The sequence below is a fragment of the Musca autumnalis genome, unplaced genomic scaffold (genome assembly GCF_047663935.1).
Source record: "Musca autumnalis isolate F117 unplaced genomic scaffold, ASM4766393v1 scaffold_4, whole genome shotgun sequence".
Classification (NCBI taxonomy): Eukaryota; Metazoa; Arthropoda; class Insecta; order Diptera; family Muscidae; genus Musca; species Musca autumnalis.
Genome location: NW_027411977.1, coordinates 173,320,006 through 173,896,721, shown reverse-complemented (window position 1 = coordinate 173,896,721; position 576,716 = coordinate 173,320,006). Strand labels below are relative to the sequence as shown.

The following is a 576,716-nucleotide window of genomic DNA, read 5'->3' as shown; positions in this document are numbered from 1 at the left end:
CCAAGAATAACAAACTGGGGTAAATACTCGCAACTAACGAGTTCTCAACAGACTATCATTACTAACATAGACAGCTGAGGAACTTAATGGGACCGTAAATAATCTTACAGACGTTCTTCTCCGCTGCCATAAGGAATCCTGTCCACTAACCTACCCTGGAAAGAAATCCAGTCGGTGTGGTGGAACAAGGAACTTGGCGAACTTAGGAAAACACTAGACGACTGTACAACAGGGCGAATGAGACTAAGCTCGACATAGATTGGGACTTCTATAAAGTGAGTTTCAATAAATACAAGAGTGAAACCAAGCGAGCAAAGAAAAAATCTTGGGTAAATTTCTGTGAGTCGATAGAAGGAGTCAACGACGCAGCTAGTTTTCGGAGATTACTCTCCAAGTACCCTTAACCCATCGGGAGCATCAAGAAACAATATGGTGTGTGGACGGACTCTGGTACAGAGACTCTTAACCTCTTGGCAGGAACCCACTTCCCAGGCTGCAAGGATGCGGATACCGTCAACAGTGAGTGTGACGACTTTCAAATCCAAGCGACTGTGGATTCCGATTTGATTGGCAAAGTGGTTAACAGAAATAAGATTAAGTGTGCTGTCAACACAAACCATATAAATCACCTGGACCGGACGGTTTAACACCGACGATGCTTCAATTTGCTTCGCCACGTTTATTTCAGATCCTGGAGGAGATCTATAGGGCGTGTTTGACACCGTCGTGTGTACTGGGTCTGTGGAAAGAGTTAAAAGTTACTTACATTCCCAAAGCGGGAAAACCTAGTCACTCTGCACCAAAGGACTACAGACCCATTAGCCTATCATCCTTTCTCCTCAAGACTCTCGAAAGATTGATCGATCTGGAGATTAGCAACTCGCAGCATGCCTATAGCAAAGGCAAATCTGTGGAATCTGCACTGTATGAGATGGCAAGTTACATTGAGAGGAACATGGAAACCCCTAACATGTTGGATAAATAAAATCCTAAAAAGCAGAATAATAAATTCAAATATCGGGGAGACAAAAATTAGGAAAACAGTAACTAGAGGCAACCCCCAGGGTGGAGTGCCCTCACCGTTACTGTGGCTACTCGTAATATATAATATTATGACGGAACTGGTTAATCAAGGTATCAAAGTTGTTGCCTATGCGGACTACGTAGTGCTATTAATTTCCGGTAAGTTCCCGTCCACCATTTCGGGTCTGTCAATTTCGAACTTTATTCATGCAAGAATTCTATTGGGAAAAGTTGGGATCTAAACCCATCGATTATACTCTGGTTGTATAACCCCGTGGTGAGGCCCATCTTATCCTATGGATATCTTGTCTGGCGGCGCTCCATGCGCCAAAAATCGACATCCAGCAAAATAGACAAGGTGAAAAGAGCAGTCTCGATCCTTATAACTGGAGCCAGCAGGAGCACACCCCAAGCTGATCTGAACGCAATGCTGAACTTAATGCCTCTGGACCTCAGCATTAAGTGTCAGACAACTCGTAATGCCCTAAGGCTGCATAAACAGAATCTCTGGCGCGATTGTGCCTATGGGCATGGATGTATCCTGAATGAGTCAGTCATCAATGTGAACCAACGTGGAAAACTAAGCAACTATAGATTTGATATAGATGTCGTTATCCCTAGTAGTGTCGAGTGGAGCTTAATGACGAATAATGCATCTGAAAAAGGAACGCCGACGACTCGAACCCACACACCCACCACTATGTAACATGACACGTTTCGCCTTTGGTAAAGGCTCCTCAGACATATCGGATGTGGGACGGCTTCGCTATCATCTAACTTTTATTCTTTCAAATACAATTTGTTTTTTACAATGCTTAATATTTTTTCAGTTAATTTGGCATTTAAAATTTGTGGAAATAAGTCTATATTTTGGTGCAGGCCCCATATAACCATTACACCCGATTTCAGTTATGTTGAAGATTTTACCTAGCTTATCTCCCTAAATTTGCTGTAATTTCAAATTACAAAGTTGTCAACAAACAAACGTCTTCACCAAAACTCGTAGACATAGGTCCCCGTTTCTGTAAATCGCCTATAAGCCGGTACAGACCAATTTTAGGTGTTTTGATGTTATATCAAAATTTTCGGCCTAAGTCACCTGTAATTAGGTATTTAGGCTTCCCAATGGTCAGTAAACGTGTCCCTCAAAAGTTGTGGACATAGGTCAACGCTTTGGAATGTCGCACATAAAATGACAACTGCCGATTTAAAGTATTTATATGTCATTTTAGATTTATGCGGCAAAAACATAGTCTTCGCTGGAGGTATAATATATTCCTCAGCGTATGTAAAAATACTTTAAATAACATTTCCAATCGTTTCGTTTCGTATTTTCCATAAGAACAATACAAAACGAAACATAACCCACGTTGGCCGAGCTCGCTGTTTAGTTTTGTTTTGTTTACGTTCGTGAGTGGGAACAAAACGAAAAGCGAAAAGTACTCAACTCCACAAGAGCAGATAGAAAACGGAATAGTACTAAACACATGTGAATAAATCAAAAACGTTTGGTGGCTGATAAAATTCACTGTGGTATGCTGATTGGTGGTTGATAAAATTCACTGTGGTATGCTGATGCTAACTTATAGGGTTGTTCAGCAATCACATGTGTGTGTGTGTCTGAGTGTGTCATTGACAATACACACGGCAAACGTTTCCCAAAAATACTTTTTGTATCGGAGGTGAATGAAACAACTCGGCAAAGCATAGCCGAAGTTACATTTCAGCAATCGTACTGTTTCTATCTTTTTACATTGAAAAGTTTGTGTTTTTGTTTTGGTTGTGAGAATGAAACGATTCAGAGAAGCTGAAAAGTTTGTGGCTTTGTGTGATTGGTACGGGAATCGTTTTGTTTTTTTCCGTTCATTGATATTCCTACAGGAAATTGTCGGTACATAGAACATAAATATCGATATTTTAGGAGTCTGCGAAACATGGTGGCCCGACAGTGGAGACTTTGTTTCTGAAAATGTTTTATTCAGGAAATGTGAATAAAAATCACAGGAACGGCGTTGGAATTATTGTTAAAACACATATAGCAAAATGTATTACAGGCTATATTCCCAAATCGGACAAAAAAACGCTTATACAGTTGGAAGCAAGACCACTAAAAATAAATAAACATGGCCTAGGAGAGAGGAATGAAAGAGGCAACAGAATAATCCAGTTCCGTCAGGAACATAACATGAAAATTACACTGTACAACACAAAAAATAATTACAAGATAATTCGGCCAGATTATGAAAGAGGACCGAAAAAAAGAGGACACGTGTATCGGCGTTTTGAAAGTTTACGTCGGAAAGTAAACTAAATAGGCGTGGCAAGTTCCGCCCATTTCTACAGGTTTTGAAATATTAGACATCAGAGTCCTTGGAATCCGTGAATTTTAGGTATAAAGTGTCTTTGGCAATATTACAGACAACAATGCGGGGTATCTTCTTATGGAAAAAATTAACCCTCAAGCGAGTCACTAAATGGGTCTTTTTGGTCCCTTTTTTCAAAAACGTTTAAAAACTCATTTAAAATGTGTTCGTATCAGATCAAAATATTCTACAAAATTATTTGTCATAATATTTTACTATAGGTCCCCGAATACACCAAAATCGTCAATTTTGTCAGAGCAGGAGTAGCTGCCATCATTATAGTATTTAGGACCATGCCAAAATCATGGCATCATAAAACTAAATTTCATGTTACTTTTATGCATCAACTCGAAAAAAACAAAGAAAATGTATTCAAAAAATATTTGGGTGTTTTGTTGGCAAGTTTGATGTATTTATTTTCTTGATATATATTGTAAATATATATCAATAATATTCGGCGACTTATACTGAAATTTGATGGAGAATATTTTTGTTTTTGACGTCTTCTATCTAGAACAAAGATTTGTGGCACAAAACATAATATGTAAACTCAAATAAAGTACAACATTAACCCTAAAAGGTGATTTTACTTTTGACAGATTCCTGGCGTTTAGGTACGATTTAGAGTTTCTGTGTATTCGGGAACCTACAGTAAAATTTTATGACAAATAATTTTGTGGAATATTTTGATCTGCTACGATCACATTTTAAATCAGTTTTTAAACGTTTTTGAAAAAACGGACCAAAGAGACCCGATTAGTGACTCGCATGAGGGTTAATTTTTGATCTGATACGATCACATTTTAAATGAGTTTTTAAACGTTTTTGAAAAAACGGACCAAAAAGACCCGATTAGTGACTCGCATGAGGGTTAATTTTTTCCATAAAAAGACAACCCGCATTGTTGTCAGTAATATTGCCAAAGACACTTTATACCTAAAATGCACGGATTCCAAGGAATCTGATGTCGAATATTTCAAAACCTGTAGAAATGGGCGGAACTTGCCACGCCTATTTAGGTTACTTTCCGACGTAAACTTTCAAAACGCCGATACACGTATCTTCTTTTTTTCGGTCCTCTCTCATAATCTGTGAGGGGTTTCTTGTAATTTGAAAAAAATCAATTTTGTTGTACAGTGTTACAAACACAATGTTCTGCCTGTATACCTGGGAGTCATCCCAGGAGAGACCAACAAACAAAGTAAGGAATCAAATGGAATATATATTGATTAACAAACGCTATTATTTTTTTGTAACAAAAACCTTCACGTATCCAAGAGCGGACGTCCCATCCGATCATGTATTACTAATAGGGTGTCCAAAACCGAAACCGGTTAACCGGTTTTGAGTTACAAAACCGAAACCGGTTTTCGCCAAAAACGTCATTTTCGGTTAACCGAAAAAACCGGTTATTTGTGTCGGTTAACCGGTTTTAAGAAAGTAGTAATATTTTTAAAGTTTCATTACAATTGTATTCTTGAAAGTAAACTAAACTTAACTAAGAAAAGGTACGGCTAAATTATAAATGTCAGATACCTTTTAATGTCAGATACCTAAGAACTTGTCGAATTTAAGGTTGTAAAGGGTAACGATAACAAAGTACATTTTGATTCCGGCACGATAATTTGAGGTTCTCACTGCAAGAAGGAGAATCCAGACTTAATAAAATGTAAATTTAATTCCTTTGTTACACAATCGTCTTACTATTCTTAGAGCACAATTTCTGACTTATGTTTGCTGTCTCCACTTTAAGGTTGAATGTTAAATAACAAGGATATTATCAGATAATTATATTATAAAGAATTAGTTATACTTAATTTACCCCTTGCCGCACATTTTTAATCAAATAGTTATCAATTATGAGCAATTTTGTACCTATTTTACAAAACCGGTTTAAACCGGTTAACCGGTTTTGAAAATTTTTGAAAACCGAAAACCGGTTTTTGAAAAAACTGAAAATTTCGGTTAACCGAAAACCGTTTTGTTTGGAAAAAACCGGTTTTTTGGACACCCTAATTACTAATGACAAAGTTACAAACAAAGCTAAGGACAAATATGAAGAGAAAAATACGTAAGAAAATGAACATTGAGAAACTTAGTGAGCCAACACACAGTGGATCCACCCATTGGCCAAAAATAAAAAAATGAATGTCAAAATTTTAGTACAACATCTGACAACTCTGGCAACTCTGACAGCTATGACATGGACCTTTTTAAAAATATATTAATTTTTGTTTCATTTGAACGCGATCTTCTTAAGAATAGCTTCAAAAGTCGGAACATTCGACTAATATTTTTTGTTGTAAGTACAACCTATATTTTAAGTGCAAGTAAATATATTCAAAATATCGCGAAACTAATACGTATAGCAACATATTATAGTGGATTTTGAAGGAGAAGGTAATAGCTTAATTTTCATTAAAAAATTGTGTTTTAGCGTGTTGTGGAATTCTAGTTAGCTGCATATTTTCTTAGTGTATTTTGTAATGTCAATTCGATCATATACTTAAATTTGGCGTAAGGTTTTATTCATGATGCCCACCAGTGCCCACCTCGGGAATAATTTTCCAAAGTTGGTCATGGGTTAAAGATTATTCAGTATTAAAATCAGCTGCTATGGATATATTAGCGAATAACTCTGTTATCTGACCACGTACATCAACATAATTGGCATCAGTGGCAAGATGAAGAACTCTTTTTCCAAATTTGTCTTACGTTGGCGGTACGTGCCTTCTAGGAAGAACGCTATAAGATCTATATTAAAAAATTTACCAATTTTCAGACAAAAATGTTGATTTTTTTTAATCCGCCAAATTGGTTGGATTTTATGTTGTTTTGGAGATTGTTTTGTTTTCCCAAGCCTATTTTTGCATCATAAGATAATCGGGACCTTTGTTCATGTCATTTTGAATTAACAGTATAAAATAATTCTTCCCGTATATCCCCTCCAGAGGGGAAAGGGGGGAGAATGTTAAGCTCATGGTTTCTCAAAACACTCTTCGCAGCAGCACAAAGCTGTACCCGGCGCATTGGCTTGATTTTTACACTCTAAATATGTTTGGCCACTTTCTCCATACAAGTGAACCCACTGTGCAACAGTAAAAACAAAAATGAAAGTCCTCATAAGGCAAGAATTTAGTAAAATTGAATAAATAGACAGCGAAAACAAATGGAAATCGGTAAAACAATCATTAAAATCAATCGCAGATAATAATTCAGGAAGTATGGCAATAAAGCGAAAGAATGAATGGATGACCACGGAAATACTGGGATAATGGAAGAATGTCGGAAATATAAGAACTCCAACTATGAGCTATACTATGAATTAAATAAAGAAGTACAATTCGCAATTAGGGCCGCGAAATATGACCACCTTAACAAACAATGCCAGGAGATCGAAAGATTTTAACCTCCACAAAAAAATGAAGGAAATTTCTGGAATATACCGTAAATCTTTGCCAAAAGTGCTATACAACAGTAATGATGAATCTATTTTCGAAGTTATATGGCAGAGTTACATAAGTTATCTATTTACAGATGAAAACAGATCAAAATACGAAGTAATGGAACAAGAACCACAAGTAGGAACTCCGATCACTGAGGAAGAAACTGAAGCAGCCATTAAGTCTCTTAAAGAGAAGAAAACATGTGGTCCTGATGAAATTTCTGTCGAAATTCTTAAATTGATAGATGACGATAATATTAACATACTTGTAAAACTGTTTAATTGCATAAACGATGCTGGTAAATATCCGCAGGATTTGCTTAAATCTACATTTATAGCGATTCCTAACAAAGGTCATCCAAAAATCTGCAAGGACTATAGACTCATTAGTCATATGAGCCATGTCCTCAAAATATTTTTAAAAATAATTTATGGCAGGATATACAAAAAGTGCGAGAATGTTATGGAGGCCTCCCAATTCGGCTTCAAAGAAGGAATGGGAACACGTGAAGCGCTTTTTGCACTACAAGTTCTTCTTCAAAAATGTAAAAATGCTTAAAAGCGTGTTTTTATGTATATATTTTATAGATTACCAAAAAGCATTTGATACAAACACGACAAACTCATAAAAAACCTCTCGTCTCGTATTGGCAACAAACAGCACAAGTTGATGTTGAAGTAGAACTGACTACAGATATACCAATATCAAAAGGTGTTCGACAGGGGTGTATATTGTCACCCTTACTATTTAATGTATACTCGGAGAGAATATTTAAGGAGTCGCTAAAAGATGTTCAGGAAGGAATATTTGTAAATGGCACATTCCTCAACAACATAAGATATGCCGATGATACCACAATATTAGCCGACATCATGTCAGGACGTGTGCCACCGTTGTGCAGTGGTATGCACACCCGCCTTACACGTAAAGGTCGTGGGTTCGATTCCGAGGCCAGGCAACATCAAATTTTCAACGGTGGCAAAATACCCCTCAGTGATGTTGGCGACATTTCCTGAGTATTTCAGCCATGTAAAACTTCTCTACAATTGGTGTCTTAGGACACGCCGTTCGGACTCGGCAATAAACAGTAGGTCCCATATCATTAAGCTAATATGAATCGGGGTGCACTCATTGATATGAGAGAAGTCTCCCTTGTCCCATCTGGGATGTTTGTGGAACAATTATTATTATTATTATTTTGAAATGAATGAATTGGTTCATATTTTGCAAAATAGAATAGACATATATCCTATGTTTATGTTTCATTCAAAAAACAAACCTGTTTTTATTGCTTTATGAATTAGATTCATAAAATGCAAAAATCTGAATTCTTGACCTTTCCAATAGTGACAATATATGTATGATCTATAGTTCGATCACAGTTCACCATTACATACCGCAAGTTACGCAAGTGGGCAAAGTTTTTAAGGAAAATAATTACATTTATTCCAATTTTAAAAGGTCTAATAAGCCCAAAAATAAACTGAAGTGCGAGGGTACAGCTTGGTTGTGAAGAGAGAGCTTTACAACTGTGTAATTTAATGTCATAATACCTTCACAGACAAACCCTATGTGGGCATTTCGTCCATAGCACAGCGAAATATAGACGAAAATATATAGTAGAACACCAAATATACAGAAGTTTCCCTTAGCTGATACAATAAAAAATCTAATTATATGAGCAAGATGCCCTAACATAGTCCAGGTAATAAAAAACATTTCAGTTTTATCCTTCACCTATTTCAAATACGTTAAACAAATATTGCATTTCTGTGCGTAAAAAGTCTTTTGTTGAATCGTGCAAATCGATATATTTGACATTCCAACATGTCCTGTTTCCTTTTACTCCTGTACAAATATTTGTTCAATGTGAGTAGACCACAATGTGCTATTAATTTAGATCCAAACTGAACCAAATGAAATCCCCAATAACGTCATTGCCAATATTTGACCACACATACATGTAATCTCACATGCTTCCAACTAAAGCTGTGGTGGTATTGGTCTGTACATTTGAACATCATTATTCACAACTATAATTGACCCAGCTGATGTTGTGGATGAGAGCATACCCAGATTAAGGCAATAACTAACTGCATTTATTAGTAGCTGCACCTTCTGAATTTTATTCCACATAATCGAAAGTTATTATTGTTTAATTCAATTGCATTTCTCTGTAGTTGTCCGTAATCGATTACGAATATTGATATTGCAATCTGGTATTGAACAGTTTGCCATTCCATACCTATTGTCAAGTTGATTTCATTTTCTTCATAATGTCGGAAAAGTTTTATCAATGTGAACATTGAAATATTTTAAATGTCAGACAAGAGAATGAATGACCAATCGAATATGCTGAATAAATGTCATTCTAGTTTTGTTATTGGGAACCTAAAGGGTATATTGATGAAAATTGATTTGTTATTGGATTGCATTACCTCAGGCAAAATTCGTGACAACCACAACAAATGAAGTAAATTTAAATTTAAAATGTTGATGTAATAATGTTTTTACATAGACCCAGATAGCATTTAGAAGACTGTTTTTTCAAAAATCACATTGAGGAGTCTTTTTAGAGTCCTTTTGGTGATCAAAAATTGATTAAGTCGCTTGTGTGATCAGAAAGGGACTCGAAAGTGACTCCCTGTAATGATTAAAAAGAGTTCAATTTAAAATACAACAACAAATGTGTAGCAATCACAAATAAATCATTGAGGTGTTTAAAATGTGACAATTTTTTGTTATTTATTGTCACATTTTGATCATCTGGAAGATTGAAAAATGCTTAATCAAAAAAGGGTCATACAGGTGTTTGAAAAGTGATTATAATTATGTATACTCTGATCATATTTTGAACAGTTAGGTGATTAAAAACTGATTGCTTTGTTTTATTTTTATTTGGTTGTAAATAAAAAAATAAAATTCTCATATACACTTTCTACAAAATTTTGATATAAATGTAACGTATAATATTAAAGGTACAGACAAACACAACACAACAGGTTTTGCCAAGTGAAATGAAGAAGCAGTATACTAACCACCAAGCAACATAAATGACTCCCTAAAGACTCATAAATGATTATAAACATGACTCTAAAAAGACTCGAAAAAGGGTCCGAAATTAATCAACAAAACACCAATAAATGATTGAAATACGACTCGAAAAAGACTCATTTGTGATTTGTTTAGAAGAGTCGCCTGAGGTTATGTTTTCCTACCGACAAAGGAGTCATTTATGATCAGAAAATGAGCTCATATTCTAGCTTTTTAATCGTGCAGTCGGATCAAAAAAGACTCGAATTTGATTAAAATTTTCAAAAAATGCTGACTGGGAGATTGCATTATTCGTATAAAAACATGTATGTATGTATTTTATGCCATTCTCTGTAAAATATAAAAGTTAAATATAAATATCTTTTCATTTCAATTCAAGAGCGTCATTATGATTCTTATAATTCTTTTACATTTAGAAATATTTAGTATATACATACAAGCTGATTACATTAAAATGAACGACTAAGGTTACATATAAATGAATGACCTTTAATGGCTTTAACTTATAATATTGACGTAGGGGATGAAATATATCAAGCAAGGGCCGTGACCGGCTTTGACATAATAAAGCTTAGGACTTATCTAGGTACCAACTGAACACTGACCTCTCCGTGGTGTCACCTGGAGAGCTGCCGCGCGTTCCCCCATAAGAACGATAAAAACTTGGGTTGGGAGCTCAATTCCCCTTTAAAAATCAACTTGCTATGAAAAAGCAAAGTCCTCTAAATTTTACGACCGCCAAACGGCAAACGTTTTAAGGGCCTTGATCAGCGAATATGCAACTGGAATGCCCAGACTATTTAGAATGTAGGTGCGGTTTGCGTACTGGCGGATGTACTTGGTAAGTACAAAACTGATATAATAGTCTTAAAGGAAGTGCTATGAAGTCGGGCAGACAATTACGCAATAGTGTTAGATTTATGGAGGTTTAAAAACCTGGTTTACAGATCCACTCCGATGAATGGTTCTTTAAAATCGGTTTCATATGTCCCCATGTACCAAGGATTTATTCTAAGAGCGCTTAGAGAAAGCATATGACCGCTTCCCTGGCCACATTCCGATTTTGCAGCGGCAAAAAATATGGAAAACAAAAACAGATGGCAAAGCCAGAAACCAACTTTATTAAGTTGTGATAGAAGGAAGATACTCTTCTAGTATGTTTCGCGGAGCCAAGATCGATTCGGACAATTTCCTTGTAGCAGCCAAGGTACGCACTCGCCTTGATGTCGCCTTGTACAGAGGCTGCAAACAAAACCGATATCACAAGCCTCCACTCAACATACCAACATGCTGAAAGACGGCACTCATTGTACCGACAATGTGGACGCGCAATAGCCCACTATCATTAAACTGCCGCAAAATCTATAATATGAAAGCATATCCATCCGTCCGTTCGCTTCGACTGAAAATTGGGGGAGATAGATACCATAGGAAGAACCCTATTGTTTTTGGTGAGAATCGGTTCAGGGGCCTAATTCTCGCATACGTGGTCGACTTATTTCGATTGATATTTTCAGAATTTGGATTACGGCATCCGTTATCGAATACACTTTTGTGTGGAATCATATACTAATGACTTTTTCCAATAAAATGAGTAGGAAAAAAATAGACAAAAAGGGGGTGTTTCTTAAAAATGAAAAAATATCTTTTCCAATGCCAGAAAGCGATTTTTATATTTTTACATCGTGGAATTTATTTCGGGTCACTATTAATTTTATTTTTTCACAATTTTATATAATTTGATGCAATTTTCATGTTTTCATTTCTTTTTACGAGAAACAAAAACATATTTGTTTGTATTTTTTGTGTTTACCATTGCTCCGTTCCAGAACCTGCAAGAATCTACTATTTTTTACTACGATAACAATTTTTCCTTTATGTTATCGGAAAAAATAGTAAAAATTAGTAGATTCTTGCAGTTCTGAAACAGACCTCATATGTTTTCACCGTTCGATAACCGTATGTATCCATAACTTTTTTAAATAATTTTGATCGTATAAGGGAATCCAAAAATTTCGATCGTTCGTAATTTGTCTTTGAACAAAAACTCGCTCGATAACGGATGCGAGAATTAGGCCCCAGATTATTTCGATGAAATTTGAAATGTTTCGGGGAATTCGGTCCAGAAATAAGTTTGCCAAGCAACGGTCCTGACAGACTTTAACATGACAAAGCCAAGTATTTATTTTTGTCCCTCTTTCATCCCAAGTGGACACTCACCTACCCGTGGTATCACCTGGGGAGCTGCCTTTAACACCCGTTAAAGGTAGTGAGATAACATGAGCCGCGCGTTCTCCCATAAGAACGTTAAAACATTGGGTTGGGCGTTGGGCTAACCCATCCCACCAAAATGCAACATACTATGAAAGCACAAAGAAAGGCAAACCCGATTTATGATGACAACCCCCGCAAACCTTTTAAGGACCATAATCTGCGAATCTGTACCAAAGATATATGTATTTTACGAGTGCACAGTGGATCCAATTGTATAGAGAAAGTGGCCAGAACTATTTAGAGTGTAAAAATCAATCCAATGCGCCAGTTACAGCTTTGTGCTGCTGCGAACAGTGTTTTAAGAAACCACGAGCGTAGCATTCTCCCCCCTTTGTCCTCTGGAGGGGGTATACGGTAAAAATTGTTTTATGCAGTTAATACAAAATGACATGAACAAAGGTCCCGATTATCTCATGATGCAAAAATAGGCGTCTCCAAAACAACATAAAATCCAACCAATTTATCGGATTAAAAATCAACATTTTTGTCTGAAAATTGCTCGGAAGGCACGTACCGCCAACGTAAGACAAATTTGGAAGAAGATTTCTTTATCGTGCCACTGATGCCAATTATGTTAATGTACGTGGTCAGATAACAGAGTTATACGCTAATATATCCATAGAAACCCTATTCAAGGGCAGCTTTAGTGAGCGACCCACCATTTATAGTCTGGCACTAGATGGCAGCTGATTTTAATACTGAATAATCTTAAACCCATGACCTAAAAAAATATGCAGCTAACATGAATTTCACAACACGCTATAACACTATTTTTTAATGAAAATTAAGCTATTACCTCCCCCTTCAAAATCCACTATAATATTTTGCTATACGTATTAGTTTCGCGATATTTTGAATATATTTACTTGAACTTAAAATATAGGTTGTACTCACAACAAAAAATATTACTCAAATGTGAATGAAACAAAAACTAACATATATTTAAAAAGGTCCATGTCATAGCTGTCAGAGGTGCCAGATTTTGTACCAAAATTTTGACATTCATTTTTTTATTTTTGGCCCAACAGTCGGGAAATTCAGTCCCCACAATGAAAAATCTGACAATGGAATGAGGCCGATAAGCTTCACCGGGCCAAAAACATAACACTTAGCAATACCAAATTGAAGAATCTCGACATTCAAAAGTGTACTCAGAATCTCGACATTCAAGTGTAACCAGCCCAAAAACAAAACATTAAATTGATCACGTTGTTATTGATGGAAGACATTCATCGATCATGTTGGATATACGATCGTTCCGAGGAGCAAACATAGACTCGGACCACCACCATGTTACAGCAAAGGTTACGTAACAGATTAAATCTTGCAAATAAAATACGAACGGACACAACACGGATGTTACACAGCAGATAGCCACAGAATATTCCACACAACAGAGCCCTTTGCTTAATGAAAGCCCTCCTCGTTCCGATAACATAACAACACAGTAGCAGAGTACTGCCCGCTCCATGTAAAGAGCCGCAAAATCCATACTTGAATACTAGAGACCTCCACGTATTGAGCTCGATCTACCATATTTAATATTTCCCATAAGGAGACCTTCCACAAGCTCACCTTTTATATAATATTTTATTATTTATAATATTTTATTATTTTATCTACATACATATGTATGTATTTAGCTGAAATAATTCCATGTTTAAACAATTCCATATTTTAAATTAATTTAATTTTATTTTTTCTAATTTCTGTCCGTTCTACTACGAACAGAAACTAGAAAAAATACAATTAAATTAAACAGTAATCATTATCGATTATTTAGAATGAATGTCGGAAAATGCAACCACTGATGAGCAAAATCCAGTTCAATTATACTTTTGTATAATGTTTATGGAAACACTACCGAACTTGAAACAAACACACTTAACCGCAGCTTAATTTGAATATATGGATGTAAGGTAGCATTTACGTGTGGTCACAAAATTGTGCTCCACTGCAATATTACAAAATGCAGTTCGGTATTACACATGGTTTACAACGAAACAAAAATTATATCCGTTTCCGGTAAAATTTGTCCAGTAATGCATTTACGACGCACTGGCCTGTAGACATACAAATCTACTCGTACGTCTACACTAAACAGAAGTGGTTTCAATGTTTATGTCATGAACAGACACATGTTTTTGCACAATTTAGCAAAGACTTTTACCCACACACACTCATGTATTCCTTTTGAAAGAACATAACACAATTTGGTTGGTTTGCGAAACTGTGATTAGCACACTGGCCAGTTTGAACTCAAAAATAAGTGATAAAATGTTGTAAGTTCATCTGGGACTGAAACCTATGCTAATAGCAAGATTCGTGCTATTTAAAAATATAAACATTGAGTCGGGCGGATCCGTTATAAATGGCCTACACAAACAGGTGGACCTATATAATATATTGACGGCTTTTTTGCAAACAAAATGCTAACTTTATATTCGGAGGCAAAATGTGCTAAAAACCCCTAACCGTAGGATTACATGGCATAGAGTTACCCTCCGTAATGTATTCAAACTAGGGATATAAACTCCTACACTTCTGCTTAATTTTAAATTAAGGAATATTTCGCATAAAACTATCTCCGCTTAAACATAACCACGGAGAATTGTGCCTAGTGCACACACCACCCACCTTTTATATTGTTCTATGTGGTATCTCAGTGGTAATATTTATTAATATGTTTCGAGGGCTCTTCTATCCTCTGATGATGTTGGTGATTATTTTGAAATTTTTCAATAAACAAATTTTTACAATAAGAACATTATTTGTAAAGAGATAAAAAAGTTGAAAATTAAAAAAAAAACTATTTTGGAGGAAAGTTTCAAAATTTGCAATATTGATTGAACGGTTTGCTACACACCTATAATTCACAAACGCCCATAAAAAACTCCGCCGAAGCTAGTTGCAAGTCCGATTACGAAAGGAGAAGGGATCTTGTCAAATCGTGAAAACCTAAAAAACCCATAAAATGTCAACTTGAATCGGGATTTATTTAAAGAGCGCTCCTGCAATTTTTTTGTTTTTTTGATTTTTCTCATCTATGAACATTGTAGTTTCAGAATCCGCAAAAACTTCCCAAGTGTAAGCACCTTCCATTTAAAATTGCTTCAAGAGCACCGAGTAGTCCTCAGTCGGCCTATCAGGCGTACCTAATGCTAAGAGGGGACTTAATATCAGTGAAATTCCCACTTCAAGAACAGGAGGAACCCCGATCGAGGCCCCTAAGATGGCGTTAAAGGAGAGGACTGTAGCCAAATTAACTGAGACGATTTTATTTGGCTCCTTATCCTCATCATTAAAACCCCTCATCAGGATGATGGAGGTAAGACAATTGATGGGCACAGGAAAACGTTAGGAGCAGACGGAGCTATGGTGGATCTGACATCGTCAAAGATCGCTAGTCCTCAGTCGGCCAATCCGATATCTCGACCAGTGGTTGTGAAGAGAATAAGGTCGTCTGAGGAAAAGCAAACCTCTGCGAAGAAGTTGACACTGCCAAGCCTGCCCATTCGTCTGTTTCGTATGCCTCGGTGTCGAAGAGAGTTAGTGAGAAGATCGCTACTGGTGAGATCAAAATAAGAAGCCAAGGTGGTGGATCTAAACTTCTGCCTAGGAAGCAGCAAGAGCTTAGCTTTGTGCAGATAACCGAGCTGATAATTTTGGGTGTGATGCAAATGCGGAAGCACTGACACAAATGTCAAAGGTAAGTCCATACTGACTTAAGTAAGGGGGAAGTAATTGATAAAACCCTCACCAACATGGACGACTCAGATATAAAGAATTGAAGCGTATGTGAAATGTGTTCATTCTCGAATCAAAGGATGGTACTCATCCAAATCTCTATACTTTTAGTAATACAGAGCCCCATAGAAATTTCCGAAGAACGATACTCAGAAAAAATTCGGATCCGTTAGTCATTATGTAACCCATTACAAAGTAATGTAAACAAAAATAACTACTTAAATTACTCCTTATTAAGTTATGAGTACGGCGACATAGAGCTAGTGTATCCGACTATAAATCAGAGTGTTGTGTATCCAACGCTCACCGCCGGCCGGGCACCTTTTGTTAAAAAAAAAACAATGAACGCTTGGTGGTGCACATGTAAACATTGCAACCACCCTTAATGTTCGTGAACGTGGCCTAGTATGTAGTGTGTTCGGCTATAAAGCAGAAGTTTGTGTGTTCAAATCCAGTAACGGGCGAAATAACCCAGCAAACCAAACAGTTTTCAAAAGTATAAATCAGAAAACCCAAAAAAACCCTTAAAATTTGACCTTTGACCCCGAATAACTTTTGTGCACACATGGGATCGATGAGGACTTTTAGGACATGATGTGGTTGGACACGTTGAAAAGAATATAGGGGGCGCCTTCAATAATACAAGCTTGAATACATCCATAACGCTGTCCTACTCGTAGTGGAATAGATCGACGATGCTGAAAAACGTAGGATCAAAAAAGTAAATAAGTAGGATCGAATGGTTTGGTCCGATAAAATTTTTTGAGCTATATACTCATTTTGAATTACTTCTTTATGGTATGTCATTTCATTATCAGATAATAAAGGTTCGCGGAATTCTGTAATGAATATAAAGGTCTTGAGGCTTTAAAAAATTACAAGTTCAATATTGTGCGGATTAGAGGTACATTAAATGAAATGTCCATTGGACAAAATGGCCAACATATCCAGGGTTTTCCGTATATCTAGAAAACCAATTAGAATATTGTTTTACTGCTTTAATCAAAATTTTGTATTCCTCTTTTAGATCAACTTGTTGCTAAATAGTAGGGGCATATCTGCTATAAGTAGCATACCGAAGTAACATACATACATGAAAACAACCCTAAACGAAATTAATGCTCAAACATTGGTTATATGGTATTTAAAATCTGCTGTAATTTATATTGTATGTTGTACCCTCAGGCTTTAGGCTAACGATAAAAATGTACCTAATCGAAACAATCGTCTTATGTTTCGACGAAACCCCCTTCAAACAATTTGGAGTCGATTTAGCACAGTTCGTCCGCCTGTCTGGCTAGAGCGAAAGGTAACTCTTGAACAGATCAACATGATCAACAGATTTGGACCAAATTTTGGATCTCGCAATATTTTGTCCCAACTTTAAGACATATCGGTCCACTCCTTCCGGCACTTCCCCCACAAGACTTCAAAATATTTCCCTAAAATGGTGCGCACAATAACTCGATTTTGTCGAGACATAGATTAGGATCGAATATGGATCCCTCAGGCACCTCCAATACAAAATTTCAATTATCCGATTTCACCGCAACTTTGAACGTCCTAAAATTACTTCCAGACATATATCACGTACCAAGAGGGTCCATATGGGACAACATCTCCATATACCTCCCTCATAAAAGTTCATCACAAATGCAGTTAAGGGGCTGTGCGAGGTTCCATTGGACATTTTGAACAATGGTAATCCTTGCGGTCTTGTTTACAGCGATATTCTATTTTTCGTGGGTAAGTTCATGGTTATGACAGCAATAGTCCAAAAGCTCTAAATCTTACGGTGTCCAACTAAAATGACGGCTTGAAACCATATTTATGAAAAGGATTGACTTTAAAAATTAGGTCCAATTCCATACTTCATTATGGAAGTGGACAAAATGTTGGTACATCGGTCCATTCTTTCAGGTATATTCTGTACAAAAGTGTCAACATTGTCAACATGTTTCGATATTTTTGTCGGAAAGTTTATATGTCCAAAAAAGACCAATAAATTCTGAAATTCCCTGACTACACAATATTTAGGTAAAATATTTTGGTTATGTAGCCTTTTTTCAGTCTGTCTGGAGATAAAAGTCTCAACTCAAACAACATGCTGAGGGAATATCTCTGTCGGCAAACTCGACTCGGCTCTGTGTTTGGACATAGTCCCTGCGAAGTTTTTAATGTCATCGAGTCCATAAATATATACTCATACAATTATGATAGCAATAAGCCGGATCAATAACTATTGGAGTTTTTTGACTTAACCTATTTTGTCAGGAATTAGATAAAATGTTGCCGAGTTTTTTATAGAGATATTTTTTCAACCATGTTTTGTAGTCTCAAACAGTACTGTGATACTGTAGGATTCGGAGTCTATGAGTCGTAGTTTGTATCCATCGACTCCTGATAAAAATGTTTTCTTTTTTTCTTAGCGTAGTTTTCTGAATTTTTAGTTGGCTTTTACGGACTCTATCACTTCTGAAAAAATAGTAAAGTTTTGGTGTTTTTATGACATAAAAAATATTATTTTCTTACAATAGTTGCATATACAACCAGCTTTGAAAAAAGAAGCCGTAGACAATTTTTGATTGGAAATATTCGATGCAAGTCTAATCTTCACTCTCGGATTCGAGCTATTATTCTTTTTGGAGGTATTTATTTCAATTAATTAATAATTGTTCCACAAACATAATTGTTCCACAAACATCCCAGTGCACCCGATTCATATTAGCTCAATGATATGGGACCTACTGTTTATCGCCGAGTCCGAAAGGCGTGTCTTAAGACACCACTTGTAGAGAAGTTTTACATGGCTGAAATACTCAGGAAATGTCGCCAACATTACTGAGGGGTATTTTGCCACCGTTGAAAATTGTTTGATGTTGCTTGGCCGGGGAATCGAACACACAACCTTCAGCGCGCAATTAATTAGTTAATACAAATACAAATGACATTAAAAGGTTTTTGAGATAGGTCTTCTTATCAGAATCAGTCCTAGTGGTCAAAAAAGTATTCAATTGAAAACTTAATAAGGCAAAACTAATATAAAACTTCTTTAATGGTACTGAAGTTAGTGTGTGATAATTGGATATGTACTTAAAAGAAGAAGAAGAAAAGGCATTATGTTCGGCATGAAGGCATAAAGGTTCTCCCACCAAAAGGATTTCCAAAATCCATATTAAAGACGATATTTTCTAAAAATTATGCTAATGGCTATGAATTACAGAAAATTTTCCGAAAGCGAAAACGTAAAGCTATATTAGCAATTCTCTGCGGGATTAAGAACCCAAAATGCCAAATAAGAGCTAATGTGGTTGCATATTCTGGGATACACCAAAACGTAAATCTATATGGATAATATTCATTTGAAAGATTTTTTAGGTATTGCGTCAATTCTGTTGTGGTTCGTTATCAATTCTAAACATCCAAGGACTAATATATTATACTCATATTCCAAATTTCAAACTTGTATCTTAAATAATGTAATCCCTCTCTATTGAATGTATACATTTTATGTATATATTGCATATAAAATCACCTAAAAACCTTTAACCAGTTGATGAATCTGTTCCGTCACCAATATCATACCACATCGACAAACTTCGTGAGATCCTAATCGTAGATCGGCAAAGTACATAAAAACATATGTTAGACATTTGTTTGGATCTAAACAAATATATGTTTGGGACTGGTTGCAGAAAAATATATGTTTGAAACAATTTGTACCATATCTCTATTTTATTTGTTTGTGTACCAATATATTTTTTTTGGGTGCCGAGAGGATTTTTGTCAAAGAGCGTAACAACAGGACTCTCGCTTAATTCATAATAAAGAGTTGTGTGTATGGTGCAATAGAAGATGTGGAAGCGATGACGGGATCAGCGTTGTCAGTATTGGGAATTTTTCCCCAAATTGGGAATTTTTTTTTCTGAAATGCGGAAAAATAACTCGACTTGGGGAATTGCGGAATTTTTGGGGAAATCTGAAAAATATTTGGGAATTTTTGGGGAAATTCGTTTTTGACTAATTATTTCAGATAATCTGAACTTTTTATTAGTAGCGCACGCGTAACGCACAAATAATGTGCATTTTCTAAATGGTCACAGTTGTAATAATTTATAACAGTTTTGAAGTGTTATCATGCGGTTCGGCAATTGACAGTGTACTAGAACAATGAGTTGAATTGAAATATCATTTTTCCATCATTTCATCTGCTTAAGGGGAATTAACTGCACAAATAATTTCGGGATTGATAACACCCATAGAAAAAAATATGATTGATCCAACAATATTCGAAGAGCAAAATATGTATTGTGAAGATATTGTTAAATTCCGCATGTAGTATTGTGCGTCCAACAATCGTTTTTGTTAGTTACAACAATTGTTTTTGTCATATCCAACAATAGTTTTTGTCTGCTGGACAATATTATTCTCTTTTCTTCGACAATTTTATTCTCTTCTCTCGGTATTCGATGCCGTGATGAAAAAACAATTTTGGTGAGTTTTGTTTGTATGAGTTCCCCTTATTTTTGTGTTTTTATCTTTTTCTTTTTTGTGTTTTGATAGTTGAGTTACACCACAATCTGAGAAGTGTTTTTATGGTATTTTTGGATTTGCAATTTCAATGCTTGAACAAAACAAATGTTGGAACAAAAATGTCTATATATAAAAGCGATATACTATACTAAACATTCCAATTAATCTAAGTTTTCAAAGCCATAAAAGGAGCTCGGGAACAGCTTAGGATAAATTGCACTTGAATTTTGAAAACATCTATAACTGTCACTATAAAGCGGGCTACACAGTTTTCACTGACCGTTTTGCTCATATAATCGGTTGTTTGATATTGTGGACGCTCATTTTTGCCAGTCATCAGGCAACCACAAAATATTTTGCATATTTACCATTGGGAGCCATGGATCTAGGCTTTACATAAATAGGCCGAACCGCATGATTTCATAATACCTCGATTTGAGTTAATGATTGGTTCCGACGCAAATCGAAACAACGCAAATCAAAACACATGTTTCCACATGTTTTGAGTAATCTTTTCAGAAAATTTAAAGCCACAATTATTAGTTTCAGCAGCGCAAATCGATAAAACGCAAATCAAAGCAACTTTTTTCCTATTTTTGAGTCACTAATGTAACAGCCATACCTAACTTACTTCGCGACGTACAAAAATTGTTCACCTACCTACCACAACAACGCTCTCTGAGCGTCCGTATTAACCAAATACGCTGATTCCAAAATCACATTTAAAACACAAAATACGCGACCAAAACTTATTTAAAGCTTTTCATAATATGATTATGTAAAATAAATAGTTTTCCTTTGCAATGAATTGAATTTCAGGTTTTGTTGGACGTATTTAGACATGCGCCTAAAATAAAATTCATGAAATAAATTTCAATAGTAAAATAAAACTACTTTTGATTTTTTTTGTAATTATTTGTTAAAAATGTTTGGGGATTTTTTTTTTTTTTTGGAAATTCAATCAAATCTGAGGAATTTTGGGGAAAAAATTTGGAGAAGTTGGGGAAAATAGGCTGAAAATACTGGCACCGCTGGACGGGAGGGTGAAAAGTTCGTTTTTGCTTTGGTGGTGTGTATGCGGCTAAAAACGTGTGTTTCGTTCTTTGTTGTTTTTGCGATTCATTCATCAACAGCGAAGAGGAACAGAAAAACGGTTTGAATTATTTTTGTTGTTTTTGCGATAAAGACAAAGAGCATTTTTTCTTCAGTTTCCCCAAGGCAGTCGTTGAGTAAAGACGGTACAGTGAGTAAATAAATAAGTGTTTTGTGTTTTCTTAAAGTAGTTGTACTTTTTCGTACATTAGTTCCAATACATTTTATAATTAGACATTTTATAACTGAATCAAAAAGGCGAATGGAAATAATTTATAGGACAAAGAAGAAATCGTAATAACATTAATACATTTTTCATATACATACATGCGTATATTTGAATTATGGATGTACCTATTTATTACATTATAAAACCATTTGATTCCACACGCCGATTTCCCGTTGATGATTGCACTTTTGAGTAGAATGTGTTTTATTTTACAACTAACGAGAAGCGTTCAACGATGTTTCTATATTTTATAATTTATAGTTTTTATTAGTTTTTCTTTCTTGTATTTGAAATTTTGTATGTACCTACGCGTCTGTTGTTGCTTTTGTGTTTGGTATTTCAATAAAGGAAAACCCACCACAATTTAGAAATGTGTATATGTGTATATATTTTGTGGATTTTGGGTTTGTATTAATATTTCATCTAAACATGTATTTGTTTGCACCCAAGCATATATTTGTTTGCACCCAAACATATATTTGTTTGCGCGACCCATACAGTGCTATATTTGGGACTGTTACGAACATATGAAAATGGAAAACCAAAAATGTTTTACAATCGATGAATCTGAGATTCACCCTTTCAGAATTCGTGAACTATTGACATATATATAGCATGAATGAAATTCCTTAAAATGACGTGCTTTAGAAGGGATCCTATAATGTCGACCATTAAAATTAATTTTCGTGGAAGCTGTGTTCAATGTACAAAAATGGGCAAAAATTGGTTGAAGCCAACAAGTTTTTTATGTTTCCTTCCGATAACCTTACATTTTATAGACCCATGCCCAAAGAAAGACTCAAATAACTCCATGGACAACATGACACTAGTGTATGATTTTTCGATATATCCACTGCATCCACCTAAAGTTGATGCAGACATTTTGAAGCCTGAATTTCGGGGTTTTTTGATTTTTTTTAATAATCCGGACGCACAAAAAGATATTATTCAAAACGCATAATAGGATTATAGAACTCGTTATTTTACATCGTTTAATGTATATATCATATATCCGTATAATATTCTAGTAATTAGGCCAAAATTTGATGCCTAAATTTTCTTTAAACAAGTAAAAAAGTGTCAGTCGGCTTTGCCGACAGAGGTATACCCTCAGCCAATGTGAATTGAAACTTTCATCTACGGGCAGATAGAATGTATTTGGCGTCTCTTCAGAATTTTGTGGCCCTTTTTCAACATTTGAACTTGGCGACAAAAATGTGGATTAGGAATTAACACAAATGTTGAACTTTTATGGGAGAGGTACCCTTAGGGATGGCCGATATGGGCCATTTTAGAAGTTAAACTAAATTTTGACAAAATATTAGTTTGGACCAAATTGGTTGCACCATTCAAGTGATATCGTCCTATCATTTTAGTGACATTTTTTAAATATTGGGAGAAGTTCCGGAAGTTGGGAACCGATATTGCCCCATGAAACTAAGTTTGGAAAAAATATGACGAAGACCAAAAGTTGCACCAAATCGGTAGAACAGTTCGAGAGCCACATGTGGTGACATAGGGCTTTTACACCTTTCGGGATGTTTTCCCAAGAAATATGTACCTGCCCTCAAAAAACGTTTACCGTCGTAATGGAGGTAGCGAATGCAAATCGCTTCAACAAAAATCAAAGTGATTCTAGAGCAGGTCTTAAAGTGAACTTATCCGAAATTTTGTGTGGGAGGTACCCAAAGGAGTGGACAAATATAGTCCATATTCGAACCTGATCTATATCTGGTAGATATATTAGGATGTGCAGAGTATGGATTACATCTGTCACTCCCTTGTGAGGGAGGTATCTGAAGGAGTGAACCGACATGGAAGGAGTGAACCGACCGTTGTATGGGGGACAGCAAATACAAGTTGTTACAACAAAAATCAAAGCGACTCGAGAGCAGGTCCTAAACTGAACTTCTCCGATATTTTGTGTGGGAGGTACCCGAAGGAGTGGACCGATTGAGTCCATATTTAAACTTCATCTAAGTTTGGTAGAACTTTCACGATGTACGAAGTGTGGGCCAAATCGGTTACTCCCTTCAAGAGTTATCGTGCGCACAAATTTTCCGAACATTTTCGAACTTTTGTGGGGGAGGTACCGGAAGGAGTGGACCGATATAACCCATCATCGAACTTAAACTAAGTTTGGGCAAAATATTAAGAAAGCCAAATTTTGAACCGAATCGGTTGCTCCGTTCGAGAGTTATCGTGCGCACCAGCCAGACAGACGGACAGACAGACAGACAGACGGACGGACATGGCTAAATGAACTCCAAACGGTCTGAAACACATTTCGTCCAAACATACTTGGGGTCTAAAACCATTATTTCGATGAGGCACATTTTGCCCGTATGAAAGTGTATATACCCTCGTTAGCAAAAATGCTGAGGGTATAAAAACCTACTTTTTGAGTGTACAATTTACAAGTGTCATTCAAGTTCTAATGAGTCCTTCCGCGTTTGAATCTATCCACTAAAACGGTGGATATAGATACCTTGAAAATAGCAAAATCTGAAAAAATATATTTTACAAATCAACATACTAAACCACTATTATCCTTGAAAAATTTTATAATATTTGAGAAAAAGCATGTCAAAAATTACAGAGATACACGAGTAATATTGGTCTTTTACCAAAAGTAGAATATGAAGGCACATCCGCGGTTCGTGAAGAATCTATTTTAAATAGGTGTATATTAACGTATTTTTGAAATCGGATACGCAACAAAATCGTATGCACATTGCGCGACTTATACTCACTTTAAAATTTTTTTGCATGGTGTGATGCAATTGATCGAACACTTTGGCCGCTGAGTGAAACATTGAAATATGCATAGATATTGAAAGACATTGATTCGCTGTATCCAAAATCGGATGTGTATCAGCACATTTTAACTAATTCGCGAATGACAGGGTTTTTAATTTTAATATTTTTTGAATGATTGTTATTTTAATATTACTCTCAATTTCCTATCCTTATAAGTTATCACAGTAAGCAACTAAGCCTTTGAGGTTGTAGACCGCATTTCTTGATGAAGTTTTAGCAGAGTACATAAATTATTGTATGGGATTTTAGCGAAATAGTTGGAGAACTGCTAAATATCCTTTCTAATTGTTCTAGTCAAACTAAAAAATATATGTATTTGGAACAATATTCCAACAATAAGTTTTTTCACTTTTGTTGTTTCTATAATATGTAATTTATATATCCAATCTCTACAATTTTGATTTCATATTTTTCTATGCATTGTCTAGATTCTGTCGTTATTTTTAATTTATTTTTAAGAGGTATGTATGGACCCTGGGGCAGGATAATTTGGATTTACTTCAAAATTGTTTTATAATTTAAAAATAAATTGAGTAGAACACTGCACTATAGGTAATTTGGCCTGTTTTTGAGGCAAAAATTAATAGCGGTGGATATGTGGGCTTTTTATACATTTTTATCGCTTTATATGCAAAAGTAAGATAAAACAAAGAATTACAACGTAAAATTCGGATATAGCGAACATCGGTTATAAGAAACTGCGTTTATAGCGAACAAAGTTTTATGTTTCCAAAGAATTTTTCTTAATATTTGTACACACATTCAACTTCTTAAAACGACCACGACTATAACAAACAGCTGTTACCCCGCGAATAGAATTTTTTACAATTTGTTACGATTTTCAGGCCCGCTTTAAAGCAGAAGCGGATAGCGACGAATTTAAGCACTGTTTCAAATATTTAAATATATGATATTTAAAAGTAGGTTTTAATAATAATTTTACAGACGAATACGTCTATAACGAACGCAGGATATAACGAACAACTTTTCTTTTTCCTAACCCCTATTCTCATTTTACCTATTTTATCCGTTCCAACCCAATAAAAGCGGTTACAATAAAAGAAAAACGGTTACAATGAACTAAAGTACTGATCCGCCAAAAGATTTTTATAAACATTGATATGTTTAAAATATTTATTCGCGAAAAGATCTGTATAAATATTATATTTTTAAAGGACCAAATAAATCACGCAATCATGATCCCTAGTTAGAACTTATTACAGCTATAATTAACAAAAATGTTGACCACAACACGTATGTACATTTTTAGAACACATGGTGAATATTTCTTTAAAGAAAATGTCTTTTTAGGTCAAATTGGATGCTTTTTCGAATTTAATATTTCCTTCACCAAACAAAAAATTAAAAAAATATATATTTTTCTGCAAGGAGGGCACCTTCAAAAAAGTGATATAACTCAAAAAACGCAAAAAATCGCACCTTGGTAATTATGTAGTTGATTCAGAACCCTTTGCTGAAGATATTCCCAATAGCAGAATCACGGCCAAACACGGCCAATTTAGTATAAGTCTATATGAAGTGAGTTTAAGAAAAATAAAATATTTATTTTTGACTTTTTGTGTTTTTTGGTCGCTACCCATAATGTTTGAGCTATATTATATATTAAATAAATTCCTCTCGCAATTACCAATCTATTCCATTTTACATATATTTACATTTGTTTTATTTTTCCGCGGTTTTAAATACATTGAAATATGTCTTACAATATATAAATTTTTTAGTTCTTCTTCGAAATTCTCACTTTGACTGCAATTTAAACCGCGATAATGACGCTATTTTGAAATATATCATTCATATTAATAAATTTTGACATGTTCTTTTTTTAATGCCAACTAAAAAATTATTATTATTAAAAGTTGCAAAATCGACTTTTTGCCTCAAAAACTGGGCAAATTACCTATAGTGCACTGGTGGCGTTTTTTATTGGGGTAGATGTTACAATTTTATTTTTTCAAAATAGTCTGGCTTAATTCCATCGTTGTTGTTTTAAAATTTTAAAATAACTAATTTGTTTGTGGAAAAATTTTGGCATAGTTAGCCAAGGGGTAAGGCAGGGAAGACTAGTTTCGATCCTCACCACAGGACCTCATCAGTTCCCTTGTTTCTTGATTGTGGATATTTTCCACCGAAATTATTTTTCGATAACTTCTTCAACAAAAAATTGTTTATACCCAAACATCAAACAACTTCGGCGAAAGTGATGAGATCCTGTGGCTGGGATCGAAACTAGTCTTCCCTGCCTTACCCCTTGGCGAACAATGCCAAACTTTCTCCACTAATAAATTAGTTGTTTTAAAATATTAAAAACAAATATTTAAACATCTACGAATTGATAAGGTATACTGTAAGCGATTAATGCGTACATAAAAACAAATAAGCAATTTTTAAATATTTGTTCTTTATATGAGAATAAAAACCGTTAAAAATTGGGCGCGCATCGGTCGATTTTGTGAATTTGAAACCAAAATTTTTTCCTTAACCTCTATAACAAAAATCGTACTTGTGCTCGCAAAAAAAAAACTTTGTTTTCAAATGGAATTGCAAAAGAAATTTGGTTTTTACCATATATGTATACAAGGTTTACTCGTCAACCGTCAACGTGGGATCAAAGGAACTCGCTAATTTACTCCGTTATTCTCCCAAAAAAATTAATTGTCTTTTATCATCAACACTTATTACAAATTTCCCCAATGTGAATTTTCGGCAAATCTGCATACATACTTGTGTACATACATACATGTGTATGCATGTATTTACGTTGATCAATGGATATCCAAAATGCATACTATGTCAAACAACAGCAAGAGTTAGCAAAGTACAAAAAAGTGTCAAAAGGTCAGTGGAGAACATAAATTGATAGTGATTTTAGGGAGAAATGTAATTTTTGACTATGTTTTAAAATTGCATACGTTTGTGCAGATGCCAAATTCCGCCCACTCACCAGCTGCATAGTTCATTCGATATTAAATTTTGAAAAATTGAAATCATTCAATTTTACTTTTATTGAACGAAGCAAAAATGTGTAAGGGAGGAACATGAAATAACCCTTCCTCAGAGTAGTCCAAGGAAAATGTGGTATAAAAAAGAAAGCAAAGTGTGTCAATATGTGTGTAATGTACTTACATCGTAATCGTGTTAAACACAAAGACAATACAAAATTTTCGGAATGTCCTTACACTGTAATCAAATGTAAAAACTTGGTATCATGTTTCCTCGAAATCATTTATTCGGGTTTCAAACCTAATTTTATAATATGAATGAACAATGAATATTGAGGGGGATGGTATTAAGATGGTTTTGACGCAAAAGTTTGTAACACATCGAAATAAATCTCGGTACATAAGAAACACGACATTCATGCTTAAGTCATTTCTTTTATTAGAAATGACAATCAAGAAAACCAGCCGATTATGTACCGTGGCCTTAAGGTTCAAGGAGCTGAGTCGATCTGGCTTTGAACTAAAACCAACTTACAGTACGTTAATACTCAACTGGATTTAGTAAATCCAGTGGATATGAATTGTCAATATAAGTCCTCATAAAGGACAGAAGATCAAATGTAACCATCCAGTTATAATATAGGTATAGGGTTATTGACGCAGATTTGGTGGTGCAGCACAAGAGTCCCTCGTCTAAAAAATTCCAATGAAAACTAATTCATGGGTGACCAAGAAGAGAACAGGCATAAATGTACTAAAATATTGGCAACTTTTGACAGTTTGTTAGTAAGTTTGTATGCACGCAAGCTACAAAACAAAAACAAATCAAATCATTTGTTCTCTTTGTGTGAGCATTCGTATTTTATTATTTTGAACAACAATATCTATGTTTGTTCCAACTATTCATTTGTTTTGTTTAAGCATTGCAATTGCAAATCCAAAAATACCATATTTTGCTGCAAACATTAAAAACAAAAACAAGTTGCGAAATTCCTCGATATTGTAAAAATCATTAACAATGCCGATGGTAGGAAATATCATAATCTAGAATTTTTACAAAAACTATTGTCAGCTCAGAAAACCTCCCTTCGGGATTTTTCTAAACCGGTTGAAAAAAATAGTTAGTTATAAATGCATAATTCACAACTAAATACAAATTGATTGAAAAGTCATCTATAGATCAACCAGATCAAAAACTAAAAAAATGGACAACTAACTACCTCTCTTCAACTAGTTATCAACCAGTTTGAAATAATCAATTATTCTACAACCAACTATATATTGTTTGAAAAGTCATCTAGAGATCAACCAGTTGAAAACGTTGAATGTTCAATAGTGTGTTTTCGACGCAAATAATTATCATATACACTTTCGTAATTATTTCGATATACATAAATGCAATATACAATTATAGAAGCTAGTTTGATAGACTCGGCATACCAAAAGAGGAACAACAAGGAAACATAACTGAGAAACAACTGCTGTCAAAATAAAAAGTCAAAGATAAAAGCAAAAGAGAGAAATAAAAGAAATAAAAAGTAATTAAAATATAATAAATAAAAAATATCATTTCACTAACGTTAAGACAAAAACAACATTTTTAAACTGAATATAAAAAGTCAAAAAATAGTTAGATATAAACTAGTTAAAAATAGTTGGTTATAACTAGTTAAAAGTAATGCAAAGGTGGACAATTGTCCACTGCCTAGCTCATCCCCATGTTAAAATATTTAGTTGGCGTAATGGAAAATAATCGAAAAATAACCAGTTGTGGTTTTTTTAAGCTAGTTATAAACTACTTATAATCTAATTTATTTTCCCGCAGGGCTGTTACTGAAATTTTTGATTTGATCGTATATAATTCTCATATACACTTTCCACATAACTTTGGTATGAATGTCACGTATAATATTATGAGTATTGAAAAACACTACACATAGCCAGGTCTAACTAAAAAGACAAAAAATTTAATGAAGAAACATTAACTACTCCATTGCGCTCATCCTCCAAGCACCTACCCCAATATAAGGAATACCATAAAACCATAACAAAATACTAAAAGAAAACAAAAATTGTGGTGTAACTCAAATATCAAAACACAAAGAAAAATAAGAAAGAAATAAAAACAAAAATCTCATGGTGTACATCAGGGGTGAGCACGCCAGTGTGCTAGCACATAGTCAAATTGTGAAAACGTACTCTAATTTTTTTGTGCGAACCATAAACAATTAAATGTTTATGCAATTTTTTATTTATATTTTTTAATAATTTGCATTGTGGACGATTTTCGACAACATTAATGTTTAAAAAATGTTGAAATAAATAATGAAACATCAAGAAAAATTAAATATGAATTCCCCCTTAAATTTGCCTCTCCCTCGATTTTGCTCAGCTCTGGTGTACATACACAAAAAAAGAACAAAGATAAAATAAACAAACAAAGATAAGAGCAACTCAACAAAACTCACCAAAATTGTTTTTTTCACCACGGAATCGAATACCGAGTGAAGAGTATAAAATTGTCGAAGATTAGCGTATTAGTTAATGGGTTGATCTACGCTATGACTGTAATAGGCGTTTTTTATGCTTACCAATAACGCAAAATCATGAATGAAAAGTTCAAATAAAAATTGACAGCATTCTTGATATCGGTAGAACGTTGGGACTACTTTTTATTCGTCGCTAACTTACCGCAAAACATCGTTAATTTTCTTCTTCTTTATTTTCAAATTCTGTATTCGTATATAAGCGACCATACAATTGTTTCATAACAGTATATTTCAATTACATAAATTGCAAATGCGATATTTTTTCATCATATTTATAAATTATTGACAATTCTTTCAAAACTGCTTCTACTTCTTGATATGCTGAGAAGATTAGCCGTGTTGTTGATATTTGTCCAGTCTTCTATATTTTGTATCCAATTCATCTGTTTTCTGCCTCTGGTACGGCGTCCTTCAATGGTCATTTTAAGTATTGCCTGCAGGAGCTTATACTTTCCATGTCGCATGATGTGTCCTAAGTATACAAATTCTCTCCGTTTGTTCATTTTTGTTAGTACTTCTGGATTTTAGAATTCCGAGGAATTTAAAACTTTGTACTCTCTCGACGTGTGAGTTGTTTATTTTTAACGTTGTTTCATTGTGCGGATTTTTCTTACTAACAATCAGTTTTGTTTTGTGTGTGTTAATTTTAACACCATATGATTCGAGTGAGTTCATTAACTAGTTTTTGAAGTCCGGATATACTATCGGCTAATTTTCTGGTGTCATCTGCATGTCGGATGTTGTTAATATAAGCTCCGTTTAGTTTTATTTCTTCTTTAATATTTTTGACAGATTCTTGAAAAATTCTCTCTGAGTATATATTAAACAGCAACGGAGATAAGATACAGCCTTGCCTGACCCCTCTTGATTACGATATATCGTCGGTAAGATTGCCGTTTACATCAATATGTGCAGTTTGATGCCAGTACAAACTTCGAATGCATCTGAGTTCTTTGACATTTATCCCAATTGATGAAAGTATTTCCATTAATTTGTCATGTTTCACTATGTCAAATGCTTTCTCATAGTCGATGAAGCATAACAAGTAAAAAAGCATTAAGTTCGGCCGGGCCGAACTTTTCATACCCTCCACCATAAAATATTCATTCCTGTCCCCAACTTTAAGTGAGTACGTTAAAATGTCAGATAATGTACATAAAATGCTTCATTCGGGAGGCCCTTTTTTATGGTGCCCATATCTATCTAACTGTTGACAATTTTTGGTGGGCTAGAAATTGGGAGGTACTGTTATATAGGGGTTATAATAAAACATGGGCCTATGTTGACAGTTTTTGATGGAAGCCTTTAATGTCAAATAACTCCTAATTCGGTTAAAAAATTTAGCTAGAATCCTCAAAATATCGAAAATCGGTACATAACGTGGGAACTTCAAATGTCATTAACAGCTAGTTCGGAGGTATCTGGGCTATACGAAAATATGAACTTAAATGAACAATTTTTGTTGCAGAATTTTTGTTGACTTTTAAATTTCAAATTACAGAAAGTTCGTCCACAAAATAAAGCTAAGGTACGGAAAATCGGGAGGTTTGTTTTGGGGCTATACAAAAACATGGACCCACGTTCGGTTAAACATTTTAAGTAAAATCCTCAAAGTACCGAAAATCGGGAAGTATCGTTATATTTGGGCTATGTTGAAAATTGTTGATGCAGATGTGTGGTGACCACTACAACCTTCAAATGTCAAATTACAGTTAGTTCTGTTAAAAATTGTAGCTAAAATTGCCAAATTACTGAAAATTGGGAGGTACCGTTACATGGGAGCTATATCCGAACATGGACCTATGTTGACAATTTTTGATGGAGAGGTGTTGTGACCACTAAGAACTTCAAATGTCAAATTACTGCTAGTTCGGTTTAATATTGTAGCTAAAATCATCAAATTACTGAAAATCGGGAGGTACCGTTATATGGGGGCTTTCTGGCTTTCAAATGTTCAAATTACAGATAATTCGGTTAAAACTTGTTGGTAAAATTCTCAAAATACCTGAAATCGGGCGGTAACGTTATATGGGGGCTATTCCAAAACATGGACCTATGTCCACTAGTTATATAAGTTTATTGACATTTAAGAACCCTAAATGTCAATTGATAGCTAAATCGGTCTGAAAATGTAGATGAAAACGTCAAAATGCCGTAAATCGGGGATACCGTTATATGAGGGCTATACCAAAACGTGGACCTATGTCCACAAGTTTTGTCACATAAGTTTATTGACATTTAAGAACTTCAAATGTCAAATTATAGCTTCATCGGTCTGAAAATGTAGCTAAAAACGTCAAAATACCGTAAATCGGGGGGTACCGTTATATGGGGGCTATACCAAAACGTGGACTTATGTCCACAACTTTTTTTATATAAGTTTATTGATACTTAAGAACCCCAAATGTCAAATTATAGCTACATCGGTCTGAAAATGTAGCTAAAAACGTCAAAATACCGTAAATCGGGGGCTACCGTTATATGGGGGCTATACCAAAACGTGGACCTATGTCCACAAATTTTGTTATATAAGCTTATTGACACTTAAGAACCCTAAATTTCAAATTATAGCTAAATCGGTCTGAAAATGTAGCTACAAACGTCAAAATACCGCAAATCGGGGGTACCGTTATATGGGGGCTATACCAAAAAGTGGACCTATGTCCACAACTTTTGTTATATAAGTTTATTGACATTTAAGAACCCTAAATGTCAAATTATAGCTACATCGGTCTGAAAATTTAGCTAAAAACGTCAAAATACCGTAAATCGGGGGGTACCGTTATATGGGGGCTATACCAAAACGTGGACCGATATAGCCCATCATCGAACTTGACCTGCCTGCAAACATAAGACGCATTTTCCCAAAATTTCAGCGTCCTATCTCCATTTTTGTGGATGCTAGAGTGATTACCACAGACGGACGGACGGACGGACGTGCTCAGATCGACTTAGAATTTTACCCTGATCAAGAATATATATACTTTATAGGGTCGCAAATGAGTATTTCAATGCGTTACAAACGGAAAAACAAACTTAATATACCCTCCATACTAGAGTTGTGCCAAAGGAACTATATGGAACTATCTAGTTCACTTCGCAGTTCCAATGGCCCACATTTTTTCTTTGAACAAACTGCGTATACTTAACAGCACACGTTATATTTTATGATGTTACTCATACGTTTTGGAACTAGTACAAGGAACTAGGAACTAGATTACCCAACTCTACTCCATACTATGGTGGAGGGTATAAAAAGTGTCCTTGTTAGCCTTTCGACATTTTTGAACAAGTACCTGGACACCGAATAATGCTTCCCTCGTCCCCATTCCTTCTTTGAAACCGTTCACATTTTTATTATAGTGTTTTTATTATTATTACAGTGTTTTATATAACTTGCCTTGGTGTGTGTTTAGTTCAAATCTGGTAACTCATTTTTAACACAGTTGCAGTTTACCAATCGAACTAAAACTTTGCACACTTTTCAGATGTGAATGACAATACATGAATATGAAATCAAAACCAATATTGGTCCATTTTTACACTGTTTTACAGTGTTTTATCTAATTTGCTGTTCAAATCTGGTAACTCATTTTTCACATAGTTGCAGTTGACCAACCGAACTTAAAATTTGCACACTTTTTAGATTTGGATGACAATACATGAATATGAAATCAAAACTAATATTGGTCCATTCTTACAGTGTTTTTACGGTGTCTAACTTGACCCCCTTTTCAAATCTGGTAACTGATTTTTAACACGGTTGCAGTTGACCAATCGAACTAAAACTTTGCACACATTTCAGATTTAGATGACAATACATGAATATGAAACCAAAACCAATATGGGTCCATTGTTTCCTATAGCCCCCATATAACGGTTTCCGGTATTTTGTTTTTCAAATTTGGAAACTCATTTTTCACGCAGTTTCAGTTGACCAATCGTACTTAAACTTTGCACACTTTTCAGATTTGGATGACAGTACATGAATATGAAATCAAAACTAATATTGGTCCATTCTTCCAGTGTTTTCACGGTGTCTAACTTGACCCCCATTTTTACTAAAAAGTTAAAAATAAACAAGTAAAAAGTCGTTAAGTTCGGCCGGTCCTTTCACAAATTTCGGTGGATAGACTCATACTGCCTCCCACTATTGCTTAAATTACACTGTGAACACAAATATTGGGGCAGAGATAATTCCTTTTGGAGATGAAAGCCCTTGGTGTGTGTATAATAATAACTCCGAAGGGCAGATGCGCCGTGAGTCGAACTTCCGCGTTATGGCGTGATGAAGTTTTTGCAAGAGACCCTGTAAGCCATCATAAATTAGCATTATATCTTTGTTTGTTGTTTTTGTAGAGCACTTAAGCAACAGTGAACAAAGATATAACGCTAATTCCTGATGACCCACTGGGTCTCTGAATAATCTTGAACCCATGAACTACTTTAGAAAATTATTCCTGAGGTGGGCACTGGTGGGCGTCATGAATAAAACCTTAGGCCAATTTAAGTATATTATCGAATTGGCATTACAAAATACACTAAGAAAATATACAGCTAACTAGAATTCCATAACACGCTAAAACACTATTTTCTAATGAAAATTAAGCTATTACCTCCTCCTTTAAAATTCACTATAATATTTTGATATACGTATTAGTTTCGCGATATTTTGAATATATTTACTTGCACTTAAAATATAGGTATTTTTTGTTGTGAGTACAAATATTAGTCAAATGTTACGAATTTGAAGCTATTCTTAAGAAGATCGCGTTCGAATGAAACAAAAATTAATACGTTTTTAAAAAGGTCCATGTCATAGCTGTCAGAGTTGCCAGATGTTGTACCAACATTTTGACATTAATTTTTTTTATTTTTGGCCAATGGGTGGATCCAATGTGCAGTGTTTAGCAAGCCTTTTCTTAGAAATTGCTTTAAAAGTGATTTTAGCCAGTCTTGAGGGTAGTGTTATATACATCATTCATTAACCTTGTTAGCAGGTCAATATTATTTCAATTATTTCAATATTATTATTTTCATTTCTGTAGGAATTTCATCCGGTCCTGTTTCTTTTATAGTTTTTAGAGATGTGATCGCAGATTCTACCTCGCGCTTTGTTATGTTTGTTCCAGTCTTTGGTTGTGCTGATTCGGTATTAAAACCTCATCTGTTGGCGTCTGCATTCTCAAAAGGAGGTTCATTATTACAGTTATACAGAACTGGCGACATTGTTCTATGGTATATTCCAGCTGCTTCTTTCAATTTCTTGTGTAAATTGAAATCATCGTGCAAGTTTTGCAATTTTTCGATCTATTAATATGTCTGATTTTTGCAACTCGAATTTTTATTTGAATCTCCCTGTTTATTTCGCAATACATTTCGTAATTCGAGTTTTTGCATCGTCGTCTTTCGCTAAGGAGTTCTTGTATTTCATTATACCCTACACCACAATGTGGAAAGGGTATTATAAGTTTGTTTTGGTAAAAATTCATGTAACACCGCGAAATATTCGTCGGAGACCCCCAATGTGGTATACCAATCTTCATATCTCGACGAGATAAAGCGATTTTGAGATGTGTGCAGTGTTGCCGAATTTGACGATTTATCGTCATTTTGGCGATTTTTTGACCCAAAATTCAAAAATGACGATTTGACGATTTAATGTTCCAAAATGACGATTTTTCACGTAATCCAGAATTGCATGAAATAAAAGACGATAACTATATTTTGACCAAAATTTCACGAAAGACTTTAAGGAAAGCAATGTTCCAAACTCGATTTTATGAGCTTTTTTGATGTTTTATAGCAATTTCCAGATGGATTGGCTATATTTAGGCACATATATGGAATACAGGTTTTTGCCTCATCTTCGATATACATACATCAGCTGAAAATTTTCATTGTTAATGGATGAAAATCTTCCTTGAAAATTTTTGAGATAAACTACTTCCTACCGATGCCCTCTTTAATGGCAGTTTTTGTCGATTTCCGAGTACCCATCAAACAAAATGTATGTGTACTTACAAACATGGACGATCACACTATCAAGCAAGCGATATTTGTGATAATCTGTCATTCAAAACTGGCAATGTGTACCCAGCTTTACCATGCTGCATTACTGTAAAATCGATAACCACAGGGAAAACTATCATCTTTTGAAAGCTGTTTTTATAGCGGTATTTAAGTGAGATTGGGTTAGATTTATTGCTGTGCGTTGTATATTTTATGTTGTCAGTCTCATTGACAAAACTATGAGCGAAAAAATCGCACTAAAAGGTAACCAAACCTATTTTTTTATCATGTTGACGATTTTCCAAATTTCGTTGACGATTTTTTTTGACGATTTCCGACCAAAAACTGTCGGCAACGCTGGATGTGTGTCCGTCCGTCTGTCCATTATAAATTGTAATCAAATCCAGGCCGCAATTATGGACCGATCGTCACGAAATTTTGAATGGAGGTCGGGTTCAGACCAGAATAGACACCTATTGTTATTAGTGATGATCGTAAAATATTTAGCGGGTGAAATGGACCAAAAACACAATTTTTATCCTATTTTTTAGCTGCTCTGTAGGTCACAGTAATAGTCCGATCGCCTCGAAATTTTAACTAAGGTAAGAGTATATGACAAAGAAGAAGCTTGCAATTTGAGATAGTGATCAGATAATATTTAGAGGGTTAAATGGACCACAACTTTTGTGTAAAAACTGTGAAAGTTTTTAATATACAGCTTATATATGTATTAATGGAAGATACATTTCGCTCACGTAAATAACATTTGGAAGACCATTTCTTGATCTTTCCATTGATGCCAATTATGTTCATTTACGTGCTCAGAAAACAGAGTTACAGCCTTATATGTCCAGTTATTTGTTTATAGTGTAATCAGAAGCACGCTAGAGGTCGCAATTATAGATCAATAGTCACGAGATTTCGCACGTTGTTAGAGTTTAGGTCGAGGAACATGCCTACAATTTTGGATGACGATCTCATATTATCTAGTTGGTTAAATGGGACATTACTTTTGTATGAAAAATATAAAAATTTCAAATTTGGTCCATATTTTACTTCCTGGAGGGCAATATCAGCAAAGTAGCCTACATATAAAAAAGAACTACTGACCTTTCCCCTGATGAAAATTGCAATAATGTGTCTCCTGGGTAACTAACGGGCCTACTGCCTAATATACAATAGGTTTTGTGTAGAATACAACATTTTCCTCCCATGCTATAATTTGTCTCTATCATAATAGAGAAATTCCCAGCATTATTGCAAATTACTTGAAGCCCTAGCATATTAATTGTACAATTGAATTGTTTATACATATGTATATAGCAGCATGGGGTCGCTTCGCCACCTTTTTTCAAAATGCACTCGGTGTCGCTACCGTTAAAGTTCTTTTGAAATATTAATTTTGGTAAAGGTACTCACCCCCTCCTGGCGTATCATTAAATATGAATACTTTTGGGAGTCATACATTTGTTTGCATGCAAATTAATTGAATTTATACTCATTATTAGTTGTTTTTTACCGGTTAAAATATATTTTTGATGTCACAATATATATCCACAATGAACTATTTTCGATATACCCTAAAAAGCACAAAATCGCGTGCATTTCCAAGCATATGTATGGACGATAGATCTTCAATGAACTCACAGTGTTCCCTTCGCAAATTTGTATATAGCATTTGTAGTGTTCAATACAATTGGAGCAGTGTCCGTGTCCGTATGTCGAAAATTTCTCGGCCAGTAGTGCGATTCTCTAACCGAGAATTGAGTTACCGACAATTGTCGGCAAAATTAGAATGCTCATAATTTTGGTAATTACCGATGTTTTTCGGTAAGTTAGCGACGAATAAAAAGCAGTCGCAAAGTTCTACCGATAAAGTTGTCAACTTTTATTTGAACTTTTCATTCATAATTTTGCGTTTTAATTTTACCTATTTCTGTAGGTAACTCAAAAAATGAGTTAGAGAATCCCACTACAGATATGCAAATTGCATTTTAATGGGGTATATTTGCAGCGGCATATTTTTTATTTATTTATTAATATTAGGTGTATTCCAAAAAGGAACCTGATATTCAAAGAAAATTTATAGATGTATCAGAAGGGGCTACCAATGTCAATTTTCCAATTTTGGAGCTTTTATTATAAATGTATAATGATATACCTAATTGTTCCACAATCATCCCAGTAGGGACAAGGGAGGCTCCTCTCATATGAATGAGTGCATACTAGCTCAATGATAAGGGACCTACTGTTAATCGCCGAGTCCGAACGACGTGTCCTAAGACACCGCATGTAGAAAAGTTGTTCATGGCTGAAATACTCAGAAAATGTCACCATCATTAATGAGGGGTATTTTGCCACCATTGAAAATTTCATCCTGGCCAACGAACCGAAACTGGGCTTTCATCGTGAAAGGCGGGTGTGCATACCATCATTGTCCCACGGTGCACCGTATTAGATATGTCAAAACATGGAAATTTTACATTTTTTTGATTTTTGAGTATAGAATTCGGAGGCATTTAATATGCTCAAAGCAAAAAAAAATCACTACAAATATTCGTTTCTAATATTATTCCCTAGAGCGAAACTATATTTCAACTTCACATCCGCCTTGTGCGCAGAATGTGGTGGGTTCGATTCCCCGGCGAGGTAATATCAAACTTTCAACGGTGGCAAAATACACCTCAGTAATGAAAATTGTTCTATTCGGTGCAATTGCCTTCAGTATTCATGACTTGCCCATTTCCCAGTACTACTCAATGATTACCCAAGCATGGAATCCGCACGATATACCGGTGAAAAGGGTAAAATATTCATTTGTTGCTACAAAAGTAGATTTTTTTAGATAATTATATGTAATATGGAGGGTACAATTAAATTTGTCATTCCGTTTGTAACACATCGGAGACCCTATAAAGTATATATATTCTTGATTGAATTATACCTGATTCTAAGTCGACATAATCATGTTCGTCTGTCAGTTCCTCCGTTCCACAGTGGTTCCGCCCGTGGACAAAAATCGAAAAATTGATGGCGACAAATTTTATTGCGATTGAAATAAATATTCTCTAAATTTTTAACATCCAGCCTTATTTTTGTAAATTTACAGCGGTTATACGCCAAGTTAAGTCGAAGAAGTTGTGATTTGTATGTGAGGCCTTAAAAACGAAAAATACATCCGCAAAGCATTCGTAGGTTATGAGTAAAATTATAAAAAATTGGAGAGGTAAATGTGCAATTTTCAAAATGAAACTTATATGTGATGGCATTGGCAATGTTTTTATGAAAAAACAAATTCATAATTCGTTTTCAAACTTCATTAAAAATAAATTCTTAATAAATGCCTTTTTCTGCTATTTTTAATATAATTACTATTAATTTATGTTGAGTTTTACTAATGTTGTGAGCATTTGTGAATGCAGCATTTTTTTAGAATGCAGGGGAAAGTCTCTATTTTACGATTAAAAAAAGTCCAGCTGCCCCAATCTGCCACCCGCTAAGTTATTCCTCTTACACCACGCCCTTAAAATCCTCAAAATTCCGAAAATTGGGAGGTACGTTTATATGGGAGCTGTACCTAAACATGGGCCTATACTGAACATTTTTGGCAAGGAGGTATTTTGCTCATTCAGAACTCAAAATGCAAAATTACAGCCAATTCAGTTGAAAAATGTGGGTAAAATCGTCAAAATTTCGAAAATCGGGAGCTACGTTTATATGGGGGTTATACCTAAACATAGACCGATATTGGACATTTTGCATAGAGGTATTTGGTTCACTCAGAACTCAAGGTGCCAAATTACAGCCAAATCAGTTGGAAAATTTCGCTAAAATACCGAAAATCTGAGGGTACATTTATATGGCGGCTATACCTAAACGTCCCTACGGGGAACCTGTAACCCCTATAGGGCGCGTCCCCAGGTGGCGGATAGGGGAATGCTTCCCAGATATGGGTGGTAAGACGGAAATCAAATACGTCTCGTGGGCCAACAGGTGGCTGCGTATGCCTTCAGGTGGAGCGGCAGCAAACAGCGTCTGAACTCCATGAGGAGCGGCTGCAAACAAGATGGAAAACTTTAAATCCTTCAGAAGGAAACGGGAAACCACTGAAGTAACTTCCCTTGAAAATCATACAATGAACAACACAACACAGAATGAATGGCCCTCAGTCTCCGGCGAAATGAGGGTGCTAAGAATCCCCGGAGGTAAAACAAAACATAAACTAAATATTGGAACATGGAATGTTAGAAGCTTATATGAAGCTGGGAAACTCAACAATGTGGTATGTGAAATGAATAGATTAAACATGGACATACTTGGAGTCAGCGAAACTTGGTGGACAGGTTGTGGAGATTTTAGATACGAAAAAACAAGAGTGTACCACTCTGGAAACCTAAACGGTGTACATAGAAAAGGTGTGGGCATTATAATGAAGAACCATATAGCTAACTGTGAATCTGGATATGTCCCAATGTCTGAAAGAACAATGATGGTAAAAATAAAGGGAAGACCAATAAACATGAATATAATCCAAGTCTATGCATCCACATGTGATGGGAGTTCAGATGAAGTTGAAAAATTCTACGACGACATAGGAAAACTTTTGAAAATGACAAAACCCCACGAATTGACCATCATACAGGGTGACTTCAATGCTAAAGTTGGCAATGAGCATGTAGCTGGCGTCACGGGAAAACATGGCTTGGGGGAAAGAAACGAAAGGGGAGATAGACTCGTACAGTTCTGTCAAGAACACAATTTTATAATATCAAATACGCTATTTCAACTCCACCCAAGAAGATTATATACTTGGAAATCCCCACAGGACCATAGAACCAATGTGGTTCGTAACCAAATAGATTACATTCTGATCAACAGACGTTTTAGTTCCTGTATAACAAAATGCTCTACATATCCTGGAGCGGATATACCATCAGATCATAACCATCTTATGGCAAATGTTCGGACAAAACTTGCAACAATTAAGCGCAAAAAGCAAGTATCGAAACCCGATTTCAATAAGTTGAGCAACCCGACAATTAAACAAGCACTTACGGATACAATAAACGCAGACCTTAGAAGAATTCATCAAGATGGAATAGAAACTGTATGGAATGATGTTAAGGATAGTATTAAAACTACTATGAGAAGTGCTCTAAAAAAAGATCCAACACCAATATACGCAGAATGGATGACTGATGAGATAAGAGAACTTCGATCAGAAAGAAAAAGATGTAAAAACATAAACTTCGAAAGATATTGGGAAATCAACAAAGAAATAAGAATCGCAACGCGTATCGCAAAAAATGAACAACTCAAACGAAAATGTGAAGAGATTGAAGCCCTACAAACACTCCACGACGACTTTAATATGCACAAAAAGCTGAAAGAAACAGCCGGAATATACAAACGGAAACCTCCATCTATACTCTTTGATGATAATAACCAAGCCGTTTTTGAAATCTCGCAAAGAAAGCAAATATGGAATGAATACATATTAAAACTATTTACAGATCATGAAAGATCAGATTGTGATCGTAATGAAAACTCTGACATAAACGAAAATTCTCTCGTAAGTGTAAATCCTATTACCAAAGAAGAAGTCATATATGCAGTAAAATCGTTAAAGGACAAAAAAAGCCGTTGGTCCAGATGAAATTCCCGCCGAAATGCTCAAATTAATCGATGAAACCAATATACAATTGTTTGTGAAACTGTTCAATAATATATACGAAATCTACATTTGTCCCCATACCAAAGAAAGCAAACGCCAGAAAATGCAACGATTATAGATTAATTAGCCTAATGAGCCACGCCTTAAAAGTATTCCTACGTATAATTCACAAAAGAATATACCCCAGATGCGAGGCAGCAATGGGAGAAACGCAATTTGGATTTAAAGAGGGAATGGGAACTCGAGAAGCACTAGTTGGTGTTCAAGTGCTAATCCAAAAGTGTCGCGATGTCCAGAAAGACGTATTTATGTGTTTTGTAGACTATGAAAAGGCTTTTGACACTGTTAAACACGACAAGCTAATGGAAATTCTGACATCCATAGGCATTGAAAACAATGACATAAGATGCATAAAAAATCTATACTGGAACCAGACAGCATCAGTAGAAGTATCCGGTGAAACTACAGATGAAGTAGTAATATCAAAAGGTGTTCGACAGGGGTGTATACTTTCACCATTATTGTTTAATGTATATGCTGAACAAATATTTCGAGAATGCGTAGAAGGAAAAAGGATTGGGATACAAATACATGGACAATTCATTAACAATATTCGATACGCTGATGACACCATGATAATAGCGAGTTCTTTAGTTGGACTCCAAAGTCTCTTAAGTTCCCTCAACGAGATAAGTAATTCATACGGATTATACATTAATCTTAATAAGACAAAATATATGATCGTTAGTAAAAGTACCAATTTCTACAACTCCACACTAAAAATCCGTGAATCAGAAATAGAGAGAGTAAAATCATATAAATACTTGGGAGCACAAATAAATGAGCAGTGGCAATCTTCTAATGAAATACGATGTCGTATAGAAATGGCGAGAGAAGCGTTTCTCAAATACAAAAAAGTACTAAGCAGCCACGACATCAACATTGAGCTTAAAACCCGCTTTATCAAGTGCTATGTATGGTCTGTTCTATTGTACGGGGCTGAAACATGGACTGTAAAATCAGCAGACGAGAAGAAATTGGAAGCATTTGAAATGTGGGCATACCGACGTGGGCTCAAAATTCCATGGATCGATCGAGTGTCAAATGCCGAAGTTCTGCGAAGAATGAATGTACAACGGCAGCTAATTAAAACCATCAAAACCCGGAAAGTTTCCTATTTGGGACATTTGATGAGGAACAACAAATATAAGATCCTGCAGATCATTCTCAAATCGCAAGTTGAAGGAAGACGTGGTAGAGGTCGACGAGAATTGTCCTGGCTAAAAAATATTCAAGACTGGACCGGATACCGCGATGAACTCAGTCTTCTAACAGCGGCTAAAAACCGACAATTATCGCTTTCCACATAAACTAGATATTTGCAAGAACAATGTAATAAAATGTAATATTGTATGATCGCTTAACATCCGGATAACGGATATGCAAATAAAGAAGAAGAATACCTAAACGTGGACCTAATGGACCTAATTTGGTATAGAAATTTCTATTACTCCTAGGATGTTTGGTATTGCAAATGGGCTATATCGGTCTACGTTTTGATATAGCCCTCATAGAACGGTACCACCCGATTTTCGGTATTTTGAAGGTTTTAGCCTCATTATCACACAGAAATGGCTGAAATTTGGTACTTAGTCTTCGTTGGGGATATAAAACTTTCCCCTGAAAATTGTCGGTATAGGACCACGCTTTCATATATTTCGGTATTTTAAAGGTTCTGGCCTCAATATTCCTCATAAATGGCTGAATTTGGTATTTAGTCTTCGTTGGGGGTATAAAACTTTCCCCCAGAAACTTGTCGGCACAGGTCCACACCTTAGTATAGCCCCCATAGAAAGGGACTGAAATTTGGTATTTGGTCTTCATTTGGGGAATTAAACGTTCTATATGAAATTTGTCGGTATAGGTCCACGGTACTTAGTCTTCGTTGGGGATATAAAACTTTCTCCCATAAATTTGTCGGTGTAGGTCCACGCCTTCATATAGCCCCCATAGAACGGTACCCCCCGATTTGCGGTATTTTGAAGGTTGTGGCCTCAATATTCCTCAGAAATGGCTGAAATTTGGAATTTAGTCTTCGTTGGGGATATAAAACTTTCCCCCTGAAAATTGTCGGTATAGGACCACGCTTTCATATATTTCGGTATTTTGAAGGTTCTGGGCTCAATATTCCTCATAAATGGCTGAATTTGGTATTTAGTTGGGGATATAAAACATTCCCCCAGAAACTTGTCGGTACAGGTCCACGCCTTACAGCGTGTTTTTGTAAAAAGTTTTTGCCCATTCGTTCGTCGATTTCATGAACGAAGACACAATTTGGTTTTCATAGCGGTTGACGTTTGTATCCGTGTGACAAACAAATGAAAGCTTTTTACTTTCGTAGTTTCTTTGGTTTTCGTAACAAAATTAGACGAACGAATACGTCAAAAATAAACGAATGGAAAAGACCCATCGTTTTGAATGAAAATTAAATAATTTGAGTAATAAATGGCACAAAACACACGAAAACTGGAGGGGAATGCAATTTTATTTATTTCCATAGAAGCACCCACGTATATGTACATCCGTTTCTTCATGTTATCACAATTATGTTTGGACAAATTTGATTACATTTTTTCTTATTTTTTGTTTGTCATCTGTCTATCGGGGTTGCCATCAAGTAACACATTTTACGTGCAGGTGCCTATGCAAAATTCACAAAATAAGTATCATGGAAACCCTGAAATATAAAAGCTTTTATAAAATAGACGAAAGCTTTCAGATAAAAACGAATGGTTCGTAAAATTTTACAAGAACCAAATTCTGAACGTATACGTTTTAGTACGAACGGTTCGTGTGACAGGCAAGCATTTTTATAAAAACACGCTGTTAGTATAGCCCCCATAGAAAAGGGCTGAAATTTGGTATTCATTTGGGGAATTAAACGTTCTATTTGAAATTTGTCGGTATAGGTCCACGGTACTTAGTCTTCGTTGGGGGTATACAACTTTCTGCCATAAATTTGTCGGTATAGGTCAACGCCTTCATATAGCGCCAATAGAACGGCACCTCCCGATTTTCGGTATTTTTAAGGTTGTGACGTCAATATCCCACAGGAAGACTGAAATTTGTTATTTAGTATTCCATGGGGTTATAAAATATTCCAGAAGAGAATTATCAGTATAGGTCCGCGGGTTCCTATATCCCCCATAGGAGCGTACCTCTTGATTTTCGGTATTTTGAAGGTTGTGGCCTCAATATTCCTCAGAAATGGCTGACATTTGGTACTTAGTTGGGGGTATAAAACATCAATACAACCGTGGTGAAGGGTATACAATTTTCGGCCTGGCCGAACTTAAAGCCGTTTTTACTTGTTTGTCATCTAGCCTTTGTTTTTTGATCTTTTGTAATTTCCCAGGTTGTTTTGTCCTATGACTTGAAGAGTATTTTTGACTTGGTCCCAAATATTTTCCACATCATTCCTATGAACGCTATTCAATTCTAAGTTTATAAGGTCTCTTCTATGTTTACGAGTATAAGGTCTCTTAATAACTGGGTCATCAAGTTTCCCAATGTCAAGTTTACGGTGTTGTTTTTTCTTCACTGGAGCTCTAAGTTTGGTGTATATGCTGCTCCAGAATATGTTGATTATTTCGGAATTGAAGTAGCGCAACGTTTATTGACAATAATAAAGTCAATTTGGTTTCTTATTATATTCCCATTTCTGTCCTGGGGGATTTCCACACACAGAAAAAAATGTCCTCTCTAACATATGTCCCAAAATTATTTCCTGGCAAACATATATTTGTTTGCAAGCAGTCCCAAACATAACATATGTTGGGGCCCTGCAAACAAATAAATGTTTGGGTGCAAACAAATAAATGTTTTGGTGCAAACAAATTATATGTTTGGGTTCAAGCAAATACAAACCCAAAAACCACAAAAAACAAACACATGCACCAGTGGGCGCTTTCTGAGAGCAAGGGAGCGTCAATATCAATGTGAAACACATTGAAATGTATGAGGAATATTGAGAGCAAGGGAGCGTAAATGTCAATGTGAAACACATTGAAATGTATGCTCACTTGCTCTCAGCAAGCGCTCACTGGCTATTTCTAACATTTATAAATGTGTATAAATGGTGATGTTTTTTATTGAGGGGCATAGAAAGAAAGCAAAGCAACAAAGACAGATAGTTACATACAAAATTCCAAGGAAATACATAACACACTTTAATAAAAGAAAAACTGAATGAAATAAATTATAAAAAGTCGCACTTTTAAAAAGAAAAAATTATATAGAAACATCGTTGAACGCTTCTTCTTAGTTGTGAAATAAAACACATTTTCTTCAAATTTCAAATCATCAGCGGGAAATCGGCATCTGGAATCAAATGATTATATAATGTAAAATATGGGTATATCCATATTTCAAATATACATATGTATGTATGTATATGAAAAATGTATTGATGTAATTACCAATATTAAATGCGATTTCTTCCTTGTCCAATAAAATATTTCCATTCACCATCTTGATTCAATTATAAAATGTATTGAACATTTAATTTACTAAAAAGCACAATTTATTTAAGAAAAGACAAAACACTGATTTATTCACTCACTTTGCCGTCTTTACTCAACGATGTTCTCTAGAACACTGATGAAAAGAAGACCAACATAATTAATACCATTTTTATTCTTTTCCTCTTCGTTTGCTACGTTGGCTAACAACAACGAAGCACGAAACTCACGTGTTTTACGCATTACACCATGCACACAGCTCTTTATTATAAACCAGAATTCCGCAGCTGCGAGAGCCCTGTTGTTACTCTCTTTGACAAAAATCCTCTCCACCCATAAAAAATATGTTCTAACATAAAAAATATGTTGGTACCCAAACATATTAAATTGATATATGTTACAAAATGTTGCAAACATATATTTGTTTGGACACAAACAAATATTTGTTTGGATCCGAACATATTTCTAACATATACTTTCTGCGTGCAGGCATAAAAGATACTAAATTATTAATTATTGCAGGCGAAATAATCGGTTTTCGGAAAATTTAGCTTAAATCCTCAAAATACTGAAAATCGGAAGTTACCGTTATATGGTGGCTACACCCAAACGTGAACCCAGGTCCACGATTTTTTGTGGATATGTTTTGTGACCACTGGGAACGCTAAGTACCAAATTACAGCTAATTTAGTAGGAAAATGTGGCTTAAATATCCGAAATACCGAAGATCGGAAGGTACCGCTATAAGGGGGCTATACCAAAACATTAGCCGATATTGTTCATATTTTTTTGAATTTTAACTTTTGTCTATTAAATATAAAGATATAAATAAATAAAAAGAAAAATAAAAAATAAATTTATAATTTAGTTTTCATAAAAAATTATCATTTCAAAAAAAATTTACTGAGGGGGTGCTTTAGTTTTGTTTTACTGTATTTATGTATATGATAAAAATCTTCAAAATACTGAAAACGGGTCAGAACTGTTATATGGTGACTATACCGAACGTGGTCCGATATGTTTTATTTTCAATTCTAAATATCCGAGGATATTTATACTCTGTAAAAATTTTATCCTAAATATTGTGAACTCTCTCTATTGAATTTATATACTTTGTGTCAATAAGTCATAAGCAATCAACTAACAACAGCATTTAAATTCGCTTTGCGTAACGCTACACGCAGAAAAAAATATGTTAGAAATATGTTTGTATCCAAACAAAATTTGTTTGTCTCAAAACAAACATATGTTTGCAACATTTTGTAACATATCTCCATTTTATTTGTTTGGGTACCAACATATTTTTTATGGGTGGAGAGTGGATTTTTGTCAAAGAGAGTAACAACAGGGCTCTCGCGGATGCGGAGTAACAACAGAGGGCTGTGTGTATTGTGTAATAGAAGACGCAGAAGCTTTGGCCAAACACGTGTGTTTCGTGCTTTGTTGTTGTTAACCAACGTAGCAAGCGAAGAGGAAAAGAAAAAAAAATAATTATGTAGTTCTTTTTTTCAGTTGTCTAAATAACATCGTTGAGTAAAGACGGTAATGTGAGTGAATAAATCAGTGGTTTGTGTTTTCTTACAGAAATGGTGCTTTTTAGTAAATTAAATGCCCAATACATTTTATAATTGAATCAATAAGGTGAATGGAAATATTTTACTGGACAAGGAATAATCGCATTTATATTGGTAATTACATCAATACATTTTTCATATACATACATACCCTGTAGGAAGCATAGGGACATGTGTCGACATGTCACCACTTTGTTTACTATTATGGTGACAAAGTCAACACTTTGTCAACAGGTTGTCAACAATTGATAATTTTACCTTAATAAGAAAAAGCATTGTTTATATTGAAAACTGATAGCCCAACAAAGCATCTTCTTATTTTTTTTTTCATTTTCTTAATTGTTTGGCGTAAAATTATTTTGGCGGTTCGTTAAAAAAGTGTTTTTTTTTTTAAATCAATAAAATATATAATTTTAATAACAACAAGCATGAGCAAAGGAAAATAACAGACAAGTGAAAAAATAGACAATTCTATATCAAAACACAAATTCTGAGGCGGCTGACAATATTTGTGGTGAAACTTCGACAACTAGACATTTTATGGACTCTTTAGAGAGTATTGTGAAGCCTGACGAATATATTGTCCCGTCTCGCTGGAAATGATGAAAGCAACATATAACTGATATTTGGAAATGGCATAATAATGAGTTAAAATGTTGAAGGGTTTTTTGACAAAAATCGATTGCGAGATTTTTCCAATGTTTATACAAATGTAATGTGTAAGCAAATTTAAAGACATTTTGTTTATTTATGCTTATTTATACATGTTTATTCTATTCAATTCCTAGATAAAACGTTAAGTGCATAAAACGTTAAGTGCAGCAGAAGTAGAAATATTTTAAGCAGATAAATCACACCAAGGCGATGATATTTCTGACAATGAAAACAAATTTTTTATTATTGGTTAGATAGCCTTGAAAACGTTGGCTTTATTTACTAATTTTGTGCTTATGTGGAATCTTAAGCACACTATATAGCTTTTTAATCTAAAAAAATGTTCCAAATAGGTCAAAAAACTTATTAGTGAAAAATTTGGTGCCAATGTCTCCATATGACCCTTTATGTACTATTGACTCACTACCTCCAATGTATTTTTTGACGCGCTACTTCAAATGTCTCTACCGACTTACTACCTCCAATGTCTATACTGACTCGCTTCCTCCAATGTCAACACATGCCCAGCAAAATGTTCGATGACAAATCATGAGTTGAATCATGGGTGCAAGTGACATGTCATAGGTGAAAATTTAGGTGAATAACCAATGAAATTTACAAGGGAGTGACACACACTTTCACCAATTCATTGTCATAGCATCTTGCACCAGTTCATCATCATAGCATCTTGCACCAGTTCATTGTCATGGCTTCTTGCACCAGTTCATTGTCATGGCTTCATGCACCAGTTCATTGTCATGGCTTCTTGTACCTTTTCATTGTCATAGCTTCTTGCACCAATGCTTTGGATCCGCATTTTCGCCAATCAGAAATAAAATTTGCAATACAATTATGTAATTTGTTAAATATAATAACAATACAATGCACAAATGATTTGTATCGCCGGATGCTATTTTTCTTTATTTTGTATGTAATTTTCAAAATTATATATTATATTAATCTGCAATATCATATTTATCTCTTCCGATGGCTGCAAGATATTTCTTTCAACGTGGGGTCCCTTTTTTCCAATATTCGATAAATTATGTGTCAATCTATGAACCAAGCTCATCATTAGGGAAATCTAGTATAAATTTGAATTCTGTTACGTTATTTCAAAAGAAAAAACTTATCCTGTAATAGTTACCATGTTATGGTCTTTTTTATACTTATTTTACCGATCTTCTGCTTTGATTCCCTAACTTTGGATGCCATGTTTTGTGATATCATATTGAACTTGATCTTTCCATTGGAGTTTTGTTCTTCACTCGGGTTGGCGTAACGTCAAATGACTCGTATTAATATACCGGGTGGCATCTTTATCCATCCTGTTGACAACCCAATAATTGCAGCTCGATATGTTTTACTATATCGGTGTTGGTCGGCTGGTGGAGCTCGTGGTTTACAGACCGGGTCTTTTTTCATACTTCTTTTTAATATCCACAAAACGAAACAGGTTTCCGAACACAAAATATATTTTTCTTATGCTTTATATCAATTTACATTGTATTTTTAATAAAAGTATATAAATTTTGCCACTATCGATCACTTTCATCTGACTTTTATTTTCATTTTAACAATTACTTCTGCAAGTACACAATTATTCGGGTACATGAGTATTTCATAATTTATTGTGCGGGTACTATCAATTTATTTGAACTCATGACAATATTGTGACAAAGATCGGATCTTTCACCACTTCAATTTCACTCATGAAAATTCGATGAAAAAGATCATATCTTTCACGACTTCAATTGCACTCATAAAAATTCGATGAAAAGGTCGGATCTTTCACGACTCCTTTCGCACTCATGCAAAAGAACCAGTGAAATCATGATTTCACATGGAATCACTTCCATTTAATTTTGCTGGGTGGTTCCTCAGCAACTACTGACATACTAGTTCCAATGTCAGTACTGACTTTCGAATGACACGTTCATACAAAATGTCTATAGGAAATTACATGAGTTGTCTAGATTTTTTCAGTAGTACTGTTGACAATTTCAGTAGTAAGTCACTATAGATTCACTATTAACATTTCCTACAGGGTACATACATACATATGTACATGCATACATATGTATGTTTGAAATATGGATGTTACCTATTTATTACATTACACTATGCAACACTGAAAATGCAAACAACTTCTAGTATGCATTTTTTGAAAGTACATATTTAGACTACAAAAACCCTAGTAGGTTTTTGTCCTGTCAGATCCAGTTCGGATTTTATGGCCTCATCTAAACCGGGCTAAATCTACATTTATCAGGCCATTATCTCAGAAACGAATAGGAATTTGGCCTTGCTGTCTTTAGCAATATTGTAACCCTAAACTAGTAGAACTTATCTTTTGAAAAAACCACTTAAGAAAAATTCCATCTAGGACATCAACATCTACAAAATATTGAAAATTTTACATAATTGCTGAAATTCTGGTCAGTATCGGCTAAACTATTGGGAGTTGAACCAAGTAACATTTTGCTAAAATCTTTCAAATATAGTTCTCAACAATTCTTTAGAACATTCTGTAACTCTAAAATGCTTATTTCATGTTGTTTCAGCGGTATTTTGCATTATATCTTTTACAACTCGTATTTCAAACACAGTTCACACCAACAGTTTATTCTCACATTTCGGATTTCACTACATTATTGACATTTTTATTAAATCGTCGTTGAAAAATGTATTGAAAACAACGGCATTTACAACAATGACATGTTCTGAAGAGTTGTGTATTACATTCCAGGGAATATTTTTCCAAAAGAAAATATTCAGAAAAAGTTAACGGTCTTGGAGATACGGTGCGAAATGTATAAAAGTTGTGGAATTTTTGCATATATTTTGAAATTTGAGACAATAAATGTGGTTTTCGAGTTCATTATTTCTCCAAATATTTTATTCTTGTCCTTATCTACAAATTTGCTTCAGAGGTCTGAAGAAGATTCGCATTGGTTTCAGAGATATAGCCCCGAATTTCTTTAAAAACTCAATATTTAACCATGTTTAGATGGGGCCATAAAATCCAAGCTGGATCTGACACAACAAAACCCAACTAGGGTTTCTTGTCGTTTGGGTCTGTACTTTCAAAAAATCCTCAGTTCGAATTGTTTGCACAAGATCACCTTAAAAATGTTGCACAGTGTTTTATAATCATTTAGTTCCAGATGCCGATTTCCCACTGATGATTTCAACTTTGAGGAAAATGTGTTTTATTTCACAACTAAGGAGAAGCGTTCATCGATGTTTCTATATATTTATGTCTTTTTAAAAGTGTAACTTTCTATAAATTATTTCATTCCGTTTTTCTTTTATTTAAGTCTGTTATGTATTTCTTTGGAATTTTGTATGTACCTATGTGTCTGTTGTTGCTTATTTCCATGCGTTTCAATAAACAACCACAATTATTTATAAAAGTCTGTATATGTTACAGATATCCACTGAGCGCTTATTGAGATCAAGTGAGCATACATTTCAATGTGTTTTACATTGAAATTTACGCTCCCTTGCTCCCCAGCAAACCAATTGTACCGACATCTTAACTAAATCGGAACAAAATTCGGACGATACGTCAGATGTCTGATCCGTAATCGTAACGATATCTTAACGAAAGTTGTACGAAGTGGTTGACATAATTTCAAAACGAAATGTCGGAGCGACATCGTATCGATTTTGATCCGATTTCGTATCGAAATCTGAAGAAAATCCTTGGTAAATTCGGAAAGGAAATTTCTTTCCGACATTCGTTCCGAAATCGGAACGAAATCGGTACAAAATATGAACTATTTCCGCTCCGAAAAATCGTTTAGAAATCTGAACGACGTTGCTTCCAAAATTTTGCTGGGTCTCAGTAAGCGCCCACTGGTGCATGTGTTTGTTTTTTGTGGCTTTTGGGTTTGTATTTGTTTGCACCCAAGCAGGGTTTAAAAGCCAGCATCTAAAAACATTAGCATTAGCTGTACACTTCAAGTGCTACACAACCGAACGCATATTTATTTTTGTACATTTTTGCTTATTTCGTTTTTACGCCTAATCTTTTTTTTGTTAGGCATAATCGACAACCACGCTACATATTTAGCAGTCGGCTGGCCATTCGTCGCAGCGAATTAGCCAGAGAGGGTGTTTTTTGTCATTAGAGTTGCCAACGTAGTAATAAAAAAGATGTCATTTAATGTCAAAATGCTCACATCATATGGTAGAACCTAAGGAATACTAATTATTATTGTTTAAAAATAAAAAAATATATTTTGAACGGCTTCACCAAAAATTCACATGTCCTTTGAACGAAAAAGTGGAATTAAATATATCGTGATTTTTAATGCATTACACTGGTAACCTTGATCTAAAAAACAATTGTTTGCTGAAAACATGGCTAAGCCGTTGAAACTTTCTTGCTTATTCTCTTTTCTGATATGTGTTGATCATGTGTGCTGCAAAATATGAGTATGCGTGTCCGACGCTTTTTTATTAAAGCAACAATATCAAATAGCATCAGCATCGCTAGCAATATTTTTGTGAAATTTGTTGCTACATGTTGCCGTTGTTCATTGTTGCTAAACATATTTCGAAGAAACTTTAGCAGGCAAAGCTGCAAATATTCGGTGCTATTGCTAATATGGCGTTAGCATTTTAAACCCTGAACCCAAGCATATATTCGTTTGCAGGACCCAAACATATGATATGTTTGGGACTGCTTGCAAACATATATATGTTTGCTGCAAAATATGATTGGGACATAGGTTAGAGAGGCTTTTTTTCTGTGTGTACACAAAATCTTAAATTTTCATGGTTTTTGTTGAATTTGGGAACAAGAATGATGCCTTAGAGTGCCCCCCTTCAGCCAATATATACATTTTTAATACTTTTTTTAAATTTATCGAAATTAAAACATGTGGTTTTCCATACCTTTTTCCATATTTATTATAGCTCACGGTGCGCCTTAACTAATTTTAAATGAAAGGTGCTTACACCTGGGAAGTTTTTGCAGATTCTGAAACTACAATGCTCATAGATGAGAAATATCAAGAAACAAAAAAATCGCCGGAGGGATTTTCAAATAAATCGAGATTTAAGTTCACATTTTTAGGGGTTCTTTAGGTTTTCCCGATTTTGCTTGGAAACCGTGAGTCCTATGTAAATGGGCCTAAAGATTCCTATGTAAATGGGCCTAGATCGAATTCAGTCACACATCCCAAATTTCATCAAAATCGGACTTATATAGCTTGTTTGGTGCCGCAAATACGTCAAATCGGCCAAAAATATATATGGGAGCTATATCCAAATCTAAACCGATTTCGATGTAATTTGACACATTTATTTTCAGACCGAATTCAGTCACATATTCCAAATTTCATCAAAATCGGACGTATATAGCGTGTTTGGTGCGGCAAATACGTCAAATCGTCCGAAAATATATATGACAGGTATATCCAAATCTGAACTGATTTTCACCACAAGCAATAGCGTTCTTCCTATGGCTGAAAAAATTATATTCCCCAATTTTGAATCGGGCAAAAACTGCGACCTGTACGTTGCGAACAAAAATATATGGACAGACGGACGGACGGACATGCATAAATCGACTCAGAAAGTGATTATATGTATATCCCCAAAAAGGGACTATGGGTATATTTCGTTTTCTTTTGTATGTTACATACAAATGTACAAAGACATAATACCCCTTAACACAGTGTGGTGTGCCAGCACGACTCAACTAAGAAATCATCGATTTCAGTAAGTTGAAAAGCATCAACACAGTTACCTGTGAGTGAGTTGTTGGAATTTGTTTAAAATTCCGTATTGTGGTACTTTCGCTGTTTTTTGTTTGTTATTGTTGAAGATTCAATCATTTAATCATATGATTCATGGTATAAGTAAAGAGGTAGATTTAAATGAAAAAAAATCTATAGAACCCTTGTTTTTCTTGAAATCCTAAAACTTAAAAATAAAAGCAACAAGTGGGTTTGTTTACAATGCATTTTTGAGCATTTTATAAAAAACGCTAAAAATGAATGAAGTGTTAAGTTTTCTCCACATAATCGAGTTCTGAATATAATAAAATGATTGTTTCAATACAAATCTGACGAATTTCTTCCATACAAGTGGTGTAAAAACAATTTTAGAAATCATTGAATTCGATTGTTTTTAAAATTGTTTGGCATATTATTCAAACACCACACACACATACACAGTTTATGTATATTGTTTTGAAGTTTTAGGTACACTCGAATGAAAAAATTTAAATTTACATAAAGCTTTGGCTAACCTTTCTTATTAAACCATGATATGATTGCTTTAAGTCTGGAGTATTTTGAATTTAAATTTGTTGATAAAAAATTTTAATATTTTTTACTTTTTTGTATTTTTATGGTTTGTTTATGTGTTTAACCTTTTTAATAGATTCGAACAAATGACAAACTCAAAAACACTCATATTTTGATGCAAAAAATATATACAGTATAGTCTCGATAATCCGGACACCACATGTTTCGGCGATGTACGGATTATCGAATTGTCCGGATTAGCGAGTAATCACAAAAACACATAATTTTGTAAATTAAAATCAATAATATGGTAGGTTTACTAGATAATAATCTGACATCTATGTAACCGAATTCATATTAAAGCGGTGATTACACTATCTATCAATGTCATATGAGATGCTACCTGCGTTTGTTGAACACGTAGTGTGACCACTATGAAAATTGTCATCTATCAAAATGATGTGGCAACTCATATGTAAATTTTTCATTTAGGGAGCGCTCTATTCGGCCATGTATTTTCGTATGCAGTTGAGAAATAAATTGATGGAAGAAAAAAAAATGAAGCACATACATAGGTAGTGAAAACGAAAATGTAAGTGCGATTGAAGTTTTTAACAAAATAAATTGTGTTTGTTGTGTGATTTATATTTTGTGGTCATACGCAATTGTATGCTAGTGTGAACGCAAAAACTAAAAGTGGTATGGACTTTGACAAACATAAAGGATTTCGAATGGATAAAAGAATTGACAGTTCATATGTCATTGATAGATAGTGTAAACACCCCTTAAGCAAATATCACAGGTTGCGACCATTTTAAGCAGCTTTCCTGACTACCAAATTTACTTCTTAATTTTACTCCTCCAGCGTAATTTAGGTGACATTTCCTGAGTATTTTTGTAGTCTGAAACTTCTTTACAATTGGTGTATATTTATTCATAGTTTTTTCAAGGATATAAACTTCGTACACATATTGATTTTCAATGTCCATGGGATATGAGCCTCTTATGACTCGAGGTATAACTTCAGAATTCAAATGCACTCTTCTCATTATGGTTAATATATTTTAGCCATTTCTATGAACATCAGAAACGGGCTTTACCTTGTCCTCGAAACCAATAAAGGTATGGTTTTATATAAATGTTGGAATAAGACAATGGAATTTAAATCTATTGGTTGTATAACTACGAGAATACAATACAACAATCCGTAGTTGCCGGTGATTTTGTATCATAGAATGAAAGAATGAAAATAAAAGGAGTCACGCGTTTTTAAATAATTTATTGCAATTTTTATACAAGAAGTGCGATTCTCCAAAATTAAACTGTTCATAATTTCGGTAATTAACGATATTTTTCAGCAAGTTAGTGATCAAGAAAGTAGTCCTTAAGTTCTGCATATAGCAAGAGTGCTGTTAACTTTTATTTAAACTTTTCATTCATAATTTTATATTTTATTTTACCGATTTTTGTCGGTAGCTCAAAATATGAGTTTGAGAATCTAAAAACTAAGCTATTAATTCGATAGATAAAATATCATTGGAATTCATTACACAGTTCCAAGGGACTTTCTCACTAATCGGAGGCCTAAAGAACTAATTCCTTTAGAGCAAAGGAACACCCAAAATACTGTTGCTTATCATAGTTAGACATCTATGGTTGAAGGGTAGAAAAAGCATTCGACAGATTCAAATAGTTAAATCCTTATTGACTATATAACTGTGTCAACAGTGGCTAGCCAGATAGACGAGATGTGGACCGAAAACTTCGAAAAACTTTACTTTTCTTATTTATACACCAATTGCAATTGCTAAGAACGAAAACGTCTATAAAATAAATATGAATCTAAAGCTCAAGATAGGAAAAAATATTGATGTCCGGATTATCGAGGTACGAAAAATATGAGATGTCCGGATTACCGAGTCTACAATGCAAAAAATTGTAGTGTCCGGATTACCGCGTTGTCTGGATTAACGAGTGTCCGGATTATCGAGATTATACTGTATATGAACAAAAACTAAAAATGTAAACTTTGAACTTGAATTTGATCCCGTTTATTGTATCGAAAAGCTGAACGCGTCATTTGTCGAAAGTTACAGAGTTTTGGCTAGGAAAAACGATTCTGAACAACTGTGCGTCGTATTCTCCATTTGGTCCATTTGGGCTATGCTGGCGTAGGATTTTAAATTTGGCCTCCCTTGTTGCAAAAAAAATGATTGTTTTCCAGTCTCCCCAATGTCTTCTCTCCTGTCTCTATTATCGAGAGAACTACACTCATGCTGTTATTGTTGGGTTGCTCAGTGGCGATTACGGACCATGCAATGCATTCTATCGTGGTTGACAACGAGGTCTCATTGAAATTTCCTGAGCCTTAGGCTTATGTCGTCCCAAGCATCGCCGAGCTTAGCTATGCATTTTTCAATGAATTCCTTTCAGAACGCCTCCATGCATTTGATGACCCTGGAACTACTATGCACCTCGCTAAAGTCATCGTTTGGCCATATCTTAATAGTTTTCCTTTATTTCTAAACTTTTTTCAATTCATATATTTTATTGTAAAAAACTTCATATAAAAATTAAAGAACATATCTTTAAAAAATGCGATTTTGACTTGTTAATATCAAACGATTGCTATTTTTGTGTTTTATTACTGCAACCACTTATAATATCAGTACGAGTATGTTGTCGGGGTTCTCTAAATATAAGTATTAGGCGAACGAGTAGAACTAGAAGTCTAAGCAGAAAATTGGCACACGGATCAAAGGGTTTTAAAAAAAGTACTAAAAGTGTATCATTTGGTATTATGTGAACGAATAAAGTCAAAATCTTCAAGATTGTTATGCTAATATCGGTTGAGATATTTTGTTTATGTAAGGAGGTGATTTGGAAATGTGTGCAAATATATACGAAAAGTACTAAATAACACTAAATTTAATACTATTTGGCATTGAGTGAACGGATAAAAGTGCAAAAAGTACATACATATGTTTCCACCACGCCCGAAATGACACGGGGGGGCTTCTCTCATATCAATGAGTGCATGCCAATTAATATTGGCTCAATAATGTGGGTCCTACTTCTTATCGCCGATCCCGAACGGTGTGTCTGTCATGGTTGAAATACTGAGAAAATGTAAGCCGACATTACACTGAGGGGATTTCCCATCGTTGATGTTCTGGTCAAGGATTGAACTGCTGACCATCTGAGTGCAAGACGGGCGTGCTTTCCACTGCACCACTGTAGTTCCCAATGCTTATGCAATAGTTAAAAAGCAGGCAGTCTTTATGGTGGTAACTGGACGATAAAAGTGGAATAATGATATTTATTATCTACGTCACTGATTGTGTATGGTTGAGGTACCACGAACAAAATAACCATATTCTGACAATGCAGCGTGATAGAAACCCAAAAAAGAGGAGATACTTGTCTCGGCGTTTCACATGCTGTAGTTTTGCTGTTATGTGTCTCCAAAGATTAGATTTGATATACTGCCTCAAACTCATATCTCAATAAATATGTCTCATGCTTAAACTAAAAAAGATTAGCATATTATTCCTACCAACATACATAGATGTACTCAATTTCCTAACAATTGCATTTAAACTTTTACCCAAAGACCAATGAATGTATCAAAATATTGCAGTTTACATGATCATCTTTGAAACTGATTTGGTACAATGCATATCTCACTCTATGTCTATCAGTTCTTCTTTGTCGTCTCCAAATTCCTTTCCCCATTTTGTGCTCATGTAATGCACATTTCAGCAATAATGAATTTGTTCCAATACAAATTAAATTAAATATTTGGCTTTAAGAGTCATTAAAACCATGCTACCCGTTTTGGAACTATAAAATAGAATACAAGTGGGAAAATTCTAAGAAGTGTATAAAATGTTCATTTTTTCATGTCCTTGCTTCCAAGTTCTTAACTGAAAATGTATGAAAAAAGTGCTAAAACTAACTTTGCATTTTCTTTTGATAAAAATTTGCCAAAATTCAAACAGTGGTTTCCACACCGATGAAAAATATATTGCATAGCAAAGCATTCGAACCAAAAATCGTAACGAAAGTTGTATGGAGTGGTTGACATATTTTCAAAATAATTGAAAGCAAATCCTTCGGAAATTCGAAAGGGAAAAAATCCCTTACGAAAATGGAAGAGAAATAAATCGAAACAACGTTTTCGGAAGGTGCTACCAAAATTGTTTCTATATACATATAACTATTTCGGAATTATTGCGAAAACAATAATAGCACCACCATAAACATCTTCTCTGTCATTACGAAAGCCAAAGAAAAGAGTTGTTGTACGAAAGCCAAAGAAAAGAGTTGTTGTTATTCAAATAAACATATAGGCTAATAGTTCGAATACATACATAAAAAGGAAATAATTTAAAGATTTTGTTAACATTTCAACAATAATGTACAAAATTTCGAATTCATTTAAAATTGTTTGTTTTAAATTTGTTTTTAACATAGAATAAATTATTTAAAAGATCAATATTATGTACAATATTAGTATTAGTAGGAAATTTTAAATATATTGCTTAAATAAATTAGTTGGTGCCTATAGTCGGCAAGTACAGTACAGTCTCGATAACCTGCACACTCGTTAATCCGGACAACGCGGTAATCCGGACACTAGAATTTTTTACACTGTAGACTCGGTAATCCGGACATCTCATATTTTTTGTACCTCGATAATACGGACATCAACACTTTGTTCCTATCTTGCGCATTAGATTCTTATTTATTTCATTGACGTTTTCGTTCTTAGCAATAGAAAAAGGTGTATAAATAAGAAAAATTAAGTTTTTCAAAGTTTTCGGTCCACATCTTGTCTTTTTGGCTAGCCACTGTTGACCCAGTTATACAGACAATATGGAATTAACTATTTGAATCTCTCAAATGATTTTTCTACCCTTCAACCATCGTTGGCTGACTATGATAATCAACAGTATTTTAAAACCAGCGTTGTGTAGCTTGGTGACGTAGGGGATGGAAGATACCAAGCAACGGTCCTGACCGGTTTTAACATGGCAAAGCCCAGGATTTATCTTGGTCCCTCTTTCATCTCAAGTTTACACTGACCTCCCCGTGGTGTCACCTAGGGAACTGCCTTTAACACCCGTTAAAGGTAGTGAGCTAACATGTGCCGCGCGTTCTCCCATAAGAACGTTCAAAACTTGGGTTTGGGCGTCGGGTTAGTAACCCTCCCCTAGAAAAAACAGCATACTATGAAAAAAACGAAAGAAAAGAAAAAGTTGACGAACCCCGCAAACGTTTTAAGGACCATGATCTGCGAATCTGCACCTGGAATGTTCGCACTCTTTATAGAGAAGGTGCAGTCTTCGCATTGGCAGACGTACTTGAAAAGTACAAGGCCGATATTACTGCCATACAGGAAATACGATGGATTGGGAAAGGCGTCACAACAACACCTAAAGGTGACGCACTGTATTATAGCTGCCATGACGTAAAGCATGAGTTTGGTTGCGGATTTGTAGTTAGTCGGAGACTAAAACACCTGGTATCCAGCTTCACTCCAGTGAATGAAAGACTTGCTGCAATTCGAATAAAAGCTAAATTCTTCAACATCAGCTTTATTTTCGCTCATGCTCCCACTGAAGAAAAGGACGAACAGACCAAAGATATATTTTACGAGCGCTTAGAAGAAACATATGACAGTTGCCCTGCCCATGACATTAAAATTATACTAGGTGATTTTAATGCCAATATTGGAAATGAGAATATCTTTGGCCCAACAGTCGGGAAATTCAGTCTCCACATTGAAACATCTGACAATGAGGCTGATAGACTTTGCAGCTGCAAAAAACATGGTAGTTGGCAGTACCAGATTTAACCATCTCGATAATCATAAGGGCACCTGGCTGTCTCCAGATCAAAGAACAAGAAATCATATTGATCATGTTGTGATAGATGGAAGACATTCATCGAGCGTGTTGGATGTACGATCGTTCCGAGGCGCAAACATTGATTCGGACCACTACCTTGTTGCAGCAAAGGTACGCACCCGCTTAAACGTAGCAAACAAAGTACGAACAGACACAACACGAAACTTAGACATCGGTAAGCTGCAATCACAACAGATAGCCAGAGCATATTCCACTCAACTAGCCCAATTGCTTAATCAAATCACTCCTCATCCCGATAACATATCAACGCAATGGCAAAGCATTGCCCACTCCATGCAAACAGCCGCAAAATCCATACTTGGATACCAGAGGCCTCCACCAAGGAATCCATGGTATGATCAGGAGTGTCGTGCTGCCACCGAAGAGAAAAATGCGGCATATAGGGCTACTTTACAATCCGTAGCAACGCGTAGCGCATGAGAGAGATACAGGGAGAAAAGGAGAGAGGAGAAACGTCTTTTCCGCAGGAAAAAGAGAGAGATGGAAAAGCGGGAGTATGAAAAAATCGAGATGTACAGGAGCCAGAATGAAGTCCGAAAATTCTACCAAAGAGTCAAGCATCAAACTGATGACTTTGGTACAGGCACATCCTCCTGTAGAGACCAGGAAGGTAATTTGGTAACTGATACAGATAGTGTACTCAGGATATGGAAAGAACATTTTTCAAAACTGTTGGTATCCAATAGCAGCGAAGACGACGAAGATACCACAGTCCCAATCCCAGAAGATGGTATTGAATGTATACCGCCCAGCCAAGATGAGGTAAAGACAGCAATAAATCGGCTGAAGAATAATAAGGCAGCAGGAGCCGATGGCTTACCAGCCGATCTGTTCAAAACCGGAGGCGACACGCTGATAAAGTGTATTCATCAGCTAGTTAGCACCATCTGGCAGGAAGAACGAGTACCCGACGATTGGAACCTGAGTATCCTGTGCCCCGTCCACAAGAAGGGAGATAAGACTGTATGCTCTAACTATAGGGGCATAAGTCTACTCCCTATTGCCTACAAGATCGTGTCAGGGATATTGTGCGAACGACTAAAGCCTATGGTCAACGAGATAATTGGACCATACCAATGCGGCTTTAGACCTGACAAGTCCACCATTGACCAGATATTTACCCTGCGGCAAATCCTGGAGAAGACCCAAGAGATGCAGATCGACACCTACCACCTTTTTGTCGATTATAAAGCAGCCTTCGACAGCCCGCTGCGTTCAAAGGTATTCCAAGCCATGTCTGAATTTGGTATCCCCGCAAAGCTCATCCGGCTTTGCAAAATGACTTTAACTGACACGAGGTCCTCAGTTAAAATAGGAAAGAACCTCTCCGAAGAGTTTGGTACCAAAAGAGGTTTCAGAAAAGGAGACAGCCTTTCGATCTCTTTAACATCCTGCTGGAAAAGGTTATACGAGAGGCAAACGTCAAAAGAAGTGGCACAATCTTCACCAATAGTCACATGTTACATGCTTATGCTGATGATATAGACATCATAGGCCGATCAGTAAAAGAAGTAACTGATACCTTTATGAAGGTCGAAGGAGAATCTACTAAAGTGGGTCTGGCGGTAAACGGTGAGAAGACCAAGTTGATGGTGTCGACGCGCAATGCGTCCATTGAGCTCGGACCGACTGTGGAAGTTGGTTCCTATAATATTGAGGTAGTAAAAGACTTCGTCTACCTCGGCACCTCCGTAAACACAACAAACGACATCAGTTGTGAAATAAAAAGAAGAATTGTATTGGCCAACAGATGCTACTTTGGTTTAAGTAAGCAGTTTAAAAACAAAGCCACATCTCGTCAAACAAAAATAACGCTCTACAAAACACTGATACTACCCGTGCTAATGTATGGCTCCGAAGCCTGGGTACTTGCGCAAGCAGACATGGCAGTGCTTGGTGTGTTTGAGAGAAAATTTCTTCGAAAGATCTACGGACCAATCTGCGTTGACGGTGAATATCGACGTCGCATGAACCACGAGCTGTATCTGCTGTACAACGACATCAATATTCCCAGCAAAATTTGACGGAAGGGGTTCTTTGCGATGACGTGATTTCATGTCATCTTTTGCATTGGTTCAAATGAAGTCGTGAAAGATCCGATCTTTTCATTAGGATTTGAACCACTGCAAAGGAAGTCGTGAAAGATCCGATCTTTTCATCAGCATTTGTACCCATTCCATCGATCCAATAGAGATGATGTTTGTGTTTTTATTTACACACCTGTTTATTTTCATTTTGGTATGTTCCAGTACTGCAAAAATCTACTAATTTTTACTATTTTTTTCCGATAACATAAAGGAAAAATTGTTATCGTAGTAAAAATAAGTAGATTCTTGCAGTTTCTGGAACAGACCAAAGTTGTTAGAACTGTCGTCGTGATGTTGTCTTACATTTCCTGCATATCAAACAACTAAAACTTCTAAACAATTGGTATTATATGAAGTCCCAACCATCGAGCTAAAAATAGAATCAGACTGCACACATTGCTATTTTAAAAGTTCCCTTGTCTGTTCTAAATCTGACATAGAATGAAATCAATCAAATCTCGCTTCTTGGAATTTGAAAAAAAAGTCCGAAACGAAAAGGAACAAGAATCTGAAAATAAAGAAGAAACTACTTTTGGAAAGAAACAATTAAAAACAAATTAATTAAGCATAAATGGTATTTTCCATAAAAAGTCTCTCCTCCCCGTTCGTTACATTTTGTTCTTAGAGATCCCTAAAGCAAGCCGGGTTGTAGATCCCTACATATTTCCGTCACTAAACAAAAGAGTATAAATTACCAAAATGTTGTTATAAAATAACAAAATTATAAAATAAAAGTAATTTACGAAATAAAAATACTTAAAGGAGTGCATTTGGAGTCCATGTCGAAATCTGAACTGGTGATGGGAAGATAATTGAAAAAACCTTTTGTAAGATGAAAGAATATCAGTTGCGGAGAACGGAGGAAGTAATCTTTTACGTTGCAGCGGTGGTGGTTGGATGTAAACTTTTGAAAAACTAAACTGAAAATTAAATTAATTGTAGTTATTTCATGAATTCGTTTGAATTAATAAAGAGTTTTGTTTTTCATGAAAACCATATTTCAATACAGCATTTCCATTTTCCAAACAATATGAAAATTTCATGCCAAGGGGTTGGTGAAAATGACATGCCAAAGCATTGGTTAAAATGACATGTCAAAGCATGGGTGAAAATGACGTGTCAAAGCATTGGTGAAAATGACATGTCAAATCATTGGCGGAAATGACATGCCAAAGCATTGGTGGAAATGACATGTCAACGCATTGGTTAAAATGACATGCTTAGGATCCAGAAAAGAACGTCATCTTTTGGGGTCCACGCTCATATAAAATTCATCGATGAAGATGCTAAAAAGATGACATGCTAGATCACTTGCACCCATGATTGAATGTCATCTTTGGCATCGAACATTTTGCTGGGTTGTTAAACGTATCGAGATGCAGCGATTGCGTTGGCTAGGCCATATCATAAGAATGAACGATGATGACCCCGCTAAAAAGGTGTATAAACACGGACCGCTTGGCGGTGCACGCAGAATTGGCAGGCCAAGGAATAGATGGCGCAAACAAGTGGATGATGAGATGAAAAGGCGCGGCATTCCAGAAAGCGAAGCAACAAATAGAGAGAATTGGAGATCTTTTCTTAGTTCGGCCTATAGAACAAATGTTCTGTAATGGGCCAGCTAAGTAAGTAAGTAGTTGTGTAGCTTAGTTCCCTTTAAGGAATTAGTTCATTAGGCCTCTTTCGGCCTATAAAACAAATGTTCTGTAATGGGCCAGCTAAGTAAGTAAGTAGTTGTGTAGCTTAGTTCCCTTTAAGGAATTAGTTCATTAGGCCTCCGATTAGTGAGGAAGTCCCTTGGAACTGTATAATGTATTCCAATGATATTTTATCTAAAAATGTTTAAAACATTTGAAGCGTTGAGATTAAGCGCTTAGTTTTTGGATTTTTTATATTCTCTAACTCATTTTTTTGAGTTACCGACAAAAATCGGTAAAATTAAAGCGCAAAATTATGAATGAAAAGTTTAAATAAAAACTTACAGCAATCTTGCTATAGGTAGATCTTAACGACTAATTTTTTGATCGCTAACTTACTGAAAACCGAAATTATAAGCAATTTAATTTTACCAATAACACAAAAATGAGGTGGAGAATCGCACTTCTTGTGTAGAAAGTGCAATAAATTTTTTAAAAAACGCATGATTCCTTTTATTTTCATTCTTTGATGTACAAAACAAGTAAGAAAGTATCAGTCGGCTTTGCCGACAGAGATATACCCTCAGCCCATGTGAATTGAAACACTTTTTGGACATTTGAACTTGCCGACATAAATGTGGATTAGGATTAAAGTTCAAAAGTGTTGAGGAGGAGGTACTTAAAGGAACTTATCCGAAATTTTGTGTGATAGGCACCCCAAGGAGTGGACAAATAAAGTCCATATTCGATCCTGATCTATATCTAGTAGATATATTTGGATGTGTAAAGTATGGACCAAATCGGCCACTCACTTCAAGAGTTATTGAGCGCACAATTTTTCCGAACATTTTTGAACATTTGTGGGGGAGGTACCTGAAGGAGTGGACCGATATGGCTTATCTTCGAACTTAGACTATGTTTGGACAAAATATTATGAAGGACAAATTTTGGATCGAATCGGCAGATCCGTTCCAGAGTTATCTTGCGCTCCAACCACTACACACGGCGTAATAGGGGTTTTTTAACTTTTCATGCTATTTTCTCAGGAAGTATGGTTTTGTCCCTGATGAAAGTTGAACCGCCGTATGAGGGCCATGAATACAAGTTGCTACAACAAAAATCAAAACTATTCGAGAGCTTTGAACTTTTGCGAAATTTTCTGTGGGAGGTACCCGAAGGCGTGGACCGGTTGAGTCCATATTGGATCCTCATCTATGCTTGGTAGAAATTTCACGATGTGCAAAATATGGACCAATTCGGTTACTTCCTTGAAGAGTTATCGTGCGCACAAATTTTCCGAACATTTTCGAACTTTTGTGGGAAGGTACCGGAAGGAGTGGACCGATATAACTTATCTTCGAACTTAAACTAAGTTTGTACAAAATATTGCGAAAGCCAAATTTTGGACCAAATCGGTTCATCCGTTCGAGAGTTGTCGTGAGCACCAGCCAGACAGACGGACGGACTTTGCTAAATCGACTCCGAATTGTCTGAAACACATTTTGTCCAAACATACTTGGGGCCTAAAACCATTATTTCGATGAGGCACATTTTGCCCGTATGAAAGTGTGTATGGCAAAAAACAAAAATCCTTTGCAATTCCATTTGAAAAAAATTAAAAAATTTTTTTGCGAGTACATCTACAATTTTTGGCATAGAGGTTAAGAAAAAAATTCTGGTTTCAAATCTTTTCGCGTTCACTAAATTGGACGATGCGCGCAAAAGTTATAGCGGTTTTTATTCTCATATAAAGAAAAATATTTAAAAATATCTTATATGTTGTTATGAGAAAATGTATGCATAAATCGTTAACAGCATTCCATATCTATTCGTAGATGTTTAAATAGTTATTAAATTTATTATTATTTTCGCGGAAAATCAACAAATAATAAAAAAATCGAAGTAAACCTAATTTATCCTGTCCCAGAGTCCGTACAAACCCTCAAAAAATAAATTGAAAAATATATGCGGAATCTAGACAATGCGCAGAATAATACGAAACAAAATATATAAAGATTGGGTACATAAATTATTGTTAGACAATATTTTTGCAAATATATTTTTTGGTTTGATTCGAAAAATTAGAAAAAGATATTTGGGAGTTCTCCAACTATTTCGCTAAAATCCCATACAATAATTAATGCGTACTGCTAAAACTTAATCAAGAAATATGGTATACCATCCTGAAAGCTTATTTGCTTACTGTGATAACTTATAAGGATAGGAAATTAAGAGTAATATTGAAATTACAATCATTCAAAAAATGTGGAAATTAAAAAGCCTATTATTAGCGAATTAGTTAAAATCAGTTGATGCGCATCCGTTTTTGGATACAGCGAATCAATCTCTTTCAATATCTATGCATATTTCGATGTTTTACTCAGCGGTCAAAGTATGCCGCCAGTTGCATCACACAATGCAAAAAACCTTAAAGTGGGTAAAAATCGTGCAATTTGCATTCGATTTCGATGCGCATCCGGTTTCGGTAGCACCCATCAAAATACGTCTATATACACATATTTAAAATAGATTGTTCAAGAACCGCGGATGTGCCTCCACATTCTATTTTTGGTAAAAAACCCATATTACTCGCGAATCTCTGTAATTTATGACACGCGTTTTCGCACATATTATAATCGCGTAAAAAGGATTCCATTTATGTAAAAAATGTTAAAGAAAATCGCGGTTTAATACGCCGATTTGTCAAAATACATTTTTGTCGATTTTCGTATTTCTAAGGTATCTATATCCGCGGTTTAGTGGATGGATTCGATCGCGGAAGGTCTCATTAGATCCGTCGCGTAAAAAAACTAAATTCACGCGGAGAACAAAGGAAATTTAATGGCACTTGTAAATTCTAAACGCAAAAATAAAGGTTTTTTAAAAAGGCATCATTTCAAAAACTGAGAAGCCAATTGATAATTCCCTTCGCCGGGATGAAATCATGATATTGGTAGCGATCAGTAAAATTTTGCAACACTGTCAGTTCGTTTTGAAAAACATTACTCTCTGTAATAGAGGGTAATAAATGAAGTTGAGCCAATGGGGGAATACTCCACTCAAACAATCGAAAATGAGATTGAACTTCAACAATAAACAAAACAAACAAAAAACAGCCGAGGCACGGGCGGATTGGAGCTTTGTTAAAAACAAAAAAAACAAAATTCCAATAAACAACCTCACAGGCAACTGTGTTGGTGTCCTTTTCAACTCACAGAATTCGAAGAATTCTTAGTTGATACGTGCTGACATGTTGCAAAATATTTTGATTTTGGTGTTTCTTTGGAAAAGCCGAAAAGTGAGTGTGATTCTCATTCATATGAGAATACTAGACACTTAAAGAGTTCGGTTTTTCGCTAAAAAGGCATCATTTCAAAAACTGAGAAGCCAATTGATAATTCCCTTCGCCGGGATGAAATCATGATATTGGTAGCGATCAGTAAAATTTTGCAACACTGTCAGTTCGTTTTGAAAAACATTACTCTCTGTAATAGAGGGTAATAAATGAAGTTGAGCCAATGGGGGAATACTCCACTCAAACAATCGAAAAAAAAATCACGCTTGAAAAATTGGCCTTTAGACTCCCATTACTGGGATGCTGTAAGGAGCACACTCATGAGATATGCATTAAACGACGTAAAATCACGAGTTCTGTAATCCTATTATGTGTTTTGGATATTATCTCGTTGCGCGTCCGGATTATTAAAAAAATTCAAAAAACCCCGAAATTCCGGCTTCAAAATGTCAGCATCAATTTTAGGTGGATGCAGTAGATATATCGAAAAATGATACACTAGTATCATATTGCCCATGAAGTATTCTTTGAGTCTTTCTTTGGGTATATGTCTATAAAATGTAAGGTTAAGCCAGAAATCGGAAGGGAGCATAAAAAATTTGTTGGCTTCAACCCATTTTTACCTATTTTTCTACATTGATGCCAACGCAGCTTCCACGTAAATTAATTTTAATGGTCGACCTTATGGGATTCCTCCTAAAACACTTAATTTTAAAGAATTTCAATCATACTATATAGAATATGTTAACAGTTTGCGAATTCTGAATGGGTGAAACTCGGATTCATCGATTGTAAAACATTTTTGGTTTTCGCCATATACCCTCGTTAGCATAAATGCTGAGGGTATAATCACCGGTAACTACGGATTGTTGTATTGTATTCTCGTAATTATACAACCAATAGATTAATAGATTCCATTGTCTTATTCGAAAGCTATAACATTTATACAAAACAATAGCATTTTATGGTTTCGAAGGCTGATGTTCATAGAAATGGCTAAAACATATTCACCATAATTATACACGCAAAAAAAATCGGCCTCTCCAACATATGTCCCAAACATATTTTGCAGCAAACATATATATGTTTGCAACAGTCCCAAACATAATATATGTTTGGGTCTGCAAACAAATATATGTTTGGGTGGAAACAAATATATGTTTGGGTGCAAACATATATATGTTTGGGTGCAAAGATATTTATGTTTGGGTGCAAAGATATAAATGTTTGGGTGGAAACAATTTTATGTTTGGGTGCAAACATTTTATATGTTTGGGTGCTAACATTTTATATGTTTGGGTGCAAAAAAATACAAACCCAAAAGGCAGAAAAAAAACAAACACATGCACCAGTGGGCGCTTACTAAGAGCAAGGGAGCGTAAAATTCAATGTAAAACACTTTGAAATGTGTGCTCACTTGCTCTCAGTAAGAACTCACTGGCTATCTCTATAGTATACACACAAATGTTGAGGCTGTTTATTGGAAGGCAAAAGAACAACAAACACATAGGTACATACAAAATTCCAAAGAAATACATAACACAATTTAATAAAAGAAAAACTGATTGAAATAATTTGTAAATAGTCACACTTTTAAAAAGAAAAAATATATAGAAACATAGTTGAACGCTTCTCCTTTGTTGTGAAATAAAACAAATTGTCCTCATAGTTGAAATCATCAGAGGGGAATCGGCATCTAGAATCAAATGATTATGTAATGTAATAAATAAATATGGATATGCCATATTTCAAATATACATAAGTATGTATGTAATTACCAATATTAAATGCGATTTCTTCCTTGTCCAATAAAATAATTCCATTCAACTTTCCGATTCAATTATAAAATGTATTGGGCATTTAATTTACTAAAAAGCACAATTTCTTTAAGAAAACACAAAACACTGATTTATTCACTCACTTTACCGTCTTGACTCTACAAAGGCATCTAAAACACTGAAGAAAGAAATAAAATATAATTCATATAATTTCTTCTTTTCTTCTTCTCCTCCTAAGTTGGTTAACAACAACAAAACAAGAAACACACGAGTTTGTCTCATACATGCCACCAAAGCCCCCTTCTTCGCTTCTACGTCTTCTATTATACAATACACACAACTCTTCATTATAAAACAGCAATCCACAGCCGCGAGAGCACTGTTATTACTCTCGTTGACAAACATCCTCTCTCCACCCATGAAAAAAATGTTCTAACATAAAAAATATGTTTTACCCAAACATATCAAATTGAGATATGTTACAAAATGTTGCAAACATATATTTGTTTGCAACCGGTCCCAAACATATATTTGTTTGGAGCCAAACATAATTCTAACATAAATTTTTCTGCGTGTATGAGTGCATTTGAATTCGAAGAGGGTCATGTCCCATGGACACTGAAAATCAATATGTGTACATGGGCTCCGAAGTTTATATCCTTAACAAAAACTATGAATAAATATACACCAATTGTAGAGAAGTTTTAAATAAAAAAACAGGAAATGTCACCTAAATTACGCTGGAGGAATAAAAATAAGAAGCAAATTTGGTAACCAGGAAAGCTGCTTAAAACGGTCGCAAACCGTTTTAGTTGCTTAATATGAATTCGTTTACCTTAGACGTCAGGTTATTATCTAGTAAACGTCCGATATTAATGTTTTTAAGTTACAAAATTATGTGTTTTGTGACTACTCGGTAATCCGGACATCGCCGAAACATGTGGTATCCGGATTATCGAGACTATACTGTATTACTGTATTACCCAATTGCCGACATGCCACAAACGTACGCTCTTCAAACCATGCTAGTATTGCCTAAAATCAGTAAAACGCCATTATTTTAATCAAGTTATTTTTTATTAATTAGACTTAAATGAATTTATTTAAAATTTTTGTACAATTTTGAGCTAAAAATAATGGACAAGGCGAATGTTTTTCACCCCATGCCGACTTCTCGCAAACTTTGCATTTTGGTGTCCCTAAATACGGCATCGGCAAAAATGGCAGAATTTCAGTAATTTTTTAACAATTTATTTTTCTAAAATGTTCTTTTGACTATTCTCTACCAACACAATAAAAATTTTGTTGAAATTTTTCTATTTTTAATATAATTACAGACATTATTATGTTAACGTCTCCACTAATTTTTTCTTAAGAGACGTGCATTTTCGGTTGTGGTGAAAACCGTTCACGAACAAAAAGTTAAATTTCGATATAATAAAGTAACTGCTTAATAAAAATCTACGTTACAATTCAAATTTTTAAGTTCACGGAAATTCAACTAAATTAACTTAACAGTACCAATCTCCGTGAATGAAAGACTTGCTACAATTCGGATAAAAGCCAAATTCTTCACCATCAGTTTTATTTGTGCTGAATACAAGGACGAGCAGACCAAAAATATATTTTACGAGCGCTTAGAAGAAACATATGACTGTTGTCCTGTCATGACATTAAAATTATTTTAGGCGATTTTATGGTCAAAATTGGGAAGGAGAATATCTTTGGCCCAAGAGTCGGGAAATTCAGTATCCACAGTGAAACATCTGACATACCCGATTAAACGTTGCAAATAAAGTACGAACAGATACAACACGGAAATTGGACATCGGTCAGCTGCAATCACAACAGATAACCACCGCAAGATAAGGGGTATACATCAGCTAGTTTGCACCATCTGGCAGAAAGCACGCCTTCCAGAAGAATCGAAGCTGAGGATCCGGTGCCCCGTCCACAAGAATGGAGATGCAAGTGTGTGCTCTAATTAAATTGCTTATAAGATAGTGCCAGGGATATTGTGTGAATTAAAAAAGCCTTTGGTCAACGAAATAATTGGGCAATATAAATGTGGTTTTATACCCGGTGAATTCACAATTTGACCTTTCGGCAAATCCTGCAAAAGAACCAAGAAATGCAGATCGACACTTACCATCATTTTGTCTATTATAAGTAAGCTGTATCCATATGCTCAAAATTATTCCACGTCATATCTGAATTTGGTATCCCGGCAAAGCACATACGGCTTCGTAAGTCGACATCTTATTATGAAATAGAAAAGTAGAATAGCTAACACAAGCGTCGTATGAACAACGAGCTGTAACAACTATACAACGACATCAGTATAGTTGAACGTATCGAGATACAACGATTGCGTTGGCTAGGGCATGTCATAAGAATGAGCGATGATGAACTAGCTAAAAAGGCGTATAAATACGGGCCGCACGACGGTACATGCAGAACTGGAAGGCCAAGGCTTCGATGGTGTAGAGAAGTGTAAAGCATGGTACTCCAAATCGAAGAAATAGCTCGGCTTATAGGACACATCTCAAAAATCCAGTTTCGAGAAAAACGCTTTTTAAGTTTGAGATTGAAGTTTGACTTCCAACTTAAAAAGATTATTAGACAAAAGCTAAAATAACTACTTGGACTATCTTTTGCAAACAGGTAGCCAGATATCTGTGCAATATCAAGCATGATTTGAAGTGTTTTAGTGCTTCATAAGCTCAAAAAAATTTTGTGTTGAATTATGCGAAACTCGTAATAAATGAGCTGTAACTCGTCAAGTTTTAGATATATCAGCATGAATATTTGACACAAGATACATTAGAAGTCGTAGAAAATAGAAATTGTGAACTCAGAAAACGCATTTTTTGGAGTTATGCCACTTGTTGGCGTGATACCACAGACCGTCGACAGCTCAGGGATGAAAAGAGAAGAAATAAAAGACAAACACGAGTGTATAAGATTCAAATATATTTTCGGTTTATTTTTGGTATAGGGTTTCTGCGAACGAGAAACATTACCTTTTGTATGACTCGACAACGAAATGATTGCAATAGGAGTGTGACTCCTTCGAAAGTGAAATAGCAAGTGTAGTTGCAGGTGGGCAGAATAACGTTCACAAGGCCGTGACATCAACTACGACTGCAGCATTGGAAAGCGCCCCTCTGCATCCGAACTGAGCGAATGTGACTTTTAGGAGAGAGTGTGGGAAAGAATGAATATTCTCTCCCAGCATCCGAACCAGGCGAATATGACTCCTAAAAGAAAGGCAGAGAAGATTTCCCCATTGAGCTCGAAGAGCGGCCAATTAATGCGGTTAATTGTAATACTGCAGAAGGGGAAACAAATTATCGAACGTATACATTGGCGTAACCAATGTATCGAACTTATACATTAGCCGCCCACCTTGACGCGCTATCTGCAAGGCAACAGGGTTAGACTAAATTCGCGAGCAAACTTAAACTAGAGTTAGTAGGTTGTAAGGTGTGATTTGATTTAGAGGTACGTAAATACAGTTTCAATTGAGCATTTGAAATTTTACAAGTGAGTGCGAGTTTTCGATATACTAAATAACGATTTTGTCAAAATGGTTCGCTTTGATCGTCTATGTAAGTCTACTATGAGGTATTGGGCCGGTGAGAATATAACCGAGCCACCAGCGAATTCGAAACGATGTGAGGCGACTCAGGCGAAAAAATTTTGGAATAGAGATCAGCGCCCAATAACAAATCAATTGGCTTGTCTTCGAATGTATCTGCTAATTCGTAGGGAGACAATTTAGTACGCAGATTCGAACTGGAAGACAACGACAAGAAGTTTTTCGAGATGTTAGGTGAGACCAACACATCCGTATGTAGGATACTTGCAGAATTTTTGGGTGATGTTAAATTCAAGGAACAAATTTCGTTTGAATTACTACTACTGTTTACTTCAGACAGAGTGACATTAGCAGGACGTGTTTTAACTCCAATTGTTTCCTGTAGTCTCTTTGTGACAATAGAGACTTCCGACGAAGGATCAATTATTGCTCGAACAGAATAATTCTTGCGATTATGGACGACATTTACAATGGCAGTTCCCAAGAGCACATCTCTATTTCTTGTTGAGTGCAGAACTTGCCGGTTGACGAAACAAGATTTAGAATTTTGAATGGAATATAATCTACTAGAAGTGGAGTCCGAAGGAATAGAAGGATTGGATGAGGGAAAAATCAACGAGTTTGTCGAAGTGTTAAGATGTTTGCCACGATGGAGTAGCGTGTGATGCCTACCTTTACAGACCGAACAATTGTGTTTGCTATTGCATTTTTTAACTTGGTGTCCATTCGAGAGACAGTTAATGCAAAGGCGATGTTTTTTAACAAACGAAAACTTGTTCTCAAACGAAATTTTTTGAAAGCGAGAACAGTGTCGAAGCAGATGTCCGTGATTTGGGCACATCACACAAGCATGATTCAACGAAGATTTCAGTTTAGATGAGCTAGTTGTAGAATTTGAACGACTAATTGCTGTTTTTGAGGAGATCGATGAGCGAGATTTTGAAAGACTAATTGACGAATTTGATGAGATGCATGTACTAGTTTTATAATTTGGACGACTAATTGGTGAAGATGATTTTGGCGGAGATCGACATTTTTGCGAAAATGATGTTTTGGAAGTTTCCATAGCAGTAAAGTTTTCAAGACACAACAAAGTTTGTATTCTATCTGTTAGGAACGAATCTAATTGATTCCATGTCGAAAGAGACGACTTCTCTTTGACACCTTGTTCCCACAGAGCGATTGTCTGTTTAGGAAGACGTTGCATGCAAATATAAACAATAATTGGATCCCAATGATCCGTTACAACATCATAAACAGACATAGCGGAAATACAACTATTTATTCCGCGCTGGAGAGCTTTTAGGCCAGAGATCGATTCCTTTTCTATGGCGGGAAGACAGAAAAGAAGATTGATGTGACTATGCACGAGGATACGTTTATTATCATACGCATCCGTCAATGCCTTCCAAGCCAATTTAAAACTACAATGGGTGAGTGGAAATTTCGAAACAATTTCCCGAGCCTCACCGCTGGTTTTGTGAACTAAGTGACACAATCTTTCAATGTCGCTTAATCGAGAATTTTTGATGAAAATTGTGCTAAAAAGATCTCGAAAGGTTGGCCATGATATAAAATCTCCATTAAAGACTTCGATGTCGATAGGAGGCAAGACTAAATTGTGAGAAGGTGGATCGACCGGAGTGAAACTACTAAGTGGATTTGGCTGGGTGGAAATAGATGCGAGTGATTCGCTTGTATTCAAAGGAGGCGCTTGATTTTGTTTACAAACATTGGAAACAGAAGGTATTGTGTTCGAACTAGTGGATGGTGGAGCAGATGCACTAACGTGGAATTCCTCCGAAGGTGAGAGGTGTTGAGGAAACATTGGTGGATTGTTGGGAGGGGTTGGTCCATTCAAAGATGGAGAAGACTTGGACGATTTTAGCTCGTCTAGCTTCTGGTTTATTGCCGAAAGGCAATGTTGATAAGCCCGAAAGGAGCTGTCGTATTTACCCTCGACGACATTTTTGTCAGAGGGTTGAGGACTCTGTGATGTCGCCAGATGGTCAAGACACTTCTGATGAGTGCTTTGGAATGTTGTCCATAACTGAGAAAGCTCGGAACCGTGTATTTCGAGACTAAATACGGTGTGCTTCTCAGAATTTATACGTTCGAAAAACGAGTCATATTTAACAAGAGCGTCGGCAGCTCGAATGAAACGCACGAGGGGATTTATGGACATGATTTCAACGAATAAGAGAATGGGGACGAAAGAGGGAAACGAATCAGTTCCAAAAAGGTATGTGGGCTCAGAAGTTTAGGACAAGACTAACGAGTCCAAGCGTCGCAAATTTAGAAAAGCGATAACTATGGAAATACTTGAAGCGAAATTCAAACTATAGAAAATGCGAATCCTACTAATTGGGGAAAGAAAAAAACCAAAGAAGTACAAACGAGTGTGAATACTCAACCAATGAAAGGGTCGAAAACTATTCTAATTTGCGACAATGAAATATAAAATGAAAAATTCCACCAGTAGAGTACGCGAGTAGGCAGCAAAGTTCCAAGAAGGATAAGAAATTGAACACAAGTTCCAAACTGGGACAATTTGCCGACTAGAGAATATAGAAATTATCGATATTGATTCTAAAAGAATTGAAGAATGGCGACAGATATGTAATTCCCAACTGAGAGTTTAGCGCAAGCAACGAAAGACAAGAAGAAAATATCAAAAAATTGCAAATTTTGCCAAATGTTGTACCCAAACCTAGCTTGCAGGGTGTAGGGTACAATGAACAAGACGTCAAAAAAGTCAAACAAATTTCAAGAACGAGATTTCTAAACGAAAGCAGCAGGTAAAAATAGAAAAATTTTTAAATTGCCAGATTTTTTTTAGAGTTATTTGCTTCGACCAATGTGAAAATGTACCAGTACCGACTGTAGGGTACACGATTTTTAGATGCAAGATTTTTTTTCAAAAACGACTAATTTGTATAAAAATATAGATAAATAATATCGATATTATTTGTAATTTAATTCAACCAAATTTAATATAATTATATTTATAAACTGCATAAAATGCCGAAAGTAGGGTGCCTTAACCGAAGATAAACAACAACAAATGGTATTGTAGCACCACACGAAGTAAAAAGCAAAAAAATCTAATCGAAAATATTCAACAAAAAATATAAGAAAGAAATAAATATTTTGAGACGATATGTCCCACTGTGCGAGTGTCGACTACGAATACTCGCACAAAACGTAATAAAACACAAGCAGAGAAATGGCTCTGTGTGGGCAGCGAAGCTCCCACTCAAGTACCGACGCTACAAACGATCAAGCAGTGATCGACAGAACTTTGTTGGTATGTTTACAATGTAATCTAACCGACGCTTTATAATTGTGCGTGGAAAGATGTACGTTGTTATTGCAATTAGAATGCAAATTCTCAAATAGGAAGATCAATACTTCCAGGAGAATAAAAACGAATGCGTTTGGTTGGTGAAGAACGATCTATACAACAAATAAACCAAAGGTGCGAGAATGAGTGTTGTTATTGCAAATTTGGAAATGCAAATTTTCAAAGTGTTTTTAGTAAAACGAGGAGAATAACAACACGTCAAATATTTTTTGGTTGGAGAGGATTATAACAACAAAATAAACCAAACGAAAATGTGGGTGGGTTGTTATGTCTATTTGCCAATGCAAATTCTCAACTAAAGGGCTTCGTTAGAAAAGACCTTGGGGAATAACAACAACAATAACAAGAAACGAGATTTCAAAAATGATTGGACGAAAGCGATGTGGTTATTTCTCACTGCTGGCTGTAGATATCAACGAGGAAGCGGGGGTGTGCAAGAAGCCTTTGAGTGAGAAATAAAACGAACGAAACAGATAGCGGATAATTGTAGTGAAATTGTTGTAATTATTTCTCTAAAAGGGTTCTTAGAAAACAGAACCAAACGAGAAAAGTAGAAAACAACAAATTCGAAGGAACAGCACTGCTAGAACTGATCTTTGGAAAGATCAACGACGAAGGAAATTTGTTGTTGTGTTTATTATTAAAGTGTTTTATTTTCGAAAATAGAACCGAAATAATAAAGGGACAACAACAAATTGAAATAAGCAGTACTGTTGGCGAGGATCACTACAATTACTGCTACGACTAAGTAAGTGGACTGTATATGACTTGAAGCAATGGACAATTTTACAAGGCGACCAATGCGCGATGTAGCGAACAATTTTAAACCGAAAAATATTTTCTCGTGTGATTACGAATTAAACAAAACAACAACACTCGCGGGTTTGCTCAATTTTTGCACAGAAACTGATTTACGTACCTGTGTTTTGTTGATGGTAATGAGAGATGATGACGATAGCAAATTGTTGTAAGGACAACAACAACGAATTTAAGTATCCAAGATTCTTCTCTCCTTAAACAAATGTAATTTGTTCAGCGGGCAACAACAAATGGCTTCGACTGGAACAGATCCGGCTCGAAGGACCAAAATGTTGGCGTGATACCACAGACCGTCGACAGCTCAGGGATGAAAAGAGAAGAAATAAAAGACAAACACGAGTGTATAAGATTCAAATATATTTTCGGTTTATTTTTGGTATAGGGTTTCTGCGAACGAGAAACATTACCTTTTGTATGACTCGACAACGAAATGATTGCAATAGGAGTGTGACTCCTTCGAAAGTGAAATAGCAAGTGTAGTTGCAGGTGGGCAGAATAACGTTCACAAGGCCGTGACATCAACTACGACTGCAGCATTGGAAAGCGCCCCTCTGCATCCGAACTGAGCGAATGTGACTTTTAGGAGAGAGTGTGGGAAAGAATGAATATTCTCTCCCAGCATCCGAACCAGGCGAATATGACTCCTAAAAGAAAGGCAGAGAAGATTTCCCCATTGAGCTCGAAGAGCGGCCAATTAATGCGGTTAATTGTAATACTGCAGAAGGGGAAACAAATTATCGAACGTATACATTGGCGTAACCAATGTATCGAACTTATACACCACTCTTTGATTAAATGAGCGATATGTTTAGTAGAGAGTCAATTAAGTAAGCGCGTAGACTCATGTAGAATGATCCTATGTTGAAGAATATTATCAATTTCAATAAAAATCAGTTTATTTAAGAACGATTTTCTGTCGTAATGAAAATATAAAAAATAACCTAAATGAAAAATTTGAACGCTCTATTCGGCTACGTAGTGCTCCATTCGGCTACGTAGTGTTTTTTATTCTTTGGAAAAAATATAAAAAAATTATAACCCTACTGCCCATTTCCTCAAATCCTCGGGTTGCTGATATAATTTTCCGGGACATTATCACACCCGAAATTAGATCAAATTTGCCAGCAGGTGCTACGGTACTTGCAAAAGAGCGTTATGAGCTTCGTCATACAAACCCTGAAGACTCTAAAGGCCTAGGTACATAAGCTGCCCCGCCTGCTTGTCCTGCTTGCTTCTGATAAAAGAATAAAAAAGAAAAGGGCAACCCATTTCGAAATTTGCTCGGCCTTCTTTATTCATTTAATTTTTATTATGTCAGAAATGAAGCGGGAAAGCAATCATCTTTCTCCGATATTGTTATATCGGTCAATTCTAGTTAAATAGCCTTCAAATTGAATATGCGATATTTTCTTAAGTCCCTGTTCAGTTTTACCGATTTGAACAAAAATCGGTGAAATGTCGGAAAACATCTGCCAAACAAATTAAGATAGAGCCATTATCATGATGATAAGCTCCAGTATAAACGTACTCTATGTCTAAACTTGGAACGTGTGTAGGTTGAATTTATCATACATATAACAACAATATTTCACTCCTATCATAATAGTGGCATATCGGCTTTTTGAAGTGCATTCGACAACGTATTAGCAAAAATAACACAAACCAGTCAAATGCAAAAAATCAAGAAAATTGGACTTTTCGTACAAAGTTCATGACAATGTGGTTGTGTCTCAAAGAATCGGATTGTGTCGGATGTCATTTTTGCACAATTTTATTCGGTTCTGTTCCATGTACCAAATGGCCGAAGCTGCAATTTTTACATACACTCCATGAAAGAAACCTAATTCCTGAGTTTTGTATAACATGCTATTGCTTCAATCGACATAACGATACTTTATGTATTAACATTTTATGTAAACCATGTAAAACCCCATAAATTGTGCAGATACAACTTCATGAACATGTGGTCCTTTTTTATATAAATTTCCATATAACCCAGCAAAATGTTCGATGCCAAAGATGACATTTAATCATGGGTGCAAGTGATCTAGCATGTCATCTTTTTAGCATCTTCATCGATGAATTTTATATGAGCGTGGACCCCAAAAGATGACGTTCTTTTCTGGATCCTAAGCATGTCATTTTAACCAATGCGTTGACATGTCATTTCCACCAATGCTTTGGCATGTCATTTCCACCAATGATTTGACATGTCATTTTCACCAATGCTTTGACACGTCATTTTCACCCATGCTTTGACATGTCATTTTAACCAATGCTTTGGCATGTCATTTTCACCAAACCCTTGGCATGAAATTTTCATGTCTTGTTTAGAAAATGGAAATGCTGTATTGAAATATGGTTTTCATGAAAAACAAAACTCTTTATTAATTCAAACGAATTCATGAAATAACTACAATGAATTTATCAGTTTATTTTTTCAAAAGTTTACATCCAAAATTGCAATGTAATCACCACTGCTGCAACGCAAAAGATTACTTCCTCCGTTCTCCGCAACTGATATTCTTTCATTTTACAAAAGGTTTTTTCAATTATCTTCCCATCACCAGTTCAGATTTCAACATGGACTCCAAATGCACTCCTTTAAGTATTTTTATTTCGTAAATTACTTTTATTTTATAATTTTGTTATTTTATAACAACATTTTGGTAATTTATACTCTTTTGTTTAGTGACGGAAATATGTAGGGATCTACAACCCGGCTTGCTTTAGGGATCTCTAAGAACAAAATGTAACGAACGGGGAGGAGAGACTTTTTATGGAAAATACCATTTATGCTTAATTAATTTATTTTTAGTTGTTTCTTTCCAAAAGTAGTTTCTTCTTTATTTTCAGATTCTTGTTCCTTTTCGTTTCGTTTCAAATTCCAAGAAGCGAGATTTGATTGATTTCATTCTATGTCAGATTTAGAACAGACAAGGGAACTTTTAAAATAGCAATGTGTGCAGTCCGATTCTATTTTTAGCTCGATGGTTGGGACTTCATATAATACCAATTGTTTAGAAGTTTTAGTTGTTTGATATGCAGGAAATGTAAGACAACATCACGACGACAGTTCTAACAACTTTGGTCTGTTCCAGAAACTGCAAGAATCTACTTATTTTTACTACGATAACAATTTTTCCTTTATGTTATCGGAAAAAATAGTAAAAATTAGTAGATTTTTGCAGTACTGGAACATACCAAAATGAAAATAAACAGGTGTGTAATAAAAACACAAACATCATCTCTATTGGAGCGATGGAATGGGTACAAATGCTGATGAAAAGATCGGATCTTTCACGACTTCCTTTGCATTGGTTCAAATCCTAATGAAAAGATCGGATCTTTCACGACTTCCTTTGAACCAATGCAAAAGATGACATGAAATCACGTCATCGCAAAGAACTCATTCCGTCAAATTTTGCTGGGAAGTTACCTACGAAAAATGTTCCACGTTTAAGGAGCTGTAACTTTATAGTGACACCATATATCGACAAAATTCTTTCAGGTTTGTCCTATTTGAAGTGTTCTCAATAGAATAATACCATAAAATTATAAAGAAGTCGACAAGACTTTTTCGATTTTTGTCCACTGAGGGACCATTGTGCGTTGGCCCTATCATCGATAACATCGTGATAGGTTGAATGTCTACATAGTTGACTTAATGCAGTTCTTTCATGTACAGAATATAATCCACTGTCACAGTGTTCCAACGTTGGTTAGCATATTTAAGTATCCCGCTCAAGCAACAACTATTTGCGAGATCAGAGGAGACAAAGATGAGAAGACGAATTTTCTTGTCCGTAGTGGACAGACTTTTCCCACCTAGGCACACCAGGTATTCACGATTTCGTGAAAGGGAGGTCGAAATTTACAAGCAAGAATCTCTAGATCAGCCTATCAAATAGGTCTGAATTGCATTCACAGGCAGGTTGCGCAGGCAGTACAAAGGTACAGTGTGAATGCCATAGTCGGAGACCAAGATCCCAGTTCATTGGAAATGGACAACATACTAGATATACATAATAACAGAACAATGTTACTGGATTTTGTTAAATGGACAGAATTCTTAAGTTAGAATTAAAAGTAGCGGTTTTTTTAAAGAAACCAAACTTTTCAACCTTACACTTCCACAAAATCGAATATTCGAGTTGTCATTCTCCTTATATGAGTTCCGATTTTCCTAATTATTTCATTCAGTACAATATTGAACAGAAGGGTTGACAAAGGACATCCTTGTTTTAGTCTCACATAGTGAGGAACTGAGAGTTCTGCTTTGCCCCATCCTTTCCTTCTTCTTCTGGCTCAGGCACTTTTGTCGGCCTAAATTGCTTCTTCTTCAAGGTCGCCGCATGCATAATTTTATAGTTTAATAACCACTGTCCGTTACAAAATGTACACCACTCATTATCCTCATAATTTTTACCACCAAGTGTGCGCCAAAAACAGACACACTTTTTCTTTTATCAAAGGTGTTGTTATGGGTTACCACGAAAAGTTGTATGTATTTGTGTTAATGTATGTATGTATTAATGTATTTTGAAAAGTGAAAATTAATTACATCGCTTTCGTTGAAAATAAAGTAAGTTTCAATGCACATCCTTTGTTGTCACAGCGCCATAATGGGGATGATTGTTGCATTCCCGTATACAAGTATGGATTTTCCAAATAATAATTAAAAGAAAGAACAAACAACAAACCTGTGTGTCCTCGCTCCATCTGTATGTCAGTACAGCTTTATACTTGTTGAAGATTTAGGGTCTATTTCACTATGTCGAAAGAATATGATTGCGAACGAAAAACACCTAAACTTTGGTTTTCATGGCTATATTGACTTCGTGTTTGCTTTAAAAAAAACTACAAAATTTAAAAATCATACACGAGTTTCGTAGTTCTATCTTTCGTTTTCATTTTGGTTCGACATAGTGAAACAGGCTGTTAGTATTATTTCCGATGGACGGCAAATCATTCTGTATTGGTTGTTTTTAGAAACTGCATAATACCCCGGTTACACTTAATCGGATTAATGCAGTGAGTTTGGGTTTGAAATGTCAATTTCATAGCGCAACCGTCAAATAAATCCTTATGAAGTGGGTTAACCCGGCCAAAAACTCTGATGTAACCGTACTATAACAGACAAATAAGAACGTATCAGTCATCTGTGCTGACGGAGATATACCCTAAGCCACTGACCAAAAAACCATATATAAAATATATTGATCTTCTATCACGAGTTAGCTTCAAAATACGTGGAATCTGTATGTATGGTAATGTGGGGCTATACCAAATCATTGAAATATACCAAACATTTTTAGTAAGCAAACTTCTGATTCATAGAGGACTCGAAATATTAAATTAGGTTAAACTAAGTTTGGATGAAATTTTTGAAAAGGTTTTAGGTGTTCCGGCAGGGCTTTTGGAGCTTTTGGAACATTATCTCAGGAAGTATGGACTTACTCCGGAAAAAAGAACCGTTGTAAATGGGGCCGCTAGGACAACTGAAAAAAGAATCAAAACAATATATTACGGTACCCAAAATTTGGTTCGAATCGGTTGATCCGTTCGAGAGTTATCGTGCACACAAGCCAGCCAGACGGACATGGCTAACTTGACTCCAAATTGTCTGAAACGAATTTCGTATCAAAGTGTATGTATGTATAGATGTGTTACTCCATGTAATATTCCACACTACATACACTTAATTAAAAACAAGTATGCAAAGGTTATAGTGGGGAGAGCCCAGATACCTACCGACTGCTACATATCGGTCATTTACTCAAAGAGTGGCATAACTCAACATTTTTTTTTGAGTAAGCAATTTCAATTTTTTCTACGAAATCTACTTTATCTTGTGCCAAATTTTCATGTTGGTATCTCTAAAAAATCCTTTGCTAGGAATTTGGCATAAATCAACAAGAAAGTTCTTTGAGTTTATGAAGCACTAAAATACATCAAATCTTGCACAGAAATTTAGCACTGATATCTGGCTATCTGTTTGGAAAATAGGGCCCAAATAGTTATTTTATTTTTTGTGTAATAATTTTTTTAAGTTGGTTTAAGTTAAACGCGTTTTCTCGAAACTGGATTTTTTTAGGACTTTGTATCACTCTTTGAGTAAATAAGTGATACGTACATAAGCATAAGCTTTAAAGTAGTATCGATGAATATCAGTAATATTATTAATTTATTACTTTTTATTTCATTTAATTTATTACTATTACTTAAATAGTTCGTTTAACTATTCGTAGTGGCTACGGAATTTTATTTTCTTGATTTTTTAAACACAGTTCATTAAAACAATTTGTTTTATACGACACATTGTTCGTAATATAAAATTAATTAAATTTTAATGTGTTTTGTTCCATACGCCAGGTTTTATAGATATGGAACAAAAAGATAAATTTGTTTGCGTCGCAAAACGGATATGGAAGATCATCATGGTTGGATTATATATTTATCTCAAAATGTAAAACATGGTGTATGGAACACTTAAGCATAACATCAACGATATGTAACACTTCAGCTTGCCACTGATCAGTAATATATGAACTTTTCTGTTGCATACTTTGAGGCATGTGATCAATATAATGGGTAACTTTAGCACTGTTTTTATTACCAGGTGTCACTGACCAGAGTATATTACGCCTCTGAAAGTAATGCAGACTGATACTAAGTTTTAACATTCCGCGTTGATGTGGAGACCTAGCACCCAAAGTTATATTTTCGATTTGATTATCTATAGAACGGTAACAGATATAGCCTTCAAATGTTGTCCAAATAAATGGGAAGTCTATTTGAATCACTATTAGCTTGATATTAATGACTATCGTTATATGTATATAGCCATTAGAAGTTATGTTCAAACCAATCGAATGTTCACTAGTGAAAAGGGTAACCGGAATTTTTTATGTGGACGGTATAAAATGTTCGGGTTACCCTTATGTATTACAGAACCCCAAATACCTACTTCGGTCTGCTAAAAACCTAAAAATTCCTGAAAACGTAAGGTACCTTTCTATGAGGGCTTTACCACAACGTGGGTCTTTGCACACAATGGAGAAGTTATTAACCGCTGGGTATAATAAATGCCAATGGACATCAAAATCTTGCACGAAAATGTAGATAAGACCAAAAAAGAATGGCGTTAAATTCGACTGGCCGAAATTTTATAGCCTCCACCACGAGTTGTGTTAAAGTAAAATGGAACAATGGAAATGAAACTATTTCCTTTTGTGAACGTACTAAGCTCTTCCTCCACGCTAACTGAAGAACATCGCATTTTCTGAACAAGGTTTAATACCAGTGAGACATCGATGTTTTCTATCCATTGAGAATCCAATCCATTCCTCTAAAAGGCTTCACATCGTGCGATATCGTAGTACCTTCCAATCTGAGAAGCCGCAATATAGACCCCAATTATCTGCAGGCACATTTTATACCCATATCGAATATAAATACCAAATATCAGCCATTTCGATAGGACCTAAAGCCAAATTCCAGCCATTTCGGCGAGAGAATGTGGCTAAAATACCGAAAAAAAAAATATCAAAACGTGGACCGATGTGTTCCATTTTCAATACCAAACATCCCAGGAGTAGTAAAAACTTCAGTACTAATTTATAAAGAACTATAATAAATATTGTGAGCTGTATCTTGATTTCAACAGACAGACGGATGGACAGACGGACAAGGTTAAATCGACTCAGATTTTTTTGCTAATCAATAATATTTTATAAGGTCTCTGGCGAATAGTTCGATGTGTTACAAACGGAATGACAAAGTTAATTGTACCCACCATATTATGGTGGAGGGTATAATAAAATAATCGGTATTGCCATTTTATGGGGCCATACCAAAACGTAGACCTATGTTGACCATTTTTGTTGCAGAAGTTTTATGACCACTGGGAACCTAAAATATCAAATTACAGGTAGTTCGGTCAAAAATGTAGCTTATATCTTAAAAATACATTAAATCGGGACAATTTGACATGTTGACAATTTTGGTGGAAAAGTTATGTTACCACTGGGAACTTCAAATGCCAAATTACTGCTTTTTTCGGAAAAAAAATGACTAAAATTCTCAAAACACCTAAAATCGGGTGGTACCGTTATATGGGAGCAATGCCAAAACATGAACCTTGCGACAATTCTAAGTGAAGAAATTTTGCGACCACTGGGAATCTCAAATGTTAAATTACAGGTAGTTCGGTCGAAACGTGTTGCTTAAATAATCAAAAAACCCAAAATCGATTGGTAACATTATATGGGGCAAGAGAGTGGTTTTAAAAAATCGATGTCTCATATTTTTACGCGGGTTGCTTATATCGGTCCACTCCTTCCGGTAAAGTTCGAAAATGTTCGGAAAATTTGTGCGCACGATAACTCTTGATTTGGTCCATACTTTGCACGTCTTGAAATTTCTACGAGACTTAGATGAGGTTCCAATATGGACTCAATCGGTCCTCTCCTTCGGGAACCTCCCACACAAGATTTTGGAAGAGTTCAGTTTAGGACCTGCTCTCTTTTATTGTAGCAACTTGTATTCACTGCCTTCCATACGACGGTACAAGTTTCATCATAGGCAAGTCCATACTTCCTGAGAAAATATCCTGGAAGGTGCAAAAACAACCCTTATGACACCGTGGTAGGAGAGCAAGATAACTCTAGAACGGATCTGCCGATTCGGTCCAAAATTTGGCATTCGTAATATTTTATCTAAACATAGGTCAAGTTTGAAGATAAGCCATATCGGTCCACTCCTTCAGGTACCTCCCCCACAAAAGTTCAAAAATATTCGGAACTTTTAAACTTTAATCCTAATCCATATTTTTGTAGGCAAGTTCAAATGTCCAAAGAGGGCAACAACATTCTGAAAATACCCTAAATGCATTCGATATGTCCGTAGATGAAAGTTTCAATTCACATAGGCTGTGGATATAACTTTGTCGGCAAAGTCGTTTGATACTTTCTTACTCGTTTATTTTACAAACCGGGATTCTCATAATTCTACCACTTTTATACTCCGACGAAGTAACATGTTTGCCAAAAGAACTTCTTATGATAACTTTTGGTATTACACTGTCTTTACTATACGTATGAAACTTAAATGAGCAATCTAGTTATGCGGACGTTTGTACCTACGTTTTCAGACCGATTTTGTGTGGGAGGTACCCGAAGGAGAGAACCAATACAATCCATATTCGAACTTCTCTATATCTGGAAGGAATAATGCGATGTGCAAAATTTTGATCAAATCGATTGCTCCCTTCGAGAGTTATCGTTCGCTCAATTTTACAGAAAAATGTTGAACTTTTGTGTGGAAGGTACCCGAAGGAGTGAACCGAAATGGCCCATCTTCAAAACTATACTAAGTTTGGAAAATATAATACAAAGTGCAAAATTTGGTTTGAATCGGTCCATCGGATCCATTCAGGAGTAATGAGCGCACCAGTCTTCCAGCGACTTCAAATTGTCTGAAACTAATTTGGACTAAAACCATTATTTCGATGAGGCAGAGTTTTTGTATTATCCAAGGTATGTTTATATAAGGTAGAACCATTATTTCGATGAGGCAGAGATTTTGTATTATCCAAGGATTTATTTATAAAAGATAGAAGTGGCAATCAGTTGTATTCTTACATTTTTTTAAATTTAGTTTTCAAAATGTAATAGGGTCTACTCATGAAATTTGAAACTTCGAAATTTGCTACCATAAAATACTGCTCTTCATCCTAAACGTGTAATAAAAATTACCTAGGGGAGTTCTGAATGCGTTATATTTACATTTTGATTCACATTTGTTCTATTTTAGCGGATTTTCGAAATTTATTTATGTTTTTCCTGAAAAAAAAATTTGGAACGACCCTATTATTCAATATTTTCTTTGACAATTAAGGCCCATACCTATATACGGACGTATACCCAGGGCGTGTGTGGTGAAAAAAGTAGAACACATGTATTCTTATGAGAACTACCTAAATACGTCGAGCGTGTACTTTTTGTAAGTTGAAAAAGTTTAACTTTGACAGAACCTTATTGTTTGTATGTGTGTGTGTTTGGTATTTTAAAAACAAAAGCCCAACAAAACGTGAAATACAATTCATTGCAAACAAAAATTATTTGTTTTACGAATGAAAACATTTAAGTTTGTTTCGGTCGCGGATTTTGTGTTTTAAATGTGATTTGGGACTCAACGTATTTGGGTAATACGGGCGCTCAGAGAGCGTTGTTTTGGTAGGTTGGTGAAATATTTGTGTACGTCCCGTCGTTATTTAGGTTTAACAGTAATTTTCAATAAAACAATGTTTTTTGTAAATTTGTTAGTTGTTGTAATTCATGCATATACCTTATATAAATTTGCCTTGCGTTCTGTCATAGTTGAATTTGTTGTCAAAAGGCCTTTGGAAATCGCTTTCGGTGCGGTAACGTTTTTCATCGAATCGGCGTAAAAACAAGTTTTCGTTATTAGGACAAAATTCCCCACACAGATTTTTCTTTCTTATAGCCCTAATGTATATACCGTCGTTAGCCGAGAGGCTGATGGTATACGAAATTACCCAACTAATGTAGAATAAAACTTGGTCTGCTCCAGAACTGTAAGAATTTACCTAATTTGTACAATTTCTTCTATATCATAAAGTAGGGCTGCTCAAAGGGCGTCCTTCTGCTGTCGGTGTATGTCAATTTGCTCACTCATACAATTAAAAAAGAGAGCTTTTGTTTTTGGAATGACAATTTTCAACTGCTATGCCTAAATACGACCGTATTTCCAGTGCGTGTGTGGTGAAAAAAGTAGAACACATGTATTCTTATGAGAACTTCCGAAATACGTCGAGCGTATACTTTTTGTAAGTTGAACATTTCAACTTTGACAGAATGTACGATATGTTATTGTATGTATGTATGTATGTGTGTGTTTTGTATTTTGAAAACAAAAGCCCAACAAACCTTGGCCCAAACCTGAAATTCAATTCATTGCAAGGGAAACTTATTTATTTTACGAATGAAAACAATTAAATAAGTTTTGGTCGCGGATTTTGTGTTTGAAATGGGATTTCGGATTCAACGTATTTGGGTAATACGGACGCTCAGAGACCATTGTTGTGGTAGGTAGGTGAATATTTTATGTACGTCACGACTTAAATTAGGTATAGCTGCAATACACACATTTTTTCCATTACACACGACAACCCAACAAACCAACATTACTCGAACAAAACATCATATTTGAATTATAAATTCTTGTGTAGTCACTGGAGAATAACCGAAACTTGATTCTCTTAAAAATAATGAATGTGCATGTAATTATTAGCTTATCCGTGTAATTGTGGAATGTATTGATACTAATTGTTTTTCGTAAATTTTATAAAAACTATCAAAATGTTTGTGTATGTAGTTGTAGTTGTTTGTAGTTGTATGTGCAGCCCTTGTTTAATTAGAAAGTTTGGCTAAAGCTTTCTGTCAGTTTAAATTTTTTCTTTCGAGTGCTCCTAAAACTTCAAAACTACCCAGCAAACCAATCGTACCGACATCGTAACGAAATCGATGTTACATCCGATGTCGGATCCGAAATCATAACTATATCTTAACGAAAGTTGCGTAATCGGATAGATTTCTTTCAGAATTCGGAACGAAATCGGAAGAAAATCTTTGGGAAATTTGGAAGGGGAATTTTTTCTTCCGAATCTTCGTAAGATCTCTGAACGATTTTGGAATAATGTCGCATGAATATTTAAGAAAAAAATGTTTCTCTGACGCCTCTTTTTTATTAATTGGATCTTTGTTATGTTTTTATTGGATGATTGTAATTTCAAACGTTCTAATGATTTTCACTGTTGTCATTATTTCGTAGTTGTAGTAGATCAATGTAAACTTTGTGTACGAATATGTTGAGTCTATCAGGACTACCTTGAATTATTATATGTTGCATTATATTTAAAAATTGTGTACGCGAATTTTATAAACAGTCATTTCGATTTTCGACAACAAACTAAAATTAGTTAGATATATACAAAAGGTGGCTGTTGTGCGAAGGGAAATTTGTTTCCGAATTCGTACCGAAATCGGAAGAAAAACATTGGTATATTCTAAGGGAAATTTATTTGCGACATTTCCGAAAAATCGAAATTTTGAACGATTTTGCTTCCGAAATTGTTCAGATGTGTCAGACATCCAACATTTGGTGTGCTGGGTAGTTACACAATACAACATTACAGCCTAACCACAGTTTATACAGTTGGCCATTCAGCCCAAACTAGTTAGCCCTGACTATTTAGTTTGCTGTCAAATACATAAAAATACAAAGGAAATCAAATCACAATAATGAACAATCTATTATGTTTGTTGTCAAATGTTGTTAACAGAACTCTGAATGGCCAACTGTATAAACTGTGAGCCTAACCTTAAACAATTAATGTAAATACAATTATATTTTAAAAAAGAGAATTCATTCATACTCTGTCATATATACATATATATATATATATATATATATATATATGGCGAAAAACAAAAATCCTTTGCAATCCCATTTGAAAAAATGAAAAAAATTTTTTGCGAGCACATCTACAATTTTTGGCATAGAGGTTAAGAAAAAAATTCTGGTTTCAAATCTGTTCGCGTTCACAAAATTGCACGATGCGCGCAGAAGTTATAGTTATATCGAAAAATGATACAATAGTATCATATTGCCCAAGACGTATTCTTTGAGTCTTTCTTTGGGCATATGTCTATAAAATTTAAGGTTAAGCCAGAAATCGAAAGGGAGCATAAAAAACTTGTTGGCTTCAACCCATTTTTACCTAATTTTCTACATTGATGCCAACACAGCTTCCACGTAAATTAATTTTAATGGTCGACCTTATGTGATTCCTCCTAAAACACTTCATTTTAAAGAATTTCAATCATACATAGAATATGTTAACAGTTCGATTGTAAAACATATATGGTAACATGGGGCGCCTTCGCCACGTTTTTGTTCAAAATCTTCTCATACCGACACCGTTAAAGTTTTTTCAAGTATTATTTTCGGTACAAATATTAGCGTATCTTGACTATAAGTTTTGAAATATAAATAATCATAATTTTGTTTTTAAAATATTATTTTTGAAAATTTACAAAATGTCTAAAAAGTGGCGAAGCCTCCCCACCCATGGGGCAGTTTCGCCATCGAAATTGAACATTCTTCAACGGACTCTAAAACTGAAATTTACCACACTTCTTCCTTAAATATTAACATTATGCAAAAAGGGAACATGTTTTCTATTGGATAATTAAAAATGATTTTAAAATTCACAAAAAGTAACCGATTCTAGCGGTTAATTTAAATAGGTTCCTTGAATTTAGGTACAAAATCATAATATAATTAAACAAGATACGTTTAGGATAATATTTGATTTTAACTTTACATTATAGTGTGGTATATCTATGGTATAAAGAATTTAAATTAAACATGACAAATTTCAAGCATTAACCCACCACGCCCCTATCGTGGCGTAGGCGCCCCACCCCTTACATATTTCATAATATTAATATATTGACATTTGCAATTGCTTTTTTCATGCGAATTATTGGGATTTATATTCTTCGGTAGTTGTCTTCTAACGGTATAAAATGTGTTTTTGATATCACAAAAGGTAAAGAAGATATCACAAAAAATACCTACCGTAATTATTTATATAACATATTCTAGCCGTTAATTAAAGTACCTTGAATTTAGGCATAAAAACGAAAATTTTGCCAAATTAGATACATATCGCTCATTTATTCAAAGAGTGGCATAACTCAAAAAATGCGTTTTCTGGGTTTCTATTTTTGCTACGACTTCTAATGTATCTTGTGTCAAATTTTCATGCTGATATCTCTAAAACTCGACGAGTAACAGCTCATTTAGTACGAGTTTCGCATATTTCAACACAAAAGTTTTAGAGTTTATGAAGCACTAAAACACTTCAAATCATGCTTGATCTTGCACAGAAATTTAGCACTGAAATCTGGCTAGCTGTTTACAAAATATGGTCTAAGTAGTTGTTTTAGTTTTTGAGTAATAATCGTTTTAAGTTGGGAAGTCAACATTCAGTCGCCAACTTAAAACGCGTTTTTCTCGAAACTTGATTTTTTGAAATGTGTCACTATTTGAGTAAATGAGCGATATGTTTAGCACAATATTTGATTTCAACTTCAATAGCATAAACAATTTAAGTTAAAACCTGACATATTTCTCCCCACCCCCTACATAGTTCATAATCTATATATATAAAAGATTGACTGACTGATTCATCAACGCCCAGACGAAACGGCTGAAGCTAAAAACTTGAAATTTTTAGTGTGGGTTGCTGTTGTGTCGGGGTGCGATAAGGCTGGATTTTTCGAAATTCGAACTGGAAGGCTACGAAAAGTACCAAAAGGTACTAAATATGGTACCGTTTGTATTAGGCAAACGGTAAGAGTTAGAATTCTGAAATTTGGAATGAGGGTCACTGATGGAGAGTTAGGAAGATGTACCAAAGTATATTTGGAAATTCGAACTACAAGGGTACGAAAAGTACTAAATGGTACTAAATTTAGTACAATTTGGATTTGTGTGAACGGATGGAGCAAGAATACAGACATTTGGAATGAGGGTCACTGATGAAGAGTAACAAAGAAAGGTGTTTGGAAATTCGAACTATAAGTGCACGAAAAGTTCTAAATGGTACTAAATTTAGTACAATTTTGATTTGGGTGAACGGATTGAGCTGGAATCCTGAAATTTGTAATGAGGGTCACTGATGGAGAGTAGCAAAGAAAGGTTTTTAGAAATTCGAACTATAAGTGAACGAAAAGTACTAAATGGTACTAAATTTAGTACAATTTGGATTTGGGTGAACGGATAGGGCTGGAATCCTGAAATTTGGAATGAGGATAACTGATGAAGAGTAAAAATGAAAGGTTTTTGGAATTCGAAATATAAGTGTACGAAATGTAATAAATGGTACTAAATTTAGTACAATTTGGGTTTGGGTGAACGAATAGAGTTGGAATCCTGAAATTTAGAATTAAGGTCACTAATGGAGAGTAAAAAAGAAAGGTTTTTAGAAATTCGAATTAAAAGTATAGGAAAAGTAGTAAATAGTACTAAATATAGTACAATTTGGATATGGGTTAACGAATAGGGCCGGAATCCTGAAATTTTGAATGGGGGTCACTGATGAAGAGTAAGAAAGGTGTACCTAAGGTCGAAAAGTCCTAAATGGTAGTGAGTTTAGTATGATTTGGATTTGAAGGGCTGGAATCCTGAAATTTGGAATTAAGATTACTGTTGGAATATAGAATCGAGATATGGAGGTAGCTTTGGAAAATCGTACTAATGTGCACGAATCAATACTAAATGGTACGGAATCCGCTACAATTTGTATTTGCTAAACAGATTACTGTTGGAGTGTAGGATTGAGGTAGTTTTGGAAATTCGTACTTATGGAAAAGTGCTAAATGGAACTACATTGGCTATAAATTGTTTAGGTGAACGGATAGAGCTGAGATATGAAAGTACATTTTGGAAAATCGTGTACGAAAAGTGCTAAATTGTACAAAATTTGGTACCTTTTGGTATTTGCTATATGGTATAGAATTTTGTACAATTTGTGATTTTGTAAAGGGTAGAACTGGAATTTTGAAATTCGGTATTAAATTAGCAATTGGTGTTTAGAGTGGAGGTAGGGAGGAGGTTTTGAAAATTCGTACTTATTTATAAAAAAAAGTACTAAATAGTACTATAATGGGTTTCAGAGGAACAGATAAAGCCGGAAAAGTGAATTGGGGTTAGGATATATGTTGAATATAAGGAAGTAATTTTTGAAGCGTTTAGCTATGTGTACGAAAAGTTGGGTAACATGTTGGTACCAAAACAATTTTGGTATTGTGTAAACAGTTAAGGTACTAAATTTGGTGTTGGGTGTAGGAACAAAGCTGGGATTATATAATTTGGAAATACGCTATTTGTACAAAAAATATGAAATGGAAAAATATTTGTTATGAAGATCACTCCAAAATTTGAGACAAAGTTCTGAGTTTGAAAAATTGTACTGAATATTGTTCCATTGATTTGATGTTAACGCCAAGGCGTTTCTAAATAATGTACTGAAATTAAATAGTCAAACGTGAAGTATCTATTCAAAAAAAGTTTTTTGTTCTGACTGCTAATTTGAAAACGTGGTCCAATGCGACAATTTTGTTAACTAGAAGTTATTTACCCCCTGATAATAAAAAAGCCTAAATTGAAATGGCTCCAAAAAATTTTCCTTTATATACGGTTGACATACGAATTAGTGGGCATTTGCTAGTATTAATATATTGACATTTATAATTACTATTATCATATAAATTATTTGGATTTATATTATTCAATAGTTGTCTATTAACGGTATAAAATATAATTTTGATATCACAAAAGGTATACAAGATATCACAAAATATACCTACCATGAATATTTTTCGCAATACCCCAAAAACATGAAACCGCGTGCATCAACAATCATATATTTGATAGAAATGCCAATTATTGTGAGATGAAAGATCTTCGTTAAACTCACAATTTTCCCTTTAACGGCATTTCTCTAGCAGTTTTAGTTATCAAGAGAATCGGCGCTGGCGAAGCCGCCCCATGTTACCATATATATAGGGTATCACCATAAAAAGCTATAATATAAACAGACTATAATTTCCAATACAAATATTATGTCATGTTCACACGAGGGTTTCAATTACGTTGTTCGCCTGTCGAACGACGTACACGAATTAACCCGTTTCCACGACACCATTCGTAATTAACAGAAACATAAACAAAATTTCCTTCATTTTTGTTTCCTTATTTTAACGAAAATTTGAACTGAAAACACATAAAATATACATTAAATGAATAGGAAAAGCAATAGACTTTCCTTCAAATGTATCTTCTATATTTAAACATACACATTTCATTCATTTTTCCATAAATTCTGAATAATTTTGTATTTTCAATATATTTTTATATGTTTCTATTTTCAAAATTAAAGAGAGAGAGACATGTCAAAACAATGTTTGTGTATACAGACTTTCAGTTATTTGTTTCCTTTTTGTTTCTGATTTTTTACGCGATTTTGAACTAATGGACAAGAAATGTGTGTGGAATTAAGAAGGAAGCACAACCCCCTACCTTCTGCATCTATATAAAATGTTTAGTTCATTAATATTCATTCATCTTTATCCTTTTTTCTAAAAATTTTTGTGTTTTCAACAAATTTTTCAATTTTGAATTTAGACATGTCATAATTAATTTTTTCGATAAATTCTCTCATTTGTTAAGCGCTCGGCACATACGAAGCGTTGAGCGTCGCGCTACAACAACCACATGAAAAACGTGTAAGTGATGCCCAGTTTTTTGAAAAACAACAACATAGCTGCCGCATTAAAGTTAAACATAATTTAACTTTTTTGGGACAACGCATGTCTCAACGTGTCACTAAACGGACCGTATGTGCCGAGGGCTTTAGGGATGGGACATACTTATTCGTCGTTCAGAGAGTATTTCTAATCGAACAACGTAGAAATATCGTCGTTCGTTCATAAAATTTTGTGTGGGGAAATAAGTAATTTATTCGTAGTTATGGGTCGAACAACGAATAGAGAACGAACGACGTACCGTGGAAGCGGGCTATTAATGAGATTAAAAATATCAACGTTATTAACATTACACAATGCAACACTGAAAATGCAAACAACTTCTAGTATGGATTTTTTGAAAATACATATTTAGACTACAAAAACCCTGGTTGGGTTTTGTCTTGTCAGATCCAGTCCAGATTTTATGCCCTCATCTAAACCGGGCTAAAACTACACTTTTTTGCATTTATCATCAGTTTGAATTGTTTGCACAAGATCACCTTAAAAATGTTGCACAGTGTTATAAAACATTTTCCCTCTTTTTAACTGAAACATAAGCTACCCGCAAATAATTACCAATAACATAAATGCAACTAGAGCTGGCAAAAAATCGATGGCACTATCGATAATATCGATTATTATTTAAAAATTCAGTATCGATAGATAGTTTTTCCTATCGATATTATCGGAATAAAAACCCCTAACCTGAAATCCATTGAAATAAATAGAAATTTCGCTGCTTTTCGGTTATGTGTGTGTAAGAAAGTAAGTCCGTAGTCACACGTACACATTTTTACATTTCTGTGAACTACTTTTGCATAGTTTCAAGAAAATCATTAACATTTCCGCCATTTTCATCTCCAAATTAATGGCGATGACAACTTAACGATAATATCGATAGCAATCGATATTTTAAAACATTATATCGGAAATATCTAATGTTGGGAATATCGATGGTTTGCCAGCTCTAAATGCAACCCAGTGTGCAATTTAGAAACAAAGAAAAAATGAGCAAAATTAGAAATAAAATCAGCAAAGCGATCTTAAATTTAAAAACAAAATAGCAACATTTAAAAGTCGTGTTCCTGAGCTTGCAAGAATAGCTTCAACTTCGTTAAGAATAATCAAACGTTTTAAGCGAGTGTGGAAGATTGTTGAATATTCGAGCAACTCTTTCTTTCCAAAAGCGAGGTCATTCGTGGCAATATTATCTGCATATTTCTATGCAAATGCATACATACATATATGGTTAGGATGGTCGTAGAGAAAATCTGATTAGGCAGAAACTCGTTTTATCACAAAATAAAACGAACCAGGTCCAGAAATTTTTGCATATCTTGCATATTTTGACATATTTGCATAAAATGAGCATATGCAAAACCATATTCAAGGATATGTGGCCTAAGTATCCCACCGAAATGTCTGAATTTTGGTATTAAGTCTTCCTTAGGGGTATAAAACTTTCCACCCGAAATTTGTGGGTACAGGTCCACGTCATCATATAACCACCATAGTACGGTACTTCCCGATTATCCGTATTTTGAAGGTTGTTGCCTTAATATCCCACCAAAATGAAGGAAATTTTGTATTTAGTCTTCCTTGAGGGTATAAAACTTTCGACCTGAAAGTTGTCGGTGTAGCTCCCATATAACAGTACCTCCCGAATTTCGGAATTTTGAAGGTTGTGCACTCAGTATCCCACCGAAATGGCTGAAATAGGTCCACGTCTTAATATAGTCCCCACAGAACGGTACATCCCGATTTCCGGTATTTTGGTGGTTGCGGCCTCAATATCCCTCCGAAATGGCTCACATTTGGTGTTAATCCTTCGTTGGGGGTATTAAACCTTCCACTTGAAATTTTTCAGTATAGGTCCACGTCTTCATATAGCCCCCATAGAACGGTACCCCTCGATTTTCGATATTTTGAAGGTTGTGGCCTCAATATCCCTCCGAAATGGCTGAAATTTGGTATTAAGTATTCCTTGAGGGTATAAAATAATCCATCTAAAATTTGTCGGTGTAGGTCCACGTCTTCATATAACCCCCATATCACTGTGCAACATTTTTAAGGTAATCTTGTGCAAATAATTTGAGCTGAGGATTTTTTTAAAGCACATATCCAAATGACAAAAACCCTAGTTGGGTTTTGTTGTGTCAGATCCAGCTTGGATTTTATGGCCCCACGTAAACATGGTTAAATATTGACTTTTTAAAGCAATTCTGAAACCTATGTGAATCTTCATCTGACCACTGAAGCAAATTTGTAGATAACGGCAAGAATAAAATATTTTGTGAAATGCTAAACTCGAAAAACTACATTTATTGCCTTAAATTTTAAAATATAAATATAATACACAACTCTTCCGAACATGTCATTGTTGTAAAATGCCTCTATCCCGCTGTTTTCAGTACATTTTTCAACGACGATTTAATAAATATGTCAATAATGTGGTGAAATCCGAAATGCGAGAATAAACTGTTGGTGTGAACTGTGTTTGAAATACGTGTTGTAAAAGATATGATGCAAAATACCGCCGAAACAACAGGAAGTAAGCATTTTAGAGTTTCAGAATGTTCTGAAGAATTGTAGAGAACAATATTTGGAAGATTTTTGCAAAAGGTTACTTGGTTCAACTCCCAATAGTTTAGCTGATACTGAACAGGATTTCAACAATTATGTAAAATGTATATTTGATCTATTTTGATGCCCTAGCTTATGTGATAAGTTCAAAAGATAAGTTCTACTAGTTTAGGCCTACAATATTGCCAAAGACAGCAATGCCAAATTCCAAATTGTTTCTGAGATAAAGGGCAAAATAAAAATAAATGCAAAAAACTGTAGTCTTAGCCCGGTTTAGATGAGGCCATAAAATCCGAACTGGATCTGACAGGACAAAACCCTACTAGGGTTTTTTAGTCTCAATATGTATTTTCAAAAATGCATACTAGAAGTTGTTTGCATTTTCAGTTTTGCATAGTGTATCCCTCCGAAATCGCTGAAATTCGGTATTAAGTTTTCCTTGAGGGTATAAAACAATCCAGCAGAAATTTGTCGGTGTAGGTCCACGTCTTCATATAGCTCCCATACAACGGTACCTTCCGATTTCCGGTATTTTGAAGGTTGTGGCTATTATACATTTCTCAATTTTATTGATTTGTCTGAAGAGAATCTTAAACAGAAAAATTTTACACACAAACATTATTGAACAACAAACGCACTTGACGCAATACATAACCACAACTACCACTAAAAACCTCAAGGCCATACAGAATTTTGAGGCTACTGAAGTACAAAAATGGATGAAACGTCGAAAGAAACTTTCAAAAATCGTACTTTCCTAATGTTTTATTCTCTTTCGTGTGAAAAAACGCAGTTTTGATCAGTCATTATCTATACCTATTTCATTAGAATCCATCAAGAACCGTGGATGTATATTCATAATCTATTTTTGAGATAAATACCGCTAATTTTTTTAGACCTCTGTTTCGGCAAAAACTCGATTGATGTGCCAGTTTCTTTATTGAAAAGGAAATGATCCACAGAAAACGTCATTAAATCCGCGATATTTTAAGAAACATTTTTCACACATTTTTCTATTTTTGCAGTAGCCGTTTCCGCCGTAAAACTACAACAAATCACAAAATCTCGATAAATGGTAATATTTTCATAATTATCTGATGGTCAATCCAAACCACAATCTTAACTTTCTCAATTTGACATACTACATATAATAGCTTCGTTGCCGTACTTTTTAATAGTAAAACTCGTAAAAGAGAGAACTGTAAAAAAATTGTTCTCACACAAAAGTTTTTTGAAATAGTTCGGGAACGGAAAAAGGGAAAATACGTCAAAAAACTGGAACAAGTGTCAAAGTCGGCGTACCAGCCAATCAGACGCCGGCAACCATGTTACTATTTTTTACACGCTCAAGTTTGTCGAGTAAAAAGTTTTTAAAGAGAGCGTAATTCAGCGCCATTTTTGTTTAAAGAGAAGTGAAAATTTTACAACTTTTTTGCGTACGGGAACGGTTTTTCGGGTAAAATGTGTAAAAGTCGTAAAAATTGCAAAAACTTTTTAGTTCTGGAACAAAGCTTATATTATGCGTAATCGCGAGTATTTTAATCCTATGAGTGGTTTTTAGAAATTCCCGAAAAACTAGAAAACTACAAAAAAACCTAAAATCCGGCTTTAAAATATCGCCATCCATAAAAGGTAGATTTTTTTAGTTTTGTTAAAAAACACTTCATTTGGTACAGCTATAATCATATTTTGTAGTATACTGTAATAGTTCGCGTATTATAATAGTGCAAACCTTGGCTTGAGCAATATTAATTTTTTTTGACTTTCGCTCATATACACTTTCATACGGGCAAAATGTGCCTTATCAAAATAAATATTTTAGACCCCAAGTATGTTTCGACGAAATCCGTTTCAGACAATTTGGAGTCGAGTTAGCAATGTTCGTCTGTCTGGCAGTCGGTTGCCGGTCCAAAATTTGGCTTTTGCAATATTTTGTCCAAACTTAGTTTAAGTTCGAAGATGGGCCATGTCGGTTCATTCCTTCGGATACTTCCCCCACAAAATTTCAAAAATGTTCGGAAAATTGTGCGAACGATAACTCTTGAAGGGTGTACCCGATTTAGTCCACACTTCCACCAAACATAGATAAGGTTCCAATATGGACTCTATTGGTCCACTCCTTCGGGTTTAAAACCTGCTCTCGAATCGCCTTGATTTTTGTTGTAGCACCTTGTATTTGCTGCCCCCATTACGACGGTACAAGTTTTTTCAGGGCAAATCCATACTTCTTGAGAAAATAGCCCGAAACCAGTAAAAAACCCGTATGACAGCATGTGTGATAGATGGAGCGTACGATAACGCTCGAATAGGGATACGTAAAATCGATTTCGGTTAATCGATTAATCGATTATTAGCCGTAAAATTTCTGAAAGTCGTAGTCGACTATTGACTGTGCGAAAACCGCATAATCGATTATTCTTAGTCGACTATTGAAAGACGGTGTCAACTATTATTCGTAGTCGACCATTAGTCGTAGTCTATTATTATTCGTAGTCGACTATCAATCGTGGACGACTATTAGTCGTAGTTGACTATTGGGTGTGCTGAAATCGCGTAATTGACGGTACTTGTTTATACATACAGTGACACAGAAAAGTATACATACACCCTACAAAAATGCAGTTTTGGCTAATTCGTTGGATTTTTTACAGCAACAACTGCACGGTGTGGCAACTTGGTGACAAAATAACCATAATTACACAAATTTATTTTAATCTAATACGTATATTTAATACAATTAAAGAAATCCAATTTTCACAACACAGAAAAGTTTACATACACCCCAAGGAAATACGAGCATTATCGTAAAATTTATGGAATTAGTAGCAAAATTTATAAATTTTTTAGTTCTGGCGAATGTCTCTGGGTGTCTGAGATATATTTTAGAAAAAAAAATATTTTTTGGGGGTTTAATGCCGTTATTTAAGGTTGGACTTCTTGTATAGCACATTAAAGCTGATCCTTGCTTAACTCTTTGCGTTTTTAGGTATTGTACTTTATAAAAAGCACAAAATTATCTTCAGATTGCAAATCTTGAGACCCAAGAAAGCTTTGGAGTTGTTACTCGTATTGACCAAAATATTCCTTCCAGGACGTCGAATAATGCACGTTTTCCCTCAGATTTCTCTGGAAGTGAATAGATTACGCGGAATTCTTGGTGCAAATTACATATAGATGGCCTTGAATTGCCTTGTAATGTGGTCTGATACAATCCTTGGGCATTAATTGAATCAGAAGTGTGACATATTTTGTTACAAACCTGTTCCCAAAGCTTCTAAAGCAACAAAATATAAGCACTACCAAAAAAGCATGAAATTTGTACTGTGAACAACGTCGTTTTCGTATTATGATCATTACCGTTACTATAGGCGCGAAACGTTTCGTTAATTGTACATTTCTGAGTCAATTGATGCCCAAGGATTGTATCCGACAATATTACAAGGCAATTCAAGGCCATCTATATGTAATTTGCACCAAGAATTCCGCGGAATCTATTCACTTCCTGAGAAATCTGAGGGAAAACGTGCATTTATCGACGTTTAGGAAGGTATATTATGCACAAAAACAACTTCAAAGCTTTCTAGGGTCTCAAGATTTGCCATCTGATACGAATTTTGTGCTTTTTATAAAGTACAATACCTAAAAACGCAAAAAATTAAGCAAGGGTCAGCTTTAACGAGGTATATAAGAAATTTGACCCTAAATAACGGCATTTGACCCCCAAAAATTATTTTCTTTTCTCTAAAATATATCTCAGACACCCAGAGACATTCACCAAAACTAAAAAATGTATACATTTTGCTACTAATTCCATAAATTTTACGAAAATACTCGTATTTCCTTGGGGTGTATGTATACTTTTCTGTGTCACTGTATATACATCACGGATCGTATCAATGGAAATGGTCGATTATAGTCGATTATAATCGGTTTTCGGCGGTTAACGAATAATCGAAAGTCGACTTTTAGTACATTCTCAAATAATCGACTAACCGAAAATCGAGTTTTAAGTTTTTCACGAAAACCGTATAATCGAAAACCCAATTTTTGCATTCCACTGCGTATCCCTACGCTCGAACGGGTCAGCCGATTCGATCCAAAATTTACCCTGCGTAAGTAATATTTTGTCCAAACTTAGTTTAAGTTCGAAGATGGGCAATATCACACATCCTGGTACCTCCGCTTCAAAAGTACAAAAAAATCACTAAAATCTCCTAATAGTTTGTCCAAATTTATATTTGTCCGCATCGGTCTCTCTTGACATAGTGGTTCAAAAGCTCTATGTTATACATTAGTGAACTAAAATGGCTGGTGGCCGCGATATATATAGAAAGGAATGACTTCCAAAGTAAGATCCACTTCCAAAATTGACAACGCGATCCATTCCTTTAGGAACCTTCTCCGCAACACTTTTGAGCTTTAATCCAAATTTGTTGTCGGTAAGTTCGTACGTCCAGGGACACAAAATCTGATTGGAGAAAAGGATTTCGGTTGCATAGCCGGCATTCGATTCGATATTGTCAATAGATGAAAGCTTCAATTCACACAGGCTGAGGGTATATCGCTGTCGGCAAACCCGACTGATATTTTTCTACTTGTTTTCTTTTTTTAACGCAGTGAATAATCCGTAACAGCTGAGGTTTCAGTACCATGTTTGAATTAGAAAGGTTGACTGCAGCTTTTCGCAGTTTACAATTTTTTCTTTCGAGTGCCACTTCAAACTTCAAAACAATATACACAATATTGGTTAATAATGCTCTGTTCCAAATTTATAACAATTTTTTCAATAATTTATACGTCTAATATTGTCATCAACATATTGACCAACCAATTTTTGCAGAAAACCCGACATTTTTATCACAATTATTCGCCATTATTCATAAATAAATTTTAAAAAATCCACTGCAATCGAAAAACCGGCATAGCATAAATGTACTGTAAATCTTTTTTTGGTCTGTTCCTTTGAAAATGGTTAAACCGGCAAAAGTAGTAAAAGTTGTAAACTGTTCCCATATGAAGTGCATGGTGTCAGAAGTAAAGGAACGCTTTTCGAGTAAAAAGTGGTAAAACTTGAAGATTCTTGCACGTAAAGGAACAGAGCTTTTATAAGGATTTACTAAAGTTACTAAAACCCCGGTTACACTTAACCGGATTAACCCAGTGGGTTTGGATTTCAAATGTCAATTCCATAGCGCAAACGTCAAATAAATCCTCTCGAAGTGGGTTAACCCGGCAAAAAACTATAGTGTAACCGCACTATAAGGTACATACACAACAAAAATACATAGTAAAAACAATTTCTCCCATTTGGCGTGTTACCCAAACACATTTGCCATTCATTTAAGAACTTTTTGTCAATACGGTAACAATTCTTAAATGAGTTACTTTTCCACTTCACTCAATTTAAAACAGAACAATAAGAAATAGAGGGAAGTTCACTCAAACGGAATTCTACAAAAAATACGGGTTTTGTAATAAGTGGGATTTTTGTTGAGTTTGTTTGTGTGTTCTCATTGTGTGTTGTCTTGCTCTCTTGACTCATCTTAAAATAAAATAGAGAAAAAATCCATGAGAATGGCTGCAGTGTTGCTAACACTTTACGTTTTAAAATCGCTGTAATTTGAGCTAATTAAATTCTGCAAAAGTCGCTAACATAATGAGTCGAACTTCTCTATAACGTAGACCAAGGCAAATTGTTAATATGTCCTACAGACATGAGTAATAAAGAAACAAACGTGAGTATATGAATAAACATAAATTGAATTTTTATTTAGGAGTAAAATAAAATGTGATTTGCTTTTGATTTATGAAAGTCTTCACAATTTGTAATGCAAGAAAAACTATTATTGGGAACATTGTTTCGAGACTCCAAAAAAGGGATAATTCTCGCAATCGACATTAATAGGGTTTTTACATTTACGTTTTAAATGAACTGGTTTTACGAAATCCTAGAAATAAATGAAGTGTTTTTACATTTGTTTTTTACGTCATTTGCTTACGCACACAATCACACATAAGCACGTACACAATAACACATACACACGCACACAATATATTAATTCAGAAAAATAAGAATTTCACAACACAAATGTGTATCAAATAACTTAAATTAATTCAAGAACAAAAATCATAATTTTAGAATGTTTTTTTAACCATTTATTTTTACTTTTCTTATTGTTTGACTATTTTTGTTTTTCTCCATCGGTAGTTTATGGCAAAAAACAGGGTTGCATTTTATTTATTTTGGGTTATTTCGCAATGGCTTGCATTTTTTTTATTTTCATTTTCATTTTATTTCATAAATTAACAGTCTATGGAACATTACTCCTTACAGACTGTGGTAAAAAATTACATAAAATAACTTATATTTATTCTAAATATATTATTTGAGATATCTCCTTACACATTCTTGTAGAGACTGTCTTGTTGCACCGAATTCAACCAGTATATGTTCATTTAACATATTAAAATTTATTAGGGCTCTATTAAGCGGCCTATTATTTAAATAATTACTCCTATAACAATCGAGATGAAAAAGTTTAACATATCTCAGATGTCTACTTGGCACATTAAAAGATATTTTTTCTAAAAGATGTGAGCAATCAATATTTCCATTGATCAAATCAAAGATAAACAACATAGAATGCATTTTTCTTCTCCACTCTAAGGTTTCCAGATTGATTAAAAGGCATCGTGATTCATAGCTAGGTACTGGCTGAGAAAAATTTAAATACGATAATGTATGCTTAATAAATTTCTTTTGAATTATTTCAATTCTATTAACATGGTTTAACGAATATGGACTCCATATAAATGATCCATATTCAAGTTTTGATCTGACATACGAGGTATAGAGCAGTTTTAAAGCATAAGGGTCATTAAAATCAGCACAATTGCGTTTTATAAAAGCTAACATAGTGTAAGCTTTTGGAACGATTTTTTCAATGTGATGAACAAATGTAAGTTTGTGATCGAAGACAATTCCAAAATCTTCTATTTCATCAACTTTTAACAAAGTTTGGTTATTTAGCTTAAATGAAAGGTGGAAACATTTTTCTAAATTGAGTCTTAAACTATTTCTAATACACCATGAATCCAAATTATTTAAATCCAATTGTAATTTTACCGAATCAAATATGGAATTTACTCTTAGAAAGATTTTCAAATCATCTGCATACAGTAAAATCTGTGAGTGATTGAAACAGTGATGTATGTCATTTATAAAAATGTTGAAAAGTAAAGGCCCCAGAATACTTCCCTGGGGAACGCCAGATGTTTGATAGAAGGCATTCGATTCAAATTCACCAATTTTTACAACACATTTTCTATTGTGTAAATATGATTTTATCCACTTCAGAAAACTGGAATGTATGCCATAATAAGATAACTTATTTAATAATATGTTATGTGAAATCGAATCGAATGCCTTAGAAAAATCTGTATAAATTGTTTCTACCTGAAAATTTTAATTGCATCTTTAGACTGATAAGGAATGCAATCCGAAGAGTGCCTTTAAATTCAATCCAAAACACTACATCTAAAGCTGTGATTTGGATCGAAAGTGGAGTGCATCCCAGCTGTGTGCTGTGGAAGCAAAATGGAGTGCATCCTAGCTGCGCGCTTCCTTGTAAAATTCATAAGTGAATTCATAGAAAAAGATGTACTCCAATGGCACATGTACTGTACACTTCTTGTGATTCAACTGCATCCGTGGATGCAAACTTTTTGCTGGGCCCAGCAATAAATTTTGGAAGTTGTGCAATTGGAGTTATGATTTTACAACATCTTTCGATGTAGTCCAACAGAGTTATGTAAAATGCACTCCGTAACATACATTTTATAAGCAGTTGCTGTAGAGATCCCTACAGAAAAAACCCAGTTGGTTGATCCCTACACATTTCTTCAAAAGACAAACAAGAGTGTATACATTTCGGAAAGTTTGTTATAAAATAAAGAAATAAAAACTGAAGTTGCGAACATTTTTGCTGTAATTCACGAGACGGAAATTGTTAATGGAGTGAAGTGCAGTTGGAGTCCATGTCGAAAGCTGAACTAGTGATGGGAAGTCTACATAAAAAACCTTTAGTATGATGAAGCAAAATCAGATTCGCTTGGATTAACTGGAGAACGGAGAAAGTAAACTCAAATGTGATTGCATTTAATGGCAACTTTTTTAATTTGTGTTTAATAAAGTTCTTTGTATTCTTGTTTTATACAAATAATAAATGCAGTTTATTTATTCTGGGATATTTTGCAATAGCTTGCATTTTTTCTGCATCTTTGGATTGATTAAAAATACAATACAAAGAGTGCCTTTAAATTCCATCCAAAATACTACATAAAAAGTTGTCATTTGGATCGAAAACGGAGTGCATCCTAGCTGTGTGCTGTGGAAACAAAATGGAGTGCATCCTAGCTGCGCGCTCTCTTGTAAAATTCATAAGTGAATTCATAGGAAAAGATGTACTCCAACGGCAAATGTACTGTACACTTGTAGTGATTCAACTGCATCCGCGGATGCAAACTTTTTGCTGGGATTTTGTAAAAATATGGCAATATCAAGCAAAAAAGACTGTACACATCAAATTTACTCAAATCTGATTGGTTAATTTGGATTTGCTCCGAAATTTTTCTTGTTTTTGGTGAAGCATACTCTCGTGTGCACTTTAATTTTTAAAAGGAATACAAACCTCCTTTTAATTTATTTGACACTAATTATTAAAGGAAACATGTAAAAACAATAAACGGGTTATCTGTCCGATACCGGACAAAATTTAACTACAGAAAGGATGTAATAATGGAACATAATGTAATTTTACGGTATGGTAAAATAAATTTTTTTCTTTTATACGTTTTGTACGTATTTTACCGAATTTAACGATCCAATTGACATGGAATTCTTCTGGAATAGATCCTTGAATTCATAAATTTCGTTTCTGATATGTATTAGTACATGAAACGTTCCTCCTAGATTGCGATCTTAAATTATACTATGTTTACATTTACGAAATCCACTCGATTTCATCTGTCAATTCCTTTGTGTATACGTCAAATGAAAACTCATCTGAAATCGATTGGATTTCATTTGACGTTTGCGCAGTGGAATTGACAGTTGAAATCGAGTGGATTTCGTAAATGTAAACATAGGCTTACCTGCAATCTGTGCAGTGGCCTTAACATATCACAAAACAACAAAATTAAGTCAAAAGTGTAGCTAATTAAAGCCGATAAGACTACAATTTTTAATAATATTCCGTTGTTGCTTTTGTTTTGCACTCCCCATTTTCCAGGATAAGTCAATATTGTTGTTGTTATCCCATCCAACTACAAAATACAGAAACAACTTGTTGAAAGCTCTCTGTACATAACAAAGATCAACTGGGGCTCAATTCTGTTTCTATGAAAATGTGAAATGAAAAGTTTTATAAAGGAAAAAAATGTCAAATGAAAAAAATTATAAAGGAAATATTTTTTATTTCAATTTTTCTTAGAAAAAGAATCCAGCACCTGTAGTGGAATTCTGTAACTCATTTTTCGAGTTACCGACAAATATCGGTAAAATTAAAATGCTTATAATTTCGGTAAATAACGAATTTTTTTGGTCATGGGTACTTTACACGATATGTTTTTTACATATGAGCTGTCACTTTGCATATATATTTTGTATGGGAGAAGTGACAACTCATATGTAAAAAACATATCGTGTCAAGCACCCATAAGTTAACAACCAAAGAACGTTTTCACACTATAGGGTTTGACTGCTCAAAAACGTGGTTTCCGTTTTGACTCTCATTCGTAATTTTCACATCTAGTGTTGCGTTTTTGAAGTCATTTTATACAAGCGTACTTTTTGAACAAAAAGAAGTACGGTTTTACATAAATGTACCAAAAAGGTTTATGTGTGTATTGTATTTGAAAATTAAAAAAGTAATTCTTGTGAATCCCATAAAATTGGGTAAAATGTATGCGTTGTTAAAATTGTTGCCTCATGCGCGCATGCCATGTAAAAAATAATGTAATAATTCTTACCACCTGAAGGTAAGATGATACCTGCGTTACCAGCGTAAATTTTTCAAGAAAGATTTTTATGAAATAGGGAAATACCTTTGTTATTAACAGGTACATAGAAGTCATGTTTTGAAGAACACCTTTATTTGTAAAAAATATGATGAAACAGGTAGATAATATCTTACATGCTAGTGTTGTATGTATGGTACTTTATGTACGTTTTCGTTCACTTACTTCCACATATTGTTTCAACACTGACACAATTTACGAATGAGAACCAAAACGGACAACGCATTTTTGAGCAGGCAAACCTTATCGTGTGAAAACGTTCAAAATAAAGCCTTTGGTAAATCCTACCGATTGCAACAGTGTTGTCAACTTTTATTGACACTTTTCATTCATAATTTTGCGTTTTAATGTTACCGATTTTTGTCGGTAATTCAAAAAATGTGTTACAGAATTTCATTACTGGACACAAAATATTACATTTGTCCCGGTCCACACTAGAGTGAATTTCATTAAAAAATTTCAAAAAAATAGATGTTCTTAGGTTGAATTCCCTACTAAAGCAATTTCATGATTTTACGCTTCTATGGAACTCGATCTATAGACGCATAATTTCGTGTCAAAATTTCAATGAAATTACTCTAGTATGGCCCGGGACTTTTAAAAAATTTTAATGGGCCAAATACATACGATCCGTTGTGTGACGCGTTGCGCGTTGAAAACAACAACAGCATGAAAAATGTGTAAGTGATGCCAAGTTTGTTCTTGAAGTTTTCATGTGGTTGTTGTCACGGAACGCTCAACGCGCCTTAATTTGTTGCTTTTGATATGCGAAACAGTGTACATATAAAACATGGCACAATTACCAAGGTAGTGGTATCATAACACTTTGAATATGTTATGTCAAAAATTTCTTTAAGTTGTTGGGGAAATTACGACAAAAATAATTTTTATAAAGGGATTTGACTTTTCATATTTGAACAGCTGGTGTGATACCACTCCTTGGGTAATTGTGCCATGATACAAAACATATTAAGGCCCCCACTCATTAGTCAGTCTGACTGCCAGCATTTATGGTAGTATGTGTAAATTTTTGAATTTTTGAGAATGTATGTGTAAAGCGCCCCATACATTATCAAATTGGCTTGTCAATACTTGTAATTGTATGTGTAAATTTTTCAAAATCTGAGAATGTGTGTGTGAGTTTGAAATGCTTGATAAAAATCAAAATCGATTTGATTCTCAAAATAAACCCCAGTCAATCCGTTGAATAGGTTTATTTTAAAATTGTCAAAAAACAGTTTTGAAAAATTGAAAATTGTGTTTGTGAAGAAATGACAAAAATATCAAATTCGTTGATTTTTTGAGGAAAAAATTGAAGATTTCGGTTGTAGAAAGCTGATTGAATGTGTAGCTACACACTTATCCAGCACACACGGACAGAAAGAGTTAATCGGCTGGACAAGCCAATTTGATAGTGTATGGGGCGCTTAAGTTTTCCAAGACTGATGAAAATCAAAATAGTTTTGATTTCAAAATGAACCCCCATCAGTCTGGGCGAATTGTGTTTATTTTCAAATTGTCAATAAACAATTTTGAAAAACAGAAAATAATGTTCGTGTAGGAACACAAAAAACGTAGAAATCATTCAATTGTGGAGGAGAAATTCAAGATTTTTAGACTTGACTGATGGTGCTACACACTTGTCAGTCACACATATAGAAAGGGTTCATCGGACTGACGGCACAGACTGATAAATGAGTGAGGGCCTTTAGCTGTGTTCCTTTACTTACCTGAGGTTACCATTTTTACCATTTGTTACCATTTTTAACCTGCAAAGCGTTCCTTAACCCAGAAAAGTGACAAAACTGGAAGCAATTTTTAAGAGAGTGATGCTAAGTTTACATTTACGAAATCCACTCGATTTCAACTGTCAATTCCATAGCTCAAACGTCAAATGAAATCTCATCTGGATTTCATTTGACGTTTATCCTATGGATTTGACAGTTGAAATCGAGTGGATTTCGTAAATGTAAACCAAGCATGAGAGAGGAGAGAGGGCGAAAATGGCTTTCTCTTCTACCACAGGCAACCAGACAAATTTCTGCAGGTAAAAAATGGCGGAACTGATTTTTCGACTTTTGTTTGACGATTATTTTACAATGAAGAAGAAAATGGACGAAAAACAGAAGAAAAAGTCGAACGCTGACAAAACTTAATTAAAAACTGTGAAATAAAAGACTAAAAATTGATTTTTTTTACGTTTCTTTTTGACAGTGCTGCCAGATCTACCATTTTTCCGTTCCTTTACTTTTCTGATAAAAATGTTCATGAGATAGCAATTTTGACACTTTTCTCCTTTACCACTCTTACGATTAAAAAAGTAAGTCCCGGGCCATACTAGAGTAATTTCACTGAAATTTTGATATGAAATTATGCGTCTCTAGATCGACGTCCATAGAAGAGTAAAATCATAAAATTGCTGTAGTGGGGAATTCGATTTAAGAACACCTAATTTCATGAAATTTTTTAATGAAATTCACGCTAGTGTGGACCGGGACTAAAGGAACAAAGCTATTATATGTTCTATGAGGCCGAAAGCTATAGCTCTGCGTGTTGCGTGTGCGTTCAAAAATACAAAAACAAAATACATGTATTTGTTGTTTTCAATTTGAAATACATGTACACTGCACCCCGGTTAACTACCTTTCATAAAATTCCAAAAAATTGAGGCAGTTATGCGGGAAAGGCAGTTACGAAAATCCCGCATAACTACCTTATGTGGGTAGTTACAAAAATCTCATCTCAACCTTACAAAAAATGACAACAATTAGAGCATAATCGCCAAAAATCAAAACGGTCTATTGTGAAAAAAGTCTAAAGATATATAAGTTATATTATTTAATCAGTAAGAAATTTAGTCATTAGTGAGCATAACACCATAACATAACACTGGACATCTTCATCACAATTCACGTAGTCGTCGAAATTGATTTTCTCATAAATACACCAGTGCGGGTAATAAACCGAGAAAAACAGTATTATCTGTTCTTTTTGGGGAAATATTTGACGGGCAAATATCCGAATTGGGTACTTATAGAAAAGTAGTTAAGCGGGACAGTTTGAACTCATTTATATGAAAAAACTTTGGGGATTCAGATTGTGAGGCAATTAAACGAAAAAGGCAGTTAAGGGGTAGTTTACACTATATGTAAATATCATATGACATGAAATTTTCCATCGTTATATATTCGCTATTATGTGTAATATTGGTGATTTTCCTTACGCCATTTACTCTGTGCGTCCACACCAGCGAAAATGTAAAAAAAACTACGTCTCCACATTGCCTCCGTGGGTAAATATGGAATGTTCTTATTTCGTGTCATATGACATTGATAGATAGTGTAAACTTCCTCTAAGCAGAGAGGTAAATAAGCGGGGTGCAGTGTATTTTGTGTCTGTATTTTTGAATGCACACGCAGAGCTATAGGTTTCGCCCTGAAAGTTGAATTTATACAACTTGAAATTGAATACGCTCGACGTATTTCGGAAGTATTCATAAGAATATATGTGTTTTAATTTGTTTTTTCACCACAAACGCTTTGGGAATACGGACGTATTTAGGCATGCCTCTTATACATTAACCGATTTTATTTTTAAATAATTAGTAGTTGTATGATTTTTAAAACTGGCTGATGAAGTAGATTCTGTAGCTGGTTTTCGAATTTCCTTTCTATATCCCATCATGGTGCGGATCATGGTGTGTTCGCGATCCCTACGAAAAGGGAGGTCGCCCCCTCGGTCGGCAGGGGTGGGAAAGAGAGGCGTGGGAACGTTCGAAGGAGTTGTTCTAGTATAGATTATTGAATTCATATATGTATTTCATTCGAGATACTGTTTTTTTTCTTCTAATTTTTACCTTTAATAGGCATAACATATACATATCTGGGGCTCAATTCTGTTTCTATAAAAATGTGAAATGAAAACTTTTATAAAGGAGAAAACTATCAAGCTGAAAACACATACAACGTTTGGATAAAGTTTTGTGTCGTTTTGGCCGTTTTTACACTGTTGGGCATGATGCCGAAAAATTCAAATTCATTTGAAATATATGCCGGCAAACACATCAACGCCGGACTTTGGTGTCGGCATCGCCCTGTTGTTGTTTTTTGTCAACGCCCAACGCAAAACGAACGTTGTATGTGTTTTCAGCTTCAAGTGAAAAAAATTATAAAGGAAATATTTTTCATTTAAAAATTTCATAGAACCGGAATCCAGCCCCTGTAATGCTTCTGTTCTGTTATATATAAAAGTATATAAAAAATAAAACTGCGTATGCATTTTGTCTAGTCTTTACATTTTTTGGACTATTCCAGTACTTTATTAAATGACAAAATTTGAAAGAGTGTGAAAGACTCCCACATAAATTGTGCTGTGTTTTGGGTAAAGCCCTAAAAATAGCTCTGTTCCTTTACGTGCAAGAATCTTCAAGTCTTACCATTTTTTATTCGAAAAGCGTTCCTTTACCTTTAAAGCCATACAATTGTTATGAGAGCAGTTCACATCTTTTGTTACTTTTATCACTTTTACCATTTTAAAAAGTAAAGGAACAGGTCAAATTTTAACAATTTTTTGATTCTGGAACACAACTTTTGTGTTTCAAATTTTAAAAATCGCCTTTCATAGAAATATATGTAAAAACGGCGTAAAAACACAAACTTGACATTACTGGCTAGAGCGTCAATTGTCTTTTGTTTGGTTGTTTGGTAGTATTTGTTTCTCATTTACACGCATTACAAAAACAGCTCATTCTCTCTCGCGCGCGCTCCCATCATTCAAACCTCTCCGGAATTCATGGGCTATAGAAAACCAAACGAGCATTGTGAATTCAATCAAGAAAAGTTATTGGTGGTGTTCGTTCGTTAGAATTCGCATCCGCGTAACACAACGGTTCCAACAAATCTACCCAAACACACAAAAGAGAAGAGAACAAAGCAAACAAATTATTTATTAATGAAAGAAGGAAAAAATATTCTTTTTAAAATCCCAGCGCATTATCTTCTTCGTCGGTACCAAGTCAAGTGACAAAGTATTGTAAATTTGCCAAAATCCAAAAGTTTCGATTCAGTCGATATTTATTTACAAGCGAAAAGTACTAAAAACGGGAAGCATTTTTCTGCTGTTTCATCAATTGGTTTTTATACACATTTCAAATAATCTATAATAGTTCTTTTTCTCTGCTTGGCTCAGTGTTTGAGTGAGTGAAAACAAAAAGTAAAGTAAAAAAAAACAAACCAGACAGAACCATAAAAACCATAAGTAAAGTCGAAAAGTTTTAATACAATATTCTTCGCCTGAATTCTAAGGAATAGTCGAATATCAGCAGAGCAATAAGAATTGTCATAACTGCAAATATCTAATTCTACCCCCATCATTTCATCAACAATAAAGAAAAGTGCAAAAAAGTGATATTTTTATTAATAACACAGAACCAAAAGTGAAGTTTGTTAAAAATATTTTTATTAAAATTGTTATTGTTAATGCAATCTATCGCACTGATTTTCTACACCAACAACTACCATTAATACAATTGTAAAAACGCAAAAAGGAATCTCAAAGAAGAAGAAACCTAAAGTAGTGTGAACCCTTGTGTTTGGTGAGAATTGAATGAGATTTGTAAAATCGCAAAAAACGTAAACCAAGCGGCCCGCAAATAATCCAAGCGCATTCAAGAGAGAAATAACACAAAACGAGATAAAAAAGGTAATTTTTTGTTTAATATCTAAGATTCAATATCTAGTTTACAATGTGTTGTTGTAGTTGTGACTTGGTTGGAATTTCATTATACAAGAACAAAAACAACAACAAAAAAATTGTGAATAAATTTGCATTCTATTGATTTGTCTCCGGTCCGACCGTGTGAGATTGTTAAGTGTGTTTGTGTGCGTAAAAAAGTGTAAATGAGCGATCGTTTAAATGAGTTTGGGGTATTTGGGGGGCTATCTTGGGCTGGCTGCCTGCGTGCAAGTAATTTACAACCACACGTACTAACGTTAACGTCATGTATATGCGATGCCATTACTGCCTGCTGCATACACACCACATTTTTTCCCAGTTAATGTCTGGCTGCCTAGTTGTTTTTCATCATCGTCTCCTATTTTGTTTTTTTTTCTGGTGCTTTTCGTCACTTGCGCCGCCAAGCGCGCAGAGACGACACCAACAACAACCGGCAAAATAATTTATTTTTCCCTCTGATGTTGGTTGATGCGAGGAGGTTCCGTCTTTGCAATTTCAACTCCCAATGTTGGATGTTTGGGGCAGCAGCAGCATCTGCAGTGTACATTTTAATTTTAAACTACATACAAACGTACGTCGTATGGCAATCACGCACGCTCGTTTGCTCCGTTTGGTTAGCTCGTAATTGAAGTCTGTCACACAGAAATTATTTTAGTTGCGGATTGTAAGGCCTTGTACACACGCTGCGACTTTTGATGCATGCATCACCATTTTTTTAGCGGTGTTGCAAAAAATAGTAGTGATGGAGGGAATGAAAATGTACGAAATGTATGAAATGTAAAATTTCATGACTAATCACTTAATTTATTAATACCATTTAGAATGTTAAAATTATTTAATGTACATCATGGATTTAAAAGAATGTAATAAAAATAAATGGACTAAACTTCCTCCTTTATTTGATAAGTATGTTGTCAGTTCTTTATTGCCTTCATAGTTGAAACTGAATTGCTTGTGTTCCAAATGTGTTTTTAAAACATCAAAATGCGAATTGCAGAAAAAAAGAATTTAATTTTTTGAATCGATTGGGTTAATATTGACGCCGTTCGTTGCTCAATTTGTTGCCCAACATTTCGTAAAAATATTTCAATAATTATAATTGTGTGAACACCCATATTGTCGGAGTTTTATTACCTGTACCTCGTAGAATGGAATAACCCGAATGTTGGAAAATACATTTTTACCTAACAATTGCTCTGTTCCAGAACCTGCAAGAATCTACTATTTTTTACTACGATAACAGTTTTTCCTTTATGTTATCGGAAAAAATAGTTAAAATTAGTAGATTCTTGCAGTTCTGGAACAGACCAAATGTTTTTTCCAAAAAATTTGTTATTTACATTTGTCGATAAATATTAACAAATATTTTTACCTGTTTCAATAATTTTGGTTTAACAATTTATACCTACATGCATTCAACAATCATAACATGTATGTAAATTCGTACATGTTTGTTAAAAAAATTACACTTCTTAAATGCAACCCTACAAGAACGAAAATGGTGATGCATTCATCAAAAGTCGCAGCGTGTGTACAAGGCCTAAAAATGTGCTTATTGTGTGAATGTGTGTGCGCGTCTTGTAATAAATTGCTGTTGTGTGTTGTGCAGTCTCAGAATTGATTTTCTTCCTTTTTCGTTGTTGTCTGTTTTTGAATTTGTTTTTTGCGTTTCTCTTCGTTGTATATTTTCTTCGGTTCTCGCGTTACGCTTGTCTCGTTGTTTTGCTCTTTTGTCACGTTTTTTCCTTTTTTGCCTTTTCTTCTATATTCGTTGTTACTTTTTGTTGTGTTTCGCAAGTTGTTACTACACTCCAGCGCCGCCATCCACATTCAGTGGTGCCAATATATCATGTACGAGTATGTGACAAGTAAAAAAAAAACGTCTAATTGGAATTCATTTCTAAATGGTGGGGAAATACAATAAGTTAAACTGCAGCTCTGTTCCAGAACTAAAAAGTTTTTACAATTTTTACCACTTTTACACATTTTGCGTTCCCGTACACAAAATTTATATGAAAATCGTTTACGATTTTTACAACTTTTACGACTTTTACCACTTTATAAAGTACGGGAACAGGCCATGCATTAACATTAACAGCGTTGAATATGTTTTACGTAAGATATGTGAAAATATATAGCAAATAAAATCTCGATAAAGCGATTATTATGGTAATAAGTTCTAATGAAAAAGTATTCTAAGAATAGATTTGGCATAAGTCTCGTTTAGGAGCACTTCTCGGATCGGGCTGAAATTTTTACCATAGTTAGTCCTTAGGACCCTGCCCACAACAATATGTAGTTTTCCCGGGAAGTTCATACTCCCCGAGATATGGGTCTTGACATTTTACTATTCATACTTGGGCAATAATGTGTACCGTTTTAAGGTTTATGGAGAGTACTTTTGTTCGCTTAGCCGACTTTTGCACCTGACCATAGGACAAAGTCTATGTAAAAACACTTTTGTTGTCATTTGTTAAATGTTGTAATATTTAATAAATTCATTTTTAAAAAATTAAAATGCCTTTCCGAATTATTAATAGCATTAGAAAGCACTCTTCATGAGCTTTAAAATGGTACCCATATTGTTAATTAATAATGGTGATAATAGTGGAAATGTCAAGACTAATATCTCGGGAAATATGGATTTCCCCCAAGAAAACTATAAATCGTTGTGATCGGGATCCAAGGACTACCCACAGTAGAATTTTCAAAATATCCACTATATGCTCCCAAATTTAGCAGAAATTATTATCGTTAATCGTTTTTGTGCTCTTGGAAGAATTAGATGGAAGCCAAAATAAAAATTAAGGGGCATTGGATTCCGGACATTAGTCAAGACAACAGAAACCCCTTCGCTTGCAGTCAATATCTCTCAAGGTAACAGAAACCCCTTCGCTTGCAGTCAATATCTCTACGTGTGGAATATCTAAATGCCAAATTCATGTATAGTTTTCGAAGAACATCAAACTAGCCGCTGCAAACGAAAATGGAAATAATATAGATATCACAGAATATCTTTAGTTCTATCCATTCTTTACTATATGTTTATCATTCTAACCAAATCGACGCACTCTGTTCTTAATTTTTAAGAACGTACGATTTTTGTTCAGAGCATTAAATTCATTAAATTAAATTCAGAGTATTAAATGAGTCCACATCGCACATACATAGTTCTTATTCTACAGCTTGCTGAAAAAAGAAGTTACTTAAACAGTCTTCTTGGCTCAGCTTGACAGATGGATGACAGAGATTGGATCGTATGTTCACCCGTGATTAATAATAAGCACGTAGTCGGCAAATGTATCTCTTTCCCATTTGCAAGACTTACATGTAATTTTGCAGAGGCCCGCGATTATTCCTGCGGCCTATTTCAGGTGGTACTTCTTCTTCTACGTATGGCAGTGGAAGAAGTAACACTCCTATCTATCCTTAAGTCTTTTGGTTGCAAACGTCATATCGGCCTGCAATTTTTACCATCGATAGATCTTTTTATCCTGATTAAAGCAATATAAAAAACCGGATAACCGCCGGAATGATACTAGGTATATTGCCGTTATCAGGATAAAAATATCTATCAATGGCAAAAATTACAGATCGATCCGACGGTTGAGATTGGGTTGTTAATTTTTATTCTATAGGAGTAATGGTTTTGTATTGTGGTGTCGTAAATTACCCCTTACTTGTATTGATTTTTAATTCAATAAAGTTTTTTATAGAGCATATGAAAAATATGGACCACAACCATCCCTCTTCCATTCCAATACAACTTATTTCATGGTAACTTGTTGATTTCACTCCTGCCATGTTTGAAGCATCTCAACCTAATTTAAGCCAAAATTGAACAGTTTCAATTACTTGTGGTTTTAGGTTTTCGAAAAGACCGAACTTTTCTATAACTGTACGGATATTTACTGTTACTTCCCGCTAGGACAAAACGGATAGTGAAAAGTATTCTACTCCCAGTGAATCACTTTTTGGGAGAGAATGTTCTTTCCCGATGAGAAACAGTTTTCAAATGAAGCGTTAGAAATGTTTTTGGATTTGAAGTTAAGAAAGTTGAAAATGGCGCAAATCTGTATCCATCGTACAACATAATTGCTGCTAAAAGAAAGTGGTTGTGTCAAAAGGACAAAGTTACATTTACACCGAGTTCAGCAGATGCGCAACTTTAGGAGCTACTAAATCACACAGCTCAACGAAATACGGTAATTGTAAAGTTACTCTGATGATTCTTCTAGCCAAAAACAATGCAAACAACATCTATGTGAAAACGCTTCAGTTACTGATATATTCATTGTATTATTTGTATCGTTGCGACTAATAAAGAAATTTGTAGATTCAGAGAATATTTTAATTTAATTTTAATTTATTTCAATTCTCTTATGCCCAGTCTTTCGACATGGGAAATGTGTCAGTAATATTTCTAGACAATCTATCGATCTGAAATTTAGATGTTGGTTCCGGACAGCAATGTGCATGGCCTATGCTCCGGAGCATGGGAAGTCGAACAGAAGCACATGTACACTATAAGCAACATCGTGTGCTTTCGTTCCGTTGAGGCATTTGAAGGTACACACTTTAATATAGCCCCCATGTAACAGTTTTACTCGATATAAGGTGTTTTGAGATTTTAATAAACCACAATTTGCACCCATTGCTCCTGTAATTTATCACTTTGAAAGATTTTTTGCAAAACTCCGTTTTGAAAAAAATATTCATACCAACCTATATACAGTGTTGGTCACACAATTAGCACATCCCACTATCAACATTTATTTTGCCTAAAAAGACCTTCAAAAGTAGTTGTATTGAATAAAGTATTTGTACTAATATATTCTCAGTAGTATGCTTAAAGAATACAATGCAATACAGAAACTGAAACATAACTGTCAATTTGACTTACCCCCAAAAATGTAAAAAATGTCCTAAATTCACTGGACACGTAATTAGCACACCTTAAAAGAATCACTAATATTGTGAATAGTTTCAATATGTTCGTCCATATTCAGTTTTAAATCCCTTTCTTTTGGGAATAAGTTCCAGTCTGCTAGTTATACTCTCCACCAGTCTCCGAAATTTCAGTGTCAGAAGGGAATTATATGGGGTACACCTTGGGTCCCAAGGACCGATGGAAATTTCAGTTTTTTATCGTTTTTTGCACTTGTAAACAAATTCAATGAGGCAAGTAGTTCATAGAAACATCAAATAAAACATCATATTCTTGTTCATCTCTGTAAATTTGCGAACCGTGGGATGTACCCACCAGCAGTGTGCATCTGTAAAATCCGTTTGACACAAACATTTTCAATAAGAAACTGTAATATGATGGTTTGAGCTATTGATTATATAAATACTTATCCATCTGGACTGAATTTTACCGATATGTCGTGATGTATGCCACGATAAACCTATGTTCATCTCTATGGGACCTACGCAAATTTCAATAATTTAGTAAACATAAGGCAAATTGGATATAGTCTAGTGATACCGCAAGATAATATGTTTCCCGGAGCTTAAAACGATTAAATTTAAAATAAATAATCCAGAAAACATTTATCTTCATTAGTATATGCCTACTTTCATGGATTCTGACCAATTTCAGAAAACCTCAAAATCCTTTATTGTTAGAAAGGGGTTATACCTTTAAACATACTCATGTGCTACGTGTTCACCTAGCGCTTTGTTGACAGTTTTGTAGTGATAGGTCTTTGGTGTTATTCAGACTTGTAATTTTGAATAACAAATGGTGTTATAAGTTGATCCTTCTTTACATAATGGTGCATTTTATTGATCTTCATTCTATAAACCCTTTCCAAATCGAAATTTTTCTTGAATGAATCATCTACCTTAAACAATTTTTGAAAAGTTTTTGCACTTTATATTTAAATTTCAGTAATCGGTTAACAATTCCAATGATTTCAGATCCAATTGTACATTTGTTTTTAAAGTTTTGGAGACTTTCTGACGTTTAGTGTACATTACGAAAAATGGTCCGCTATTGGAATATATTTTGAGATTACCGGGTGATAAGTAATTTTTTCTTTGAAAAAATGATTTGTTCAATGCGTTTTGGATATGAATTAACTTCAATATAAATTAATTTTTGTATATTAATTGAATTAAATTAAAAAATCATACGGTGTGCTAATTATATGTCCCCTGGATAATTTGGGCGTCTTCACAAAACTTTTATTTTCAAAAAACCACTGATAATACTATTCACTTATATCATTAAATCTGTTAAATACATTATAGAAAAGGATTTTGTTTACGAAAATATTTCAATTTGCCCTATCAAAACTCTTAGCTGACTGAAATCATTTGCCCCAAAGGGGTGTGCTAATTCTGTGACCAACACTGTATATTTACGATTTTTATGCGTTTGCCCCATATATCAATGTGACCAAAATTGAAGGTTTTAGGGTCATTTATTAGGTATTCCGAGATGTTTACTTCTCCCGTTATATAAAAAGAATCCACAACATCCATAAATATGGAAGAGTTGCCCAGGCCCCGTATGCTACTAGGTTTCATCCAGCTGCACAATGGTCTCAAATCCAAATTTTCTGGCCAAAACTATTTCAACGTCCATTTTGTATTGAAATTAATTGTTATTTATAATAAATGTGTACAAACTGAAATTCTTACGTTTTATCGACCAAAATGACCAAAAACAGACAAAATTTGTTGAGCAGAGTGGTCCCGTTGTGTAGGGTCTAAATCAAAACATTGACCTATGTTAATAATTTTTGGTATGAAGGATTCATATCTTCCAAGAGGTCAAACTACCAAATTTCAGCCGAATCGGTCATAAAGTGTCGCTAAAATCCACAAAATATCTAAAATCGGACTATGACAAAAAATTGACCTATTCTCAAAAAAATTATACATACTTGTTTTCTACACTCTGAAACCCTTAAATATGAATATTAAGGAAAATCGGTTGATAGATGTTGGTATTACCGTTCTATTTCAATTGGAAAATTCTCCAATCTTAAAATAGAAAATTCGACTTTATTTTAACTGTGGCAAATTTGAGCACGATTTGACTTCTGAATTTATTAGTACAGACCCCTGCTATCTTTCAAATTCGATTTGGAGGTGGACATACAGTTTGTCAAAAAAATGTTTTCAAACTGAGAAAACGAACACTTTTCATGCATTAATTAGTAAAAATGACAAATACTTGTGATAAAAATGTCGGGTTTTTTTGCAAAAATTAATTGGTCGACTTTTTTAAGACCAAATTGAATAGATAATAAAAAATTTACCCCACATAGTTCAACAATAATAACCAAAAGAATAATTAACATGTAATGCAAGGTGCCAAGAAAATGTTTTCATAATATAATTAAGGTTCCAAAATACCCCATGTTTTCGGTAAATGTTAAAAAATCATGACATTTTATGAATTTTATTCTTAACAAGGATTAGTTGCTAACAAGTATCAATAATATTAGGCATGGAATATCCCCACTAAGAGGGTTACTATATGGACCAAGGGGGTACCAGATCATATTGCATGTAAACAATGTCCTATATGTCTCAAGCCGAGAATATCTAAAAACGTTTTATGAGTATTTTGATTTACAAAGATGGACTGCCATCAATTACAATGAATATTACCTACAGCAGAACTCGATCAAGAGGGTTGCCAGATCGACTAAAAAAGTACCAGGTCTTAATAACAGTAAAGTGGACCTCCTAGGACCACAATTAGATCTTAAAAGTGGTTTATTTAACTGAAACCGAATTTAGGGATAAGGACATTCACTAAAACAAACCAAAATATAACCAAGAAGTTTAGTTGTTGTTGTTGTTTATTCGACCTTTTTGGTTTTATTAAAACAGTTGTATTTGTTGTTGAGCTTTAGCCAGGATGCGTACACGGAAAATAGCGTATTACAGATGAATGTGTACACTTTACACAAATGAAAACAGATTCTTATAGGTCCATTGACGAAATTTTGAAATATCTATTTATGAAAATACTCTAATTATATTGGTGGACCAATTGAGACCCCACCTACAAAAAATGAAGGTTTTTCATAAAAGGTCGATATTTCGAAATTTATACAATCAACCTGTAATCAAATTATTATTTTCTTATAGTGGACCCAATGGCCTAATTCTTAAATTTTTCGTATGTGGGGTCTCAATTGGTCCACCAACATAATTAAAATAATGGACCTATAAGAATCTGTTTTCATTTGTGTAAAGTGTACACATTCATCTGTAATACGCTATTTTCCGTGTACGCATATCTTTTCTATATCCTGAGCAATAGTCTAAAACATATATACTTGAAAATCGTCTTTCAAAAACGTTTTTTAAAATTGTTTACCTTCGTACGAATCTGTTATACAACTGTTATACTGCTATACCACTAGTTATGTGGTTTTTGTCTCCGCTAGTTAAAATCGATTTTATCTTCACACACATCGAAATTATAAGCAATTTAAGTTTATCGATTTTTTCGGTAACGCAAAAAATGAGTTGGAGAATCGCACTTCTTGTATAGAAATGTCAATAAATAACTTAAAAACGCATGACTCTTTTATTTTCATTCTGTGATATACAAAATCTCCGAAGTTATGTATATCTCAAGTCGTAACAGGCTCATGTCCCAAGGACTCTGAAAATCAATATGTGTACATGGGCAACAATGTTTACATCCTTGAATAAAATATTAATAAATATAGGAGTCCGCCAACTGTAGAAAAGTTTTAGACTACAAAAATACACAGGAAATGTCACCTAAATTATGCTGGAGGAGTAAAATTAAGAAGTAAACGTTTAATATTAATTATTTGAACTTACAAAATTATAGCTCTGTTCCAGAACAAAAAAGTTTTTAAAATTTTTACGACTTTTACACATTTTGCGTTCCCGTACACAAAATTTATATGAAAATCGTTTACGACTTTTACCACTTTATAAAGTACGGGAACAGGCCACTCGGTAATCCGGACAATTCGATAATCCGGACATCGCCGAAACATGTGGTGTCCGGATTATCGAGACTATACTGTATATAAAAACATTGATTTTATTACGCTAATTTTACAAATTTCATCGTTCTTTTTGTAAATATTATGAAAGTACTCATTAACAGCTTCCCGATTCAAAATAACTTTGATCTCACTTCTGTATATTTATGCAGCGACGCAATACAACAAAAATTGTATATTTTACAGCAAAAAGTCTGTTTTATTTTTACATAAAAAAGTGTATCTGTGAAACATATTCTTAAAATCAGTTATGATTTGAAATTTACACGATTAGAAGTAGTGATATAAACAAGCAGTTATGAAGTTTAAAGAACAAACATGTAAAACAAAAATAAATTAAAATTAAATTAAACAATTTGAAGCAGAAAAATTTTAAGAAGGTCACCAAGGAAACTGCATCTTTGTAGATATACATATGTAATACAAAATATCGAAGGATGTCATAAGGCATCATTTTAGTACCATTCGATCTATCAGTAGAAGCAAAGAAAAAGGATTGCAGATATTATCGATATCACAATACCAACAAAATATCACAAAATTGTGGCAATGAAGATATATGTATATTTAATACTTTGTTTTTCTCTAGCATTTGCAATCAGTGGAAGCGAAAAAAGATGGAATATTTGCAATCAATTTTCAAAGCGAACGAATTAACATTATACCTGCATATATTTCGTCAAATAACTTAAAAATATATTTCCTACGAGACTTCTTTATAAATATAATTAACAATAATTTATGTGTCTATTATCGTTGTTCTTTAACACTCTTTTCGTACTTTCTTTAATTGCTAGGAATCCAAACGCTTCATTCATTCATGTTTAGTGGCCGTGGGGAATTCGACATAAAATACTATAATTTATGGTTTCATGTTTGTGCTAAACACGTTTCTTTTACTGGCTGATAATTATTCGTTAATTTTTCTTGATGACACCTTCAAGAGATGTGAAGTCATACTGAAGAAAATATTGACAACAAAAAATATGTTTGTGCTCAAAGATTTCACAGGGTTCAGAATGCTGGCTTTCGAGTTCTCTGTTGACACAAGATATCAATATTAATTTTTTGCTGACCCACTTTCATTCGGAACGTCTAAAACGTAAAAACCCAAAAGTACTATATTGCAGTTTCAGAACCTACAGAGTCTACAAATTTTGAAATTTTAACAATTTTTTCATATATACATAAATTTAAAAAAAAAAAAATAATAATAATAATAAAAAAGTACTTTCTTTCAGGTTCTGGAACAGAACAGATGTTTTTCCGCTAGTTTAGAAGGACACACCAATCTAAAAACCTCAAACTTAATTTTTAGTGAAATACTATTTTGGCCGTTTTGCTGACAATATATTAAATCTGTCCATATATTGAAGTCTCATTCCCTGGCCAAAGGTGTGCCTCATACGAAAACAGAGATATCGGGGTCAAAATACGACGAAATGTAATGGTGATGCAATGGACCACTTTTATTTTTAGACGTCAGCGGTTATACCACTTTCGGCAAAACTGGCTGCTACGCTTTTACATTTTATACCCTCAGTTTTAGGCTTTTTATACGACCAAATATGTACCTAACAGAAATAATGGTTTCAGACCCCAAGTAGGTTTGGTCGAAACCCCTTCAGACAATTTGGATTTGATTTAGCCATGTCCGTCGGTCTGGCTGGATGATGCGCACGATAACTCTGGAATGGATCAATCTTCCTGCCACATATCAGGTTTGAATATGGACTAAGTCGGTAAACTCCTTCGTGTACCTCCCACAACAACATTTGGACAATGTACAGTTTAACTGCTCGTTTCGGAAGGTTCTTTCACGACGGCACAATTGTTTTCGGGGTCAAGTCCATACTTGCTGAGATATGGCCCAAAAGATCCAAAAATGACTGGCGGCACCAACTAAACTGGTAACACTCGAAAGCAGAAATCGATTTGGTCCAAACGTTGCACATCGTATTATTGCTTACAGAACCGGATTATGTCCGACTATTGACTACGGTTCACTCTTTCGAGTACCTTCCAAACAAAGTTTGGCAAAAGTGCAGTTTAAGAACTCGTCTGGAATCGTTTTAAATTTTTGGGAATATGTGTGTGTGCGGCCCTAGATACGACGGTACTTTTTTGGGAAAGTCCACACTTCCTGAAAAATCGGGCCAAAAACTAAAAAAAAACCCTATGGGCATCAGAAGTATTGTGTTTATTTCTTTTCTTTAGTTTCTAGTCTGAGGGTATATCTCGGTCAGCACAGCTAACTTGTACTTTCTTACTTCGACTGTTTTTATTCTAAATAATGAGTATATTATGTAAGAACGAAACATTTGTTGTGGACAACCAAAACCGGTTATCGGGTTTTGAGTTACATAACCGAAACCGGTTTTCGCCAAAAGCGTAATTTTCGGTTAACCGAAAACCGGTTATTTATTAGTGACGCTTAACCGGGTTTTAAAAAATATTTCATTACAGTTGTGTTCTTGAAAGTTAACTAAACATAACGAACAAAAGGTACGAAAAAGTTGAAAATGTCAGATACCTTTATGTTTGAAAAATATTTTGTGTAAAATGTAGAGTTGTGCATGGTGTAACACGAAGGTAAGATAGAGCTCCCAGTTGAGTATAATTTTTTCTAAGTGCGACCGACTTTTGTCAACGTGAAGTTGGTATTTGTGTTTGTATTGTTTTGAAAATATACATATGAAAAATATTTTTAAATAAATTCTTAATTCTTAAACAAATTCTTAAAAATATTTTTAAATAAATTCTTAATTCTTAAATAAATTCTTAAGAAATAAAATCTTAATGTCTAATTCATTTTCGGTCTTTTTTAAATATTTTTATAAAGTGATAGAAAATATAAAAGAAAAAAAAAAAAAACAACTTGTTGCATATGTCATTATAACAATTCTGACAGGAAGCGGGCATACGTGTAGGGTTGATTTGCTATCGTTTTTTCGAACCTGTTCTACCTTACTTATTGTTCCATGGAGTAGTGCCAATCTAGTTCATTTGACCGATCTAGTTCACTACACAGTTCCAATGTTCCCCGTCGTTTGTATGAAAAAACTGTGTATACATAATATCACGGTAGTTTATTTGGCGTTACATTTTGGGACTAGTACAGAACTAGGAACTAGAATGCCCGACTAAAATTACCCTTGTAGCTACAATTAAAATGAATATTTGGTCCAACATAGTCATTATTTAACAGACCACCGAATTTTCCAATGCTGCTAATATTCACTATTAGGCGGAGGTCTGTGCATAATTAATACGATCTTTTGTCGACGATAATTTGAAAACAAGACGAAGAATCCAGACTTAATAAAATGTAAACTTAATTCTTTTGGTACACGATTTATGTTTGTAAGGGCTTTTACTATTCTTAGAGCACAATTTCTGTCTTAATTTTGCTGTTCCCACTTCGAGGTTGAATGTCAAATAACAAGGATATTATGAGATAATTATATAATAACGAAGTCTGTATACTTAATTTACCTATTGCCGCACATTTTTAGTCAAATATTTATCAATTATGAGCAATTTTGTACCTATTTAACAAAACCAGGTTTGATTTTTTTAAATCGAAAACAGGGTACTCAATTCTTGTTCTATGAAAATTTGAAATGAAAACTTTTATAAAGGAAATAAATGTCAAATGAAAAAATTTATAAAGCAAATATTTTTCATTTCAAATTTTCATAGAACAAGAATCCAGCCCCTGGTTTTTTGAAAATTTCGGTTAACCGAAAACAGTTTTGTTTGGAAAACCGGTTTTTTGGACACTCTAATTTTTATTTATTTTTACCTTGAATTTAAATTAGGAAGTTATCGAAAAGCCTCTGAGTTCGGATATGCCACCTACAACTTGGTTTGTCTATGTTACCAGCAAGTTTGAATCTATGTTTGGCCCCATAGGTATTTATTGCTTTTAAATGGACAAGGAATTACGAATGAATGCATAATTCAGTCTAATTCCACGTAAACTATTGTCATGCGAACCTTTTTCATCGTTAACCTGTAATACTATAATTCTGCGAATGTGTATATTTACTCATAATTCAATGAGATTTCCATTTTTTCTTTTTGTTTCGCTTTAGTTATTAATTAAGACTCTCATTGCCCTAAAAGTAATTACTCAATGAATTGAATAATCAATTAACAGCTCGATTTTATGTACTTAATTAATGCAAGAGGAACCCTTTGTACATATCCAAGAAATGATGATAAAAGGATGACTTTTGCTACCATGACAACGATGCAAAAAGAAATCTTATATTATTCCGTACCGTTTTAATCCGATACGAAGAAAAACTACAAACAAGTGCAAAAAGGTCTTCGTCGATGTTCAATTTTATGAAAGAAGTTTAATTTTAATTTTAGAAAACAGATTTGTCCTTTCTGCAGATAAAACGAAAAGAGGCTTATTACATTTTTTGGGCTGACATAGTCATTGCTTTGGTTTCCTAAAACTAGGCATCGTTTTGTAATCTTTAGCCAAAAAAAAAAAAAAAATAAAATGTATTGCTGCTGTGCATTACATGATGACGTCAAGACAAAACGCCAAAGGCGAGCGATTTTTGAGACAAATTTTGGCTACAGAACCGTCTGCCTGCCATGATATTTTGTCGGATTGACTGTCTGTCTCTAAAGCACATCGAATGAGTTTTAGTAACAACACTAAATGTAGTGGTGCTGCAGTATCATGCAAAAAAGCCGACACATCCCAATTTCAATTTGTAATTTTGTCTCCTATTGTTTGACTTAAAGGCAAGGCATGCAAGCACCAGCGTCATTGCACTTACTTCGATTACAGCATTAAATGGTTGTTTGCGCTCACAGGCCATCCGCAGAAGTTTGGACTGTTTGTTGTTGCTATGGTCTTTATTTTTTTGGTCGCATGCCAACAAAATAATATTCGCAAAAGAGCTGCACAAATGGAATATCGTTGCTATCGGCTGCTGTCGTCGTTTCATGCTTATTCATCCCTGTAAAAGGGATGAGCTTTTTTAGAATCGGCTTCCTACTCTACCACGCAATTAAAGAGACAATTTTGCAGTCTACATTTTTTTGCTATTATCTTAAAAAATATTAATTTCTAGTTCTTTTTTATAAGAGTTTAGGTAACTATTTAATTCAATTGACTCCTTTTCCTTCGGAAAAAATATTTTCTCTCTCTCCTTTTCTCCCGTTACCTCTTTGCGATTGCAGAGAACCCTATTCTTTTCGATGGTGGTACGTAACATGAGTTCAGTGGAGAGAGACACATCAAAGATGGCTCTTGGAACCTGGATGCAGGACATCCAAAGTGATCTGGCTTGTGCTCTCTCGTCGTGAATCTACGAGGCTTCGGCCCCTTGTTCCTGAATTCCACTTACGATTATCCAACGTTTCAAACTTGACCGGAGGGTAATCTGCTCGATATCCTCAAATAGCGTGGAGTGCTTTTGATAAGTCGAGCGCAACCAAAACTGTCCCACTTCGCGGCTTGTTTTTTTTTTTTTTTTTGAATCCTAGACAAGTATATAAATAGATGGCCTGGAGCCCTGTTGTAGGACTGCACAATGGTCTCAAATCCAAATTTTCTGGCCAAAACTATTTCAACGTCCATTTTGTATTGAAATTAATTATTATTTATATTAAATGTGTACAAACAGCAATTCTTACGTTTTATCGACCAAAATGACCAAAAACATCCAAAATTTGTTGAACAGGGTGGTCCCGTTGTGTGGGTTCTAAACCAAAACATTTAACTATTTTAATAGTTTTTGGTACGAAGGATTCATATCTTCCAAGAGGTCGAAATACCAAATTTCAGCCGAATCGGTCATAAAATCCACAAAATATCTAAAATCGGACGGTACTTTTATGTGGGAGCTATGACAAAAAATGGACCTATTTTCAAAAAACTTACACATACTTGTTTTCTACACTCTGAAACCCTTAAATATTAAATTTAAGAAAAATCGGTTGATAGATGTGGGTATTATCGTTCTATTTCAATTGGATAATACGTACAATCACAACAGGTACTTACAAAAAATTCTCCCATCTTAAAATAGAAAAATCCACTTTATTTTAACTGTGGCAAATTTGAGCAAGAATTTATTTCTCAATTTATTAGTTCAGTCCCCCAGCTATCTTCAAAAATCAATTTGGAGGTGGACAAACTTGGACATTTTTTTAAAAGTTTAAATATATTTTAAAAATATTAAAAAAAAAATAATTTTCATTATACATACAAACAGGGAATTTTCTACTCTAATTTTTGGTTCTTTTTTTAATATTATGAAAGTACTCACCACCAGCTTCCCGATTCATTATAACTTTGGTCTGACTTCTCTATATTTATGCAGCGACACAACACTACAAAAATAGTCTATTTTACAACACAATTTGTTTTTTTTTTTTGCAATTAAGTGCCAACTTTGACACTGCTCCAACTAACGGCATCTATCGGTAATTACATTTCCAGACAACGGGACTATGTGGGTAGCTCATCACTCTCATTTGGTAGTCCCGCTGCCTCACAAGGCTCCCTGTAGGAAATGTCAATAGTGAATCTATACTGACTTACTACTGACATTGTCAACAGTACTACTGACAAACTGTAGACAACTAATGTAATTTCCTATAGACATTTTGTATGAACGTGTCATTCGAAAGTCAGTACTAACCATGTGTTGACATTGGAGGTAGTAAGTCAGTATAGACATTGGAGGTAGTGAGTCAGTATAGACAATGGAGGTAGTGAGTCAGTATAGACATTGGAGGTAGTGAGTCAATAGTACCAGATTTTCAATACTAAATTTTTTAGCTTATTTGGAACTTTTCATAGATAAAACAGCTATATAGTACGTTTAATAAGAAGATGAAGCTACACATTTGTTTAAATACTATATTTCATTAAAGAATAAAACAAATAATATTGAAAATGCTAAAAATGTACAAATTGCGTATTACAGTATTTTTATCTTTTTAAATGGCTAAGCCAAAGATTTCACATAAGTAAAAATTAGTAAATAAAGACAATGTTTTCAAGGCTGCTTAAACATTTTAACATATAAATAATAAAAAACGTGTTCGTTTTATTTTCTTGGCCAAGTCGCACCAATGACTTGTCTGCTTAAAATAGTTCTTCTTCTGTTGCACTTAACGTTTTATCAGCCGATTCGCTGAATGTTGATATAACATCTAGGAATTGAAAAGAATAAACATGTATAAATAATCATAAATAGAGAATATGTCCTTAAATTTGCTTGCCTATTACAGCTGTATGACATTGGAAAAACCTCACAATCGATTTTTGTCTAATAATTCTTCAACATTGTAATTCATTATTATGTTTAGTTGAATTCAGCATTTCCAGCGAGACGGAACAATACATACATCAGGCTCCACAATCTTCTCTAAATGTTCTACATAATGCCTAATTGTAGAAATTTCACCACAAATGTTGTTAGTCGCCTCAGAATTCGTACTTTGCTATAGAATTGTTTATTTTTCACATGTCTTTTATATTTTCTTTTGCTCATACTCGTTATTGAAATTATATGCTTTAAGTTTTCACGATATTTTATTGATTTTTACAAAAACACTTTTTTCACCAACAGCAAAAATTATTTTACGCCAAACAATTAAGAAAATTAAAAAAAAAGATGCTTCGTTGGGCTATCATCTGTCAATATACCCAATGCTTCTTATGAAGGTAAAGGTATCAATAGTTGACAACCTGGTGACAAAGTGTTGACTTTGTCACCATATTAGTAGACAAAGTGGCGACATGTCAACACATGACCCCACACTTCCTACAGGGCTATGACAGTTCTCTGAAGCTGTGTTTGGTGAACTATTTTAAACTAGACCAATCCGGTTTCCCATGATTGCTGAAAATGCTGCGTTCGGAGGTGGTAAGATCGGGTGGTCCATTGATGAGGTGCCTGAAATGAAGCTCCCACTGAACATATTTGTCGATGGTGTAGTGATTCCGACCATTGACTACCCTAAAACATTTTTTGCAACGTTCGATGGCATGTTTAAGTCACAGCTACTTGCGATAAGGTCAGAAGTAGGAACAAGGTTCTCAATTCGCTGGCCGGCAGTACCAGCGCCAGCGTGGTATGCAAAAGTTAGCGGTACGCAGTGGAAGAATATTCAAACCTGCAAGAATGCGGCCCTGAGGACTGCAACAGGGTGACTCCTCATTACACCAGTGGACCATCGCCATGAGGAGACGAAGGTTTTACCGGTGCATCTGCTCAACAGGATGTTGTCGATGCAGTAGCTGATTGGGTGTTATCGCCATTAGCGCCAAAGTCGCGATTTAATGGACGGACTTCCACCGCCTAGGCATTTCAGTAGAGATCTTCATGATCTAAGTTATAAACGAGAACCTCTCGATCAAAGGCAGGCTTAAATAGCATTCACACTGATGGAGTCGCGCAGACAGTACACGCAGAGAAAAAATATTTTTCGCTTTTGTTGGAACAAAAATATCAATTTTTGTTCCAAAATTGTATCTGTTTTGTTCAAGCATTGTATTGCAAATCCAAAAATACAATCTTTTGCTCCAAACATAAAAAACAAAAACAACTTTCGAAATTCCGCAATATTGTAAAAATCATTAACAATACCGATTGGTTGGAACTATCATAATCTAGAATTTTTACAAAAAATATTGTCATTTAAAAAATTTGCTTTTGTTGTAGTTTTAAATACGTAGTGTTATTTTGTTTTTTCAGTAGATACACAATTTTTAATTGAAAATTCCTATTATTAGTTCAAAAAAACATATTTTTGACTATATTCTCTCCCGTTAACTTGTTGAGTATTTGCTCTGAATTCTAGTAGCTGCATTCTTGTTTTGCTCTCTTTAGTTTATGTGTGGCAGGCGGTGAAGTTATTTGTGTTTGTGAATTCTTTGTCCTTAATCAGTTTTCGTTTGGCAGTCAAAGAAATTGGATCAAAAAAAAAGTAAAACATTAGTGATTATAAACTTAGAAAAACAAGATTCCAAGACAAAAATGCAAAAAATCGAATAATAAAAGTGTCATACATATTAAATCTATTGAGTTCTTTATTATTTTAAAACTGACTGTGTTTTCTTTTTTTATGGCGTTATCTACTTTTAAAATACCATGTACTTTTTTTGTTTTTCGTTTTCTAATGTGTTTTTGTGAAGCGGTAAATATAAAGTGGTGGTTGAAGCAGAATTTGCGTTGAAAGAGATATTAAAGAAGAATTCCGATAATTCATACATCTTTGACACAATAAATTAAATTTTCCTGAAAACGTCGATCCCTTTTGGGTTCTTTTTGTACTGAATAATGTTTACAACACGCGTTTGTAGTTTTGACCAAAGCTATTGTAAATATAGATAATTTTACCTCAACTCTTCTGAATTCTAACAATATTTATTGTCCATTTTTACCAATACTGTTTTTCATTGTTGTTTGACACCACCTCTTTTGAATCTCTCCTTCTACTATCGTATGTAAGTTGTTATGTGTGCGTGTGTTTTGTGGAGAGCTAAAAACAGAAAAGGTGGTTGAAACTTATTATACGAAGAGAAAATAGAAATATTTTTTTTTTTTTAATTTGTGTTTTTGTGAACGAATTGTCGGAATTCTCAGTCTCATAATTTTTGCAATGCATGCTCAATGAAGACCAAAGAAACGACTACTAATGGTACTTGTATTTCATTCCGTAGTTTTGTGTGTCTGTTTTTAACGAACTTCATAATGCAATTTTGTTTTTATTTAGCGGGATAGGATTGTTTTGCTGCAGACTTTTTAAATTTAGTTAAGCAAACATAAAACTAATCACCGACAGCTGAAGTGGACATTTTTAATAAGAATACTCTCTAAAACCAGTTATATTCAGTAATTTGGTGCAACAATTCATTTCTACAACCGATTTTGGTTTGGGCATAAAATTAATTAGTAAGTATCTTATTTCTGTACTTTTACTAAGCGATATTTCTAACACATTTTATTTCTCTAATTTAGCTTCAAATTCTACTAACGACTTGGATTCACAATTTTCCTGACCGAATAAATCACAAGAAATAGTTTACCAACATGCTTTATTTGCACATCAAGGGACGAATCTTTGTTAAACTAAATAAAATTAGCGTCAATCGAAATTAAAATTATCTCAAATCAGTGTTATTTAAATTTTTTAAAAATCATATTTGAAATAAATAATACAATGAAACTTTTTATATATATTTTTTAAATGTAACACATTAACAAGGTAGGTATACAAATTTTATTCCAACCATTTCGCATTGCAAAAATAAATATTGTTACTTCTGACCAAAACTATTGTAAGTTCTAACAATATTTATTGTCCATTTTGACCAAAACTATTCTGAATTGCAACAATAAATATTGTTACTTCTGACCAAAACTATTGTAAGTTCTAACAATATTTATTGTCCATTTTGACCAAAACTATTCTGAATTGCAACAATAAATATTGTTACTTCTGACCAAAACTATTGTAAGTTCTAACAATATTTATTGTCCATTTGGACCAAAACTATTGTGAATTGCAACAACATATATTGTTAATTCTTACCAAAACTATTGTAAGATCTAACAATATTTATTGTCCATTTGGACCAAAACTATTGTTAATTGCAACAACATATATTGTTACCGCTAACCAAAACTATCATAATTACATGTTTGGTCCAAGGCGTTATAGTGTCAAAGTGACAATACATATTTATATTTAGATCACATAATATCGTCCAGTGTGACAATAACGATTGTTGGATTGACAATACTACATAAGGAATCCAACAATATGTTAACAATATATATTTTGCTCTTGGAATATTGTTGGATCAAACATATTTTTTTCTCTGCGTGTACAGAGATAGTGTGAATGCCGTGTTTGGGGACCAGCCTACCCGCTTGGGCGATGGGCTAGATCGGCATCGGAAACTCGTCGATTCTCAGCGTTACAGTAACTAGTTCCACTTCTGACCCCTCACAGTGCAATCAACTGTAAACTTTAACATGGGGATGTCATAGGAGGTAACCAATTGACACTCTATGCATTACCTGTAGGTGGTATTGTACTAGTTCCAGGTTTACAGTCATATACCAGTTTATTTATAAAAAAAAGTGGTGTGAAATAGTCACAACTGACGCTTCGTCGTTTACTTGGGGATATTTAGGTGTCACTTGGTTCCCTTCGCATTACTTATAGGTCAATTGTGAACTAGTACCACTTACCTCTAGTATAGGACTATTTAAATTGCGACAATTGGAATTGCTAGCGGGTAGAGAGAAGAAGAGGGCGATTTGCATATTTCCTTCGTATTCCTTTTTTATATATGTACGAAGATATTGAGTCCATCAACACTAGCTTCTGTTATTGGATGCTTCATTTATATTAAAGTTATGAAGAAAATGTAAATGTGAATTATTTATACAACTCGTCGTTTAAATTAAGTTAATTAAGTCGCAACTGACGCCTCCTCGTTTACTTGGGGATAAAAAGGTGACAATTGGTTCCCTTCACATTACTTAGGGGCCAATATTTGTACTAGTACTGATTAGAACTAGTTCTGGACTACTTGAATTGCAACAATTGGAATTTTCGTCGCAAGCGGGTAGTTAAGATCTGGACGATGTAGCCTTCTTCATTCGCATTGGGCCCAAATTGATGCTACGATACCCAACACATCACCGCATGTGGACGACTGTTTAACTGCCCAGCTACCCCACTCACCTGTCTCCTGATTTTTTATGGATGCAACCAGTCCAAGTTGCAGAATTTTTGGGTCTGCATACAGAGGAACCGTTGCTACAACACCAACATAGTGCGAGTTGTCTATTCGTTGTATTTTGTCATATAGTAGAGATCAAAGGCATTCGGATATTTATTCCAAGACTTCCCACAGATCGGCTAAAATTTCCGCTGTTGGTTTTTTTTGTTTAATTCGAATTAAATGTATTTAAGTATTCCAAGTTCTTTACTTCTAATTTCGACGTTTTGATGGTATATCAACATGCTAAGTAAATTTATTTTAATTAAAAGTATGTAAAATGCGATGTCTAAACACCAAACCGCGTGCCTTTTAAGTGTTCCAATTTGATGACAGCTGCGGCAACGACTTGTGTGATACCTCTGCATTCAGGAGCAGGGCCGTTCTAACATTTTCCATCCTCCAAGAACAAATTGAGAGCTCTACTTTCACTTGTAGGATTATTTCGTTTCCGTTGATTGACTTGTGCGGAAAACTTGGACATTTCACGTACATTTCGTGATACCCATAACCAATCTTGATGTCCATTTAGAAGCGTTAGAGCTATTTCTCTACTGCCTCCTCGACAACACAGTTGCTTTTTTCACATGAAAATATGTACCCTCCTCCAACTCCCTTTGCATTTTAATTGCATAACCGCGAATATTGACTGTGAAGATTTTCCCTTGACTAGAGAAAATCTCATCTCAAAACAAACATCCCAAAATGAAAATCAAACAATTTACGCCTGTATTTTTCTTGCCATCAAAAAAGTGTCTTAATTAGCATACACTTGCTGCTTGAGTTCAAATTGCTGAAGAAAGCAACATAGATAGTAGCGGCTTGGATGGCTGGCCGACCGACCGGCCAATCGGTCAGGGTAAGACGTTGTGTCAAGTCATAAGAAATGTTGCTTTGGGCTGCACTTGTACGAGTGCATTCTTTGTGCACTGGCAACAAATAATAGACCAACCGTCCATCCACCTCGTCCAATGCCTTCGTCGTCGTCACTTTTCGAGTGAAAGAAAAGTATGTGCAAACAAAGCAAAGCACAAAACATTTAATCTTGTAAAAGTTCGTTTCGCTTTTCCTCGTTGCCATTTTCTTTTTATTTTTTTTTTTTGCTTGATGAAAAGTATGGCCACAATGATGATGGCGTCGACGAGGAAAAACTCTGCCAATGATGATTATAATTATTACAACAAGCCTGTCTGACTGCCTACCATTTGTCCGTCCGTTCCAAGAGCAACTGCTGATAGTCATATGTTTGCTTTTTTAAAGTTTCTTTTCTTACTGTCGATATTTGTTCTTTTGTACGAACGGATGGATGTATGGTTAGATGGATGGATGAATTGGCTGTACAGCTCTTGCGGCCTGCTGCCTATCTATGTTTTGTTTTTGTATGGAAGATGGATGTGTCTATATTTGGTGGTGGCAATGTTGGTCGCTTGGTGTACGAAATAGAGATAAACGCATTTGTTGAGTTTTTCATTTTTTTTATTATTTACTTACTTTTACATTTCTTAACACATATTTATGATTATCTATCTACCAGAGATAGGCAAGAGATGGTGCTCTCTAAGTTCATGTCTGGACTGCAAATGCCTTCGCCGTTTTAGTAGAATTACTGGATATGAATTTGTTGCCTCAGTAGCTACTGAAATTTGATATTTCGTCTTTTTGGAAATTTGTCAGTGCAGATCCACTTTTTGACATAATCCCTCGTAGAACGGTACCTCCCGATTTAGCGAATGTTGAATCTTTAACCACATTATCCAACCGAAATAGCTAAAATTTGGTGCTTACTCTTCGTTGAAACATTCCCACAAAGAAGGTCGGTAAAGCTCCAGGTTTTGATATAAGTTTTTAGCCACATTGTTCAGCCGAAATGCCTAAAATTTTGGATTTAGACTTCCTTAGAGGTCTAAAATATTCCCACAGAGAATGGTTGGTACAGGTCCACGTTTTAATGTCCTCAACATAGAACGGTACCTCCTTTTGTTCTAAGCTTTTAACGTTTTTATTCAACCGAAATGGCTAAAATATGGTATTTGGTCTTCTTTAGGGGTCTAAAACAATCGTGCTGAGAATTGACGATATTGGTCTATGTTTTGATATAGCCCCATTTGTTATTTAGTCTCAGTTAAAGGTACAAAACATTCCTGCAGAGAATTATAGCTATAAGCCCACGTTTTGACATAGTTCCCATTGAACGGTAACCGACGATTTTCGGTATTTTTAAAGTTAAACCTCTTTATCCCGACGAAATGGGTCACTTTTCGTATTAAATCTGTGTTGGGTCTACAAAACTCTCACCGGTGCAGGACAATGTTTTGGTATAGCCACGATAGAACGGTACCTCCCTATTTAGGGAATGTTGAAGCTTTTAGCCACGTTGTCCAACCGAAATAGCTGAAATTTGGTATTTAGTCTTCGTTGGGGGTATGAAACATTTCCTCAGAGAACTTCGGTACAGGTCGATGTTTTGATATAGCCCACACCAAACGTTACCTCCCGATTTTTGTCTTTTATAGTTTTTAACCACATTCAACCAGAGAATTGTTTCTATAGGTCCACGTTTTGATATACCTCCCATAGAACGGTAACGCACGATATTCGGTATTATGAAGGTTTTAGCCTCGTTATTCCACCGAAATGACTAAAATTTGGTTTTAGGTCTATGTTGGAGCAGAGAATTGTCGATATAGTTCAACGTTTTGATATAGTGCCCACAGAACGGTATCTACCGATTTTGGAAATTATTACGGTTTTAGCCACATTATTCACCATAAATATTGTATTGACATTTTGTCTTCTTTAGTGGTAAAAAATATTCCCGCAGAGAATTTTCGGTATAGGTCCACGTTTAGATTTAGATCACCCATCTGTAAAGAGATAGAAGAAAATATAGAAAAAAGAAGAAATGTTGTTAAGGAGTAGTTATGATATGGTGATGGTCGAAGTAGTTCATGAATCGAGATTACTTGCTCCATATTCGGGTAAAAGTTGAGACTATGCCGTTTGCGAGATAGCATTGGCAAACGACACAAAATAGGCTCTATCGCTTCAATCAATATCCTGGCACCCAATATAGAACTTTTGTACGGTTCCGAAAACTGTTCTGCATTCAAAGACGGCTTCAGATCTATCAGATCTTGAATATCATGATTTCATCCCAGCGAAGGGAATTATCGATTGGCTTTTCAGTTTTTGAAATGATAATTTTTCTTGTGAAAACCTGAACTCTTTAAGCATCGAGTATTCTCATTTTAATGAGAATGATGCTCACTTTTTATTTTGTTCTTGTGTTTTTTTGGGAAAGCCGAAAAGTGAGCATCATCGCATTTTTTTTTTTTTTTGAGAAAATCGTCAATATTTATTTTTGGACATTCATTCAGTTTTCTGATATGAAATAAATATGGGCCACTGTAACCAATGCTTTCTCTTATTAAAATTGCATTTAATACAAACTAATATAATATAATTAAATAAATTTCTCTTTCTGCATGTTTCATGTCTTAAAACAATTCCAAAAAATTAATTTTCTTTTGAAATATTTCCTAAGTGACCCTCGTATAGAAAAATATAAATATTTGTTTTGAAAGTACAATTCTCGCATTCATCATCAACAGCTTCTAGTTGAGGGGTTTTTCTTCTTTCCTATTGTTGTCGGCATGCATTAGTCTCATAAGACTTATAAAAACACAATGGAGAAAGCCGAAAACGCATAGAAACGACTAGGCAAAATGAAAAACGAAAAAATGTGGTCCTATGAGGCGGCAGCGGCGAATACGCGGATAAAGAGGTAGACAAGTAGTAGCTGCATATAAGTGGAAACATGCATGCCTACCATGGTGGGCTTGATACTGGCAAAACAACTGAGGAGGATTTGCACTTGAAGTGCTTTCTTCTCATATACCAACGAATGGCGGTGGTAGTACCACCAACAAAAGCAACAGAACCCATTTTCTTACACGTACATCATACAGGTATTGCCAATGTATTAGTTTATACGTGTATTTTACTTACGTACATACCTACTATATAAGAGTATATGTATGCATGCAGTTTTCTTAGTGCCGACTTTTCACGTCCTTCCCGAAAAAAGGGTACTTCTCGCAAACAGTGGCTTAACAGCTAGCTACTGTTACTCACAGCCATATCACAACGGATTTTTGTCTTTGTGCTACGTTTTTTTTCAATTTCTCTAAAGATTTCAAAGCAAACCATTGAATTGTGATTATATTTCATTGCCTCGCTGCACTTGAGTTCGAAGCAGAAACAATGCTGACGTTTTGCCAACGAACAACAATTCATTTCTTGCCTAGGGAATGTGAGCGGTGTGGAACTACTGCTGACTGGATGTACTCGTACGTTTTATTTTCTATTTATCTAAACATTTCCATTGTGGCATAGATATACATTTGTTCACATATTTGTGCGGCTAACACATACATTCATAGGTCTATATAACTGGAATGAATATGAGACATATTCTAGGTTTCTAATACTGGCTGATGATGATGCTTTTTACTTACCTGTTATACATGTCAACCGGGTATTCTCTCCTGCCTGCCTGTGTGCATCTAAGTTTCTTGTATTTACAGGCGTCTTAGTTGCTGTCGTCGTCACCACTATCGGATAAATTGCAAATGTAGCGCATTCTCTGCTAGTGATATTGAATACGCTTCACGTTTTCTTACATTGTGACTAACTGCATGTTTCTCCAAGATGTTTAAGCACACATCACCTCCTCTTACGTGTTCCTCCCCTTCTCTATCCCACTGGTGTGTGCAAGACAGGTAATAGAAATGCAACAGCAAAATGTGTAAACACGTATAACAATTATTAGATATGTGTACAGTATCTCGGTGAAGAGCACCATAGCACGAAGAGTTGTGTGTTGTGTTTGTTTTGCTTGGTGAAAATATCTCTACATTTCCAGTTCAAATGTTCTTTTTTCTGCTTGATTTGACAGCACTGACTGTATTGAGGACAATACTCAGACGACTTTCGACTTGGTTGATAAAGAAGAAGAGACAAATTTGTAATCAATAGAAAATTATCAAGAATTCTATCATTCGAATGCAGCTCTCATAGCATAAGGTTGAATGACTTGTGTAAAATTCTCTCAACGACCAGTGAATAGATTTTTCTAGGTGAATTACTGCATTTGGAAATGTTAACTGGAATGAAAAAGCAAACATCATTTAAGACAGTGCTTTCAGAGAGAAGTAACGATCTTCATATTGTGTAACATAGAGGAAATTTACATATTTTGATAACCTTCACCATAAAATGGAGGGTATAATTATACACTAGGCCGGGGCGATTTGAAAACCTTAATGAACCCTTCGCATTTCTGATTCCTGGGATTGAACTGAGCAAAAAAGTCCTCTGGACCATATATCTACCGTGAAAATCGAGCCTCCCTATTTTAAGTTGAAGTTTTTTATTGACGTTTTTTTGATATTTTGGCATATAATAGCCAAACCATTGAGATTTTCGATCCAACACAAAGACAAAAATTGTAGCCAAGACAGTAGTTGAAAACTCTCTAATACATCGCAAAAGCATTGGAACGCTCCTTCAGGCAGTTTTGGCCTTAAGAATGTGCAAACTTTTCGGAAAATGTCGATAAATGACATTGTGCTACAAAATTTGGCCAGAAAATTATTCAAGCGTTCTGATGCAAAATTCCATCGTGTTGGGATCCATGGAGAACGAAAATGCCTTTACTTCGTTTGGGTCACTTCGTTTTATTTTTTTATAACAGCAAAAGTTGTGAAAATCTGAGTTTCTTATATTTTCAAATTTAAACGGGCATATCTTATTTTTTCCACAACGGATTTCTTTTGGTCCTTCTTCCTTTTAAAGGGGTGAATAAAATCTTTTGAATAAGGTATTATTGTTTTAAATCGGTTAAATGGCTAAGTTTAGTGGTTTATGTCTGAAAACCCCCACAAAAAATCGGTCCACTCTTTTCGGTACCTCTCCCACAAAAGTTCTCAAATCGATAAAATGGTGCGCAAGATAATTTTCGAGCGGTTTCTCGTAATTTTTCACTCACCTTGCACTTCTTCGGACATGTGCAATTTAAGACTTGCTCTTGGATCGTTTTGATTTTTTTTTGCAGAAGCTTGTCCTCGCGGCCCCTATTACAATGGTACATTTTTTCGGGGAAAAATCCATACTTCATGAGATAATGGCTCAAAATCGTTATAAAAACTCTACCGGCAACAATCGAATTATCCTGTTTACACCGATATAATGTTCCATGCTTCCTGACGTAATGGTCCAACATTTAAAATATCCTACGGTGACCAACAAAAATGGCTCGTTGGCGCGATAAAGAGTGACTCACATTGGTACAACCTTTGCAAACATCGTAATATACTGTATCGGCCAAAACTAAAGCACCCCCTCAGAAAATTTTTTTGAAATGATAATTTTTTTATGAAAAATAAATTATAAATTTATTTTTTATTTTTCTTTTTATTTATTTATATCTTTATAATTGAAAATACAAAACTAAGGAGATCAGAATTTAATAAACAAAAGTTAAAATTCAAAAAACATTTTAGGTCGCAAATATAAGCGGACAAAACTGAAGCACCCCCCCATTTGAGGTACAGCATAAACTATTGAAATCAATATTTCGTTGCCTTTCCTCTATTCTGGATGACACAATCACATCTTTTAGGCATAAAGGATACTAAATTATTAATTATTGCAGGCGAAATAATCGGTTTTCGGAAAATTTAGCTTAAATCCTCAAAATACTGAAAATCGGAAGTTACCGTTATATGGGAGCTACACCCAAACGTGAACCCAGGTCCACGATTTTTGGTGAATATGTTTTGTGACCACTGGGAACCCTAAGTACCAAATTACAGCTAATTTAGTAGGAAAATGTGGCTTAAATATCCGAAATAACGAAGATCGGAAGGTACCGCTATAAGGGGGCTATACCAAAACATTAGCCGATATTGTTCATATTCATCCAAAAATAATGCTACAGCATTCTCTGGTCAAATACTAAATCCCTTAGGTTTAAAAATTAGCAAAACAACGAATTGCAAAAGAACGGTAGACGCCGGCTTATTCAGTCGACGACCAGCAAAAAACCTTCCGCCTCCATGTTTTACAGCGTCTTTGCAATATTTAGGATTTAACGGTTGCCCATTTGGTCCAAGCCTTTTACCATCTGAATACTTTAAATTAAACATAGATTCATCGGAAAACAGTTCAAATGGGTCTTGGCGAATGCCAGTCTGGCTCCTTCATTTTTAGTCGATATGAAAGGTTTTTTTTTTGCTGGTCGTCGACGGAATAAACCGGCGTCTATCGTTCTTCTGCAATTCGTTCTTTTGATAATTTTTAAACGTTAGCGTATTGTATTTGACTTGTGGATGCTGTAGCATCATTTTTGGATGAATATGAACAATATCGGCTAATGTTTTGGTATAGCCCCCTTATGGCGGTACCTTCCGATCTTCGGTATTTCGGATATTTAAGCCACATTTTCCTACTAAATTAGCTGTAATTTGGTACTTAGGGTTCTTAGTGGTCACAAAACATATCCACCAAAAATCGTGGACCTGGGTCCACGTTTGGATATAGCCTCCATATAACGGTACCTTCCGATTTTCAGTATTTTGAGGATTTAAGCTTAATTTTCCGAAAATCAATTATTTCGCCTGCAGTAATTAATAATTTAGTATCTTCTATACCAAAAAGATGTGATTGTGTCACTCAGAATAGAGGATACGCAACGAAATATTGATTTCAATAGTTTTTGTTGTACCTCAAATTGGGGGTGCTTTAGTTTTGTCCGCTTATATTTGCGACCTAAAATATTTTTTGAATTTTAACTTTTGTTTATTAAATTCTGAATTCCTTATTTTTGTATTTTCCAATTATTAAGATATAAATAAATAAAAAGAAAAATAAAATATAAATTTATAATTTAGTTTTCATAAAAAATTATCATTTCAAAAAAAATTACTGAGGGGGTGCTTTAGTGTTGGCCGATACTGTATCTTTCTCAAACTATACTGTCTACTATAGACCATCTTAAATCGTCTTCTGTCTACCAGCGAATACCTTAAAAGGTATTCAGTCTATTAGAGAAGACTCCAAAAGGTCTTCCGTATGCTAGAGAATACCATAAAAGGTCTTCTACCTAACTGAGAAGACCTTAAAAGGTCTTCTGTCCACCATAACAGATCTTCTGTCTACGAGAGCAGAACTTAAAAGGTCTTCTGTCTACTCTAAAAGGCCTTAAAAGGTCTTCTGTCCACTAGAGAAAGTCTTCTGTCTAGTATAAAAGACCTTAGAAGGTTTTCTGTCTTCTAGAGAAGACCTTAATAGGTCTTCTGTCTGCTAGATAAGACCCTAAAAGGCCTTCTGTTTACTATAGAAGACCTTAAAAGGTCTTCTGTCTACTATATAAGACCCTAAAAGGTCTTCTGTCTACTATAGAAGACCTTAAAAGGTCTTTTGTCTACTAGATAAGACCCTAAAAGGTTTCCTGTCTGCTAGAGAAGACCTTCTGTCTACTAGAGAAAACCCTAAAAGGTCTTCTGTCTACTAGAGCAGACCTTAAAAGGTCTTCTGTCTACTAGAGAAGGCCCTAAAAGGTCTTCTGTCTACCATAGCAGACACTAAAAGGTCTTATGTCTGCTAGAGAATACCTTAAAGATATTCTGTCTACTAGCGAATACATTCAAAGGTCTTATGTCTACTAGATAAGACCTTTAAAGGTCTTCTGTCTGCTATAGAAAACCTTAGAGAAGATCATAAAAGGTCTTCTGTCTACTAGAAAATACCTTAAAAGGTCTTCTGTCTACTAGTCTTCCTGAGAAACGGGTCATTCGCCCTTCGTCGGAATATATAAAATGGCCGATATCTCGATAGCTATTTTGATTACCTATCGTATGGTATGTGACGCTATATGAAACGGGAAACCGTTCCCGAGAAACGGGTCATTTACTATATGGGCCCTTCGGTATATATGTAATGGCCGATATCTCGGCTGCCAGAACGTTTCGGGATATTTATTGGGTACTGTCGGATAGGTATTTTGATTACCTATCGTATGGTATATGTCGCTATATGGCACGCGGGATACTTGAGACGGAATAAGTATTCACACGCAAATATCTGCTTAAATATTAATAAAACGTTGGCATATTTTATTTTGTTTTTATCATAATTTAATGTGATTTTTTTCCTTAAATTTATGTTTTTTTTTTATCGATTTTCAGTGTTGGTAAGCGTCTAAATAAAAATTGGCAGAGGCGTTGGAGTCGTTAACGAATTTATTTTCATAGACATTCTTCTGTGTACTAGCGAATACCTCAAAAGGTCTTCTGTCTCCTAGAGAAGACCCTGTATATTATAGAATACCTTAAGAGGTATTCTGTCTACTATATGTAGAGGACCTTCTGTCCACTTTATATAGAAGACCTTAAATAAATTTCAAAGATAGTCTATATCGGACAACTCCTTCCGGTACCTGCGGTTTAAGAGCTGTTCGAGTATTGTTTTGAATCGAAGGTTGTCGTTCTGATTCTGATTTCCACTGGATTTAAAATGCCAAAAGAAAAAGATTTTGGCTATTATACCGGCTACTGTCCACAGATAAGGCAAAGCCCAATTGATACTTTTTTACCTGTTTGCAGAATTATTATATATTTTATGAAGTTTTGAATGAAATAATTAGAGTTGTTTTTCCTTCTGATTGCAAAATATTGTGGCCCTAGGGGGTATAGATCCATCCGCATCTTCAATAGTTGATATCTTCAAATTGGTTGATTTAATTTTTAATTCTTTGATTTTCCGACTAACGGGAACTTCATTATTCAGTAACGTAAAATACCGATCTCTTCTTTATTTTTCATCGATTTACAGTAAAAACCTCCACTATTCGATATTATAATTCATTTGTCTACAAGGGTGGTCAAGTCCGATCATCAGTGGGTGAACGAAGGCTGCTGGACTTATTTTAACATTTAAAATGTTTTAAAGTTCGCATTAAGTAAGCACATATTCGGTTTAGCGTTTAAAACAGCGATGACAGATTCCGAATCACTTTGTGCCGATAAATCCTGACACCAAAAAGGTCATTGGTACTTTTTCGCATCTCGTTTGACCAGAACTTTTGTGAGTTTTTTCTTTAACATATTTTTCTCAAGTGTAATTTGACGATTTTCTATAGTGTTGTCCCATGTAATTCAATAAACTCTCATCGCACGTAATTGTTATTGTTTTAATTTTTTCCAATGCACACACACTCCAATATAAGTGAGTGGTAGTTTGAAGAATCCTTGAACAAACTGTTCCACATTAAATCTATTGTAACTTTTGTTTCCGGATGCTTAGGCAAACGTCGTTGGCTGTATCCTTACGATAAGAGACTTAAAGGGTTTTTTGCATCACAGAAGTAACACCTTGAACGTGGCGAATATTCAGACACATCATGCAGATGACGGATAGCCAGAAAAAGAGAGTATAGTAGATCTTTAAGGGTTTGCCTGCCAATTCCATGGAAGGGATACAAAATATACACATTGTAACGTTATGATTTGGTCTACATAAGTCATTTGGAGAGTACATCAACAAAGCTTTTTCGTCCTGTCTATGTTGATGTGTGTTTGTCTCGTTTGTCATCTATACATACATCGGTAACGGCGGCATACATACATATACAGTTAGTCAACTTTATTATTGCAAGACCAAAATTATTACAAAATTTTAAATTAAACATCATTTTATTGGTATAAATAAATATCATTATTAATAGTTTTGTTAACAGTTTTTTTTTTTTAAATGTTTATTAATAAAATACAAAAAGGAGAAGAATTCATTATTTGTACTGTGAACCAAAAAATTGCAAAATTCACAACATTTCAGTCTTTCACGGTATTTTTCGAAAAGTTGATTCCAAGATTTCGTTTGCCCACCTTGGACATCAATAACAACTTGTAAACGTCATTGAATTTTATAAATAAGTTTCGGAATGTCATATTCCAATTCTATTTTTTTGCCATTCTTCTTTAATGCATTTTATTTAGTCCCTCCTGTTAGTGGGCGACCTATTCTCCCGATTATTTTCTTCAGGTGTACCCATGAATTGTCGTTGAAGTTAATATCTAGACTTTGGAGCGGGGTGTCTTCGTGCAGTTGTATAACAACCAATTCCTACATAAATAAGATTTATGCTTAGGGTCGTTGTCTTGGTAGTACTTATATTGCAATTTGTTTGAATTTTCAGGGTTAAACAGGCCAAAATTTCTTGACGCTGTTGGTTAAATAATTTTTTAAAACATCTAAATAAACCTCCTCTGTCATTGTTTCCTCCAAAATCTGGATGTTACCCACGTTACTGCTTGATACACAACCCCATGCCATAACTGACAGTTTTCCGAACTTTACGTTATGTATTAAATTTTTGTTTTCCATGTATAAACGGGGTTTTTGCAACACTTTTTGAGCCCCATCATGATAGTATAATATAATTTTAGTCTCATCAGAAAATATAACGTCATCCCAATACTAAAGATGGCGTGAAAAGTTGTCAGTAACAAGTCTCAATAATTTCTATTGTGCTGGGAGGGCAATAGTTTTTACCCAGTCAATCGTGATGAAGGCTTGATATTATGTAGCAATTTTTTGACGTTTCCGTGTGACACACTTCCAAAATCTTTTTCAATTAAAAAAAAAAAAACAAATTTTTGGTGCTGCATTGGCGTCTTTCTTTAATCATTCTCCAGTTATTTCGTGAGGTTACTATTTTGGGCCTGCCATATAACGTCTTTAGTTTGAGTTTGAGTTGAGTTTGTATACAGTTCTCAGCATATGAGGGGTGATTTTAACGATTTCTCTGGCTTATTTACCATTATTATAACCAGAATAGACCAAATGTAGGATATTTTCCGAAATCCTTTTACCTGACTTACTCTTTTTCTGAATATATGGATCTACATGTCCACATACCATAAAAGTCATAAAAATACTTAAATCGCGGCAAAAATCCCACGATTTTATTGTACTTTCATTCATTTTGCGATTATTTAGTTGACACCACAAAACCAGGTACCTATCCTTTTTGTTTTTATTGGTTTGATGTTGTCATTTACAGGGAAATCAACAGATATGTACAAAAAACCTAACATTATTGAACGAATTTCTTGTAGTAATTCCTAACTAAAAATCGAAATTTTTAAAACTCCATCGTTTGCAATAATTTAATTGACTAACTGTATATGTATACATATGTATGGCTAGACGAGCAGACGTTGATGATGCATGCATTGGCTCACGGCAAACAGACACGTCCAGAAAGGAAGTCAGACAAGGAAATGGGCCTTAAGCTAGTTGTTGCTGTTGCTTTTTTCTGTTGTCAGTCAGACACTATGCCTGCGACATAGTCAGCAGAGTGAGCCTGTGGGTTTTATCTGTGGGAGCTTATGAAGCCACAATAATCATAATGTTCTACTGCAGTTTGCTTGCATGGTTTGATGACTGAATGCTGAAGTGGATTTTTAGTCTCGCTTATATGCTGTTTCATTCTTTATTGTCTACAACATCATTGTCGTCATCGTCATCTTCATCATTTCTATCACCTTTGTCACCATTATTTGCAACGACAACAATTTCTATTACTTTCTAAGTCAGGGGTGCTCAGAATAGTTGGTGTATTACAGGGGTGCTCAAACTGAAAATATGTTTATCCGTTGCAGGCCAAACAACGACTGATGCTTACTTACAATTTACGCTACCGTGAAGAAATGAGCACCCCTGGTGTATTCTCCCCATTGCTAAGCAATGACAAATCAAAAATAAAGAGAGAATACATGTGGTTTGTTTTTACGCTACCGTAAGGAAGCGAGCACCAATGTTCTAAGTGACTTTGCAACCACACACACTCACAAATGCACAAACAACTAACACACACTCAGATGTTTCTAACTCCAATATGGCTATTACTTTCCTGTCGGTTTGCTGCAGCAAACTAGAATCTACTTCTTTTGTACAATGCATTTTGTGAGCCGTCTACTCAAAGTCTTCGTTACTAGTTTTTTTGTTATTGTTGTTGCTATTATTGTTGGTCGTCATCTTCTATTACTTTACTTTGGCTTCATCGCCGCGTCATGCTTACTTTATCCTCTTTGCCAAGTTGTTTGTTGGTCGGTTGGTCGCTTGCCTGTTGTCGCTGTTGTTGTCTAAGCTCTGAACCGTATAGAATTATTTCACTACTGATGTTTTTGTAGGCCAACGACTTGTGCTGCAACCATATCTGGCAACCTACTAGGGACTATGAGCCCGCTTCATGGTCGTTGTCCCCATCGTGGTTAAGAATGTGCTAATACGCGTGAATTGTTGGTATGTGTGTGTTTGTCTTTTGAAATGTGTATATACTAAATTTTCAAGCTCTGCCAAGAAAACGGGTAGCACTCTTGGCTTAGACAACAACCTTCATGGCTTTAATATTATTTTTTTTGTAACTTAAGAAATTGCACAGATTACAATGTTGCACAAAAGTATACGTTTAATATTTACGATCGATTTTGAATAAAGCTTTTGCATCATTTATTAACTCAAATAAAATTGTTTACTATTGAGACAGGGTGTCAAATTCTAAGTGGTTAAAACACAAGAAATTTCTTTAAAAGTCACGAACAGCAAGCACGACTCGTAGAAGCGGTAGACTTGGGAAGTAAATGGCCTATATAACCGCCTCATAGAAAGTGCGATGGAAATTCAGACTCCAGCCCTTTTATGAATGACTGACCATTCATTTAAATTTAAATTCTTCAAGATCAGCTTTATCTATGCACATGCACAGACCGAAACATGATATGACCGCTAGGCACGCACGATAAATTCAGGGAGCTTAGTCGTTACGAAACACTGCCTAAGCTTCCTCCCACTCGTTTGAAAATAAAGCTTCAATCACAACAGACAACTGACACTCTCAGCGACACTCTCATTCCTTAAAAAAGGAAATTTTCGCCATAGGTAAAGTTTCTGAGTTATAGCGTGATGAATTTTTTTTTGATTTTTTTATCAAGCCATACCATAAAATGTGACCTATGGCATATCGGTCCTTCCATTTTCATAATATTCTCTTCATGGACTTTCATTCGCAAAAGACATGCCATGTAAAAACCAAGCTAGAATAACGCCAGACAGAGATATAAAGCTCTTTTCTCAAACATAAGAGGGGCAAACAAAAAATTCATCACGCCATAACTCAGAACTTGAGCTATGGCGAAAATTTTTTTTTGGGTTTTTAATATACTAACTAGGGCTTGGGTTTTTAATATACTAATATGTTTAGGCATAAGGTCCATTGTGTTTACCCTGAGGGGAGAAAACGATAGCACGGAAGAGTGTTATAAAAAAGCAAGCTTTACGATGAGTAGTTAGGAAAGAGAAAATATGACTTCAAATAGGATGTCGTCAGTTGATTACAATTGACTTAAAGCTCTGAGCACTTTCCGCATAGCTATTTAAGACTTCTTGAGAAAAGAAAGATGACAGCTGGGTCCACATTTGGCATGAGGTAAACGAGAACTCATAGACACAGAGTTCCGGTACACAACAGTAAGTGGTTTCGTTCTGTTGCCTTCGCAGCAGATCTTTACACATGTTGATACCATTGGATTTGATGAAGGAGGATTTGAGTGACAAGAGGGCCGCAAGCACCACTACCGGCCTCCGAACCACTAAAAATTTACTTGTATTAGATCCAGGGCCTTTAAAATAACTAACATTTCCGCTTGGAAGACAGATCTGATTCAACTTATATGATCGCATGACATCGAACTTTTGGTCAAAAAGTTTGACCCCAATGCCCAGTTTGGAACAAGTTCAGTTTAGGGCCCGGTACCGGATCATGATGATTTAAAGTCGAAATCGCTTATAACGATGGTTTAGGAACCGTTGATATGTCGTTATAAGCGATATTTGCTTTGCCATAAAGGGCGGCAGAAATTTAAGGTTTTTGCATTTCATCGTTATAACCGATATATCGTTATAAACGACGACAATATAAGCGATTTCGACTGTATATATATCACAGATAGTCCTTGGGGTCCTGAGTATAACGACATACTCAGGACACCAAGGGCCATCCGTGGTATATATATCGACATGATCCGGGACCGGGTACTAAGCTGCCCCAGTTTTGTGGAAGTGGTCCTCCATGGCTCCAATCAGTCCTAGTAGGAATAAATATCATAGCCCATCAGAAGTTGAATTTTGGTGAGAGATAATGACAAATCTCCAGAGGGATAAGCCAGCCTCCTTTTTGTCCAAAAGGTCCCATTTCTTTATCTCCCTGCAACTAAAAGCGCTTCTGGTTGCAATTTGTTTTTTAACTCGAATATTCAAATGTTTGATAACCACCAATGCATTTAGGGCAGCCTGCGGGGTGTTTTTGATAGTGCAGGTAATGAGAATGGAAGCTGCGCGTAGTACACTATCCAACCATATTACCTGAGGCCGCCTTAGTCCTCTATTGAGATTTTACAGGAGTAGAGTGCAATTAAGATTTTCTTTGTGCGTTCCTCAATGTTTCTCTTCCTATCAGTTTCCTCCATGTTGTGAAAAAGTCGAGCCAGTTTTTGTCGGATTAAACCAAGTCCCTTGTGTTTGGCCCTTCAGTATCTCGCCTATTACTAAGAACCAAAGCAGTACTGGAAGTACGTCTCCCATGAGGTTTGTCCCACGAGTTAATGATTCTGCTCTTAAGCACCCTATCGATCCACCCAGTCAAGATAGACGAAACACTTAAGTCTTCAAAGGCGCTGTGAATTGATTCGACCTTCACGTTCAGAGTATCATTGGGAGCAATGAGCTGTTTTGTCCTGTTACTTAGGATGTCATCGCTGTGCATTTTGCGGATTAATATATCAGTGAATCCAGAGCATTGTAGTGTTTTTGGTCCACGGCTTAGAACAAAAAAGTATGATCAGTTGCCTTCTTTATATTATCTATGTTTTGGCCGGATCTTTCAGCCTTTGCTTGACAAAAATGTTCTATATATTGTCGTTAGAAAATGTTGGTCACAGCAGTCGCATTCATTTGAGGCTTTAGATCTGACAAATTCACCATCAACCATGTATTCGATATATGTTCCAAGCCAGGGCATATCTATGAAGGTCACACAAAATAACAAAGATGACATATCTATACATCGAAACGCCGTTATAAAAGGAAAGGACCTCTTCGAGCATTTCAGTATGATAGATGTCTCAGTTAAGGAGACAGTCAATGTGTTTTGTTTTCAACATCCTGCTAGGAAGGCTGTGTGAAATGCGAACGAGAATAGAAATGGACACTATTACACAATACAGCACATGTTACTCGACATTACTGCTTGAACTCCAGCTTACCGTGCACAACCGAATATTTATTTTCTCATCTTTTATCTCTATTATTTATCAAATCACATTTCATTTTATTTTGGAAAATCTTCCAATTTTCATTCAGTTTGTTCTACACGTTACTTTTTGACAACACTGTATATGCATGTTGACCCTGTATTGCCACTTGTTATTGTGTACAATTTGTTATTCCTTCTTCCTCGCACTTTTCTTTATGGGTTTGCTTGCTATTGAAACTGCGCTTGCAAGCAAGCTAGTATGCATGCACTCATTGTGTGTATTTCTTGTTGGGATTGTATTATAATGTGTGTTGTTGCTGTTTCCACCATTAGAAAGAAGTAGTGCTGCCTCCTCGCTCTAATGTGCCTGTCCGTCCCTCTTCCCCTATGTCTATTTGAAAAATGTTGATGCCTCTCATGTACTGCATATACGACTACATGTATAAGGATGTATGTATGTTAAGTTGGATATGTTCCTGCTGGGTTTATTATCGGGCCTCTACCACCACCATTGCCACTTTATAGAATTCATTCACATTTTGCACTCTCCACCACAAAACTCCATCTATAGCATCTAGAATTCATTGAATTACAACAGTATGCTGAGCCAACTGAGTTTCACCCACCACCTCCTCCCTGCTCTCCCCCACTTTATTCTGAGCAGAAAAATGCAATAGCATTGAAGTGCAACCAGTGAAGCCCCAGCAATTCTCAGTGTTTTGTGTTGCTGCTGTTGCTGTTGCCGTTTGCCATGGGGAGTTTTTTTGTGTCGCTTTTTTCTTCCAGTTTCATGTTGTTTATTGAAATTTAGCTCCTTTATGGGATGAAGAGCTGGAATTTGTTGTTGTTGCTATTGCTGTTTTTGCGCACTGTATGAGTGTGGAGAGTATTGCACTGCGACTGGGTACTTAATCGCCTTCCGTTTTTTGCTTTGTTTTGTTCATTTAATACAGAAGTCTGAGTGGAGTTGTTTTGTATTAATATTTATATGTATGTGAGAGATTGTTTCAGTAATGTTGTTGTTCTTGTCTCTACAACAATTTCCACCTACACAATTTTGTTTTAAAATTAATCGCTTTTCCCACATATTTTGTTTTAAGCTCCAATTAAATCCAATAATTTAAGATCGTTTAATAAATTGTAATGCAGTTTGGGGAAAAGCTAAAATATACTTTCATTGAAGAAGCTTTCAAAAATTACAAATTATGTATATTTATTAATGAAAACTTTGCATATAATTTATAGTTTTTTGCTTATGAGTAAGGCTCAAGGGTTTCAAGTCACGGTCCATTAACTCTCGAGCTATTCTTGACTGGAAAGCTTTGCATGATATCCGCAATCTCGTTAAACTTTGTTGGGTTCCGGGTCATAATAATACAATGGGAAACGAATTATCAGATTAACTAGCTCGAGGTGGCTCGCAGTCTATCGACCTACCGGTTTGTGAAACTTCGTTAGATCTACAGCGAAAAGGCAAATCAAAGATGCAGGACATCCAAAGCAATCTGGCCTGTGGTCTCTCGTCGTAAAACGGCCTTCCTCCTCTCAGTCGACAATCTCAGTGAGATTCATTGCAAAGTGAGATCTTTAACTTCAAACTGGGATGACAGTGGCATTGACTACCGCAGCCTATTTGAAGATGCAGACGAGATGGAGTCTGTGGAACATCTAATTCAGGGGTGCTCATTTCTTCACGGCAGCGTAAATTGTGAGTAAGCATCAGTCGTTGTTTGGCCTGCAACGGATAAACATATTTTCAGTTTGAGCACCCCTGATCTAATTTGTAGGTGCCACTTGTTGCAAACACGAAGAGACCGAATACTTGGTTGATATGAGATAGATTCTCTCACCTCCCTATCTAACATGGATCCCATCATCCTTTTTAATTTTGCCGATCACTATAGCGCAACTGACGCCTCGTGTTTACTTGGGGATAAAAAGGTGTCAATTGGTTCCCTTCGCATTACTTTGTGTCGATTTTGTACTAGTTCGGCCCAGAATTATTTCTGGACTAATTGTGACAATTGGAATTTTCATTGGTAGTGGGCAGAGAGAAGAAGATGGCAAATTGTACATTCCCTTCGTATTCCTTTTTTATACCAGAACAATGTGAATAATAGGTACGAATATGTTCAGTCCATCAGCACTAGCTTCTGTTATTGGATGCTGCATTTATATGTAAGTTATTAAGAAAATGCAAATGTGAATTATTTATACAAATCGTCGTTTAAGTAAAAAATTGTGGATTTAATATAAGAATGAATAATCGCAACTGACGTCTCGTCGTTTACTTGGGGATAAAAAGGTGTCAATTGGTTACCTTCGCATTACTTAGTGGTCAATTGTGTACTAGTACCGCATAGAACTAGTTCTGGACTACTTAAATCACAGCAATTGGAATTTTCATTGCAAGCGGGTACCTCTTCTTGATCTTCATCTTCAATTCAACTCGCAATAACTCTTAATAGGTATTCTATTGCAATATTTACCTGACAATCATCTTTACCACACCATCATCTTTACTTAATCATATCATTCTACATCACCATCATTTTCACTATCTTTACAAACACAATGAACCGAGTGAAGCAGTAACCTATACTATTATATGGCTGCGAATCCTTAAACCTAAACTAACCGGTTCTGGAAATGAGGGAAACATCCATTATCTATTATGTTTTGAATCCAGACATTTGCGTCAATGTGTGATGCCGATGTCTAAGGTCGAGGAAGATTGCAGCAGCTCGTCAGCAGCAGCTTTGCAGGGATGCAGATTTATCTACGCAAAGCTAAGACCTTGCTGATCATTTCTATTTGTGATTTGGAGGGATTCGGAAGAATAGTCTTCATAATCCGAAGTTTAGAACCTCCCCTCGACTTCTTAGATAGTATTCTCCATTATTATCGGTGGTAAACTTTATGAAAAGCCCGCCAATCTACGGAAAGAAATTTAGAAACCTCCATCTTACCGCCCGAAGGCTCACGTTCTGTGGTACCCATGCTGAGGTTATCACGGAATCTCAGCAACAGGTACGACCATTAGGTGGTTACTGCTTTCCAATGTCATTAACTGCCTACATAAGAAAATCTACCGATTCCTTATTCTCGCAGCTAACGATCTTGACTGATTTGTACTAGGCAGATTGGCCGAGTCGTACGTTGCTCTGATCCTCAACGTCTGATAGAATGGCACGGAGTCGACCCTCGACAAGCAACAAGCAACCACTGTCCCAATGAAAGCGTATTGCTTACAGTTTTCTCCTATTTGCCTTTTTAGAGGCTTCGACTTGAAGTGGGAATTTCACTGACATGAAGTTCTCTCTTCGCTATGAGAGGATACTACCTTCTTTAGGGCCTTGACAGGGGTTCCTTCTGTTCTTGAAGTGGGAATTTCACTGATAGGAGGTTCTCTCTTGAGGATTTTCCTCTCGAATTTCCTCACAAACTTGAGGTTCGACCTTATTAGCTGAAATTCCCTGATGGCTGGTGGTATTCGGAACCGAACGTTACTGCACTATGTAACTGCCTGTACTGTACGCTTTCTTGTCCATGGATTTAAGCTTTAGCATTTTTGGAGGTCAAAGTTATCGGCGCATCAGCCATCCGCCTTTTGATGCATGATTTTCCCCTACCATTTTCCTTGTCGAATTTTGCCCGATGCTAAAAATTCCGGTCCAATGGAACTGGTCGGATCAGCATCATTTTCAACGGATTAGGGTGTATTATCATGACTGGATGCGGAGACATGGATCACTGATGTGTCCATAGCTTCATCCTCCTCTTTCAAACTTTTGTGGACTTTCTCCTCAGTAAGATTTAGTAGCACCCACTGCTCTGTCTGTTTAGGAGCACCCTCTGTTCTGTCAGTTCCGGAATGTCGCCACGCCCGCACAAGAGCTTAAGCTGCTGGCGACAATAGTAAGGGATTCGTTGTCAATGTCCATAGGAGAGTGAGGTTGATGCACTTGTGGGTGTGAAGAAGGTTACGGGTACCAAGGCATTCAGACTTATATCATTAGAAGAATTATTTTCGGATTCTTTGGAGGGATGGAGGGTATCATTATATTTGTCATTCCGTTTGTAGCACATCGAAATATTTGTCGGAGACCCTATAAACTATACCCATTCTTGATCAACATGAAATTGTAAGTCAAAATAACGATGTGTGTGTGAATTTGCCAAGTTTAATATCGCATTTCTGCGACCAGACTATTTCATTGGCCATAGTTTTTTTTATCGTTCAGACAATATGCCCGATAAAATTGTGTGGGCGATTTGATGAAAACTATGATCTTTATGTCAGATTTTTTCTCTGAAAATCTTATTTTATGCCTCTTATCAGCAATTTTTGCCACCAGTCATAAAAGATCGTATAGTAGCCTAACAACTCCCGTTGCCTTATTAATCTGCAGCCGATCAATTGCGGTTCTTTTTTTCTAAGCACTTTTTCAGACATCAAATGCATTTCAAAGTCATATTTATTAAAAAAAAGATATATTTCATCAAAATGTTTGACATAATTTATATTTTTAAACAATGTTTCTATTATATGTATGTATGACATGCAGTCGATGAATTATACAAACTACATTTTTTAAAATGTATAAAATCGCCCAAGTATAACATGATTTATGATGTTGCATCATTTTTACTAGCTGCTAATTGTATATCTTTTGCAAGTTTTTAAACAATTTTGCATACTATTTTTTATTTATGAAGTTTCATTAAACACGTCGTCTTCGTTAAATTACCGTACCAAAGTTGGGCGATAAATAGACAAATAGCGACAAAGAGATGAAATTTACTAATTCACAAATTCATGGCTAGAAATCACTTGTTGTGATGGTCAGTCAGCAAAGCAAAATTTTCAAAAAACCGGTTAATGTGAGACATTTTAACTGTCAAAAGAAGAACGCTCAGCAAACGAGCAATAGAAGGTTGTTGAACTTCATATGCCGAGAAAATGTTCTTAATAATTATTATATTCACACAAGTCACCGCCAAATACAAATATTTTATAAATTTATGTATAATCATTCTCTTGAACCAGCCATCGACCGACCGATTGCTTGGCGTATGAGTAGTCGTCTAGTGTGAGATGACATACAAGTAGGCCGTGTTAGTTTATCTAACACACGCTTGCCCTACCTACCTGTCTTTTTATAACAGTATATTGACTATTCCAATGATGATAATCTGATTCGTTTGTCAACAATGATGCGGACGATGATGATGATGAGGTTGTAAATGATGCTGTTGCTTGCTTCTCTTCCCTCTCCCTCCCCCATGTCACTAATGGTTTGTTTATGTCAAAATTGTTATGTTATTTTTGGAATTTCTAAACTCCAGTTACTGTTAGTTACTATAGTATTGGTACAAAACTGGAATTCATCTTATAGTTGCTATGAAAATGCCACTGACAGCGACAAGAAGCTGTTTCTCTATGTCAAACAAAAATTCTTTGCTGTAGCAAATGACATTTAGGTAAGAAATGTTTTTGTCTATGTTTAGTCATTTCTATTCTTATAACATTCATTTCCCATGCAAATTCTATAGCATTTTTCATAATGGAGAGAATAATTCAATGAATTCTGTTATTGATAAACCTGGTTTTGTGATATCATTTCAATTTTGATTATTATAGTTGTTGTCCAGGAATTTGTTGTCATTTCATCACAGCACAGTGTTTTCAATATACGTCGACTTTGAGAAACCTTATTTTATTCCCCGATACGATTCGTTCAAATAAAACAAGTGTTCGTTTAGATTACGATCCTACAATGCTTATTGAAGTTATTCACTTATTCTCGCAAGACTTTATTTCTATACTGAGCACACAGAATTACTCTATCCAGGCTACTCTTTATTTCAATTCGCCGTCCGAATTATAGCCTACCTGCTACTCTCCCGTTTATATACTCGCTCGCTAATGCATAGACTGTTCTAGCATCCTCAATGTAAAAAGCTCAAGGAAAAAGCTGACGATCCCCTAGTGAGTCCACGGCGACATTCTGAAGTTCTAGCATTTTCAGTATGAGCTCCTTTTCAACGGTAAGTGGGGAACAATGCTGGTAACACTATCCTGAAGGGTATCTCAGAGATGGAGATAACAGTAAATTTAGCCCCTTTCCAACCGGAACAAAGAAATCCGGTGATTTCTTGTTATGACAGCTAATGACATTAACGCTCTTGTGGAAGAAGGCGCTGACGATCTCCCTAATTTACCTTCGCAGAAAAAATTACACTCCGATTATCGGTTTCGAATAGCGACCAATGACTGACGCTGATTTTCCCGTCGGGGTCAGCTCTGTTAGTGATTGCCGCTAGAAGTTCGTCGGCTTTTAGCGTACTTCTGGATGGCTGCAATCACAGCCTGAAATACGATCGTTTTCTTCGGCGACGGCTGCGTGCCTTAGTAGGAGCGAACTCGCATCATCTTCTCAGAAGATGATTGTTTCGCAGTCAGCCAAACCACCTTGACCCCTTACAGCCTGCATTCAACAAAGTGCCCTTCCGCTTAACCCTTGCCTAGTTGGGCTTAAAAGCAAACCACTTCGAAAATGGATCACCTTTACGGATGTTTTTCGCTTTAGGCGTAGATTCTTTCGCCTTCTTCATTCCATCGGCTTCGAAACAGAACTAGACTCCAACACGTTCCTTGGGGCAGCAGGCTTTGTTTCTCTACCTTTTTGCACGTTTTCGCAGATTCCTTAGAAGCTTTGGCTTGATCTCGGTCTGGAAGGAAAATCATGTTCTCATGCACCTGAGTTTGCTTATTCTGCCTCGTATCTCTAACTTCTTTTGTAGTTCTGTCCTTATAATAATTAAATGTTGTTGGAGTCTACTTAGTCAATGTCTGTGTAGCATTCTGCCTCAAAAAATTTTTATCGGTATGTGCCGACATGATTTGCTGCCAGTTGTGCACCTGAGTTCGTACCGCTTTCTTCCACATTACCCTCATTTTCCTAAGTAGAGTTGCCAGGGATCACCGTGCTGATCGTCGTTGGTCAATGAAGCCTTGTACACCTTTTTCAGTTATAATTCCAAATATTTTATTTGTACTTCGAGAATTTCATTTGTAATTCGAAACTATCTCATTGGTAATTCGAATTATTCCATTTGTAATTCGAATCATTCCTATTTGAATCCGAATTATCGAATTATTCCATTTGTATTTCGAAAAATTTTATTTGTAATTCGAAAAATCAAATATAAAGGCAATGCAACCAACATATTTGTAATTTTTTGTTTCGAATTTCCAATGGAATAAATGGAATTACAAATGAAAAAAAAATCAGTCGATATAGTTCACGGAACGGTTGCGAGCGAACTATTCCGTTACAGGATATGGAAAACTACGAACTTGCAAGCGAACGATAAATAGTCGGTAAACGATTAAACAAATAGACAGCCAACCGGCAGAACTTAATTATGCAGTATTAGGCCTAAAGCAGTGATGGACAGCAACACAAACGCAGACATAATTTCTTTTGCCCGTGTGGAGTAAATTTTGTGCAAATAATCCATATTTTTCGGTAAAAGTGTTGATAACTGTACACGTCATTTTGAACTAATTTTCGAAAAGAGAAATTTTTAATATTGAAAATCATTTTGATCGGATAATCTGACCGCAAAAAATATTAATGTATCTAAAGCGTAATTGAACACTGTCAAGATTCTTTAACTAGTTCCCTTCCCGGTTAGGGGTTTTTGCCTCGACATAAGACAACGGAGTTTTTTTTGGTTGGTTTTGAAAATATTGTTTTTATTAAAACCTACTAAACTATTTCCATTAACATTAAAATGTTCTAAAAAATAACAAAACTTGGAAGTTAATTCTGCAAATGGTGGCCATAAGCCTATGGTGTTTTTTCGTCATCGTCATTCATCATTGTTGGTGGCTATATTATTCGAATATATGCAGAACATCTGGTATCAACAACGGCGACGGTACAAATGTAAACATTATACGCTCCAACAAAACATGAAATGTTTGCTCCCGCTGTTGTTCTTTGAAATCTGTTCAGAATTATTTGTTTTCTTCTTCTTTTTTCATTTAGTTGTTGTGTTAATATGAACAAATCCCTGTCTTCTACCACCCATTATTCTGTACAACCACCCTTGCACCCTTTCATATTATACACTTTAGATTTGTATGTGGGGATGGTCGGCAGTGTGTTTTTTCGCTTTAACAATTTAACTTGTTTTCTTTGAAGAGAGGGTTTAACACGTGTTGTGTTCGTTACTGAGAGAGGAAAAAACAAAACATTACAACAGCCAAATAAAAAAGTGAGAAAATCAAACAACTATAACAAATTCAACAGAAATTGGAGACCATAAAAATATAATTGCTGAAAATGTTGTTTGATTTTCTTCCGTAAATCTGTGAATATTAATGACGAATGTAAATTTTATTACAAATTGAAAAACTTGAGCTGTTGTTGTATTGTGCTATTTGAAAAAAAAGTTGTTATAGTTTGTTTTTTGTTAATTTCTTTTCGACATCAAGGGATTAATTTAAAATTGTTCACAATGGAAACTTGTTAAGCATGGCAACAGCTTGGGAATTTAAAATTTCTGTTTCGACTTCCCAACAAGTCGAAATTCTATGTCAATTAAATATTGTAGTTGAAGTTTAATTTGCTAATTGTGTAATAGTTTAATATGGTGTACAAAATATGCTTTTCTTGACGATTTTTATTTAATCGAAGATATCTATACAACTTAGATTCCAATGTTTCTAAAAGAAGAAACGGGTCCACAATAACACTATAGTATCAATAATATTTTGTTCAATACATAGCTATTCAAATTTTTGATTAATGGTTCATTAGATCGTTGGTCCACAAAACCCATACAATATCTATAATAATTTGTCGAATACAATTTTGTTCACATTTTCGTCGAGTTTTATTGATTTCTTGATAGAAAGAAGTTCCTAAAATTAATTTTCATCCTCATTATTGTTTGCCTGTTTTTTTGCCTTTATAATTTTCCAACCGTATGCAGCACATTTCACAGCAGCAATCATTTTTGATTTCATTTAAAGAGAGTCTGTCTATTTAATATGAAATATACTAATTGTTTGTGTGTTTAATTAAATAGACGCCATCTGTATTTTATACGAAACAACAGTCAATATTTGTCATACAGAGTTGTGAAATAAATATAAATTATTCAGTTCTTTGCATTCATAATTTTTGATTAAAAATCATTCAATGTGAATTTCATTCATTGTACAATATTATGTTGCAATTTAAAATACTAAAACCCCCTTTTGTTCTCTTTATTTCTAGGTATGTACCGGAATCTTTGAATACCAGAATCTATGAGATGAAAATAAAATTATAATAAAATATTATTGTTCTTCCAACACATGTTCAGGGTAAGGCTGTAGTGAATTTGTTATAACTATTGTAGCAAATGACTTTTCTAACTAACCAAATGCGTCTGGTGCCATAGACCGAGGCACAAACAAATACGTAGTTGAAAAAATAATGGGTTACTTTTTAGGATACTTTTCACAAAAAAAAAAAAATAAATAAATAAATAAATAAATAAATAAATAAATAAATAAATAAATAAATAAATAAACAATAAAAAAGAAAAAAGTTTTTACAATGTAAAAAATAAATTAAAAACGCATTGCATTTGAGATATCAAAGTTCGATAATATAGAAGCCACTCCCACAGCCGATATGTCCGATGAGTTGCCTAACCACCAGCGAAACCAGGTCACGTAATATGGCTTTCTTTTCACTTGCAAAAAAATGGTTGATCATCCAGGTCAACTCCAACGAGAAAAATTAATAACAGGCAATATTTCATATAAAAAACCAGCTGAGCCTGGCTGGGATTTGAACCCACGTCCTTGAAAACAAATCCAAACTCATAACTTCCGAAGGCTGCGCTAAAAGCGTTTGCCATGGAAGCCGTACAGATTGAACGGACAAATATCCGTCGCTGTAAAAACGCATTGAATTTGAGAAATCAAAGTTCGATTACAGAGAAGCCACTCCCACAGTCGATATGTCTGATCAGCTGCCTAAACCAATAGCGAAATCAGGAAACATAATTTGCTAGTTGTGTGGGCTCGAATCTTTGGCTTTCCTTTTTCACTTGCAAAAAATCACTAGATTGACCAGACCAGATTGATTTCGATACCTTACAGCCAGGTACGTCTTGAGAAATCCCTGCGATTATCTCTGCGTAGAGCTTACTGAGTATGCTGAGGAAGAAGCTAAACGGTGGCTTGACACTGTCCTCCACCCAGAGGTCAAAGGATTGGGAGACACGTTTTGCCAGTCTCATTTCCCTCAATATTGCAGTGGCCTGGCACCCAACAAGCCTTAACGTCTATATTACAGGTTTTTAAGATGGACCTACAGCTTTGAATAATCTGAGGTTTAATAGTGTAGTAACCTAAAGCCCTTAAAATAGCCTGGCATCTGCAACGTCTGTTCCATTCCTCCTGATAGTTCTAAGCCTTTCAGCACTGCACAGAGTTCAGCCTGAAAAATACTGCAGTTGTCTTTAAACTTTGTAAGAGCGTCTGATGTTCAGTTTTAATTTGAAAATGTAAGAAACCCAGATTTTCACTACTTTTACCGTTATAAAATAATAAAACGAAGTGACCCAAACGAACCAAAGGTATATTCGTTGTCCATGGACCCTAACACGATAGAATTTTGTAACAGAACGCTTGAAAATTTGTCTGGTCAACTTTTGTAGCACAGTGTCATTATCGATATTTTCCGAAAAATTTTCACTTTCTCAAGGCCAAAACTGCCTGAAGGAGCATTCCAATACTTTTGCGATGATCTAGAGAGTTCGTAATTATTGTGTTGGCTACAATTTTGTTCTTTGTGTTGGACCGCATATCTCAATGGTTTGGCTGTTATATGCCAAAATATCCAAAAAACGTCAATAAAAAACTTCAAGTCAAAATCGGGAGCCTCGATTTTCATCATCAATCCCAGGAATCAGAAACGCGAAGGGCCCATTAAGGTTTCCAAATCGCCCCGGCCTAATGTATATCCCTTGAAGTTGGTATGATAAAAATAGAAGGAGTGATGTTCCTCTTTCAGAATAATGCAACATTGTGGATATGTGACGTGAAACTAAATTTTCAAACTGCAGTTTTTAGACCCCTTAAAATTGTTCGATATTTCTCGTTGTTCACTCCAGAAATCCTTAGAGTATTCACAATTTCGTGGCTATCGTACAAATATTTCGATATCTAGATTAATACTAGGTTTAGATAGACACCAGACACCAGACACCGGACGAACGGACAAAGCGATGACGTGTTAGACTTGTCTTCGCAAAGTCATATCTTCGCTGGAAAGGTGAGAAGTTCTACTTTCCGCAAGAAAACTCTCGCAGGGAGTTTCTTTCTGATTGATCCAAACTTTGTACATCGTATTATTTCATCCAGTCATGTATCAGGTTGGAATGTGGACTATACCGGTCCCGTCCTTCGGGTACCTCCCACACAAAAGATCAAGATTTGAGGACTCGTCTCGGATCTATTTGAATTTTTTGTGGACGGTTGTTTTCACGGTCCCTATTACAACGGTACAATTATTATTCGAAGTAAGTCCATACAACTTTAGATAAAGGATAAAGCTCCAAAAAATCCTTATCAATTTTAATATTTCGAGATCTCTATAAATCAGAAGTTTTCTAAAAACTCGTGATGCAAAATCAATGTATTTTATATACGGTATATCTGAGGGTATATCTCACTGATACTTTCCTACTTGTTTTATATTTACGTATTTCTAAATTACCTTCGCCTCAATTGCGCGAAACCCTAATTTATTTTGCTCTTAAAACACAGTTTATTTCGATTTCCTAGGAGAGATGGGTTTTTATAAAAAATCCCCAGCTTACTTACCATTAATTATTAATTGAGAATTTTATTGGGATTTAATTTGTATAATTGCCTATTGGGGGTTTCGTATTGAGTAAATAGATAGATAAACATTTGTAAATAGAAAATGTATGCCGTAATATATAAAAGGGGCGGGGCGGGCTGCCTATACATACAATGTTGTTTGGTGATGGTAGATTGTTACTAATGTGATTACTATTTGGTGTAATTAATTAATGCTTACAGTTCAATTTGTTGAAAGTTTCAACATTGTCCATATAGACATTTATTTCATACATTTTCATTGAAAGTGATGTGATGTTGTGTCATCATTGTGTATAAGTTTCCTACAAAATTTTTCACTAACCCAAAATTATCCTTAATTGGAGATTGAGTTTTGGTTGACTGCAAAACTTTATTTTCTTCCTTAGTTTGTGAAAGAAACTTCGACCGAGAACTAACAAACAACTATCAAACGTCATCATCATACATCCTCATTATCGTTAAAATCATTTTAGTGAGATTCAATTTAAGAGTATAGTTTGATGGTTGGTTAGTACTTTTATTTCATACAAAACTACTAGACTGTAACGATAATGAAGATTTCGTTGGAGAACGTTGGAGGCGGGCGGCGGCGGATAACTGAATCATGATTGATGATGTGTATAAAATTTAACAGCATAGCGACGACAAAATAGCGAAATATCAAACCAGTAATCTATTCAAGTAATAAACTCAAATAACGATAAACCTCTACCGTTAATCATTGAAGATCAAACAAATAAAAATAGTGAAAATATCTATTTATGTCTCCCCTACCACACCCATTAGGTGATTGCGTGTTGGCCCATCACCTTTCTATGCCAGCCAGCCAGCTTCATCTAAATGTTATAGCTTGCTATTGACATTTAAGTAATAATATATGTCGTCGTAGAATAACTACCAACAAATAATCATAAACATACAAACTTATTAAGTGAAATTATTTTTTTAAAAACCCGATGGTCGTGTAATAAGATCGGACGCCTTAGTCTAATATTGGATACCTATGGAGTTTTTGTTCGCAGTGAAATTTCCATAAGATTTTTACGTAAAATAGGAAAAACTGAGTTCAATGATCGAAAAATTGTCATTTTAGCCATTCGTTTATTAGAAAATTTCCATGTAAGCGGTTATAGCTACCTATAGAGCACCAAAAAAGCGATTTTCATGAATTTTTACAAGAAATCTACCAAACTTTTTTACATAATTTTTATCATCTGAAATGTATGTTAGACCTTTTTTTGTAAAATATTGCATAGTTTTGACCGAAGCAGCTTGCGGTGCCCACTGTAGCCCGAAAACGAATAAACCGTTAAGCATATATTGTGGGATCATTAAGAGCATAATAATCTTGTCCTTAAGCGAAACGGAATTAATAAATACCCGTTTTTAAATCAAGTAGAGTGTGCTGACATAGCTATAATTTCAGCCTGAGTAAATTGAACCTTTCATCAATGTACAGATCGAATACCGGCTACACAACCAAAATCCTTTTCCTCAATAATTATGTATTTAAGGAGAATTTTATGGTCCTTTCGATTAGCCATAAAGTTCGTAGGAGCTACCTGAAGGAATAATGGACCGCATTGGAAGTGGATCTTCGTTTGGGTGTCATTTCTTTTCGAAGATAGTGCGCCCTCCAGTCCTTTCAGTTGGTCACCGTGTAACTTAGGACATAAAACATAACATCGCTGTAAACAGGAGCACATAGAGTAGTAGTTAGGGTGAAGTACCCTAAGGAGAAGACTAAAATGGACCATTTTTGAAGTTGTACTAAATTGGACAAAATTGTAGCAGATCCAAAGTTTGGATCAAATTGGTTGCTCCGTTCAAAATACATCGCGCGTTCCATTTTAGTGAATTTTTAACAAAAATTTAAACTTTTGGGGTGTGTTACCGTAAGGAGTGGATCGTTACAGTCCATCTTCGAACTTCAACTAAGTTTGGACAAAATATTAGAAGGACAAATTTTGGACCGAATCCGTTCGAAAGTTATTGTGCGCTCGAGCCATTACACATGATGACGTAGGGTTTTTTTTACCGTTTTCGGTCCATTTTCTCAGGAAGTATGGATATTCCCCTGAAAAAAAGTAGACAATATATTACGAATGCCAAATTTTGGGTTGAATCGGTTGACCCGTTCGAGAGTTATTGTGCGCTCCGGCCACCACACATGGTGCCATAGGGGTGTTTTTTACAGCTTTGTGGTCATTTTCGCAGAAAGTATGGATTTGCCCCTGAAAAAACTTGTGCCGTCTTAAGAGGGGCACCGAATACAAGTTGTTGCAGAAAATCAAAGCGATTCGAGAGAGCCTTCAACTCATATAGTCCACCTTGGTAGACATTTTACGATGTGCAACCCCCCGGGTACAGCCTTCGTGAGTTATCGTGCGCACAATTTTAGCGATACGATCCATCTTCGAACTTAAACTAAAATTTGTGCCAAATCGGTTAAACTGTCAAAGTCAATATTTTAATTTTAAGGAAAAAGATGGATAGTTTTTTCGCCATAAATACATATGTACATAAAAAAAGAAAAATGTTAAAGCCTCTCGCTTAAGGACAATCTTTTAGTGTGTATAATTATCCGAATTATCCGTTTTCGAACTATGAATTCGATGTTTCATACAAATCACAATCAATTTTTCCTTTATAACACAATTTTCATTTTGTTTTTCTAAGTAAGTGATGTCTCCAGGATCAAAGTAGTCAAGGTAAAACTCCTTTACTTTAATGTGTTGAGATCAAACTGAAAATCCCTCCCTCGTTTCACACCTTTCTGTTGGTGCCAAACAGTATTCTACACTGATGATGTTGGTAGTAAAATATACAATTCCGTTAATGGATGCTTTAGGGTTATTTAACTTAACATCCATCTAACGCCTATCCTATCCCTATAATGTTCGACTTTGCTGAAACTATGGTCCAATCTACTAGCAATTTTTTTCATACCATAGCTGACCATATTGTTGTCGACTTTTTGCCATTGCTTAAACATATTACTTGTTGGTGTTGCTGTTGTATTTGGTGTGGACGACATTACTTTTTGGGTTTCAGACTTCATTGTCGACAACATCAACACCAAAACGATTCGAACAGGCAGGCAACTTGCTACTATCTTCCTCATTTTTGCCACTGGCAAAAAGTTTTATTCAATTAACATCATGTTGGCGTTAATGTTGTTGTTTTCACTTGTAGTTGCCTATGTATGTGTATGTGTGCCTTCCGCCCACAGAGAGAATAGATTTCCAAATAGACCAGGACAAACTAATGAACGGATGGATAGTCAGTAGACTGGTGGTTAGTTTCAACAAAGATGTTAGATAGAATTTCCTGAATCACAATATCCTGTAGATACGAAATCATCAGGAAGAATATACCAAAGTATGTATACAACAGAAAGACTAAATGTTAAATGAATTAAGTCAACATAAATATCATAAGCAAATGGTGAATATCCTTCTTAAAAATTGACAGTTTTATAAATTTCAAGTTTATGATTAAAAAGCATTTAAAGGCAATCATAGACTACTCATAGGCAACTAGACATTTACAATAAAATAAAATTATGCCTCTAACCTTTTTTTGTTTGTTGTTACTTTGTGTGTATACCACAAACAACATTTGAAAGGTCCACTCTTTGGGGATTGTCAGTGTTTTTGTGTGTGCGCCAATCAAGGACACAATAACTATTTTAAGGATATACATTTCCCGATGAACAACATGTGCCCTTTGGTAAACAATTTTACAAGCTTAATAGGATTTACATTCATTAGTCCCTAAAGTGTTTACTCTTTATGACACTAAATTGATTTCCCCGAGTCTTTTAGGGGGATATGATGTAGATGTAAAGGTGAAAAAATATTTAAATTCTGGATTCATTTAATTAAAGGGAATTAGTTTTATATCCATGTATTAAATCTTTAAGATTACTTCTGCTGTGACGCTTATTTTAAGGTTAGAAACACATGTTCTTCCTTTGAAAGATGTCGCCAAAAGCGATGGGGGGATGTTTCTTTAAATAGCATTGTTAGACTACAGTTTTTATGTTAGCAAGTGACTGTAGCATTAAATAGCTCAGTAAAAGTATTGCTGTTGCATTTTTAATGTTTTAAAGGACGACTCTTGTTTTTTTCCTCCATGTCTGTCATGAAAATCCTTGTGCATTTTTTTTTTGGAGATTTAATTAATTTTCTTATGATTCAGGTAAAGAATAATAACTTTTTGTTCGTTTATTAAACGTACCATTAATTAAAGAATTTGTATGTTATAGGTACCAAAAATACCGATTTGAACTTTTTTCGAGTTATTTGCTACAAATATGGTAGTACGTTCCCATTAAATAAGAAATCCTTCTAAAAATATACATGAGTAGTCCAGGTTGTAACATTTTGCCACCAAAATAAAGGTATTTTCTGGTATCCATATAAGACTTTTCTAGTTATCACCTTACTCGCTAAAGATAACATCAATTTTGGGTTTCCTCTACAGATGTCGCCCATTGAAACTGATTAAGTCATCTTTTCACTAATAGTTCATTAACAGAGTTCCACCTGTGGTTTTTATGTGGATCGCATATAAAATACCGCCGGACTATGTCGCGAGTTCATATTAACTGTGGCCAAAAATAGAAGGAGTTGTCGTAGGTGCATAAATTTTGGTACACGTACCTATTATTGATTTACAATCTTCAGGACAAAAATTTGGGTTGGTCGGTCCACGTTTTGATATAGCCCCCATAGAACCGTACCTCCCGATTTTCGGTATTTTGAATGTTTAAGACACAATGACCAACCGAAAGTATTCAAATTTTGTGGTTAGTCTTCGGCAGAGGTATCAAACATTCCAACAGAGAATTGTGGGCTTAGGTCCACGTTTTGATATAGCTCCCATATAACGGTACCTCCCGATTATCGGTATTTTGAAGATTTTAGCCTCATTATTACACCGAAATTGCTGAAATTTGGTATTTAGTCTTCGCAGGGGGCATTATACCTTCACCATGAAATTTGTCTGCATAGGTCCACGCCTTCATATAGCCCCCATAGGACGGTACCTCCCGATTTTCGGTATTTTGGAGGTTTTAGCCTGATTATCACACCGAAATGGCTGAAAATTGGTATTAAGTCTCCGTTGGGGGACTAATAACCTTCCACCAGAAATATGTCGGTGTAGGTCCTCGTCTTCATATAGCCCCCATAGAACCGTGCCTCCTCATTTTCGGTGTTTTGAGTGTTGTGGCCTCAATATCCACCCGATATGACTGAAATTTGGTGTTTAGTCTTCATATTGTTTGCGAGAATATTGAATATATCAAACTGTTGTCTTTATATATGAGAAATTTCCTTTAAAAAAATTTTTTGACCGATTAGTGGTCAAAAAACGGTAAATTTTTTGTAAAAAATCGAATTTTGATTTTCGCTGTTCACATTTTTTTTAAAAATTTATATTTTTAAAAATTCTCTCGTTTTAAAGCAAGACTATTAGGTACTTAATAAGCCCTCAAAAATATATGATGATCGGTTCATTCGTTTTCGGGCTATAGCCAAGACTGAAAAACGATTTGTTAAAAAAGGGGGTATCCTCTCAGTGAGGTGGTCGCTGAAAAAGAGAAGTGACACATTCGTCTGCAAACCTCTGCAGCTGGGACCTTTATATATTTGAAGTACTCACTTTGTACTACTCATACAGCAAAAAATATCGATATACACTTTTATACAATTTTTTTCCCACTCCACTCAATTTAAAATTTGCTTCAGAAAATTAATAAACTTAGTAATACATGTTTGGGTAAATGTAAACACCATATGATTAATATCTACATGCAAACAAAGGTGTAGCCAAGTTTATTACATCCCAAGAGAACTTAGGAATCATTTTTGCAGCGACCGCGACTTTTAAATTTTAAATATTAACGCATAATATAATTTATTAATTTTAGAAAAAAAAAACACAAAAATAGGTATTAACTAAAATTGTCGGATTTAAATCCTCATATAGCAAAAACTACTTCACGTATCAGTACCAAAATTCAGATTCTTCTTAATTAATATGTTTTCTATCACTCCCCATCAATAAATTTGTTCAACGAAGTATTTAGTTTTTACCATTTTTGGCCACGGTCGTGACACTGTGCGCCGTACACCATGAAATATATGCAGAAATCCCCTATATAAGAAATATGTGCATTTAAAAAATAGGAAAATGATGAATGACGTCTAAATTTGTCAGTTATCGTAAAAAAATAAATTCTTCGGAAAACTAAGATAGGCTACTTTTGTGAGTTCAAATAAATTTTCTTTGGTTTTGTAATTGTTTTCGGTTGGTTTTTGAGTTAACGATCTCCCACAAGTCCCAATCGAAAGCCAGGATCAGGGGATTGGGCAATGGAGAAATTCTATCGAATTGTTTTGGAATTACTCTTCAACCACTTTCGATACATGTTTTGGCTCGTTACCTTCCTGGAATGTCCATCTAAGTGGCATCTATTCTTCAGCGTCTGAATTCTTAAAATCAAACATAGATTCCTCAGAAAACAGCGCAATCATCTATTTTGGACACTCCACTTCAGATGGGTCGATATGAAAGGTTTTTTTGCTGGTCGTAGACTGAATAAGCTGACCTCTACCGCTCTTCTGTGAATCGTTCTTTTGCTAATTTATAAATTTAAAGGTAAGGTCACATTAGGCAAATATTTGCGCTTACTGAGAGCAAGTGAGCCTAAATTACAATGCATTATTTAAGCTCATTTGCGCTCAGTAAGCACTAGAGGTGGGCGCGTGTCGTGCCGTGAGTAGTGCGTGTTCGTGCCTTCTCGAAAAACGCCGTGTTTGTGCGTGAATGTGCATAAAAATTTTGGTCCGTGTTCGTGCATGTTCGTGCCTAATTTTTTAGGCACGCGCCCATCTCTAGTAAGCACACACTGCCTGTCACCGGAGCAAATATTTGCCTTATGTGACCTTACCTTAAGCGATTTTGTATTTGACCAGGAGATGCTGTACCATCATTTTTGGATGAATATGAACAATATCGGCTAATATTTTGGTATACCCCCCTTATAGCGGTACCTCCCGATTTTCGGTATTTTCAGGATTTATGCCATATTTTCCTACTAAATTAGCTATAATTTGGTACTTAGGGCTCCTAGTGGTAACTTTTCAACCAAAAATTGTTGACCTGGGTCCATGTTTGGTTATAGCCCTCATATATGACGCTACCTCCCCTATTTTGAAGATTTAAGCTATATTTTCCGAAAATTTATTATATCGCCTGAAATAATAATGTAATATCCTCTATTTCTACAAGATGTGCGTGTGTCATCCAGAATAAAGGAAACCCAACAAAATATTGATTTCAATAGGTTGTTTGTTCCTTAATATATAGGTTTTTTGTTCCTTATATTTTCGACTTAAAAGGTTATTTTGATGGGATGAGGCCAAAACGTCTAAAATAAAGAAAATTGGGATGTATCATTGTATAGGGGCTCTATGAGGCTTAAAACCTCTAAAATATAGAAAATCTGGAGTAGTCGTGGTATGGGGGCTATATCAAGACGTGGACCGATATATCCCAATACCAAACATACTGCGAGTAATAGAAACTTCTGTGCCCAATTATAAAGCTCTATCTTAAATATTGCGAGCTGTATCGCTATTTCAACAGAAGGACGGACATTGTTATATCGACTTAGAATTTCATGCTGATCAAGAAAATATTACTTTATGGTTTGGTTAACCAGAAGAATTGAAATCGACCAGTGAACGGAAACAAACAAAACGATTCCCGTACCAATCACACAAAGCCACAAACTTTTCAGCTTCTCTGAATCGTTTCATTCTCACAACCAAAACAAAAACACAAACTTTTCAATGTAAAAAGATAGAAACCGTACGATTGCTGAATTGTAACTTCGGCTATGCTTTGCCCAGTTGTTGCATTCACCACCGAAACAAAAAGTATTTTTGGGAAACGTTTCCCGTGCGTATTGTCAATGACACACTCAGACACACGCACATGTGATTGCTTAACAACCCTATAAGTTAGCATCAGCATACCACAGTGAATTTTATCAACCACCAATCAGCATACCACAGTGAATTTTATCAACCACCAAACGTTTTTGATTTATTCACATATGTTTAGTACTATTCCGTTTTCTATCTGCTCTTGTGGAGTTGAGTACTTTTCGCTTTTCGTTTTGTTTGCACTCACGAATGTAATCAAAACAAAACTAAAAAGCGAGCTCGGCCAACGTGGGTTATGTTTCGTTTTGTATTGTTCCTATGGAAAATACGAAACGAAACGATTGGAAATGTAATTAAAAATATTTTTACGTACGCTGAAATCGACAGAATTATGGAAAGCCATAGACAGGCTGAAAGAAACAGATTGCGACAACAAGAAACGGAAGAACATACATATTTTAGGAGTCACGGCCTTTAGAAAATGGATTTCTTTTGTCAAATTTTGTCACCTGTCTCATTTAGTTATATCTGAGAGATTTGTTAAGCTAAATCAAAGTAAGTGGTATCTCTAAAATGATTGGATGCTCTGATTCCAAAAATGTCATTCACGAGCAGATACTCGATCGAATCGAATGTCTTAATTAGGCCCCAGAATTACGGATATGCTTTATAGAGTAAAATTTGTCCCAAGTCCTTACAAAATTGTTTAGTCAGTTTTTTTCAGTTTATAGCCCCTTTCTACTATCTTAAAGAGGGGGCTCGCCTCTTCCAAACACATCAATTTTCTGAATGATATTCAATCTGAATCCTCGTGAGTGGGGTCGTCACTCTAAATTGTTCAAGTTTTTCAAATCAATCGGTTTTGTTGAGATACAACAGTAATTCGTGGCTTTCAGAAAACGACTGTTGAAACATTTTGCTAATTTCTACACTCAATACAAAACCCAATACTAACCCATTATTATAATAAGGACATGTCCCGCGAAATAGTATTCAAGCCATTCTTAACTTTTCTACAAGCGTTGTCGTTAATCTCTCCATTCGGACTCGGCGATAAAATGGAGGTAACCTATCTTTGAACTGATATGAATCGGGGTGCACTCATTGATATGATATGAGAGAAGTCGGGGATGTTTATGGGAATATATGTAGCTTTATATAACCGACTCATACTTTTTTATTTGTTGTAATATTTTTTCTCATTTGCCCATAAGTACATTATCGTATTGTTATTAATATTGAAATCTTAACTTCTAGGGCTTAATTAGTTATACCTATCAACCATGCCGTTTGTAATACCTCAATATGCACAATTGACTGACTGATTCATCAGCCAGTCAGTCATGCACCAACCATAATTGCATAGATTTTACCATACTCATCTACTAAGTGATATGGAAAATGAGAAAGAGAAGTGGTGGTGGGAGGAGAGTGAAAAACACTCTTTTCTACCACAATTAACATTAAATTGCATTATTTATTAAGTGGCGAATTCTTTCTGAACTTTTGTTGTTTAATTATTGTATTTTTCAATTTACCTTTTTATTTGTTATCAGAAGTGAAAAACCAAGTGCAGAGCAAACCCGACATCGTCTCTGTTCTGTTTGTATTGTGGCATATTTGTATTGCCCGCCATTGTATCTGTTTTATATTTTTTTGTTTTCTTCTCTAAACGTTCATTGACCGAGTGATCGCCGTTTACAATTCGATCAGCAGACAGACATTGTGTGGCAGAGAGTGTATTTTATAAACTACAATAAGAGTTGTTGGGTACACAGAGAGCGGCGACAGATCGAGAGAATACATTTGTGTGTTTATCTTTTCATTATATCGGGGGGCAATAACAACAGTCAGCCGCACTTGATGATATTTAATTTTATTTGTATCGAATTTATTTATATATAATTTTCGCTTTTGTTAAATTCTATATCGTTTAAAATTATCTTCAACAATAGAATTGTTTTGGTGTACGTACAAAAAATGCATCATTACGCACGCGAAACATTCAGAGTTTAATGAACACATAATTTTGGAAATTTTCATTTGATTCATCGCGGTGCAAATGATTTAGTATTAAATTATGCTTTTGGCTTTTGTTGTTGTTAAGTAAACATACATCGAGAGACTCAAGTTTACATGCAACCTAATAAATCTCGAGTTTAAGGGTAAGTGAAAATCTTCCTAATAAACACAATTTAATTTAGTAATACGAATAATGGTAAATTCTACAAAAAATTAAAAAATATGATCGGGACAAAAGCGTACACACGCCACCAGGAAATATGGATATTACCGTAAAATATTTGGAACAAGCAACAAAAGATTTACATTTTATTGTGATATACCGCAGATTTTAAGATCCTAGAGAGCTTTGGAATTGTCCCTGTGTATAATACATCTTCCTGGGTGTCGTTAAAATCCCCTGAGATTTATCATGAAGTACATAGATTCCAAATTTATTTACTTAATGTCTGATTGGATAAAAAGGACCAATTTCGACTTCTAAAAAAATTATGAAAATTGCTCAAAATGTTGAGATATTTCGCGTGTATATTGTCACCCGACTCCAGGTAAATAATGCACAATGGCTACTATATAAGAACGGTGAAGCTGAATTAGCCTAAAACAAGACGTCAATTTTGATAAAAAATCACCTAAGATTCAGATAAAATTCCCATATTAAATTTCATTTAAAAATTTCAAATTAATATATGTACATACATATTTTATCTTTATGATGAAATCTGGGCTGACTTCCAAAATGTCAATTGCTTTGCAATGTTTAGGTTACACCAAAATAATTCAGTTGTACTGTCATGCACTGTTCCTACATCGCAACTGCGAAGGCATCAGAAATTAAAGTAATGCATGTTTGCCTTTTAATTACGTTAAAAATGCGCAACTACGACGTTTTGAAATACATAGCATCGAAGTTATTAAGTACATATTACGGCTTTATGAAACACAATACTTCAGCAAAGCAACTAGCGTTTCTGGAGTCAGCCCTGGCACATACTTCATCAATAAATACTTAAACAATAGTTGTGTTCCAGAGCAAAAAGTTTTTACACATTTCGCACATTTTCTTCCAAAAAATGCGTTCCAGTACACCAAAAAAGTTGCAAAATGTTCACTTCTCTTTAAACAAAAATGACGTTGAATGGCTCTCTCTTTAGAAACCTTTTATACGACAAATTTGGGCGGACAAAAATGGCTGACGCGCAGAGTTTGTCATTTGTTCCAGTTTTTTGACGTTTCTGCCATTTTTCCGTTCTCGTACATTTTGAAAAAATATGTAAGGGGAACTCATTTTCGACGGTTTGCTGTTTTGACACCTTTATCATTAAAAGAGTACAAAAACGAAGCCAATGTATCATATTTTTATATCGAGGTGTTAAGTTTATTTTGACTCTTACTGTATGTACTTCGAGTTCTCTATATTGTGTTTAACCGATTAATAAAGATTAGCAGTGGCAGCAATTCTCTACTTTAGCTTTTTATCCAATTTTACCCTTCCATATAGTGATCTATCTTCCAAGGTATGACTGTTTTTTATTTTTCTGAATGTCAAAAAGTACGTCATTTAGATATTTATATAACTGTATAAAATCTGTGTAAACGTAAAAACTAATAAACGTTATATCGTCACCTGAAATACCCAAAGACTTAACACTCAAAAGGTTACGTCTTTTGGCATTTTAGGTAACCAGACTTGTAAGTTATGTGGTCACAATATACTGACGTTACCTCGCAAGTGGAACCAAGAATTATATGTTTAGGGATCCCAAAAATCGGAACGTACCGTTCTATTGGGATTATATCCAAACGTAGACCAACATTGCACATGTTACTTTAATCGACTGTTTGTCGAAATACCCATGAGTGACCGGGCGAAGTGAAGAGTACCTATTAGATCTCTTCCTGGAGAGTATGATCTACCAAAATTTATGATGGATGATGTTCCGAATCTCATCAGGAATGTTAAATCATTCAAAACGTTGGGCCCCGAATGTAATCTCAATGGTAATGCTAAAACAGCTGCATGAGCTGGGAGTCGAGTACCTCACTAAAGTTCTCAAGCTGACGGTAGCCACCCTCGCCTTTCCAGAAATGGGGAAAATAGGCAGAGTGACCCTCATACTGAAGACAGGCAATGATGATCTCCTCCTCGGAGATTCTGTCAAACTCCTCCGATTAACCTCCTTCCAATCCTCCGAACTTTCCCCTCCGCACTTTCCTGCTCTATTTTCTTCTAAAACTCGTACTCCTCAAGTACACGTAAGTAAGTTGCACTCGCGAGCAAAATCAAGCAAATCGGAAATATAGAGTATACTCGATTTATTTCTTTTAGTCGACAAATACTCCCGCTCGAATTCGAGTAGAATTCGAGCCAGTATTTCAGAGCTCTGATTGCTACAAACCTTTCCTTTTTGGCCAATCTTTCTTAAAAAGAATGTAGTGTGGCCATGTAATGCGAATATAATAGAAGATATAATAAAAAATAATTTAAAAAAATAAGTTACAGTATTTTATTTAAAAATGTACTGAAAACTAGAAAATAATTTTTCGCTTAGCTTCAATATGTATATTCTTCTTCATGATGGAATCTCTCAAATAAAAGGCTTGCCGTTTTTCTGCCACCATTTTTAATTTAAATGCAAACGTTTTATTTAAGAGATTCCATCATGAAGAAGAATATACATATTGAAGCTAAGCTAAAAATTATTTTCTAGTTTTCAGTGCATTTATAAATAAAACACTGTAACTTATTTTTTTAAAATTATTTTTTATTCTTAACTTTTCAGTAAAGAATTTTATTTTGACCACTAAGAACCCCATAACCGAATTACAGTCAATTTAGGCCGAAAATGTAGGTACAAACTAAACTTTAAAATGCCTGAAATCGGGTGGTACCGTTTATAGGGGCTATACCAAAACCATAACCTATGTCCACAATTTTTGGTGGGGAAGTTTCTGTACCATTGGGAACTCCAAATGCCAAGTTACAGCCAAATCGGCTTAAAATGAAGATAAAATCCTTAAAAACACTTGAAATCGGGTGGTACCGCTATATGGGACTGTACCACAACCTGGACCTATGTCCACAATTTTTGGTGGGGAAGTTTCTGTACCATTGGAAACCCCAAGTGCCAAACTACAGCCAAATGAATATAAAATATATAAAATCTTCAAAATACCGGAAATCGGGTGGTACCGCTATATGCGGGCTATAGAAAAAAAATGGACCCATATTGATTTTGCTTTCATATTCATGTATTGTCATCCAAATCTGAAAAGTGTGCAAAGTTTCAGTTTGATTGGTCAACTGCAACTGTGTTAAAAGGTCTGTACGATAACTTCGCAAGTAAAAAGTTCTTGCAAGTACTCAGCAAGTTCTCAGTAACTTCTCTCCACATGTTTTACTCTCTTGAAGCTAAAAATTTGCAGAATGTTATCGAACAACAATTTGCAAAAAACCTGCAAGAAGTCAGGCGATTTGACGAGCAAGAAGTTTGGCGGATAAGATTTAATTTAACAATCGAAGATTGTTTATGAAAATTGTTTGATTATCCATTGCTACAAAAATAATTCTTTTTCCATATAATAAATTAACGGCTGGCCGTCCACATAGTGTTCCTCCTACTCCATGGATGCGCCGCTTTTTGCTGGGATTTGATACCTTAGAAATAAAACAATCATCAGACACTACAAAATAAATTGTTTTACAAAATAAGTCGTTTTCCATAATTTATTTATCTCTTCTCTTGTTTATCTTGTAATTATTTTAATAACCAAATGTTTGTTTATGTTCGACTTTAAATCAGCTGATCAAACTTGCAAATTCTTACAAGGAAAATTTTGCTTGCAAAAACTTGCAAGTTCTCAGTAACAAAAGTCTCCAAAACTCTCCAAATTCGCTCTCTCTTTTACTTTACAAGTTTTTTATCGAACAGCATTTTGTAAAAGTTTTTACAAATTTGTACAAACTTTTGGGTTATCGTACAGACGTAAAAATTAGTTACTAGATTTGAACTAAACGAACACCAAAGCGAGTTAAATAAAACACTGTAAAAATAAAAAAATCCTCATTACATGGCTTTCAATTTGCTGGGTTATTGTGCCTTACATGATGGCACCTATCATGAATAACAGTCGTATAATAGGTACTTCTTAAACATATTTCCGAAGATTATCGAATTGAAGTTTGTGGTGTAAATGTGTCATCCCATCATGAGCAAATGGGCAAATTTAATTCATTTTATTTTGCTAAAATTTGTTATGCATGCAAAATGTGTTATTGTTGGTGTTTTACTTTGCCTGCAATTGTCACTACAAAAAATATTATCAGTCATTCATTAATTTTTTCCCCGTTACACATTGTTGTGTGTCAAGCTCTCTTCTCTTATCAGCGGCAATTGAAGAATGTCAGTTTAGCATTCATTTTACAATTCTCTCAGTTTGATCAATCCCCCTCCCCTATGGGGGAGCAAATATGCACATATGAATAATTAGCGGCTATAGGTTCTGCGTGGGCATTTTGTACATGATTGCGGTTTATGGGTAATGCCATAATCATCTTTCTTGTATTTGATTTTTTCTCTTACTTTTTCGTTTACTTTCTTCTAATAGCAAAGAAAGCACAAATAAAAAACGCGCGCACATTGTAATTTCTCCCGGTATTAATGCTTCACTCATCGGTAAACATGGATGGATATGACGCTGAGAAGAAATGTGTTCTTCTTGGTTTCTTTCAAATTGATTCATTCGCCTCCACAACAGAGACCGTAGCTTGCTTTCTTTAATCTTTTGTATAACATTCATGTATTTCCCATTCTGTTTTACCCAGCTCATTCATGTACTCGCTCGAGTTTATTTTGCTTAACATTTTGTGTGGCGCTTTTTGTGTGTATTGGGCATGAAGAGAGATAGAGATACGATGACGTTTATTTTTTGTTGCAAATTTTCTGCATCGTCCGTTCGTTGGCTTTTTGCACTGCACTCCACCGCTGATTTGGGATGGGGGCTTTTGTTGTCGTTCGGTTATAATACCCCATGGTAGCACCGCGTCTTTCCTCTAGTTGTCTCTAGTCGGGGTTTCACATGCTTTGTTTTTCTTTCTTTTGGCTTCGTTTGTTATACGCTTTACGTCGTTGTTTTCTTCATTTGGTTGGTAATGTTTATAAATTCATTCTGAACATGTCTTGTTTGCTTTTTAATGTATGATTTTCCTCAGAATGTTGTTGTTTTCGTTGTCGTCGCCGTAGCTTTTGCTGTTTTTTTAGCTCTGTTTTGTCTTCTGCATTTATCGGAGTTTCGTACATTCCTTTGGTTTTATGCGCCCGTTCGTGCTACACAAAAGTAGACTCGTGAACGTGTATTCACCTCTGCTGGAGGAAAGAAACAACACCAATGCAATCAAGAACCACACCAACCAACCATCAACTACTCAAACTAAAGCTATTCCCGACCTAACCATCAGCATTATTTGTTGTACTCCATCGTTCACATAACCTAACCTGCCAGACAGCCAGCCCCCCACCCCCCAACGGTGTTGTTATTCTCTTCTGCAGCTCTGCTCGCTCCTCCGCCACAATAGTTGTGAATTTTTCCCGATCGCCGTTGTCGTCGACGTTGTTGTGTGGATTCTTGCTGTTGTTGTTGTTTCAAGTAAGAACGATAGACCGGTAGGCAGAGGCAGTCAGTCTGACTAAAAACAGTCGGACATGAACAGCAAATTTGTTTACATTTTCACATCATTTGAACGAGTAGTCAGCTTCGGCTAACTACAACAAAAAAGTTTATCACATCTGACCATGGTTGACTGATAAGCGAGTGTTTAAATGTGTTTATTTAAAAACCGTTAACTGTTTTAGTTTTATGGTCTCATGAATTAATCATTACTTTTCGCTTAGATGGTATCTACGTGCCGGTATCGATTTTTTTCGTTTGATAAACAAGTGTTAGATATTTACAGTAGTTCCCGCGTACAAGCACCCCGGATAAAAGACCATACTAATAGTTTAGAAATTTATTCAAATATTTTCGTTTGTTCTTCCAAACAGCATAATTGGATATACGATTTTCTTGTCTCTGAGCATTATTAAGACTAGGGATGACGATCCCGAAATCCCGAAAACCCGTGATTGACTTCTTTGGAGTGCCGGGATTTTTTCAAGTTAATGGCTTTGAATAAACATAATTTATCAACTCCGCCATAAAGACTTTCATTTTAAATAAATTTTAATAAACATATTCTAAGAATTCGTAAATTTTTCTACAAAGGTGCGTATGTGTTCCAAAGAAATTTCCTTAAGGGGTGACCACCCACTTGTAAATTTCAGAAAATCGTAAGAAGAAATTTCCTTAAGGGGTGACCCCAATTGTAATTTTCAGAAAATCGAAAAAAAAATTTACAGGTCGATCGGAATAAAATTGACTGAGATATGAGTGCTGGAAGGGAAAAAATCATTGTGATTTGTATGTAACATGGAAACTAAAATCGTGTTTTTCTCGAAATGACATTTTGAAAACTGTGCCAACTCTAGCTCAGAAACTAATAAACCGATTGTCATATAATTTTGTGGGCATCAAAAAATAGTCCTTCAGCGACCGATTTTACTTTTAAAATTTTTTTGCCCGTATTTTAACCAAAAAACTTCAGTTTTTAACAAAAAAATTTAAATTTTGATTTTTCGGTTCCACCATTTCACTAAAACCTTATATTTTTAAAAAATCGATCGATTAAGGAATAATAGATCTTTATGTTCTTAATAAGCATACAAAAATATATGATGATCGGTTTATTAGTTTTTGAGCTAGAGTTGGCACCGCAAAACGCTTCAATAAAAGCATGGTTTGGTAGATGATCAATTGCTACAAAACTACGTAATATTTTTCAACAACAAAGATTCAGAAAGTAGTTTAAGATGTGCTCATTTAGATGAAAAAAACATCTACTAAAAAATTGGCATATTTTTCTTGGAAAAAATTCATGAAAAATTGCTTAAATTGGGCTTTACAACTTGGTGTCACCCCTTAAAGGAAGCTTATGTAGAGTATTACGAAATATTGTTTTCCAGAATAAATTTTAAAATCAATTATATAAAACACAACTGTGATCTGCCCTCTAAGCGTTAAGTAAAAGTGATCCGATGCATCAACCAATTCTGGACATTGAAAATTCCACACGGAAGCGGAAGCCCTTGTGGCTTTACTAAAAACATGATTTGAAGTAAGCATTTTAGAGGCCATTCGTTTCACCCAATTCCCTACATATATTTTTATTTTTTAGGAAGAATATTTTTGATTTTTTTAATTTTCTACGCTATTATTTTAAGTTACTTGTTTTAACTATGTCAATTTTCTATCAAAATTTAAATTTTTTAATTTAAAATTCTTTATGATGGCAAGTCCCGACAAATCCCGCAGTCCCGAAATTGTCCGAAAACCCTAATCCCGGGATTTTTGAAAACCTGCCCGTTCGACATCCCTAATTATACTCTCCACCATAATATGAAGGGGTATGTATAATTAAATTTGTCATTCCGTTTGTAACACATCGAAATATTCAAGACCAGCATAAAATTCTAAGGCAATTTTTATAAATTGGTACAGGTATAGTATTGAAAATGAACTATACCGGTCCACGTCTTAATATAACCCCAAAAGAACGGTTCCTCCCCATTTTCGTTATTTTGAAGATTTTAGCTGAAATTGTTCATTTAGTCTTCTTTGGAACTACAAAACTTTCCCACAGAAATTTGTGAGTATGGGTCTTTCGAGCTACAAAACTTTATCCCAGGAATTTGTCAGTATAGGTCCTCCTGTTGATATACCCCCATATAACGATACCTCCCGATTTTCGGTACTTTAAAGGTTTTAGCCATATTACCTCACCGAAATGTCTAAAATTTCGCAGTTAGTCTTCTTGGAGCTACCAAAATTTCCCCTAGAAATTTGTCAATGTAAGTCCAAGTTTCGATACAGCCCTCATAGAACGGTACCTTCCGATTTTCGGTATTTTTACGTTTTTATCCACATTTTGAGACCAAATTAGCTATAACTTGGCATTTAGGGGCAAAAAACGTATCTACTAAAAATCAACCATATTACGGAACCACCCGGATTTCGGGTGTTTTTAGACACTTTTCCTGACCGAACTAGCTATGTTTTGGCATTTAGTGTTCTTACCTATAAAAAATTATGGACACAGGTCCACGTTTTGATATAGCCGCCATATAACGGTGCCGCCCGATTCCAGGATATTTCACGTTTTTAGCTACATTTTCATATCGAATTAGGTACAATTGCATTTAGCGTTCTTACAATCCAAGAAACTTACTTTCCAAAAATTGTGGACATAAATGATTGGGTATTGTCCCCCCAACTCGGGGTATTTTGGTGTGTTTTTTCAGGCCGAATTAGCCAAATTTGCAAACCGAATTAGCTGTAGTTTGGCATATAGGGTTTTTTGTTATAAAAACTTTACTACCAAAAATTTTGGACATAGGTCCATTTATTAATATAGCTCCATATAACGGTACCAGCTTAAAGGTAATTTGAAGTTTTTAGATACACTTTCCGACCGAATTAGGTATAATTTGCATTAAGGGTTCCTTGTGGTGAAAACAATTATCTACCAAATTGTGGACATACGTTGTCCATGTTTTGGTGTAGCCCCCATATAACGGTGCCGCCTGATTTGGAAATTATTATCTACCTTTTCGACCTAAATTGGCTGTAATTTGGCATTTACTATTCCGAATGGTCAACAAACTTATCCGCCGAAAGTCCCCTATGAATAACAAATAACGGTACCTCACGATTTCAGACAATTTCATTTTTTTAGCTGACCGAATAAGATAAAATTAGACATTTGGGGTTGGGTCAAAAAAAAAAAAAAAAAAAAAAACTTCCCGTAAAATTGTGGGTTTTTGTGCTTTCGTTAAAAAAGAAATCTAATTATTCCATTTAGTTCAGAATATTTCATAGTGGAGGGTATAAAAAGTTCAACCCGGCCGAACTTAACGCTTTTTAACTTGTTTTGTTTGTACGTGGCAAAAATAGCAAGTTTTGTTTTATATTTGACCAAAAAGGTATTGAAGTTTTGAATACCGTGTCGAAAACTGTGAGAAATTATGAAGAACAATAACACTATACAAGTCTTTAACTTGTCTGCGTACGACTACGCTTACTATAACGGGGGTTATGATTGATAAGATTCCAAAAATAATGATTTTTTTCATTAATTTAATTAATCAAGCTTTATGACCTAAGGAGATTACATTGAAAAATTGGTATCTAGCGAAGTCCTATACATACATCAACCGCAATGCGACGATCGGTTCGTTTGCTGGTTAGGCTAACATCCTTAGGCATATTCGATGTTGCTGTTGCTAGACAATTTTTGGAGCCCCTATTTACACATTCAAGATTGCAAATTTGAAGCTTTCTATTTCCAAAGAAGACTCATTTTGTACCCCTTCTATTCTATTTTCTTCTAGAAAATTATATTTTTTACAAAACGGTATTCAAAGGAATTAAGTAAATTGGCCAGGAAAGAACGTGGGTAACCTATTGAAGAAATACATTATATTCGGTGAAATGTTCGCCATTAATAATCTATTTTTTCTTGTAATTTCCGATTTGTCTTGACATAACATGTTTTTGGAAACTGTATTCTAAACTTAGAATAAGTTTTTGACTAAATATGGAACGAAACTTGCGATTTTTACGACTTTAAAACCAGAAATGACTTTACTTTACCTTAGCCGGGTTTACGTTTCGTTGTATTTCCAAACGTTGGCAACATTTATTTTCATATACATTTTCTACGGCAGAGGCACTCTAAAAGAAGTAAGCAACAAAAAATTGTGGTATTTTGCTTTAAAAATCCTTAAATACCACAAATATACAGTGCTCCTGGGTGCACGAATACGAATTTTGCCACCTAAATAACGGAATAAATTAAAAATTTGTTTTGTTAATTTTAAATCTTTTTTTGTTTTAGTAATTCCTATCAATTGTTTTATATTTGCATATAAAATATGGAACGATTTTCTTCATTTTTGAAGTTTGTAAGAATATGAACATTGCATACTGTGTCCATGAAACTATCTCTATACGTTCAAATGTTACAGACCGATTCTGAAGCACTGTGTTCCTTCTATGTTGATTTGATTACAGATATACGTAAAATTAAACAATTTAACAAATTAAACAAATTTTGTAAGGTTCAGCACCCTATTCCAATTCCAATCAATTTTAGGAGCGATGTCAGCATTTGAAGTAAGGACAAAAAAAAAAAATTTGGAACTTATGACCATATTGGACCTCTTATGGAGTCTACAATGAGGCCCCACCAGGTTTTCTGTATTTTGAAGTTTCTAATCATATGTTTCAACAGAATTTACGCAGATTTGATTATGATTATTATGATTAACTAGCGGACCCGGCGAACTTCGTCTCGCTATTAAAGAATAAAATTTCATACAAAAACTCAATTTTCGATTATTCCAATTTTCCGACTTTTCCAGAGAGATTTTCTTCCGTAAAGACCTTCTCCTCGAAAATACGAATAACTGACAAAAAATTTTACAGAAATCGGCCTAGCCGTTCTCATTTTATGAATTACTATACATTTTTTACACCATTTTTATATATATATAGATTTGTAAATAGTCACACTTTTAAAAAGAAGAAAATATATAGAAACATCGTTGAACGCTTCTCCTTAGTTGTGAAATAAAACACATTTTCCTCAAAGTTGAAATCATCAGCGGGGAATCGGCATCTGGAATCAAATGATTATTTAATGCAATAAATAACACCGTGCAACATTTTTAAGGTGATCTTGTGCAAACAATTCGAACCGAGGATTTTTTGAATGTACAGACCCAAACGACAAGAAACCCTAGTTGGGTTTTGTTGTGTCAGATCCAGCTCGGATTTTATGGCCCCATCTAAACCTGGTTAAATATTGAGTTTTGAAAGAAATTCAGGGCTATATCTCTGAAACCAATGCGAATCTTCTTCTGACCTCTGAAGCAAATTTGTAGATAAGAACAAGAATAAAATATTTGGAGCAATAATGAACTCGAAAAACTACATTTATTGCCTCAAATTTCAAAATATATGCAAAAATTCAACAATTTTTATACATTTCACACCGTATCTCCAAAACCGTTAATTTTTTCTGAATATTTTCTTTTGCAATAATATTCCCTGGAATGTTATACACAACTCTTCAGAACATGTCATTGTTGTAAAATGCCTCTATGCCTCTATTTTCAGTACATTTTTTAACGACGATTTAACAAAAATGTCAATAATGCAGTAAAAACCGAAATGCGAGAATAAACTGTTGGTGTGAACTATGTTTGAAATACGTGTTGTAAAAGATATGATGCAAAATACCGCTGAAACAACATGAAGTAAGCATTTTAGAGTTTCAGAGTGTTCTAAAGAATTGTTGAGAACATTATTTGGAAGATTTTTGCAAAAGCTTACTTGGTTCAACTCCCAATAGTTTAGCCGATACTGACCAGAATATCAGCAATTATGTAAAATTTTCTATATTTTATAGATTTTGATGCCCTAGATGGAGTTTTTCCTATATGGTCTGTTCAAAGGATAAGTTCTACTAGTTCAGGGCTACAATATTGCCTAAGACAGCAAGGCCAAATTCCTAATCGTTTCTGAGATAAAGGCCCGAAATATGCAAAAAAGTGTAATTTTAGCCCGGTTTAGATGCGGCCATAAAATACGAACTGGATCTGACAGGACAAAACCCTACTAGGGTTTTTGTAGTCTAAATATGTACTATCAAAAAATGCACACTAGAAGTTGTTTGCATTTTCAGTGTAGCATAGTGTAAGTATGGATATACCATATTTCAAATATACATATGTATGTATGCTATTACCAATATTAAATGCGATTTCTTCATTGTCCAATAAAATAATCCCCATTCACCTTTTCGATTCAATTATAAAATGTACCATTTTTTAAGAAAACACAAATCACTGTTTTATTCACTCTCCTTGCCGTCTTTACTCTACAATGGTATTTAAAAAAACTTAAGAAAAAAGAACAATATAATTCATACAATTTTTTTCTTTTCCTCTTCGCTTGCTACGTTGGTTAACAACAACAAAACATTCACCTTTTCGATTCAATTATAAAATGTACCATTTTGTTAAGAAAACACAAATCACTGTTTTATTCACTCTCTTTACAGTCTTTACTCTACAATGGTATTTAAAAAAACTGAAGAAAAAAGAACAGGATAATTCATACCATTTTTTTCTTTTCCTCTTCGCTTGCTACGTTGGTTAACAACAACAAAACAAGATACACACGTGTTTGACGCATATTATAACATACACACACTTCTTTATTATAACACAGCATTCAGCAGCCGCGAGAGCACTGTTGTTACTCTCTTTGACAAACATCCTCTCTCCACCCATAAAAAATATGTTCTAACATAAAAAATATGTTGGTACCCAAACTAATAAAATTGAGATATGTTACAAAATGTTGCAAACATATATTTGTTTGGACACAAACAAACTATGTTTGGATCCAAACATATATTTGTTTGCAACATGACCCAAACAAATATTTGTTTGGATCCAAACATATTTCTAACATATACTTTTCTGCGTGTACGTCTTCTGTTACACATACACACAGCTCTTTATTATTAAACAGCATGCCGTAGCCGCGAGAGCACTGTTGTTACTCTCTGTGACAAACATCCTCTCTCCACCCATAAAAAATATGTGGCAAACATATATTTGTTTGGACACAAACAAATTACTTTCGGATCCAAACATATATCTGTTTGCAACCAGTCCCAAACAAATATTTGTTTGGATCCAAACATATTTCTAACATACTATATTTTTCTGCGTGTATATTCAGCTATTGTGTCGATAATCTAAGAAAATAAAACACCAAAAATTATACATAAATTATTGCAATATGTTAAACATAGAAGGTGCCTAATCTAGTTCCTAGTTCATTGTACTAGTTCCAAAACGTATGAGTAACGCCATAAAATCTAACGTGTGATATTACGTATACGCAGCTTGTTCATACAAATGATGTGGGCCATTGGAACTGTGTAGTGAGCTGGATAGTTCCATATAGTTCATTTGACACAAATCTAGTGTCCACTGCTCCTATTTTGTTAGCAACAAACACACGGTTGTATGTACATTATACAACAACAAGAGCTACTCTGCTTATATATTCCAGACATTTGTATATAATCTACTATTATTTCAAATTGTTATTTTTAGTAAATCAAACACGAGGTATGGAGTTTTCAGACAAATAATTTGCATAGTCGTTTTTTTAACAAATAACTTTTTTCAATAGCAGCACTGCTGTTACAAAGATTTACTGCATTTTTTGTTTATTTTCAAGAACCGAAATATGTTGCATAATTTGCAAATTTGTTCTAAAACTGGTTTGTATAATTTTGTAACATCATTTTTGTTTTTTTTTTTTTCTTTACCTTTTTTTGTGACAGATGTTTGTTTATACAACGAAGATAAACAAACCTTAAATCCTTGTTACATAATTTTAAATTCATAATTTCAAACAGGTTTGCATACGAAATAAAAAATGTATAGCTTTTTTTGTTTTTTTTTTTTTTACAAATTTAAGGTGTGTCAAAAATACCCTAACTCTTTCGAAATAACCTTATGGACGAAATATGAAGATTTTTATATATTCTAGAATACAATGGACTGGATTTTTTTGCATAACAATTTATAGAACAGAATATGAATTGTAAACCACTAGTTTGGGGATATTCCCATACTATAAATGGTTATTGTTGATTTTAAAATGTTAATTTATTCCATTAGTTGTTAATTCAATTGATGATAATCTCTAAAATCCTCCACTTCATATTATAAATTAATTGTATTTAATTAATTACATTTTATTCATACTTCAACGAAGGAACAAAATGATTGGTAAACAAATCAAATTAATGTGATATTTATATTTAAGTACTCAACACGGCTCTACTACGGATGGGTTAGTAAGTCTTTGATAATGGTTAAAATCCAAAAGTGACAAAAATGCATTGAAATGATTAGAAAGATTAGATTTTTATACCCTCAGCCTTTAGACTAAATAGAGTACATACATTTCATACGACAAAAATTGTGTCTCATCGAAATAATGGTTTTACACCCGAAGTATGTTTGGACGAAATCCGTTTCAGACAATTTGGAGTTGATTTATCCATAACCGTCCGTCTGTCCGCCTGATGCGCATACTAACAACTCTTGCCGGTACCTAACTCACAATAAAAAAATTCGCTAAAATAGTGCTCACGGCTCTCGAAGGGAGTAACCGAATTGGTCATAACATTGCATGTGGTAATATTACTTCCAGGCATAGATGAGGTTTGAATATGGACTATATCGGTATTCTCCATGGTGTACCTTCCACACAAAATTTAGAAAAAGTACAGTATAACAGCTCGTCTCGGATTGTTTTGATATTTTTTTGCAACAATGACATCGGGCGAAGATAATGACCCAAAAGCTCCAAAAAACCCTCCCACGCCAACTAATCTGAGTAGTACGTAAGATAACTCACGAAATGAGAAACAGGTGTTGTCCATTACATCGTATTATTGCATAGAGACTCGAATTATGTCCGAATATTGACTACGTCGGACCACTTTTTCGGTTACCTCCCACATACAGTTTGGAAAAGTGCAGTCTAAGGACTCGTCTGTAATAGTTTTAAAATTTTTTTGGCAACATGTTGTGTATGCGGCCCTATTTACGTAGGTACAACATTTTTCGGAGGCATTGGCGCAAAAGCTCAAAAATCTTCTAAAAACGTCAGAAGTATTCTTACTTGTTACATATAAAATTAAGCTGGGATTGATGAACACAACATGCACTACAAAGCATCCCGGCTTGCACACTGAATTCCTATGTTCGATTCCCAGGCCAGAGATCATCACAGTTTCAACGGTGGTAAAAATATCTCTTAAAGTATTAAAATCGTGGTAATCACTCAAGGATGCAGTCAAATTGAGGTAGGACTCTCAAATTCTGCACATATGCGTATTTTGTTTGCAGGCAGGTCAAGTTGGAAGATGGGCTATACCTGTCCACGTTTTGGTATAGCCCCCATATAACGGTACCTTCTGAATTAATTTTAAAGCTTCACTTTCTAACAAAATTAACTGTAAATTGTCAGAGTCGTGACCAACAAAGCTTCTCCACCAAAAAGTGTTGACATATAGTATCGGCCAAAACTTAAGCACCCCCTCAGTACATGTTTTTTTAAATGATAATTTTTATTCTTCTTTGCATTTATTTTTATCTTTATTTAAAAAAAGACACAAAGTTACAAAATTCAGAATTATATAGAAAAGTTAAAATTAAAAAAAAAAAAATAATTCGCACATACAACTGCGAAAAAAGTAATAGCACCAGCTCCCACAAAAATATTTTGCAGGCAATCTTATTTACATGTGCAAATTTTGCTGACCGTTTTATGCGTATTTATAACTAAACGACTCTAAAGAATTTAAAAATAACGAAACCAATAGTTTAATTCGAAACTTTTTTTAAAATTTAAACCAATTTTCACAAAAACTCCAAAAATTTGACGAAAAAATAATAGCATAATATCTACACTTTATCACTCAAGAATAGAGGTAAATCAATAGAAGCTAGTGTCTACTGATTTATTCTTCAGTTGATGGCATTAGTACCGCCTGGTGTCGAACCAAGCGGATTCTGGTATTTGTTGCAGGATTCTTCTTCAAGGTTGCAACTATAGAGAATGGTCACGGAACTTCTATACCTCAATTTCTTTGACTTTTCTCCAAATTATAACCCATATTATTACTGTGCATATCCTTATCGAAGGACCAAACTAGTGTCAACTTATCTTCTAAATTAAATAGGGTCATACTTTCCAGGATTTCAACGAAAACAAGTTAATTCTTCACAGTTTTGTTGCCATGTATAGGGTTTAGTCTCTAACGACAAAGTCAGATCCATACTATTACGGTTAAACAATCCTCTGTTAATAAACTTTGTTATATATTTTTGGTTCTATTCCGAGGTTTTTAGGACATCCAACTGAGAAAAAAAAATTTCCTCCAAACATAAATATTTAGCCCCACATCTACATAAAACGTTGTTCCAAAGATGAATGATAAATCTTAAGTATTGCAAAGGCACTGTAAAACATGGAGGCGGCAACATAATGACCTGGGATTGTATCTCTGGAAAAGGGATTGGACCAATTCATAAAATTTATGAAATTATGAATCGTTTCAAGTATCGTAACGTATTAAAAGGGGTGATGTTGCCTTATACTGAAGAAGAGATGCCACATAGATGGATATTCCTGGAAGATAACGAAAGTGGTTAAGGAGTGGTTCCAAAACAATTCGACAGAAGTTCTCCACTGGTCTGCTCAATCCTCTGTTCTTAGCTCACGATTGGGATTTGTGGGTGATAGTTAATTCAAAAATCAACCGAAAAAATTGCAAAAACAAAGAAAATATATTTGAAGCAGCAAAAATACCCTGGGAAGCGATATCGCCTGATATAATTAATAATTTAATATCCTCTATACATACAAGATGTGCGACTGTCATCCAGATTAAAGGTTACGCAACAAATATTGATTACAATATTTTTTTGTTCACTCATATTTGCGACTTAAAATGTTTTTGAATTTTAACTTTTTTTTATAAAATTCTCAATTTCTTAACTTAGTGTTTTTTCAATAATAAAGATATAAACAAAAAATAAATTTATAACTTTGTTTTCTTAAAAAAATATCATTTAAAAAATGTATGTGGGGGTGCTTATGTTTTAGCCGATACCTCAAATAAGGCGGTATTCTGGTATTTTTAAGCTGTTATCGATGTCTTTTGCCCAAAGTGGACGTAATTTGGCATTTATAGTTTCCAGTGGTCAAAGAATTTGTCCACTAAAAATTGTTGACGTAGGTTAACGTTTTGGAATAGCCCCCATATAACGGAACCGACCGATTTTAGGTATTTCGATAATTTTATCGAGGTTTTCGGTCCAAATTTTATGTAATCTGCAATTCTTATTAGTTCCTAGTGTTTAAAAAATGTTCCATCCAAAAATGTTGACATAAGTCCACGTTTGGAATGGCCCCCATAAAACGATACCCCTCGATTTCAGGTATTTAGCATTTTTTAGTCGAGGTTTGCAGCACAATTTTGATGTATTTTGCATTTAGAATTCAAAAATTGAGAACATAGGTCCACATTTATTATGACCCCATATAACGGTGCCACCCGATTTCAGGTATTTTGATGATTTTATCTACGGACATATAGCCCAAATATAACTACATATCAATTTTGAAGTTTTAATCTACATTTTCGGCCCAAATTTGAGCAGGGGTTACCAGAAATCGTGCATTTTGCATATTCACTTTCGTAACATAAAGATAACAAAATAATTCATTTTAGTTCATAACATTTTCATGGTGAAGTGTACAAAAAGTACGGCCCGGCCGAACTTAACGCTTTTTTACTTGTTTCTTTTTTGTACAGTCACTGCCGGCAAAACTGAGTAATATTTTGTTGCTTGTTTTTAAGAAATTATATAAAAGATTTATTTAAGATTTGTTATGGAAATGTATATCTTTATATTTAATTGAAATCACCTTAATGTTTTTTAATATTTATGTCCGTTTTCAGTAGGGCATTTCTCCACCTAATTCCTTATAATTATGTAAAACAGAATGCTTGGCCTTGTTTTCTGTGCGTTTCGTTTTTAAATTAGAATGCAAATTCACTTTGAATAAAAATACAAATAAATTTTGAAGGAAAACATTTAAGAAAAAAAAGACATTACATTTGTTTATTTATGACAAATTTTTTCTCGCTCTGTTTCTCTTCTCCTTCACTAAGAGTTCAAGTAGAATTTTAATGTAGCAGATTTTTGTTAGCATAATATTTCTTAATCTTCGGTATACGAAATGAATTCTTAAAACATTTTGAAATGTTATATCTCTTTTTTTACTGTCATAAGCTGAGTAGAATAATGAATAATTTTATTTCTCACTGCGTTATTACTTTAGATCACTCTGTCTTTAACAATGTTTTAAAAAAATTTAGTTCGAATTAGGATTTAGTGGGTGTTAGAATTCGATGATTTCTAGATTCGAAACAAACTGATGGCAGATATCGCCCTTCGTTTTAAACTATAAAGCTGCTATTTAATAAACTCTCATAAAGAATTTACATGGTCGTAATTTTTTCCACATTGCCATCACTATCTAGCCTACTGATGCATACATCCATTCACTGTACAAGAGTAAAATTTTTGCTAACGTTGGCGCTTCAATTATAGATTTATTATTTTGTGGATTTAGATTTTGAGGTGGCATGTGAGTTGTCATAACATTCATCTACTAACACCATGACTGGCCCACACTCCTCTCCTGCTCTTTCTTCCTATTATCATCCACATGATTCATTTGATTAGAATATTTGTGTGTGTGATTTCTTTTTTGTTGTTGGCTAGGTTTGTTTTCAAAGCATTGTGGTAAATGTAAGTTTTGGCAACTAGCACTAATCAGTCGTACTTACTGCGGCACCACACCTTACTCTTTCCCCGGTGATACTTCCACTATACATACATACTTTAGAAATAGTACATACCCCCCATGTCATTCTTGATGCTTTTTATGTTGTGTCAACATTTAGTTGATGCCAAAAAGTGGTTGTTGAAAGGGGAATGTACGCAACAAAAAGGGAAAAGAGGCAATGGAATTTGAAAAGTGGTACTACTGCTGTGTGATGCGTGCATGGTGAATTCTAAAGACAATGCTTGCTGCTGGTTCTGCTGGTGTGTATGTGTGTACTATGTGTATGTATAAATTATCACTAAGTGATGAAGCTTGCAACATCCCAGCAAACCAATCGTACCGACATCGTAACGAAATCTTAACAAAATTCGGACGATACGTCCGATATCTGTAGTGGGATTCTGTAACTCATTTTTGCTGTTATCGATAATTGTCGGTAAAATTAAAATGCTTATACTTTCGATAATTAACGAAATTTTTCGGTAAGTTAACGATGAACAAAAAGTAGTCGCTAGCCTCTACCGACATAAACAGTGATGACAACTTTTCTTTATGTTTTTAGTCATAATTTTGCGATTTAATTTTACCGATTTTTGTCGGTAACAGCAAAAATGAGTTACAGAATCCCACTACTGATTCGAAATCGTAACGATATCTTAACGAAAGTTGTATGAAGTGGTTGACATAATTTCGGAACGAAATGTCGGAGCAACATCGGATCGATTTCGTAACGAAATCTGAAGAAAATCCTTGGGAAATTCGGAAAGGAAATTTCTATTCGACATTCGTTCCGAATTCTGAACGAAATCGGTACAAAATCTGAACTATTTTCTCTCCGAAAAATCGTTTAGAAATCGGAAGGAAATCTGAACGACTTTGCTTCCGAAATTGTTCAGACGTGTCGGATATCAGACATTTGGTTTGCTGGGATGGAACAATTGTATTCTTCTCTAAAAGTGTAGCGGTTCATTGCATACCAGCAAACCACTGGAATGCTAACGTTAGTACACATTTACTTGCGTCTGCCTGTTTTCTTCTATGAAAGATGTAACAACGGCAGTTTTCCTCGAATTTTAAGCCAGCATCCATCCTTGCAATGATACCACACCATATACAATACATTCTCACAGTTTATTGTTAGTTTGTGTTTTTATCGCTATTGTCTTTCTATATGAAGGATTTAGTTCAATGTAATAGGCTATGTATGTTTATAACTGATACAAGGTAAAAAAATAATCTGAAATTTTTGAGTGTGTGAAATGTGTACATACCAAAATTACTTATTTTGGAATTACAAACTATTGACAACATCAAAGAACTGGTATTGAGATTGAAGCAATAATACAATATATAGAATGGTCAAAATTGGGTGCCACCGTGGTGCAATGGTATGCACAGCCGCCTTGTACGTTGAAGGTCGTGATTTCGATTCCCCGGTCAGGCAACATCAAATTTTCAACGGTGGCAAAATGTTGGCGACATTTCCTGAGTATTTCAGCCATGTAAAACTTCTTCGCACTCGACGATAAACAGTAGGTCCCATATCATTGGGCTAATTTCCATGCGGATGGGCACTCATTGATCTGAGAGAAATCTCTCTTGTCCCGCTTGGGATGTTTGTGAAACAATTATTATATATTACTATCGAATCGTCAAAATAACGGTAGGAGGGAGCTATAGATGGGATTCTACGCGGTATTTACCCAGTAAATACCTTTTTTGGGTATTTAAAAATTTATTTTGAAATGAACATTTTGTTTTTATCTCATATATGTACAAAAACAAAAATGTAACAAAAGAGACAAGAAATGGGTTTAAATCCGTTAATTGTTAACATCAGATGTGGGCTGCAGTCTGCAAAAAGTACAATTTTTACAGAGAGAACCAAATCCCAACATAATCAACAAAAATCCAGGATATAATGCCTGTTTGATAACTTTGCAAGTAAAAAGCTTTTGCAAGTTCTTGCAACTACTTGCAAGAGTTCCCAATTCACTTTTACTGAACAATTTTGTTATCAAACAGCATTTTGTAAAAGTTTGTGCAAATTTGTACAAACTTTTGGGTTATCGTACAGACCTATAATCACTTGATATATGGGATGCTATGAGACCTGTTCCATCCAAGCATTCTAAATGCTCTAAAATACCAGAAAGGATGCTGTTACTATTTTTAGGAGGTTTGTCAAAATATGGACCAAAATAGGTCTTATTTAACCTGTGTTTTCTCCTCTAAATTGAGCATTGCATTTATATAGTTTCTACCCACATTTTGGGTAAATGTTTAGTACCCGAAACAATGACTAAATACCTAATATAAGCTATTTCGGCAGGAAAAAATTGGCTAAACCTCGCAATATCGACAGTTACCTTTCTATCAAAACATTGTCCTGTACCGACCCTTGCGGGAATGTATACAAAATATTTTGATGGGATATTGACGCTTAAATTTTCAAAATACCGAAAATCTCGAGGTATCCTTCTATGTGGGTGACCGATATCAATATCAAAAATGCTAGGAGTAATAGAAATTTCTGTACCAAATTATAAAGTTCTATATTGAATATTTCGAGCTGTATATTAATTTCAAAGGACCAGACGGATGATAGGATAACAATAAGTCCCATCGAAATAATGGATGTAGCCCTGACCATTCGTCTATCTGTCTGGTTGGCTGAAATGCGCGATAACTCTGAAACGGAACAACCGATCTGGTCCAAATTTTGGACTTCCTAACATTTTGTACAAATTTAGTTTAAGTTAGAAGATGGCTTGTACCGATGTGAACCATCTTCCAACTTAAACTAATTCGGGTTTCATTTTCATAAAATGTTTCTCTAAAATAGAGATAGCAATATTGCTTTCAGACAAAGATCAGGCTGGAATGGGGACTATATCTGTTCACTCCTTCGGATACCTCCACTACAAATTTAGGAAAATTGGAAATAGTGCAATTTAGGACATGACTCGGATTGTTTTGAAAATTTCGTAGTATGTCAGTCATCGCAAGTCCATGCCTACTGAGATAAGTCACAAAAGCTCACAATAACTGATAAGCACGATATCTAACCAATTGAGTGTCTGGTTTGGCCGAAACATTGGACATCGTAAAATTTGTTCCAAATACACTTCAAGCTCCAATAGGATCTAATGGGACAACTCTTCGGGTACATCTATCAAGTCCATGCTTCCTGACATAATGATCCAAAAGCTCTGAATCATACGGCGGTGGACTAAAATGTCTTGTGGGCCAATCTTTGCATGTCCGCCAGTCCGACTGTGGCAATCAATCTAGCATTTACAAAAAAAGATATAGGGTTGAAATCTTAGAAAGATGCGTCTTTTGTTTGAAGCCAGATAATTTTCGAAGATGGACGATATCGGTCGGCGTTTTGGTATATCCTCCATATAACGATACCTCCCGATTTTAGGTACATATCTTGACGTTTTTAGCCACATTTTCAGGCTGAATTAGCGAACGATTCCTATACGATTTCAGGTATTTTGACGTTTTTGGCTACATTTCCAGACCGAATTTGCTATTATTTGGTATTTCGGGTTCTTAGTGGTCACAAAACTTATCTACCAAAATTGTGGACATAGGTCCATGTCCATAAAAAGATCGACGCGACCGAACACAACGCTGTTTTACTTGTTTCATCTGAAAAAGCACATCTTGAACTCATTTCGGTTTTTGTTTTCTTTTTTTTTTTTAATATTGTTACACAACTACAACACAACCATTTTGTGTTGTTTTTTCCATCTCGAAAACGGCTGAACTGTCATCATATATTTTTGTAGGTTTATTAAGGGGTTATAGCCACTGAGTGAGCATCAAAAAAGGCATTTTTCATAAATTTTTTAGTAGATTTTTTTTCGTCTGTAAGGTCACTCCTTGGGCTAATCTTAAATTTTTGTTGTTGAAAATATTGCATTGTTTTCTGACAAATGCCCGTCTACGAAACACTGTTTTTACTGAAGCAGTTTGCGGTGCCCACTGTAGCTCGAAAACTCTGAAATTAGTGATGCACAAAACAGTACGCTAGCGTCGATTACTCTTAATCGCAGCCTTATTTGAGACAACAACAAATAAAAAATTCGCATTGTTTCATAAATGTTTTTAAAAAATATTAACATTTTACTATTTTAGGATACAATTAAGTTTTTAAAATATAAAAATTGGTAAGAAAGGCAACAAAAAAACAGCATGAAATATTTAAGAAAGAAAATGGTTCCGATTCTCTTTGTGCATCCCTATCTGAAATACTCAGGAAAAGTAACCTAGGTTTTTTACTATCCACATAGTACTGGTGAAAATATGTTTGACGCCTCTGGCCATTATAACCGATTTGTCAACATGGGCCGAAAACTTCGTTTTCTCACTTTGTTGCGTTTTTTATTCCACATTTTCTTCTATGACCGTTTACACCAGCCAGACTATCATAGTATTTTGTTGTGCGTTCATTAAACCCAATAGCTAAAGGCATTTGTAAAAGAAGACGCTCAACCTTAGAGTCCGTCGTTGTTGTCAACATAACGACGACAGCAGCGTATATTGCGTGTGACGGGTGAGAGCAAAGAAAGTAGGATGTGGACTTGTTTGGCAAGAAACTATTCGGCACACTGAACTTTTTATCAACTTTGCACAGTGTCAGCAATGTGAAAAAAATTATTAGGATTAACGTTAAATTTGTTGTTGCATTATTATGACATTGGATCAATATTGGGTTCAACACAGAAACGTGTATGAGAATTCAAAGGGGCATCTCAGCAGTCTTCAACCTACCAAATTTAGAACTCGGAAGGCTCTAATGTGGTGAAGTATTCAATTCAAATAAAAAGAATTCGGGTGAAAAATATGAGTTCGATTTCGATGTTTTGTGAAAATACAATTTGAACCGACGAATTAAAAGATGACAGGTGCACGGGAAAATGTCTTCAGAATAGTCGTTCATAAGTCTATACGAATTCGGTTTGATTTGTATAATGTTTCTTGAAACGTAACATTAAATTCGTTCCGCCGGGAGACACGTTTGAAGTCTGTGTTTGAATATAAATATTTATTGTAAATACCACCAATTTTTATGAGGCGACTATTACCTCCGTATCGTATATGATAGAGCCACATTACTTTACTATTTGTAGAAAGCAAACAGTTTTGTTGCAATTCTTCTTAGAGTTAGAAAAAACGAATAGTTTTGTTGTTTTTTGCACTTTGTAAAAAGTAAATATTCCTATTTAAGGTTATATGCTGCTGCTTCTGCTGCTTTATAACGAAACCACAACTGTAACCGAATAGAGAATGCGATTTGTGCGTGTATACATACATACAGTATACTATATGCGATGTCGTATTCTTTGGTGTCTGTTTAAGATACATATGTGCGCCACATTCTCTTACTGCTGCTGGGTTTATTTCCGAAAGATATCCTGCTGCTGTTGATGGGAGGGTTGGTGTTGGGGGGAAATGCATTCCTGTCTGTCATCTCTGCTCGAATGTTCGTGTATGTCATATAATCTACGAAGTAATTCTTTGTAAATAGACATTTAATGGAGTACAACAAAAACAAGAAAAAATATTACCATAAGAGGATGATGATGCTGATGAGATGAGGAGAAAATCAAGTTCATAATTATTTATCTTATTATGGCATCTTGCAAATAAGAAAGTCAAACAATAGAGAAAGACGTACCAGCTAGTAACTACATACATACATGCATAACAACTCACACGCTCGTGATGATGGCAAACATATGAATAGTACACAAGAAAAAAAAAAAAAAAAACAAAGCTCGATTAAAACAATATAAAAATTTGTAATAAAAATTATACTTTAATATTAAATGGGTGTACTTTATAGGAAACACAGCTGGCTTCTGCAACTGTATAATTATCGGGAAATCTTAACGCAGCTTGTAATCAATGGAAATGGAGATTACAATGATGGCGTAGAAACCGCTTAACCGAAGGAGGAGTGCTACACTCACTACAAACTGAAACATTCGGAGAAATTTGTAGACCGACAGTCCAGTTTTCATACAAATACCGTAGAGGGGCTATAGCGTCATCTGTCGGAAAATATTTTTCAACGCTTATATTCAGAAATTTATCTTTTTAACATGGTGCCAAAGTTATGAGAAGAATCCATTCTAGGAATTTCTAAAGAGAGAGAACTTGAGTGAATTATAAATTATATTTATTTTTTAAATAGTTGTGTGTGTCGTAATCTTATATCTTGAATAATAATGATCCAACAAAATAAAATCATCAGCTGACTCCGAACTTGAGGGAACAAGAATGGATACATTTTCCTCTGTGGTGTTGAGAAAATAGACTATACGTATTTTCAGTCTATTTTCTCAACACCACAGAGGGCTACTAGATAAATTTATGTTTTCATTGTTTTTCAAAGTATTCTCCAGCTTAATTTTTACCATATTTGCATGCGCTCAAACCAATCCAGGAAGCACTTTCTCCACTCCGATTGAGACATGGTTCTTGAACACTTCAATAGCATCTTCACCCGACGAAAGCCTTTGACCATGGCTGGTTTGAGCCGATGTGTCAGAGCTCGCATCGTCATGATACACAACGACTTGTCTTCTCGTGGTTGTTTTTCGAATTTCTCCGGAGACTTCAGGCAAACGAATTGTAGTTTACCGCTCAGAATTAACCATCCTACGTTGCTCAAGCCTTACGGTCGTCACAGGGTCAGTTTTCCGCAGTAATAGCCGCTATTCCACTAACAACTTTCGATGCATTTGGCTCATCTTCGAAGACCCACTCTGTCGATTGCTCTTTTGTTTCGGGCTCATAAGCTTAGATACACGATTCATCACCTGTGACGATCTCATATACATATTTTATAAACGTATGCTTATGCTAAAAATTTCAAGCATTTCAAGAGAAATGTCAAATGAAGCATGGTACCACGTTGTGTTGCCTAGACCAGAAACTTATCTAGTAGCCCTCGTAATAATATAACTAAAACTTATCTAAAGATTGTGATGATTGTTAATATAGAGTTCATCTGCATAAGACTTTTTAAAATCGTTCGCTAGCAATTTTTTCGGTGTACATAACCAACCGGATAGGCAGCGGAAAATACTTTTTGTTGTAGTCTTCGACTCATTCTTTCTTTATCACCTTCTTCAATAATTTTTCATGATAACTTTTAACAACATACAGGTATGTGCTATCAATTTTTCTCTTTGTGAAAAGTACCAGAAAGAAATTTACTTTTCACTGCAAAAAAAAAGAACTAAGAAAGAAAGATACTAGAAACATGCAATGCATTTTCCAACTACGGCGGTAGTCGGGTTTTCATCTTCGTCTTTCATGTGACGACGGACGAATATGTGAACGATAATGGATGGACTGTGTGTCTGTCTATATTTGGTAATAATTATCTTGGATTAATGTACTACGTGTCCCAATGAAATTATTTGCTGTTTCAAATGAATTAATGGAAACTTTTATGTATTGCTGCATATGTACACTTGTTTTCTTTTCTATATAGAGATGCAGTATTTTGTGCATTAATTTAAGGGGTTACCTCTACTTATCACTTTCAAAAATTCGAAAAAAATTATTATTGGCTTAACTTGAAGTATTGGAAGTCGCTCGGAACTAAATTGGCTGATATATGAGCATTGGAAAGGAACATTTTATTGTGATTTGTATGAAACATAGAAATTTAAAATGCGAGATTCTCGAAATGGCATTTTTAAAGTCGGTGGCAACGATAGCTCGAAAACGAATTGGCCGATCTTCATATAATTGAGCACATTAAATACATAAAAAGCTTGTCTTTAAGAGAGACAGATTTTATTATTAATTTGTTTGCCCAATTTTTTTTTTTTTTTTTTGTCAAAGAAGGTAATTTTTTCGTTAAAATCGAAATTTTGACTTTGACAGTTCACAATTTTTTAACATAGATTTTTTAATATTCTGTTTCGCTTAAAGACAAGATTATCAGGTTCTTAAAACGCCCACAAAAATATACCAAGATCTGCCCATCCGTTTTCTAGCTATCGTTGGCACCGTAAAACGCTTTCACAAAATATTTTTCAACAACATAAATTCCAAAAGTAGTATAAGAGGTGCTCTTTCAGATAAAAGAAAGAACTACCTAAAAATATTGCTAGTTTCTTTGAAAAAAAATGCATGAAAAATGTGGAATCTAAACTAACGAATTAAGTACAAAATAATAAGATATGTATCCAATATCTGAAAGTTTTAATTTTAATAGTTCATTTATTATTATCAGCTCCAGGGCATTTAAAATTACTGACATTTCCGCTTGGAAGACGGTACAAATCAGATTCAAATTATATGATCGCATGACATCGAGCTCCTCGCAAAAAGTTCGGCCCAAGTGCCCTCTTCTATTTTGAGTCCATTGGTATAAATGGCCAGGCTTTGTGCTTTTAATGGTTGGAATCAAGACTTAGCCGCTCTGAAGTTGAGTGTTGTTGGGAGGTCACTAATCTCCATAGAAGCATGTCCAAAACGCTACTCGCTTTACATCATAATCTCCATGAGCCTAAAAGCGCTTCTGGTCGGAGTGCATTTGACAACGCTGGTGATAAAGTTCGAAGCTGCGCTTCTCAATGTTCCTCTACCACAGCAATTGGTGGTCAAGGATATTTTTCTTCCGTGGAAAGACCTAATTGAGCAGCTTCTAAAACTGGTATTGAAGAACTACCGATGTTCCTTCTTGTGAAAAATACGAGCAATTTTTTTTTGTCAGATTTACACCAAGTACTTTTAAGTCAGTGTTCACCAGCAACAACAACTTCATCCACGAGATTATCTATTTTATCATTGCTAAAACAAAGAAGATGATCGGTGGTGAGAGCAACGTTCAAACTCACCACAATTGAGATTGTGTGTGTTCACACAGACACGGCTCGTGAGCCCAGTGGTGATTAACGCTGTTTTAAGTTAAGCCAACTGGATTAAATCTCACTTTACATTTGTGTCGTTACAAAGATCCGGTCCCGTACTCGTTTTGATATTCAAATATCATTTTGTTGACAATGGCCCCGTCGTATTCAATTAGTTGAAAATTCTTCCAAACATCGCTTTTTGGTACCAATTTTATGTTAGGACTGTTAGTTTGTATATTTGTTGGTGTGTTTTATAGTTTTTGATATTGGGTTACAGGTTTTTCGATTTTAGTTTTTAGATGATCCTTAAAGGGTAATTTTTAATACAAAAATTAGGCACGATCGTGACACGCATGTTTCGTGCCTGCTTCAATTTTAGAAGATATTATGATTATTACAATAAAACCAATCTTATAGTTTCTTAACGTCAATGCTAGACTGTTAAATTCGCTTAACAAATATAATAAATAATTTTCTTCCTTTGCTATGTTGATGTATGTATATTGGTGGTTATTTGGTTGAAAACTTTTTTAATGATGCTGTTAATAATGTCTCGTTGAGAATACATTACAAGAAGGCGGATAACACGATGAACGTGAAAAACAACTTGTCCATTGTCCTATAACGATGTATACTATATTTTTCCCAAACGAAAATATTGTTGTTGATTTTCGTTGTTGTTGGTGCCATGAACATAAATGTGGTTAGGAAGTAAAAGGATATGTTGACGTTTTTGTGATGATTTCGTGTCAGAATTTAAACTTTTTTCCAGATTGGCTGGAAAGGAAATGAAAAAAAAAACAAATATCCATTGAATATTTCGTGTTTGCTTTTGGGTTGACGCTTTTGTACATTCATTTTGGCAGTCGTACGAATTGGATTCTGAACATTGAACAAATAAAGAGAGAAGTTACGAACTCACTATTCATCCACCGTTCACCATCAGGAGATATTTACACAATTTCCTTGGTGGACAAGCTTCTTTTCCTATTAACCGTTGTTTTTCAATTTAGTTTACTTGGTTTTATAGAAATCTGTCTACTGTTTTAGCTGCAAAGAATTGGCCTTCTTCAGTAGATATGTTATGCTGTCTAAATGGGGTTTGAGTGACAGCAACCAACCAACATACCACCCTGTTAATTGTGTGGAAGTGGTGGTGATGGATGACGGACGGTAGTAGTAGTAGTGTTGCAAACCTTAAAGAAGGAAGTCTGAGAAATGCTGCTGCGTATTTCGTTGACACAATAGTCAACGTATATTTTTAGGCTTTAGTTGTTAAAATCATAGTAAAGCTTATTTTTAGGTTAAAACCGTCTATTTGTCCAAGGTTCACTTGTTAATAATTGCATTTCTTTTCTTTTTTTTCGTTTTCTTTTTAGGTAAGTTTTGTTGGTGGTATTGTATGATTTGCTTCGTCAATTTAATCGTTTGTATTCAGGGTAAGTGGAACAAAGTGATATTTATTTTGTTGTTGCAGTTTGGCATTATCCAGAGCCAAACAAGAAATAATTAAGGACTCGATAGCTAGAAATTACAATGCTCTCATTACATTAAATATAATTATTGATAAATAAATAATTAATTTATAAATACAAAATAAACAAATAAATAAAACATGATTGGAATATGTGAAGTTAGTCAATAGTTTGCAAACTAAATACTACTAAACCCCATATAAAGTGTAGTTCATATAAATAAGAAAAACTTCTTAAAATGCAATTCTGAGTTATTTCATATAAGTGTCGTGAATGTAGCCTACACAGCTTCACAGAAATCTGTATCCAAATACGAAAATTTTGTGCGAACAATTTTCTAAAAATCATGTTTTTCGGGCCGAATTTTTACAATTGCCATTCGGTTTACGCGTACATGATTGTAAATTTTAGATTTTTACGTTGTACTTAAACGCGATATACGAGAAATTCCATGGTAGAAAAATCACCTAAAACTGTTTTTGAAAATATCGTGTGTTTTATCGCGTTTTCTGCATCTTCATTTTTGCGGAAACGGAGATTTAAAAACTTCACTGATAAGGGAGCTACATTCATTGTATCCCAAAACATAGTGTATCCATCCTCGGTTCTTGATTGATCACCTTGAAATAGATATATATCGATATGGATTTTCATGGGGACATTAACACCGGATGCGGAACAAAATTGTATCAACTTTGCGCAAATTAGCGATGTTTTATAGGGTTTTTAATGCTAAGATGCAGACGATGCTACATCATAGCGTCCAAATTACACTTCGAAAAATATATACAAATTAAAAGATATCACATGCGGACAAAATGATTTTGATAATTACGCAATTTACACATATTTTAAAAATGCATATAAATTGAAACGGTTTATTTGTGCTCTATTTCCGTTTAATGATTTATCTCAACATGTGAATGTAGATAAAGCAAAATCAGTAAATTTTCTGAAGAGTTTCAAGAAAAATAAAAGAAGTACTCCTATAGATTTTTTCCAATATTTTCAACTCTAGAATGCATGTGAAAACTATTTTTTTTTTAACAAAAACTTATTTTTTGTTACCCAAATATGTGCTTATTTTGGCTACAACATCCAAACTATTCCCGTTATAATTTTGTTATCATTTGATTCCCCGTGAAGTTTTTATTTAAAACTATTTTTTTTTGTAATTTTTGATTGGTAAATGGACCTATATTTTGTAAAAAAAGTCCTATTACATTTAAAATTTTGTCAATTTTTGTAAATTCCGCGAATACTGAGAAACATTTACAATTATTATGCAATCTACTCACTGACGTCGCTTCGTCACAACTTTTTAGTGACAATTGTGCTCATTAAAATAATTTGTTTTCGTAAAAGCAGAAGTAAAACCGCGATAACTTACGTCCGCAACAACTAAAAATTTGCTCGCGAGCGCATTTGTACTGGGGAATTTGTTCTTAATCTACCAATAATCATTGATGTATCGCGAAAAGAAAAATTTATTTTTGGAAATGTAATATGAAAGAATTGGCAACATTTGCCATATACCACCAGAGCTCGGAACATTCTCTCAAATTCCAACGGATCAACCGAACCGGTTCGGTCCAAGATTTGGCTTTCGTAATATTTTGTCCAAACTTTCAAAAGTTCAAAAATTTTCGGAAAAATTGTACGCACGATAACTCATGAAGGGAGTGACCCATTTGGTCCATACTTTACACATCTAATATACCTACCAGATACAGATCGTGTTCGAATATGGACTATATTTGTGCACAAAAAATTTCGGATAAGTTCACTTTAAGACCTGCTCTCGAATCGCTACGATTTTTGTTGAAACATCTTGCATTCACTGCCTCCATTACGACGGTAAAAGTTTTTTTCAGTGGGAAGTCCGTACTTCTTGAGAAAACAATCCGAAACATGTAAAAAAACCCCATTGCACCATAACTCTTGAACTGATCAACAGATTTGGTCCAAAATTAGGCCTTCGTCATTTTTGTCTAATCGATCCTCTCCCTAGGGTACCTCCGCCGCAAAAGCTCAACATTTGTTTTTAAGTGCAGTTTAGGGTCTGTTCGAAGATCCTTTAGAAATGTGTACCGACGTTGTTCGTTGTGGTCCTGTTTACAGCGATATTATGTTTTCCGTGAACAAGTCCATCCTTCCTGGTCCAAAAGTTATACGATGATCCGCTGAAATGACTAGTTGGGGCGATATCTATCAACAATATATGACTCCCAACATAAAATCCACTTCCGTAATGGACTATGTCGGTCCATTTCTTCAAGTACCTGCTCCGCAACACTTTTGACCTTTAATCCTAATCTATATTTTTGTCTGCAAGTTCAAATGTTTTTGGGTTTTTTATATGTACTAACTATTTTAAAAAAATTATAATAAAAAATTAAAAAAAAATATAGAAATAATTTTTTTTTTAAAATATGTTCAATTTTTTTCCAAAATATAAAAACTCATATATTAAAAAAATGCGCATTTTTGTAAATAAGCTATAATTTATATGGGAAACGGTATAAAAAAACACATTTTCAAAAAATTTAAAAAAGGTGTTAAACGGACTTAACTGGACGGGTACAAAAGTATATATGAGCTGAAAGAGGACACTTTGTTTGTTCCAAGTTGTTCCCTAAATGTTCTAGTCCACTAAACTTGGAATTTCAATAAAATTTAGTACCTGAGGAAAAAGAAAATAACTCACTTCGGTAATTTATTAAAACGACTCTTAAAGGCAACAGTCCTATCTACCTAACAAAAAATGAACAATGAACACAATATCTGTTATAGTTTCTGAGAAATAGCTGTTTCTTTCTCCAGAAATGTTCAAAAATTACGTATTTTCCGACACGGATCAAAAAAGCTCGAAGCAGACATTGTGGGATATATTGTCGCTTCTATAGTTAAAAAACTTACGAACACAAACACATAAAAGTCGAAAACTGAAAAACTAAAATGTCTGGTTGGCACGATAACTATCAAAAGAAATAACTCCCAAAATTAGGTTCACTTCCAAGATGAACTATGTTGGTACATTGCTTCAGGTACCTCCTCCGCAAAATTACAAGACTTTAATGCGCTTTAAGGCCATTTCTCATATCTTTCGGCAAATCTGACTGACACTTTTATTATTTTAGATAAAAAATGATATTAACTTATGTTAGATTCTATAATAACCCAGTTAAAGCCACTGGTCGTTTGGTGGGATTTCTTCCATTTTGTTTTGTCATTCCACGTTTATAAAGTTTCATTTGGCCTATGTATTTCCACGCATTTGGCCTAAAAAGCAAGCAATTCTAAAAAATCGCCTTTTTTGGAATTCTCGACTTTTGATGAAAAATTTAAATACCTATGCCATAAAAATTTAATCATTAATGTTACATTCATATAAATTCAAGGATTTGTTATGAATGTAGTAAGATTATTTTCTCAACCAAAAACCAAGGGATTCTCATGTAAGAATACACCTATATTAATTACCCTTCCAATTTTTCGACATTTTTAAAAGAAGCTCCGATTACAGGAAAACTATACGTTTTGGAGAAAATAGTTACTTTTTAAAAAATTCTTAGAAATTGTCTCTTTAAGTTTTCTCGCAAAAAAATTCTCGACGCTAAGTGGGTTAAATTCCACCGTTACACCGATTCAGTTCTTTCAGATATTCCATTTCATTGTATAATTTCGATTGCCAAGCCCCACTCACTCACTGCAAATTTTCCAACAAGTTAATTTTGTTGGGTTTTTTGTGTTGCACGCTTCTGTTGTAATTATTTCTTGGCCACATACTTCCTTTGCGTTGGAATTTACCTTTATTAAGTAATATTAACTACCTTTTCATGGCTGAGAGAACACATACCCTTATCCTTTATCCGTTTTTTTTTTGGGTCAATTTATTCCAATTTTTATTTGTGTGTGTCTGTGTGCGTGAGAGTGTGTGTTGTTTGACCTAAACTGGTCAAATGCAATGAATGAACTTCAATGCGAAATGAACGCAACGTCCTCATGTGTTTGCATACGGAAAATGCCTCCATTAAGACAAACGCAAACTTTGGGATTTTGGTTTCTTGCCAAATAAAGAAAAACCCAGTAGAAATAGGGGGTTGTAGACTTACTTTTCCACCCATTCAATCATGTAGCTGATAGTGGGCGAAATCCATTCGACTCCGACTCCTGTGGTGGTTGTGGTTCGGTGGTATTTTCGTAAAGATTTTGTGTTATTCCATTTCATTTCAATTCGGCACTTGGTTTGTTTTCATTAAGTTTTTTTTTTGCTTTCATTTGTTAGTTGGTGTTTTCAGTGTGTGTTTTTTGTTGCTATTTTCTTCATCTTCTTCTATTTGCAGTGGGTATTCATCCATCATCATCTGAAGCGTACCAAAAGAGAAAAATATGATGGGACTTTAAAAAGAGGCTAGTTGATGGCTATAGCAACAAATACAACATACCTCTTTCGTTGGTTGGTTAGCTGTTTTTTGCCATCTTTCTTCACTTAAATGTAGTTTTTGGTTTTCGTTTTCTTTAACAGACATTGCTGCCATGGATGCGGTTGGGTTAGTTCATCTGCTTTATGTCCGTCCGTCCGTCTATTTGTTCGTTTACCCATTAATGTGATTGAGCAGCAGCAAGGCTATGATGATGCTATTTTGGTTATACAAAAATTGTTCGTTTATGTGGCTCTTTACTTTGCAAAATATCAGCAGCCGCATGGGTGGTAAAAAATTCAATTTTATTTTTGATTTTAAGGTTTAAGGAAAAATTTACATATTATTTTTCTATTTTCTTTTATAAGGGGTTTTTGATTTGATTTTTATCCGTATTTTTTTGTTAATCTTCCTAAGAAGCACTTTACTTGTGGGTTCTATTTAAACACAAAAGAGGGAATTAAGGACTTAAATATTTTATGTATTTTCTTTCATCCACTTTTAGTAGCGGGATATTAAAACATAAGTCAGCTATGTAAATTTGTACATACAATTCGGTGGTATTGGTAATCTATTTTCCTATGTAATATATTTTCAATTTGCAATAAAAAGACTTAGACAATGGGAACAGTCAATCAAAATTCTTTACCATCTCAACTGTACTTATTTATAACCAATTTAGTAAATATAAGGATAATTACAGGAAGTGGTAAAAGCATTAGCTACAAAGGTCATCAGCTTATATCGCAACCTTATCTTTTTATACTTATTTTGAATCTTAAGACTGAAACTTCATGATTTCCTGTCACTAATATATTTTATTTTAGGGTGCCACCGTGTGCAATGGTACGCACGCCAGCCTTGCACGCCCCGAACTTTTTTCCTCGCATTAGTAGTTACTTTAAAAACATAGAATTAAAGTATAAGTCAAAACTAAGACATAACATAAATTGGTGGGCGTTACCCCACCTATTTCGGAAGATACAGTACGTTTTATCTAAAATTTGTTTGCTCATTATTTTGTGCAAATATGTAAATATAAATGTTATAATCGTATAGAAGTATACCTCTGACCTTACTTTTGAAGAATCAAAACTAAAGTTTAACAGAAAGCTCATACATTTTGATTTGGAAACGATTTAAATAATTTGGACTGTACACATCGATTTTTGACATGCCGTGATTTTCCAGACTTCACACTGAATAATGCATCGTAGTTCTGTTGATCGGGATACAACTGGCACTTTTTTATAATTTTTGCATTCTTAGGACTACAATTAGCCAACGCAATGTGTTCTTTGAGGAAAAAATTACGTTAGTTTTAAATAAAACGACGTTAAAATCGAAGTTGCTTATGAGCAACGTTGGGGCCGAAAGGGTTAAGACACGCCGTTCGGACTCGGCGATAAACAGTAGGTCCCATATAATTGAGCTAATATGAATCGGGGTGCACTCATTGATATGAGAGATGTCTCCCTTGTCCCTTCAGGGATGTTTGCGGAACAATTATTATAATATCTTTTATATCATTAACCTTTACTTACCACCCTTCACGAATTTTACCGCAGTTATTTTAAATTAGCATGGCTTTGTTGTTTTTTATTCTAATAAAACAAAAAACTTACTTAGACGGCCCTTTACAGAACACTTATCCGGTAATGCTCGTGGACGTCGCCCAGTGTTTCAGAAATCGATTTTCCTGGCTGAAACCCTAATTTTTAGTTGTCACCAATTGTTGATTTCTATATGGGATTCGATAGTAAACATTTCTGGAGAAAAAAAAAAACAGTTATTTCTCAGAAGCTATAACAGATATTGTGTTCATTGTTTTCTTGTTAGGTAGATAGGATTGTTGCCTTTAATAGTCGTTCTAATAAATTACCGTAGCGTTTACACGAAGTGAGCTATTTTAATTTTTCTCAGGTACTAAATTTTAGTGAAAATTCAAGTGGACTAGAACTTTTAGGGAACAGCTTGGAACAAAGTTCCGTTTTTACAGAATGCTGCCCGAGAGTATCCTCTTTCAGCCCATATATACTTTTTTACCCGTCCCGTTACATGGGTAAAATGTGTTTTTTCCATACCGTTTCCCATAAAATTATAGCTTTTTCACTCAAATGAGCATTTTTTTAATATATGAGTTTTTATTAGAGTTAGAATTTTTTCAATCTTGGAAAAAAATTTAAATTAAAAAAAATCCATCGAAAATGAATGGTTCGCAAAACGCTTCTACAAAAAGGGGTTTAGCAGGAGCCATATACCACAAAACTATGCAAATGTAGTTTAAGATGTGCTCTTTGGGATGAAAAAATATATACTTACAAATATTGGTTGATTCCGAAAAAAACACGAAAAAGGAATTTTTGGCCTCCACAACTAGGGATAACCCCTTAACAAGATGTGGCTTTGATTTTAAACAGCTTACTTATTCGTCTTATATCACAACTGATGTTATTTGTTGTATTTAGGGCGGTGCCGAGGTGGATGACCCCAAATTTGTAAATATCATCTTCCACAGTTAGTCCGAGTTCTGCAGAAGAATTACGCGTCGATACCATTGACTTGGTCCTATTCCGGTTTACTGCCGTTTGCAGATTCTCTTAGGGCCATTGTTACATGTGTTCTTTTACTATCTGATGGATTTTAAAACGCTAACAAAACTGATTTGGAGGCATAAAAATATAATTTATACATTGAAAGTTAATGCCAAGAAGTTCCTCTTTGAAATTCAACCATCACTTTTAACTTTAAGTTAACCGGAACGCTATAAATCTGTTCGATAAACCCAAACTATGACAAAAGAATACTTAATACTTAATACGTGGTGCAGTGGTAAGCGCGTCCGCATTGCATTCAGAAGGTCTGATCTTCAATCCCTGACCAGAACATCAAGTTCTCTTCAGTGTAATGTTGGCTTACATGTCCATTATTTCGGGCATACTTTACTTCCACTAGAAAACGAGCAAAGCAAATGCCATATTATTCGAGTGGTATAGAAAAATAGAGTACACTCGATTTTTTTTCGCGGGAGTACTCCTGCTCCAATTCGAGCTAGTTTCACTCTCTACTCGAATTTGTGCGAGCATTTCGGAGCTCTGATATTGTGCCATTTATTTCAACTTTTGCATACCGTATGACTGTTACCAGCAGGATGTTGAAAATACCAAGAGCACATGAAAAGATCTTTTTGTCTGCTTAACTCTAATAGGATCTGATATAACTGAGGACCCGGTATCAGTTAGTCATCATAATACCAAATTCAGACATGGCTTAGAATACCTTTTAAATTAAGAGGCTGTCGAAGTCTGCTCTATAATCGACAAATGTCGTAAATGTCGATTGGCATCTCTTGGGTCTTTTCCACAATTTGCCGCAAGGTAAATATCGGGTCAATGGTGGATTTGTCGAGTCTAAAGCCACGCTGATATGGCCCAATTACAGCCAAACTTGTACATAATGAACTTCCCTGTAACGAATACTTCTCTATAACGAAGTTATTTTAAAGGCACAACTGTAAATTCCCAGACAAAATAACTTCTCTATAAAGACTGTTTTCTTGAACGTAGTAATTGGTCACTCAGCTCTACGTTATGGAGAATTTAGACTGTATTTCATTGACCCTAGTCTTTAGTCGTTCACCCAATATATCAGACACTACCTTATTGGCAGTAGGGAGCAGATTTTTGGCCCTATAATTTGAGAACACCGTCTTATCTCCTTTCTTTTGGAAAGGACATAGAATGTAGGTGTGTGCTAACTAGCTGACGCATACATCTTATCAGCGTGTTGCGTCCCGTATTTATAATCCATCGTCTTTATTATTCTTCATCCTATTCATTTCTGACTTTTTTACCTCATCTTGGTCCTGTGGTATATACTCAGTGCCATCTTCTGGTATTCATCTGTGGTATCTTCGTCGTCTTCTCAAGTATTGGGTGCCACCAGTTTGGAAAAATGCTCTTTCCGTAACCTGAACACCAGATTATCTTGCTGGTCTCTACAGGAGAATGTTTGACTCTTTGGTAGAACTTTCGAACTTCATTTTGGCTTCTGTAGATCTCGATGTTTTCAAACTCCCGCTTTTTCCACTTCTCTCTTGAGAGAGAGTTTAAACAGCTAACCAATTGGACTGTTTCCGATGCCTTCTTATTCTTCAGCCGATAAGTTATCTTCTGACCTCAATAGCATCGTTGATTACGTCCGAGGTATATCACTGTATCTGTATTTCATTTTTAAAATATACATCAGTTTAAACACCGGGTTTGAACACATTGAACAAAAGCTCCCTGGTGAAGTGTACCTGTGTAAAACCCAAAATCTTTCGGATCTATCACCAAACTAGAATCCATCCATCATTCATCAAAGATATATATTTCAAGCTGACCACTTCTACTTTGTTTTCTTCTTTGTCAATAAGTAACTACATAAAGAAATCCTCCTTTGCTTCGAATTCGACATTGTAATATAACGACATTGTAAATATAATCTTCGTATCTCTTAATGAAACAGTTGATTATTCTATGCAAAATTTGATCTATTTATATTCCATAATCCAAGCATGAATTTTAAAGTTGCGGCGAGTTGCGTATATACTCGAATTTTGCGCTCCAGTACACACACCGAAACTAAATTACAACGATTTTCCGAGTTTATCTTTCAAATTGTGTTTGTCTCTTGCCAAAAAAGGAAAACGACAAAAAACTTTTTTCTGAGTAGGGGAGGTTAAAAACTTTTTTCGACTTGTTTTCTTTTTCCATGGTTCTGGAAAAGTATCGGTAATTGATTTTGAATTTTCAATTACTTGCTGAGTTTCATTCATTCTCTTGTGCGGTTTCATTCATTCGATGGTTCGTTCGTTTGGGCAAAATTTACTACAGCCAGAACAACATTAAGCCGAAAAATTTGTGTTTTATGGCCGATATCAACGTTATCGCCATCATCCATATACTCACTCACCATCATCATCGTCATTGACGTTGGAAGGATGCTAGAAAAGCTTTTAATTTATAATGACATTACATAAAAAATGAAAAAGAAAAAACTTAACTTTTTTTCTTCATTCAATTCAAAATCACAAAAAACACCACTCCCTAAGGATATTCCAACGAGAAACAACCAACCAACGAACAACAAGATTAAACCTTTGCGGTCGTTTGCGAAGCAACTTTAAACATAATTATGTATAATTTTTTTCTATTATTTTTTTTTTTCGACCAACTTTTTTTTATTTTTCCAAATGGAAAATTGTGTACCTTAGGGATGTGTGGGTCTGTAAATGTTCGTTTATTTAACATAGTGGCATATTTTTTCTGCTGGTGTTAGACTAATTTGCATAATTATCTTGTACTTAATTTAACAAATGAATTGTGACAATGTGGTGGTTCGGAAGTACATTTTTTGTTTATTATTTTTATTTGTGAACATTTTTTGGATTTTCAAAATGTTGGAACATTAATGTTTTGTAATTCAATTAATTCTTAATTCGGGAAAAGTTGAAATCTTTAAAATGCCTTTAGAGTAGCCCGGACATCTACATATACTGTGACAACCCTACCTGCAAAACTGTCATTTCTAGTTGTAGCACTAAGGCTTTCCAGACTGCAAAGAATACTGCCAGAATACTGCTGCTATGTTTATACGGGCGTCTGATGTTCAGCTCCTCGCAATATACACCGGCTTCCAGTTCAAGGCCATTGTGATGTGCACCGCGAGAAAGTAAAACTAGTGCACCTTTTACAAGATGTGATTCGAGTCGTCAATATTTTTTTTCAATATAACCCACAACCTAAAATGTAACGCTGTTTCTGTTTAACCCAGATAAAGCCACTGATCGTTTAAACGCCACAAAAAATGGTTGCAAAAATTTACGTAAAACTCTGTTTTTCGAATATTTTTGTGGGGTTTTAGCATTTTGTTATATTATTGTCTGTTATCTGTCATTTCACGCTTATAACGCTTCATTTGACCTACGCATTTCCACGCAATTGACCTAAAACCCAAGCTATTCAAAAAATGGACTTTTTTTTTTTTGTAATTTTCGACTTTTGATGAAAAATTTAAATATGCGATAAAAATTTAATCATAAATGTTAGAATCATATAGGGTCAGGGATTTGTTAGGAATATAGTAAGAGTATTTTCTCAATCAAAAACCAAGGGATTGGCATGTAAGGATACGCCAATATTACCCTCCAAAGTTTTTGGCACTTTTAAAAGAAGGCCCCATTGCAGGAAAACTATACGTTTTAGAGAAAAAAGTTATTTTTTTTTTTAAAAATGCTTAAAAAGTCTCAAAAATAAAATTTTCATAAACAATTTTAAGTTTTCTCGCAAAAAAATTCTCGGCGCTAAGTGTGTTAATTCCCTCTTCCAAACCCTTAACCCATCCAAATACCTTCCAAATACCTTAACCCTAAATTCAAAATTAAAGCAAATATAGATGTAGATAAAATCTTGAAAGTAACGGGCGGTACCGTTATATGGTGGCTATACATATGTCCATAATTTTGGTGCAGATTTGATCACCCTAAATGCCAAATAATAGCTAATTCGGTCTATTCAAAACTTCAGTGTCCTATCTCAATTTTTGTGGATGTTCAATTTTACCATAGTATGGCGAGTATAAAATTGTAGACCTTAACCCATTTCGTCCTGAGACAATTTTTTTATTTATTAAAAAATACTTTTATTCGATTTTTTGTTTTCCTGGAAAATGGTGTTCGAAATTTCGAAAACTAGCGCGAACACTATATATGTAGAAGTAAAAAAATTGATTTATTTGCTGTTTTATTGATTTAGTAGTAGTAGTATTGAGTCCTACAAAACTTTTCGCCGGAAATGTGTCAGTACTGGTTCACGTTTTGGATTACCCCAATAGCTGCATTTTCCTATAGAAATGGTTGTAATTTAATACATATTTAGTCTTCTTTGGGGCTACTAAACTTCCCTCTAGAAATGTGTCAGCACTGGTCCATGTTTTATATAGCCTCAGTAGAACGGTACCTCCCGATTTTAGGGGTTTTCAGGATTTTGGCCGTACTATCCTACAGAAATGACTGAAATATAGTATTTAGAGAAGTCTCCCTTGTCCCATCTGGGATGTTTGTGGAAAAATTATATATATATATATATATATATATATATATATATATATATAGTATTTAGTCTTCTAAATCATCTTCTTTATATTTTGTGAAACGGTTACATATTGGCAATAATTCACCATGAATACTTTTTAAATTTATTTTTTTATTAATTTTTTAAAATTAATTTCAAAAGTATCCAAAAATATAGGTTTCAAAAATGTACCCCTACCACCGAGGAGGTGGTAGATTGGGAAGATTTTTTTATTTGCTGACAAATGAGACTTCACATATGTACATACTATAACTTGTTTAAAATTTTGCCTTTTTCATCCATATTTTTTTTTGAAGTGATTTTACTTTTCGAAAAATAAACAACCAAGTACGAAATGGGTTAAACGGATAAAGAGAGGCATCACGCATTCTTAGGGAATTTCGATCCAAAAGTCTTTTGGATATCGACATTGCGTTATAAACTATGTCGTTATAAGCGATGTTGTGTGAACGTTACATTACATATTATTATTCTAGGTATGTTATATGTATCTGTTAAGAAATTGCTATGCTAGCTGTATATTTCGCTTGTTTCTGGATATATTCTGTAAAATGGTGTGAACTATAATTCTCGAAGGGAGCAATTGATTTGGTCCAAAATATGCACATCGTATTATTTCATCCAGTCATGTATCAAGTCGGATATAGCCCATATCAATCCCGTCCTTCGGGTACCTCCCATTCAAAATTTTTATTTACATTTTTTCTCTAAATTGGGTGCAATTTAGGATTGAGGGTTCGTAGTGATCAAAAGACTTCCCCGCCAACATTTGTGGACATATGTCCACGCTTTGGTATAGCCCCTAAACAACGATACCACCCAATTTCAAGTATTGTACAAAATGTTACCTGACCAGGTTAGGTGATAGGTAATTGGTTTATGCAGTGGTCAAGAAAATTCGCCTAAAATTGTTTGCGATGGTACTTTCTTAACGGAAAGAAAACTAATTATTCCATAATAGTTCTGAATATTTCATGGTGGACGTTTTTACTTGTTTTTCATTAGGTATGTACCTAAATAAAGGTTTTAAAATGTTGTATGTATACACTATACACATCACAAAAAAAAGTTGCCCCTCCTAGATTTGATCCTGGCAACGTCCTTGGCTGGAGCCTGTTTTTGCACGACACAATACTTCATATGAATTTACAGCTTGCTGGACTGTCGGGGCTGTAACGCAGGATGTCCTTTCGGATGTACCTAGGAGATGGATACTGTCCCACAATATGATGGTTGGTATGCGAGGCAGATGACATGCTAGCAGGAACTGTCTAGTGAGCAACACGTTATATTGTTGCAGACTTCACTGCCTCCTATTGCAGATGTTGTATGCCCTCCTGCTGAGTTTTGAATTTCGATGGTAATGGTTGGAAGTGGTATTTTTTTTGATTCGAACAATACAAAAACTTCAATCAGGGACGTACCCCGGGTGTTTTTTCTTCAACATTTGGTTTTTGAAGACCATACATGTGGTAAGCGATTATTTACTCTAAAGTTATTTGGATAATGTATATGAGAATTATATACAACCAATACAAAAACTTCAGCATCTGTGTGTATTAATTGGTGTCTTGACCTACAATATACAATAATATTTTCAATTCTAAATGACAATCTATGTATGTCAAATGTATTGTCAAATATTTTTTCCGCAATAGCAAACTTTTTATAATTTTGAAACAAGTCAAATAATACTAATAATAATATTTAATCTGTAATACAAATTATAGAACATTTATATTAAATGATTGATTACCATTAATTGCTTAGCCGCACATGGTAAACACAATATGTTTGTCAGAACTGCTACTACATATCCTTGCGGCAGAATATATTGCTTGACAGGCGAATGAATGTGCAAAGGTTTTTATTGTATATCTGTCAGACATTTTGACGGCATATGATAAGTGTGTAGGTGGGTGGTGGGTGTATGTGTTTGACAGGCGGCACATCATGTTTTCCACCCGCCCGCGAATCTTAAGTATACCAATAGAGAGCCCCAAACCCCAATCCATATACGAGTATATGATTTATTTGTAACAGCAGGAATGGCAACAACAAAGTAAATATTTCCCCTCATACCAATTGCGGATATTATTCGAATGTTCGACACAACTTTCGAAAACGATATCACATTCGAAGAATTGGCAATTGTTTTTCGGGTGTACACAAGCACGTTGTTCTTTTGTTCGTCAAAAGTTTAAAAACGATATCGTTTTCGAACATTTGGCGAATGTTTTTTCTTCACAAGAAAAATTGTTTCGAGAAACATTTTTTACTTTGAAAATTTTTTTGTTTCAAAAAAAAAAAAAATTACGTTGTTTGTAAAAAATTCCCATTTGCTTTTTTCAAATAATTTCGATATAAATGCTACGTATAATATAGACAATAATTGTTGATAAAGACAACATATGGGTAGGTTGCCAAACACAAGACAACAATGTTTATCAACAGCTAAATATCGCGTCGCAAACATAAAGAAATAAAAACGGAAAAGGTACATAACAGAAACATCAAGAAACTCCACAAAAAATGTTTTTCGCCACTATCGTAAAACTATCGTCAATCATTCGCTAATAATATTATTAACGATATTCGAAATCGAAGGATTTCCTGCCACAAACTGAGCGACGAGTGAATCGTTTTTAATTCATTCTCGTGTGTCGTTCTCGAACAAAATATCCGCAAAACTCTCGAGAAACATTCGAAAACGATATCGTTTTCGATAGCAATGGTATGGGGGGTTATTGAACTTTGTATGAAATTCCTTTGAAGAGAAACTCCCCCTTCGTTGAAATGTGTTGTTGTAATCCGATAATGAGAATGCCTTTGATCTGCACAACCAGCCATGGTCGTCTAATCAATTTTCTTAACACAGTTCAATAATTATGCGAGTCAATATTTGGCAAGTACGCTTTGTTTGCATGATTTGTGTTGTTCGTTGGCCCACACTGAGCAGTAGCAATAGTAGCTGTTGGCTTCTACACTTGACGCTTAGATGACTGGTTGGTTGGTCGGTCATCAGTTTAATAATAATGCAAGGCGAACGAAAGACTGTAATGTATAACATAGCCTATTGCTAGCATTTTATTGTCTTTGTTTCCTTTAAGAACAGCCTGAAAATGCTCTGGAGATTATCAAATGCTTTAACAATTTACATTTTCCTTGTGCAATTTGAAAATACATATATCAAAAATTTACTACATGTCCCGATGATGTATCTTTAAAGGCACATCCATAGATATGCATGCATGGAAAGACATAAGTAAACCAGTTGTCTTCTTGATCTGCTGTTGTTATAGTAGAAGAATTGAATAATTTCTATATGTATTGTAAACCCATACTATATTTCCAATGGTTTAGAAGTCAAAACTCTAGAGGGCACATTTAAAGGAAAAATGAATGTTTCAAATTTGCCCATATTATATTTTAAACCCCATCCCAGCAAAATGTTTGCCTCCAAAGATGCAGTTAAATCATATGTACAAGTGATCTGGAAGTGCATCAAATTATGCATTTTCACTCATGATTTTTACAAGAGCGTGACTACTGACAGATGCACTCCATTGGCACCGCATTTTAACTAACCCTTAGGCACTGCATTTTAACTGTCTCTTTGGAATCGCATTTTAACTGACCATTTAGGGTAGAATAGGATGCAGTCCACTTTGCATCCAAAGCATGTGTTTTAATGTAGTGCTTTGGATTGAATTTAAAGGCATTCTTCGGAATGTGTTTTTATGCAGTTCAAAGATGCAATAAAAATGCAAACTATATCAAAATAATAAGAATTTATTGTTTGTGTAAAACAAGGATAATAAGAACTTTATTACATTAACACAGATTATGAAATTTCTTCATTAAATTCAATCTCAACTGAGTTTGCTTCGTACGCTCTCCATTTAATCCAAGCTGAAATGTTTTTGCTTCATCTGCTAAAGGGGTTCTTATATTGCCTTCCCATGCCGTGAAAGAACTAGTCAACTACTTCCAATTTATTTTGCTGGGATATTTTCGTTTTTCTATGAATTTAGTTGTCAGAAAAATATACAAAATACTAGCAAAGTGCCCGCTACTTCGTATGCGTTAAATATATAAAACAAATGAACAATATATAATATAGAATGGTGGAAACATTTTGTGTACTAATACGTACCACTTTAGTTCGATTTTTGTCACGCCTACACATCAAGAGCAATTGAGGTTTCAGCGCAAATACGGCCTAACCCAACAACCGCCATCCTCATTTCTAGATCTACCTGTTCCCCCAATTATAGAACTATTTAGTACTTTACATGTAAATATATACATACGAACCTCCTCCTATTATTTCAAAATTCCCATTACACAATAACAAATTGTACCAAATCCTGTGCCATTTACAACTTTTTACGTATATTTATGGCACATATTTCTTAAATCGGACGTTATAAGCAAATGATAACAATAATCTTAATTCCAAATCTCACGAATCCAGATCTATCCGTTCATCCAATACAAAATTGTACCATACATGGAACCATTTCGTACCCCTATGTGTACCTAATTCCACATTTTAGGATTCGAGCGCTATAATTTCACCTAAATCCTAATTGTACAAAATGTAGTACTTTTTGTAAGCATAAGTACGCATTTCTAAAACTAAGTACGCATTTCCAAAACTAACCCCAAAATTCAAGATTCCAGCTCCAACCGGTCGCTCAAATCCAAGTTGTAGCATATCTCAATCCTACACTCCAACAGTAATATTAATTCCAAATTTCTTGATTCCAGCTCTACCCGTTCGCTCAAATCCAAGTTGTACCAAATTTAGTACCGTTTAGTACTTTCCGTACATATAAGTACGAATTTCCAAAACTTCATCAATCCTACACCCCAACAGTAATCTTAATTCCAAACTTCAAGATTCAGCTCTAGCCGTTTGCTCAAATCCAAATTGTACCAAATTTAGTACTTTTCGCACTCATAAGTACGAATTTCAAAAACTACTTCTATATCTCAATCCTACACTCCAACAGTAATATTAATTCCAAATTTCTTGATTCCAGCTCTACCCGTTCGCTCAAATCCAAGTTGTACCAAATTTAGTACCGTTTAGTACTTTTCGTACATATAAGTACGAATTTCCAAAACTTCATCAATCCTACACTCCAACAATAATCTTAATTCCAAATTTCTTGATTCCAACTCTATCCGTTCGCTCAAATCCAAATTGTACCAAATTTAGTACTTTTCCTACCCATAACTAAAAATTTCCAAAATTTTATCAATCCTACAATTCAACAGGTATTTTAAATTCAAAATTGGGGATGGCAGCTACATCAGATCACCAAAATCCAAATTGTACCAAATTTAGTACCATTTAGTACTTTTCGTACCCATAAGTACAAATTTTCAAAACTACCTCAGTGCTATGTTCAAACGATAACTCAAATCCAAATTTGGTTCCATTTAGTACTATTCGTATCCATAGTACGAATTTCTAAACCTACCTCTATCAACACTTCAACATCAATTTTAATTCCAAATTTCACGATTCCAAATGTATCCTATCACTGAAATCCATAACTACATATTTCCAAAACTTTATCAATCCTACACTCAAACAGGACTCCTTATTCCAAATCTCGGGTTTCCAGCTATATCCGTTCACCTAAATGCAAACTGTACCAAATTTGGTACCATTTAGTACTTTCGTACCCATGAGTACGAATTTCTACAACTACCTCAATCCTACACGCCAACAGTAATCTTAATTCCAAATTTCAGGATTACAGCTGCATCCGATCACAGTAATCCAAATTTTACCAAATTTGATACCATTTAGTACTTTTCGTATCCAAAGTACGTACTTCCAAACCTTCCTCTTTCAACACTCCATCAGCAATCGTAATTCCGAATTTCAGGATTCCAAATGTATCCGATCACATAAATTAAAATTTGGTACCATTTAGTACTTTTCGTACCCATAAAACTAAAAATTTCAAAAACTTCATCAATCCTACACACCAACAGTAATCCTTATTCCGAATCTCTGGATTCCAGTTCACCGTTCACCCAAATCCAAATTGTACCAGATTTGGTACCATTTAGTACTTTTCGTACACATAAGTACAAATTTTCAAAACTACCTCAGTGCTATGTTCAAACAATAAGTTTAATTCCGAATTTCAGAATTCCAGATACATCCGATAACTCAAATCCAAATTTGGTACCATTTAGTACTATTCGTATCCAAAGTACGAATTTCCAAACCTACCTCTATCAACACTCCAACAACAATTTTAATTCCGAATTTCACGATTCCAAATGTATCCCATTATTGAAATCTAAATTGTACCAAATTTAGTACTATTTAGTACCTTTCCTACCCATAACTAAAAATTTCCAAAACTTTATCTATCCACACTCCAATAGTACTCCTTATTCCAAATCTCGGAATTTCAGCTATATCCGTTCACCCAAATCCAAATTGTACCAAATTTGGTACTATTTAGTACTATTCGTACCCAAGAGTACCAATATCCACAACTACCTCAATCCTACACGCGAACAATAATCTTAATTCCAAATTTCAGAATTACAGCTGCATCAGATCACCGTATTCCAAATTGTACCAAATTTAGTACCATTTAGTACTTTTTGTTCCCATAGGTCCGAATTTCCAAACCTACTTCTATCCAACACTCCAAAAGTAATCTTTCTTTCGAATTTCAGGATTCCAAATGTATCTGATCACTCAAATCCAAACTGTACAAAATTTGGTACCATATAGTATTTTTCGTTGCCATAAGTACGAATTTCCAAAAGTATCCCAATCCCACACTCCAATAGTAATCTTAATTCCAAATTTCACTATTCCAGCTCTATCCGATCACTTAAATTCATATTGTACCAAATTTGGTACCATTTAGTACTTTTCGTACCCAAAAGTACGAATTTCCAAAATACTTCTATCCTACACCCCGACAGTAATCCTAATTCTAAATTTCAGGATTCCAGCTCCATCCGTTCCCCCAAATCCAAATTGCACCTTATTTGGTACTATTTAGTACCTTTCGTACCCATATGTACGAACTTCGAAAACTACCTCCATATCTCTAACCTACACTCCAACAGTAATAGTAATTCACAAATTTCAGAATTCCAACTTAATCGGTTCGCCCTAATTCAAATTGTACCAAATTTAGTACCATTTAGTACTATTCGTACACATGAGTGCACATTTTCAAAACCACCTCCTTGTATCAACTCATCTTCCTAACCTTGATTTGCATTCCAAATTTCAAGATTTTAGCTCTATCCGTTCACGTAATACCAAATAGTACTAAATTTAGTAACTTTTAGTACTTTTCGTACACTTATAGTTCGAATTTCCTACAACCATTTGGTACACCTTTCTAACTCACCATCAGTGAACCTCATTCCAAATTTCAGAATTCTAGCTCTTCGCGTTTGCCTAATACAAAGGGTACCATATTTAGTACCTTTTAGTACTTTTAGTACAGTTCTAGTTCGAATTTCCAAAAATCCAGCCTTATCTGACACCTTCGGACCAAGAGTGACCCTCACCCAAAATTTCAAGATTATAGCTTTAGCCGTTTAGTCTGGGCGTTGATTATCAGTCAGTCAGTCAGTCAGTGAGTCAGTGAATCAGTGAGTCAGTGAATCAGTGAGTCAGTGAGTCATCATTACTGAACTCTTTTATAAGTATAGATATACATTGTGAGAGTAAATCAAGAATTAAGTGTAAATGTTATCATAAGATAAAGTCGCTTTGTTTAAACTGTGTCATTTACGTCAGAACTTCATGTGAATTTTGGTTGTCATATGTACATAATATCATTTTTAGAAATGAAAAACATCCCCGAATTGACAATGTGTGCAAGTCGATTCATATACGCTCAATACTCTGGAACCTTCTTTTTATCGCCGAGTCCGAGCGGCATATCTTAAGACATCACTTGTAGAGAAGTTTTTCATGGTTGAAATACTCAGGAAATGTAAGCCAACATTACTCTGACGGGATTCGTGACCGACGAAAATGTTAATGTTCTGGTCAGGAATTGAACCGCAAAGCTTCTGGGTGCAAGGCTGACATGCACCACCGCGGCTTCATTGTCGACAACAATAAGGATAAAATATCGAGTTGGAAGGAAGAAATCGATTTTTTACTGATTTAAAAACGAAAAACCAATTTTTAGAAAAGTTAGCTCGACTTTGGCTTTCAATTGTGTTTCCCTAATATGGCTATTTTTAAAAGTAGATTTAAGTAGATACCTATTGCCTACAGCTGAAGAGAGCTTTTAACTTTGGCTTTCAATTGCGTATCCCTAATATGACTATTTTTGAATGTAGATTTACGGATCCTACCTACGACAGACATTTTAGAGTCGTTTTAGCCAAGTCCCTCGTTCTGCCTGACCGATTGGATAGTCTACCATTTTTATCAAACGTAGATCAAGACCAATGCTAGATTACGTCTGTCAAATCCTTCGGGTACCTCCGCCACACTCAAACTTCGGTGAGATGCAATAGAAGCCGGGAGTGGGTGCATCTCAGGGGTTGTTCTGGACTCGTCCATGCGAGGGACAACAACATGGACAATGTTGCAGCATGCTGCGTGAACACAGCCCCCAGTGAGTCGTCGTCAGAATACGCGACACCCCCGCAGTCCCCCATAAGCAGCCGCACACGCAGCATTTAACACCAACCGTTGTTGTTTCAATCCCTTAAAATGCATCCTCTTTGCAATTTAATTGCAATAGACTTCCAGGTAAGGTCGAAGACATAGTGGATTTCTGGTTCGGAAGAATGGTCGCGGCGGTGCGTTGTGATGCTTACAAAGTATTGAGGAAAGATCGCGCCAGAAGCGTGGGTACGGGTTGCACCAGGCTGTTCAATACAGACCTATTGTCTCTAATGGCCCATACATGGAATATATGGGGTTAGCAGTCAGGTGTGGAACTGGCGAGGTAGAGTTGTTGAACGTATACATCCCGCCGATAAATAGCTGTACTGCAGGTTATAGTTCTAGCATTAGCCCGTCTGGTGTTGGGGGACTTTATGCACATCATGAGTTGTGGCATTCGGTCATCGAAAACGACCAGAGGGTTATAGTGCTGGCTGAGCAGATTAGTAGAACTACCAGAATTAGCTTAGTGTGTCATAGTTCGTCAGACATAACCATCGTGTCCCATGGTCTGATAAATGACGTTACCTGACAACCCGTCATTTCCCTTAGACCAGACCATCTCCCCATAATTGTCTCCATTACCTCTGAACGCCGCACATTTGTCTACCATAAGATTGTAAACGTTTCTTAAAATGTGTGTTCCCGTACTATTTTAATGGTAAGTAGTAAAAGAGCGAACTGTGAAAAATGAGATACACATACAACTTAATTTAAAAAAGTACGGGAACGGAAAAATGGAAGAAACTTCAAAAAACTGGGACAAATGTCAAAGTCGTCCTACCAGCCAATCAGAAGGCGGCGACCATGTTACTATTTTTACACGCTCAAATTAGTCGTGTAAAAAGTTTTTAAAGAGAGCGTCATTCAGCGCCATTTTTTGGTTAAAGAGAAATGAACATTTTACAACTTTTTTGTGTACGGGAACGGTTTTTCGGGTAAAATGTGTAAAAGTGGTAAAAATTGTAAAAACTTTTTAGTTCTGGAACAAAGGTAAAGTTTATTTCCGTACATACATACATACTTTTCTTTCTGTCATAAGCTTAAAGTATTTATTAATATTCATATTGCAGACGGAGCAAACTTTGTTCAAAAGCTATTTACTTATATCGATCTAATTTTACTGTACATGTTGTAGTGATGCTCCATCAAGTGAAAATAATAATATTATGGCTTTTCTTATCACATCTGTAAGAAAAGATTAAATAATTTTCTTACGATTTTCCAATAGATGATGTTGTGTGGTTGTGTGCGCAATGATTATTTCTTACATTCATTGCTATTGAACTTTATTGAATTATCATAATCATGCAAATTGTAAGCATTTCTTTGCTTCTTCTCCCACCCTCCACATTGCTCGCTCCTATCTCTTTTGAACTTATATTCAAAGAGATTTCTTGTTATATTTATTCCGGGGAGTTGTTTTGTTGTTGCTATTTTGGCATTTCCTCCCCTCCCCACCCCTCTTCTCTCCATTTAGACTTCCGACATCATTTGCTACATGTGAGGGTTTGTTCCTGCTATGTAAATGATTTATGAAGTCTGCATAAAATTGAATTCGTAATGCTTATGATTTTGTTACGAATGGGTTTCCTTCTCTGCTGCTATGTTGCTAATCTTCTACACAAAATATACCAACAAAGTATAAATTCTATTTTAATGTACACCTGTAAATGTCATTTAACAAGAAGTACTAAAGAATATACACTGCCGCTCACTTTAATAGAACCCCCTTGCAAAATTTTTTTCTACCTCCATTTTTTCCGAATTATACAAGATATGAAGTTTGTAACTTTTATTATATTTTGCTTCATGTGTTTAGAGTAATCTTAGTCATTCATTTGCATTCAAATCCAATTTATATAAGAATTATACAAGAAAAACAAAATAATGTTAAAAATTGGAGTAAAAAATTTGGCTCATTTGAATAGAACCCCCATTTAAAACTTGCGAATACTGAAAGATTGTATTGGAATATCGATGCATATTCACTCTGTATTGAAAACTAAGTAATTTCAGTACTATTCAGTAAATGTATATGGTAATATTCAAAAATGTTTTACAATCGTTGAAGTTGAGGTTCACCATTTAATAAGTCGCGAACTGTCAATATATCTAATACAATATGAATATATTTATATTAATTGAAGTGTTTTAGCCAGGGTCGCATGAAATGAACCATAACAAATTATTTATGTGGAAGCTGTGTTGGTGGTAATATTAAAAAATTGGTAAAAATGTGTTGAAGTTTACAAGTTTTTTTGTGTTCTTTCTTGATTTCTGGTCAAACCACGGAAAATTCAGACCTGAGCTCAAAGAAAGAATTGAAGAATACCCCTTGGGCAACATGGTTCTAATGTATGACTTTCCGATATATGCACTGTATCCCCCTAAAATCGATGCTGACATTTTGAAGTTTTGAAATCTGGGTTTTTTGAATTTTTCTTATAATTGGAGGGCGCAACCATATAATTACCCAAACTATTTATTGGATTGTAGAACTCGTGATTCCACGTCGTTTGATGTATATCTCATGAGTGTGCTTCATACAGCTCCCTAGTAATAGGAGTCCAAAGTCGAAATTTTGGTGCGTAAATTTTCTTTAAAAGCCTATTTTTTGGCTTCAAAATTTACAACTGTGACTCAGGTACCCTTGAACCCCGCGTGATTTTAGTTTTTTTACGCGCCGGATTTAATGAACCCTTCCGCTTTCAAATCCATCCACTAAAACGGCGCTTATAGATACCTTGAAAGTAGGAAATTCTGTAAAATTATATTTTGATGATTCCGCGCATTGAACCGCGATTTTCTTTGGTTATTTTTACATAAATGGAATCCTTTATACGCGATTATATTATTTTTCAAAACCGTGTGGCATAAATTACAAAGATTCTGTAGTTTTATTCGTATTTCGTATAAAATAGAATTTGTAGCACATCCGCGGTTCTTGACGAATTTGTTTAAAATTTGTTATAATGACGTATTTTTTATAGGCGGTCACTGAAATCGGATGCGCCTTATAATCTTATGTACATCGCGCAATTTTTACCCACATAAAGGTTTTTTGAACAGTAAGATGCAGCTGACGGCACACTTTGGCCGCTGAATGAAAAGTGGAAAAATCGCTACATATTGATAGAGATGCACTCGCTGTATCTGAAAAGCGCATGCGCCTTAACTGATTTTAACGAATTCGCGAATTATACGTTTTTTAACCTTTATGTTTTTTCTTTGGTTGTAATTTCAATATTACTTTCTATTTCATAATGCTATTGTTTATCAAAGTAAACAAATACACTTTCGGGTTTGTCATCGCATTTTCCCTGAAGAAGTTTGAGCGAAGTCCGTCAGTCCTTGCATCGAAATTTAGCGAAATAGTAGAATAACTCCCAAAAATGTTTTTTCTATTTTTCGTATTAAACAAAAAAATATTTTTTTGAAATAATTTCCAACAATAAGTTTTCGTCTTTTGTTGTTGCTGTATATGGCAGTTATAAATCCTATCTTTAAAATGTTGGTCTCATATTTTTCTAGACGTTGTCTAGAATCTGTACGTATGTTTAATTTATTTTTTTCGAGTTTTATTTGGACTCCAAATTAGAATAAATTATATTTACTCCAAATTTTTTTCAGTATTTCTTGATTTTCCGCGAAAATAAAAATACATTTAGTAAATATTTAGGCATCTACGGATAGATATTAAATGCTGTTAACGCTTTATATATACATTTTCTTGTTACAGCAAAAATTGAATTTTTAAATATTTGTTATTTATAAGGGAATAAAACCCCCCATAACTTTGGGGCGCAGCATCCAATTTTGTGAACGCGAACAGATTTGAAACCACGACTTTTTTCTTAATCTATGTTCCAAAAATTGCGGATGTGCTCGCGAAAATTTTTTTAACATTTCTTCCAATGGAATTGCTAAAGAAATTTGAAATTTACCATATCCCTCCTGATTAAGGATACACCCGTATATCCCGCTTTGGCAAGGATTCTTTAAATAATCAGGTGTAATGTCTAACAAAGCTTGCTTTTTTTCTGACAACAAGTTTATTTTTGGAAGACTACTGTCTCCTAGAGTCGTATATTTTACGCATAAGTCATTCCCATACATTTTAGAGAATATTTACCACTGTAGAATATGGTGGCCCCTCCAGGATATCCGCATTTATATTCAAATCTATAAGTTTTGATGAATCGAAGTGTACAAAAGTTTATAAAATCGTGATGAAATTGCCACTCGGGATATCCGAAAATGTTTCTCAATATTGGAAATGCCTGTTTTAGAACTCCTTTGTAAATTGTCGTGCGCATTTTGGGTGAAAGAAATGAACGCACAAGTCCTTCATAATTTTTAAGGACTCTCCTCATTAAGTAAACAATTGCATAACTACATAACTTTTATTTTTGCGTCTATTGAATGGAAGACCATATTCTAATTTGTTTCTGTAGCGATGAATGTGTTTTTATTGTGCTGGAACGCATTACTAATTATGAAGGACTTGGGCGTCAATTTAGTTCACCCTAAATGCGCACGACAACTTATAAAGGAGTTCTGAAATAGACATATCCAGTAGTGAGTAACATTTTTGGATATCCGGCGTGGAAATTTCATCATGGTTTTATAAACTTTTGTACACTTCGAGTCGTCAAAACTTATATTTTTCAGAAGAAATGCGGATATCCTGAAGGGGCCGCCATATTATACATTGGTAAATATTCTCTTAAATGTATGGGAATGACTTATGCGTAAAATATACGACTCTAGCAGACAGTACGCTTCCAAAAATAAACTTGTTGACAGAAAAAAGCAAGCTTTGTTAGGCATTAAACCTGATTATTAAAAGAATCCTAGCCATAGCAGGATATACGGGTGTATCCTTAATCAGAAGCTATATTCTTTTACTGAATAGTACTGAAAGTACTTCGTTTTCAATATAGAGTGAATATGCATCGATATTCTAATACAATATTTCTGTATTCGCAAGTTTTAAATGGGGGTTCTATTCAAATGAGCCAAATTTTTTACTCCAATTTTTGACTTTATTTTGTTTTTCTTGTATAATTCTTATATAAATTGGATTTGAATGCAAATGAATGACTAAGATTATTCTAAACACATGAAGCAAAATATAATAAAAATTACAAACTTCATATCTTGTATAAGTCGGAAAAAATGGAGGTTAAATAAAATTTTGCAGGGGGGTTCTATTCAAGTGAGCGGCAGTGTAGTTTATGTGGAACCACTGAGAAATATTCCAAGTATTTTAAAGAAAGATAGTTTAAGTGGTAAATTTAAGTTTCTATAAGACTAACAAAGTTAATTATTTTGGAAACAACAAAAATGAATTCTTATTTAACCAATAGACTAAACACATTTAATTTTTTCACTTTTATATTTTGAATAGCCTAACAGCTGTCCATAACTAACACCTCCTAACAAAGCCCTATAAACGTTTCCATAATCTTTAAATGCTCTACAATTTTCTGCAGAAAATACCTAATAAAAATTGAGGACATCATGCAATTCAGACTACATATTTATTGTCCGTCCATCGTATTATTTAAAACATAAGCTGCAGTCAATAAGTATTTTAAACATAAAACAATGATGTCCATTCTATATGATAATACGATTAGAATTTTTTCTTTTTGTTTCTTGTTTCTTGTACAGACTTTTGTGGTAGTTTATGTCTGCTAAGTGTTACAGACCATAGAAATACGAAATCATAAACATAAAGCTGTAGCTGACCCACTTTATGTTGATAGTATTTGTAATGATGAGGAGCAGACTATTGTCTTGTAATTTAATGGAATCCATAAGAAAGATTACAAAAGCAGAAAATATATTTAATATTATACAAATATAATAATGTCGAAATATCATTGGTAAAAGTAGTATGCAATTAAAAAATAGTTTGAGGTACATATTTTTTGTGAGGAACAACTCACATGGTGCGCCTGAACCATCTTTAAATGTAAGGTGCTTATACCTGGGAAGTTTTTGTGGATTCTGAAACTACAATGTTCATAGATGAGAAAAATCATACTACAAAAAAATCGCTCGAGCGCTTTTTAAATATATCGCGATCAAAGTTCACATTTTTTGGGTTTTTAGGGTTTTACGATTTTGCTTGGAAAGGAGATTGGAGAGATTGGAGATAATATTGCAGCTGTGAAAATTCTCTACAAGATTGACCTTTATGATATTTTCGTAGGTTTTACCATTTGTGAGATATAGAAGTTCAAATTGGGACAATTCACTGACTGTATTGTCTCCTTATAAAACGATGTCATGTACGATGCGCCCTAACTAACTTTAAATGAAAACCGCTTACACCTGGAAAGTTTTTCGGATTCTGAATCAGCAAAGTTCATAGATAAGAAAAATACAAAAACAAGAAAAAATCGCTCGAGGAGTTTTTAAATAAATCGCCGTCAAAGTTCTCATTTTTAGTTTTTTTTAGGTTTTCACGTTTTGCTTGGAAATGGCAAGTCCTATCAAAATGGTACTAGAGAAAATGTAGCAGTGAAAATTCTCTAGAGGATTGAACTTGTTGGTTTGTTCCTAGGTTTTAACACTTTTGAGATATAGAAGTATATATACTATAGATACCTATAGGTAACATTTTTAGGTTTTTTCTTGTTAGGTTTTCACGATTTTGCTTGAAAACGGCAAGTCCTATCGAACTGAAAATTTTATAGCTCTGAAAATTCTCTACAATATTGGCATTGTTTTATAAGGAGGCGATACAGTCAGTGCATTGTCCCAATTTGAACTTCTACATCTCAAAAACGGTAAAACCCACGAAAATACCATAAAGGTCAAAATTGTAGAGAATTTTTGCAGCTACAATATTTTCTCTAATCCCATTTCCAAGCTAATTCTAATTCCATTTTCAAGCAAAATCGTGAAAACCTAAAAATGTGAACTTTGATCGCGATTTATTTAAAAAGCGCTCTGGCGATTTTTTGTTTTTTGAATTTTCTCATCTATGAACATTGTAGTTTTAGAATCCGCAAAAACTTTTCAGGTGTAAGCACCTTCCATTTAAAGTTGGTACAGGCCCACCGTGCTCAGTGTTATAATAATAACACTGTGATACAAAAGTTAAAAAATGTTTTCAGGGTTTCTGATGTATTAATTCGGGTTTGTTGGAGTCCATGGAAGACGAAAATACAATAAAATAAATGTTATCACGGCAAGTTAATCTCCGACGCTGTAAAAATACATTGCATTTGAAAAATCAAATTTCGAACGTATGCTCTTAATCTCTTAATTACAATATGCGTAGTTGCAATATTACAATAACTTTGGTATAAGTATAAGTTTCGAAGCTTTGCTAGAGAAGGCGTAACTAACAGCGAAACCGGTAGCATAATTTGGTGGTTGTGTGTGAATATCTCTTCGATCAATCTGCTCAATTCCAACGAGAAAATTAATAAGAAGTGATATAAAAATTCTTAGATTTTGAATCCAAGGGGCACCGAACATGACATTGTGTTATAAGCAGGCATTATAAGGTTAGGTTAGGTTAAAGGATGCGCAGCTGTCATGTTGACAGCCACTTCACTCAGAGACCTTGTGGTCCATTGTGTTCATCCTATTGAATTACGGAAAGGAAGATAAGGTTATGTAATATAGAATAATAGATGTTGTAGAGAAGATAGATAACGTGGACAGAAGTAGAAAGATGTGTATAGGGTTTTGAGAGAGATATTTGAGATTTAGGTTAATTGTTCTCGCTGGAGCCACTTTAGACCTTTGGCGAGATGAAGCAGACTGGTTGGCTCGGTGTGGCAGAAGGTTGACAGGGACTGGATCGTGTGTTCACCCATGGTTCGCACTCTCCGCGTCGTCAGCATTGGACAGCGACATGATAAGTGTTCGATTGTTTCTGTTTCCTCTTCATCTTCGCACAACCTGCAGTAGTCAACATCATTGTTTCTTTCCCATTTGCAGGACATGTATCTTATTCTGCAATGACCCGTGATGAATCCAACCGATAATTTCAAGTCGGATTTGTTCATGGAGAGTAAAGATGTAGTTCTGCGTTTGGAGAGAATGGGCCAGATTGCCTTGGAAACCTTACAACCAGGTTCGTGGTGCCAGATCTGGCTAGCATTATCTCGATATTTTTGTTCAAATTGTCTCATGAAGTGGCATAGAGGTGGCTTGATCGAGTTGTCGACTTCAATGTCGGTTGACTCCGATCCGCAACGCGCCATTTCATCCGCTTTTTCATTTCCTTCGATGTTGCAATGACCCGGAACCCAACACAATGTAACGATTGATTTTAGCGCCTCCAAGGCCTTTCTACAGCCTAAAACCGCAGCAGAACAGATAGAGTGGGATGTAAGTGATTTAAGGGCCGCTTGGCTATCAACATAGTCACCGGTCCAACTATATCCCTTTTCATGTTGCTTATCAGTTCTGTAGATTTTCTGACCGCAAATATCTCAGCCTGGAAGACACTACAATTTTCGTTCAACCTGTATGCGAGACGTATATTGAGGGTATCGCAGTAAACGCCTGCTCCTGTTCCTATTTCCATCTTTGAGGTATCGGTATATACTCCTATACCGGGTAGAGGTGGGAAGTTGTTGGTCTTTAACCTGGTCGAAGTGTAGTTGTGGTGATATGTAATCACTGATTACCTCCGATCCATGTTGTAGTCCTGATCGTCGTAAGATTACAGCGTGACCATGCTTAGAGTTGCGCCATGAGTTTGTCTCCTTTAGTCGGAGAGCACTCTTGGCCGCCAGCTCCTGGGTCACTTTGGGGTCACTTCATTTTTTTTTTGACTTTATATTTAATTAAAAACGTATTTTTTAGATTTTCAATACAAAAGCCGAACTAAAAAAAGATTTTCATTCCTTTCTATTTGTTGCTTTATTTTTCCAATTTAGAATACCGCGCTTGTAAATCTCATCTTCCACTGGTTTACTGCATTGAAGCCTTGGTCAGTTCTGCGCCATGTGTCGAGTATTTATGTGCTTTTAGCGGCTTCTTGGTCTTTCATTCTTATGGCATGGCATAGCCAACGCATGTCGTTGTATAGCCAATACAACTCGTGGTTTATACCACGTCGATATTCACCGTAAACGCTAATTGGCCCGTAGATCTTTTGAAGAAATTCTCTCTCTGCTTGCGCAAATATCGAGCACGTTTTGTAAAGCGTCATTTTTGACGTGGCTTACTTAAGTCAAAGTTGCATATATTGTTGGCAGAGTCTTTACCTACCTCAAAATATAATAAACCAACTTCCACAGTTGATCCAAGTTATATGGACGCATTTCACGTCGATACCATCAGCTTGTAATTGTCGCTGTTTACTGCCAGACCCACTTTAGCAGATTCTCATTCAACCTTCTTACACTTCTTTTACTTATCAATAGACAGCGGAATCCTATGCAAATGCATATATGGTTGGGATGGTCGTAGAGAAAATCTGATTAGACAGAAACTCGTTTTATCACATATTTTGACATATTTGCATAAAATGAGCATATGCAAAACCATATGCAAAAATATATACCAGGTTTTGTGGTCTAAAAATCCCACAGAAATGCCTGAAATGTGGTATTAAGTCTTCGTTAGGGGTATGAAACTTTGTATCTGAAAATTTTCCGCATGGGTCCACGTCTTCATACAGCCCCCACAGAACGGTACCTCCCGATTTCCGATATTTTTAAGGTTGTGGCCTCAACATCACACTTAAATGGCTGACATTCTTCGTTGGGAGTATAAAACTTTCCACCTGAAATTTGTCTTCATATAGCCCCCATAGAACGGTACCTCCCGATTTTCGGTATTTTGAAAGTTGTAGCCTCAATATCCCTCCGAAATGGCTGAAATTTGGTATTAAGTCTTCCTTGGGGGTATAAAACATTCCACCTAAAATTTCTCGATATAGGTCCACGTCTTCATATAGCCCCCATAGAACGATACTTCCCGATTTTCGCTATTTTGAAGGTTGAGGCTGTGGTTATACATTTCTCTATTTGATTGACTTGTCTGAAAAGAATTTTAAACAGAAAAATTTTAAATACAAACATTTTTGTACATATTATTGAAATATTTGTTGCATAAGAAAATATGTAAATGCATAAATTTATGCATTTTGCATAATTTTGCATATGTCGTATGTTTCGATTGCAATTTAATCAGAAGTCAAAAATATGCCCATTCTCAAAAATTTGACAGTAATTGGGCCAAAAATAGGGGTTGCACAAAATTCCGCTGTCTACTTATCAACCAATGATGTCAATGTTTGCATCTCGTATAATCTTTTTTTTTTGTTGGTAGAGAACTGTTCGGAGAGGTTCTATCCTATTTTAACTGAGGTCCGGGTATCAATTAGAGTCATCTCACAAAGCCGGATGAGCTTTGCGGGAATACCTAATTCAGAAATGACTTTGAGTACCTTTCAGCGTATAGAGCTATCGAAGCTGTTCTATAATCGACAAAAATATGGTATGGATATGTGTCGATTTGCATCTCTTGGGTCTTTTCCAGGATTTGCCGTAGTGGTGGATTTGCCAGGTCTATTTCGTTGACCATAGGCTTTAGTCGTTCATACAATATCCCTGACACTGTTTTCTAAGCAATAGGGAGGTGAGATATGCCCCTATAAATAGAGCACTCAGTATTATGCCCTTTCTTGTGGACGGGGCGCAGGATACGCCTTCTTCGGTTACTCGTTCTTTCTGCCATGTGGTTCTAACTAGCTGATGCATACCCCTTATCAGCGTGTCGCCTTTGAATAGCTCGGTTGGTAAGCCATAGACTCTTGATACTTTATTGTTCAACAGCCGGTTTATTGCTGTATTTGCCTCATCTTGGCCGGGTGGTACACGCTCAATACAGTTGTCTGGGATCGGATCTGCTGTATTTTCTTCTCCACCGTTTTGAAAAATGCTCTTTCCATATATTGATCACACTATCTGTATGAATTACCAAATAACCTTGCTAATCTCCACAGGAGGATGTAACTGTTTGTACCAACGACATTAGTTTTATGTTTCACTCTTTGACAAAATTTTCGGACTTCATTCTGGCTCCTGTACGATTTTTTCACCTTCCGCTTTTCCATTTCTCTCTTCGGTATCACAACGACACTCCTGGTCATGGTATGGATTTTGCGGTTGTTTGCATGGAGTGGGAAATACTTTACCATTGTGATGATATGTTATCGGGACGAGGAGAACTTTGATTAAGCAATTGGGCCAGCTGAGTAGAATATGCGGTGTATATCTGTTGTGATTACAGCTTACCGATGTCTAAATTTCGTGTTGTGTCTGTTTGCTGAACAAGGTTGTGGTCCGAGTCTATGTTTGCTCCTTGGAACGAACGTATATCTAACACGCCCAATGAATGTCTTCCACCTATCACAACATGATCAATTTGATTTTTTGATTTCTGATCTGTAGACACCCAGCAAACACAATGTCGGACGTCGGAAGTTTTTTCCGAGGCGTCTGACCGACTTCGGTCCGAACTCTGTCCGACTAGTCTGACGAACTTTTTCCTGTCCTCTCTCTCCCTCTCTGAAGGAAATTTTTCTATTTTCTCTTGTGCTGCTTTGGCAAAATTAAGTGTAAATAAGCAGAGAGAAAGGAATTGTACATGTTTCGCTCGCACATTGTAAATGTGTAATTGTTGATGTGCCGACATTGATGCAGTACGAAGAAAAATTGAGTGCTCGGCTTTTAATTTCTGTATCGGAGAACAAATTTGGTTTATTTTTGTTATGCGTGTTGATGCATGATAGTGTTTGAATGTTATTCATAGTGATCGGTTGCATACATATTTCTTTATTTTTGTGAAGTTAATGAAAGTAAAGATTTTCTTAGTCAAACTTCAACACTATATTTTATATTTGTATATGGCCAAAGTTAAGTTTCTTAACACTTTTATGTGTATGAACATTTTTTGCATGTGAAGACATGTATTTCCACAGATCGTGTTGACGAATTTGTTGTTCTTCACAGTTTGTTTTCCGCATTTAACACGGCATAAGATGATATTAAAACCTTTAATATGTTTATAATAGATAAACTTTTATAGGATTTGGATATTTCTTAACTAAAACACTTTCGAATTTCATAAGATTTTACTTCCGAATTCGGACCGATAGCTGTCCGAAAGTCGGTAAATAAATCAGAAATTTATACGATAGTTCATCAGAGTTCGGACCGAATTCGGTCCGAAAGTCGGCTAAAACATCCGATTTTCATCCAAAATAAAAAAAATATTTTTTTTCGTTTTTTTTTTTTAAAGTGATTAGTAGAGTGCTTTTTGTTTTGTTCGCGGCCAAAAGATTTTGCACTACAATCTGTTAAAAAATGTGGCCACACCATACAAAATAGTCTGTATGCTCTTTCTTCTTTTTCTATTCTCTTCACTATCTTTGTATGAACAACTACAGTTCTGCATTAAATATTGTACGGATTATAAGTACCATCTGCACAATAGCAGAAGAACGACGAACGGATCATATATCGCATATGAGATTTTCAAGAAAAACATGTTGTTGGCGGTAAACATGCATACAATAATATAGCATGTCGCCAAAGACCAAAAGACCGTTATATGTACATATCTATCATATTTCAACCGGTTTAGATTTTCTAGTTGTTGTTCTTCTTCTTCTTCGTTTTCCAGATTTTCTTCTATTTCCATTACTTTTAAAGCTCAATACCGGCTTTGTGTCTTTCTGTGCCGCCTGTACATTATTATTATTCATTATTCTCTTGAGACAACTGCAAATTTAGATTTCTTGAATTTTTGCTGTCGTCTGTTTGTATGCGATGTTTTTTTGTTGCATTTCTAAGCTCCTTCAATTCAATCTATTTTCTTGTTTTTACTGGACGTCATCGTCGTCGTTGTCGTGTACAAGTGCAACATCGGAGACAGACATCATCAGTGGCTGTCATTCATGGTTACGTCTATTCTATCAATCTAACCGTTCAACCAAAACATTTCTTAACTGGTTTGGTGTCTTTCTTCTTTCTACTTTTTTGCGAAAATTAAAAAAAAATAAATAATACAGCATTTACAAAGAGCATTAGAACTGCAAGGCTTCTATATGTCAGTTTTGTGGCTAACTTGTATGTATTCCCCATTTAACCAGTGTCAACTTTAATGTTGTGCATATTATATTTTTGTTCGTCTTATCATAAATAAAAAATAAAATTATATATTAAATAAATTATATAGGTATTATTATATATTAACTCAATGAAATGGTCTTATCATAGTCCGAACAGCGACTACAGGATCGGTTACGTCAGCGCAACAAGATCGAAAGTATTTTAAATCATGTCGTATTAGGAATTTCTGGGAAAGATAAGTTTAGTTGTTAGAAAATCAGAAGTTAAAAGGGGAAGGCCCTCTGCGAGCCTTTTAATAGATATTCAGAAAAGGTAGATCTAGCGCACAAAAAAATGGATGTACTATGTGTAAAGTAATTCACTTTATTGACAGTTTTAATTTTGTTATGTTTACTCAACAAGTGGGCGGTAAGGGAAGTGGTAGGAGCGAGAAGTTATGACTTCTGCCCAACAACAACCTCTACGTTTTTCAATTCTATGTACATATATGCTTTTAATTTTCGTGAGCGTGGCACACCGTGTCGAATTTCAAAGTTTAATCGCAGCAGCAAACACAATAAAAAATGAAGAAACAGGATAACTATATTTTAACCAAACTTCAACGAAAGAAATTAAAGAAACAATGTTGCAAACTCGATTTTATGAGCTTTTTTAATGTTCTTAGCAATTTACAGCCAGATTGGCTATATTTAAGTACATATCTGGAATACAGGTAGTTTGAGCTTTTTTGCCTCACATTCGAATTATATCAGTTGACAATTTTCGTTTAGGATTATTAACGGATGAAAATCGTATATTTCGTTGTGAAAAATGTAGGAGTCCAGCTTTCTGCGCTTTTTAAGAGGTCAGTTAGTTAGCCATGACCGAAAGACATTGAGCAAACTGTCATTCAAAACTGGCAGTGTATTTACCTTGCTGCATTGTTGCAAACTCGATACCCATCTGGTGAAAGTTTTTTATGGCGGTATTTAAGCGAGATTAAGTTAGCTTTACTTCTGTGGGCTAGATATTTAATTTAGTCAATCTCATTGTCATAACTATAAGCGAAAAATTCGCATTAAGCGGTAACGAAACCTAGCTTGGGACTATGTTGAAGATTTTTGACGTTTTTCCAAATTTTATTGACGATTTTCAATCAAAAACTGTCGGCAACGCTGCCTTACATACTTATTTGGGTTCTAAAGACCCGACCACGCCCACCTTTTAAATATGTTATATTAACAAAACTACTGAAGGGATTTTCATGAAATTTGCAGACAATGTTTAAAGTTGTCTCATGGTGAAAAGAGAAAATATTTTTTGATGAATTTCGGAGGGTGTGGCGTGCCTCCCCTGTGCCCTATTTTTAAAACACTGTATCTGGAAAAATTAGCGAACCTATTTTCATGAAATTTTCTGAAATGTGTCATGGTACACGAAGGCATGCATTTCGGAGATGACACGAAACTCCCCTATTAAGAAAGAATGGTGTATTAACAAATTGCCTTAAATGGTGACGTTCAATGCCACAAAAAGCGTAAGAATAAGCGGAAGATTTTTTTTAATTTTTATAAATACGTTACGTTAGGATAAACATCGAGAACACAGTTTATTATCAATTATCAATTGACCCGAAGAAATGAGGTAGAAAGTAAAAAGGCATAAAATGTTGCTATTAAAAAACAAAAGTACGGGCCAGCAACGCAGACTTGGTTCCGCTAGTAGAACATATCGCTCGTTTTCTCAAAGAGTGACACATCTCAAAAATGCAGTTGAAGATTGAAATTTGACTTCCCAACTTAAAAAATGTTACATAAACAATAAACGAATTATTGCTTCATATACTTAAAAAACGTATTTATGCCAACATCCTAGTAAACCAGCTGTAACTCGTTGCGTTTTAGAGACATCAACATGAACATTTGACATAGGATAAAAAATAGAATTGCTAACTCAGAAAACGCATTTTTTTAGTTATGCCACTCTTTGAGTAAATGAGCGATACGGGGAGTTCTGAGTAAAACATTTTTGAAAAAAAAAATGGTTTTTTATTTCCATTATTTTTTGCTGCATTGATAATGCTCCTCAGCAAAGCATTTCAGTAAGTTTTCAGATTTTTTGGCTAACGGTTGCGCGGATGTCGAATTCTTAAAAAAAAATAATATTGGTCCAAATTAAAAAGCTTTTTGACAAATTTTTAAAAAATTATGAACAATTTAGAATTTTTGTAATTACTCGTAGAACAAAAAAACGAAGAGTACAATCCGTGTTAAAATAAATTTTAAATATTAAAACGCGAATGTTGCATCTATTTCTTATTAGATAGATGATAAAAAACGAAAAATACATGCAAATACAAATTGTTTTCAATTTGGAGCAATGTTAAAGAAGTTATGAGCATATCTTTGCACAGAATTTTTATATAATTCCACTTTTGAAATGTTTTGCTGAGGGGCAGCATCAACGCACCAAAAAAATAAATCAAATCAAAAACAACTATTTTCAAAAGTGTTCGGTTTTATTCACCATATATTTTTTGGATTATTTGTCGGCATTTAGTGGCCATAGGTTCCCAGTGGTCACATCATCACAACATCTCCACCAAAAACTGCCAGCATAGGTCCATGTTTTTGTATAGCCACCCCCTTTTTAAATTGTCAACGTAGGTCCATAACGGTGCTTCCCCATTTTCGGTATTTCTGACCCAACTGTCTGTAATTCGAAAAACTGTCCACTGTGTTGGTAGAGCCCCCATATAACGGTATCTCACGATTTTCGGTTTTTTGGATTTTAGCTACAATTTTTGATCCAAGTATCTGCAATTCGACATTTGAGTTTCCCAGTGGGCACAAAACTTCTCCACCAAAAACATAGGTCCATACTTTGATTTAGCCCCATATAAGGTTCCCGACCGATTGAATACATTTTTTATGATTTTTTACCTTATTTAGGTATAAGTGGTCACGGAATATCTCCTCCTAAAATTGTGGATAGGAAAGAAAATAATTATTCCGTTTTACTTCAGAATATTTTATGGTGGAGGGTATAAAAAGTTCGGCTTGGCCGAACTTAACACGTTTTTACTTGTTTTTGCTAGACACTGTATACACCAAAAACTGTGTTGCAATATGTTTGATGAGAACTGGTAATTGCTTCTTCGTTTTGTCTTTTTTTTGCATCCTAGGGTTATGAGTTTTTGACCTTTTTTCTCAAAAATAATTTCCAGTAGCGGGAATAAATGAGATTTTGCCTATTAATGCCTAAACTTACGTTCATCCCATTTAATAATAAAAACTTTAAAAGCTTTCTGTGGGGGAGCTTTTATATCTTAAGATTTTATTTAATCTTAGGTAAAAGCCCATCAAAATATGATACTGGGATATGAGGTTCTAAAAAAGTCAACCCTAATGTACATGCATTTCCAATCGAAGTATGTACATATGTAGATATGCAGGTTAGTTTGTAGATCTGTTATTTTTCTTGCTTTTTAGGCACTGTCGGCTTTGTCACTATCTGCTGTTGTTTTTACTATTTTTTTTTTCAAAGTTCTTTTGTAAGTTCAAAGCCTTGTATGTAACGTGTTTTAACACCAATATTCATACCATACATCTACGTACTATATTCTGTTAGCAAAGTAGTGTTTTTGTTGCATATTCTCTTTATTGTCATTTTTTGTTGTTGCTGTTGTTGTTGTGAATCTGCTGTTCTTTTTCTTCTTCTTTTTCCTGTGACTTAAACGAAATTTTCTGAACATTTTTTGTTCTTCTTCCTTCCTCCCTTTGGTATAATATTTGAGAAAAGAAAAACATAGAGCAACGACGTGGGTAACAAATGGAAAATTGCATAGCTAGACACTCACACGAATTAGTTTGTCTTCGGAGATGCAATTTTCGTTTTCACATTGCCTTGCACTGTCTTTGCAATCCAATGGAAAATTTGCCTGGTACTTTGGCCTTTTCACATATATTCGTTTTATTTCTTTCTGATGCTTTGACATCCTTATGTTGTAGATTTTTCATGTGTCTCAAATAAAAATTGGTAATTGAAATATGGACATAATAGTTTCGAACATTTGTTTGGTCTTGTGCCTAACGTTTTCTCAATTTGCCAAATATTTAAACATTATTTACATGTCATTGATTTGTATATAAAATTGTATATAAAAATATGTAGTTTCACACATATTTTTATATACAATATTCTATTCCGTTTGTTTGTCTTTAATGCAAAGGTAGAAAAATTCATCTTGGTTATCGTTGTGATCCCAATCCATATGTTATTTCAATAAAATATTCAAATTAATATGTTGATCGAAAATATTTAAAATATGTTTTTTTATTACTTTCAGGTAAAAATCTCAATAATAATATCTGAATGACGTTAAACAGTAAGTAATTTTATACTATTCGGTTTATTATAAAAAACTACAAAACCATTATGCAGGGAAGATTTTGTAGCTTGATTCCGGTATCAATCGTTTGTGTTACATGAAAATAATGGTCCTATACCTTATCCCATTTTTATTCTTCCGGTAATATGTTTAAGTGCTAAGCTACAGGACCGAATTTTAATGGGATACCACCATATTCAGCTTGGAATTGGAGGGGTTTCCAAGAACAACAAAGATTTGGATCGGTTTTTGTATTTTAAATTACATTTCAACAGAACAACATGATTGCAAAGAAGCTTCTCCTGAATAGTAGACTAACTACACGCAGAGAAAAAATATTTTTCGCCTTTTTTGGAACAACAATATCTATTTTTGTTCCAATAATTCATTTGTTTTGTTCAAGCATTGCAACTGCAAATCCAAAAATACTATCGTTTGCTCCAAATATACAAAACAAAACCAACTTGCGAAATTTTTACAAAAACTATTGTCAACCCAACAAAACCTGTTACTGAATTTTTTGATTTTATCGTATATAATTCTCCTATACACTTTACACATAACTTTGGTATCAATGTCACGTATAATCCCCTCATACCAATTGCGGATATTATTCGAATGTTCGGCACAACTTTCGAAAACGATATCACATTCGAAGAATTGGCAAATGTTTTTCGGGTGTACACAAGCACGTTGTTCTTTTGTTCGTCAAAAGTTTAAAAACGATATCGTTTTCGAACATTTGGCGAATGTTTTTTCTTCACAAGAAAAATTGTTTCGAGAAACATTTTTTTACTTAGAAAATTTGTTTGTTTCAAAAAAAATTTATATTGTTTGTAAAAAATTCCCATTTGCTTTTTTCAAATAATTTCTATATAAATGCTACGTATAATATAGGCAATAAGTGTTGATAAAGACAACATATGGGTAGGTTGCCAAACACAAGACAACAATGTTTATCAACAGTTACATATCGAGTCGCAAACATAAAGAAATAAAAACGGAAAAGGTACATAACAGAAACATCAAAAAACTCCACAAAATATGTTTTTCGCCACTGTCGTAAAAACTATCATCTTTCATTCGCTAATAATATTATTAACGATATTCGAAATCGAAGGTTTTCCTGCCACAAACTGAGCGACGAATGAATCGTTTTCAATTCGTTCTCGTGTGTCGTTTTCGAACAAAATATCCGCAAAACTATCGAAAAACATTCGAAAACGAATCGTTTGCGATAGCAATGGTATGGGGGGATATTATGAGCATTAACAAACACTACACATGACCAGCTTTTGCCAGTTCTAACAAAAGATACAACAAATTGAATGAAGAAACTTAACTACTCCATTGCGCTCATCCTTCAAGCACCTACCCCAACATAAGGAATACCATGAAACCACAACAAATACACACACAATAAATTTCGAACAAAACACTTCTCAGATTGTGGTGTTACTCAACTATCAAAACGCAAAGGAGAATGAGAAAGAAGAAACAAATATAAACAAGATTCTCATGGTGTACATACACAAAAAAAGAACAGCGGTAAAATAAAAAAAAAACAAAGATAAGGGGAACTCATACAAACAAAACTCACCAAAGTTGTTGTTTTCACCACGACATCAAATACCGAGAGAAGAGAATAAAATTGTTGAAGAAAAGAAAATAATATTGTCCAGCAGACAAAAACTATTGTTGGATATGACAAAAACAATTGTAGTAATTAACAAAAACGATTGTTGGATTCACAATACTACATGCGGAATCTAACAATATCTTTACAATACATATTTTGCTCTTCGAATATTGTTGAATCAATCATATTTTTTTTCTCTGCGTGTGCAAATAAATATTTGTTAAGATATAATATAAATACATACCCAAAAGCAAAAAACAAACACCTGCACCAGTGGGCGCTTACTGAGATCAAGGGAGCGTAAATTTCAATGTAAAATACATTGAAATGTATGCTCGCTGGCTCTCGGTAAGCACTGGCTATCACTAACATATACAGACATATATCAATGATGGTGGTATGAAATGCATAGAAAATCAAAACACAAAAGCAACAACAGACACATAGGTATCATCATCAGCGGGCAATCGGCATCTGGCATATTGCAATAAGTAGGAATTTAAAAAACTGAAGAAGAATGAACAACATAATTCATACCATTTTTTTCATTTCCTCTTCGCTTACTACGTTGGTTAACAACAACAAAGCTCGAAACACTCGTGTTTGGCCGCATACACAATCAAAGCAAAACAAACTTTTTTATCCTCCCGTCTTCGCTTCTGCGTCTTCTACTACACCGTTATTATAAAACAGCATTCCGCAGTCGCGAGAGCCCTGTTGTTACTCTCTTTCACAAAAATCCTCTTTCCACCCATAAAAAATATGTTCTAACATAAAAAATATGTTGGTACCCAAACAAATAAAATTGAGGTATGTTACAAAATGTTGCAAACATATATTTGTTTGGACACAAATAAATTATGTTTGGATCCAAACATATTTCTAACATATATTTTTCTGCGTGTACCAACGATTTCATTTTTTTACCTTCATATCATTTGCCTTTTATGGTTCCCAGTGGTTAAAAACGTCTCAATCAAAAAGTTCGGCCCGGCCGAACTTAACACTTTTTTACTTGTTTTATTTTAAACACTTAAAACATTGTTTCCCATGAACATTCCGTAACATTTCTTAGATATCAAACATATCGGGCAAGATCACCACATGTCCTTAAAAAGAATGGGCATACACTTAAGCCAGAAGAGGCCTGTTGTGCGCTCTATGTGTCCTGGAAGTTGTTGTTGTTAGTTTAGGAGTTCCATTGACGTAGTCCCTCAAGTTTTTGAACCCGATGTCCTTGATATGGCCGAGTCCTGTAATTATGTCGTTTCCCATTAGTTGAGTTCTCAAGTTTGTGAAAGCCTGGCAGTGGCAGAGATAGTGTTCCAACGTTTCGTTGTCCTCGCCACATGCCCTGCATTCACTATTCTCTGCACAGCCTATACTGTGCAGATGCGCTTGTAGTCCTAGATGCCCTGTGAGGACACCGATCAGTCTACTGATATCCTTTTTACTCATCACTAGGAGGTCACTTGTTTTGTCCTGGTCTGGGTTTCCCCATAGGATTTTTGTAGTTTTTCCCTTTTCCTGGTTGTTGGGCTCCAAAGCCTTATAGTGGAGGCCCAAGGGGGTTAAAGTCTTTTCCCAAATAAAAGACCTGAGTTGAAGTTTTTTAATGTTTATTGGAGGTTGGATCTCCTTGACCAACTCCCTTCAATGTTCAAACTTAACTGACTAAATTACAAAATGTTAAAAAAGATTTTGCTAATTCTAATTTTGAAAACGGTACATATGTGTTTTAAATTATGTACATACATATAAATAAATAGAGAATGAGATAGAAAATGTTATAATGTTCGCTCTTCATGAGTTAGAATACAGAAATAAAAATATCAAAACATTAGTGATTGAAAGAGAGAAATTTACTGTTTAGAAAAAAGTAAATAAATAATATAAAAGAAATAATACTGGAACGTGTCCGCTGACGCTCTGTTGGCGCCTTTTGACTTCTAATTGCAGTAAGGGAAGGAACCCTTTACAAAACTGTTGAACTCGCTTCAACATACTCCCGCCTCACTGTGGAAAATGACGGTAGCACGAACAAATGAGATTTGCAATGCAGGAACTTTTTGGTGATTTCCGTGATTATCGCTTTACCGTGAGGGTTTGCAGTGTAGAATCTTTGATTTTAATTTCTAAAAATCTTGTATGACAATTTGTAAGGTTGACATTGTGACTACACAGGTCCACTTTCTGAATCGGGGACATTAAATGTGAGCTTTTCCACCACCGGCATGTTTTCATTGTTATTGAAGTGGACCGATCATCAAAAAGCGTTTGCAAAATTTAAGCTAGAGGCTGGTGTTCCACAAGCAATCTGAAAATAAAGAAGAAGATATGTACGTACAAATGATCATTTGGAATTTTTATACTTTGTGAATGTGTGCCTCAAGCATGTCTGCGTTGGATAAGTACGCTTTTAGAGCTGACTCGGTTATCGTATATTTTTGAGTCTGAACTCTACTAAACTTCGTTTGCGCGACCCCACAATTTAATTTTGTTGATTGATATTTTTGTCAGATACATATTTTAATTTCGAATGAGTATGTGGAAATCAATTTTTATGCGTTTCCTCCAATTTAATAGTAAAATGTTGCAGTCAAAAACTGTTTTTAACGTTCCAGGGGAAAGAAAATAGGCACCGCTAACTTTGTATTTATTAACTATAGAATGTAGTAAATGGAAAGGTGCGACAGAATGGAAAATGTCGGGACTCAGATTTTTTAAAAATAAGGGTTTGTATTTTTCAATTGCTTCTCTTGTGCGTCTTGAGATGTTTGTATTCGGTAATTGTAATATACTTTGTTTCTCCTCATCAAGTGGATTTACAGCTTCGTCCTTTTTGAAATGACAATTTTTCTTAGCTTTTTCATCAGATATGCCTGTGACATTGCCCAAATTGTCATTCTGTTTAATTGAATCCTGTCGATCTCGTAGGAACTGGGTGTTATAACTGTTTTCTATTTGTTGGCTTCTATAATATGCAGCCCATTTAGAACATCCGCCCTCGAAGGGAAAAGCATATTCTCTTTGTGAACATATACTCGGCCGATTTGGGAATTGTGAGCTAATTAAAGTCAATATTTTAGCTTGGCACATCTGATATCCTGAACAGGCATCCTCAAATTTTTCAGCATTAGCGTCATTGAAATTAAAGTGTTCGTTTCCATCGGCCATAACTAAAGCTTCATAGCTTGATATTAGTAAGTGCCATCTTCTGGTTAATTCAAGTTCCTTTACCCATAGCATATGGACGCTTAACTTCTCAGCATTGGTTTTTTCGAATTGACTGCAGAAACAAATTACTTGGTGGTAGTCAAAAAGGAACTTTTTTCGAAACGACATTTTTATTTGAATGGTCTTTAATTTTGAATTGATTTTCGACAATTTGTCTTGTAATTCTTCGTTTATTTAAATACGCTTTTTGTTTCTTTAGTAAGGTTTTATTTAATTTTATTATTTTATTTGTATAAAATTCTATCGATTTTTCCCACGTTCTTTTAATTTTTATCCGTTTTACGTTTGTCCCGCATAATTAATATTTTTAAGCATGTGGCAACCCTGTACCATTGGTACAGAAAACTTAATTATTTTATGCTTAGCTGTTCCTTCAACAATTTTATTATTATGGTTTTTTGTTTTGTTACAAAAAAGCCGTGGCAGGCACACAGCAGCTCAACGATTTTTGTGCAATATCCATTTGTTGTTGTTACATAGATTTTTTCGATCACAGATTTTTTTTTTTATTCTTTAAACACCTTCTTGCATATGAAAGTTTTTTTACCTTTAATTTTTATATTTCTGTTCGCGTGGAATATTTTTTTTTTGATAAAGTTGCTTTAAAAGGTTAATATTCTTCTGCTTCTAATTTGGACGAACGATCAAAACGTTTTTTTAATTTTTTACTTTTGACTTTGTTTTGCGCTTACATTTACAATTTTAGTTGGTTGTTGTTGTAATATATTTTATTACTCGCGTAGAGAAATACATCTGTTTAATTTTATTTTATTTATTTATGACAGTTCGTTCACGCGGAGTAATTGATTCCATTTAATTTTTTAGAACATTGACATTTATTTATTGATTTCATTTTGCACCTTTCTCTTTTAACATACTGAATTCTATTTGCTCTTTCGCTATTGTTCTGTTGTTTCTTTAGTGATTCCTTGGCCGACTTTTTTTTTGTTCTTGTCTTTTTAGAGAGTTTGAGTACATTTGCGGTAACGGTTTTTGATTTACATAATTGAGAACTAGAGCGCGAGTTGTTTTTAGTTGTTTGAGTGATTTTTTCCAGCCGATGTGCACATTTATGAAATTCACAATAACAAAAACACCAAATAAATCATTTATACATACCAAATTCTTCTTTATTTTTTACGTACCCTTGTTGGGATTGCTGCTTCCTTCTTCATGGGGATGAGTGTCTTCTACAGCCGTTGTTAGTGTTTCTTATTTCTCTCCTTTTAGATGATTGAATCGGATGATATTGTTGGTGTTTTTATTTATCTTTCTTATGATGGTTCGCTTGATGATATTGATGCTCCCTCGTGGAGACCAATGCTTTTAACACCTGTTGCTTTGTATGTTTTAAATGAAACCAAAACGCTATTTTCTCCCTAGTGAAGAACAATGCTACTAAACATTTGGTTGATGCATTTGAAGATGTTTTTTTCTCTCAATAAACCCAATAGTCTTCTTCTTCCTGCTGCATTGCTTTTATTAAAATTTGATGGTTGTTAAACGTTGTTTGATTTTAATTTTTGCATGGGGAGCAATGATAATAGCAATTGCTATTTTCGTTCGATACTATATTCCGTTCATAAAATATATTTATTTCGGCAGAAACATTTCCGCCGCTTTTTTCGATGAATTTGTGCCTTTAAACAAAGTAGGCTTCTTGGGGAAAATTTTGCGAAAAATTCGCCGCTGCAGTTAATGAATTGACTTCTTTATTTGGAATTTTTAACGCCAAAATTTTCGCCGCTGTAGATAATGAGTTTACGCCAGTAAACTTGCTCCTAACCCAATGAAGGAGGCTTCTTGTGGACTGAAGATTCACACGGGAAATCCTTCTCCAACTACAACCTAGTAGGCTCGTGAAGGATATCGATGATAATTCTGCTCCTAACCAAATTTTGGCGGCTCGAATGAAACTTTCGTCGCTGTAGACTTGAGTTTACGCCAGTAAACTTGCTCCTTACCCAATGAAGGAGGCTTGGTGTGGACTGTATTTTTATACTCCTATCTCAACGTAGGAGGCTCACTGGTACACCTACTCCTAATACCATATAGGAGGCTCGAATGGACCATATGTTGGGCTCCAAAGCCTTATAGTGGAGGCCCAAGGGGGTTAAAGTCTTTTCCCAAATAAAAGACCTGAGTTGAAGTTTTTTAATGTTTATTGGAGGTTGGATCTCCTTGACCAACTCCCTTCAATGTTCAAACTTAACTGACTAAATTACAAAATGTTAAAAAAGATTTTGCTAATTCTAATTTTGAAAACGGTACATATGTGTTTTAAATTATGTACATACATATAAATAAATAGAGAATGAGATAGAAAATGTTATAATGTTCGCTCTTCATGAGTTAGAATACAGAAATAAAAATATCAAAACATTAGTGATTGAAAGAGAGAAATTTACTGTTTAGAAAAAAGTAAATAAATAATATAAAAGAAATAATACTGGAACGTGTCCGCTGACGCTCTGTTGGCGCCTTTTGACTTCTAATTGCAGTAAGGGAAGGAACCCTTTACAAAACTGTTGAACTCGCTTCAACACTGGTTATTCCATAGGGATACATGAGCATTCTTTGACCAAGCTTTTAGTTCTATACGCGCCGCCTTTAAAGGTTTGGCATTGTCTAGACTTACTGCAGGTAGCTCCCTGGCTTGTTTTGCTAAGGAGTTTGTTACTTCGTTTCCCGTAATCCCTATGTGTCCTGGTACCCATATAATGTTTACCGAGCCATAATGGGAATAGTCGTTAATTGAATTTTTACACTCTAAGACAGTTTTCGATATTGTTGCCTTACTTGTTATAGCTCTAATTGCTGCTTTACTATCCGTAAGGATGTTAACTGTGAGTGGCCTTGTATTTGTTTTAAACCAGTTCAGACATTCTGTGATCGCTCGGATTTCGGCCTGGAGGATCGTGTTATGATCCGGCAGACGAAGGGAGATCCTCGTTTCCGTGTCTACGATATAAAGACCCAGACCCGTTCTCCCTCCTAACACAGCCCCGTCCGTAAACCCGCAGCTTCCAGCGGGGATCTGTGCAAGGGTTCCATCGATCCACATATCTCTGTCCGGTATTAGAACTTCACACAGAGCTACTTCACTTGATTCTGGTATCCGGTCCGATACTATTTGATTTATAGATTCACCCGTTGTGAACCGTAATATGCATTGGTGGTCTCTTTCGATCCACTCGCTCATCGCTTTCAGTCTTATAGCCGCGATGGCTGCTTCATACTTTACCTGTATTTCTATCGGGTGGACAAATAGAATTGTCTCTAAAGCCCTAGTTGGTGTAGTCCTCATCGCCCCGCTAATGCCCAGACAGCACATTCTTTGGACTCTTTGCAATGTTTCCACATTGTACTTTTTGTCCATAGCTGTCCACCATATAACAGATGCGTAAGTAAGAATCGGTCTTATTACGCTTCTGTATAGCCAGTGTATCATTCTAGGATTAAAATCCCATTTTGAACCTATAGCCCTTCTACAAGTTGACCAACATCTGTGTGCTTTGGCAGCCCTTTCCTGAATATGGCCATTCCATTTGAGTTTCCTATCTAGAATTACCCCCAGATATTTAACTGTTGGAGATATAGTTAATGTCTTATTCAGGAAAACTGGTTCCTTGACGGAGCCCAATTTCGTTTTCCTAGTGAAAAGACATAACTCTGTTTTTTTCGGGTTAACATTAAGACCTCTTGGTCTAGCCCAGTTGTAAGCTATATTTAGAGCCTCTTCGGCTCTCCTGCAAAGTAGATTTGGATTCTTTCCCCTTAGAAGTATTATAACGTCGTCTGCATAACAGACTGGTTCAAATCCTTCCTTGGTTAAGGACCTTAGTAGACTATTTATGGTAGTGACCCACTCTTCTACTTTGTCTCTTCTTGTTACGTCATGTAGCGCGCAGCTTATCCATCTGTTCCTTAGCATGTCGTCTATCCAGTTCCTCAGCGTTCTGTCTACACGAAATTCGTCTAAGGAGTGGATCAGCGTTTCCGTGCTGACGTTGTTGAAAGCACCTTCTATGTCGATGCAAACTGCGAGTGTGTACATCTTCATTTCGAAGGTCCGTCCTCTCTATGTCGTGTACTACCTCATGTAATGCGGTTTCCACTGATCTACCTTTTACGTATGCATGTTGTTTATATTTCAACATGTCATTGGGGATGTTGCTCTTGATCATGGTGTCGACTGTCCGTTCCATTGTCTTGAGTAAAAAAGATGTTAAACTTATCGGGCGATAAGATTTTGGTACTGCGTAACTTGCCTTACCTGGTTTGTGTATAAAAACCACCCGTGCAGGCTATGGGAGTATACGCAAATTTTAAGCACGCGTTGAAAATTCCTTTAGCCTTTAGGCTAACGAGGGCAAATATAGAGAGATGTATGGGCAGATCAAATACCGACTACACAACCAATATTCTGTATTATTAGGGGGTTTTCAGAATCATGTGGCCAATTTTTGGGCGTAATATCGCGGTAAACAGGACCACAAGGAGTACCTTCGGAAAAGTTTCTAAAGAATCCTCGAACATACCTTACATCACTTTAACAAAAATGTCGAACCATTGTGAGGGAGTTACCCGAGGGAGTGGACCGATATAGCCCATCTTCGAAGTTGATCTGATTGTGGACAACATATTACGAGGGACTAATTTTGGACCGAATCGGTGTATCCGTTCAAGATTTATCATGCGCTCCAGCTTTCAAATTTTACAAAAATGAATCAATAAGAAGGTATTGCTCACTGTTTTCTTCGACTAAAATGGCGTGGTGCATCATGAGTTGTTGCCACAAGGTGGTACGGTCAATAAGGTATACTACCTTGAGGGCATGCGCCTTTTGCACAAAGCAATTCGTCAGAAACTGTATTGTGGAAAAATCAAAAATGGATTTTGCACCATGATAACGCACCAGCTCACACATCAATGCTAGTGCGTGAGTTTTCATCCAAAAGAGAAACCCCTACCATGCCTCAACCACCGTATCCACCGGACTTGGCCCCCGCTGACTTTTTCCTCTTCCCAAAACTGAATATAGAATAAGGGTTTTTTATTTTGAAATTTTTCCTGTTAAAGCGAAGATAATCGTTAGAGTTCAGCTTGATGATCGAAGTTTTTTTCAAGTGAAAAAAGAAAGCCGGAGATTCGAACCCACACTACCACCAAATTATCTCATCTGGTTTCGTTGTTGCTTTAGGCAGCTCATCAGTCATATCGGCTGTTGAGTGACTTCTCTGTCAACGAACTTTAATTTCTTAAATGAAATGTATTTTACATCGACGGATATTTATCCGTTCAATCTGGTCTTTATTTTATCCAAGTTGATATCGTTTCTCGAAGATAGCACTTCCGAGGTCGATAATATCGAAATCCTAATGTTGATTTTTTCGAATTAAACACCTGTCCGGAAACTTGTACCACATGCGCTTGCCGAATGCCTTCACCATCCAATTTGTGTGTAGTAGCCTACTAATAATTTATTTTTTCGATTCTATCGGGTGTTGGCAATCATGGGCAAAGAAATGTTATTTATAAACCAACATTTTTCCCTAAATTAAAGTTCTTCAACATCTATAGTGGTTATTTTCATACATAGTATTTTGTTCTTAATTTTTATGTTTATTTTACTGCTTTGCATTTATCATGAAATTATTTTGTTCGCTTTTTTGGGGTCAAAGCCAATTTTCACCCACCGCCATCAGAAAGAACCCGCTGAAGTTTGTGATAATAATAGTCCCATAAAATATCGCGTGTTTAAAAACTCGGACAAAACAAATTACAAGAACATGTCTAGCTCATAAAGGTGTTTAATTGTTTATTTACCATAATTTTGTGGGAACAAAACAAAAAGTGTGATATGTTCAACTCTGACGGAGTTAGAAAATAATCAAACAAATTACGAGGTGACAATTTTATGACATTTTTTAAGTTTAATAATTATATCGATTCCACGAATGTGTTGTGTATGTCATCATATTTTTTAATCAACTGCAAGCCCACTATTGTTTTAATAATGTCCCGCCGGAACCATATACAAACATAATTATGTTATAAAATTTATATTAATAGACTTTAATAATTATGTTGCCGCTAAAATGCATATTTCATGTATTGTGAATTAATGAATGAATACCAAAAAATAAATCGATTAAATCGAACAAGGATATTGCATCCGATATCTGTGGTTAACAAGAGTATCATGTTTTAATCCCATTTTACAACTCTTCTCTTTATTCCTTCGTATTCGACATTTTCACATATTTTATTAAAATCTATATTAAAATGTATACACACACAAACACACATGAATATGTACAATACATGAAAGCATTTACGATTTTTTAATGTTTAATTAATGTATACATCCATCCATCCTTCTTTTTATGGAATGGAGATGGAAGTGAGGATATACATAACATAATGTCATGGCATCAGGATGATGTAGCTCATCATGAGGAACATATGATTTCCTTACACTTGGCTGTCAACAAGCCATATAGGAATATGTATGCCTCTCGCTCACGATGTTCGTTCACTCTTTCTGACTTTAAAATATTGTCACAAGTGGACAACAACGACAAACAACACAGTAAACTGAATTTATAAAATATTAATAAAATTTTAAAAATGTATGTGAATCCCTTTTTCGTTTTCCCTTGATGATGTTGATGAATGTTCTTCTGTACTACTGTTGGCAGTCAGAGTCAGTTCGTTCCCTTTTTCTCTCCCTCCTTCTATCCTTTAGAAGTGGTGGCAATGGAGGGAATATTACTGTGTATGTATATATGCGTGTTCAGTTATGAAAACTAATTAAAAGTTGCCAACTATAGAAACGCACAAATTAATGGCAGGTATATTGGTGCATAATTTAAGGCCCTTCGCAAAGGGGGCATTTTTAATAGAAACATAATTAATGTGGTGGGATGGCCAAATAAATAAATTTATCGAAAAAAATATGTATTTTTAGGTCACCGTCAAATTACAGAAAAAATCCATTTGGAAACTGATCCTAGCCTGACTTAATGTACCTAAATTTCCTAGTCGACATTGTAATGTAGGACTGAGAGCCTGAAATTCTATATTAACCAACCTAAAGCAGTTCGAAATACATCAAAGTTACTAAAATGTTTTTGTACCCAAACCTTTAGGCTAACGACGGTATATCACTTTCATACGACCAAAATGTGCTTCATGATTATAATGGTTTTAGACCCCGTCTATGGTTGGTCGAATTCCTTTTCAGACAATTTTGATTCGATTTTCCCATGTTCGTCTGTCTGTCTGGCTGATTTAGTCCATACTGTGCACATCGTAATACTTCTACCAGACATATGTAGATTGGACTATATCGATTCACTTCTTCGGGTATCTCCCATAAAAATTTTGTTGAAAAGTGCAGTTCAAGACCTGCACTCGAATCGCTGTGATGTTTTGCATAACTTGTAATCGCTTCCCCGCTTACGACGGTAAATTGTTTTAGAGGAAAGTCCATACTTCTTAAGAAAATGGTCCAAAAGCTGTAAAAACCTCTACAACCACCATATATGGCTGGTGCGCGGCTACTTTCGAACTGAATACTAGGTTGTTCCAAATTTTGCAACAACAAGGAAGAGTCCTGATCTGCTTTAACATTGCAAAGCCCAGGTTTTATCTTGGTCCCCTTCTTTCATCTCAAGTGGAAACTGACCTCCACGTGGTGTCACCTGGGGAGCTGCCTTTTACATCTGTAAAGGTAGTGAGCTAACATGCGCCGCGCGTTCGCCCATAAGATCGTTAAAAACTTGGATTTGGGCGTCAGGTTAGTAACTCTCTCCTAGAAAAAGCAATCTACTATGAAAAAACTAAAGAAAAGTAAAAAAAACCCTCTAAAGTTGACGAACCCCGCAAACGTTTTAAGGACCATGATCTGCGAATCTTCACCTGGAATGTTCGCACTCTTTATAGAGAAGGTGCAGTTCACGCATTGGCAGATGTACTTTGAAAAATACAGGACCACGATGGATTGGGAAAGGCGTCACAACAACACCTTAAGGTGACGCACTATATTATGGCTATGGCCAAACCATGAGTTTGGTTGCGGATTTGCAGTTAGTCGGAGATTAAACCATCTGGTCTTCAGCTTCACCCCAGTGAATGAAAGACTTGCTACCAGAGATGGTCTGTCTGCAATTATGACGTATCTGACATACATTTCTGACGTATATTACATACGTCGGAAACGTCGTAAACCTAGCCAAACAAACAAGGTTTTTGACAGAATAAACAAACGAACCTAAAAATCGATGTTTTTCATAATAATAAAACTCATAATTTTTTTTTTGATATCCTATTTTATGAAAAAATAAGCATAAAAAGATTTCACTCTAACCCCCATTATTATAAGTCTCCTTTTGTTATAGTTTGGATTTACCGAACAGATTTATAGCGTCCCGGTATACTTAAAGTTAAAAGTGATGATGGACATTATACATGGCGTGCTAAGTACGTAATTTAATTTATTGTTCAATTATTTCAGCAATTTTAAAAATTAAAATATGTATAAAAATAGGCTGTACTTTCAAAAAAGGTACAGACGCTCTACAATAACGAAGACAGGCTTGCAGAATTAATAATAAGTGAAAAATATGATGGTAACATACATTTTTTGAGGTTTATGACGTTTACTACTTTTTATACGTTTTCTACGGGTATATGACGTTTTCGACGTTTACAACTTTCTTACTGTCGAAAGCCTAACAAATCGTCATACAGACCATCTCTGCTTGCTACAATACGGATAAAAGCAAAATTCTTCAACATTAGCTTTTTCTGGGCTCATACTCCAATCGAAGACAAGGACGAACAGACCAAAGATATATTCTACAAGCGCTTAGAAGAAACATATCAGTGCTGTCCTGCCCATTACATTAAAATTATTCTATGCGTTTTAATGTAAAAATTGGAAAGGAGAATATCTCTTGCCCAACAGTCGAGGAATTCAGCCTCCACAGTGAAACATCTTGCAATGGAATGAGGGTGATAGACTTCGCAGTGACAAAAACATGGTATTTAGCAGTACCAGGTTTAATCATCTCGATATTCATAAGGGCACCTGGCTGTCTCCAGATCAAAGAATAAAAATCAAATTGATCATGTTGTGATAGATGAAAGACATTCATCGAGCGTGTTGGATGTACGAAAGATAGACTCGGACCACTACCTTTTGCCAGTAAAGGTACGTACCCGTCTAAACGTTGCAAATATAGCACGAACAGATACAACTCGGAAGTTGGACATCGGTAGGCTGTAAATACAACAGCCCACGCAACTATCCCGATTGCTTAATGAAAGCACTCCTCGCCCCAATAATATATCAGCACAATGGCAAAATATTGCCCACTCAATGCAAACATCCGGAAAATCCACACTTGGATGCCAGAGACATCCTCCAAGGAATCCATAGTATGACCAGGAGTGTCGTGCTGCAATAGCGGGAGTGTGTGAGATGTACAGGAGCCAGAATAAAGTCCGAAATTTCTACCAAAGAGTGAAATAGCTAACGGATGGCTTTAGTACAGGCACATACTCCTGTGGAGACCAGTAAGGTAATTTGGTAACTGATACAGATAGTGTGCTCAGGATATGGAAAGAAAATTTTTCCAAACTGTTGGCAACCAATAGCGGCGAAGCAAAATGAGGTAAAGGCAGCAATAAACTGTCTGAAGAATAATAAGGCAGCAGGAGCCGATGGCTTACCAGCCGAGCTATTCAAATCCGGAGGCGACAGGCTGATAAGGAGTATTCATCAGCTAGTTAGCACCGTCTGGCAGGAAGAACGAGTACCCGACGATTGGAACCTGAGCATCCTGTGCCCTGTCCTCAAGAAAGAAGATAAAACTATATGCTCTAACTACAGGGCCATATGTCTTCTCTCTATTGCCTACAAGATAGTGTCAGGGATACTGTGCGAACGATTAAAGCATATGGTCAACGAAATAATTGGGCCATACCAATGCGGCTTTAGATCCGGCAAAACCACCATTGACCAGATATTTACCCTGCGGCAAATCCTGGAGAAAGCCCAAGAGATGCAGACCGACACCTACCACCTTTTGTCGATTATAAACCATCCTGTCAAACCCCTACGTTGAAAGGTATTCCAAACCATGTGCGAATTTCGTATCCCCGTAAAGCTCATTCGGCTTTGTTGAATGACATTAACTGAGGACCGACGTTGACATCATGGGTCGATCGGTAAAGGAATTAACTGATACTTTTGCAAAAGTGGAAAGGGAATCTGATAAAGTGGGTCTGGCGGTAAACGGCGAGAAGACCAAGTGGATGGTGTCGACGCGCAAAGTGTCCATAGAGTTCGGACCATCTGTGAATGTTGGTATCTACAATTTTGAGGTAGTAAAGAACTTCGTCTACCTCGGCACCGCCATAAACACAACAAACAACATCAGTTGTGAAATACGAAGAAGAATAGTGTTGGCCAACAGATGCTACTTTGGGCTATGTAAGCAGTGCTAATGTATGATCCCGAAGCATGGGTACTTACGCAAGCAGATAAGGCAGTGCTTGGAGTGTTCGAGAAAAAAAATGATTCGAATGATACGGGCCAATCTGCGTTGACGGTGAATATCGACGTCGTACGAACAAAGAGCTGTATCTGCTATACAATGACATTCGTATAGATAAACGTATAGAGACGCAACGATTGCGATGGCTAGGTCAGGGCATAAGAATGGGTGATGATGATCCCGCTAAAAAGTCGTATAAATACGGGCCGCATGGAGGTTCACGCAGATCTGGAAGGCCAAAGCTTCATTGGAGCGAACAAATGCAACGAGACATCAGAAAGCTACATATCCCAGATTGGGAAAATACAGCAGAAAACAGAGAGGATTGGAGATCTATGTAAGTAAGTGCATATGACTGTTATTGTAATATTTTAAAAATCATACACATTGGCGTTCCAATCTGAAGAAATACAATAGATTAAAAAAAGTTCAAAAAGAACGAAGTGACCCAAACGGACCAAAGGTATTTTTGTTGTCCATGGACCCCAACACGATAGGATTTTGTAACAGAACGTTTGAATATTTTTTATCAACTTTTGTAGCACAGTGTAATTTATCGATATTTTCCGAAAATGTGTGGGTTGGAAGATATACGCCAGAAAACAATATTCATTTTAATATCAAGGTCTCGAGGCTATGGGGTCCATAACCGATTTTGACCTTCAAGATGACGTTTTATGAAGCTTATATGGTTGCAATGTTTGTTCTTTATGGCATGAGTTAAATCTTTGCCCTTGGGAGTAAATCAAAATTCTTAATGGTTTGGAAGATATCAGTCTGACAAAAGTATACCGTTTACCATCGAGGCCTTGAGTCTTTGGGCGACCTTAAACGTGAAATGGCATGTACTAGCTACAAACGCCGAGATACGTATCTCCTCTTTTTTGATCTTCTATAACGCTGCAGTGTCAGAATATGTTTAAATTGCTCATGCTGCACGGTGTTATTAATATTATTGTTAATGCAGCAAACTCGTATCTCAATAAATGCATTTCGTGCTTAAACGGAAAAAGATAAATATGTTATTACTGCTATTTCTCAATTCCCTAATAATTGCCTTTTACACTTTTACTCAAACACCGATGTATCAAAAGATAAGTCGTTTTTTATCTCTCCTGAAAAGTTGTATTTTTTAAGACACGAGGTTGAGAAAGTAAAGCATCGATATATTGTTAGATATCTTCTAAGCATCTTAAAGCCCGAAGAACATTTTTTCGTCTTCCATGGACTCCAACAAAAAGAATTGGTATATCAGAATCCTTGTATAATTGTTGTTTTTTTTTTAAGTTTTGTATCATAGTGATATTTATGATTATTGGAACTTTTATGTGTTTCCACCTTCCTAACACATTGTTATTTAAACTATCCTCATTAAAGGCCTCCGTCAAGGCCTTTTTCGCCTTAACATTTTGAGGGTTGTTATCATAGTCGTCAGTGCCACTGATAACAGTTTGATATACATTTTAAATTCATTTATGATGATGGTCCTCCACCTCATCATAATGGTTGTCTCGTTACAATGTACCCTCTATTGCTTCTACCACCAGCATCCATCCTTCCATCCCCACCCATTACACTTGACAAACGCCGTAATGAATAAAAAGCCCTGGATATCTGCCGATTTATACGTCTAGTGAACTTGTACATACACATTTAAATAAACAAACAAATTGCCCACTTAGGACCCACACATATTATGGAACGTTTTTTTTCAAAGGACATTTTGTTGTTGGAAAAGCGCTTGTTGTATTATATGTGGATGTGTGTCTGTATTGTGGACTTGTATTAAATATGAAAAGCCATAAGAATAATAAACACTGCCAAAGTTTACAATTACTTTAACAACATGTGTTGACATTAAATAAATACAGACACACACACACACTATAGGACCATCAAGAATAACATTGTTTTTGTTGCCAATAAAAATAATAACGAACGTAGCCCCATGTTATTTGTCATTATTATTATTATTGTTGCGAACATTGGACCCAAATGAGTAACAATTGAAAATTCATAGCAATGAGAGGGTTTAGATTTTGTAGCCATGGAATTTTTTTTCCAAAGGATGGATATTCGCCCAAAAATTACAACTATTTTAATAACTAACACTGTGCAACACGAAAAATATTAATCATATTCTGACACCGCAGCGTGATAGAAGACCCAAAAATAGAAGACACGTGTTTCGCCGTTTTTCCCTATCTCATCAACTTTCGCGGTTGTAGGCCTCCAAAGGTTTAAGGCTTTGATGTAAAAGGGGTAATTTTTCAAGACTATATCTTCCAAAAATATCTCTCGGGTTTTGGTCTGCAGCTATAAAACCGATCAAATTTGAAGCAAACAACCAACTACAGAAATGTACCTCAGATCCCAATAAACATCTTTCTAGAACATACGATCTCTGTATAGACGGTTCTTAAAGGTCAAAATAACAAAGCAAATGGGATTTTTATCCTGTTTTCTCTGGTTCTGATCCACAGATACTAAACCGTTCAATATTCAAGAATACAACCAACTGCAATAATGTAGCAAAGACATCAATGAACAACTTTCTGGAACATGCGAAATGTCTATGAACGGTTCTTAAAGGTGAAAATAGCAAAAAACATTTGAAAATATTAAATTTTTACACTTTTTTCTCCGATTCTGGTACAAAGATACCCAACCGCCCAAAAATTAGGGATACCGTCAACTACAAAAATGTACCTAAGATTTCAGTAAACAACTTTTTAGAACATATGAGGATTCTAGGAATGATAAATGCCTGCTTTCAGTACAGTATACACTAGATAATATGCTTAGCAGTCAGATCTGTTGAGTCTTCTTGCTATGGATTGAAGAGAGATAAAGATAAATCTTAATTGGTTTAGGACTTTTTGTCGGCATTATTTAATATTTGGCCATACACATCGCTTGCGGATGTAGTTTATGTGTTTATCTGAAGTTATTTTATACATATTATTAAATGTTATGTTTAAAAAATTACGAAAAGTTACACGTTCTTCCAGAGCAAAAATTGAAATTATACTTTATGCCAGGAAAAAAATACTCTGTAAAAACCGACCTACAAACCCTAATGTAATAGACATGCCATCAGAAATAAGTAGTTATTTTTTGGCCTTCAAAATTCAAGTAAGGAAGTAGGACAAGAGTAAGTAACTATGTACTTGTTTCTCGGCTTTTTAGAGGCCAAGAAATAACTACTGATTCCACTGTCTGTTAAAATATTATCCGATAGCGATACAAATGCATGTAAGTTACTGTTGTTATTGTATATAAATGAATTTAAAAGCAGTTATTTGATGATGATACATTATTAAAAACCCAGTCCTGTCCATTGGTTGTTCATGCATTCTATGTGCGATACGAATAAACACTACCACATGGTAGCAGTGGCTCTAGGTTCGTCCTTTTTACAAAACAACGCCCACATGCAAACACCAGAGGAGAGGTCCAGCGTTTTGTAATGAAATAGCAGCGCCATCATATCCTATAGCACAAATTCATTTAATATGAATGCCAACGACAACAAAAACGAACATTTCCAATAAATACTCTGACCATAAGTACATTAGGGTTATGACTTTTTTATAGCCTTGTATCCCTGTATCACATTTTGTTGATTTTTCACATAAGATTAGATAAAATCTTGATTATAAATTGGTACGATAAAAAATCTCACGAACAAAGTCATTTCAAAATTTTTCTACATGAGCTTTTTTTGACAAACGTTTGATGACACTATAACTAACTGAAAATAAGCTTTGGAGATAGATGATATAACCAAAATGGCATGCCCCTTTGTTTCTCACTAAATTTATCATATCCTTACATATTATTTTATATCATATACAGTGTTGGTCACAGAATTAGAACACCCCTTTGGGGCAAAATGATTTCAGTCATCTAAGAGTTTTGATAGGGCAAATTGAAATATTTTCGTAAACAAAATTTTTTTCTATAATGTATTTAACAGATTTAATGATATAAGTGAATAGTATTACCAGTGGTTTTTTGAAAATAAAAGTTTTGTGAAGACGCCCAAATTATTGCGGGGACATATAATTAGCACACCCTAAGATTTTTTATTTTAATTAAATTAATATACAAAAATTAATTTATATTGAAGTTAATTCATATTCAAAACGTATTGAACATATCATTTTTTGGCAGAAAAAATAATTTATTACCCCGGAATCTCAAAATATATCCAAATAGCGGGCCATTTTTCGTAATGTACACTTAAACGCCAGAAAGTCGCCAAAACTTTAAAAACAAATGTATAATTGGATCTGAAATTATTGGAATTGTTAACCGATTACCGAAATTTAAATATAAAGTGCAAAAACTTTTCAAAAAGTGTTTAAGGTCGATGATTCATTCAAGAAATTTTCGATTTGGAAGGGGTTTATAGAAAGAAGATCAATAAAGTGCACCCTTATATAAAGAAGGATCAACTTATAACACCATTTGTTATTCAAAATTGCACGTCTGAATAACACCAAAGACCTATCACTACAAAACTGTCAACAAAGCACCAGGTGAGCATGTAGCACATGAGTATGTTTAAAGGTATAACCCCTTTCTAACAATAAAGGATTTTGAGGTTTGCTGAAATTGGTTAAAATCCATGAAAGTAGGCATATACTATTCAAGATAAATGTTTTCTGTATTATTGATTTTAAATTTAATCGTTTTAAGCTCCGGGAAACATATTATCTTGCGGTCTCACAAGACTATCTCCCATTTGCCTTATGTTTAGAAAATTATTGAAATTTGCGTAGGTCCCATAGAGATGAACATAGGTTTATCGTGGCATACATCACGACATATCGGTAAAATTTAGTCCAGATGTATAAGTATTTATAAAATCAATAGCTCAAAGCATCATATTACAGTTTTTTAATGAAAATTTTTGTGTCAAACGGACTTTACAGGTGCACACTGCTGGTGGGTACATCCCACTATTCGCAAATTTACAAAGATGAACAAGAATATGATGTTTTATTTGATGTTTCTATGAACTACTTGCCTCAATGAATTTGTTTACATGTGAAAAAATCGATAAAAAAAACACTACAAAAACTGAAATTTCCATCAGTCCTTGGGACCCAAGGTCCACCCCATATAATTCCCTTCTGACACTGAAATTTCGGAGACTGGTGGAGAGTATAACTAGCAGACTGGTACTTATTCCCAAGCGAAAGGGATTTAAAACTGAATGTGGACGAAAATATTGAAACTATTCACAATATTAGTGATTCTTTTAAGGTGTGCTAATTACGTGTCCAGTGAATTTAGGACATTTTTTACATTTTCGGAGGTTATTCAAATTTACAGTTATGTTTCAGTTTCTGTATTGCGTTGTGTTCTTTAAGCATACTACTGAGAATATATTATCACAAATACTTTATTAAATACAACTACTTTTGAGGGTCTTTTTAGGCAAAATAAATTTTGGTAGTGGGGTGTGCTAATTGTGTGACCAACACTGTATAATTTTATTTCATATATCATATCAATTAAATGTGGTTTGTGTGGGATCTTTTTCAATATTTAAATGTAATAAAAGTTATTACAGCCAACAATATGCAAGGTCATTCATTCGTGCAACAGGAAATAAGTTTATGAGATTTTTTTCGTTTCATAGCATTTTTCAAAAAAAAAAAAAAAAAAAATCAAGGTGGTTTGTGCGTGACTTTTTTAATACTTAAATAGAATAAACGTTATTTTAGTTATTAATAGGCAAAAGTTCATTCATTCGTGCTACAGACTAGTTTTTTTGAGAAAAAATTTCAAAAAGTCATAACCCTAATGTACGTATATCTATGAATCAATGAAAATTTCAATGTGTGAAGTTACAACTATAGGGAATGTTACTAGGGTAGGTAGGATTCAAATCTGTTTTAGTCTGACTTCGACTAATGTTCCGAACAGACCCCGACAATTTGGTCTTATTCTTTTTTAATACAAAATTACATATATAACATTGTGAAACAATGGAAATGCCAACAATTTCTAGTGGACATTTTCTGAAAGTACGTAACGGACTAAAATTGGATGGACTAGAAATATGTTCGCCAAATTATTTTGAAACCAGCTCAGATTTGAATATAGATTCCACATATATTTTCGCCCGATTTCATGTATTTTCATTAACTTTGGAAAATGTGGCCAAGTTAGGTCTAGAAAAAAGTCACTATATGAACAAGAGGAGCTAAATGAACGATATAAACGAATGCGCTTGATATGGTTCCGTTCGTTCATTTCACGGAATCGTTCCTTTGAACTAATCTGACGCTATAAGCGATAGTCGTTATAAACGATATATATAAGAGGTGAAATTATAGCTTATATAGTGACTTTTGGGTATAAATACTTTGTTTTATTAATTAAATAAATTCAGTGTTATCTTTTACTTTTTCATCTATATACATATGTATAAATGATTTAAAAACTAAATAATAAAAAATAACGATATTAAATTCATTCTTCAGCAGATATATTACGTTAATAAAGGATATGGTTCTATATAAAATAGTCTGTTATTTTAGTTTGGACTTTTGAATTCCAACATAAGTTTTAAATTTAACTCAGATCTGAGTTTTGAAATGGTTTCCAAAACACATTCTTTGCTTGTAACATCTTCTGAGTAAATAAATTTTTGAAGAGTTTCTACAGCTACCAACGCCTCTGACACTGACTGTAATTGAAATTCTGGTTCGGTAGTATCCTTAATTTCTTCGTTAGAATTGCCTTCATCTAAAACTTCCAATATTAGGTCTGTCTGGTTACTCAAAAGTTTGCAACAACTTGTACAAATTGTTACAGAATGTTATCTGTTAAATATCTGTTATTCATTGGGAACTGGCAAGTCTTTGCTGGAGAAATTTCTTCTAACAAGAACTTATTATTTCGTCGTCATTATACATGACAGATGTGAAAATATTGTCATCGATGACAACTAATTCATCAATATCTTCTACGTGTTGGGAGAAATGACAATGAAGATAAATGTCCTCAGAATCGTTCAAAGGACCATTAGCAATCGCGCATGCATTAGAAATGACAGAAGACGTTACATTTTTCGACGCTTCATCTAACAATAACACGACATCCAACACATTTAATTTCGTACTTTGATCCTTTTCTATTCTTACCGGGATAGTGGATATTACACCTTGGTCTATTGGTTTTAAAACAGATGTGACATTTGGTGGGAACAATTTAAGCTTAATTGACTTGAGACCGTCTACGAGGTGGGCACCAGTTGTAAAGCCCAATAAAAACCATTTTTCCAAGAAAACTACGAAACTTTCTTTGGTAATTTTCTTTTTCATCTGAACGAGCATAACTTAATCTACTTTCAGAATTTTTATTGTTGACAAATGTTACGTAGTTTTTTGGCTTACGTAGTTTTTTTTTGGGTTTATTATCTAAAGGTATAAATGGATAACAACCACTTCAGAGTTAGTATGTTCTAGAAAGTTGTGTATTATTTTTTTGTAGTTGGTTTTTTCCTTGAATTTTTATATATAGACCAAGTCCCGAGAAAAGACCATTTGACCTTGACGAGTTTGACATTGAAGATTAAGTTTTATTAATTTTATGTGTTCAAAATTCTAAACGGTTTGAAGATATGAGCTTTGCAAAATGATTCCTTTGGGTATCAAGCACCAAACTTTTGGGGTCTCTTAACACCAAAGTTAATAATCATTGACTTAAAAATTACACACAGTGTAATAAACTAATAACAGAATATTGTTGCCCCACTCACTGTGTTATATAAAATGATGTAAACGTTTATATAAAATATTTCTTTATGTGGCCATAGGAATCAAATATGTATTTTCTCTGCGTGTAATGTACTTCCATCTGCATAGAATTTTATACTCCATTCAAAGAATGCGTGTATTAGTTAAAAATTATTAAATTAACTACACAGGAACATTGTTACATGGGAAATTTAATAATTTATATGATCGTAAAATTATTTTAATTTTTGAAATTCCAACAAAGCAACATACATGAATTATGTTCCCATACTTTTTCTGCAAAAGCTGAATGTTGTCCTTTAGGCAAAGTGTGTGGCGACAAAACACATATGTGTTGCCCTTTAAGGATTTCATTAGATTTGGGCACGTACATAAATACATATAATCTCGGCAATCATCAACAAACTTCATAATTTGATTCTCCTACCATCTCTCTGAATGTTAAAGAGGTAATTAATGTTGAAGGTGGGGGTTAGACGTACATTTTGCATGTTTTGAAAAACCTATTATTTTAACCGGGGGTCTAATAAGAAAACTTTTACTGTTATTTTATATAATTAACATTTACATGGAGCTCCACTCTTTTTGATTATCAAATGGTTGCACATAATACTTACGTTACTTTACAGTTATGGAACAACTTCAGAAATCAACGAAGTTTTGATAAATAATGTTTAATGCTATAAATTAAATTCGTAATTTTAATTAGAAAGCATATGGTGAAAGCGCCAACAAATGGTAAAATACTCTAATCTCTAAACCTATTTTCCAAACAAAAATAAATATTTTATATTTTTATACATCACTTTTTATCAGTAAATTTTAGTTGTAGTGAGGTAATTTTTCTAAAACCGCCATTGTTCAGTAGAGGAATTCTGTAACGAACGAAATCGATGATTACATCTATACTTCCAACAACACTCCCCTTCATTGTGTTACTGCGCCGTAATATTGGACATTCCGTTTTTAAAACTTTGCCCACATCTCCAGTCGCATTATTTTTTAAATATATTTCTGTTTTATAAGGCCAAGAGTGTACCTAATTTCTTCATTTTTCTGAATAGTCCCCATCTTATATTGTTTGGCAATGTCAGAACATTTTAAATACTAGTTCATTTCTATTCAGTTTTTGGTTGATGATACGACAGTTGCATACAAGTTCAGAATATTTTTAATAACTTCATATTTTCTCTAGTTCTTGTGATCCACCAACAACATTTGTCTTCGGCGAGACTAAGAACATTTGCTTGCTATCAAATGCACTCATTTTGTGGAGTACAACTTCAATTTATTCTATGTCAAGTACACGATTTTTATTTCTAAAACAAAGGAAACGAAACAACAATATGGTGTTTTTAGTTTAGTTTTCTTCTCTTTCCTCCACCTCCTACCACTCGCATCTCGTCTAAATCTCACGTCGATTTACAATTTCCCTTGGAAATCTTTAAACTTTGATGTGGATCAACGATTTGATGGTGCTTCCATATGTCAATCATTCTATCCTGTGTTGTGTTTCTCGTATTCATTATACAGTGCTGAGCTGTGTATGGTTACATTGTTACTACCCCTTTTTATTTCAATTCTAAATGAAAAAACGACAACAGCAACAACAAAACACACTTCGATATTACCTTTTCTTCTGTTTGAGTCTTAAATGATTCTTTTGATGTTTGAGCAGAGATTGACTTTTTACAACTCCCACCACTTCTCACCAACCACTCCACCCACACCACACCCTTTTGTCTGACATAACAAAATGCAGGATTATTTGCCAAATAAGAATTGAAATGAGTTCTTGTTGTTCTTGAGTAAAATTGTCGTTTATTGCCAATTTTGCAACATTTCCATTTGTTTTTCGGATAGCTACAAGCTGCTGCTGCAATGATACAACAGCCAGCATCAGCCAAAATATCCATTGAACTATTACTTCATAAAATTCATTTGAACACATCTCTTAGAAGATGGATGCTAGAAAATGGAGGAAGGAAGGTTTTGAGATAATTGTGTACTGCAATTTTTTCGTCATTATTACAACTAGCATCATTGGGAGCAACATCAATAACATAATAATGATGATGATATTTTGTTGCCGTTCTTGTATACTTTTTGAAAGCCACCTCCTTCCTATACATATAAAAAAAATACAGAAACAATACAACCACGTACATTTAAATGAAATCCTGACATGACATTTCAATCTTTCAGATACATGAGAAATGTGTACCGTTCGTACCTCTTATTTGTACTTGTTCATACATAGAACTTGGTTTTGTATGAGTGTTAAGTATAAACTTTGTTAGTGAATGTCATTGTGACAGTTAAGAAAACAATGATAAAATAGCAAACATATGAAAATATACAACGTATTTTCCTCTCACAAAACTTTTCCTACCAATGTGTTTTTTTTTTTCGTCTTTTATACTCATATATCATTGTTTTAGTAGCAGAGCATTTTCTTTGTTGTTCTCCTGGTCTGTGCACTATTCACATACGTTTCATAATACCCCATATCATTTAAAGTGTAGAATAAAATGTGACATTGAACAGTGGTAATGCGACGTTCAACAATTTTAAACTATTTTTCTTGCCAAAGTGCTGTAAAATTTTGTTTTAAGTTGAAGAATTCCCTATGTCAGATAAAACTTGCATGAGATATGAAATTTATTAAATTTTCTCCAGAGATTTAAAGGTATGATTTTTTTTTTTTCAAAATTATGAATAAACAAGTAAAAACGGCGTTAAGTTCGACCGGGTAAAAGTTTTTATTCTCTCTACTATGAATTATTGCGAAACCAGATTTCAACTATTTCTGGTGGAAAATGTGGCTAAAACTTTAGTGGGTGATACCGAGAGCAAGCAAGCGTAAATAAAGCATTGAAATTTATGCGCACTTGCTCTGAGTAGGTACCATTCTGTAGCACATTTTCAATACGAAATATACTAGAAGTAATTAAAACTTCTATATAAAAACATAAAGCTTTATCTCCATGTTATTGTGGATGGTATATAAAATCTATTGCTTAGCATTATCCCGAAAGCAGGGAAGTCTAATGTCACTCTGCACCGAAAGACTAGATTAGCTTATTCTCCTTTCTCCCCAAGACACACGAAAGACTGATCGAACTGGAGATTAGGAGCCATGTGGACACCGACACTTTAAGAAACCCGCACCATGCCTACATAACCGGGTGGAGTGCACCTACATCTCACCCACTAAGCTAAGTACCTAAACGGAGGAAAAAAGGCCTCTAACATATCGCTCATTTACTCAAAGAGTGGCATAACTCAAAAACGCGTTTTCTGAGTTAGCAATTTCTATTTTTTCTACGACTTCTACTTTATCTTGTGTCAAATTTTCATACTGATATATCTAAAACTCATCGAGTTACAGCTCATTTACTACGACCTTGGTATAATTCAACACAAAAGTTTTTTGAGTTTATGTAGCACTAAAACCCCTCAAATCATGCTTGATCTTGCACAGAAATTTAGCACTGATATCTGACTAGCTGTTTGCAAAATAGAGTCCATGTAGTTAATATTTTTAAGTATAATATTTTTAAGTTGAGAAGTCAGATTTCAATCGCCAACTTAAATCGCGTTTTTCTCGAAACTAGGTTTTTTGAGATGTGTCACTCTTTGAGTAAATGAGCGATATGTCACTAACATATTTTGCAGCAAACATACAGTGGCGGCCAACTAATTAGGGACAATAAATTCAGTTTAATAGATTACTCGATTTCATTTAAAAATGTGAAGATTTTGATGAAATAAATTTTCTATATAAGGTATTGCTAGAAGCACTATCGAGTGATGTCGAAACGTACGGAGATTCCCCACATGTAGGGAAAGTACAACACACTTTTCACACTAATATAATTTTAAAATGGCACACACAAATTGTCCTCCATGACGAAAAACTCCAGTTGTTGAAATAAGTACAAAATATTTGTAACACATTATGTCAGCATGGTAATGATCAGATTACCATTTTTTTTCCAATCTGGTTAAAACGTAATTTAAGGATAAATGTACACCCAGTATGGAACGGTAATTGCAGTGTATGGTTCGGAATGATGTCTGGCGTTACTAGAAATATCATTTTTGTTTAAAGAACCAAATAAATCTGCATATTCGTGGTGCATTAACGGAAAATAAGGCCAAAAGCACATTATTATAGATTATAATAATACTTCGGTCCTTTAAAGGACTTGCGGAAGGGGTAAAGCATGAAATCATCAGAATACTCTATTAACCCTCTCATCCCCGATGTTGCATATATCCAACATTGTCTTTATGAGCGTCTAAGTACCGATATTTTACATATTCTGCTTTGAATCTTTCTCAAAAGTATACCTTGTAACAACAAAAAATATCGGTTGTGTTTCGATCAACATAGCTACGGTGCATTATTCGGTGCGAAGTCTAGCACTCCAGTGAAAATTAAAAATCGTTGTGTACAGTCCAAATTATTCTAATCTTTTCTAAATCAAAATATATGAGCTTAATGTTAAATTTTAGTTTTGACTCTTCAAAAGTAAGACCAAAAGAACACTCCTGTACGATTAAAACGTTTCTATTTACACAGTTCCACAAAATAATGACCAAATAATTTTCAGAAATAATGTACTGTATCTTCAGGAACAGGGGGAGTAACGCTCCGAAATTTATGTTATAAGTTTGTTTTGACATATACTTTAAATATATGTTTTCAAAATAACCATTGGCGCATGGAAAAAAATTTGGGGATGAGAGGGTTAACTAACTAAGTACAAACAATTCTGGAACAGGTTGATTTTAGTACTAATGTCCCTAATTAGCTGGCCATGCTATTATGGACCATTTTTTGGAAAGTGGGATGTCCTTCCCCCACTTATGGGGAATCTCAGAATATTTTGATGTCACTCGATAGTGTTTATACCAATACCTCATATACAATATTTATTTCACAAAAATCTTCAAATTTTTGAATGAAATAGAGTAATCAATTAAACTAAATTGATTGTCCCTAATTAGCTGGCCGCCACAGTATATTTGTTTGCAACCAGTCCCAAACATAACATATGTTTGGGTCCTGCAAACAGATATATGTTTGGCTGCAAACAAATATTTGTTTGGGTGCAAACAAAACCAGACACGTACATACACATTTAGAAATGGTGGTGTTTTTTCTTTTATTGAAACGTATAGAAATGCCAAATACAAAAGTAACAACCGACGCGTATATACATACAAAAAATTCCACATCACACAAGAAATACATAACAGACTAATAGAATAATTTATAAAAAAGTAAATAATAATGTAGTGCCACACTTTTAAAATGAAGAAAACAAAAAATATAGAAACATCGTTGTACACTTTTCGTTAGTTGTGAAATAAAACGCATTCTCCTGTCAAAGTCAAAATCATCAACGGGAAATCGGTATCTGGAATGAAATGATCATATGTATAATGTAATAAATAGGTACATCCATATTCCAAATACACATATGTATGTATATGAAAAATGTATTGATGTTACTACCGAATATTAAATGCGATTTCTTCTTTGTCCCACAGCATATATCCATTCACCTTATTGGATTCAATTATAAAATTTTTAATTATAAAATGTTTTGGGTTTTAATCTACTAAAAAGTACGCACTATTACTTTAAGAAACCACAAAACAGAGATTTATTTATTCACTTTACCGACTAGTGCGACCCACACTGAAAGATAGTCCAGGAGAAACTGCCAAAATAAATCAAACTGCCTTTCTTGCAATAACGACCAAACAGAACAACAAATAATAACCCATTATATAAATCGCAACAACACAGAATGAAACACAAGCGTTTGGCCGCATACAGACCGCTTAATCGAAAAATGGTTTTTCACCCTCTCATCGCATAAAAATATGTTCTAACATAAAAAAATAAAATGTTATGTTTGGATCCAAACATATATTTAACATATATTTTCTGCGTGTAGATACAATTCTGGACTGTCAATTGCGTTGGAAGGGGGGAACCATGAGGAGCGGACGAAGAGAGGTTTAATCGCTCTCTATTTGTGGAAGAATTCTATTGGGAAAATCTGGGTACTGAACCTATCGAATGTATACTGGATATTAAAACTGTGGTAAGATCCATCTATTCCACGGATCTTTTGTCTCTGATGGCACTCATTACGCCAGAAATCGACATCTAGAAAAAAATAGATAACGTTTAAGGAACAGCGTCGAACAGCTGAAACTCTGGCTTTTGGGGCTCAACATTAAATGTCAGACAGCACGTAGTGCTTTAAGGCTGCATGAACAGAATCTTTGGCGCAACAGTACCTATGAGAATTGACTGGTTTTAAACCAACAGGAAAATAGTTTTGTTAGATTTTAAGGTTGCCTAAGTTTGAGGGGGGTGACGGATACAAAATGCGATATCGATTTTTTTAAAACCACCCTAATGGGCATAGTTGTTTCTAAGGGAATTGGACGGACCTTATCCCACATATGCCCAATGTCTTATATATAGTACACACAAAATTCTTGATGACATGATACTTTACATTTATAGAAGTGCCGTTTTTTTATGTTCGCACACTCAGTATTCATCAATATCTCGTGGGAGATTTACTGATCCCATTATTTTTTTGCTAGTACTATTGAGATATTGAATAATTAATTAGTGATATTTTCAAAATGAGTGAATATGGGGCCATGTTTACACGGTACGTAAATTTTTACACATTTACAAGTGAATAAATACTATATCTTCTTCCGATTTTTATATATAAAGAATTGCTTGAGTGTTATATGTATAAACACTTAGTTATTTATTTTTAGTTTTGTTGTTGTGACACATTAAAGTTTGGTATCATATACATATGTAGGACATTGGACATATAATATGCTATGTTTTTGACGTTTTTTCCATAGACGGTCTTTAAATATGACTGAAATGCTTACTTGGAGTAATTTTTCATGGTGGATACGTTCATTTGTGTGTAGTGAATGCTCGAAATAGATAGAGTGGATCGTTCTGGTCGGAACTATTAGAGAAAAAATTGTATTTCGCCAATCGTAGCACACAGTGTGGATATCGGGGTACATAAAACATGGCAGATTCAGAAGCATAATGCGGGAACTATAGATCAACTGTCTTTTAAAATAAGTATCGCTAATACTCTACTTTTTGGAAGCAAAAATGTCCCGATAGACCAAAGGTGTCATCCAGCGCTTAGTGTAAATAGTGAATTGCGTTATGATCGATTGGGCAAATTACTCGGAAATGTGTAATTTTTCAGGAAAATTCTACAGCAGTCTGTCATCAAAGAAGCCTGTCATAAAAAAACTTTACTATACGCCGAAAATGTGGCATAGGATTACAAGTAAAATGTTTTGTGTCGTATCATACATAGTAGGTCATGTGCCCAATGTCCTATATATAGGACGGCTTCAAACTTTTATTTAATAAATGTTTAAAAACCTATAAACACAGTGTTTTTATTTCTCATTTACTTCCAAGATAACATAAAAATACTTTTGAAATCATCAAGACCGGAGCTGGCGTCTACTGTGAAAAGCTAGGTTTTCAATACTTTTACAAGTTGGACAAAGACTGTAAAGTATTCCAAGTTTCTGACTTAATAATGAAAACGCGAACATTTAGCATCAAAAATATTTTTCTTGCTTTGTAAAGAATCTCCATTGCATGCACTCAAACCAATTGTGGAAGCCCTTTTTTACTCCGAATGAGACAACTCCAAAACATAGTGTTTGCAATTAGACTGCATCTTCTGGCGACGAAAAACTATGACTACGCCTTTTTTCTTAATTGTTGTGATAAATGTAAATAGATATTTCCCGATTGCCCGGAAATATGACTTATGATTTTGTTTCCCGGGAAAAAAAACGTTGCCAAAAAACCGAGAATTCCCGGTGCGGGATTTCCCAACCCAAAACCCTACTTATTGGTCTTGTTGGTTTGTTGAGTCCCAGAGAAAAATTAGGAGCCATCAGAGATCTGCATGAGTGGTTATCTTTTTCCAAAGGTAAACATTTACTGCAAGAACTGGTTCCTTCTTAGTGCATATTCGCATATTCATTTCTAGCTACGCAGCTTTAGTGCCTACTTCATGCTATGTATTCGTTCACGCAACTGTTTGTCATCGCTTGCCTTTTCTAGTGCTGTATACTATTTTTTTTAAATACATTTGGATGAAAAAAAAAACAAGTAAAAAAGTATCAGTCGGCTTTGCCGACAGAGATATACCCTCAGCATATGTGAATTGAAACTTCCATCTACGGACAGATCGTATGTATTTAGAGTCTTTTCCGAATTTTGTATATTTTGGAAGTGGAGGCTAGTCATTTAAGTGGGTCGTCGTATAACATTGGACCAGTATGCAAAGAAGCATGGACTTGTCCACGGAAAACATATTATGGCTATAAACAGGACCACAACGAACAGCATCGGTATACATTTCCAAGGATCTTTGAACAGACCCTAAACTACACTTAGACACAAATGTTGAACTCTTGTGGGGGGTGAAGTACCGAAAGTTGTGGGCCGGTATTTCCAATCTTCGAACTGAAACTAAGTTTGGACAAAATATGATGAAGGCAGCGAATGCAAGATGCTACAATAAAAATCAAAGAGATTCGAGAGCAGGTCTTAAAGTGAACTTATCCGAAATTTTGTGTGGGAATTACATGAAGGAGTGGACCGATATAACCCATCTTCGAACTTAAACTAAGTTTAGAAAAAAATATTACGAAAGCCAAATTTTGAACCGAATCAGCAGATCCGTTCGAGTGTTATCGTGCGCACCAACCACTACACACGGTATCATAGGGGATTTTTGCACCCTTCAGTCTATTTTCTGAGGAAGTATGGGCTTGCCCCTGATGAATCTTGTAATGTCGTATGGGGGGCAGTGAATACAAGTCGTTACAACAAAAATCAAAGCGATTCGAGAGTAGGTCCTATACTGAACTTATCCGAAATTTTGTGTGGGAGGTACCCGAGGGAGTAGACCGATTGAGTCCATATTGGCACCTCATCTAAGTCTGGTAGACATTTCACGATGTGCAAAGTATGGACCAAATCGGTTACTCCTTTCAAGAGCTATCGTATGGTATAATTAATTCTTGTTTAGTATTATTGAACAAATGTGTCTAACAAGAAGAGAGATTTTTTATTTGTTTGTAGATGCATGCATTCGGTGTTGTTGCGAATGAAGCATGCTCTTGTATCATTCGTTTGTTGCTTGTTCATATTTTGGTCATTCACAAAGTTATCTGGGTATGTCATAATTTGTCTTCCACCAGATCACTAACATTATAAATTTTTTAGCGTTTGGGGTACTATTAACTTTTTATAATGGTTCTAAGCATTGCTGTGTAATGTAATAATTACGGTATATTGGTTTTGGTTTAAATGATCGTTGTAGTATTTTTTATTTTTTTTTTACCAATAAACCACAGTTTGCAATCTATGGCATTGCTTGAAGGGGAAAAATGCAAACATACAAATAATGTTCGCTCGTTCATTCATTCATTTTCCGACATTCGATCGTCCATCCATTCATTCATTTATCCTTTCAAACTGTTTGTCAGTCAGCCGAAAGCGCAAAGCACACTCCGTGTATGTGTTCTGTTTGTTCATTGTGAAAGCATGTTTCTATTCGATGACAATAGACGACAAAACAACCAACCGATGGTCGTCGGCAAACATCATCACATACCGCCAATACCTTTCCAACATCCTTCCGTCGTGCCATATAACAAAGGAACCAACCAACCAACACACAACTATAACAACAGAAATCCACACGAGGAACGTAAACGTTACTAAATGAACAACAATAAAAATGCCTGCATTACTGTTGATAAAAACAAACAACAGAAGAACCGAAAAGAATGACTGCAGAAAAAAGTGAAAAAAATCGACAGGGAAATGAAGTACATAGATGGCATTCTAAAGATGTGAAAGAAGATGGACGGGCGGGTGGGCGTGTGGTGTAGGGAATGACAGTAGTAAATAATGGTAAAATAATAAATCTTCGAATACATTTGTATTATTTTGATGAGGACAACACAACAACGGAGAAACGAACATGAGTAACTCACAATTACATTGTTGTTGGCACATATCCTGGAAGTCCTTACAATACACATATGAAAACATTATTATGTGTGTTTTTTTTTCAACTGTTATGAATAACGGTGTTCAATGACGATGATATATTTAATAAGTCATAAACTACAAATGTATTTCTTTAACATCATCATAAAAAGTATATCATATATGTGGATGCAGCTAAATTTTGTTTTTAATTCTGACATTGTTTTGCTATATGTTTTTTAATATTAGTAGTCTTCAATTACATATTATTACTTTAAGTTCTGCATCGAACATTGCAAAAAACGTTTCAAAATTAAAAATAAACTGTAAAACCGGAAAAAAGTTTCAAAATTTCAATTTCTACTGATACATATATATGTACATATCGCTCATTTACTCAAAGAGTGACACATCACAAAAAATCTAGTTTCGAGAAAAAACGCGTTTTAAGTTGGCGATTGAAATTTGACTTCCCAACCTAAAACTATTATTGCACAAAAACTAAAACAACTACTTGAACAATATTTTGTAAACAGCTAGCCAGATAGCAGTGCTAAGTTTCTGTGCAAGATCAAGCATGATTTTAAGTGTTTCATAAACTCAATAAACTTTTGTGTTGAATTATTTGAAGCTCGTAGTAAATTGACTGTAACTCGTGGAGGTTTAGAGATATCAGCTTGAAAATTTGACACAAGATAAAGAAGAAATCCTAGAAAAAATAAAAATTGCTAACTCAGAAAATCCATTTTTTAGTTATGTCACTCTTTGAGTAAATGAGCGATATGTCACATCAATAAGTGCATTTCGAGTTCAAACGTTATGTAGAACATGGTACTCGATTTACATTGATTTACAGGACATTCAATGGGCCAATCGGCCTCTGCATTTATGCTAACGAGGATATATGGTAAATTTCAAATTTCCTTTACAATTACATAGAAAAAAAATTAAAAACTTTTTTGGCGAGCACATCCGCCATTTTTGGTACATGGGTTATGAAAAAAATCGTGGTTTCAAATCTGTTCGCATTCACAAAATTGGATGCTGCACTCAAAAGTTATATGCGGTTTTACTCTCTTGTAAAGAAAAAATATTTAAAAATTCCTATTGTGTTGTAATAAGAACATGTATATATGAATCGTTAGCAGCATTTGCTATCTATCCGTAGATGCTAAAATAGTTGCTAAATTTATTTTTATTTTCGCGGAAAATCAAAAAATATTGAAGAAATCTTGGAATAAATTTTATTTATTCTAAATCAGAGTCCAAAAAATCTCTAAAAAAATAATTTAAAAATACGTGCAGAATCTAGACAACGCGTAGAAAAATGTGAGACCAAAATTATAAAGATCGCGCTTATAACTTGCATATTACAGCAACAACAAAGAACGGAAACTTATTGTTGGAAATTATTTCAAAAATATATTTTTTGGTTAAATACGAAAAATTTTAAAAATAAATGTTGGGGGTTATTCTATTATTTCGCTAAATTTCGATCCAAATCCTGAAGTATTTTGCTTAAACTTCTACGAAAAAAGTAATTAGTCATCGTGAAAGTATATTTGCTTTCTGTGATAAGCAATAGAAATAAGAAGTAGAGAGTAATATTGAAATTACAATCAAAGAAAAAACATAGAAGTTAAAAACCGTGTAATTCGCGAATTGGTTTAAATCGGTTGAGGTGCATGTGCTTTTCGGATACAGGGAGTCCATGTCTATCAATATGCATGGATTTTCCCATGTTTCATTCAGCGACCAAAGTGTGCCATCAGTTGCATCTTACTATTCAAAAAACATTCAAGTGGGCAAAAATTTCGCGATGTGCATATGATTATAAAGTGCATCCGATTTCAATGGCCGCCTATTAAAAATACGTCAATATAAATTATTTTAGACAGATTCGTCAAGAACTGCGGATGTGCCACCACATTATATTTTGGGATAAATGGGGATATTGCTTCCGAATCTTTGCAATTTGTGACACACCTTTTTGGCAAATATTATAATCGCGTATAAAGGATTACATTTATGTAAAAATAATCAACGAAAATCGCGGTTAAATTCGCGGAATTGTCAAAATATATTTTTGCAGATTTTCCTACTTTCAAGGTATCTATATCCGGCGTTTTAGTGGATGGATTCAAACGCGGAAGGGCTTATTAGATCCGGCACGTAAAAAAACTAAAATCACGCGGGGTTCAGCGGTACCTGTACGACAGTTGTAAATTTTAAAGCAAAAAAATAGGTTTTTTCAGAAAATTTACGCACCAAATTTTCGCCTTTGGACTCCTATTACTAGGAAGCTGTATGGAGCACACTCATGAGATATACATCGAACGACGTGGAATCGCGAGTTCTACAATTCTATAAACTAGTTTGGATTATTATCTAGTTGCACCATCTAATTATAAGAAAAATTCGAAAAACACTGAAATCAAAACTTCAAAATGTCAGCATCGATTTTAGGGGGATGCAGTGTATATATCCAAAAGTCATACACTAGAACCATGTTGCCCAAGGGGTATTGTTTAGTTCTTTCTTTGAGCACAGGTTTGAATTTTCCGTGGTTTGGCCAGAAATCAAGAAAGAACACAAAAAAACTTGTAAACTTCAACACATTTTTCTCATTTTTTTATATTACCACCAGCGCAGCTTCCACGAAAATTATTTGTTATGGTCCATATTATGAGATCGTAGCTAAAACACTTCAATATATATAAATGTATTCATATTTTATAAAATATATTAACAGTTCGCGACTTATTAAATGGTGAACCTCAACTTCAACGATTGTAAAACTTTTTTGAATATTACCATATACACTTTCATGTGCCTCATCAAAATAATGGTTTTAGACCCCAAGTGTGTTTGGACGAAATCCGTTTCAGACAATTTGGAGCTGATTTATCCATGTCCGTTCGTCTGTCTGTCAGGCTGGCTGGAGCGCAAGATAACTCTCGAATGGATCTTTCGATTTGGTCCAAATTTTGGCTTTCGTAAAAAATTCAAAAATGTTTGGAAAAATTGTGCGCACGATAACTTTTGATGTGAGTGACCGATTTGATCCATACTTTACACATCCTAACATATCTAACAGATATAGATCAGGTTTAAATATAGACTATATTTGTCCACTGCTTCAGGTACCTCCCACACAAAATTTCCGATAAGTTCACTTTAAGACCTGCTCTCAAAACACTCCAATTTTTATTGAAGCAACTTCGCTGTCTCAATTACGACGGTAAAGGTGTTTCAGGGGCAAGTCCATACTTTTTTAGAAAACACCCTATGCCATCATATGTAGTGGCTGGAGAGCAATCAACCGATTTGGCCTTCTTAATATTTTTTTTTCTTCTAAACTTAGTTTCAGTTCGAAGATGGGTAATACCGGTCGAAAACTTCCAATGTTTAAAAAATTTCACTAAAATGGTATGCACGAAATCTCATGAACAGGGTTATCAATTTGGTCCAATCTTTGGATCTCCTAATAGTTTGTCCAAATTTAGTTTAATTCTTATATGGCCCATATCGGTCCTCTCTTTAGGGTACCTCCCCACAAAAGTTCAAGATTTGTGTCAGTGCAGTTTAAGGTCTATTCGAAGATCTATGGATATGAATACCTATGCTGTTCGTTGTGGTCCTGTTTACAGCGATATTATGTTTTCCGCGGACAAGTCCATGCTTCCAAAAGTTATACGGTGACCCACTTAAATGACTAGTGCGCGGAATGTCTATCGAAAAGATATGATTCCCAAAATAAGATCCACTTCCATAATGGTCGGTCCGTTTCTTCAAGTACCTCTTCCGCAACACTTTTGAACTTTAACCCTAATCCACATTTTTGTCGGCAAATTGAAATGTCCAAAAAGGGCCACAAAATGTTGAAAAATGTCCTAAATACATTCGATCTATCCGTAAATGAAACTTTCAATTCACAAAATCTTAGGGTATATCTGTGTCGAAAAAGCCGACTGATACTTTTTTACTTGTTTCTTATAATTCTGAAAACTTAATATTTTTGACCCCTAAGCTTCATTAAAATACATTAATATCTAATTAAGGCTAATTTCAAACTAAATTTATTGACATTAAGTTTTTGCATTTTCAATAATTAAGTATTTTTCCATTTTCAGGTATATTAAACCGTATGATCGTATGTTGATGTACGTTTATGGGTTGCCTCTTTGTTTTCACGCGTAAGTGTAAAGTTCAATACTTTCAGGAAAGTTAAAAAAAAAATTTTACTCTTCCAAAAAAATTGATGAAAGAAGAAGGTTTTGCTCACTGTTTTCTTCGACTGAAATGGCGTGGTTCATTATGAATTCTTGCCACATGGTCTATAAGGAATAATAACGAGCAAAAAAAAAAAAAAAAAAAAAAAAAATAATACTAAATAATGATGGTTTATAGTACTTTGTGGTAGTCGTAACTACTTACAAAACACCCTACTAACCCACTATTTCAACAGTGGCATGTCGCACTGATTAACTAGTTATTCTATAACCACTAGACTAACTTGTTATTCTATGATCACTAGAAGTTGAAAAATAAGCTAAAAACATATATTCTGTTTTTAGAACAGTTGAAGTGGAATTCGTTTTCAATTTCAACACACTTCATACATTTATTTTATTCTGCTCTCTGCTGGATTTGATCATGCAAACTTCTGATTCGTAGCCGAACACACTATACACTGTGTCACGCGTACGGATATTAACTGCTCTTTATTCTGTTAACAAAGAACTCGCATGCCGACGGTGAGCGTTGACCACACAACCCTACGATTTGTAGTCGGACAAACACGCTCTGTGCCACCGAACTCACTATTTAGTAAGGAGTAAAGTAAGTAGTTTTGTCTAGCAAAATTTTTAAGAAATAAGCCATTATTTTTCCGCATACTTGTAAAGGTACTTTCTAGCTTGTTTGTAATGGGTTATGACATCCATCCTTTTGCTGGGAAAAAAATAAAAAAACATAATTTCAAAGAAATTTGTGCGCTACCTTTTCGGACACACACCCTTTGTGCCACCGTATTTGTTATATAAAAAATAATAACATTTATTATCAGCCTACTGGCAATGCGAAAAGTAGTTTGTTTACATTATTTGTAAAGGGTTATCCGGCTCATGTTTCATTTAATTTCTATATGGGATTCGAAAGGAAGCCAAAAAATTAGGTCGAAGTATTGGAATCCGTGGGCGTGACGTGCCCAAAAAGAAGAAAATTGTCCCCCATTTTTGGAAAATACATACGTAATTTTTTTTTGCAAATTTCTGGAGAAAGAAATTGCTATTTCTCCCAAAGTATAACAGATATTATGTTCATTGTGTTTTGTTAATTAGGTTGGACTGTTGCCTAAAACGTATAGTTTTCCTGCAATCGGGCCTTCTTTTAAAAGTGGCGAAAACTTTGGAGGGTAATATAGGTGCATTCTGACATGCCAATCTCTTTGTTTTTGATTGAGAAAATACTCTTACTAACATTTATGATTAAACTTTTTATCGCATATTTAAATTTTTCATCAATAATCGAAAATTACAAAAAGTCGATTATTCTAAATTGCTTGCGTTTTGGGCCAATTGCGTGGAAATGCATAGGCTAAATAAAGCTCAATAGGCATGGAATGACAGACAACGGACAATACTATAACAAAATGCGAAAAAAAACCAGAAAAATTAGCGAAAACATTCGAGTTTAACGTGGCGTTTAAACGACCAGTGACTTTATGTAGGTTTAGAAACGTTTTAATAAATTACCGTTTAGTTTACAAAATGTGAGCTAAATTTTAGTGAAAGTGTCCACTTTCAGTCTATACATATATACTTTTGTACCCGTTCCGTTCGTTTAATACTTTTTTAAACTTATTGGAATTAGATGTATTTTCTCGTGCCGTTTTCCTTATTAATTACAGCTTTTTTTACACAAATGGACATTTTTGTTTTACGAACAGCTTTATTAAAACACAAAGTTTTTTATTGGGCTTTAGCCATTTTTATTAAATTACACTGTGCAACACTGGAAATGCAAACAACTTCTAATTGATATTTTCTGAAAATATATATTGAGACTACAAAAACCTTAATTGGGTTTTGTGTCCTTAGATCGGGTTTAGGTTTTATGGCCTCATCTAAACCGACCTAAAATGAGCCTTTTTTCCAGTGATCGGACCTTTATCTCCGAAAATAATAAGAATTTTGCTTTGCAGTCTTCAGCAATATTGTAGCCCTAAAGTCGTAGAACTTATGTGTCAAACAGATGAACTAGGAAAAGCTGCATCTAGCCCATCAAACTCGTTAAAAAATAGAAAAGTTTACATAATTTCTGAAATTCTGGTCAGTAACAACTAAACTGTTGGGAGTTGAAACAAGTAACCATTCTAAAAATTTTCCAAATAATGTGACCATCAATTCTTCAGAACATTCTGAAACTCTAAAATGGTTATTTCACGTTGTATAGGGGGTATTTCATAACATACCTTTTACAAAACTTATTTCAAACAATGTTCACACAGGCTGCTTATTCTCATGTTGGGGATTTCAATGAATTATTGAAATATTTACCAAATTTTTGTTGAACAATTTGCTACAAAAAAGGCGATAGAGGCATTTTACAACAATATAATGTTTTGAAGAGTTGTGTATTACATTCCAAAGGTAACATTAAGAAGAATTTAACATTTTGGGAGATACTCTGCGAAAAATACGCAAATTATACAATTTTTAGATATATTATAAAATTTGAGGCAATAAATGCAGTTTTTCGAGTTCACTATTCCTCCAAATATTTTCTTCTTGCTCTTATCTACAACTTTGCTGCAGATGTCAAAACAAGATTCGTATTGGTTTCGGAGATACAGCCCCGATTTGTTTTAAAAATTCGATCTGTAACCATGTTTAGATGAGGCCATAAAAACTGAACCCGATCTAAGAAAACAAAACCCAAATATGGTTTTTGCCTATTGGTCCTCTACTTTCATAAAATTCTGGACAGAATTTGTTTGCACGCGATTGGCTTAAAAATGTTGCACAGTGTTATAGAAATATATAAAAAGACACAAAAGCACTCATATTTTGATAAAAAAAATAGTAAAAAAACTCAATAGTTTATGTTTGACCTTAAATTCCTCTGCAACCACTAGACCTATTTTGACATTTGTGATTCACCGGAAAGCTGTCGAACAACAAATTATGAAAATGTCTCTATCCGTTCAAAAGTTGCAGAGTTTTTTGACCATATATATATATATATATATATATATATACAGTATCGGCCAAAACTAAAGCACCCCCTCAGTAAATTTTTTTGAAATGATAATTTTTTTATGAAAACTAAATTATAAATTTATTTTTTATTTTTCTTTTTATTTATTTATATCTTTATAACTGAAAAATACAAAAATAAGGAGATCAGAATTTAATAAACAAAAGTTAAAATTCAAAAAACATTTTAGGTCGCAAATATAAGCGGACAAAACTAAAGCACCCCCCCATTTGAGGTACAGCAAAAACTATTGAAATCAATATTTCGTTGCTTATCCTCTATTCTGGATGACACAATCACATCTTTTAGGCATAAAGGATACTAAATTATTAATTATTGCAGGCGAAATAATTGATTTTCGGAAAATTTAGCTTAAATCCTCAAAATACTGAAAATCGGAAGGTACCGTTATATGGAGGCTTACCCAAACGTGGACCCAGGTCCACGATTTTTGGTGGATATGTTTTGTGACCACTAAGAACCCTAAGTACCAAATTACAGCTAATTTAGTAGGAAAATGTGGCTTAAATATCCGAAATACCGAAATCGGAAGGTACCGCTACAACGGGGCTATACTAAAACATTAGCCGATATTGTTCATATTCATCCAAAAATGATGCTACAGCATTCTCTGTAAAGAAACCAAAATCGTAACGGGATTTCTTATTGCAATACATGTACATTTTCAAAAACAAATTTCCATCGCGAATTCTTCCATTTTACACATTTTAGGAGCGACCAAAAGTTGTGAATGTCACTGTCCTTATTATATATATGAAAATTTACATGTATTGCAATAAGAAATCCCGTTACGATTTTGGTTTCTTTCTGTTTAGTTTTTATACAAAACAAATATAATTCGTAAAATCCGTGATTTCTGCTGTGAAAAATAATAAGGACGGTTTTTCGTTTTAGTAAAAATAAATTGATATTATTTTTTGTGATTCTTTCCTGTAAGTAGAAGTTTAAAATTAACTATTTTCTATTCATTAAATGTTAAATCTATCGGTATTTTTTAGTTTTTCTTTGCAAATATGGGTAAAAATACGCACTGTTATCACGCTACTCGAGAAATCATTAAATGTTTACGTAAAGAAGGAAATTCATACAGAAAAATTACAGAAAAAGCTTAGAATCGTTAAAAACAATGGTGGAGGATGCAGCTAAGTGAACTTCAAAGATAAAAGTCGTAGCAGAAATCCAAAAATTGCACCTGTAATAATAAATGCGTTATTCGATGATTAAAAGAAGATCCTTTTACCACATCTTTACAAATAAAAAACTACTTAAATATTAATTTTGACGCATCAACAACTCCTAAAACCCTCTGTGGTGGCCACATTAGAGCTCACAGTGTCAGAAAAGTACATTTTAATCGAAAAACTATACACTTCCCGCGTAGTGGTGTAGAGTATAAAAATATTCAGCAAATAATACAGTTTGCTAGAAATCACATTGCTTGGCCTAAGAAAAATTGCGTACCATTCTTTATGAAAACAAATATATTTTTTTGTTCCGATAGAGGAGTTTATCAGGGTTGACGACCTAAAAATCAATAATATAACCCAAAATATACTCTAAAGGCGGCTAAATATGGCAGAGGTAACAGCATGGTGTGGGGCTCATTTTCTTACTATGCTGTGGGGTCTCTATACAGTATTCAAAGTGTTTTTGAAATCACCAGATTACATTGAAATTTTGAAAAATATAATTCTTCCATATGCTAGAGGGGGTGTGCCTCTCAAATGAGTCTTCAGCAAGGTTAATGGCCCAAAAATTAGGGCAAAATAAAAAAGGTGTTCCAGGATAATTAAGTTAAGTTGTTAGAATGTCCTATACAATCCCTTGATTTGAACCTGATTGAAAAATGTTGTGGAATGAAGTTGAAAAATCAAGCAGGAGCATCAAATTATGGCGACCTTTGGCAACTTATACAGGTTGCGTAGGACGCGATACCAGTAGGGAAGTGCCAAAATTTGGTCGACTCGATGCCCAGACGATGCGCTTCCGTTTTAGAAAACAAAGGATCGTCTACAAAGTATTAATGACACTGAAACACTTTATCTACCATTATTTAGTAAAAACCTGCATTAATTTCTTTCAAGTTTCGTCCTTATTAAAATACAGTGTTGGTCACACAATTAGCACACCCCACTACCAACATTTATTTTGCCTGAAAAGACCTTCAAAAGTAGTTGTATTGAATAAAGTATTTGTACTAATATATTCTCAGTAGTATGCTTAAAAAATACAACGCAATACAGAAACTGAAACATAACTGTCAATTTGACTAACCCCCAAAAATGTAAAAAATGTCCTAAATTCACTGGACACGTAATTAGCACACCTTAAAAGAATCTCTAATATTGTGAATAGTTTCAATATGTTTGTCCATATTCAGTTTTAAATCCCTTTCGTATCGGAATAAGTTCCATTCTGCTAGTTATACTCTTCACCAGTCTCCTAATTTTCAGTGTCAGAAGAAAATTATATGGGGTACACCTTGGGTCCCAAGGACTGATGGAAATTTCAGGTTTTTAGTGTTTTTTATCGATTTTTGCACATGTAAACAAATTCAATGAGGCACGTAGTTCATAGAAACATCAAATAAAAAATCATATTCTTGTTCATCCCTGTAAATTTGCGAATAGTGGGATGTACCCACCAGCAGTGTGCATCTGTAAAATCCGTTTGACACAAAAATTTTCATTAAGAAACTGTAATATGATGGTTTGAGCTATTGATTATATAAATACTTATCCATCTGGACTGAATTTTACCGATATGTCCTGATGTATGCCACGATAAACCTATGTTCATCTCTATGGGACCTACGCAAATTTCAATAATTTTGTAAACATAAGGCAAATTGGAGATAGTCTAGTGAGACCGCAAGATAATATTTTTACCGGAGCTTAAAACGATTAAATATAAAATCAATAATCCAGAAAACATTTATGCCTACTTTCATGGATTCTGACCACTTTTAGCAAAACTCAAAATCCTTTATTGTTAGAAAGGGGTTATACCTTTAAACATACTCATATGTAGACAGCGGAATTTTATGCAACCCCTATTTTTCGTCCGATTCATGTCAAATTTTGAGACTGGACATATTTTTGGCTTCTGATTACATTGCAATCGAAACATATGACATATGCAAAATTATGCAAAATGCATAAAATTTTGCATATGCAAAATTTATGAATTTTACATATTTTCTTATGCAACAAATATTTCAATAATGGGTACAAAAATGTTTGTGTGTACAATTTTTCTTTTTAAAATTCTCTTCAGACAAGTCAATAAAATAGAGAAATGTATAACCACAGCCACAACCTTCAAAATACCGAAAATCGGGAGGTATCGCTCTATGGGGGCTATATGAAGGCCTGAACCTCAACCGACAAATTTTAGGTGGAAAGTTTTTTACCCCCAAGGAAGACATAATACCAAATTTCAGCCATTTCGGAGGGATATTGAGGCCACAACCTTCAAAATACCGAAAATCGGGAGGTACCATTCTATGGGGGCTATATGAAGACGTGAACCTATACCGATAAATTTCAGATGGAAAGTTTTATACCCCCAATGAAGACTTAATACCAAATGTCAGACATTTCGGAGGGATATTAAGGCCACAACCTTCAAAATACCGAAAATCGGGAGGTACCGTTCTATGGGGTCTATATGAAGACATGGACCTATACCGACAAATTTCAGGTGGAAAGTTTTATACCCACAGCGAAGACAAAATGCCAAATTTCAGTCATTTCGGTAAGATATTGAGGCCACAACCTTCAAAATACCGAAAATCGGGAGGTACCATTCTATGGGGGCTATATGAAGACGTGGACCTATGCCGACAAATTTCAGGTGGAGTGTTTTATACCCGTAACGAAGACTAAATACCAATTTTCAGTCATTTCGGTGGGGTATTGAGGCTACAACTTTCAAAATACCGAATATCAGTAGGTACCGTTCTATGGGGGCTATATGAAGACGTGGACCTATGCGGACAGATTTCAATTGTAAAGTTGCTTACCCCTACGGAAGACTTAATACCAAATTTCAGCCTTTTCGGTGGGATATTTAGACCACAAATCCTTAAATATATTTTTGCATATGGTTTTGCATATGCTCATTTTATGCAGATATGTACAAATATGTCAAAATAAGCACGATATGCAGAATATGCAAAATATGCAAAAATTTCTAGGCCTGATTCGTTTTATTTTGTAATAAAACGAGTTTCTGTCTAATCAGATTTCCTCTATGACCATCCTAACCATATATGCATTTGCATAGGATTCCGCTGTCTACTCATATGCTACGTGTTCACCTAGCGCTTTGTTGACAGTTTTGTAGTGATGGGTCTTTATTGTTATTCAGACTTGTAATTTTGAATAACAAATGGTATTATAAGTTGATCCTTCTTTACATAAGGGTGCATTTAATTGATCTTCATTATATAAACCCATTCCAAATCGAAAATTTTCTTGAATGAATCATCTACCTTAAACACATTTTGAAAAGTTTTTGCACTTTATATTTAAATTTCGGTAATCGGTTAACAATTCCAATAATTTCAGATCCAACTGTACATTTGTTTTTATAGTTTTGGCGACTTTCTGACGTTTAGGTGTACTTTACGAAAAATGGTCCGCTTTTGGGATATATTTTGAGATTCCGGGGTAATAAATAATTTTTTCTTTGAAAAAAAGATTTGTTTAATGCGTTTTGAATATGAATTAACTTCAACATAAATTAATTTTTGTATATTAATTGAATTAAATTAAAAAATCTTAGGGTGTGCTAATTATATGTCCCCTTGATAATTTGGGCGTCTTCACAAAACTTTTATTTTCAAAAAACCACTGATAATACTATTCACTTATATCATTAAATCTGTTAAATACATTATAGAAAAGGATTTTGTTTACGAAAATATTTCAATTTGCCCTATCAAAACACTTAGCTGACTGAAATCATTTTGCCGCAAAGGGGTGTGCTAATTCTGTGACCAACACTGTATGTCATGAAGTGTCCTTATTATTTTTTACACACCAAACTACGACAATTCGCATAAAGTATAAAAGATAAATAAAATATGGTTACAAGCTATCAAAATATTTTTATAATACTTTTTTTGACATTTTAAGAAAACAATAAATTTTATAAACTAATGTAATTTTTCACTTTCAATGTAATCTTGGTTATGGATTGAAGTGTCCTTATTATTTTTCACACCACTATATATATATATATATATATATATATATATATATATATACACATAACGATAAAATCATCAATTAAACATTGAAGCGCATAATCGAAGGCGATATTGATTGTAGACATAAAGTAATATTCACTGCTTCCGTATGGAATTCTCATTTGGTTTATATTTGCTCTTAAAAAAATTCATTATGCCTTGTTCATTAAATTTTATCTACTCATATTAAATGTGAAATTAACGCCGCCATATTCCATCGTATTTTACGAAACAGATAATTCCATTATTTTACGATGACTAACTGTATGGGGCTTTTATTGTTTTTGTCATAAATAATGTAATTATGTTTTGTAATTTTATGACACGGTGTCTGTCTCTCATCACAATGTTGCAACTAACTATACATACCTATAAAACGGAATGGAAATGCAAAGCAAAAACAAGTGACAATTGTGAAAGATATTCTAAATTGAACTTCAAATGTCAAGAAATCCACTTCAAAACAATGGCGTAGTTCTAAGGTAGTTAAGAGACTTCTTTTACCCTCTAATGTATAGTTTAGGAGTTTTCTTACTAATTACATATTTAATATGAATATTTGTTTTCGTTAAAGACAAATTATAAAATAACTAGTCTAGGCCACAATATATACATATATATATAGACATTTTCACTATACTACTGGCAATTTGCCTAATTGTTTTTGGTTTAAATTTAACAAAAGCCTTGCAACTAGCAATGCATCATAATTCAAATTGAATTCCATCTTAATAATGAATACATAAAGTGATTTATTTATTAAATGGCTTTTGTGGCACTTTAATTATATTGTTTAATTTGATGTTCAACACAAAAAAAAAAGATAGATAATCATCAGACATTAGATTGATGTTTTATTTTATTTTAAAATAAATTAGGAGCATTTATTTGGATTAATTTTTCACATTCAAATGTATGCTAATTTTTAACTTCACCATTAAAGAAAAAAATGCTAATCTTCTACTGGCGGCTGGCTGGCTATTCGTTCGGAAGTGTGAACAACATAGTTGCTATAATTTGCTTGTTAACTGCCAACTTTGTTTTCAAGTGTATTTTGAAATAAATAATATTTAACACAAAACTTAGACATACCGCTTTAGAGTATGTATTAGGGAATGTCTATGTATGTAGTGGAATTCAAGTTTAGTTCAGTAAACTAAAACAACCAATTTGCACGTTTATTATTTTTTTGGTAGTATAGAAGCTTGAAAGATATTTTTAAATCGACAGCTATAAAATCGCCTGTAAAATGGATAGTAGTCGCATTCATACATATCTTAAAATAATAATTTTCATAATTAATGCAAAATTAGTCTAACAAAAAAATAATTAAATGAATATATTTACTCAATCAGTAGACAGCGAAACCCCTATTTTTGGTCCTATTCATGTCAAATTTTGGGAGTGGGCATATTTTTGGCTTCTGATTACGTTGCAATCGAAACATATGACATATGCAAAATTATGCAACAAATATTTCAATAACAGGTGCAAAAATGTTTGTGTGTACAATTTTTCTGTTTAAAATTCTCTTCAGACAAGTCAATAAAATAGAGAAATCTGTAACCACAGCCACAACTTTCAAAATACCGAAAATCGGGAGGTATCGTTCTATGGGGGCTATATGAACACGTGGACCTATACCGACAAATTTCAGGTGGAAAGTTTTATACCCCCAACGAAGACTTAATACCAAATTTCAGCCATTTCGGAGGGATATTGAAGGCACAACATTCAAAATACCAGAAAATCGGGGGTACCGTTCTATGGGGGCTATATGAAGACGTGGACCTATGCGGACAGATTTCAGTTGTAAAGTTGCATACCCCTAACGAAGACTTAATACCAAATTTCAGCCATTTCGGTGGGATATCCTTGAATATATTTTTGCATATGGTTTTGCATATGCTCATTTTATGCAGATATGTAAAAATATGTCAAAATATGCACGATATGCATCTGAAAAGTGACACCTTGAGCTACTTTCGGAATGGTTTTTGTTGAAAAATATTGCACAGTGTTCTCACACATGGCCACATACGAAACACTGTTTTTACTAAAGCAGTTTGTGTTGCCCACTGTAGCTCGAAAACGAATAAACCGATCAGCTTATATTTTTGTTGGATCGTTAAGAACCTAATAATTTTGTTCTTAAGCGAAACAGAATTAAACAAATATTTTTTAAAACAATATTGGCGAACTGTTTCGATTTCGATTAAAAAAAATTATAGTTTTTTCACTTAAGGACAAGCATTGGGTATGTTCTGAGACACATTTAACCTCTCACTTCACGCCTCAAGCATTTTGTTCACCTCATTTACTTCTATCTTTTGCGAATTTCTTGCGGCTAAGATTCATAGGGTATTTAAAAAGAAGAGTACCCCCTAGTCCGTACTTAAAATACTCGATAATCGTAAATGGTTTAAAAAAAATGTTTGTGGCGTGAAGTGAATGGTGAAGTGTGTCTTAGAATATATCCGAAAATAATAAACATATGAAGATAAGATCAATCGTTTTCGAGCTACATACATTGGGCACCGCTTTCAAAAATGTCATTTCGAGAAAACCGTTCTATTCCATTCTAACGTTCATATCTCAGTCAATTTTTGTCAGATTGACTCGAACTTTTTGCAACAGAGAAAATAAGTCAATAAAAAATTTTAGGATTTTTTGCTAAAAGGAGAGAAATAGAAGATGATGTTTTAGAAGAAAGGGAAATATTTAGGAGGATAGAATTGAAGTAGAAGTTGGGAAAGAAAAGCTTAATTGTTCATCGTGGTACTGGCAATTCTTCTTGCTGCAGCCATTTCAGACTCTTGGCAAAAAGAAGAAGACTTTTTGGTTCGGTTTCACAGAAGGATGAGAGAGACTGGATCGTGTGTTCACCCGTTATCCGTAGTCTTTTGCTCGTGAGCATTGGACAGCGGCACAGTAAATGTTCGATTGTCTCTAATTCCTCCTCATCCTCACAAAGTCTGCAGTAGTCGGCGCCTTCGGTTCTACCCCATTTATAAGACATTGCTCTGATATTGCAGTGACCTGTGATTAGACCAACTGTTAGTCTGAGTTCGACCTTTTTCAATAAAAATAGAGATGATGTTCTGCGTTTGGAAAGGCAAATTGCTTTGGAAACCCTACAACCAGGTTCGTTTTGCCAAATCTGGCTAGCCTTATTCCGATAGCCCTGTTCTAACAGCCGCATGAAGTAGCACAGGGGTGGCTTGACTGAGTTTTCGATAATGATATATTGTGGCTCTGATCCGCGGCGTGCCAATTCATCTGCCATATCATTTCCTATAATTTTGCAGTGACCTGGGACCCAACACAGTGTTACTGCTGATTTTAGGTCACTTAATACTTTTATAGAATCCAAAACAACTGCAGACTTGATGGAATAGGACATAAGTGATTTGAGGGCCGCCTGACTATCGACGTATATAGTCACCGGTCCATCGATGTCCCCTTTAATGTTCTTAATCAGTTCTGCAGCTTTTTTGATTGCAAAAATCTCTGCTTGAAAAACGCTACACTTTTTATTCAACTTAAAAGAGAGTTGAAGGTTGAGAATGTCGCTGTATACACCTGCCCCTGTTCCATTTTCCATCTTAGATCCATTGGTATAGACCTCTATACCGTCTAGTGGTGGAATGTTGTGGGTCCAGGCTTCTCTGTTGGGAATGTGCACAACTATTTGCTCGAAGTTCATTTGTGGTGATATGTAGTCACTTAAATGCTCCTTGCTCGTTGGCACATTCGTTCGGTTGAGAATCGCGGCGTGGCCCTGTTGGGGGCCCAACACTGGTTAAGCTCCTTGAGACGTAAAGCGCTCTTAGATGCCTGCTCCTCTACAATAAGATCTAACGGAGTAAGATCCAACAGCACGGTTAGGGCTGCCTGTGGAGTGCTCCTAGCAGCACCAGTTATGAGCATTGATGCTGCTCTTTGGACTCTGTTTATTTCACGCAGATATGATTTCTTGCCAAGAGCATTCCACCAAACTAGAGCTCCATAGGTGAGAATTGGGCGTACGACTGTCATAAAATCCCAGTGTATGACTTGTGGTCTCAGTCCCCAACTCTTACCAATGGAGTTCTTGCAAGTGTACAATGCTATTAGTCCTCTCTTGGCGCGTTCTTCGACATTTCTTTTCCATGATAGCTGATGGTCCAGAATTATGCCTAGATATTTGGCTTCCAAAGAGAGCTCTAAAGTGACACCATTTAGCGGTGGTAGAGTGAATGTATCAATTTTCCTCTTCCTTGTGAAAAAGACCAGCTCTGTTTTAGAGGGATTTACCCCTAGCCCGTTCCGATGGGCCCAACCCGCTAACTTGATAAGGGCTCCTTGCATGACATCCGATATGGTCTGAGGGAATTTCCCACTTATCATCACAACAACGTCATCGGCGTAAGCGGTGGTTTTAATGCGAAGTTTGTCAAATTCAATGGATCATTTCATTGATCACTAGGAGCCAAAGTAATGGAGAAAGTACTCCTCCTTGAGGTGTGCCTCTGGTGACAGACTTCCTAATGGAATTATGACCGATGCGCGAATTCATTATCCTACTACTAAGCATATTGTCAATCCAACTAATTAGGGTAGGGGAGATGTGCAAGCCCACAAGTGAATTATGGATTGACTCCAAATTGACGTTATTAAAGGCTCCTTCTATATCTAGAAAGGCTGCTAACGTAAAATTTGAGTTGTCCATATTCCTCTCGATAAACCCGACAACATCATTTAGAGCAGTTTCTACCGATTTGCCCTTAGTGTAGGCATGCTGGGCAGAACTGATTGATGAAATTTGTAGTTTGCCTCTAATTTCAAGGTCCAATAGTCTTTCCAAAGTTTTCGCAGAAAGGATGACAGACTGATCGGCCTATAGTCTTTTGGAAGTGTGTGACTAGGTTTTCCTGCTTTAGGAATGAATGTCACTGTGACTTCTCTCCATAGAACCGGAATGTATGACAAAATCAAACACGCCTTGAAAATACTCTCCAGAGAAGGGATAAGCAACTCAGATGCATTCTGCATCATCGCAGGTATGATGCCATCTGGTCCGGGAGATTTATAGGGTTTAAATGTGTTTAAAGCCCAAGCGATCTTTGGGCAGCTTATGATCTCCTCAATATCACTCCTGTCCACCGTGGCAGCGTTACGTATTATTGGATCGCTCTCGGGGGTTGGGTACGTCCGCGCAGTTTGGGAAGTGAGTGGTAGCTAGAAGATCGAGGGTTTCTAGATCAGAGTTAGTCCATGTACCGTCTTCACGTTTTATGCTTCCAATGGATTTGGGGTCCTTCGAAAGCATTCGGCGGAATCTGCTAATGTCCTTCTCTGTCTCTATTGACTCACTAAAGCATACCCATGGTTTTCGCTTGGCCTTTTTGATTTCGCTGTTATATTTGTTGAATGCTTCTTTATAAGCATCCCAGTCTGTAGATAGTTTTGCCTTATTGGCCTTATTGTATAATTTCCTGCTAGTCTTCCTTAGTTTCGCCAGACTTTTATTCCACCAAACTGGTTGGCATCTCTTACCTGGATAAGTAAGTGGGCAAGAGGCCTCATAGCTGTCCACCAGAATACTTGTCACGTGATTTACTGCTTTTTCAACTTCATTGACTGAAGAGTGAAGGATTTTGTTAGATTTCGACCCATTGTCGAATTATGTAAAATTAACAGTCCAATATTATTAAAACAAATAATTTCATCCCATAATACACTCCACGTCAGTAGAATAGAACACCTAAATTTCTGTTAATGTTGGCTTATTTATCTCGAAGCGAATGAATCTACGATTTTAATTTCGTATGGATTTAATAGTAATGATGTTCCGTATCAACAACATAAAAAATTATGCTTCTAGTTCTTCGCGAAATGATTTTCTAATCATTTTTCTGATAGTACTATGAAAAATAGGCATTTATTTTTGGTCATCAGGATAGAACAGTCACTTTATTTTCGCGAATTTTTGAGATTTTAACGCCGAATTTTCTTTTAGTCGATAAAGCAAGGCTTTCTGATCATTTTTCACCAAAGAAGACCTATAAATTATTCCGCGGACACCGAAATAACAGCCTTAAAGCGTTTAAATTGACAGATATTGGGAACATCTCGGAATATCAATAGGAGTCGCGCAATTGTGTCATATTTCTTCACAATAAGATAGAATATGACACAGACAACCTCTACGGATACAATCGAGTGCTTCGGATGCTGATATGATGGAATATTTTCAAAATATTTATGAAAAACGTCAAAATTTCTTAAAAAAAACATGATGATTTGTTCAATAAAATGGGTTTTCCGCGAACATGTCTGCCATTTAATGGTTTGGAAATATGCTCAAGATTTAGAGGAAAATAATCTGATATGAAAATAACCGCTATTTTAATACACTGAGGGAAATTTTAGCACTTTTTTCAAATTGAACACACCCTTTGGACTTTGAATTTTATATGTGTTCTTATTTCTGTGTCCGCGACTGTTCTCAACAGTGTTTTGCTCCAATATAAATGGACCCAAGTTATGCTCTCCATACCGGATTTTACGAATTAGTAGTTTTTTTAACTGAAATCGCAAATGTAAAAGCCCCGTTTTCGCGGGAAAACACAGTTATGGAAATTGAGGTTTTAGGTTTCCTATGTTGTTTTAAAAAGTACTAAAATTTCCCTCAGTTTATTAAAATAACGGTTGTTTTCGTATCAGATTATCTTCCTCCAAATCTGGAGCATATTTCCAAACCTTTGAACGGCAGACTTGTTCGCGGAAAAACCATTTTATAGAACAAAACATCAAGGTTTTGATAAGAAATTTTGGCGTTTTTCATAATTATTTTGAAAATATTCCATCTTATCAGCATCCGAAGCACTCGATTGTATCCGTCGAAGTTGTCTGTGTCATATTCTATCTTATTGTGAAGAAATATGACATAACTGCGCGACTCCTATTGACATTCCGAGATGTTTCCAATATATGTCAATTTAAACCCATTAACGCTGTTATTTCGGAGTCCGCGGGATAATTTATAGCTTTTCTTTGGTGAAAAATTATGTGAAAGCCTTGCTTTATCGACTGAAAGAAAATTCGTCGTTAATATCTCAAAAATTCGCTAAAATAAAGTGACTGTTCTATCCTGATGACCAAAAATAAATGCCTATTTTTCATAGTACTATCGGAAAAATGATCAGAAAATCATTTCGCGAAGAACTAGAAACATAATTTTAATTTAATTTATGTGGTTGATACGGAACATCATAGACGTTACATCCCCACAAGATTGAAAACGCAGATTCATTCGTTTTGGGATAAATAAGCTAACATTAACAAAAATATAGGTGTTCTATTCTACTGACGTGGAGTGTATATAAATTTGTAATCTAACTTTCTTCAGAAAAATATTATACCTACTAGATATATGGTTTATTCTGAAATTCATAGTGGAATTTTGTGGAGAATTTTCCTTCTTTTGACACTTTTCACCTAGAACTAAGTTTCATCTTACTTTCATGTATCAACTCGAAAAAAGATGGAAAAAATTGATCAAAAAATTGGGAAATATTTTCCTGTTTTTTGCAGCAAAATTGATACTGACATTTTCATGATATATAATGTAAATAGACATTTCATTTCTTTGGTGACCAATAGTGAAATTTGACGAAGAATATTTTTTGTCTTTGACGTCATCTCTCTAAAATTATGTTTTGTGGGACAATTTTGAATAAACTCAGATGAACCTTAAAACGTGTTTTTCATTTTTAGAGATTCCTGGCGATTAGATACAATTTACAGAATTGGTGTATTCTGAGACCTATAGTATAATTTTACTAGCAAAGTGCCCGCTACTTCGTATGCGTTAAATATGCAAAACAAATAAACAATATATAATATAGAATGGTGGAAACATTTTGTCACGCCTACACAAGAGCAATCCACATTTTTTGAGATATTTTAATTGAGGTTCTCAGCGCAAATATCTGTTCCCTCAAAACCAATTATAGAACTATTTAGTACTTTACATGTAAATACATAAATACGAACCTCCTCCAATTATTTCAAAATTCCCTTTACACAATAACAAATTGTACCAAATCCTGTGCCATTTACAACTTTTCGTATATTTATGGCACATATTTCTTAAATCAAATCCAGATCTATCCGTTCATCCAATACAAAATTGTACCATACATGGAACCATTTTGTACCCCTAAGTGTACCTAATTCCACATTTTAGGATTCGAGCGCTATAATTTCATCCAAATCCTAATTGTACAAAATGTAGTACTTTTGGTAAGCATAAGCACGCATTTCCCCAACAGTAATATTAACTCCAAAATTCAAGATTCCAGTTCTAACCGTTCGCTCAAATCCAAGTTGTACCAAATTTAGTACCGTTTAGTACCTTTCATACATATAAGTGCGAATTTCCAAAACTTCCTCAATCCTACACCCCAACAGTAATCTTAATTCCAAACTTCAAGATTCCAGCTCTAGCCGTTCGCTCAAATCCAAATTGTACCAAATTTAGTACTTTTCGTACTCATAAGTACGAATTTCAAAAACTACTTCCATATCTCAATCCTACACTCCAAAAGTAATCTTAATTCCAAATTTCTTGATTCCAACTCTATCCGTTCGCTCAAATCCAAATTGTACCAAATTTAGTACTATTTAGTACTTTTCCTACCCATAACTAAAAATTTCCAACATTTTATCAATCCTACAATTCAACAGGTATTTTAATTCCAAACTTGAGGATGGCAGCTACATCAGATCACCGAAATCCAAATTGTACCAAATTTAGTACCATTTAGTACAAATTTTCAAACAATAAGCTTAATTCCGAATTTCAGGATTCCAGATATATCCGATAACTCAAATCCAAATTTGGAACCATTTAGAACTATTCGTATCCATAGTACGAATTTCTAAACCTACCTCTATCAACACTCCAACATCAATTTTAATTCCGAATTTCACGATTCCAAATGTATCCTATCACTGAAATCCAAATTGTACCAAATTTAGTACTATTTAGTACTTTTCCTACCCATAAGTACAAATTTCCAAAACTTTATCAATCTTACACTCCAACAGTCTCGGGTTTCCAGCTATATCGATTCACCCAATTGCAAACTGTACCAATTTTGGTACCATTTAGTACTTTCGTACCCATGAGTACGAATTTCTACAACTACCTCAATGTTACACGCCAACAGTAATCTTAATTCCAAGTTTCAGAATTACAGCTGCATCAGATCACCGTAATCCAAATTGTACCAAATTTAGTACCATTTAGTACTTTTTGTTCCCATAGGTCCGAATTTCCATACCTACCTCTATCCAACACTCCAAAACTAATCTTAATTTCGAATTTCAGGATTCCAAATGTATCTGATCACCCAAATCCAAATTGTACCAAATTTGGTACCATTTAGTACTCTTCGTTGCCATAAGTACGAATTTCCAAAAGTATCCCAATCCCACACTCCAATAGTAATCTTAATTCCAAATTTCACTATTCCAGCTCTATCCGATCACTTAAATTCATATTGTACCAAATTTGGTACCATTTAGTACTTTTCGTACCCAAAAGTACGAATTTCCAAAAACCGAGCCTTATCTCACGCCAACATACCAACACCAACGCATCCTTCTAGGACGAATTTCCAAAAACCCAGCCTTATCGAGCACCTTCGCCTCAAGATTAAACCTCACACAAAATTTGGGAATTCTAGCTTCAGCCGTTTCGTCTGGGCGTTGATTCCTAGTCGGCCCCCACACAAATTTGACCATTTTTAGTACATTTTAGTGCTTTTCGCACCCTTGTAGGACGAATTTCCAAAAACCCAGCTTTATCGAGCACCTTCGCCCCAAGACTAATCCTCACCTAAAATTTGGGAATTCTAGCTTCAGCCGTTTCGTCTGGGCGTTGATTCCTAGTCGGCCCCCACACAAATTTGACCATTTTTAGTACATTTTAGTGCTTTTCGCACCCTTGTAGGACGAATTTCCAAAAACCCAGCCTTATCGAGCACCTTCGCCCCAAGACTAATCCTCACCCAAAATTTGGGAATTCTAGCTTGAGCCGTTTCGTCTGGGCGTTGATTCCTAGTCGGCCCCCACACAAATTTGACCATTTTTAGTACATTTTAGTGCTTTTCGCACCCTTGTAGGACGAATTTCCAAAAACCCAGCCTTATCAAGCACCTTCGCCCCAAGACTAATCCTCACCCAAAATTTGGGAATTCTAGCTTCAGCCGTTTCGTCTGGGCGTTGTAGATCACATCATCACTTTACTCTTTTATATATATATAGATGACGAATAATTTTGTAGAATATTTGGATTCAATCTGATCACATTTTAAAGGAGTTCTTGAACAATTTTCGAAAAAAAAGGACCAAAAAGACCCCTTTGATGAACCGCATGGGTTATAAGTTTTAACAAGAATATTCCCCACATCGTCCTCAGTAAACTTGCCAAAGACAGCATATACCTAAAATGCAAGGATTCCAAGATATCTTAACTCGAATATTTGGAAAAAACTAGAAATGGGCGGAACTTGCCCCGCCTACTTTGGTTACTTTCCGATGTAAACTTTAAAAACGCCGATACACGTGTCTCATATTTTTAGCTCTACTTTCATAATCTGCTTAGTTTTCCTTGTCATTTTTTTTTTTGTCGCACAGTGTTATTCTTTCAATTAGTGGGGAAACTTGTTTGGACATGACAGATTGAGTCTTACTTCTTTCACAGAGCGTTATATGATGTTCTATACAGTTCTCAGCTTGAGCGATGTGATTTTCCGGTTTCTCGAGTGAATAGACCACAGGTGTCATATTTTCCGAAACATGTTAACCGCGCATTAAATTGTTAAACTTCCGACAATCTATTAATGATTAACTATTATGACGTGTCGCTGTTCTTCATCTCCATGTACAAACAAAATTATCAAAATCCTTAATTGCAAAAACATAGGAAAATCCACCTTCATTAATTCTGCAAACATTCTATTGCACTCAAACATTTTAATTGTAATTCGAGAATATCATTAGTTATTCGTTACATTCCATTTTAAGTTTGAAATATTTCATTTCTTATTCGAATTTGTGTATTCGTAATTCGAACAATTTGGAATAATTCCAGTTGTAAATGTAGAGTTCCGAATTATAAATGAAATACACTCGAATTTCTCTACAACGAACATCTCTATTACGAATAATTCCCAGCAACGAATTGTTTTAAAAAGTACAAATATGAATACTCACACAAAATAGTGTCAATAGTGTGGACTTATTAAAAAAAAATCTGTTAATAATACCAAAATAAAAATAAAATTTTCTCAAATTTCCCAAGCATTATAATGTAGTAACAAATAAACTTTTCTTTGTTTCTTTCTTCAAAAGAGTTTCCATCATTATATCTATCTTTATTGCAATCGTTGACATTATCATTATTATCAGAGAATCATCATTAACATTGTCGTTGCCGACGACAACATGATCATTATCTTCGTTACCTCCTTTGTCAAGAGAAGAGTAAATTTATAATGAATTAACAGACAAAGGAAATGTTGCAAAAAAAGTTTGCCTGAAATTGGTTAAGTCGATATGTAATGAATGCTGTTTATTTGCATGTAGTTGTTAAATGTGTTTGTTCTTGTATGAAAAACTTTAACTACAGCCGCAACAACGATAAGTATTACAATCATCATTATCTCTATTACCATTGCAGTAATCATCATCAGCAGCAGAATCATCCTCATCAACGGAAGTTTGCTTTAATAGAAATTGAGTTCATAATGCAAAGGAAAATATTTCTTTTTTTTTCTCGTGAATTTTTCATAAATATGGCCAACAAGAAGAAAAGCAAACCATGCAATAATAAAAAGGAGAAAAAAGAAGCCAACAAAGAAGGAAAGTTGCAGTTAGTTGGCCAAGAATGGTGGTTACGTTGAATGGCTGCTGCCACCGCTGCTACTTGACTGCATACCTATTTATAATTGCATTGGCAGCAGGAGGAGGCTGGTTCATTGGTTGCTTGGCTGACTAGCTCGTCTCTGTTGGTGGTTACAGCAAGCCTACATACTCGTACATACATACATGTATATTTTGTTAATAATGACAGCTTGTTCTCATTCTCAACACTTTGGGTGAAATTTTCCTCTTGAAAAAAATTACCATCGCTTCTACAGCTACCACAATGTTTGTGTTGCACTGGTGGTCGACGTTGTTGCAAAAATGTTTTCTTCTTTTGAAATCAAGACATTTTCTCACAACCTTATTAACTTTCGAAAATTTCCAACAAGAAAATGAATCCCAAGAAATCTTAACAATAAACTGGCATTGATGATACTTTCAACCAACTATCCATCATTTTATTGTTCACTCAATATCCTGAATCTCTCTAGCTGCTGGTTGGTTGGTACACATCTATTGTTGATTTACTAGGTACATCTAACATCGTTTGAGTGTAGGGGTCATGGTAACGACTTTTTTGTTTACGTTTAATTTTTAGTTTAAAGGTTAGAAGATGGTTTGAATGTTTATTAATGTGTGTAGGTTGGATTCAGATGATGTTAAGGTTAAGGGCTAATTAGTTCTAGGAAAAGCAAGGAATTTAAACTTTTATAAAATGTGATTGGAAGTGTGGTTAATAGGTAAGGTATCAGAGATTGTTTGAATTTCGAAACGTGCGAAATATGAGCACTTTAGCGGAACATTAGGTTAGGTTGGAAAGAGAGGCGAGTAATCGCCACATGCCCTGGTGGACATACACATGCCCTGGTGGACATACAGACGTTTAATGTAAAGGATGTAGGTTACTCAAATTTTGCAAAAACAATTTTTTCTAATATTAGTGGGTATTGTGGGGCTCAATATGGGCCACACAGACCCGCGGTTTGCTGTAACGCTCATGTAACGGTGGCGGCCGTTTTTACGTTTTAGAATCATTTTTCAACCGATTTCTCTGCAAATTGTTATATTCAGTTTTTGGTGAATAGAAAACTTATGTACAGAATATTTTTAATCCTTCTATTAGTGAATACAACTTTGCCCTTATATGAGGTAACAGGTCCCCGGAATCCGGGAAAATTTTATATGAAAACGCCAATTGTTTAAAACTTTTATTTTAATTTTAAACATAAAAAAATTTACTACCACATATTATACGTATTTTTAATACATACACCCCAGCCCGGCTGATTTGAATATGTCCGGGTTTTTATTCATATTGAAGGGCTCTTTCTGCTGTGTTTCTATTAGATAACCACACAATATATTTTTCGGTAGACCTACTACTTATATGCCAACATTTCCTCCTCCTCCTTAGTCAGCCAAATGTATCATGTATATATGGGGATTTCTGAGTGAAATCGGACCCTTTTTCAAATTGAAAATTTTGATTTCCTTTATTTTTGCTGTGGTGATTTTGATTTTCAATTTTTTTACTAACGGTTCCAGAGATATCGCAACTCGAAAAAGTCGAATTCTGTTAGAAAAAACTATATGCAAAGAAATACTCATAACTTCTTTAATATTGGTCCAATTTGAAAAATCTTTTTTTTTTTGTATTTTTTGTTTAATAAAAAATAGAAAAATTTTGCACAGTGGGCTTTGATGCAATTTTCGCGATTGAGGCCATAGTAAAGCCCCAGTGGCACGTGTTAACATATTCCGATTGTGCCTAAACTTTGGCAATCTTAAAATCTAACAAAACTAAACACTTTAGGGGAGTGCCGCATAAAAAAATTCGACATCGATTTAAACTTGAACATACACTTAATATTTCTCAATTTCAAGTGAACTTTTAAACCCCAATTTTATAGGGGGTTATCATGAACGGCAATTCCCCGTGCATTTTTTCACTTTCTCCCTTAAGTTGCAACGGCGGAAAAACAAAACTCACTGCGGAATTTCATTCATGATAACCCCTATAATTTATCTGTAGAAAATCCAATGATTTCTCTTCATATTTGAATTTCTTAATATTTTTTAAGTTGTTCAAACATTTTCTCGTCCTCATTTGAAATTTGAATAAAACTGAAACAATTTTTGTAGCTGATAGCACAATAATGAAAAAGTATAAGGACATTTAATTTTTTTATCAGATCCTGCATCCGTTTTTCTTCAATTTACTGACAACAATGATACTTTGATAAAATGTTCTATTGATATGACGTGTGCCAACAAAGTGCGTCAGTAAGACATTTAAACGACCTGTTGGTTCATTTTTAGTTCCGTTTTTACATAAGTACATAAGGTTGAATGGATATTTGTAACAGTGTGTGTAAAATGTCCTGTAATGTTGACACTTTATCTTTTGACATTGAGTCAAATTGTGTGTATATGTTTCTAGGCGTTTGGCCTGCATATACAGTTAGGCAACACATATATTGCACAAAACAAAATTATAGAAAATTTCATATTTATTGTTTGTGTGTGGCAACAAATTATTTAAAAATGAAACGTTTTTTTGTGTAAATCTCTTGCTATTGGTCCTCAAAACAATATTCCGTCAAAACATGCAAAGTTTATTTGCGATTTATAAAAAATAGGGGAAAAAATAAGAATTACCTACTACTTGGGGATGGCAATAACAGTAAAAAGTAAAAAATTAACAAATCTATGATTTCTTAGAGAATTACCAAATTTGTGTTCCTTTATGAGTTGTCTATCCACTTCGGGCATTCATTGCAGTTATAATGAGCTTAGTTAACCTAAAATTAAAGCTCGGCATGTTACACTCTAAGGGTTAAGGGTACTGGTTCCCCAATTTTTGGCAAATCTTGATATTTGGTTGGAGGATCTTTTTATCTGTATGAAGAACCTCCATGACGGTTTATTTTTATCACTGAACATTATCACATTCAATACTGTTAGACCTTTATTTGCCATAAAAGTTTTAAAAAATCATAATGACTACAACAATTTGCAAAAATGATTACTTTTATAGTACTGCTGATCCCATTGCAATACTTTTATTGTCACCTCAAAGTAGTAGGTAAGTCTTATTTTAGTCTATATTTGTTATAAATCGAAGATAAACTGTTTTATATCTTGAGGAATATTGTTTTGATTGCTAACAGCAAGAGATCTGCACAAAAAAAACTTATAGTTATACCCTACCCTATACCGTCCGTCCGTCTGTCCGTCTGTCCATCTAAACCTTGTAATCACGCTACAGGTCGCAATTTTGATCGGATCGTCACGAAATTTTGGATGTTGATGGGGGTCCGGGAGGGGAAGAAGCCTATTGATTTTGGTAATGGTCGGATAATATTTAGGGGTCGGAATGGACAAAAAACTTATGTGGATAAAAAGACAACGTTTTATTCCAAAGCGAATATCTCAGCTTCTATACGGGGTATACCAAAAGCAAAACCTGACAATAAAAGTAGAAAATATCGCCTTTCTAATGATGTAAAGTAGGTTCTCGTAGTTGATCAAACAACGAAGATATCACAATAGTCGCAAATAAAACCCAAAGTTTCATTTTTGCAATTTTAATTATAATGACGAATATTACAGCTTTGGTTGGGGACTTTCCAAAAGCAAAGCCTGGCTGTGAAAGTAGAAGATCCCATCTTTACAATGATGTAAACTAGGTCGGCGTAGGTGACCAAATAACGGAGATATCGCAATAGTAGGTAATACATCCCATTTTTCCACTTTTTTGGAAATCACGCTACAGGTCTCAATTTTGATCGGATTGTCACGAAATTTTGAGGGTTAATGGGGGTCACACAGATTAAGAAGCCTATTGATTTTGGTGATGGTCGGATAATATTTAGGGGTCGTAATGGGCAAAAAACTTATTTGGAGAAAAAGACAACGTTTTTTTCCAAAGCGAATATCTCAGCTTCAATATGGGGTATGCTTTTGGTATACCCCTGGCCATGAAAGTAGAAAATATCGCCTTTCTAATGATGTAAAGTAGGTTCTCGTAGGTGATCAAACAACGAATATATCGCAATAGCCGCTAATAGAACCCAACTTTTTATTTTTGCGATTTTAATAATAATGACGAATATCACAGCTTCGTTTAGGGATCTTCTAAAAAGAAAGTCTGACTATGAAAGTAGAAAATCCCATCTTTACAGTGATGCAAAGTAGGTTGGCGTAGGTGGCCACATAACGAAATATCACAATAGTCGGCAATACATCCCATTTTTTCATTTTTTTGTAATCACGCTACAGGTCGCAATTTTAATTGGATCGTCACGAAATTTTGGGTGTTATTGGGGGTCCCACAGAGGAAAAAACCTTTTGATTTTTGATAATGGTCGGAATGTGACAAAAAACAAATATTTGGAAAAAAGGCCAACGTTTTATTTCAATACCTTTCAAAAAAATTGACCTGTGTTAATGAAGACATTCAGAGAAAAGGCGCTAAGCTATCCCAATTTTAATATTTTGAATTTTATTAGTCAAAAGCTTATGAACAGGGGTAATGGTGTAGGGTATCACATAGTCGGCCCCGACCCGACTATAGCCTTGGCTCACTTGTTTTTACATAATTTGTTGCCATAAACGAACAATTAATATGAAATTTTCTATAATTTTGGTCTTTGCAATACATTTCTTGCCTAACTGTAGATAATTTTTATTCATTGAACTTTCTCTTAGAAACCTTGAATAGCAATTTTTTTATTTTTAACGTCAATAACATCATTCTCATTGCCAACAATGGTGATGAATATACATATTGAAGCAGTAGAGTTGAACTCATAATTATCAAATTGTAAAAAAGGAATATCCATTTTTTCTAATAAAATGTCAGTTTACCATTGCTATTGTCATACTTCATTAAAATGCAGAATACTTCATTAAAATGCAGAACAAAATAGGGAATTTTTAAAATTAAAAATATATGTATTGTTCCTCCAACAATATATTTCTTGTAATTATGGTGCCTAACACAATATATATATATATATATATATATATATATATATATATATATATATATATATATATATATATATATATATATATAAATATATAATCACATTTTCAAAAAAGTCTATGTTGTTCTCAGAATATGATCGCTCAAACAATATATTTTCTCTGAGTGTGTTAAATTTAATCTATGTGTATTGGGGTGTTTCAATGTTCAAACAGTGCTCCGCTTTATTGAAACGAAAATAATCACAGATTTTGTTCCAGTTATAAAGTGCTTACATCTCGGTATGAAAACAATTTGAGTACAATAATATGATTAGGGGTACTGTAATTTAGCATTTTAAATCCATTTTACATTTAACATGTTTTATAAAAAACATCATTAAAGTTGTCAATTACATACAATATCTGTCAAATAAATGACGTAAACTCCCAAAACACCTGTTTTAAGTCCAAGTGTAAAATGCGTTTAATATTCAAACATAACGTTTAATTCCATGAACCGAACTAGAATAGATTTTCAAACGCAACCATCGATCTTCAATTTTACTTTTACTACATTGATGGCCAACAGGTCTTTTGTGTTGCTTGTGCTTTTGTGCCCGACAACGCTCAACTTCGGCAAACGAAGTTTTTGATAATAAAAATATGAAAAGTTGTTGATGTACGTTAAAACAACCTCATATGTTCGAAGTCAGCCCTTGAGTCGGCACAAATCTGCAGGATTTGGCATGGAGTGACGATTTAGCCTATAGTAGATTTGCTAGGACTAAAACCGCATTAATATGACACGATTATTCCATTGACCACAGCACTTTATATGCGATGGGTATGAGAGTTGTTTCAATCGTTGAGTATGCTTCCTCCAGTAAAGTTTTGCAAATCAACTGAACTCCTTATCAGCATGTCGCCACCGGCCTTGGACAGTTTGGCAGGCAGCAGCTCCTGCTACTTACTGTCATGTTTTTTTGCAGCTGCAAAATGGATCAGCCTCATTCCGTTGTCGGATGATACCCCATGAAGGTTAACCTCGTCGACTTCTTCAGCCAATTTTAGCATAATATCACCTCGAACAATCTCAATCTTATCTCTCATTAATATGCTTCCACTAGGCGCTCGTAGAATATATCCTTGGCGAACAATACCAAACTTTTTCCACTAATAAATTAGTTGTTAGTAAAATAATAAAACAACAACAATGGGATTAAGCCAGACTATTTTGAAAAAACAAAATTGTATTAGCTATCCCAATAAAAAACGACGCCACCCATGTTCGATTCTTGGGATATTCATCACTCTCTTGCATGGGCGCAGATGTTACTGATGTTAAAGAGCATTGCTTTTATACGGATCGAATTGAATCTTGAAACCTGGTATTTGTGTCTGCGATTTATCACAAATCCAACACCTATCTCATGTTCCGATTTATGGCAACTATAATACAGTGCATAATCATTGGACATCGTTACCACGACCATACTACTTATATAATATCAGCTTCGTACTTTCCATGTATATCCGTCAATTCGCAAACTACACCCGCTCTGTAAAGAGTCCGAGCATTCTAGGTGCAGATTAGAGATTAGCGCGTGTCACGATCGTGACGCTAAACAACAACTTAAATGTTGAGTTTTGTTTATGTTCTATTTGTTGTTGTTTAGTGTCACGATTGTGCTACGCGCCCTTTTCTATTGCAGATTCGCAAATCATGGACAGGGACATGTTAGCTCGCTACCATTATCGGATTTGTGTCCACGGTGTTTTCGAATAGTCGGTATTATATAAATGGCCAGTTTTACTAAGACGATTCGAAATTCTGTTTTTAGAAAAATAGTACCCATGCTTCGGAGCCATACATTAGCACGGGTAGTATCAGCGTTTTGTATAGTGTTATTTTTGTTTGACGAGATGTGGCTTTGTTTTTAAATTGCTTACTTAAACCATAGTAGCATCTGTTGGCCAATACAATTCTTCTTCTTATTTCACAACTGATGTTGTTTGTTGTGTTTATGGCAGTGCCGAGGTAGACGAAGTCTTTAACTACCTCAAAATTGTAGGTACCAACTTCCACAGTTGGTCCGAGCTCTATGGACGCTTTGCGCGTCGACACCATCAATTTGGTCTTTTCGCCGTTTACCGCCAGACCCACTTTCGCAGATCCTGCTTCGACCTTCCTAAAGGTATCAGTTACTTCCTTTACTGATCGTCCCATGATGTCTATGTCATCAGCATAAGCAAGTAACATGTGGCTATTGGTGTAAATTGTGCCATTTCTTTTGACATTTGCATCGTATTACCTTTTCCAGCAAAATGTTGAATAGGTCACACGAAAGGCTGTCTCCTTGTCTGAAATCTCTTTTGGTACAAAATTCTTCGGACAGGTTCTTTCCAATTTTAACTGAGGACCTAGTATCAGTTAAAGTCATCTTACAAAGCGGGATGAGCTTTGCGGGGATACCAAATTCAGACATTGCATGGAATACCTTTGATCGGAGGGGACTGTCGAAAGCTGCTTTATAATCGACAAAAAGGTGATATGTGTCGATCTGCATCTCTTGGGTCTTCTCTAGGATTTGCCGCAGGGTAAATATCTGGTCAATGGTGGACTTGCCAGGTCTAAAGCCACATTGGTATGGTCCAATTATTTCGTTGACCATTGGCTTTTGTCGTTCGCACAATATCCCTGACACTATCTTATAGACAATAGGGAGAAGACTTATGCCCCTATAGTTGGAGCATACAGTCTTATCTCCTTTCTTGTGGACGGGACATAGGATGCTCAGGTTCCAATCGTCGGGTACGCGTTCTTGCCAGATGGTGCTAACTAGCTGATGTATACACCTTATCAGCGCGTCGCCTCCGGTTTTAAACAGCTCGGCTGGTAAGCCATCGGCTCCTGCTGCTTTATTATTCTTCAGCCGGTTGATTGCTGTTTTTACCTCATCTTGGCCGGGCGGTACACATTCTATACCATCTTCTGGGATTGGATCTGTGGTATCATCGTCTTCGCTACTATTGGATACCAGCAGATTGGAGAAATGTTCCTTCCATATCCTGAGCACGGTATCTGTATCTGTTACCAGATTACGCTGCTGGTCTCTTCAGGAGGATGTGCCTGTACCAAAGCCATCTGTTTGATGTTTCACTCTTTGGTAGATTTTTCGGACTTCATTCTGGCTCCTGTACATCTCGATTTTTTCACACTCCCGCTTTTCCATTTCTCTCTTTTTCTTGCGGAAAAGACGTTTCACTTCTCTCCTTTTCTCCCGATATCTCTCTCGTGCGCTACGCGTTGCTACTGATTGCAAAGTAGCTCTATATGCAGCATTTTTCTCTTCGGTAGCAGCACGACACTCCTGGTAATACCATGAATTCCTTTGTGGAGGTCTCTGGAATCCAAGTATGGATTTTGCGGCTGTTTGCATGGAGTGGGCAATATTTTGCCATTGTGTTGTTATGTTATCGGGACAAGGAGTGCTCGCGTTAAGCAATTGGGCTAGTTGAGTGGAATATGCTTTGGCTATCTGTTTCTAATAATCAAAATCAATAAATGGAAGGCCCAAAATTTATTTTCTAGTGGTCTGTCATTTAAAGGGAATAACATAAATTGCATGCAGCAGGATTGGAGTATTTTTTCAAGAAATTCGATGGAAACGATGAAAATTGTCTGGTCCATTTCAACTGATATTTTTCAAAAAATTACTAAATAAAATATAACTACTATTTAATCGTTGTCGTATATTTTTATATAATTTCTGTTACATCCTATTACATTAGACCTACTTTCTCGCATCACAAATGACATTGCCTGACGTTGTGACTAACTGACATACTATTCAGAAGTGAACCGTCTCTATTGTGTGTTAGCTGTTAAAAAGTTTCCATACATTGATGTCTTTTGTCTTTTTCTAAGAGAATCAAATTTAATTATGTCGATATGATGTCAGGTATTGATGCGTATGGTGGGCGAGAAAAGTAAACAAGGGAGAGCAGAGGAGATTGTTACACATGATAAGTTCGTGATGAATTCTTAATCACTTTTTCTGTATCCTATTTATGGCCTTTTCAAAAGATTTCATATATTAAATGGACTCATTCAACTTGACAGAATTGTTTATGACTTTCGTTTTAATTTGAGTAGAGTTTATGTTCACTTCAAGTATTTTGCAGTTTTAAGATTTACACTTCAATGGGCTTTACCATTATTTCTATACATACAATTTCGTATGCATTACCATTGCAATTAGGAGATAAAAATATATGACTTTTTACGGAACTAATGAATTGTAGATGGAAAGGATTCGGGAACTAACGATATACATTTAAAATGACATTGTGGACATTTTTTATATATTTTCGAGCTGTAGTGGAAACCGACTTCAAAATGCTATTTCAAAAACACCCGTTTGAAATTTCTATGCTACATACAAATCACAATGGATTTTCCCTTCCAACGTTAATATCTTAGTCAATTTTGTTTCGATCGACTTTTTTACAACATATTCTGTGCTATTTATACTTCTAAATAAGCCAACATTTTTATACACTCCACCATAGTATGGAGGGTATATTAAGTTTGTTTTTATGTTTGTAACGCATTGAAATATACATTTCCGACCCTATGAAGTATATATATTCTTGATCAGGATTCCGAGTCGATATAGACATGTCCGTTTGTCCGTCTGTTGTAATCACTCTACCGTACAAAATAATTGAGCTATAGAGCTGTATTTTTGCACCCGAGTGTCTTTTCTCCATAGGCAGGTCAAGTTCGAACATGCGCTATATCGGCCCATGTTTTGATATAGCCCCCCATAAAACGGTTCCTCCCGATTTTCGGCATTTTGAGGATTTTAGCTAAAAGTTATTTTGGTTAAAACTATAATTTTTAACTAAAATATCTGCATTCGGCCCGGCCGAACTTAGCGTTTTGTTTACTTGTTTCAATTTAAATATGGCAATATATTTTTTTTTAAGTAATGACTAATACCTTAGACAGACGGCAGCGTTAATTTGCATTAACTGCCTTAATTCAAATTCATTCGTGCATTATCCACATTCTTAATGCACAAAATCAAAGGAAATTTGAACTGAATTAAGGTATTTCAATATGGCAATGCTGTAAAAGAGAGCCCATATTCATGTAGGAGAGAGAGCATATTCATGCTCTGACAGACAATTTGCATTGAAAATCAATTGTCTTTTGTCAAATTTCCATGTTTAAGAAAATAAAAAAGGAAAACAAATCAGAAATTTTCGCGCTTCTTTCAAATAAGTAGTGGTCTTTTCGAATAGAATAGCAGCTAATCGTCCCTGCCAGCATTTGGTGAAAGTGAGTTTCTCACTTTCTCTATCAGAAGTAATCGCATTCTGAACTTCTTTTCTAGAAAATAGCGATCCTTTATCATTTTACAATAACAATTGCATTGCTGTCCCTTTTTGAACTTCTTGAATAACTACCTAGTGTCAGAAAAGGAGATCGAAATTCTATTATTGCTTTTTACACTAACAATGCTACTACTTACGACTATCGCGTGGGCAGACAAATTTTCTGGTCAATGCAGACACTTCGATTGTTTACGTTCATTTGAGGCGTGTATAACCTTGAACTAATATAAGAAATTAGTCTATCCGATGTTTATATGGTGCGGTGGTGCAGTGGTTAGCATGTTTGCTTTGCATTCTAAACGTCATGCGTTTGATTCCCAGGCCAGGCAATATCACATTTTTAAAATTACAACATTAACGTAGACGACAATTTCAACTAAGAATAGTTCTTTAAAACCTGGGGTACTATGGAAAAATAATTCGAATAATAAAAAAGTAAAAAGAAAAAAAAAGAAAAATAAAAAACAAAATAAATAATTTTTTTTTTTGTCACAACCAATTTTATCGCTAAAAGTACTTCTAGGAAGTCTCGAAAGCGGCATTTACAAGTAGTGTCGCGGACGTAGTTCATCTCTGTTTGTGTCTTTGTGTCTACTTCAATTAGAATGCGAGATCGCGGATGTGCATTTCTATCGCCTGGCAGTGACTGCTTCGGGTAATGGGCGATAAAAAATGCTTGCTAGTGTTTTTCAAGCCTTCTAACAAATCTCTTTTTAAAATTTTTTTCACAACAATTTTCATTACCCACCATACAAATTCTATCGAAAATTATATCTTCTACAAATGTTTTTTTTTAAATTTTGCAATATTTTTATAATATTAAAAAGTCTCAAAAATATCGCGAATAAATTAAATTTATTTTTGCATTATCGTGGTGAAAAATTCAATGGTAGAAAGTATATTTGTTTCGCATATTTTGGCGATTTATTGTAAAACTTTATGAAATGGTCTGCTGGGTACAAACAAACAACACAAACAGCTGTTTCATAAATGCAGAAACTATCGCCTGTCAGGGTAAAATGTTAATTCAAATTAAGGAATTTTTAATGCAAATTAATTCTGCCGTCTGTCTAAGGTATATAGTTGGTAAAGTTAAAAACGCAATTTTTTAATTAAAATTTGTATATTTAATTCACTTGTAAGAGTCACTACTACCCAGCAGATATACTCATTAGAAACCCCCTTAGTAACCTATTATTTTACTAAGGACATGCAAATTCTTAAAAGTAGTAACTACTTATTTTAGTTGCCAAAACATAGTCACTTATTGCCCTTGTTAACATAATGGGTTAGTAAGCGGATTTGTAATGAGTATTTTTCCTAGGTAGATCGTCGCAGCTGCGACACTTTCCAAAACGGCTTGTCGAGTTCCTCTTCTATTTGCCTGAATATTAACCATTAATAGATCGATGATTTTTTATTTCATGAAAGCGTTGGGATTTATCCCGAGTTAGGAATATTAACACAGCACACAATAGGAGGGAGGTCCTGTGCTAGAAATTCCTTCAATACTTCAGCTTAATTTTGGTTATATTTCCTTAGTATTTCACAGCCATATCGCCTTATACAACAAAAACAGTCGTATTATTTATACTTTTTATACCAATAAAAATGTTATTTGGTATTTTAGTGTATGTATGTAGAAATCCTCCTTACCAGAATCGGCAATTTTTTGTTGATATTTTCAAAGAGTTAAATAAACCACTTTTTTGATTTAATAAAAAAGATAATAAACATAATTCCAACGTCGTAATAATTTGTGTTGCTTTTTTGCTTCATTCCTATGGCAGCTAAATTTTTCTTTTAATAAATTATTTTCTCGCTGTTTGCATTAAGTAGTTTTTGCCAAATTAAAAACAAAAAATGTCACCCATTATTTGTCGTTGTCACCGGTAAATTTGTTTTTGTCCTAAAATACATACCGCAAGTAAGCAGCTCTCTTTTGTATGGGGATTAGCAAAATATTGCCTAAAATGCAATAAATACGATAGATAGCAGCAGCATTACCACAACATTTTCTGTGTAAATTGGGATAAATCTAAAATTAACCTCAAATCTGGGCAAACAAATAGAAGAAATAGGCTGGCTGATGATAAAGTTGGGCTGGGCTGGCGGCAGCCCCCATTCAAGTGAGATTTGCAGTATTTTAGGTACTGATTTATTTATTTTTTTTATTCTTTCATTATGTTTGTAGTGATGAAGTCGTCGACCTCATGATGCAGTCTATTCCACCTATTTTGGTGATAGAATTTGTTTTTTCTGATAGAGAGATTCTTTGGTAAGTGACAGGAATTTCATTTACATTTTAAACGGACGCGGAAAAAATTTACTCTAAAAATAATGTCCGGCATGCCTGTTTGTACCTAAAGCGTAATGGACAATAGCAGCGCAAAAAAATAAGATCAGAAAAATCACAGTGGCGTGGTTTTTAGGTAGTTCTGGTCATAATTTTAGTGAGCCAACATCTGCCGGGCGCTCACCCATAAGACCGTTAAAAAATGGTTTGGGCGTTGTGCTAGAAACCCATCTCTCCAAAAGGCAACATATATGCTATAAAAAAACAATGAAAAAGGAAAACAAAACCCTCTAAAAATGACGAACCTCGCAAACGTTTTAAGGACCATGATCTGGGACCTTATAAGTTTTGTTGCGGATTTGTAGTTGATCGGAGGTTAAAATGTCTGGTTTAAAGCTTCGCCCCAGAAAGAGTTTCTAGAATACGCACAAAAGTAAATTCTTCAACATGAACTTTATTTGCGCTCATGCTCCCACAGAAGACAGGGATTTAATACCAAAATTGGAAAGGAGAATATCTCTGGCCCAACAGTCGGAAAATTCACATGCGACAATGGAATGAGGCTGATAGATTTCGCAGCGGCAGAAAACATGTTAGCTACGTTAGCAGCACCTATTTTAAGCATCTTGGTCTGTCTCCAGACCAACAACAAGAAATTAAATTGATCACGTTGTGATAGCTGGAAGACATTCATTGAGCGTGTTGGAAGTACGACCGTTCCGAGGACCAAACACCTTATTGCAACAAGGGTACGTACTCGATTAAACGTAGCAAAAAAGTATGAGCAGACACAACACGGAAGTTGGACATCGGTAAGCTGCAACGTACGAGAGAGGTGCCGGGAGAAAAGGAGAGAGGAGAAACGTAATTTCCGCTGGAAACGAAGAGAAATGGAAAAAGGGTGCGTGAAAAAATGGAGATGTATAGGAGCCAGAATGAATTCCGAAAATGCATTCTTTGGTAGCAACACGTAACGCACGAGAGAGATTTAGGGAGAAATGGAGAGAGGAGAAACGTAATTTCCGCAGGAAACAAAGAGAAATGAAAAATAGGATGTGTGAAAAAATCGAGATGTATAGTAGCCAGAATGAATTCCGTAAGTTCTACCAAAGAATGAAAGATCAAATTGATGGCTTTGGTATGGGCACATCCTCCTACAGATACAGATAGTGTGCTCAGGATATGGAAAGAGCATTTTTCCGAACTGTTGGTATCCAATACTAGTGAAGACGACGACAAACAAATCCAATCCAGAAGATGGTATTGAATGTATACCACACGGCCAACATGAGCAAAGAAAACAATAAACCGACTAAAGAATAATAAGGCAGCAGGAGCCGATGGCCTACCAGCCGAGCTGTTCAAAACCGGAGGCGAAAGGCTGATAAGGATCTGGCAGGAGGAACGCGAACCCGACAATTGGAATCTGTGCATCCTTTGTCCCGTCCATAATAAAGACTTTGCTCTAATTATAGGGGCATAAGTCTGCTCTATATTGAATATAAGATAGTGTGAGGAATATTGTGCGAAAGACTAAAGCTTATGGTTAAAGAAATAATTGGGCCATACCAATGCGGCTTTAGACCTGGCAAATCCGTCATTGTTAACAGTTTCAAAACAAAGCCATATCTTGTCAAACAAAAGTAACACCTTACAAAACACTGATACTACGAGTGCTAGGGTATGGTTCCGCAAGCAGACAAGGCTGTGCTTGGTGTGTCTGAGAAATTTTTTTTCGAAAGATCTACGGACCAATCTGCTGGGGTGAATATCGACGTCGTATGAATATCGACGCGTGTAAATATGGCCTGCAGGGCGCGGTACACGCGGAACTGGAAGGCCAAGGTTTCGATGGAGTAAACAAGTTGAAGACGAGATTGAAAAGCGCGGTATTCCAAATTGGAAAATGGAAATCTTTTCTTAGTTCGGCTTGTAGGAAAAATGTTCTGTAGAGGGCTCACTAACTAAATGGACATGGAGGCGACGAATTGGCAAAATAAAGAGTGTATGTACAATTTGATAAGGAGCGCTTCTGCTCTATTATTTATTTATCTTTTTTGTTTCTCACAAATTTCTCCATCTATGATTAGATTGAGTTCGGAATCAATTCATTTTAAATTTGAGAAAACTAATTGAAATTTGAATTATTTCATATCAAGTGATTTATCAAGGCATCAGCTAAGAAAAAATCGCTCATTGTTTGAGATGTCACAGATGGGTTTGTCGATTTCAATTAATGTATAAAAAGGGTAAATGTGATAAGTAATGATTCACATTACGAATGTTGCAACATTGTTGCAGTAATGTCACATTTGCACGATTTTTCTCATGTGCCGCATCTGATTTTCATTCACATCACTGTTATGTTAGTTTGTTATTTTTTGGTGGTTTAGTGCGGTCTACGCTACAAAATTCTTAGAGAACCACGACAATGATGATGAGAATCAGTACAATCGGCCACAATAATAATGTAAATAGTAAACATACGCACGCCCGAACGCATTGAGATGCAATTAGAATTGAAATGGCACTTTTCTAATACAAATTATTCTATTCGCGAAACTTGGCAGGATTTCAAAGTTTTGTAAATTTTTTGCCTTTACATCAGCAGCTATAAGAACAACAAATAAATCAGACAAGCAACAAAAACAAAGAGTCAAATACTGCCATAATACGTCGATATATATGTATCTCCCTCCCTCTTTGTTTCACAGGCACAGAGGCAAATCTTGTTAAAAAAATTGGCTAAGGTAAAGTACATTGATGCGCTCCACAAAATTACCGGAAAGCAGTGTTCGGATTTTAATTTGATTACAGTGGACCAACATTTTGTTGTTCTTGTTCGGATTTTTTTCGGTTGTGATCAATTGACAAATAATTTTAAATTAGCAATTCATTAGACAAACTATATCATAGGTAGCATAGTAAGGTTGAGACGGGGTAGAGTAGCATAAACCAAAGAATTGGGTCCTCTAAATGGTTTCGAAAGAAAAAGAATGAAAAAAATAAATAACAAAAATCTTTAGAAAATAATTTGTCAAATGTTGTTTTGAAATGAGCAAACCAATCTATGTAGACATAATTAATTGTAATTAATTGTATTTTTCTGTATGCTTCTCTTTCTCTTTGCAGCTAAATAAGACCGCCAAAGTAGACAGTTCAGAGAAATTGTTGTGAAGGCTATTTAATTGTCGCCATTGTCGTGTCCCCCCCAGACGAGATCAGCCCAACTTAGACGACAGTTATTGTGGTGTCTCTTTCTCTAAATGCCAAAAACAGAAAAGAGAACATACAATACAAAAGGAATTTCTGACCAAAAATATTAGTCTCAAAAAGGATAGATACACATTCACACATATACACGGAATTTCCCCCAAAAAATACAATACAAGTACATATCTAAATCTCACAGTTACAAATTTCAAGTATAACGTTAACGCCGCAGAACACACCAAGAAGCAGAAACTATAGGAACATCGCTGTCATCATACACTTTGTGCATTTTTTTAATTAAAAGCAAAACAAATATACGCGCTCAACAACACGGCTAAACGGCGGACAACAGTTTCAGTAATAAAAGTAAAACCAGCAATAAAAACATAAGAGCTTCAATGAAACGATAAAAGGCACACGGGTCAACCAAATAACCAACCAACCAACCATCCAAACCAACACCACAATCCCCGTAACCGAGTTTGTTCTTGAATTTAAACAAATTCAAATTTAAAATCAAGTGTGTGTGTGTCCAAAAAGCCCGCCCAATTCAACAAGAACGGCTTACTCCGCAACCACTTCACCTGTGCTTTTTTGTGTCCTTAACCGTACAAATCGAATTTGTATAGCCTGAAAAACACAACAACATTGTTGTTATTTGTTTTGTTTGTTTGTATGTGTGCTCTTAAAAAGTGAGAAAATAAAACGCGTAAAAACACAACAATAGTTCAATTTTATGAACTAAGCCGAAAATTCAAATCCAAATTAAAACGTTTTCGTCGTCGTCGACACCACCACAAAAGAAATAAAACGCCGCCTACATAACTGTAGTTGACACCCGTCATCCCACTGCAGCAGAAACAACCACCCATCTACCCAACCAAATCGTAAAACAAAAGAACAGATCAACAACAAAATGGAGGACAATAACACAAGTACGCAAATTAAACACGATGATCCATCGGTTACATTAACAATAAGGCTGATTATGCAAGGAAAGGTAAGTGTGGACCTATTTGTACCTGTACATATGAACATATTAAAGATGTACAAATTGATTATTTTTTAAGCTTTTGAAATGTAGTTGGTTTTGTAGTCTGATTACATATTTCATAGATTAACATAAAACTTATGAAGTAACAAATAAGACAAAACTATGAGAAAGTGCTAAAAACGCCACGAAATATGCGAAGATAAAACCAAGTATTACATAAATTTTTAGTGTTTTGAAAAATTACGCATATTTTCAATTTTAAATATTTTTATTAAACGTTCTTCCATGTTAGATTTTCATTACAATTTGACAGTCCAGTAGTGAAATTCTGTAACTCATTTTTTGAGTTACCGTCAAAAATCGTTAATATTAACACGGAAAGTTATGAATGAAAAGTATCAATAAAAGTTGACAGCACTGTTGCTATCGGTAGGATTTAGTAACAGCCTTATTTTGGTTGTTAACTTTCCGAAAAATTTTGTTAATTACCGAGATTATAAGCATTTTAATTTTACTGATATTTGTCGGTAACTCAAAAAATGAGTTACAGAATTCCATTACATCTTTGGGAACGAAATTTTCGGCGTATAATGGTTCAGAAATCGATTTTCCCTAAGTTTCGTATTCGATAGTGAAAATATCGAAACTAAGGAAACCAAAAAACTGGGTCAAAATTTTAGAAGGTGTGGCCGAGGCGCCTTCATAAGACGACTATTTTTTCCTATTTGGGAAAATACGTAATTTTTGACATTTCGAGAGAAAGAAATAGATAGAAATAGGAATATGTACAGTTAGTCAATTAAGTATTTTGCCTCTTTAAAAAATTGAAAAAAAAAATGTGAATAAATTCGTTAAAAACCATCAAGTTAGAGGAAAAACAGTGGAATGTTTTCATATAATATTTTTGTAGGTAGTTTAAGATCCAATGTCTGCATGAACCGCTCGAAAAGACGTGGTTGGTATTCTAGATATTGACCAAAATCTATAACAACACAAATTATTTTACCTCAAAAAAAAAAAAAAAAATATTTTGCCTTTTACATATTTTTTTGAGAAAATGAATTTTTGTTACACGCTGGAGCTTTGTATGGTAACCAGGGCACGATGGGGCCAATAGCAGGTTTTCGAGGCAAAAAGTCAATTTTTGAAGTGAACAATTTGAAAAAAATAATAACGGATTTCGATTGCCAACACTCTGAATCACTAAAAATAAAAAAATAAATCAATCTGGTAACATCACATAGCGACATACTGATCTGGCAATGGTGACATATTTTCTTATGCATCATTTTCCGACATTCATTATAAATAAGTAGTGAAAGCATTTTAGGCGCCAAAAAGATCATTTCAACATTTTTATATTTTTTAAACATGGAAAGCTCTTCAATGGGTATGTAAAATAAGATAGTGTTAACAAATAATAAAAATGTTATGTGTGGTAAATGTATTTTTGAGTTAAGATGTTATGTCTTTTTTGGAGTATTTTGCTTTGTTATCCATGTGTTCTCTGGAGTATAACTTTTGAGATCTAGGTAGATCTAGGATATTATATATATGTGGTGAAAGGTATTAATGTGTACTATCATTTTGTGAAAAAATTAGCTGCGCCTATCTGCGCCTTTTCATAAAAATCTGATTTCAGATGTCGTAATACTTAAAAATGTGGACATTTTTATGTTTTTGTTGGCTAATAATCGGAAACCCATTAATGTTACCAATTGGATTTCTGAACAATTTAATAGACGTATATAATAATTATAATAATAATAATAAAACAATAATAATATATCGCAAACTTTGGCTTTTGTGGCGGAATCTTAGCCGATTTTTACTAAATTTGGAACCTTTTTTATTAACTTATAACAAACCACAGACAAAACCATGAAATTTGAACATAGGTATATAGGGGAGCTATTTCTATATCTGAACCGATTTCAACATAACTTGACAAACTTATTTGTAGTCCGAATTCCGTAACATTTTCCAAATTTTATTGTAATTTGATGGAATTTGCATGCTTGGTCAATCATTTTCCTGAAATCGGGCGAACATATATATGGGATCTATATCCAATTCTGAACCGATTTCAATATGATTTGCCAAAAATGTTTCTAGACCAAAATCCGTCACATATTTCAAATTTCATCAAAATTGGACATACATAGCGGGATTGGTGCACCAAATACCTAAAATCGGGCGAAAATATATATGGGAGCAATATCAAAATCTGGACCGATTTCAATATAACTTGGCAAACTTATTTGTAGTCCTAATTCCGTGGTATTTTCCAAATCGCATAAAAATTGGGCAGAATTTGCGTGTTTGGTACATCAATTGCTTGAAATCGGGCGAACATATATACGGCAGTTATATGTATATATGAACCGATATGAACCAAATTTGGTATATTAGTTTCTAAGCCCATTATAAACATCTGTACAAAATTTGGAATATCTAGCTTGCCCCAGTGATTTGTTGCCTCGAAAACCTGTCATTGGCCCCATCGTGCAGGGGCTGGATTCTTGTTCTATGATAATTTGAAATGAAAACTATTTCCTTTACAAATTTTTTCATTTGAAATTTTTTTCTTTATAAAAGTTTTCATTTCACTTTTTCATAGAAACAGAATTGAGCCCCAATATTTCCTAAAATTTTTCCTACAATTATTTCTTGAGCAATATCAAGGAACATTTATATAAGATAGATGTGACAATCAGATGTATTTTTACTTTTTTTTTTTTTAAATTTGGTTTTCAAATGTAATAGGGTCTACACATAAAATTTGAAACTTCGAAATTTGCTACCGTAAAATACTTCTTTTCATCTTAAACGTGTAATAACAATGACCTACGACAGTTCTGTATGATTTATATTTACATTTGTCAAATTTGTTGTATTTTAGAGGATTTTCAAAATGTATTTATGTTTTTCCTGAGAAAATTTTTAGAACACCCCCTTTATTCAATATTTTCTTAATTTTCAATTTCAATTTTTTTTTGAAAAATTTGTAAGTTGTAATTCATGCATTTACCTTATATAAATATACCTTGAGCAATATGTAACATGTATTTTTCTCATTGTCGGCATTAATCTCTAAAACATAGTTAAAAAATGCCTGCTCGGCGTCGTCAAATCATAGTAAATACGTTAAAAATAAATAAAAAGCTGAGACATATCGTAAAAAGTGAGAGAAATGACAGTTTGAAGCTATGGAAATCAATAACTGAGACAAGAACCAGACCGAAATCAGGATGGCCAAATCCCAAGATATTTGCGGTTCGGTTGTGCAGACAAGAAAAGACAGCTTATTGAACATCCAAAATTCAGCTAATTTGGTCTGAAAAGGTGGATAAAATCTTGATATGGGGGCAATACCAAAACGTAGACCTATGTCCACAATCCAAATCCAACTGCCAAATTACACCTAATTTGGCTGGAAAAATGTATTGTAAATCCTCAAAATATCGAAAATCGGGAGATACCGTTATGTGGATTCTATACGAAAATATTAGCCGATATTGTCCATTAGGGTTATAACTTTTCAACATTTTTCTTAAAAATGATTTCCTGCAGTGAGAATGAACTTTTGCCTTTAAATGCCTAAACTAACCTTCAGTCTATTTTATAATAAAAAAGTTTCCGCACAAACCAGTTTGGAAAATTTTTTTTTCCAAAAAATACTATATAAGAAATAATTAAAAAAATAAGTTTCAGTGTTTTATTTATAAATGCACTTAAAACTAGCCTCAATAAGTATATTCTTCAATTTTTTGATTCTTCATAGTCTTGGTACACGCACAACCCTAGAGAATGACCACAGAACTTCTATACCTTAATTTCTTTGACTTTTCTCCAATTATAACCCATATTATTGCTGTGCATATCCTTTTGGAAGAACCAAACTAGTGTCAACTTATCTTCTAAATGGAATGGAGTCATATTTTCAAGGATTTCAGCGAGAACAAGTTAGTTCTTCACAGTTTTCTTGTCATGTATAGGGTTTAGTCTCTAACGACAAAGTCAGATCCATACTATTACGGCTAAACAATTCTCTGTTAATGGGCTCTGCTATATATTTTTGGTTCTATTCCGAGGTATATTCAAAAATTTCAAAAGTACTGAAAAATAAAAACTTTAAAAGCTTTTTGTGCGGAAGCTTTTTTTATCGAATCACTTTATAATTAAGATGTTATGTAACCTTAGCTAAAAACTCATCAAAATATTATTCAGGGATACGAGGTTGTAAAAAGTCATAACCCTATTGTCCATATTCGGCCCGGCAAAATTATAGAAACATTTCTCAATTCGTTTGCAAGTTATTAATTTGGCGCCGCTAGATCAGTAATTTCGACCACTGTGCGCCGTCTATATTCACCGTCAATACATATTGGCCGGTAGATTTTTCGAAAATTTTTCTATCAAACACACCAAGCACTGCCTTATCTGCTTGCGCAAGTCCCCAGACTTCGGAAATCTATATCTTTCCAATGTGTACAAAATGGTAAGCTGTTGTTCGTAGTACAGTAATTCAGGGTTTGACATAATTTAAACCACTCCTTTGCCCATGAAATTTCCAGTTCCAAGATCTCCTTAGCTAAGATGTGTGGCAAACAGGGTTTAAAATGCTAACGCCATATTAGCAAAAGCACCGAATATTTGCAGCTTTGCCTGCTAAAATTTCTTCGAAATATGTTTAGCAACAATGAATATTAAGTTTGTCACTACGTTTGTAACTACTCGAAATAATAATTGTAGACCCCACAAACTATATATATTCTTGATCAGCGTGCAATTCTACATCGATATAGCCATGTCCGTCCGTCTGTCCGTCTGTTTTGGGAAAATTTATTATTTGTACGTAGGACTTTTGGTATTGAAAGTGGGCTATGTAGGTCCACGCTTTAGTATAGCTCCCATACAAAATGACGCGTGACGCGTCGTCGTTTTAAGGAATTTTTAAGATATTTGTCCCATTTTACCACCGAATTGGTTGTAATTTGGTATTTTGTGTCTCCAGAGGCCAAAAAACATTCCTACCAAAGTTGGTTTATATAGGTTCACGTTTTGGTATAGCCCCCTATATAACGCCCCATATGAAGTACGCGTCATTTTAATATATTTTGAATGTATTAGTCCCATTTGACAACAGAATCGGTTGCAACTTTGTATTTTGTGTTTCCAGAGGCTAAGAAACATTTCGACCATAAAATGTTTATATAGATCCACGTTTTGATATAGCCCCCATAGGACCATATCTCCCGATTTTCGGTATTTTGAAGGTTTTGGCCTCATTGTCACACCGAGATGGCTGAAATTTGTTATTTAGTCTTCGTTGGGGATATAAAACTCCCCCCCCCCCCCAGAAATTTGTAGGTATAGGCCCGCGCCATCATATAGCCCCCATAGAACGGTAACTTCCGATTTTCGGTATTTTGAAGGTTGTGGCCACATTAGTCCACCGAAATGGCTGAAATTTTTGGTGGAGGGTATAAAAAGTTCGGCCCGACCGAACTTAACGCTTTTCCCACTTGTTTATTACTGTGATGGCAACTCTAATCAAAAAACCTTGGTTGCTAAATCGCAGCGATGAATGGTCAGCCGACTGCTAAATATGTAGCCTGGTTGTCGATTATGCCTAACGAAAAAAAGATTCGGCGTAAAAAACGAAATCAGCAAAAATGCATAAAAATAAATTTGCGTTCGGTTGCTTATTTAGCCGTGTGTGTCATTATTGTGTAGCAGTTGAAGTGTACAGCTAATGCTAATGTTTTTAGATGCTAGCTTTTAAACCCTGGCGGCAAACGGTTCTCATTAAGCTGGAGAATTTTATTTATATAACAAAAATGCGACTTGAGTGTAGAACAATAAACAATAAAGACAATTTAATCCACTTTCCAGATATAATACATAATTGGAGGTACTGTATTCTTCCGATACCTCTCTCGTGCGCTACGCGTTGATACTGATTGTAAAGTAGCCCTATATGCCGCATTTTACTCTTCGGTAGCAACACGACACTCGTGGCCATACCGTGGGAGTAGGCAATACTTTGCCACAGTGTTGATAGTTTATCGGGACAAGGAGTGCTTTTATTACGCAATTGGGCCAGTTGAGTGGAATATGGTGTGACTACCTGTTGTGATTGCAGCCTGTCGATGTCATCACTGAGCGTTTTTTTTTTTTTTTTTTTTTTTATTTGTCTCTCTCCTTCTCCGTAAATAAATGCAATGTATCCAACACAGATATATCCGCCACGGAAATAAAATTGCACAAATTGAAAATTGGGAAAACTGGCCACTTTTGATAATGCAACATTTTAAAACTAGGAAGTTTCCTTTAAGGAATTACCTCTACATGTCACCTTCAAAAAATCAAAAAAAAAATATTATTGGCTTATTTTGAAGTACAAGTAGTATAGAGTATGCCGCACAATGGTTCAGGAATCGATTTTCCTGGCCAAAAATCAAAATTTTGTTTTGTCAAAGATATTTAATTTCTATATGGGATTCGCTAGTAAACATATTAAAACTAAGGAAACCAAAAAATTAGGTCAAAATATTGGAAGGTGTTTGCGAGGTGTGCCTATAAAGACGAACATTTTACCCAGTTTTGGGAAATACGTAAGTTTTGCAAATTTCTCGAGAAAGACGTAGCTATTTCTCGGAAACTGTAACAGATATTGTGTTCATCGTTTGTTTGTAAGGTAGAAAGGATTGTGGCCTTTAAAATCGTTTTAGTAAATTACCGTAGCGTTTACACAATATGAGCTATTTTATTTTTCCTGTGTAGCAGTTGAAGTGTACAGCTAATGCTAATGTTTTTAGATGCTAGCTTTTAAACCCTGGCGGCAAACGGTTCTCATTAAGCTGGAGAATTTTATTTATATAACAAAAATGCGACTTGAGTGTAGAACAATAAACAATAAAGACATTTTAATCCACTTTCCAGATATAATACATAATTGGAGGTACTGTATTCTTCCGATACCTCTCTCGTGCGCTACGCGTTGATACTGATTGTAAAGTAGCCCTATATGCCGCATTTTACTCTTCGGTAGCAACACGACACTCGTGGCCATACCGTGGGAGTGGACAATACTTTGCCACAGTGTTGATAGTTTATCGGGACAAGGAGTGCTTTTATTACGCAATTGGGCCAGTTGAGTGGAATATGGTGTGACTACCTGTCGATGTCATCACTGAGCGTTTTTATACCCTCCACCATAGGATGGGGGTATATTAAGTTTGTCACTACGTTTGTAACTACTCGAAATAATCATTGTAGACCCCACAAAGTATATATATTCTTGATCAGCGTGCAATTCTACATCGATATAGCCATGTCCGTCCGTCTGTCTGTCTGTCCGTCTGTGGAAATCACTCTAGCGTCCGAACGGATTGACGTAGGTTGATGAAATTTTGGGAAAATATGTTATATTTACGTAGGACTTTTGGTATTGAAAGCGGGCTATGTAGGTCCACGCTTTCGTATAGCCCCCATACAAAAAGAAGCGTGACGCGTCGTCGTTTTAAGGAATTTTTAAGATATTTGCCCCATTTTACCACCAAATTGGTTGTAATTTGGTACTTTGTGTCTCCAGAGACCAAAAAATATTCCTACCAAAGTTGGGTTATATAGGTCCACGTTTTGGTATAGCCCCCATATAAGACCCCATACAAAGTACGCGTCATTTTAATATATTTTGAATGTATTAGACCCATTTGAACACAGAATTGTTTGTAATTTGGTATTTTGTGTCTTCAGAGGCCAGAAAACATTCCTACCAAAGTTGGGTTATATAGGTCCACGTTTTGGTATAGTCCCCACATAAGACCCCTTATAAAGTACGCGTCATTTTAATATATTTTGAATGTATTAGACCCATTTGACCAAAGAATCGGTTGTAACTTTGTATTTTGTGTTTCCAGAGACTAAGAAACATTTGTACCATAAAATGTTTATATAGGTCCACGTGTTGATATAGCCCCCATAATACAATATCTCCCGATTTTGGATATTTTGAACGTTTTAGCCTCATTATCTCACCGATATGGCTGAAATTTGGTATTTAGTCTTCTTTAGGCGTATAAAACTTTCCCCCAGAAATTTGTTGGTATAGGTCCACGCCATCATATAGCCCCCATAGAACGGTACCTTCCGAATTTCTGTATTTTGAAGGTTGTGGCCACATTAATCCACCGAAATGGCTGAAATTTGTGGTGGAGGGTATTAAAAGTTCGGCCCGACCGAACTTAACGCTTTTCTTATTTGTTTTTTTTTTTTTTTTTTTTTTTTGATTTGTCTCTCTCCTTCTCCGTAAACAAATGCAATGTATCCAACACAGATATATCCGCCACGGAAATAAAATTGCACAAATTGAAAATTGGGAAAACTGGCCACTTTTGATAATGCAACATTTTAAAACTAGGAAGTTTCCTTTAAGGGGTTACCTCTACTTGTCACTTTCAAAAAATCAAAAAAAATATTATTGGCTTATTTTGAAGTACAAGTAGTATAGAGTATGCCGCACAAATGGTTCAGGAATCGATTTTCCTGGCCAAAAATCAAAATTTTGTTTTGTCAAAGATATTTAATTTCTATATGGGATTCGATAGTAAACATATTAAAACTAAGGAAACCAAAAAATTAGGTCAAAATATTGGAAGGTGTTTGCAAGGTGTGCCTATAAAGACGAACATTTTACTCAGTTTTGGGAAATACGTAAGTTTTGCAAATTTCTCGAGAAAGACGTAGCTATTTCTCGGAAACTGTAACAGATATTGTGTTCATCGTTTTGCAATGTTCAAAAACTGAGATAACCGGATCTATCCTCCATGAAAATTTGTTATTAACGTGTTCATCATTACAAGAGCTATTTGTGGTAAATATTTCAAAAGCACCCCAGATGTCTACATAAGCAATAACCAATTGTTATGTCTGCATACCTATACATAATCAATAACGAATATACAGAAAAACAAAACATAGTTTAATTCTGAACCAAGTCCGAATAAATATCAAAAAATACAATGAAAATGGAACAAAATTGATTAGTTATCAAAGAGAACCGTACCTAAAATCTTCTGAGCAACATTTTTGTAAAATATTTTGATGCTGAAAAATCTCATCTTGTGGTACTTTCACTACGGTTCAAGAAATAAAGGACGAAAAGGACATGAAAGGCATTGAGTTAGAAGAATGAAATGTTCTACAAAAAAATTCGCCAATCGATTTGACTGAAGATATGTCACCCCAAAACGAAGCTACAACAACGACAAATAGAGATATGGAGCTATTTTCCCAAGTATTATAGGGGAAAATCAAAAACTTCATCGCGCGATATCTCAGAAACTTGACCTATGGCGAAAATTTCCTTTTGGGTTCTTAGTATATTCATCAAGGGCTTTCAACTCCAAATGAAATTTTCGACCCCCCCAAAAATGCTGCTGCACAGTGTTATTTATTGGTGTTTGACCATCTTTACTACATATTAAAATATAAAAACCACAAAAACACTTATATTTTGATGAAAAATAGTTAAACAACTGAATTTGACCGCTTGTAATTCGTCTGAATGCTGATTGTGTTATCTGTCTAGCACAAAAAGAATTATGAAAATATCTCTATCCGTTCAATAGTTACAGAATTTTGACCAGGAAAAAACGATTCTGAACCACTGTGTGCCGCAAAGAAATTTCAACACGATCGGAGCAAAATTGCCTGAGATATGAGCATTGGAAGGGAACAATTTTTGTGTTTGTATGTAGCGTGGAAACTTTAAACGCGTGTTCCTCGAAATGGCATTTTTGATGTCGGTGCCAACGATAGCTCGAAAATGAATCGACCAATCTTCATATGGTTTGGTAGGCTTATTATTTTTTTTTTTTTTTGCCCGAATTTTGGACAAAAAACTGTCAATTTTTTCGTTAAAAATCGAAATTTTGACTTAGCTCAGAATTTTTTAAATCAATTTAAATCAGATTTTTTTAAAGACAAGGTTCTTAAAACGCCCACAAAAATATACGAAGATCAGCCCAACCGTTTTCGAGCTATCGTTGGCACCGCAAAACGCTTTTATAAAAAAGGGTTTCACAGGTAGCCATTTACCACAAGATTAAGCAATGTTTTTCAACAACAAAAATTCCAGATGTACTTCAAGATGTGCTCTTTCAGGTACAAAAAATATCCACCTAAAAATATTGGTAGTTAAAAAAAAAAAAAAAAAAAATCATGAAAAATTAGTATTTTGGCCTGCACAACTAGGGGTAACCCTTAATACTTTTGTTGTAATGTAATTTCCTGAAGATCTCATCAGAAGATTGACGGACGGACACACATATGCAGATAAATGTAAAGGCTGCTCTACAATCATTATTTCGATGTGTTACAAACTTATAAACAAAACCAACTAATCCCAGCAAAGTGTTTGTAGCCAAAAAAGTAGTTGAGTCATGAGTGCAAGTGCTTCTGGACTTCATCTTTTTACGTGAAAGAAGTCATGATTTAAAGGGCATGGTGCAGGGAGGATGCTGTCTAATTTATATTTTCATCACATATTTTGCATGACTCTGTGGAAGTCAATAAAGACACATTTTTTAAGAAGTTTTCGATTTGAGCAATAACAGCGAATTCTCTAGGATTAAAAGTAAAAAATAACCATAACGGATCATGTTTTTGCCGTTTAAAAGTCGTTTTACAAAAAACTCATAAATTGTTCATACACAATAAATTCGATGATATGGATACAAATCGGATGTTGTCAAAAGATAAAGAATAGACTGTATCTATCATGACTCTCTGTGGACTACTTCGGAAAAAAGCTGTGAAAGTACTACTTCATCATGAAGTAGTTCAATTTTATTTTGCTGGGATAATACATATGTATATCCAGCGATTTTTTCTGGAAGTGGCTCAGTGCGATGCCACGATTTCACTGTATCATTTGCATTGGTTCAAATGAAGTCGTGAAAAGTTCGATCTTTTCTTCTGTATTTGAATGAATTCCATGTACTATAAATGCAATTCGTGAAACTTCCGATGTTTTCTTGAGCATTGGAATCGATTCAACGAATGCTGAGTACAATACTTCTAAAATTGGATATTTTCTTCAACCAATTCGTGAATGCTAAATACAATTTCAATAAGAATAATTCTGTTTTTTATTTGTTATGTTTTTATCTGTAATAGTATTTGATAAATATCGAATTGTTATTCCATATTTTACGTTCTATTTCACATCTATATTTTCTATAGTGAATTCTTGTTCAATAGGATGGCATGCCAAAGGATTAGTGAAAATTCGTCTTGTTCAATAGGATGGCATGCCAAAGGATTAGGATTATTCTAGGGAATTTGCTAAGATGCCATGCCTAAGGGTTAGTAAAAATTCAACTCCAAATGATTAGTGGTGATGCCATGGAAATGATTTGGATCTTTCGGGAGGTTGCGCTCTTGTAAAATCAATGGACGAAGGTGAAAAAGCTGGGTAGTGGTGTAATAAAATTTATGAACAAATTAAACCCAAATTCTAATTTAACTTAAATTTTAAAGATTTTTTAATAATCATTTTCTTCCATGTTCAATTTCCATCACAATGTGATAAAGCTTTGCAAAAAACTTTTAGCGATCTTTTTAGCACAAAATTGCTATTTTTGCCCTTGGAATTTGAAATAAGTCTTGTAATAAGGAGAGCCTCTCAATCTCAGCCCCCGCACTATATCACTATTCCGATTGTCAAAAAAAAGATTTCCTTCAATTATCCAGGCACCATTTAGCCGTTTTTACTTATTTTTGCCCGACCATCCAAATTCGTATATATAAAATATAAAAATAAATGGATTTGAAAATAGTTACGTCCATATTTTCAAATAATTGCTCCATGTTATAGTTTTTCCCAAAGAAGAAAGAACACCCATATATAGCAATAAAGCCCTTGTATGTGTATAATAAAAAAAGCTTATTCATTCGTTTGGTTCCGGCGCAGCGCATTAGTCACCGTAATCAGCTACAAAGAGATCAAAATAAATTACAAAATGTTCATATAAAAAAAGTAGACAACATTAGATTATTTACGCAAATATTTATTGCACTTATGCCCGTAATTTCTAGCCCTAGGTAACCGGGTAGGTAGCTACCTATTAGTTATCTTTACCTACGCGTTTGGTAATTTCTACGTCCCATTTACCGAGGCGTGTAAATTTTGAAAACATGTGGTAACATTGCTGATTTTCATTCATGATTTCGTAAAAACATTGCCACATATAAGTGTTTTAAAATTTTTAACACATTGGCAACGATCAACCAGGAAAATCCTTGGTGTAAGTAACACGGCCGTTTTCGACCCGGTAACGTTACCTATGGATTGAAATTATGAAACTTTGCTTACACAGGAGATATCTATGAACTCATAGATATCTACGCGTAGAAATTACGGGCATTAGTTCCCGCTTTGATTAGAAAAGACGTTTTGTGTTGTACAGTACATTCCTATTAATGGAATTGGCTATCAAAATCAAACTTCTATGCATAATTCCCTTAAAAAATTACATAGTTTTTTATTTGTATTTTATTATTTTTGTGCAGACGTCATAAGCATCCAATATCCAATTTATGTATGCATATATATGGAACATTAACCCGTCTATACTGTTGATTCACATTTATTTTGTAATTATATGTATTTGTTCTTTTAAACACGTTAGTTCTTGTGCCTGTTGGGGCTGTGTCCGCCGCATCTGACACCACTGCCTGCCACCCTTGTTTACCATCGATATTTTTACCCTCGGATATTTTTGAGTAATTGCCAAAAAGTACACAATTGTTTTTGTTGTTGATTTTCCTTCTTAATTTATAATGGGCAAATAAGTATCTACCGCTTATGCGGTAGGCATACAGTTATACACAAACAAACATATTCATTGTGGGTATAGGTCCGTTTCAGATAGATTTTACAAAATATAGTTGATGGGAGAACGTCTGTGCGACCACACGTTAACGTTATGGCGTCTTGGCATGGCATATATGTCTCTTGTAAAAAGAAACGTAGAAAAAAACTTTGTGTAAAAACTATTTTATGTTATTTTGCCAATTTTTACGCTTCATGTAACTTTATGGCTGCATTTTTGTTATTATAGTTGTGTGTATGGGAATGCTACTTGGGCGTCTGTAATAAGATGTGAAGCTTAGCGACAATGTAAAATTGGGCTCAAACAGTAATTTTTTGTTATTCGTTAATTTGGAGATTCCCATATTCTGGAAAATAAAACAAAAACTCTGGATTTTAATATTTGCGAGATTCCGGTCTATTACGGACACAAATGCCATCTACGACCATATTTATGGGGTAAAAGATTACCTATATATTTTTATCATCCTGTTGTTGTAGCTCAGGCGTCATTGACATTTTTCATGAAAATAAGAACTGTGGTTTGTTGATGTGTTGGCTGGCTGCATTGTCGTAAATCCACCTGCCGATGTACATTAAGATAAATATGAACCAGCTAACAAATGAACCGAGTGTACAGCCATCATACCAACAATGGCTTTTTCAAATATTTGTTTATGGCGCACCAAAAACCAACAACAGCATGGCATTACATTATTTTGAACGAAATTGTTGCCTTTAATTAAATTTTTGATGAGAAGTCTAATGATTTTGGCGGCTCCTATCAGAAACACATATGATCTCGTGATATCTATGTATGTATTATGCAGCCATAGGTAATCACAGTGTCGCTCATAACAAACTGTTAATCTGCTTATATAAACATATTCATTTTTTTTTTTTTTTGGTTTACTCTATGACAATTTTGTTTAGACAACAGACAGTACACGTTGGCAGTCGTAACTACTTACAAATCACCCTATTAACCCATTACTTTAACAAGGGCATGTCACACTGAGTAACTAGAGGTTAAAAAAAATAAGTTAATAAAACTTACATTCTATTTGTAGAACAGCTTAGGTGAATTGGTGTTCAATTTTAACACACTCCACATTTTTATTTCCCTCTTAGCTGTATTTGAACATGCGAACTTCTGATTTGTAGCCAAAAACACTATACACTGTGCCTCGAGTACGAACATCAAGGGTTGTTTAAACGCTTACGGTACGGACGGTAAGACTTGACAACACAAGTCTCGGTTTTGTAGTTGGTTTTGTAGATCTGTGTAAAAAGTTTTGCCTTATAGAATTTTGAAGAAATAACCAATTATTTTTTGCTTACTGGTGATGCAGAAAGTAGCTTGTTTACATAACATTGTAATGGGTTTTTCCGTTCATGTGACTTACAAATTTTTGCTGAAAAAACACGACCGATCGTATCGGTGACATTGCCAAATAACAAACAACCGCTGTTGGATCAGTTCTGATGTATTCCGCTTACTATTTTATTCACTCAGATATAGAAATAGAAGATATGTATATAGAAGAAACTCTTAAAAAGTCGTTTTGAGTCGTATTGAGTTTTTTCGCCCATATTGACACGCCCCTCATATTTATGGAACTACAAAACCTTCTAATGCATCATTAGTCACATCAGTTTTCCACTGATGTAGAATTGTTTGGTGTAGCTAAAAAAAGCTCAGATGTGGCTTTGGGAAGACAAGTGTAAAATATCCGTGCGATTGTCCGGTGTCCATCTAAGACTTGTAATCATTCTAGATGTCGCAATTGTTCTCATCTTTTACACTAAAGAGGGTACTAGGGAAGAAAAAATTTTTCTGGTCTAACAATAAAAATGCTAATATTTACCATCAAAAATAGTTTTATTGCTTTCTGAATACTCTCCAGCATGCGCTCTAACCACTTCTTCCACTCCTTCAAAACAAGGTTTTTGGACGCTTCAACATCATCTTCTGGCTATGAAAATATTCGACCACGCCTTTTTTTGGTGTGCGGGAATCAAATGAAGTCATTGGGTTCCAAGACAGGGCTGTACGGCGGATGACGCATCAATTTCACATTTTGTCCGGTCACAAAAGCGCTGGTTTGAATCGATGTGTGAGAGCTCACATTGTCATAGTGCAAAATGATTCGTCTTCTCTTGTCCTTTTTTCTAATTTCTCCGGAGACTTCAGGCAAACAAATTGTAGTGTACCACTCATAATTAACCGTCCTACGTTCCTCAAGCCGTATAGTAGCCACATGGTCAGTTTAGCCGAAGAAACAGGCGACCATTTGCTTTGAAGTGCTTCTTCCATTAACAACTTTCGTTGGATTTGGTACGCCTTCGAGGACACTCATACGCATAGATCCAAGATTCGTCGTCTGTGACGATATTATAAACTTCGTTTGAAGCAATTTCTTTGCATAAATCGATCAGAGCCTTTTTGAGCAATTGTAAAATTGTGCTCCCAAGTGTTCATGCAATATCAAATATTAGTTGTTGAAAGAAATGTCCAAGGATGCCTCTATTTCACGGTATATAACATGGTGATCTCGCATTAGCCGTTCACGCACGGCTTAATTTTTTCTGGCACAACGGCCGTTTTTGGACGACCCTCAAGGATGCCTCTATTTCACGGTATATAACATGGTGATCTCGCATTAACCGTTCACGCACGGCTTAATTTTTTCTGGCACAATGGCCGTTTTTGGAAAAATGATAGGACGAAAATGTTCACAAGTAAATTCCATTTTTTTTTTTGCAAATTTTTTTTCAAGTCACTGTAAACAACACAACACATGGTCGTATGTCAAACTGCCCTGAGTACGATTAGGCAAAAAACTGTCAAACTTCCAAAAAAAAAATCTATTGGCGACTGCTTATTGCCTAGGCCACATCGCTCCAGTTCCTCGGGTACCCCCACTAAAGTTCAAACTCTCGAAGAGAGTAAGTGATTTTGTCCATACTTTTTTGTACATTGTAATATTTTTATACCCTACACCACTATGTGGGGAGGGTATTATAAGTTGGGTTTGCCCAAAAAGTTTGTAACGCATCGAAATAATGGTCGTAGACCCATACTTATATATACCAAAATGAATGTTTCGACGAGCTGAGTCGATCTGGCTTCGTGTTTCCGTCAGTCCGTCCGTCCGTCAGTCCGTCCGTCTGTCCATCTAAACCTTGTAATCACGCTACAGGTGGGCACACAACGAAGATATCGCAATAGTCACTAATAGAACCCAACTTTTCATTTTTGCGATTTTAATAATAATGACGGATATCATACCTTTGGTTGGGGACCTTCTAAAAGAATAGCCTGGCAATGAAAGTAGAAAATCCCATCTGTACAATGATGCAAAGTAGGTTGGCGTAGGTGGCCAAATAACGGATATAACGGAATAGTCGGTAATATTGGGGGTCCTACAGAGGAAAAGTCTATTGATTTTGGTGATGGTCGGATAATATTCAGGGGTCGGAATGGGCAAAAAAGTTATTTGGAGAAAAAGTCAACGTTTTATTTCAAAGCGAATATCTCCGCTTCTATAAGGGGTATATCAAAAACAAAACCTGCTAACGAAAGTAGAAATATCACAGTTGCAACGATGTACCGTATGTTGTCGTAGATGGTCAAATAACGAAGATATCGCAATAGCCGCTAATAGAACACAACTTTTCTTTTTTGCGATTTTAATAATAATGACGAATATCACAGCTTTGGTTGAAGACCTTCCGAAAGCAAAGTCTGACTATGAAAGAAGAAAATCCCACATTTACAATGATGTAAAGCAGGTTGGTAATACATCCCATTTTTAATTGTTTTGTAATCACGCTACACGTGGCAATTTTGATTGGATCGTCACGAAATTTTGGGTGTTAATGGGGGTCCCACAGAGGAAAAAATCTACTGATTTTGGTAATGATCGCATATTATTCAGGGTTGGGAATTTGAAAAAAAAAAAAAACTTATTTGGAGAAAATGCCAACGTTTTATTTCAAAGCGAATATCTCTCTTCTGTAAGAGGTATATCAAAAGCAAAACCTGGCAAGAAAAGTAGAAAATATCACATTTACAACGATGTGAAGTAGGTTGTCATAGGTGGTCAAACAACAGAGATATCGCAATAGTCGGTAATGCATCCCTTTTTTAATTTTTTGTGCAATCACAATACAGGGCGGAATTTTGATCGGATCCTCGAGAAATTTTTGGGGTTGATGGGGGTCTGACAGAGAAAGAAGCCTGTTGATGGTTGGCGTACATCCCACTTTTGCATTTTTTATTTAAGATGTACTGACGATGTACTTAAATGCGTTTCAAAAAAATTGATCTGTTTTAATGAAGACATTCAGAGCAAAGGCGCTAAGCTATCCCAATTTTAATATTTTGAATTTTACCAGTGAAAAGCTTATGCACGGGTGTAGTGGTGTAGGGTATCACATAGTCGGTCCCGACCCGACTATAGCCTTGGCTCACTTGTTACCAGACATACATCAGGTTCGAATATTGACTTTATTGGTCCACTCGGAAAAGTGCTGTTTTTCAGTAGCGAGTCCGTACTTCCATAGTTTCAGTTCAAAAATTGACTATATTTGGTCCACTCCTTCGAGTGCCTCCTCCACAAAAGTTAATTTTTTTTTGCAAAAATGTTTTGATAACTCTCGAAGGCAGTAACCGATTTGGTCCATACTTTGCACATCGTAATATTTCTACGAGCCATAGATCAAGTTCGAATATGGACTATATCGGTCCACTCATTCGGGTACGTCCTCCATTAAAGTTCTAAAATATTCCTCGACATGGTACGCGAGATCTCTCATAAACGGAGCAACAAACTTAGTTAATATTCCAAGATGGACCATATCGGCCCACTCCTTAGAGAACCTCCCTCACAAAAGTTAAACATTTTTCTTTAAGTGCAGTTACCAGACCCAAAAATGTTTCTACTATTTTTGTCACCTTTACAACATTTTCCGAAAAATCCGCTCCCTTACCAAAAATTAGCAAAACATGCACTTCTATTTAAACAAAAATTACGTTGAATAGCTTTCTCTTTAGAATCTTTTTCACTAACAATTTGAGTTCGTAACAATGATTAGCAACCTGATTATGGCTTCTGATAGACTGATTGATTTTGACATTTCTTGCAGATTTTTTGGCGTTTCTGTCATCTGTCCGTTATGTACCTTTTAAAGAAATTTAGATAGGAAATCAATTTTTCATAGTTCGTTATTTTGCTAGCTTTTCCATTAAAAAGTACGGGAACACAATATATGTTTATCTAAAACTTTAAAATTTTCGTAGAACACAGTGGAATCTTCCTTTTGTTCGACATTAAGAAACCATGATATGAAAAACATGTTTTTGCAATTTGCACCCCATTGTGTGTGTTACAACAGTGCGCGCACATGTCGCATACAATTCAATGAGCGAACAAGAAAACACTCTGATAGCATTTTTCAGTTTTGTTTTCCTATTTTTATTTCGAAATAAAAATTACAACTTGTCTTCTTGTTCAAAGAAATTAGTACACAATTTTGAATTTAATTAATATTAAAATTGTGTTCTTGTTGCTTGTTTTTTTTTCTCGTAAATATTTTGACATATTACGATGTTGGATCTTCTCAATTTTTATTTTAGAATTATTTGTTTTTAATTAATTGCAAATATTATGATTTTTTGTTCGCATATTTAATCCTCACACTCTAACCAATAACAAAATAAATGTTATCATTGACTAAATACGAAATAAAATATGAAAATAATATCAGTTAAATTTGCCGTGATATGAGAAGAACTTCTATTCAGTTTAACCAACGTCCAGTGTCAATAACACAGTTCGTGCACGAGAATTTATATATTTTATGCAACTCCCACAATACATTTTTGGGGGAAAAACGTATCCAAAATTATTAGAACTATAAATAATTTTCGATATTTTATAAGCCACTAAAAACAGCATTTATTTATTTTGTTCCTCTCTTTTCGAAATGGAATTTATCATAAAATATTTTTCTTTTCCAAACATTAGGTTAGCAAACTGTATTTGTAATAGCCTTTTATGGCTATTACTTCATAATCTTTAATTTTAGTCATTCCAAATTGAAAATGGAAACTATATATATATATATATATATGCACAAGTTCTTAAAAATATGCACTTAAAGGTTTGAGACTCTTGGTTTCTTTTGTTATTTTAAGATATGCTATAGTGGGTGAGTGAGTGAGAGAGTGAGTGACATGGACAACAAGAACAATGACAAATCCAGCCACAGGCATTTAAATTTAATTGAAACTATTTTGCGACAATAACATCACCTTATCATCCTCGTAGTGGGTGGTCGGTCCATCGCTCGGTCGATGCCCAAGTACAATGGAATGAATATTTCTTTTGTTTTTGTTATCTATATTTGTTTCATTTTGAAGCAGCAAAGTCAAAAGTTCAAGACAAACTTCGTCTTCATTTAATCTTCTTCGAGTCCAATTTCCATTCATTCGTTCGTTTTGCCTTTGTTTTTTCTATCCTATTCCAACGAAACATTGTGATGTTCTCGACAGAAACTAATTAACAAAACTGTACGAATAATTCAATTTTCATGTAATTAACATGAAAATGGCAGTAAGTTGAGAGAATCTAGAAGAGAGGAGTAAGGAAGGAAGCGTGCGATAGACAAGTGAAGTGAGAATTTACGACAACAGGGCAAATCGTTTTCTTGTGAAAAAATATGAACCAAATTGGTAGGTACATCTTGCATCACGAAGATAAGGTTTTGTATTTCGTCAGTTTTGTTTTTTGTTGTTGTTTGCTGCATTTTTGTATGTTTCTCTTTATTGTGTGTTGCAGAGAAACGATATACATATTTTAATAGTTTTTTTTTTTTTTTTTTTTTTTGGAAAATTCTCAGAAAATTTGGCCCGCAACATGTAAGAATGTATCATTCGGCTTTGCCGACAGCTAATTACCCTCAGCGTATGATTGTCCAAAAAAGGAGGGGTGGTCGGACATAATCCGAGTCTTTAAGAAATAATACGATTTACAACGGTTGGACCAAATCGGTTTCTCCCTTCAGGCAAAATGAACTTGTTACAAAAAATGAAAAGCGACCCGAGACGAGCTGTTAAACTGTGCCTTTTCCTATATTTGTGTGGGAGGTACATGCACGGAGGAAAAAAACATATGTCCCAAACATATTTTGTTTATATATATTTGTTTGCAATCAGTCCCAAACACAACATATGTTTGGGTCCTGCAAACAAATATATATTTAGGTGCAAACAAATTATATGTTTGGATGCAAACAAATTAAATTGTTGGTTGCAAACAAATTATATGTTTGGGTGCAAACAAATACAAACCCAAAAGCCAAAAAAAACACAAACACATGCACCAGTGGGCACTTACTGAGAGCAAGGGAGCGTAAATTTCAATGTAAAACACATTGAAATGTATGCTCACTTGCTCTCAGTAAGCGCTCACGGGCTATCTCTATCATATACACACATTTGTAAATGGTGGTGGTTTATTGAAAGACATAGAAAAAAGCAAAAGCAACAACAGACACATAGGTACATAAAAAATTCCAAAGAAATACAAAAAAGACTTTAATAATAGAAAACTGAATGGAATAATTAATAAAAAGTCACACTTTTCAAAAGAAAAAATTATATAGAAACATCGTCGAACGCTTCTCCTTAGTTTTGAAATAAAACACATCTTCCGCTAAGTTGAAATCATCTGGAATCAAATGATTATATAATGTAATAAATAAATATGGATGTACCATATTTCAAATATACATATGTATGTAATTACCAATATTCGGTCATGTTCTGGAATTCACCGTGTATCCATTTCACATCACACATGCACTTCACCTGTGAAAGCAATTGATGTTCTGTATTTCACGTGAAAAGAGCTTTCATATTTCACGAAAGAACTTTGGAAAGCTTAATTACAGCTTTCAAACTTTATCATTAACAATGAAAAAATATCAGTCTGTGTTGGCGCATCAACGAATACACATGCGTGTGTGGGTATGTACGCTTTGTTCGTTTGATTGATTACGAAAAAGAACAACAAGACAGAATACAAAGAAACGAACTTCTACAAGAGCGCGTACATGTTGAATTTGGTACCTTAAGAAAAAATAAATTTTTTAATCATAGTTTGTTAAGAAAATTAAATATTTTTTTGAAATGCTAATAGAAAACACATTAAATTTTAGTCCTATGCAGTTTTTTGTAGAAAATTTCAATTAGTTTATTTAAAAAATAAGGATTCACTCAGCTCTCGCCATCAAAATTACAGTGTAAGGAATACACCCCAACTAGGTGTAAAGTGTGTTGCAGAACAGCTTTAGGTGTGTCCGATACACGTGAGGTGCAGAGGTGAATGCCAGAACCTGCCTGATTGAATGCCATTTCTTCCTTGCCAATAAAATATTTCCATTCACTTTTTTGATTCAATTATAAAATGTATTGGACATTTAATTTACTAAAAAGCACCATTACTTTATGAAAACACAGAACACTGATTTATTCAATCACTTTACCGCCCTTACTCAAGTTCCTTTACTTTTCTGGTAAACTTGTTCATGAGAGAGCAATTTTGCCAGTTTTCTCTTTTACCAGTTTTACCATTAAAAAGTAAATGAATTATTACCATTTTTTTCCTTTTCCTCTTCGCTTGCTACGTTGATTAGCAACAACAAAGCACGAAACACACGTGTTTGGCCGTATTAATACACACCACCATTTATTATAAAACAGCATTCCGCAGCCGAGAGCCATGCTGTTACTCTCTTTGACAAAAATCCTCACTCCACCCATTAAAAATATGTTCTAACATAAAAAATATGTTTGTACCCAAACAAATAAAATTGAGATATGTATGTTACAAAATGTTGCATATTTGTTTGGATCTAAACATATATTAGTTTGCAACCAGTCCCAAACAAATATTTGTTTGGATCCAAACATATTTCTGACATATATTTTTCTGCGGATGAGTACACCGATTTAGTCCATATTAAAACCTGATACATGACTAGATGAAATAATACGATGTGCAATGTTTAGACCAATCAAAAACTCCCTGCGAGAGAGGCACAATTTTGGTCGTATTAAAGTGTATAAACCCTCTTTAGGCTAAAGGCTGAGGGTATACAAGTTTTTAGCTTGATTTCACTCTTAGAGTGAACTCTTACTCTATTTCAAACATTTTGAATCTCACTCACTCTTGTTTTTCCGTTTGTTACGCATTGTTACGCATAACTTGCGACCCTATATATATATTCCTGGTCAGAATAAAATTCTGAGTCGATATAGCATGCCCGTCTGTTGTAATTACTCTAGCGTCCACAATAATTATGCTAGAACTCTATATTTTTGCACGACAGGCAGGTTTAGTTCGAAGATGGGCTATATCGGTCCATATTTTGGTATAGCCCCCATATAACGATACCTCCCGATTTTCGGTATTTTGATGATTTTAGCTATAATTTTTAACCAAACTAGCTGTTAGTCGACATTTAAGGTTCTTTGTGATCACAACTCTTCTCCATCCAAAATTGTAAACATAGGTCGATGTTTTGATGTAGTCTCCATATAACGCTACTTCCCGATTTTCGGTATTTTGAGGATTTTAGCTAAAATTTTTAACCGAACTAGTTGTAATTTGACATTTGAGGTTCTCAGTGGTGACGAAACTTCTTCACTACAAATCATCATCATAGGTCCATGTTTAGCTACATGTTTGACAGATCTACCCGTAATTTGACATTTGAGGTTCCCTGCAGTTACAAAACTTTTCCAACAAAAATTGTCGAGATATATCCACACTTTGATATAGCCTCCATTTAACGGAACCTCACGATTTTCGGTATTTTGAGGATTTTATCTTAAAATTTTAACCGAACTAGCTGTAGTTTGACATTTAAGGTTTTTAGTGATCACAACACTTCTCCACCAAAATTAGTAAAAATAGGTCCATGTTTTGGAATAGCGCCCATATAACGGTACCTCCCGATTTTCGATATTTTGAGGGTCTTACCTACATTTTTTGATGGAACTACCGTAATTTGACATTTGAGGTTACCTGCAGTTACTGAACTTTCCTCCAAAAATTGTCAAGATAGGTCCACACTTTGATATGGGGGCTATATTAAGGTACCACCTGATTGAATACATTTTTAGATTAGATTATATAATTTAGGCATATGGGGTATCCGTGATCGGGACTAAAATTGTATACTGGAAAGGAAACTTATTATTCAATTATAGTTAAGAATATTCTATGGTGGTACTTAACGACTTTATACTTTTTTCCATTACCACCGTGTAGACTAACCCCCAAAAAAACTTGTACCATCGTAATTGAGACCGCGAGGACAACATACTACATACCACCTTGCCATATTCGAAGCTGATCTTTTTTTGAAAGAAATATTGCCATGTGCAAAATTTAGACTCGAGAGTTATCGAGCGAACGAACCATAGCGAAAAATTTGAAAATTTGAGACGATGTGCCCATCTTCGAACTTAAACTAAGTTTGAACGAAGTATTAGAAGATGCAAAATTTGGGCCACATCGGTTGATCCCTTCGAAAGTTATCGTCAGCCAGGATATATCACCATATTTGTATACTATGTTTTCAAATACCCATCATCCAGATACAAATAAATAACACTGTGCAACAAAATGGAGCTCAAAGTCTGGCTGGTGGAAAATTCCTATTAGAGATGAAAGCCCTTAGTGAGTATATACAGAACCCCGAAGGACAGATTCGCCGTGAGTCGAACTTTCGCGATATGGCGTGATGAATATTTTGCTGGAGACCCTAAAAGCCATCTGGAATCAGCGTTATATCTTTGTTCGCTGTTGTTTAAGCTTATATATAAGATGACATGTCTTCAGTCAAATCAAATGAGGATTTTTTTCGTAGAACATTTCGACCTTCTAACTCGCTTCCTTCAATGTCCTTTTCGTCCTTTATTTCAAGAACCGTAATAAAAGTGGCACAGGATGACATTTTCAGCTTCGGAATATTCTACAAAAATATCGCTCGGAAGATTTTAGGTACGGTTCCCAAAGACATAAAATCGATAAAATCTTGTTTAAGCGGTCGTTTTTCACTTTTACCCGAATCTTGCTCAGACAGCCCTATATCTATTTATTTCAATATATTATTGTTAACCTGTTGATGGGCTAGAATTCTCGGAGTCGCTAAAACAGTTGGATCTCGTTTTGCTAAGCACGTTAATTTCATTATTTTTTGAAATAAAGATCCGGATATCCGAATTATGGAACCGGTTATTCTGATATTAAAACCGAATTTTATCCGGTTTTTATGAACCGATTAACCGTATATGTATATCATTAGAAAGTTATTAAGATTGTCAATCAGATATGATTAATATGCATTAGACATTTTAAGCGGTTTTGGTGCTGAAACCAAAAAACCGTATTTTTGAACCGTTTCTTAACGTTTGTGAGGATACATTTCTGTGCGTGGAAAAAATTATTATCATGGCCTGGGGGGTGGAAAATTCTTTTTGGAGGTGAAAGCCCTTGTTGAGGACATACAGAACCCTGAAGGGCAGATCCGCCGTGAGTCGAACCTTTGAGTTATGGCGGGTTGAATTCTGGGATGGTGACCCATTATTGCAAGTGTAAAAAGTTATGTAATTGAATTTCAAGTGGGTTTAGATTTCTGTAGAACATTTAGTGTCTTACTCTTATCCTGCTGTTGTTTATGTCCTTGTTGTTGAAAAAGTTATAAAAATATACTTTAAAGAAAAGGAAAGATACAATTTCGGGGTTAAAATATTAAAACAAAAAAAAAAACCCCAGCCGATTTGCCTAGGGCACATCACGAAAATAATCTTTCGCAGACATAGCACATATTGTCCCAGTAGAACCCTAAACCCACTTGAAATTCAGTTACGTAACTTTTTACACTTGCAATAATGGGTCACCATCCCAGAATTCAACCCGCCATAACTCAAAGGTTCGACTCACGGCGGATCTGCCCTTCAGGGTTCTGTATGTCCTCAACAAGGGCTTTCACCTCCAAAAAGAATTTTCCACCCCCCAGGCCATGATAATAATTTTTTCCACGCACAGAAATGTATCCTCACAAACGTTAAGAAACGGTTCAAAAATACGGTTTTTTGGTTTCAGCACCAAAACCGCTTAAAATGTCTAATGCATATTAATCATATCTGATTGACAATCTTAATAACTTTCTAATGATATACATATACGGTTAATCGGTTCATAAAAACCGGATAAAATTCGGTTTTAATATCAGAATAACCGGTTCCATAATTCGGATATCCGGATCTTTATTTCAAAAAATAATGAAATTAACGTGCTTAGCAAAACGAGATCCAACTGTTTTAGCGACTCCGAGAATTCTAGCCCATCAACAGGTTAACAATAATATATTGAAATAAATAGATATAGGGCTGTCTGAGCAAGATTCGGGTAAAAGTGAAAAACGACCGCTTAAACAAGATTTTATCGATTTTATGTCTTTGGGAACCGTACCTAAAATCTTCCGAGCGATATTTTTGTAGAATATTCCGAAGCTGAAAATGTCATCCTGTGCCACTTTTATTACGGTTCTTGAAATAAAGGACGAAAAGGACATTGAAGGAAGCGAGTTAGAAGGTCGAAATGTTCTACGAAAAAAATCCTCATTTGATTTGACTGAAGACATGTCATCTTATATATAAGCTTAAACAACAGCGAACAAAGATATAACGCTGATTCCAGATGGCTTTTAGGGTCTCCAGCAAAATATTCATCACGCCATATCGCGAAAGTTCGACTCACGGCGAATCTGTCCTTCGGGGTTCTGTATATACTCACTAAGGGCTTTCATCTCTAATAGGAATTTTCCACCCCCCAAAATTTCGGTTCACAGTGTAATAATATAAATATTTGTTGGTTCTGTGAAACGTAGGTCGATCCCACCGGCCTAAAACCAAAGTTGTTGAAAAATATTTCCCATTTTTTTTATTTTCTGTCATAATGACATATAGAAATAGTTTCTTTGATGATGATATCTCCCTTAGCTCAAAATACATCGCCTGTCAACTGATTTATGATGAACTTTGGCAATATACATTTTGTAAATTTCTGATTAGGTCTCTGATGTATGGATTGCGTGTAAAGTTTGTTGTGGCATTTTCATAATTTTCAAAAATTTCACAGACCATTAAACCTTGAACGAATGATTTCGAGAATTGTATTGAAAGTAAGAAGAATAAAAAGTCGACTAAAAGAAACTAGAAAAAGAGCCAAAAAAGATGAGGGAAAAATCACAGATACTGATACAAAATCATAATTCTATTATGGCGACAATGCAATGGTCGTTCATTCTTCCCGCCACATACTAGGGGGTCCATAATAAACACTAAAGAATTTTCTTTTTTTTGCATTTTTCACCCGGTGCTGCTGATAACCACCGGAGTGATGGTGTGGGGTGTGGTCCTCCTCATCCCTATAGCCATGCAAAATAGCGGAGGAGCGGAACGAAGTAAAGTGTTTTTTTTTTTCATTTTTTGCTTGTGGCAAATTGCAATTGCATGCAACCCTTATGTCTTTAATGGCTAGAGGTTCGTTCGTATCAATGTGTGTACACCAAGTAGAAAAGCAGAGACCAGAATCAAAAAAAAAGTGATGTGAGCTAGTGGCTGGCGGGAAGGTTATTTCTGTTGATGTATAGGTGTTTATTATACAAATATGTATTTATATAGCTGCATATGTGTATTGTCTTTGAGCTGCACTTGTTGTTCTTAATCAGTTGAAATTCAATTTGCATTGCTTTTCTGTCTGTCTGTTTTTCGGATGGTTTTTCAGTACATTCTTCTGTCGTACGTTTGTCCGCACCACACAAATAAATACATACATATTTGTTTTTATCCGCAGTTCTTGTAGTTGTAGTTGATGTTTTCTTTTGAAAATGTTGTCTTTTACAATATGCCTTCTACATGTATAGATATGTACATACATATGTACATGTTTTTTTTTCTGTTAAATTATATTAATTTTTATTTGTCACTGCAACAATTGCCTCCGATTTTGTTTTTGATGCTCTTTTGCCTTGCCTTCAATGCATTTTGATAAGCACATTGGCTTCAATGTTCAATTCCTAAAATTGTCAAAATTCGTAATTTGTCGAATAATACTTTATAAACATGTGCAAAATAGCATTTTTTATACCCTCAACCATAGGTTAGGGGATGAGAGACCTTTCGGTCGATTGTGATCATCCATAGAAGTATAGAAAAGCTTTAATGTAACAGTCCCCGGCAATGCCTCAGATTTGCTCAGTTTAAGTAGTGATTTTGTGTATTTTTTTTGGTAAAGTTGGTCAAATGGTTCATTATATGCCAAGATTTATTATGCTATAATTCTTCGGCTCCTTCATCAAAGATAGATTCAGTAATTGCTAGACTTGTTGATTGTGATCTACGCCTAGCTAGTTCATCTGCCTTCTCGTTACCCCTAATATCATACCCACCCAGCATAGTCGGAAACAATTTGTTAGTTTTTCCAATGCTGCACTGCACTCAAGGAAGGCCACAGGTTTGATGACTTTAAGAGCCACTTGATGACTATCCACATAGTCACCCATTCAAAGATCTCAGCATCCAGACTTTTTATCAATTCTACAGCTTTCCTGATCGCGATGATTTTAGCTTCAAATACACTACAGTCGTTGTCCAACTTGTATGAGTATTCAGCAACTAGCTTTTCACAATAGACGCCGGCACAGATACCTTTTTCCATCTTGGAAACTTTTGTATAGAAGACCAGCAGTAGTGCGATTCCCTAACTCATTTTTGAGTTACCGACAAAAATCAGTAACATTAAAACGCAAATTTATGAATGAAAAGTTCAAATAAAAATTGAAAACATTGTTGCTATCGGTAGAACTTTACGACTACTTTTTATTTGTCGCTAACCGAATAATATCGTTAAATAACGAAGTTATGCGCATTTTAATTTTCCCGATTTTTGTCGGTAACTCAAAAATAGTGTTAGAGAATAGCACTACAGATCGTCCAGAGGAGGATTATTTCGGTTCCAGTCATCTCGACTAGAGATAACGACATCTACATCTTCAAATTTCACCATAAGATGGAGGGTATAATTATACTTGAGATTCCGTTTGCAACACCTCGAAATATTCGAAATAACGACGTCCGTCCGTACCTTTGTCTGATGAAATCAAGATACATCCGGCATTATTTAAGATAGACCTTTAAAAATAGAAATGTAACGCCCGATTTTCGGTATTTTCAAGATTTCAGCCTCATAGTCACATCGGATTGGCTTAATCTTCGCTTTTAGCCTTCCCTGGGAACACTAAACTTTCCCCCTGAAATGTGTTTGCTTTGGGTTTAAATCGCATATTCAGTCTTCGATGGTAGTATTAAGTTTTTCCCCAGATTTTTTTCTCTAGGGTCACGTTTTGATATAGCCCCCATAGAACGCTAACTTCCGATTTTCCGTATTTCAAAATTTTATCCTCTTTTTTACACCGAGAAATGGTTGAAATTTTGGTCCACGTTTTGATATAGCGCCCATAGAACGGTACCACCCGATTTTCGATAATTTCACGATTTAACCTCATTATTACACCGAAATTGCTGACATTTCGTAATTAGTCTTCGTGAAACTTTTCCCCAGAAATGTGTTTCTATAGGTCCAGGTTTTGATATAGCCCCCCATAGAACGATACCTTCCGATTTTCCATATTTTCATGGTTTTGGCCTAATCACCGAAATGGCTTATATTTCAGATTAAGTCTTCGCTGGACACTAAACTTTCTTTAGAAATTTGTTGCTATAGGTCCAAGTGTTGATATAACCCCCATAGAACGATACCTCCCGATGTTCTGTATTTTCAAGGTTTGAGCCTAATTATCACTTCGAAATGGCTTAAATTTAATATTTAGTCCTCGCTGAGAGCACAAAAAATCCTCAGATTCCCGCAGCAAAAATATTTAAAATGGAATGAATTTGAAATCCAAGTGAGTTCGAGTGTGTTTGAAATTAGGTTATGTGAAAAACATGTTCTTATACAATAAGTTCTCGTTAAAAATTATTTCCATACATTAAAGTAGAAATGGTACTAATTCAGTACCTATTTAATAAATATTCAGTGCATTTAACATCTAGAATTGTTATTTACACCACTGTGCAAAGGTTCCAAATCAAATTGTATATATGGTGGCAAGAAATGTCATTTATCCAAAAAGAAAATAATGATAATGATTTATTCGCATTGCAATTGCTGCAACAGCAGCAGATTAACAACACATGTAGTACCTTGTATGAGTATGAATGTAATGCAATCGTCGTTGCCAATTGTGTTTTTCTTCAACGACAACAACAGCAATGCCACACCATATCGCTAGAAAAATGTATAACAATGTGTCACTGTCATGCCACTGCAGCATATAGCGGGCAATTGTTTAACGTACTTCATTTTGTAGTGATGTGAAATTTTCTTTGTTACTGTAAACATCAGCAGCAACAACAACAGCAGATTGCAAAGACAAATTTCAGAACAAAAAAGTTGTAGATTTTTCATATTCCCACGACAACTTTATTAATTTTAAGTGTAAATTAATGAAAACAAAAATCCAAATGAATGAAGTACTTGTATACTTTTGAAACGGACCCAACATGTTGACGATCAAATACAATCGCTTATAAGACTATATAGCATTTATGTAATTTTTAATTTTAAATATCGTGTTTGAGAACTGCTTGAGCTAAGCATAGAATCAGACTGTGCTCAGTTATATGAGAGAATTCTGAATTCTGTAACACTTTTTTTTCGTTACCGACAAAAACGATCAAATTCAAGCACAAAATTATGAATGAAAAGTTCCAATAAATTTTTATAGGACTGTGCTATCGGTAGAGCTTAACGACTACTTTAACTTGGCGACAAATTTCAGTAATTATGTAATGATTTTTGTCTGTAACGACAATATGAGTTACAGAATTCCACTACAGCTTACGGGATAAATATCAGTTTATAAAACAAGAGTATACTTTTAGGCGTTATAATACGATTTTATTTTTACGAGACATTTATTTACTCCTGCTTAAATTTGACATTTTTATTGGGTCCAAGTATTTAGCTAGTCCACATAGATTTACTTGAAGACCTTCTGGTCCTGCATATACAGCAGAAGAGCGAAGGGATAATATTGGAATACCACTTAATATCAAAATATCAGTTAACGCAAGATGTTTTCGAACAACGTTAGTTATTTTAATTAACTGAGCTTTACGACCTAATTTTTTTATTTTATATCGAAAATAGCAGACCCATGTCCGCGTTGCTTTATCCGTCTTATTGATTTTTAATGACAAATTTCAAATGTCAAATTTCATGAAAATCGGTTCGTTAGTTTTCGGGATATTGTGAGCTTTAATCCATATCCATATTTTTGTCGGAAAGTTCATAGGAAAAAATTCTGAAAACCCCTTAATACATAATTTTCTAGGGAAAAAGGAATTTCAATTCACAAAGGCTGAGAGCGTCTCTGTGTCGGCAAAGCAAAGACAGATACTTTTTATTTGTTTTATACATGCGAGAATATCTCTAATATTTTACGACTTTTGGTAACACAATATATAACCAAAGCTGTGATATATCTCTTTACAATAAAAATCTAAAATAGGGAGAAATTGGACGGACTAGTGTCTATTGTGGCATCTATCTCCTTTGTTGTTTGAACACCTACACCAAACTACTTTGAGTCATTGTAAAGGTTTTTCAACATTAACAGGCATAATTTCTTTCTTCCTTCACAATGGATTTCTATCATTTTTCTTTTCTTTAGAAAAGTTTAATATTATCTTTCAAACAAATTTTCAAATCAGTTAGCAAATGGCTAAGTAACAGTGGTAGAAGTGTGAAATATGCATTAAAAACCAAAAGAACTGTTTTTCTTCGGGCTCGAACTGGACACTACCACAGAAAAAGAAATTAAGTAAGCTTTCGAAAATGAAAAAAATCTGTTAAAAAATAGATAAGTTATGCAATTTCGTGTTTTGTAACATTTTTTATTTCTTTACATTTGTGCGTATTACTGTAAGTGTATTTTTCTATTTAATAACTAGAATACGCACCAATGTACAAATGTGAAGAAGTAAAAGAAAACCCTTGTTAAAAAGAGCACGTTTAAAGTTGAAAATCAAAAAAACCCCATTTTTACATTTACCGTTAAAAAAATCCCTTTTTCATGGACTTCAACACGGGGAATTTACTTTCCTAATAACCCCAACAATTTTTATTTTTAACACTTATATAAATGTTCATTATATAAGTGTTAAAAATAATTTTTTTTTGCTTTCATTTAATTTGTTTGAGCTATACTTTTTAAGATTTGTTCGATATTTTATTTATTTTATTAGAAAAACTCCTGTAATTAGAAAAAAATAATTATCTATTATTAAATTTGTAATTTATTATTAAATAATTTCCAATGTCCTTTTTATTTTCATTACAGGAAGTTGGCAGTATTATCGGCAAAAAGGGTGAAATTGTCAATAGGTTTAGAGAAGAGGTATGTCAATTCATCAAATTATATATATTTATTTATATCATTTATATAACATATTTTATTTTACCTACACCTTTAGTCTGGCGCCAAAATTAATATATCGGATGGTTCATGTCCGGAACGTATTGTCACGGTGTCTGGTACAACCAGTGCAATTTACTCGGCATTTACCTTAATTACTAAGAAATTTGAAGAGGTTTGTGATATAACGCGGAGTATGCAGAATACCCTTAAAATAAATTAACCTTTTGTCCAACTTTGCTTACTCTCTTTCATTTTAGTGGTGCTCGCAGTTCAATAATGATGTTAATAAAGGTGGTAAAACACAAATACCAATTCGTTTGATTGTGCCTGCCAGTCAATGTGGATCGTTAATTGGTATGATTTTCTTACGCCCATATCAAAACATTTGTATTGTATAATATTTCTTTTTATTGTCCCGTAGGCAAAAGTGGTTCAAAAATAAAAGAAATACGCCAGACAACAGGCTGCTCCATTCAGGTGGCCAGTGAAATGTTGCCGAATTCAACTGAACGTGCCGTAACTCTAAGTGGCACAGCCGAACAAATTACCCAGTGCATCTATCAGATTTGTCTTGTTATGTTAGAGGTGTGTGTGTGTGTTTTAATTTTTTTTGTGCATTGTAATGACACAACAAGAACATTCATACTTATACAAGTTTTCTTTGAATTACAGTCACCTCCAAGAGGTGCCACCATCCCATATAGACCAAAACCACAAGTGGCCGGACCCGTCATTTTGGCTAATGGACAAGCTTTTACCATACAGGGCAATTACGCTGTACCCGCACAAGAGGTAATTTAGCATGTATTTCCTACCAACCTCCTTAACCTGTTTTCCAGTATGCCACTCAGAAAAAAGTCAAATCTTTTTACCATCATCCACTACCAACCTACCACCCAAAAGCCCACCACGTTTGCTTTAGTTTGTACAAGATTCCAACATTCCTATTTCAAACATCTTTTTTGTTTTGCTCCACCCCCTTTTTCTCGAACAATATAGGTATATGTGTTGCGTATAACGACATTTTAATTTCTCTATTTCCACCTCCTATTCCTCTTGGTATCCACCATTAATTTTTTTACGAATGCTTCACATTTTTTCGTCCCACTTTCTTTCACTGCTACTTTAATAATAATGCCACAACTCCTTTATTTATCGTCCCCCCGTTGCAGGAAGGTTTCGTTGCTTATATGTGATGGAAACAATTATTATTCTTCTACATAATTTTTGTTTTAGTTATTCTCTTGAACCCATTTCTTCTTTCCATGTCCCTCAAAGGCAGGGGTAAAGTTGTCTGTCTGCCTTTAGCCCCCCGACCTATCAGCACAGATCCTTTGTAAGAGTTTTATCAACTATCACAAAGTGTTCTTTAATGTAGTTATATAAATATTTAAAAAATATATTTATACTTACGTAAAATACATATATAACCAACCATGACAAACTTGTTCATGGTAAGAATGAATAGCTCTTTACAAAAGTTTTAACAACACCGTTTGGTTTTGTTACTGGCTACGTTACTGCACTTAAAAATATGGAATACAAAATCATAGTAGGCATTTTTTGCGTATGAGATAAAGGGTTTATTGGAAAAGGCTTTTTTTGCCATTAACGCAAGACAATGTAATTGTCCATCTCCTTCGAAATGAAACAGGCGGTGGCTCTAATCCTAACCAGAGTGAGTTCAATAATTTGAGAGTTTTATTTTTTTTTTTCATTGACAACGACTTTGAGATTTGAAAGTTTTCCTTCTTTCCATTTGAACGGCGGAAAGGTTGGAAAGGGTTGCAGCTGATGTAATTAAATTGAACTGTTTTCATGCCATGAGACAATTTTTAAATATGAAGAAATATAAATATCATGTACTTTAAAATGGGTCTCTATCTACACCATTTTCACATGTAATTCGAAGAATTTCATGTGTAATTTGATTATTTCATTTGAAATTCGAAACATTTCACTTGTAATTTGAGAATTCCAATTTAATTTCGAATTATTTCATTTGTAATTTGAGAATTCCATTTGATATTCGAATTATTTCATTTGTAATTTTAATTTTTTCATTTGTAATTCAAATTATTTCATTTGGAATTTCAAATGAAGAAAATTCAAATTACAAATGGAACAATTCGAATTACGAATGAAATAACTCGAATTACAAATGAAAAAAAATGAAATTACAAATGAAATAATTCGAATATCAAATGGAATTCTCAAATTACGAATTCCAAATGAAATTTTCAAATTACAAATGAAATAATTCGAAATTCAATTGGAATTCTCAAATTACAAGTGAGATGTTTAGAATTACAACTCGGCATTTACCTTAATTACTAAGAAATTTGAAGAGGTTTGTGATATAACACGGAGTATGCAGGAACTAAAATTATTTGAATTGCATGTTGAAAATGGTGTAGTTCTATGCAACGTGAATCCAATTGTTATTTATGGAAAAGTTTTAGGAAGTTTTTTAATCATTTTTTGTTAGCCAGAAATGTGTGATATTCCGGTTCGAATTGTGTAAGAAATTATCTTACATTTTATCAACTTGCTTTGGATATTTTATAAATTTTTTGAAATATCTTTGTGATTGCTTGATAATCCCACTTAATCCACATACAAATACTCATAAAATTATTCATCCCCAACCGATGATATTGTAGAAACTAGTTCCAAGTTTAGCTTTCCTTTTCTCTATAGCCAGTTTTGTTGTTTTCTCTTGTGAAACCAACTGGTCCCCATGAATTCCGTTCCTGTTTCTAACTACTTATTCTTTATTGTATGATATCCAAACTCTTAAAACACCCCTATATCTCTGCGACCAAAAATCTACTCTCTTCGTTTCACATGTTTTGTTATCGTTGATGTACTGATTACTTTTTGAGTTTATTTATTTTATTTTTTCTGCACTTTTTCTCTTAGGTTAAGTTTTGCAAGAGTAAAAAAACAATATGTATTTTATGATATTAATGGGTAATAATTAACCGAAGAATACGATGACATATCAAGGTCTTTCTCTATAAGAACCGCATAGTATTCCGAGTTCCCTGTTCTGCAGTGAGAGCATAAGGCTTGACTCAAATAAGAAATATGAATATAAACACACAGTCTTAAGGCTCCACTACTACTACCATCACTACAATTCAACTACTACTTCTACTGAGCTTCATTTGTTGTGGGCTTTAAAATAAATATGGACAACATTTAAACGCTAGGATGCGAGGGCTCGTGCGCAGTTACTAAACGTAGGTTTATTAAAAGTTTTACACTTGCATTTATAAGTTTGTATTTTTTAAAGAAAACAACCAATGAAACAAACAAAACTAAATTTTCTCCAACATTTAGTCAATTAAAAATAATAATCTCTGTGACACCACCTCCACAAACACCATCCATCCGTCACCACTTCCAAAATTTCAAGTTCAGTATAATTAATATTTTCAGAGATACATATAATAAATAAATCCTATGTTAAAACCAATTCTACCAATTCCCTCTCATCGTTTACGTATGTACGCCCCTTATATTTCTCTATCTTGTTGAAACAATTGAACCGATATTCAGAAAAAATACTACCATTAATAATTATGTATGGTAAATTTCAATTTTTGGTTTTGTTAATTTCGAACTTACCAATACAACTACCAAGAACACCGTCCGCCACCACAATTACTCGTTCATATAACATATACTTAAAAAGCAACAGCAATCAGAAGTAAATGTCAATAAGAAATAGTTTTATATACTGCAAGTTTGGTATAGAGGAAGGTTGGTGTTGATTGCAGAAAGCACGTGGACAGATTTTTCAAAAATATAAAAAAAAACAATAAACTTTCTGTCACTCGTACTATTTCAATGGCCATTGTCACATCAATTAACCACTGTACCACAATTGATGGATGTTAATCTTTTTTTTTTTTTTAACCATAAATTTCTTGTGTATTTTGTGAACTCAGATTAGAGCTTCCCACATAGCATACAAATCATGTTTACTCTGCAAATTTCACCGATATAAAAACCGAACTAAGCAAAATAATAGTTTTATCAAAGTTAATTTTGTGTACATTATTCTAAAATCAAAACGTCTCAGTTTAAATCCCTCTGCCCGAGCCCTCACATCTCTCTATTTATTTTACTGTATACAATTATTTACAAAAAATCGCTCTATCTCTATCTATTCTCTTGTATCCCCACTCCAATTTAATTCTATAATAACTCAACCGAAATCCAAAACTCATATCGCATAATCTATATTTCTCATTACAAATATAAAAAACACGATATCTAAATTCATTGCTCTTAAGTGATACTTAATTATATGTTTTAAAACAGACATGTGCCGCCCATAAATGTGAAATTAGTATTTACCCATGACACTTGTAGTTTGTGTCACATTGTGGTGTATCACCTTCGATTCATTATTTGAGTTAATTGATTTTTCCTGAGCTTTAGCAAGCGATTTCCCCCTTACACCGTCTATAGATTTTATTTTCCATGCCATATTTTGTAATTTTCCTTTGGGTTTACAATTTTGTTAAGCAAAAGCAAGGGAGCATGATGTCATCGTCTCTCATATATTTTACTACACATTTTCGTTACATCCCACAAAATTGTTGAATATTCCCTTGACATTTTCTATGATTTAGCATAGATAGGGGAAGAAAATAGATGTAATTCAAAAGCACTATTATTAAACAAATCATTCTTGCACCCAATAAAATCTTCATAATTGATTCGTGTGCCTTCTATACAACAACATTTCCAGAGACATTAAGAGGTTACGCCCAATTTATAGTTCCAAAAATGAATTTTTAGGAACCAAAAAACAACTTTTTTAATTATACATCACTAAATCTATCATTTTTTAATAATATTACATACTTAATGGGGAAAAGAAATGATGTTTTATTAATACAGTTAACGGCGTCCATTGTAGCGCAATGGATCATTTGAAACATAAAATGTAGATAGATTAAGTCAAACAAGATTATTGATTATACTTTCATAGTTTATTTGCTTTCTAGGCACTATTTGTCGTTTTCCCAGTATTTGTTGTCTCCTAGAACTTAGCTAATAATTTCCCCGAATAAATCCAATTGGTTCCAGATATACGTTTTTTGTCCAAAAGACATTTTCAAATGCTGATGAAAAGATCGGATCTTTCACGACTTCCTTTGCATGGGTTCAAATGCTGATGAAAAGATCGGATCTTTCACGACTTCCTTTGCATGGGTTCAAATGCTGATAAAAAGATCGGATCTTTCACGACTTCGTTTGAACCAATGCAAAAGATGACATGAAATCACGTCATCGCATGGAACCCCTTCCTTCAAATTTTGCTGGGTACATTTCCGAAATGTAGTGGAATTTTCTTATACTATCATTGACAAAGTTATAACCAGATACTAGCAGAAATTAATATTTAAAGAGACCAATGTGATAACACAAATTCATGTGGGTGAAAAATGACTAATTTATTTTTGGGTAAATGCAGGATGGTATGTTTTTTATCCAAATCCAAACAAATAATTTAATAAAAAACTTTTCAGACCATTTATTATAGTTGGCACATGAATCAATTTGTGGTTTCAAAAAACCAAAACTAACACTTACAATGCATTACTGTGTTTTTTTTTCTCCATTGTTATTTTTGCTCGATTTTGTTATTTGAGCTTTTAAAATGAGTTCTTTCTACATTTTTTATATATTCAATGCAAAACTTTTATTTACATACTTTAACTTTTTTCTTCTATTTTTATTTTATTGTCCAACTTCAATTGAATACTCTGTTTACATATTACAAAAACAACAACAATAAATTGAAACATCTAAATTCAAAACTCTGTTACAAACCAAACCAACTAAACATCAATGAACTTCATGAACAACAATTTGAACTAAAACAAAACAACGACAACAACAAATGTTTAAACACACGAACACAACTTTAACGGAATACTAAAAATTAAAAAAATTGAAATATATTTACTCGGTTAAAAACAAATAACATACTTCGACGATGACACCAACACCACAACACCACTCTCACCTACAACGTACTACTACTGCTAATATTACTCCAATAAAACCAATACGACCAACCAACTATTACTCTCTTTCTTCTCTATATTCTACTACACATTTTTAAATGCAAATTCAAAATCAATCTATAAATATATATATGTACAACTATACACCTCTTTAGACCTGTCCAGTATTTCCACTTGCTTTGGCTACCGGTGGTCTACATGCTGGTATATCGGGTTTAACGGATCCTTTATTAAAGGGCGCACATTTGCAAGGAGCGGTACCAGCACACCATCACCTACAGCAATTGCCCGATGTGAGTTTTGGTTGAAGAAATTGTTTGAACGCATTGAATTGCATTTACTTATCTCCCCCCACCCCTCTGTCTTGCTCGCTCTATTTCTCACTCTCCGTAATAACAGCAACATACAACCCCCCTTTAATTCCAAAAATTACAAATCCACCTTTCACGTCCAGCCTTGCGCCCCGCCCTCGCATTGACCGGTACACTAAACCTCTTGTACATGCATTCCTCCACTATATTTCTACCTTAAAATTGTAATGAAAAAAGTTTGAATGTTTGTAGTCCCTCCTCCCTCGCCCGATATTTTCACCATACCCCTCCGGAAAGAAAAACATATACAAAGTTGATGATGTGGTATTATAAAATTGTATACAAAATGTAGTTTGGTTTTAGTGTTGTTTACCTTTACTTCCACCTTTTAACATAAAAATGTGTGTTTCGGAGTTCGCATGTAAGCGATGCTGACTGGTCTTTCCTCTGGACCATCATGCCACGACAGCAGATTACAGCTTATGCTTTTTTGTTTTTGTTTTATTTTATTGTTCTTCTCTTTCATGTTCTAAGGAGGAATACAAGTCTAAAGAACTACAAGCAAATAATTGTCCATCTTTTGGTCATAACTAATGTGTTGTTCAAAAACTTTGTACAAACAAACAACGGAACCACAGAACCATATTATGATTGTATCATCAAATTTACTAACATTGTTAGGAGACCATAAAAAACATTTGGTTTTCCCAATGCTTTTTTTGCTTTGTTGTTGTAATGAAAAAAGTTTTTGCATTATTTGCGGAGTCAGGTGTAACTTCTAAACATCTCAAATGCATTTCAAGGAAGTATGTTTTAATGAGGATTTAAAGAGAATGGTAATGAAGTAATTTATTTATTCAAAGAAAATGTTATTAAATTTTTTGTTCTATTGTAAAGAAAGGCAAATAAAAAATAAATTAAAATAATTATAAATAGGTCTTAGCCAAACAGTGGTCGTTTAAGAGGTTAAGCAATTAATATATATTGGGATATCTATAATAAATACCATGTTAACTTACATGCATATCCCGGATATAAAGATCTAATAAATCAGCCTTCTTGCTCTCTATTTTAAATTGAAACGGCAGAGAAACAAAACTCATGAGGAATTTACATTCAGAATAAGGCTGAATATAAATATAAAATATCGTTCTGTTTGTACAATGAATAACATATATGTATGCAAGTCCAAATCTAACCTAAAACGTTGCTGCTGTTGCATCAACATGGAAACCTACGTAGAAGCATAGGTTTGATGCTGGGTTGACAGCTGCTGGCCGAAATACTACGGTTTCGGGTCAATCCGGTACGAAAGAACCAGCTACAGTGGGATTGACCTAAAACCTTAGGGGTTTTAGGTGTTTGTAAGTTCTTGTACTTTATTGCCCAGACGACTTCCTTAGACATAAAAATTTCGATTCAGGAACATAACATTATTGATATACATAATATCAAATATTGGATTGATATCCGTAACACAATTCAAATGCATTTTGTTTGTTTTCCCCCTAATGTTTAGTTGATTGATTTGTCATTGCATGCTTCATTTCGTTTTGTGGTTTATGTTGTAGTTTCATATAAAATAATGAAGAAATATTCGTACTTAGTCTCTACCCTGTCATTTAGAGTGCTGTAGGTAATTGGTGCAATTACGTAATACCCTTTCTAATGGCCCTGTTGAATATCTATCCTATGACTGCTCGCTCTTGTATGTCTCTTCCAATTCTTCTTTCTTGCTAAATATTACCCCAAAAGTTGTCAAATTTTAGCTGGAACTACAAATGACCAACACCTTACAGCCCAGCCCGCCCGCTCCTCAACCCTTATTTATGAAACTATGTACATACATATCTAAATGTATTTCTGTAAAATTGTTAATATTGTAATGGTATCTTTTTCGGTTTTCTTCGATTGTTGTATTAATGGCATACCCACAGTTTTGTTGTCCACTTTTTAATCCAAACTAACAAAAAACGTGATAATGACTCTCAGCTCTCAACAGCACACAACACAAAACATTAAAAAAATAAAAACACACACACAAAAGTTCTATATTTTCTTTTTTAACAAATGTTTGATGTTTAGTTTTTTTAATTTCATAAGATTTTGTTAATTATTATAGTATTGTTTAAAAATTTAAAATAAAGTGTTCTCAAGTATAAAGTTACCTTAAAAAAATTGAATATTACATTGAAGGTGGACAAAAATATAGTTAAATAGTAGGCATTTTTTATGTTTTGAAAAAAATGTTCCAAAAATATAAATTTCAATAACAAATTGGCGACCAATTCCTCTGCTATTTTTGATAGGAATAAAAAATTGAGGAAGTATGTTTATACAAGTGCAGGGATTTGATAAAAAAAAATTGGAACACAAAAACAAGGCCACATTATTCAGCTAAAGTCCCTCTAAAAGAACAGTGGCAAAATTCACTAAAATTTGGTTGTAGTCAGTTTTTCTAATTTCAGAGGTTTTGAACGTGAAGAATTGTCTCTTCCACACTTTCTTACAGCAATTATGACCTCTGATTTGGGAAGTGAAAGAAAAGGGACGCAGTTCCACACCCTGAGATTAACAGTCAGATTGACTTCGATACCTTGTACTCAAGTCCGTCCTGTCATATCTTACAAATTTATAGAGTTTGTAGAGGAAATAGAAAAGTGGTGGCTTAACACAGTCCTCCACCTATATTGCAGTGTCCTGGTACCCAATTAAATTTAAGATAGACCTAAAATGTTTAACAATCTAAGATATAAACACTAATGCATTTAAAGCAGTCTGGCTACCCATATATACTGGGAATACCCTAGCTGCATGGCTAAGTTAATGTTAAAATCGTCACAGTACACACCAGCTCCCGTACCTTTTTTCATCTTCAACACATCGGTGAAGATGGATAGGCTATCAGGAAGTGGCATACCCTGTGCCCACTCATTCCAATCAATGATTTTTACGTCAGATGTGTCAAAGTCCAGAGATTTATCTCATTAAGCACATCTGATATTACTTGTCGTAATGTTTACAATTTATAATTATCCTTTCAACTGGATATAATCGATGTTAAATGAAGGTTAAATATATCAATAAAATTTTTTGAACTTTGCATTTCAGAACACTTTATATATTGTTTGGCAAACAATTACCTATTATAAATTTCATTGTATATGTTGTATAAACAGTTTTCTATTTAAAATTTGCATTGTATTTATCACTTTATTAAACCATTATCACTGTTTATTGTTGTCATTTCTGTGTTCAGTTATGGTTTTGTTAATTTGAAATCATTAAGTAAATTTTAATCATTTATTATATTTTACAAAAAAAAAAACTAAAAAATTCTAATAATTTCTTATGTAAATCCTCTTTTTTCCTTTCCTTTTTGTTCTCTTACCAACAGGTGGCTAAGAACCCATTGGCTAGTTTGGCAGCTTTAGGTTTGGCTGGTATGGCACCAGCCAATACTGGCGGTCTTAATCCAACAGGTGAGTTCAAATCAATTACATTCGTCAGAATTTGTCACAAAGTATGTCTATAACTATTCTGTGTTATTTTTTCCAAATGCAGCTTTGGCTGCCTTGGCTGGTTCTCAATTGCGTACAGCAAATACAAATCGTGCTCAACAGCAACAACATGAAATGACTGTTTCGAATGATTTGATTGGATGTATTATTGGTAAGGGTGGTACTAAAATCGCCGAAATTCGTCAAATTTCTGGAGCAATGATACGCATTTCGAATTGTGAAGAACGTGAGGGCGGTAATACCGATCGTACCATTACCATAAGTGGCAATCCAGATTCTGTGGCTTTGGCACAATACTTAATTAATATGAGGTAAGTGCAATATTTTTATACATACATATATGTTAAACATTTGTTTTGTGCACTATGACAATTGGATGAGAAAAAAAAGCAATAAACTTTGGCAATAAGTTGAGGTCTTTATTCCAAAATATTATTACTTTCAGAAAATCAAATATTTTCTTCGAAATATTTTTTCGAATACTGGTCTTAATTGTTTACATTAACATTTCTAAATTATTTAAGTGTAGACCTTGTTGTTTTTGCACACCTTAAAGGTAGTGGACAAAATATACATCTTACAGATCACAGTAAGACTAAAGATGTCGATGTTTAACAATATTAAAGAAATATTATCTTGGACTTTTTCATGGATTTAAATTAATTTATTATATTAATTAATGAGATTTCCATTAATAAATTACGATAAACCCTAAATTTTAATAACTAAACTTATTGCCAATTTTCGCTTTTCATTATAAAAAAAATTATAAATAATACGTAGCTTGAATTTTTTTGTTTGCGTGTTATTTTTTTCTTTTAATTGTTACAAAAATAATTTGTTATGGAACTTTTCTTTCTTAATCATTTTTTATACATATTCTTGTTTATTTTTACTTGTGTGCATATCTAACTCTAATGTGTTTTTAATTTAATGTGTTTGTAGTAGTGTGAAATTTTGTCGAATTGATTTGAATCGAAATGAGAGTGAAACAAATGAATCTAAACATTTGTTTTGTTTTTTATATACCTGCGATCATCTAATAATGTTAATTTGCCGATGATCAATAATTGCAGAAGTTAATTTTTACGACGTAAGGAGAGGAGGATATCTGTTTGTTATTTTCAGTCTTTCGTAGCAGATTCTGAAATCTATCTATTATTGTAGAAGTAAGCGTTCAATATATAAGAAATATATATTTATTTCACAATGAACAGCACAGCTACTGTGTACATTTTCTTTAAACTACTATAATATTTGTATATTTTATTCACCTTTGAAGAATCACTTTAAATTCATGTTTACCACCTCTTGACCAGCAATATATCTACCCAACAACCATACGTTATGTTATAGACACATGCTCAATGTGTTCTATACAATTCCATCCAAATCTATTCCCTCTTAACCCCTGTTCACCATGCTGCCCCCCGATCATTGTTTTTTATTTATTGCAAAACAATATTTAAATATAAAATTTTCAGAGATTTTCCAGATCCATCACCACGTATACCCTATAATTCAAAAGGGTTATTATATACTAATTGATATATACATAATTGTTAATGACAAACGTTAAACAAACTGTACTGTATATTTTATGATATGGATATGGATATATGACAATAATTGATTACTTCTATTGGTTAGTTTTTAAGTCTTATTTTATAGCTGAATGTTTGATAAGTTGTAATCAGTGTGGAAGGAAGAACATGAAGGAGAGAAGGGATTATGAAAAACACAGATAAAGAAAAGCACCGGCCAACACGATATTTGTCTGGTAATTGGAGATAAAAACGACGTGAATCCCTATAAAATCCCATAAAAAGAACTCTTTATAGAATTCAAACCCTCTCGTTATGACCCGATTATACAAAATGGTATCCCTTTTAAATTTGAATGCATTAAAAAAAGCGAAGTTATGTTTTCCTATTTCAAAGCAATAGAACAACTAAGACGAGACATAATGCGTGCAACAGAAAAATCTTTAAGAAACAATGTATAGAAACATTACCCTTAACAGAAACAATGCAGGTTGCAGGTAATTTAAAATCGAAACCAAGGAGGAAAATTGCATGTAAAGGTATCAGAAACGGAATTTATGAATTCAAGGATCTTTAAATTCGGTTAAATACGTACAAAACGTGCAAAAGAAAATAATGTTGTAGAACCATATTGTAAAATTACACTATGTTAAATTCAAAAGCCTTTTACTGATGAATAATAACAATGAAATGTCCTATCTTGTTATATTTATGTCTTTGCTTATTTGTTTTATTATATTTGCAGATGTTTTTGAAATGTATTTAGCGTAATTGTGAGTTGCAATTTCACTTTTACACCAACATTTTCGAAGAGTAATGATAGAGATTTCCGAGAAATAATTTACATTGTGTTAATTTTTGGTTTTGGTGATTAAGCTATCTGATTCCCAATTATGCAGTTATTGCTCCTACGCAATATTCAAATAAAACCCATATTTCTTCTGAAGTTATATAGAAAGAATATTATATAGAAGATAGAGGCGGCGATCGAGGACAAATAAAGACACTAGGTATATTTTATAATTACATAATTGTATAAAATTCTATAATTAAACATATGCGAAAAATTAGTTTCATATGCATAATAAAACTTGCATATGCCGGTTGGTTGAATAAAGATCAAATTTGGACATGTCTGTCATGTTTGTTAGGCTTGTAGGCATGTTAACGAAGGAATGTTGGTTTATGCTGTCACATATATGCATAGAATTATATTGTGTAGTGACAACTTTATTAGTTACATACATAGCACACTTTGGAGTTCACAAAGATAACGATGCCAATGACTTCACAAAAATATGATGTCTATTATTTTCCTAATTGTATATGCTTTGCATATACAAAACAGTTGTTAACATATGCAAACAAATATTAGCATATGTAATATAAACATGCATATGGATAATGCAAAAATATGCACATCTGCAAAAGTTATTGGGCATTTTTTAATGAAATGGTTGTTTGTTCTAATCGAAATGAAATAGTTTTTTTTTCTACGACCATTCTATATGCATTTGCATAGAACTCCGCTCTCTATTGTACAAAATGAGGTAATTCATTGACTTGAAATGTCAATAAATTAGTTTTTTATCTACATTATTTGTTTATAATTTGATCGATTGAAATACTTTTAACATCGATGTCAAAGAAAAAAACACTGTAACAATTGTATTTATTCTTACTAATAAAATGAATTGTCATTCTATTATACATTAAGTTTGCTATAATTTGTCAACAAGTTTTTTTTAATTAATATTAGGACTTAGAACATATTTAACTTCGTATTCGTTTTAAATGCATTCAAATTTAAATTAATTTCTTTCTCAAACAACTCTTTTAAATCCTATTTTGCGAAATGAACGCTTCCATCTATATATTTTTGAAATATTCAAAACCAATCCCCCTACAATATCCACCAAAATCCATCCCTCCTTAACCATTTGAGAGAAACTTATGAAAAATTAAAAATATATATAAAACCTCAACTCAATTCCACAAAATCATTTGTCAGTGATAGTAAAAAAGTATTAACCATCACTACAAATATACCTAATCACCACCATAAAACAACAACAATATCCTATTTTTCCTTTTCTCTTTCTCTCTCTTTATCCCTTTTATAGCGTCGAATTGCAGATGGCAAATCTCCAAGAGGCAAATAATACTGCTGTCATAACTAATGGTACAACAGCAACGGCTAACGGAGGACAGACAAATAGTAACAGCCAAACTAATAATAGTAACGGCAACAGCACAACAGCCACCACCAACACAACAACCACAACCAACAACAGCAACACTAATAATACAACAAACACTAACAGTTCAGCAGCATTAGTAGCTACTTTAAGTAACAATACAACAACAAACAATAGTAACACAAATACAACCACAACAACAGCAACCAATGACACAACAACAACAAGTGTTTTGAATTCAGCCAATCCATTGGCAGCCGCTGCCAGTTCATTGGCCACCGCCATACCATTGGCCCAGTTATTGGCCAAACCGGGAGCTCTAAATGCTCTTACAAGCTTAACCGCTTTAGGTAGTCTGTCCGATTTGTTGGGCGGTCTGGCCACTCTAGGTGGACCTCCAGTCCAGACCACTGGTGTCAATCGTACCAAAAGTTTTGCTTCATCACGTTTTCGTAGTCACAATGCCGATGGCAGTGCCGAACCTGAAAAGGCTCGTAATAAATTCAATCCCTATTGAAATGATTGAAACGCTTAGGCAATTTAAAAACAAGACGAAGAGTATTAACAATAAAATTGACAAATATGGGGTTTCTTTTTTACAAAAAAGTTAAATTTAACCAAAATTTTTCCAGTAAGCTTTAGATTTTTACAAAAATATAAATTCTTTGGCAGAACAATCGTGTGTCAAAATTGCTAAAACGTCGAATATTGGAGTTAAAAACATTGATATTATATGTTAAACAAAAAAAAAAAAAGGAAAACAGAAAGAAGTCTTGCCTGCGACTTTGGAAAAAGATAATAATAATATGCGAAGGAATAAACAATAATACAATTTTATACAAAAACATTGACATTTCTCCCCTTTTAAACTGAAACACTAAACCATGTACTACTTACTATTCTTTTGCTTTTAATTTCTCTGTCCTGTGTATCATATATGCATACAAAGTGCATACATATATATTTCTTGTGCATATTGTGGAAGCAGTACACAAGTAAGAAACAATTTTTACATTATTAAATCTGAATATAATTCAGATTAGCGTTTTAGATGTACGTCATAAAAGTATACAAAGGCGATCTACCAACAAATGCCAATTGGGACTATCGAGCACATCTTTGGCAGTATATAAAAATTCAATTCCAATTTTTTTAGGTATTCTCTTGTTTGGTTTAAGTTAATCGAAATTCCATTCCAAAAACGAAATGCTTGAGCACCACTAGTATTTTTGGCGTGGTCCCAATTAGTCCCGACAACAACAATGAGAATGTTTCTTGCTTGAAACCTGTTGTACATCACATTTCACATCCCATTTATGTTCTTCATTTCTTTTTTTTCTCCCTTCTATTCTACTAATACATACTACTATTATTAACAATAAGTCTAAAGTACACCAAATGTTTTTATAAATGAATAGTTTCTGATGGGAAAATCTATATAAAGCTTTAAAGCAAGAGGATGGATGATAACATAATTACTCTATTGGGTAGTAAGTTGTTGTTCCATTATAATTTATATACTTTTCAATAAACTATTCATTTAGTTAAGCTTTAATCTCTATTAAAAACTTGTAATAATAATTAAGAACACAAAACAAAATTCCGATATTATCGGTAAATAAAAAATGCATATGTTATTAAAACATATACTTACATAAAATACATATAAGGATATTTATTACATATACTATATGACAGACATATTTCAAAAATACAGCAACCATTTCTTTATCTTTTGTTAATTCATTACAACTGAAATTATTAGTATACGCTCAGTTGTTGTGTTTGTCTTCTCAATGCCAAGATTTGAAATAGCTCTCCAAACGTATGCCTTTACATCATATACGCACATAAATTCCTTAAAGTCGTAACTATACTAAAGTGGTAACCAAGATAAAATGTTTTGATTGGCCCAGTGATTGTCGAATTAGTTTTAAAGGAAATTTGGAGATACAATAGATTTTATTTTGAGAAATTTACATTTGACTTTCTTCAAATTGAACTAAACCCTAATTTTGCAATATGATGGTGGGAATTGCGAAGTCATCATTAAAGTATCGAAAAACCAATCAGATTTATCCTGAACGTTAATACCCTGTGAGTTTTCTCACTCTCCTTCAAGTGGAAATGGCAGAGACAAAACTCACAGGGAGTTTACATTCAGAATGTGGCTGAATATCTTTTACGGCATACGTTCCTTTTTAATTTTGTTTAATCAATATATGTATTTTGTCTATTATAAAACAGTTTAGAAGAGCTTACGAATCGCATGCATTGATTGGCGGCTAGACAATAGCTAATTAAAAAGTTTTTTTTTTCAAAGGCATTATATGATACAAAATTGAATTGAAAAATATTTTTCGAGAAGGATCCATATTGTACAATTATATTTCGAGTAGGAATACTTTCAACAGTATTCATTTTTAAAAAGATCAATAACATTAAAAGCCTAAACTGTTATTTGCAATAAACTTTAAAATTATGTGTTAACCAAAATGTATTTACAAGTATTTGTAAACATTTTCTTAAATGAATATTACAATAACCTACATGATAGAAATTCTGACTTGTGTAAAGCTGTAAACATTTTTACAGAAATAAAAAACAAATGAACCTAAATGTTATTAGGCAATATTATATCAAAATGGCGATGAATTTTTAAGCTATTAACTTGTGGCAAATAATATACATTCGAGTAACATGAAACACATACACACAAGTATTATATGCAATATTCTGTAATTGCTCGTAATTTAACTATTGTGATATTGTGTAAACGCCACTATGAACTCGTTTCAAAACATGATACTTTTATTGCTTTGATAACATAAAGGTTTAAACAACAAATAAAACTGATTTGGACCATTATTGATAATATCTAGATTTTTCGTATAACTATAAGTAGTTGGAAAGGTTTACAGTTTTCAAAGTAGATATTGTAAAACAAGAAATAAACTAAAATGAAAAGCAATCAATATGTGTTTTAGAAAGAACAACAAAAATATAAAGAAAAGTATATACATAAATGTGAAATTGCCAAAAAGGAAAACTAAATTAAATTTAAAAATTAAATATAGAGTTAAAAATATAGACAAGAGACCATGGCTTCATTTTATACATTATTATATAAACATGCACACATACATACATAATATTATATCTGCATAACATAAACTCTAGCAGCATAACCATTCAGCATAAATAAATAAAACTAAAAACAAGCGTTAATCATATTCATATAAAACCTTAAGATTGTAGCAAGTCATATATATAGAGTAAGATCGAGTCATATATACATACTCTTTCACAACATTTATTCATTTTACAAAAGATGTAGTGCACTAGTGAACACCCCGTACAACTTGCTTAGAAATGTTATTCTCTTGAATATGCCCATGTTTGGAGTTATCATATTCGTTTACATTCGCACCCCCGCACATATACACACCCATATTAAGGACATACATACATATAAAACTGTACGACGATGTTTTTGTAGTTTAGATCTAATTAAATAACAACCAATATTTTAATGAATGCTAAGCAACATTTCTTCAAAGAAAATATAAAAAGTAAAATTCCAGTTAAAAAAAAAACAAGAACAAAAAACAATTGAATAAGGACCAATTCGCTCATAATAATAAAAACAACAAACTAAATAAGTTTTACTAATTATAATAAACTTAGAATTTACCATAATTAGACTACGTATTTACATATAAGTACATCACTTTTCAACAGTTAAAACAAAAACGTCTTTTATGAACTTGACACTTGTATTTTATTTTAAATGCATTGACTTTTTTGTCTTTAATAATTTTTGCCTTGTGAAAACACCAAAAAATATGACAGGAGTGTGGATCAAATTTCTACACAATTGTCCTTCAAAGTATATTTTTATTGCTGTATAATACCATAAAAAATGCTTGTCATTCCTCCAATTACCAAGTTCTTGTTGTAACGAAAGTTTCAAAGCTTTGATGTATACTCTCAGGAGTTTTATAAAAATTGTGTTATAAATAAAAAAAATACCATATTACAAACGACTACTTGCCGGAAAATAACAACAAAGATGTTTTAAAAGGTGTTTTATTGTCAATGCATTGTATGATATTTTTGGCACAAGACTATTTGATTATTTGGAATACCCCTTCCATATGTGCCATTGTCATAAACAAACCATGTATCTTAGCATATTTTAATTTACAATGTGTCATGCCTTCTTTAACTGTTGTTCAGTGTTTAATTTTAGAATTTTTAGAAGAAGAATTTAATTAAAAACTATTTTTTTTTTTTTCAATAAGGGCAACTAACTTTTTCTTGACAAAACAAAAGCGACATGACTCAAAGTCTTTTAAAGCTTTCTCGTAACTAAGTTTATATTTATTTATCAACTTTATTTTCTTGTTATATATTTTTAAAATTTTTAAATCTCATTTTGTTTAAATATTTCTATTGGCAAAAACAAAAACAAAATTTTTATACTTTTTTGTAAACAAGATGTTTTTATTTTACATTCTTTCCAATAAACTAGTATTTTACCAAAAATTGGTAAAACAAAAAAAAAAAAACAAAAAACTGAAATATTAATGACAAAAATACATCATCACCATAAATGCAATGTGAGAAATGTAACAAAAAATGATCATAACATTTTTTACTAAAGGAGCTATATTGTGGAATAGTGTATTTCTACAATAACTTTGTATAAAAAATACTCGTAACTTAAAGTATTACCAAGGAATGAATAAACAATTTATTACTACCACTAAACACATTTGAAATATTCAATTTCATCATTTTGCATTCTTGGTGGTGATAACACATTAAAACACTTTTTAGATAATAGTTTATACATTTACAATATATTAAAAAAATATTAAAAAAACCCGAATAAAAAGCTCTAAAGCCTTAGTAATTTGTATTTAAGAATATATAAATTAATAAGAAAAGAATCATTGTAATCACATAAAATACACAACATTATTACACATACAATAAATAACATATACAAAAACTACTTAGTAAATATGTATTTTAGAATGTCATTTGAAAAATAAATAAACAAACAAAACAAAAGAAAAAATCTAGATTTATTTATTTTTGCAGTACAAGTCAATTTTGTGTATATGTATGTATATATCACAAAAAACTACAACTAATTTGTTTGTATTTAAGCAGCAAATATTTAACTTGAATTAAAAACAATGATATGAACCTCCTTTTATTCCTACTCCCCACAACATCCTCCTTTCGAATATGAAATATGTTACACTTAAAAAAAGAGGTTTTGACAGATTTCTTTATAAAATAAATAAAAACATTATAGAATTGATGAATTGATTAGGAGGGGTGGTACGTTTATTTAAACATCAGCGGATTTCGTAGGGATCGCGTACACACCTTGATCGAAGGAAATTCGAAAACCAGCTACAGAATCTACTTCATCAGCAAGTTATTTAATTATTAACCATACAAACTACTAGATATTTAAAATAAAAATTATATTAGATTTTTTTCAGGCATGTCACAGAAGCCAATTCCGATCGAAAGTGGAATTGATTCCGTATTTCGCTTCTTCAGAAACCGAAAAACTAAAAATTTTTTCGGAGTGGAACCACTTTTGGTTTCTCAAGTGGAATTGTATTTTTGGAAACCTGTCACTTCAAAACACTCCAAAAACACTTAAAAATAATAGAAATATAATTTTATTACCAAAATCAGATTTAATTTCATATTTTTTATAATTTTATTTAAAAAATTCGCACATTTCCATTATTTTTCAATCAATTAGTAACAAAGTATTGCCACACAATTTTTTCGTTGTAAATTTGTAAAAAGTAAACAATCTGGCAACAATCGGGTGCCACCGTGGTGCAATGGTACGCACACCCGCCTTGCACGCTGAAGGTCGTGGGTTCGATTTCCCGGCAAGTCAACATCAAAATTTTCAACGGTGGCAAAATGCCCCTCAGTAATGTTGGCGACATTTCCTGAGTATTTCAGCCATGTAAAACTTCTCTATAAAGCCATGTAAACTTCTCTATAACAGTAGGTCCCATATCATTGAGCTAATATGAATCGGGGTGCACTCATTAATATGAGGGAAGTCTCCCTTGTCCCGTATGGGATGTTTGTAGAAAACAATCTGGCATTACGAATGATAAATTAAAGTAATGATAAAAGAGAACAAGTTAAAAAGCTTTAAGTTCGGCCGGGCCGAACGTTTTATACCCTCCACCATAAAATACTCTGAGCTAATATGGAATTATAAGTTTCCTTTCTGTTGCGAAAATACCTATGCACACAATTTTAACTGGAGAAGTCAATTGACCACTAGAAGCCCTAAGTGCCAAATTATAGCCAATTCGGCCGGAACATGTAGCTAAAAACTTCAAAATACCGGAAATCGGACGGTACCGCTATATGGGGGCTACAAGAAAACGTGGACATATGCCCATAATTTATGGTGGTGAAGTTTCTTGGTCATTGGAAACCCTAAATGTTAAATTATACAGGCATGTTTTGGCATTCACCTCTGCACCTCACATGTATCGAACATACCTAAAGCTGTTCTGCAACACACTTTACACCCAATTTTGGTGAGTTCGACACACTAGCGGTATTCACTCATTGTGGTAGATTTACAACTCTTGTTAATGTACTATATGTACCAGGGTTTTTTTGGAACGAAGTGTGAATGTCGTTTTTGTGAATATCGCAAACAAATCAAAGCATCTCAACGTCGTCGTAAGTCTATCTTTTAGTTTCAGTTTTATTACACTTTTTTCATAAATTTTTTTTTTCTTGGCCTCCATTCTTTTTATTTTTCCCATTTTTCTACCAAAAAAACAAAACTCCGACATAAAAGAAAACTCACAACAAAGTGACGGCACAACAGTCAGCTGTTCTAACCCTTGTAAAAGTACAATGGAATGTTTACAATACTTTTAGGTCGAGTAAATTAAACGTTCATGTATTTTGTTGTTGTGGTATTGTAAACCCTTGTAGATCTACAATATTAACAAGATGTACAAGATCTACAATGCCACTTTACCAACATGGGTGAATACCGCTACTGTTATTTTCTTGGTGAGAGCCGGGTGTATTCTTGATTTTTATACAAACAACGAAAATTAACCGCCAAAAAAAGCTTTAAGAGCGAAGATTAATATATTCTTAAAATGTATGCAAAAATTCAATCCACGTAAAAAATCAATTTTTCTTGAAATGTCAAAATCCAACTTTAAATTTGTCGGCACAATATTTGTTTACGTTTGAATACACACAAAACAAACACAAAGAAATTTGATAGTTTTACACACGTGAAAGTCAGAAACACCTTGGTGGCGAGCGGTGAAGTGTGTGTGTAATGTGTATCGAATACACGGTGAATCCCAGAACGTGCCCTATAGGTAATTCGGTCTGAAAATGTAGCTAAAAGCGTCAAAATAGGTGAAATCGGGCGGTACCGCTATATGGGTGCTGTACCAAACCATGGACCTATGACCATAACTTATGGTGGAGAAATTTTTTGATGACTAAAAACCCTAAATGCCAAAGTATAGCTAATTCGACCAGATCATGTACCTAAAAACGTCAAAATACCGGAAATCGGGCGGTACCGCTATATGGGGGCTATAAGAAAACGTGGACCTATGTCCATAATTTTTGGTGGAGAAGTTTCTTGCTCACTGGGAACCCTAAATGTGAAATTATAGCTAATTCAGTCTGAAAATGTGGCTAAAAACGTCAAAATATCTGGAATCGGGCGGTACCGTTATATGGGGGCTATACCAAAAGTTGACCGATATAGCCCATCTTCGAACTTGATCTAAGTTCAAAAACCAAAAACACATGTGTACGAAATTTCAGATATAATAAACATATGTCATCGGCAAACATTATAAGTTTCCCAAACAGGCAAAGATTTTGCAAGTCATTGACGTAAATTGAAAATAATGAAGGACCTAATCCACTGCCCTGCGGAATTCCAAAATTAATTGTACCCATGTAACTTTTCTCATCATTAATTTGCACATATTGTTTCCTGTTCGATAAATAGCTTTTAAACAACATAACTTCCTTACCTTGAATGCCATAATATCTCATTTTTTCTGTCAATATGTCATGATCAACAAGATCAAAAGCTTTTGTTAGATCAAAAAATATTGCCGCTACTCCACTAAATCCACTATCCAGACCCTTACAAACTGTATGTGTAAGATTTATAACTGCATCCACTGTTCCGCAACCTTTCCTAAACCCAAACTGAAACTTATAAATTAAATTATTGCGTTCTAAATACGTTTGAAGTTCCATAATTTTGTCAATTGACGACAAAACGGCAACAGGCCTATATTTATCCACCGATTTTGCATTTGTTTCCTTCAAGATTGGTATGACTTTGTGTATTTTCAGAGCCTCCGGATAAATGGATGAAGAATTCATCATATTAAAAACAATAACTAGTACTGTTGGTAATTCTTTAGCACAGTTGTTAACAAATTTTGGTGATATATTATCAAATCCTGGACTTTTAGCACTCTCCATTTGGGATATAACTGGCAAAATATCTTGAAATCTTATGTTGTCTATTGCAAATCGAGTACGTACTCTAGATAATGTTTGTAAAGAATTAACTGTGTCAGTTGCAAATGTTTGAATTTGTGATCGTAATTCGGATGAAATGGTTAAAAAATAGTTATTGAATAGATTGGCTTTATCAATATCACTAGTAACACTATTTCCTTGTGCATCATTCAACTCAATATCAACTTTACTGGACTTTCCAAGGGATTTATTGATAAAATCCCAGCATTTTTTCTGATTATTCCCTATCTTCTTTAAACTATCCTCGTAGTAGCTCTCTCTGCATACATTGGACGAATTTTTTATTATTCGACTAATACGTTTTAATGTATCCTGAAGTACATCATTTCTAATTTTTGACCTACGCCGTTTTTTTAGTAAGCGTTTCTTTAGCATAATTAGTTTCTCAAGATTTCTATTTATCCAGAGAGAGATCTTCGTTTGTAATCGAGTTTTAATTTTTTCTTCTGTCGTAGATCCTTCTATTGCAGTCTGAACACACGATATCAACCTTTCAGTCAAAATAGATACATCTGAACACCCAAAGTTATTGGACAATATATTTTGTAGGATTTCTTTCGCCTTTTGGTAATCACAGTACTTTCTTAAAGTCTCTTCAATATCAGAACCAACGCTTCTTGTTTTAAATTTGCAAGAAAGTAAATTATGATCAGAAAGATCAGACAGAGATGTTACTAAATATATGATCAATACATGTTCCACTTCCAGGTCTAGTTATTAAACTATGGCTATTATGACAACCATAATTTAGCATCAATGTTTCTATGTCCATAAAGTTACCATTTTTCAACAAATCAATATTTGAATCACCAAGTAGTATTATGGAATTTTGAGCATGAGCATTTAAAACGTTCTCCATACCATTAATAAAGTTAGTCAAATTGCATTTCTGGGAACGATAAAACGAAACCACTTTCATTGGTTACCTATCAATTTTGAAATTATTTAATGTGACAGCTATAAGATCCAAAAAATTATGACTTTGCAAACCAGAGGCCTGCGTTGAATCAACGCAACTATGTAGTGTATCGCATCATTTCGAAAACAAATCATTCATTTTACCAAAAATCAGCATACGCCAATGACTACCACAAGAATGCATTTCTTATCTCAAACAATCGGTTTGATTCATTCATAAATGTGTGTGATCTACGAACTACTAATCTGTGATCGTTAATGTACAAACAAACACCACATGAAGAGAGAGTAGTAATCCTACAAGGCATAACCCGCTTGCGCGATGGGCTAGTTCGGCATCGGAAACTCGTCGATTATCAGCGTTACAGTAACTAGTTCCACTTCTGACCCCTCACAGTGCAATCACTGTAAACTTTAACATGGGGATGTCATAGGAGGTAACCAATTGACACTCTATGCATTACCTGTAGGTGGTATTGTACTAGTTCCAGGTTTACAGTCATATACCAGTTTATTTATAAAAAAAGTGGTGGGAAATAGTCACAACTGACGCTTCGTTGTTTACTTGGGTATATATAGGTGTCAATTGGTTCCCTTCGCATTACTTATGGGTCAATTCTGAACTAGTACCACTTACCTCTAGTTTAGGACAATTTAAATTGCGACTATTGGAATTGCTGGCGGGTAGAGAGAAGAAGAGGGCGATTTGCATATTTCCTTCGTATTCCTTTTTATACCAGAACAATATGAATAATATGTACGAAGATATTCAGTCCATCAACACTAGCTTTTGTTATTGGATGCTTCATTTATATTAAAGTTATGAAGAAAATGTAAATGTGAATTATTTATACAATTCGTTGTTTAAGTTAAGTTAATTAAGTCTCAACTGACGCCTCCTCGTTTACTTGGGGATAAAAAGGTGACAATTGGTTCCCTTCGCATTACTTAGGGGCCAATATTTGTACTAGTACTAATTAGAACTAGTTCTGGACTACTTAAATTGCGACAATTGGAATTTTCGTCGCAAGCGGGAAAGTATGAGAGAACTGAAAACAAAAACAACACAGTTGTCTAAACATAGCTGTCTACAAATATGGGGAATTTATGAGAGAGGTGTGTTGTTGTGTTATACAAAGGCTGAGTTAGCTAAACAGAGAATGCGTTTGTTTGTGTTTGACTTTCAACAGAATATTGATTACATTCTAACGCAAAAAGAGAATGGTGGTGCGTACTAGTATCGCTTTCTTTTGTGTCTACCGCAATTCATAAAATTGGCACCGGTTGCAGGTCACTGATGCAAACATCAACAGTGTATTGTAAGCGATTATTGAGATATATGGTTGTACCTCCATAATTATCTGCTCTGCAACAATGTACACTTTTAAACCCTGGGATAGAATATATCTGCGCAATACTTTCATGAAACCATGTTTCTTGGATTGTTATAATATCTGGCAATTTCACAAAACTTGATAACAAACCTTTAAACTTATTACATTTTATCAATTGAGGAAGAACTTCTGATGTTAATGTTTATTATATTAAAATATTCATCATTTAATTCATAAGTGTATTTTAAAAATTTAGAAAATTGTTTGAAATACTGATTATTAACCATTAGAAAATATTAGATTAACCATAAAACAAATTTATTTTACATATATGGATCAATATTTATGAAGGGGATTCGTAAGCAGCTCCATCGCAATCATCACTGGATTCCACAACTTCCATTTCCCTATTGCGTACCATAGATCTTCTATTATAATGTTTGTTTGTTGTTGCTTCCATCAATATCTTATCCACATCTTCACACTTTATGAAAATGCTTCTCGATATATCGCTTTTCATACAAAAAACTCTCCCATCTCTGGCATAAACATATTGATAGCCAAGAGATTTCAATGATTTTGCATAATGCAACAGATGCAACGTATCTTTGCTTAAGAAATCGTTTACAAAAACATTTTTGGTCTCTTCTTTCTCCTTTAACTTTGTCTTCGATTTCATTAGTTCTTCCTTTTGTTTCTTCGATGCAAATTTCACAACAATAGTTTTGTTTTTGTTCTTCTTCTCTTTGTTTCATGGTACAATAAGAAAGGTAGATGCATCGGCGAATTGCTACAACAAAGCAACTTTTTTTGTAATGTAAACTGTCAAAATTTTCGCCAAATGGTCTCTTGTTGTCTCTTTTTATCGCTTGTGTTTGTCTATGAAGTGTAGACATGCTATCTCTTACTTACCGAATCATATGGTTTCTTGTTTTGATTTTTCATGGCGAATTCATAGTTTTTTGACGTTTTAGATTCGATCAGCTGGGCTGAGGCATCTACCTTTCTAATTGTACCATGCTTTGTTTCTATTTCCAACAAAGTAAGCTGTTTCAACCGCATTATCTAACAAATTCTTTTCTTATTCTTTTTTTATTTTCTGCTACATCCTTAAAAACTTCTTCGAATTTCGCTGACATAAAATTGATAGACTCGGTCAGCTGATCGAGTTTTTCTAATTTTTTTAGTTCTGTTTTTATTGTGTTTAGTTCTTTCTTTATTTCATTTTCTTCACAACAATCTGACAGTTGTACAGTTCGCTCTCATTTTTCACCAGTCTCTCAAATTCTCTCTTCGTTAAACTCGTACAACGAACGTGATAGTTGTTTTTGCACTCATCACACTGTATAAAATCTTCACATCCTTCTTTTATCTCATTCTTGCAATGCTTGCAAAGAATTTTTTTGTTACAAACACTGCGGCGAGACGAAGCTTTTGGCATATTTGTTTTATTCTCTTCTGCTAACAAATGCTCTGTTTTACAAAATTAAACCTTTCTATTGTTTATTGGGTGGTTGTTATAGGCAAATTTTTATATTTTATAAGAGCGATTTTAACACTGCCGAAAAATGACGTTTACACTTCAGGGTTGCCAACTTGGAGTTCCGTTTTATCAGGGTTGACTCCAAGACCAGTTTTTCAGTTGTACAAGAGCACCTTACATAAGGTCAGAGAGAAGATTGGTCATAGCTTTCAGCTGGTCGAACACACACAAAAATTTTCTAAAAAATCCAATCCCACGGCAGCAGGTTCTTTCGCATCGAGAGGTGTTTGGCCAGCACCTGCCAACCAGCATCAAACTTATGCTTCTAATATGCTACAACAACAGCAAATACCTCTAAACCGAGAAAATCCGACAAAGAAAAGTTTGAATTTTTCCATATTCTTCTCGGCGTGTCCAACCAACTCATGTAAGGTGGTTTCCTCTGATTTGGCCTTGATGTAAGCGTTCTTAGATCAACAGATAATTTACAGATACAGACATAGCTAGTGTCACTCCACAAAAAATATTATTTTAATTGGTGGTAACTCTAACGATAAATTCCTATATAGTGGGGATATTAAATCAATAGATTTTAGGGTCTTATCTATTAATTATTATATACAAATAAGTTTTTGGTAAGTTATGGCTAAACAGAATCCGCCGAATTCTCATATGTATAAGGCATTTTTAATTTCCTGTTAAAAGCGATCAAATAACAGAAATTGCAAAAAAATTAACATGTTTTCTCAATATATTTTATTACAGAATATCAATGGAGACAGCTGGACTGCCAATACCCGGTTATCACTACATTGCCCCAAATGCTATTGTCAAGACTCCCATACACTAAGCCAATATGTCTACAAAACATGACTGCTGCCTATAACACCACCAACAACCGTAAAAGTGGACAATATCTACAGCAGCAACAACAACACACCTTTGCAACAGCCCCAAAAGTCTTGATGAGCATGTGAACGAAAACCAATTTGAACCCAGAGTGTGGAATCCCAAAAGCAATATTAATTTAAATTTTTAAATAATTTATAAAACAAAAATGAAAACATAAGGCACGATGTTAGACAAGTTTATATACATATATAACATAAATATGAATTTAGACAAAAGAAGAACAAAACCACAAACAAAAAATAAAAATCAATCCAATTTTTAATTTATTATACAACAAAAAAATGTTACTTTCATTATATTTATATATCATTTCTTTATTTTACATATAAACATTTTTGATACGGCATTGAGCAGACCATTTTGTCTATGAATACAAATGTGAGAGATAAAAAAAGATATTCATGACAAAATGCCCATCTCGGCCAAGAATCGTGTAAGAGAAAACAGCAATTAATTTATAAGTGTAGTCAAACAAAAACTATATATACATATATATATTACAAAAGCAAACCACAAAAAACAGCATAACACTTGAGAACAAAAAACCAATAACAATAACAGAAACCCCCAATTAAATGTTTTTAGAATAAAGCAAGAAAAACTGAAATCACATAAAAACACAACCTAGAATCACAATCTAATAATAAACAACAAAACTAATAATAATAACAAAAATAGCTTAGAAAGACAGTTTAAATCCAATAAACAAAAACAGAGTCATATAAGAGAAATGTGCATTATTTTTATGTTATAAACTTCTAATTGTCAAGGCAAAAAATATACATCTGTATATCTCATATTTTATTTAAATTGACTATTCAATGCATACTTATGAAATTCAATGGGAAAACAGTGTGAATTTCTTTTTTTATTTTGATATTTCCTTTATTATAAGAGGATACTGATATATACAAAGAAAACATGATGTAAGAAAACAAAAACAGCTAAAACGCCTTAATATTTAAAAATTCAATTCAAAAAAGAGTTACATACGAATTGGTATGACGTTTATAGTCAATGAAATAATAGCTAAAAATGCTACTTTAACTTAGAGAAGGAACTAAAGGAAATTAAAGAAATAATATTGTGCTACACTACCCTCACATGTGTAAAACAAAATTGGGAGTACTAACATATATCTAAGAAGGCATTCGAAGAAGAACCTTTAAGGATTGTCATATTTTGCTCAAATCACTCCTAATACATTTACTGCTACAGACAGTAACAAAAATAGACAAATTGAAATAAGAAAATCATCTTCAACAACTATTTAAGGAAATTCAACGAATTTCTTGCAATAATAATAATCCACTTAACTTTTAATAGCATTTACAATTTTTAAAAGTTTCATTGGATATAAATGTTATCCTTCTTTTATGGAATACAATATTTCTATAATTGGAAAATTGTAAATAACATCTAACATTTGTCAAAAATGATTACATTAATATTTGAAAAATCAAAACAATAGATATAGAAGGGACTCTGCAAAATGTTTACCGTTTCATTTTTTTTTTTTTCACGAATTCTCTACATCCCACTTATAACAGAAGAGTTATGTTCCTTGACATTTTTCATTTCATCCACTTTTAATCTTCTCAAAACTCAATGGATTATACATTCGTATGTAACTCCTTTTAAAACAAATAGCATTAATTAATGAACAATATATTATAGAAGAATTATATATCTTTATTTATTAACCATTAAAAAAGTAATAATACATTTGTTCAAATTTTTATTTTCATCTAAACGTTTGTTCGTTTATCCCCTTATCTGGAGTGTTTTCGTTATTAATCTGTGTTAGAAGATTTTTTTTATTTATTTTAAAGAAATACGTATTGTTGGCATTTTCGTTTTTAGAAAATTATCTGTTTGTTATACAAAATTATATATTTCTATTGTTATGAATTTATTATATTTAATTAATTAAACAAAAAAACATATGACAACTGAATTGTTAAACCAAAGTCTGATTTAAAACAAAATTTATATATTGAAAAAAATGTATCCAAAAATTGTTAGTTATTTGAAAACACTCTGTCATTTTTATTCTTTAATTTAAAATACAACATTTGTTTCAAAATAATTTTTTGTAGCAAATATCTTTAAAAATTAAAATGTTTATTAAATTTTAGTTTTTAATATTATATTTATATAAACATTATCATCAACATTATTATTACAATTCATTTTCATCGATTATCCACAACATTATAAAGAATATACAACCATGCAAACACACATAGACATGCATTCATTCATACATACACATGTATTTACCTTATAAAAACAAAAATTATTATTAATTATATAAAAACATATTAAAAAAGAAAAAGCCCAAAGAGCTTATGCGAAGATAAAAGACTTTCTTAATATTATTAATGCAAATTAACAAACAACAACAATATTAATTATACATATGCATACATACATAACATATATACATACACACATATTTTAATTTTAACAATTTAATTTTATTGTTTTAAACAAATCACTTATGTACAACAACAACAAAATCAGCAAATATTACTTTTGACACTGATGATGTTTTTGGTGGCTCAAATGTTGCCTAGACTCTGATGATGGTAAAACAACTGTGGGGGTGCAGTTGGTTGGGATAGAGTGGCAATGGAACCTGATGCAGTTAAATCGCATCCCTACTTCGTTTTATTTTTTAAATGATTTAGTTAAAGACCTGAAATAGTGTCAAAAAATTGACAAAAGAAAAATAATTTAATTGGTATTTAACACATATTTTATTAAATTAAATTATTTATTAAAGCAAAATTAGTTCAGGAATTTTATTAAACTATAAATATGTATGCATTGGACTGGGTATATTAAATGTCAATGATTAAATGTTGCTAAACCTTTTCAGTAAATTGATCAATCTCATAAGTAGGTTCCAAATACCATTGCTGGGGATGAGAATACATCAATCAAATCAATCCTGCAACTGTTTTTGCAAATTAAATATTGTATGTACTTTCTAATGTTTTAAAATAAACCAGTAAAAATACATACATTTCTTCCTAATGTACTTGTTGCATTGCCATTTCACGCCATCAGTCCAAATTAGGAGCAATGCAAGAATTAACTAATCCTTTAACATCTTTTTGAGTAAGGCTTTGATTGGCAATTTTGGACGAACTGTTTTGGGGCTTCATTCATATTGGCTGCCTCCTTCGCTTTTGTCATTGTGAACCACACATTTAACAAAAAATTACCATCTTTGTCATCATCACACTAAACAGATCAAAAACCTAGTAATATTAATGTTATGCAAGTTATAATTTTATCTTAATTTTTATTTAAGAGTTTTTTTTTTGTCAATTTTTAGATATATTTGTTTAGTTTTTATATTTATTATAATTAAAATTTGAATAAATTAATCAAAAATTTTAATTTATGTTTACTTATTTGAATAATTAATAATAAAGTTTTAAATAAAATAAAAGGCGTTTAATTATTCTCAAAAAAAAAAAAAAAAAAAAAACAAATATTTTTTTATTTCTCTAAAATGATTATATTAGAATATTTAAAAACGCTTTGAAAGTGAACCCAGTTTTATTCTCTTCATTTTTAATAATCACACATATCTCGAATAAAAACCAAAACATATTATTGGAGAAGACAGTAAATATGAACAAACATATCTCTTGAATAAAAAAACAAGTAAGCACATTATAATACCCAAAACAAGCCATCAAAAAGTTAAAAAATAAACATGTCGCAAACATAGTTACAAACCAACAAATGTGAATAACCAGGAAAGTCACCATAATTTATAGCTGCACTTATTTGATATCTTTTGTCACACTTTTGTTTTTCCTAATCCTAGTTTCTTCCATCGCTAATACTTTATTTCCCAATTTCTCTTTCCAAGGATTATAAATAATACACAACAAAATAATTGGCGTAATAAAATTAGGCACACAATTTATATTAGATGTATTATAAGAAAATTAAAATTAACAAAACCGCAAGGAATTGATATGCAAACATAAATAAATAAAAATAGTTAAAATTACATAAACAAAGTTTTGCTATATGTTATAAAAAAGGAAACAAAAAGAACAAAAAACCCTTCAAACAAGTATAGTTGTAAGAGCTTTATTACATTTTTTCTTCTTTAAAATAGACAAACAACAAAGAATCCAAAAAAACCGAAACATTGTTTGATGTGCAATTTTGCTTAAAACAAATTAGGTAAATGAATAAAATAATCTCAGCCAACAATAAAAATAGCAACAAATTGTTGTTAATTATATAGCAACAATGTTAATTTGAATAGACAAAAAACACGCTGCCATTGGTGGGTGTACAGTGTGTGCAGCCTTACATTAATATGTACGTGTAATGCTAAAGAGAAATATAATTAGATGAAATCATACAAAAAGACATTTTCTTATTAAAGAAACATTTATTTACTGGGTAAATTTGCATTGATTGCAAACAATGAAATCACCAATAAAGACAAGTTTACAGAAGATTGAAGATTTGACTTTTGGGATCAATCAAGTATACCATTTCACCATATAGGCCTGACTCGTATTAATTATAGTAAACTGGAAGTATGGTCTAGGAAACGAAATTTGAAAAATACCGACCATGGTACAATAAAGAAGGTGTAACATCATGTCGTAATGCATTATTATACAAGAAGAAAAATACAAAATGTAAACAATAACAAAAAAACTAATTCATCGAGTCAAAGACATAAATACAACTAAGACTTGACAAAATGCATGCAACAAAAAAATGTTTACGAAACTTTGTATAGAAACATTACCCTTAACAGGTTGCAGTTAATTCAAAATCGCAACCAAGGAGGAACATTTCATGTAATGGTATCAGAAACGAAAATTATGAATTCAAGAATAATTCTATGTCAATTGGATCGGTAAATTCGGTTAAATACGTAAAAATGTATAAAAGAAAAAAATGTTATATCACCATATCGTAACATTACATTATGTTAAATTCAAAAGCCATTCACTGGAGAATGATGATGTTGTATTTATGTCTTTGATCGAGTCAAATTTACCGATCCAATTGACATAGAATTATTCTTGAATAGATCTTTGAATTCATAAATTTCGTTTCTGATACCATTACATGAAATGTTCCTCCTTGGTTGCGATTTTGAATTAACTGCAACCTGTTAAGGGTAATGTTTCTATACAAAGTTTCGTAAACATTTTTTTGTTGCATGCATTTTATCTAGTCTTAGTTGTATTTATGTCTTTGATCGAGTCATAAATTCACTGATGAATGATATGTGCTATATTTGTTATATTTATGTCTTTGTATTGTTCTTATTATTAGGTTTTGGACCAAAATAAATGTTTCTTTAACAAGTTTTAAATCATAATTTTTACAAAAAAAGTTTTATTAAGAAGAAATGCTAAAATATCAATAAAAGTAGTGGATAAAAAGAATCAGAGCCTGATTATAAAATCGGTTATTGGCTCAACAACAAAGAACACATTAGCTGAAATGCCTAGAGTTTATGAAATAATACATATTTTCTTTTAATTCATAATTGACTGTATAATATAATAGAGTAAACGAACAACACCCAGTAAAAATTCGTACAAATTTTAAGTAAACGAAGACACACATTCTTATAGAATGTAAATCATGAATATCAACTCCCAAAGAGATTTCTCACTTTCTCCTTTAAGGTGAAATGGCAGGAAGTCAAAACTCACGGAGATTTTACTTTCATACATAGCGATCATGAATACTCACGTAGGAAGCTTCTCACGAGTGAGTTGCAGCTCACTTCTCGACCTATCACAAATGACAAGGGAGGAGCGGTACTTGTGAAGAAGGGTTCACAAGTACGAAAATTGAAAATAGTGCCGCATTTTGTGAACCCTTGAAAATATAATTTGTGCTGCCGTACCGTTATTTTATTTACAAATAATTTTGCAATAACTAAATTCGTATTTTTTTTTTATAAAACACTACTTTATTTTAAATTTTTTTTTTTTTTTTATTTTATTTATTTATCTATCAATGAAACACTTAAATAATAAAAAATATTATTACTATTTACATTTTTGAGTTTTTACTAAAATAAAAGTATTGCAACAAATGAGGACTTATAATTTTATTTTTATATACATTTTACTTATAATTCTATTTAGGGGAAAAGATAGATGAAAAACCCCTATGAATGTTTTAAGAAATTTAAATTTAAAATCTTCAAAGAGCTTCACCTATATGAAGCTGTAGAAGGATAATTAATATGCAAATTTCTTAGTATAGCGTAATTTGAAGATCTGTTTCGGTCTTCGAATCTTTGTGTAAGTTTTTGAATTACAACATCGAACATATCTTCTTTGTATTGTCTATGTAGACCAGTAGTAGAATGCAGCATATTTAGGTTGTAAATAATCTTCAGATTTTTATTCTGTATAATTTGAAGCTTCTTGACATGTGTTTTTGCGCACTTTGATGACCAAACTTGGCATCCATACGTCATTATTGGTCGGATACAGGATTTATATAGAAGAAGTTTATTCTTAGCATTCAAAGTAGATCTCCGATTTAGAAGGGGATACAACGCTCTACCACATCTAACAGCCTTATCTCGGACATAGTGTATGTGATCCTTAAAATTTAGTTTTTGATCTAGAATGATTCCCAGATATTTTATTGAGTCTTGAATGGGAATAGTTGTGCCTCCGATTGTTAGTGGAAGGGTTGGTATACGTTTTGGCGATTTGTTGTATGGAAATATTATCGCTTGTGTTTTAATTCCATTTATCTTGATTTTCCACTTTGAGAAGTATCTCTCTATATGCTCGATGGATGCCTTCATGTTTTTAATTATTGCATTTGAGACCTTTCCTGTAGATATAATTGCGGTATCATCAGCATAAAAAGCAGCTGTATTACGCTTACGCACCTTAAAATCTGACGTATATATTGAGTACAATATTGGTGATAAAATTGAGCCTTGTGGCACACCGGCGATAATATTTCTTTTGGTAGATGAGGAGCTTTCAACATCTACAACGAAAGTCCTATGCGACAGAAAACTGTTAATTATTTTTTGCATATAAACAGGATATCCAAATTTTTTCAACTTATATACAAGACCATTGTGCCAAATTGTGTCAAATGCTTTTTCAATGTCTAAAAACACAATTCCTGTACTCTTTCGTTGGGCTTTGTTACTATTAATGAGGTTTACAATTCTCTTTATCTGATGTATTGTTGAGTGCTCCTTTCGAAAGCCAAATTGCTCCTCTTTTATTATTGATTTTTCTTCGGTTGTTTCAAGTAATCTTCTGAGTATAAGTTTTTCAAATACTTTATCCAAACAATTGAGCATGCTGATGGGACGATAACTATTTGCTAACTTCGGATCTTTACCCTGTTTGGGAATGGGTATCACCTTGGCATGTTTAAAGTATTTTGGAAAATATCCATTTACTAAACACCAGTTAAAAATTCTCGTTATTAGCGTAAAAAATGACATTGGCATTTGTTTCAATACAATTGATTTGATTCCATCAATTCCCGGAGATTTCGAATTTTTTAATTTTTGGGTGAAGTATACAATTTCATTTACAGAAATATGTTGAATTTCGTCTGATTGAACAGTTTGATTATCTAGCCATTTGATATAATTCGCAACAGCGCCATCTACTGGTGATGGTAAGGTGTTTGTAGTTCCATGATTTTGCTGAAAAACATCGGCTATTGCATTTGCCTTGTCACAATTTCTGTATACATCAACGCCATCTACATGTAAGTTTTGAATTGATGATCTTTTTCCCTTAATTGCTTTTGTTAATAACCAAAATTTTTTCTTTCCGTGTGGCAACCCTCGGATAAAGTTTGACCAGCTTATATTCCTGTCTCTTGACACGTGGAAATCAATAAGTACTCTCAGTTGTTTTATGACAGCTGATAATGTGTTTCTCTCATTCGGATCAGTAGATCTTTGAAATTTACGACGAAGTGTATTTCGATGTCGGATCAGGTTTTCTGTGAGTGGTGAGAGTTTTCTCTGCCAGTTAATTCTCTCACCAACAGGTATTTGCTTTGAAGCATCTTGGACGATCATTGTGATTTTTTCTATAACATTTTCAATGTTGTTTTGCGTAATTATTGCATTTTGCAGACCACAGTGTTCAAGTTTTTCTTCCACCCACGATCGTATGTTGCTCCAATTTGCTCTATGGTATATTGGAAATTTTTCAGATTTCGTTATAAGGTGTCCAGATATTGCGCAGGTGAAAGGAATGTGATCTGAGTGTAATATGTTTTCATGAGTCACGATTGGAGACATAAACAAGCTCGAGTTGGATAGAACAAGATCTACGACCGATGGACGTACTGTGGATGATTGTTGACCGAATCGTGTAAATGCGTGTGGATAATAAATAAAATAATTAGCTCTAAGATGGTGATTATAAAGTTTTGTTCCAGCCGTATTGTTTTTATGACAATGCCAGTTTGTGTGTTGGGCATTGAAATCCCCAAAAATAAAGAAATCAGTGCCTCTTGTTGTAATTATTTCCAGATCAGGAAGAAAATGGTTTGTATACCTTGGACAGTATGCAGAGGTAATCCTGAGGGGTTTGTCGTTAACGTTGATTATGACAGATATATTTTCAATAGTTTGCGTTGGAAATTTTGTTATTCGGTGATGAGGAATATTTTTCCGGACACCTATTAACACTCCTCCCCCATGAGTTTGTCGGTCTTCTCTGTGGATCCTATAATTTTTCATTTTAAATGTGTGATTAGATTTTAAAAAGGTTTCATTGAGTAGAAAAATGTCTATATCTTTTTCCATCAAAAATTTTTCACATTCTGTTATTGCAGAAAGGGTTGTTATGCCTTGTGAATTCCAGTGCATAATCTGAATATCTTTTTTGGGTGCCTGGTTATATGACATGTTTTAACATCATACCAAGCACCCTCATTTTATCATATTTATTCTTGCATTTTTGCAATGCATCAAGAGCTTCAAAGTAGATTTCTAATATTTTTTCATTCGATATATCATCATTGTCTTCAATGTGCGAGCTTGTCTTAGCCATTGATGAGTACATCACCTTTTTACTATTGCTTTTTGGTTGAGACAAATCTCCAGAAGCATTTTTTGTTGTTGGAGGCATAAAGTTTAATTCATCTTCAGAAAAATATGGTTCTGTTAGCGTAGGTCTTCTGCTACGTTGTTTTGTGGTTAATCTTTGTCGGATTTCTAGATACTCTTTACGATAAGGACAACGAATATCATCTGCTCTGTGGTTGACATTCTTTCTGTTGTTTTTAATGCAGTTGTGGCATTTATAAATGACTGGTCCATTTGTAGGATTTTTTTCTAACATACAAACTGAATAGTCGTGAGGTTCGCCGCAACCCAAACAAGCAGCTTTTCTGTGGCAGTTAGAAGCTCCATGTCCGTACATAGTACATTTAGAGCACTGTGTTGGTCCTTTTTTACTGCGAAGTGGGTTTCGCCAATGAACCGAGATGTCACAGAAAAATCTTATTTTTCTAACCTCTCGTTTAGATATTTTCGTTTTATCAAATTCAATCATATACAACGCATCATTTACGTCGGATCTAGTTGTGGTTAATTCTTTTACGGAAACTGGTTCGATGTTATGTTTGATTTTGAATTCTTCTTTCACTCGGTCTATTCCAACTTGGGGTAATCCAAATAAGACGAGTTTAAATATCTTCTTGTCTTTTACAGGGTGAGTATAGTAAGAGAAAGACTCTGACTCAAGAGTTTTGATAATTTCCTTGTACTCCAGCATTGAGTTGGACAAAACTTTTGTGCCGATGGACATTCGCTTGTACTTACATTTGTTTTCCAGCAATTTGATGACAGAATTAAAACTATGGATTTTGTCAATGACAATAGGAGGTATTTTCACTACAGGTTCCTTGAATTCTTCATTTTCAAGGCTTGAATTATCCGATTCATCTAGATCCGAAAGGCATTGAAACCTATTGCTTGGGGCAGTATCTGCATTTTTCTGCTGCTTAAATCTGGGGTTGTTACCCCAAAAACGTTTACGTTTTTGACTCATTAATGATAAACTAATATAAAATTAGTTAATATTTTTATTGTTTATATTTGTTGAATATACACACAACAGCTGTTTTTTAACACGTCTGACTGCAATGAATGACAGAATAAGACTGATGCTATTTTAAATTAAATTAACATTTCTAAAACGAAAAATCCTTTTTATCAACAATCCACTTTAAAAACACTTGGTAATTGATAAAAAATATAAAATGTTTGATAAGTGGCAACATCTGTAACAGTTTTTGGCAGATATGTATGTAAAAATTGTTTATTTACGCCCGAAGAATTTCTGCAATTTGCAAAAACTGTGAACAAATATCGTTTAAAGGTCATTAAATGGCAAAAAGGAATGAAAATATTTAATATTGCATTTTGTTTTTCCATGCGATGCCAATATTTCACTGGATCTTTTGCATTGGTTCAAATGAAGTTGTGAAAGATCTTTAGCATTTGAAGGAACTTCAAGAATAATAAATAAATACAATACGTGAAACATCCGATCTTTTCTCCAGCATTAGGACCAATTTTACGAATGCTAAGTACAATTCAATTCCTTTCTTCAACATTTGAACCAATTTCATAATGTTATCTTTCTTTTTGTTATCTTTTTATTTATAATATTTTTATATTTTACTTTATGAATTTAATCCTTCCTATTTTGACTTCTTCTTGTTCGTGGCATATGACATGACAAAGCGTTAGTGATGCCTGCCATGCCAAAGGTTTGATATAGATGTCATGGCAAGGTGTTGGGTTAAGATACCATTCCACTGGGTTATTGAAGATGCCATCCATCTTCATTATTTGGGGGTCACGGTCTTGTAAAAAAATGGTCGAAGGTGGTAAAAAAAGGTGACATGTCTCTTGCACTCATGCTTGAATAGCATCTTTGGCATCGAATATTTTGATGAGAACCTTAGCCAAAGAGCAATTCAAAGGAACTTACGATATGTCACTTATCATCTTGAGTTGTCGTAAAGTTTGTATGTACATACATATTTATGCACATTAAATGCCTGTTCCAGAACCTGCAAGAAGGTACTATTTTTCACTACAATAACATTTTTTCCTTTATGATATCGAAAAAATAGTAAAAATTAGTAGATTCTTGCAGTACTGGAACAGACCATAAGTAATATGCACATTGTTCTATCGAGGAACAACAATTGCAGAAAGGGGTTGCTCCTGATTGGGTCCTCTTCCATTCCAGTTGCCATCCTATGATTCTGAACCGCTTCCCATATCTGAAAAATATTGGCCAACTTCAACTACGCCAAACTGGATTGAGGTCTTCCTTGCTTCATTGATACACGGATGAACATGTATAGATGCCAAAAGAATTTATAATTGTTTGTTATTTGTTACTTTCAACGTAAAACACAAATAAGTACCGTTGATTATTATTGCAAATGCAAAATATTAGTTTTTGTCGATTTTTTTCCTAAAAAAATGTCCATAATTGAATTTTTTGTTAAACTCACCTTGATTTCTGTAGTGAGAGAAAATTGCCTCACATTCTCACTTTTTTGACATTTACGATAACTACTTCTCTCACGAACGTGAGATTTTTTCTCCCTTATGATGTTTATAATAAGGGAGGAGGCGAGAGTGAGAAAACTCACGGTGAGATGATCGTGCGTGTTCTGGAATTCACCGTGTATCCATTTCACATCACACATGCACTTCACCTGTGAAAGCAATAGATGTTCTGTATTTCACGTGAAAAGAGCTTTCATATTTCACGAAAGAACTTTGGAAAGCTTAATTACAGCTTTCAAACTTTATCATTAACAATGAAACAATATCAGTCTGTGTTGGCGCATCAACGAATACACATGCGTGTGTGGGTATGTACGCTTTGTTCGTTTGATTGTTTACGAAAAAGAACAACAAGACAGAATACAAAGAAACGAACTTCTACAAGAGCGCATACATGTTAAAATTGATACTTTAAGAAAAAATAATTTTTTTAATCATAGTTTGTTAAGAAAATTAAATATTTTTTTAATTGCTAATAGAAAACACATTAAATTTTAGTCCTGTGCAGTTTTTTGTAGAAAATATGAATTATTTTCTTTAAAAAATAAGGATTCACTCAGCTCTCGCCATCAAAATTACAGTGTGAGGAATACACCCCAACTAGGTGTAAAGTGTGTTGCAGAACAGCTTTAGGTGTGTCCGATACACGTGAGGTGCAGAGGTGAATGCCAGAACATGCCTGGATGTTTATGATTGGGCTAACAACGTGACAATGGCATTGCCATTCATATCTTTAATAAAGACTTTCGTTAAAACATCGCTGTGGGTAAAACAATATCTAACCAACATAAATTTAATAATAGCTGTGTCTTTTTATACCCTACACCACTATGTGGGGAGGGTATTATTACGTGATAATTAGTAATAATTGGTACTAATGTTGCAGATTTTGACAGTTGTATAAAGGAAAAGTTGCTGACAAAATATTTCAGCAACATTTAGTAAGTAAAAAGACACACCTAATATGTGTGTTCGTTTACTCAAAAGTTGTACAAATTGTTATTGGAAGTTGTTCGTTTACACTCCAGTACAATGCAGAAGACCTTAATGGTTTAGAAGATGTTACTGGACTTGTAAAATTTTTTGAGTAAACGAACACACCTTATATCTTCTCATTACATTAACCGATGCTGTTTTATTAGATAACTAATCGTTCGTGAAAATATTTATTTAGGGATATGTATGTCTTTTTACTTACTTAATAAAGTTGCTGAAACATTTTTGTCAGCAACATTTCCTTTATAAAACTGTCTGATGACTGACAAAAATGAACGTGTTTTCGATATCGGTTTCATAAATGTTTCGATATCGGTTTCATATTCCATTGTGTTCTATGGAAATTTGATCAAAAAAGGGTGTGATGCAATCCGATAATCGTTTGTTTTTCTCGTTTTGAAAACGGTCATATTTTTGTGGTCGATTTATAAACGATGTAATAAATTTTGAGACATTTTTAGGAGAAAAGGATTGAAATGTAAGCTCGTTTAGAGAATAGATAAATTTGGATTTATTTTCCCTACTTTTGGCATATTTTGTTGAGAAAATTTTTGATATTTTGATAAAAAAAAGCATAGAACAAAAAATGTACTTTTAACATCTGTGTTTTCTCCAAATTGGTGAAGGCACCCGCTTAATATGTTGTTATGCACTGTTTGTAGTTCTCATCATGTAATAGCACAAGAATTCCCTCACTAAGCTTCCATATAGGCCCATTTAAATAAGAACACACAGTTATCTTAGTTTTCAGTAAATTTATTTCGGTTTTTGCTTTCGCCACAACAAAAAAATTGTATGCCGCTTTCATCTGAGGATTTGGGGTCACTAGTCTGTTTTTTGTTTGGGGGAATTCAATGAAATTGAAACAACGTGGAATTGAAATTCGATGCGGTTTCCGTCACATCTAAATACGATTCACTCGTTTTGTGCAAATCGTTTTTATCCCAAATCGATTCGGAATTCATCACATACCTGATAATGTCCCCTTGTTTATGCTTCCAAAGCATGAATTTTGATATTTCTATGAAATATCAGCATATTAATTGATTCCGTTTCATTTTCGTTAAAGCTGATGCTGCTATTCCAAAATACACTTACAACCCTATTCTGAACGAATGGGAGTTGGGAATTTTTTCCCATTCCCACATTGAGTGAACACAAATTCACGAACCCCTAATCAACAATCAAAAGTGAATTCACGAACCCTGCTTTCCCCCTTATTACAACCAGTTTTCCCCCCTATTTTTAATATATTGCCTGCGCCATCTGAATAAAATTTTGTGAAGTTTTTTTCCCATTTCCCGTCATACTCAATGAAGTTCGAAATGGGAATTTGTGTCTTTTTGTGGGAAAAATCTCCCCAGCAAACAGTGTGGGAGTTTGAAAAAAAGTTTCAAGAAATTTCATATTTTACACAATGTACTATATATAAATGTTATATATGTATGTCATTAGTAGACTTCGGATTTTACATATTCTTATATGATGGAAATTATATACTACGACAATTTTGTAATTTTTAGCGTCTTAGATTCATAAAATATCGAAAGAAACATCTTCATCATTACAAGGACGGATTTCTTGGGTTAAACAGAGCATTTGTTTTTGATACGACAAATCGATATTATATGCCTGTTCCAGAACCTGCAAGAATATATAAGTTTTTCTCCGTTATTGTTGACAAAAAATAGTAAAAATTAGTAGATTTTTGCAGTTATGGAACAGACAATATGTATTGAAATACGAGAAAAATAGTCATGGTTGATTCTATTAACGGAGCACAGCAAATAAAAACATATCAATTTTAAAAGAATTTTTGGCAATAATTACACTGAGCTACACCAAAAATTTGCAGGGGTTCTCATGCATAAATTCGGTTTTGTGGGAGTCCATGGAATACGAAAATACCTTTGGTTTCTTTGGGTCACTTCGTTTTTTTGATTTTTTATAATGGGAAATGTAGTGAAAAACAGGTTTTCTTGGATTTTCAACTTTAAACGGGCATAACATATTTTTTACACAACAGATTTCTACAGCTTATTTCCTTGAAAGGGGAAAATAATACCTTTCGAACAAGCCATCGATTCTTAAAATCGGTTAACAAATGGCTAAGTTGTAGTGGTTAGAGTGTTACAAAAACGCATTAAAAATCAGGAAAGTACTTTTCCTCGTGCTCTAGGCTGCTTAGATTATACCAAAAAGTATAATTATTTGCTTTTAGCAAGAAGGAAATTTAGTTAGCTTTCAAAAATGCGAAAAACCAATGAAATCGGTTGAAATATAGATGAGTAATGTCATTTTTTGTTTTGTATACTTTCCTTTATGCCATGCTTGCTTTTGTTCGTTCGTCTATATTCGTAATAATTTAGGCATCCATAGCTCAACCCCTAGATGACATACAGACCTAATTCTTCGTAGACACCAAGGCCTACAGAAGGTCGCCCATTCAGAGTACTGTTAACAACATTTGACAACAAACATAAAAGATTTTACATTATTGTGATTTTAGTTTCTTTGTATTTTAAATCACAATAATGTTTTTGACATCAAACATAATAATCAGCTGGGCTTATTGGCCGACCTTATGTAGGTCTTGGTAGACACGTTCTATATATGGTTAAGAATTCCTCGTTCAAAAATCAGCGTTCCACATTTGCGCTAAGGCGAGTAAATCGATCTACAAAATTTGACAATTCGTGTGAGAACAATTATTTTTTTTTTTTCTAAAAACAGTTTGTTATACCTCGGTTACATTTAACGGGATTAACCCAGTGTTATTGGATTTCAAATGTCAATGCCATAGTGCAAACGACAAATAAATCCTCTCGAAGTGGGTTAACCCGGCAAAAAAACTCTAGTGTAACCGTACTATTAAGCAAGATTGCCATGCTTCTGATGTGTCGAGGCCTTAACTTTCTATTGAAAATCTGTTAGTCCTGGTCCACACTAGAGTGGTTTCATTGAAAAAATTGCATGAAATTATGCGTCTCTAGATCGACCTCCATAGTAGAGTAAAATCATAAAATTGCTGTAGTGGGGAATTCGAATTAAGAACACCTAATTTCATGAAATTTTTTAATGAAATTCACGATAGTGTGGACCGGGACTTAGTCTCCTCAACGACTACGACAGCGATCACACAAACGTACATATATGCCAAATTATTATTTTGAATGTAAAAAATGTGGTGTTGGCTTTTCTTTTGATTTAAAGGTATACAAATGATCTATTAACATAATAATTGTTCCACAAACATCGCATACGGGACAAGGGAGACTTCTCTCATATCAATGAGAGCACCCCGATTCATATTAAGCTCAATGATATGGGACCTACAGTTTATCGCCGAGTCCGAACGGCGTGTCCTAAGAAACCACTTGTAGAGAAGTTTGATCTTTTTTATTTTTGATCTATTAACAATTCTATTAATTTTTGTATCCAAAATAATTCTTAAAAACTGATGTTTTTGTTTTTCATAATACAGATTAGGCGTAAAAAATATGTCAATATAATAAATGTGAATATGTAAAAATACTCAAAAATATGTAATAACCGGTAAAAAATATCAGAATTTATCTTTTTGATTTTTTTTAAATATGCAAAATACGAGGTCTAGCGATCATTAGGAATAAATAAAACTAGCGATAAACTTGTTAAACCCCTAACCCAAATTAATCCGAATGGACATCAACATACAATTTTTAAATTTGTTACAAACTTAAAAAGTTCCTATTATTTTATACACAAAAAGTATGTTTGCCTTACAATTAAAAAATGCTTGCATCAGTTCGCATATTTTGAAGAAAATATGCTTATTAGTACAACACACAACACAACGTTTGGCATCATTCACTTAAAAAAATTTATAAATTAATGCAAGGTTGTTGAGTGAGTTATACCCATGGTGGAATAAGAAGGTGTTAAATCAAATCATGTCACACGTCAAAGTTGCTCATAATAATGCATTACTGTGAATTGCTTGTTTACACTTTGTATGTGATTTTATTCACAATAACGCATTTTGACAACTGGTATGAAGATCAGCTGTTTTTGGCGTTACAACTTATTATTCCACCATGGTTGTACCTAATTCAAAAACCGTGAATTAAATGCAAATATGCATTTTGTATTACACTGTGCAACATTTTTAAGGTGATCCTGTGCAAACAATTCGAACTGAGGATTTTTTGAAAGTACAGACCCAAACGACAAGAAACCCTAGTTTGGTTTTGTTGTGTCAGATCCAGCTCGGATTTTATGGCCCCATCTAAACATGGTTAAATATTGAGTTTTTAAAGAAATTCGGTGCTATATCTCTGAAACCAATTCGAATCTTCTTCTGACCTCTGAAGCAAATTTGTAGATAAGGACAAGAATACAATATTTGGAGAAATAATGAACTCGAAAAACTACATTTATTGCCTCAAATTTCAAAATATATGCAAAAATGACACAATTTTTATACATTTCGCACCGTATCTCCAAAACCGTTAGTTTTTTCTGAATATTTTCTTTTGGAAAAATATTGGAATGTAATACACAACTCTTCAGAACATGTCATTGTTGTAAAATGCCTCGATGCCGTTGTTTTCAGTACATTTTTCAACGACGATTTAATAAAAATGTCAATAATGTAGTGAAATCCGAAATGTGAGAATAAACTGTTGGTGTGAACTGTGTTTGAAATACGTGTGGTAAAAGATATGACGCAAAATACCGCTAAAACAACATGAAGTAAGCATTTTAGAGTTTCAGAATGTTCTAAAGAATTGTTAAGAACACTATTTGGAAGATTTTTGCAAAAGGTTACTTGGCTCAACTCCCAATAGTTTAGCCGATACTGACCAGAATTTCAGCAATTATGTAAAATGTTCTATATTTTTTCATTTTTTCATTTTTTCATTTTTTTCATTTTATTTCATACATGAACAGTCTATGGAACATTACTCCTTACAGACTGTGGTAAAAAATTACATAAAATAATTTATATTTATTCTAAATATATTATTTGAGATTATAGATTTTGATGCACTAGATGGAGTTTTTCTTATGTGGTTTTTTCAAAAGATAAGTTCTACTAGTTTAGGGCTACAATATTGCTAAAGACAGCAAGGCCAAATTTCTATTCGTTTCTGAGATAAAGGCCTGATAAATGCAAAAAAGTGTAGATTTAGCCCGGTTTAGATGAGGCCATAAAATCCGAACTGGAACTGACAGGACAAAACCCTACTAGGGTTTTTGTAGTCTAAATATGTACTTTCAAAAAATGCATTCTAGAAGTTGTTTGCATTTTGAGTGTTGCATAGTGTTATAAAACAAAATTACAGCCACCAAAAGTATGCTATACTAATTTGGTGTAACTAATTTCGAAATTTCTTCTCCCATTTTTTACTGCTCCCACGTCGTTGAGAATATGGAAAGCGTGGGAATGGGAAATTAAACACCAGTTGGTAAAATAACCTAAGAAATTCTATGATGGTCGTAAGCCGCTGTATGTGTATAATATATATTATACATATGTATGGATTTATTTTTTGAACTACAATAGAATACAATACAGTAAACATACTAGCCTAAGGGAAATTACTTGACGGAGCTGCAGATGAATGTCAAACTCCACATATAAATTCCTTCATAGTTGGTATTAGTAAATTGTATTCGGTTAAAGTAAAGTGCAAATGGATTAGAACTTAAAAATATATTTCTTGTGAATGTAATCACAACAATCTCAACTGCTTTATATTTTGAACCCTCATTTGAAGCACTTCCCTGATTTAGGGTCTCATTGCTCTCCTCTCGAACACATTGACGTTTACCACAACAATGTCGAACTTTACTGTTCGACTGCACTGTTGGAAGTTATTGACTCATAATAAAACGATAAATTTTCATTTTGTTCCGAACTTTATCGCAATATGTGACACTTTCGAACTTTGTCGAATTTTAACAATTGCCTTTGCAACGCAATATGATAAACTCTAGGGAACTTTTCAGTTCATGTGTTAAAATAAAACTGCTATATATAAAAGAAAACTTATGACAACAATAAAAACAAAACATTAAATGATTACAGGTATTAAATAACATAAATTATTATTCTAATTAACAAAAGAAGTAAAAAGAAAATATAAGAATTACTAAAAGTACAGACAAACAAAACAAAAGAAAATACAAAATTTATTCTATATAATGACTTGTATGGAATAAGTGAGAAAACAAAAATTATATATCTACATATACACATTTATTTATTTATGTATTATTATTTATATTTACATACATATATATGTATACACATATATAAATATATATTTAATTTATTATTATTATTATAATTATTAAATCTAGTAATGTGAAGGATCAAATATTTAAACAAGTAAAAGAAAAAATATTTATTAGTTATAGTTAAATAAAAGAACAAGAAGAAAATCTTGAAGAAAAAATTAAATAAAAGACAAAATGTCAAAGGCGGGGGTATTTTGTGATTTTACCGACAAATAGTTCGCTTTTGATGGATACTTCAAAACAATCATTTTGAAAAAGAGCAAAAAACCCAAATAAAGAATTATAAATAAACAAAAAAATAACATATTTTAAAATTAGTATATTGAAAAACATATATTTAATAAATATTACAAAAGCAAATGAAATGTTACGTATTTAAAATATTTAGCTAAATTTTCTTTTTTATTATTATTATTATAAATTTATATTTTATAATTTAAGGACAAAAACATTAAAAATTATATATACATACATACATCAACAAAGGCATATACATAAATTAATTCATCAAAAAATATATTTAAATAAAATATTTACTGGATAAAATGTAATGAACTAATTCATCGGAATTTGTATAAAAACAAACGACCCACAAACAAATGAATTTCTACGACCGAATTGAATACTCAACGTTACAGAGGCCTACAGATTTATAGAGACAATCAAATTCGATAACGAATAAAGCATTTGCAGTTTTAAAGTATTTGCTTTTTAAAAATAGTATTTCGCCAAAATGTTTATCGAATGTGGTAATAAAATGAAAATCACATTTCTTCTCTTAATTAATTTTTCCTCTACGGATGAAGGATATGTCAATAGTATAAATAAATATAATATTCATAAATATCTTTTCGAATTAAATTGGTACGCAGACCAGAATGTGTTAGCAGATATTTTCTAATCTATACTTTATGTTAGGGAACTGATTGTTGGCATTATGGAGCTGCTTTAGTTTTCTAAATGCAAACGCTCTTCTTCATTGGTTTCCAAATATCTTCGCTTTGGAGTGCTAGCAATTCTACCGATGACGTGTTATAAAACCAGCTGAATTCAATATTGGTATGTGTCAGAAGTTTTTCCTCGTAGTGAAATAGGGAATCTCTGCGAAGCTTTATAATCGAATTGAATATTCACTATTGCTGGATCTGTATATTTTACTTACATATGCTTCCAGCATTAATGATTAGAAAATAACCTTCTGGGCAACTTAACATAGCTTTTGCAAACAATGAATTCCTCCAGAAAAAGCGTATATGGGTTTTTTCTAAGCTCTTTCGTAGAGAGAGTTGACATGATATTTCGAATTTTGCATTGCAATTATTTGTTGTGGAAAATTGATTGTTACTCAACATATCAGTCGACAGCTGTCTGTCTGTATAGGCTGCGATATAAAACACCGCCCCTGAAAATATACTACTATTAATTAAACACGGCTGGAGAAAAACTAATGGATTATTTTTGGGGGCCATATTATAAAAATGCTACTACACATATAAAAGGGGATAAAACGTCAACATAAGATTTTATTTACAGCAACTAATGCAGCTCGTACGATTTAAGTTCGCCTTGATTTTATTAATAGTATTCAATTAAAGATGAAAATATGCTTATTTTCTTAGCGTTAAGTTTGTTAACAGCAAACAAACATAATAAAGCAACAATTTAAATAAGACAGAAACACACCCACACAGACATACACACACACACACACACATAAAATATAAACTTACACATAAACAAATGAATTGTACATTGCAAATGGAAAAATACGTGTAAAAAAGCAATTGTAAATGGTGCCTTAATTACGGAGTTACTTTCCAGCAAATTCCAACATACAAACATGACATACATACATTGATGATAACATATGCATGATTATGTTGACATGTTCTACTTCGACTTTGACAACTTCCTTTATCCCCCCATTCCTTGTCCTACTCTTACTCTCTTTTTATGGTATCCATTTAGTTTACGCTTTTGATTTTCCTCAGAATAGTATATTTCCAGGCCATTAACATAATTTTACCAAAGCTATTACCAGTCAATAACCGATTGTTTATCCCTTTTATAACTACATTTTGTGTAGCATTTTTCGCCCATTGTGGGTTTGAATGTTTCTCAAGGAACTTTATTGGTCTAAAAATTATGACATTTTAATCAAATGTATGCCAGAATTGAGGACACAACGCTCACCTGCAATCTTGGTTTTAAACTGTTTTGTACAATTAGAAAATAGTATAACAATTGCACCACAGCTTTGAAGAAGATACTTTATTTAATTTATTTGTTGCATATATGGGATCTAGCACATTGCGTAACGGACAGCAGAGCTATATTCACAGAGACAACAATATATTTTCTATTTTTAAATATGTACATACTTCTATTTTAAAACTTTTAATTGTTGGGTTCTTGATGTTCTTCGGCTATCCATTGTAAATTTGTGCTAGTATGAATTCCGAAATATGCACTTATTATGAAGATTGAATATTATTTACATTCAGACGTGTACAAATGAATATAGCGGCAATTGCCCTACCGGCACATTTGCGTGAGATAATAACTTTTTAAGACTTCCTAAACTTTAAGAAAACATATTAAAAATTTCTCTGAATTTTCTTGATTGTATCTTGTATCCATTTTCACATTCTTATAAAGTGTAGCTAAAGACTAAAGTTACACATATCCAGAAAAAAATATATATTTTACCAATAGCAGCAACCAATCCAACAAAACTTACACAATGCAGCACACACACCTTACAAATAACCGATGTCATTATTCGAACATACACACACGTCATACTGTTAAATTATAAAATAACAACAAACTTTATTTATTATGAGAATAGAATGAAAAACAAAAACATTTTTCGAATATTGAAGATAGAGTATACCAAACAACAATTATATACATACATACATACATATATGAAATGTTTAACTAACTGAAGTTTAACTAACAGTCAAGTGCATAAGTTTAACTACATGAATTTTTGCATGCGTGCATAACAAATACATATAGATAAGGTATTTTAGATATTCTTATTTTCGAAATCCAAGAAAACCGAAAAAAAAACAAACAAATAAATATTAATATTATATACAAATACAACCATACATATACATAAATAAACAGTCATAAAGTCAGTCACAATAAAAATATATATCTTAAAAGAATATATGAAAAAGATACAAACATACACATTTTTAAATAAACATAGCAACACATTATTGAATGGAATTTTATCAAATTGATTTTGGGATAGAAATAATGCACCTCATGTAATGACCTTGATGGAATGTTTTTCTTTGAAGATTTAAAGGATAGAAGCACAACATTCTTGTCCCCTCAAATTCACATGAAATTTTTGCTACTTTGTATTTCATTTCGTCTTAATAAGTACGTCAATGCTTAAAAAAGATTCCATTACAAAGGACACACGAAAAAAAAACACATTAACCTTCTATTTTATCATACATAGAGACGGTATTTATCGAAATTTATTTGGGTATTTACTAAATTGAATCACAGATATAGCATTTGAGGATCTATTATTGGGTTTCTCCTTTAAAATCGTATCAAAATTGATAGTTTTATAACAATTTATTTGTTTGTTGGGTATATTTATCTTCTGATAACCACCACATAACGGCATCTTCCGTTTTAAGGTTTTTTTGAAACCATTAACCACATTCTACAACCGAATTGGCTATAAGTTGACATAGTTAGTTCTCAAAGGGTAACAAATTGCCTACATAGGTCAACGTTTTAGGGTATCGCTTATATAACGTTACATTCTTATTTTAAGTATTTTCAAGACGGGAAATCCTCAAACTACGACCACGTTTTGGAGTATAGCCTATATTACGGTACCACTGATTTGAAGTTTGTGGAAGATCAGCGCCTCGTTTAAACATAAAATAGCAACATAGGTCACGGTCTCCTTACTAAACTTGTTATTGTTGTACCCTGAAGATGGAATTTTATAACTGCAAATCGTCAAAAATAAGATGAAAAAATAAATACAAAATCTTCAAAGGGACGCATTAGAACGAAGTCTGCAAAAGCATAGTTTTAGGCGGCTGGTTGACAACAATTATCACGTACGGCGTTGAAATACGAGAAAAGATTCGTGACCGATTTTGTTAACGACAGCATATAAAAATAAAAACAAATCAATTTCAAAAGAACTTTTTGGCAAAGAAATATATTGGAAAATAACTATGACAAATTTCGTGTTTTTCTCAGATGACAAACTTTCTATTGAAAATCTGTTAGAGTCCTCGTATAACGATTCAAGCAATGTCAATTTCTTAGTTCTTGTTCAAAAGATGATTTCAAACGAATTATTTTACAATAAAAAAATATTTTTTTTTAGTTTTATAAGACAACAAAAATGTCGCTGTCGTAAATTTTTCGTGATACGAAAAAATAACCTTACGACAACGACTACAAAAACGTCTACGCCAAACAATTATTTTGATTGTAAACACTGTAGGGTTGGTTTTTCTCCTGGATTAAAAGTTTAAACATGATCTACTAACACTTCTATTAATTTTTGCTACCAAAAGAATTCATTCAAATTTGATATTTTTGCTTTTAAGTACGAATAAAATTATAATACCAATCAGTCGTTTCGACACGTCAACTTGCAATTTTGGATACGACTACGTCAACCGTAATAAGGCTGAATGTTTTCAAGGCTGGCTAAACATACTTATCATTAGTCTAAATTTTGCCCTAATTTATCACAATACTTTATCTGTGATATCGATGAACTGGCCGCATAAGCTGGCTACTCTTCAATAGACCCTTTTGTGGTTCTCTTTAGCCTTTCTGCTTTCTGCTTTCGGTTTTTAATTTTTCTTCTAGACACAATTTTGTGTAGGGAAAATGTTTCTTGGTGGTGGGTTATCTGGCGGTGGTTTATCCTGTGTCGTTTTGTTCGAGTTCGTCGGTGTTCGTCCCAGTGTCCTGCTGGGCTAATCCCAAAAGCCAAACTGTGTTGCTATGAGGACTACAGCAACAAGGGCATTAGAGACACCCCATAGAAATTCAGGGGCCTAATTACGTGATTCGACTCGATCGAGTATTTGCTCGTGAAAAAGATTTCGACACGATAAAAAAGCGTTATGACGAGATTCGATCGAAATCGTTGATCGAATGTTTCGAGAGTAACCGGTAATCGAACTATGAAAACCTATGTGTACTATTGGGAATATTATGAAGGTAGATGTAAAAAAAGGTGTTTTTTGAAAGCAAGAACAAAAAACAAAACAAAATTATGAATGAAAAATGTAAATATTTGTGGAATTTGTTGAACAATACATTCAATAATAATTTCGGAATGAAGTTGTGCTATGAAAATAAGAAAATGATTAATTCTTGCAAAATCTTTTTGACATTGTTGTAACGGATTGCTGATACATCTACCTTAATAATCCTCTCTCAAAGTAAATGAGAGAGAGTTTGGTGGATGTTTTGCATTAGCCTCTCTGAGAGAATATTTCCTTTGGTAAACAACGGGGGATGAAATGTTTAAAATGTACTTCCCTTATACAATAAAGGCTATTAATATTAAATATTTTCTTTTTCTTTTTTCCAGAAATGCTTATTTTTCAACTTATTTTTTAACGACTGCAAAAGTAATTTTTGGTTAATGATTGCATGCATTTTAATTCTAAATTTATCACAATTTCTCAAAACGACTGCAAAGGACTTTTCCCAATTTCTCTTGTTATATTGTCTAAAAAATGCTGCCAATTATTTACTAACATCGTTTTTCTTCTATAAAACGACAAAAAACAACAATTTTTACATTTTAAACAAAAAGACAATAAGGAAATCTTTCATTTTATTTGTTTACGATAGGTAATTTGGCCTCGAGAAATTACTCGCAAATTTATGCTCAATAACTCAATAATTTTACTCAATAACGAATGTTGTCATCCCAACTTTGAGTACTCAGATCGAAACAACTCGATATCGAATCACATAATTAGGCCCCAGGTAAGGTATGAAACGATCATCACAGATATAAGACTTAGGTCGATGAGCGAGTGGATAGATAGAGATCGACAAACATACCGCCAAAACATACTACGGGCCACAAGGGGTGATTCAATTTATCATATTGTATCAGACCGTATATCTGAAATATGTGAAGTCGCTTTTTGCGAAGTTTTAATATCGAACAGAGACATGGGGATCGATGCAACCCTAGCACAGATGCCCGCTGGATGCTGCGGTTTTACATATGTGGCTGTGTTAGGGGGAGGACGGGAGTTGGTCTCTATATCAAAGAATCGGAAACAAAAATCTCTCTCCTACTGCCGAATCATAACACAATCCTTTAGGAGGATGCCCGAGAAATTACACAGTGTCTGCACTGGTTTAACGCTAACATAAAGCCAACCACCGTAAACATCCTAACGGACAACAAAACAGCAATTAGAGCTATAACAAATAAGATAGTGAAATCAAAAACTGGAGTGTAAAAAATCAATTAACGAATATTCATATCATGGTTCAGCATACATTATATGGGTACCAGGGCAAAACACGCCATAGAGCAAACAACAGTAAGCCTAAATAATGCTAAGCCTTTAAAAGCGGCGTGACTAGAGTAAAAAGCATGGGAATAATGAAGAGAAAGGAAAAACACAAAAAAATCCGATAGGGAAACCGAGATGAGGACAAAACAAATCACGTACTATTATTGAGAAAAAGTGACATTTATAGACTGACAGGCATCCTTAAGGGACACCTAGCACAAGGCGGATTGTGCAGAAAACAGGGGCCTAATTACAACATTCGATTCGATCGAGAATTTGCTCGTGAATAAGTTTTCGACACGATAAAAAAACGGCATGACAAGACTCGATCGAAAACGTTCAAGAAATGTTATCGATTTTTTCGATAGTAACCGGTAATTGATCAGGTAATCTTCAAGGAATATTATAAAGGTAGACGCCAAAAAATGTGTTTATTTTAAAACAAAAACTAAAAAAAAAATTATGAATGAGAAAATGTAAATATTTGTGGAATTTGTTAAACAATACATTGAATAATAATTTCGGAATGAAGAAGTGCTTAGAAAATAAGAAAATTATTTATGTTTACAAAACCTTTTTGACATTGTTGTAACAGATTGCTAATACATCTACCTTAATAGTTCTCTCTCAAAATAAATGAGAGAGAATTTGGTGAGTTTTTTGCTTAGCCTCTCTGAGAGAATCTTTCATTTGGTAAACAACGCCGGATGTATTCTATTCATGGTACAATTAGAAAGGTAGATGCATCGGCGAATTGCTACAACAAAGCAACTCTTTTTGTAATGTAAACTGTCAAAATTTTCGCCAAATGGTCTCTTGTTGTCTCTTTTTATCGCTTGTGGTGGTCTATAAAGTGTAGACATGCTATCTCTCTCTTACCGAATCATATGGTTTTTTGTTTTGATTTTTCATGGCGAATTCCTAGTTTTTTGACGTTTTAGATTCGATCAGCTGGGCTGAGGCATCTACCTTTCTAATTGTACCATGATTGTATTAAAGGCTATTAATATTTTTTTCGGAAATGCTTACTTTTTTCAAATTTTATTCAAAGACTGCAAACAGTCAATTTTGGCTAATGAATGCATAAATTTGTATATTTATTTTAATTCTAATTTTATTACTATTTCTAAAACCAGTGCAAAGGACTTTTGCCAATTTTTCTTGTCATTTTGTGTAAAAAATGCTGAGATTTATTTACTAATTTTATTTTTCTTTTATAAACCGTCTACAAACAACAATTTTTACATTTTAAACAAAAAGACAATAAGAAATCTTTCTTTTTGTTAGTTTACGATAGGCAATTTAGCTACGAGTAATTTCTCGCAAATTTATGCTCAATAACTCGATAATTTTACTCGATAACGAATGTTGTCATCCCAACTTTGAGTACTCGGTTCGAAACAACTCGATATCGAATCACATAATTAGGCCCCAGGACGAAACATTGGAACACTACCTCTGTCACATATATATAACACTATTTCTGTCATTGGCTTTGCAACGCTAAGCTCCCAACTCCTGGTTAATCGATTATTAGTCCTAAAAGACGGAGTCGACTATATCGTATCGGACTATTGGATCGCACCAAAGATTATATCCGGGTTTCGGTTGTTAATGAAAACTCAAAAGTCGACTTTTAGAATAGTCATAGAAAATCGAAAAAAAAAATTAACCGAAAATCGAGTTTTAAGTTTTAGACCAAAACCGAATACTCGAAAACCCGATTATTTCATTTCACTAAGTATCCTTACTTTCCTTACTTTGTTTTTCTATTTTTAATATGATGATTTCTTCTTCCACTTTTTTATTCCATCCGACCTTTTACTGGGTAAATTATCACTCATTCTCATCATATGGCTTAGTCAATACAATCGAAGTAACTCGATACGTTTAACTAGGCGGATTTCGTTGTATAGCCGGTACTGATCATCTTTGAATTTTTCGGACAATATTTTGTTTGTTGTGACGTCTCTCCTTTGCATCAAAGAAAAATATTATCCACAAGTATAAATCACGAATTTCAGAGTGAAAACAATATTTATTTACATTTTGTTGCAAAATATTAGATCTAATAACAAAGAAAGCAAAAAAAAAAAAAAAAATCACAAAAAACAATGGAATAAATATGTATTCATTGACACGGTTTCCAATTAAATAACAACAACAACAAGAAAACATATTTAAATAAAACTAACAAACTGAAAAACTGAAAAAACTACAACCCCAAAGATAAAGATAATACATAAACCAATAACAAAATTATGAATAACAAATAATTAAATGCAGAATGTATATTTACAACAACTAAAACGAACAACAACAAAATATTACTGTAAGTAAATCACATCAATAAGAAATAAAAATGCAACACATTTCACGTAAAGTGGTTGAGAAGACAATATTGTTTAGATATCGGCTAAAACAAACAAACAAAATATTATTTTAATTATGTATTAGAGGATATTTTTGGCCCTTGAGGATCAATAATGACTTACATACCATGTTGAGAAATACATACATATATTATACATACATATATCTATCTTGCAGTAAATTGAAAACAATCCACATTACAAAAAAAAAAAGATCATAGAAAACCAAACCAAACAAAATGCAATTTCAAGACAATTTAGAAAGGATTTCATTGATTATAAAAGCATTAAATATCGGTTACACTACATCACCTTACCATAAGAATTTTGAAATATATAAAAAAGAAATGAAAAATAAAACTGAACAATTGGGATCAACTTGTATATTTAAAAAAAATATATTACTTTTAAAAAATCAACAGCAACAAAGCTAATTAAATCTCAAACTTATATTGAAAATTAAAAAAAAAAACAACAATAAAGAATTAGAAACCTTGAATTTGTTTTTAAAACAATTCCAAGTAGTTATTAACAAACAGTCTAGGTATACACTTAAATATACTTACATCTCTTGTATTGTGTAATGTATTTATATAGAAATTAACAACAACAAAGCAAAAAATCAATGAAGATGTATTTAAATGTGCCAAACAAAGTGTTTAGTTATATGTAACAAAAAAAAAAAAAACAAAATGATTAACACTGTTAAAACAACAAATATGTAGATGACATCAAAAACATTCACCAAAAAATGTTTCTACATTTTGTTTTACGGAAATATTTAAAATTTTCGGTGTATTAATTGAATGTTAATGTACCAAAACAAAACCACAAAAGGAACCACAACAAGAAAAAAATTTAGTGTCTAAATGTCAAGTAGTCAATAATAGATGAAATTTAAATAATTTTCTCCTCTTTTATTTTAGCCTTCACTCGATGTTATGATTTTATTCAATATTAATTCTGCACCCTATAAGAAAAGAAAATATCCACAACAATGAAATAATAAACTTTTTTGTAGTTCTTTAACGCTTTATAAAATCGATTGTTGCAATGGATAAAAACACACCTATAAATTATTATAACAGATAACACCACAACAATTTAGTCAATTTTTCGAAATATTTTAAGGATTCGGATTGGAGTTGTTTCTCAGGATTTTATATGTAACAGCATAGTGAACATGTTCCGAAATGTAAGAACAACCAGCAAGAATTTTTTATAAGGTACCCGTTGCTTTCTCTTTGAAAGAAGCACTGCAATACGTAGTAAGTCAAGAAAGAGTTTAATTTTTTAATACTTTTTGTTAACAAATTAATTTTATTAACAGCATGTTTATGTATGTCGATACGAAAATGTTATGTATGTCGATACGAAAGGTTAGTTTTCGAAATATATTTTTCTTTGCTTTTGCTTCAAAACAAAAACAATTTTGAAAAACACACACGAGTTTAGTAGTATATCTAACGCTTTAACTTTCTTATCGCCATACATAAACAGGCTATAAAACTTTTCATACTTGTTGTTACCCTAAAAAAATATGGAAGATTATGTCATTTTATTCACAAATGCAACCAAATCCCCCACACTGTTTCATTGTCTTGCCATTTGTATGACCGCATATTCTGCGAAATCGGTAAATTGGTGTTATTTATCCCAAGTGTTGATCTTTTTTAGGATCGAGCATTAATTATGGTATCATCACAAGAACCTCTGGCTTTCCTATATGTGTTAATTGTTAATTGTTGAGAAGTTTTTTTTTTTGTATCCTCAAAACAGTACTCGAACTGCCACATATATCGTAATCAATGCCATATATAAGTTCCATTATAGTTGTCTTCCTTTACTTGCCTGTGGTTACCATTTGTAACCTGCAAAGCGTTCCTTAACCCCAAAAAGTGGTAAAACTGGAAGCAGTTTTTAAGAGAGTGAGAGAGGAGACAGAGCAAAAATGCCTTTCTCTTCTACCACAGGCTACCAGACAAATTTCTTCAGGTAAAAAATGGTAGAACCGATTTTTCGACATTTATTTGACGATTATTTAACAATGAAGAAGAAAAATTAACAAAAACAGAAGAAAAAGACGAACGCCGACAAAACAAAATTAAAAACTGTGAAATAAAAGAAGAAAAATGAATTTTTATGTTTCTTTTTGACATTGCTACCAGATCTACCATTTTTTCGTTTCTTTACTTTTCTGGTAAAATTGTTCATGAGAGAACAATTTTGAGCAATTTTGACAGTTTTCTCTTTTACCACTTTTACCATTAAAAAAGTAAAGGAACAAAGCTTATGTTTCAGTGTGACGCTTCGACATTTTGTTGCATACAGTCGAAGTGGAGTGAAAACATTGTGAAAGACAGAATGTAATCGTTTTTGCGTATGAGTTGGCCCCAATGTTGTCACTCTCTTGTTCATTACTTCGACCACGACATTTATATTACTTACTTAGTTGGCCCTATACAGAACATTTGTCCTATAAGCCGAATTAAAAAAAAACCATTCCTCTCTACTTGTTGCTTTATTTCTCCAATTTTAAATACCGCGCTTTTCGATCTCGTCTTTCACTTGTTTATTCCATCGAAGCATGGGCCTTGTAGTTCTGCATGTATCGCAATGCGCCCAGCTCATTCTTATGACATGGCCTAGCCAACGCAATCGTTGAATTTTGATACATTTATGTGTACTGATATCGTTGTATAGCAGACACAGCTCGAGGTAGACGAAGTCTTTAACAAGCTTAAAATTATATGAACCAACTTCCACAGTTGGTCCAAGTTCTATCAACGTTTACTGCCAGACTAAAGTGGGTCAGATTCTCCTTCAACCTTCTCAATCAGTATCAGTTACTTCTTTTACTGTTAGGTATCAATATCGTCAGTATAAACAAGTAACATGTGGCTATCGGTGTATATATTGTGTCATTTCTTTTGACGATTGCATCTCGTATAACCTTTTCCAGGAGCATGTTGAAGAGATCACACAAAAGGCTGTCTTATTGTCTGAAACCTTTTTTGGTACTGAACTGATCGGGGAGGTTTTTTTCTATTTTATCTGAGGACAGGGTATTAGTTAAGGCCAGATGAGCTTTGCGGGGATATCAAATTCAGACATCGCTTGTAATACCTTTGAACGTAAGGGGCTGTCGAAATCTGCTCTATAATGGACAAAAAGATGGTAAGTGTCGATCTTATCTTTTCTAGGATTTGCCGCAGGGTAATGATTTGGTTAATGGTGGATTTGCCATGTCTAAAGTCGCATTGGTATGGCCAAATTATGTCGTTGACCTTTAGTCGTTCGCATAATATCCCTGACACTATCTTATAAGCAATGGGAAGCAGACATATGTCCCTATAATTAGAGCACATAGATTTATCTCCTTTCTTGTGGATGGGATACACGATGCTCAGGTTCCAATCGTTGTGTACCATGCATACACCTTATCAGCGTGTCGCTTCCGGTTTTGAACAGCTCATCTGGTAAGTCATTGGATTCTGCTGCCTTATTATTCTTTAGTTATTTTTTGCTGCCTTTATCTCATCTTGGCCGAGTGGTATATATTCAATATCATCTTCTGGTATTGGATATTTGGTATCTTCGTCGTCTTCGCTGGTATTGGGTACAAACAGTTTTGTTCCTTCTATACCCTGACACACTTTCTCTACTGTATGAGGATGTGCCTTTACCAACGCCATCAGTTTGATGTTTCACTCTTTGGTATAATTTTCGGCTCCTGTGCATTTCGATTTTTTCACACTCCCGTCTTTTCCATTTCTTTCTTTTTTCAGCGGAAAGTAAGTTTCTCCTCTCTCTTTTCCTCTACGCTACGCATTGCTAATGATTGTAGACTAGCTCTATATGCCGCATTTTTCTCTTCGGTGGCAGCACGACACTCCTGCTCATACCACGGGTTCCTTGGTGGAGGTCTCTGGAATCCAAGTATGGATTTCGCGGCTGTTTGCATGGAGTGGCCAATACTTTGCCACTGTGCTGATATGTTATCGGGACGAGGGGTGCTTTGATTAAGCAATTTGGGTCGGTTGAGTGGAATATGCTGTGGCTATCTGTTGTGATTGCAGCTTACCGATGTCCAACTTCCGTGTTGTGTCTGTTCGTTCTTAATTTGCAATATTTAATCGGGTACGTACCTTTTGGATACGTACCTTTTCCGTATCTATATTTGCTCCTCGGAACGAACGTACATTCAACACGATCAATAAATGTCTTCCATCTATCACAGCGTGATCAATTTGATTTCTTATTTTTTGGTCTGGAGATAGATGTCGAGATGCTTAAATCTGGTACTCTAACTACCATGTTTTGCTGCTGCGAAGTCTATCAGCCACATTCCATTGTCAGATGTTTCATTGAGGAGACTGAATTTCTTGACTGAAGGACCAAAGATATTCTCCTTTCCAATTTGGGCATAAAATTCGCCAATTGGAAAAAATAAAATTTGTCAAGAATAATTCTTCTAAGCGCTCGTGGAATATATCTTTGGTCTGTTCGACCTTGTCTTCAGTGGGAGTATGAACGCAAATAAAGCTGTCTTGTTGAAGACATTTGTTTTTATACGTATTGTACTTTAGAGTGGTTTGTTTTTGTTGTTTGTTAATTTTTAAGAGATAATTTTTTGAGGCGTGAAGTTAGACATGATTTGTGTCTTAGAACATACCTGAATGCGATTCTCCCTTCAACCACTGACTAATTGACAAAGTCTACAGAATTTATAAAATGTGGACAGAAAAATATCAGTTTTTTTCGTCGAAAAATTGGAATTCATAATATAAGGGTACTTGTGGTACATATTATACAAATGCCACTCAAGCAACGGGATAAGCAAATCAGACATGTGCTGTCGGTTATTAATCTGATACTTGAAACAACTCCCTAACGAAATCCTAAGAATCGCAGAAATGGAGAAATAATGAAAACGATTAAAAATGGGATCAAAACATTGGAATGCTTCGAATTTGTGTTTCTATTATAAAGCAAACATTAGAACAATTTTTTATAGAAAATATTCTTTTTTAGAAAAATAATGAATTTAACATAAATTTGTTTCATTTAAATCGAGAGGATCATATGATCTGCAGATTAATTTTAAAATCTACAAAGGATTCAAATATTAAATAAGAATTTGTATCTGCAATGAGCTTAAAATAAACATACTTACATATAATAAATAATAGAAACAATAAATGATAATAAAAACTATAGTAAAGAAAATTAAAAATTAACAAAAAAGAAAAATAATAATAATTAAACAAACCAAAATCATATTGTGTTAATTTTTTAAGAGACTGCTATTTATGTATTATTCAAATGATTACAGTTTATTATTATATTTATTCAATATATTATTTACAAAATAAATACAAAAAAAAAAAAAACAGAAACAATAACAATATTATTAATACTCAAACTCACATATACACACATACATATATATTCACAACAAGGCGGAAAAATATGAAATTTTTTGAATAACAAAGATAATAAAATACAAGATAATATCCATACAAATGGTTTGTGTTTTATATACATACATACATTTGAGAAAATTAATAAGTAATTTTGTGCCAAAAAAAAGAAATAACAATGATTTTGGATCAAAGCCGAAATAAAAACTAAAAGCAATACAAAATATTTTTCCTTTTTTTAATATACATAAAACATTTTGAGGAAAATTTTACAACATTTCATTTGTTGAATAAAAAAACATTTATTTTTAAGTAGTCAAAGAGAAATTAAGCAAAACAAGGTGATCAACTACAACAATAACCACATAAACATGGTTTTGTTAAAAACGTAGTAAAGCATAAAAGCAAATTTTTAAAATTAGTTTTTGATTTTAGTTGAAGCAAAAAATTTGAGACTGATTTTGGGTTTTCAAAATCATTTAAGTTTCGTATCATTTGCTCTGTCTGACATTTCGCAATAATTTAGTTTGTTTTTGTAACATTATTACTCTACATAAAAATTAAAAAGCCCACTCATATACACACACATTCACGTTTTAGGCGAATAAAATCTTAGATTAAATCACCGGCAAGAACACAACCGTAAATAGCAAAATAATTTCTTATTCCACACGGTCACAACTACAAACTAACACAAATAAATTATAACTCACATCTATGTAGTCAAATAAAACAAACAAAATGCAATTTATTAATCAAACAACCACAACCACAACCACAATTTGTAGTGATTAAAACAGAACAATTGTTTATTTTAGTTTAGTTCAGCCTTAAATTGAATTCGTTTCTTCCTTTCTCCTTCATCTGAAACCTTTGTAAAAATAAACGTTGTTATTGTTTTGTATAGAACCGGATAATCCCAATCGTATCCTGATCTAGAAAAAAAAACGTTTTTTATACATCAAACAATAACCAACAATACCTTCACCAGCACCACTACCACCACCATCAACACACAGACATTACTACAAACAAAGGGATGAAGAAGAAGAATGAAAGGAATAAATAGAATCTATATCTATATACAATTAGCATTAAAAATACAGAAAATATATATGCGCGAACGTTTACATACAAATACAACATACTTAATACAATTTTACATACATACATAAATGGTATTCAAGACAAACAACAAATTCGAAAGAAATTCGATAAAAGAATGATATGATAACAAAAGGAAGTGCAAAAACAACAAGCATATCCAACAAACAACAAAGTAATAATGATGCAACAACCAAACAAAAATAATATAAACAAACAAATCATATAATTATTAATTTTAGGAATTTTATGTAACGTTCAATTTGTTGGATTCAGAAAAAAAAAAACAAAAACAAAATAAAATGAAAAATTTTGTGGTTTTATTATAACAAAACAAAACACGATATTCAATATTCTTTTATTTGTTCAAAAGTTACATGTTTCAAAATAATGGTGAGTAGTAGTAGATATTTTTCTATAAATTGTGTACATTTATGTTTAATATTACCAGTTATTATACCCTTAGCATTTATGCTAACGAGGGTATATACTAGGGTTATGACTTTTTGACGTTTTTTCTCAAAAATTATGTCCTGTAGCTGGAATGAATGAACTTTTGCCTGTTAATTCCAAAAATAGCATTCATTTCATTTAATTATTAAAAAGGTCACGCACACCCCACTTTGAAAAAAATTTGAAATGGAAAAAAAATTCTCAAAAAATTCACGACGAATGAATTTTTGGCTATTAATAACTAAAATAGCTTTTATACCATTTAAATATTGGAAAAGATCTCGCACAAACCACTTTTAATTTGTATGATATGTGGAATAAAGTTATATATGATATAAAATGATATACATATGATATATGATATAAAATGATATGATATAAATGATATACAAAAACCGAATATTTTTGACGCATAGAAAACAGGGTTAACAACGTTTTCTTTGTTATTCTCGCTTATAGGGTTGCCATGGATCCATCTTACATACACTTTTTAATTGCCACAGGACCAACATTTTTTTAAGTATTTGGTTTTTTGGATATTGGGCATGGGCTTCTAAAATACTGAGCTGTTATTATTGGTGAAATTTAAAACCGAATATTTTTGACACTCACTGTATATGTAATAATATGGCGATAAAATTGGTGAGAAACAAAAGCTTATGTCATTTTGGTTATGTCGTGTGGCTTTAAAACTAGTTTTGAGTTATACATGTGCTTCAAGTGACTCCAAAAATGTTTCAAAAAAGCTCATATATAAAAACTTTAAAAAGATTTTTGAGCGTGAACTATTTTATTAAATCACATTATAATTAAGTTTTTTTTTTTCTAATCTTAGGTAAAAGCTCATAAAAATATGATACCGGTATACGAGGTTGTAAAAAAGTCATAACACTAGTATATACACTAGGGTTATAACTTTTTTACAACATATCCCAATATCATATTCAGTCTAGAAAAACTTTCAGCGTAAAGTAAAATTGTTCCAAAATTTTTATTTTTCAGAACTTTGGTACATTTTTTGAAAGCAGATATATGACTGAAAACAAACTTTACAGATACACGACATAAGCAAAATGACATAACCGTTTGTTTCTCACTAATTTTATCATCACATCATTTTATATCATATATATCATATATAGCTTTTTCCATATATCATATGAATTGAAAGTGGTTTGTGCGTAACCATTTTCAATATTTAAATGAAATAAAATTCGTGCAACAGGAAATAATTTTTTTCAGATTTTTTTCATTCCATCCCAGCAAAAAAATCCTCACAAAATAATTGGTTTTGTAAGGGATTTTTGGCAGCCGTAACTACATACAAATCCCCCTACTAACCCATTATTTTAGCAAGGGCATGTCGCACAGAATTACTAGTTATTCTATGACCACTAGAATAACTAGTTATTCTACGGCTACTGGAAGTTGAAAAATAAGCTATATGATAAAAAATATTTATTTTATGTTTAGAGCACAGTTTAGGTGGAATTCGCTTTAAATTTCAACACACTTCATATTTTTATTTTATTTCGCTATTTCCTGGATTTGAATACACGAACTTCTGCTTTGTAGACGAACACAATAACACACTCGACTACGCACACGAACATTAAGGGTTGTTTAAAAGTTTACATGTGCACCACCAACTGTCTTTGGTTTTTTTTTAACAAAAAGTACACGGCCGGCCGCCAGCGTTGAACACACAACTCTGCGCTTTGTAGTCGGACACACTCGCTCTGTGCCACCGTACTCATAACTTAGTAAGGAGTAATATAAGTAGTTATTTTTGTTTACATTATATTGTAAAGGGTTACATAATGACTAACGGATCCGAATTTTTGCTGGGATAGTATTTCGTAAATATATAATTTGCAAGTGGTTTGTGCGGAACCTTTTTACAGTGTTTTATTTAACTTGTTTTGTTTCATATCTGTTTAGTTCAAATCTATTTACTCAAAATCTAACACAGTTGCAGTTGACCATTCGAACTAAAACTTTGCACACTTTTCAGATTTGGATGACAATACATGCATATGAAACCAATGCCAATATGGATCCATTTTTCCTCTATCCCCCATATAACTGTACCACCCGATTTCAGGTATTTTGGGGGATTTTATCTTCATTCTTAGCCCAAATGTTGGCATTTGGAGTTCCCAATGGTACAGACACCTCCCCAACAAAAATTCTGGACATAGGTCCAGGTTTTAATATAGCCCCCATATAAAGGTGGCATGCGATTTCAGGGCATTTTAAAGTTTTTATCTACATTTACGACCAACATTGGTTGTAATTTGGTTATGAGGTTCTCAGTGGTCAAAATTTCTGTATATAAAGTAGTTAAAAATAATTAAAAAAATAAGCTACTGGTTTTTTATAAATGCACTTAAAGCTGGAAAAAAATTTCTCTCAAATAAAACGCTTGCATTTAATTTAAATTAAAAATGGTGGCAAAATTAAACGCAAGCGTTTTTTGATAGATTCCATTATGTTTTATAAATAAAACACTGTAGCTTATTTTCTTAAATTATTTTTAATTTAATACTTCATTAAATGAAACTTAGTTTAGCCATTAATAAGCAAAAGTTCGTTCATTCCTGCTACTGGAAATCATGTTTGAGAAAAAAGGTCAAAAAGTCATAACCCTAATATACATTTTCATGCGATCAAAATGTGCCTTCTCGAAATAATGGTTTGAGACCCGTTTGGACGAAATCCGTTTCAGACAATTTGAAGTCGATTTAGCCATGTCCGTCCGTCTGTCGGGCTAGTTGGGGCGCACGATAACTCTTGAACGGATCAAACGATTCGGCCTTCGTAATATTTTGTCCAAACTTGGTTTAAGTTCGATGATGGGCCATATCGGCCAACTTCTCCTACAAAAGTTCCAAACTTTTTGGAAAAAAGCAGTTACCGATTTGCCCCGAACTTTGCACATGTTAAAACTTCTACCAAACATAGTTCAGAGTCGACTATGGACTATATAGGGCCACTCCTTTAAATACTTCCCACATAAAATGTCGGATAAGTGAAGTTTAACAGCTGCTCTCGAATCGCTTTGATTTTTGTTGCTAGTACTTGTATTCGTTGCCCCCATTATGACGGTACAAGTTTTTTCATGGACAAGTCCATACTTCCTGGAAATAATTTAGATAGAAGATTTAGATTTTAGATGTATAGTAAAATTTTATGGCTAACAAATTTGTATAATATTTTGATCTGATACGATCAAATTTTATAGGAGATTTGTAACAATTTTTGAAAAATGGACCAAATTCACCCCAAAGACGCCATAAAGACAACTTGATTGACGCCATAAAGACAATTAATTAAAACAAAAATAGTTCTTGCATTCTAGTCAGTAAAGTTGCCAAAGACACGATATACATAAAGTATAAGGATTCCAAGGAATCTTAACATACATATTTTCAAAAATGTAGATATGGTGGAAACTTGCCACACAATTATAGTATTGTTGTTTTTTTTTTTGGCCAGTTTTTTTCGGAAAATTAAGAAATGCATTATCACTTTTCCCTTACCGTTATAAAGTTTTCGCACCGATTGCATACAAGTTTTTCATTGCAGTTTTTATCAGCGTTCGAAAACATCCCAGCAAAAAATTTTGGATGTTGTGCAATTGGAGTTATGATTTCACAACATCTTTCGATGTAGTCCAACAGAGTTACGAAAAATGCACTCCGTTCGATACATTTTATAAGCATTTGCTGTAGAGATCCCTACAGAAAAAAAAAAACAGTTGGTTGATCGTTACACATTTCTTCAAAAGATAAGCAATAGTGTATATATTTCAAAGAATTAGTTATAAAATAAAGAAATAACAACTTAAGTTGCGAACATTTTTGCAGTAATTCACGAGACGGAAATTTTGAATGCAGTGGAGTTGGAGTCCATGTCGAAAGCTGAACTAGTGATGAGAAGGCAACATAAAAAACATTAGGATGATGAAAGAAAATCAGATGCGCTTGTATTAATTTGAGAACGGAGAAAGTAAACTCAAATGTGATTGAATTTAATGGAAACTTTTTTAATTCGTGTTTATGTAATAAAGTTCTTTGTGTTCTTGTTTTATACAAATAATAAATGCATTTTATTTATTTTGTGATATTTCGCAATGGCTTGCATTTTAATTGCATCTTTAGACTGATTGAAAATGCAATCCGAAGAGTGCCTTTAAATTCAATCCAAAACACTACATCAAAAGCTGTGATTTGGATCGAAAATGGAGTGCATCCTAGCTGTGTGCTGTGGAAGCAAAATGGAGTACATCCTAGCTGCGCGCTCTCTTGTAAAATTCTTAAGTGAATTCATAGGAAAAGATGTACTCCAACGGCAAATGTACCGTACACTTGTAGTGATTCAACTGCATCCGCGGATGCAAACTTTTTGCTGGGATACATTAAGGTACCGTACAATAACGTTTTGTACCGTACCTAGCATGAAAAGTTACTCTACGATAAGGTACCGTACATGTACACAAACTTTAAAAAATGTGTTAGTGTTTATGTACATGTACCCAACGAAAATCGTAACGTACATGTTTGGTACGCAACCACCATTGTAAAGTAACAACCACGCACAGTGTTGCCGCGTGGACAAAAATCAAAAAATGTGATGTTAACTTTTACATATGTTTATGTTTTTTTCTTACAGTAAACACATCCGATACAACGAATCTGAAAGAATTTTGTCGATATGTGCGCCCATAATGAAGTTATAGCTCTTTAAATATGAAAAATATTTCCCAGGTAATCTAAAGCGATAATCATATGAAAATTAGACGACATTTAAAATAACATTTTCTGAAAAGTTTGTTGATAATAAATATAAAATTTTAGTACAAAAAGTTGACATCTACTGCGCATGGGCAAAGTACCGTCATCAAGAATTAAAAATTTAAATTTTTGATTGCCACCTTGGCTCTTGATTTCCGTTAATTGGACATCTTTTCCGAAACGAAATGTGTAAAAACATTCTGCCCATCCCTGCAACCTTCTGAGATATATCGGTTCAGATTTTATATAGCCCCCATATATATCTTTTCCCGATTTTGCTACAACTTGACCGGATAGCCCTCAAATTTAGTACGTGTTATTTTCTTAGGCCCCTGAATAGCTACTCCGATTTTCACAAAAATCGGTTCAAATTTGGATATAGCCCCCATATATATCTATCCCCGATTTTGCTATATCTCGGTCAAATTTAATCGATATTTTCTTAGGCCCCAGAATAGATTCACCGATTTTCGTAAAAATCGGTTCAGATTTGGATATAGCCCCCATATATATCTTCCCCCGATTTTGCTATAATTCGCTAAATTTTTGATGAATAGCCTTCAAATTTAACATGAGATTTTCCTCAGGCCCCTGTTCAGTTTTACCGTTGACCTAGGTTGATGAATGTTTGCACAAGTACTTATAAAAGCACAGGCATGAAAAATATCAACTTTGGTCCATATCGGTTCAGGTTTGAATAATAATTTCGCCCGATGTCACTCAATTACGGATAATTACGTCATATTTTTCTAATTTAATCAATATTTCACATACATTGCGTGTTTAGTGAAAATATATATGAGAGCTATACCCAAATCAAAATCGGTGAAACTGAAAAAGGCCTTAAGAAAACATCCCATGTTAAATTTGAAGGCTATGTTTCAAAAATTTATCGATTTATAGCAAAATCGGTGAAAGTTATATATGGAGGCTATATCCAAATCTGTACCGACTTTTGCGAAATCAAATCAAAATCGGTAAAACTGAACAGTGGCCTGAGAAAACAACCCATGTTAAATTTGAAGGCTATTCATAAAAAATTGAGCGATTTATAGCAAAATCGGGGAAAGATATATGGGGGCTATATCCAAATCTGAACCGATCTGGACCAGAATTGAAATTTTTCATTCTTATGCCCTTATTAGTACTTGTGCAAAAATTCATCAACCTAGGTCAACTCTTTCTATTTTTGTCCAACCGAAATGTTTAGGTAACGTACGTACGTAAAGGTTGCGTGTACATTAAAAAACAACGTAGCGTACACCATTATGTACCCTAAAAAAACAAATAGTGGTTGTGTACACCTGAGTGGTGTTTATAAAGAAATATTAAATATGAATGGTATGAAGAAAAATACAACCATAAAAATAAGAGTGAATATCGTATAAATCATTTATATTTTACCAGTAAATATGAAAACATTTATTTATTTTATAAAAACGTAACTAATATATAAAAGCTTCACATGTGAAAACATATGTATGTAACAGATTATATAAAATAATAAAGGATTTAGAATTTGACAGGAGAAAGCTCAACTTTCATAATTGAAATCCCTATTGACTTTTACCATTAATATATGTTCAAGATTTATCGCTGATCAGATAAAATGTACTTCATAGTAGAAAATAAACGTTCCACGCTTACTTGGGTTGACGGTATTGCCTGTACAATATTATCAATCTCGCTGATGATGGTTTTCCGAGAGTTCCGAAAAGATTTGGTTGTTTGTGGTCTTCTTGTTGATGGGGTTTCCTCTTATGATTTCAGATAAGAACGATCAGGTACTTTATAGTTTTAGTGGGAATTGTTACTTATACAAATACCTCCACCCAAGGCACATTTATATATGGTAGATGCATGAATTACAACGACTAACAACATTGTTGCTATTGAAAATTTAATGTAAAAGAAAATATTGAATAATAGGGTCGTTTTAAAAATTTTCTCAGGAAAAACATAAATATATTTCGAAAATCCTTTATGATAGAACAAATTTGAGCCAAATTGTAGTATATGAAGAAAAGACAAAATTTTTTAGTTTTCCATAAAAAAAAAAATTAAAAATTTTTTTTTAAGCTACATGAAAGATTTTTGGTACATAGATTGGGAAAAAAATCCCATTCTTAAATCTGTTCGAGATACTAATTTTGGTTGTTGCGCGCAAAAGTTATGGCGGTTTCAATTCTGATAAAAAGAAAAAAATCTTTAAAAGACTCTAATCATTACATTGAGAAACTCTCTTAATTAGGGGCTCCCTACATACTATATGTTTACTGAGATCCCATAACTTTAGTGAAAAAGTTGTAAATTTTCGCGGAAATTGGGAAAGCATTCAAAACAATTGGTAGTTTACAACTTGTTCTAATAAAATTCAAGCTGTTTATGCATCTGAAAAATATATAAAAAATATGTACGTAATCTAAACATCGCGAAGATTCAAATGAAACCAAAACTATACAAATCCGTTTAGCGGTTTGCATATTATAGCAAAAAACAAAAAATATATTGAGGAAATTTATAAAATTTTTGTAAGAGAAAATATTTATTAAAATTTATTTTGTGAGTTAGTTGAACAAAATGTAAGAAAAATAGGTCGGAGTTTTTCTTCTATTTTAGTTAAATTTCACGCAATAAATCACATTTTTTATTCTAATCACTTCTCGAAAACACGCTAACATCTAGCAGAAGATATGGATATCTTTCAAATAAATGTTGGGTTCCTTTAAATGGGGTATAATCTTGAAATAAAATTGTATCGGGTAATGTTCATTTTGAAATGCGTGTAAATCGCGAAATCCTCAAAATCACTTGATGCGCATGCGGTTTACCAATACAGCGAATTCTTCTCTTTTAATTTGTACACATTTGCCAGGATTTACTTTGGTCGCTAAGATGTAGCATCGTCTGCAGTTTAGTGTGCAACAAACTGTATAACGCTTATATTTTGCACAAAGTGCATACACTTTTTATGCGCATCCGATTTCACTATCAACCGTGAATAAATACATCGATCTAAACCAATTTCGATAAAATCCATTAAGAACCGTGGATGTAGCATCACACACTATTTTTGGGATAAATCGGATAAAGCCCCCATGACACTAAATTTTTTAAACCACTTTTTTCGCAAAAACTCGAGTGATGTGTCAGTTTCTTCATTGAAAAGGAAACGATCCACAGAAAACGCGATTTAATCCGCGATATTTTCAAAAACATTTTTCGCAAATTTTTCAATTTTTGCAGTAGCCATTTCCGCCGTTCTAGTAGATGGATTTTTACGATCTGTGATTCATATGATCCGGATCGTCGAAAAACTAAAATATCGCGGGGTACCAGCACACTCAAAACGATATTGTAAATACTGTACCCAAAAAATAGGTTTTTTAGAAAAAATATCGCACTAAATTTTGGCCTTTGGCAGTAGATTACTCTGCTGCTGTGTGGGCTACATACTCAATATACATATCAGATTATGCGAAATCGCGAGTTCTTTAATCCTATAATTGGTTTTTCGAAATATCCGAATGTGCGTCCCAGTTACATAAAAAATACAAAAAAGACCTGAAATCCGGCTTCAAAATGTCAGCATCCATAAAAGGTGGAAATTTTGGAAAGTGATACATTAGAAGTGTAATCTTCATTTTGTATTCTCCTACTTTTACTTTGGACAGATGTCCGTCATTTGAATGGTTTAATCAGAAATCGAATAGCAATGTAAAAAACCTGTTTAGATTCAACGTGTTTTTACCTATGTTTTTTCCTTTACGCGGTCGTAACTACCACGTGAATTAAATTTTTTTGCTAAATTTTTGAGCTTTGTACAAAAACATCTCAATTAATCCAGCAATAGTCATAGTTACTGGTAAACTACAATAGTTCGCGTATTATACTAGTGCAAACCTTGGCTTCATGGAAACTAAAAAATTTTGACTTTTCCTCATATATATACAGCATTCAGAACTGTCGTTGCCATTTTATTACACGTTTAGGACGGAAAGAAGTATTTTATGGTAGCAAATTTCGAAGTTTAAAATTGCATGATAAATTTACCTTCTATAAATGTGCCTTTCTTCTACCAACTTTTCGATGATTTTCTGATTTTCAAACTATACCTATACAATAAACTGTAAAAATAGAGCAGACCCAAAGAACGGATGTTGAATTCATCGATAGGTATCAGTCCTTGAGTACATCAAAGGCAATTCATAATTTGGAAAAACACAAAAAAGTAATTCTTAGAGTGATTTAGAATTTATTTTTATTCTGAAATCTTAAAACGACAAGATATTTTATTATATTAGTGTATTAGTATCAGACTCAAAATAAATTATTTCCAACTGTTTTTTCTTGACGTTGCTAAAAAATATTAAAAATAACTCTAATTACCAATTGTAATACATGCAAAACGTCGGACAATATGTATAAGAATATTTTGTAATTATGGTTCCACTTGTTTTCACAATACAAATGGAACAATTTTAATACTCTTCGTGCCCTTATAATTCAAATCGCCAAAAATATACCTCTATCACCCATAGCAACCCTTTTACAAATTGTCAAGATTTTAAAAATTAGGTAGGAGCGTTTTTCTTAGGCATTACTCAATTCTTACATATGTATTTATGACATTTAAATAATGTCATTATAGTCCTAATAAATAGAAGATAAATATTCATTTATATTTAATAATATTTTATTTGTATTTATTCCACAAAAAAAAAATAAACCTAATATTTTTTAATACTTTATTAACCAAACAAATGTAAGTGTACCCTACCACCACTTTCTTTTTAAAGGTACATTATGATGTACACTACGTGGTTTTTTAATGTACGCGCTTCTGTACGCAACCATTTCGGTTGGGTACGTGGTTGTTACATTACGATGGTGGTTGCGTACCAAACTTTATAATTTTTTACATACATAAACTTTATAATTTTTTAGTGTTTGTGTAACATGTTCGGTACCTTATGATAAGGTACTGTTTGTTTCCGAACACTGGTTTTTATACCCTACACCATTATGTGGGGAGGGTATTATAAGTTGGTTTTGGCCAAAAAGTTTGTAACGCAACGAAATAATGGTCGTAGACACATATATATATACAAAAATGAATGTCTCGACGAGCTGAGTCGATCTGGCTATGAGATCCCGCCCGTCCGTCCGTCTGTCCATCTTAACGTTATAATCACGCTACAGGTCGCAATTTTAATCCGATCGTATCCAAATTTTGGGCGTTGATGAAGGTCCCGTAGGGGAAGAAGCCAATTGATTTTTGTGTTGGTCGGATAATATTCAGGGGTCATATTTACAATGATGTAAAGCAGGTTGGCGTAGGGAATAACGGAGATATCGCAATAGTCAATAATACATCCCATTTTTTAATTTTTTTGTAATCACGCTACACGTCGCAATTTTGATTGGATCGCCACGAAATTTTGGGTGTCAATGGGGGACCAACAGAGGAAAAAAGCTATTGATTTTTGTAATGGTCGGATATTATTCAGGGGCCGGAATGTGAAAAAACTTTTTTGGAGAAAAGGCCAACGTTTTTTTTCAAAGCGAATGTCTCTCTTCTGTAAGAGATATATCGAATGCAAAACATGACAAGGAAAGTAGAAAATATCACCTTTACAACGATGTGAAGTAGGTTGTCATAGGTGGTCAAACAACAGAGATATCGCAATAGTCGGTAATGCATCCTTTTTTTAATTTTTTGTGCAATCACACTACAGGTCGGAATTTTCATCGGATCCTCACGAAATTTTGGGGGTTGATGGGGGTCTCACAGAGAAAGAAGCCTATTAATGGTTGGCGTACATCCCACTTTTCCATTTTTTTATTTGAGTTGTACTGACGATGCACTATAATGCATTTCAACAAAATTGACCTGTATTAATGAAGACATTCAGAGCAAAGGCGCTAAGCTATCCCAATTTTAATACTTTGAATTTTACTAGTAAAAAGCTTATGCACAGGGGTAGTGGTGTAGGGTATTACAGGGTAGGGCCCCGACCCGACGATAGCCTTGGCTCACTTTTTTCTTATATGTTTCCATTATAATAGCATATCGTTTTTTTAAATAAACCATTTATTATTGAAATTGAATATAATCTTCAATTTTGGAAAATTCTACAAAATTTCGTGAAATCGCGATATTTTAAGCGTTTATTTTAACACAAATGAAACATACGTATAGAAATAAATGTTTGTTCAAAAAACTAAAATCAAAAATTTTCTTTATAAAAATGTTCAAAAGGCATTTAGAAATCTTAGTCGTTGCGGAAACTTCTTTCACCGAATCGAACTAAAACACGCGTTTTCGTTCAGATTTGGATATAGATTCCATATACATATACGAGTATTTTCGGCCGATTTGAGATATTTGATGCACCAAACATGCTATATCTATGTAATTTTGAAGAAATTTGGAATGTGTTACGAAATTCGGTGTTCCAATATTTAAAAAACGTCAAACACCAATAAACAAATCGTAAAAATAACAAATTAAAAAAAAAAACAATAAAGATAAAAATAAACAATAAACATTGTAAAAATGTCTATTCCCAGCAAAAATACTCATTACAAATTGGCCTACTTTCTCATTATTTTAACATGGGCATGTCATATGGAGTAAGTACTTACTTTTTGGCCTCTAAAAAGTAGATAAATAAGTAGTTACTCCCCGGTTACTTCAAGTCGTAACTACTTATTTAAGTACTTATTTATTTACTTTTAAGTGCTAAAAAATAAGTACTTACTCCCTATGACATGCCCGTGTTAAAATAATGAGAAAGTAGGCCAATTTGTAATGAGTATTTTTGCTGGGTTTTTGTAAAAAAGCTATAATTATAATATGGGAAACGGCATGTAAAAAACACACATTTTAACCCATGTAACTTCAAAATAAAATAACTCACTTCGTGTAAACGCTACGGCATTTTATTAAAACGATTCTGAAGGGCAACAATCTTAAATACCTTAAAAAACAATAAACACAATATCTGCCGTAGTTTCCGAGAAATAGATATTTCTTTCTCCAGAAATTTCCTTTATTGCCTTTATTAAGTCGATGGACATTTATAGGTACAATCTATTTAATATATAGAAACAATAAAACGAAGTGACCCAAACTAACCTAAGTATTTTCGTTGTCCATAATGAAAATACAATATAATATTTGCATCAGAACGCTTGAATATTTTTCTGGTCAACTTTTGTAGCCCAGTGTCATTTATCTCCATTTTCCGAAAAAATTGCACTGTCTCAAGACCAACATTGAGTTCCAATACTTTTGCGATGAACTAGAGAGTTCTCCCTTGTCCCTTATGGGATGTTTGTGGAACAATTATTCTTATTATTATAGAGAGTTCTTAATTATTGTCTTGGCTACAATTTTTGTCTTAGTGTTGGATCGAAAATCTCAATGGTTTGGCTGTTATATGGCAAAGTATCCAAAACACGTGGATAAAAAAACTTAAAGTCAAAATCGGGGCTCGATTTTCACCTTAGACATATGCTCTAGTAGACTTTTTGCTCAGTACAATTCCAATAATCAGAAACGCAACCCGCCCATTAAGGTTTCTTTCCTTCCGTACAAATCGCCCCGCCCTAATAATAATCTATGGAGCACTTTTAGAGTTTTGGGTTAGTTTTTCGAATGAGAGCCCTCTAACCTTTCATCTATGAAGCAAAACTTTGGGTTTTATTTCCACAAATGGCGCATGACACACTTTGGCATACATTTGGCGATAGTGTATATGCTTAAAATAGTTTTTTATTGCAATTTGTTACAAAGTGATACAGAAACGTCTTTTACCAAATTTATTTTAAAAATAATTGAACGGTATTCTTCTCAAAAAATCACAATAACTACGGATGATGAGTGTGTCGGTATACACTCAAGTAATTTGAAAATTATTTCTTAGTCAAGCACTAGCATGTGTTAACAGTACGATTAGCTGCAGACTATAATAAATAATCAATAGCAACAATAATTGTTATAACCATTGTTCGGTATATCGGTAATTATTAGGAATTAGGCATTTTATTTCATGAACTGATAATGTCGTCGCTTTATACATACAAACATACGTATGTAGGTAAGTAGTGTAAGAATGCATATTCCTATGTACAAATTTGGCCGATACTCTTATTTGGAATCTCATGTCATTTAAATTAAATTGGTCCCATACATAATTGCAATTTGTTTGGTCGTCAATATTTGTTGTCGTTTCGCTCTCTTAAGATGTGGAATACAAACACCTGCTATTCATCAAAACATTGAGATGAAATTTTTTGTCAACGAATATCGCGAAAGAATATCGAACCATACAGAAATGTGTCTTGGGTCAGGTTTTGATTGCGTAGTCGTACTGTATTGTTTTTTTTTCTAGTAGTTATTTATATAGCAACTAAAAAGCTATTTCCAACGACCATCTCTGGTGAAACACGTGCATCCCGATTCTATTTTATCGACCTTGACCGGCGAGCGGCTCGAAATATTATTAGCAATAGCATAGCATTTAGTAAGCAGGTGGATATTCCAATCATTGCACGGTTATTGTTAAATACACAGCCTCTCAACCGCGAGGAACTTAATTTCCATGGAAAATAATTCTCTCGAGAGAATATTACTCGAGTAACGATTAATTTGGAAAAACAACAAATTTTGAAAAAAATCGGAATAAATAACACTGTAATACACCAAAATTATGCAGAGGTTGTGATGTACCTGTTCGGTTTTGTTGGAGTCCATGGAAGACGAAAGACCTTTGGATTTTTTAGGTCACTTTATAAAGTGATTTTATATTGGATTTTACAAGTTTAGCAACGTAAATTCTTTTTTCAAAACGGTTCTATCATTTCTCCTTTCGAAGACTCGAATTAATATTTCAAACAAATCGGTTAATATAGTGTCTAAGCTGCGTAGAAGATACCGAATAATATATAAGTAAACTTTTGAAAATGGGAAGAAATGAATCGGTTGAAACTTATACGTATTATAGCGTATAATATAAAGCTTTTTGCCGTATTAACCTTCTTAATAAGGATTTACTTGACGTATACGCAATGGAATTGACATTTGAAACCCAGTGGGTTTCTTAAATCCGTTTATACTATTAGTTAGGGCGTTTTAGGGTTTTTACTTTTTGCTTTTTTAATTAACTAGAAGGGTAGGAGTTGTTTTTATTTGGGATGACGACTACTATTTTGCTTTTCAAAATTGTCAGGCTGAATCCCATAGTCGTTGTTTTAATATTTAATTAAAACAACTTTAATTTATTAGTGGGAAAAATACTAACAAATTAGTTATGTGTTTTTCGTTGAGAATCAACGAACGCATATCAGTGGGAAAGATTTGGTTTTGTTTGCAAGTGAAGTTTCTCGAGTTTAGGTAGTGCCAAAGAAATTATCGATCAGAGTGTTCTATTTGAGCGAGCAATTGACACTTGGGTATACAAAGTTTCTTGTTGAAAAACATAAAAATCTGTGGCGAGATCTGAAACTATAGTCTTCCCTGCCTTACCCCTTAGTAAACATCGCCAATTTTTTCCACTAATAAATTAAAGTTGTTTTAATGAAATATTAAAACAAGGACTATGGGATTAAGTCTGACTATTTTAAAAGCAAAAATTTTAATCAACCCTTTGTGGCCCGACGTTGTCTGTGGGCAATATTGCGTATGCATATTTCCCACACCGTTTGAGATATTTATATATGTATACTAAATGGGTATCGGTAGGATGATTTCAGAAGAATACAAAAATGGAAAGTTCTTTTAAATAAATAGCTAGATTGGCGAAGTTATGCTTGTTTAAGCATAAGTAGTCGTGTAAAAATTTGAACATTAAATATTTTGGTGATTTTATAAAATGCCGTTAAATGTCAAATGGATTGAATAATTGCAGCCAACATTTTCTGAAGAATCTTACTGAGTTGTCGATCTAATAAAATAAAAAACGAACATACAATTTACAGTTCCAATTAGTTATTATAATTTTTTGAAATTTTAAAGTTGCATGTGGGCAACATCGGGCCATTGTGGTAATAAAATGGTTATATTAGTGGAAGATGATAGTGGTATTCAACTTGGGATGACGATCCCGAAATCCCGAAAACCCGTATTTTTCGGGATTTCTCAAATCCCGAATCGCGGCATTGACTTCTTGGGAGTCCCGGGGGTTTTTAAGTCACTTTAAATGGGTTTTCATTCATATATGGAACAATAAACCTCAAGAAATTAAATTGGAAGGAACATAATTTATCAATTCCGCCATAAAGAGTTTCATTTTAAATAAATTATAATACACAAATTCTAAGAATTCGTTTCTTAAACTAAACTCATGAAGAGTATTAAGAAATATTGTTTTTCAGAAAAAAAAATTAAAATCAATTAATTACACTTGTATCTAGCTTCTAAGGGTTAAGTAAAAGTTATCCGATGCATGAATTAATTCTGTACATTGAAAATACCACTCGGAATCGGAAACCCTTGTGGCTTTACTAAAATAATTATTTGAAGTAAACATTTTGGCTGCCATTCCTTTCATGCAATTCGCTACATAAATATGTGAATTGTTTAGGATGAATATTTTTGATATTTTAATTTTCTACGCTATTATTTTAAGTTACTTGTTTTAATTATGTCGATTATCTATCAAAATTTTAATTTTTTTAAGCTAAAATTCTTTTATGATGACATGTCCCGACAAATCCCGCAGTCCCGAAATTGCCCCGAAAAATCCCGAAAACCCGGGTTTAGGAATTTGGAAATACCGAATCCCGGGATTTTTGAAAACCTCTCCCGTTCGAAATCCCTATATTCAACGAAGAAAAGGGACATTGGGACATTCGGACTTGGGAACAATGTTTTATTTGTATTATTATTCGAATATTGGACTTGAATTAAGAGGAGATTGACACATTTTTTGGTACACTATACATATTACATATTAGGGATTTGAAAGATAACAAGCGGATATCTGTTCAAATATCGTTGATGATAATTTTATGTAGGACGAAGGACAATATTATCAGGTGTAGAGTCTGCATACAAAATATAAAATATTTTTCAAACGCTTCCACTCTTAAAAACGTCAATAAGATAATTCCAAATTATCTGAACACCACCATATACGTCAAAATTGGCTAATTTGTGAACTATATATGATAAATATAGACCAAATAAATGTCCATCAATTTTCCTCTACAATTGAACAAACTCATCAGTTTATGCTTTTCCACATCATGAATAATAAGAAGTGAGAACGGCGTTAAGTTCGGCCGGGTGTATGGAAGTAAAATGGAACAATTTGTTTCATTTCGCTTATAAACACCAAATTTCAACAATTTCGGTAAAACAATGTGGCTATCCTTTAAAATACCGAAATTCGGGAGGTTTCGTTCAATGCGAGCTATATCAAAACGTCGATCTGCACCTAAAATTTTCTGGCGGAATGTTTTTAGACTCAAAGAAGACTAAATACCGATATTTCAGTAAGATAATGTGGCTAAAACCTAACCTAAAACCGAAAATCAAGATGTACACGGTGCTCTTGAATCAAATTTAAATGGAAGGTATTTACACCTTGGAAGTTTTTGCGGATTCTGAAACTACAATGTTCATAGATGAGAAAAATCAAAAAACTAAAAAAATGACCGAGCCCTTTTTAAATAAATCGCGATTCAAGTTGACATTTTTAAGGGGTTTTTAGGTTTACACGATTTTGCTTCGAAACCGCAAGTCCTATTGAAATGGGACTAAAGAAAATGTAGTAGCTATGAAAATTCTCTACAGGATTGATTTTTATGATATCTTCGAAGTTTGTACCGTTATTGAGATATAGAAGTTCAAATTAGGACAATGGATTGACTGTATCGCCTCCTTATAAAATAATGTTATACATAGTACACCTTAACTAACTTTAAATGAAAACCGCTTACACCAGGCAATTTAAATTTGATTCAAGAGCACCGTGTGTACGCTTCGTAGACGTAGACCCATACTAATAATTCTCTTCTGGAATATTTTATAATTCACGCAAGACTAAATAACAAATTTTCGTCTTTCGATGGGATATTGACATCATAACCTTCAGAATTATGAAAATCGGGAGTTATACCGACGATTTTTAGCCAATTCGGTGGGTTGTTGTGGCCACAAACATCAAAATACCGAAAATTGGGAGTTACCGCTCCATGTGGGCTATATTATGGCGTGGACCTGTACCGACAAATTTTTGGGGGTAAGTTCTATAGCACAAACGAATACTAAATACCAAATTTCAATAATTTCGGTGGGCTATTATGGCCACAAAATTCAAAATACCGAAAATCGCGAGGTACCGTTCTATCGGGGCTATATGAAGGCATGGACCTATACTGACGAAATTCAGTCGGAATGGTTTTTATTGGGAGGAACTGTTCTATGGGGGCTATATGAAAGCGTGGACCTATACCGACGAATTTCATTCGGAAAAGTTTCTACCTCCAACGAAGACTAAATAACAAATTTCAGCCATTTCTGTGGGTTGTTGTGGCCACAACCTTCAAAATACCAAAAATCGGAAGGTACCGTTCTATGGGGGCTACCGACAAATTTCTGGGAGAAAGTTTTATACCACCAATGAACACTGAATACCAAATTTCAGCAATTTCGATGGGTTATTGTGACCACACCCTTCAAAATACCGAAAATCGGGAGGTACCGCTCCTTGGTGACTATATTAAGGCGTGGACCTGTACCGACAAATTTTTGGGGGTAAGTTTTATAGCACCAAAGAATACTAAATACATACTAAATTTCACATTTCGGAGGAATATTGAGGCCACAACCTTCAAAATACCGAAAATCGGAAGGTACCGTTCTATGGGGGCGATATGAAGGCGTGGACCTATACTGACACATTTCTGTGGAATGTTTTATACTACCATGGAAGACTAAATACCAAATCTAAGCCATTTCGGGATGATAATGATGTTAATACCTTCAAAATACCGAAAATCTGGAGGTAACATCCTATGGGGGCTATATGAATGCGTGGACCTATACCAACAAATTTCATATGGAAAGTTTTATACCCCCAACGAAGACTAAGTACCAAAGTAAGTAAATGGTTAAGACTTTCAAAATACCGAAAATCGGGTGGAACCGTTCTATGGAGACTATATCAAAACGTGGACCGATATAGCCCATTTGCAATACAAAATATCCTAGCAGTAATATGAACTTCTATACCAAATAACAAAGCTCTATCTTAAAAGTTGCGAGCTGTATCTTGATTTCAACAGACGGACATGGTTATATCGACTTAGAATTCTACCCTGATCAAGAATATATATTTTATAGGGTTTCCGATGAATATTTCGATGTGTTGCAAACGGAATGACAAATTTAATTATAGGTTCCATATTATAGCGGAGGGTAAAAAAATATTATTATAAAACATACCTTAAGAAACAAACATTTTTAACTTTTATAAACGCAATGGCCTAATGTTGTCCACAAGGAACATTTGGTAACTCCCTAACCGCCAAGAATTGATAAGAATTTTTTTCGCAAAGGATTTATTTTTGCGATTACTAATCATAATAAATATAAAAATTCGGGGTTCAACGGGTTAATTGTCTTTTGACAATTGAAAAGTTCGGAGTCTACCGAAGTCTCAAGTCCGATCATCATGTATTAGAATGTTATTTTAGTGGGTAGATGAAGGCTAAGCTTGGTTACCATTTATATGTTAATCATTAGATAAATGTATATACGAATTAATGTTAGTTATTTAATTCCTAATTTCCCTAAAGTCAGATTTTGACGATAACCTAATTTTTCACGGTTCGGCACAAATACTATGGTGAGTTTTTTCCCACCTTATTTGCCCTTCTGCTTCAGAAGATTTATTTGATCATATATTGTGTATATTGGAACCCCAGTGCGTATGCCTGTTATTATAATCATTCTAATTAATAATAATCATACGCACAGGGGTTGCAATGTTAAAATATCGTCGGTATCAAGTTCAAGTGTTCCATACGCCATTTTGACTTTTTCAGTATAGGTGGTTTCCACAATTTTCGCGTATGCTCCACTTTTCGGCCCGAAAGCTTAAGTTCATTTCAGGTATGAAATTAATATTTTAATAACTTAGGACTTTAAAAATACATTCCAAAAAATCAGAACTTTAGTTTTCGATTTAGAAGGTTTGAATTTTTTGAGGCAAAGATGGGAAACTTTATTTGCCACTTTGTTCCATGTGATTTACAATATTTTGCATTTGTGCCATAAGTGTGGATATGGAACAATTTTACAAAAATTCTATTTTTAAAAAATTCCCTATAACTATTTTATTCCAACAGATATTTCTCTAACTTTTGGCAAAGATGTTCTATATACTATTACTAATAAATCTTGTCAAAAATATAAATATTTTTCCTCAGTCAGCTGTTGTGACGCAAACAATAAAATGCGATTATCTCAAAACGGGTAAATGGCATAAGGAACACTTAAGCATGACACCGACGATATGTTAAGTTATCTACAGGATTACTTCGGTTTGTAGGAAAGAGTTTACAAATAACTTAACAACGAACAGACAATCATACTTAAATTGTCATCGGGTTTAGTACAGATCGCATTTATGCATTTGAAAATTCAGGATGTTCATTTTGAAGTCCAAAGGACGAACGCCATTGCTTTTTATGAGAATAGGTTCACGATTTTGATGAAATTAGGAGTATGTGACGGAATGCTGTCAAGAAATAAACTTGCTACATTATATTGAAATCGCTTCAGATTTGGATACATCTCATAAACATTTTCGCCCGATTTTATGTATTTGATGCACCAAACATGCTATGTTTGTCCAATTTGTCCAATATACATATATTTTTGACTGATTTCGTATATATGATGCACCAAACACGTAATGTCTGCGTAGCTACGATGACATTTGGAATCAGTTGGCTAAATTATATTGAGATCGGTCGAGACTTTGATATAGTTTCAGTATATATTTTAGTCCGATTTGAGGTATTGGATGCACGAAACCTGCTATATATGTTATTTGCTTAGTAGTCCGGTCAAAATAGACATGCGTATAAGGGGGAAATAGCAAAAATTCCCACAAAGCTGAATTTTGGTGGAGAGCTAGGGTTGGCCATTAGAAGCAACGTCCTAAAAGTCCCCATCGATCCCATGTGTGCAAAACAAGTTATTCGGGGTCAAAGGTAATTTTTGGAGGCATTATTCAGTTTTTTTAATTTTTCTCAAAAACGGTAATACTTAGCAAAAGCCCGCTAAAGTAAAAGTTGTAGATTCAATAATTGTCTACAAGATTGTTCCTTATGAATCTTAAAAAAAGGCTTACCATTTTCGAGATATCTCGATCTAAAGGTCAAATAAAAAATTAGCCGCGTAAGTACATTATGAGGCGAACCGGTTAAAGTAACGATACTATGTGTTAGATACTTCCGTAAGCTTTCAAACGATATCCACTTTGCAGTAATCGGTGCAGTAGAACCGGGTCTAACCCGGTTTTTAAATTTGGCCTTTTGGATCTAATAACCGGTGAACCAGATCCGCAACCGTTGAAAATTATACATTTCCGTAATCAGCGCAACAAACTCTACCTTGGGACAAAACTTGAAAAAAATCGGAGAGTTCCCGTTGGGCTTTCGATTATACATGTGGGTTAAATGGGCTATGTTTGCATAAAATGACTCTAACATTGAATAGCTCTACTAAACGGACTCCGATTTTGTTGGATTTTTTTTAGAAGATAGCTATAATTTCGCTCTTCAAAAAATATATATATTTTTGGGGGACAGACCCGATTACTTCGCTTATTTTAGCCGGTTCGTCTGAATATGTGCATATTTCACTTACAAGTGCATAAAAATCATGTGTTTTTTAGAACAGCTACATCTCAAGAATGGTTCCTTCTAAGAAAAAATTGTAAGGGTCAAACTTGTACATAATTTTTCTGTCTACAATATTTACTTTAGTCACTTTTTGATTAGATCAACCGTTTTCAAAAAATAAATCCGAAAACCTAAAAACCCTTAAATTTTGACCTTTGACCCCGAATAATTTTTCTTGCACACATGGGATCGATGGGGACTTTTAGGACGTTGCTTCTAATGGCAAACCCTAGCTCTCCACCAAAATTCAGCTTTGTGGGAATTTTTGCTATTTCAATGTCTATTTTGACCGGACTATAGATGTGGAAAATGTGATGAAATTTGGTCTAGAAACAAGTTTACCGGTCGATTTAATGTATTCACTGAAATGTGGAATTTGGTAAGATATTTTGTCTAGAAATAAGTTTGCAAAATTATATCGAAATCGCTCCAGGTTTGACCAAAATTTTGAAAATTCATGTTAGCGAAAATTTCTTATTTAGCAATGATTTAAACCTTATTTTAGACTTGTATTACTGATGAAATAATTTCCATTACTATTTTTATTTAAAATGACGTAAGACTTCTTGGCCAATTACCCCTCGTTTTCAGAACTTTGGTGTCAATATATCAGAGTTAATATATGTTCAAAACAATGTATATATTAATAATCTCATATATATTTTGGGTGTATCATTTATCAAATAACTCACAACTACGGTAAATGTTATGTAATTCAGTGATATCACTTCGGTAAGACCAAAAGATAGAGTATACAATCGAAAAACCTTAGAAATATCTTAACATTTAATTTTTTTGTTTACATGGAATGTTGAGGACTTTTCCTTTGTTTCCTACTTCACAAAAGTCCAAAATCGCGGCTTCAATTTTCCATTCCAATTTTATTGCGGAGGACTTCTTCTCTGAGAGAAGACTCCCTTGTCCCTTGTGAGATGTTTGTGGAACAATTATTATTATTATTATTATTATTATTATTATTATTATTATTTATGGAAGGAAAATGGGAATAGTAGAGAATTGATTTATGCAGAGGGAACGTTTGGATATCATGGCGTTATCCACTAGTGTTTTTATATTTACAGGTACAATTTAGGAGTTATATAAATATAGGAAAAAACGCAGAGACACGTGTCTTCCTTTCTTGGTATTTTATCACGCTGCGGTGTCAGAATATTGTAAATTTTTCAATTTAGGAAATTCAGGTGTTCAATCGTTGTTATTATCATAAATAACCCAATTGTAGTTATATCCGTAAAGATATTTTGGTGTCCAATCGTGGATCTTATCACAAAGAATTTCTGAAGGCCGATAGTGGTTTTCTTGATAGAGAACTAGTTCTAAGCAATAGTGAGGATGTCCATCATGAAATTCTAGCACCCAATCGCGGGTATGTAAATGACAAATTCTGTTGCCCAATCGTGCATCTGTTAATAAACTAATTTTGGAGTCCAATCGTTTGACTTCTCTTATAGAAATTCTGGTTTCCTATCGTGGATCTTCTTATAAATGAATCAGGATAAAGGAAAAGTCTGGCAACCTGTTCTGAATTTTTTTAAAATGAAATTCTGGCGCCCAATCCAAGGTCTATACACGTATACATTCTTTTATACCCTCAGTCTTTAGTCAAAATGTGTCTCATCGAAATAATGGTTTTAGGGCCAAAGTGTGTTTGGAAGTAATCTGTTTCAGAAAACTTGGAGTCGACTTAGCTATGTTCGTCCGTCTGGGTGGGTGCCTGGAGAACACGATAATTCGAACAGATCAACCGATTCGGTCTAAAATTTGGCCATCGTGATATTTTGTTCAAATTTTGATCAACTTCGAAGATGGGCCATATCGATCCACTCTTTCGGTAACCTTCCACAGAGTATTTCAAAAATCAAAGATGTGCAGTTTAAGAGTTCTCTGGATAATTAGTAAATATCAAAATTTCAGGGGCAAGTCCATACTTCCAGAGAAAATGCAATCATACATTAAAAAATGGATACTGCGTTGGTCCAAACTTTGTTTATCGCAATATTTCTGCGAGCCTTATATAAAGTTCGAAGATGGTGATTTTCGGTTTGCTCCTTCTGGTATATATAATATATATAATTGTTCCACAAACATCCCTGAAGGGACGAGGGAAACTTCTCTCATATCAATGAGTGCACCCCAATTCATATTGGCTCAATGATATGCGACCTACATTTTATTGCCGAGTCCGAACGACGTGTCTTAAGACACCACTTGTAGAGAAGTTTTTCATGGCATAAATACTCAGGAAATGTCGCCAACATTACTGAGGGGTATTTTGTCACCGTTGAAAATTTGTTGTCGCCTGGCCTGGGAATCAAACCGCAGACCTTTAGCTAGCAAGGCGGGTGTGCATACCATTGCACCACGGTGTCACCCGCTCTTTCTGGTATTTTCCCCCCAAATTTCAAGAATTTCTGCTAAAGTGGTATGTGCGAATTTCCTTGAACGAAGCAACAGATTTGGCCTAAAATTTGGATTTAGTAATATTTTGTCCAAACTTAGTTTTAGCTCGAAAATGGACCATACTGGGTACATCCCTCACAGACCTTCGAACTGAATTGACTGGTGGGCGCAATATCCTTTAAAAGAATGACTCCCAAAATAAGATCTACTTCCGGTCCATTTCTTCAGACACCTCCTCCGCAGCACTTGTGATCAATGATAAAATCCGTCCGTTTGTTGTCAAGTTCATACGTCCGAAAATGGCTACACAATTCTGAAAATCTCCTAATACATAGCTTTGAGTTGAAGGATTTTGATTGTGTAGCCACTATTCGTTCTATCCATAGATAAAAGTTTTAGTTCACACAAGCTCAGGGTATATTCCTGTCCGCAAAGCCGACTGATACTTGCTGAGATTTTGACGAAGAAAAATCTGTTTTTTTATTTCGTTTGTCGTCACAAAGTCCTTTGCCGAAGAAGGAAAAAGGAATATTAATAGAAAAGTGCATCCATTGAAAGTACTTTCCAAAATACAATTCAAAGAGTAATCGACAGAAAAATCCTTTTTTGTACAATAGACATTAACTAATTTGTAGCAAGAGACCAGTTTCAAAAAATCTCAACGGACGACACTGTGGTGGTACAGAAATTAAATTATAAAAATGGTTTATATATTTTTTTTTTTTTGCAAATTTCAAACATAATAAAGAATTTGTAATTGTTATGATGTTCAAAATAGTTTATTATAAAAACGTGTTAGAGACTATATACAAAAGTTTAAAACCACAAAAATTAAGAGATTTTATTTCATATTGTTGAATTGCTCTTATAAAAAATTTCAAAAACAAAACATCGCAAGAATGTTTTTTGTTTGTAAGCCAAAGAATTGGAAGTAATATGCTGCAAACGTTCAATAATTACAAATAAACGTCTTGTACTGAACCCAGTAACACTTACATTCAGCCTAAAATTAATTAAATGCTTAAACAACACTACGTCGGTGCATCATCTGCATACATTTTTACTTGACTGTGCACTAATTGTTGTGGTAGATCGTTTCCATAAAGTGAAACAATAGTGGACCATTAATTGTGCACTGGGGTACGCATTTGGATGCAAGTAATGGCTTTGAGAGCTATTACGCGCCGGTCAATGTATTATTGCGACCTACAGATTAGCTACAGAATCGGTTAAATATTATGTTTTTAATCCATTTCACCCCCTAAATATTCTACGGAATCTGGCCTCAAATTTGAATCGGTCCATAATTGCGGCCTGGAGTTTGATTACAATTTTAAGTTAAAGAAAAGCGATAAATAGATTTGCCTGGTCGAGATGTGAAGAATGGTATTTCGCGGTGTTACATGAATTTTATATCTTTTCATAATTTTGAGCTGTAATATTTACCGATGTTTTACGGTGGCGACAAAAAAAGATATAGAATGTACTAGTATCTACATACATATATCAATCTAATCTACTTAAAATATTTTAAAGACATTTGTGCATTTTTTTAAGTCGCCGTTACTTTTTATTATTGGCCAAAAATATTTGTCGTACAGTATATTTACATTTATTTACTCTCTTTGTTTTCGATTGTTCTTTTTTATTTAATCGAACATCAGACGTTGGCCAGACGGAACTAATCGTGTATTAATGTGTTATTTTGGGAGATAACAGACACCATATACTTCTCAGCGTTCTCTGTTTAATCGATCATTTTAGTTGTACTAAAGCGCCGGTCGAGTAAAGAAAACGTTTTGATGATCGGTGTGTTGCCGTATAACATTCGTAATTTACGTACGATTTTACTTGAAACCGGTCGTTTTCAAGTATCTCACGTTTTAGTTATTGCAATTTCAAATTGAAAAAATATATACAAATTCGTTAAAGTTTACAATGGACACGGCAACGAAATCGAAAGTTGATGTAGACGTTGTGGAATCACAACAACGTGATGAAGATGAAATAACATTGGATTCGATACTCATTCGTATCGGACAATTTGGGAAATTTCAAGTGATCATATTTTTACTTATTTGTTTACCGATGATGTTCAATGCAATATTTTCGGTGACTTATGTCTTTACCGCCAGTTCCGTAGTACATAGGTAAATGTGACTGATGTACATTCTTTCAATTTGTTATCAATCATCTGCGAACATGTTGTTCTAAATAATAAACAATTAAATTGTGAACGATAACGGCACGATTCGATCAAGACTATGTTTTAAACATAAAATAGTTGATAAGCAACATTTAAAATCAAAATTATCGTTAACTTTATTGAAAACACAAATAAGTTGGAAACACATAATTCTTTCTTAGATGCAATATTACAGAATGTGATACCGCCGAAAGCAGCTACGATGAACCTTGGACGGAGTTTGCAATTCCCATGAAAGGTTCAAATTTGGATCAGTGTAAACGCTATGCAAGTTTAACCGAAGCGAATACAACGACCACAATATCTACGAGATTAATCGATGATTTTGCAGCTGAAAGGAAAGAAAAGCTATCAATGTGCACAGCCAATGATTTCAGTACAAATGAAATTGAAACATGTTCCACAGACAATTTCATTTTCAGAGATGAAGAAGTCACAATTTCAAATGAAGTAAGTAATACATAATGATATGTCAAAATCTAAGAGTAAAAACAAAAATCTCACGACTGATCCCCAACTCTTTTTTAGTATGATTATGTTGCTTTCATAACAGACAATTTTTGAAAAAAGATATTTAAACAGGATCACAATTCACAGAATTCTATTCAACAAGCTAACATCTTATTACAATTAATGTGTTTTTTACGTTTTCGTACAACTATTACCCACTCTAACGTATGGTTATTATAACACAGTTACGTGTCAAATACACAAAGAGTGAGCAAATTACTGATAATACACGGTCTTAATCAGTCACTTTTGAATAAAAAGTTAATGTCAATAACCACAGCATGCGAATAAAAATCTAAATATATGATTCAATTTAAACCACATTGCGAAACAGTAGTGGCCTGTCACTCTTTCTTAATTACACCGCGCAAACAAAATAATCCATTTGGTTATGGTCAAATAATATTTAGTGGTCGAAAGGCGCAAAAAGATTTCCCCCACAGAAACATTTTGCGCCTTTCGACCACTGACCAAACAATGTTCCGAACGAAGACTAAATACGAAATTTAAGCCATTTCGGTGTGATAAGTAGGTTAAAACTTTGAAAATACAGCTAATTGGGAGGTGCCGTTCTATGGCCCCTATATCCAAATGTACACATATAGCAACAAATGTTTGGGGGAATGTTTAATGTTCCAACGAAGACTTACACGCTTAGTTGGCCCCCTACAGAAAATTTGTCCTATAAATCGAACTAAGAAAAGATTTCCATTCCATCTCTATTTGTTGCTTTAATTATCAAATTTGTAATACCACATTTTTTAATATCGCCTTTACTCCATCGAAGGCTTTACCTTCCAGTTCTGCGTGTTCCGCTCTTTTTAGCGGGTTCATAATCGCTCATTTTTATGACATGGATTAGCCAACGCAATCGTTGTATCTCGATATTTTTAACTATACTGATGTCGTTGTATAGCAGATACAGCTCATGGTTCATACGACGCACAATAGTTCAGGAATCAATTTTCCTGGCTAAACTCCAAATTTTTTGCGTTCATGTGTTAGGTAGTTAGGATTGTTGCCTTTAATAACCTTTCAGTGAATTCCCGTAGCGTTTACTCGAAGTGAGATATTTTTTTCCTCAGGTACTAAAATTTAGTGAAATTCTAAATTTAGTGGACTAGAACTTTTAGGGAACAAGATAGAACAACGTTAATTTTTCGCAGAATGATACCTGATAGTGTCCTCTTTCCGTTTAGCAATTTTTTAAATTTACTGTAGTTAAATGCATGATAATGTGTGTTTTATACTCTCAGCATTTATGCTAACGAGGTTATATGTGTACTAGGGTTATGACTTTTTTACAACCTCGTATGATATTTTGATGAGTTTTTAGCTAAGATTGCATAAAATCTTAATTATAAAGTCATTCGATAAAAAAGCTTCCGCACAAACAGCTTTTAAAGATTTTGTTTTTCAAAACTTTTGAAAAGTTTTTGAAGTCAATGTAAGCAGATATTTAACTGAAAACAAGATATAGGAGCACACGACATAACCAAAATGATATCACCGTTTGTTTCTCACTAATTTTATCATCGTATTATAACATATATATAATTTTATATATATATTACTAATAGTATATATAACTAATCGACCCATGATGTCAATATCGTCAGCATAAGCAAGTAACAGACTTATTCCCCTATAGTTAGAGCACAAGACTCCTTTCTAGTAGAAGAGACACAGGATACTTAGGTTCCAATCGTCGGGTACGAGTTCTTCCTCTAAGATGGTGCTAAATAGTTGATGCATACACTAGGTGGCGCAAAAGTAATCCTCCTATCAGAAAATGCTATACATTTTGCGATTGGCCCCTAATGTCAGTTCTGTTTTGACATTTGTGTAGTAAACACTTGCGAAATACACGTTAATAAACAATGTTACGCTGCATTGCTCCAGAACGCGGAATATTGGTGACTATTTATCTAATCTCCCGTTTTGGCGATTTGCACTGGCCAGCAAGATCGCTTGATTTGACCGCTTCAACTTCTATTTGTAGGGCTTTTTGAAGTCGCGGATTTATGTCAACAAGCCCCAGACTCTTTCAGCTGTTAAAGACAATATCCGTCAAGAATGTGAGGACCTATCGCCGGTTAGCAAATAACCTTGCTGGTCTCTACAGGAGGATGTGGTAAAGAGCCAACAATTTAATGTTATTTCTCTCCGATACCTTTCCCGTGCATTACGCGTTGCTACCGATTGTCGAGTAGTCCTGTAGGCCGCATATTTCTCTGTTTGGATTTTATTTGCTACATTTAATCGGGTACGTAACTTTGCTGCAACAAGGTGGTAGCCTGATTCTATGTTTACTCCTCAAAACGATCTTACATCCTACATGCTTGATGAATGTCTTCCACCAGAATGTGATCAATTTGATTTCTTCTTCTTTGATCTGGAGATAGCCAGATCTGTCCTTATGAATATCGAGGTGCTTAAATCCGCTGCGTAGTCTATTAGTCTCATTCCATACTCAGAAGATTCATTGTGAAGACTGAATTTCCCGACTGTTGGGCCAAAGATATTCTCCTATTCAATTTTGTGTCAAATGTGTTGGTGTTGACGTCTAAATATCAGAGTTATGTTATGTGATTTAAAAAGTCGTTTTTAATTAATTTTAATAAAATATTGGGTCAGGATGTTAATAGGAACTTGATACGAATGCAAATAATTTATACCCGACATATTTAATAGATCTTTCATTTCCATTTTGTTCACAATTTGATACCACTTTAACATAATTATTATTTTCTAATTGTTAATTAACAGTTCAACATTTTCTGTTCGGATGAATGGAAGCTGTCATTGGTGGGGACACTTAATAATATTGGACAGTTTGTTGGAATTCCTATAGGTGGATTTATATCAGATCGGTAAGTTATTATTGGTTAAAGTAATATAAATATTTTAGTAAATTATTTGACATTACAAACTAGCAGTGTCATGTATTTAACTTGTCATATTATATGAATACGTTATTTTAGGTATTAAAATTACAATGTATAGTTAAGATTGGATCTAACGCACTCATTCTGAAGTATCTCGTGTTTCTAGTTTATCACATATGTATGTATATGTATACAAGTATAATATACTTGTATATTATTTATTATTCAAGAATAAAATAAATAATTCCATTGATAAAGGCTAGGCAAGTATATTTCAAAAGTTCAGTAACATTTTATAAAAATCGTTATAAAGTATTGAGTACACTGATAGAAATATTTTAAGCAGTTTGATTGCTGTTGGTTTTATGAATAAAACAAGAAGAGCAGATGAAATTGATTAGCAATTGTTTAGCATTTTTGGAAACTGAGAACGAAACCTTTTCAAAAATGTCTTGTTTTCAAGGAATCGCGGGAAATGCCGGCTTATTGGACAAAGAAAATATAATGCATTACAGACAGATCTGGTGGAAAAAATTGAAATTCAATTCAAGCTACTTTTACTACTCGAATCAAGTAGTTTAGATTTTATACTGCTAACTACTATGTTTTTGCTGCAGCGTAATCTATAAGCCTCCGCCATTGGCTGGTTTAGTGTGGGTCATTACTTTTCAGACAGTTGGGCTAAAGAAATTCTTCTTTCTCCTTTTGCCCTTAATAATTATATGTGATGGTCAGGGTACCGGCCCCATGGTTTTGGCACATGAATGACTGATGTTGGTATATATTGCTTTTACAGAAATTGTCGGTAGACGTTCATCGATTTGGAAAGGACATTTTTTGCCCTCCGCCAAACTATTTTCTTCCTTTGTTGAAAGTAGTACTATAGGCCGTTTACTGTGCTATTACGTGCATCCATCAGTGTAACGCAGAATGAATGAAAAATACGGAAAGGATAGAAAAAAACAAATAACTAATATTTAAGGGGTGTAAACTTCAGAAAATCGAAAAAATATTACAGGCCTATTTTAAAGTATAAGTATCATAGAATATGTGGTAAAACTTTCAAGTCGATCGGAATAAAATTGACTGAGATATGAGTGTTGGAAGGGAAAAAATCATTGTGATTTATATGTAACATGGAAACTAAAAACGTGTTTTTCTCGAAATGACATGTTGAAAACGGTACCAACTCTAACTCAAAACCTAATAAACCGATTGTCATATAATTTGTGGGCTTATCAAGGACATCAAAAACTAGTCCTTCATTGATAGATTGTATTTTTAATTTTTTTTGCTCGTTTTTAGACCAAAAGACGTCAGTTTCTTAAGCAGAAAATTTTAATATTGATTTGGTTCCTCCATTTTCTTAAAACCTAATATTTAAAAACAAAAATCGACCGATGAAGGACTAGATCTTTATGTTCTTAATAAGCATACAAAAATATATGACGATCGGTTTATTAGTTTTCGAGCTAGAGTTGGCACCGCAAAACGCTTCAATAAAAACATGGTTTGGTGGATGGTCAATTGCCACAAAACTACGTAATATTTTTCAACAAGAAAAATTCAGAAAGTAGTTTAAGTTTAAGATGTGCTCTTTCAGATGAAAAAAACTTCTACTACAAATTTTTCATTTTTTTGGGAAATATTCATGAAGAATGGCTTTAATTGGGCTTTGCAACTGGGGGTCACCCCTTAATTTTTGAGGTATTTTAATTAAGGGCCTTCTGTCCGCAGGAGGAAAAAGCATTCTTGTAAAAAAAAAACTAAATCTACGTCTGCAAATAAACTTAAAAAACTTTCAGAATAAAGAAAGAATTTTGTTAAAGAGATAGAAACCGTCTTCGCGTTCACATAAAACCAATGGTACAATACCAGACCAAAGCCCAGGACTTTATCTCAAATTGTACATCTTTGGTCCTACTTATTCGCCCAATACTTATGGTATTACATGTATAAACATGTCAACATTTTAAGTGGAATTTTTCATATCTATTCTGATCTAATCCAAATAGTTCATTGAATATCAGTGCTACAATGTTTAGTACTATTTGGTACATCTAAAACACTTATGGTATATAACCATTGGAACTTTAGGCACATTAGTAGTGTTATTTCAAGTTATATACACCTTTTTCAGATGTAATTCGAATTATTTTAATTGTAATTCGAGAAGTCCATTTGTAATTCGAATTATTCCATTTGTAATTCGAATAATTCCATTTGAAATTTGAATTATTCCATTTGTAATTCGAATTATTCCATTTGTAATTCAAATTATTCCATTTGTAATTCGAATTATTCCATTTGAAATTCGAGTTATTCCATTTGTAATTCGAATTATTTTATTTGAAATTACACATGAAATCATTCGAATAATTCGAATTACAAATGAAATAATTCGAATTACAAATGGAATAATTCGAATTTTAAATGGAATCATTCGAATTACAAATGGAATAATACGGATTTCAAATGGAATAATTCGAATTACAAATGGAATTATTCGAATTACAAATAGAATAATTCGAATTACAAATGGATTATTTCGAATTACAAATGAAATGTTACGAATTACAAATAGAATTCTCGAATTACAAATGAAATGTTACGAATTACAACTAAAATGTTTCGAATTACATCTGAAAAAGGTGTAGTTCTAACTTTATTCCAATAGCAAAGGGCAATTTTAGTACCATTTAGAACTTTTCGTAGCCGTATAACAGGTATTTCATTTAAATTTTCAGAATTTGTACGCATTAACTCTTTATGTTATCGATTATGCAATTCAAAAATGGTACCAAATTTAGTACTTTTCGTATACCTGGTAAAAGTTTCAGAAAAGTACCTCTTTATATAAACCCGATATACCAACTGCGATTATCATATACGTAATTACGAATTTCCGAAACTTCCGCCAAATGTTTGAAAATTCCAGCTAACCCCTTTACACAAAAACAAATTGTACCAAATTCTGGACCATTAAGTATGTATTTCCAAAGTAATCTCTATATCTTAAACCCACACAAACAGAGACTCTAAAAAAAATTTTAGAATTCCATCTCTGGTCCTACATCCGATACCAAATTTAGAACGAGTTAGTACATTTCGTACATTTATGGTACGTATTTCTTAAACCACCTCCATATACCAAAGCTACACACCAACACTCACCCTGACTCCAATAACAAATTGAGTGTCATTTAGTAATTTTCGTTTAACCTACACTGACATAAATACCAAATAATAACAGTAATATTAATTCCAAATCTCAGGATTGCAGCTCTAGCCGTTTGTCCAATACCAAATTTTACCAAAATTTGTACCATTAAGTGCTCTTCTTACCTATAAGTGCGGTTTTCTAAAACTACCTCAATCATTCATTTCAACCGTAACCTTAATTCTAAATTGTACCATTTTGTACCATTTGGTACATTTCGTACCCATAAGTATGAATTTTAAAAACTACCTCCATGTCTCAATCCTGAACTCCAACAGCAGTCTTACAACATTTCAGGATTCCAGTGCTATCCGTTCAGACAAATCCGAATTGTACCATTTTGTACATTTCGTACCCATTAGTAGGAATTTCCAAAACTAGCTCAATCATTCACTTCAACAGTAACCTTAATTCCAAATAACAGGATTCCAGCGCTACTCGTGCAATCAAATCCAATTGTACCATTTGGTACATTTCGTACACATAAGTACGAATTTCAAAAACTACCTTCATATCTCAATCCTGCACTCCAACAATAGTCTTACAAAATTTCAGGATTCTATGCATTCACCCAAATCCAAATTGTACCATTTAGTACTTTTCGTACCAGTAAGTACGGATTTCCAAAACTACCTCAATCTTAAACTCCAACAATAATCTCAATTCCAAATTTCGGGATTCTAGCTCTATCCTTTTACCCAAGTCCCTATTGTAGCAAATTTAGTACCATTTAGAACTTTTAGTACCTTTAAGTACGAATTTCCAAAACTACATCCATATCTCAACCTTACGTTTCTACAGTGATCCTAATTTCAAATTTCAGGATTCCAACTCTATTGGTTTACCCAAATCCAAATTGTACTAAATTTAGTACCATTTAGTACTTTTCCTATACGCGAGTACACATTTTAAAAACGCCTCATTGTATGAACTCTACTTGTCAACTTTGATTCTCACTCCAAATTTCAAGCTTCTAGCTCTATTCTTTAGCTCTTTTCTAAATGTAGGTCGGGTATTTAAAATCCGATGACGTAATTACAGTTTAAAGTACTCAAAATATGCAATTTTTACAAGAGCCGACGTATGTTTTCTATATCTTTTTAATATGTATTCACCATAATTATTTCAAAAACTTTTTGTATCAAGCGTACAACATCTCCTTGATTTATTAGTGTCGAAAACCCCACAAAAAATATTTGTCTATATTCGAAAATAACGATTTTGAGCTACATATATCTAAAGAACAAGAGCTGATGAAGAAAACCCGGACCGGATTTGAAAATAACTCGCCGATTTCAGTGAGAAACAAGAACAATCTTCGGTTGAAACATTCTACATTTTCAATTTTGTTGAGCAGTGTTATCAGTCAGTCAGTGAGTCAGTCATAATTACTCAACTTGGATAACTTAAAAAAAATTAAGAATAAGAAAGGGTTTTTATACCCTCAGAATTTATGCTAACGAGGGTATATAAACTTTCATACTGTCAAAATGCGCCTCATCGAAATAATGGTTTTAGACCCCAAGTACATATCGCTCATTTACTCAAAGAGTGGCATAACTCAAAAAAATTCTTCGGCTTCTAATTTATCTTGTGTCAAATTTTAATGCTGATATCTCTAAAACTCAACAAGTTACAGCACATTTACTACGAATTTCGAATAATTCAACACAAACGTTTTTTGAATTTATGAAGCACTAAAACACTCCAAATCATGCTTGATTTTGCAAAGAAATTTAGCACTGATATCTGGCTAGTTTAGTTTTTGTGTAATAATCTTTTTAAGTTGGAAAGTCAAATTTCGAACGCCAACTTAAAACGCGCTTTTCTCGAAACTAGATTTTTTGAGAAGTGTCACTCTTTGAGTAAATGAGCGATTTGTTTGGACGAAATCCGTTTCAGACAATTTGGAGTTGATTTATCCATTTCCGTCTGTCTGGCTGGCTGGAGTTGTACAAACTTAGTTTAAGTTCGAAGATGGGTTATATCGGTCAACTTCTTCCAGTACCTCCCCCACAAAAGTTCGAAAATATTCGGAAAATTTGTGCGTACTATAACTTTTGAAGGGAGTCCATACTATGCACATCGTGAAATTTTTACCAGACTTAGATGAGATTCCAATATGATGTGCAGTTTGAGACCTGCTCTCGAATCGCTTTGACTTTCGTTATAGTAACTTGTATTCACTGCCCCCCATACAACGGTACATGTTTCGTCAGGGGCAAGTCCATACTTTCCGAGAAAATAGTATGACACCGTATGTAGTGGTTGGAGCGCAAAATAACTCTAGAACGGATTTGCCGATTTGGTCCAAAATTTGGCCTTCGTAATATTTTGTCCAAACTTAGTTTAAGTTCGAAGATAAGCCATATCGGTCCACTTCTTCAGGTACCTCCCGTTCGGAAAAATTTTGCGCACGATAACTCTTGCAGGGAGTGAGGTTCGAATATGGACTATATTTATCCACTCCATCGGGTACCTCAAACACAACATTTCGCATAAGTTCACTTTAAGACCTACTCTCGAATAACTTTGATGTTTGTTGAAGCAATTTGCATTCGCTGCCTCAATTACGACGGTAAAAGCTTTTTTCATACTTATACTTCTTGTGATATGTGTGTCCAAAGTTAGTTTCCGCTACTCTCTTGTGTCCAAAGTTAGTTTCCGCTACTCTCTCCCAATATTTAAAAAAAAAATCACTAAAATGGTATGCACGATATCTCTTGAACCGGGCAACCAAGTTGGTCCAAACATTGGATCTCATAATATTATGTCTAAGATTAATTTTACTTCTAAAATGGCCCATATCGGTCCTCTCCTTAGGGTACCTCCCCCACAGAAGTTCCATATTTGCATTTAAGTGCAGTTTAAGGTCTGTTCGAAGATCCTTTGGAAATGTACACTGATGTTGTTCGATGTTGTCCTGTTTACAGCGATATTATGTTTCCCGAGGACAAGGTGGGCGCGATATCTATCGAAAATATATGGCTCCCAAAATAAGATCCACTTCCATAATTAATTATGTCGGTCCATTCCTAGGTAACACTTTTGAACTTTAATCCAAATTCACATTTTTGTCGGCAAGTTCAAATGCCCAAAAAGGGCCACAAAATTTTGAAAAAACCCCAAATACATGCGTTCTGTCCGTGGATGAATGTTTCAATTTACATAGGCTCAGATTATATCTATATCGGCAAAGCCGACAGATACTTTTTTACTTATTTTAAACATACTCTCTTTTGCCAACTTGTAAGAAAGTATCAGTATTTCAAATAGATTCCAGACGAGTCCGCGAAATGCACTTTTCCCAAATTTTTAAGTGGGAGGTACTCGAAGGATTGGACCAATATAGTCCCGATCTGTATCTGGAAGCAATAATACGATGTGCAAAGTTTGGACCAAATCGATTGCTCCGTTCAAGAGTTATCGTTCAAAGTTTTGTAGAAAACTTTGGAACTTTTGTGGGGGAGCAGCCTGAAAGAGTGGACCGATATGCTCCATCTTCGAACTTAAACTAAGTTTTGGGCAAAATATTACGAAGTGCAAAATTTGGTTCGAATAAGTTGATCCATTCGAGAGTTATCGCACCAGCCTCACAGATAGGTAGACGGACGAATGGACATGGCTAAGTCGTCCAAACATACTTGGTGTATAAAATGAAGGTATATTAATAATACTACCCGTGTTGTTATATAGAATAGAAAAATGGTGATTACGAATGTGATAGTGTGTTTATTGGGCAAATATAACCCACAGTACAACATCCGTAAAGTTTATGAATGCTACACTATTGATAATAAACAATTTGGTGGAATTGGAACTAAATGCAGTCATACATACATCTATTATTTTTCCATTTAAAAAATATTTTTTTTCTTTGAAGCCACATGAAAGATTTTTGCACAGGTATAGCTAAAATTAACTCGAGATAATTTAGGTCACTGCGCACCAAACTTATTACGGTTGTAATTTTGATCAAAGAAAAAATCTTATGAAAACGCTACCCTATTATATTGAGTAAAAGTTTAAATTTTGAAATTTATGGCGATGACAATAACGGTAAAACCTTGAATATCCTAATAGCTTAAAGCTCTTTCTATATGTTTTATATTTGACAACAGTCGACAACCTCCTTGGTACCGATTTAAAACTCTGCAGGCCTTTTTGATAAACAGATTACATTATTTGAATACGCCTAAAAGGCGCAGAGATAGTTGTCATTATAATCGAACTGTAAAAATACGTATTGAAATTGAGATAGCTTAACACATTTAGCAATAGCTGATTAACACCAAGACTATGAAATAAATTCTCAAAGCTTTTTTTGGAATACTTCCAGCAAAAGTAGAGATAAAAATCGGGGTAGATGTGCGTACAGAAGTTTCAACCCCGTAAATATTTTTCCGATCATCTCCAAAATAAATAGTCTTCTTCCTCTCAGCGATTTCGAAGTCGTTATTACAAGGTAGAAATGGACAGACCGCTATATCGAATAAGCTCCTCAAAATATTTATTTTTGTGCCTATAAAGTTGGGTCTACTACTATTATTTCAGTACGTTTGTGACGAAACTAACATATTATATATACCCTTCCCACATAGTGGTGTAGGTCATAAGAAGCCGTTTATAAGAAACCCTCTAAAATACTGGTCTACATACGATTTGTTTTAATTTGCTGACTGAATAGATCCTATTATCTTTTGTTTCACTTAGTCTAGACGTTCGTTGTCATAATCTTTATCATTTACTTGTGTATTAATATACATATTATCATTTTGCTTGCATACTTTTAGGCGATTATAAATCAAACGTGCAAATTATCATGTCAAAAATTAATTTTCTAGCATACAGTTAGGTATTACATTAATAGTAAATTGTCTATTGCTCTGTTCCAGAAACTGCAGGAATCAATTGTTGAATTTTTTTTTACAAATTTATAAATGAAAAGAAAACTGTATATGGGTTCAATATCCAAATCTCCAGACGAATTTTTTTCACGACTCCGGCTCCGACTCCGACTCCGGGTCGAGAGTGAATACCTATACTACTAAAAATGAATAAAATGTGAAAATTTTTTAATTTTTTCCTATATTTTGGCCTATATAGGCTAATGTGTTAGTCTTTCCTTGCATATTCATTAGAAAGGACATTCGTTCGAATACATTCGATCATATCAATATCGTTTCGGCCGAATCTTACGAAAGTTTCTGTCGGTTTTCCTTTTTTTGGACGAGTATATTCTGGACGGAATTCTTCCGCGTGAGAAAATCTTAAAGCTTTCAAAATATGTGAAAATGAAGGGGCAATACAAATCATAAGGACTGTGTACATGCAACAAAAATTATAAGCAATTCATGACCAAGTTTCAAACTGGATGTAAACCAACATTTTAGTGTGCTTAGTCTTAAAAGGAGAGCCCCAGTTGTAAAGCTCAATAAAATCAATTTTTTATGATTATTTTCCGAGAACACTACGTAATTTTTTGGCAGATTTTTTTCTCCATCTGAAAGAGAAAAATATTACCATGTTTTGAGGCAGTCTACGAAACCCAGCTTTTATTAAAGCATTTTGCGGTGCCAACTCTAGGTCGAAAACTAATAAACCAATTGCATATACATATTTTTGTGGCCGATTTCGAGAAAAACACAGTTTATATGCTGCATACAAAATAAAATAAATTGTTCCCATCCAACTCTCATACTAAGGTAATATTGTTCCGAACGACTTAAAAATTTGACCACATATTCTATGCTATTTATACTTTCTACTTTTTTCTGAAATTTATAAGTAGGGATCAACCCTTAAACTAAAGTTCAGCGCTCACATTTTGAACCTTGGTGTGGAGATTTCATGCATGAAAATATTCTACAAAAATGTTGCTAGGAAAATTTTATGTATGGTCGGTCCACTAGGACATGTAATCGATATTGTCATATTTTCATTGTCCTTTATCACTTTTACCCGATCCTTTTTTCATGAAAAACTATATGATTATGTATTTTATTGAATTTCGTATAAGCTATTGATTGTGTAGAAAATTCGGATACACATGAACTATATCTGTTCCTGGCGGACGGATCCGGTTATTTAAATGTCTACATCTAAAGCCCTCATTGAGTATATAATAAATCCTAGAAGAAAGATTCGCCGTTTGTCAGACATCTGAGTTATGGCGGGATGAATCTATCGTTGACCAACAACGAATTTATGATGCCCTGATTCAGAGGCGCAACCCTCCGATTTTCATATATAATTAATAGATTATGCGAACTTTACCTAAATACATACATAATAGGCCGGGGCGATTTGAAAACCTTAATGGGCCCTTCGCGTTTCTGATTCCTGGGGTTGAACTGAGCAAAAAAGTCCACTGGACCATATATCTACCGTGAAAATCGAGCCTCCCGATTTTGACTTTAAGTTTTTTATTGACGTTTTTTGGATATTTTGGCATATAACAGCCAAACCATTGAGATTTTCGATCCAGCACAAAGACAAACATTGTAGCCAAGACAGTAATTGAAAACTCTCTAATACATCGCAAAAGCATTGGAATGCTCCTTCAGGCAGTTTTGGCCTTAGGAATGTGCAAACTTTTCGGAAAATGTCGATAAATGACATTGTGCTACAAAATTTGACCCGAAAAATATTCAAGTGTTCTGATGCAAAATTATACCGTGTTGGATTTCATGCACAACGACAATGCCTTTATTTCGTTTGGGTCACTTCGTTTTATTTTTTTAAAACGGTAAAAGTAGTGAAAATCTGGGTTTTTTTACATTTTCAAATTTAAACGGGCATATCTTATTTTTTCCACAACGGATTTCTTTTGATCCTTCTTCCTTTTAAATGGGTGAATAATGTCTTTTGAATAAGCTATTATTGCTTTAAATCGGTTAACAAATGGCTAAGTTATAGTGGTTTATGTCTGAAAAACCCCACAAAAAAACCTATAAAGGAATTTCTCATAATTTTCAAAAATATAATGTTTTTTGTTTTGTTCAATATTTATTTTGAAAATTATGAGAAATTCCTTTATAGGTTTTTTGTGGGGTTTTCAGACATAAACCACTATAACTTAGCCATTTGTTAACCGATTTAAGACAATAATAGCTTATTCAAAATACATTATTCACCCCTTTAAAACGAAGAAGGATCAAAAGAAATCCGTTGTGGAAAAAATAAGATATGCCCGTTTAAATTTGAAAATGTAAGAAACCCAGATTTTCACTACTTTTACCGTTTTAAAAAAATAGAACTAAGTGACCCAAACGAAATAAAGGCATTGTCGTTGTCCATGGATTCCAACACGATATAATTTTGCATCAGAAGACTTGAATATTTTTCGGGTCAAATTTTGTAGCACAATGTCATTTATCGACATTTTCGGAAAAGTTTGCACATTCTTAAGGCCAAAACTGCCTGAAGGAGCGTTCCAATGCTTTTGCGATGTATTAGAAAGTTTTCAATTACTGTCTTGGCTTCAATGTTTGTCTTTGTGTTGGATCGAAAATCTCAATGGTTTGGCTGTTATATGCCAAAATATAAAAAACGTCAATAAAAAACGTAAAGTAAAAATCGGGAGGCTCGATTTTCATGGTAGATATATGGTCCAGTGGACTTTTTTGCTCAGTTCAATCCCAGGAATCAGAAACGCGAAGGGCTTATTAAGGTTTTTTTTGCTTCCACACAAATCGCTCCACCCTAATACATAAACATACGATTTTGTTTGAGAAAGTAATGGGTAAAACTGATAAAGGGCAATGAAAACGTGACAATATAGATTTCTTGGATATGGGAAACCTACATATAATTTTCGATGGAACATTTTTGTCAAAAATTTCATTTTGTTTTACTTTTTGAGTTCAAGAACAAAAAGGACATCGAAGGAACTGAGGTAGAAGGACAGCATATTCGACAGAAAGGTTCCTCATTTTATTTAACTGAAAACATGACATCTAACAATGATGAAACAATATCTCGAAACAGAGATAAAAAATCATTATGTCATAACTCAGAAATTTCAACTATGGGATCCTTTGGGGTTTTCAATTGAGGTTTTCATCCCGAAAAGGAATTTGTCCACCCCCAGATCTCGACTTCCATTTTGTGTCACAGGGTATTCAGTAAGATTTCCCATAGAGACCATAATGTCTTTAATAGAAGACAAGGATAACTTCTCATAAAAACAAGATGACAATGCCAATAGAACTTTCTGATAATACCAGTAAGACTTCTGACGAAAGAAGTTAAAGGTCCAATCTTAATTCGATTGTCATAGAACTTTACTTTTTTTTGCAAAAATGTAAAAAAATCAATTGGATCAACAAAATAGGGATGAATAGACTACACTTCAAAGGATAGTAAATATCCTGTGAATTTTCCTTTAACTTAGTAGTATAGTATTTCTTATACCATCCTTTTAAAAAAATAATAATTTAAAAAAAAAATTTCTTGTTCCAAATTTAATGTTATATTTCTACAACGTGGAACAAATTTTGCCCGTAGTCGGAGTCGAGTTATTTTTTTCGACTCAGACTCCGAATCCAGCAAAATTGCTCGACTCTTATTATTAAAAATAACATGTTTAAATTTTGTGCTCAATCGGAGAGTAAATTTGGTACTTTTACCACTACAATCACGTATATTGTTTTGTGCATCCCTAAATCACGGCTGCCAGATTTGACGATTTATCGTCATTTTGACGATTTTTTGGTCAAAAAATGATAAATGACGATTTGACGATTTTTACCCAAAAAATGACGATTTTTGGATATTTTGATAATGCAGTCATAAGAAATGTTGTAAAATATGAATTTGTAAAAACTTAGTTGATTTTAAAAATTAATTGTTAAACAATAATCACAATAATCGTTATTTTTGAACGTTGAAGCTTGAAATTTTGCCAGAACATGTATTTTAGCTTTATGTATCAGATTTCTTCAATGGTGACAATATGTTTGGGTGCATATGCAAAGGAATATTAACTAGAACCAAACTGAATTCAATGGAAATAAGCAAAATATATAATTGCACTGCTCCAGAACCTGCAAAAATCTTCTATTTTTTGGTAAATTTATAAAGGAACAAAAAGTCAAAATTTCAACCATAGTAGATTCTGTTCTGGGCAAATAACTGCCTTATATTGAGCTTTGTGCAGAAATTTTAAAAGTTTAATAGATTTGATTTTGAAAATAGTTTTATTGATTTTTCGACATCCTTAACGAATTTTCACATTTTGTCAACAAGAAGGAAAAACAACAATTGGATTCCGAATTTCGTGAACTAAAACTTTTGGATTTTAAGGAAAAGTTTGAAAATATTGAAACGGATTTATTTCGCATTTTAATATATGATTTGAAACGTGTTGATGGTTCATATGTTTTTAATATAATAACAAAATATTTAAATAAAATAATGATAGGTATTACCACATTCGCCAGCAAATATTAAACATGTTTTCAGCCAAGTAAATCTTCACGGAAAGAAATATGTATCGAAATTATTTTGATAAGGATTCAATGTAGAGTATGCTTAACAAAATAAATTGTTTGACACATTGCTGAAGGACGACTTGTTAAGAATGTTAACTCAAATATTTATTTACAAAATCGTTTAATTAATCATTTAATTTAATTTTAAATTTAGCAATTTAATGTTTATTTTAATTAAAAATATAACTAAATATTACCATTTTAATTTTTGAGATTCTTTTGACGATTTTGTAAAATAGATTTGACGATTTTAATTTTAAAAATCGTCATTTTGACGATTTTCCATAAAAATTATCTGGCAGCCCTGCCCTAAATATTTGTTTGCAACAAAAACATTGTTTTTAATTGTGAAAATTGTTTTAAAGTCCCAGCCAGCATTTGTTGAAAATGTTAATCAAATTAGAGTCTTTTCTGATCCGACTGCACGATTAAAAAGCTGGAATATGAGCTCATTTTGTGATCATAAATGACTCATTTGTCGGGAGGAAAACGTAACCTCAGGCGACTCTTCTAAACCAATCACAAATGAGTCTTCCTCTGCATTAGTTTCGAGTCATTTTTGTCCATTTTCTGATGGTATATAAAGTCTTTTTCGAGTCGTACTTCAATCATTTATTGGTGATTTGTTGATTAATTTGGGACTCTTTCTCGAGTCTATTTTGAGTCATGTTTATAATCGTTTATGAGTCTTTAGAGAGTCATTTATGAGTCTTTTTATTAGACGAAATAAATTAAAAGAATTTTCTTTTTATTCTTTTTTGTTTCTTTCCTTTGTTTTATTGTCTTTTCTGCTTTGTTATGTCTTTTAATTATCCTTTATGTTGCGCGGTGGTTAGTATACTGCTTCTTCATTTCACTTGGCAAAACCTGAACATGTGTTGTGTTTGTCTATACACTTAATATTATACGTTATATTTATATCAAAGTTTTATAGAAAGTGTATATGAGGATTATTTTCAACCAAACGAAAATAAAACAAAACAATCAGTTTTTAATCACCTATCTGTTCAAAATATGATCAGAAGATACATAATTATAATCACTTTTCAACCACCTGCATGACCATTTTTTGATTAAGCATTTTTCAATCTTCCGATGATCAAAATGTGACAATAAATAACGAACAAAATAGTTACATTTTAAACGCCTCAATGATTTATTTATGATTGCTACACATTTGTTGTTGTATTTTAAATTGGACTTTTTTTAATCATACAAGCGACTTAATCAGTTTTTGATCACTAAAAGGACTATAAAAAGACTCCGCAATGTGATTTTTGAAAAAACAATCTTCCAAATGCTAGCTGGGGTAGGCCTGCTCACACACATACAAATACATTTTGTTATTGTGTTGGTTTTGAAATACACAAATTTCAATGTTTTCATTTTGCCTCTGTAGACTGTGGGAAATATTGTACAAGTTTTTTTTTTTATTTTATGTTTCAAAATTTAAAGTAGAAGAATTATTTTATTTTGACCAAATATGACTGTTGATGTTATAATTTATTGCGCCAAAGTGCGCTGACAAACCAAACACTCTAATTTGCCGTAATAATTTTCGGCAAATAAAAATTCGTATTCAGTATCTTCATTCATTTTTTCAGTGTACGCATATAAATTCATAGACAAAATCGAAAGCAGAACCTTCCTCATTGAATGTTCAATAGAGACTGATTGGTAATTTTGAAAACATTCAGAACAAAAACAAAAGCTCTCTTTTTAAATTGTGTGTGTGAGCAAATTGACATACACCGACAGGCCAGATGCGCACTTTGAAGAACCTTGTTTTAAAGCAGCCATGCACGCGTCTTTACGAAAAAGTTAACTACAACTCTCTTTCCCATACAAAAACCCAGAATAGCATTCTCTTCTTGTGCACCATTGTTTTAAAGTCTCTGGCGGTATGCTTGCACTACTCACTTCATTGTCTCATGAGTCATGACATAAGAGAAATAAAAGAGAGCGCGTTGATGCACATAATTGGTGACATGAATATTTTGAAAAAGAAGTTCGATGACCTAAAGGCCTGTGTACATAAGCTGCCTTGCCTGATTACCTTGCTTACTTCTGATAAAAGAATAAAAAAGAAAAGGGCAACCCAGTTCGAAATTTCCTCGCCCTTCTTTATTCTTTTATTTTTATTATGTCAAAAGTGAAGCAGGGAAGCAAGGCAATCAGGCAGAGCAGCTTATGTACGCAGGCCTTAAGGGCTGGCCTTAATAATTTAAACCAGGTATCGGCACCAATACAAACGCATTGTTTGCGGCCTCACGCATACGACTCTAAATTTTTTAGTGTTTGTGTAACATGTACGGTACCTTATGATAAGGTACTGTTTGTTTCCGAACACTGGTCAATCTTGGCATTCTTAACAATGTGATCAATTATTTGTTGTGCAGTCATATTCGTTTGAAAAGACGAAATATGTACATACTTATTTTTAACAGCAACAGGAAGATCCAATGAAACAGTATCACCCACAGCAATAACACGACGTCTTCTCTTACGACCTCGAGCCTCCAACCAATTATTATCATGGAAGTTCAATCGAACCTCCGACAGAGCAGAAGGGAACGAAAGTGTAGAAGAAGCATCTAACTCTTGTTGGTATTGTACGTCTGCATTAGTTTGTGATGTCGATGCATTGACAGAAATAGAACGATTACCAACAACATTTTGAACATCGTTGCGTGGTTGATTGTTTAAATCAGCATCCGGCAAAAGGGGGCACACGTGCCCTTGATGAGAATAACAACAGAACAACCAGAAGTCAATGAAGAAGGTTCTGTTGTCGCTTTTTCAATGTTTTTTAATTTTGGCAATGCATTAACGCACACGCTGTTTGTTGTACACGTACACAAACTTTAAAAATCCATTTTAGCGTTTATGTACATGTACCCAACGAGAATCGAAAAGTTCGTCAAACACCATAGATGCACGGCTGCCAGATTTGACGATTTATCGTCATTTTGACGATTTTTTGGTCAAAAATTGATAAATGACGATTTGACGATTTTTACCCAAAAAAATGACGATTTTTGGATATTTTGCTAATGCAGTAATAAAAAATGTTGTAAAATTTTAATTTGTAAAAACTTAGTTGGTTTTAAAAATTAATTGTTAAACAATAATCACAATAATTGTTATTTTTGAACGTAGAAGCTTGAAATTTTGCCGAAACATGTATTTTAGCTTTATGTATCAGATTTCATCAATGGTTACGATATGTTTGGGTACATATGCAAAGGAATTTTTAACTAGAACCAAACTGATTTCAATGAAAACAAGCAAAATATATAAATGCACAGCTCCAGAAAGTGCAACAATCTCCTATTTTTTGGTAAATTTATAAAGGAACAAAAGTCAAAATTTCAACAATAGTAGATTTTGTTCTGGGCAATTAACTGCGTTATATTGAGCTTTGTGCAGAAATTTTAAAAGTTTAATAGATTTGATTTTGAAAATAGTTTTATTAATTTTTCGACATCCTTAACGAACTTTCACATTTTGTCAACAAGAAGGAAAAGCAAAAATTGGATTCAGAATTTCGTGAACTAAAGCTTTTGGATTTTGAGGAAATTTTTGAAAATAATGAAACGGATTTAATTCGCATTTTAATATATGATTTGAAACGTGTTGATGGTTCATATGTGTTTCCTATAATAACAAAATTTTTAAAGAAAATAATGATAGGTATTTCCAGATTCGCCAGCAAATATTAAACGTGGTTTCAGCTAAGTAAATCTTCATAAGGATTCAATGTAGAGTATACTTAACAAAATAAATTGTTTGACACATTGATTAATATATTTATTTACAAAATCGTTTAATTAATCATTTAATACTGATTTGAAGTAAAAATATGTTTACTAACTCGAATAGCCATTTAATGTTTATTTTAATTATAAATATAGTTAAATATAACTTAATATTACCATTTTAATTTTTGACGATTTTTTTGACGATTTTGTAAAATATATTTGACGATTTTAATTTTAAAAATGGTCATTTTGACGATTTTCCATAAAAATAATCTGGCAGCCCTGCATAGATGAGCTTTCTCGCACGCCAGCGTTGCTGTGGTTTCTTTCTCTTTTTCGTTGTTACAACATAAATAAACATTTACGGGTTGTTTTGTTATTTTATTTTTAATAAAATCGTTTTTTGTAATTGTTTAGATGTCGTCTGTGTGTTAAAAATATTAAAAAAGTAAAACAATTCTAACAAAAACGCTGTTTTATTTTTCCCTTAAAAAATAACACACATATTTGGTATGCAACCACCATCGTAATGTAACAACCACGTACGCAACCGAAATGGTTGCGTACAGAAGCGCGTACATACGTAGTGTACATCATAATTAGACATCGGATTTTAGCATGTTTTTTATTTCTTATCCGATTGGACTCAAATTTTGGATCTAGACGTTTTGAGGGTCAATTATTCGATATTTGGGGTCATATCAAAAATATGCAAAAAAAATATGCAAAATATATGCAAAAAATATGCAAAATATATGCAAAAAATATGCAAAATATGCAAAAAATATGCTAAATATGCAAGCGTTTTTTTGACAAAAATCGTCAATTAAATTTGGAAAATCATCAAAAAAGCATTCTAAATTATGTTTTTTGCCGTTTAACATTGTTTTTTGTAGATTATTATGTTATTGAGAGTCTCCAGATATTTCGCCACAGTAATAAATCTAGACTAACAAGACTTAAATCAGTTTTCACAAGGTGAGAAAATGTCAAATAACCCAGCATTCCTATTACAACATAATTTGCTTCCTATACAAATGTAGATAGATAATGGAAAAATTTCAAAAACTCAATCATGTTAAATCAACGTGTCCAAATATGGTGATAGTTTCTAAACGGCCAAAACTGTCTAGCAGAAAAATAAAGGAGCTAGAGTTAGTCATCGCTATTTTTGTTTAGATAAAAATGAAATTTTTTGTAGTTTTTGGAAAAAGGGTTCGTTATTTAGGCAAAATGGGAAAAAGTACTAGAGCAAAATTTACGATTCCAGGTTCTGGAATATAACTATAATTAGAAGAATACGTTTTGAATATCCACATATTGGAATTGAATATATTTTATAGTGTTTAGTCCTTTATTCAGTATATACAGACATAAATTGGAAATTTTTGTTCTTTGTGGTCAAAAAGCTTCTTTAGAAAAATGCTCTAACTGCCGCTTTAATATTGATGACATGGTTTTAGTTTAATGCATTAAAAATACATAATTTTATAATATCGATCTATATTGTACGCATACAACCGCTTAATGCAGAATTGCAAAATGTTCACTCCTCGTCGAAAAGTAATGCATTATTGTTATACCCATCCACGATGAATAATAAGCAAAATGAAGAACGCCCAATGATTAGTGCAAAATAACATCACTTAGAAAAACCACACAATAGAGTGGTAGTGGTAAAATAAGTCAAAAACCTTGGAATTGTCTTTAAAATGGCAAAACCATTCACACATTTCTGCTAGAAAAGTATTTGGAATGCTAAAAAAATATAGCTCATTCATTCCTGCTACAGGAAAACAATTTTGATAGCACAGTCGAAAAGTCATAACCCTTTTGTATACACAATTAATTAATTTATACCTGTGCGTGTACTGGATAATTTGTGCTAAATATTACCAATGCTTCGAATTTGTTGTTTAATGGTGAAGTTGGTGAAAAATTGTTTCACCTACATTTAGTAAAAATTATCGAGTACAAGGACAAACTTTTCATGACATATTAGTCCTGTTGTATAGGATATAAATAAATATATTAAGAAAAATATTATAGTTGCCAAATGCACTACACACCTGAAAAGCGAATATTTCAAGGAATATTAATTTACAAAACGATGAAATTCCACATCTGTCTCTAGGTTTGTTACATCCTGATGTAAACTTTAAAAACGCCATATTTCTAGCACTACTTTCACAATCTGATTGGCTTTTTTCTGGAACAAATACGGGCAATGCTAATAAAAATTGTCGAGTAGAAAAATCTCACTATTTATACCCTACACCACTATGTGGTAAGGGGTATTATGTGTTAGTGCATTTGTATGTAACATACAAAAGGAAGCGAGATAGACCCATAGTTCCTTCTAGGGATATACATAGAATCACTTTCTGAGTCGATTTATGCATGTCCGTCCGTCCGTCCGTTCGCAACATACAGGTCGCATTTGTTGACCGATTTCGCTGAAAATTGGAGAATACCATTTTTTTAGCCGTCGGAAGTTCAAGTTCGAACATGGGATATATCGGTCCACGTTTTGGTATAGCCCCCATATAACGGTACCCCCCGATTTACGGTATTTTGACGTTTTCAGCTACATTTTCAGACCGATTTGGCTATAATTTGACATTTAGGGTTCTTAAGTGTCAATTAACATATATAACAAAACTTGTGGACATAGGTCTTAAGTGTCAATAAACTTATATAACAAAAGTTTTGGACATAAGTCCACGTTTTGGTATAACCCCCATATAACGGTACCCTCCGATTTGCGGTATTTTGACGTTTTTAGCTACATTTTCAAACCGATGTAGCTATAATTTAACATTTAGGGTTCTTAAGTGTCAATAAACTTATATAACAAAAGTTGTGGACATAGGTCCACGTTTTGGTATAGCCCCCATATAACGGAACCCCCAGATTTACGGTATTTTGACGTTTTTAGGTACATTTTCAGACCGATTTAGCTATAATTTGACACTTAGGGTTTTTAAGTGTCAATAAACTAATATAACAAAACTTGTGAACATAGGTCCACGTTTTGGTATAGCTCCCATATAACAGTACCCCCAGATTTACGGTATTTTGACGTTTTTAGCTACATTTTCAGACCGATTTAGCTATAATTTGACATTTAGGGTTTTTAAGTGTCAATAAACTAATATAACAAAACTTGTGAACATAGGTCCACGTTTTGGTATAGCTCCCATATAACGGTACCCCCGATTTACGGTATTTTGATGCATTTAGCTACCTTTTCAGACCGATTTAGCTATAATTTGACATTTAGGGTTCATAAGTGTCAATAAACTAATATAACAAAAGTTGTGGACATAGGTCCACGTTTTGGTATAGCCCCCATATAACGGTGCCCCCCGATTTACGGTGTTTTGATGTTTTTAGCTGCATTTTCAGACCGATATAGCTATAATTTGACATTTAGGGTTCTTAAATGTCAATAAACTTATACAACAAAAGTTGTGGGCATAGGTCCACGTTTCGGTATAGCCCCCATATAACGGTACCCCCCATTTACGGTATTTTGACAGTTTTAGCTACATTTTCAGACCGATTTAGCTATATTTTGACACTTAGGGTTCTTAAGTGTCAATAAATGTATATAACAAAACTTGTGGACATAGGTCCACGATTTGGTATAGGCCCCATATAACGGTACCCCCGATTTGCGGTGTTTTGACGTTTGTAGCAACATTTTCACACCGATGTAGCTATAATTTGACATTTAAAGTTCTTAAATGTCAATAAACTTATATAACAAAACTTGTGGACATAGGTCCACGTTTTGGTATAGCCCCCATATAACGGTTCATTTAAGTTCATATTTTCGTATAGCCCAGATACCTCCAAACTAGCTGTTAATGACATTTGAAGTTCCCACGTTATGTACCGATTTTCGATATTTTGAAGATTCTACCTAAATTTTTTAACCGAATTAGGAGTTATTTGACATTAAAGGCTCCCATCAAAAACTGTCAACATAGGCCCATGTTTTATTATAACCCCTATATAACAGTACCTCCCAATTTCTAGCCCACCAAAAATTGTCAACATACATAGTTAGATATAGGCACCATAAAAAGGGCCTCCCGAATGAAGCATAAATGTACATAAACATTATCTGACATTTTAACGTACCCACTTAAAGTTGGGGACAGGAATGAAAAGTAATTATTCCATTTTAGTTCAGAATATTTTATGGTGGAGGGTATGAAAAGTTCGGCCCGGCCGAACTTAATTCTTTTTTACTTGTTTTTACACGTAGAGCACTTTCATTTAAGTGTATTAGCAATTACAATTTAAAAAAAATATTATTATATAACTTCCACGAGTGATTTAATCATATAAAATAATTTATTTTCCTTACAATTCGTTAATCCGAACAATTTGATAATTCGCACACCACCGAAACCTGTGGTGTAGGGATTGTCGCGAATGTACTGTATATATGGGAGTAATATCCAAATCTGAATCGATTCTTACAAAAATAGGGATCGCCCTAGGGCCAAAAAATCCCCAATTTTTATGCGAATTGGTCTATAAATGTGACCTGTGCTTTGTTTTCAAAAAGACATGGCGAGATGGATAAGTGCGAATCTATGCAGATCATCAAAAAGAACTGTGGGTCCATTTCGTTTCATTTTGCATGTTGCAAATTCATTAACTAAGACATAATACCCTTAGGGTATTAAAATATAGTTATCAGTGCAATCATGAATAAAAATTCCGTGCGGAATTTGTTTCCTTTCCCCAATTTCACAATTTTTTGTTTCCATATTTATATCCAAAAAGGGAATATTTTTGTCGATTCGACTAGAATACGCCATAATGAAGCGAATCTAGTAGTTTTCAACTTTTAACAAATATTAATTTTAAAAGAATTTCACTTTTTAAAATTATTTTCCGTGTGGAAAATTCAGAGGGAAATATTCATGATGGCACCGTATATATTTTTTATATGTTTTTAATAAAATATGAAAGATTTTATGTAATATTCAATATTTTCTTAGTCTTAATTTCAAGCTCATTTGTTATTCTGCCAGACAATTTTGGCCGAGCAGAACCTATCAACATATTTGGACACGTACATTTTGACATTTCTGATTGAGTTTTTGGATAAATTTGTATTAGAAACAATTTATGTTGTTATAAGAAGGCTGCGTTATAGGAAATTTTCTAAGTCTTTTAGTCCAGATTTATTGCTGTGGCGCAATAATAATTAATAACATGATAATCTGCTAAGCAATCGACGTTTAACGGCAATAAACATAATTTAGAACACTTTTTGATGAGTTTCCAAATTTAATTTGATGATTTTTGTCAAAAAAATTACTTGCATATTTTGCATATTTTTTGCATATTTTGCATATTTTTTGCATATTTTGTGCATATGCAAAATATGCAAATATGCAAAAAAAATAAAAAATAAAAAAAAATAAAATATGAGCCTGTCATTGCATTCAGTTTTCTTCAAAACGAATTTTGGTCCAATCAGAATTTTCGTATCTTTATTAAAAAAAATATGCAAATATGCAAAATCCGATGTCTAATCACAATGTACCTTTAGAAAGAAAGTGGTGGTAGGGTACACTTACATTTGTTTGGTTAATAAAGTATTAAAAAATATTAGGCTTATTTTTTGTGGAATAAATACAAACAAAATATTATAAAATATAAATGAATATTTATCTTATATTTATTAGGACTATAATGACATTATTTAAATGTCATAAATACATATGCAATAATTGAGTAATGCCTAAGAAAAACGCTCCTACCTAATTTTTAAAATCTTGACAATTTGTAAAAGGGTTGCTATGGGTTATAGAGGTATATTTTTGACGATTTGAACTTTAAGGGTACGAAGAGTATTAAAATTGTTCCATTTGTAGTGTGAAAACAAGTGGAACCATAATTACAAAATATTTTTATACATATTGTCCGACGTTTTGCATGTATTCCAATTGGTAATTAGAGTTATTTTTAATATTTTTTAGCAACGTCGAGAATAACAGTGGGAAATAATTTATTTTGAGTTTGATACTAATACACTAATATAATTAAATATCTTGTCGTTTTATGATTTCAGAATAAAAATAAATTCTAAATCACTATAAGAATTACTTTTTGTGTTTTTCCAAATTATGATGTACTTGATGTACTCAAGGAGTGATACCTAGCAATGAATTCAACTTCCGTTCTTTGGGTCTGCTCTATTTTTACAGTTTATTTATTGTATAGGTATACTTTTAAAATCAGAAAATCATCGAAAAGTAGGTAGAAGCAAGGCCCATTTATAGAAGGTAAAAGTGACAATCAGCTCTATTTTTACTTGTTTTGTAAATTTGGTATCCAAAATGTAATAGTGTCTACTCATGAAATTTGGACCTTCGAAATTTGCTACCATAAAATACTTCTTTCCGTCCTAAACGTGTAATAAAATGACTACGACAGTTCTGAATGCTTTATATGATTAAGCCAATGTTTACACTCTTATAATACGAAACCATTGTAGTTTACCAGTAACTATGACTATTACTGGATCAAATTAAGTGTTTTTGAACAAAGCTCAAAACTTAAGCAAAAAAAATAATTTGCGTAGGAATAATGACCGCGTTAATGAATAAACATTGGTAAAAACACGTTGATGCTAGCGAGGTTTTTTACGTTGCTATTCCATTGCTGATTTAACCATTCAAATGACGGACATCTGTGCAAAGTAAAAGTAGAAGAACACAAAATGAAGACTAGACTTCTAATGTATTACTTTTCAAAATTACCACTGCATCCACTTGTTATGGATGCTGACATTTTGAAGCCGGATTTTAGGTGCTTTTGTATTTTTTTACTTAACTGCACGCGCACTCTTGTATTTCAAAAAACCAATCATAGGATTAAAATATGTACTCGCGATTACGCATAATTTGATATGTAGCCCTGTGTAGCCCACACAGCATAACAGTAATCTACCGCCAAAGGCCAAAATTTAGTGCGATATTTTTTCTAAAAACCTATTTTTTGGTACAGTATTTACAATATTCTGTTGAGTGTGCTGGTACCCCGCGATATTTTAGTTTTTCGGCGGTCTGGATCAAATAAATAGTAAATCGTGAAAATCCATCCTCTAGAGCAGCAGAAACGGCTACTGCAAAAATTGAAAAATTTGAGCAAAATGTTTTTGAAAATATCGCGGACTAATCCGCGTTTTAAGTGGATCGTTTCCACTTCAATAAAGAAACAGACACATCACACGCGTTTGTGCGAACAGCGGTTTCAAAAAGTTTGTGGCATGGGAGCAGTATCCGATTTATCCCAAAAATACATGTATTTTTTCAAGGTTGATAGTGAAATCGGATGCGCATAAAAACTGTATGCGCTTTGTGCAAATTATACGCGTTATACAGTAGAGTTGTGCCGAAGGAACTATTTGGAACTATCTCGTTCACTTCGCAGTTCCAATGGCCCACATTTTTTCTTTGTACGAACTGCGTATACTTAACAGCACACGTTATATTTCATGTTACTCATACGTTTTGGAACTAGTACAAGGAACTAGATTACCCAACTCTATTATACAGTTATACTAAACTGTAGACGATGCTGCATCGCAGCCGCCAAAGTAAATCTTGGTAAATATATACAAACGAAAAGAAAACAATTCGTTGTATCGGGAAACCGAAATAGATGAATAACTCCTACCTATTTTTCCTACATTGTATTAAACTAACGCATAAAATAAATTTGAAAAAAACTCTTTTCTTAAAAAACATTTTTTAAATTTGCTCAACATATTTTTTGTTTTTGCAATAATATGCGAACCGCTAAACATATTTGTAAAGTTTTGGTTTCATTTGAATCTTCGATGTTTATATTAGGTACATATTTGTTTAAATAGTTTTAAGATGCATAAACAGCTTGAATTTTATTATAACATGATACAAACTGTTAATTTTTTAATTCTTTCTTATTTTCCGGGAAAATTTACAACTTTTTTACTAAAGTTGTGGGACCTCAGTAATCATATAGTACGTAGGAAGCCAATAATTAAAAGTGTTTCTCAATATGATGAGTAGCGTTATTTTAAGATTTGTTCTAATTATCAGAATTGAAACTGCCATAACTTTTGCGCGCAGCAACGGAAAGTAGTATCTCGAACATATTTGAGAATGGGAATTTTTTCTCAATCCATATTCCATAAATCTTTCATTTAGTTTAAACAAATTTTTTCAATTTTTTTTCGATGGAAAACTAAAAAATTTGCTTTTCCTCATATATAATACATTTTGGTTCAAATTTGTTCTATCATAAAGGATTTTCAAAATATATTTATGTTTTTCCTGAGAAAATTTTTAGAACGAACAATATTTTCTTTTACATTTAATTTTCAATAACAACAATGTTATTTGTCGTTGTAATTCATGCATCTACCAAATATAAATGTGCCCTGGTTGGAGGTATTTGTATAAGTAACAATTCCCACTAAAACTATAAAGTACCTGATCGTTTTTATCTGAAATCATAAGAGGAAACCCCATCAACAAGCAGACCACATGCAAACAAATCTTTTTGGAACTCTCGGAAAACCATCATCAGCGAAATTGCTAATATTGTACAGGCAATACCGTCAATCCAATTAAGCGTGGAACGTTTATTTTCTGCTATGAAGTACATTTTATCTGATCAGCGAAACCGCATGTCAGCAATAAATCTTGAACATATATTACTGTTAAAAGTCAATAGGGATTTCAATTATGAAAGTTGAGTTTTGTCCTCTCAATTTCTAAATTCTTTACTATTTTTTATACTCTGTTACATATGTTTTCACATGTGAAACTTTTATATATTCGTTAAGTTAAGTTTTTCAAAATAGTCAAGATTAATCCCATAGTCGTTGTTTTAATATTTTATTAAAACAATTTTAATTAATTAGTGGGAAAATTTTGGCTATGTTTACCAAGGGGTAAGGCAGGGAAGACAATAGTTTCAAATCACGCCACAGATCTTCATCAGTTCCCTTGTTTATTGTTTTTCAACAAGAACCTTTTTATACCCAAGTGTCAATTAATTGCTCGCTCTTTATAATCAGCTACATCGACTTCTGGACCTAATATTTGTTCAGAATGATTTCAAGTTCATAATTTATGAGTGTACAGACTCATTTTCTAAACGTAATATACACCATTCAGCTATTATAGTTGAGTTGGACATTGTAATATATTTAAAAGATTCTTGCGATTCGACTTTGGAAATGTTTGATTTCAAGCACTGCAATTTTGACTTATTAAATCCAGCTTTATTGAATGTTGACTGGTCAAATTTATTAAACATCGATGATTTAAATGTGTGCTATGATATTTTCCTTCAAAATAGTATTTACACTTGTAAGCAATGCATCCCTATCAAGACTTCAAAACCAATTAGCCATCCGTGGTATACAAAAAGGTTGCGTCACTTAAAGAATAAGCGTAATAAACTATTCAAACGCTATAATGATTCTTTAAATCCAATCATTTATAATGCCTATGTTCAATGCCGAAAGGAATTTGACTTTCTTAATAAATTTCTTCATAAACAATATATAATAAATATTGAAAATCAGATTAAGGATAATCCTGAATCATTTTGGAATTTTATTAATGCTAAAAAGCAATGTTTGGATTTTCCGGTCCCGATGTGCTATAATAATTCTGTTGCAAATAACCCACATGAAATCGCGGATTTATTTGCTTCCTACTTTAAGTCCAATCTTGAGAATTGTGACCCATTATTTTCCTATAATCTATCTGAAGATGTGTCTTCAACGCATTTAAGTTTTGGGGAGTTAACTTTGACTGATTATGATATGATTCATGATATTCAGAGCATAAAGAATTCATATACAGAGAAAGTCTTTTCCAACGCTCTATCGGAAACTGTTCAAAAACGCCACGTATGTCGGATTCTCCATTTCGAATGATGCAGATGATAGACGATCGATTTGCCAAATTAAGTGAACGGCTGATGGTAGAGTTCAAGTCTATGTTCAGGGAAACCGAGGATCGCATCCTAAATGAATTGGATAAGAGAATATGCGAACTACGATCGGATCTAAACAACGTTAATGATCGAGTGTGCCGTCTTGAACAATTCACAGATGAGGTATCAGTAATGAGAAATGATATAAAGGATTTACGTATGGAACTCCTCAGACAAGAAAACTCGCATGTATCCTGCGAAATTAGAGTTAATGGTATTCCTTTCAATGGCAATGAGAACCTGAACACAATGTTTGCACATATTTGCAACTCAATGAAAATATCTGTACCCGGTTTCAAATCTGTTCATAGGTTACAAAACAGAAACAACACCAAAAATGTTAATTCGCCAGAGGGGTAATCATTGTAAAATTTATGTCACCTTATGACAAAAATTTCTTTATGAAATCAGTAGCAGCCTATAAAAAGCTTAATGGCAGTAAGTTACTATTAAATTCCATTGGAATTAACTCAAATGCTCAGTACTATATCTCCGAAAACTTATCCAATACAAATTATCACTATTTACAAGAAGCCATACATCTTAAGAAAAAGGGAATAGTACAGGCTGCCTACACTTTTCGTGGCCTTGTGTACGTTAAGCGCCAAAACAGTAACGAGCCTATCTGCATCTATCATCCTAAGATCATTGATGAGTTTCGAAATGTGGGAGAGGCAGCTAACTTCGAATCACAGAACTAACAGACGCAAATCATTCACAATATTTTGGATAGCTTACAGTTCGTACATTAATACTAACTTTTATATTTTTAACACATTTTACTTAATTTGTTTTTATAATTATATTATTCATTTGTTTATCTTTTCATTTTCAACGTTTTTATTTAAAATTTTGTCATTTGTTTACTCTGTTACAATATGGATATCTGCTTTAATCTTACTTATATGCGCTGCTGATACCCCAACTATAATTCCCTTCACTGTCAGTGACACAAATGGGTAGTGTAGACAGTGTATTCAAAGACGTTACCAAAAATCTTGTTAAAATCCTTGCAAAACAAAGAAACGGAGTACAAATATGTCACATTAACGCACAAAGTATAGTAAATAAAACCGATGAGTTCAAGTATATATTTGAAAGTTCTGGCATTGATGTTATATGCATCACAGAAACCTGGCTTAATTCATCTATACCCGACATTTTTATCAAAATGCAAGGTTATTCCGTATTTAGAAGTGATAGAGAAAGACGTGGGGGAGGTGTAGCAATCTTCGCAAGGAACGTTCTTAAACCAAAGTTTCGTTTAAAATCGAGTAATGGCGACAAGATAGAATATATTTTTATTGATCTCAACTCCAACGATAAGAAAATGTTGTTAGGTTGCATCTATCGGACGAATAACACCATCGATTTTGGTGACTTCAATGGTATTTTGGAAACTCTGGCTCTGGGGTACCATGAAGTAGTCATGACGGGTGACTTTAATTCAAATATTCTCGTTGACCCAACTTTAACAAATAACATGTTCTCGTTTGGTTTATACCCTACCAACAAAACACGCCCTACTCATTTCTTAATTTCTGCAAACACACTGCTTGATTTATTCTTTGTGAGCAATCCAAATAATATTCTCCTTTATGATCAAGTTTCTGCCCCATGCTTCTCCAAGCATGATTTGATATTCTTATCTTATGACTTTAACATACATATAGTTGAAGAAACGTATTCTTATCGGGACTTCAGAAATATAGATTACAACTACTTAGATGATATGTTCAGTCAAATTGACTGGAGTGAATTATACGCTTTAACCACTATAGATCAGCAACTTGCTTTCCTTCAAAATAATATCATTTTCTTGTACAATGCAACTGTTCCTATTAAAACCAAACGAACCAACACGAATAGTAAGCCATGGTTTAATACCCATATCAAAAATGCCATAGTTAACAGAGATATAGCGTATTCTAGGTGGAAAAGGTTTAAAACCCCAGAACTATACGATGAATTCCGAACAGCGCGGAAAATCGTTAACACAACCATTAATTCTGCAAAAACCGATTATTATGTCAATAAATTCAGTTCAGCCCTAGACTCTAAGCGTAATTGGAAAATTATAAAAGACATCGGTATTGGTAAAACTAAAAACCTTGGACATTGCCACGAAGACCCCGATGTACTCAATAAAACATTTATTAGCATACCAACAGTACAAGCCGACCCATCTTTTTATTCCACTGATTATGTAACTCTGAATCGCACAAGTGGTGAAGGCAATTTTGAGTTCAGTTGTGTCACCCGTGATGAAGTCTTGAAATGTTTTGCAGATATTAAGTCTAATGCTATTGGTCCTGACGGTGTTGACCCAAAGTTCATTCGAATACTCATACCTCGTATTATACCATTCCTAACCTACTTGTTTAATAATATCCTTACCTCTAGCACTTACCCAAACGATTGGAAGCATGCAAAGATTATACCAGTGCCCAAGACAAACAAAGAATATAGGCCCATAGCAATTCTGTGATATTTTTCAAAAATTTTCGAAAAAATCATTCACAAACAAATCTCTCAGTATCTTCAAAGAGAATCTCTGCTAACTGATGTGCAATCTGGTTTTAGAACTAACCACAGTTGCATTACAGCACTGTTAGAAGTTTCCGAATCTATTAGGGGTGATATTGATGAAAATAAGGTATGTTTCTTAGTCCTCCTTGACCATTCAAAAGCGTTCGACACCGTCGACCACCAAAACCTCTGTTTCAAACTACGTCATTTTTTCAGCTTTACTACTACATCAACAAAGCTTATAATGTCCTATCTCACTAATAGAACACAATCCGTTTATATTGGGTCATCGAAGTCGAAACCATTAGCAGTTGGAAAAGGAGTACCTCAAGGATCCATTGTTGGTCCACTTCTTTTTTCAATGTATGCCAATGATCTCCCTGATCAACTAGTTTACAGTAGAGTACATATGTACGCTGAGGATGTTCAAATTTACTTGAGCCGCCAACTGAATGATATTAGTCAGTCCCTTGTTAAACTCAACAGTGATCTGCACAATGTGTGTGAATGGGCCAAGGCAAATGGTCTTGTTTTAAATCCTACTAAATCAAAATGTTTGATTATACACAAAAATAAAAAAATGTCTTTGCAAAATATCGACGTATATGTTAACAACGAAAAGGTTGAAGTTGTACCCACTGCCAAAAATTTAGGGGTTGTATTTAATAATTCACTCAGTTGGTCACATCACATAAACACAGCCGTTGGGCAGACATTTGCGACATTCATGTTTTTAAAAGGGGTCGTAAAGAAGATATATCTTCTTATCGATCAATTTCAAAATTGAGTGTTGTGTCTAAGATTTTAGAAAACATAATTCATGAAAAGTTGTTTTTTTGCTGTGAAATCTTTATTGATCCCTCAGCAACATGGTTTTCATAAAGGTAGATCTACGACTTCTAATTTATTTGTATATACGGACTACAGTTTTTCATCTTTTTCTGCTGGTTATCAAGTTGAAACTATATACACAGATTTCTCTAAAGATTTCGATAAAATCGCTCATGATATTCTTTTGAAAAAATTGCATGATTTCTGAATTCACTCCAAATTTTTCAATTGGGATAAATCTTATCTGGAAACAGAACATGTGTAGTTAAAATAGGTTCATTTGAATCAAAACCTTATAAATTATCCTCGGGTGTTCCACAAGGAAGCATATTGGGATCATTATTTTTTAATATCTTTATAAATGATATTTTAAATATGCCCACTTTTTGATGTATGCAGACGATCTGAAAATCTTCCTTGCTACAAAATACCAAAATGACTTTTTGAAAATTCAATCTGATTTGAATAGATTCTCTGATTGGTGTAATAATAATCGTTTGAATTTAAATGTTAAAAAATGTGTTCGTTTGTCATATTATCGTGTTCGCAATCCTTTGCACTATGAATTCACTATTGATCAGACAATTCTGAATAAGGTTGAGGAAATTGATGATCTTGGCATCATTTTTGATTATAAACTTTCTTTTACACCGCATTTAGATAAATGAATTCCTAGAGCTTAATCGTTTTTGGCATTTATCAGACGACGCAGCACAGGATTCAGTGATCCTTACACTTTTAAAATATTGTTCACTTCTATTGTGAGAGCAAAACTAGAATATTGTTGCATTATTTGGAATCCTTTTACTGCAGTAAATGTAAATAGATTGGAGAGAATACAGAAGAAATTCTTAAACTTGCTTTGTATTCATTACATTTTACACGACCTCTACCAACATATAAGTCTAGGAGTATGCTAATTGGTTTGGAAACATTGGAAAAACGGCGCAAAATGCATTAATTGATGTTTATATACGATTTAATAAATAATAACATTGACTGTCCATATCTTATGTCCAAAATATCATTTAACATTCCTCGTCGAAATCATAGATCACACAATATTTTCTCCATTGATTGTTACCGCCAGAACTATATTATAAATAGCCCGCTAGTTGGTGCTTTTCATAATTATAATAATTTAAACAGAATATCTGTTATCGATTTTAATCTTTCAAGTCTTTTAAATCTTTTTTAAATCAATTTTAAAATTAAATTATTATTGTTTATATGTTTAAATATAATTTTGCTAATTTTGTACATAATTGTATTAAAATTATAAAATTTGAAAATTAATATTATAAAATATTAGAATTTGTATGTAAGCACATGATATAATTACGTTTAAATGTATTGGGTGAATATGCAAAACTTCTCAAGTTATGAGGCAGGTGATTCCAAAGCCTTGCTACTCTAACAAGGAATGATCGATCATAGATACCGGACCAAAAGCGAGGGAGTGAGATTTGTGGATTGAGAAAATGAACTTTGAACAGATTAATTCCGGTGTACCGTTTTTAATAATTTTATAAAAGCAAGACATGACCCGAACATCTATGTACGACTGAAATCGAAGTCCCAAAAACTGCAAAGTATAACTGGAGACATGATCTCTATAATTTAAACGATATACAAATCGAACGCAATTTACGCAAAATGGAAATTACCTTGGGAAATAACGTGTCAATATGTGAACTGAAATCAAGCCTGTAATCAATATATACGCCCAGACACTAGGGTCATTATTATATGTATTCTTTTACTATCTGATGGATTTGAAAACGCAAAATAAACCAATTTGGAGGCATTAAAAATATATATTTACATTGAAAGTTAATGCGAAGAAGCTCCTCCTTGAAATTCAATCATCACTTTTAACTTTAAGTTAACCTATAACGCTATAAATATGTTCGGTAAATCCAAACAAGTTGTTTTTATTTGTTTTGGTTAATGTTTCATTGGTAGCGATCAGTAAAATTTTGCAACACTGTCAGTTCGTTTTGAAAAACATTACTCTGTAACAGAAAGTAATGATGAAATTTAAGCCATTGGGGTAATATTCCAGACTTAAAAACAATCAAATGAGATGGAAACTGCAACCAAAACAAACAAACAAAAACAGCGGATGGCATGCGCAGGGGAATTTGAAATAAATTCCAACAACACTCATACCATGTTCATACCACCATTTGAATAACGTTGTTCGCTCTCATAACAACGTACACCAATTCACCCGTTCATACGACATGGTACACAATTCATTGCAATATGATTCGTACTTTCATAAGTTTTATTTACTGATTTTAAGGAAAGTTTCAGTCAAAAGACGAGTAAAAGTAATTGATATGAACTGAAAAAATATTTGTCCTTCTTTCAGATATCTATTTAATATTAAATTATATTATTTTCATTCATGTTTTTTATTTTTTCACAATTTTGGTGTTTTCAGAACAAAGTCTTTCAGCATGCAATAAATATTTCCGTAAATGGAAAATAAAGATCAATCATTCAAAAACTCAAACAATAATCTTCCCATGGAATAAATCACTAAAGAGAGCTCCAAATAGAATGGTAATGTTTGACAATAACTCAATTGAAATTAGAGATGAAATCAAATACCTTGGTGTTACTTTAGACAAAAAACTAACTTACCGCAACCATATCAATCTTTCATGTGAAAAGGCCATCAAATCATTTAGATCACTGTGGCCTTTGTTAAACAAAAGATTTTCACTCTCTCAGCAAAATAAAAACCTAATTTACAAATGTGTGATTAGACCTATACTAACATTTGCTTCTCCAATTTGGTATAAGGCGGCTAAAACCCACATAAAAAAGTTGCAGGTAGTCCAGAACAAATGCTTAAAGTTGATAAACAAGAAACATTGGCGTTATCCCACAAGATTGCTTCACTCGGACACGGGTTACGAATACATTATGGAATTCATTAGCCGATTAAATGATAATTACTTCAATAAAATTGCAAACTCCTCTTATGAAATACTAAGAGAATGTATCGAAATAACTTAACACATACAAAGAAATTCACCAAACCTAAAAAAAATATCACAGATTATTATTCACAAGAATAATAAATCTATGTTCTTTTTTTTTTCTTCTAATGTTTGAAATTCCTAACTTATATTCAAATAAGGTTTTTTATCCTTTTTACCTTAAACCAAAATCATAATAAATTGTAATCGGTTTTGCAAATATATAAGGAAATAGTCATAAATGCTGAAATATCATATTGATAAAATCTCATACTACTGTAACATATCTATATTTTAAGATGTAATTTTTTTGATGGATAATAAATATTATAAATAAAAATAAAAATAAAAATAGAACATTTTTTAATTTTTCTATTTTCAAAATTAACGAGAGAGAGAGAGAGAGAGACCTGCCAAAAAAACTTTTTGGTATACAGACTTTCTGGCAGGCATTTGATTTCTGTTTCTAAATTTGTTTTTGCAGTTTTTCCCTGTCATAATTAATTTATTTCGATAAATTCTCTCATTTTTTAGATATCGTTCGGAGAGTAATTTAAATTGAACAATGTACAAAAATCGTTGTTCGTTCTCAAAATTTTGTATGGTAAATGAAGTAATTATATAAAAGCAAGAAGTGTTAATTATGGAATAAGAAAGTTAATACAACCTTCTTCTATTATTCATTCATTACTTTTCATATTTCATTTTCTTTTTTTTGAAAATTGTTGTGTTTTTTTAATAAATTTTAAATTCTCGCTTTTGTTAGGGATGGGACGTATTTATTCGTCGTTCAGAGAGTATTTTATAGCATGTTCCCACGAGCGTTTGAATTACTTTGTTCGCCTGTCGAACGACGTACACGAATTAACCCGTTTCCACGACACCATAATTTATTTTTTTTCGATAAATTCTCTCATTTGTTAGGGATGGGACATATTTATTCGTCGTTCGGAGAGTGTTTCTACTCGAACAACGTAGAAAAATCGTCGTTCGCTCAAAGAATTTTGTATGGGGAAATAAGTAATTTATTCGTAGTTACGGGTCGAAAAAAGAAAAGGGAACGAACGACGTACCGCGGAAATTGCACATTAACTTGAACAACGTAGAAAAATCGTCGTTCGTTCACAAAACTTTGTATGGAGAAATAAGTAATTTGTTCGTAGTTAGGGGTCGAACAACGAATAGAGAACGACATACCGTGGAAACGTCACATTAGTCTTGTGGCAAACTATGAAAATTTTCATGGAAATGTTTTTTGGGTAAAGGAAAAAGTTTTTGGGTAAAAAGGGAGAAAGGGAGCTCCTTCACCTCCTCTCTTTTCTAAAAGCTAAAAAATGTTCATGTGTTATTTTTAATGTCTGTCACAAGAGTTATATAAAATAACATTATATGGGGAAAAATCATATCATAAATATGTCACTCCTTTTTTGGACATTCTTACACCCGTAATCGTTTGTTAAAAATATTCATTCTCAGAACATGGGCCCAACTCTGTTTCTATGAAAACTTTTATAAAGGAAATAAATGTCAAATAAAAAAAATATAAAGAAAATATTTTTCATTTCAAATTTTCATAGAAGAAAAATCCAGCGCCTTCTATTTTAAGTAGTTTTTACATTGGTTATCATTAAATTATTCTATTTTGCTTTTTTAGGTATGGCCGTCGCACAGCCCTGGCTTTTGGTGGATTTGTCGCTGCTATTTTAGGAATAGTTCGATCATTCGCAACATCCTATACGTTTTTTGTTATATTCGAATTTCTGGACAGTTTGGCGTCCAGTCCACTATATTCTGTTTGTTTTATCGTAGGCATCGAGTTGGTTGGGCCCAAACGAAGAGTCCTAGCCTGCAGCTTAGTTACAATATTTTACGCCATAGGTGAAATGCTTTTGGCTATATTTGCAAAATATTTCCAAAATTGGAGAGTATTGCTTCGTATAATGTATATTCCAGCGTTGGTATTATTCATCTATTTCTGGATATTGCCGGAAAGTGTACGATGGCTATTAAGTCAAAGAAGAGAAGAAGAAGCCAAGGCCATATTGAAACGAGCTGCAAAGGTGAATAAGCGCGAACTACCAGAACATTCATTGGACAAATTGATTTTGGCAAATCGTGAAAAACTGGCAAACACAACAGAGGGAAAATTCCCCATAAAACTGGCGTTTACAACTTTGTTTTGGCGTATTGCTAACTGTTCGTTCTGTTGGATAGTAAATGTACTTGTATACTATGGTCTTAGTTTAAATGCAGTTCTTTTGGATGGCGATAAGTACAATAACTTTGTGTTTATCGCCATGGTCGAAATTCCCGGGTTCCTGTTACCACTTGTGATTATGGATCGTTTTGGTAGAAGACATTCTTTGTTTGGATGTATGTTCATTAGTGGATTATGCTGCCTAGCAACGATCTTTATGCCTAAAGGTAATTATTTTAAAATGAAGAAATGTTTATGTCAGAAAATCAATGTACTATTGTTTTTTTCAATTGATTTTAGACGAAGCAATTGGCCAATTGATTTTATTCCTCATTGGAAAGTTAGCAATCACCGCAAGTTTCCAAGTATTGTACTTTTTCACTTCAGAAATATTTCCAACTAATTTGCGCAACAGCTTATTGTCTTTTTGTTCGATGATGGGACGATTTGGATCAATGGTGGCACCGCAAACACCACTCTTGGTAAGTAAATCATATATGTATTTAAAAACGAAACTTAATACCCATTTTTTTCTTTAGGCAAAATATTATGAAAATGCACCAGCGATACTATTTGCAACAACAGCTATTACAAGTGCATGTTTGTCTTTGCTGTTTCCGGAAACGACGAATTTAATCTTACCAGCTACCATGGAAGACGCAGATAAAATTGGAAATTCAAAAGAAAAGCAACCAAATTCATATGATGTGGAAAACACACATTTATGAGATACAGATTAATAAAAAACATTGAAAACATCGACTAAAATGAGTTTGGTTTTGTTATTGCTAAAGTTTAAAATTTAAACTCAACAAATACTATACTCCCTTAAGGTTTAATATATATAGTACTAGCTGACCCGGTCCGCGTTGCTGGCCCGTTGTTTGGGTTCTCCGTGTAAACTTTAGTTATCTATCCAGCATTGATACAGTCATAATTAGGCATCCCTCTAGAAACTTCATAATATAAATCAATGTTTTGACATAAATTCCATGTAATGGTATCCCCCAAATTTAAGATATAAAATCTCTTTTATTGTACCTTTCACCATAAATTGACAGTTTAAAGCACTTTGTGACCCACAGATAATGATCGGTGCACCTTAATTAACATTGCTATATATTGGATTGTTGGTCTCGGCTGCAGAGAATTGTCAGTATAGGTCCACGTTTTGATATAGCTCCCATAGAACGGTACCGGCTGATTTTCGCTATTTTTGAGGATTTAACATAATTATCACACCGAAATGGCTAAAATTTGGTTTTAATGTAATTTAAAGAGGAGAGCATAAATATTCGGATCGACCGAAAGACACGCCTTTTTATTTGCGCTCGGTATGCAACAGTTATAGGTTCACGTTTTGATATAGCTCCCATAAAGCAGTACCTCCCGATTTTCGATAGTTTGGAGATATAGTCACTTTTGGGGGTCGTAACAGTCTTGCAGAGAATTTTCAGTATACGTCCTCGTTTTGTTATAGCTCCCATAGAAGGGTGGCGCATGATTTTCGCTATTTTTGGTGGATTTAACCTCTGGATAGTAACATCTCAAGTTATCGGAATTTCACTGTATTGCAAAATGTGGAGTTGATCGCGCTATCCCACTTATAGTTTAGTGTTCAGAGTTTATAGCATTTTTTAGGCACGCAAAATTATGTATATTATCTGAAATAATAAATGTTTGAACATTTTGTGATGACCGCGATATTTCACTTCCGCGAAGTCCATTCAGGGTCAAGACGGTAATTACAGTAGTATTGCAAACAATCTGTAAACAATACGTTCAAAAATATCATGGACTTTAAAAAAAATTGAAGGAGAACCTCCGGTCACTACACTTAGCCATATTAAAATAGCTCACGACCGCGCTATCCTAATTGTTCAAGCTAGTGTTCATATCATTTTTGTGTCACGCTTACTAAAATTATGTACATTAATTGAAATGATTAGTCCGGTCAAAATAGACATGCGTATAAGGGGGAAATAGCAAAAATTCCCACAAAGCTGAATTTTGGTGGAGAGCTAGGGTTGACCATTAGAAGCAACGTCCTAAAAGTCCCCATCGATCCCATGTGTGCAAAACAAGTTATTCGGGGTCAGGGACGTAGCCAGGATTTCATTTCGGGGGGGGCCCACCTGACCAAAATTTTGAAAGTTCATGTTAGCGAAAATGTCTTATTTAGCAAAGATGTAAACCTTATTTTACTGATGAAATAATTTTCATTACTATTTTTTAATTCAAATGGCGTAAGACTTCTTGGCCAATTTTATCTTGTTTTTAGAACTTTTTTGACAATATGTCACAGTTAATATATGGTCAAAACAATGAATAATTATTAATAATACCATATATTTTTGGGCGTATCATTTATCAAATAATTCACAACTACAGTGAATGTTATGAAATTCAGTGATATCAGTTCGGTAAGACCAAAAGAAAGCGAATACAATATAATAACATTTAATTTTCGAATATCTTAACAAAAATCCGATGTCTACTTATCACAAAGAATTTCTGAAGGCCGAGAACCAATGCTGAGAAATAGTTAGTCTATCCATCAAGAAATTCTAGCACCTAATCGCGGTTATGTAAATGACAAATTCTGTCCCCAAATCGTGCATCTGTCAATAGACTAATTTTGGCGTCTAATCGTCGGACTTCACTTATAGAAATTCTGGTTTCCTATCCTGGATCTTCTCATAAATTGATCAGTAACAAGGGAAATTCTGGAATCCAGTCTTAAATGAAATTATGTCGCCCAATCCAAGGTATATACCTGTATACATTCTCTTAGCAAAAATCCATAAACACAATTTTTCCCAATCTACATTTTTTATACTCTCAGCCTTTAGCCAAAATGTGCCTCATCGAAATAATGGGTTTAGGGCCAAAGTGTGTTTGGAAGAAATCTGTTTCAGAAAACTTGGAGTCGACTTAGCTATGTCCGTTCGTCTGGGTAGCTGCCTGGAGATCACAAATTTGGCCTTCGTGATATTTTGATCAACTTCGAAGATGGGCCGGCAAACTTCCGCTAAGTATTTCAAAAATTTTCAGCGAAGTGGAATCCTATTTGGAATCCTTTTACTGCAGTAAATGTAAATAGATTGGAGAGAATACAGAAGAAATTCTTAAACTTGCTTTGTATTCATTACATTTTACACGACCCTACCAACATATAAGTCTAGGAGTATGCTAATTGGTTTGGAAACATTGGAAAAACGGCGCAAAATGCATTAATTGATGTTTATATACGATTTAATAAATAATAACATTGACTGTCCATATCTTATGTCCAAAATATCATTTAACATTCCTCGTCGAAATCATAGATCACACAATATTTTCTCCATTGATTGTTACCGCCAGAACTATATTATAAATAGCCCGCTAGTTGGTGCTTTACATAATTATAATAATTTAAACAGAATATCTGTTATCGATTTTAATCTTTCAAGTCTTTTAAATCTTTTTTAAATCAATTTTAAAATTAAATTATTATTGTTTATATGTTTAAATATAATTTTGCTAATTTTGTACATAATTGTATTAAAATTATAAAATTTGAAAATTAATATTATAAAATATTAGAATTTGTATGTAAGCACATGATATAATTACGTTTAAATGTATTGGGTGAATATGCAAAACTTCTCAAGTTATGAGGCAGGTGATTCCAAAGCCTTGCTACTCTAACAAGGAATGATCGATCATAGATACCGGACCAAAAGCGAGGGAGTGAGATTTGTGGATTGAGAAAATGAACTTTGAACAGATTAATTCCGGTGTACCGTTTTTAATAATTTTATAAAAGCAAGACATGACCCGAACATCTATGTACGACTGAAATCGAAGTCCCAAAAACTGCAAAGTATAACTGGAGACATGATCTCTATAATTTAAACGATATACAAATCGAACGCAATTTACGCAAAATGGAAATTACCTTGGGAAATAACGTGTCAATATGTGAACTGAAATCAAGCCTGTAATCAATATATACGCCCAGACACTAGGGTCATTATTATATGTATTCTTTTACTATCTGATGGATTTGAAAACGCAAAATAAACCAATTTGGAGGCATTAAAAATATATATTTACATTGAAAGTTAATGCGAAGAAGCTCCTCCTTGAAATTCAATCATCACTTTTAACTTTAAGTTAACCTATAACGCTATAAATATGTTCGGTAAATCCAAACAAGTTGTTTTTATTTGTTTTGGTTAATGTTTCATTGGTAGCGATCAGTAAAATTTTGCAACACTGTCAGTTCGTTTTGAAAAACATTACTCTGTAACAGAAAGTAATGATGAAATTTAAGCCATTGGGGTAATATTCCAGACTTAAAAACAATCAAATGAGATGGAAACTGCAACCAAAACAAACAAACAAAAACAGCGGATGGCATGCGCAGGGGAATTTGAAATAAATTCCAACAACACTCATACCATGTTCATACCACCATTTGAATAACGTTGTTCGCTCTCATAACAACGTACACCAATTCACCCGTTCATACGACATGGTACACAATTCATTGCAATATGATTCGTACTTTCATAAGTTTTATTTACTGATTTTAAGGAAAGTTTCAGTCAAAAGACGAGTAAAAGTAATTGATATGAACTGAAAAAATATTTGTCCTTCTTTCAGATATCTATTTAATATTAAATTATATTATTTTCATTCATGTTTTTTATTTTTTCACAATTTTGGTGTTTTCAGAACAAAGTCTTTCAGCATGCAATAAATATTTCCGTAAATGGAAAATAAAGATCAATCATTCAAAAACTCAAACAATAATCTTCCCATGGAATAAATCACTAAAGAGAGCTCCAAATAGAATGGTAATGTTTGACAATAACTCAATTGAAATTAGAGATGAAATCAAATACCTTGGTGTTACTTTAGACAAAAAACTAACTTACCGCAACCATATCAATCTTTCATGTGAAAAGGCCATCAAATCATTTAGATCACTGTGGCCTTTGTTAAACAAAAGATTTTCACTCTCTCAGCAAAATAAAAACCTAATTTACAAATGTGTGATTAGACCTATACTAACATTTGCTTCTCCAATTTGGTATAAGGCGGCTAAAACCCACATAAAAAAGTTGCAGGTAGTCCAGAACAAATGCTTAAAGTTGATAAACAAGAAACATTGGCGTTATCCCACAAGATTGCTTCACTCGGACACGGGTTACGAATACATTATGGAATTCATTAGCCGATTAAATGATAATTACTTCAATAAAATTGCAAACTCCTCTTATGAAATACTAAGAGAATGTATCGAAATAACTTAACACATACAAAGAAATTCACCAAACCTAAAAAAAAATATCACAGATTATTATTCACAAGAATAATAAATCTATGTTCTTTTTTTTTTCTTCTAATGTTTGAAATTCCTAACTTATATTCAAATAAGGTTTTTTATCCTTTTTACCTTAAACCAAAATCATAATAAATTGTAATCGGTTTTGCAAATATATAAGGAAATAGTCATAAATGCTGAAATATCATATTGATAAAATCTCATACTACTGTAACATATCTATATTTTAAGATGTAATTTTTTTGATGGATAATAAATATTATAAATAAAAATAAAAATAAAAATAGAACATTTTTTAATTTTTCTATTTTCAAAATTAACGAGAGAGAGAGAGAGAGAGACCTGCCAAAAAAACTTTTTGGTATACAGACTTTCTGGCAGGCATTTGATTTCTGTTTCTAAATTTGTTTTTGCAGTTTTTCCCTGTCATAATTAATTTATTTCGATAAATTCTCTCATTTTTTAGATATCGTTCGGAGAGTAATTTAAATTGAACAATGTACAAAAATCGTTGTTCGTTCTCAAAATTTTGTATGGTAAATGAAGTAATTATATAAAAGCAAGAAGTGTTAATTATGGAATAAGAAAGTTAATACAACCTTCTTCTATTATTCATTCATTACTTTTCATATTTCATTTTCTTTTTTTTGAAAATTGTTGTGTTTTTTTAATAAATTTTAAATTCTCGCTTTTGTTAGGGATGGGACGTATTTATTCGTCGTTCAGAGAGTATTTTATAGCATGTTCCCACGAGCGTTTGAATTACTTTGTTCGCCTGTCGAACGACGTACACGAATTAACCCGTTTCCACGACACCATAATTTATTTTTTTTCGATAAATTCTCTCATTTGTTAGGGATGGGACATATTTATTCGTCGTTCGGAGAGTGTTTCTACTCGAACAACGTAGAAAAATCGTCGTTCGCTCAAAGAATTTTGTATGGGGAAATAAGTAATTTATTCGTAGTTACGGGTCGAAAAAAGAAAAGGGAACGAACGACGTACCGCGGAAATTGCACATTAACTTGAACAACGTAGAAAAATCGTCGTTCGTTCACAAAACTTTGTATGGAGAAATAAGTAATTTGTTCGTAGTTAGGGGTCGAACAACGAATAGAGAACGACATACCGTGGAAACGTCACATTAGTCTTGTGGCAAACTATGAAAATTTTCATGGAAATGTTTTTTGGGTAAAGGAAAAAGTTTTTGGGTAAAAAGGGAGAAAGGGAGCTCCTTCACCTCCTCTCTTTTCTAAAAGCTAAAAAATGTTCATGTGTTATTTTTAATGTCTGTCACAAGAGTTATATAAAATAACATTATATGGGGAAAAATCATATCATAAATATGTCACTCCTTTTTTGGACATTCTTACACCCGTAATCGTTTGTTAAAAATATTCATTCTCAGAACATGGGCCCAACTCTGTTTCTATGAAAACTTTTATAAAGGAAATAAATGTCAAATAAAAAAAATATAAAGAAAATATTTTTCATTTCAAATTTTCATAGAAGAAAAATCCAGCGCCTTCTATTTTAAGTAGTTTTTACATTGGTTATCATTAAATTATTCTATTTTGCTTTTTTAGGTATGGCCGTCGCACAGCCCTGGCTTTTGGTGGATTTGTCGCTGCTATTTTAGGAATAGTTCGATCATTCGCAACATCCTATACGTTTTTTGTTATATTCGAATTTCTGGACAGTTTGGCGTCCAGTCCACTATATTCTGTTTGTTTTATCGTAGGCATCGAGTTGGTTGGGCCCAAACGAAGAGTCCTAGCCTGCAGCTTAGTTACAATATTTTACGCCATAGGTGAAATGCTTTTGGCTATATTTGCAAAATATTTCCAAAATTGGAGAGTATTGCTTCGTATAATGTATATTCCAGCGTTGGTATTATTCATCTATTTCTGGATATTGCCGGAAAGTGTACGATGGCTATTAAGTCAAAGAAGAGAAGAAGAAGCCAAGGCCATATTGAAACGAGCTGCAAAGGTGAATAAGCGCGAACTACCAGAACATTCATTGGACAAATTGATTTTGGCAAATCGTGAAAAACTGGCAAACACAACAGAGGGAAAATTCCCCATAAAACTGGCGTTTACAACTTTGTTTTGGCGTATTGCTAACTGTTCGTTCTGTTGGATAGTAAATGTACTTGTATACTATGGTCTTAGTTTAAATGCAGTTCTTTTGGATGGCGATAAGTACAATAACTTTGTGTTTATCGCCATGGTCGAAATTCCCGGGTTCCTGTTACCACTTGTGATTATGGATCGTTTTGGTAGAAGACATTCTTTGTTTGGATGTATGTTCATTAGTGGATTATGCTGCCTAGCAACGATCTTTATGCCTAAAGGTAATTATTTTAAAATGAAGAAATGTTTATGTCAGAAAATCAATGTACTATTGTTTTTTTCAATTGATTTTAGACGAAGCAATTGGCCAATTGATTTTATTCCTCATTGGAAAGTTAGCAATCACCGCAAGTTTCCAAGTATTGTACTTTTTCACTTCAGAAATATTTCCAACTAATTTGCGCAACAGCTTATTGTCTTTTTGTTCGATGATGGGACGATTTGGATCAATGGTGGCACCGCAAACACCACTCTTGGTAAGTAAATCATATATGTATTTAAAAACGAAACTTAATACCCATTTTTTTCTTTAGGCAAAATATTATGAAAATGCACCAGCGATACTATTTGCAACAACAGCTATTACAAGTGCATGTTTGTCTTTGCTGTTTCCGGAAACGACGAATTTAATCTTACCAGCTACCATGGAAGACGCAGATAAAATTGGAAATTCAAAAGAAAAGCAACCAAATTCATATGATGTGGAAAACACACATTTATGAGATACAGATTAATAAAAAACATTGAAAACATCGACTAAAATGAGTTTGGTTTTGTTATTGCTAAAGTTTAAAATTTAAACTCAACAAATACTATACTCCCTTAAGGTTTAATATATATAGTACTAGCTGACCCGGTCCGCGTTGCTGGCCCGTTGTTTGGGTTCTCCGTGTAAACTTTAGTTATCTATCCAGCATTGATACAGTCATAATTAGGCATCCCTCTAGAAACTTCATAATATAAATCAATGTTTTGACATAAATTCCATGTAATGGTATCCCCCAAATTTAAGATATAAAATCTCTTTTATTGTACCTTTCACCATAAATTGACAGTTTAAAGCACTTTGTGACCCACAGATAATGATCGGTGCACCTTAATTAACATTGCTATATATTGGATTGTTGGTCTCGGCTGCAGAGAATTGTCAGTATAGGTCCACGTTTTGATATAGCTCCCATAGAACGGTACCGGCTGATTTTCGCTATTTTTGAGGATTTAACATAATTATCACACCGAAATGGCTAAAATTTGGTTTTAATGTAATTTAAAGAGGAGAGCATAAATATTCGGATCGACCGAAAGACACGCCTTTTTATTTGCGCTCGGTATGCAACAGTTATAGGTTCACGTTTTGATATAGCTCCCATAAAGCAGTACCTCCCGATTTTCGATAGTTTGGAGATATAGTCACTTTTGGGGGTCGTAACAGTCTTGCAGAGAATTTTCAGTATACGTCCTCGTTTTGTTATAGCTCCCATAGAAGGGTGGCGCATGATTTTCGCTATTTTTGGTGGATTTAACCTCTGGATAGTAACATCTCAAGTTATCGGAATTTCACTGTATTGCAAAATGTGGAGTTGATCGCGCTATCCCACTTATAGTTTAGTGTTCAGAGTTTATAGCATTTTTTAGGCACGCAAAATTATGTATATTATCTGAAATAATAAATGTTTGAACATTTTGTGATGACCGCGATATTTCACTTCCGCGAAGTCCATTCAGGGTCAAGACGGTAATTACAGTAGTATTGCAAACAATCTGTAAACAATACGTTCAAAAATATCATGGACTTTAAAAAAAATTGAAGGAGAACCTCCGGTCACTACACTTAGCCATATTAAAATAGCTCACGACCGCGCTATCCTAATTGTTCAAGCTAGTGTTCATATCATTTTTGTGTCACGCTTACTAAAATTATGTACATTAATTGAAATGATTAGTCCGGTCAAAATAGACATGCGTATAAGGGGGAAATAGCAAAAATTCCCACAAAGCTGAATTTTGGTGGAGAGCTAGGGTTGACCATTAGAAGCAACGTCCTAAAAGTCCCCATCGATCCCATGTGTGCAAAACAAGTTATTCGGGGTCAGGGACGTAGCCAGGATTTCATTTCGGGGGGGGCCCACCTGACCAAAATTTTGAAAGTTCATGTTAGCGAAAATGTCTTATTTAGCAAAGATGTAAACCTTATTTTACTGATGAAATAATTTTCATTACTATTTTTTAATTCAAATGGCGTAAGACTTCTTGGCCAATTTTATCTTGTTTTTAGAACTTTTTTGACAATATGTCACAGTTAATATATGGTCAAAACAATGAATAATTATTAATAATACCATATATTTTTGGGCGTATCATTTATCAAATAATTCACAACTACAGTGAATGTTATGAAATTCAGTGATATCAGTTCGGTAAGACCAAAAGAAAGCGAATACAATATAATAACATTTAATTTTCGAATATCTTAACAAAAATCCGATGTCTACTTATCACAAAGAATTTCTGAAGGCCGAGAACCAATGCTGAGAAATAGTTAGTCTATCCATCAAGAAATTCTAGCACCTAATCGCGGTTATGTAAATGACAAATTCTGTCCCCAAATCGTGCATCTGTCAATAGACTAATTTTGGCGTCTAATCGTCGGACTTCACTTATAGAAATTCTGGTTTCCTATCCTGGATCTTCTCATAAATTGATCAGTAACAAGGGAAATTCTGGAATCCAGTCTTAAATGAAATTATGTCGCCCAATCCAAGGTATATACCTGTATACATTCTCTTAGCAAAAATCCATAAACACAATTTTTCCCAATCTACATTTTTTATACTCTCAGCCTTTAGCCAAAATGTGCCTCATCGAAATAATGGGTTTAGGGCCAAAGTGTGTTTGGAAGAAATCTGTTTCAGAAAACTTGGAGTCGACTTAGCTATGTCCGTTCGTCTGGGTAGCTGCCTGGAGATCACAAATTTGGCCTTCGTGATATTTTGATCAACTTCGAAGATGGGCCGGCAAACTTCCGCTAAGTATTTCAAAAATTTTCAGCGAAGTGGAATCCTATTTGGAATCCTTTTACTGCAGTAAATGTAAATAGATTGGAGAGAATACAGAAGAAATTCTTAAACTTGCTTTGTATTCATTACATTTTACACGACCCTACCAACATATAAGTCTAGGAGTATGCTAATTGGTTTGGAAACATTGGAAAAACGGCGCAAAATGCATTAATTGATGTTTATATACGATTTAATAAATAATAACATTGACTGTCCATATCTTATGTCCAAAATATCATTTAACATTCCTCGTCGAAATCATAGATCACACAATATTTTCTCCATTGATTGTTACCGCCAGAACTATATTATAAATAGCCCGCTAGTTGGTGCTTTACATAATTATAATAATTTAAACAGAATATCTGTTATCGATTTTAATCTTTCAAGTCTTTTAAATCTTTTTTAAATCAATTTTAAAATTAAATTATTATTGTTTATATGTTTAAATATAATTTTGCTAATTTTGTACATAATTGTATTAAAATTATAAAATTTGAAAATTAATATTATAAAATATTAGAATTTGTATGTAAGCACATGATATAATTACGTTTAAATGTATTGGGTGAATATGCAAAACTTCTCAAGTTATGAGGCAGGTGATTCCAAAGCCTTGCTACTCTAACAAGGAATGATCGATCATAGATACCGGACCAAAAGCGAGGGAGTGAGATTTGTGGATTGAGAAAATGAACTTTGAACAGATTAATTCCGGTGTACCGTTTTTAATAATTTTATAAAAGCAAGACATGACCCGAACATCTATGTACGACTGAAATCGAAGTCCCAAAAACTGCAAAGTATAACTGGAGACATGATCTCTATAATTTAAACGATATACAAATCGAACGCAATTTACGCAAAATGGAAATTACCTTGGGAAATAACGTGTCAATATGTGAACTGAAATCAAGCCTGTAATCAATATATACGCCCAGACACTAGGGTCATTATTATATGTATTCTTTTACTATCTGATGGATTTGAAAACGCAAAATAAACCAATTTGGAGGCATTAAAAATATATATTTACATTGAAAGTTAATGCGAAGAAGCTCCTCCTTGAAATTCAATCATCACTTTTAACTTTAAGTTAACCTATAACGCTATAAATATGTTCGGTAAATCCAAACAAGTTGTTTTTATTTGTTTTGGTTAATGTTTCATTGGTAGCGATCAGTAAAATTTTGCAACACTGTCAGTTCGTTTTGAAAAACATTACTCTGTAACAGAAAGTAATGATGAAATTTAAGCCATTGGGGTAATATTCCAGACTTAAAAACAATCAAATGAGATGGAAACTGCAACCAAAACAAACAAACAAAAACAGCGGATGGCATGCGCAGGGGAATTTGAAATAAATTCCAACAACACTCATACCATGTTCATACCACCATTTGAATAACGTTGTTCGCTCTCATAACAACGTACACCAATTCACCCGTTCATACGACATGGTACACAATTCATTGCAATATGATTCGTACTTTCATAAGTTTTATTTACTGATTTTAAGGAAAGTTTCAGTCAAAAGACGAGTAAAAGTAATTGATATGAACTGAAAAAATATTTGTCCTTCTTTCAGATATCTATTTAATATTAAATTATATTATTTTCATTCATGTTTTTTATTTTTTCACAATTTTGGTGTTTTCAGAACAAAGTCTTTCAGCATGCAATAAATATTTCCGTAAATGGAAAATAAAGATCAATCATTCAAAAACTCAAACAATAATCTTCCCATGGAATAAATCACTAAAGAGAGCTCCAAATAGAATGGTAATGTTTGACAATAACTCAATTGAAATTAGAGATGAAATCAAATACCTTGGTGTTACTTTAGACAAAAAACTAACTTACCGCAACCATATCAATCTTTCATGTGAAAAGGCCATCAAATCATTTAGATCACTGTGGCCTTTGTTAAACAAAAGATTTTCACTCTCTCAGCAAAATAAAAACCTAATTTACAAATGTGTGATTAGACCTATACTAACATTTGCTTCTCCAATTTGGTATAAGGCGGCTAAAACCCACATAAAAAAGTTGCAGGTAGTCCAGAACAAATGCTTAAAGTTGATAAACAAGAAACATTGGCGTTATCCCACAAGATTGCTTCACTCGGACACGGGTTACGAATACATTATGGAATTCATTAGCCGATTAAATGATAATTACTTCAATAAAATTGCAAACTCCTCTTATGAAATACTAAGAGAATGTATCGAAATAACTTAACACATACAAAGAAATTCACCAAACCTAAAAAAAATATCACAGATTATTATTCACAAGAATAATAAATCTATGTTCTTTTTTTTTTCTTCTAATGTTTGAAATTCCTAACTTATATTCAAATAAGGTTTTTTATCCTTTTTACCTTAAACCAAAATCATAATAAATTGTAATCGGTTTTGCAAATATATAAGGAAATAGTCATAAATGCTGAAATATCATATTGATAAAATCTCATACTACTGTAACATATCTATATTTTAAGATGTAATTTTTTTGATGGATAATAAATATTATAAATAAAAATAAAAATAAAAATAGAACATTTTTTAATTTTTCTATTTTCAAAATTAACGAGAGAGAGAGAGAGAGAGAGACCTGCCAAAAAAACTTTTTGGTATACAGACTTTCTGGCAGGCATTTGATTTCTGTTTCTAAATTTGTTTTTGCAGTTTTTCCCTGTCATAATTAATTTATTTCGATAAATTCTCTCATTTTTTAGATATCGTTCGGAGAGTAATTTAAATTGAACAATGTACAAAAATCGTTGTTCGTTCTCAAAATTTTGTATGGTAAATGAAGTAATTATATAAAAGCAAGAAGTGTTAATTATGGAATAAGAAAGTTAATACAACCTTCTTCTATTATTCATTCATTACTTTTCATATTTCATTTTCTTTTTTTTGAAAATTGTTGTGTTTTTTTAATAAATTTTAAATTCTCGCTTTTGTTAGGGATGGGACGTATTTATTCGTCGTTCAGAGAGTATTTTATAGCATGTTCCCACGAGCGTTTGAATTACTTTGTTCGCCTGTCGAACGACGTACACGAATTAACCCGTTTCCACGACACCATAATTTATTTTTTTTCGATAAATTCTCTCATTTGTTAGGGATGGGACATATTTATTCGTCGTTCGGAGAGTGTTTCTACTCGAACAACGTAGAAAAATCGTCGTTCGCTCAAAGAATTTTGTATGGGGAAATAAGTAATTTATTCGTAGTTACGGGTCGAAAAAAGAAAAGGGAACGAACGACGTACCGCGGAAATTGCACATTAACTTGAACAACGTAGAAAAATCGTCGTTCGTTCACAAAACTTTGTATGGAGAAATAAGTAATTTGTTCGTAGTTAGGGGTCGAACAACGAATAGAGAACGACATACCGTGGAAACGTCACATTAGTCTTGTGGCAAACTATGAAAATTTTCATGGAAATGTTTTTTGGGTAAAGGAAAAAGTTTTTGGGTAAAAAGGGAGAAAGGGAGCTCCTTCACCTCCTCTCTTTTCTAAAAGCTAAAAAATGTTCATGTGTTATTTTTAATGTCTGTCACAAGAGTTATATAAAATAACATTATATGGGGAAAAATCATATCATAAATATGTCACTCCTTTTTTGGACATTCTTACACCCGTAATCGTTTGTTAAAAATATTCATTCTCAGAACATGGGCCCAACTCTGTTTCTATGAAAACTTTTATAAAGGAAATAAATGTCAAATAAAAAAAATATAAAGAAAATATTTTTCATTTCAAATTTTCATAGAAGAAAAATCCAGCGCCTTCTATTTTAAGTAGTTTTTACATTGGTTATCATTAAATTATTCTATTTTGCTTTTTTAGGTATGGCCGTCGCACAGCCCTGGCTTTTGGTGGATTTGTCGCTGCTATTTTAGGAATAGTTCGATCATTCGCAACATCCTATACGTTTTTTGTTATATTCGAATTTCTGGACAGTTTGGCGTCCAGTCCACTATATTCTGTTTGTTTTATCGTAGGCATCGAGTTGGTTGGGCCCAAACGAAGAGTCCTAGCCTGCAGCTTAGTTACAATATTTTACGCCATAGGTGAAATGCTTTTGGCTATATTTGCAAAATATTTCCAAAATTGGAGAGTATTGCTTCGTATAATGTATATTCCAGCGTTGGTATTATTCATCTATTTCTGGATATTGCCGGAAAGTGTACGATGGCTATTAAGTCAAAGAAGAGAAGAAGAAGCCAAGGCCATATTGAAACGAGCTGCAAAGGTGAATAAGCGCGAACTACCAGAACATTCATTGGACAAATTGATTTTGGCAAATCGTGAAAAACTGGCAAACACAACAGAGGGAAAATTCCCCATAAAACTGGCGTTTACAACTTTGTTTTGGCGTATTGCTAACTGTTCGTTCTGTTGGATAGTAAATGTACTTGTATACTATGGTCTTAGTTTAAATGCAGTTCTTTTGGATGGCGATAAGTACAATAACTTTGTGTTTATCGCCATGGTCGAAATTCCCGGGTTCCTGTTACCACTTGTGATTATGGATCGTTTTGGTAGAAGACATTCTTTGTTTGGATGTATGTTCATTAGTGGATTATGCTGCCTAGCAACGATCTTTATGCCTAAAGGTAATTATTTTAAAATGAAGAAATGTTTATGTCAGACAATCAATGTGCTATTGTTTTTTTCAATTGATTTTAGACGAAGCAATTGGCCAATTGATTTTATTCCTCATTGGAAAGTTAGCAATCACCGCAAGTTTCCAAGTATTGTACTTTTTCACTTCAGAAATATTTCCAACCAATTTGCGCAACAGCTTATTGTCTTTTTGTTCGATGATGGGACGATTTGGATCAATGGTGGCTCCGCAAACACCACTCTTGGTAAGTAAATCATATATGTATTTAAAAAGGAAACTTAATACCCATTTTTTTCTTTAGGCAAAATATTATGAAAATGCACCAGCGATACTATTTGCAACAACAGCTATTACAAGTGCATGTTTGTCTTTGCTGTTTCCGGAAACGACGAATTTAATCTTACCAGCTACCATGGAAGACGCAGATAAAATTGGAAATTCAAAAGAAAAGCAACCAAATTCAAATGATGTGGAAAACACACATTTATGAGATACGGATTAATAAAAAACATTGAAAACATCGACTAAAATAAGTTTGGTTTTGTTATTGCTAAAGTTTAAAATTTAAACTCAACAAATACTATACTCCCCACGTTTTGATATAGCCCTCGGTATTTTAAAGGTTGTGACCTCAATATCGTCCAGAAATGGCTGGCATTTGGTATATAGTCTTCGTTGGGGGTATACAACATTCCCCCTGAAATTTGCCGGTATAGGTCTACGACTTCAAATATCCCCCATAGAACGATACCTCCCGATTTTCGCTATTTTGATGGTTGTGGTCGCAATATTCCACCGAAATGACTTAAATGTGGTATTTAATCTTCGTTGGGGGTATAAAACTTTCCCCCCGAATCTTGTCGGTATAGATACACGTCTTCATATAGCCCCCTTAGAACGGCACCTCTCGATTTTCGGCATTTTGAAGATTTTATCCTCAATATCCCACCGAAATGGCTGAAATTTTGAATTTAGTCTTCGTTGGAGGTATAAAACGTTCCACCTGAAATTTGTCGGTATAGGTGCATGGCTTCATATAGCCCTCATTGATGTTCAGTATTTTGCAATTTGCCCTCAGTATCCCGCAGAAATGCCTGAAATTTTGTGTTTATTTTTCGACGGTGATATAAAACTTTCCACCAGAAATTTCTTGGTATTGCTCCACGTCTCCATAGAAGAGTCCCTCCCAATTTTCCTTTCCGTATTTTGAAACTTTTAGCCATATTGTTCAACCGAAATGACTGAAATTTAGTATTTAGTTTTCGTTGGAGTTAGCCACATTATTCCACTGGAATGAAACAAAACATTTCTTGCAAAAAATCAGTATGTTTACCGGGGTCAAGCTTTGGTATAACCCCCATATATGGGTAACCCCCATTTAAGAGTTTTGAAGATTTTAGTTGCATTTTTCTAACGAATTGGTTGTTAATATGAAATTTTTGATAGAAGATAGAAAACGCACTTACTTTTAAAAAGTCATAATCAGAACGACATGCCCTTTTTATACCCAGCAAAATGTTCGGTGACAAATCATAAGTTGAATCATAGGAGCAAGTGATGTGGCATGTCATCTTTTTGTCATTTTCACTCATGAATTTTATATGAGCGTGACCCCCAAAAGATGACGTTCTTTTTTGTATCCTAAGCATGTAATTTTAACCAATGCGTTGATATGTCATTTTCACCAATGCATTGACATGTCATTTTCACCAATGCTTTGACATGTCATTTTCATTTTCGCTTTGGCATGAAATTTTCATGTCTTGTTTGGAAAATGAAAAATGCTGTATATAAATTTGATTTTCATGACAAAAAAACTCTTTGTTAATTCAAACGAATACATGAAATAATTATAACTAATTTATCAGCAAAAAATTATAAATAAATTGCAATTTATCACCGTCGCTGTACCGCATTTTGATTTTGTTTAATCTTACAAAATGTTTTTTCTATTGTCTTCCCAACGCCAGTTCAGATTTCGACATGGACTCCAACTTTACGAATTTCTTGTTCGTGAAATACTTTAAATTTTATTAAAAAAATGTGGAAATTTATATTCTTTTATTAAGATTTGCTTTTTAGGGATCTCTAGAGAAACAAATGTAAAGAAAGGAGAGACTTTTTCAGGATCTTCGTCTGCCACAAAAACAACATCCTAATAGGCCTGAAGATCGGCCTAACCACCCGTGAAACGTAGCATAATGGTTGGATGCGTGGGACTTCGGTAGGCTCCTAGTTTTCCAATGTATCTCTTAGGTCTAAACAGCTCAACTCGAAAGAGAATTAATTAAATATCACTATAAATGACTTTCACCTTAATAAGGCAAAAATAAAAAATTATTCATTTTAGTTTACACAATAATGTGAAACAAAACACATTCATCAACGGTCTTTTTTATTGAAGTTTACACTAAAAAGGATAAGCAGAACTCTTTTATTAACGCTCTTAGAATAAAAATTGATTCAAAATATGTTAAATTTCCGATGACTACTAGGCATAGTTTCATGTCATTGCTTAAAAATGACTGGTTTGACATTTTGCCCCGTTTCTCTATAACGAATTTTCTCTATAGCGTAGTAATTCGTCGGTCCCGAACAGTCACGTTATGGAGAAGTTCGACTGTATATCTAAAAATTCAATAATTTGTATACATTTCGCACCATAACTGTTAAAATTTTCTTTATGTTTTCTTTTGGAAAAATATTCGCTGGGATGTAATACACAATTTTTGAAATTAATTCGCTGAATATGTAAGCAGTACTGTGAAACGTCTTTAACGATAAAATTTACTGAGAGACAATTTGGAATCAAGGTCTGGGCGTGAAAAGTTCCTTTTGGGATGAAAGCCTTTGGTAAGTATGTATGTTTATCAAGAAGCCTAAAGGTAGATCCACCGTGAGTCGAACTTTTGAGTTTTGAGGATTTTGCTATAAAGCATCGAGAATTAGCGTTTTTATCTTTGTTCACTGTTGTTTTAGCTTATTCATCTCATAAATAAGCTTCAGTCAAATCAAGTAAGGAGGATAAATTTCACTACTGACTCCAAAGATTTTGTATTTCCCTCTAGGTGAACTGCCACTTCAGTTGTTTCAAGGTCAAATAATATTTTAGCTGAAGTATCGTTATGTGTTTAATCTATTCTTCGATAGATCTACGGATCAATCTGCGTTAACGGTGAATATCGACGTCGCATGAACCGCGAGCTGTATCAGCTATACAACGACATCAGTATAGATAAACGTATCGAGATGCAGCGATTGCGTTGGCTAGGCTATATCATAAGAATTAGCGATGATGTAATCCCGGTGTACGCAGAATAGGCAGGCCAAAGAATAGATGGCGCAACCAATTGGATTAAGAGAATTGGAGATCTTTTCTTAGTTCAGTCTATGGAACAAATGTTCTGTAATGGGCCAGCTAAGTACGTAAGTAAGAAACCATTAAAATATTTATATATGGAAGTATTTAAGAAAGAAGATTTTATAAAAATTTACAAAGAAATTTGTTTTTGCATCTTCACTCTTATTTATCAGTAAAATTGGAATTATAAAAAAAACATATTTTGGCAACACTAATTTTTGGTCTGTCTTATAACCGGGGCTCTTATTTGTCAGAATGTATCATAACTTTTGATATAAGTTTGCGCCATTCGGAAAAATCACGTTTTTTCTGAAGTAAAATTAGAATTAATTTTTTCGTTTAGAGTTAAGCTTGATGATCGAAAATTTTTTGCAAGTGAAGAAGGAAAGCCAAGGACTCGAACCCACACAGTCACCAAATTACGTGACCTGGTTTCGCTATTAGTTGAGTCCTAGAACTTTTGGTTTTTCAAATGCAAATGTGTTTTTATGCATTCACGGATATTTGGCCGTTGAATTGTATTTCTTTATGACAAACGCTTTTTTTGCGCTGCCTTTGAAGTTATGAGTTTGGCTTTGAACGCTAACATGCCGTGTTCTTGGATTGGATATCTTATTTGTGCAAAATATTATATCAATCGGATTATAAATGAGATTTCCAGGAGTTTTGATCAACTTTTAACATACATTTCCCTTCTGTGCAACAGTATTTACTATTAGCCATAAACCTAACCTAACATAAAAATCTTAACTACTTATTTAACTATTTATTTTAGTGTCGTAACTACTTATTTTCAGAGGTAAAAAAACCACTTACAGTCGGACCTCGATTATCCGTGATGGTCGGGACCGGAGGCATTACGTATAATCGATTTTCCCGGATAATGGAGGCAGTGTTTTTATACAGTTTTTGAACACATTTTTAAGTAAAAATTGCATAGTATTGTACAATAATAATAAAGTCTGCAATTTTTTATAATATTAATTTTTTATAATGTTAATGTAATCCACCAAATTTTAGAAGGATACATAATATCATCATCATATTCATCTGAATTGACTTTGTCCCATGGATTTTGTCATACTATTAATACACAAATTGTGTAATGTGGGAGAATTTCCAGTTTTTTTTGTTTACCTTTTGTTTGATTAATCAAATTAATTGGAAGGTGTGCTTTTACTCCCGGATAATGAAGTTTATAACGAAAACTAGAGGAAATAGGAAAAAGACCGACATATCTTTTCTATCCCGGATAATGGAGGTTCCCGGGTATTCGATTCACGGATAATCGAGGTTCAACTGTATTACGCGCGACATGCATGGGAAGTGATAGTATTGTATTTAGTAAAAACCCAAAATCGGCTTGGCTCTCACGCCAAACATTTTAGCGCCCTTTAATGTGAGTGGTCCATTATTCCCAGATATTAGATATTTCGGGGCTATTACCCACATTATTCAATCGATTACTAATTTAATTTAATGTCGCAGGAGATAGAGAAGATCTCTCTATAAACATATTCAATATAGGAATATATTTTTGAATAGCTCCCATATAACGGTACAAACCAAGTCTACATTCCCAACCAAATTGGTTTGGGAATGACAAATTCCAAGTGGAGTTGGTCATATTAGGTCAGTACAACAAACTCATAAAGGGGGTTTGAGTTCTCTGGACAAACTTTTATTTTGTGTTACTTGACATATAACCTTAGACCAGCGACGACCACAGAAATACAACCAAAGGAAGACATGTATGAACGTATGAGTGAAACAAGCAACAACCACATTATGTTTTTGTTTGTTTTCATTCATTTACACTTTACGTGAGAGAGAGAAGCAAATGCAAAAACAACTCAGTGGGCGCCCTCACTATACGATCTAAGCAAAGAAGCTCGTCCCTGCCTTAGACACACGGCTCCCAATCTCCTAGGTTGCAAATACCAAGTATATAAGATCGTATTAGACCAAACAACGAGAGCTTACAAATATGATAGAGATAAATTGAAAAAAAAAAGAGAACAATTTAGCAATTTAATATTTTTCCTGGTATTTGAGAGCTTACTAATATGATAGAGATAAATTGAAAAAAAAAGAAACGAGTACAAATGATAATTTTAATATTTTTTGGTATTTGACAATCCATATAAAGTTATTTTATATTATTCTATATTGACTGGGATAAGAACATACGCTAAAGTCTGAAAATATTTTTAAAATGACTAGGTCCATTTTATTCTTTAACTATTGTCGGTTAATCCGCGGCATTTTTAAGCTTCTTTTTTGCCCTCCACTTCATACCAATTCTACATTTTGCACAATTGCATTATTATTATTTTGGCAACACTAATTTTTGGTCTGTCTTATAACCGGGGCTCTTATTTGTCAGAATGTATCATAACTTTTGATATAAGTTTGCCCCATTCGGAAAAATCACGTTTTTTCTGAAGTAAAATTATCTGCGGCATTTTTAAGCTTCTTTTTTGCCCTCCACTTCATTCCAATTCTACATTTTGCACAATTGCATTATTATTGCACACTTTTGACTACAAAACATGTTACGTTACAGTTCCGTTATCTTACCACAAACTTTGACGTAATTGGCATAAATTAAAAGTTTCAGAGCTCCTCTCTCCTCTCTCCATATATGGTCCATTTCTCTATATTCGATTGTATATGTGTATTAAGGCGACCAAAACGAAAAAAACAAAAAAAAATTTATATGAAATTTTATGGTGATCGGTTAACGTTAACCCGTGCCACCCCCCGAGCGATCATTGTTTTGATAGCAATTGTATCGCGAACATTTTCTAAAGTCCAATGGTCCAATCGATGAAAAAACTTTATGGCTAAGAAAAGAATCCTAGACAAATTTGTTAAAATCAGTTCGGATTTTGATATACTCGCAGCTATGTAGGTCCCAAAAAATCCAATCCTATTTTTACAAATTTTTTTCATCGATTGGATGAGTCGGCCTAATATGTGTGTATTGAAATTATGCTAGAAGACAGACACTAGGTTATCTTGATAGAAAAAAGGCTTCAAAAATACTTCACATCTGCAAAACAGCAGTAATATTCAAATAAATAGAAGTTATCACCATCGAACTTTGTCTGGGATATAATAACTCAATATCTCACCGAACTGACTTCAATTTCACAGTTAGTCTTCTTTGGAGCTACAAAACTTTCCTCAAAACATACCTACAGATAATTGTGGATATAGAAGCATTTTTCATATTTAAGTTTGTACACACATCGTCCAAATGGAATGACTGTAATGTGGTATTTTGGCCTCTGAATGGGTGGAAAACATCGATGTCTTATTGATATTGAACATTCTTTAAAAGTAAGCGATATTCTTCAGTTAGGGTGGCGGTAGAGCTTAGTACTTTCATAAATAAAAAAACAGCAAAGAAAGGATCAAAGTCAAGCGGGCCCGACTATATGATACCCTACACCACTGTGAATACGTAAAATATATATGGGAGCTGTATCCAAATCTGAACCGATTTCGATATAATTTAATTAATAATAATATTCCCCAATTTTTAGCTAAATCAGACAATAACTGCGACCTGTACGTTGCGAACGGACGGACATGCATAAATCGACTCAGAAAGTGATTCTATGTATATCCCCAAAAGGAACTATGGGTCTATCTTGTTTCCATATACATGGAAAAAACTTAATTAAAACCATTTTACTTCAATACAACTCGTGGTGAAGGCTATAAAAAGTTCAGCTCTTTCTTACTTGTTGAATTTAATACAATGGTACAGGAAACAATTTTATATACGATTTTAAAGTCAATTCGCTATAAAATAAATGAAATGAAAAAGAAATTTTAAATCGTATAGAAAGAAGTTAATAATGTTGTTTTCTTCTTGTTTTATTAGTTTAAAATTTAAAAATAATCGAAATACATAAATACCTGGTAACTGATAACATCACCTGTAACCTTGACATTTTTTAATTATAATATTTTTCAAAGCAATATATATGGTAACATGGGGCGCCTGTGCCACTGGGGCGGCTTTGCCATCGCAGATTTTCTTGAAAACTACAAATGCTACAAAAAACCCGTTAAAACGAAAGTTGTTAATTTAGAGAAGATCTATCATATCCCAAAAGATGGAATTTGTATCAAATACATGATTGAGGTTGGTCGCAGTTTTTTGTTTTCAGGGTATTGAGAAAAAAGTTCATGGAAGGTATATTTTGTTATATCTTGTTTACCTTTAGTGATATTCAAAATACATTTTAAACCGTTAAAAGACAACTTCTGAAGAATAGAAATCCAAATAACTTGTATTAAAAAATAATTATAAATGCCAAAATTATTCATATTATGAAAAATGTTGGGGGTGGGGCGCCTTTGTCAGTATGAGGTTGGGGTGGGTTAATGTGAGAAATTTGTCGGGTTTAACTGATATTATTTATGTTATAGATATACTGTACTATAATATGAAGTCACAATCAAATATTATGCTAAATCTATCGTATTGATGCAATATTATATCTTTTGTATATAAATTCAACATACCAATTTCATTGAACGTTAGGATCAGTTTCTTTTTGTCAATTTTAATTTATTTTTTGATTATTCAATAGATAAAACGTCCCTTTATTGTACAATGTTGATATTTAAGGAAGCAGTATCGTAAATGAAATTTTAGAGTTTAGGCATCCACGTAGGTGGCAAAGCTGCCCCATGGGTGGGGCGGCTTTGCCGCTTTTTAGACATTTTGTAAATTCTAAAAAATTATATTTTAAAAACAAAATTATAAACATTTATATATCAAAACTTATAGCCAAGATGTGCTTTTACTTTTTCCAAAAATAATATTTGAAAAAACTTTAACGGTGTTGATATTAGAATATTTTGAACAAAAACGTGGCACACCCGCCCCATGCTACCATACATACGTACAAACATGATAAGAAATTTACTCCTATATAATACATATAAAAGCCAAAGCCAGACATTACCCAATACCATTCTTCAAGTGTAGGATATCCGAAGCAGTTCTTAGCATGAAGTTTGCTTTAGCATTTTTAGCCTGTGTCGCCTTGGCAGCGGCGACTACTTTACCACAAATCAATGTTGCAGATAAAAATTTCTTGGAAAAGCAAAAATTCCTGCTGGAGATTGTTTATCGCGTAACTGATCCTTTAATGTTTAAAGAATGGATTAAATTGAGTGACAAATTAATCACTGACAAATCCTACTATAAAGTAAGTAAATGTAAATATGTAAGTGCATTAGGGCTATGACCAAAACGCACTAAGTCGGAACCATGTGGGGATATTGTCCTTAATCTCCGCTGCAAAAACAACAATTGAATTTCAGACGGCTTTTTTTCTAGAATTGGGCAATCTCGGTAAATTGAACGATCCGGATCACTATCTCGTTCAGTGGACACCGGTAATTTCTTTGACACCACTGCGTATACTTAATTTCACACGTTGGTTTTTATGATGTTACTCATTCGTTTTTAAACGAGGACGGTGATCCAGATCGTTCAATTGAACGAGATTGCCCAACTCTATTTTTTCCATGTCACAAGGGAAATTGCCAGATTTTTTTTTTTTTTTTTGAACTATCACAAGGTTAATTTGCATTTGTAATTGATTATTTTACATCTCTTTAGCACTACGACGATCATATGGAAAAATTCTGGGAATCCTATGAAATGAAGATATTGTTACCCAGAGGTGAATTCTTTGGAGCACTAGTCAATACACATTATCAGCAAGCATGGGGCCTCTTTAATTTCTTCTACTTTGCCAAGGACTGGGACACATTCATGCGTAATGTCTGCTGGGCTCGTATGCATGTTAATGAAGGAATATTTGTGTATGCTCTGAGCATGGCGGTTACTCATCGTGAAGACTTCAATGGCTTGGTTCTACCGTCCATCTATGAAATCTTTCCGCAAAATTTCCTCAACAGCAAATTCATTTATAACGCGGAGAAATTCGACTATAATTTTTGGAAAAAACTTGAAATGTACAAAAAGGAATACAATGAACATTTCCAGGAAATGAACATGTACAATCACAGTTACTATGGTGGCGATGAATACATGAACAATTGGAATATGTGGCAATGGTGGAAACAAATGGGTCTTAACAGCCACCATTGGTACGTAGAAGATAAATTTATGCTACGTGAAAACATCCGAGAATTCAGTCAGAACAAAGAATGGAGTGCCATGTTCAAGGACGTAAAAATGTGGTGGATGCCAGTCGATTATACCCGTGACATTGATTTCTACAATAGAGAATCAGCTCTTTCTTATCTTACCGAGGATTTAGGTTGGATGTCATTCTGGTATTATATGAATATGGATAATGCATTTTTCTTGGATTCAGACACTTTCGGTTTAAATGGTCGTCGGGGAGAGTTTTGGCTTTATGGTATTCACAAAATAATGACTCGTTATTATATGGAACGGTTATCCCACGGTTTTGGTGAAATCCCCAATTTGATGCAACTAATTGAACACGGCTATAAACCTCAATTGGTGGCTTACAATGGAATTGGCTACAGTTATCGGCCAAATTATTACGATTTTAAAACATATGCTAACCTCGAAATGTTCAACAAAATTCATAATGCCTTCCAACGAATTAACGATATAATTGACAAGGGCTACTACACGATGTATGATGGCCAAATTATTGATTTGCGAAATCCTGATGCATTGGAGCATATCAGTAACATAATGCAGGGCAATATTGATGTGTTCGATAAGTACTTCTTTAATTACTATTACATGCTCAGTCATATGTTCATTGCCCAGGTTGACAATCATGACATTGAAGTTACTCCAAATGTGATGCTCAATTTCGAAACAATGGTACGTGATCCCTATTTCTATATTTTTCACAAGAAAATTTCCGATGCCTTTTTGCGTTTCAAGGGGCATCTAAAACCATACGCAAAGGAAGAACTTATGTTTACTGGTGTTGAAATTAAGGATGTTCATGTGACGGAAATGGTCACATACTTTGATTTGGTAGACTTTGATGTGACCAATTTGTTAAATGACAATATGATTTTCCATGAGGGGAAATTCGTATGGGATAAAACACTGTTTGCGCGACAAATTCGTTTAAATCACAAACCATTCCAATTTAATTTATCTGTTGCATCCGACAAAAATCAACAAGCACTCCTTCGAGTATTCCTTGCTCCCAAATACAACGAGTATGGACGAGTTCTTCCTTTAGCCGAGAACCGTGAACATTTCTTTACATTAGGAAAATTCGCGATTGATTTGAAGGTTGGCATGAATATGATTAGTTACAGTTCAGATGATTTCTATTGGACCCAGAAAGATCGCACAACTTATACAGAACTTTATCACTATGTGATGATGGCATTGGATGGCAACTACGATTTCCCATTGAATACAGGAGATAGATATTGTTTGTACCCCAATCGTCTTCTATTGCCTCGTGGTTGGGAAAAGGGAATGCCAATGCAATTATTCTTTATGATAACTCCCTATGAAATTCGCAACGAAGATAATTCAATGAATAAGACTTCGTATTCGTGTGGCTTCGGTTATGGCGGACGTTTTACAGATGACAAACCCCTATTCTATCCCTTCGATCGTCAAATCGTTGAACATGAATTCTTTGTACCAAATATGTACATCAAGGATGTTGAAATCTATCATCGTGACAACTTTAGAAAGTACATGGAACCGAAGTATTACACGGAGGGAAAATTTGACTACGAATTTTTCGATAATTATTACACAAATGAAATATAATTAATAACTAATTAAATGTTGTGTCTTATATATTTTTTGAAATAATTAATATTATTAATAACAAATAAATTTAATATCGTTAATATGAATAAATATCATATAAGAACATTTTTATCAAATAAATTGAATGTATACATATAATAGTCGTCCATGGATTGGTTAACTGGCGTGGTGCCTATAAACTTCATAGCCTCAATTAGTATGTTTAATGTGCTATTTTGAAAACCACACTACTCGGGTAAATATTGCTATTGCGTTATAGTATGATGGTAATTGCCATCCAGCCCAATGAATTGAGAAACCTCAGGAGGTCTCCCAGACCTAATTCGGTTGTTTCAGCGAGGTCGTGTTGGGAACAGTCGTCCCAGAGCTTTCTATATTCATAGCATTTGAACATGGCAGGAACAGACGAGATGTTCAACCGTTTCCTTTTCTTCTTCGCTTTCGTAGCTGCGGCGTAGTTGTTGTTTGCATGATTACCAATAGCCCAGTGACCGGTTAGCACAGCAATTAGTCTTGCCTTGAACTTTGAACGTTTGATGTTGTAAAGTGACCATGCAGATTATATTTTACATGTTAGAGCCGGATGCTGATCTATCTAGTTCGTCTGTTACCAACAAGACCCTTAACTTACTATCCCTAACTTAACAAGTTCTTCTTTACATTCCTTCACTAGCTTTGATTTGACAATGTTAGATTCTAATGTTAGGATCGTCGCTTGATTGTCGACAAAAATTCCTATTGAGTTTGATATGTGATGTTGAAAAACACTGCAGTCCTCATGTAGCTTTGTAGATGTAGCTTTGTTCTTCCAAGAAGACATCCGAGCCGTCTCCACATTTCACGTTTTAGAATCGTCAGTATATTCCTTGATGTTGTGACCATCAGTGGTGATGCGTTATTCAATTCAGCTTGGCAATTTAACTTCAAAATCCCGAATCAGAGATCATTACAGGGGAGCAGTAAGCACACAGCATGTCCATATGCTCTATCTCTCCATATGCCTTGATCGCATAGCCATGAATTACAGATGGACGCGTATCAGGCTGTTCAATTTTCATGTTTAGTACGTTCTCTTGACACGACTTTTAATGGGCAATATTTTAAGCCACAAATTTAGTAGAATCGTGCATATCGTGTCATACGAAAAAAACACATTCACGCGCGCCCAAAAAATTGGTTTTTGTTGTGAACAGCGCCATTTAAGTTATCCATGGATTCACCCTCAGGCAACTTCTTTTGGTCCAATATTCAGAATATTCAGGGAAACAAACCAGAGACGTAATACACCACATAAGTAGCCGCCGCAAATCCATTCCATGTTTCTTGCTTTGGGTATGAAGCTACGTAGTTGAGGGATAGACATCTACTGTAGACGTGCTTTCCGCGCTTTGTAGGACTTTTGGTATAATGCCATCAAAAGTTGTGTTAGTACCTCTATAGCACATAGTAAGGTTGTTGGTAGTTATGAAATCTAAGACGGACTCACCTTTGTAGTTAGTTTCAGTCCTGCTCCACAAGGTGAATTTATCTTGCGTCATCACATCTCTATCAATGATGATTGTGTTGTGAGGATGAATAAATATTCATACGGAATTCAACACTTAAGTCTATTAAAATATTAAGATAATACCACACCGTAGTACCAGTTTGTGTGGCCGGAAACGAGCCAGCAACTTATGGCGTCACAAGCCTTAGGCTGATAAGAACACTTCATAGCATTTGATGACTTTGGGCACTTGTTTGGGCAACTTAGTTCCTACTTTATTACATTCCACTGTGGTGATAGGGGTCAGCTTTCCCTCCTTGTCGTTAGCCACAACAACCAACAGGTTGTCCTTAACGACTTCGTTGAAGATTCGTTTTAATGTTGAAGAGTTAGTTGAGGTGTGCTTTAGTTTCTTCTTATGCCCGTAATTTCAAAAATGTGATAACATCGGTGATGTTTATTCATGATTTCACAAAATCATTCCCAAATACATATAAGTGTTTTAAACTTTTAATACATTGACAACGATCAACCAGGTAAAATCCTTGGTGTAAAAAACACGACTGCTTTTGACCCGATAACGTTACCTAAGACTTGAAATTATAAAATTTTACTTACACGGGGGATATCTACGAACTCATAAAAACTACGCGTTGAAATTTCGGGCATTAGCCGGCTTTATGTGCTCTGTCCGGGAGTTAGATGGACGATCGTCGTTTTAAGAGATTTTGCCTCTCTGGCAATCCTCTTTAATTTTAGTACAATTGAACTGAACTGGCTAGCTACCACCTACTGGCAAGATGCTAACCCTGCGTTTACACATGACAAGACAGTTGAGTTCATGTATTGATTGTCAAAAACCAAATACTTGCCTGTGTGACGTATGCGTAACTACATAAACAATTGCAAAATTATGAATGAAAATCATCGATTTCTTTTTGTTTTCCGTTCACATATATATTTTGTTTTTATTCATGTTCTTTTGTTTTTAACACATCCCAATTATTATCTCACTTATTTTTGCAAAATGTCAAAAAATTATTAACCCGACTGTCTGTGTAAAAAATGATGGACAGCTGGGAGACAGCCGACAAATGTATATGTGTTAGTAAATCGGAGTTGTATTTCAAGACAAATTGTCTGGTGTAAAAGCCTAGTAAGATGTCATCCTCAGAAGAGTTGGCTGACTGCAACCGATGGGTTTTGTTTTGGGGGTTTGATTTTTATACCCTACGCCACTATGTGGGGAGGGTATTATAAGTTGGTTTTGGCCAAAAAGTTTGTAACGCATCGAAATAATGGTCGTAGACCCATACTTATTTATACCAAAATGAATGTTTCGACGAGCTGAGTCGATCTTGCTATGTGTGTCCGTCCGCCTGTCCGTCTGTCCATCTAACCCTTGTAATCACGCTACAGGTCGCAATTTTTATCGGATCGTCACAAAATTTTTGATGTTGATGAGGCTCGCGGAAGGGAAGAAGCCTATTGATTTGGTGATGGTCGGATAATATTCAGGGGTCGGAATGGGCAAAAAACTTATTTGGAGAAATAGTCAACGTTTCATTTCAAAGCAAATATATCCGCATCTATAAGGGGTATATCAAAAGCAAAACCTGCGAATGAGTTGTCGTAGGTGGTCAACCAACGAAGATATCGCAATAGTCGATAGTACAACCCAACTTTAAATTTATGCGATTTTAATTATAATGACGAGTGTTTAAGTTCGATACATTGTTTTCCCCTTCCGCAGCATTACAATTAACTGCATTAATTGGCCGCTCTTTCGAGCTCAATGGGGAAATCTTCTCTGCCTTTCTTTTAGGAGTCATATTCGCCTGGTTCGGATGCTGGGAGAGAATATTCATTCTTTCCCACACTCTCTCCTAAAAGTCACATTCGCTCAGTTCGGATGCAGAGGGGCGCTTTCCAATGCTGCGGTCGTCGTTGTTGATCACGACCTTGTTAGCGCTATTATGCTCACTGGCAACGACACTTGCTATTTAACTTTCGAAGGAGTCACACTCCTATTGCAATATCGTTTCGTAGCTTCACATACAAAAGGTAACTGTTTCTTGTACCAAGAAACTCACTTTTACCACCAATAAACCGAAAATATATTTGAAACTGATACACTCGTGTTTGTCTTTTATTTCTTCTCTTTTCATCCCTGAGCTATCGACGGTCAGTGGTATCACGCCAACAACGAGTATCAAAGCTTTGGTTGGGTAGCTTTCAAAAGTAAAGTCTGTCTATGAAAGTAGAATATCCCACCTTTACAATGATGCAAAGTAGGTTTGCGTAGGTGGCCAAATAACGGAGATATAGCAATAGTCGGTAATACATCCAATTTTTAAATTTTTTTCCAAATCGCGCTACAGGTCGCAATTTTGATCGGATCAGGATCAGGGGTCGGAATGGGCATAAACTTATTTGGAGAAAGGTCAATGTTTTATATCAAAACCAATATCTCTGTTTCTTTCAGAGGTATATCAAAAGCAAAACCTGGCAAGGAAAGTTGAAAATATCACCTTTACAACGCACTTTAGGTAATTTGGACAGGTTTTTAGGCAAAAAGTCGATTTTTGTACTTTTAATAACGCGAGTTTTCTAATTTGATTCGAAGAAAGCACATCTCAAATTTTATGGATGTGCAATTTGTTTTCAAAAATGCTAAAAACTCGCGGTATAATTCGAAGCTAAAATCTAAATTTCGAAGACAAAATAAAAAAATTTAAAGCAGATTTAAACTCAGATCCGAATTTAAACGCAATTTGTAAGAGTTTGATAATAATCAACTACATAGATATGATATTCAGTGGAATGGTGGCAGTGTGTACTTTCTGTTTTAAGAAATAATTTTCTTCAAAATGTTTGTTACAGCAGAAAAAATCGTCATATAGGATACAATCTAAGATTTTTTTTAAAAAAATTTAGCTTTATATTATAGACTTTTACAAAATTGTCCAACTTTGTCTGAAATTCTGCCACCGGAAATATCTTCAGCAAAGAGTTCTGAATCAACTACATAATTACCAAGGTGCGATTGTTTGCTTTTTTTGTGTTATATCACTTTTTTGAAGGTGTCCTCCTTGCAGAAAAAACATTTTTTTTTTAATTTTTTGTTTGGTGACGAAAATATTAAACACAAAAAAGCATCCGATTTGAACTAAAATGACATTTTCTTTAAAGAAATATTCACCTTGAGTTGTAAAAATGTACAGACGTTCTGTGGTCAACGTTTTTGTTAATTATAGTCCTAATACGTGTAAACTTGGGATCATGATTGCGTGATTTATTTAGTGCTTTTAAAAAAATAATATTTATAAATATCTCTAGGTAGGAAAACGAAAATTTGTTCGTTATATCTGTAAAATTCTTACTAAAGCTTTCTTTTAAATATCATATGTTAAAATATTTGAAACAGTGCATAAATTCTTCGATGTCCGCTTGTGCTTTAAATCCTAACAAATTGTAAAAAATTCTACTCGCGGGGTAACAATTTTTGTTCGTTATAATCGTGATCGTTTTAAGAGGCTGAATATGTACAAATATTAAGAAAAAATCTTTGGAAACACAAAACTTTGTTCGCTATAAACGTAGTTTCGTATAACCGATGTTCGCTATATCCGAATTTTACTGTGTAATTCTTTGTTTTATCTTACTTTTGCATATAAAGCATTCAAAATGTATAAAAAGCCCATAAGTCCACCGCTATTAATTTTTACCTCAAAAACACGCCAAATTACCTATATTGCAACGATGTAAAGTAGGTTGTCGTATATGGTCAAACCACAGAGATATCGTAATAGTCGGTAATGCATCCGATTTTCCGATTTTTTTTAATCACGCTACAGGTCGCAATTTTGACCGAAGATGAAAATATTACCTTTATATTGGTGTATAGTAGGTTGGCGAAGGTGGTCAAACAAGGGAGTACCACAATAGTCGGTAATGCATCCAATTCTTCCATTTTTTGCAATCACGCTACAGGTCGCAATTTTGATCGGATGGTCACGAAATTTTGGTTGCTTATGGGGTCCCCGAGAGAAAGAGGCATATTATGTTTTGTGGTAGTCGAATTATATTCCCTAAAAGAAATGTTTACCAGTGAAAAGCTTATGCACAGGGGTAGTGGTGTAGGGTATCACATGGTCGGCCCCTTCCCGACTATAGCCTTTGCTCACTTGTTATTATTAAAATCGAAAAAATGAAAAGTTGTGTTTCGTGAGGATCCGATCAAAATTCCGACCAGTTGTGTGATTGCACAAAAAATGGAAAAAGGGATGCATTACCGACTATTGCGATATCTCAGTTGTTTGACCACCTAAGACAACCTACTTTACATCGTTGTAATGGTGATATTTTCTACTTTCCTTCCCATGTTTTGCTTTCGATATACCTGTTACAGAAGAGAGATATTCGTTTTGAAATAAAACGTTGGCCTTTTCTCCAAATAAGTTTTTTCACATTCCGACCCCTAAATAATATGTGACCATTGCCAATATGAATAGGTTTTTTTCCTCTGTGAGACCCCCAAAATAGCTACGTGTAGAGTATTACAAAAAAAATTAAAAAATGTGATGTATTACCGACTATTGCGATATCTACGTTATTTGCCCACCTACGCCAACTTGCTTTAAATCATTGTAAATATGGGATTTTCTACTTTGATAGCCAGACTTTGCTTTTGGAAGGTCCCCAACCAAAACTGTGATACTCGTCATTATTGTTAAAATCGCAAAAATGAAAATTTATGTTCTATTAGCGGCTATTGCGATATCTTCGTTGTTTGATCATCTACGACCTACGTTACATCGTTGTAAAGATGATATTTTCTACTTTCATTAACAGGTTTTGCTTTTGATATACCCCTTATAGAAGCGGAGATATTCGCTCTCCAAACAAGTTTTTTGCCCATTCCAACCCCTGAATATTACACTGTCCGACAGCCAAAATTACACTTGAACCGGACTATATACGTTTGAAAATATAGGCAAAATGGAGGATTTCTGGATTTCATGTGTCCAGAATTTATGTTCTTTATGACAAGGGCTACAACTTTGCCTCCATGAACAAATTAAAATTCTTCGCGGTTTAGAAGATATGCGCCTGCCAAAATGCTCACTTTTGACTTAATTTTTCAAGGATACTTTTGATGCCCTTTTTATCCTGGAATGCAATAATTTATAATTATTATATAAAGCCTATACTCTCCTCTTTAATATGACAGCAATACCGGCATAGTACGACGATTACAAGTATTTAAAATATATTTGGGAAAAATGTTGACCTTTGAAATTTGTTTGACATCTAAAAGGTCAAAACGATGAGAAATCGAAAAATTAAAAATGCCATTATACTCCATTTTGCCTATACTTTCAAAAGTATATAGTCCGGTTCAAGTGTAACAAACTTTTTTGAAAATTCTCGGTCGGTGTTATCCGACCATCAACAAAATCAATAGGCTTCTTCCCCTCAGGGACCTCCACCAACACCCAAAATTAGGTGACGATCGGATTAAAATTGCGACCTGTAGCGTGATTACAAGGTTTAGATGGACAGACGGTGTAGGGTATCACATGGGTACCAAAGGGGTGTAGGGTATCACATGGTCGACCCCGTCCCGAGTATAGCCTTTGCTCACTTGTTCGAATATACGTAAGATGAAATTCTAAAGTGGTCCACTCCTTCCGGTATCTCCCACATAAAAGTTCGAAAATATTCGCTAAAATGGTACGCTCGATATCTCATAGCAACAGATTTGGTCCAAGCTTTGGATCTCGAAATATTTTGTGCCAATTGAGAGATGGGCGCGATATCTACCGAGAGGAATGACTCCCAAAATAAGACCCACTTCCAAAATGGACTATGTCGGCCCATTCATTTAGGTACCTCCCCCGTAAAACTTTTGAGCTTTAATCCAAATCTATATTTTTTCGGCAAGTTCATACGCCAAAAAATCTGAAAACCCCCTAAATACATAAGTTTTTGTTTAAAAAAATGTTTGAATTCACACAAGCTGAGGGTATATCTCTGCTACTTTTTTACTTGCTAATTTATTTCTCTATTACCCTGCGTTGTTATTTTTCGACAACAATCAAAATAGGTATGTGCATTCTCTGCAATGTGGAGACACGTGACAGTGGGAGTACTTAAGTTGGTTTACATATGCGGCTACGAGAGTTTTTAGGTGTTTCTGTTGAATTCGCATTTAAACGAATTCATCAGTCACACTTATTCTTGAGCTCGAGTCGTCATAAAATTGGGGAAGGGTTCTTTGTTTCAATAAAAAGAACTAACAGAACTGATGAGTCCAAGTGGCGTTGGATGAAACTAGTCTTCTCGGCCATCCCCTAAAGTAATCAATTTTAACTACATCCCACTTTAAACTTGTTGTTTTTAAATTTGAAAACAACAAATATGAGAATAACTTTGACTTACCTACAAATAGTAAGTAAAACACACATCTCAACAAAACTGCCAAAGTGAATTTTGTTTTTTGTTCATGTTCTTTTCTATTCAACACATTTCAATTATTATCTCACTTAATTTTACAAAAAATGTCAATCGGCTGGGAGTCGGCTGTCTCCGACTATGTGTTAGTAAATCAGAGTTGTATTTGCAGATAGACTGTCTTGTGTAAACGCTTAGCTAATCAGTTAAACATAAAAATGTGGCAATTAAAATTTTGTTTTTGAGAAATATAGATTTTATGGTTAAATAAGAAAGTAAACGTCTATCTTATGGTGGATGGAATAAAATGAATAATAAATAAAATAACTAAAGCTCCAAAATACCGAAAATCGGGTGGTACCATATATATGGGGGCTATAATAAATCGTATACCTATACCGACAATTCTCTGTAAGAATGTTTCATACCCTTTGCGAAGACTAAATACTAAATTTAAGCCATTTCGTATTTTGCTAAAACCCTTAAAAATGCCGAAAACGGGCGTTACGGTTCTATGGTGGTAATATCTGAACATGGGCCTATACTGACAATTCTCTTTGGAAAAGGCTAAATAAAAGTTTAAGTGAGCTGCAGTGTATGTTTGATTACAGCATTACAACATCATCTACGGTACATATTGCGAGTTACAAACTAGTAAAGTAAATTCGAAAACAACGCTTTAATGCTTTTGTTTAGAAGTATAGACAGAGATATATGTATGCATGTGTGTATATAGACGTATTGTTTGTCACATCTCATGTTTTTTAATATTTATAAAAATAAAAGTGGCCAACATAAAATCTTATCTCTGAAAGGTCAAACTTTCTACACATTGCATCAGATATTATGACATGTTTCAAATCTGTGTGAAGAATTGCAATTATTTCTGTTGTCCAAAGCCATCTAGAATTTTATTATTGATAAGTTAAATGTATAAAAACGCTAAATTCGTTTCAGCAACCAACAGTCTTTAGGCTTACAACGAAGGTAACTTAGCTAGAGGAATAATCGATATGAAAATAGCAATCGCATTTCTAGCCCTGGTGGCTATTGTGTCTGCGGCCAGTTTGTCGCAGGTCAAGATTGCCAATAAGGATTTCTTGGAGAAACAAAAATTCCTATTCGAGATTGTCTATCGTGTGGAGGATCCTTTGATGTTCGAAGAATGGATTAAATTGGGAGAAAAATTCATAATTGACAAGTCCTATTACAGCGTAAGTTTGATTTCATTTCGTATTTAAAAATTAGAAATATTAAAAATCTCATTTTTCAGTACTATGACGAGCATATGGAGAAATTCTGGGAAGCCTACAAGATGGGAGCACTATTGCCACGTGGTGAATTCTTTGGTGCTTTGGTAAAGAGCCATCACAAACAAGCCTGGGGTCTCTTCAATTTCTTCTACTTCGCCAAGGACTGGGAAACATTTATGCATAATGTTTGTTGGGCTCGTATGCATGTTAACGAAGGAATGTTCGTTTATGCCCTCACATTGGCCGTCATTCATCGTGATGACTTCGAAGGCCTTATGCTTCCCACCATCTATGAAATATTCCCACAATATTTCTTCGATAGCAAGTTTATTTACGAAGCCGAGAAATTCGATTACGATATGTGGAGCAAGTACATAATGTATGAAAAGGAGTTCCAAGACTTTTACTACAAGAACAACAAAAACTACAATAATGGTGGATACATGTACATGAAGGATTGGAAAATGTGGCAGTGGTGGAAACTAATGGGTATTGACAAGAGTCATTGGTATGCCGAAGAAAACTTCATGTTACGTGAAAACATATACGAATTTAATCAGGACCCTAAATGGAACAGCATGCTTAAGGACGTGAAAATGTGGTGGATGCCTGTGGACTATACTCGCGATATTGATTTTTACAATAAGGAATCTGCTCTCTCCTATTTCACAGAAGATTTGGGTTGGAATTCGTTTTGGTACTACAAGAACATGGACTACGCATTTTTCTTGGATGGCAAAACATTTGGTCTCAACAAAGATCGCCGAGGAGAATTCTGGCTCTATACTGTACAGAAGCTCATGTCTCCCAGAAGTATTTTGGATAAGTGAAATCGAGCATGGCTATGTCCCCCATTTGATATCTTACAATGGAGTAGGTTTCAGCTATCGTCCCAATTACTACGATATGACAACTTTTGCCAACGTTGAAATGTTGAATAGAATACGCGGTGCTTTCCATCGTATTGAAGAAATTGTTGATACCGGATATTATAAGATGTATGATGGTACTATGGTGGATTTGCGCAAACCGGAGGCCATTGAATTCATCGGCAGCATGTTGCAGAGCAACATGGATGTATTTGATAAATATTTCTTCAATTACTACTACATGTATTCCCTTATGTATGTTTCCGATGTTGATTACCATCATATGGAAGTTAGTCCAAACATTTTCCTCAACTTCGAAACTATGTTGCGTGACCCTTTTCCCTACAGATTCCATAAGAAAATATCCGACGTATTCTTCCGTTTCAAGGACCATTTGAAACCCTACACCAAGGATGAACTAATGTTCCCAGGAGTTGAAATTAAGGATGTGCATGTGAGTGAATTGGTCACATACTTTGATCTGGTTGACATTGATGTTACCAATTTGCTGAACGATAAAATGGTCTTTGTTGATGGCAAATTTGTCTGGGACAAGACTCTGTTGGCTCGTCAAATGCGATTGAACCACAAACCGTTTACTTTTGATTTAACCGTCTTTTCCGATAAACAGCAAAAAGCTGCTATTCGTATTTTCATTGCACCTAAATATGATGAATTTGGACGTTACATTTCCATGTCTGAAAATCGGGAAAATTTCTTCACCCTTGATAAATTTGTTGTGGATTTAGAACCAGGAAAGAACATGATTTCGCGCAATTCCAACGAATTCTATTGGACTGGTAAGGACCGTACCACCTACACCGAGTTGTATCATTATGTAATGATGGCATACGAAGGCAAATATGACATGCCATTGGATATTAGTGAGCCGCATTGCATGTTCCCAGACCGTTTGATCTTGCCTCGTGGCTGGGAAAAAGGCATGCCAATGAGAATGTTCTTTATGGTATCGCCGTATGAGGAAACCAGTCACCAATATTCCTCATTTGATGTTACCTATTCATGTGGCATTGGAACCGGTAGCCGTTTCACCGACTCTAAACCATTCTTCTATCCCTTCGATCGTAAAATCGACGAATTTGACTTCTATGTACCAAACATGTACTTCAAAGATGTAGAAATCTATCATTTAGATACCACTAAAATGTATATGAAGGACGAGTACAAGAACTATGGCGAATTCGATTACACCTTCTTTGATAACTATTACACTAAGTACTTTAAATAATGCAAAGCTTGAATAAATCTTTTGAAAATTAAACGTCTCGTGTAAATTTCTTAACAATGAATACATAATAGAATTAAATAAGAAAAGAATTATTTAATTTATGTAATTAAACGAGCTATATGACGTAAGGAGATTATATTCAACTGGTTAGGTTAACATCCTCAGGCATATTAGATGTTGTTGTTACTAGACAATTTTCGTCATCTTTCAGAAAGACATACCACAATACGATGGAAAAAAGCTCTCGATTGTAATATGATGCAGTATTGAAAAAAGAAGGGAGTCAAATGACTCGTCTTTGGAAATAACAAGCTTCAATTTAAAATGCAAAATTGCAATGGTGGAAGTATAAATACCCAGCAAAATTTGAAGGAAGGAGTTCTTTGCGATGACGTGATTTCATGTCATCTTTTGCATTGGTTCAAAGGAACTCGTGAAAGATCCGATCTTTTCATTAGGATTTGAACCAATGCAAAGGAAGTCGTGAAAGATCCGATCTTTTCATCAGCATTTGTACCCATTTCATCGATCCAATAGAGATGATGTTTGTGTTTTTATTTACACACCTGTTTATTTTCATTTTGGTATGTTCCAGTACTGCAAAAATCTACTATTTTTTACTATTTTTTTCCGATAACATAAAGGAAAAATTTTTATCGTAGTAAAAATTAGTAGATTCTTGCAGGTTCTGGAACAGACCAAAGTTGTTAGAACTGTCGTCGTAATGTTGTCTTACATTTCCTGCATATCAGATAACTAAAACTTCTAAACAATTGGTATTGTATGAAGCTCGAAATGTCTGCAATAAAAATGAAGTCCCAATCATCGAGCTAAAAATAGAATCGGGCTGCACACATTGCTATTTTAAAAGTTCCCTTATATGTACTAAATCTGACATAGAACGAAATCAATCAAATCTCGCTTCTTGGAATTTGAATAAAAGTCCGAAACGAAAAGGAACAAGAATCTGAAAATAAATAAGAAACGACTTTTGGAAAGACACAATTCAAAATAAATTAATTAAACATATATGGTATTTTCCAGAAAAAGTCTCTCCTCCCCGTTCTTTACATTTTGTTCTTAGAGATCCCTAAAGCAAGCCGGGTTGTAGATCTCTACATATTTTCGTCACTAAACAAAAGAGTATAAATTTCCCAAATGTTGTTATAAAATAACAAAATTATAAAATAAAAGTAATTTACGAAATAAAAATACTTAGAAGAGTGCATTTGGAGTCCATGTCGAAATCTGAACTGGTGATGGGAAGATAATAGAAACAAGTAAGAACGGCGTTAAGTTCAGCCGGGCCGAACTTGTTATACCCTCCACCACAAATTGTATTGAAGTTAAATGGAATAGTTAGTTTCCTTTCGTCTATGAAGAAGACTTAATACTAAATTTCAGCAATTTCGGTAAAATAGTGTGAGGCACCATTCTATGGGGGATATTTCAAAACGTCGATCTATACCGACAAATTTCTGACGGAAAGTTTTTAGGCTCAAAAAGACTAAATACCAAATTTCCTATATTTCGGTAAGAGAATGTGGCTAAAACTAAAAAAATACCGAAAATCAAGAAGAAGCTTCTATGGGGATATAGGAAGACGTGGACCTATACTGATAATACTCTTCTGGAATATTTTATAACTCTTGGAAGACGAAAAAACGAATTTCAGTCATTTCGGTTGGATATTGACGTCACAATCTTCAGTATTACGAAAATCCGGAGAACCATTCTATGGGGGCTATATCGAAACGTGGACCTATACCGACGAATTTTAGTCAGAAATGGGGCAATATGAAAGCGTGGACCTGTACAGACATATTTCTGGCGAACAGTTTTATATCACTAAAGAAGAAGACTAAATACCAAATTTCAGCCATTTTGGTGGAATATTGAAGACACAACCTTCAAAATACGAAAAATCGGGAGGTACTTTTCCATGGGGGCTATATGAAGGCGTGGACCTATTCCGACAAATTTAAAGGGGAAGTTTGAGTACCCCCAACAAAGTCTAAATTTCAGCCATTTCGGTGGAATATTGAGGCCACAACGTTCAAAATACCGAAAATCGGGAGGTACCGTTCTATGGGGGCTATATGAAGGCATGGACCGATACCGACAAAGTTCTGGGGAAAATTTTATACCACCAACGTAGACTCCGAGGGCAGTTCGGAAACTTCTTAGCCTAGCACAAAAAGCGCGGTATAAACAGAAAAAAGTTAAGTGTTTTGGAAACTTCCATCTCTGTTATGAACACATGTTAAATTTTTCGATCTGGCAACCCTGAATGTGTTAGGTGAAAGTGCTCCTTCATATGCAACAGTAAAAAATCGGGTTGCTGAATTTAAACGTGGTCGTACAAGCATTGAAGATAAACCACGTAGTGGACGTCCAAAAACAGCAACAACAACAGAAATTGTAGCCAAAGTGCATAATATGGTATTAAATGATCGACGGATAAAAGTGCGTGAAATTGCTAATATCATGGGCATCTCAAATGATCGAGTCCATTTCATTTTGCATGAAGAACTACAGATGAAAAAGCTTTCTGCAAGATGGGTGCCGCATTTGTTAACAGTCGATCAAAAACGCATAAAAATGAAAATATCTCAAGCTTGTTTGGATCGTTTTAAGCGAAATAAAATGGATTTTAAGCGTCGTTTCATAACTGTCATGGATCCACCACTATACTCCAGAGACAAAAGAACAATCCAAACAATGGACTGAAGCTGGAGAAGTGCCCCAAAGAAGTCAAAAACAATTCAATCGGCTGGTAAGGTTATGACAACGGTTTTTTGGGACTTCAAAGGTATTTTATTGATTAACTATCTGCAAAAGGGTAAAACAATAAATTCAGAGTACTGTTGCAACCTTTTGGATCAATTAAATGTACAAATTCGAGAAAAACGTCCTGGCTTACAACACAAAAAAATAATTTTTCATCAAGACAACGCACCAGCGCACAAGAGTGTTTTAACAATGGCTAAAATCAAAGAATTAAAGTACGAGTTGCTTGACCATCCACCTTATTCTCCTGATTTACCTCCCAGTGACTTTTACTTGTTCCCAAATCTAAAAAAAATCCTTGCTGGCAAGCGTTTTACCTCAAATGAAGATGCAATTACAGTTGTAAACCACTATTTTGAAGACCTTGAGGAAAATTATTTTAATCAAGGGATAGAATTGATAGAAAAGCGGAGATTATATTGAAAAATAAAAATATTTTTGAAAAACTAACTATTCTCTTTCATTGATAGGCTAAGAAGTTTCCGAACCGCCCTCGTAAGTACCAAATTTCAGCCATTTCGGTGAAGCAAAAACCTTCAAAATACCGAAAATCGGGAGGTACCGTTCTATGAGATGTGGACCGATACCTACAAAATTCTGGGGGAAAGTTTTATACCCCTAAAGAAGACTACGTACCAAATTTCAGCCATTTTGGTAGGATAATGAAGCTAAAACCTTAAAAATACGGAAAATCGGGAGGTACCGTTCTATGGGGGCTATATGAAGGTGTGGACCGATACCGACAAAATTCTGGGGGAAAGTTTTATACCCCTAAAGAAGACTACGTACCAAATTTTAGCCATTTTAGTAGGATAATGAAGCTAAACCTTAAAAATATCGAAAATCGGGAGGTACCGTTCTATGGGGGCTATATGAATGTGTGGACCGATACCGACAAAATTCTGGGGGAAAGTTTTATACCCCTAAAGAAGACTACGTACCAAATTTTAGCCATTTTAGTAGGATAATGAAGCTAAACCTTAAAAATACCGAAAATCGGGAGGTACTGTTCTATGGGGGCTATATCAAAACGTGGACCGATATATCCCATTTTCAATACCAACCATCCTGCAAGTAATAAAAACTTCTGTACCAAATTTTCACTCTCTATCTTTAAAATTGCGAGCTGTATCTTGATTTCAACAGACAGACAGACGGACATTGTCAAATCGACATAGAATTTTATGCTGATCAATAATATATATATACTTTATAAGGTCTCCGACGAATATTTCGATGTGTTACAAACGGAATGACAAATTTAATTATACCCTCCATATGGTGGAGGGTATAAAAACCTTTTGAAGATGGAAGAATATCAGTTGCGGAGAACGGAGGAAGTAATCTTTTGCGTTGCAGCGGTGGTGATTACATTGCAATTTTGGATGTAAACTTTTTGCTGATCAATTAATTGTAGTTATTTCGTGAATTCGTTTGAATTAATAAAGAGTTTTGTTTGTCCATATTTCAATAGAGCATTTCCATTTTCCTAACAAGACATTAAAATATCATGCCAAGGGGTTGGTGAAAATGACATGTCAAATCATTGGTTAAAATGACATGCTAAAGCATTGGTGAAAATTACATATCAATGCATTGGTTAAAATGACATGCTTAGGATCCAAAAAAGAACGTCATCTTTTGGGGTCACGCTCATATAAAATTCATGAGTGAAAATGACAAAAAGATGAAATGCCAGATCACTTGCACCCATAATTCAACTTATGATTTTTCATCGAAGATTTTACTGGGTAGGGACTCCAAGCCCACTGTGCAATTTTTATACCCTCCACCATAGGATGGGGGTATATTAAGTTTGTCACTACGTTTGTAACTACTCGAAATAATCATTGTAGACCCCACAAAGTATATATATTCTTGATCAGCGTGCAATTCTACATCGATATAGCCATGTCCGTCCGTCTGTCCGTCTGTCCGTCTGTCCGTCTGTGGAAATCACTCTAGCGTCCGAACGGATTGACGTAGGTTGATGAAACTTTGGGAAAATATATTATATGTACGTAGGACTTTTGGTATTGAAAGCGGGCTATGTAGGTCCACGCTTTCGTATAGCCCCCATACAAAATGACGCGTGACGCGTCGTCGTTTTAAGGAATTTTTAAGATATTTGTCCCATTTTACCACCGAATTGGTTGTTATTTGGTACTTTGTGTCTCCAGAGGCCAGAAAACATTCGTACCAAAGTTGGGTTATATAGGTCCACGTTTTGGTATAGCCCCCATATAAGGCCCCATATAAAGTACGCATCATTTTAGTATATTTTGAATGTATTAGACCCGTTTGACCACAGAATTGGTTGTAATTTGGTATTTTGTGTCTCCAGAGGCCAAAAAACATTCCTACTAAAGTTGGGTTATATAGGTCCACATTTTGGTATAGCCCCCACATAAGGCCCCTTATAAAGTACGCGTCATTTTAATATATTTTGAATGTATCCGACCCATTTGACCAAAGAATCGGTTGTAACTTTGTATTTGTGTTTCCAGAGGCTAAGAAACATTTCTACCATAAAATTTGTATATAGGTCCACGTGTTGATATAGCCCCCATAATACGATATCTCCCGATTTTCGATATTTTGAAGGTTTTAGCCTCATTATCACACCGAGACGACTGAAATTTGGTATTTGGTCTTCTTTAGGCTTATAAAACTTTCCCCCAGAAATTTTTAGGTATAGGTCCACGCCATCATATAGCCCCCATAGAACGGTACCTTCCGGATTTCGGTTTTTTGAAGGTTGTGGTCACATTAATCCACCGAAATGGCTGAAATTTGTGGTGGAGGGTATAAAAAGTTCGGCCCGGCCGAACTTAACGCTTTTCTTACTTGTTTTTTGCTATTTTTTCTTTAATAGCTGATTAAACAACAAAACGTACAAAAAAAGATTTTTTCAAATTGGACCAATATTAAAGAAGTTATGAGTATTTCTTTGCATGTAGTTTTTGCAGAATTTGACTTTTTCAAGGCGCGATATCTCTGGAACCGTTAGTCAAAAAAATCTGATAATATACTAAAATGTTTTGTTAATCAGCAACATCACCACAGCAAAAATAAAGGAAAAAGTGTCCGATTTCACTCAAAAATCCCCATATATATATAAAATTCTTCGAGACTGGCATGATGTTCGAAATTAAACTCCTCCGAAACGGCTGCACCGAATTCGATGGAATTTTGTATGTGCAGTTCTTAGGTCTGAGAATATGTTTTTAGCCGTTTTTTATACTGGTCAGTGGAGTGACCAGAGTACTTCCCCCACAACATTTTTTAAGAAAACGTAAAATCAAAAATATTTTTGAACGTATTGTTTAAAAATTGCTTGCAATACTATGGTAATAACTGTCTTCATTCTGAATGGTCATCTCGGAAATGGAATATCGCGGTCAGCCCAATTTTTCAAAAATTTATAATTATAGATAATATCCTTAATTTTAGACTACAAAAACGCTATAAACACTGGCTTCTATAAGTGGGAAAACGCGATCAACCACACATTTTGGAATACAGTACAACCCCGATAATGTTAAATGTCGATTTACCGAAATTCCAAACACATACAAACACATTTTTTTATTGTGTTGGTTTTCAAATACAAACATTTTGATAGTTTCCCAACATACCATTCAGTCTGATTTTATAAAGTTTACGAAAAACAATTCGTATAAATACATTCTACAATTACACGGATAAGCTAATAATTCGCATACACATTCATTATTTTCAAGAGAATCAAGTTTCGTTTATTCTCCAGTGGCTACACAAGAATTTATAATTCAAATATGATGTTTTGTTCGAGTAATCTTGGTTTGTTGGGTTGTCTTGGGTAATGGAAAAAATGTGTGTATTTAAAATTTTCATTTCAAAAACAAAAGCTCTCTTTTTCAATTGAGTGAGTAAATTGACACACACCGATACGAGAAGTGCGCACTTTGAGCAGCCTTGATTTATAAATCAGGCAAAACATAATTTCAAAGATAGTTAAATAACTAGAACGTCTAAAATATATGCATTGGTCACTAAAGCGACGGGCCAGCAATTCGGTGTCTATAATCTATCTGAATGTATATCGAGTTCTTAAGACTGACAATTAAACTTCCGAATTGTCTGGACCGAATTTGATGAAATTTTGTGTGTTGGTTCATAAGGTGGGAAAATACCGAAAATGGAGGGGGTGGGGGTCCTCCCCAACAACGGGTTTTAACAAATCGCGAAATATCCGAGATTATTAGACATATTGGTATTCAATATAATAGCAATTGTGGCCTCTGTCATTAATGGGTGTTTCGGAAGCAGAATACCGCGATCGCGTCCAATTTTTGAAGACTTTATTCTTACTGATTAGATTTGCAAATTTAGTAAGTGGGACAGCAAACATGGCATGAACAATGACTTCAGTGGTTGGAATAACTCGATCAAGACCACAGTTTTAATACAGCAAAGTCTGGATAAACGCAATATCGTTTTGAAGTATTTTTTTATGAATAACATATTCAGTGAAACAGGACTTTGATAACAATAAGTAAAAACGACGTTAAGTTCGACCGGCCCGAACTTTTATGCCCACCACCATAAACTATATTGAAATCAGGTTTAAGCCATTCCGGTTGAATAATGTGGCTAAAACATTAAAATTCCCCAAAAATCGGTAGGTATCGTTTTATGACAATTCTCTGCTGAAATATTTGATACCTCCAAGGAAGACTAAATACCAAATACAGCCATTTCTGTTAAATAATGCCGCTAAAACCTTGAAAATTCCGAAAATCGGAAGGTATCGTTCAATGAAGGCAACATAAAAAAACTTCTACCGAATATTCAATGCGGGAATGTTTTATACCCACAATGAAGACAAAACATCAAATTGTAGCCATTTCGGTGGGATAATGAGATTAAAACCTCCAAAATATCGACACTCGGGATAATTCTTTGCAGAAATGTTTTATACCTCTAAGGGAGACTAAATACCAAACTATTGTCATTTCAGCAGGATAATGTGGCTAAAACCTTGAAAACGCCGAAAATCGTGCGGTCAGTCGGGGCTATTTCAAAATTCGGACTGATATAAACAATTCTCAATACCAAGCATGCTACGAGAAAAAATAGAAACTTTTGTACCAAATTGAAAAGCTCTAAGCTAAATATCACGAGCTGTATCTTGATTTCAACAGATAGACGGACATCGTCATATTGACTTATTTTTTATGTTGATCACAAATATATCATCACCATAAATTCCAAAAGTCGTAACTAACAAAAAAAAAAAAAAAAAAAATTTTGCAGGAAAAGCAAAAAACGATATAAAATTAAAAACTGTTTTGTGGAATATTAATATTATGAAGGCGAGTATATAGGATATTTTCAATCATATACGAATAGGAGTAAGTAATGAAAACATAACCGCGGAAACGCTTCGTTTTGAGATCCGTCATTACAACAAAATCTGAAAAGTTATCCCATTTCCCGAAATGCCTTTTCTTGAATAGGATCGTTATTTTTTAACGTAGAAGCTTGACATTTTGCAAGAGCATGTATTTTAGTCTTTTGTATTAGATTCAATCAAAAAACAATTTTTGACTTTTTTGGAGATACGACTGCGGGCATTTATGGCGACGATATACTTTATAGGTTCTCCGACGAATATTCCGATGTGTTACAAACAGAATCATAATGTTAATTATACCCTTCATCTTATGGTGGAGGCTATAATTTTACAATCAAACAAACATACCTGTAGTGGGATTCTCTAGGGCATTTTTTGGAAAAGTTGGAAAAGTTCAAATAAAAGTTGACATTACTGTTGCTATCGGTAGAACTTTGCGACTAATTTTTGTGGGTCGCTTACTTACCGAATAATATCGTTAACTACCGACATTATAAGCATTTTAATTTTAACGATTTTTGTCGATAACCAAAAAATGCCTTAGAGAATCCCATTACGGGAGCATGATGGTTATACCAAAACGTCGATTTATCGTCAATTCGTTTCGAAAATTTAGAGGTATCAATATTAGATAGATAAATAGTAGATAGATTACTAAGGCTTACTTAATTCAAAACGACGGGCCAGCAACGAGGAACCGGGTCAGCTAGTTGTTTTATAAAAATTTTGTCACTTTTCGGCTCGTGGTACGCTACGACTTTTAGTGATCCGGCAGTCGGAACACTACGTGTTTAAGTGCTCCGCAGTCGAACAGTACAGTTTTCATACGGGCACTTTCATACGGGCAAAATGTGCCTCATCGAAACAATGGTTTTAGACTCCAAGTATGTTTGGACGAAATGTGTTTCAGACAATTTGGAGTCGATTGAGCAATGTCCGTCTGTCTGTCTGGCTGGAGCGCACTATAACTCTCGAACGGATAAACCGATTCGGTTCAAATTTTGGCTTTCGTAATATTTTACCCAAACTTAGTTTAAGTTCGAAGATGGGCTATATCGGTTCACTCCTTCCTGTACCTCCCCCACAAAATTTCCAAAATGTTCGGAAAATTTGTGCGCACGATAACTCTTAAAAGGAGGATCCGATTTGGTCTATACTTTGCCATCGTGAAATGTATTCCAGACTTAGATAAGGTTTCAATATGGACTCAATCGATCCACTCCTTCGGGTACCTCCCACTCAAAATTTCGGAAAAGTTCAGTTTGGGGCCATCTGTCGAATCGCTTTGATTTTTGTTTTAGCAACTTGTATTCACTGCCCTCCATACGACGGTACAAGTGTCATCAGGGGCAAGTCCATTACTTCCTGAGAAAATAGCCTGAAAGATGCAAAAAACCCCTATGACACCGTATGAGGTGGTTGGAGCGCAAGATAACTCTCGAACGGATCTGCCGATTCGGTCCAAAATTTGGACTTAGTAATATTTTGTCCAAACATAGTTTAAGTTTGAAGATAAGCCATATCGGTCCACTCCTTCAGGTACCTCCCCCACAAAAGTTGAAGGGAGCGGCCGAATTGGTCTATACTTTACACATCCTAATATATCTACCAGATATAGATCAGGTTCAAATATGGAATATATTTGTCCACTCCATCCAGTAACTCCAACACAAAATTTCGAATAAGTTCACTTTAAGACCTGATGCCTTTGATACTTTGATTTTTGTTGAAACAACTTGCATTCGCTGCCTCAATTACGATGGTTAACATTTTTTAGGGGCAAGTCCATACTTCTTGAGCAAACAGCCCGAAGAGTGTAAAAACCCTCTATGACACCATATGTTGTGGCTGGAGATCCATTTCCATAACGGTCAATGTCGATCCATTCCTCTTAGTATCTCCTCCGCAAAACTTTTGATCTTTAATCCTAATCTACATTTTTGTCAGTTCAAACGCCCAACATTTTTAAAACCACCTAAATACATACGTTTTTGGAAAAAATTGTTTTAATATACACATGCTGAGGGTATATCTCTGTCGGCAAAGCCGACTGATACTTTTTTACTTGTTATTATTTCTTAATTTGTATTTAAAAAAAAATGAGTTACCAGATTTGAACTAAACGGACACCAAAGCAAATAAAACACTGTAAAAAATATATATAGAATATTAAATGTTCCTCACAAGTCATAATAAACTCATGTGTTATGCATTACTTTTGTGTTTTGCACGTGGTACACTGCCATTTGTAGTGATCCGGCAGTCGGAACACTACGATTTTTAGCAGGGTTTAAAAGCCAGCATCCTAAAACATTAGCATTAGCTGTACACTTCAACTGCTACACAATATTCACACACACGGCTAAATAAGCAACCGAACGCATATTTAGTTTTGTACATTTTTGCTTATTTCGTTTTTTTCGCCTAATCTTTTTTTCGTTAGGCATAATCGACAACCACGCTACATATTTAGCAGTCGGCTGACCATTCGTCGCAGCGAATTAGCCAGAGAGGGTGTTTTTTGTCATTAGAGTTACCAGCGCAGTAATAAAAAAGATGTAATTTAATGTCAAAATGCTCCCATCATATGGTAGAACCTAAAGAATACTTATTATTATTGTTTAAAAATAAAAAAACAATATATTTTGATCGTCTTCACCAAAAGTTTCACATGTCCTTTGAAGGAAAAAGTGGAAATAATTATATCGTGATTTTGAATGCATTATACTGGTAACGCTGATCTCAAAAACAATTGTTTGCTGAAAACATGGCTAAGCCGTTGAAACTTTGTTGCTTATTTTCTTTTCTGATATGTGTTGATCATGTGTGCTGCAAAATATGAGTATGCGTGTCCGATGCTTTTTTATTAAAGCGACAATATCAAATAACATCAGCATCGCTAGCATTGTCCATTGTTGCTAAACAAATTTCGAAGATATTTTAGCAGGCAAAGCTGCAAATATTCGGTGCTTTTGCTAATATGGCGTTAGCATTTTAAACCCTAGCATTTAAACACTACGATTTTTAGTGGCCCGGCAGTCCGAACACTACCATTTTTAGTGCTCCGCAGTCGAACACTACGATTTTTAGTGTTCCACTATCCAAAAATTAAATCAGATGTTTACACATTTTCTTCTAATTTTTATTTATTAATATGTATTTATCCCAAAAACATAAAATACTAACTGAACCCGGTGCGCTTCGTCACGCCGAATAAGCTACATTATAGAGCAATGCCAATAATTAAATCAACTTTAAATGCTAAATATAGGATGGGGGCGTTTTCTACCCATTCAGTGCTGTGTATGGAGCTTATGACATGGAATTTTTGTATGGAGCAAGAGGTGTCGTTCCTCTTAAATCCTTTCCGACTATAGGTACTCCTACGTAGTTCACATTTACAAATTTCATATACTCTTACACAATTTCTACAGATTGGATGTAGAGAATTAATATAGGAATTTATTTTACTCCAATAATGATTTAGATATGTCATAAGTAAAATATAGGTAACTGTTTCTTTTTCACTCATCCCTCTTAAGAAGCGAGTCGGATATGTGGTATTTAGTATACGTAGCCTTTCTGACTATAAGCACACGCGAACTATAATGATGCCTTTTACTGACATTAAAATCGCTCCCTTAAATAACGAATCATAAATTCACTATTTTATTATTATCTCTTATGTATGTATACACGCGTGATATTTTTTAATAAAAGGACAACCTGAAATCTGAACCGATTTCACAATAATTCTGTACATATTTTACAAATCTTGACAGATTTCAATATAATTTTTTAATTGGATATACATAGCGTGTTTGATGCATCAAATACATGAAATCGGCCGAAAATATGTTCAAGAGCTATAACCAAATCTGAATTGATTTCAATATAAATTGACAAATTTATTTCTAGACCAAATTCCGTCAGGCAGTCCAAATTTCAATGAAATTGAACATACATTGAAATAAGCTGAATATACACTTCGTTTCATTTTAATAGCACATTTTAAATTTTTATTGTTTCTTCATTTTAGTTCACATTAGTCGACTATTTTTGGATATGTTTGTATATCTTGTTTTAAAAGTCCCAAAATGTTTACGGTTTTTTAAAACGCTAAAATTGGTCAAACTATGTCTTTAATACTGGGGAAATAAGACGTTTTGAAGGCTGTGGCCTTTAATTGTCTATAATACGTTAAAAATTTTGCATAAGCTGACAGTTTCTTGTTAGATTTATAAAGAACTAATGACAAGCGATTGATAGAAGAGAGATGGTACAAAATAAACATGAACTACTACTGAAATTTGGGTACAGTTCTTCGTGAAACGTCAAATTCCTATGATACCTATTCAAAAATGGGGCACAATGATGGCATTAAGATAAGTTTATCGTTAAAATATCAGCTGATTTTTATTGCTTTGGGTCTGAACCAACATACTATAAAGAAAAAACAAGATCCCTCCTATACACAGAAAAAAATAGTTTGAATTTATGGAGCAGACATAAACTGGAAATATTCGTAAATTTAGTACAGCAATATTTTGTACCTTTTAATTCCATGAGGTCATCAACTCGGCAATATTGATGGCCTATATAGTTCTTCTCTTTCCGGAGATGCAAGCAGTAATAGGTTTTGCCATCGGAAACCTGCAAATAATGATTATTTGCTTTGGGAAACTTTTCCTTATAATCCAACCTATTTAATTTCTGTGTATAGGAAGAATCTGTTTTTTTCTTTATAGGATGTTGGTTCAGACCCAAAACAATAAATATCACCTAATATTTTAACGATCAACATATCTTAATGCCAACATTGGATCCCATTATGGAATAGGAGTCATAGGAATTTGACGTTTCACGAACAACTGTACCCAAACTTTGGTAGAAATTCAAGTTTATTTCATATGTTTTCTATAATTCGTTTTTCATTAGTTCTTTATAAATTTAAAAAGAAACTGTCAGCTTATGCCAAATTTTTAACGTTTTATAGACAATTAAAGGCCACAGCCTTCAAAACGTCTTATTTCCCCAGTATTAAAGACATCGTTTGACCAATTTTAACTTTTCACTTGAAATGGCTTTTATTCGATCCAGTTTTAAAGAATCGTAAGAGTTACATTCAAAATTTGCAGTCGTACTCAAATTATTAAAGAAAGTGCTATATCGGCGAAACACTTCAAACCGTAAAAATTTTGGGCTTTTTGAAAGAAAATTATAAAAAAATATAACGGGACTTTATCGAAGCAACACTTTTTGTGGAAAGATACTTCATAAGTGTACGAAACAAAATATACAAACATATCCCAGGATATTCAACTAAAGTCAACTAAAATGTAGTAACAAATAAAAATTTGAAATGTGCTATTGAAATGAAATGGAGTGTATATACATACATATAGGAGAGCAATGTCCAAATCTTAACCGATTTCAACCAAATTTAGCAAATTTATTTGTAGACCAAACTCCGTCACACATTCCAAATTTTAATGAAATTGGACATATCGCTCATTTACTCAAGGAGTGACACATTTCAAATAAGCCCTTTTCGAGAAAAACGCGTTTTAAGTTCGCTATTGAAGTTTGACTTCCCAACTTAAAAAGATTATTACACAAAAACTAAAATAACTACTTGGGCCATATTTTGCAAACAGCTAGCCAGATATCAGTGCTAAATTTCTGTGCAAGATCAAGCATGATTTGATTTGTTTTAGTGCTTCATAAACTCAAAAAACTGTTGTGATGAATTATGCGAAGCTCGTAGTAAATGAGCTGTAACTCGTTAAGTTTTAGAGATATCAGCATGAAAATTTGGCACAAGATAAAGAAGAAGTCGTTGAAAAAATAGAAATTGCTAACTCAGAAAACACATTTTTCGACTTATGCCACTCTTTGAGTAAATGAGCGATATGTACATAGCGTGCTTGGTGCATCAATATATCCAAATCTAAACCGATTTCAATATAATTTGGCATAATTACTTTTTCACCAAATTCCGTCACACATTCCAAATTTCATTGAAATTGAACATACGCGCGGTGTGCCTTAACCAAATTTAAATGAAAGTGCTTACACCTGAGATGTTTTTGCAGATTCTGAGACTACAATGCACATAGATGAGAAGCATCAAGAAACAAAAAAAATCGCCGGAGGGATTTTCAAATAAATCGCGATTTAAATTCACATTTTTAGGGGTTCTTTAGGTTTTCACGATTTTGCTTGGAAACCGCGAGTCCTATGTAAATGGGCCTAAAGCAAATGTGAAATTTTCACAGCTACAACATTTTTAAACCAATTTCAATTTGGCATATTTATTTCTACACCAAATTCCGTCACTCAATCCAAATTGCAATGAAATTGGACATATATAGCGTGTTTAGTGCAGCAAATACATAAAAACTGCCGAAAATATGTTCAGCAGCTATAACCAAATCTGAATCGATTTCAATATAAATTGGTAAATTTATTTCTACACCAAATTCCGTCACTCAATCCAAATTTCAATGAAATTGGACATACATAGCGTGTTTGATGCATCAAATATATGAAATCAATGGAAAATATATATGGGAGCTATATCGAAATCTGAACCGATTTAAATATAATTTGGCAAATATATTTCTAATCAACATTCCATTCCACACTCCAAATTTCAATGAATTGGACATATTGGACATACATATCGTGTTTGATGCATGAAATAAATCAAATCAACCGAAAATATATGGGAGCTATATCCAAATTTGAACCGATTTCAATAATTTTGCATACTTATTTCTAAATCATTTTCCATCACACATCCAAATTTTGGAGACTATATCTAACTGTTCTATAGATATTCGTATACAACTTTTAAATTTTTTGGAGATACCTCCGATTCCGATGCTATATCTCCAGATCAACGTGGAATTTTAAAGATTTATGTATCCAATGCTACTTTCAGGAGATGTACGAGGGCGGTTCGGAAACTTCTTAGCCTATCAATGAAAGAGAATAGTTAGTTTTTCAAAAATATTTTTATTTTTCAATATAATCTCCTGAAACTTCAATACACTTAGTCCAACGCTTTTCTAGCAATTCTGTCCCTTGATTAAAATAGTTTTCCTCAAGGTCTTCAAAATAGTGGTTTACAATTGTAATTGCATCTTCATTTGAGGTAAAACGCTTGCCAGCAAGGAATTTTTTTCGATTTGGGAACAAGTAAAAGTCACTGGGAGCTAAATCAGGAGAATAAGGTGGGTGGTTAAGCAACTCGTACTTTAATTCGTTGATTTTAGCCATTGTTAAAACACTCTTGTGCGCTGGTGCGTTGTCTTGATGAAAAATTATTTTTTTTGTGTTGTAAGCCAGGACATTTTTCTCGAATTTGTTTGTACATTTAATTGATCCAAAAGGTTGCAATAGTACTCTGAATAGGGTGTCCAAAAAACCGGTTTTTCCAAACAAAACGGTTTTCGGTTAACCGAAATTTTCAATTTTTCAAAAACCGGTTTTCGGTTTTCAAAAAATTTCAAAACCGGTTAACCCGTTTAAACCGGTTTTGTAAAATAGGCACAAAATGGCACATAATTGATAAATATTTGATTAAAAATGTGCGGAAAGGAACAAATTAAGTATAATGACTTCGGATTTTAACAACATCAAAATACTGACTCAAGAGAGTAACTATCATAAACGTTACACTCTTGAGATGTTACACATTATTAACACTCCAAACGATATTAGATTAAATTACAAAACAGACACTGACAACTGCGCTCAAATGTACAGACATACAGTGAACAAATACAAACGCGCCAAGTTTTAGTTGAAGAAAGCTCTTGGAAATATATTTAAATAAAATTCTTGTTAACCTGTAAAAATAATTTGTAGTTCCCTGAAGATGATTGGAGAGTCCAATCGAAATATTGGAAAATAAAGCTTCAAAATCAGAAAATTGGATTTTTATTTATGAAAAGCCTACAGCCAAACAATTCTCAACAACATTATATAATTATCTCATAATATCCCTGTTATTTGACATTCAACCTCGAAGTAGGGACAACAAAATTAAGATTGAAATTGTGCTCTAAGTATAGTAAGTGTACATTTTATTATGTCAGGATTCTCCATCATGCGTTTAGAACCTCAAATTATCGTGCCGGAATCAAACATGTATTTTATTATCGTTACCCTTTACAACCTTTAATTCGACAATTACTTCGTTTACTGTACTAATTAAAAACGTATGGGCAACGTCATTCAAACTAACTTGCGATATTACGTATACGCAGTTTTTGTCATAGATAGTTCAGTTGAGCTATATTGGCACAACTATACATTTTACACAAAATATTTTTCAAATTTAAAGGTATCTGACACTTACAACTTGGCCCGTACCTTGTGTTAGTTAATTTTAGTTTCCGTTCAAGCATATCATTTTAGTTTAATATTAAAAATATTACTATATTTTTAAAACCGGTTAACCGACACAAATAACCGGTTTTTTCGGTTAACCGAAAATGACGTTTTTGGCGAAAACCGGTTTCGGTTTTGTAACTCAAAACCGGTAAACCCGTTGCCATAACCTTACCAGCCGATTGAATTGTTTTTGCCTTCTTTGGGGCACTTCCTCCAGCTTCAGTCCATTGTTTGGATTGTTCTTTTGTCTCTGGAGTATAGTGGTGGATCCATGCCTCATCAACAGTTATGAAACGACGCTTAAAATCCATTTTATTTCGCTTAAAACGATCCAAACAAGCTTGAGAAATGTTCATTCTTATGCGTTTTTGATCGACTGTTAACAAATGCGGCACCAATGTTGCAGAAAGCTTTTTCATCTGTAGTTCTTCATGCAAAATTAAATGGACTTGATCATTTGAGATGCCAATGATATTGGCAATTTCACGCACATACGTAGTGTGATTGGTGCATGAAATACATGAAATCGGTCGATAATATATATAGGAGCTATATTCAAATCTAAACCAATTTCAATTTCAAAAATATAAATTATTACAAAATATAACCCGCATAAAAATTGAAGGAAACCCCATTAGAGGAAGAAAAGAGTTAACATGGCTTGATAACATCACGGAATGGACTGGTATTCTAGATGTCACAAATCTATTAAGCATGGCGAGAGACAGAGAGGGATTTGCAGATTTGATAAATAATGTATGAAAACAAATAATGTATATATGATAATTGTAATTAAATTGTATTGGTCGCTAATATTCGGAAAACGAATGTGCAAATAAAGAAGAAGGAGAAACCAATTTCAATTTGTCGTAGTTATTTCTACACCAAATTCCGTCACTCAATCCAAATTGCAATGAAATTGGACATACATAGCGTGTTTAGTGCAGGAAATACATGAAATTTGCCGAAAATATGTTCAGCAGCTGTAACCAAATCTGAATCGATTTCAATATAAATTGGCAAATTTATTTCTGGACCAAATTCCGTTACACATTCCAAATTTCAATGAAATTGGACATGCATAGCGTGTTTGATGCATCAAATATATGAAATCAATGGAAAATATATATGGGAGCTATATCCAAATCTGAACCGATTTCAATATAATTTTGCATATTAATTTCTACACCAAATTCCGTCACTCAATCCAAATTTCAAGGAAATTGGACATACATAGCGTGTTTGATGCAACAACGAAAATATATGAAAGCTATACCCAAATTAGAACCGATTCCAATATAATTTGGCATACATATTTCCACATCAAAGTCCGTCACACATTCCAAATTTCAAATATATATGGGAGCTATATCCAAATCTGAACTGATTTCAATATCACATCATCATACAAAATTGTAAGCATCTTCTTGTACCTAAACTCTTACCTCGTGCACAATTTCGTGATTATAGAGCTATAATTGCGACCTCTACCGTGTTTATGATTACACTACAAACAAATAACTGGGAATATTAGGCGGTAACTCTGTTATCTTATCATGTACACCAACACAATTGGCATCAATAGAAAGGCCAAGCGTTCCTTTTACAAGTATAGCTTCCTTGTCGTTACTGTCTCTTCCAGAAATAAAGATGTAAGCTGTATATATTTTCACACTTTTTACACAAAAGTTGTGGTCCATTTTACCCCCTTAATATTATGTAATCGCCATCTCAAATTACAAACTTCTTCATTCTCATATACTCTTACCTTATTTAAAATTTCGTGGGGATAGGACTATTATTGCGACCTACAGATCAGCTAAAAAATCGGAAAAAATTATGTTTTTGGTCCCGCTAAATATTTCACGATCATCACCAATAAAAATGGGGATCTATTCTGGTCTGAACCCGACCTGCATACAAAATTTCATGACGATCGGTCCATAATTGCGGCCTGGAGTTTGATTACAATTAATAATGGACAGACGGAGGGACGGAATATTTCGCGGTGTTACATGCATTTTTACCTAAACAAACTTATAATACCCTTTCCCTTCCCTTTGTCGAACAACGAATTATGAATGTCCGTTCCAAAGTTACATAATTTTGAACAGGAAGAAGTTTCTAAAGCACTGTGTGTCATGGTATTGATAAAAAAATACTCGTGTTCTAGTTGTGCTTAACGAGTAACAAGAATTATTTTCCTATCGTTTATGAAAGTACTAAATAAGCTCTTTCGCTACGTCAAGGCTTATTCCTATGAGAAGTGGAATATGCTAATTGAAGAATATCAATTTCTTTTAAACAAGGTTTAATGCCAATGAATGAAAGAATGATGTTTTCTACCCATTGAGAATCCGAAATACCAAGTTTCAACCACATCAGTAGAAAAATCCTTTAAAAGACTTCACATCGAGCGGTATCGTTTACCTTCCCGCCATATTGGTTACATAATGTGCCTAAAACTTTAAAATACCGAAAGTTGGTATTGCCAAATAAAATTGTGAAAATTAATTCCCCCCATACCAAGTGCGGATATTATTCGAATGTCCGGCACAACTTTCGAAAATGCGTGTAACAGTTTATAAACCTTGTTGTCTTGTATTTGTAACCAAGCTATATGTTGTGTTTATCATCACTTCTTGTTAATATTATAAGTAGCATTTATATCGAAAATATTTGAAAAAAGCAAATGGGAATTTTCCAAGAACTACATAAAATTATTTTTTAAAACGTAAAAAACTTCCGAAGTAAAAAATGTTTCTCGAAACAATTTTTCTTGTGAAGAAAAAACATTCGCAAAATGTTCGAAAATGATATCGTTTTTAAACTTTTGACGAACAAAAGAACAACTTGCTTGTGTACACCCGAAAAACATTTGCCAATCCTTCGACAGTGATATTGTTTTCGAAAGTTGTGCGGGACATTCGAATAATATCCGCACTTGGTATGGGGGGACATTACAAATAAGAAAAGGTACATACAGAAAAATCAAGGAGACGTCAGATAAACATGTCATAAAATCGGAATTCCGCCAAAAATGCTTTTTTGCTTTCATTCGCTAATAATATTATTAACGACATTCGAATTCGAAGGTTTTCCTGCCACAAACTGGGCGACGAATGAATCGTTTTTAATTCGTTCTCGAGTGTCGTTTTCGAAAAAAATATCCGCAAAACTATCGAAAAACATTCGAAAACGGATCGTTTGCGAAAGCAATGGCATGGGGGGTTATTCTATGTAAGTTCAGAATATTTCATTAAGGAGTATATAAAAAGTTCGGCCCTGCGGAACCTAATGCTTTTTATACCCTCAGCATTTATGCTAACGAGGGTATATACACTTTCATACGGACAAAATGTGCCTCATCGAAATAATTGGTTTAGACCCCGAGTATGTTTGGACGAAATCCATTTCAGACAATTTGGAGTCGATTGAGCAATGTCCGTCCGTCTGTCTGTCTGGATGTTCGAGTATGTTATTTATCGGTACAAGTTTTTTCAAGGGGCAACCCCATACTTCTTGAGCAAATGGCTCGAAATTTGTAAAAACCCTTTGTGACCCCATGAGTAGTGTCTGGAGCGCACGATAACCCTAGAACGGTTCAGCCGATCGGTCCAAAATTTAGCCTTCGTAATATTTTATACAAAGATGGGTCTTATCGGTCCACTCCTTCAGGTACCTTCCCACAAAAGTTCAGAACTTTTCGGTAAAATTGTGCGCACGATAACTATCGAAGGCAGTAACCGATTTGGTCCATACTTTGCACGTAGTAATATTTCTGCGAGACATAGCCCAGGTTCGAATATGGACTATATATCAACTCCTTCGGGTACCTCACACACAAAATTTCGGAAAAGTGTTTGAGTTTTCTAGCGACAGGTTGCATTCAAGGTCCCTATTACGATGGTACAGGTTTTTTTGAGTGGCAAGTCCACATTTCTTGAGGGGCCAGCATGTGTAGTGGCTGCCCCAGCTACCGCACCCATGACAACTCTCGAACCGAATGCTGTGTTGGCCCACACTTTTGAATATACAGTGATTGTCGAAAATATTCGGTTTTCAATTTTACCAATAATAGCATCTCAGTATTTCAAACCGCCCTTAATTTTCTTTAAGTTAGTCAACGAGCCTTAAATGAGTTTAAGAAAAATTAATCAACACTTAAATTCTAAAAAATCGTAGGGTGAAACGCTTCTCGTAGCCTTTTAACACATCACAAAATAACGGCAACCAACATAACCAAGAATCAGTTCAAGTTTCGCCTTGATGTATATAAAAAACTGTATGTACATAAGAATATTGGTGAAATGGAGTTAGTTTTGAATACCTAAGAAGGAAAATCATCATAACACAATGTTCCCGGCCATTCTGTGTACTCCATCACAAAACGTAAAAACGACCTTCTAGGAGGCATGTATTTACCAATAATTTATGATGTATTACAAGGCTACGACAAGCTTTTTACCTTACGATCATTGGTTTTGGCTGAATGATTAGTTTCATGAAATCTGTTATTCCTATATTTTTGTGGCTTTTGCACATGTTTCAAGCTATATTCGAATAAATATTCCAAAATAAGCGAAATTTTTGTTTATTTCTGCTGTTTTTACAATTAAATATAACAGGTTTTCCCTTTTCTGGGATAGCGGTTTTCCTTGGCGCCTAATTATAATAATTTTGGTTAAAAATTTATTATTTTTGCACACAGGAACAAATGTTCTATTCGCATTTATTAAACTGTATACTAATATTGCGGAAAAAGATGAAGGTTGTGCCCTCAATATCCCTCCGAAATGGCTGAATTTTGGTATTAAGTCTTCGTTGTGGGTATAAAACTTTCCACATGAAATTTATCGATATAGGTCCAGGTCTTCATATAGCCCCCATAGAATGGTACCTCCCGATATTCGGTATTTTGAAAGTTGTAAGCTCAATATCAAACCGAAATGACTGAAAATTGACATTTAGTCTTCATTGGGGGTATAAAACATTCCACCTGAAATTTGTCGGCATAGGTCCAAGTCTTCATATAGCCCCCATAGAATGGTACCTCCCGATTTTCGGTATTTTAAAAGTTGTAACCTCAATATCCCACCGAAATGACTGAAATTTGGCATTAAGTCTTCCTTGGGGGTATCAAACATTCCACCTGAAATTTATCGATATGGGTCCACGTCTTCATATAGCCCCTGTAGAACGGTACCTCCGGATTTCTGGCATTTTGAAGGTTGTGGCCTCAATATCCCGCCAAAATGGCTGAAATTTGGTATTAAGTCAACAATTAAGTATTAAGGTAAACAACTTTCCACCTTAAATTTGTCGGTTTAGGTTCAGGCCTTCATATAGCCCCAATAGAACGATACCTCCCGATTTTCGGTATTTCGAAGGTTGAGGCTATGGTTATACATTTCTCTATTTTATTGGCTTGTCTGAAAAGAATTTTAAACAGAAAAATTGTACATACAAACATTTTTGTACCTATTATTGAAATATTTGTTGCATGTGCAAAAATTTATGCATTTTGCATATGTCATATGTTTCGATTGCAATTTAATCAGAAGCCAAAAATATGCCCAGTCCCAAAATTTGACATGAATCGGACAAAAAATAGGGGTTGCATAAAATTCCGCTGTCTACTTATGGTGAATGGAATAAAATGAATAATAAATAAAATAACTAAAGCTCCAAAATACCGAAAATCGGGTGTTACCATATACATATATGGGGGCTATAATAAAAATCGTGTACATATACCGACAATTCTCTGTAAGAATGTTTCATACCCTTTACGACGACTAAATACTAAATTTAAGCCATTTTGCGCTTTAATTCTTTTGCTTAGAAACATAGACAGAGATATACATATGTATGCAAGTATGTATATTGACGTATTGTTCGTCACTGCTCATGTTTTTTAATATTTATAAAAATAAAAGTGCATACGAATGTTCAGTGCCCAACATAAAATCTTATCTCTTAAAGGTCAAACTTTCTACACATTGCATCAGATATTATGACATGTTTCAAATCTTCATGAAGAATTGCAATTATTTCTTTTGTCCAGAGTAATCTAGAAAATTTTTATTGATAAGTTAAATGTATAAAAACGCTAAATTCGTTTCAGCAACCAACAGTCTTTAGGCTTACGACGAAGGTAACTTAGCTAGAGGAATAAGCGATATGGAAATATCAATCGCATTTCTAGCCCTGGTGGCTATTGTGTCTGCGGCCAGTTTGTCGCAGGTCAAGATTGCCAATAAGGATTTCTTGGAGAAACAAAAATTCCTATTCGAGATTGTCTATCGTGTGGAGGATCCTTTGATGTTCGAAGAATGGATTAAATTGGGAGAAAAATTCATAATTGACAAGTCCTATTACAGCGTAAGTTTGATTTCATTTCGTATTTAAAAATTAGAAATATTAAAAATCTCATTTTTCAGTACTATGACGAGCATATGGAGAAATTCTGGGAAGCCTACAAGATGGGAGCACTATTGCCACGTGGTGAATTCTTTGGTGCTTTGGTAAAGAGCCATCACAAACAAGCCTGGGGTCTCTTCAATTTCTTCTACTTCGCCAAGGACTGGGAAACATTTATGCATAATGTTTGTTGGGCTCGTATGCATGTTAACGAAGGAATGTTCGTTTATGCCCTCACATTGGCCGTCATTCATCGTGATGACTTCGAAGGCCTTATGCTTCCCACCATCTATGAAATATTCCCACAATATTTCTTCGATAGCAAGTTTATTTACGAAGCCGAGAAATTCGATTACGATATGTGGAGCAAGTACATAATGTATGAAAAGGAGTTCCAAGACTTTTACTACAAGAACAACAAAAACTACAATAATGGTGGATACATGTACATGAAGGATTGGAAAATGTGGCAGTGGTGGAAACTAATGGGTATTGACAAGAGTCATTGGTATACCGAAGAAAACTTCATGTTACGTGAAAACATATACGAATTTAATCAGGACCCTAAATGGAACAGCATGCTTAAGGACGTGAAAATGTGGTGGATGCCTGTGGACTATACCCGCGATATTGATTTTTACAATAAGGAATCTGCTCTCTCCTATTTCACAGAAGATTTGGGTTGGAATTCGTTTTGGTACTACAAGAACATGGACTACGCATTTTTCTTGGATGGCAAAACATTTGGTCTCAACAAAGATCGCCGAGGAGAATTCTGGCTCTATACTATACAGAAGCTCATGTCTCGTTACTATATGGAACGTTTATCTCATGGTTATGGTGAAATCCCAGAAGTATTTTGGATGAGTGAAATCGAGCATGGCTATGTCCCCCATTTGATATCTTACAATGGAGTAGGTTTCAGTTATCGTCCCAACTACTACGATATGACAACTTTTGCCAACGTTGAAATGTTGAATAGAATACGCGGTGCTTTCCATCGTATTGAAGAAATTATTGATACCGGATATTATAAGATGTATGATGGTACTATGGTGGATTTGCGCAAACCGGAGGCCATTGAATTCATCGGCAGCATGTTGCAGAGCAACATGGATGTATTTGATAAATATTTCTTCAATTATTACTACATGTATGCCTTTATGTCAATTTCCGATGTTGATTACCATCATATGGAAGTTAGTCCAAACATTTTCCTCAACTTCGAAACTATGTTGCGTGATCCTCTTTCCTACACATTCCATAAGAAAATATCCGATGTATTCTTCCGTTTCAAGGACCATTTGAAACCCTACACCAAGGATGAACTAATGTTCCCAGGAGTTGAAATTAAGGATGTGCATGTAAGTGAATTGGTGACATACTTTGATCTGGTTGACTTCGATGTTACCAATTTGTTGAACGATAAAATGGTCTTTGTTGATGGCAAATTTGTCTGGGACAAAACTCTGTTGGCTCGTCAAATGCGTTTGAACCACAAACCATTCAATTTTGATTTAACCGTCTTATCTGATAAACAGCAAAAAGCTGCTATTCGTATTTTCATTGCTCCTAAATATGATGAATTCGGACGTTACATTCCCATGTCTGAAAATCGGGAAAATTTCTTCACCCTCGATAAATTTGTTGTGGATTTAGAACCAGGAAAGAACATGATTTCGCGCAATTCCAACGAATTCTATTGGACTGGTAAGGACCGTACCACCTACACCGAGTTGTATCATTATGTAATGATGGCATACGAAGGCAAATATGACATGCCATTGGATATTAGTGAGCCGCATTGCATGTTCCCAGACCGTTTGATCTTGCCTCGTGGCTGGGAAAAGGGCATGCCAATGAGAATGTTCTTTATGGTGTCACCGTATGAGGAAACCAGTCACCAATATTCCTCATTTGATGTTACCTATTCATGTGGCATTGGAACCGGTAGCCGTTTCACCGACTCTAAACCATTCTTCTATCCCTTCGATCGTAAAATAGACGAATTTGACTTCTATGTACCCAACATGTACTTCAAAGATGTGGAAATCTATCATTTCGATAGCACTAAAATGTATATGAAGGACGAGTACAAGAACTATGGCAAATTCGATTACACCTTCTTTGATAACTATTACACTAAGTACTTTAAGTAAAGACGAAGCTTGAATAAATCATCTGAAAACTAAACGCCTCGTGTAAATTTCTTAAAAATTAATGCATGATAGACTTAAATAAGAAAAGAATTCGCTAGTTAACTTGACAAACGAAAACACATTGTGGGTTTTGCAGCAAATGTGTATGACAAACATCCCAATAGAAAATCGACAACATTTTAATAAACGATTCGCTACATATTAGCGAATACTGATTACATTGTCTTAGATGTAGGCATTGATGGGCTGCCGTTGTTGAAAAGTAGTTAAGTCTTTTATGGTCCATTTAGGGAAAATTTTTAATTTGGATTTTCCGTATTGGAAAATATTGTGGGATTAAGAAACCAGGGGGAGCAAACTTTTATCTCCATGATTCTATAATTAAAAAAAAAAAACAACAGTGGGGCCATGCAGCAGATTTTAAAAATATAGAAAATACACGATAAGAGAAAAACGAAAATGTGTATGAATACAAAAGAAGGCAAAGACAATACTAAATATCAACCAATATGAACAATCAATCAACGGTTCTGTGATTAAGTTTGAGTTTTGTTTCAGTTTCTGATTATTATTTTTATTTATACAAAAATTTGTGTTGTGAAGTCCAGTTTTTTATAATAAAGAATAGTACCACGACTATGTAAAAAGAAGCTAACTGTAAGTAAAACTGTAAGCTAAGAAATTCCGAATATGATTTGGAACTAATGTAATGTTTTGTCTTAGGATTTTCAATAAAGACTCCTGAAGAAGTTGGAATCAAACCAACGAAACGTAGTGTAAAAACAAGTGAGCCAAGGATATAGTCGGGTCGGGGCCGACTATGTGATACCCTACACCACTACCCCTGTGCATAAGCTTTTGGTTGGTAAATATAAAAATATTAAAATTGGGATAGCTTAGCGCCTTTGGTCTGAATGTCTTCATTAATACAGGTCAATTTTGTTGAAACGCATTTGAATGCATCGTCAGTACAACTCAAATAAAAAAATGGAAAAGTGGGATGTACACCAACCATCAATACGCTTCTTTCTCTGTGAGATCCCCATCAACCCCCAAAATTTCGTGAGGATCCGATCAAAATTCCAAACTGTAGTGTGATTGCACAAACAAATGAAAAAGGGGATGCATTACCGACCTTTTCTCCAAATAATTTTTTTCACATTCCGACCCCTGTATAATATCCGTCCATTATCAAAAGCAATATTTTTTTTCCTATGTGGGACTCCTATTAATACCCAAAATTTCGTGACGATACAATCAAAATTGCGACGTGTGGCGTGATTACAAAAAATTAAAAATGGGATGTATAACCGACTATTGCGATATCTCCGTTATTTGGCCACCTACGCCAACCAGCTTTACACCATTGTAAAGATGGGATTTTCTACTTTAATAGTCAGACTTTGCTTTTGGAAGCTCCCAAACCAAAGCTGTGATATTCGTCATTATTATTAAAATCGCAAAAATGAAAAGTTGCGTTCTATTAGCGGCTTTTGCGACAACTGGCGTTACATCGTTAGAATGGTGATATTTTCTACTTTCATTAACGGGTTTAGCTTTTGATATACCCCATATAGAAGCGGAGATATTCGCTTTGAAATAAGACGTTGACTTTTTCTCCAAATAAGTTTTTTGCCCATTCCGACCCTTGAATATTATCCGACCATCAGCAAAATCAATAGACTTCTTCCTCTGTAGGACCCCCATTAACCCCAAAATTTCGTGACGATCCGATCAAAATTGAGACCTGTAGCGTGATTACAAAAAAATGGAAAAATGGAATGGAAATGGGTATAATGAAATAAATTAGTTCTATTTATCACATATACGAAGGGAACTAGAAAAGTTTCTGGCCTATGCCATACGCAGTGTTTCCAGGCCCCATTTGACATATTTTTTGGAATGTTTGACAGATACGAAGGTCGTGAGGGTCGTCCAAAAACGGCCGTTGTACCAAAAAAATAAGCAGCGCATAAATGGATAATGCAAGATCGCCATGTTACATACCGTGAGATAGAGGCATTCTTGGGCATTTATTCCACCAACTAACATTTGATATTGCACGAGCACCTGACTGCAAAAATTGGTTTTTCTCGTTGGATCCTGTTTTGATCGGTGCATGAAGCTTCGCGGTGCTTCATAAGACGTTTATAAGATGGATTCAGGTGGCGAATCATGCAGCTATGCGTATGAGCCCGAAAAATACTAGCAATCGGCATATGCTGTAAAAGCGTTCAAAAACCATGTTTTGGTGGTGTCTCAATCGGAGTGGAAAAAGTGCTTCAACAATTGGTTTGAGAGCAAGAAAAATTGTATAAATCATGCTGGGGACTACTTAAGAAAACAATAAAACTATGTTTGATAGTAAATATTCGCATTTTCATTATCAGGCTATACAAATACATACATCAAAGTAAAAATAATAACAATGCGGTCATATCAAACATAAATAATATTACGGAACGGCACTCGCGATGCCCCTGCGAAAATGAATGCATGATAGAATTAAACAAGAAAACATATTTAGATTGGTATTTAATGATTTAAGATGCGAGCTTAGTTATGATAGTTCATTTTGTTTGTGTTGTATTAATAACCAGAAACGAAAAGATCAAGGTCGGGCGGGCCAACTATATTATAGCTTACACCCACACGATTTCAATATAAATTGGCGAAATTATTTCTAAACCGATTTTAGTTTAATTTGGCAAACTTATTGCTAGACCGAATCTGGTCACAAATTTTATCAAAATTGGACAGATATAGCGTACATCAATGGGGGGTATACCAAAACCTTGACCAAAAATCATGAAAGTTAAAAATGTTGTGTAGCGTTACGTAAAGCTATTTTAAAGGGTTTTAGTTGATTTTATATGCAATATTTTTAATAATAATTTTTTTGCAAATTGGTGAGATATTAACGTAGTTTCTTTCAGTCGATAAAGTAGAGTTTTCTTATAATTTTTCACAAAAAAAAAACTACCTATAAATAATTCCTCAGACACGAAATAACAGCTTAAAAGGCTTAAATTGACAGATAATTGAAACATTTCGGAATATCAGTAGGAGTCACGCAATTATGTCATATTTCTTCACAATATGATACAGCCAACCTCGTCGGATGGAACATTTTCAAAAATATTATGAAAAACGTCAAAATTTCTTATAAAAAAACTTGAAGTTTTGTTAAATAAAATGATTTTTCCGCGAACAAGTCTGTCGTTTACAAGTTTAAAAATATGTTCCACATTCACAGAAAGGTAAACTGATATGAAAACAACCGCTATTTTAATACACTGAGGGAAATTGTAAAATTTTTTAAAAGCAACATACAAAACCTAAAACCTGACTGTGTTTTCCCGCGAAAACGGGGCTTAGATATGGGAGTTCAGTTAAAAAAAAAAACTACTATATTCGTAAAATCCAGTATGGAGAGCATAACTTGGTCAATTTATATTACAACATAACACTGTTGAGAACAGTCGCGGACACCAAAATAAGAACACATAAAATTCAAAGTCAAAGGATGTCAATTTAAGCCTTTTTTTAATATCTCACCAATTCGCGAAAAAAATATTATTCTTCCTGATGACCAAAAATAAATGACTATTTTTCATAGTACTATCGGAAAAATAATAAGAAAATCATTTCGCGAAGGGCTAGAAACATATTTTGTTCTGTGTTTGATATGGAACATCATAGACCTTAAATCCCTACAAGATTATTTATTTATTATAATATTAACAATGTAGTAAATACACTGTTAATAACAGATGAAATAACATTGGCTAGAATGGCCAGCAGCTAAGTCTACAAGATTAAACAAGCAAGAAATGCGTTAAGTTCGGCCGGGCCAAACTTGTTATACCCTCCACCACAAGTTGTATTGAAGTAAAATGGAATAATTAGTTTCCTTTCGTGTATGAAGAAGACTTAATACTAAATTTCAGCAATTTCGGTAAAACAATGTGAGGCGCCGTTCTATGGGTGCTATTTCAAAACGTCGATCTATACCGACGAATTTCTGACTGAAAGTTTTTAGACGACTAAATACCAAATTTCCTATATATATCGGTAAGAGAATTTGGCTAAAACTTAAAAAATACCGAAAATCAAGAAGTACGCTTCTATGGGGATATAGAAATACGTGGACCTATGCTGATAGTACTCTTCTGGAATATTTTATAACTCTTGGAAGACTAAATAACGAATTTCAGCCATTTCGGTGGGATATTGACGTCACAATCTTCAGTATTACGAAAACCGGGAGGTACCGTTCTAAGGGGGCTATATCGAAACGTGGACCTATACCGACGAATTTTAGTCGGAAATGGGGCAATATGAAAGCGTGGACGTGTACAGACAAATTTCTGGCGAACAGTTTTATATCACATTGAAGCCTAAATACCAAATTTCAGCCATTTTGGTGGAATATTGAAGCCACAACCTTCAATATACGGAAAATCGGGAGGTACCTTTCCATGGGGGCTATGTGAAGGCGTGGACCTATACCGACACATTTAAAGGAGTACCTTCAACAAAGTCTAAATACCAAATTTCAGCCATTTCGGTAGAATATTGAGGCCACAACGTTTAACGTAACTAAGTACCAAATTTCAGCCATTTCGGTGTGACAATGAAGCTAAAACCTTCAAAATACCGAAAATCGGGAGGTACCGTTGTATGGGGGCTATATGAAGGCGTGGATCGATACCGACAAAATTCGGGGGGAAAGTTTTATACCCCCAAGGAAGACTACGTACCAAATTTCAGCCATTTTAGTAGGATAATGAAGCTAATACCCTAAAAATAGCGAAAATCGGGAGGTACTGTTCTATGGGGGCTATATGAAGGCGTGGACCGATACCGACAAAATTCTGGGGGAAAGTTTTATACCCCCAAGGAAGACTATGTACCAAAGTTCAGCCATTTTGGTAGGATAAGGAAGCTAATACCTTAAAAATAGCGAAAATCGGGAGGTACCGTTCTATGGGGGCTATATCAAAACGATATATCCCATTTCCAATACCAACCATCCTGCAAGTATTAAAAACTTCTGTACCAAATATTGACTCTCTATCTTTAAAATTGCGAGCTGTATCTTGATTTCAACGGACAGAAAGACGGACAGACGGACATGGTTAAATCGACATAGAATTTTATGCTGATCAATAATATATTTACAAACGGAATGACAAATTTAATGATACCCTCCATATGGTGGAGGGTATAAAAATGTAGATTCATTCGTTTTGTGATAAATACGCTAACATTAACAAAAATTTAGGTGTTCTATTATACTGACGTTGAGTGTATATTTGTGAAAAAATACGATGAAATGGAACAATTATTATTAAAAATTATTTTCTGTTGCGCGAATGAATGACGTTTTGCCTATTAATAACTAAAACTGTTGACGGTTGAATAGTTATGACGTGTTATAATGGATCCCCCTCCTAATTCTCTTTGCGCAAAGTGCTTTAAACCTTTAAATGGAAAGTTTATTAGATGCCATGTTTGTAAAGCTAAATTCCATTGCTTTTGTGCGGGTGTCGATGTGAATATTGGCGATATTTTTATTAATAAGAAAAACATTGTTTTTAATTGCAATGAATGTTTATGCATTAAGGCTGACTTAATTGCTGGCATCTCTTCATTAAAAACTGAAGTAAGAGAACTTAAAGAGTTTATCGACTCTTCAGTGAGTGAAGAAATTCGAGAATTGAAGCAAGCGCTAAAGAATAATAAACAGATTGAGAAAAGTCATCCACCGCAACTGAAATCTAACAATAACAACGCTACAGTTTGTAGCCTTGAAGTTATTGGTATGGTACAAAGTGCAAATATACCTGCTGCTGCTGTCAAACATTCATCTATGCAAAGCAGTAAACAACGTGTTGTGTCTTATGCTTCTTCCTTGTCATCTTTAAATACAGTCGAAATCGCTTATAACGTCGGTCAAGGGACCGACCAAAATCGGACGCTATAAGCGATAGTCGTTATAAACGATACTTATAAAAGAGGTGAAATTATATTATGTAGAGCGACTTTTGGGTATAAATACATTGTTTTAGTACTTTTTCATCTATATGCATACGTATGTATGACTTAAACACAAAATAAAAAATAACTATATTAAATACTTTCTTCAGCAGATATAATTACGCAAATATGGGATATGGTTATCTGGTTATCTTTAAAATAGCCTGTGTTTAGCTTCTAAACAATTTGGGCAAAATCCCAACAACAAAGTAAAGCGACAGCTGGGGAGCAAAACTGGAGCCAACCAAAAAGAGGAAAAAAGGCACAACACTTGCAAATGAAACAAAAAGAATAAAAAACACTTTTTTTATTTCCGAACAAGATCAGTTTTAAATGGAAACACTTTCCTTTTATTGAGCTATCGAACTTCACAAATTTATTCAAGTTATTTATTTTAAACAATTCCAAAATATTCGAATATAATTATTTTTAATCGAAAGCGTCTTTGCGCTAAAAGAACAAGATCGACTATAACTAAAAAATGGCATTACAACAAAAAATATGGCTAGTGACATCTTCATAAGGTGTTGCCATATAAAAAAATTGATCCTTTGAAACAGGGTTACCAGATCGGTTCCGCCGCCCACTTATCCGAAATCAACGGCGCTTCACGAACGTGAACAGCCTGTTATATGTTTTAATTTGCGCTTTTGAATTCCAACATAAGCTTTAAATTTAACTCCGATCTGAGTTTTGAAAGGGTCTTTTAAAACACATTCTTTACTTGTAACATCTTCTGAGTAAATAAATATTTGAAGTGTTTCTACAGCTAGACATGCCTCTGACACTGACGGTAATTAAAATTCTGGTTCTGTAGTATCCTCAATTTCTTCGTTAGAATTGTCTCCATCTTCCAATATTATGTCGTCATTGAAAACATTGTCATCAATGGGAACTTATTCATCAATATCTTCTACGTGCTGGGAGAAATGAGAAAGAATATAAATATCTTCAGAATCGTTTAAAGGACCATTGACAATCGCGCATGATGAAAACAATTAGCAATGGCAGACGACGTTACATTTTGCCATCCTTCATCTAACAATAACACGGCATCCCACACATTTAATTTCGTAATTTGATCCTTTCCTATTTTTGCAGGATAGTGGATATTTTCCGATTCCGGCAATGTGATTTTAATACACCTTGGTCCATGGGTTGAAAACAAATGTGACATTGGGTGGCAACAATTTAAGCTTTATTGACTTCAGAGCGTCTCCATATGAGTCGTAATTTAGTGGTTCAACCCCATCTTCGAACATGTTGCGCATATGTTTGGTATTTTGTTGTTGTTTGAGTTTGAAAAAATATACATACAACAAAATATTGAGAGAATTTTTTCTTCTTCGTCGGGTTCGACGTTATAACCGATAGCAAAATTCAAATATTTCACAAAAAAACCGACGTTATAACCGATATGACGTTATAAGCAATATTTATTTGTGTGGAATATAAAGGGCAGAAATTCGGGACTTTTGGATTTCGTCGTTATAAGCGATATGACGTTGTAAACGACGACGTTATAAGCGATTTCGACTGTACATTAGATGCTAATGTTGATGTTGATAATGCGGATATGTCTGAAACGAACCAGCAAACTACTTCAAACTGGTTGCATGCTCATGGTCGTAGGAAAAAGAGGCGTAACGTTATATTTGGAGCAAATAGTGAATGTACGGAATTAGCAGTGGTAATTCCTAAAAAGTGGGTTCACTTATCTTCATTCAAGCCGTCTGTTACAAGTGAACAAATTATAAATTTTATTGAAAAAAATGCCAATGTTGATAAATCGAACATGGAGTGTTATATGTTGGTCAAAAAAGACGTTGACATCAATAGCTTAAAAAGGGTCAACTTCAAGCTTGGTATTACGTCGACATTTTATGACGCCATAACTAATCCCAAGTTATGGCCTGCTGAAATTAAAGTCCGTCCCTTTGTAAATTTTCAAAGGAAGGCAGTGCAACCAATGACGCACTGATAAACGAGGTGCATGGCTTAAAAATATATTACCATAATTTGTCTGGAATGCGTACCAAATCTAATGCTATCTTCGATTTTTCAAATAAAGCTGACTTTGATGTTATTGCCATTATTGAGACTTGGTTGAACGAGGATTTTTTCGATGCTGAGTTCTTCAATCTAAATCTATATTCTGTCTATCGCAAAGATAGACATATTACAAGAACGGGCTGTTCTAGAGGCGGTGGCGTACTAATTGCTGTTAAATCTAAATATAAATCATCGTTAGTTTGCCTGAATGATGACGATGGACTTTTGGATCAAATAGCGGTATGCATACGTGGTCTAAACTTTAGTATTTTGCTTTGTTTGTCATATATTCCCCCTGGAAGCAGTGAATCTACTTATGCTAAACATGTTGATAATGTTGTTGCTTTGGAAGGCAATGTTGGGTCAAATGACTGTGTTTGTGTTTTGGGAGATTTTAATATTCCGAATATTTGCTAGTCTAAATTTGATAACGATTTTTTTCTAACTCCTACAAATGTCAGTAAATGCCATGAAATCAATTGTATTGATACCTTATTAAGTTTGAATCTTGTACAAATTAATAAACTATGTAATCAATTACGCCGGTTCCTAGATTTAATTTTTATTTCTAGTGAATTTAAATTTAACGTTTATGAATGTTTGACGCCAATTTCCCCTCCCAACGCTCATCATATACCAACTATTATAGAAATAGATTGTTTTAATTTTTTAAAGTTTTCACCGCCAGAATGTTCAGATCTAAATAATAATTTATGTAATTTCAATGTGCTGAATTCAATTCTAGGTTCCATTGATTGGGTTACTGCGTTCAATAAGAAATCAACTTCCGATTGTTATGATATTTTTATAGAAAAAGTAACAGGTATTCTTAAAGATAATATCCCTGTTAAAAAACTAAGCCTTACAAGTTGCCGTGGTACACGAAAAGACTTAAAAACCTTAAAAATCTTAGAAACAAGTTCCATAAACGTTTTATGTTGTATAATGATCCTGAGGATGAAGTCAAATATAAACATTATTTAAGGGAATTTAATTTTTTAAATAAATTCCTATACAAGCAATACATCATAACTAAAGAAAATGAAATTAAAGCCAATCCTAAATCGTTTTGGTCTTTCGTCAAATCTAAAAAGAAGTTATCTGATATTCCATCTACTGTCATGTATAATGGTTGCACTTCACAATCTGGTTTTGATATTGTCAACATGTTTGCAAATTTCTTTAAATCTAATTTCGATCCTCCAGTATGTAATAACTGGACTAATTCCAACTATGTATCTATGATTAAGGTAGGTAGCATATCAGTCTTAAATGAGGATGTTTTGGATGGTATTTTAAAGATTAAAAATAGCTTTAAAACTGATGCTGATGGGCTCTGCGTGCATTTTCTTAAGAACTCTTCTACTTGTATAGCTCCTATATTAACTTTTATCTGTAATCGCTCCATTAAAGAAGGCATTTTCATTGATAGATGGAAAATTGCATCGATTACGCCAATATTTAAAAGTGGTAAGAGGGATGATGTAACTTGTTACAGACCTATTGCAAAATTATCTTGTGTCTCAAAATTATTTGAGCAGGTTATCCATAAGAATTTTTTTTTTTCCTATGTAAGTCTTTTATCTCGCCACACCAGCATGGTTTTTTTCCTGGAAGATCCACAACATCTAATTTGATTCTTTTCATTGAATTCTGTTTATCAGCCTTTGAGCGTCGTTTTCAAGTTGAAGCCATATATACAGATCTTGCTAAAGCTTTTGATAAAGTATCACATCATGTTTTGCTTGCTAAGTTACAGCAAATCGGATTCCATTCTAACTTTCTGCGATGGATCTCTTCTTATTTGCACAATAGATGGTGTTCAGTTAAGGTTGAGAATTTCGTTTCTACTCCTTACATTCAAACATCGGGGGTGCCTCAGGGTAGCCTGTTAGGCCCGTTACTCTTTAACTTATTTATTAAAGATTTCGTCCTGCTTTAAAAAATCTAATTTTCTTCTTTACGCCGATGACCTAAAAATATTTCATAAACTGGAGTCTTTTGCTGACATCTTAGATTTGCAGAATGATCTAGACAATGTTCTAAATTGGTGTTTGGAAAATAAGCTAATTTTAAATCTATCGAAATGCTTTCACTTATCGTTTTATAGATTAATAAATCCCATCCAATCTTCATTTAAAATTGGAAGCTGTGCACTCAACAAATTGACATCAACTCGTGACCTTAGAGTAGTTTTTGACTGCTCGTTATCTTTTGTTCCACATATTGAGCACATAGTTTCTGAAGCATACAAAGCCCTTGCATTCATAAAAAGAAATTGCCATGAATTTTCTGATCCCTGCACTATTAAGTTGTTGTATACAAGTTTTGTTAGATCAAAGTTAGAATATGCTTCCATCGTCTGAGATCCTTGTCATATTTCGCATGTATCACGTATTGAGCGCATTCAAAAGCTTTTTACTAAGTTTGCTCTTAAATCACTCTTCTTCCTAAACCTCCCAACATATCGATCCAGATGTTTGTTATTGGGTTTACAGAGCCTAGATTGTCGAACAAAATGTCAATCTGCCACATTTATTTATGATTTAATTAATAATCATGTTGATTCGCCAGAACTGTTGGCCTTAATTCCATTTTCTGTGCCGCCAAGAAGTTTAAGATATACCGATTTGTTCAACATTTCGTTGCATCGTACCTTGTCAAGCTTAAACTATTTAAATATTAAGTTTCAAAAAGATATGAAGACCAGCATTGAATTTAGCACTTCAAAACAGGTATTTAAATCAACAATTTATTTTGCTTTTCAACAATAATATTGTAATCTTAGTCTGTAAGGAATTGAATTTTCCATTGACTATAATAAATAAATAAATAACTTTTAATCCATTTAAATATTGAAAAAGGTCACACACAGACCACTTTCAAAGAAATACAGTTATATATGATACTAGCATGTGCCCGCTACTTCGTTAGCGGAAGTGACTCAATTATAAAGAAAATCTCAACATTAAAACTATTTTTTTAATAGAAATTATTTTTGTTATTTCTGACCGATTTCTGAATTTAATACCCTAATTTTGTCTTCAACAACTCATATGTACAACAAACCAAATATTATTGAAAGCATTTTTGTTAAATGGTTTTATTTAGCTCACCCCGTTTGTTATTATATATATTTATTTATTATTTATTCTTGGGTCAAATTTAGTAATTCAAATTTCACCCTCTTCCTGTCAACCGATTAATCTGAAATTTTGTATACACTTTGGATTTTGGTGACAATACAATTATATTTATTCATTATCATTATAAATTCAAGATGGCGGCCGCTACAAAATGGCGGATAACGTAGGTTTTATCAATCCCATCAATATGGGTATCAAATGAAAGGGCTCAACAAGCAGAATACAATATACTATAAAAAATTGAAATCCAAGATGGCGGATAACGTAGGTTTTATCAATCCCATCAATATGGGTATAAAATGAAAGGGCTCAACAAGCAGAATACAATATACTATAAAAAATTGAAATCCAAGGTGGCGACCGCTACCAAATGGCGGATAACGTAGGTTTTGTCAATCCCATCAATATGGGTATCAAATGAAAGGGCTCAACAAGCAGAATACAATATACTATAAAAAATTTAAATCCAAGATGGCGGCCGCTACAAAATGGCGGATAACGTAGGTTTTATCAATCCCATCAATATGGGTATCAAATGAAAGGGCTCAACAAGCAGAATACAATATACTATAAAAAATTGAAATCCAAGATGGCGGCCGCTACAAAATGGCGGATAACGTAGGTTTTATCAATCCCATCAATATGGGTGTCAAATGAAAGTGCTCAACCAGTAGAATACAATGTACTATATAAAGTTAAAATCTAAGATGGCGGCCTTTACAAAATGGCGTATAACTTAGGTTTTATCAATCCCCTCAAAATGGGTATCAAATGAAAGGTCTCAACAAGTAGAATACAATTTACTATGCAAAATTGAAATCTAAGATGGCCGCCGCTACCAAATGGCTGATAAAAATTTTTTATCAATCCCACCAATATGGGTATCAAATAAAAGGGCTTGACAAGAAGAATACAGTGCACTATACAGTACATCTTATACACCCGAAAGCCATACAGTTTCCAGCTAAGTACAATTACGGGACGGCTGAAAGAAGAATGTTGCCTTTAATACTATCATGGGCTTCTACTATACATAAAATGCAGGGCAGCACTGTGGATCACGCAGTCGTATACTTAGGTGCGAAACTGTTTGAAGAAGGTCAAGCCTACGTGGGTCTTAGTAGAGTAAGATCTTTGCAGGGACTACGTATGGAGGAGTTGGACTGCAATAAACTAACGGGCAAGAAACCTTGCAATAATGAAGCACTAAACGAATTAAACAGAATGCGAAATAAAAACTAAAAACTAGAAAATAAAAATTGGTAAAAAAAACTTTTTAACTTAAAACCGTTTAACTTAAAAAGTTTTTTTACCTATTTTTATTTTAATTTGAAATTGAAAATCAAAATTTTTACAAATTCGTCCTTTGTAATCATTTTTTGTCTAACTGGATTTTAGCGAAAGAAAATCTTTTGTGCGACACCTGTTATGTGAAAACAAAATTATATAGCTTATATCAAAATTTTATAGCTTAACTGAAGTTTATACCATTATCACCAACTGCGACATCTGTTGCAATGGAAAATAACAACCTTCATTGTCTTTCCAATATATATTGGTTTACGATAAAATAAATGCGCCTAGAAGTGAACTACAAAATTTGAAATTGTTTGTGATATTTTACGGTATTAAGAAATTATAGCATTTAATTTGTCAAATGTGTTGCCAACTAAGTACATAAGTAAGTAATAACAGTGAATAATAAGGATGTTTGTTATTGTTATTTTTTGTGGTTCCAGGACGAATTTTGCAAAACCCGCCCTTATCTCGCACATTTGCACCAACAGTTATCTACTGGTAAAATTTCAAGCTCCTAGCTTTAGCCGTTTTAGCTGGGCGTTGATGATGAGTCAGTCAGTCACTTATCACCAATCTCAAATATACAATAGATAAAATCATATACACTGCACGTCAGTAGAATAGAACACCTAAATTTCTGTTAATGTTAGCTTATTTATCCCGAAGCGAATAAATCTGCGTTTTTAATCTTCTGGGGATTTAAAGTCTATGAAGTTCCGAATCAAACACAGAAAAAATATGTTTCCAGCTCTTCGCGAAATGATTTTCTGATAAATTTTCCGATAGTACTATGAAAAATAGGCATTTATTTTTGGTCATCAGGATAGAACAGTCATTTTATTTTCGCGAATTTTTGCGATATTAACGCCGAGTTTTCGTTCAATCGATAAAGCAAGGCTTTCTAATCATTTTTCTCCAAAGAAATCCTATAAATAAGTCCGTGGAAACCGAAATAACAGCGTAGCAGGGTTTAAAATGACAGATAATTGAAACATCTCGAAATATCAATAGGAGTCGCGCAGTTATGTCATATTTCTGCACAATAAGATAGAATATGGCACAGACAACCTCGACGGATACAATCGAGTGCTTCGGATGCTGATAATATGGACTATTTTCAAAATAATTATTGAAAACGTCAAAATTTCTCATAAAAACCTATATGTTTTGTTCAATAAAATGATTTTTCCGCGAACAAGTCTGCCGTTTAAAGGTTTGAAAATATGCTCCACATTTATAGAAAGATAATCTGATATGAAGACAACCGCTATTTTTATACATCATTTCGCGAAGAGCTAGAAACATAATTTTTTCTGTATTTGATGCGGAACATCATAGACTTTAAATCCCCTCAAGATGAAAAACGCAGATTCATTCGCTTCGGGATAAATAAGCTAACATTAACAGAAATTTAGGTGTTCTATTCTACTGACGTGGAGTGTATATGTAATGATGATCAAATTAGTGAGAAACAAACGGTTATGTAATTTTTATTATATATCTGCTTACAGCGACTTCAAAAATTGTCCAAAGTTCTTATAAATAAAAACGTTAAATGATTTTAGTGCGGAAGCTTTTTAATCGAGTTTTTAACTAAGATTTTATGTAATCTTACGTAAAAGCTCATTAAAATATGATGCTGGGATATGAGGTTGAAAAAAAGTCATAACCATAATGTACATACGTCTCAATAAGCGGAAGGATTCGACTTAATTTTTTTTTCAAAGAGGGACGATTATCTGCAGCTTCATTGGGCGGAAAAATCCGACAAAGTCCCTTAGAGAAAAGAAAGATTACATATGAAATCTGTTGATAAATTTAAAATCCTCAATGAATAAATAACTTAGTTGGACAATGGACCCGAAGAAATGAGTCGTAAAGGTCTGGTCATCAACGTAGACCCGAATCTGCTAGTCGCGGTGCGCCTGAACTAATTTTAAATAAATGTGCTTCCACCTGGGAAGTTTTTGTGGATTCTGAAAATAGGTCACATTTGTAGGATATTTAATTTAGGATTTTGCTCGAAACGGCAAGTCCTATCGAAATCGGACCAAAGAAAATGTTATAGCTGTGAAAATTCTCTACAAGATTGACTTTTAAGATTTTTTTCAAGGTTTTACCATTTTTAGGTTTTTTCTAGATTTTACTACTTTATAAAACAATGACATGACTAACATTTTCTGGAAGCAGGCGATCAAGTCAGAGCAACGTCCCAATTTTAACATATATGTATATGTATGTATCTCCGAAATGGTAATACCCAGGAAAAAATGAGTTTTAAAGATAACGTTCTTAAAGTTGCAGTCACCGATTCCGAATTTCGGTAATAATTTATACCAGACTTTATTCGTTCGTGTACTTTACCACGATTTGAGTTTATTGAATAAATTGACATGACAGTTCTATGATTAGTGTAAGGATGCGCTCACAAATTAAATTCAAATTTGCAAAGTCCCCATTTATTTGCTGATGTTCAAACTATGACTGCGATTAAGAGTAATTCGTACTGGTTTGTGCATGTCTATTTACCACGATTTGAGTTTATGGAATAAATTGACATGACAGTTCTATGATTAGTGTAAGGTTGCGTTCACAAATTAAATTCAAATTTGCAAAGACCCCATTTATTTGCTGATGTTCAAACTATGACTGTGATTAAGAATAATTCGTACTGGTTTGTGCATGTCTATTTTAGATTTTGTATTTTTTTAAACTTATTATACACAACAAACAAGTATGCAAAGGTTATAGTCCGACGGGGCCGATCATGTGATACCCTACACCACTGTCCCTGGGAATTAGATTTCAGCAAATCAAAATTCCTTTATGGAACAAATAAGCTTATTGTAAGAAATACTTTTTTTTGGATTCTGCCACCTTATCACATTAAGCTTGGGACCTACAGTTTATCGCCGAGGGCGTGTCCTAAGACACCACTTTTAGAGAAGTTTTATATGGCTGAAATACTCAGAAAATGTCGCCAACATTACTGAGGTGTATTTTGCCACCGTTGAAAAAATGTTTGATGTTGCCTGACCGGGGAATTGCTCCAATTTTATTGAACAAATTTAAATGCTATATACAAATTTTCAAAGGGAACATTGTGAGTTTATTGAAGATCTGAGGTGTATTTTGCCACCGTTGAAAAAATGTTTGATGTTATGACATGTTTCAAAGGGAACATTGTGAGTTTATTGAAGATCTATCTTCTAAGAAAGTGCACTTGTACCATACATATTGTTTGGAAATGCACGCGATTTTGTGTATTTCAAAAATAGGTCATTGTGGATATATATTGTGATATCAAAAATATATTTTAACCGGTATAAAATATCACAAATTGAATTTCTACTCATTCTACTAGTACATCATTCAAATTACGATTTACAATTTAGTAAAGTTATTTTGTTCTTATTTTAGAATGAATGATGCACATTAAAGCGAGTCGGTTAGCATATCCTTAGAGAAACAGGACACGTGTATTCGGGTATTTTTATGTTTCTGTTTAGAAGGAAGAAAGTAAAGGCACAAACATACATATGTACGTATGTATATACATTCTTATCTCTAAAAGGTCAAACTTTGTACATTTTGCATCAGATATTGACACGTTCTAAATCTACATATGTGAAAACTCGAGTATTCTAGTTTTTTTTCTAATCGCTATATTGGGTATTTTGCCCACATGTTTTTTTGAAAGAAGAAAATATAGGTACAGAATTATGTATGTATGTATGAATATTTGGGCGTATTTTTGGTCACTTATTTGAGATTAAATATTATTTATAAAAATAGAAATGCATTAGAATATTCGGTGCACAACATAAAATATTATCTCTAAAAGTTCAAATTTTGTAGACCTTGCGCCAGATATTACGACACGTATCTATGTGAAGAATTGCAATTATGTACTTCTATTGTCTAAAAAAGTCATCTAGAAGAATTTTATTGATAAGTTAAATGTGTAAAAACGCTCATACCCTTTGCGAAGACTAAATACTAAATTTAAGCCATTTCGTATTTTGCTAAAACCCGAAAACGGGCGTTACGGTTCTATGGGGGTAATATATAAACATGGGCCTATACTGACAATTCTTTTTGGGAAAGGCTAAATAAAAGTTTAAGTGAGCTCCAGTGTATGTTTGATTACAGCAGTACAACATTGCGAGTTACAATCTATTAAAGTAATTTCGAAAACAACGCTTTAATGTTTTGTTTAGAAACATAGACAGAGATATATGTATGTAAGTATGTATATAGACGTATTGTTTGTCACTTCTCTTTTTTTTTAATATATTTATAAAAATAAAAGTGCATTCGAATATTCAGTGGCCAACGTAAAATCTTATCGCTGAAAGGTCAAACTTTCTACACATTGCATCAGATATTATGACATGTTTCAAATCTGTGTGAAGATTTGCAATTATTTCTATTGTCCAAAGTCATCTAGAAGAATTTTATTGATAAGTTAAATGTATAAAAACGCTAAATTCGTTTCAGCAACCAACAGTCTTTGGGCTTACGACGAAGGTAACTTAGCTAGAGGAATAATCGATATGAAAATAGCAATCGCATTTCTAGCCCTGGTGGCTATTGTGTCTGCGGCTAGTTTGTCGCAGGTCAAGATTGCGAATAAGGATTTCTTGGAAAAACAAAAGTTCCTTTTCGAGATTGTTTATCGTGTGGAGGATCCTTTGATGTTCGAGGAATGGATTAAATTGGGAGAAAAATTTATAATTGACAAGTCCTACTACAGCGTAAGTTTAATTTCATTTCGTATTTAAAAATTAGAAATATTAAAAATCTCATTTTTCAGTACTATGACGAGCATATGGAGAAATTCTGGGAAGCCTACAAGATGGGAGCACTATTGCCACGTGGTGAATTCTTTGGTGCTTTGGTAAAGAGCCATCACAAACAAGCCTGGGGTCTCTTCAATTTCTTCTACTTCGCCAAGGACTGGGAAACATTTATGCATAATGTTTGTTGGGCTCGTATGCATGTTAACGAAGGAATGTTCGTTTATGCCCTCACATTGGCCGTCATTCATCGTGATGACTTCGAAGGCCTTATGCTTCCCACCATCTATGAAATATTCCCACAATATTTCTTCGATAGCAAGTTTATTTACGAAGCCGAGAAATTCGATTACGATATGTGGAGCAAGTACATAATGTATGAAAAGGAGTTCCAAGACTTTTACTACAAGAACAACAAAAACTACAATAATGGTGGATACATGTACATGAAGGATTGGAAAATGTGGCAGTGGTGGAAACTAATGGGTATTGACAAGAGCCATTGGTATGCCGAAGAAAACTTCATGTTACGTGAAAACATATACGAATTTAATCAGGACCCTAAATGGAACAGCATGCTTAAGGACGTGAAAATGTGGTGGATGCCTGTAGACTATACCCGCGATATTGATTTTTACAATAAGGAATCTGCTCTCTCCTATTTCACAGAAGATTTGGGTTGGAATTCGTATTGGTACTACTTGAACATGGACTATGCATTTTTCTTGGATGGCAAAACATTTGGTCTCAACAAAGACCGTCGTGGAGAATTCTGGCTATACAATATTCAGAAGCTCATGTCTCGTTACTATATGGAACGTTTGTCTCATGGTTATGGTGAAATCCCAGAAGTATTTTGGATGAGTGAAATCGAGCATGGCTATGTCCCCCATTTGATATCTTACAATGGCGTAGGTTTCAGCTATCGTCCGAACTACTACGATATGACAACTTTTGCCAACGTTGAAATGTTGAATAGAATACGCGGTGCTTTCCATCGTATTGAAGAAATTGTTGATTCCGGATATTATAAGATGTATGATGGTACTATGGTGGATTTGCGCAAACCGGAGGCAATTGAACTCATCGGCAGCATGTTGCAGAGTAACATGGATGTATTTGATAAATATTTCTTCAATTATTACTACATGTATGCCTTTATGTCAATTTCCGATGTTGATTACCATCATATGGAAGTTAGTCCAAACATTTTCCTCAACTTCGAAACTATGTTGCGTGATCCTATTTCCTACACATTCCATAAGAAAATATCCGACGTATTCTTCCGTTTCAAGGACCATTTGAAACCCTACACCAAGGATGAACTAATGTTCCCAGGAGTTGAAATAAAGGATGTGCATGTAAGTGAATTGGTGACATACTTTGATCTGGTTGACTTCGATGTTACCAATTTGTTGAACGATAAAATGTTCTTTGTTGATGGCAAATTTGTCTGGGACAAGACTCTGTTGGCTCGTCAAATGCGTTTGAACCACAAACCATTCACTTTTGATTTCACTATCTTATCGGATAAACACCAAAAAGCTGCTATTCGTATTTTCATTGCTCCTAAATATGATGAATTCGGACGTTACATTCCCATGTCTGAAAATCGGGAAAATTTCTTCACCCTCGATAAAATTGTTGTGGATTTAGAACCAGGAAAGAACATGATTTCGCACAGTTCCGATGAATTCTACTGGACTGAAAAGGACCGTACTACCTACACCGAGTTGTATCATTATGTAATGATGGCATACGAAGGCAAATATGACTTGCCATTGGATATTACTGAGCCGCACTGCGCGTTCCCCAACCGTCTGGTCTTGCCTCGTGGCTGGGAAAAGGGCATGCCAATGAGAATGTTCTTTATGGTGTCACCGTATGAGGAAACCAATCATCAATATTCCACATTTGATGTTACCTATTCTTGTGGCATTGGAACTGGCAGCCGTTTCACCGACTCTAAACCATTCTTCTATCCCTTCGATCGTAAAATCGACGAATTTGACTTCTATGTACCCAACATGTACTTCAAAGATGTGGAAATCTATCATTTAGATACCACTAAAATGTATATGAAGGACGAGTACAAGAACTTTGGCAAATTTGATTACACATTCCTTGATAACTATTACACTAAGTACTTTAAGTAAAGGTAAAGGTTGAATAAATCGCTTGGAAATTAAATGTCTCGTGTATTTTCTTTAAAAATAATTGGATAATAGAATAAAAAACCTTTTTAAATCGATATTTAAAGATTTAAGATCACTTGCACTTTGGCTGTTATGTACCCACAAAGAATTAATGTCATGGTGTCAAATGGGGCAATTTTGTCAGCTTCATATCTTCCAAACCATTTGATTTTCTCTCGGAGGCAGTTATAGATCTTGGCATAAAGAACAAAACACTGTTAACATATAAAATCCATCAAATTTAATATTCAAGGTCAAATCGTTAAGGTCAGATTTCTTTTAAAATATTTTCTCGGGTATTGGCCTACAGATATCCGTTCAAAATTCATGCAAACAACCAACTACAATAACATACCATACCCGATTTAAATTAAATTTGGTCTAGAAACAAGATTGAAAAATTATATAGAAATAGGCTATAGCTCTCATATGCATATATCGGGCTTTTCGTAGAAATTTAACTTATGTTGAAACTGAGGTTTGGAGTATTGAATCACGCGAACAGTTGGACTATGTCGTAACTTGTAAACGCATTTCGGTAAAATAAAGTGTATTCGTAAAAACTGCGCTTATATTAATATAAAATAAAAAAGAAATAACTAGAGAAATAACCCAGTAAACCAATCTTACCGATATCGTAACGAAATCGGATCAAAATTCGGACGCTACGTCCGATATCGGATCCGAAATCGTAACGATATCTTAACGAAAGCTGTATGAAGTGGTTGACATAATTTCGGAACGAAATGTCGGAACGACATCGGATCGATTTCGGTCCGATTTCCTAACGAAATCTGGAGAAAATCCTTGGGAAATTCGGAAGGGAAATTTACTTCCGACATTCGCTCCGCTATCGGAACGAAATCGGTACAAAATCTGAACTATTTCGCCCCGGAAAAATCGTTTAGAAAACGGAACGAAATCTGAACGATTTTGTTCCGAAATTGTTCAGACGTGTCGGATATCCGACCTTTGGTTTGCTGGGAAGTTACTGTGCTTTATTTATAAATGCACTAAATTAATTTTTCTCTTACCCTTCCTTTTAATGATGGGATGATGGTCCGCCTACCTAGCACTTAAACAACAATGCTTTATATACTCTGAATAAAGAGTCTAATAATAATGAATCAGTTAATTATTTTTATAAGAATCCCTCAAATAAAACGCCATTTAATTTTATCACGATTTTTAATTTAAACGCAAGTGATTTTTTTGAGAAATCCCTAGAAAATTCGACGCCAAGCTGGATTTATATGTCCTTTTGTACACCCGATTTCATACGTAAATTGTGCGTGTAACCTTAAAATGCGCTTAAAGTCGAAATTTTGTGTGCGTAATTTTTTTCTAAAATATCTGTTTTTTGGTTAAAAATTTACAACTGTCATTCGATTTTCGTGGAAGCCCGCGTCAGGTGTTTTTTTAATGCTGCATCTAATCAGCTATGGAATATAATAATAGTTCAGAAATCGATTTTCCTGATCAAAATCCCAATTCTTTGTCGTCACTGATTGTCAATTTCCATATGGGATTGGATAGTAAACATATTGAAACTAAGGAAACCGAAAACTTAGGTTAAAATTTTGGAAGGTGTGGGCGTGGTGTGCTTCTAAAGACGAACATTTTTTTCTCAATTTTTGCAAATTTCTGGAGAAAGAACAAAGTGAGCTATTTTATTTTTCCTCAGATACTAAATTTTAGTAAAATTCAAAATTTATTGGACTAGAACTTTTATGGAACAGCATGGAATCAAGTTCCGTTCTCACGGAATGTTGCCTGAGAGTGTCCTTATGTACCCATAACAAAATTTAATTTTTTTTAAATTTTGCCTGTAAAGGGGAGGATAATTTTTAATGATTTTTTATTCATTTTCTCGTTTTAGAGTTAAGCTTGATGATCGAAAATTGTTTGCAAGTGAAAAAGGAAAGTCATTTTTTGGTTTTTTACGGTTTGTGTTTGACCACTTTAATAGTTAGAACATATGAAAAACTCGAAAAAACTCATATTTTGATGCAAAATATGAAAAAACTCAAAATTTAAACTAAATTGAATATGCTATACTAAACTTATTTCAAATTTGCAGTTGTGAAGTATTTTTGAAGCCTTTTTACTATCAAGTCAGCCTAGTGTCTCTTCACAACTGCAAACTTTTCAAACTCAGCCTTTGTCTAGCACCACATCTAATATGCCTAATGAGCTGAATTAAACCACCGAAACGAATCGTAGCATATTGGTTGGATGTGTGTGGACTCCGCTAGATATCACTTGTTCAATACAAACTCCATAGGGCATGATAGCTCAATTAATTCAATTAAATAAAATTCTCACAAATAAATGACCTTCATCCTAATAAGACAACAATTAAATAAACATCAAAATTTTAACTTTGACCTTGAATTCATTCCTCTGCAACTGCTAGACCGAATTTGAATCGGAAAGCTGATTGTGTTATCTGTCGAACAAAAATATGAAAATAAGTTCAAAAGTTACAGAGTTTTGACCAGAAAAAAAAAATTCTGAACCACTGTGCGGCGGTATCGCACCTCTACAAACCAACAGCGACCCACATTTTAAATTCTATATTTATTGCTTCACCCGTTCTTAAATCCGGTTGCACAGCTGTTGGTCCCCTTGCAGTTAAAATTTCCAAAACTGCGAGTTTAAATGGCAGATATATTTCGGATCCTTACAGTAAGTGCTTCTAAAATAAACAAATTTAAGCATTGGAGCTCCCTACAGACTACAAGAAATTTAGTACCATTAGCTAATTTTCGTGTACGTATGGTACGAATTTCCAAAATCCGTACACCCAATATTAGATTTTCTACCATTAAGTACTTTTCGTATACTTATAGCACGTATTTTCACAACCACATTCTTATCTCAACCCTATACACCAACAGCGACTAGAATAACAAATTTCCGAATTCCACCTCTTTTCCTACACCCCATATTAATTTTTGTACAATTTGGAACTTTTCGTACACATAATCACTAATTTTCGAAATTTCTATCTTGTCTCCATTTTATACCCCAACTGTGATCCAATACCAGAATTCAGAATCCCAGTTCTATATTTCTACATTTGAGCAAGTGCCAAAAAGTACCCAATTTAGTACCATTACCTCGGTATTTCAATACTGTTGCATAATCTTAATTCCAAATTTTAGGATTGCACCACTCTATTTGAAGACCCTCGCAAAAAGTCTCTGATATTACGCTATATTTGTGGTTTTTATTCCCACGCATTTTAACATACATGCTTTGCTTGGCCGGATGACGAAATTGTAGTTCTCAAAATTATATATTATTTAACATATGTTCATGATGAATGCAGTAAAAACTCATGTTTAAAATAACACCGAAAAATATTTTTGGTGACCAACATAGCGAAAACCTGGGTAAACATCGTAAAATAGGATCCTGAGCTATATCTCAAAAACAAGAGGTGATAGAGATAAACTTCTTCTGAATTTTGAGTTAAAAAACTTTCGGATAAAACAACCAACTTTTTTCAATTTGTTAACCAGGGTTATAGATTGATTTATTATTATAAGTTTTCTCTAAAGTTATCTCTCTGCAATAATCTACATTTTTGGTATAACCTTTCCTTTATAAATTTGAAAAGAAAGAGATTTATAAATTTAAATCTTCTGGATTTACTAAATCCTGTACAACGTAAGCAAAGTATTACTATCATATAACACCCAGCGCCATCTTTATTTCAACTTATTAAATTAGTACTATTTTTTATGTATGTATTGGCAAAGCACACAAAGCTTATAACCAAAGTTTATGTCAATGTTGTCAATACCGTGTTATCAACATTCTAAGCTGTTATAACATTATAAAAATCAAAACAAGTAAAAACGGCGTTAAGTTCGGCCGGGCCTAACTTTTTATACCCTTCACCATGAATTAAATTGAAGTGAATAGGAACAATAGTTTAATTTCGTTTATGAAAGTACTAAACTCCTTTTATAGTAGTAGTAGTAGTAGTACATACACTCCGTTTCATTTCAATAGCACATTTCAAAATTTTATTTGTTACTTAATTTTAGTTGACATTAGTCGAATATCTTGGGATATGTTTGTATATCTTGTTTCGTACACTTATGAAGTATCGTTCCACAAAAAGTGTTGCTTCGATAAAGTCACTTTATATTTATACCCTCAGCATTTATGCTAACGAGGGTATACACATTCATACGGGCAAAATGTGCCTCATCGAAATAATGGCTTTAGATCCCAAGTATGTTTGGACGAAATGTGTTTCAGACAATTTGGAGTTGATTTAGCCATTTCCGTCCGTCTGTCTGTCTGGCTGGCTGGAGCCCACGATAACTCTCGAACGGATCTGCCGATTCTGTCCAAATTTTGGCTTTCGTAATATTTTGTCTAAACTTAAGCCATATTGGTCAACTCTTTCAGTTACCTCCCCCATAAAAATTCAAAAATGTTCGGAAAAATTGTGTGCACGATAACTCTTGAGTTGAGTGACCGGTTTGATCAATACTCTACACATCCTAATATATCTACCAGATATAGATCAGGTTCAAATTTGGACTATATTTGACCACTCCTTCAGGTGCCTCCAACACAAAATTTCGGATAATTTCACTTTAAGACCTGCTCTCGAATCACTTTGATTTTTGTTGAAATAACTTGCATTCGCTGCCTCTATTACGACAGTAATAGTTTTTTCAGGGGCAAGTCAGCATTTGTGCCTAAGTAATGTTTAGGTTCCCTTCGAAGATCCTTCGTTGTGGTCCTGTTTAAAGCGATGTTATGTTTTTCGTGGACAAGTCCATGCTTCAATTTCAATTCAATTTTGCCAAAGGCCATATTTATTAGGAATGATTTGTCTTATAAGATAACGAAAAGGCTTACTGTGCTAATTAGAGAATATCTTATTGCTACTTCGCAATCTACAACATGAATATATATTTTTTAGCAGTGGTTTAGCCACTGGCAGCTATTATACACAAAAATTAAATGAATTCCGGTTTTTAAAAGTGCCCCAAAAAAATCCTATAAAAAAGGGCGCAAGTCCATGCTTCCTGGTATACTGGTCTAAAAGATATACGAAGACCCACTGAAATGACGAGTGCGTGCGATATCTATCGAATTTATATGTCTCCCAAAATAAGATTCACTTCCATAATAAGTTCAAATGTCGCGCATGCTGAGGGTATATCTATCTCTGTCGGCAAGGCCGACTGATACTTTTTTACTTGTTTTTTTTTTATAATTTTCTTTCAAAAGCCCAAAATTTGCACGGTTTGAAGTGTTTCACCGAAATAGCACATTATTTAATAATTTGAGTACGACTGCAAAATTTTGAATGCTACTTTTACGATTCTTTAAAATTGGAACGAATAAAAGCCATTTCAAGTTTAAGACGCTAAAATTGGTCTTTAATACTTGGAAAATAAGACGTTTTGAAGGCTTTGGTATTTAATTGTCTATAATACGTTAAAATTTGGCATAAGTTGAGAGTTTCTTTTTAGATTTATAAAACGACTGCAAAATGTTGAATGCTACTATTACGATTCTTTAATATTGGAACGAATAAAAGCCATTTCAAGTTTAAAACGCTAAAATTGGTCTTTAATGCTTTGAAAATAAGACGTTTTGAAGGCTTTGGTATTTAATTGTTTATAATACGTTAAAATTTGGCATAAGTTGACAGTTTCTTGTTAGATTTATAATTAACTAATGAAAAACTAATGATAGAAGAGAGATAGTGCAAAATAAACTTGAAATTCTACTGAAATTTGGGTACAGTTCTTCGTGAAACTTCAAATTTCTATGACTCTTATTTGATAATGGGGTCCAATGTTGGCATTAAGATAAGTTAATCGTTAAAATATCAGGTGATTTTTGTTGCTCTTGGTCTGAGCCAACATACTATAAAGAAAAAGTCACATCCTTCCTAAACACAGAAAGAAAATAGTTTGAATTTATGGAGCAGACATAAACTGGAAATATTCGTAAATTTATTATTATTATTATTATTATTATTATTTATTATTTATTAATAGATTATGCATCAAGTATACATATATGTTTAACAATTCAATTTATAATCTATAACACTGTGCTACAGTGAAAATTTGCAGGGGTTCTAATGCATATATTCAGTTTTGTGGGAGTCCACAGAAGACGAAAATACCTTTGGTTTCTTTGGGTCACTTCGGTTTTTCATTTTATAACGGTAAATGTAGTGAAAAATTGGCTTTCTTGGATTTTCAATTTTAAACGGACATTACTTCTCTTTTCCGCAACCGATTTGCACACAAGGGGAGAGTAATGCCTTTCGAACAAGCATTAAAATGCATTAAATAACAGTAAAATGGTTTTCCTTGTGCTCTAGGCTGCGTAAATGATACCTAACAGTACAATTATTACAGTAGGAAATTTAGTTGGCTTTCCAAAATGGGAAAAACCAACAAAATCCGTTGAAAAATGAATGCGTTATGGCATTTTTTGTGTTTCACCTTTTTGGTTTTTTTCATATTTTCCTTTATAAAACATTGATACCTTGTGCATAACTCGTCGGTGTCATGCTTAAGTGTTCCATACGCCATTTGCCTGATTCGAGAAAAACTCAAGTTAATGTTTAAGGTCATACAGGACAAAAATGGTGCAATAATCCAATACTTTAAAAGCTCAGTTCTGCTTAACTAAACTCATAGAATATAACAGTAGTTCATTTTAGTCAGATATCTGTGATGGTAAATAAGTTATGGCCAATTTTTATAATTGCAAAAAGTTGCTGAATTGTTCCATGGAATCTTTTTTTCATATTTTTGGCAGTTTGTGTCACATTTCAACCAAAACACTTTTTATCAATCGTGTTCCACTTCCCTTATATGAAGTGCTACTGTTGAGTTGAAAAATCAGGACTTTAAATGAAACATTTATTCTTCTCATATAAATACAATAAGGACCATTATTATAGGTTTCCTTAACATTTATTTAAGGGATTGCCTCCTTATCACTATTTTTGTGGTAAAATCGGACAAAACGAATTGATATTTTGAATTTCTAAGGTAACATAAAACATTTAACGCGTTTTTCTTATAATACCATTTTTTTAATCGGTGTCCACACTAGCTTCAAGTCGAATTAAGTTTTTGCGTATATATTTGTGGACTTACATCAACATTTTGTCTTTACCCTAGGGATTTTTTTGTTTAAACGATTGATAAACTTTCGTTTTCATATAACAATTCAATATTCAAAAAAATTTGGATTTATAAACTATTATTCTTCAGTTTTTAAGCCAAGTCCTTTAAAACAATTCGTTCCATACGCCACATTATTCGTAACTTGGCAAAAATGGGCAATTTTTTCAAATTTTCCAAACGACATGGATATGGAACTAATAAGTTCAAGGTTGTTTTGTTCCGTACACCAGGCTTTATGGATATGGAACAAAACGACAAGATTTTTTGGGTCACAAAGCGGATACGGAACATACTGGCATCTGAATATCTCAGAAACTATAAGAGATAGAGAAAAACTGACCAAAAAATCTGAAAGAGCACGGTTCAAAACCTTGTAAGGTACCTTTATCTCAAAATGTCAAAAATGGCGTATGGAACACTTAAGCATGACACCGACGAATTGTTAAGCAGGATAATCACAATTAGAATCATACATCCTACGATACCCATCTTTTATAAAGGAAAATATGAAAAAACCCAAAAAGTTGAAACACAAAAAATGCCATAACGCATTCATTTTTCAACCGATTTCGTTGGTTTTTCCCATTTTGGAAAGCCAACTAAATTTCCTACTTGCCAACTGTAAATAATTGTACTGTTAGGTGTCATTTACGCAGCCTAGAGCACAAGCAAACCATTTTACTGTTTTTTAATGCGTTTTTGTCACACTTAAACCACTATTACTTAGTCATTTGTTAACCGATTTTAAAAGTCTATGGCTTGCTCGAAAGGCATTGCTTTCCCCTTTATAATAAAAGAAAGTGTGTGCAAATCGGTTGTGGAAAAAAGAAGTAATGTCCGTTTAAATTTCGAAATTCAAGAAAGTCAATTTTTCACTACATTTACCGTTATAAAATCAAAACCCGAAGTGACCCAAAGAAACCAAAGGTATTTTCGTCTTCTTTGGACTCCCACAAAACCGAATTTGTGCATCAGAAATCCTGCAAAAAAAAATTTGTCCACTTTTGTATCACAGTGTAATTGGCTAGCGCAACGCTGTAAGCCATATAAAAAAAATAACATTTGCTGATACATTTCAAACATAGTTTTCAAAAGTTGAATTCACACATCTTGCTTTTATGATTAAGCTAATCGCTCTTGGTGACAAGTTGGTTTCAGGTTATAACACAATAATCGGTATAAGTCATGATGCTGAGAGTTCAAAGCGTTTGTGCAAAAATTTTGGCGTTCCCTTGCAGAGAGTAATTCTAAAATTTCTTTGAAATATGTACAAAGTGGTGAATTGCTAACCGGAGGGGAGAATTGCAGACTAGAGCTAATGTTATCCCAATCACTTGCCCAACTGGTCTTAAGATGATTAACCTCCTCAGCTAAAATTCTTGGAAGTCTTTCTTGGTTAAGGCGTAAAACTTTATTTATATAGTTGAAATGAAGTTTTAATGTGTAAACAAATAATGTGTTCCAACCTGTTTCGATATAAAGAACATAGTTTGGAGTATTTTCTGGTAAAAATAAAATTTTCTTAATGAAAAAACGAAATAGTTTCTCAACGTCATCAAATCGTTGGCTACCCCAAACTTGAGCGGCGTAAAACATGATCGACTTTGAGCAAGCATCAACAATTTTTAGTTTGTTTACTTGTGAGATTTGTTTGTGTGAAAGATATTTTGACCATGTAGAGTTTATGGCTATCTTTGAGGCTGAAAGCTTATTTTGTATGTGCTTTTTGAACGATAAATTAAAAGATATGTCAACACCAAGATATTTATAGGTATTTACTATTTCAATTACATCATTACCATAATGCCAACTAAGATCACTAGAGAATCTAGAACTTTTACTGAAGATCATAATTTTTGACTTAGTAAGGTTGACTTTCAAACTCCACAACTCGCAATAGTTACGAAGGACATCGATCATCTCCTGCAGTTCGCGTGGGGAATTTGACAATAGAACAATGTCGTCGGCATATAACAGTAATTTGATATTAGTATTTGCCACATTGACGCCGTAAGGGAGAATGTCAGGTAAATCATTTAAAAACAATGAAAAGAGTAATGGACTGAGAATGCATCCCTGTCTTACACCAGACTCTGTGCGGAAAGATTCAGAAAAGTTGTTTCCATCCCATATTCTGCTCTCTATATTTGAATACAACGATTGGATCAGTCGAACTATTTTTGATGATAACCCTATACTCGAAAGTTTGTAGAACAGACTGTTCCTTGGGATTAAGTCGAAAGCCGAAGAGAAATCAACAAAGAAAGCATATGTGCGGTGGCCTTTTAGGTTATTAAGATTCACAATATTCGTTAAATTAAAAATATTATCCACCGTTGAGTAGCCTTTTCTAAAACCTGCCTGGAACTCGTTGAGCACATTGTTTCTATTTACCCAATCAGAAATCCTGTTTAGTAACACGCTACAAAAGATTTTACACATAGTGTTTATGAGCGATAGACCTCTATAATTGGTGGCAATATTAGGGTCGCCTTTTTTAAATAAAGGTATGAGAATCGATCTTTTGAAGGATACTGGTATTTGCTCCCTAAGAAAAACTTTGTTGAGTACAGTTAATAAATAATTATGGAAACAACTAGGAGCATATTTATAATATTCATAGGAAATACCATCTTCCTCGGGAGATTTGTTTAACTTTAACTTTCTCATCACACTCTTTAGTTCCCAGATTTTAAATGGAGAGTCCAAGAATGGATCAACCCAATAAGGTAGACACCAATGTAGTTCGTGGTCATCTTCATTTAATAACAGTGCTCCAAAATGTGTAAAAAAGTCGTTGGCACACAATGTACTTTTAGGAATACTTTTACGATTTCTTAAAGAGTTCGAAAGACTCCACCAATCCTTACTAGAAGTTACTGAATCTAATCGTTTTAAATTTTTGTTGTATGCCTCTAACTTCTTCTCTTTACAAGCTTGTTGAAACTTAGATCTTGAGTCATAGTATCTAGTTCTATTTGATGGACAATGATTTCTTCTATATTCTTTTAAGTTTTTACGCATAAAGTAAATTTAGTACAGCAATATTTTGTACGTTTCAATTCCATGAGGCAATCAACTCCGCAATACTGATGGTCTATTTAGTTCTTCTCTTTCCGGAGATACATGTAGGTTTTGCCGGTTATTTGCTTAGGGAAACAATTACTTGCATTTCCTTATACTATTAATTATAGTTGCCTCAAAAAATCCAACCTATTTTATGTTTATAGGAAGGTTCTGGGTTTTTCTTTGTAGTACATTGGCTCAGACAGAGAGCAATAAAAATCGCCCAATATTTTAACGGTTAACTTATCTTAAGGCGAACATTGGACCCTATTATGGAATAGAATTCATAGGAATTTGAAGTTTCAGGAAGAAATGTACCCATATTTCAGTAGAAACTCAAGTTAATTTTTGGACCAATTGTCTTCTATCATTCGTTTTTCATTAAGTCTTTATAAATCTAACAAGAAACTGTCAACTTATGCCAATCTTTTAACGTTTTATAGACAATTAAAGACCACAGACTTCATATTGTCTTATTTCCCCAGTATTAAAGACATCATTTAACAAATTTTAGCGTTTTAAACTTGAAATGGATTTTATTCGTTCTAATTTTAAAGAATTGTAACAATAACATTATAAATTTGCAGTCGTACTAAAGTTATTAAAGAATGTACTATTTTGGGGAAACACTTCAATCCGTACAAATTTTGGGCTTTTTGAAAGAAAAATTATAAAAAAATATAACGGGACTTTATCGTAACAACACTTTTTGTGGAAAATACTTCATAAATGTACGAAACAAGATATACAAACATATCCCAGGATATTCGACTAATGTCAACTAAAATGAAGTAACAAATAAAAATTTGAAATGTGCTATTGAAATGAAACGGAGTGTATATCCCAACTGATAATACTCTCTTCAAAACAGCTCATATGGGGCGTCATCGTTGTTCTTTCCAAAACATGGACCAATATACATACAATTTTCCGAATTGAGCAAAATACATAAAATTGGACAATACCGAACGTTGACCTATATCGATGAATTTCTGGAGGAAAGTTTTGTAACTACAGCGAAGACTAAATACCAAATTTCAGTTATTCCGGTTGAATAATGTGGCTAAAACTTTTAAAATACCGAAAATTGGGAAGCACTCTTCTATGGGGGCAATAAAAAGACATGGAACAATATTAGAAAATTTCCGGTGGAAAGTTTTATACCACCAATCAGGGGTGCCAACTGTTCTGGGGTAAAAATCGCTATATACCACATAAAAACGTACCGTAGGTCTGTAGCGATTTTTACCTTAAAACAGTTGAAATCCCTGATAAAACAGTGATTTTTGTACGTCAAAAATCACCACAAGTAGCGGGAAACCACCACATTGGCATCGCTGCCACCAATGGAGACTATATAAAATTTCAGCCGTTTCGATGGGCTATTGAGGGCACAACCTTCAAAATACTGAAAATCAGGAAGTACGCTTCTATGGGGCTATTTGAAGACATGGTCTTATATTGATAATTCTCTTCTGCAATATATAATACTCAAATGGAAGTCTAAATAACAAATTTCAGTCATATCGGTAGTATATTGAGGCCACAACTTTCAAAATACGGGGGCTATCTGAGGACGTCGACTTATACCGACAAATTTCAGGTTTAAAGTTGGAAACCCCCAGCTTTTGTCTTCTACCAAATTTCAGCGATTTTGGTGGGATATATATACGCCACAATCTTCAAAATACCGAAAATTGGGAGGTACCATTCATCGGAGCTATGTGAAAGCCTCTATCAAAGACTTAATACCATTTCTGTGGTGAATTAAGGCCACAACCATTCTATTGCGGCCATATAAAGACATGGACAAATTTCAGGTGAAAACTTGGTACTCCCAACGTAGACTAAATGCAAAATTAAACCCATTTCGGTGAGATATTGAGGCCGCAACCTTCAAAATACAGAAAATGGAGGCTATATGAAGGCGTGGACCTATACCGACAAATTTAAAGTGGAAATTTGTATACCCTCAACGAAGACTAACTACCAACTGTTAGTCATTTCGGTGGTATATTGAGGACACAACCTTCAACATATCGAAAATCGGGAGGCACCGTTTTATGGATCTGGAACTATACGGATAAATTTCAGGTTGAAAATTCTGCAACACGGCTTACACTAAATACTAAAATTTAGTCATTTCGGTGGGACATTGAGGACACAACCTACAACACACCAAATCGGGAGGTACCGTTCTATGGGGGCTATATGAAGAAGTGGACCTATACTGACAAATTTTTTGTTCCCCCAACGAGAATATATAACAAATTTCAGCCATTTCGGTGTTATAATGAGACGAAAACCTTCAAAATTCTGAAAATCGGGAAGTATCGTTCTATGGGCGCTATATCAAAACGTGTACCGATACTGAGAAATTTCTAGTAGAAAGTTTTGTAGTTCCACACAAGCCTACATTCCAAATTTCAGCCACTTCGGTTTGATAACAAGTCTTTCGAAATTCTGAAAAAATCTGGATGTACCGTTTTATGGGGGGTATATCAAAACGTGGACCTATATCAACAAAATTCTGAGGGACAATTTTGTAGCCCCGAAAAAAATAAATACCAAATTTCAGCCACTTCGGTGAAATAATGAAGCTAAAACTTTAAAAATACCGAAAATCGGGAGATACCGTTCTATGGGGCTATATCAAAACATGGACCTGTGCTGATAAATTTCTGGGAGAAAGTTTTGTAGAGGACTACTTACCAAATTTCAGCCAATTTGGTAGGATAATATACCTAAAACCTTCAAAATACCGAAAATCGGGAGATACCAATTCGGTGGTCAAATGGGACAAATGTCTTAAAAGTTCCTTAAAACGACGACGCGTTACGCGTCACTTTGTATGGGGGCTATACCAAAACGTGGACCTACATAGCCCGTTTTCAATACCAAAAGTCCTACGTACATACAATAGATTTTACCAAAATTTCATCCACCTACTTCAATCCGTTCGGACACTAGAGTGATTTCCACGGACGGACAGACGGACGGACATGGCTATATCGATATAGAATTGCACGCTGATCAAGAATATATAGTTTGTAGTGTCTAAAATTATTATTTCGAGTAATAACAAACGGAATGACATACTTAACATAGCCCAATAGTATGGTGGAGTGTATAATAACAACACACTGGTAACCAAATAGAATGTCGTAATTTTTCTTAAGAATGATTTGTTTAATATGAAAATCCCACTTTTTGATTTAATAAAATTTTCCACAATAGAAATGTCCAATCAAAAAACAAAGTCTACATACATTAGGGGCAAGTAAACGTTTTTATGACAACCAAAATCGTACACTAACGCCAAATGTCAGTTATTTCGTTTGGATAGCCACATTACCCAACCTCACTATTCCCAAAATTACGAGGTACCTTCTTCGATCGATATAAGAATATGGGCTTGTACCGACCATTCTCTGTGGGAATATTTTACAAATGAATAATGCTAAATACAACATTTTAGCCATTTCTCTCTTACATGGTTGGGGTATAAAAAACTCGATTACCCAAGATATGATGAAAATAAGCAATAACAAAAAAGTATTAGCTTTAAAATACTGAGAATTAGAGTTGGGCAATCTAGTTCCAGGACTATACAAATGAAAGGAATTATGTGCACGACTGGTGTGTGAAAACCAAAAGAAACGGGGCCGACCATGTGATACCCTACACCACAACCTCTAGGAATTACCTATGTTCAACCGCCTTGCACGCTGACCTAATATGTATCCATTGATATAAGAGAAGCCACCCTTGTCCCTAATGGGATGTTTGTGGAACAATTATATAAATTATACATTTCTAAAACATATGCCAAAATTATTGAAGATCTATCTCCAAAAATTGTGCACTTGTAATGCACGCAGTTTTGTGATTTCTAGGGCATTTCGAAAACAGTTCATTGTGGTAATATTGCGACATCGAAGATATATTTTATACCGGTAGAAATAACTAGTAATGAATAGAAATTCAAATAATTTGCATGCAAACAAATTTGTAAATCCCAAAATTATTCATATTCAATTACACACCAAAAAAGATAGTTTGCTTCAAAATACGTGGAATCTGTAGGTATCGTAATGTAAGGCTATACCAAATCAATTTTAGTAAGCTAACTTCTGATTTTTGAAAAAGTTTGAGAATTAGTTTTTGACAATTTTAGACCATTATTTCAGGAAGTATGGACTTACTCCGGAAAATTTATTGTTGGACCAATCAGAAAATCCCCTTGAGAGTTATCTTGCGGATTTGACATTTTAGTTGGGTTTCTTGTTTGTTTTTCAGGGTTTCTTGGAGCTTTTCGGCCATAATCTCAGGAAGTATGGAATTACCATTGCAATTGTACCATAGTAAAGGGGACCGCAAGGACAATCTGCTGAAAATATTCAAAACGATTCGAGAGGACTCTTAAATTTCACATTTCCGAATTTTGTGAGGGAGGTACTTGAAGGTGTGGACCGAAATAGTCTTACCCGATCTATATCTGGAAGGAATAATAATAATATATGGAAAGTTTGAACTAAATCGATTGCTCACTTCGACAGTTATCGTTCACACAATTTTTCAGACAAATTTTGAACCTTTATGGGGGAGGTACCCGAAGGAGTGAACCGATATAGCCCATATTCGAAATTAAACTAAGTTTTGGCAAAAAGTGTAAAATTTGGTTCGAATCGGTAGATCCGTTCGGGAGTTATCGGGAGCTAGACAGTAAGAGAGACAGGGCTAAATCGACTCCAAATAGTCTGCAGCGAATTTCGTCCAAACATATGTACTTGGGGTCTAAAACCATTATTTCGATTAGGCACATCTTTGGTCGTATTTTGTACATATTCCCTTAAGGCTTAGGGTATAAAATAGTTGGCTAAGCGACCATATTCTGCAATATTTGTATAAAAAATCCAATTGGACAGCTGAACTGAAAAATTCTCTGTCATGATAGAGACAATTTGTAGTATGGGAGGATATTGTTTTTTTTTTCAAAAACCCGATTAAATATTAGGCAGTAGGCCCTTTACCTACCAGACACATTATTGCAATTTGCATCAGGGAAAATGTCAGTAGTTATTTTTCCATATGTAAGCTACTTTGCCGGTATATGTCCTCCAGGAATTAAAATATGGACCAAAAATAAAATGTGTATATTTTTCATACTAAAGTAATGGTCCATTTCACCCTCTAAATAATATCGATCATTGTACAAAATTGTAGGCATCTTCTTCGACTTAAACTCTTACCTCGTGCAAAATTTCGCGACTATTGAGCTATAATTGCGACCTCTATCGTGTTTATGATTGCACTACCAACAAATAACTGGCTGTAACTCTGTTATCTGATCACGTACATCAACATAATTGACATCAATGGAAAGGTCAAAAGTTCGTCTTCCAAGTAGAACTTACTGGCCCGGAATGTCTCTTCCAGGAATAAAGATTAAACTGTATATTAAAAATTTTCGCAATTTTTACACAAAAGTTATGGTCCATTTAACCCTCTAAATATTATCTGCTCGCCATCACATATTGCAAGCTTCTTCTTTGTCATATACTCTTACCTTATTTAAAATTACTTGTTGATCGGACTATTATTGCGAGCTACAGAGCTGTTACAAAATTGGTTAAATATTATGTTTTTGGTCCATTTCACCCGCTAAATATGTCACGATCATCACCAATAAAAATAGGGATCTATTCTTGGATATCTTTTGGATAAATATTATGTTTTTGGTCCATTTCACCCGCTAAATATGTCACGATCATCACAAATAAAAATAGGTATCTATTCTTGGATATCTATTGGATAAATATTATGTTTTTGGTCCATTTCACCCGCTAAATATGTCACGATCATCACCAATAAAAATAGGGATCTATTCTTGGATATCTATTGGATAAATATTATGTTTTTGGTCCATTTCACCCGCTAAATATTTCACGATCATCACCAATAAAAATAGGGATCTATTCTGGTCTGAACCCGACCTCCATACTAAATTTCGTGACGATCGGTCCATAATTGCGGCCTGGAGTTTGATTACAATTTATAATGGACAGACGGACGGACGGACACACATCTCAAAATCGCTTTATCTCGTCGAGTGGTGCAGGGTATAAATAAAAAAAAAAACGTCTGAAAAAGACGATAGATAGAGACCCAACGTTTTGTTGTTTGTTACAGAATTTCGCTGAAAACGCGTGAATATGATGGGAAATTGATCTAGAGAAATTTTTAGATACTCATACATGTGAAAATCAGCCATGCGGGCCAAATATCATCACCTTTCCAAAATGTATTTTGACATTTTGTGAAAATTGTTTTCAAAATTTGTGTGTACATACATATATGAATATTTTTTTGGGATTGCCACAAGCATGATACAATAAGAAGGTAGCATTATCAGCCCAGCTGATCGTAACATAATGTGTCAATTGCATTGAATTTATGTCAAATTTTGACATCTTATGTTACCAAAAAAACGGCAGTTTCTGCTACCTTCTTATTGTATCATGGTCACAAGGAACATATTTTTCAATGAGAACAAGAAAAAAATGTTAAAAATTAACATAATAAAAACACTGACCAAAGACATAAATACAACTAAGACTAGACAAATGCATGCAACAAAAAAATGTTTACGAAACTTTGTATAGAAACATTACCCTTAACAGGTTGCAGTTAATTCAAAATCGCAACCAAGGAGGAACATTTCATGTAATGGTATCAGAAACGAAATTTATGAATTCAAGGATCTATTCAAGAATAATTCTATGTCAATTGGATCGGTAAATTCGGTTAAATACGTAAAAATGTATAAAAGAAAAAAATGTTATATCACCATATCGTGATATAACATTATGTTAAATTCAAACGCCATTCACTGAAGAATGATAGCAAAAAAAATGTCTTATCTTGTTGTATTTATGTCTGCACTGACATACAAAGCTTTTCGGAATCAAACGAATGCTTTTCAATTTTTTATAAAAACCAAATTTTAAATGGATTCGTTCCAGTACGAACGATACGTTTGAAAAATATTTTTTTACAAAAACTGGATGTAAAAGGTACTTAATATGATACCCTTTGGATTAGGCAAACGGGGAGAGCTAGAATTCTGAACTTTTTAATGAGGGTCACTGATGGAGAGTTAGAAAGATGTGCCAAAGGGTTTTTGGAAATTCAATCTATAAGTGTACGAGAAGTGCTAAATTTGGTACCCTATTTGGTTGCATATTTTGAACGGATATAGCTAGAATCTTAAAATTTGGTATGAAAATCAAGCTTGGGAAGTGGTGTTGATATAAGGAAATGGCTTTTGAAATTCGTACTTATGTTATGTTAAGTTGGTACAATTTGGGTTTCTGTGAACGGATAGAGCTAGAATCCTAGGATTGATATATGGAGGTAGTTTTGGAAATTCGTACTTATGTGTACGAAAATAACTAAATGGTACTAGATTTTGGGACAATTTGGTTTTGGGTGAACGGAAAGAGCTGGAATCCTGAAATTTGGAATTAATATTATCCAAGAAGATTGTGATAGGAAGGTAGTTTTGGAAATTGGTACTTATAGGATTGAGATATGGAGTTAATATTGGAAATTCATGCTTATGTCTACGAAAAGTAATATTTAGTACATTTTTAATTTGGAATCCTGACATTTGGAATAAAGATTGCTGTTGAAGAGAAGGATTGATGTAGTTTTGAAAATTCGTATTTTTGTGTACTAGATAATACAAAATTCGTACATTTTGGATTTGTGCGAACGGATGAAATTTAATACTAATGGTCTGTTTCTCTAAGACGATTCGAATTCAAATTCGTTCGAATTATTACCAAACAATTTGTAGACAATTTTTGTTTTATCGAAAACAAAATGAATAAGATATTTTTCAAAAAACGAATTTGAATTCGAATCGTTTTAGTGAAACAGGCCATACGTGTAGGATTGAGATATGGAGTTGGTTTTGGAAATTTATTCTGAATTTAAGCATTAGAATAGAGTAGAATAGAGATACGAAAGAGATTGCCGAAATTAGTGTTTATGTCTTCGAACAGTGCTGCTCGTAGATTCACTGTTGGAGTGTCGGTTTGACATATGGAGATGATTTTGGAATCACGTACAATGAAAACTACTAAAAAGTGCAGAATTTGGGTGAGGTTATTTATCGAACGAAATTTGAAATTTAAAATACGGCCGATTGAATTGAAATTACAGCCAATTGAAATTACAACTAAGTTTTCATTTCCATATCAAATATTGGTTATTTGTGTTTTATTCCCTTACGAAAATTGCGAAATTGTGCCCGCAATTGTTGTTTGTACCATGGCACAATTAACCAGGTTGTGGTATCGTAAAATTTTGAATATGTTATGCCAAAATTTTCTTTATGTGTTGTGGAAATTACAACAAAAATAATTTTTTTTATAAAGGGATTTGTCTTCGAACAGCTGGTGTGATACCACTACCTTGGTAGTTGTGTCATGGTTTTTACCATGGTACAATAATACAGGTAGCATTATCATGCCAGCTGATGGTAACATAATGTGTCAATTGCATTGAATTGATGTCAAATTTTGACATCTTATGTTGCCAACAATTGCCGATGCGGCTACCTGTGTATTTGTACCATGGTTTTTACATAAATCAAGGCAAATTCATATAAGGTATATGCATGAATTACAACAACTAACAAATTTACAAAAACAACATTGTTGTTATTGAAAATTAATTTTCAAAGAAAATATTGAACAATAGGGTCGTTCCAAAAATTTTCTCAGGAAAAACTTAAATACATTTTGAAAATCCTCTAAAATAGAACAAATTTGAATCAAAATGTAAATATAAAGCATTCAGAACTATCGTAGGTCATTTTTAATACACGTTTAGAATGAAAAGAAGTATTTTATGGTAGCAAATTTCGAAGATTTAAATTTCATGGGAAGACTCTATTACATTTTGAAAACTAATTTTACAAAAAAAGTAAGAATACAGCTGATTGTCACTTCTACCTTATATAAATATGCCTTGCTTAAAACCATGGCAGAATTACCAGGTACTGGCATCACACCAGCTGATCGAATATGAAAAATCAAATCCCTTTATAAAAAATTGTTTTTGTTGTAATTTCCCCAACAACATAAAGAAAGTTTTGAGATAACATATTCAAAATTTTACGATGCCACTACCTGGTTAATTGGCCATGCTTAAAACTTTATGATATGTCACATCATGGTACAATAATACAGGTAGCATTATCAAGCCAGCTGATGGTAACATAAGGTGTCAATTGCATTGAATTGATGTCAAATTTTGACATCTTATGTTACCAACAATTGCCGATGCGGCTACCTGTGTATTTGTACCATGTGTCACATGAACCTATTTATGTATATATGTATGTCGAAAGTTTCTAGTTGGGAAACTTCTTACCACTGATATCTTCGAATGCAAAATTACAGCTAATTTGAAACACAACTGTAGCTAGAACTACAAAAAATACATAGAAGCAGAAGATATGAGATTATAAGATATGTGGACCAATGTTAAAATTCTGTCAGAAAATGCAGCCATAATCTTGGATGTTATACCAAAACGTGGACCTATTTTTATCCAGAACTTTAAAAAAACAGCTGTTTTGGTTGGAATATGGTGCTAAAACCTGCAAAATATGGAAATAACAAGTAAAAAAGCAAAGCCGACAGAGATATACCCTCCGCCTGTGTGGATTTAAGCACTTTTTCCCACAAAAAAAAAACTTGTGTATTTAGGAGGGTTTTTTTTAACATTTTGGGATTGGATTAAAATTTTGCGGGGGATATCGATAGATAGGGCTTTTGTACCATACGATAAACATAATATCGCTGTAAACAGGGCCAGGATCCTCGAACAGACCCTTAACCACACAAAAATGTTGAACATTTGTGAAAAAAACTTTTACTGCCGTAATTGAGGCAGCGAATGCAAGTTGTTTCAATAAAAATCAAAGAGATTCGAGAGCTGGGGCTCAATTCTGATTATATGAAAATGTGAAATGAAAACTTTTATTAAGGAGAAAACTGTCAAATGAAAAAAAATTGTAAAGGGAATATTTTTCATTTCAAATTTTCATAGAACAAGAATCCAGCCCCAGGTCTTAAAGTCAATTTATCCGAAATTTTGTGTGGGAGGTACCCGAAGGAGTGGACAAGTGTAGTAGATATATAAGAATGTGTAAAGAATGGACCAAATCGGTCACTGCCTTCAAGAGTTATTGTGCGCACAATTTTTACGAACATTTTTGAACTTTTGTGGGGGAGGTACCTGAAGAAGTGGGCCAATATGGCTTATCTTCGAACTTAAACTAAGTTTGCACAAAATACTACGAACGTCACATTTTGGACCGAATCGGCAGACCTGTTCGAGAGTTATCTTGCGCTCAACCTCTACACACGGTGTCATAAGGGGTTTTAGCAACTTTCAGGCTATTTCGAATCCTCGAACAGACCCTTAACCACACAAAAATGTTGAACATTTGTGTGGGTCGTACCCCAGGGATTGGATCGATAGGGCTCACATTTGAACATAAACTAAGTTTGGACAAAATATTTAGAGATCAAAAGTTTGGACCATATAGATAGCTACGTTTATGAGATATCGCGCTTACCATTATAGCGAATGTTTACGAACTTTTGTGGCGGAGGTAAAAAGGAGTGCACCTATAAGCACAACCTTCGATTTTCATCTAATATTCGAAAAAAAATTACAATATCCAAATTGTGGATGAACGCATTATTCGGTTCGAGCTCTCCAGCCACTACATATGTATGGTGCCACAGGTGTTTTTTTACAACTATCGGGCTGTTTTACCAAGAAGTATAGACTTGCCCCTGAAAAAAACTTTTACTGCTGTAATTGAGGCAGCGAATGCAAGTTGTTTCAATAAAAATCAAAGTGATTCGAAAGCAGGTCCTAAACTGAACTTTTCCAAAATTTTGTGTGGGAGGTACCCGAGGGAGTGGACTACTTGGGTCCATGTTGGATCCTCATCTAAGTCTGGTAGACATTTCACGATGTGCAAAGTATGGACCGAATCGGTTACTCCCTTTAAGAGTTATCGTGCGAGTTACGATACAAAATAATTGTCTCAAACTTGTTTTTTAATTAATATTTCTACTCTCATCACTTTCTCCCTAAATCTATTTATAGTTATCTTTTAATTGCTTTTCACTTAGTTTTAATCTTCATTTTTATTTTTAAGTTCTAGTTATCCATATTTCCCATGGTTTAATAAGAAAGGTTAGCCAAAGCTTTCTGCCAATTCAATTTTTTTCTTTCAACTGTTCTTAAAACGTCAAAACAATATACACAATCTGTGTATGTGTGTGTGCTGTTTGAATAATATGCCAAACAATTTTAAAAACAATCGAATTCAATGATTTTTAAAATTGATTTTAGAACATTTGTATGGAAGAAATTTGTCAGCTTTGCATTGAAACAAACATTTTATCATATCCACAACTCGATTATGTGGAAAGACCTTGACACTTCATTCATTTTTCGCGATTTTTTTGTAATGCTCACAAATGGTATTGTAAACAAACCCACTTGTTGCTTTTGTGTTTACTAATTTTGACGTTTTAGGAATTCAGGAAAAACAAGGGCTCTATAGATTGTTTTCATTTAAATCTACCTCTTTACTTATACCATGATATTTCCTTATTTATCATTTTGTCATTTTACTTATTCCACTTTTTAGTACTAAACCATAATTAGTTATAAATTTATGTATACCTAGATCTAAGTCTCAGTTGAATTGTAACTCTCGAGAAATAAATTTGTCTTTTGTTTCAAATAAAAATATTAAACTGAAAATTAGAAAGTTTTTTTTTTTAAATTTTCTTAACTGGCGCAGTCGATCATTCGGACCTTTTCTAAACTTAAGTTTATAATAAAGTTTACAAAAATAAAGAAAAATAAAGTTAACAAAATGCCAACATGAAATTTATCACTTTTAAAAGAAATATCTCCCATTAAGAAATACAATAAAGTGCAAACTTCTTTTCTATTCCTGTGACTACAAAACTAAAACTGTGAAAAAATTAATTTGTGTATAACGAATTCAATTAATCAGTAAAAAATATGTTATTATCATAGAAATAAGAAACAAATAAATAAATCAGATTTAATATTGTAATGATATTACATCATCATCAAACAAGTGATTACATAATCCAAATGAAAAATGTATTACAAAAACAACGATTTGAAAAAGAAGAAGAACAGAGTCACAAATTGAAACAATAAGAAATCAAGAATAACAAAAGAAAATAAAAATCTAATTTTAACATTAATCTCACCTGAGAGAACGAATAATAAAAACCAACAACGATCTATGCATTGATTGAAATTTTATTATAAAAACTGGTTTTGGTATTGCTCTCACAAAAAAAGAGTTACTAAGAAAAACAATAAAAAACAAACAACAAAATATCAGCACTAAAATATTAAAAAAAACTACAAACAACAAAATATCAGCAACCAAATATTATCAACAACAACAAAATATCAGCAATCAAATATTGTCAACAACAACAAAAATCACATCAACAAGCCGCACAATGTTTTCTGTCAATGACATATTAAAAGATGCACAGAGAATTCACGAGTTCCGTGGTGATGATAGTTATGCTCTTTCATCATTTTTAAGAGAGGTGCAGACTGTTTTTCAACTTGTGCAATCTAATCCAGAAGTAAAGGAGTATATTTATCAACGAGTAATTTTGAATAAGCTGCAGGGAGAAGCTCTTCACATACTTAGAACATTGGGGCTTAATCCAACGTGGGAGGAAACAAGAGAGGCGCTGATAAGCAATTTTGGGGTCAAAGAAAGCTATCATCAACTATACCAACAAGCATTTGCTGCAAAAAATGATAATATTGTAAGTTACTATTATTGCTTAAGAGAAATTTTATGTAAAATTAACGAGAAGTATGAACATGACAATGAGAAACCAATGGAATTCAATAATGTTAACTCAGAAAAAATCATATTAAAAACATTTATGAATAACATAGACTTAAATTTAGCATCAGTTTTAATTAACAGAAATGTTGTCAAATTAAGAGAAGCGTATAATTTATTAGAAAAAGAGGGCTTAATTCGTAGTTATGTTGAAGAAAGCAATAGTAATTCCAGTATCAATAACAGCCACCGTAATTTTAATAAAAGAAGAGAAAATATAGAGCAAAACAACACTTTCAAAAATTTTGGAAATCAAAATCGCAATAACGTACCTTTTCACAATTCAAGATCACACCAAAATGTTATCCCTTTTAATAACAATAACCCAAACAGACCTAATTTTAGCAATTATAACCCACAAAGTCAAACAAATTTTCAAAATACTCATTCAAATAGAAATAATTTTAATAATTATAATACACAGAGCTCAACAAATTATCCAAATAATCGATATTCAAATCCGTCTAATAATTCCCGTGGTGCCATTCCTAAAAATTATACAAATAGTACAAATTCTCGCCAAAGTAGTAATATTCAAATGGACATTGAACACTTGCAGGGAGGTTA

General features: G+C 34.1%; 8 protein-coding genes, 3 long non-coding RNA genes and 1 pseudogene across 27 annotated transcripts; 10 read left to right on the top strand and 2 right to left on the bottom strand.

The window, feature by feature from the left end:
- The first annotated feature begins 112,075 nt into the window (after window positions 1-112,075).
- On the top strand, window positions 112,076-372,182 carry mub (poly(rC)-binding protein mub). 16 transcript variants are annotated; one of them, XM_073980217.1, is made up of 13 exons: window positions 112,186-113,063; window positions 238,843-238,881; window positions 276,348-276,410; window positions 312,471-313,551; window positions 344,975-345,031; window positions 345,108-345,224; window positions 345,310-345,406; window positions 345,474-345,637; window positions 345,725-345,844; window positions 351,258-351,395; window positions 354,811-354,895; window positions 354,978-355,245; window positions 371,790-372,182. In XM_073980217.1, exons 4-13 carry the CDS (start codon window positions 313,468-313,470, stop codon window positions 371,872-371,874), a joined length of 1,215 nt encoding a protein of 404 aa, XP_073836318.1. In that variant the 5' UTR covers window positions 112,186-113,063; window positions 238,843-238,881; window positions 276,348-276,410; window positions 312,471-313,467; the 3' UTR covers window positions 371,875-372,182. The 16 variants fall into 16 exon arrangements, with proteins under 16 accessions (XP_073836320.1, XP_073836315.1, XP_073836308.1 ...); XM_073980209.1 differs by lacking the exon at window positions 371,790-372,182 and adding an exon at window positions 358,602-363,762; XM_073980216.1 differs by lacking the exon at window positions 112,186-113,063 and adding an exon at window positions 171,967-172,307.
- LOC141400752 (uncharacterized) lies at window positions 242,128-251,622 on the bottom strand. Its single transcript, XR_012412192.1, has 2 exons — window positions 244,308-251,622; window positions 242,128-242,840 (listed from the first exon to the last, which is right to left on the bottom strand). It is a non-coding gene; the product is annotated as an uncharacterized lncRNA (long non-coding RNA).
- Window positions 287,520-295,588, bottom strand: LOC141403164 (uncharacterized). Its single transcript, XM_073985338.1, has 4 exons — window positions 295,495-295,588; window positions 290,115-290,371; window positions 288,501-289,114; window positions 287,520-288,417 (listed from the first exon to the last, which is right to left on the bottom strand). Exons 1-4 carry the CDS (start codon window positions 295,586-295,588, stop codon window positions 287,520-287,522), a joined length of 1,863 nt encoding a protein of 620 aa, XP_073841439.1.
- On the top strand, window positions 313,974-334,091 carry LOC141400753 (uncharacterized). Its single transcript, XR_012412193.1, has 2 exons — window positions 313,974-314,644; window positions 316,057-334,091. It is a non-coding gene; the product is annotated as an uncharacterized lncRNA (long non-coding RNA).
- Window positions 372,183-387,691: 15,509 nt separating the features above from the next.
- LOC141400552 (uncharacterized) lies at window positions 387,692-390,675 on the top strand. Its single transcript, XR_012412138.1, has 2 exons — window positions 387,692-388,701; window positions 388,749-390,675. It is a non-coding gene; the product is annotated as an uncharacterized lncRNA (long non-coding RNA).
- An 8,576-nt stretch (window positions 390,676-399,251) lies between these two features.
- Window positions 399,252-471,307, top strand: LOC141400551 (organic cation transporter protein-like). 2 transcript variants are annotated; one of them, XM_073979761.1, is made up of 6 exons: window positions 399,252-399,723; window positions 432,266-432,540; window positions 435,370-435,473; window positions 469,997-470,766; window positions 470,840-471,021; window positions 471,079-471,307. In XM_073979761.1, the coding sequence occupies exons 2-6, from the start codon at window positions 432,322-432,324 to the stop codon at window positions 471,265-471,267; spliced, it is 1,464 nt and encodes a 487-aa protein (XP_073835862.1). In that variant the 5' UTR covers window positions 399,252-399,723; window positions 432,266-432,321; the 3' UTR covers window positions 471,268-471,307. The 2 variants fall into 2 exon arrangements, with proteins under 2 accessions (XP_073835862.1, XP_073835861.1); XM_073979760.1 differs by lacking the exon at window positions 399,252-399,723 and adding an exon at window positions 431,647-432,034 and having other exon boundaries at window positions 432,252-432,540.
- A 6,251-nt stretch (window positions 471,308-477,558) lies between these two features.
- On the top strand, window positions 477,559-478,985 carry LOC141401743 (organic cation transporter protein-like). The gene is made up of 3 exons (XM_073982144.1): window positions 477,559-478,233; window positions 478,307-478,488; window positions 478,546-478,985. Exons 1-3 carry the CDS (start codon window positions 477,693-477,695, stop codon window positions 478,732-478,734), a joined length of 912 nt encoding a protein of 303 aa, XP_073838245.1. The 5' UTR covers window positions 477,559-477,692; the 3' UTR covers window positions 478,735-478,985.
- Window positions 478,986-484,937: 5,952 nt separating this feature from the next.
- LOC141401305 (organic cation transporter protein-like) lies at window positions 484,938-486,242 on the top strand. Its single transcript, XM_073981440.1, has 3 exons — window positions 484,938-485,701; window positions 485,775-485,956; window positions 486,014-486,242. Exons 1-3 carry the CDS (start codon window positions 485,161-485,163, stop codon window positions 486,200-486,202), a joined length of 912 nt encoding a protein of 303 aa, XP_073837541.1. The 5' UTR covers window positions 484,938-485,160; the 3' UTR covers window positions 486,203-486,242.
- A 7,864-nt stretch (window positions 486,243-494,106) lies between these two features.
- LOC141403163 (larval serum protein 1 beta chain-like) lies at window positions 494,107-496,856 on the top strand. Its single transcript, XM_073985336.1, has 2 exons — window positions 494,107-494,307; window positions 494,724-496,856. The coding sequence occupies exons 1-2, from the start codon at window positions 494,107-494,109 to the stop codon at window positions 496,854-496,856; spliced, it is 2,334 nt and encodes a 777-aa protein (XP_073841437.1).
- Window positions 496,857-505,788: 8,932 nt separating this feature from the next.
- Window positions 505,789-508,172, top strand: LOC141400915 (larval serum protein 1 beta chain-like; annotated as a pseudogene).
- A 22,749-nt stretch (window positions 508,173-530,921) lies between these two features.
- LOC141401527 (larval serum protein 1 beta chain-like) lies at window positions 530,922-533,345 on the top strand. Its single transcript, XM_073981819.1, has 2 exons — window positions 530,922-531,147; window positions 531,207-533,345. The coding sequence occupies exons 1-2, from the start codon at window positions 530,947-530,949 to the stop codon at window positions 533,343-533,345; spliced, it is 2,340 nt and encodes a 779-aa protein (XP_073837920.1). The 5' UTR covers window positions 530,922-530,946.
- A 723-nt stretch (window positions 533,346-534,068) lies between these two features.
- LOC141401235 (larval serum protein 1 beta chain-like) lies at window positions 534,069-552,873 on the top strand. Its single transcript, XM_073981306.1, has 3 exons — window positions 534,069-534,210; window positions 550,385-550,641; window positions 550,701-552,873. Exons 2-3 carry the CDS (start codon window positions 550,441-550,443, stop codon window positions 552,837-552,839), a joined length of 2,340 nt encoding a protein of 779 aa, XP_073837407.1. The 5' UTR covers window positions 534,069-534,210; window positions 550,385-550,440; the 3' UTR covers window positions 552,840-552,873.
- The last annotated feature ends 23,843 nt before the right edge of the window (window positions 552,874-576,716 follow it).

Bases quoted from the DNA above. Each gene is read 5' to 3' on its own strand.
- LOC141401527 (XM_073981819.1), top strand. From the start codon at position 530,947: ATGGAAATATCAATCGCATTTCTAGCCCTGGTGGCTATTGTGTCTGCG. The intron at 531,148-531,206 runs GTAAGTTTGATT...CTCATTTTTCAG, and splicing joins TTGACAAGTCCTATTACAGC to TACTATGACGAGCATATGGA.
- mub (XM_073980207.1), top strand. From the start codon at position 313,468: ATGGAGGACAATAACACAAGTACGCAAATTAAACACGATGATCCATCG. The intron at 345,407-345,473 runs GTATGATTTTCT...ATTGTCCCGTAG, and splicing joins TCAATGTGGATCGTTAATTG to GCAAAAGTGGTTCAAAAATA. The intron at 345,638-345,724 runs GTGTGTGTGTGT...TTTGAATTACAG, and splicing joins TTTGTCTTGTTATGTTAGAG to TCACCTCCAAGAGGTGCCAC.
- LOC141403163 (XM_073985336.1), top strand. From the start codon at position 494,107: ATGAAGTTTGCTTTAGCATTTTTAGCCTGTGTCGCCTTGGCAGCGGCG. The intron at 494,308-494,723 runs GTAAGTAAATGT...ACATCTCTTTAG, and splicing joins CTGACAAATCCTACTATAAA to CACTACGACGATCATATGGA.
- LOC141401743 (XM_073982144.1), top strand. From the start codon at position 477,693: ATGCTTTTGGCTATATTTGCAAAATATTTCCAAAATTGGAGAGTATTG. The intron at 478,234-478,306 runs GTAATTATTTTA...AATTGATTTTAG, and splicing joins AACGATCTTTATGCCTAAAG to ACGAAGCAATTGGCCAATTG. The intron at 478,489-478,545 runs GTAAGTAAATCA...TTTTTTCTTTAG, and splicing joins CACCGCAAACACCACTCTTG to GCAAAATATTATGAAAATGC.
- LOC141401235 (XM_073981306.1), top strand. From the start codon at position 550,441: ATGAAAATAGCAATCGCATTTCTAGCCCTGGTGGCTATTGTGTCTGCG. The intron at 550,642-550,700 runs GTAAGTTTAATT...CTCATTTTTCAG, and splicing joins TTGACAAGTCCTACTACAGC to TACTATGACGAGCATATGGA.
- LOC141401305 (XM_073981440.1), top strand. From the start codon at position 485,161: ATGCTTTTGGCTATATTTGCAAAATATTTCCAAAATTGGAGAGTATTG. The intron at 485,702-485,774 runs GTAATTATTTTA...AATTGATTTTAG, and splicing joins AACGATCTTTATGCCTAAAG to ACGAAGCAATTGGCCAATTG. The intron at 485,957-486,013 runs GTAAGTAAATCA...TTTTTTCTTTAG, and splicing joins CTCCGCAAACACCACTCTTG to GCAAAATATTATGAAAATGC.
- LOC141403164 (XM_073985338.1), bottom strand. From the start codon at position 295,588: ATGACACCTGTGGTCTATTCACTCGAGAAACCGGAAAATCACATCGCT. The intron at 289,115-290,114 runs GTATGCTTTAGT...AAATTCCCTCAG, and splicing joins AGGCCAAGCGAAAACCATGG to ACCATATCGGATGTCATGCA. The intron at 288,418-288,500 runs GTGCCAACGAGC...CATTCCCAACAG, and splicing joins CGATTCTCAACCGAACGAAT to AGAAGCCTGGACCCACAACA.
- LOC141400551 (XM_073979760.1), top strand. From the start codon at position 431,823: ATGGACACGGCAACGAAATCGAAAGTTGATGTAGACGTTGTGGAATCA. The intron at 432,035-432,251 runs GTAAATGTGACT...ATTCTTTCTTAG, and splicing joins GCCAGTTCCGTAGTACATAG to ATGCAATATTACAGAATGTG. The intron at 470,767-470,839 runs GTAATTATTTTA...AATTGATTTTAG, and splicing joins AACGATCTTTATGCCTAAAG to ACGAAGCAATTGGCCAATTG.